Source organism: Microtus pennsylvanicus, chromosome 3, assembly GCF_037038515.1.
Source record: "Microtus pennsylvanicus isolate mMicPen1 chromosome 3, mMicPen1.hap1, whole genome shotgun sequence".
Taxonomy (NCBI): Eukaryota; Metazoa; Chordata; class Mammalia; order Rodentia; family Cricetidae; genus Microtus; species Microtus pennsylvanicus.
In genome coordinates, this window is record NC_134581.1 from 5,356,217 (window position 1) to 5,839,263 (window position 483,047).

Below are 483,047 nucleotides of genomic sequence, written 5' to 3' on the forward strand. Positions count from 1 at the left end.
CATTTCTTTTCCAGGGGGTGATACCCCTCCAACCTCCAGTTTGGGAAAGATGCCCCATTTATTGCAATCCAGCCCCAGAAGCTTAATGGTGCACACAAAGCTCCTCCAAAAGTTCTCAAAATTCTCTGTGGCAAAACCACCCCACCCCTCACGTGCCCATCCCCATCCCTGAACCCTTGACCCGTGGATGCAGAACCTGGAGATGTGCAGGCAGACTAAGACCTGACTCTTGGTGTCTGGCTTGGGTCATCTTGTGGCCATTACACTATGACGAGAGAGAGAGAGAGAGAGAGAGAGAGAGAGAGAGAGAGAGAGAGAGAGAGAGAGACTGAGACCAGGGGTGGGCTCAGTTACTTCAATACTGAGGGCTGAGGGACAGGGTACTCATTCTTTCTCTCCTTCCCCAGAGCAAGAAAGGGGTTCTGGTTCATTTTCTCTGTTGGTCACCCCTCCCCTGTGGACACACCCACCCTAATCCTTAGCTGTTAGTTTGGAGTCTGATGAGCTGGGATTGCCTGCCAGTGCTGTCTGCTAAGTTCCTCATCCCACTGACGTCTGGCCCAGGTGGCTCTGCACCCCCAACCCATGGGTTTCCAGGGATTTGGGGCTCTATGTTCTTGCCAGCTTATCTCCAGGGCCCTACCTTCTTCGTGTCAATATTGACCTAGTGAGGGAGTAGCGGTAGGCCTCACCCGGTGGCCCCCAGGTGATCTCTGCTTAGTCTCCCCAGGCTGGTGTGCAATCTCCCTGCAGGGGGAGGACAGAGGCATGGGAAGGGTCATGTGACTCTAGCCTTGCTAACAACTTGGAGCACTTGGGGATCCGCCAGTTCTTGTCCCTTCCACTCCAACCTCTGTGACTGCTGGGTCCTCACATTTGGCTGCAGGACAAGGAAATAGAAATGACTCAACCCCCAAGGCAAGAATTCCTGGAGAATCAGGTCCTGTGGGTGTCAGGGGACTGTAAGGTACTCAGGGCAGATGAATCATTGGCCTCTTCAAGTGCAAGCTGCCTCACGGTTTCTTCTTGGAGCAGTGAAGGGGAGTGTGTCCGCAAGTACATAGCTAGGACACAGCTTGGGGCAGAGCGCGGTCCCACCCTTGATGCAGAAGAGTGAACAGCTGTGTCCTGCTCCTGGCAGATGAACTGGGCTCCCATTCACTTGACCTAGGACCTAGCCAAGGTTTACAAAAAAATATTTTAATTTTACCTGTATGGTGTGAAGGCCTGCATATGTGTCTCTGTGTCATGTATGTGCCTGGTACCCACAGGGGCCAGAAGAGGGCACTGGACCCCTCGGACAGGAGTTATAGGGTGTGACCACCTGATAAGGAGGCTGGAAAGTGCTCCCACATCTGCCAGAGCAACAGTGCTCTTAACTGCTGAGCCATCGCTCCAGATGCTCAACCAGGATTCTCAGCTAGCACAGATGATGCTCTGGCCATGGAAAGGCTCCCAGCACACAGGGAGGACTTCCTGTGCTTTTCTAGGTTCCCTTTTAGCAGTGAACATGTATAAAGCATCTCAAAAAGAAAGCTGTATGGCAACTCCCAAAACCCTGCACATGGCAGCTGTGCTGTGTGGGTACCAGGCCTGGGACAGTTTGGGGGCAAATTTCCCACTCCTCTGAGCCGGTCAGCTGTTCCCAGCCCTGACTGCATATTCTAGTCACTTTGTATTTGAAGGAAGCCTCCCCTTCTGAGAGGTCAGAGTCAAAGTGCCCGGGTGGCTTTGAAGAGCCTAGCCCTTTCCTTCTGTACACGTATTCGGGTGATGAGCACGTTTGTGTTTTCTGTTTGTAGGCACACGTGTACACATGCATGTGGGAGGTTGGAATGCCATCCTCAGGATGCTGTCTACCGCCTTTGGTCAAGGTCTCTCATTGGCCTAGAGTTTACCATTTAGGTAGGCTAGGCTGGACTCCCAGGGAGTCCCAGGAATCCGCCAGGCTCTGCTGCCCTAGGTCTAGGATTGGAAGGGCATGCCACCACTCCTGGCATTTAAGGGACTGAACTCAGGCACTTACGCTTGCTTTAGAAGCTTGTATCCTATGTAGGAGCTGAGGCTTCAATTTTGGGGCCTTATGATTCAGCAAGCAGTCTCGTCACCCACTGAGCTGTCACCCTTCAGGTACCTTTAAGAGCGTCCAGGTGATGTGCGTGCGTGCGTGCGTGCGTGTGTGCGCGCGCGCGGCAGTGTTGAGGAATGCACTCAACCTTTGGTGATTCTCAGTGAGCTACAACATGAGATACAATGGGGTTTTGTTTGGAAAGCTTAGGGGCCTGTATGCCTCTGTCGCATAGCCTGAGGGTCCAGCCTGTTCTGGAGTTAGCCTGATGCCTCACTAGTTAGAGGTTCTGGGCTTCAAGCATCCTGTTGATCTCTAGCAAAGGGAAATGAACAGGTCTGGATACTCCAGGGACCCTGACCACAGTCCACAGGCACTTCCTGTCCATCTCACCAACTTCCAGCTAGCCTGCTGGCACTCCCAGGCTGTCCCTACCTCTGCTCCCTCCTTCCCATTCTTCCCGTCATAACTAGAAAAGAGCAGGGCACATTTCAGGGAACCTGAGTCCCAGTTTAGTGTCCTGTGTTTGTGGGGTGTAAAACAGCAGAGGATGTGGGAGCAGAGAGGACTGGGGAGCAGACTGAAGCAAAGGACGGGGGGGGGGCACGCTAGAAGTCAGAGCCAGGCTAAGGCAAAGTGACCGCTGCCTGGCTGGGCAGATCTGCTGGGACGGGGAGGTACCCAGGACCTGTGGTGGCGATGTGGTACCCAGGGCTCTATCTCCATCCCAAGGGCTGGTAGGGCTGGAGTCCTTATGTGAAGATGGAGTCATGCTCCCTGTCTGGGGAAAGAGAGCTAGACGGCTGAGCAGCTGCCCCTTTTCAAGTTATAAGCAATTTGGGTTGGATGGTTTTCTTACCCTAGGTGTTAGGAACTCTGGCACTGAGTGCTGTGGCCCGGCTCCCATCCACCCTGCTCTGTAGAAGTGAGAATGACCTCAAGACCCACGGTGTCCACAGAAGGGTGTGGTGTGCAGGGGAAAGAAGAAATAAACATAAAAAACCCCACAACAGGCCATATCTCTGGAGAAGCAGGTCAACCACGAGACAGTGCAGTTTCATGAATTTATTTTTGGCAGGAGGGAAATCACTGATTGACAATACTTGTCCCCAGAATCGTGCATATTCCACATGTAGTATTTCCCAAGCAGCGCCGGATCGTCACAAGCATCCAGCAGAAAACCGTACCCCCCCAGACACCAGCATCGCGACTGCTGGGGTGTCCATCTGCAGGGCGGCTCTAGGGACAGACACGGTCAGATATACAGTGACACAGGAGCAGAGGCAGCCAGCAAGTTTGCGCAGGGGAGGCCATCCGCTCTTCTCAACCGCTGGCGTGCCAGCTGTCCAGCACAGCACCATGAGAAGCAGAGGCACACACGTCACGAGTGTTTGACCAATAGGGCTATGTGTTTCCGGATTTTATTAGAAACCAGGGTAGTAAAATGCTGCCGGGCTATACACACGTCCAGGTTTCATTTCGTACCCCAACTTCAAATGCTGTAACCATGACAAGTTAGTGTCATTTGGACATTCTCATGTCCCCAATCTCATCGACGTTGCACCGCGTCAAAGGAATCCCCACCAACTGCCATGAGCAACAGGGCACAAACACATTGTTTACAAACAGCTAGTGCATGAAACCACAGACCAACATGGAGGATTCCAGAACAAATGGAAGACAGAACACTAACATCATCAGGGGTCGGGGTGCCCAGGAAGCCCCCATTTGAGGTCATGCAAAAGGCGTAGGCTGGAGTCCACAATCCCAAGCCTCCTGTCCCAGACCTTCACGTGAAAAGCACATGTCTAGGAGAGTGGTCCGAACGTGGAGTTGAGAGGATCACGAAACTTGGGAGGTCAGCTGTTTCTTTTGGCTAAGGAGGTGGAGTGTTTTGGTAACGTGGGGGAGGATATGGCACACAGAAGTGGCTGATAAATTTTCAAGCCCACACTTTTAATAAACTAACAATCAAAAGCAATACCCGTATTTACCTTAAGAAAATAAACCTCACACATTCGTCTCCTTTCTTGGCCTTGTTAGAATTCTATTGCTTCATTTACAAGTAACTGATTAAAAAATATAGATTTTTTCAATTATGTACATAAAGCAAATTTTTTTTAAAGAAAGAAAAATTGGCATTTTGGAGCTTGGTCAAATAAGGTGCGGATTTCAGAAGCCTCAGAGGCCCTGCCACGCACCCGAGACATCCCATGTTTGCGGTGGTAAGAACAGGGCTCCCCACCCGGTACCTCAAGGGCAGGGCCACGCGCAGCTCCAGAACTTGAATCTGTCTGAAGTGGAGCCCTGTTTCTAGGCTCACTTCCCCTGAAATGTTCTGGAATTTCAGTCCATTCTACCCCCTTTTCCAAACTGAGGCCCGTGACACCGGTACAGCAAGAGGCACAGGTGACGGACGATCTGAGGTTCTCATCCGGGCCTTGTTCTGCGTGGAAATCAACACGCGGCAGACACTGCAACACCCAAGACACTTAAGGCAGCGGGATCGGCTAAGGACTGGTTTCCGTGAGGACTTATGGCATATGTGGATTGGCCACGGAACTTGTTATCTGTGGTGATGCTTCGCAAAGGGGCAGTTTCTGTTGTAATTGGCACAGGGATCGCTGGGTTCGGAACACTCAGAAAGTCAGGAGATCTGATGATCCCTCTCTGAATGTACAGTGGTTTCCCAGACCAAAGCACTGTGGGAAGGTAGGCCAGGTAGCTGGCTTCATTATTTTGTGAAAGAAAAAAAAATTTTTTTTTTAAGTTTGACCCCTGATTTTGAGTCTTGTTAGTGCCAGCAACTCCCAGCAGAAATCTGGCTGAGGCCCAACCCAGAGGACTAAGGCAACGGTGCCAACAAGAAAAGGGCTCTTTTCATTCTTGGGGGAGCGACGCTAACACAGCACTGCTGAACACCCAACAGGGAATGGCTGGAAAGAGACCCCTGGGCTCCAACGAGGAGCCCTGCTCCCATTCAGACAGGCTTCCCCAACCCTTGGCTTGAAGAGGCTGTGCTTCCAAAGAGGCTGAGATGGACTTGGGCCACATGGAGGTGGCGGCTGGTGGAGGCCACAGGTTCTCAGGCGAGACAGGGGAGCTCTTCCATAGGCTCTGATGTTGGCTGCAGTGTGAAGTGGATGCCACACCTGAGCACTGCTCCGGCCCTTTATTATTTATTAATTTGTTTATTTAAAACCCCCTTTGTGCCCTTCAGCATTCTTGGTGGCCAGGGCCAAGGAAGGGAGACGGTTGGTGCCGTGCTTGATGGGGCGGGCGGGACACCTGTTTCTGACCCTGTCCAAGCCTGCAGTTTAGCGGTGAGCGAATTCTGAGCATAGGCACAGTGGCAAAGAACAGTGTAACAGCCGCTGGTCAGTTCCATTTGGTGGCAGCGCAGTAGCAGCAAGTCCCACACAGCTCCACGTGTACCCAGCTTTCGGAAGGAAAGACTTGACAGTCCAAGGGTTTTAGGGTTTTCTGTAACTATTCTCCTCAAACCATTGACAACAGGAAAACAACACGGGACAGACGTGTGACCGTTGTGGGAAAGCAAATGTGACCCTAACGTCACCGTTCAAGGGGAAAATGCAACCTCAAGACAAATTTTATCAACATCGGAAATCGTAACAAAAGGGACTGGTTGCTTCATAAAGCATGGGGCCATGGGCAGGTACATTCTGGACGGGCCAGAAACGGGTGGGGACCACGAGCGTCACGAGAAGACTCCTGAAGAGGGAGCGGGATCCCGCACACGCCACAGGCTGACATTCGCACCTGTTGGGAGGCAGGCTCCCATGACCGCTTTCTCCCTGGCCACACCCTCACCCCACCACACACAGGCTCCCAGGTTCTAGAAAACTCTCCTGTTTGTCGTCTTAGCGTATCTAAGACAGTAAAAGACTAAAAGATGTCTGGAAATAGGTCGTATACAAAAGTAACTCTCAGCTTAAAATAACATTCAAAAAGGCACTTCACCCTGTAGGAAAAAGGTTCTGAGCTGGGTCAGCTGCCCCAACCCGGACAAAGGGGATGGGCTGTCTCTTGGGAGGGAGGACAGTTGAAAGGGCGTCTGAAAGAGACCAAGGTTTCTTTTTTTTCCTTTTTTTTTTTCTTTTTGGTATGTTTTAAGAAAATCGAATCTGGTAAAATGCATGTCCTTTTATGAAATCTATTAAAAGAGTTTTTTTTTCCTTTAAAATAGTTGCTTCTGTTCTTTAAAAAAGAAAAAACAAACCCAAAACAAAACAGGTAGGCAATGGCGACATTCACCCTGTGACCCGGAGCATGGAGTCGGCTCATGCTCCACTCAGAAAGCTGAGGCCGGGAGGGTCCCCTGAGCCAGGGGCTCCAGAGCGCACAGGTGGAGACAGGCCATGGCCCCGAGGCCCGGAGGCGGGGGCTACCTGCAGAGTCTGTGCAGCATGCCATACACATCGTCCTCCCTGCTCAGGCCCTCGAAGAACGGGATGAGGTCCAGCAGCTCCGTGTCCGTCATGTCATCGAACCAGGACTGCACAGGCACCTGCAAGACAGCGTGTCAGGACCAAGGGTGACACAGGGGTAGGGGCGGCTCAGTGAGGCAGACGTCCCCAGGGTGTGTGAGCGAGCGAGCCACAGTGAGTGCTCCTGCTCAACAAAAGATGCCCATTTCCAAAGCTCTTTATGGCACTGCACTGGCCCGCTGCCGTGGGAGCCCTGGATGCCACTCATTGGTTACCTGACAACCACCAACCACAGAGCCCAGTCTGGGCACACCGGTCCAGACTCTACTTAGGGCCAGTGCTTGAAGCTGTGTGCCAAAGAGAAGCAGAGAGTTCCTGCCCAACCAGGCAAACATGGAAATGTCGAATTTGAGGGCATTCGGAAGATACGGCAAAAAGAGAGTTCCCTTTAGTTCTCCATAGGGAAGGAGGGAGAGGTGGGAGTGGAGAGAAGCTTGGAGTTCCAAGAAGAGAATAAAAGCACAAAAGGTATTTATTTACTTACTTTCAGTTCTGGGATTGCACCCAGAGCCTCCTTCATGCTAGGTTCATGTCAACTGAACCATGTCAACAGCACTATCTGTGATATATTCTTGTTAGAAAAGGAAAAAGAGGGGGCTGGAGAGATGCCTCAGTCCTTAGGACACCTTGCTGCTCTCCCAAAGGGCCCGAGTTTGGTTCCCAGCACCCACACGAGGTGACTCATGACCGCCTGTAACTTCAGCTCTGGGGATCCAGTGCTCTCTCCTGGCTTCTATGGGTACTGCATGCATGCAACACACATGTATAGATGCAAATAAAAATAAAACAAGCTCTTTAAAACATTACAAAGAGAGGCTAGAGAGATGGTTTGGTGGCTAAGGGCAGCACCATGTACTGCTCTTGCAGAGGACCTGAGTTCAGTTCCCAGCACCCACTTCAGGCAGCTCACAGCCACCTGTAACTCCAGCTCTAGAGGATCTGATGCCCTCTTCTGGCCTCCGCAGGTACTACACTCATGTGCATGTTCTCTCTTATACATTCAAACAGGTAATTAAAAATCAAACTACAAAAAGGAAACATTTATCCCAGCACTCGGAAGGCAGAGGCAGGCGGATCTCTGAGAGTTCGAGGCCAGCCTGGTCTACAGAGCTAGTTCCAGGACAGGCTCCAAAAGTTACAGAGAAACCCTGTCTCGAAAAAATCAAAAAAAAAAAAAAAAAAAGGAGAACATTTAAAAGAAGCCCGAGTCTAATCAAATAGCAAATAGAAAGTCTACTTGCTTGCCTGAAGGAGGAAAGGTGGCTAAAAAACATTAATTATAACAGCCATTAAATCCAGAATGCAGAAAATTCTCTTAAGACAACTTAGTAAACTTTCCACAAATAAATGATAGAGAAGAAATGCTTAGAACGGAGACACATTAAATGAAGCAATACAGGGACCTTCTTTAGATCTTGACTTAACCAATTCACATCCCAGAAAACACATCAAGATGGCAACATGAACAGTGTATACGGTAGCTAATACAAGAAATGGCCCTGTGGAAGGGAACCGTGGCAGCGGCGGACACACCCCCATCTGCTGGAGACAACTGCCAGGTGCACTGGGTGGAATTGGATTGACTCATTAACATGAGTCTCTTTACTTATTTAAAGGGTCTCAGTATGTGGGCCAGGCTGGCCCTACTCACAGAGATCATCTGCCTTCAGAGTGCTGGGATCAAAGGCGGCACCAGCACACCTGGCAACATGAACATATTTAACTGCGAGGCAGTAGTTTGATGGTTTATTCTTACCTTTCAGCTGAATATGGTCATGTCCCCCTTATAATAGTAGAGACATACAATTCTAGACTTAAAAATGGACATAAGGCCAGTGGTGGCGCACGCCTTTAACCCCAGCACTCGGGAGGCAGAGGCAGGTGGATCTCTGTGAGTTCCAGGACAGCCTGGTCTACAGCGTTCCAGGACAGCCAGGGCTACACAGTCTCACCAGAGCCCCCCTTGCACAGGTGTTCAGAGTGGTTTCTGATTGGCAGGCGCCTGAGCGGCAGGCCAGAGGCAGACACAGCTTCCCAGCCTGTTCTCTGGACTACTTACTGCATTCTCCGGATGGAAGATGTAGGAGGCGGGAGAATTGTCCACGATGATCACTTTGCTCAGCTCCCGTCCCAGGCGACTCAGGTCCTTCACATAGTTCCCACGATGGAAAACACAGGATTCTCTGAAGAGTCGCGCCCGGAACACGCCCCAGCGGTCCAGGAGGTCGGCCACAGGGTCTGCATACTGGAAACAAGAGTCTCTATGAAGCCAGAAGAGCCAGAAATCCACCTAGGACACCAGCACACACGACCCCTTTCAGCGGGGAGGTAGGGTGGTTAAGGTATCTTCCACGTAGCAGCCCAGGATAGGTTCCTCCTGTGCCAACGTCTCCCGTGTGCCGAGATCACAGGCATGAGTCATGACATCAGGCCGGACTTTTTGTTTGGTGTATTTTATTAGATTTGGAAAGAAAAACCCCAGGTCTGGCAAGCTGTAATTTTTGGCAGCTGTCCAGAGGAGACTGGAGGAAATCAAGTTAAGAAAAAAAAAGTCACACAGAGGCAGGCAGCGGCATGGCGGGTGGGGTGAGGGTGTGGGAAACTTTAGAGAGAAGAGAGGCGGCCCTAAGTGTCAGGGGAGGAAAAAGAAGGAGGGAAAGGCCTGCTCTTCTGAGTAATTCATTAAAGTAGACATCATTACGAAGTGCAGATCCATGGCCCCGTAAGAAACTGCCTAGACTACTCCTCGTCTTGGTTGTGTGCGTGTACAGGTGTGCATGGACACACGCGGTCACCGTCGGTCTTTCTCTATTGTCCCCAACCTTGCTTTTTGAGTCAGGGTCTCTCCCTGCACCTGCAGCACCCAGTTCAGTCAGACTGGCTGGCTAGTAGCCCCAGGAACCCCGTGTCTCTGCCTCCTCAGTGCTGAACCTGCAAGGGCCACGCTGGCTGCCACGCCCGGTTCTTTGCATTCTAGGGAAGTGTGAGCAACACTTTACCTACTGAGCCACCTTCCCAGTTTCTCGGACTTACTTTCAATTTTTTTTACTTAAAAATCATTTCGTTGCCGCTATGTTCACGTGCACAAGTGCACAATGACGTGGAGGTCCAGAGGTCACCTTTCTGGAACCGTTTTCCCTCGCAGGTGCCCTGACCCACAGAACCATCTCATCAGCCTCTTAGGCCACTTGTAAAAGAAGGACCGAATAGCTGGAGGTATTTTAGGACTGTGGTATTTCCCTCTCCGTGTGTATCAGAGAGCACCGCATTCTTACAGGTCTCTCCCATCGAATCCGTCAGCAGTTCCTGTCAGTTTCATCTCCAAAAATAGTTTGACTCCCACCTTCATTTCTTTAGATCTAAGGCATCTTCCTGGAAGAGTTTTCCTGGCCTGGGAAGCTCCTGTTTCCTGCTGGCCCTCCCCTCCCAGGTCATTGACCCCCGGCCGTCAGAGTGGCCACTGAAGGGCACGCAGCGTATCCTACCGCTGCCCTGATTTAAATTCCCAGTGTTGACCTACTGTCTTCAGAGTCAGTACAAGGCACATGCACATCCCATGGCTGCCTGTCCCTCAGGCCTCACTCCAGGCCTGGATTTACCAGCAAGACCAAAGTGAGGCCCACAGCCAGGGCTTGCAGCCCTTCCAGGGAGGGAGCGAACACCTGAGGCTGAGTCACCAAGGCCGGAGTAGATGCACTGCAGCTGGGTCTGTGGGAAAGTCCTTTTCACTCCCAGGACATCCCGAGTGGGGCAGAGTCCAGGAACAGCTGCATTTCCCACTGACCAAACAGCTCAGAGCACTATTTGGATGAAGCTGGCTAAGGGGCGAGTGAGCGCTCTACAAAGGGTTGACTCGCATGAAAAAAGATGGATCATTTTCTCCTCATCGCTACCACCAGAAGTGGCAATCATCCCTTAAATGTTTTTAAAGGTTGGTTGTTTGTTTTTATGTATGTTTTGCTTGCATGTAGGTATGTATGGGCACCCCGTGTGTGCAGTGTCCACAGGACCCAGGAGAGGGCATTGGATCCTCTTAAACTGGAGTTAGGGACAGTTGTGAGCTCCCATGTGAGTGCTGGGAACTGAGCCTAGGTACTCTGCAAGAGCAGCCAGTGCTGAGCCATCTCTCCAGTAACTTCCAATCACCTTTTAGGGAAGTGTCTGGGGGTCTCCAGGCTTGCAAGATTAGGATGAAGCCTACAGGCGCCCGAGGCAGGGGTACAATCTCTTCTCTTCTGTGTCCTTGGTGCCCTATCACGTGTGGAGGGAGAATGAACAACAGGATGTAAGACAAGTCGCAGATACCGTGGAGTCTGGGAGGCGGTGGGCTGCGCCCGCAGGCCCTGGCAGGAGGCAGGAAGATTCACTGTATAGATGCAGCAGGCCAGGCGCTGAGCTAAACTCATCATAGAGAGCTAGAACCCCAACCACACATTGTTACAACTTGGCCACTGGGGTCGAAAAGGCTACAAGGCTGCACTAGGGACTGGGTCTGGCTCTGCAGGGCAAGAATAACACTGAAATAGGGCTAGGAAAACAGATGGTGGGGTAGGTGGGAGCAGCCCAGGGAGAGTGGCCCAAACAAGGATGTTTAGGGGAACGCTGGGGACAATGCCAGGGAAGAGTGTTTTCAGTCTCGCGGAGGAAAAACAAGCCCCAGCCCAGCACGCTGGTGCAGTCCTCGCCTTGCTATTGGGCTGTTTATTACTCCAGGTTCTTTAGCATCCCAGAGCAGCATCAGAGGGACCATTGAGGCTGCACACACAATTTATCTTGGCACCACTGGGGAAGACTATTTCCTTGAGGTCATGCTCTGTTTTCTGTACAAGTGAACAAAGCCCACGTGTGGGATCTCTCCTCAGCAGCTCACGGTGAGGCCAGCTGATGAGGCTGGCCGTGTGCTCGATAGGTGGCCCTTGCCTTGGCCAGCATGGAGAACACACCCAGACAGGAATGCCCCAGCCAGCGGTGCAGTGCTGAGGACCGGAGGTCATAAGTTCAACATGTAGAAGAATGTGGGTGCTGTCTAGGCAAGCCACGAAGGAGGAGGCTGCTGGTGGCTCCTGGAGGAGTTCTGCACACAAAGGGTTAATTTTCACGCCACAGAGCTCATCTTTGGGGCTGTTCAGAGTTTCTGAGGTGCTCATGGAGACACTGTGGATGCTACCAAGTGGATTACGTGACTCTGTGAGACTCATGGTGGGCAGACCTCGGAGGAGCCAGGGGCCTGCCCTCCCTACCCACAGCACGGTACCAATGAGCCCTGTCACCAACATGTACGATCCTATACACTGAACGTCAGGAATGCTTACCCTGTGACAGTACCCGGAGCAGTGCACAAAAGATGGCAGGGGCTCAAGGAACGACTGCCTAATAGGAGCTGGGAGCTGTGCTTAAGCCTCCACGCGGGCGACTTCATTTAATCCACTCCATCAAGCAGATGGAATTAGCCCCAATTAGACAGGAGGAAACCGAGGCGTCACCAGAAAGCAGGCAGCTCCTTAAGCCAGTCAGAACGTTCATCAGCCCATGCCTGCAAGGGACACTTGATACCTGTCTCTACTTGTTCCTCCCCCAGACCTGCGGCCACTAAACCCAGGGACACAGAGACCTCTAACATCCAGCTGCCAGTCAGTGGGTGAGGGATGCTCCACCATGCCTGTGCTGGGCAGCCATCCTTCTGCAGTCACAATGGACAGGTCTTGTGATTTCATCTGTGGATAACTGGTTTCAGGTGGCTGCATACAGCAACTTTCATGGAGCATTTGTTCTAAATGCTCCCCGTCACCATGGTAACCAGAAGCCTTTCAGCCTGGCAGTATGCACATGGCCTGCATCCATCCCATCTGGGGTGGGAACCTGTCACCTCAAAAATAGCTTCCTCCACCTTAACAAAAGGCTCTTGGCAGCTTGGGGGGGGTGGAGGGAGGAGGGGTTGGGGCAACAGCTGGGAGTCTGCGGGGGGCAGGGGAGCAGGACGCACCTTGGCCAAACTGGCAGTAAAGAGCACACACTCGAAGAGCTGCCCCATCCTCTGGAGGAACTCGTCCACGTGTGGGCGCTTCAGCACATACACCTGCAACGGGAGGAGACACAGGCATCAGTCACACAGCAGCCGGACAGCCTGGGCATCCAGAGCTGCCCCAGGGGGCCCTCTTCCTGCTGCCAGGTTTGGACTGGAGAGCTGGATGTAGGTGCCAAGTATGCCAGCAGACACCCCTCACAAGGAGAAAGGGAAGCTGACCACGGTGCCGAGGATCTTATGGCATCAGAGCTAGCAGGTGGGGCACAGCTGTGCCGTGTTCAGGTGAAGCCGCTCATTCTTCCCATGTGGTTTTTGACACTGCGAGTCAGTCCTATGTGGACGCAGGCCACACAGCCTATGTGCCGTGCTTTTGGAAGTCGAGGATTAGTTGCTGCCTTCTACTCTGAATGTCCCCCTCACCCCCCACCCCATAAAAAGGCCCAGGGGCTAAGATGCTTGGAGATTTTCTGTTCAACACCATGGAGGTTACTCTGCTTATGTGGGAACACAGAAAGTATTCCAGAGTGGCAAGGGGCGTCTCTTTCCCACAGTCGGGCCACACAGGACCACAAGGCTCCTGTCTCTGGAGGTGAAGTGAGTCTCGGGGAACTGGGAGAAGAGAAAGAAAGAAAAGCCAGGGAGAGGGAGTGGGAAGAGGGAGGACCCGATTAAAACTTGAATAAATTCCACTTAAGTTAGCGTATCTCTTTAAAAACACAACGTATTTTCTAGGCTACAGCGCTTTGCTGGGTACTGCTCCAAGGCTGAATGGGATGGATATAGGCCTGCCCCTGCCAGGCTCACAGCCTTGAACATACACTTACAGAAATTAGCGAATACAACACCCATCACGGGGCAGGGGGTGGGTGGGGGCGGAGCCGGGCAGTGGGGGTGGCATCTACATTAAAGACAGTTCTCCTTTCCAGAGGAGGGAGTCACAGAGAATCACATCTGGCCTTGACCTTGAAAGATCAATAGGAGTTCTCACACACTGAGCAATGGAATCAAGCTTCTGGGCTGAGCAAAGTGTGAACACAACGCAGGACCCGGATGCTAAACAACACGCGTGGTGTTGGGCTGAAGCCCGTGCGCCCAGCCAATCATAGGCAGCCAGAGAATGTGAAGCTGTGCCAGGGAGGAGCAGCTGCAGGTGAAGAATTGGGTGGCAGAAAGTACAGAGAGAGAGAGAGAGAGAGAGAGAGAGAGAGAGAGAGAGAGAGAGAGAGAGAGAGAAAGGAAGGCAGGCTCTGGAGAGGGAGGCACAGGGCTCTGCACCACCTGTGAGAAGACCCTGCCAGTGACGACATTCCCACGTGGCAACAACTGCTTCGCAGCACCCCAGAAAAAGGTGCTGTGCGGGTCAAGGGCTAGGTGGGAGAGCGCCCATCCTGCTAGCTGAAAGAGTGGGTCTGGGGCCTGGTTCTGCGGTTGGGGGCGGAGGGAGGGGCCAGAGGGAAGGGAGACTGAGTACCAATAGGACCCTGCTGAGCTGGGGTGGGGGCTTGGGCTGAGGACAGAGCTGTGGCTGCAGCAGCCGCAGGACCCCCTTCGCTCGCAACACTCCTTGGTCCTGGTGCCAGTGACTGGGTGTGGCCTCCCGTCCTGTGTCCCTGGGAGGATTGCATGGACAGCACGCTTGGCTACGTGCAAAGAGCTGGAGACTGACAGGGAACTCTGATGTTGGCGCCTTTGGCAGAAAGGAGGGTCCTGGGCCCGGATGCCGGCGTCCAGGCCCGCGTCCCCGTGCAAGTAACCAAGAATAGGCCCCTTGGGACCTGCACAGCCTATCCTGGATTACTTGAACGAGGCCACGGCCTTCGCCAGGGCCTTGGTCCTCTTGCTTTAGCACCTGTGGCTTCCTCCCCTTAGGAGTCTCTAATCCCAGCCCCGGGGTGTCTAGGGTCAAAGAGAAGGGGCTGGGGGAGCTGCGCATGCTCGCGGTCACATGGTGTGGAGGATTACTTTTTCTCCACGCCACTGGGCAGCCCTCCCGTGCCTCATCTCAAGCTCTGCCCAACCACAGTACTCAGTGCAGAAGTCTGAACTGCTTGTCGGGTGCCGAGTTAACCAGCAGATGCTGGTTGCGAATGTTAAATGCCCAGGTGCCTGCAGCTCTAGCTTTACCATGGCTTTCAAGCGTGAGATGTGGAGACACCGCCTTTCCCAGGTCCCGCTTCCTGCAAAGCTAGGTCTAAGTCTAAAAAAAAAAAGAACCCTGGCTCGGGAGTCAGGATTCTCATTTTGACACTTTTCACATATAATCTTGAGCCAACCCTTTCCCTAAGCCTCAGTTTCCCCATCTGGGCAGTGAGGTGGCTATCCGGCTGACTTTTGTCACAGGCCTGGTCAGTTGTGACTGCATTCAAGAGTTACGGGGCCTTATTGACATCATTAAGAAATGACATCCCATGTGGCCTAGGAACTAGATGTTCCCTGCTGCCATCTGAGGCCATATACTCTCCCCTAAGGCCTTGACGTCACCAGGGGAGACGGTCCCATCACTCCTAAGGGGAATCTGACAAAAGCTGCCTCTACTTTAACCTCCAAGGCTAGGTCTCCTATCATGCTTCTAATCTATTCATAAATGAAGCCATTTCCAGAAAAGCTTGCTGATGACAAAAACCAACCAACCAACCAACCAAACAATAAAACCCCCTAAAACAAAACACCTCTTCACAAGAATGCCCCATAATGGCTGACTGGTGGTATTTCCCTGTTGCATGCTAGCTGAGTGGCCTAAAGCAATCATAGGAGGACAGTAACTAGATGTCAAGCCTATGATGGGGTTGGGGTGGGGAGAAGGGGGTTGACAGCTGGGGCAGACTGAGGGGCCACCGATAGTGACACTGGGATTTGTCTCCACGGCATGTACTGGCTTCTTGGGACCCTATTCTCTTTGGATGTAAACCTTGCTCAACCTAGATGTAGTAGGGAGGGCCTTGGACTTTTCACAGGGCGGGGTGCATGGCCCTCTCTTAGGATTGGAGGGGGTGGGAGGGTCTGTGGAGGGAGTGGAGGAGGGGAGGGAGTGGGAATTTAGATTTTTTTTTTGGTTTTTCAAGATAGGGTTTCTCTGTGGTTTTTGGAGCCTGTTCTGGAACTAGCTCTTGTAGACCAGGCTGGTCTCGAACTCACAGAGATCCGCCTGCCTCTGCCTCCCGAGTGCTGGGATTAAAGGCGTGCGCCACCACCGCCCGGCCTAGATTGTTTTTTTTAAAGTAATAAAATAATGAAAATAGAAACTCCTGAAATAAATAAATGAAACCAAAGAACAATCCCATCTAACGATTGTGAGCAGAAAAGGTCCCTCATTAACCCGGTGTAAGACAATGTGTGTGAGGTAGGAATTCATTTACTGCACTCATTTATTTCCTTTTGGTTTTTTGAGACAGGATTTTTCTGTGTATCAGCTTTGGCTATCCTGGAACTCGCTCTGCAGACCAGGCTGGCCTCCAACTCAGAGATCCGTCTGCCTCTGTCTCCACACCTGGGTCACTGTATTTATTATACAAAGTTTGTTTCCTGTGGCTGGAATAAAATCACCATGGAGATGAAAATTTAGAAATGACATTCGCAGGAAATGTGGTCACGAGAAGAAAATGCTCGCCACAACTCCAGGTTAGCTTCGATTTCTTACCTGGTGTATAGTTCCATCGATTTCAACGGGAACAATGAAATCAGCATTACTAATGGGCTAGAGAGAAAAGGAACTGTGATTAATACGTCTGAAAGGGGAAAGAAAATTGGAAATTTTAGCAAGAAAAAAAGCTTGCCTGGACCAATATTTTGATAACTGGGGGAAACAGTTCAGGAGGGTGCTGGCCTATGCCTTGGATCCTTGAAATAACACAAACAGGAAGGCACGTTTCTTTCTGATTGTTGTGGCATTTCAGCATTTTAGTCCAACCTCCTGGTCACTGGCCTGCCTCCACCACAAAGGGAGGCACAGCCTGGCAAAAGAACGGGCTCTTGCCTGGGGACCCAATGTTGGCCACCAGGGGGCAGCGATGAAAGCCTACTGGCCAGAGTCACCACCACTGGAAAAGCAATTTGTCCTTGGACTCACAGTGTGGGCAGCTTGGCAGGGGATGCTCAGAGCACCGACCCACAGCGGGCGGAAAGCCTGATGCCGCCCACCAGGAGCCTGGGCAGACCTCCCCCTCCGGACTCCAGTGTCTGCCCCGTACAACTGCTGTGGTGGTGGGCATGATGTCTCATGGGTCCCCATGGCTACATCAGCAGCCTCGGGCCCTGCCTGGTGGCCTGGCCTGATTTCTTGCTCTGGGGTTGGAAGGCAGCCACCCTCTCAATTGCTCTGTTCTAAGAAACACAAAACCCAGCCTACCCACAACGTCACAGGCATTGGACGTAACTCTTGGAGAGTAGTGGATGCGTTCGGAAATAAAATAGAACTTTAGCAGTCATCGTAGCTCAATGACAGGCTCATATGTATTCTAAACAGAATTTCACAAGCTAGAAAAATTAAGGAACAGTCCAAAAGACTCATCAGCGTGCAGATCCTACGGGCAAGAGGGACACAGAAGAAGACAGAGGAAGTGCATGGTGGCCACTGTGTGGAGAGGGTGTGCTGAGCCTCTGGTTAGACTGTAAACTGGGTCTGCCTTTAAGTTCATCGGTATACCACACACTCTTCATCGGCATATAAACTGAAGAATGTGGAGTGTGCTAGACCATCACCTCACCACTATGTGGAGTGTGCTAGACCATCACCTCACCACTATGTGGAGTGTGCTAGACCATCACCTCACCACTATGTGGAGTGTGCTAGACCATCACCCCATCACTATGTGGAGTGTGCTAGACCATCATCCCATCACTATGTGGAGTGTGCTAGACCATCACCCCACCACTATGTGGAGTGTGCTAGACCATCACCCCACCACTATGTGGAGTGTGCTAGACCATCACCCCACCACTATGTGGAGTGTGCTAGACCATCACCCCATCACTATGTGGAGTGTGCTAGACCATCACCCCATCACTATGTGGAGTGTGCTAGACCATCACCCCATCACTATGTGGAGTGTGCTAGACCATCACCCCACCACTATGTGGAGTGTGCTAGACCATCACCCCATCACTATGTGGAGTGTGCTAGACCATCACCCCACCACTATGTGGAGTGTGCTAGACCATCACCCCATCACTATGTGGAGTGTGCTAGACCATCACCCCATCACTATGTGGAGTGTGCTAGACCATCACCCCATCACTATGTGGAGTGTGCTAGACCATCACCCCATCACTATGTGGAGTGTGCTAGACCATCACCCCACCACTATGTGGAGTGTGCTAGACCATCACCCCATCACTATGTGGAGTGTGCTAGACCATCGCCCCATCACTATGTGGAGTGTGCTAGACCATCACCTCATCACTATGTGGAGTGTGCTAGACCATCGCCCCATCACTATGTGGAGTGTGCTAGACCAACATCCTGCCACAAAAGCACCCAGATGTGGCGGTGCTACTGAGGCTTAAGACCATAGTTTATCTGTTCCTAGGGTAGGAAAGCAAGGGATAAACTCAAAATTTCATAACTTTACCACTGAAATATCAAGTTATGAGAAACAGAGAAAAACGATCGAAGAATAACTGTCACAAGGCTCTGGATTATGAAATCACACTCCACACGGTGAAGGAAGAGGAGAAGCAGCCTCAGCTGCCAAGCAGGACTGCTAGGCTCTCATGCGCCAGGGCAATGGAGTTCATACGGAGTCCGCGAGCTTGTGTGTTACACCAGAGGCCCACGGCGCTCACTTCCCAAAAGACTGAGATGTCCACGACATGAAAAACCCTAACCCGAGTTGGAAAAGTAGCTCAGGCTGAGCCCGTGAGGTGGGGTAGCAAGAAAACACGGCTCAGCGCTGGGTAGGCCTGATGAGTTTGAGCCCACGAACCCATGGTGTAAGGAGAGACCTGACCCTAAAAGTGTGTTCTGACGTTACACAGACACACACACATGCCACGGCATACATGTAACTCACGCTCGTCACAAAAATAGATAAATAAAAAGATAAGAGATAATTCTAAAATGTACTCAGGTCAGGGAAGAAATGAGGAAATTCTGTTTACTGCTTGTGGTATCTGAGCAGGGTCCAGAGACATCAGGGCTGCCAAGGCCCTGCGTTGGAGCCAGGAACCTTTGGTAATCTTGGGCAGTCTGTCCAGCGCCTTGGGAGAATGCTGTCTATGCTATGACAGTAACTGACCCCGCTCTGCACATGAAGCCCTGAGCCGCTTGCTTCATGGAAGGAGAAATGTTGCAATGACATTAGAGTGGAACTTGAACACAAGGCCCCAGTGGCCCCAGGGCCAATCCTGGAAGAGTCCAGCCCTTGGAATGCTGGGTAATGAGGTGGTCTTACAAGGCAGGTTATCCACCTTCCAAAGCCTTCAGGGACTGCCTCCTAGCCTTGTCCTGCTTGTTCAGTGAGAAGGCACCATGTACCATGTTGTTCCCAACAGGAAGGTGCATGGTAAATCTGATGGTTCTTCCCTCCTGATGGCCTGACAGGAATGCCAAGCGCTCGGGTGAGACACCCAGCCCATCACGGGTGGCGCCAGTCACATCTCTCAGTGAAGCAAGAGGCATCCCAGTGTGGGGGCTGGGGGAGGAGGAATGTAGTGGCCCCGGCCAGGGTAGAGCAGCTTCACCAACGGGAATAGCCCACGGTGACCAGAACCAGGCTCAACACCCACTGCTTCCCACCAGCACACCAACCACCTTTTCCAAACGTTGGCAGCCTTTGCCTCCCTTAAACACTTTCTTCTACTTTGAGGAGAAATGGATAAACTCATTGTCTTAACGTTGCGGAGGCCCTCCGCTGCTGTCGCTGTTCCTGGCGGGGAGGTGGAGTGACATTCACTTAGATGTAGCTTAGTGGCAGCTCATCGCCCACAGAGAGGGGCTGTGAGGGTGGGTACTCAGTTAGCCGGGACAGAAACAAGCAACCCCAGCGGGAGAACGGTAGGAATGGACGGCCCAGTCCACTGGACAACGCTTCATTCAAAAATTAACCTGGGGACATGGCCAGGACAGCAGGGTGCCCAACAGTTTTCAGCAATACCCCTCCTCCTGCCCCACCCAGTAAGATGCACAGTGCTCCAGTTACCTCAAAAACATCACATCCCCAGGCACTGATTGTCCCTACCACCTGGACCTAAAAGCACTTCCACTGGGCTGAGAATGGGGAAGCCCCAGACCTCAAAGAATTACTCGGTGATACTGGCAGCCCAGCAATTTCCTCCCCAAACCAATGTGTTAATATTCAACTATCATAGCTCACGTTCACCTGGGCAAACCCTGAGTTCTTGGGATTTCTTCATGAGGAGTGGAGTCACATGCACGCGTGGGCACACACACACAGAGCCATAGCCCTCACCCTTTTCGCACGGTTATGACGTCAAAAAGACCTCCACGAGATCCTGAATGTGGACTTTACCTTAAATGAACTGTGCACCAGGGTCTCATCCAGATCAATGACCACACATTTCTTCCCATAGTCGAGCACCGTCACCTCTGGAAGGAGGTATTTAGCTGGTGGCTAAAGGAAGAAAAAAAATCAATATTATAAACTCAATGTAAGAGGCTGACCCTCCCTCCGCTATAGCAGAGACTACATTAACGCGGGCGCAAATGAAAGCAGACATTTAGAGGCCTGGTCAGGCTTATCAGGTCCCTTTACTAAGAGCAATAACAGAGATTCTGCAATGGGGATTCTGTCCCACTGAAACCGTGTCTTTCTGTGACCGATGCCTGGGCTCTGGCACCAAGCCTGGCGTTCAATATCACCGCAGACACTTATTATTGTTATCAGTTGAGGCAATTATAGTTCCATGTAAAGCAGATGTTTATCAGTTGTACCGTCACTCAACCACCTAGCACTTCCCTGACACCCACAGGATGGCCATTATTACTAAAATGAATCACATAAGAAATGAACAGTTACATGTAACAACTATTCTGACTTCACAGCCTGTTTCCTGGGCTCACGGTTTGCCTAAATTTCACTGTAACATGTCAGGAAACTTTGGAGCTATGTTAGACCCGTGATACATTTATTTATGTGTATGCATGTGTGCCTGATGGTCTGTATGTGCCCATTGTGCCTGCAGTGCCTATAGAGGCCAGAAGAGGGCGTCAAATCTCTGGAACTGCAGTTACAGGCTGTGAACCACCTTTGTGGGTGCTTTTAGTTGAGTCCAGGTCCTCTGCAAGGGTAACAAAGTCTTAATTGTCTCTCCAGCCTCATGCCTGGCATTCTTAAATACTTGAAGAGAAGCTGTCCTTCAGGTATTAAAACTGAAACTGGTGGGCACAGCACCTCCACTGTTGTGGCGTGAAACCGATGGTTGGGGCATCTGTACCTCTTACATCAAGTTAGACTTTAATCCACGTGCTGTGTTAAGCCAGTCCCCCGCTTCCCCAATCTGTTCTCATAGCAGCTGACTCCTATCCTGTGGTGGGGTCATAAAGAGCTAACACACTGCTTCGTGATTTCAGCCAGCCTGCTCTGTTCTGAGTATATTTCTTTGGGCCTTGCCTCATTCCAGAGATAATGTGAAGTATTTTAATTGACTGTGGTATGTTCAGAGGCTAATGTTAACTGGTTAATTTTTTCCTGCAAACTGTTTAATATTTGATGCAAAACAAAACATAATTAAATATCTAGACCCAGCCACGGAAGAATGAACAGTGCAGTTTTTCAAGCAAGACAAGCAAGCATGAAATCAAAAGTATGTTCTGTGAAGTGGCTGGTTCCCTTCACTTCTAAACATTAGCTAAGAAAAAAAAATAGTAATTTTGAAGCTGGATGGTGCGCACTTGTGATCCCAAGAGGGCTGCTCAGGAGGCCGAGGCAGGAGGAAGAGCCAGACTTGTCTAGGCCACACAGTGAGTTCAGGGATTTGTTTGGCCAACTTAGCGAGACCCTGGCCCAAAAGTAGGGCTGGGATCTAGCTCAGTGGCAGAGTGCTGGCATCTGTGGAGCACTAGTTCCAGGACTGCAAACACAATAGAATTGAACCCTAGCTAGCAGCGAGTGAGTGCAAGCCACACGGCGGGTTAGCTAAAGAGGCAGGTACCATGATCACCCAGGACAGGGGCTGAGCAGGAGGTGACATGTGGGGCCAGAAGCAGTCCTAACTCCAGGGTGCTTGGCATTGATGCCTTTTTCTAAATCATGGGGAAGAAAAGGTCCAGAAGGCCCCACTTCCCAGAGCTCTAACTAAAGCTGGCTTTCGGTACCCCACGACCTCCGGCACAAGCAAGAGAGGTGGGATGTGCCCTGGCTGCTGCTGTGGAATTCAGGGACTGAGAGGGGACCTGTTTCCATCATTGTAAATGACAGAGTTAGCAGGGTGTTAAAAAAAATGTAACAAAAATTTGCTTTGATTTTATCATACAAGTCTGTGACAGACACAGTCTCATTGTGAAGACTACGGACAGGTAAGACTTTTTCCCTTTCGATCTCCCCCACCCAGGTTGAGCATCCTTCCCTCCAGCCTTCCTCTTGGCTGCACACACAGCTACTAAAGCGATGTTTATAACTCCAGTCACTTAAACTGCTGGCCTGGGAAACAAGGCTCTAGCAATTCTACCCCTCACAGATCTGAAAACATCAAAGATCTGCCCAAAGCGGCTCAGAGATTTTCCAAGCCCGAGACTAAAAATTACCTTCTCAGCATATGTACCACACTGTATAAGGATTGTCTGAGTTAACAGCAATTAAGAAAAATAGATAGCTCTGACCAAATGATGCAGGGAAGGAAGGATCAGAGGGGCGAAACTTGGCTAAGTAAGCTACTGATTTTACAGCAGAGAGGAAGGCCAGGCTCCAGCAAGATGCAAGGAGGGAGAACTCCATCAATCCAGCCCTTCACACAGCTTCTCTGGGGACTCCTTGGGAGGAATGCAAATTCCTCAGCCCATGCTAAGACCTCTGGTCAGCCAGCCATGTTCTTGGCAATACAAAGACACTGTAAAGCCACCATAGTGTGTTAAATCAGTCGCTTGAAGGTTTAACCAAATCTCTGAGGTCATCATAAAGCTTAAGAACAAGAAAAGCTCCCGTTACATCAAGAAGGGCCGTCCATATTTACAGTAGAACTGTAAGCCGAACCAGCCGGCATGCATGCTGGGTAAATACCCTAGCACTGAATCACATCTATCCTCTTTTCCCTTCTGAAAATGTGAGACAAGATTGACTAAGGTACCCAGGCTGGCCTTGAACTCACTCTACTCAGCCTCCCAAATAGCAGAAATTAGAAGCCTGTACCACCAGGCTAGTCATTAAAACAAAACAAAACCCTTTTAATTATCATTATTGCGTGTGGGCACCTGATGCCATGCATGCGTGTCGTGGCATGTGTGTGAAAGGCAGAAGACAATTCTGGAGTCTGCTGACTTCTTCCACCCGTATGTGGGTCCTAGGGGTGAACTCGGGGTGTCAAACTCACTAGGCAAGCACCAAGCACCTTGCTGGCCGTTTAGCTCTGGCTGGTCTGGAACTCTCAACCCTCCTGGTGGTGGGATTACAAGCACAGGCCACTGAGTATGATAAAAGTATGGCCCTTCCTTCCTTCCTTCCTTCCTTCCTTCCTTCCTTCCTTCCTTCCTTCCTTCCTTCCTTCCTTCCTTCCTTCCTTCAAGACATGGTTTCTCTGTAGCTTTGGAGCTGTCCTGGAACAAGCTCTTGCAGACCAGGCTGGCCTCGAACTCACAGAGATCCGCCTCCCTCTGCCTACAGAGGGCTAGGATTAAAGGCGTTCACCTCCTCTGCCCGGCAAGAATGGCCTCTTCTATACAAAGTCACTTACACAAATGCACGTATGGGACTTGCAGGATGGGGCAGAAACACGGAAGCGGGGGAGGAGAAAGGCATCGTGGTTTGCCATCTGAAGTCTGGAAATGAAATTCCAGTTTTATTAAAAGCTTTTGGCAGACAACACAGGCTGACTGTTAAGTCAATCCCGCCATTCCCCTTTCACTTCAATGTTCAGCTATACCTCCGGGGCTCCGAGTGTGAACTTCAGCAAGACTGTGGGACAACAGGACTCGGGTCACAGACCCTGTGGATTCTTTCATGGAGGATGCCACGTTCACAAGCTCGTCTCAAGCCATGTGAACTTCCCATCCCCTACATTTCTTCCTTAGCCTTCAACATCCGAAATAAGTACAAAACCCATGAAGCTTCCCAGCGAGGAAGCCCCGACTTCCAGCCCACAGGTGGGATATGAAAGCTACTAACTGAAATTTTCAATGATCCGTGTAAACATGTCATTCCAGTGGTGTGTCAAAGATGAGGGCTCAGTACAGGTTCAGGGCAGCAGAGCGGCCACTGGAGACTATCCCCTGCTTTCTAAATGAATGAAGGACACCAAAATCTCAGAGGAGGACATGGGTCATGAGTCACAGTTACAGAGTGGATAGATCTCCCAAAGCACAGATCATGGGTCATAAAACATCAGATGAATACATTTACCTATAGAACATTAAAATTTCTTTGTGGCCAAAACGATCGTAAACACAGTCAACAGATACACTATAGGGTTTTAACATTAAAAACTTAAAAAAAATTGTGTATGTGTGTGTGCGCGCGCACGTGCGTTTGTGTGGATATATGGAGGTCACAGGACAACTGTGGGGGTTGGTGATCTCTCTCTGTCATGTGGTCCCAGGGAGTCAGACTCAGGTCATTGGCCTTGGCAACACCTTTACCGGCTGAGCTCCTTCTCTCAGGCCCAAGCACCACTTCCTGAACATTTACAAAAGGGAGGACAAGATGAAGCCTAGACAGGCAGAATGGAAGCAAGGTATGCGGCCAGTGAGAGACCGCTCATATTCACTGGTCCACAGATGCCAGTTAAAGCTATAAATCAAAAGCATTCTTCGCTTTTGGATTAGCAAAGGCTGGGAGCTTCTGAAAAGCATTTCTGAGAGGGAATGGGGCCAGCTCACAGTCGTCAGTGTTAGAGGGCAGTTTGGCTTCGACAGCTAACAACGCGGACTAGGCTGCTGGACCCAGTGTTTTCCGTTAGGACCCGATGGACAGGTCCATGGACACACAGACACTCCTGCACAAACGCTTGTGACTACACAAACAGCTGCGTGAATGCAGTCAGTGGCGGGTGAAACAATGAGGTAGAGGTACATATGCTGATCTGTGCAAAGATGTTCAGGGCGTCCGTGACTAGCATCAGACGGCCTGCGGAATGGCGGGAGTAACACAATCTCGTGTGTATAAACATGTTTGCTTGGGAGCTTTCTGAGAGGGTGGAACAAACATTAACGAGAGTTATGCTAGGCTGTGGGCACTGCCTGGAGAACCCTTTCCCCCTTATGTTAATTTCTCATCATTTAAAGTTTAACTACTGGCTTGAATTATTGTTGAATAAAAAGTTCAAAGTCTGAAACTTCTGCACTTGCAAAAAAACCAGCATATGAATGAGAGAAGCGGGGGTGGGGCCTGAAGCGGAGATGGGGGATTCTGTGCCAGCAGTTGCCGTGGGCACCCGTGGCATCAGATGGCCCTTTCTCTTTCCTGGAGAAAGCCTTCAGGAGGCCAGGGAACCTGGTCCTGAACTTGCTTAGGTATCTAGTCCTTTGATGAGGACCTAGCTTTACTCACTCAGTATTACCCAGAACATCCTTTGCTCCACAGGGTCACTCTACCTAAGTGACCAGGGGCCTTGGGAAATTAGTACAGACTTTACCAGGGATGCCAAGATGTAAACCTCAGGACTGAATTGAGCCTAGCTGACCTTGTCCTCAGTCCCACATGCTGAGCAGGCAGCGGAGGTGACACCATGCCCAATGGTGGAACTGTTTTCCTTCAGATCATCATTTAAAGGTGCAAATTGGGACTGGATGGAGGATATTGCTCAGTGGTAGAGAGCTGGTTTACTACTCACAAGGTAATTCTCTGTACGGGGCTGGGGGGCATCAACACGAAGACACGATTAGAGTTACTTCAGCCAGGTGCTGCCTCTTGGGAAGCCAGTCCCAAGAGTCACATGTGCCCCACTGTCTGCAGCAGATGTAGGACAGATCCTGGAGTTCATTGATCCGATGCTCAGGTAAATTACACAAGGAGCCTTCTCGGCCCTGTTTACTGTATGCTGGGATTCTGTGCATGGTTGAGCCCGGTTTCCTCAGCAGTTTGCACGGCCCACAGCTCCTTTCCTTTGGCACCCAGCTCTACAGCCCGCCATGAGTTACCATTGTGTGCAGCAGTGACATTGAGAGGACACCCCTTGCTGCCATCCATTTAATACAGACACTTGTGCAAGAAAAATGCACGAAAATACCTTCATAGAGGTTAAAGGTAGCCCTTGATGGAGCCTGCTGGGCATCGCTGGAAACACTGGCTCAGTGGCTACCTGGCCTGGTCAGTCTCTCCCCCAGGGAAGCCCAACCTCTAGGCATTGAGAAAAGCAAAGTGATTAACTGTTTTTGGGCCAGTTGCAATCTCGGGCAACCCAAACTCGTAAAATCCACACTATTCAGTGTAGGATGGCTGTACTTCTGGGAGGCTTCAGGAAATACGGCAAAGCACACACACAGACTGGAATCCCATAATGGGAATCGGGCAATCCTTATAAACTAAAAGACCAATTCACAGACTGTTCTAGAAACTGTATCCGTCCCTGAGGACAGGGGCTGTGCCTTGCTGTAAAGTTCCTCCGGGAAGAAGCTGGATATAGAGTGTTGCTGGCTGAGCAGGAGGTGGGGGAGCATACAGGAGCCCGAAAGGCAGGCCCAGTGGTGGCCTGGGGACGCAGGTACAACTTTGCTCTAGAATTCAAGGTTTTCAAAGGGTTGGTGAGGTGGCCTGACAAGTCGCAGAGCAGCTGGCCGAGAGGTCTGAGGGGTTGGTTGAGTCCTGGGAGTTTTAAGCCCAAAAGTTCCTCTCAGCCCAGAGTTGTAGCCAAGCAGCCCCTGAACAGCGAGCAGGTTCAGTGAGCCAGACTCTGCTGTGAGGAAGCGAGTCTGGGCAGTGTGTGCTGCTCTCCTGATCAGAAGAGCTGGCCCAGGGCAGTACGGTGGGAGGGGTGGGCACAAGCCATCTCGGTTTACCGAAGCTGGGAGGTTTTTCTTGGGAGTAAGGAGGTGAGGATTGCAGGCGAAAAGAGGGGCAAGGTGGGCGAACACTGCAGAGTCTGTTTTCTGTACACAGCTGAAACTAACTTTGTTTTCTTGCCTCTCTCTCTCTCTCTCTCTCTCTCTCTCTCTCTCTCTCTCTCTCTCTCTCTCTCTTTAGCAGAATATAGCTGGTTACACCACATGATAAAACTCAACAGAAGCAAGAACGCTGGAAAACCTGTCTCGAGTAGGAAATGCACTGGGGGATGTCACGCACACTTTAACAGAATGGGATAAGGATACATACACTTGGTACGGGAATGACCTGCCTCTGGTCACCCTGAGGAAAAAGAAAAGAAAATCACTGTCAGGATGGAAAACAAAGAGACGACATTCTCAAAAGAAACGTCTAAGCTCTCTTGAGCAGAAACACAGCAATGGCCTTCCCACCCCTGCACCCTGGTGGCAGCGAGCAGAGGAAGCCAGGGACTTCCGGGAGGGAGCAGGCCCCAGCTGCCTCCAGACCCCTCCCGGACTAGAAGGCAGGGCTTCTGAGGCTCAGGCCTCTCTGTTTATTTAAACAGCATGTGCCCTGCTCCCAGGAATACAACTGTAACTTAAAAACACAACCGAACACTCCGATTTTGATCCCCACCCCTCTAATAACCGGCTTGTTTCTTGTTTTCAAGCAATTTTCCCCCTAAAAGGACAGGAGTAGAACACACAGAGAAAGGGGGCAGGTTGATCGGATAACAAGGAATGCCTGACCGACTGCTCCAGGTCCTCCTAGGGTGGAGGAGAGAAGGGGAAAGGGGGGACAGGGCAAGGTACAAGGAGTTCCCTACCAGGCTACCAATGCAGCTTTCTCCTTTAAGGGAAACAGAAAACTGTTTTCACTGAGAGTGTTAAGAATGTTCATGCGCCCCCGCCCTCCCCCCCCCCCCCCCCCCCCCCCGCCAGGAGGAGCCTCAAGGAGCTTCAGCCCAGAATACCAGCCTTGCAGAGTGGCAGGGATACTGTAGCACTGATAAATGTTAATACAAGGGGGAAAAAGTTATATTTACTTTGTGTGTGTGTTTTTCCTTCTCATATGGTGGGATAGGGAGATGCGCTGCTTCGTGTCTCTAATCGGAGGATTTGAGAAAAGATGTATCCATGGTCACCAAGGTGGTCACCAGCGACATGGTCTCCTGTGAAGGCCAAACTTGATAGCAAAAGCAAGTGGCTGGCACCTCCTGGTAGCTTTTGCTAAGACTCACAAGGTGACTTCACGATTCTCTCTGGCCCCTCGACATCACCTCTGTGGGGGTAATTGCAATCCTCTTTCCTCGGAAGATGACCTGGATGGCTTGTTCCTTTGCCAGGAGGCCCCCAAGACGGGGGTCTCTCTACAGTTCTAAGCAGCCTCTATCAGAGGCTCTCCCACACGACAGCACATGCTAATCAAATCCCGGGGTCCAACAACTGGCACAGGGAACTTCATTCCCAGGGTCTGGATTTGGGAGGGAGATTTTAACCAGAAGCTCGTAAGTGCTCGCCCCTCTCAAGCAGTGACACTGGGCCAGATGACTGGGCGAGGATGTCCTCTACAGGCACAGCTGAAGCATCTCTGCCCTACCTCACCAGCGCGTCTCCCATGAAGGAAGACTTGCTCCAGCCCGAGACCACAGAGCTCCACTCAGTGAGCCTCAGAAACACGGGTCATGAGTTGAGCATATGTGTGAAGAGGCCACGGGAGCACAGCCGAGGGTCGACAGACCATGGACAGTGAACACACAGAAGTGATGAACCACAGGTATGTGGGGATGAAGAGTGCGTGTGTGTGTACACATACATGTGTGTGTGTGGTGTGTGTGTGAGAGAGAGGTGTATGTGTGAGCATGCGTGTGCTATGAGGGGCGTGCATGTGTGTGTAGGGAGGGTAGGTATATGTATGGGATATGTGTGTGTGGTATGGGGTACAGGGGGTATGTGTGTGTTTGTGTTTCTGGTAATCCCTTTTATGCTCTTCTTACTTCTGGGGTCCTCCACGGTCATGTTGGAGTCTTCCAGTCACTTAGTCTCTGGATGCTGCTGGCCTGCAGGTCCAGGATGTAGCTGAGGTGCCTTCAGTGACTGCAGAATGGTTGAAAAAGGTCCTGGATCTTCCTCTTTCCAGGGGTGAAGGCATCTCAGCAGTTGCCTGTTCCCTTCTGCCCACGGCCTTCTACTGAAGCCCTGGAGACTTCAGTAGAGTCAGGTCTGAGATCGATTTCCATGGGTGGGCTTGTTGGCCTGTTTTCAGTGGGCACTGGTGGGAGGCAGCTTGCTCCACCCACAGGGTCCCATTTGCTCTGTAGACAGCACCACTTTAGGTCTAACTAAGTTTAAAAGGACTTATTTTTATTTTATGTGTATGGGTGTTTTGATTGCATGTATGTCTGCATACCACATGTGTGCCTGGTGCCCGTGGAGGCCAGGAAGGGGTGCCAGACCTCATGACTGGAGTTAGAGAAGGTTGTGAGCTGCCACATGGGTGCTGGGAATCTAACGCTAACCCTCTGGAACAGCAGCCAAACCTCTGGCCTTTTTCTCCAGTCCCGTCGCTCAAACAACAACCCTGAGTTATTTAAAAAGACATTTCTGCAAACGTGAACAGAGGCAAGCCATGAATAAGCAGTAATTCTGAGACCACCGCTCCCAGAGGAGCCTTTACAGGGTGTTTATCTCAGTGGACAACTGAGCATCCCGGTCCCTTCACTTAGGACACTTCTCCACAGGGACAGTGTCTTAATTCTCTTATTTTAAAAAACATGTTCATTACATCTGTTTATTCATTTTGCATGTGCTTGTGGGCATGTGCCACCCTGCATGCGTGGAGGCTGGAGGACAACTCGCATGAACTGATGCTCTCCTTCCCCGACGTGGGTCCCACGGATGGAACTCATGTTGTCAGGTGTGGTAGCAAAGCCTCTTCCTGCGGAGCCGTGCCCTGGTCTCCGCTGGCAGCAATAGTTTTTAAGCAGGACGGGACAGAAATGCATGGGGAGACGAGCCACAGTGGACTCTCCTTTCATACGTTACGATAGCTACACACACCAGAGTCACATCTGCTAGGCCAGCTGCCTTCAGTGTGTTCTTCCTTAAGCCTTCTTCAGTATCGCTGATGGTTTTTCCTTCCACGCGAATGTCAGCCCACCCAGAAGCACACAGAGCAAGCTCTCAGCCATTCAAATCAGTTTTATCTCTCTCGGGCATCTATATCAACAGTGACGCCATCCACAAGCACGGCTAATTTTATAACTTTTCCATATTTATAACAACTGTTTCATTTTCCTGTTTTAGTCCACCAACGATTTGCCTGTGTTGTTTGCTGCTCATTTTCAGAAGACAGAATAGCTTCCTATCATGATTTTCTCATAGCTTCCTTCCCGTACTTGGCCACACATCTGGTCATACGAAGGACGGCTGGGTCATGAAGTACCTCACCTTTTATCACTGCAAACATCTTCACTGTGTTTAATGCTATCAAATGTGTTTATTTTTGTGTGCATGCATGTGATATGTATGCATGTGGTGTCTGTGGGTGCCTGTGGAGGGCAGATGAGAGCATCGGAACCCCCAGAGAAACACTTACAGATGGTTGTGAGCACCCGCATATGGACGCTGGGAACTGAACCCAGGGCCTCTGCAAGCGCAGCCAGTGAGCCATCTCTCCAGCCCCTAAGACATTTGACTCAGTTCTGCTCGATCTGATACTAATATTGCCTTAGCAGTTAGACTTCTTTCCTTCAGTTCAGCCTTCCTTGTACACTGCACCCATCTCTTTCCTTTCTGCTCTCCTTTATCATGCTGTGTTTGATGCTATTATGGAAACGATCCGGCACTCATTTTAATAGGCATTAGCCACTCTGTACCCCGTCATCCCAGCTTCTCTTCTGGGTACATGGTAAGGTTCTGCTTCACTGCCTTTGAAGTTTGGTAGGTATAGTTATGTGTCTTGCTGCAGCCACTAAAGTCAAAATACATTTGCTTCTGGGTCAAAACCTTCAGGGATTGCGACAGTTAAGGAAGCCAAGCAGCTAGGCCATCACCACTGTACATCCATGAAAGAGATGGGTGGAGCTGCCGCTCGCAGCAGCACACAGGTCTCCCCGAGTCCGTGAGGCGTGGCTAGCCCAAGCTCCGATGTGTGCGAATATAAAACGCACTCATTAGCTCCTGAACTGGTAAGATAAGACGAAACTATCTCCACAATATTCTGTTGATCTCATGTTTGAGCCTTGGATATACTGGGTTAAGTAAAATATGATTAAAATTAATTGCATTTGTTTTGAAACATTTTTTGAAATGTGACTAAAATGATTTAGATTTGTAGCTTACTGCATTTCCACAGAAGACTCAGCTAATCTATGACAAATGATGGGTGAAGGAAACATAAAAACCTCCTGACAGCTCTCCAAACTATTTCAAAAATGAAATTTAAGATGAAAAAAAATTTACGTTTTATGTGTGTGAGCTATTTCGTCTGCATATGTGTGTGTGTGTGTCACATGTTGCAGTATCTGTAGAGGTCAGAAGAGGGCACTAGAACCCCTTAAACTGAAGTTATGGATGGTTGCGAGCCAACACGTGGGTACCAGGAACTGAACCTGGGTTCTCAGCATATGCTCTTAACCCTGACCCCTCTCTCTAGCCCTGTGTGTGTATGCTTGTGTGTGTGTGGGGGGGGGGCATAAGCCACTGCTTGAAGCATACGCAGATCAGAAGACAGCCTGTAGGAGGCAGTCCTCTTTCTGTCACAGTCTTGGGGACAGAATTTAGGTTGTCAACTCTAGTAGGAAGCATCTTTATCCAATGATAAAGAATCATCTTGCTGGCCCAACTTGCACTGTTTTAAGCCTCGTAGGTTTCAAGGTTGATACTGAAATACAACTACACTCATGCTGACCAGTCTACTCATGGGTCATTCCTCATTTTGGCTGAGAGTAGAAACTCATCCAGATGAATTTCTCTGCACGTCATCCTTGCTGCAAGTCGGTAGCCCTCAAACAACGTTCTGGGTTTTCCATGAAAGCAATAATGTGAAAGAGATGGACAACGCTAGAGCTCCCCACCACCCAAGAACGTAATACTCGGGTGTGAGGAGGGAGGCACGGAGGCCAGCGATAGCCGGGCAGAGAGATGGCCAAGCGGAAGAACACAGTCTGGGTTTCTGATGTCATCACTGGGATCTAAACCAACTTAGCACCGACAGACTCAGTCTTCGCATGTGAAAAAGCAATCAGTTTAAGTACTGGTTGCTCGTTTTCTTTTACTTGTTGCCCAAACCATCGGCATTTGATGGTAGGTGTGGTCTTGGTAATTGCACACGGCTGAATTTGTCAAACCAGGTGACATCGTCTTGGTCACCTGTGAGCAGAAACTGGTTCACTCTGTTTTGTGCTCTCTGTTTAAGCTATGCTTCTATTTATCTTCAGCTGCCCTGGAGAAAACAGAGCCCCAACTCTGACATTCATACTTAATACTAGCTTTTTTTAAATTAATTAATTTATTAAATATTTCTGTCTCTTCCCCGCCACCGCCTCCCATTTTCCTCCCCCTCCCTCAATCAAGTCCCCCTCCCTCGTCAGCCCAAAGAGCAATCAGGGTTCCCTGCCCTGTGGGAAGTCCAAGGACCACCCACCTCCATCCAGGTCTAATAAGGTAAGCATCCAAACTGCCTAGGCTCCCACAAAGCCAGTACGTGCAGTAGGATCAAAAACCCATTGGAACTCACCAAGGCCAGCTGGCCTGGGTCTGAAAAAGCCTGGGATAAAACCGGACTCGCTGAACAAAGCGGACAATGAGGACTACTGAGAACTCAAGGGCTAGCTTTTTGAAAGGCACAATGTGCCTTATCATCTTTTTCCCTCTCAGTAACCTGCACGTGTGGCCTTAGTCTTCTCTTTTATTGTTGCTGACAAGAAGTCCAAGATTAATATCATTGCTTTCACTAAAATAAAGTGTTCTGGTAGCTTGTGAGATGTGTTGCTTTAGCCGGGGGTAAGGTGCTGGTGGCACACACCTTTAATCCCAGCACTCGGGAGGCAGAGGCAGGCAGACCTCTGTGAGTTCAAGGCAAGCCTGGTCTACAAGAGTGAGTTCCAGGACAGCCAGGGCTACACAGAGAAACCCTGTCTCTGTGTTTGAAAAAACAAACAAACAAAAAGCTGCGCTACTTTAACTGAGGGAGTTCCACCTGCAGCCCCTGGTCCCTGGGCGAGTGCTCTGCTGTGTCCCACTCCTGCGGGAGAACCAGCAAGCTTTGCAGTGGCAGGTGCAATCTGTCATCTTTCTGGAACTCCTGCTTGCTGATTGGTCTAGATGGCTCCTCTCCTCCCTCGCGATTTCCATCTTTGCGTTTCTGGTCTGAATTTTGCTTTTCCAGAATTTACACTCAGTTCTTGGAATGGCTGCTCTCACCGTCTCCCTTGCTTTCTGAGGTTTTGTGTTTTGTGCTGTGAGATGTTGGCGCCCCACAAGTCTCTCCCATCCCAGTGGCTGTCCTGAGTTGTCCATGGAGGATGACTTTCTACACTGTTTTCCCCGAAGGAGTCTTAGCCGCCAGTTTTTCCAACATGGACCTGAGGCTTCACTACAGTGGGCAGTTTAAATCCCTCCTCAGGGCTTCTGCGGTGGTTGCCATTTCAGGTGACCTCTAGAGAAGACAAGCGTTTGCCGTGTGTCTTTCCAGTCTTGCTTGCCGTTTGCTGCGGTGTACGGCAGGCTGGCTGGTCCATGGCTGTTCCTGTGGTGTACGGCAGGCTGGCTGGTCCATGGCTGTTCCTGTGGTGTATGGCAGGCTGGCTGGTCCATGGCTGTTCCTGTGGTGTACGGCAGGCTGGCTGGTCCATGGCTGTTTTCTGAGGTGTACAGCAGGCTGGCTGGTCCATGGCTGTTCCCGTGGTGTACGGCAAGCTGGCTGGCCCACTGCTATTCCCACGGGGTCTGGCATCTGGCTGGCCCATGGCTGTTTTCTGAGGTGTACGGCAGGCTGGCTGGTCCATGGCTGTTCCCGTGGTGTATGGCAGGCTGGCTGGCCCACAGGCTTTGCTGACTCCATGAAGATATTGCACTAATGCTTTTATGTGGGTTCTGGAGATCTGAACCCAGGCGGACATCCTCAGGCACAAGCGCTGTGCTCACTAAACCATCTTCCCAGCCCTACTGGGAATATTTCTTTACGTCAACAATCGTGCCATGCCATTCCTCAGGATTCGCCACTTTTAACCAAGACGGCAACTGACTGTGTGGCTATCATGTAGCTCTTTTAACTAATCATCTCTTTTGTTTCCTTTAACCCCTTCTTGGAATCATTATGTGTCTGAAAATGTACCTCCATTGACTCAAGGAAGGCTAGCTTTGAGATCTGTATCAGACACCTTCCTGGATCATTATAAGCCATGCTGGATAGCATCTTCTGGATCAATCTTTGTAAATTTATAACAATATTTTTTTTTACCGTGAAATAAAATCACTTTCCTCAACAACAGGCAAACTCTAAGATTTTAACTGCGTGTTGCCAAATGTCCTCTCAGAAATGTGAACCAATTAGCACACATTCTACACCACTTAACGCTACGCTGCCCCTCCACTCCCACACCAAGCATCACCTTTTAAAAACCTCACAGACAGGAAAAGGGTAGTCTTAGTTTACACATTTGGCCATATCAAATATTTTTCATATTTTGAGCCATACACCAAAACAATCAGGTGTTCTGTATTTTTCCTTATTAAATATCTAGTATATGTGTACACACACCTATGGCAGCCAGAAGAGGGCGCTCTAGCCTCTGGACTAGAGTCACAGGCTGCTGGGACTGCCTGACGTGGGTGCTGGGAACCACACTCATCCTCTGGAAGGGCAGCAAGTGCTGGGAACTGCGGATATGCGAGCTCCCTCTCCTGTCCCACAGTGATTTCTTCTTCTATGAGCTATCTGCTTACACTCTTTGTTCATGTTATTAGGAACAGAAAGTTTTATTTATGACGTCTGTGTCTGTAATTTTTAACCATGTTCCTGAAGGATAATCTCCTTTGCATTTTTCAATATTGTTTTTTTCTTAATCTGGAACCCAATTTTGACAGAAATTAATATAACCTGGTTTCTTTACTTGTTCCTGAATGGTGTCTCTTTATTTATCCTTATATTCCTAACTGTTCTGAGTCATTTTGTTTCAGATGTGTCTGTCAGACAGCCCGTGGGTGGTTTTGGGTTCTGACCTATTATGACAATCTAACACACACACACACACACCCCAGCAAACACTCTACACAGAGCCCTTCCACTTTGCTTTTGTTAAACACATGTTGTTACACAATTATACTCACTGCAAGGTCTGCTCTGTCTCTCTCTTACTTTGCCTGATTCTATATCTGCTACTGGTTCCTTCTTAAAAATTATATTCATCTATTCTGTGTGTGCGTGAGCACGCGTGTGTGCAGGCCTATATATTTGCCCACCCATGTCACAGTGTGCACGAAAGGGTCAGGGGATGCCTCGTGGGGCAGTCAATTCTCTCCTACCATGTGGGTTCTGGGGCTTGAACTCAGGTCATCAGCCTTGGCAGCAAGCCCCCTTACCAGCTGAGCCATCTTGTTGGCCGTAAATTTCCATCACACACGCCCTTCAGTTGCTAGATGGGAGGACCAGAAATCCTTTCTCTAAAAGACTGAACCCACTTCTTCAATGGCTGCGCACACATTACACAGACTATTGGGGGAGGATCTGCCATGGCGGGACAGACACGCTGCCACAGTTTTACTGATGGCAGTTCTCCGTAGGTACTGACCTTCTGAAGCCCACCATTCTCCTCCACCAGTGGCGGAAGCACACTGGGGCTGCTGGGTGGAGGTGCCTCCACATTGTAGTCTCGGAAGCAGCAGAAGAAGGAGCTGAGGATGCTACGACCCCTCTGCTTCTTCAGGCTGATGCTGCGCTGGGAAGCTGAAAGAGAAAAAGCACACTGTGAGTGATCGAGGCAATGCGTGGGGGCGAGGACTGGCATGTGCAGCTGCTTCTCAGACCCGACTCCAGGGGCCCTGCAGTTCAACCCACAGGTGGGACAATCACTGGGACTTCAGCTGGGTGGGGCCCGTGGGGCAGCTGGCTCCTTAGCGCCACAGTCCTCAGGGGCATTGTCACCTGTGCTCCCCAGCTGGAGGAGGAGAAGCATTCCTACCAGGCAACAGGACGCTTCAAAATCAGTGGACCTGACCCTCCCTCAGCAGCATCTTCCCACTGGACAGCAAGCGAGAGCCACTTAGAGACTCGGTGCCTGGACACTTCTGTGTGTTATGGAGACGGTCATCTGTAGGGGTCAAAGACGTGTGTGACACTCAGAGCGTGGACTTTGGAGAATCAGGAAGTTCTCAAGATCCAACACTGTGCCCTGGCCTGCCCTGGATGGGAGGCATCTGAAGGAGGGATGGGTCTTTCTATTTATCCTGGGCTCAGGACAGGTTGCCACAAGTCAGAAATAAAAGGCAAAATCTGGCACAGATGGAAAACACACCTCAGGGCAGAAGACTGACAACTTGGATGGGCAGGCGCTTCTGCCTGGGAATGTGGCCGGGGCAGTCCTACCACATGCCATGGCTGGGTGGGTCTGCAGTGCTCAGAGCTGTAGTCTCAGAGAAGAGACCCTGCTGAGGCTTAGTGATGTGGGAAGTGTTAAAAGTAGGGGAATTGTGAGAACATGCCTCTCCTCACCAGCCATCTGGCACTATTCTTCACTGTGCGAACTTAGTGATTCGCTCAGCGCCCTTCCTCCCAAGTGATCACAATCCTAGGGATTAGTTCCCTGGTAACAGCAAAAAAAAAAAAAATGCATCCAGGGGATTCTGGGAAGGTGAGATCCAAGCAAGTGCTCAGATGTGGGTGGTCTGCAGCCCCCATGCACGACCCTTAGGGGCCGGGGAAATGACTCAGTGGTTAAGAGCATTGATGCACAATAGTAAGAACCAGAGTTTGGATTCTAACACTCGTGGAACAAGCTGGGTGTCCCGCACACACCTGTAGCCCCAGCTCTGAGGGGGGAGAGACAAGAACATCATCTTGGGGTTCACTGTCTTCCAGCCCCACTAAGAAAACTCAAGCCCCAGGTTCAGAGAGAGCCCACGCCTTAAAGAAGTAAGCAGAGATTGATGGAGGAACCCTGGTGCCCTCTTCTGACCTCTGTGTGTGCACGTACACACATACACAAGCTCTCTCTCTCTCTCTCTCTCTCTCTCTCTCTCTCTCTCTCTCTCTCTCTCTCTCTCTCACACACACACACACACACACACACACACACACACACACACGATGCATTATAAAATGATAAATCCTGGGGAAGCTGGATGTTTTGTCTTCTTCATGAATCCTTCAGGGTACACCATGGAGCCCCAGTGGTCCCATTTCAGGATTCGAAGGCTGGCTCAGACCACAGGTGGTGGCCTCCCAAGCACACGTGAGCAGGGTTGGTAAATATATGACGACCATCAAGCTGACTGACGGCCAACTTTCAAAACCTCACCTCCTGGACTCCACGCAACTCCCAGAGGTTATAGGGGTCACTGCTTCCATCCTTGCTGACAGGGAGCAGCTAGCACTTGCTGGTGCCAGGAGTGGAACCCAAGTGGGCCTGTTTCCAATGTATGATTTCCTAAGCGCCCCACTGAAGGCAAACCCAGCCCAACAGCATGCTGGTCTCTAGCTGATAGTACATTTCTCGGCAAGTCTATGGCTTGCTTGTGTCTCAGAGGTGATGAGCAGCCCAAGAGCGAGCGCCTTCCAAGGTCTGTCTTCACCTTTGGCTCACACAACCATTCCTCACACTAATTAACAAACAACTATTTATCTAATCAATCATCAATCAATCAGCCCGAGACTTGGAACCAGTAAGGCTCTTACATTTCTACCACTGGATCCCTCGCTGTCTAGAGAGTCGGGAGAACTTAGATTGAGCCGTATGGAGGCCGGTGGAAGTGCACAGGTTTCCTTGCCTCCCTTGTTCGAGGAGGGAGAAGACATAATTCCTTAGGACCAGTGAGCGTATGACTGAGTGGCTGGAGCCTCTGGCCCCATCTCTCTCCCACATGTGGGATGGACGTCTCTGGATGTCTCATTGGCCTTCCCCCTCGACATGGCTAGATGGGACTCATGGTCTCCGCTCCCCCAGTCTCTGAAACGGCTAAATGGGGCTTGCGGTCCCGCTCCTCAGCTCTAATCATCACCCCTTTCTCTTTTACCAGGCCGTTCTGAATCCTAAGTAGCTCTCACATCTGTCTTCAGCGGTTCCTCTCCTCCAGAGGCAGAGGCCTTAAACTGCTGAGGTAGTGTCCTGAATTGATTTGCTACAGATCTTTGTCCTGCAGTAACTTCTCCATAGGACCCACGTGACAACGAAGCCTACCAAATGCTGAGAGAGAGAGAGAGAGAGAGAGAGAGAGAGAGAGAGAGAGAGAGAGAGAGAGAGAACAGGCGCTCTGGAGCCCGCCTGCATAGGTACTCGTGATGGCTCAACCAGAAACAGCACGGGGCCTGGGAAAGTTCTCATACTTCTTCGAGCCTGGGTTTCCGTGTCCATAGAATAAGGACATTAGACATGGCCATACCTTGCAAGTTTGTAGTGAGAATTAAATGTTTTATTATCAGTACTGAGAATAGTATCTAAAGTATTCAGCAAATGCTGCTCTCGGAACCATCAGTAGTCTTTCTGAAAAAAATTTAGGGGCTGGAGAAATGGTTCAGAGGTCAAAGCTGGGTAATCCCCTTGTAAACAATTCAAGTTGGTTCCCAGTGCTGGCAGCTCATAACCACCTGCAGCGCCAGCTCCAGGGGCTCCAAGGCCTTCTTCTGACCTCTGTGGGCACTGCACACACATCTACACATAATTAAAAAGTCAATCTTTAATTTCTTTTTGGAGTTTCCTCAGCAATGCACTTACTTCCTTTTTTCTTTTCTGTTTTTCTTATTTCTTCCATTATTAAACACGTGCTATTTACTTATTTGGTCTGTGTATGTGTGTGTGTGTGGGGGGGGCATCCATATGTGCACTGTGTGTGGAGGTTGGAGGACAACCTGTGGGCGTCACTTCTTTCTACCATGTGGGTCCTGGCGCTTGAACTCGGGTCTCCAAGCTCTGCAGCAAGCGCCGTTCCTTGCTGAGCCATTTCATCAGGTCTTAGCAACGTTTGCTTGGTAGAGCAGAAATGACTCTGCTGGTAAATTCTGGATAAAGGCTGTATGTCGCGAAAGTAAATTTTTTTCTTTCTTCTGGCATTTGCTAACTGAGAGACACATTTATTATAATAGGTCTCAGTTATATAAACTGCACTTTAAAAGCAAAACTAGACAAATCTCAGGAAATCATTCTATTCAATTGCTTTCAAAATTGGATGCAGACATGGGCAAGGTAAAGAGGGGGTTGAGTGTCCAGTGAGCTCTGCTGGCTGCTGTTTTCTGCGGGAAAGAGCAGGTTCTCAGGAGAGAAGAGGCAGCGTCCACACTATCTCACCCCTTGCAGCTTGCTTCCCTCAGGGGCTATGTTTAGCTCTCTGCTGAGCACTGCTTCCTAGGCTGGCCCTGGAGTCCTAGCCTGAAGCTGCTCACTGGAAGGGACCACCAAGGAGGCCAGCAGAACTAGCACATTCTTCCACTGGGGTTCCCTGCCATCTCCCCAGGGCTCAGGGCAGCACAGGTCGTGAGGGACTACCCTCTACCTCTTTCTTCATTGTGATGGGGAGACCGCACTCATGGCCATTTTCTCCACCTGTCGCTAGGCTATGGGTATCTCCCTTTTTGTGTGTGTGTTTTTTTTCAAAACAGCGTTTCTCTGTGTAGCTTTGGAGCCTGTCCTGGAACTCACTCTGTAGCCCTGGCTGGTCTCGAACTCACAGAGATCCTCCTGCCTTTGCCTCCCAAGTGCTGGGATTAAAGGTGTGCACCACCACCGCCAGGGTATCTCCTCTAAAGGTGAATAAAGGGAGACACTTGGCAGATGCAGACTAGGAAGTCTTTGGCTCAACTTCTCACCCGGAGGACATTAGAGGGAAGTCACGGAGAGTTGTGCTGGAGGTGGGTTTGGGTTTCATGATCCTTGTGTGTCTCCTGGAGGGGGTGACAGAGGGAAACAGAAACCAGGCTCTTTTTCTGGGCACACCCTACCGCTTCTTTCTAGACCTCACCTCTACAAATAAGACCCACTTCCTGCTTGTGGATGTGGGCTTCGCTCTCCTGCCAGGGCTAGGAACTTCTGGGAGCATCTACATATAAAGCTTGGAGTAGACACTGTGGCAGCTGCCTTTTTCTCAGAGGAAATGTGTCCCTGATCCTACAGGACGGGAAGCTTCCAGAATGTCTCCCAGTCTCTTTGGATAGAAGCAAGCAGTGACCTCAAAAAGTCTTTAACTAATTAAAATCATTAAAGGGGAACATGGCATCCATCTGACAGGCTTCGCCTGCTGGAACTCCACTAAGCTTTATAGTAAAAGGTTTTCCCTAGGGGGCTGGAGAGGTGGCTCAGGGGTTAAGAGCACTGGCTGTACTTCCAGAGGTCCTGAGTTCAATTCCCAGTGCCCACATGGTAGCTCACAACCATCTGTAGTGGGAACTGATGGTCTCTCCTGGCATAAAGGTGTATGTGCAGATAGAACACTCATACATAACATAAAGAAGTAAATGCCTCCCTTTACTTCATGTCCTCCCGCCTCACTAGCTCTCAGTCCACACAGCTGAACTCGGTCCAGCAGGTTTGTGCCTGGAGCTGTCAGGTGTCCTTTCTCCCTGGGTTTCCTAAGAAACCTGGAGCTGGTAGCCACCCTTGTCACCAGTGCAGGAAGCCAAGGTTGAAAGAGCTCCCGATATAGACTAGTATTATCAAGACCAGGCCCTTGTGGAATCTTTAGATATGTAAAACTACAGATTCCCTTCTACCCTAAGCTAGTCTAAGCTAGGTTTACATGAGTTTCCTCCTCCTCCTCCTCCTCCTCCTCCTCCTCCTCCTCCTCCTCCTCCTCCTCCTCCTCCTCCTCCTCCTCTTCCTCCTCCTCTATTTTTTTCAATACAGGGTTTCTCTGTGTAACAGTCCTGGCTGTCCTAAAACTTACTCTGTAGAACAGGCTGGTCTTGAACTCATACAGATCCCCCTGCCTCTGCCCCCCAAGTGTTGGGATTAAAGGTGTGCGTTACCACTGCCCATTAGTTCACATGATTTCAATGGCAACACTCAGTTCTGGGAATGGAAGCTCTCATGCTAGGCAGTGGACAGCAGTGGTCAATGTCTTAGGCACTAACTGTCCTCACAGCCTGAGGAGCGTCAGGGCTAATGAGAAACACTGAATAAAAAAATCAAGATACAGAAAGCTAAGCTTTGATGTGGGCAGTCCAGGGCACTGCAATCCAGCCCCATGGGCTATTTAAGAGCCTAGAGTGGGATTTCTTCCTTAGAAGTCAGCTTATTTAAAAGTAGGTGCAGGGGCCGGTGAGATGGCTCAGCAGGTGAAAGAACTTGCTGTACAAGTCAGACAACCTGAGCTCAATCCCTGGAAGCCACATAATAAAGCTAGATGCAGTGTGTATATCTATAATCCTAGCACGCCTACTGAGAGATGGTAGAGGGGGGGAGGATCTAGACCAGTGCTTCTCAACCTCCTAACGCTGTGGCCCTTTAATACAGTTCCTCATGTTGTGGTGACCCCCCAACCATAACATTATTTTTGTTGCTACTTCATAACTGTAATTTTGCTACTGTTATAAACTGTAATGTAAATATCTGTGTTTTCTGGTGGTCTTTGGAGTTCAAGACCCACAGATTGAGAACCATTGGCTTAGGAGCTTGTGGGCCAGCTAGCTTGGAGAAGGCAGCATGACAGAGACCCTGCCTATCACGAGGGGGAAGGAGAAGCGACTTCTCCAATTTGTTCTCTGACTATTATACGTGCTGCAAGGCACTCCCTGCCCCCTCCTACCCCGGAACTTTTTAAAAGTATTTGTGGACTGGGGAGGCAGTTAAGTTGGTAAAGTGGTTGTTCTGTAATCATGGGTACATGAGTTTGGGTCCCCAGCGTGTGGGGGTTCATGTTTGTATCCCCCGGCTAAGGACACAGAAGTAGGAGACCCTTGGATCTAGCCAAACTGGTGAGCTCTAGGTTCAGTAAGAGATTGAAAAAAAAAATACGGTGGAACATTGATTGGGGAGGACATTTGATGTCCACCTCTGACCCGCACACACTGTGAATACATTAAACACACACACACACACACACACACGCATGTGCAGACAACAGATAAACAATACACTCCCTCAAACAGAAAGCACTCATCAGGTACTGAGGAGGAGGGCGTGGGAGGTGCTTGTCTTAGCCCTCTCGTTAGCTGCATGACTTCATCTACTTAAACGGCAACGCTGTGCGAAGAACGACAGCTCCCCGCAGCACCGTGCCTGCCACGGCACCATGCCTGCAGCAAAAGCATGTATGTTCACGTAACAGCAAAAACCCACCAGCAACTTGAAACAGAGTAAGGAGGGTGGCTGACTTGGGCTCTGTGCAGCATCTCATTGTGCACAATGAGAATTTAGCTTGTACCCAGACAACCGTCCTCACAGACACAGCCGGGTTTTAGGAGAAAACATGTAGGCAGACCCATTTTGGTTTTGGTGATGTGAATTCTAAACTTAGAACATTAAGTGGCCCTTTCAAGTCTTACCTCCAGAACAGAGAAGATGTCTGTATACACAAACACCAGTGTAACAAAGGCAATGAGGAAAATCCATCTCTGTGCATGAGCCTTAGTGTCAGCCTGGGCCTTAGCATCCTTCTAGGAGATCACGTATAAAATGTGTTCAGAACGTGCTGTCATCAAAGACACCAAGTGCCTAGGAGGAAGTTCACCAGGCGGACCATGGGGTTTGGTTCTCTGGTGGCCCAAGGAGAGTAGTCTAAGAATCACGTGACCAGAGTCTTGGCTGAGTTTATGCCAAAGGGGGAGACTACAGTGGAGTGGGATCTACACAGGCAGAGGGCAATTTCTGGTCACCGTCTTATGTTTCCTGATCTTCTGGCTTCCCTGCAGTTCCCAGAAATGTGGAAATGACCTCTGACCTTTCTTTCTGTGGACTGGATCTGGTTTAGAGTTAGGGTGTGAGGAAGCTTTATGACCACCAACCCTGGCTTCAGAACCTAGACTTCTGGGGTCCGCACTGACTCACCATCCTGAGCATAGCTACCACATGGGCTATGATCCACCCTCCCCTCTGCTCTGGTTCACACTCCTTAGCTGTGATAGCTCTGCAGTGCCAAGGAATGGTTCTCCGGGCACGACCTCAGACCGACTGATCAGATTCTGGAAGAGAAGGACTGACCGTACAGCTGTGAACCCACCAGGTCCCAGTGGAGAGCTCCAAACCCATGGCCACACAGATGACACTGGCTTGTCTCAGTGGGACACAAAACCAAATGAAATGACATAAACACGAAAGAGATCTGTGAGGAGCAGAGGGGGTGGGTGGGGGTGAAGAGGTCCAAGAAGAAATTGTAATTAAAAATAAGGCGTTGAGGATAAAGGGCAGCGAGCCGACTTTGCTACTAGGTGTAAGTATCTCTAAAATTAAGGTTCGCTCTTAGCAGCAGAGAACACTAAGGGCTGTTTAGTTCCCGTGACGCAAAGCTCGCCTGTCCCTGGTACAGGATCACCCAAGACAGCACAGTCCAGAGGAAAACTCACATATCGCAAACAAGGAACCTTCACATACCCTGATGGTAGAGAGGTTTCTCGGTCCTTCTGGGCATTTCTTTGTAAAGTCCAAATTTACCAGAGCTACGAGGCGACCTTAGCAAAGTTCCTGTGCCTTTCCACGGAACATGTCCCATTTCCACCCTTCCTCAGGTGATGGCTCACAACCCTGGCCTGTCTTCACTGAAGATCTTGATAGGCGGGCTGAGAGATGGGTCTACTGGTGAAAGTGCTTACAGCCACGCCTGACCTGAGTTTAACCCCCAGAAACATACGAAGGAAGGAGAATGGACTCCTACAAGCTGTCCTCCTGCTGTGGGCACACCCATCACATCCAAAGAATCCCACAGCTGGAAATCCCTCCCCCAACACTGCTGGCTTCTCCCAGTAACTGTCCACCCAGGACCTCCACTCTGCTCCGCTATGAACACCGCTTGTCCTTGCTACATTCAGGGTGCACCAAGGATGCAGACTGAGGGCTCTTTCCCCTATTGCGACAGTCCAGAAGACTTCAACCACCCCCTGGATCCCGCTTCCATCCGACTGGTGCCATGACAGAGCACCGCCAACGGCTGCACAGTAATCTGAGAGCACTAGCTGTGCAAGCGTGAGTGTGAGAGTTTGCGTGTGTCCCCCACCCCGCCCCCGCCCCATCTCAAAAGCAACCGTAACTCCAGCACTATGAAGGATGGAGACAGAAGGCTTGCTGAGGCCTGCTGGCTGTGGATGGTGTCAGAGCAGGAACCCACCATTTCTGGGGGGGCGGTGTATGAACCTGCATACCCCCATCACACACACAGGAGTGATTCGTAGCAGATTCAGAACAATAAGCCCTGTGCGCGGCATCCTTGTGGACGTCCATGTTGCTACAGATGGTCTGCATTCTGTCCATGCATCCATGCTTCTATGCTGCTATGGCTACAGAATGAAACATCAACCGTGCTACAGATGGGCTGCATTCTGTCCATGCTGTCCGTGCGTCCATGCTGCTGGCTTTAGAATGGAGTCTCAAACGTGCCTTAGGTAAAGCTATTGCTTCACACACAGGAATGTTAGAGCTGAGTGCATTAATTACAGTCTTAGAGAGACCATACTGCTGAATTCACAACTACATCATGCTAGAGAAAGCTAAATGCCCTCTTAAAAGGCGGGCGAGGGCGAGGCCCTTTCCGGAGGCCAACCGAGAAATGAATGCACTATTTCTTCCCTCCTAGAATGGGCTCCTATCTCTGGACCGCCTCCCGGGCCGTGGTCTGGAATGGGTGTCTAACAGGAAATTCTGGGCAGTGTGTGCATACATCACATTCCTTTATCCGCCCCGAAAGAGCGGTCAACAAACACGACTTCCCCTCCGTTGGGATAAAAGGGGAGTGTTCAGAGTGGAGAGAGGCCAGAGAGGCCAGCCTGCAGACCACACAGTTCAGAAGAGAACCCAAACATCTAGGGGAAAAAGATTTAGTCAAGAAGAGGTAGCTTTCAAGATATCCAACCAGCGTCTATTTTATTTCCAGGAGACAAACTTCCCCAGGGAATTCCATCGGACAGTCTGAAAGAACCGCCTCTGGGAACACGATGCCTGTGATGGATCCCCAGCAGGAAGCTGACCGCTTGCTTCCTTCTGGGATGACAGCTGTTTCCCTGTCCCCTGTCTTACATTTGCTGAGTGTGTTCGTGCAAGGCCCTTTAGATATGTCATCTCTGCTCTTCACAGTGTGCAGAGCAATCATCCCAGCCCGTTTCCCCACGAGAACACAGACACCCAGATTCCGAGCACTCTTCCCGCTTGTTGGGTCTCATGCCCTGCATACGAGCCCTCAAAGCTCCACCTTCCCTTTAGAGTGAGCATAGTGACTTACAAAGGGAGCCAGGTCTTGCTAGGAGGACCCAGCGGGTAGACGTACCCAGAGCACAGCCTCTCAGGGTTGATGCCTAGGAGCCCCCATTCTTCCAGGAACACCCTTCCTTGCCTCAGCACTTTTCTTGGCCCTGGTGACCAGGGCCACTCACTGAGCTCCTAAGTAGCAGGGCTGGTTAAACAAGCTGGGTTGTGTGAGCCTGGGATCCGAGCTCTGCGCACAGTGTGCTTTTACACCGGGAGCTGTAATGACTAACAGAGCAAGGGATTTAGGCAGCTCATGCACTGAAGAGGAATCAGGTTAAAATTTAACAGTCATCAAATAAAGGGTGTTTTAAAAAACAAGCCCTTCTCTTGTGCTTATTAACCTAACAAAAATGAGCCACCCAGCAAACGGAGGTGAGCGGAGGGGCGCAGACCCAGCCACTCACAGTGCCCACTCTCTAACTGGCAACAACCTGTTTGAAAAGCAGGAGAGGAACACGTCACACGCCAGGAGGTGTTTGTGATAATTAGTTTAACTGTCAACTTGACACTAGTTGGGTGGGAAGAGTCTCACTGAAAGACTGTCTAGGTCAGCTTGGCCTATGGGCATGTCTGGGCGGGTGAGGGGGGATAACATGCCTGGGTTGGGTGCCTTGATTGCCTTAACTGATGCGAGAAGACCCAGCCTGAAAGCGGGTGAATGGTACCCTGGGCTGGGTCCTGGAGCAACAAGCACGCAAGTACCCATTCTCTCTTCGCTCTGACTGTGGATGGGATCAGTTGTTCTAGCTTCCTGTGTGCTGACCTCTCTTCTATGAGAGACTGGAACCTGGCGTTGGAAGCTAAAACAAGTTCATTATTCCATACGTTCCTTTCTGTCAGGGTATTTTACCACAGCAGCAGACATGAGGCCTGAGCAGTAAAAGTGCAAGCCATGTGGAAGTCCATCCTCGGAGTAGCTGCTGCGATAGCCCTTGGTCTATCAGCAGAAGGCAACCACTGAAAGTCTGTGCGTCCGGGAGGAGTGAACCTTCGCAGTGGGGTGTGTATGTGTGTGTGTGTGTGTATGTATGTATGCATGTGTGTGTGTGTGCGCCGTGTGTGTGTATGTGTGCCATGTGTGTGTGTATGTGTGCTGTGTGTGTATGTATGTATGTGTGTGTGTGCCGTGTGTGTGTATGTGTGCCGTGTGTGTGTGTGTGTGTGTGTGTGTGTGTGTGTGTGTGCGCGCGCCATGCGTGAGCATCGACGACCATCTCAGACCTGTTCCAGCTCTGTCTATGTCAGCAGTATGGGCTGGTAAGCTCTGCAAGTGTGAGCAATAGGGCTATTGGGGCCTTAGTAATCTTGTTCACATCCCAGTGCTGGTATACCACAAGCCTGTCCGAGTACACGCTCAATGATTTACTCTCAATGCTGTGCTAAGACTCCATGGTGGAGGCAACTAAAAGAAGAAAGTTATTTTGGCTTTGGTTCCAGAGGGTAAGGGTCCATGATGGTGGAGCACTGATAGCAGCTGGAGCAGAAAGTTGACGGTTCAGACCTTCCAACTATAAACATGAAACAAAGAGACATCAAGTGTCATGCGCTTCTAGCTATGAACCCTGCCCAGCTGCCCAGCGATGATATTCTTCCAGCATCTTCCAGCAAATCGACACCTTCTAAACCTCCCCAAACAGCGCCACCAACTGGGGACCAAGAGCTCAAACGCCCGAGACTATGGGGAGACACTGCAGATGTTAATGAATGGATGAATGAACCAAAGCACAGAACACTGAAAATGCGGAGCTCCTGCAGTCTGTTGGGGAGAGCAGGGGCAAACAGTACCCCTTTGTGAGAGTCCTCAGCACTCCTCATCCATGCCACTCACATCAGGTCCCAGTCCTGGGCACACAGCTCACAGTTCCCTGCCACTTCTTTTTCTTTTTGAGATGTGCATTTGAGGCATGCACATGCATGTGTGCGTGTGTGTATGCGTGTGGCAGTTTGTATGTGTGCATGTTGTGCATGGATGTGGAGGCTGGGTGCTCTTCTCGGTTTCTCTCCACCTTACTCACTGAGGCAGATTCTCTCATTGATACTGGAGCTCATCTTGCATCTAGTCTGGAGGGCCAGCTTGTCCTGGGGATTCTGTCTTCACCTCTTAAGCACTAAGAACCACCGTGCCCACACGGCTTTGCCCACGGGCTCTGTCCACGCCCCTCTGCCCACGTCTCTGTCCACGCATCTCTGTCCACACGTCTCTGCACACATGGCCTTGCATGCATGGCTTTGCCTGGGTTCTGAGGGTCCAGGGAGATCCTCTTGATTGCATGACAAGCATGGCCCATTGAGCTACCTCCCCCTCCCCACTTTTTTTTTTTTTAGCAAAGATGGTAATTAATGCTTCCTATAAAATAATTAATACAAGCTCATGTAAAAAGCACTCTCATGTCAAGTGCTCTCTGGCTCATGGGACTGGAGGGCATATTAGGCTTTTCTTGATAGTGAGCTACCATTTCTAAATGACCACAATTTATATCATACTTATTACGGGAAAATGTAGTAAATATTACTTAAAATGTTAGTTTCTAGTTCATAAAACAGATCCTTTCACAGCCTCATTTTGATGGGCCACCTGCTGTATCCTAAAGATGTTAAAGAATTTTCCAGAGAAGATGACAAAGGTGGAAAAAGCAATTTTCTCAAAACCCAGAGATTGATGCTCACAGCCTGGTCCCATATTGCCTGCCAGTGATATGGAGCAGCCTCAATGAGAAACGCACAATACATACATTGCATGCGGCACACTTCCACAAACTTTAGAAAAATTATGTCATGACATTTGTTAGTGTGTATGTTTTAACGTTGGGGTCAGAGGACAACTTCTGGGAGTCAGTCTCCCCTCCTACCCATGTGGGTTGCCTGGGTCATACTCAAGTTGGTAGGCATGGCAGCAAGTGACTTTACCCACTGAACCATCTCTCCAGCCCACTCGCTTACACTTCTAAACAAAATGCACACACGTGCTCATGTTCTATATGCTGAGAGCATCCCTGGAAGGTTTTGTAAAGAACCTAATGTTCCCTGGAAGAAAAATCAGGAGTATGAAGGACAGTGAAAAGGAGAGAGGGGGAAGAATTTTTCATTGCTCCCGGTATTGTAATTTCATAACATGTATTAAAGAAACAATTGTGAATTCTACATCTGAAAGCAACAAGAAACAGAAACAGAAACCGTGCCATGAAGGCCACGCAGCACACACGGTCTTCCTGTGCTCACTGATGCAGTATACACAGCCTTTCTGTGCAAATTAACGCAGCACACACGGTCTTCCTGTGCACATTAACACAGCAGACACAGTCTTCCTGTGCACATTTTCCCTCTAAAATATTGCTGGCTGGAGAGGAGGCTCAGTGGGCAAAAGTGTCTATCTGCCTCACGAGCCTGACGATCCGAGTTTGATTCCCAGGGCCCACAATGGAAGGACAGAATGGACTACAACATTGTCCCTGATGCCAGCGGGACATGCAGGATGTGTACCTCAGTCTGCAACAGGAGCCCAATGGCGGTGTGGAGAGCGTACAGCCTCTGCTGTCTGAAAGGCACCAACCGCAACTTGCTGTGCACTTAATTCACACAATTTTGGGGGTCAGTCAGTCTCTGCAGCCTCCTGCAGGCTTGGGGGCATTTCTAGCTCTTTTGAAAATCATGGGGGACAAACCAGTTTCTACTCATTTTCCCTTTGTCCCAGTGGGGATGACTTGGCATTGTTTCACGGGCTCCTCTGTCATGCTGTGTTGCGCGTTAGAAACAGCATCTGTTGTAGGCCGCAGAGAATCTGGCGAGAGTAGCTACGGATAGGTAGAACCTTTAGGTTTCCAACGAGTCAACTCTAACATTGTTCTTCCTTCATGCCTGCCCTTTGTTCTAAAACACTGGGTATCAAATGCACGTGTGAGCATTTTCCACCTTCCCTACCCCTAAGTCCAACAATCTTTTAAAGACATTCTTTTCTAACTCAATTTGATACACTATTTTTTCAACTAGTATATTTTAAAGTAAACATCTCTTTGTTTGGGGTCTCCTCTGGTTTTCAGAATATACTAATGAGCCTTTTCCCCCACCCCAAAAGACACCCGATATCCTACTATGTATTCAACAATCCATCCTTGTGCACTTCGTCAGCCTGTTGCTCTGTTCTGTAGTCTAATCTAATCCAATTCCCTACGTGTGCCAGGAAAATGCAGTCTTGTGAGTACAGATTTACTATTTTATATTTAATGGTGGTAGCCCTGTATTTGAAAATGTCTTGGCTGGTCTAACCTTTCATACTTCTAGACAAATGTCAGAGTTACTTACCAAATCCTAAAAAAAAAAAAAATCCCACCAGGAATTACTTGCCTTAGATTCATAAGATGCATATCCACCAGTTCTAGCTAATTCTATCTGAAGTTATTAATGAAGAGGTAGAATGAAAAGGATTTTAAAAATCCCCTTTGTTGTATATGCCTGAAAACTATGCTAAGGTTGAGTGGCATCGTCTGCCAGCCAAAAATAGATTCATAATACTGAATGGTGTTTTCTGCAATCTCCATGGTAACCATAGAAACAATACTTATAGAAGAGAAACCAAAGAAACAGAAAGGAGTCAAATCATGTCACCACACAAAACACCAAAGAGACACAGAAAGAAAGAGGAACAAATGAACTCAAGCAAGGCAGAAAACAGGAAAATGATAATTCTCTATTGATAATTGCATTAGACATAGATAGATTAAACTACAATCACAACACATAAAGCGGCTGAACTCAGAAAGAAATATCAAGATCCAATTGCACGAGACTCACCCAGAGTCCCTGGAAGGGTATACACGAGCTAGGAGCAAAAGGAGGGGAGATGGTCCATGCAAACAGGGTCAAACCAGAGTGGAGCTGACAACACAGACTTAAGTCAAGAGCTGTCCCAGGAGAGAGATGGCATTGTACAATGAAAGGGGCCAGGGAGATGGCTCAGTGAATAAGAACGCCCGCTGTGCAAACATAAGACCTGAGTTTGAATTCCCAGCACCTATTTAAGAAGCTGGCCACGGCTGTGCCTACCTAGATAGTACTCCAGCACTCAGGGGTTAGAGATGGGTGGAACCTCAGGCTTATTGGTCAGCTATCCTAGACCAGATGGTCAGTGAGAGATCCTCTGCAAGGCAATTATATGTGTATGTATACATATACGAGAATATACGTATAGATAGATAGATAGATGATAGATAGATAGAGACAGAGAGAGAGAGAGACACAGAGACAGAGAGAGAGACAGAGAGAGCACACAGAAGACATCCAATGTCTTCCTATGATCTCTGCATGCATTTGTATGGGTGTGCACACCTTGCACACCTGTACATGCACATGCATGGCCCACTACACACACACTCTATAGATTCAGTAGGAAGATACAATAGTTATATAAATTCCCAACATCAGGCGGGGGTGTGGGGGGGTGGGAGGGAGAGACCAGGCAAGGCTGAGAAAACCGAAGAGCAGATAACATCACAATGATATTTCACAACGCTGTTCTGAATAATAGAACACCAATAAGAAAACAAGACTGAACAGTGAGAGCAAATGGATCTAGGAGCCACAGACAGAACATTCCAGACACCACGGGACACACATTCTTCTCAAGCACATGCAGAGCGTTCTTCGGAACAGATCATGTGTTGTCACAGAATCAGTCTCCTCTGACCACAGCAGGAGAAACACAGAAGCCCACAAGCACATGGAAACAAAACAACACACTCTTAAACACCCAGTGGGCCAAAGAAGCAATCAATAAAAACAAAACCACAACACCCCAAGACAAAGGCAGCAAAGGTGATACTGAGAGAAGCTGATAGTTATAAATGCCTACATGAAAATGGGAGAAAGACAGATGGCCTGGAGAGATGGCTCAGTAGTTAAGAACAAGACCCAGGTTCGATTCCCAGCACCCACATGGCAGCAGCTCACAGCTGCCTGTAACTCCAGTCCCAGGCGATCTGAAGCCTCTTCTGGCCTCCCCAGGCATCAGGCACACACAGGATACACAGACAGACAAGCAGGCAAAACACCAAGCCACACAAAATAAATTTTACAAATGAAAGATTTCAAACTTAACAACCTATCTTCACATGAAAAGGAACTAGAAAAAAGAACAACAAAGCCCAAAGTTAGCAGAAGGAAGGCAAAAATAGGCACAAGAGGTTGGGGGTGTCTCTCAAAATCAACAGCAGAGTGTGTATGGCTATAGTGGGGAGATCAGGGAGGCGGTGGACGGAGAGGAGGACAAGCTAGTTAGGTCCTGTAGGCCACAGAGCAGCTTTTCCCTTCAAGTGTCCCAGGAAGTAATGGCTGCCTTTTGCTGAACTGCTCAGCACTGGTCCCAGAGCCAGACTGGTGAGGAGCGCTCTGGCTTTCCACATCAGAGAATGTTCCAACCGGAAGGAAAGGCATTTCATATCGACTTGCGTTTCTCGTCCTCCACTCTCGCGGGCTCCCTTCTGTGTTGCCTCTTACTCTCAACTGTGTGTGTAGTGTCTGCTCATGTGTGCATGCCTGTGCTTGCCTGTGCATGCATGTGTGCGAGTTTGCCTGTACATGCATGTATGCGTGTGTTTTTGCCTGTGCATGTGTGTGCGCGCATGCGCTTGCCTGTGCATGCATGTGGCGGTCAGGCGGTCAGAGCTTGGTATCTGTCCTCCTTTCTCATCCGTCCTTTTTTTTTTTTTTTTTGAGACAGGGTCTTTCACAGAGCCAGGAGTTCACCGATTCATCTAGTCTGCAAGTCTTAGGAATCTATTCATCTCCCCTGAACTCTGGAGTTACAGGCACTGCCACGTGCTGCCATGCCCCACTTTTACAAGGGGTCTGAACTCAGGGCACATCCACACAGGCACGTCCACGGCAAGCGTTTCACTCTTTACAGAGCCATGTCCCCAGTCCTCTCTCCATTGACTGCCAGCACTTTCTCTGCTCCTAGAACTGGGGATACAATTTGGATAACTTAGTTCAAAGGTTCAAAGCTGAGAGACTTTCAGGGTTGTGGCAAGGAACTCCCTGAGGGCACAAGTGACAAGCCCGAAAAGCCAGCCCAGTGAGGGAAGTGAGGGAAGGGCTGGGGGAGGCCCTGGGAGTGAGTGACTGACCACTGTAGGAGGTGGAGCAGCTGCTCCTGCTACCTTCCACAAAAGGGCTGTAGGATCTAGGCTAGGAGCCTGCAGGGAGGGCCTGCATTTCCCCAGGTCAAGGACAATTTAGGGATGGGGAAACAGAAAAGTCTTCTGGGACTTCCTTTGTCCTAAGGGTGGAAGGGGAAAGATAGTGACAGAGGTGTCACAGAGAGTACTTAGTCAGCCAAGGCGTCCCCCCCTGGGCTCAGTGGCCCGCCCAGGAAGTGAAGTGTAGCAGCAGAGCCTGGAGCCCAGAGCCATGGGGGGGGGGGTTGTGGGTGGATAAGAAGGGACACTTATATGGGAGAAATGGAAAGTTACAATGTGTTCCGAAGGTAATGAGAACTCTAACTTGTATCACCAGGGGAAAGAAGGTGGGAAGGTGGTCTGTGAACGCTCCCCCGAGGGACAGGACAGAAGCTGTCTTTTGAAGGCAGGTCTGGCAGGGTACGCAGAGAAGGGCAGAAGAGGGAGTTCGACTCCACATCAGCTCGTGAGGGCAGGCGGTGGGAGTCTACCAAAGTAGCTGGTTAGAGCCACCCCACCACCAGTCAGGGGTCTGCACACAGGGGCAGACACGAGGGGACGTTAAAATGCACGTTTTTCCAAGGCAGCAACAGTAAGGAAGAGAACAGAATAACTCCCAGACAAACTTCTCCGGCAGGATGCCCCAAGCCGCGTGCATCCCACAGACTCCCTAATTTTAGAAAGCAGGCTGGAATTTGTCTGACCAAAATAAACCTGGTCCCAAATATTTACTTTTGTCATTATTTTGAGTTGCGCAGATAAGAAGATAAACACAAGCCCGGGATGTCGTAGCTGCTGCCTGCTGGGGGTCATTCCTTAGGATGCCCTCTTTCTTGGCCATCCTCCCCGCCAAGGCTGGCAGCGACAGAAGGAAATGGAGCTAAAGTTGGCACATACCCAGTCTCTCGATGGCCTACCACTTCTGGACCTCACAGCCCTCTCAATTTCCTTCTTTACATGGGTAAACAGCTCTAATCATGGGGCAGTGACCAAAACAGACAGAGGAGTACATGGCGGGCCCAGAGAAATGTATTTTTATCATACAAACAGCACATGCGGTACCTCTCTTCTCTGAAGGCCAAATTACGAAATAGCCTTACTTTGAATTTTTATCAAATTCTAACCCCAATAATTTGAAACAAACAGCAACAGCAAACCCCATAAACCACCAACCAAATAAACTCAAAACAGAACAGACAGTTTGAATAGCTAAAGAAACTCTGGAGGGCGGGGAGGGGGCTTGGTGGGAAGAGTGCCTGTCACGCCAGCCTGAGGAGCTAAGACCCCGGCATGCATGGGAGAGCACATGGTGTCTTGGTATGTACTCCTCACCCCAGACTGGAGAGCAGGGGCAGGGGGAGGCTCCTGGGGGCTTTGTGGCCAGGCAGTCTAGACAACATGGTGAGCTCCAGAGCCAGGCAGAGACCCTGTCTCAAAACTAAGAGGAGTGGAGGCCTACAGCTGACCTTCATCTCTGGCCTTCCTGGGAGGAGGGAACAGTACCTATGACTAACAGTCTCCGCCCCCAGGCACTCAAGTGTCCTTTCTCCAAGATTTTTTATTTTGTTTTTTGAGATAGGGTTTCTGTGTAACTTTGGTGCCTGTCCTGAAACTAGCTCCTGTAGACCAAGCTGGCCTTGAACTCACAGAGATCCACCTGCCTCTGCCTCCTCTTGATTCTTGAGTGCTGGGATTAAAAGCTTGCACCACCACCGCCCGGCTTCTCTAAGTTTTGAAATGTGGAAATCTCTCCGTTTTTTAGTTTAAGGAAAAAAGTGGAATAAGAGAAATTTCTCTTTTCTCTAAGTTTTGAAATGTGGAAATCTCTCCGTTTTTTAGTTTAAGGAAAAAAGTGGAATAAGAGAAATTTCTTTTTTAAAGATGTGTTTACATCATTTATTTATTGCACATGTGTGTGCACGATCGTGTGCCGTATGCAGGCTCACAGCACAGCATGAATGCAGAGGTCAGAGGACAACCTGTGAGAGCCGCGGAACGGTTTTTCTCCTTCACTCACGTGGGTCCTGGGGGTGGAACTCAGGCGGAGGCGTGACCAGAGTGCCTTGACTTGCTCAGGCAGCTCCCTGACCCTGGAACAGGGGAGCCTCACCCTTTAGTAGCACCCACAGGTGTTTCGGACCAGCTTAGCAGATATCAAATGGGTAGTTTGTGTTTTCCCTTCTGGGCCCCAGTTTTCTGATAGTCTGCATGGGCGATTCAATGCTGTTGGACATAGCATGGGCTTACAAGCATGGCGTTTTGTTTTTAAAAAGAAAATAGATCAACAGGCAGCAAGGCATAACGGTTTAGCAATTCACACGGAATGTAAAAGTCAGAATGCCACCTTTGAGGGCTTTCAGCTTTTAATTATGCAGTTCAAATTTCTATGAGTATGACCCCCCGCCCTGAGGGTTTCTCTGTGTAATCCTGGCTGTCCTGGAACTCGCTCTGTAGACCAGTCTAGCCTAGAACTCAGATCCACCTGCCTCTGCCTAGGCGTGCACCACCACTTCCTGGCTATGAGTAGGACTTTGAAAGAGATAATTCAAAGAACTTATAAAGGTATTTGTTCTTTAACATGAATTTTCCAAGACACAGTAATTTCAAAAATGGGGAAAAATTAACAAATGACCCTGAGAAACCTCTCTAGATGAAATCACATAAAGCTCATCTTTCAAAATAGCTTCCACGCTTTGGGGACTGAACATGGAATGAGAAATAACACGTGGTTCTTCCTACACAGCGTTCCACTCTGCCGAAATCAGGTATTTTAAGATACACTTGAACCGGTTGGGACGGCAGCTCTCTGGAAGTCGTCAAGCCATTTTCAGGGGTTCCCAAAAGGACTCAAGGCTCTTCTAGCTGACTGCTTACACGTCACTCCCAAGAACAAGCATGTCCTGTATTTTTGCCTGCACCCCCCCCCCAGTCGACCACCAGAGCCTGGTTGTTTCCAGAGCTCAGCAGGCTCCCAGTACAACCATGGCTCCTGCATCCCTGAGCCTTGCAGCACCCTGATGACAAGTCTCCCCTCCCTAACTCTTGCAGAGTGATTTTTCTAAAACCCGGCTGTGGCTGGCTGCCTTCCTGTTCACAGCTCCTCGGGTGGCTTTCCATGGCTCTGAGCTGTTGTAATGTACAAGATGAGGCAACCGAGCTTTGGAAGGATGCTTGGTGAGCTCAGCCTTCAGCATCATCATGATGGAAATGCCAGCAGTACTGATGGCTGCCAGGTCTGCAGGCTGAGCATGGGACCAGAAGGAAGTCCCCAGAGAGAACCGAGCGCCAAGCCAGACAGGGGCAGGCCTCTGCTGTGAGCGGGCCACGCGCACACACCTCTCGTCTGGAACCTGGAACACCATCTTCCACCAACAGCATGTGATAACGAGGAACAGGTGCTCCCGGTGGACCCTAAGGCTGATGAGGAGCTCAACAAAGCCGCGTGCAAGGAGGAGTGCTCATCTATTTCAAGGCTCATCTGGCACCTGTTACGAGGAGGCCTGCTGGTTCCTTTAATGAAGTGACATCCTCCTTCTACCGTGACAGGAGAAGCGGTCACACAAGACTGAGCAGCCGGAGCTCTGAACCATTTACCTTCCCTTAGGGAATCTCACAGTCGCTGCTGCTCCAGCTTCCCGAGGCCCAGGGAACCACTTCCCAGACCAGCGGGTTCTTCTATAGAGAGACCAACACCACCTTGGCATCCTACACCACAGGACTTCATTGGGAGGACAGCGTTTGGGACCGAAACCCTGACAGTAGCTTCCAGGGGATATCAGATACAGTGGTATCAGCTAGCTCCTCCCTCAAGCTGAGGTCCTCACCCCCATGACCTGGTATGAAGTTTTCAGAGACCCATGACCCTGCAGAAGCGAAGGCTACCACTGTAGGGCCAAAGAGGAAACCACAAGTTGTATATCTTGTTCCAGGATGTGGGAAAGTGTTAAGGACCACCTTCCTGTAGGCCAGCTGTTCCTGTACCGAAAGGGTTGAGACGTCAAGACTTCAACTAAGGCAGTGGTGCCACAGAATAGAGAAGGGAGATGGAAAGGTCCTGATGGTGGTTCAGGGGAGAGGATGAGACCAGAAGGGGCGGAGCTATTAGCTAGCTCTAGACCAGCTCATTTGCCCTATTCCACAGAGTCGGTAGAATGCAGCATATTAGTTCCCCAAGTTCTGAGAAGCTCTGCAGTGACGGGGTGAAGGGTCAAGGGGCTAAAGGGGTGATGGGGTGAAGGGGCAAGGGGCTGAAGGGGCCTCACAGCCACTACATCTGGAATTCTTTCCTCCTTCCTCTTCCCCCCCATCATCTCTATTTCTTCTTCTCCATCTGCCTTCTCTCTCCCTCCTGTTCTCACGTGTCCATTATTCTCTCTCTTCCTCCCTTCCTCTCAAGACACACTGCCTTCAAACTCATGATCCTCCTGTCTCAGTTTACTCTCTCTGTGCGTACCACCATGCCCAGCTCGAAACCCCACCCCTGAAGAGCAGGCTTCTGAAGAGAAGTCTTTGGTGTCTGACTGCTCACCACAGTCGCCCGTGGGAGAGGCTAAGAGAGCCCCATGCCTTCTGCAGGGCCCCTGAAGGATATATTCAGCACCCATGGGAACCCATCCCATCAGGCAGGTGCTCTGGAGCCTGGGGAAATGAAGTCGAAACAGGAAGCAATCCACTTGTCAATGAGCTGGAGATGGGGGTGTCCATGCTAAGGAGCCAGAGCAAGCATGCACAGCCCTGTTTCCACTGTGGAGAGCAGTTCCCCTAGTACTCAGCCTCCTGAGACCCAGCATAGGCCAGGAGCAGCCGAATGACTGAATGGAAGCGAAGTATGGTGACCAATGGCAACATGCCAGGCCCGCATAGCCCTGAGACTGGGTACCAGTCATAGCCCCAAGACTCAATCAGACATCACGAATCCCTGGCTTTCTGTGTTAACACTGTTACGCTCCAGTTCCTGAGAAAGCTAGGAATGTGACAGTCATTTGATTGAAGATCACTGGATGGTGGGACTCTCCTGAACCACGCAAGCACCCCTGAACACTAAACACAACACACACAGGTTCTGCGAGGAAGCCAAGGTCAAAAGAGGAAGTAAGAGAGCAGAATGACTGCAGGAAGGCCAGAAGCTAGACTGCTGGCGGCCTCCAGAAGCCATGGGCGGTACGGATGCTCTCCCTGGAGGCCCCAAGGGAAACCAGTCCATAACACCTCATCCTTAACCTAGTGAGAGGATTTGAAATTTTGACCTCCAAAACTAAAGGAGAATAAATCTGTGTTGTTTTAAGCATAGAGTGTGTCATTTGTATTTTTCTTCTCTCTCTCTCTTTCTTTTTATTTTTCAAGTAGCCAGAGGAAACATAAGCCCCCATCAAGGCAGAGAGGTGTCTGTACCGCCATAACTCCCATCTTTAAATTAACTTTCTCTCTGGGCCCTGATTGTTCTGATCAGTTCCTCTGTGGCTCTTGGGCACTTGGCTCACACAAACCAGCTAGACCCCCATCCTGGTCTCCCACAGGGCCCCACAAAGCACCTCTATTTAACCAAGAGGGCCCCACAAACACACTCCACTCTCCCGAGGCGGGGCACCCTAGGCCTCTTTCCATCCCTTCTCCCTCAGCTGCAGGCTTGGATGCCTGACTCTTCAGCTCTCCACAGCCTCCCAATCCTTCAGCTCCTTCAGGACTTGGCTCCAGATCAGAAAACACATAGCGTCCTTAAATGATCCCTCCTGCAAGTGGCCCCCAACACTTGCCACACTGGTTTCCTAGTCTAGTTTCTACTTCACACGTCACTTTTAAAATTAAGATAGGGGTGAGAATGTATTCAGAGACTCTGTCCCGTCATGTGCTATCAACTCAAGGCAAAGTTCCAATGCTGTTTTCCCAGAGAGGAAGAGTATTAGGCAGACGCTGGAAGACACGGGTCCCCTAAATACCTCCAAGGATGACAGGCCTGCTATGCGGAAGAACAGACTTCAAATGTTTAAAACATCACCAGGTAACCTTTTAAAAACAGTAACCTCCAAGGGCACTTGTGTCAAACACTAAACCCTGAAAGGAGCTGCTGTGTGTGCTGTCCAGGAAGGGCAGCTGGGCCTGATCCAGTCAAGCCACGAGGGGTTTGCAGAGCTGTGTGAAGACCATCAGCAGGACTCTGAATCTATTACCGATAATACGTTTCATCATTTGAGTGATGAATAATCCCACAGCCACAAATTCTATTACAGTTCAAGGCCCCACTCTGTCCACGGGGGCACATGTCAGTTGTATATGCTGAAGAGGCAGAGGCAGGAGGATCACAATTACAGGTGCCCCCCCCCCCATTCCTACAGATCCTACGGTGCTCAGCTCTCAACATTGGATGGGACCTGATTCCTCAGTAGGATATTAAATTCAAACAAAGTATAAAATTCTCCCACAAGAAAAGAATACGACTCCTATGAATCATTGAAGCCAATCAAAGTCTTGATATTAAATCAAGAGAAGGAAATAGGAACCATTGGGAAGGCTGATGGATAGGAATATGGAAGGTGAGTGGAAGGAGACAAAGCGTCTCAGACACACCCATCCAGATGGCAACCTGTGACAGATAACCTCTGGAGGTTAGAGGTTCCAAGAGATTCATTAAATTCGGGAGACCCTGGGGGAATAGCTTGCACAAAGCCACAAGGATCCTGGCTTGACTGAGCTGCACAATAATGGGGTCTTTCAAAATGGACAAAGGCCTTAGCTCAGATAGACATGCTATAGGGTTGGTCTTAGTCAGTGTTCAACTTTATCTATTTATTTATTTCTGGTTTTTCGGTAGAGGGTTTCTTTGTAGCTTTGGAGCCTGTTCTGAAACTCACTATGTAGACCAGGCTGGCCTCGAACTCACAGAGATCCTCCTGCCTCTGCCTCCAAGTGCTGGGATTAAAAGGGCTGCACCACTACTGACCAGCAATCGGTGTTCTATGGCTGTGAAGAGACACCATGACCATGGCAGCTATTATAAAAAGAAAGCATGTAATTGGGGCTTGCTTACAGTTTCAGAGGTTTAGTTCACGATCATCATGGTGGGGAGCACGGTGGCATGCAGGCAGACATGGAAGCTAAGAGTTCTCTGTTCAGCTCCAAAGGCGGCAGGGAAGAGAGTGCCACTGGGCCTGGCTTGGGCTTTTGAAACCTCAAAGCCCAGCCCCAGTGACACACTTCCTCCAACAAGGCCACGCCTATTCTAACAAAGTCACACCTCCTAGTCCCTCTCAAGCAGTGCCACTCCCTGATGACTAAGCATTCAAATATATGAGCCTCTGGGGGCCATTCTTATTTAGACCATCACGGAGTCACATTGGGTAGAAAGGGAAGGGGCTCTTAAGACATCAGACTTGGACATTTCCTGATGCCAGGTGGATTCCTTAAAGAATTCTATAATAAAGGTACAGGAGAATGAGGTGGCTTAAATCCAGGCACTGAAGATGGTTCCCTCAGTCCATCACGCCATGGCATACACTAAGCAAGCTCCTCTGGAGCACCCTCACGCCTCTCTATCCCCCTACTCTACTCCTTAGCTTCTGAACCTGGAAATGCTCTCCTGAAACCCTCAGCCCATGCACACCGTCCAATTCCTAACTGCCCTGGGCTCACCTGGCTATTTTCTGGACATCTACGGCCAGGCACAACAGCGTACCCATCATCGTGTGTTATTCAACACCACGACCAGGATGCCTGGGACTTCAGTGAAGGTTGGGGGTTAAAGAAAGGAGGCTGTGTTGCTTACAGTTGCCTTGACTGAGGGCGGAAACCTGTCAGACCCCTCGGAAAGCTGTAACCCAAAATCTGATGACTCAACACACTGTACGAAATGGAAACACTTATTGGTGAAGCTGTTGGTAGTCTGTGGTCTGCTATTCCAGGGTGGGGGCTAGGTTCCAATTTAGATGACATCAACTTTGTAAGGTCTAAACTTATTCATCTATGTGGGAATATAATTTAGGACAAGTTACCAGTAGTCAATTTTCTAAATAATTACGATGAAAGTATCCAACCCTTTAGGGAAATGATGTGCTATAATTATTAAATAGTACATACAAGTGCTTTCTTACTTTTACAAACCCAGGGGAAAATCCACTCGGAATTAACAGCATTATTCACATCTTGCTGAGCTCTATCTTCGGAATTAAAGAAACAAGGCACTAGGTTGAAGAGATGCCTCGGCAGGTAAAGTTCTTGGTGCACAAGAGTGTGGAGCCCCCAGCACCCACAGGAATATTGGGTGGGCATGGCCACCTGTGATCCCAGCCTTTGAGAAGTGGAGACTTCGGATCCCTGGAGCTTGCGGGTCAGCTAGTCTTGGCGTGCCAGCAAGCTCTGGGTACAAGTGAGAGAGCCTGCCTTGCCATACAAGATGTAAAGTCATGGAGGAACACACTTCATGTCAGCCTATGGGCTCCACACAGACATGCATATTCTCACACGCAATACACAGTGTGGCTACATATACACAAGATGTACATAAGCATGCGCACACACACAGTGTACCTACACACGTGTGTTCACACACATACGCATGCACACACGCACACAGTATGGCACATGTGCATGCGTACACACAGTGGTATTCCTGTGCAGCAGAGAGTTAGAAGATACCTCAGTGCCACCAAACTAAGGCAGGACACACAGTGCCGAGGCTTTCTCTCAGCCTCTGGATATCTAACATGATTCTCTCAGGCACCAGCTGCCCTCCCTCCTTCCCATGAAGAGGTCTGTGCCTAACAAGGTTGTTTGTGGGGTGTATTCAGAACACGATAAGGTGCTGAAGGTGAAATAGACTCAAAGCATCAAAGCACCACACGTCAGGTGATTTGATTCACTATCTCCCAGTTCTGAGGGCCAGGCGTCTGCTGCCAGGCTGGTGGGGTCAGTGCCTTTTCCTGGTCTCTGCTAGCTTCTGCTGTTTACCTGTGAGACTGACCCGTGTCCCCTGGCTAACAGACACCATTCCAATCTCAGCTTCTGTCTTCTCCCCATGACTCTGCCTTTGCTTACTTCATCTCCTCTTCTTCTAAGGACAAGTGTCACACAAATAAAGGGTGTGCTCTTCCCATTTGACCTTTCCTTAGCCACTGCGATCTACAATGACCCCTATTTTCAAATGAGGTCATCTTAAGCAATGCTGGGGCTAGTACTTCGACACAGATTTCTGCAGGCCATAACTCAACTCACAAGCACTGAGTAAACGGGACACTTGAAACCCTACTAGGAAGTATCAGCTTGGGTAACTCAGGCTAACCCACCTACTGGAAGTGAGAAAATATGGGAAACTATTTTAAAAACATTCCTGGAGCTTCCTGAGATGGTGTGGTGGTGCCTGCCACCAAGCCTGACGGCCTGAGCTCAGTTCCCAGGACACGCGTGGCAGAAGGAGAGAACTGGCTGCTGTGAGTTGTCCTTTGACCTCAAGAAGGCCGTGACACACATACACCCCTTCCCCACATAAATAATCTATGTTAAAACATTCTTCCTCGAAGATATGGTAAATTAGCAGTTAGTAAAGAATAATGGAACCAAAACTTGCGTGGCGCTGGGTGATGGATGCTGGTTTCTTAGGAATGTCTGCCACTTCTGGAAGAGGAGGCTAAGAGTAGAGCTTTGGACATCTTGTGGAACTGGGCAGACCACAACTAAAGCCTCCTTTCCAGATGCTAAGTTTCCACACCACTAAGCAGGCTACTTCTCATGGGCATAGTAGCCCCCTGAACCCCTGATTCCAGATTGCAGGGACAGATTTCCCAGAAGAAGGGCAGCATCAACCCAGGGTTCTGGTTATTTCTATCAAGTATTATCTATGATGTCTGCCATTTAACCAAGAACAACCAAGACTACAAGACAGTGTAAATATATGCCTGGTATAGCCACGGGCAATAAAAACAGCCTTTAAGGGAGCAGCATTTAATGTAAACATTAACAGGGAATTTTTAAAAATTACACTTGTGGCTCAGTGGGTAGCATGCTTGCCATGCAAGGATGAGGTTCTGAGTTTGGATCCCAGCACCTGGGTAAAGCCAGGGGTGTGGCACACACCTGCAACAGAATCACTGGAGGTAGGGGTGGAGGCAGGAGGATCCGGGGCTCACTGGTAGCCAATCTAGCTGAAATAGTCCCAGGTTCGGTGAAAGACCCTGCCTCACACAACGTACAGACAAACATGGAGAAGCAAGTGAGCAAGACGTTTCAAACATCAACCCCCGGCTCCTACATTGCCCTGGACAGGTGAACAGCATGCAGGCATATACACTCTCACACATAAATACAATTTTTAAACAGAATTGAACTTAAGAGAATTCAAAGAGGTAAAAGATAGTTTCCAGGGAAACCAGAAACAGAACAAGCTAAAAGAACAAGTAGAAATTGTAGATGGAAAAAAATACCCAAAACCCTAAAACCATGGATTCAGCACTTGAAATTCAGTGAGAAAGAGCAAATCAGGGAACTCGCTGAGAGATCAAAAGGAGAATCTATTTCAAACTCAGCCATGGAAGGGTAGAAAACAGAGGAGCTGGGAAGATATACAGGGAAACAGCTGGAATTGCACCAAGCACTGGGAAGATGGAGGCTGGAGGATCATGAGTTCAAGGCCTGCCTGGTCTACATGAGACCGGCCTTAGACAGACAGACAGACAACAGACGAATAGAGGGGGATGCAGCAGGAAGACTAACAGGCCTGTGACTCTACTGCAAAGATAAAGAGGCACTAGGTGGGAGCATGGACGGCGGGAAGGCCAGTGCGATGGCTCAGGAAGGGAAGGTGCTTGCTGCTCTCCGAGCCTGGCTACCTAAGTTTCATACCCAGGACCCTCATGGGGTGAGGCAGAACCAACTCCCGCCAGCTGTACTCTGAGCTCCACACACAGGCATGCGTATGTGCACACATATAATAAATGCAATTATAAAAACGAAAGGAAACAGCAACCAAGAATGTTTTAAAACAAGAATATGATCAAGCACAGCTTTACACCTTAAATGCACAGGCCCCTGTGGACTAGCTGACAATGAGGCAGTACCCAGGAAAATACTTAAAAACAAAGAGAAAAGCCTTAGAAGCAGCCGGGGAGGGCGGCTTGGGTTATTTACAGAGAAGTAACAGTAAGATTGACAATTTCTTTTTTCTGTCGCCTGGAACTCACTCTGGAGACCAGGCTGGCCTATGAACTCAGGAGACCCACCAGTCTCGATGTTACATAATTCTTTCCAGAGAAATAGTAGCCATCTTGTACATGCCCTTCCAGAAATCAGGAACAAATTCACTTTCTGAGTCCAACCAAGCCAGGCCCCAAACCCATGGGTCCACGCCATCATACTCAAACAAAGGAGGAAAACCAAATGACCACATTCACAGGTTCAGAGAGAAAAAATGTGGTAAACGCCGGCAGCCATCTATGGCAGACTCTTGGCAAAGGAGGACTAGATAGAATCTTCTGGAATCTGATAAGTAACTATAAATAACTATCTATAGCACCCATCATCCTCTGCTGAAACACTGATGCTTCCTGCTGAGACGGAGGACACGAAAAGGAAGCTGTCACTGCCTGGATGAAGCATCAGTTGGTGTGAGCGCTCTAAGAAATGTGTGTGGGGGCTCATTCAGATGTTTGATGTTGCACACTGATGATCTAAGAGAATCTGCACATTAGCTGGGAGACAGAAGGTTTAAAAATAATAAACATGCAGGGCTGAGGAGATGGTTTGGTGGGTAAGAGCACTTGCTGTGCAAGCAAAGGACTTGAGTTCCACTCCCCAGCATGCGTATAAAAATCTGATGTGGTCACACTAAAAACCCCAGCACTGGGGTGCAGGATGGACGATAAAGGGTCGTAGGATCACCGGGACTTGCTGGCTGCCAGCTCAGGCCCAGGTTCCCTTAATGAAGGGAACAAGGCAGAGAGTGATAGAGCAAGGCACACGCATGTAAACACACACTCATGCATATACCATATACACACATATACCACATACACACGCAAACCACACAGACACATATACTACATACACACATATCCCACACACATATAGCACATATACACGTATACTACACACACATATGCTACATACATGCTTATACTACATACACAAACACATACACACACACGTACCACATACACATTGCCCCCATACATAAGAGAATAGAAAGCATTTAGAAAAGGTAAGAAACTCAAAGTCGTAACATATGCTAACATTAAAAATACAAAATGTAAGAGTAAACCAAAGATGTTAGACTTCTCCATAGATAAATTCATTCCAAACGTTATCTGCAAAAATTTTAAGTCTATAAACACATGGAAGGATATATCATGTTTGTGAATGTCAAGGTTCAATACTGTAAAGAATATTTACAAATTGATCTACAACAAATTTGATTCCATTTCAATGAAAACGAGAGAAAGTCGTGCTCACTTTCTGGAGACTGGGCAGTCAAACTGACTTAAAGACTCATGCAGAAATGCAAATGAAGGCAAGACATGGGTCCCAGTGGGTGCTGGAGCTTGCTGCCCATCAGCAGCCTTAAACAAACAAACAAACACACCAACAAACAGAGATGATGCAGAGATGCAGATGGTGGGAAGACATTTGTCCCAGCGATTACTGGAGCTTGCTGCCCAGCCACAGAAAAAGGTGTCTTGGTCCAAAGAGCTAACAAATCAAGCAACAGAATAAAAAGTTCAGAAAATGCCTGGAGTACCAAGATGTTCAGAGAAGGGACCCTGGGCTGGGATCCTAGAGAGCATCCTTCTGCTTTGTGTGCTTTGGGTAAGGCTCATCATCCATCACAGTTTCCTCATCTGGGAAGCACCTGGGCCAGGTCATCAAAATTCAGGCTTGAAATCAGAATTAAGTAAGTTCAACATCGCCAGTTTGCAGAGTTTCTAGTTCCTACCTCTACCCACAAAAAAGGTAACTTTCCCATGAAACCAAACATCATTTTGTGGGGGGTAAGGTTCGGTACAAAATCTGGGATTCTGGACCTGTGTCCTTATAGTCCCAAATAGCCCAGGCAACCTAGGGTATGGGCTGCTAAGGTTTGTTTTGATGGCCCACTTAGGAGGCATAGACGCCAAGCATGGTGATGTGGGTCTCTATGCCAGCACTTGGGAGGCAGAAGCAGGTGGGTCTCTGTGAGTTCAAGGCTAGTCTGGACCACATCGCAGGTTCCAGGCCAGTTGGGACTACATAGTAAGACCATGTCTCCAAAAATGGGGGTTAAAGGGTGCATAATATAACATAGTAGATAGAAGCTAGGTTTAAAATACTATTTTTTCATTTATATGTACTTTTTTTTTTCCTTTTTCAAGACAGGGTTTCTCCATGTAGCCCTGGCTGTCCTGGAACTCTGTAGTATGTAATCACCTGCCTGTACCCACACCACACGGCTGATTTTTTTCTTTTTATGTAGGGTCTCATGCAACCTTGGCCTAGGACTTCATACATCCATTAGGCTGCCCTTGATTTTCTGATTCTCCTGTCTTTGTCACTCGAATGCTGGGATGATGGGCACCAGCCAGCACTCTGTGCTCATTTATATGTTTGTGAAGTTTCTAAATAAACCATGCATGGAGCCTTGGGGCCCATACCTGTGAGAGGAAAGTCATGAAGATGAGGTCAAGTCCTGCCTATAAAGCACTCAGAGGCTGGCTCAGACAGGTATTTAGTAAGTAGAACCTACCAAGGACGGCATAGGAGAGCCAGAGGCTGGGCTATGGTGCCACTGAAGACAAGAAGGGACAGTAACCAACTAGATTGTCAGCCATCATCCATTGACTAATGGGTGACTGAGGGTCAGTAAGCATCTGTGGAATTGGGACAGTGTTAATTCACTGATGAGATCCTCTTACTTCCCAACAGTAACTAGATACTTAACACACTTCTGCACTATTACTAGAGAGACCATGTGCATATCACCCCCCTCTCCACACACTTGCGTGCGCGCGCGCACACACACACACACACACACACACACACACACACACACACTAACATTCTTTGTCACAAATATATAGCAACCCTTCCTCTTTCGCTAGGGGAGCCTTACAACCCTGGCTAAGACTTAGTTGCCTTCCTGGGCCTGGTTCTCACACAAAGACTCCGTAGTTCATTACTGCCTATAAAGAAATGGTCTTAACGTCAACCAAAGTGGAGGTTCTCCTTTCAAACCCTATTACAGATTTGTGATTTGGGCCTGACAGGGCCTGCATGGATGGTAGGGAGCCAGACTGACAACTGCAGGGAGGACCTGGCCTCCTGTCTATGGGTTCTCCGCCAATCAGTCACTCCCTCACTTATGAGCCTCACCACGGAGCTGTGAAAGCCCAGTGTTTGATCCCTCCAGTTCCTCTAAAGACATCGGCCAAGATGCTTTTGAAGGCATAGATGAATATAATAAAGCATAATTAACTCAAGAGCTTTGCTTTAGGACAGAGGTTTTAGTCTTGGTTTGTTTGACAGTGTTATGTGTGTGATAAGCTTTAGTCATTTTCATTCTCCTTGACAAACCCTGTCCCCAAGTCCCCTTCTATTTCCACGCTTTCTTCTGTGTGTGACCCAGGGAGTTTAATTAGACTTTCAGTCTCCGCACCCCAGAACCTCCTCTTGCCTCTCTGTAGAGAAGTGTGCAGGGCTGCATGGGGATCAACCACCTTCTGGTTCTGCTGCTACCAGACAGACTCTGAAACCTGCCTTGGGACTCCTTTACCATGTTAAACCAAACTGCCCAGAAGAAACATTGTTCTTCGGCAAATCTCTGTTACTCTCCTGGCAGTGGCTAGTGGCTACCACAGAGACTCAGAGCTCATCAAAGTCTGATAAAAATAACCTTGTGTGCTCAGCTATGGACGAATCAATTATATTAACCTCCTTCCAGCCAAAGCTCAGAGGATACTGTGGAAAGGATGTAAGAGCTGGTGAATGGGAAGGAGGGATGGGAAACCATGGCTTCCCCGCACACCATGGCCGTTGCAGACGTCGGCTCACAGCTGGTATGGTTGCCAGCACAAGATCAAGCCGGGCAAAAGCCCAGTGTGGCGGGGGAGGAGCCCCTGAGGTCCCACTAGTGGTGGAAGACCTGTTGACTGTTGATGGCTGCTGAGGGCCAGAGAGTCTCTTTCCTTTAGGGATATGGCCACTGGTGGGTTGTCCGTGCTCCAGTAGCTGGTCCCATACCCATGTGGGCCACACTAAGTGGACTCTGGCTTTACTAATGACAGCAAAAAAGGAGACTCCAGATGTGGTGGGGCACATCTTTAATTCTAGCACTTAGCAGGCAGAGATGGGTGCATCTCTGTGAGTTCGAGGCTAGTCTGATCTACTTAGTGAGACCTTGTCTCAAAAAAGTGGGGAGAGCATTTAGTTGGGAAGGAGGCTGGGTTGGGGCACTGGAGGGAGTTAGAGAGTGGTGGTGGACCGTTAGGATCAAAATACGGATTAAAAGGGTGACATTTTCAAAGAAGAAATAAAAATCATCAACCAAAGGGACATCACTCCTCTGCGGCCCTGACTCCGTTCTGAAGTTTCAGATGCACTGTGGTTGCAGCTGTGTTATTATTTTCACCCATTTGTAAACCCAGAGAATGCTGTGCTCCAGGCTGCTCTTGGTGACCGAGCAAACCGGCTGTGGATGTTTGGCTCTGGCGGCCCAAAGAGAAGAAGGACACGTGGCATGGCTCGTCCATGTGAACGTGCTTTGTAGAAGGGCAAGGGTATTCTGTGATCTAAGTGGCCATATGTGTTCAATTTACATCCTTACAGGACACAGGACCAGTACTACAGACACCTATCAAGCCTGCTCCCAGCTGCAAACCAGGACAGCCCAGTTTCACAAAGCTAGAGACTAGAGAGCCGTGGCTAGGAGTCTACCTACCAGACAGCAGGGGCCACGTCCACAAATAGTGAACTCACACCTCGCACCCTCCTCTCCAGCCCTGCCCCTCGGAGGGGAGCAAGGCAGTTTGTGTCTTCATGAAACCTAGGCACACCAATGTTGGCACCAAGCCAACTTTGTTTCCCCCTGAATTTTTTAAACCAGAGCAGTTAGGAAGAAAGTATTTTTATTTTAGTACTAACAGGCACATTTGATAGACTCCTGAGGATTTTTGCTGGGTAACTTTTTTGGTGTGGAGGGGGCGTTTCTCTGTGTAGCTCTGGCTTAGTCCTGGAACTCACTCTGTAGTCCAGGCTGGCCTCGAACTCAGAGATCCACACGCTCCTCCATACTACATGCTTGCCTCCCAAAAACTCTGAGATTCCACCACCGCCTGCCTGACTCCTGTGGAATTTTTAAGCCATTGTACTATCTACTTTTAGTGAGCTGAGAAACTTCCTCCTATTATCTTTAAAATGGATGGCCAGGTCTCTAACTAAAATTTAGCAGCCGAGCCATGGGTCTAGTGTTTAGCAAGTAAAATTTCTAGACTGCGTGTTAAGTACTGCACGGCTAGTGTGGGACCCAAAACTGTGAAGACCTGACTTACACGGCACAGTAACCCAGTGATGCGGCCACGGGTTATTTTCCCGTTTGTAAGTCATTTGTCTAGAGTCCCTTCTGTGGCTGGAGAGTGAACCCAGGAGTCTGGCTTGTCCAAAAATGTGAAGTGAGCAGGAATGTGTGGCGCACTGACTCTGGGGGAAATAGAAGCTTCCTGTTTAATCCGCATTATATTTTAAACGCACCAGCATCGGCTTCCACAGGCACTGACCTACGAGCAGTGATGGTGTGTTGTCCTGAGCTCCCTCCCCTTGTTAACCTGGCTGCTCGGTCCTGGTCAAGGTCACCGAGCTCCGTGACTCTGTGATCCACAGGAGTCCCTAGAGGAAAAGCCAGACTCCTCGCTGCAGGGTTGTGGGACACAGGCTACCCACCCAGGACTGTTCCTTCCCTCCTGCCGCTGATTAAAACGCCAGCCCCACACCAGGAAAAACAGGAAGCTGGTTTCCAGCTACGCCAGAACAAGAGCCCCACTGTTCCCCGCTCCTGGCAGGAGGCAGCCGCTGCCAATGCAGGAGCCGCTGCCTGTGCAAACAGCCAGCCTCGGGGCTGTGTTGGTCTTGGGTAAGGACAGTTTCTCCAAAGTTGCTGCTCAGTTCCCCTGCTCAGTCCTGAGCTACAGGCTGCCTAGGAGCAACAAGGTCACTCTGTAGGTGTCCGTTTGGTCTCTGTCTGCCACCTGGAAGGTGGGTTTCATAGGTTTTGCAGCATGAATGTAGAGAACAGAGTGCTCAGGAGACGTGTTTGCCCAGGATGTCACAGCGGCAGATCCCAGACCTGCCTTGACTACTTTTGAGGCCCCCAGTTTGATGTGGTTTTCATTATGGAATGCTGGGAAATTTGACCAAAAAAGCATATCTTGATTTTTATTTGACTAATAAAACAAACAGAAAAACCATTAAGTTAGCACCAGTTTCTTCATAAAGAAAAACATTTAGTGGGGTTTGGCGGCTCATGCTTGGAATTCCAGCCTTTGAGGGCTGAGGAAGAAAGATCACTGTAAGGTGTGTGTGTGTGTGTGTGTGTGTGTGTGTGTGTGTGTGTGTGTGTGGTAGCTCGAGCTACAAAGTGAGCTTCAGGTTAGTCTGGGCTAGAGTGCCCATGTTTTTAACAAACTAGCTAGCTGTCTAACTACGCAGTAACCCACCCATGACAAAAGGCAACAACACGATGTATAATGTCAATAGTTGCTGTTGCTCTAGGGAAACGGGAAACTGCTACTATGCTTTGGAGAACAATTTGGTAGCCCGTCCTAAGAGTGGAAGATTTCCTCCCTTCTTTCTTCCCTTTCTAAGACAGCATCTCACTGTCTAGCTCTGTCTGGCCTTGAACTCGCTATGCTGACCAGGCTGGCCTTCATTTGAGATCCACCTGCCTCTGCTTCTGAGTGTTGGGATCAAAGGTGTGTGCTACTACGCTAGCCCACTGGTGCTATTGTGTATGTTTTTACTCCACAATCCCAGGTCCTAATATTCTGAGGGTTTCAGTTAAAATGTGAAGAATATATGCACCAAGGATACCTTCTATGAGTTGTTAGAAGTGGGACGAGTAGGAAGCAGCAAAATGTGACAGAAAAAGACAATGGGTAGCAAGGACAATGTGTGTTTACTCAGCAAAATATCACCCGGCCTCTAACACTGATGGGTATAATTTTTTTGGAGATTTTTCTTTTTTGCTTTATTTTATGGGTACTTTACCCACACACACATGTATATGTACCAGGCACATGCAAGGCATATAGAGACCAGAAGGGACTGGATCACTTGGGATTGGAGTTACAGATAATTGTGAATTACCACGTGGGTTCTGAGCATTGAACCTGGATCCTTTGAAAGTGCAACAGCAAGGCTTTTTTTCTCCGCTCCACTTCCTTCCACTCCCCTCCCCTTCAACCCTCTCCCATGGTCCCCATGCTCCCAATTTACTCAGGAGATCTTGTCTTTTTCTTCTTCCCACGTAGATTAGAGCCATGTATCTTAGGGTTCTCTTTGTTGTCTAGGTTCTCTGGGATTGTGAATTGTAGGCTGTTTTTCCTTTGCTTGATGTCTAAAAGCCACTTATGAGTGAGTACATGTGATAATTGTCTTTCTGGGTTTGGGTTACCTCACTCAATATGATGTTTTCTAGCTCCACCCATTTGCCTGAAAATTTCAAGATGTCATTATTTTTCTCTGCTGTGTAGTACTCCATTGTGTAAATGTACATTTTCCTTATCCATTCTTCAGTTGAGGGGCAGCAGCCAGTGCTCTTAACCACTGAACCACCTCTTCAGCCTGACTGATACTGACTATATAGCAAATGAAAATATAGCTCACTGAAACATCAGAAAAGAATAACTGGGGTCCCAGGGACAAGTGCCAAGGATAAGAACCTGACTCTAGTCCCTAGGATCCATATATGGCTGAGGCACAGTCCTGCACTTAATTCCAGTGCTGGCCGGGGAGTGGTGCGTGTGAGCATGAGCGTGTGTGTGTGTTTGTGTCCGTGTTTGTGTGGACAAGTGGACTGGAGCATTCTGGTGAGCCAGTCTAGCCATACAGTAAGCACTGGAGAAAGATCCAAGCTTCCAAAGATAAGGTGGAGACCAATAGTACGAGTCACTTGGTGTCGAATCTCTGCCCTCCACATGCACCGTGCACTTATCGGCATGTACACACACACACACACACACACACACACACACACACACACACACACACACACACCATGCAAACACATACAACCAAGAAATAAAAATAACAAAGGTAAGGATATAGAGAATAGCTTAGGTGAACCATTTATAGAGACAGTTTGCAGGGCAGGCGGGGGAGGTGTGAGTGCACTGGTGACGATGCCCCGAGCAGCCTTTCCTACGGGTCTGCATGTGTCTGCCATGGGTTCCACTCCCTATCGGGCTGACGCACAGCCACAGCTGGAGTTCTCCTGCAGGCAGCGATGGATGCGCACCCACTCGGCGGATGCTGCCAGGTGATGTGTTTTAGAGGCGAGCCTGGAGGCTGGCTCATGGCGTCCAGCCTTTCATGTGGTCTCTCGGCAGCTGTGCCGTGTCCGTGCCCTGACCCTACAAAAGGGACTTTTGTTTCCCTTAACCACCTGTGGTTTGCGCTGCACAGTCACGGGACGACATGCTGAAAACTTTGTTTGCTTTCCACCTTAAGAACAGAGGGCTCCATTTACCATGCGCCACAGGGCCGACACCTCGCAAAGGCCCTGTGTCTCCAAGCTTCTCTATCAGGCCTATAGGCTAACTTTCATCTCCCTTTTGGATGTGCTCAGAGTGAAGCTAGTGTCCGTGTCGTGCTCCCAACATGTGCCCCGCATGTCTACGAGCACCTACGTTCAGCTTACGGAAAGGCTGACTGATGTAGTTCATTCTTTATCCACTACGCACTGCTCTTTAGAGTCACTCATGCTATGTGCGTCAAGGCCCAGCATCTGCTTGATAATGCCCCTTGGTGTTATGTGACAGTGGTTTTAACTGTCAGCGGGACACAATCTAGAAGTGCCTGGGCAGAGAGTCTCAATGAGGAGTTGGGTCAATCAGGTTGGTGTGTGGGTGGCATGCCCATGAGGAATCACAGCAATGGATGTAGGATGGCCTGCCCACGGTGGGAGGCATCATTCCCTGGGCTTGGGCCCTGGGCGGGATAAAAGAGAAAGTGAGTTGAACGGTAAAAACGCGTGCGTTCCTTGCTCTCTGTTCCTGCCTATGAATGTGATGTGACCAGACCCCCTGAGCCCTGTCCCTGTGACTGCTCTGATGGCCTGTCACCTGGAACCGAGAGATAGATAACCCCTGCCCCCCTTACACTCCTTGTCAGGGAAGGAAGTGAAACTAGGGCAGTGTGTGTCCCTCCTGGCACTTTGCGGTGTGTCTTTTCCAGGCCTGTCCGCCACCCCATCCCTGTCTCCCTTAGCTTCTCTGCTCGCCCCACATGCATAACATACATGAACATGTGCACACGGCTCGCCATATCTTCTACAGGGTCAAGTGGGTAGGGCAAGCATCCTCAAGTCTCTGTTTTTAAGAGAAAACTGCAGGTGGCATAATTTTTAAGAACATAGTTCTCAGCTGGGTGGTGGTGGCACATGCCTTTAATCCCAGCACTTTGGAGGCAGATGCAGGCGGATCTCTGAGTTCGAGGCCAGCCTGGTCTACACAGTGAGTTCCAGGACAGCCAAGCAGAAAAACCCTATCTTGGAAACAAACAAAAAATAACATAGTTCTCTAAAAATATGCTAACTTTAATAATTGAGAGTGTCCGAATTTTAAAAAAAATTCCTAATTTTTACCCTTCTCCCTTTGAACCAACCCATTTTGAAGCAGCTGTCCTTAGAAGGGTTGTGTGTGAATGGTCCCAAGACCCTTCAGGGCACAATACAAATTCCAGATCTGGCTGCTGTTTGACGGCCTAACTGTATAATTTGATGTCTCTGAGATTATGCTTCACGTCTATCTGAGCAATGCACACTCCAGAGCAGAAGAAAGGAAGTCTTTTACAGGGACAGGGCAGGGGTGACAGTCCACTAGGACACGGGCTCCATCATCACAATGACGGCAGTTTACGGTTGCAATTCTCCTATGATACCTACACAGGCAGGTCCATAGAACTGCACATGCTAGCTACACAGCAGGTCCACATGGACTGTACATGCTACCTACACAGGCAGGTCCACATGGACTGTACATGCTACCTACACAGGCAGGTCCATAGGACTGCACATGCTAGCTACACAGCAGGTCCACACGGACTGCACATAATAGCTACACAGCAGGTCCACATGGACTGTACATGCCAGCTACACAGCAGGTCCACATGGACTGTACATGCCAGCTACACAGCAGGTCCACATGATCTATACATGCCAGCTACACAGCAGGTCCACACGGACTATACATGCTACCTACACAGCAGGTCCACATGGACTGCACATGCCAGCTACACAGCAGGTCCACACGGACTATACATGCCAGCTACACAGCAGGTCCACATGGACTGCACATGCCAGCTACACGGCAGGTCCACACGGACTATACATGCCAGCTACACAGCAGGTCCACATGGACTGCACATGCCAGCTACACAGCAGGTCCACATGGACTGCACATGCTAGCTACACAGCAGGTCCACACGATCTATACATGCCAGCTACACGGCAGGTCCACACAGATGGCTCATTACACACAGCAGGCACAGGCACCATCATGGGAACCTCAGAGCGCTTGTACGTGGCCAGGGTAAGAGCAGTTTCAGCGTAGGAACACCAGGAAAGTTCACCAGAAATGCAAAGGCGGGTGACAAGCCAGCCTAGCAGGGTGGGCCTCACGGCTCTCTCCCCACCTCAGTGACAACATTCCTCTGCGCATTCTTTGGAAACCAAATCCCAACAGTCTGTGCCTACTAGGGTTCCTGAGAACTTTGGCTCTGGAGGTCTGTTTTCATCAGGTTTTGTCTCCCGGGTTCCCAGTGAAACACCAGGAGCCCCAGAGGGCTGGGTGCTCCCTCTGGGCACTCTGCTCTCTCCGAATCAGAAAAGATGGTAGGAATCTTATCCACCAGCATTCTGGCAGCAGGCGGAACTCTCAAAATGGGTAATGTGAGGCGTCTAATAAGGGTGCCATTTAATCAGGGCCTGAGTGCAGGTCTCTGGGACCAGTCCCGGCAGCACGTGTACACGTTCAGAGGGAAGAGAGGTCACTGGAACTAGACATAGTACAGGAGTCCAGATCTTTGGTGAGGTCACAGGGCGGAGCTAGGAGAATCAATTCTTCCTTCAAGCTCTCCCTACTCCTCATTGAGCAAAAACAAGAGGATGTCAGGAAGCTAGGGAGTTCATTCGTATAGCCCCAACTAGGGAGAATCCAGGGCACAGACAGGGTGGGGAAGAGTTGCGGGAGGGACAGAGAACATCTGGCCCAAGAACTAATCCACTCACCCTCTGCCTTGAAGAGTTCTGTGCCTGGGAAGGGGAACATCGGTGGGAAGTGACAGATGGCGATAAAACTGGGCTGCGAAGTCACCCAACGGCCAGTCCACACTACTCCGTGTGATTCCGAGACGCCCCCTTACAGGTACCCTACTCCATGACTCAGGCTCCAGCCTTGAAACACAACAGGCTTTCCAGTCAGTTAGCACTGGGGGTGTCTGTTTTCTGAATGGTGCATTCCAAAGCCACCCCTCCCTGAGGCAGTCCACGTCCACCCCCCCCCCCCCCAGCTACTCCTCAAATGCCTGGCGGTTCAAACCTGCCTGCCACAGGCTGGGAGTGGGAAGTCCAGGCTTTCACAAGTTAAAGGGATCAGAGCTCAGAGTCAACCAGGCAGCAGGTACTGGCATGCACACAGAGAGGTCTGGAAGACAAATCTGCACCTCAATGCGAGGAGCAGAGGAGCAGCGGGGAGGAGGGAGGAGCAACCACCAGCTTGGAGAGCCAGGCCCTGGCCCCTGGTGACCTGGCTGTGCTCTCCCATCCTACCCACATACGGAAATAGCTGTGCATTGACCCACGAGCTGCCCAGGCCTGGAAAAATACTCCAGGATATTTAAAAAAATCACATGCTCTCCCAAGTCTCTCAAAACTTGACTAGAGGACTGGCTGGCTAAAAAAAGAACGAGTCTCTGAGATCTTTTATGAAGACGTTATCTGCATGACGAGTTCAAAGGGAAAGACCAAACTGTTATGAGTCTCGGTTTCCTTCAGAAATCCTATCAACCTTGTCCCTTTCTGAAGCAAGACAAACTCCCTAACTCTCTGAAAGACAAGTTTGTATCAATAAGTGTGGCAGTGGTCATTGCCTCACTAGGATCCGTGATGACCACCGATGATCGCTGCCATCAGATATGGCCACAGCTCTGTATTGACGAAGCAGAAAGTTCCAGAACCCTCACTGGGCCTCCCGGTTTTTACATTCATTCATCTCATCTCCATTCTTTCCAGAACAAAGTCATGAGACTCGGAGCGGTAGGTGGGGGCAGATGACAGAGGAAGATTCTCCCACCTTTTCCTGTTTTTTTTTCCTTCTTCTTTTTCAGGCAGTAGAGCAGCTCCGAAGGCTCGGGAGCAGAGGAGTGACTTGACTCCATTGTGTTGACAAGTCACCGAAGAGATGGTGATGATGGTGGGGGTGGGGGGAAGAAAAGGAGGAGGAGGGAGCAACAACCCAGAGTCAGGAAGCTGTTTCAATACTGCGGTCCAGATGCAAGGGTAAACAGAAAAATAACCTCCCGAGCCTGGAGATAGGCCATTTGGTACAGTGCTTGTGGTACAAGCATGAGGACATGAATGTGTGGCCTGAGAACGCATGTAAAAAGTTGAGCATGGTGACACACGCTTGTAATCTGGCCACTGGGAATGCAGAGACAGGCTGACCCCTGTGGCCTAGATCCCAGGGAGAAGCTCTGTCTCAAAACACAAGGGGGACAGAGACTGAGGAATAACACAGCAGGTTTCTCTCTGGTCTCCACACGTATGTATTCATATCTGCACATGTACACTCATGAATGTTCATACATGCTGGCGTGCACACATGCACGCACACACACAAACACACACCCAAAACAGAAGCAGACTCCATCCTGTTCAGATTCCCCTTTTGTTCTGGTTGCTCTTCTTCCTGGGGAACCACATCTCCTTCTGCACATCTCTTCACACTGAGTGTCTTTCTCAGATTGGGGAGGTCAGAACTCTGGGGTCTAGAGGCTCCTCTAAAGAAAGTTCGTGTTCACACTCTAAAGAGAGGGGCTGCTGAGACATCTCAGTTGGTAAATTCCTTGCTGCACAAACATGAGGACTCAAGTTCAAGCCTCAGCTACCACGAAGAAAGCTGGGCACGGTGGGCACTGCTGTAGTCTCAGGGCTAGGGAGGCAGCCTGGGGCTCACTGGCTAGCAGGTTTAGTCAATCAGTGAGCTCCAGGTGGTTCAGTAAGGGAACCTATCTCAAAAAAAAAAAACCAATGTGGAGAGCTGACAGAGGAAGACACTTGATGCGGACTTCAGACTTCTACCTTTGCACACACACACATACCACACACACGTGCACACACACACACATACACACACACACATACCACACACACATACACCACACACGTGCACACACACACACACAACATGCACACACATGGACACATGCACATGCACCACGCGCGCACACAGACACACACACGCACATACACACACAGAGTGTGGCTCATCTCAATCTGGCTTTCTTCTTTGCCTAGGCTGCAGATGTTATATGTGGTCACATGAAGGGCTGTTCTGTTAGCAGCCAGCCAGGTTACTTTCTTCACAGGAATTCTTCCTCTATCCAGTTCTCCAGCCCTGGATAGACTGAGGTGGTCTGCAGGTCACAAGAGTAAGTGGTAGGGAGATAGTGGGGAAGGTTGTGTCCCCTGCTTACTTCCTGCCTAACCTAGTGGCAGTGCCGGCAGGCTCGGGAATGTGGCACTAGCCAGAAGCAGTAGCACTCTGATCCAACAGTGACAACATCTGGTTCACGGTGGCTTCTCTAAAGGGAGGTAAATGAGGGGAACTACCTGGCTCTCATGGCAAGAGGCTGAGCTTCTGTCTGGCACTTAGGAAGCCACCTCAGAGCCACACAGGAGACGTCTCCTGTGTGGCTGTGTCAGGATGTGACACATCTCTTGCTAAGTGAGAAGCTTAGCCGGGCTTGTGATAAGGACAGTCTTGCTTGCCTTTAGCATTTGACCCCAAGGCTCCAGGTAGACTCTACTGGTGTCCAAACTTAAACAACCGAAGGACTGGAGGAACATTCCACATCAGTCTTCCCCAAAACCCTTCCCCCAGTAACCGAGAGTGTGAGCACTCACGCTGTGTGGCCCATAACTTTTTCCAAGCCAGTCTCCCGCCTCAGGGTCCAGTGCAGCAGCTGTGGCAACAGCAGCAAGGAAGCTTTTACCTGAGGCACCATTTCGAAATCTGGCACACACATTTCCTCATCAGTCCCCCAAACTGCCCCTCACTGCTCGGCAGCTGGAGAAAATGGGAGTACCAGCAGCAGCTTTCTACCCTAATAAAAAGGTCTGCCTCGGGAGGCCAGCAGGATCTCTGACTGCTCTTCCCCAAGTCCTTGTATCTTACTGTCATCATTTCCCAGAAAATGACCTAACTTCCATCACCACCACCACCACCACTGCTACCACCAACAACCAACTGCCACTACCACCACTACCACCACTAACCAAACACTACCACCCCATCACCAACAACTAACCATCCAACAACCACGACCACCCCACCAACAACAATTAACCAACCAACCAACCACCACCCCATCACCAACAACCAACCAACCAACCACCACCACCCCAACAACAACAACTAACCAGCCACCCCCCATCACCAACAACTAACCAACCAACCACCACCACCCCAACAACAACTAACCAACCACCACCCCATCACCAACAACTAACCAACCACCCACCACCATCCCATCACCAACAACTAACCAACCAACCACCATCCCACCAACAACTAACCAACCAACCAACTACCACCACCACCCCATCACCAACAACTAATCAACCAACCAACTACCACCACCACCACCCCACCAACAACCACCACCAACCAACCAACCACTGCCAATCACCACCACCACCCCACCAATCAACCAACACCACCGAATTACACGAGACTATTTTCACATATATACAATGTTATCTGAGCATGTCCCCCCATATTGCCCTTCCCCTTCTTACCCTTGTCTTCCCCAATGTCTTAGTTTTTCCTGTGGCCCTGATAAAATACCCAGACGAAAGCAACTTAAATGAGAGTTTGCTCTTGTTCAGTCAAAGGCACAGTCCATCGAGATAGGAAGCCAAAGGAGCAACACCCTGGTCACACTGCATCTACAATCAAGAAACAAAATGGCTACAAATGCTCAGCTCCCTCTTTTTTATCACACACAGTCCAGGATCCCCCATGAGGGACGAGTCTTGCCCACAATAAAGATGGGTCTCCCTAACTCAATGCAGTCCAGATAACCTCCACAGTCATAGTCAGCCATAGATGACCCCCCTCCCCTGCCAGGTGATTCTGGAGAAGTCTGTCAAGTGGAAACTCTCATCAAGTCCAGGCCTTATCTCTACTTCTGCACCATCAGTATAAACGATTCTACGTACCTTTAAAGGCGAGAGAAAAATGTGATATTTGCTTTTCTGAGTTTGATTTGATTTACTTGATATGGGCATCTTCAGTTGTATCCACTTTCCAGAAAATGATCTAAATTCCTTCTTTATGACTGAAAAATATTTCCATTGTATACATCAACCTATTTTCCATTGTATACATAAACCTGTTCTTTACCCAGTTCTGTGTGTGGACACCTAGGCTGGTCTCCTAACTCAGCTACTGTGAATGGTGCCACAGTCAACTGATGTGCAAGGGCTCTTGGGGATGTGCTGACTTGGGGTCTTTTGGGTGAATACTGAGAAGTGTTATAGCCAGGCCACACAGAAGGTGTGTTTCTAGTTCTTATTTTTATTTTTCCACATTGATTTCCACAGTGGCGCGGCCAGCTTACCTTCTCATAATAGTGCATTAGTGCACCCTTTTGTCCCCTCCTCACTGGCATGTTGCTTTTGGACTGCCATCCCGACTGCAATGAGATAAGAGTCCCAGCGTAATTTTTACATACATTTCTCTGCTGGCTAGTGGTGGTGAACATTCTATCTCTGCACGAACCCACACTTTCTACTAGGCCCCGTGATTGGTAGACCAGTTGGTTGGTTCAGGCTTGTGTTTGGCTCTTGATAGACAAGAGTACAATTTGCCCACCACCTTCTCTAACTATCCCAAGCACACGAGGTCCATCATAGACCAACCAGTACTATGTTGATTAACTTCAGGGGCCTGACAATTCCTGAAGCTCAACCCACACAGGCCTCATGCTGGACGGTGCTCTCTTGAGTTGCACAGTGCTGAGCCTCTAAGACTAAGGTAACTCTCTGAGGAGGATGTGGGACCCAGCAGCACTTGTCAGGACAATGACCCTCTATGTAGAGAAGGTAGAAAAACAGCCCTGATTTGCCCTGCGGTCACGGGGGGGGGGGGGGGGGAGCCTGGTGTAAGACTGCTCAACTTAATGTTCCTTCATAGTGACCACTGGCTGACCCAAGCCATCATCTCTTTGTAAAGGGATGTTCAGCAGCACGGACAGCAGGCAGGGTGGGATAATACACCCAACAGTAGGGACAATGTGTTAGTGTGGCCCCACAACGCCTTGCATTCTGAACAACGAGCTTCCCAAGAGGCCACTAGAGCTACAGAGACCTGTGAGGAATGGACTATTTGCTGTGATGTGAGCTGAGTTTTCCCACATCCCTGGAGATCTTCACGGAGAGTTTTCATCCCAGAGACAAATGAGGCATCGCTCTGATAAGCCGAAAGAGATGGTCTAGGACAGGGCGGGACTGGACGAAACTGAGCTTCAAAGAGATGAAACGACCCACTGATACAGACACTGATGGCTGTTTACCCATCAAACATCCTCCTCTTCTCCCTCATAACAGAATTCTCAGTATCTTAGGGATGGCAGCGTGCCCAGCTAAGACATTGCTCGGACTTATAGTCAGGTGACGGTGGGACACAGTACTGACCAGAGTCTTGAGAAGGGCTTTGCCGTCGTGCCACAGGGCTCTTTTCTCCTTCTTCCGACTCAGCTCAGAGAAAGGGCAGAGCTGTGTGGTGTGCACAAGGGTAAAAGCCACTGCCAAGGGCGGGTAGGACGAAAACAGATCGGGCCGTGGATGTACCATATGAGCCCCGGACAGGCTCTCTCCAGGTTTTTCATCGTATCAGAAAAATTGCTTGTTTAGCCTAATGGCTATGTTTGGGATATGTCTGCCCCCTTCTGAGTTCATGTGCTGCAAGCTTGGCTCTTAGTACGGCAATAGGAGAGGTGGTGGGCCCTTTAAGAGGTAGGGTCTAGTCCTTAGGTCACTGGAGGAAATGCCCTCATGGCTGGACCCAGTGCCTCAGCTTTCCTGTCTTTGTTCCTGATCGGACACTAGCTGTGGAACCTTTAGGAGGTGGACTCACTAGGAGGGGTTTTTAGAACCTGAGCCCTGGTTCCAAATTTGTTCTGTTTCATTATCTCCTGTGCTATGTGTAGACTCCCACATGCTCCCACTGCAATAGCTTCTCTGCCACAGTGGACCCTGGGAGACTGTACTGCAGTCACGGCCAAGCAAGTGTAACTATCACAGGGAGCTGGGGGAGCAGCTCAGCAGCTGGGAGCACCCGTTGCTCTTACAGAGGACCTGAGTCTGATTCCTAGCACCCATGGTTGGTTCACGATCCTTGACTCCAGTACTTGGGGACCCGATGTTGCCTTCTGACCTCCACAGGCACCAGGCACGCGTGTGGCACACATACATACAAGCAGACAAAATATTCACTACCAACTGACGAGATGTTTACAACATTCTATATAACCATAAGGAAGACCCTCTATGTTTCAGAAGCGATGTCACAACCTCTCCCCGCCTAACCGTCCCCTTTCTTCCTTCAAGTCTTTAGCCACAGAAGCTAAACATCTCCTTCACTGTCAAAAGCGACCCTTGCTGACATCGATAAACAGTATCCCCCAAATGTAACAGGGATTTAATGAATTTAATTTTAATTTAATTTAAAACTTGTTAAACGAAAATGAAATCATTTTTAAAAAGAATCTAAGGAATCTCTCTGCCTTATAGCTGGTTCTGAGACTAAGGTGGCTGTTCTTTCCTTCCATCCGTGAGACAGTCTTCCTATCAGACACCCCTTGGCTTGGTGTTGGCACCGTCTGTTCCTTCTCATGCCGACCCCAGATGACTTGCACAACTAGGGCAGATGTGTAACATCCCCGTCACATGGCCCTCAGCTCCATCCTCTCGCCTGGTTCTCTGGGACGCTGGGCTTTCCTGCTTCTAACCCAAGGCACAGTTCTGTGACCTCGCTCCCAGGCAACACTCTTGTTTTCACAGCAGGCGAGATGTCACTGTGGCGAAAGGCCTGTCTGAGCCTGTCTGTCTTCTCACAGATGGAAGGCAAGGGACACGGCCCACCTGAGTCTCAGAACTAGCTATAGGGCAGAGAGATTCCTCAGCTCTTTTTAAAAACGAAATTAAATTCATCAAAAAATTTAAATTTTAAATCCAAATCATTTAAATGATTATGTATGTACATGTATACCCGTGTATGAATTTGTGCATGTGTGCGCCCTGCCTGCCAAGGCCAAAAGAGGGCATCAGCTCTATGCCACCGGAGCTGGATTTACAGGTGGTTGTGACATGGGTCACCCACTGGGAACCAAACTCTGGTCCTCTGCAAGAGTAGCACATGCTGTTAACTCTGCTACAGTCCTAAGATCCCATAAATTCTTCAAAGAAAACATCTGAGCATTGACCACATGTCAGCCATGGTTGACGCTCTTGACAGGCAGAAATCTGCGCCATGATTACTCCAGTTTTACAGATGGGTAAACTGAGGCCCAGGGCATTATTAACCCACTGGGGCCACTTAGGGAAAAAGTAGCAAAGCAAAGAAAAGCCATTAAAAATGGGAACCTCAGTTTTACTATGATTGTCTCTGACCTCTGTGAGACCAGGTGTGGATGGCATTTGGGATTCAAGGCCCCCAAAAGACTCTGCGGAGCCCTGGCCGTCTCACTTTCTTCATATGCATCTTTGGCCCTCGGATCTTTGGCTAACCTGTCCTTTCCACTTTTTTTGACTTAGACTCATCTCAAGTCCACTCACTATTGCATGGACACCTAATGCCAGACGCAGAGGAAGCAGCCGAGGAGCTCCTTTCGTGCCTCAGACCACAGGACAGCTACAGTTGAGGACATACATCAGAGTGGTTCTGGGATACAGGCATCAGTGCAGAGACCTCCGCCCAGAGGGGAGAAAAAGCAGGGCCTCTGATACGGAAGGCCTGTCTTCACCTTGTAATCTCCCTAAGACTGGGGCTGACTCTTGCTCCCAGGTCAGCTCCTATACTCTCGTGAGATGAACTATCACCTAAACTGGTGGGTCTCAAATGGGCATCTCTAGCCAAGACCATTTTTTGTCTTCCAGCCTGGAACTTTATTGCCTCCGCAGCAACTCTTTCTGCAAGTCTCTCCAGTATCTCACCTCTCAGTGTCTATGACAGAAGACCCGCATAGTCCTGTGGGTCATCTGACAGCTTTACTCACTGAGATTTCTCTGGGTACCAGATTATGTCAAGCTTTGGTTATGGCAAGAGATTAGCACCTGCTAGTTTCTATGCCACACCAACACTCCTATGTTCTCCAACCACTGACCAAACATACCAGGCTCACCCTGGTGCTGTTACCACAGATAACCACTGTATGTTTGATTGTCAACTTGACACAACCTAAATCAGCTGGTAAGAGACCTCAGTGAGGGATTGTCTATGCTGGGTTGGCCTGTGGGCATGTCTTTAGGGAACTGTAGTGATCACCGTAAGAAGATCCAGCCCACACTGGGCATCACCATTCCCTATTCATGGGGCCCTGAACCGTGTAGGAGTGGAGAAACCAGGCTGAGCACAAGCAAGCAGCACGCATGCATCCATTTCTCTGTTTTTGACTGTGGGTATCATGTGAATGGCTATTTGAAGTCCCCACGTCCCAAACTTCTCTGTGATGGACTGTCACCTAGAACTATGAAGCAAATTAACCCCTTTTTCCTCCAAGTTGCTTTTTGTCATAGCAACAAGGATGATACTAGAACATTAGCTTACTGCCTTCCTACATCCGTTGTACTCTGCAACTAATGAATTAACCAACACTTTCAAATTCATTGTTAAGCAGGTATGGTGGTGCAATCCCAACACTCAGGAGACAGACAAAAACAAGAGGATCTCTGTGAGTTCAAGGTCAGCCTAGTCTACAGAATGAGTCCTGGGACAGCCAGGGCTACACGAAGAAACCCTCTCGAAAAACAAACAAAAAATTAGTAATTATTACTGTTGCATGTGTGTGAGAAGGCTTGTGTTTGTGTCGTGTGTGTGTCTGAAAGTCAGAGGACAACTTCTGGAAGTCAGTTCTCTCCTTTTGCTGTGGGATCCAGTGATCAATCAGGGGTTTGTGTGGCAAGTGCCTTGACCTGCTTGTCTCTAATCTTTTGTTCATGTGTTATTATCTGCCCTCCCCGTGAGCCGCCCTGCGTCTGTGAGAGTAAAAACTCTGTCCTGGCCATCGGTGTGTATTCTTCGGCACACAGCAGATCCTTAGTGATCCTGCTTAATGGCCAAATGGAGCGTGAGGGAAGCCAGCAGCGAGCGACGTTTACATAGAACGAGCCGAAGTTCTGGGCATGGTGCAGGGGGAGTGGGGACGGCAGGGTGGAAGAGGCCAGCAGCACCAGCAGCGCTACTGCCGTTATCACCATGAGGCTTTGCTATAGGAAACTGCTAATATCTGCACTTGCCCACAGAACAGAGACTTCATATGGTGTAACTCAACATTATGATCATTGTTTGACAGGATATGTGGCTGCCCCGTCAGAACGCACTTCAAGCACTGCTCACGGAGCCTGGCAGCAGCCTTCGTTCCCCAACAGAGTTAATAATGCGTTTTTTTTCCTCTTCATTGGAGCCTCGGGCTAGTGAAACACTCTCCTCTCTTTGAGGCAACTTGGGGAATCCTCCCTCCCCTGGGGTCCCCTGAGAGAAGACCCTCTCCATTAAAAAGTCTCGATGGACTCATTGCATCACTGAGCGTGAATGTGGACCGTCTCTGTCTGCTTCTTAGAGGACAGACACGTGAGGGACTTAGAGAACTGTGGTTCCTATGTGTTTGGGGTGAGGTGAATTAGCGCCAACAAACAAGTCACACGGACTCTACGTGAGCAAGAGTTTGCAAGCTTCCGCCAGGATCCCACCCACCCTAACAGCACAGGAAGGGGTCAGCCTGGACACAGCGGGTTCTGGATGTAGAATTCGCCCTCAATCAGGACAGGCCAGACCTCAAGGGAGTGAGCTGGCTTCACAGCGAAGCATTATTACAGAAGAAAACGCTCATCTGCTGCAGAAGCCTTATTTCCAAGGAGCCATCCAATCACCAGTGGCCACAGCTGGAAGGCCCAAGGAACCCTCAGGTTTCGCTCTAACTCATGGTGGCCCGGGCACTCTGCTAGATGCACAGAAGGGAATATGAAACTTCACAGGGCAGGTGGGGGCCGACTGTATCTGTGTGCCCTGCACTTCTGGGTACCAGATACACAGCTGCATGTTAGGGTGTTCATCTCCCACATTGCTCGAAGACGCAGTCTCTTCTGCTCTGAAGAAAACCCAAGCTAGTCTTTGAGGCTCTGGTTCTTCCTTCTAGCTCTGTTTCATATCATGGCAGTTACACGGGCTCCTTTCTGCATCTGGGCTCCCATGGCCTGGTGACCGCCCCTCACCCTTCCCATTGTAGCCTCCGCAGTTCTTCTAATGGTCTACACGCCCTCACTTCCCCCAAACACCCAGACCGTGGGCACCTCACTGAGAGAATCCAGCATGCCTGCCTTCCACTATTACAGGCTCTTTTCCACGCGTCCTCTGACTGCGCACTTCCAGTGGAAGGAGGACACGACTGATTTGCACACGAGCCCTTGTCATGTGTCGGCCCTTGAGCAACTGAGAACAAGTGTGTCTGTGCCCGTTTGCAAAGGCAGATGCTCAGGAAGGATGGAGTCATGGTGTTTCACCGAGTCTGCGGACAGGTTAAGTGCCCCCGGCCCCTCTCTCTCATATCCCAGTCAGCTTCTTGGATGAAAAATTCAAGCCCTCAGCAAAGTTCCAAAGGCCATGTGGATTCGACCACCAACATCTTTCCTACAGTCGCTTTATCCTCACCTACACACACCGCCGTTCCTCTACGCTCATCAATCCAGCCTCCCTGACACACTGCAGAATAGTGAGATATTTTATTTTCCTTGAGTAACTCAGCACAACTGATTAAATTAGCAATGCTTTAGTATTAGTTTTTACATTTTGGTGCCCACATCTTGGTATGCATGCGTGCCGTGCATACACGTAAGCGTCTCTGTGTGTGCCAATGCGCACACAAGTGGAAGCCAGAGCAAGACCCTAGGCATCTTTCTCTACCCTTCGTCTTATTGCATTGAGAAAGGCTTCTCGCTGAAGTGGAATCTCAATGACTGCCCAGTGAGCACTCTGGATGGGCTTACCTCTGAGTTACGCGCACACACACTGTACCCAGCTTTTCTGTGGAGGGATTTGGGCTCGGGTTCTTATGTCTGCACAGTAAGCGCTCTGAACCCTGAACTATCTCCACGGTCTCAAGCCGGAATCTTAGCTGTACGCTCAGGGTGTTTTGCCTGCTGTACGCATTTGAGCAGCCCTTACTCCTCCATGGGGAACTACTGTTTTAATCCCCACTCCCCACCCACTACATTTTTGATACTAGATTGTTTTCCTGGACAGAACAACCTAGAACTCAGGACAAAATAAAATAATATATAATAACTTTACATAAACTCCAGACAAACTACGAGACAGAAAGTGAGTCTGTTCTGGAGGAGCTGACACCTAGGAGACGGGAGAGACGCAGATGTCCTATTCAGTCTGTCTTTGAGCCTTGTGGGAGCTGCAGCTGGCTTGGTGCTGGAAGCCCAGCAGGAGAGCACTGGCTCTCGGGACATTTCCGGTTAGCCATGGCCACTGGGAGCTGCAGCAGCAATCCAGGCGGCAAAGAGCCAGGAAAGCCATAAAAGCATTCGGTGTAAGAACCACCCACACCTCTGGCTGACCCTGAATCACACAAGCATGCAGCAGACTCCAAACAAAATACCTGGGGAATGAGGAGGTGCCCGAGCAGGAGTCGGAGCTTGTGGTTTTAGTTTAACCAAGTTAATCACTGGTACCTAGAACAAACAAACAACCCCTCACTCCTCAATAAAGCTCCTCAGAAGACTGGCAGAGAATCCAGGCTCTTCACCACAGGACATCTGACTCGATTCCAACCCCAAAATAATGCAAAATTATTGGTGACTGTACAGGAAAATACAGCCCGTGTTCAATGAGAGACCATCAAGAGACACCTCAGCATACCCCTGTGTTACAATTAAAGGGTGATCATCTTCAAAGTAACGCTTACGGTTATGCTCATTGGCTTAGAGGAAACAGTAAGAGACGACATGAGTGGGAAACCCTCACACAGACATAGAAACTATGTCAGAGCCCCAACTGGAAATTCCAGACTGCAAATCTGTAACATATGGAAAAGTGTGGAGGCTCATACCTTTAATCCCAGCATGGGAGAGGCAGAGTCAGGCAGGTCTCTGTAACTGTGAGACCAGCCAGAGAGACACAGTGGTCTCAAAAAACCCAAAAAACAACAACAACCTCCTATTATATGTGAAAAAAATTAAATCATCATTAAATCATCGGGTAAGGGGGACAACCCAGACCACAGACAGGACCTATGACGTTAACACTAACAAAAATGATCCCATCTGAAGAAGAAAAAGGAAAAAATATTTTAAAGATGAAGAATATTACATAGTTGCAGGACTTCAAAGGACCCTGAGTATAACTGGAGTCCCAGAAGTAGAAAAAAGAGAGAAAGAACGAAACAGAATAAGTATCGAAAAAATAATGGCTGGAAATTCTTTGATTTTATGGGTTTAAGAATATCAACAAATTGATACATTCATGAAGCCCAAGAACTTAAAGCAGGATAATACAAAGAAGGAAGAAAGACCTACAGAGATCTTGAAGGTAGCCAGAGGAAAACTGCGTATAACACGGACCCCGCAAGGACTGCGGCGACTATGAAGATTTCTGTCACAAACCTGGAGTGCCGGCAAATAGCATTACAGAAGAACCTTCAACTGAAATTCTACACCCTCAAGAATGAAGATAAGTAAATATGTATTGCCTTTATCACACATTTTACTTTTAATGTTTTATGTCTTCGAGGCAAACTCTTTCATTTGGCTTTGAACTCAGTATGTGGCAGAGGCTGGCCTTGAACTCCTGATCATCCTTCATCTGTTTTCCAAGTGCTGAGATTATAGGCATACACCACCATGCCCAGCTGTTGTAAAGTAGGTAAAACTGTATGTGTGTGTGCACATGTGCGTGTGCAAACACAAGCATGTGAGTGGAGGCTGGAGGATGACGTGGGGTGCCTTTCTCAACCACTCTCCACACTATTTTCTTTAAGATGGGGTCTCTCGCTGGACATGGAGCTCACCAACTCACGTAGGCCGGCTGTCCAGCACCTTCAGAAATTCCCATCTCTGCCTCCCCAGTGCTGGGATTATAGGTGCAATAGCTTTTTGCTTGGGTGTTGGGGACTGAACTCAAGTCTGAAAGCTTATGTAGCAAGCACTTTACAAACTAAGCCATCTCTTTACCCAATACCCTTTGATTTTATACTAAACGTTGGTTAGCCGTGTGGTACTCTGCATACCAATTCATACGAGTTTTAAAATTAACTAAAAAGCAACTAAAATTTGTGGGGAAAAACAACATAATAATCTATCCTTATTTTTTCCTTTACTATTAAAGGGCAGGCAAGAAGCTACTTTGATGTGATCTGGTTGTCATTTCTATTCTGTTAGGCTTTCCCAGCCTCTTCTCCCACTTTCCCCACAACCACACTCAGAGAAAATAGATTTGCTGTTGCTATTCATCTCAACATTAAGACTTGGGAGAGAGAATGCAGAGCTGGCCATTAAGAAGACTCGCCTGCTAAGAGTTCAGAAGGAAGGGTAGGGTAAGTAAAAGAATAGGGATGAAGAAAGAAAACAGGCCAGGCTGTCCTGGAGGGTTACACCCAGGCCAGAGAACTAACTTGAAGGAGCCAATATTTGTGGTAGCAATCTCAACCTGAATTTGTCTATTCGGTGGACTTATTGGTTTAGGCATGGTCCCTATCCTCCGCCAGGAGTCAGAAAGGGTGACCTCTGCACACCTGCTCTGACCTTCCTGCATTCTCTCCATTCTTTCTAAAAGCAGTTGCTAGGCACTAATTTTTCTGCAAAGAAGGATTACAAAGCAACCTGTTGGGAACACAAAGATTCCCTTCATACCGTCCTGGCCTCTGTAAACCTACAGGCGGACTGTTTTCCAAACTGTTCACATCCTGAGCTGACTGCCAAACTCGTTATGAACTAGTCTCTGACATCTAAACAGCAGCTGGGTTCTGTCCTGAGAAAGGGCGCCTCACCCAGGGCCTCCCAAAGGTCAGCTGTGTCCTGCAGCAGCAAGTCCACTCCACAGCCGGTGGCACATGCCGGCACAACAGAACAGACTGTCCCTCAACTCCCTTTCCTCCCCCTTGGCTGCCCTTCACTGGCCTTAGATGTCCAGCTCGCCCTGCACAGGAAGTGGAGGCCTTACCCTTCCTCCTGCACGCTCGCTGCTGCTCTCGTTCCCATGCGCGCTCCTTTTCAGTGACCATGTCGGAGAGCCACCACCGAGAGTGGCGTGAGAGCAAAGATCAGGGAACAAAGTTAAAATATGCCTTGCAAAGCCGGGTGGTGGTGGCGCACGCCTTTAATCCCAGCACTCGGGAGGCAGAGGCAGGCGGATCTCTGTGAGTTCGAGACCAGCCTGGTCTACAAGAGCTAGTTCCAGGACAGGCTCCAAAACCACAGAGAAACCCTGTCTCGAAAAACCAAAAAAAAAAAAAATATGCCTTGCAAACGCGCACACTTACCCCCATCCAGTGTTTCTGATACTGTCCCTCCCTCTTGCAAATGACACAGCACCACACGGCAGGGAAGCTGCGGCTGATCAATTTCCATGAGCTGTTTATGGTCACCCTTTGACACCCGACGGACTCAAGTTTAAGGGTCTTTCTATTCTGGGGCCCCTTAAAGTACAGGTACTGAGATGGGGAGATGGCTCAGTCAGTAAAGTGCACAAGGACCTGAGTTTGGTCCCCAGAACCCATGTGGAAAAGCCTGATGTGGTGGCCAGTATCTGTCAATCCCAGCACCTACAGAGATGGAGATAGGAAGATGGCCAGGGCTGGCTGGCTAGCTACTCTGCCTGCATCTGGGAAGCCGGGCCAAAAGGGAAACCGTGTCTCAAACTACATCACTTAAGGTTAACTTCTGGACCCTACAATCTTCCTGCCTCAGTCTCACAGGCGTGCACAGCCGTGCCTGGCTATGTATTATTTCTGCAATAAACGGGTAAGCGTTTTTAAGGTCTCTTACTACCTAAAAGCTAAAAAACATTCTTTCAACAGCTGTGGCCTGCTGTCACCTGGGCTGCTGTTCTACACATTTGTGTGGAGGAGTACAAAGGACCTTCTCCACAATCACAGCTTTCAGACAGTACAAGCAGAGAGAGGCAAACAACTGACATCTCCCATGGTCAATTAGAGCTGGACTCAGTGAGCCCAGGCATGGATTAGTCTTGTCTGGGTTATGAAAAGGCACTGCGTGTCAGCAACAGTGATGGATGGAGAGAAAGCCACCTCAGGGTGAGAGATAGGGGGAAAAGGAAACCTGGGCCACTCTGTGTCCTCCAAGCCAGTGCTGGGTTGGGAATGCACGGAGTCCTCGGCACATCCAGCCCAGTGTGCAGCAGAGACAGGAATGGAGAGGGCTGTGTCCATTTGGTTATCTCTGTATCTGGGGCTGGCCTTGGGGACGTACCGTTGGGTTGGATTAGGCAAGCCTCAGAAGACGGAGGAGGCGTGGAATGGCCTGGCGATGCCACGGTCACAGGCTGGGTTTCAGCTAGGATTTCCCTGGAGTAGTCTCAACCGCAAAGTGGCAAATCCTCTCCTAAATCCTCCTATGAAGGGGATTGTCTCCTTCCTTCCTGCTTCCTCTTCTCCTGTTTCCTGTTATGAAGAATGTAGCCCTGCTCAGCCTTATAACCTCTGTGAAACTTGGTATGACTCTGGCAGGTGACGGCCTGGCCACCTGCCAAGGGACATCCTGTGACAGACGACCTCCAGACAGAAAGCAGAAACCTGAGGAAGACTCCGGTTGCACGCTGCGGATGCCTGCGGTGGCAAATGCCATTGGATGGTACAGGCTTGAGTCTCCTGTTAACAAAGCTTCAACCTTTTATCATTTTTCTTCATTTTGAGAATTTTTGTCATTTTTATGTGCATTGGGTGTGTCTGTGTGAGGGTACCGGGTCCCCTGCAACTGGAGTCACAGTTGTGAGCTGTGAGCTGCCATGTGGGTACTGAGAATTGAACCTGGGTCTTCTGGAAGAGCTGCCAGTGTTTTTAACCACAGAGCTACCTCTTCAGGCCATTTCTTCATTTTTTTAATCAGAGCAAACCATGTTTTACATCAAACTGTTCAAAAATAGAAGTGTCCGTCCCCGTTGAACATTCTTTTGGCTTTATTTAAACCAGATAATATACTGATATTGCCATTTCTTTTCCTGCTTTTTATGCTTGCTTATTTTGTGTGAGAAGGTGTGTTTACGTGTGAGAATGCATGTATGTCAGGGTGTGAGAGACGTTCAGAGACAACTTGTGGGAGTCTGGACTCTCCTTCTGCCATGTGGGTCCCGGGAAGCAAGCTCAGGCCATCGTGATGGGCAGCCATATTACCTGCCCACATTCACCCATCTTCAAGAAGAATTTCTTTATTAAAAAATGTTTTTCAGCCGGGCGATGGTGGCGCACGCCTTTAATCCCAGCACTCGGGAGGCAGAGGTAGGCGGATCTCTGTGAGTTCGAGACCAGCCTGGTCTACAGAGCTAGTTCCAGGACAGGCTCCAAAGCCACAGAGAAACCCTGTCTCGAAAAACCAAAAAAAAAAAAATGTTTTTCATACAATATGTTTTGATCATGCCCACAAACTCCATGTCTTTTCTCTTTCCTTCTCTCTCAAAATCAAGCCAAACAAAAACAAAAAGTGAAAATAAACAAAACAAAAAGCCATAAAAAAAAACACGTGAAGTCTATTTTGTGTTACTCAATGAGTCTCAGGCATGAAGCCTGCCCTAGAGTGTAGTAGTTTAGACCCAGTGACATCCCCTTGGAGGAAACTGCTTTTCCCTTTCCCAGCAGGTACCAATTGCAAACAGCTTGGTTAAGGTGGGACTTTGTGTCCACTTCCCTCTCTCTGTGCAGGGGTCTGTGGACCTGTGCGGGTCTCATGCATGTGCAGTCTGTGAGTTCATATGATTAGTCCTGCTGTGTGGTGTGGACCTGTGAGGGTCTCATGCATGTGCAGTCTGTGAGTTCATATGATTAGTCCTGCTGTGTGGTGTGCGGGTCTCATGCATATATAATCTCTGTAAGTTCATATGATTAGTCCTGCTGTGTGGTGTGGACCTGTGCGGGTCTCATGTATGTGCAGTCTGTGAGTTCATATGATTAGTCCTGCTGTGTGGTGTGCGGGTCTCATGCATATATAATCTCTGTAAGTTCATATGATTAGTCCTGCTGTGTGGTGTGGACCTGTGCGGGTCTCATGTATGTGCAGTCTGTGAGTTCATATGATTAGTCCTGCTGTGTGGTGTGGACCTGTGCGGGTCTCATGTATGTGCAGTCTGTGAGTTCATATGATTAGTCCTGCTTTATGCCTGGACGAACTCCTTGGAGTCATCTCCTGGCTGCTGGCTCTGAGAATCTTCCCCAAGCCTTGAGGGGAGGGCTCTGATGAAGGCGTCCCATTTAGTGTGCTGATAACTCGCATTCTCTGCATGCTGTGCAGTTGCAGTCTCTGTGTTGGTTCCCATCTACTGCAAGAAGCAGCCTCCGAGGGCTGAGCGAGACACTGGTGAGAGCTCCAGCCAGGTGGCTCCCATGCGTGTCTTGATTTTTCTATTTCATCCATTCTCTATTAACGTCTTATTTTTTACATTTTATCTCTTTTAAACCATCTACACCTCCCCGCCCTTACATTATAATTAATAATTGTTCGCTACATATTTCTATTTTTACTTAATTAACCTTTCCTCTTTTTATTTCACTTGCTTCTTTTCAATGCACATCCACCTTTTCCAAATACTCTGATTTTTTTGTTTTGTTTTTTGAGACAGGGTTTGTCTCTGTAACAGCCGTGGCTGTCCTGAAACTTGTTTTGTAGACCAGGCTGGCCTCGAACTCACTGAGAGCCGGCTGCCTCTGCCTCCCAAGTGCTGGGATTAAAGGCGTGCGCCACGGCCACCCGCCTACTCTGAAGTCTTTATTATTTCCCTGTGCATTTCATAGTTGAGCCTATTTTACAAAACACTGGGCATCTCCTGCCTGCTTTTCTATGATGGATTGTTCCACGCCTCCTAGGTTCTGTTTCTGTTTTTATTTGTTTTTTTTTTTATTTATTTTGCTGAAGTTCTTGTTCTGTTTGTTTCCCAGAAGACGATTGAAAAACATCTTTTTTCTATCTTCACACTTGAATGAAGCTTCAGTGGAGTGTAGAATTCTAGATGGGAAATAATTCTGTCTCAGAACTCTGCTGAGTTTGTCTCCTTGCTCCTGGCACTTATGTTTACAAGTCTGACAGCATCCTGGTTTTCATTTATTTCTGCTTGTGACATGGCTCCCCTGTTTCCGAAGGGCTGTGGTTTGAACCTGAAGTGTCGGAGGCTTACATGTGGAACGCCTGGCTTCCACTGGCGGGGCTGGCTTGGAAGGTTACAGAACTTTCAGGAGGTGGAGGCAAGCCGGCAGAAGTGGGTCAGTAGAAGCGGGCTTCTGAAGATGGTGCCCATGGCCCCGGGCGCCAGTCTCTTTCCTGCTCCTGCTCGGCCAGCGATGTGGGCAGACTCTGCCTTCCATTTCCATGCTGTGAACTCTGGCACAGCCTCCATCTGGCCATTCTCACCACGATGGACTGAAACCCCCAGAAGCTATTAGCGGAAACAAAATCCTCCTTGTTCTAAGTCACTCTGTAGGGACTGGGCCACAGTGACACGAAGTAATTACTGACAAACGGCTTTTACTACTCAGTGTTTCTAGTTTTTATGCTTAAATTTTTTTCGAGATTTTATTTTTATTTTATGTGTATGTTTATTTGGCATGCATGTATCCCTGTATAACACGTGTGTGTAGTGCCCATGGAGGCCAAGAGAGGGCAGTGGGTGCCCTGGATTTAGAGTTACAGATGGTTGTGAGCTGCCACGTGGGTGCTGGGAACCGAACCTGGGTCTTCTGGAAGAACAGCCAGTGCTCTTAAACACTGAGCCGTCTCTCCAGTCCCTTTTCTTATTTTCAAGGTTCTTCTTCCTTAGAACTCTTGCTCATCAGATAACGATTTTAGACAACCTGCTTAAATTTACTTATGTGACTAACATTCTAATTTTCTACCTCACCTGTGTCACCTGTGTGTATGTGTGTGCACGCATGTGTGCACGTGTCTGTGGAGACCAGATATCAACAACAGGTGTCTTTGTTTGCTCTCCACCTCATGTTTTGAGGCAGGGTCTCTTGCTGAGCCCTGTGCTCAACAATTGGCTAGAATGGCTGGCCAGAGGAACTGGGCCCTGCCCCCACCCCTTCCCAGCACTGGAGGGCTGGAGGCTTGGCTACCATGCCTGGCTGTTCTCTTGTCTTTTGCAAACTCTGATTTCATATCCAGCCTTTACATTACATTTCTAAAGTAGTTAGTTATATTTTTATCTCCCGAAATGTTCTCCTTGTCCTCAAATATGCTGTCACTTTTTAAAACGTCATTCTGAAAACTTTGAAAGAGTGGGACTGTTTCAGCCACCGTCCTTTACAGCAGCGGGGCCCAGGCCCTGCCTTCAATAAAGAAAGACTGTCGCGAGCTCCCTATGTCTCCAGGCTCGCCGCTCCTCCCGGTCTGCAAGCCAGCCTTCCCATCTCCCACACGACTCCATCAGGTGGCAGTGAAAAAGAAAGGACATTCCAAATTCTGATCTCATTTACAAATATTAAAACTTGGGGCTGGTGACGTGGTTCAGCAGGTAAAAGTGCTTGCACAGCCTATTCGCCTGAATTCAATCCCTGGAGACTGTGGATGCAGGGGACAGACTCCTTAACGTTGCCCAGTCACCCCCGCTCACTTCATCACACACACATAAACATACAGCAAATAAACGTATATAAATAATTAAATAGCAGCATAGGAATATTATGGATCTCCCCCCACGCCCACCTACCTCCCTTCTTTCGAGCTAGGGGATTATCCCACAGTTCAGGCCGCCATGTAACTCATGATCCTCTTGCCTTCGCCTCAAGTGCTGGGATTCACAGGCTTGCACCACCACACCCAATTTAAAATGATGGATTCAACCCAAGAAAGCTTTTTTTGGGCCTCCCCACTCCCAGGGACTAATTAATTCTTTAGCAGCTTCTTGCTAAGGGAGATGGCATTCTGGGATAGAGCTTCCAGCATGGCCTGGTGGGCTGCAGCCCCCTCACTCACTCTACCCCAAGTCCAGAACCATCCCTGCCTGGATATCACTTCCAAAAGCCTGGCAATAGCAGAGCTGCTCAGGCAGCTCCTTGGATGTGAGGTTTATGCTTACCCTACAGATGGTTCTAGAAATAAACTGGCTCTGAAATTTTGGGCTTCGTGGTATGACTAACGGCAAAGTTTATCTAAACCAGTCAGTCTCCATCTTAAAAGGTACCGATGACTCACACAGGGAGGTCTAAGCATGGGACCACTCGGCAAGTGCTCAAGGGCTCACATCATCTGCCCCCAAATGGAAATAAGCCACTAGAATCTGCTTCCCAACACCTTGACTCACCGGTGCTTGGAATCAGGAGGCTAGCATCATTGTGTCTGATGGCATCAACCCAAATGTGGCTTTACAGGACCGTCATAAAATGTGTGTGTGTTACAGGTATGTGTGACTGCTCGTATGAGTGTGGGAATACATGTGCCATAGTGTGTGGAGGTCAGAGGTTAGGGGTCCATCCTTCTTTTCCATCTTGTTTGGGCCACAGTCTCGTTACTGCTATCCTGTGACCTGTCCATCTCGCCACAGGAGTTCTGGGGTCACATGGATTCTGGGGATCCAAACTTGTGTCTTCAGGCTTGTGCAAGCATTTTACCCACTGAGCTGTCTCCTTGGTCCCTAATGTTTTTGAGACTGAATTTGTGCCTGTCTTAGTAGGGTTTCTCTTGCTATGATAAACACCGTAACCAAAAGCACCTCGGGGAGAAGAAGGTTTACTTCACCTTACAGCTTATATTCCATCACGAAGGAAAGTCAGGGCAGGAACTCAAGGCAGGAACCTGGAGACAGGAACCTCCAGAGGCCTCTGAGGAACACTGCTTACTGGCTTGCTCCTCGTGGCTTACTCATTTTGCTTCAAACGTTACCTCAAGAATACCTGCCCAGGGGTGGCATTGCCCACTGTGAATTGGGCCCTCCCCCATCAATCCTTAATTATGAAAACGCCCCAAAGGCCTGCCTACACAGGCCAATCTGATGGGTGCAATTCTTCAATTGAGATTCCCTCTTTCCAGAGATGTCTAGGTTTGTAACAGCTGACCCAAACCAAGCCGCACATGGATGCAATCTGACTTTGGCTTACAAACATTAACAAGAAGAAAGAAAGCAGTGCTGATTTATCTCATTCAAGGCCAACTTTCAATCCTCCTGTTGGCATTCGCCTGGCAAGGATCACAGGCTGTTTGTCCTGCTGCCACGGTAACACATACAACATGGGGGCACACGGATCTCCTCAGACCCACACTGTACGAAACCTAGTGCAGCCTGTCCTCCATCCCTCACAGCCTCTCCCTGGCAGTCACACTGCTCTTCAGAACGCCCAGACCCCCACGTCCCTCTCCGCTCATCTGCATGCTTACAGCCTGTTATGTAACTGCCACCTTATCGAAGCCCTGGAGTGCACAATGGCTGGTGTATTTCTTAAATTATGCATGGCTTGACCTTCTCCTTGGCAAATACCTAGCGTGTTTACCTCCAGCACTCCGCGGCTGTGAAGAGCTGTTACCACACCTCCAGTCATTCCTCGGATGTGTGCTCCTGCTCCAAGGCAGGGACTGATAACTTCCCCACCAGTACCCGTGCAGCAGAGTGCCCTCCGGAGCCTCCTCATTCCTCTCAGTGTTTGTGGAATAATCTTAGCAGCAAACCCTCATGGATAGCTTGCTATATACCAAATGCCATTTCAAGTGCCTTACCTGTGTGGATCTGATAGTTCATCCTGGCCAGGGAGGGACTATTTTTATTTTTATAATATAACTGTGATGATTTTTAATGAGTTTTATTCTCATTTTACAGATGAGGAAAGGAGGCAGAGGGAGGTTAAATGGGGGCTTTGGGGGACACAAACTCACAGTTCATTAGTGCCTTATCCCAGCCACACCACAGGCCTATCTCCTCTAACTGGCCAAGACTGCCCAGGCCAGGTCTGGTTGGCCTGGGTATCCTTGGTTGTAGACTATTGGCAGGCAAGCACAGGCGTGCAGGCACGCGCGCGCGCACACACACACACACACACACACACCCCAGACAGATGGAGCCAACAAGAACTACTCTACTCGGTGTTTGCTAGATTGTTCCTGACAGTACGCTGACAAACAGGAAAATGACTGTGGCCATCCACACAGGACAGAGAGGCTGAGAGTGTGGTTGTGGCAGGCACCCAGGCTCAGCTAGGGAGAGACACTGAGCCAGAGGTCAGGCTGATTCCAAGACCCAAAGCTGTGGCGGTGGGAACTGCAGGGGAGGAACTTATCAATGGGGAAAGCTCCCACACTCTGGGAATTATGGGTAGTTCTTTCGGCTCCTCCGTTTATTTCTTTCTGCTTCTGCTAGTCTGTAGTTTCTCCTGAAGTGAGCAGACGGCACTGTGATAGCAAACAGAGAAGACCCAGGCCAGTGTTTCCTGTGGAAAACCGCGTGCTAATCACCCTCCACCATTCAATCCTGCTCCCCACTCCGCGTACCCCTTCTCTCATTGGGGGGGGATACGCGCCCACCTCATCCCACTTCCCTCTCTTCTGTAGGAAGCTTCGGTAGAGTATTCCGTTTCCCTTTTGAGACCATTCTTCTGCCCTCCCTCTGGTCAACCTGCCCTTCACAGGAGGACAAGGAAACACCAGAGCCCCACGAGTGAGGAATCAGTGGACTCACGGAGCCTTCTCTGAGGAGTCAGCCATCTTTCCACCCCTGGAGCTAACATTTTAGCTCCTGCTTTGCGCTCTTTCTCCCCAAAAGGCCAGAGCACATCGGGATCACTCCATAGCTGCGTCTGTGACCTGAGGAACGCCTGCAGTGTGTGGATTCTACAGCCCCTCTTGCACCATGCACCTCTGGCCAAAGGACTGGCTTGGATTCATGCTCCAAATTCCAAGTAAGTGTTTTCTCTAATTCACTATTCCTAGCATCCTGATGCAAGGACCAGACATTTCAGGGTCGCTCCTGAGTGTTCCGAATTCTCTCCTCTTTGGATGTTCTGCTAAGCCTGTCTGCTCCCCGCAGCCAGATCCAAGCACCGTTCTCCTTGAAAGAAGGCCTGTTCAGCCACACTGTTGGCCTTCCTCGCCAGTGCAGTATTTATAGCAGGAGCAGCAGCCCAGCTGGTCACGCCCATCAGTGGTCTCCCCCACTGTCCATTAGATCCACTGGAGATCCCACCACTGGTCTTACTGCTCCCATTCTCAGCAAACGTTCTTCTCCCATTTCACCAAGACACTGGAAGCCATGGTTATAAATACCCTCATTTCTCCCTCCCTGCAGCTCTGGAGTTCCCCAGCATCTTCATCTCTGCGACCCTCATGAAGACGAGAGTGTCCTGTCCCTCTAAGGCTGATGTCTGTACTGGAGTCCAGGCCCAAGTCTTCTTCACTCTGTTGATTGCCACTCTTTAATCCTTCTTCCCTGGCTGTTCCCTAAGACACAACAAAAATGCGCGCACACACTCCGTGCCTACCACCCTCTCCTCTTGTTCCTGCCAAGCTCCTTAGAAAGTTTTGCTATTTTTGTAGGAATGATGCGTGCTCATGCAAAACATTTTAAATAATACAGAAGATCGGGAAGAAAATAAGCATCCTCTAACATCCAGCACCCAGAGATAATGTGCCTCAAACAAGTCTCCGTGTTACCGCACTGTTAACTCGTCAACAAGACACAGCTAGAGGCATCCGGGAAGAGGGAGCTTCAGTGGGGAAGTGTCCCCATCCCATCGGCCTGTTGATTAATGACTGATGTGGACCAGGCAGTGATGGCACAAGCCTTTATCCCACTGGACGTAGGCAGATCTCTGTGACTTTGAGGTTAACCTGGACTACAGATCAAATTCCAGGACCGCCAAGGCTACACACAGAAACCCTGTCTTGAAAAGCCAAAACAAGCCGGGTGGTGGTGGCACACGCCTTTAATCCCAGCACTGGGGAGGCAAAGACAGGAGGATTTCTACGAGTTTGAGGCCAGCCTGGTTTACAGAGCGAGTTCCAGGACAGGCTCCAAAACTAAGAGAAAAACCAAAACAAACAAACAAAAAAGAAAAGAAAACCAAACAATGATTGACATGGGAGGGAGGGGCCTACTGTGGGCAGTGACTCTGAGTGAAGTGTGGAGAGTAAGCCAGTAAGCAGCATTCCTTCATGGCCTCTGCTTCAACTCCTGCCTTGGTTTCCCTTATTGATGGGAGGTGACCAGGACACCTAAGTCAAATAATCCTTTCTTCCCCATGTAGCTTTTGGCCAACACAGCAGAAGCGAATACATACACAGTCACATGCAGAGGGACATAGGTTTAGCTCAGCAGAGACTTCGGGGGACCTGGTTGTATATGACTGATGTTCTGTAGGCCCAGAGGCTCCCTCGCCCTCCAAGTCAACGCTTTCCTTATGAAACTGGGGGAATCCCAGGGAGTAAATAACATAACTGCTTCCCTGCCCGCTACCGATAAGCTTATCACTCTTGTGGCCATTATTTGTGTGTCAAGGAGATTATTTCTGGCAAATGTAATTTTTAAACTATTTTTAGGACATTTTTATTGTGTGTGAGACAGGGGGAGTGAGAGAGCGCATGGGTGAGTTGGAGGGCCATGGTGCGGGTGCATAGGTCACAAGACAACGTGTGGAAGCTGGGTTTCTCCTTTCACGATGCGAGTCCTGGAGTTGGTGGCAAATGCCTTTCCTTTACCTACTGAGCCATCCCACTGACTCCTCGGTCTAATTTTTTTTTAATTTTTATATTTTCAAATTGTATGTACATTGGTGTTTTGACTGCATGCGTGTGTGTGTGTGTGTGTGTGTGTTAGGGTGTTGGATCCCCTGGAACTAGAGTTACAAACAGTTGTGAGCTGCCGTGTGGGTGCTGGGAATTGAACCCAGGTTCTCTGGAAGAGCAGCCGGCACTATTGACTGCTGAGCCAGCCCTCTAGTTCCTCTGACAGATTTCTTAAAAGAAGCTGATAAATTAGTCTACTCTCAGCTCATGGTTTGTCTAGACTGTAAATAGTCTCTGGGTAGGTAGCTCTTAGAACTCTCTCAATGCAGATCCCAAGGGCCATTGCTTCATTTTCTTTACCAATATCAAGAATGAAAGATAACCCAGTAGGTATTAAAGATGAGTAACATGGACAACACATACTCCTCATTTTAATTTTAATTAATTTTAGTTTTTTCAGACAGGGTTTCTCTGTGTAGCCTAGGCTGTCCTGGAAGTTGCTCTGGAGACCAGGCTTTCATTGAACTCAAGGAGATCTGTCTGGCTGTGCCTCCCAAGTGCTGTACTCCTCATTCAAGAAAAAAAAAAACTTAAAATGTACGTGTCTAGGTGTTTTGCCTACACGTATATATGTGTGCCTGAAGCGGCGAGAAGAGGTGTTGGGTCCTTGAAGCTGGAGGTATAAGTATGAGCTGCCATGTGGGTGCTAGGATCCAAGCCTGCTCTGCAAACGCGCTTAACCCCTGAACCATCCCTCCAGCCCCCAATGACTGTGTCAGTCACTGGCTAAACGACCTCTTCACTTCTTTGTTTTCATATCAGGCTGGTCTGGAACTCTGGAGATCCGCCTGCCTTTGCTTCTGGAGTGCTGGGTTTAAAGGTGTGGGCCACCATGCCCAGCTCTTCCACCCATTATTTCAAAAACACAGTCCGAACGGACAAATTCCTAGGAAGAAGAAATGTGCTAAAACGAATATTAAATGAAATCTACACTGAAAACCTTGCTTACAAAGAAACTTCAGGACCCGAGGGCTTTACAAATTCACTCTGCAATCTATGAAATAAACCGTGGGGCGGGGGCGTTCAGTGAGAGAGCCAGGGCTTGGTTCTCCAGAAACCAACTACAATACCAGCTGTGATGACACGTGACTGCTGTCCCAGCACTGGGGGGGAGGGGAGGGCCGAGGCAGGAGGGCCCTAGGGCTTGCTGGCCAGGTATCCAGCCCAACTGTCAAGTTCCAGCATCAATGGGAGCCTGCCTCAAAAAACACAAGGAAAAGAGCACCGGAGGAAGACATGGCTTCCACATGCACACACACAACATGTGTGTATACCTGGACATACGTACACACATACACGTGAACATGTGTGCATGAAAACGCACAAAAATGCGGACAGAAACAGCACTGGCTTCACACAAACATGTTTCCTGATACCCAACGGGATCCTGATATTTTTGAGAAGAGAAGACCCCACGCTAACCTCTTCTGAGCAAGACAGAGGGTCACCAGGGTCACCAGCATTGAGAAGCCCTGCACTGGGTTGTCGCTTATCTTCCACTCAAGTTCACAGACTCCCTGGGCCTCTTGGGGAACCTGCGGCCTCTGGCTTGAAAATTCCTGCCCTAAAGAAACAGGGCTAGAGGTAACCTGGACCACCAGGGACCAGAGCCCTGGTCCAAACAGAAAACCATTCGGTTTGTCATAACAGGCTTCCGTGCTATGGACAGTAAGGGTCTTCAAACAGGAATTTTTGTTTTGTTTTGTTTTTTGTTTTGGCTGAATTGCTCCTAAGACAGTGGTTCTCAACTTATGGGTCACGACCTCCTTACAGGCTGTATATAAGATATTTACATTATGATTCATAACAGTAACAAAACTACAGTAAGGAAGTAGCAATGAAATAACTTAATGGTGGAGATCACCACAACATGAGGAATTCAAGGTTTAGGAAGCATTAGGAAGGTCGAGAAACGCTGTTTCAAGTGGACTTGTCTTGACTTTTTATTTCACAGATGTCTTTGTTCCCTCTCTAAAATAATGTTTGCCTTCCTTAATATAAAGAACTTGACTGAACAGTTCAAGTCCTTGATTCCTAAAATAACCCCCTGGGGTAGCAGAGTGGAACCAACACATTAAGCAATCTACCCTCTGGTAGACCATCAGACTGCACATTCGTAAACAGGACGTTCAAGGCATTTTTTGTAGCTGGTGCTTGACACAAAGTCAAGCTATTGAGAAAACCCTTACAACATCCTTTGGAAGGTCACCTGAAAAAACCAAGACTGAGGGTTGATATGGCCCACTGCACAGCCCGGGACAGCTGCGTTAGCACCAAGCTCAACTCCCTGAGGGTAAGCTCATCCTAAACTGCCCACAATCCTCTTGAACACTCTCCTTTCGGGAGAAGAACCAACTAAATGCAACGACTGCCTCTTCCCCACTTTGTGGAATTCATGTCCATATACAGAGGTAAAGTCTTTAAAAATTGATGCTAATCTTCAACTAGAGTCCAAGATTAACCTTTTTTCATTATGAAAAATTTAAACCTATGAGAAATACAGAGAATAAATTTAGCAAACACATATTGGACCTATATATCCAACTACCCATCTCTAGAGAATTTTAGTGTTTTGTTACATTTGTCTTTAAAAAGCTGTCATTAAGAAAACATTACAGAGGGCTGGAGCGATGGCTCAGTGGGTGATGAGCTCTCTGTGCAGGCTCCAATCCCTTGAACACTCCCAAAGGCAGGCAGGACAGCTCATATGCCTCAATGTATTTACTTAGAATTTTGCTTTTCTATGATTTCTTCCAACCAGATCGCAGCCCTGCTTCTCGAAAGAGAAGCCAGTTTGGTTTTTGAGCAATGATCTTCTTTTATGTTTATAATAAAATTATAAAAATAAATTTACTTCAGACAATGCCAGCACTGTAATAGAGATATCCTACATTAAATCATGAGCAGATGCGGTCCGTGGTCTGTGGTTTCCAGAAAAGAATTCTGACCAATACAATGGGACTTGACTGTCTTTAAGAGCCTCCTTGATGTGTTGTTTCCCTAATGAGAACATCCCACCTAGGTGCAGGGTAGACAGACACCTGTAATCCCAATGCTTGGGAGGCAGAGGCGGGCGGATCTGTGTGAGGTCAAGGCCAGCCTGGTCTATGCAGTGACTTCAAGGGCAGCCAAAAATACCTAGTGAGACCCTGGCTCAACAAAAACAACAACAAAAAAGAAAACACCCCAAACTTCCTCTTTTGTTCAATTATATACCTTGAAACGATGTGGTTGGAACAAATGAAGGCAGGGAATCACTTCTTCAGTGGGTTTAGAAATTCATGGTAGGGTCTGGAGAGATGGCTCAGTGGTTAAAAGCACTGACTGCTGTTCCAGAGAACCAGGGTTCAATTCCCAGTAAGCACATGGCAGCTCACAACTGTCTGTAACTCCAGTTCCAGGGGACCTGACACCCATGGCAAAACACAAATGCACACAGAAATCAATGGTATTGGATCTTTGTGGGAGGATGTATGTGTGTATGTGTGCATGCCTGTACATGCATGTGAAGACCAGAAGTTGACTTCAGGTATCTTCCTTAACTGCTCTCTACCTTGTTTATGAGACAGGGTCTCTTAATGATCTGAGTGCTGGCCGGTTTGGCTACACCAGCTGGGGAATCCGCAAGGCTTCTCCTGTCTCTGCCTCGCCAGGGCAATGTATACAGTTAATCCTGGCTATGTACATGGTTCTGGGGATTGAACACAGGTCCTCACGCTTGAGAGGCAAGCACCGTACCAGCTGAGCCATTTCTTCAGCCCCAGGAGTCTTGACTTTATGATAAATTTCAGTGTCTCTCACTTCCGGCATTTATGGTTCGTAAGCTGACTTGAAGAGTGTAGAGATAGCAGCAAGAATCAAGGAACCAGTTCATTACACAGATAACAGACAGAAGAAACCACATCCTAAGAGAATGTGCTCTGTCATCTCGGGTGAGCCAAAGAACGCATCCCAGTAAAAATGCCGCCTGTGGCAGGAGCAAAGGAGAGGCATCTTCCAGAGAAGGGTAGCTGCTGTCTTTCAAGACATAAATCGGAAGGGCTGGTAGTAGTTCCCATGTATTTTTCAAGTTTCCTTTTAACGTCAGGGCCCAACAGACTAGGTTTAACTCCAGGCTTTCCAATCAGGTAGGTGCAGAGCTACATCAGAGTTACTTAACTCCTCTGAGACTTGGTTTCCTCTGCCACATGGCAGATGGTATTGACCTTCTAAAGTAGCATGAGACAAGACGCACGTGCAGTGAGCTTAACACATGCCAGTCGTGATGTCAGAGCATCCGTGGCTCTTTGTACATTCTATCCCTAGAGCACTATGATCAATCATAGTAAATAGCCAAATAAAATAGCCTGACCCAGAGAGATGGCTCAGTGAGTAAAGGCATTTGCCACTAAACCTGATGACCCGAGTTGATCCTTGGAACCCTCATGGTAGGGAGACCAATGCCTACAGGTTGTCCTCTGACTTCCACGCATGCATGCTTACATCCCCCCTACCTTCCCCCACACTAAATGTAACAAATTTTTTTTCAAATAAAATAGCTAGGCCTATTGGCATGTGCGTTCTGGAACCTGTTGGGGCTGAACAGGACAAAGCATTGCTCAACAAATATTTACCGAGTAAGCAATCAGAGATAACAATAGTGATCAATCTAGGATGTTTTTGCTAAATGTTTATATGTTTGGCAAATGCCTTTCACGTGTCACAAATTCTCATAATAACTCTATACGGTATTTACACTTGCTATGAAATGAAGGCTCAAAGATATTCATTCAACACCTGGGGCTGAGGAGATAGCTCAGTTGGCAAAGTGACTTGAATTTGATCCCCAGAATCCATGTTTAAAATAAAAAAGAGTCCAGTTTGATGGTGCACACTTGCAATCCCAGTGCTGGGGAGGTGGGGACAGGCGGGTTACTGGCTATTAGTCTGGCCTATTTAATGAGGCCAGTGGTGGATACTATCTCAATAAACCAAGGTGGATGGCTCTCCTTTCAGGAACCTCCCTTCCTTACGGGTGACTGTTTTCTTCTGCACGGCTCTTTCATAATCCTTACACTTAAGCCTATCTTAAAATATCTTTAAGAGCTGGGTATGGTGGCCCACGAATTTAATCCCAGCATTCCAGAGGCAGAGGAAGGAGGATCTCTCTAAATTCGAGGCCAACCAGGTCTACAGAGTGAGCTCCAGGACAGCCAGGGCTACACAGAGAAACCCTGTCAAACAAACAAAAAACTTTAAGAAAACAAATAGACCTCAACCTATACCACATATTTTACTTTAAACAGTTTAAAAATGGAATGATGTAAACTGCTTTTATCTTCCTCCCCCTCAAAAAAACTTGGGAGAACGTCTTTGTTTTTGTTTTGTTTTAAGACAGGATTTCTCTGTAGCTTTGGTGCCTGTCCTGGTACTTGCTCTTGTAGACCAGGCTGGCCTTGAATTCACAGGAATCTGTGTGCCTCTGACTCCGGAGTGCTGGGATTAAAGGTGATCCCAGAGGGGAAGTCTTTGTAATAGTGAGGTCATCATGACACTGTAGCCACGATTCAAGCTAGACTTGATCCAAATTAGAAGTCCCCACTCTGGAGAGCAGCACTCACAGCTGTGAGAATATCTACAACCAAAAAACCAGAAAATCCAGGCCTGGTGGTTTATGCTATAACCTCAGCACTCTGGGAGATGGAGACAGGAGGACCCAGAGGAGTCAAGCCTGGGATATAGAGGAAGTCTGTCCCAACCCTCCCTGACTCCAAGCAAGCAAGCAAGCAAGCAAGCAAGCAAGCACAGCAAACAAAACCCAGAAAAAGAACAAGCGTAGCCGGGCGGTGGTGGCGCACGCCTTTAATCCCAGCACTTGGGAGGCAGAGGCAGGCGGATCTCTGTGAGTTCTAGGCCAGCCTGGTCTACAAGAGCTAGTGCCAGGACAGGCTCCAAAGCTACAGAGAAACCCTGTTTTGAAAAACTAAAAAAAAAAAAAAAAAAAAAAAACAAGTGTGCTCAGAAGACGCTGGGATCCTCGTGCTATCGGAATGCTTGGAAAAGCAGCATGGACGGGCTTCAGAACATGCCAAGCAGAACTGCCAGATGGTCTAGCAATTCTACACGTAAGCATAAACCCCGAACCTCAAAGACCTCAAAGCGAGAAGTCAAAATGTTTGTACCCCAAGGTTTATAGCAGCATTCATGAAAGCTAAACCACAGAAGTAACCAAAGCGCCCAGGAACAGGGAAAAGCAAAGAAGCCAGATACAGGCAAGTGAATGCCATCATCCACCTTTAAAATTAAAGATGGACAATATTCACGATTTCCTTCTGACATAACACTGTTTGTCAGGAGGAAATTCTGACATATAACTGCATCACGGATGGAGCCCGCAGGTGTTCTGCTAAAGGGTCGCAAACCAGTTCCCAAAGGATAAAAGGAAGGGTGGAAAATCAAAGAACAAAGACAGAAAGCAGTACGGTGGTTGCTAGGGGACATGGAGAGAGGGAAAATACCCATTTACCACTTAACTGATACTTTCAGTTTTACAATATGAAAGAATTATGGGGATGGATGGAGTAATGGCTGTACAACAGTAAGAATGTGTTTGGTACCCATGAACTGTATGCTTTAAGATGGTAAAATTTTACATTATGTGTTTTTCTAACATAAAAGATTTATGTTAATTTTATGTGTGTGGGTGTTTCGCCGGCATGTGCGTCTGTGCATCATATGTATACAGTGCCCACAGAAGCCAGAAGAGGACATTTGATCTACTGGACCTAAGCCCAGGTCCTCTATAAGAGCAGCAAGAGCTCTTAGCTGGTGTGTGTGTGTGTTTCTTTAACCACATGTACTCCCCTGGGAGAAAGGAAGACATGGCTGGGTTGTCAGAGGTAGGATGGGGGGGTTAGCATGTGATGTGCAAGGGCCTGGATTATTCCCCAGCACTGCATTCTCTGGGAGAAATTATTCGCAAAACACATAGAAAACAAAGTACATGAATTTATATTTAAAAGACATCAATGATAAGAAATCAAACAACCTAGTTGAAAATTTTAAAATTAAAGCAAGACTCTCGGCATCATCGGGATGTCAGGCTCAGGACAGCTGTGTGTGCTTAACAAGCATGAAGCCTTGGGTTCTGTCTCCAGAGCCAATACAAACAAAATACCAAAAGGCCCAGTTTGATAAGACGCCAGTAGCCACTCAAAAGAAATGACAATATCAAAGGCAGATAAGCAGCCTATCAACAGGGACTGTCACTGGCTTGGAATCAGAACGGAACTGCCAGGGAGAATATCTTGGGCCCAGTGGAAACATTTTATCTTGATAGAGATGGTGATTTCACGGTTGTCTTTGTCAAGGCTCACACGGCTTTGTAAACCTGTATTTTTACTCTCTGTAAATTTACCTTGACACATATATTAAATGTCAAATCAATCAAGGCGATCGAGTGTGACAAGTACATGCCTATACTTGGGAGGCTGAAGCAGAACCGCGAGCTCCAGGCCAGCCTGGGCTAGATAGTCAGACCCTGCTTCAAAGAAGAACAAAAAGAAGTCCAGAAATCACTCAGGGAAGAAGTCAGGCCTATGGCAGTGCTAGGGCCTCCCATGGAGTAGAAAAACTAATTCTCTGACTGGGGAGGTGGTTAGCTCAGTTAGTAAAGGTTTGGAGGCACAAGGACTGGAGTGAGATCCCTACCACCCACAAAGAGCAGAGCTTGTCATCTCAGAGGAGAGAAGGTGAAGACAGGGATATCTCTGGGGCTGGCGACCTGACCAGTCTGGCTAAACTAATGACAGCCAGGCTAAGCAAGAAACCCTGTCTCAAAAAGCAAGGTGGATAGGACCTGAGGAAGCAAACTTCAGGGTGACCTCTGGTCTCCATCTGCATACGCACACACATGTAAGCAGCTGTATATGCACACATATGAACATACCTGCACACACACATACATGAATACACTCCCCCAGCCCACACACACCCAGTTGCTGGCGCTTACATATTAAACAAAGTTAACAACAATACAGATTTTAGAATTGCTTGATGACTGCCATTAAATATACTACTATAAACAAAACATAAGTGGATATATTCTATTTCCTGAAGAAGGGGAAAGAAAATATGGCCTTGACTGAGGTCTTTGGACTCAGAGTCCATGGTTCTGTCTTGGGCTTCAGCAAGTTCAACACAGCACAAACAGCCAAGCATGCAAGCCAAGTCTGGCTTGGAATACAGAAAGTACAATTTGGAGCACTATATTCTTTCTTCCTGGCCCTCCAAGGCTACATTTATCAAGCCATGTTGACAAGGTAAAGCAGTTTGTTCTTCAGGATGCTGGAACATAGCCCTGCGGTCTTTGGTTACGTACTAATTTTGAAAAGCAAGAATAGCTCCAGCCATCAAATGTTCAGCCACTTTGCTTCCATTTTTAAAGTGCTCTACAGTACAAGGATTGGGGAACATTTTGGCAAACAGCCTTAATACAAATTATAATTACAAAGAAACCTTTCAGTTTTTGATTTGACACAGCTCCTCAGAACCAACACGCACTGTTGCGTAATCCTAGGCACCATAAAGGCGGGTTTTGATTGGGTCCTGGTTCAGGAGGATTGTACCATCCGCGTTTGCAGCTGTGATTTCAAACATCAATGTCCACATGGCAACCTGCAGCTTCCAGGGGCTCCAGGGCCTTTGCTTTGCTGTACATTGTTAGCACGGAGCTGGGAAGACAAGCAGTCACCTAACTTCATGTCAAATCACTTATGTATTCCCATTTTTTTATATTGGAGAGGAAAGACGTATTTAAAGGTACGGAGAAGAGTGTGTGTATATGTGTGTGATGGCTCACATTCACATGCGTGTGCACGAGTGCGGAAGCCTGAGGCTGACGTTGGTAGCCTCTTTGACTGCTTCTACCTTACTCATGGAGACAGGGTCTCTCAGGCAGTCTGGCCAAACAGCTTGCTCTTGGGATCCTGTCTCCACCTTTAGATTGCTGGGATTAGAGGCAAGTCACCACTCCCATTTGGCAGTGACATGGGTTCTGGGGAGTAGGACTTTGGTCCTCGAGTTTCTAGAGCAAATGATTTTTCTACTGAGTCCATCTTCTCAGCCCAACAAAAGGGATTTTTACCGCCCCCCCCCCACACACAACATACACCCATGCCCCAGTTTTAACTTTAAACATCTAACGAGTAAGGATGTGAGACATGGAAAATAAGCTCTAAGGTGTACATTATAATTTCACTATTACCCAAGAGGGTCCATCGTCCTTTCCAGACTCCTCTGGCCTGGGTACTGTACCTCCTCCTCTGGAGCAGTGGTGGAGGGATGTTCACATGTACAGTGTTTACACTTGTGTGCAGACGCACTTGTAACCAGTTCTCTCCCATTCTCTGCCACTTACCGGCTGGAAGGTCCAGTGACCTGAGCCCCCTTCACATGACCCTGTCTCTTCCTCCATTGCCAGCCTGTCCCTTCTACAGGACAAAAGGGGAAAAGCCCTTTGGTTGGAAATTAAAATCTATGGTGTGAGGTCTCTTCTGAGAACGCAGACCTGATGTCTCAAAGGGCGGGGCGGCAGGGTGCTGTAGGAATTCCTACTGCCAGTAGCCTTTAAGTTACCCGCCTACTTGGGCGGGGCTTCTTATACTATATATGCCAATATAAAGCACATTCCCCCTCTCTTCCTGTTGCGGAATTCCGTAGCTGGAATTCCGTTGCTGTTCCCCCGTTGCTGTTTCCCGTTCAAGCAGAGGACTAAGCAGACTTAGAACCTGCTATGTGGACCAGGCTGTCCTCAAACTCACAGAAATCTGCCTGCTACTGCCTCCCAAGTGCTGGGATTAAACCAGCTATGAATTTTTAAGATATTGAAAGCACTAAAAGAATTTGACTTTTACATTGTTCACTTACATAATATTGAAATAAATCTTTATTTTTTTTTAAAAAAAGTCTAAGTATTTGGGACTGAAGGGATAGCTCAGTGACGGGGAATACTGGCTGCTCTTGCAGAGGACCCTGGTTCTATTCCTAGCAGCCATATGCAGGCTCACAGCCATCTGTAACTCCAGTTGACAGGGATGTGACACCTTCTTCTGGCCTCTGAAGGCAGCAGGCATATAAGCGTTGCCCAGCCATACATGCAGGCAAAACACCTGTACACATAAATTAAAAATAAACAAGTCTTTAAAATGTATATCTAGATCTCTTACATTTATTGATTTCCAGGGTGGGCGCCCAGCAAGAGCACCCGTGTGGAGGTCAGGGACAACTTCCTGGTTCTCTCCTTCCACCTCATGTGTCCTGGGGATCAAACTCGGCTTGTCAGGCGGGTGGGCAGCATCTTTATACGCTGAGCCATCTCGCCCACCCTTGCAAATGAACCTCAAAAGGACAACTTTTCCCACTCTGATCTTTAAAGTATCTAATTTGGCTGCTCATGCGTGCTGTCGCCTGGGCGCTGAGGTGTGAGAACGGCAAGCTCGAAGCCAACTTAGTTGGTGGCACGGAGTGACACCCTGTGTCAAAACCATTACATAAATCAGTATTTAATTTGGCTGAGATTAAACATTAATTGAGGGATTTCCAGGAAGACGGACTAGATGCACTCACTTCCTCTCCTTCCCACTAAACACAATTAACCCTCTGACTTTGTGTCTGGCACAAACAAGCCAATCTCGGAAAGCATAGAGAAGGCAAATCAGGTAGCGACCATGAGGGCCTGAAGAATAGTACGGCGATTTCCCTGGGGACCCCTTCTGCCTCATGGATCCAAGACCCACTGCCCGAGGAGTTTCATATGATAGACAAAAATCGCGGCTACAGGTAAGAGTCCCAGAAAGGCTTTTCTTTGCTACCCAGAGGCCAAATAATGGAAGGAAAATCTGGTGAAACCAAAATATTTTAGATAATAATCACCGCTTGCAACCAAACACCACACGTGCGCACGCGCACACACACACGTGCACACACACGTGCACACATGCACGCACGTACACATGCGCACACACGCCCTCGTGGACCTGCCCCATAAATACCAGTAAATAGCTGAGGGCTACCAACCAAGAACTCCACTCTCATCAGGAGCTAAGTCACTAGCCCTGATGGCGACAAAGCAGGCCATGTACAGAGCAGGGCTGGTGATGAGCCCAGAGATGTAATCACCAGAGGCGTGGGAAGAGCCAAGGCTTTCAACACCCATCGAGATAATGAGGCCAGTCCCTTGTAACTTATTAAAGACCACGTGGACACTGAACTCCCTCCTCTGCCCAGCAGACGTCAGAAGAGGCCAACGGAGAGACTGGGAACAAGGCAGGGCTCCCCTTTCTTGCTAGAGCCAAGTTGTAGTAACCTAACTAAGACGGAAGGCTTAAACAGGACCCAGAGTCTTGTCATAACATGAAGATCTCCAGATTTTTACTTTAATTCCCTTGTTGTATATACTGAAACCCAGGACATCTCAAACTGAACGAAAAAGAGCGATCAGCAAATGGAAACACCACGATAACAGAGATGGTAGGCTTACTTGACAAAGACTTCAAAGTGGCCATGATATAAATGCCTCAACAAGTAACAGAAGCACACTGGAAACAAATGGGGGAGGGGAGGAGGGAGGAAGCCTCAGCAGTGAAGAAATTATACAGAAGAAACAGAAATTTAGAATGAAAGAGTCCATGGCTGGGGCCTGGGAGATGGCTCACTGGGTCGGGCCCTTTCCACACTGAGGACCAGGGTTCAGATTCCTCAGCAGCCATGTAAATTCTGGTGGGCATGGTGATGCATTTGTGATCCTAGCGCACAGAGGGTGAAGGGGCTCCTGGGAGCAAGATGGCAAGCTAGATCAGAAAAAATTAGTGAGCTGTGGGTTCGAGTGAGAGACCCTGCCTCAGGAGGTAAGTGGAGGACACATGGAGACAGCTGGTGTCAGCCTCGCGCCCATGTGCACACACCACACCACACCCATGAAAGGGGTGTGAGGAAAAATCCCAGTGGGTAGCTTCTACAGCAGAGCTCAAAGGGAGAAAACCAGAAACTACCCAGTTTGAACAAGAGGAAATTGAAAGGGAAGAAGTCACCAGAACAGCATTGACTAACCTTCAGGACTTCAGTAATGGCTCGGCACTTAAAACTGCTGCTCTCGCAAAGGACCCAGGTTCCCTTTCCAGCAGCCACATAGTGGCCCACAATACTCTTTTAAACACCGCTTGGCCCATTATATCTAGCCTTTTCTCGGCTAACTCTCGCACCTGGACTAGCCCATTTCTTATAATCTGTGTAGCCCACGAGCTGGCTTACCAGGAATGATCTCAACCCGCGGCTGCCTGGAGTGGGAGAATCATGGCGACTCCTCGACTCAGCTTCTTTCTCCCAACATTCTGTTCTGTTTACTCCGCCTACCTAAGGGTTGGCCTATCAAATGGGTCTAGGCAGTTTCTTTATTAATAAGAAATCACTCCCACATCAATACTCTACACCTCCAGTTCCAGAGGGTCATGTGCCCTCTGGCCCCCACAGGCACCAGATACATTTGTGATGCACACACAGACACACAGAGAGGAGGGGGCAAAACATCCATACACATAAAATAAAAATAACTGAGTCTTAATTTAAAAAAAAATGGTGTCACTGCATCTCAGGGAGTAAGAATGGGTAGGGCTGAAAAGGACTTAGGGAAATAATGGCTGAAAACTCCCCAAATTTGGCCAGAGACATAACCCCAAGAAGCAAAATGAACTGGCAATAAACAAATCAAAGAAATCCATGCCAAGATGCATCATAATTAAACTAATGAAAACTAACGATCATACAGCCTCTTAGGAAAACAGCACAGCTGTTTCCTTTACAATTAAGTCCAATATGCTTAGCACAACAAGCTCATATGGGTTTTGACCCAAATGAATTGAAAACTCGTCTCTACCGAAGACGTGGACACAGTTGCTCAGAGCGACCTTGCTGGCCCTCCAGGAGTGAACTATGACTAAACTGTCGCACACCTACAGAGCACGGCGGCGTTACTCCACACCAAAAACAAGAGGATCTGAGGGGATGGGGAAGTGTTGGTTGTGTGCAGTCATGAAGACCTGGGTTGACCCAGATTAAAGGGCAGGGCACGGTGCCATACACTGTGAAGGCACAAAGACCTGAGTTGATTGTCAGAACCCAGATTAAAGAGCAGGCATGAAGATCTGAGTTCCAGCATCAGGACCCAGATTAAAGGGCAGGGCACGGTGCCACCCACTGTGAGGCACAAAGACCTGAGTTGATCATCAGAACCCAGACTGAAGGGCAGAGCATGGTGCCACACACTTGTATGCCCAGCACTGGACAGGCAGAGAGGGGCAGATTCCTGGGATTCAGTGGCCATTGACTAGCCTAATTGGTGAGCTCCAGGCCAATAACAAACCCTGTCTCAAAAAAACAAAGGGAACAGCTCCTGAAGAAAGACACCTGATGCTGACTTCTGGTCCTTATATTCATCTGTACACACGTACACCCATACGCATGTGTGTGCCCGTGCGCGCACACACACATAGATAGATAGATAGATAGATAGATAGATAGATAGATAGATAGATAGATAATTACAAATAAAATAAATCTTTAAGAAAGAATTCCTCTGTGGGTGGGTGTGTCCCCAGCCTGGTCTACAAAGAGCTAGTTACAGGACAGCCAGGACTGTCATACAGAGAAACCCTGTCTCAAAAAAACCACACACACAAACACAAAAAAGAATGAGGAGGAAGAGGAAGAAGAAGAAGGAGAGGAAGAAAAAGAAGAAGGAGGAGGAGGAGGAGGAGGAGGCAGCGGCGGCAAACCTACGGACGCACTAGAAAAGATCAGAAGTTGCCAGAGGCTGGGGGTTGGGAAGGATGGGTGAATACAGAAGGTTTTTAGGGCTGTGAAATCATCCTGCTAGATGCTGTAACGGTGGACACATATCACTTCGTCTTTATCTAAACTCATAAAGCGGACAAAGGCGACAGTGAGCCCTAATGTGTACTTCTTGTGCTGGGCGATAATGACGGGCGGACGCAGGGTCATAAAACTGTAATCACAGCTCGGCTCTGGATACTGACAGTGGGGGAGGATGCCCCACACATGGCGCCAGGGGCTGTGTCGAGCTTTCTGCTCGATTTGACTGTGAACCCGATGCTCTTCTGAACATTAAAGTTCACTTAACAATCGCAGGGAGCTGAAAGTGGAAATGTCAAAATGTGTGGGGATTGCTACAGCAGTGCTTAGACGTGCGCGGTACTAAACGCATTTACCAGGAAGGCCAAAGGGCACCTGGGTCTCAGAACTTCTCTCCAACCCAAATCAAACCAAACAGCGAAAGAAATGAGAAAACTGATCACACACACACAAAAAAAAGAGAAGCAGAAAAAAACATGAACAAAGTCTAAGGAAACTGAGATACTCCTAACAAGACTGACAGAAAATAATACGGGGTCACAAATGACCACTGTCCTCATTGCTATTCATTCTGTTCACATCTGGGAGACGGCAAGGGAACTAGTACTAGGAAGGCCCAATGCACAGACATTTGCCAGCAGAAATGAAATGATTGGAGCCTCAAGCAAGCCACTCTATCGCAAGTTTTCCTGTATGGAAGAGATTATTTAAACAGCTCTGCAACTACTGAAAAAAAAAAATGAATTTGGAGTTTAAAAACTGCCCCAAAGAAATTTCCAGGCCCAGATGATTTCAGTGGAAAATTAACATGCTAATTCCACACAATTGGTTCCAGAACATAGGACGGAGAGCTCCCTGACATATTTCATGAGGCTGATGTCAGGAAAAGTCAATGTAAGTGAAAAGAAATAAGTGAAACTGGAGACAATGTCACAGACAGCTTATCAATACTTAGAAGAGAATTATGCAATAGAAGCAGTTTATTCAAGGATATCAGGCTGTGTTTATAGTCGAAAGTCAACATGTACTGTCATACTAATTAGCATGACTGTCCTCACTTATGCAGGCAAAGCCTATGAGAAATTTCAATATCAAGACTCAGAAAACCCAGGACAGAGGAAATTTTACCAACCCAATGAATCAAAAATCTAACAACTAGCTGGGCGATTGTGGCGCACGCCTTTAATCCCAGCACTCGGGAGGCAGAGGCAGGCGGATCTCTGTGAGTTCGAGACCAGCCTGGTCTACAGAGCTAGTTCCAGGACAGGCTCCAAAGCCACAGAGAAACCCTGTCTCGAAAAACCAAAAAAAAAAAAAAAAATCTAACAACTGGACCAGGCGGTAGTGGCTCACACCTTTAATTCTGGTACTCAAGATTAAATCAGGGATCTCTGTGAGTTTGAAGCCAGCTTGGTCTACAGAGCAAGTTCCAGGACAGCCAGGACTACACAGAGAAACCCTGTCTCGAAACAAGCAAACAACAAGACAAAACAAACTTTGACAACTGATACTATGGTTACTGTAGAAACTGTTGGTTCTGGGAGCTGGGAGCTGTCCTGGTCTAGAGGGGAAGTGCCCCGCCAGACTCAGGCATTTGAACACTTTGTCCCGACCTGCTGAAGCTGTCTGGGGAGGGTTTGGATGGTACAGCCTGGCTGGGAGTGGGTTTTGACGTATGAAGTCATACGCCTATTTCCGGTCAGCTCTCTCCCTTCACCTCTCAGCTTTCTGGTCCTCCGTCATGCCTGCTGCTTGCTGGCGTCTGTTCCCACCATGAGGGACTCTTCTCCCGCTGGAACCATTAAGCCCAAATCAACCCTTTCTTCTGGGAGTTGCCTCGCTCATGGTTTTACCACAACAGGAAAGTAACCAAGATAGGAGCAAGTGAAGACATCCATCCATCCTCACCAGTAACTTAATTCACTGTTCCATGTTCTCGTCAGTGTGATAAATCAAGAAAAATAAATACAAGACAAACAGCCCCAACGAGGAAAAACAAATATTCTTATTTGACAAGATAGCTTGCATCAAAACTTGCAGGAATCCACAGAAAGGCTCGCAGCAAATCAGTGAACTCAACGACAAGGACACAGAATAAGTATACAACAGCAACTATATGTCTTCATGCTAACCCGGAACACATGGACATCCACACCCAAACTTCTAAGTGCTTTAAGAAGAGAGCACAATACAACATTAATAGGATTTGCTTACTAAAATGTAGAAGGAGACTGTTCAGCTTCCCGGCCTCCCAGACCCAAATAATCACACAGAAGCTATATTAATTATAACACTGTTTGGCCAATAGCTCAGGCTTCTTATTAACTAACTCTTACATCTTAAATTAACCCATTTCTAACCGGGTAAGGTTCTGACGCGTCCTTCTCCTTCAGCAGCTACATGGCCTCTCTTTGACTCTGCCTACTCTCTTTCCATACCTCTTCCAGCCTGGCTATATTCTGCTCTGCCATAGGCCAAAGCAGCTTTATTCATTAACCAATAAGAGCAACATATACAGACGGACCTCCCACATTACTGAGAATCACACAACCCTGATTTGAGTCAACCTATGCCTGGTGTTTTACGTGGGTTCTGGGGATTGATGCTCATGCTCTCACGCTTGGGGAGTCATTCTGAACAGCTGCGCCACCTTCACAGACTCTGTTCTTCATCTGAACTTGTTTAAAATCTGTTGTGTGGGTCTGCTTCTGGGTTCTGTGTCTTACTCCACTGAGCCCGTATCATTCAATCTTAAATACAATGCGTGGCCACTCCCTGCCTTTAAGAATGTGATGGCTGGGGCTAGGGGGATGGCTGGGTGGGGAAAAGTACTTTCTATAAAGTATGAGGACCAAGTTCAGAACCCCAACACCCACTTAAAAAGCCAGATGTGGCTGTACAAGTCTGCAACCCCAGTGCTGTGTGCCACAGAGCCACAAGGGTAGCAGGGACTTGGTCACTAGGCTGGTTCAGCGAGAGACCCAGTCCCCAGGGAATGAGGCGGACAGTGACGGCGCAGGACATACCATATACATAAATGTAATAAAATAATTTTTAAAAATGACAACATGAAATACTCGAGAGGCTTTAGAGAAACAGATGCCTTCTACTTGTTATTAAGAAAGCAAAATGGTATGTTTACTCAAGGAAACAGTAGTTTAGTTTAAATAAAAAAACGTGAATAAACTTGTGACCATCACATGAGACCCAGGAACTGTACATTAAAATGTTCATACGTGTATACAGCAACTTTATTCAAAATACCCCAAATGTGGAAATAACCCAGATTCTCTTCATGGGATGAACAATCAGACTGCAGGCTGTTCACACCACAGAATAATACACAGCAAGGAAAAAGAAAAGCCCAACTATTACCTGAGCAACCACCAAATGACTCCGTGGAGAATCACACTGGGGGAAAAGAGCAAACTAAAAAGACTGCATTCTGTCCAATCGCACCGAGCCAACATTTCCGAAATGGCAAAACTTTGGAAAGAGAAAACAGAGTAGGGGTTGCCAGTGTGCTGAGGAGGCGAGCTAGGAAGGAGGGAAAAGGCCGTCTCCTGGAATGTAACTTCTGCCTCGATAAGGCCATTTTCAACATCCTGGCTGGGAAGCCATTCAAAGTCTTGAAAATATTAACACTGAGGGGATCAGGGCAGAGGAGACAGAGGATCTCTGTGACCCCTCCCCTCCCTTCTTTCGTGTTCAAAGGGTCTTGCCACAGGTTAGCCTGGAACCTGTGATCTTGGTCTTGGGAGTTCTGTGTGTAGAGGTATGTTCCATCACACCTGGCTCTGTGGGATTTCTTGTAACAACATATAATTTACAGTTATGACTAAATAAAAGCGTAAGCTGGGCATGGGTAATTTAAGTCTGGTGCAGAGGGCACACCTTTAATCCCAGCACTGGGACGCAGAGGCAGGGGATGGCTGAGCTTGTGGCCAGCCTGATCTACACAGACAGGGCTACATGGGAAACCCTGTCTCAACAACAACAGCAACCATGACAAAAAGTTTACTTTTAAAAACTGAATGAACTGGGTGCACTGACACATGACTGTGATCCCAGCATTTAGGAGGTACAGTCTAATTTAAGGCTACACAGAAAATTCCTGGGCAGCCTGACCTTGCCTCACACTGCCTCGACAAAGTGTTAGCGTGAACCTCCCTTCAGCCTATCCTGTTGTCTGAAATGATCACGGTTAGAAGACCTTCTCTTAGCTGTAATTCTGTCAGCACCTCCAAGGTTGAAGGCTCTCAGTTATGACTAAAAATTGCTCTTTCAGAGAATTAGGTTCAAGTCTCAGCACCCCTATGACAATGTACAGCTGTGTGTAACTCCAGCCTTGGTCTGACTCCCTCTTCTGGCCTCTGCATGCACACGGCACACATACATGCAGATAAAACACCCATACACATGAAATAAAATTTTAAAAGTTTAGAATGATATTTAATAAAAGACTAAGGGTCACAAACATTCATGAGAAGCAGACGCAGGACTCTGGGCCCGAATAGCTGCACAAATACACCGGCCTGTGGTAACAACCTCCAGCAAGCCTAATAGCTCACAAACAATCAGCTGTTGAGCTAGCATTGAAATGTTCTGGGTATTTCTACATATTAATCGAGGTTTCTTTGGGTTTTGTTTTGTTATTGTATAATTCCTTCAAATTATTTCTTTCCAAAGGTCTAGGGGAAATGTCCTTTCTTAGTTTAAAAAAAATTCATCCATAAAACAAAAGCATATTTTCATCAATTTTTAAACAAAGAGCCAAAGCTGCCTCACTTGCCATTCAGCCTTTGCCCCGGGGGGAAGAATCATCTCTGTGCATTTGTCTCATTTTTGTGTGTGTATTTCTACACATTTGTTCAGTTTTGTGTATTTGATTTAAAAAAAATACAAGATAGGATCACACTGTTACGTCATTCTTGAGATTTCTCGCTTTGGAATGTCTCAGAAGTCACGTGTCTGTATGTTCAGATGTAACTGAACTTGTCTGGTCCGATGGCCTGGGAGCATTCTTTCTGCAGGACTGAGGGTCCACGGTCCAGCCTTACTCACCTGTTGACATAGGATGGCTGGGAATGTTGCTATAGCAAGCCATGCCGTCAGCAGTGACATCATCGCACTGTGTATTGAGTGCAGAGGAGGTGACACCTCTGTGACAGAGACACAGAGACACTGGTCCCCTCTAGTATGGTCTTCTCTTTCTCCTACGTGGGTCGACAATTTCCTCGATTTTGCTTGAGGCTAATGGAGGGCACGTGATCGAGTTCTGGCCAAGTAAACATGAACAAAAGTTTACCGAGCAGCCCCTGGGAATGGTTGGCTTTCCAGGAGTGGCTCTGTCCACTTTCTTGCCTTGAGGATGACACTTTGGTGACTACAGGGCTGCAGCCAGGATGCGACGTGGGGGTGGGGAGCTACGAGAATCACTGTGATGCTGGCTCTAACATCAGAGCTGCTTGCCGAGGGCCACAGCAGTCACTTGTCATTAAGGAGGAGCTGGCTTAGGCTGCCGGAAGCCTGGTTTTCTGTTACTTGCAGCCATAAGCATTCCTTATGCTTTAAGTATTAAATTACTCTTGAAAATGCCTGCACCCCTGGGGCTGGTTAAGAGCACTGGCTGCTCCCTCAGAGGGTTCAGTTCCAGCACCTATATGGTGGCTCACAACAACCATCCTTACCCCCAGTTCCTGGGGATCAAACACCACCTTCTTCTGAGCTCCACAGGTAGCAGGCACACGCATGGCATATGGACATACACGCAAGCAAAACACCCACAGAAATGAAATACAAATAAATAAATCTTAACGACAAGAAAAACCCGCGCTATTTTTTAAAAATTTTCTCCCAAGTTATTGAGAGGAGCCGTTTCCCAAACATGTCAGCTTTGAACACTGGAAGTCACCTAAGCGTAGATGACCTGGGAATGGTTGTTCACAAACACACTCATCATTCAGTTTTCTTCTCCTGCGGCTTTCTCATTCCTACCTCTTGTCTGCTTTTCTGGGTGTCATGTGACAGCAAACTGGGGAGAGTTAGCCTGTTGGGGGACAAGGTTCCTCGGAGCCTCACGTTATCAACCCAACCACACACAGTGGGAAGGAACAGCCCAGAGAGACAGGCTAAGGTGACAGCGACAGCCATTTCTGAGTACGCAGCCACACGTACTGTGTCAAGCAGTAATTCAACTTGCTGCCAGCACATCCAGCTCCCTTTCTAAACCCACACCGAGACAAAGGTTGTGGAGCAGTGGTACAGGGTACACAGCGCAGAGTTCTCCATACACGGCTTCTTTTATCCCGCCCATCAAACCCAAGAGTGGCTGGTTGCTGTCACGCCTATTTGACAGAATAAATAATGAAAGCAAACGTTTTTAAAAACCATCAATCACTTTCATACCACAAACACTTCCAAACACGGCAGGCCCAATATTTAATGACAAAATGTCTTCATTTAAATTATATAAAATATGTTCTGCCTATCTAAAGATACCAGCATACTTAAGCTGGAAACACTGCTGAACCCGTTTGGTGGTTTGTTCTTTTAAAGAATCTGTTTCGAATCTGATTCTCAGGAATAGACATGAGGGTGGGAGGAGCACGTGTTGGAGGGGCTAAGGGGAGCTGGGGGTGGATAAATCAGGATATGCTGCATACCTGTGGGACTGTCAAAGCACAAGCTGAAACCCCCCTCCTCCAAATTTCTCTAGTAGCTTGGCTGTCCTGGAACTTGATTTGTAGACCAAGCTGGCCTTGAACTCATGAGATCCTCCAGCCTCTGCCTCCCAAGTGCTAGGATTAAAGGCGTGTGCCACCACCGCCAGGCCCCAACCAAGCCAAAAATATTTTTAAAAATAAATAGATAAAACAACGATTCTCAAGTATTTTGTTATACCACATATGATCAAAATTATATCAACTTTTTGGAGTAAAACACTCATGTTAGTGGTATTTTAAGGCTTTTACTAGCCAGGCACCCCACCCTAGGACAGCAGGCATGGAATTCCCCTAATCGGTTAACAAGTAACCAAGCTGACACTGAAACAAACAAAATAGAATGTTAACCATATGAAAGGCCTGTCCAGAAAAGCAATGTCAACAAGCCCAACGGGGCAAGCACCTCCAGTAACACCTACAAGGTCTGGTTTTTCTATAGGCTGACTCTGCTTCAGAAACCTGAGCCGGCAGAGGACGAGGGAGTTTGCAAAACTGCAGCTCAGAAGCTGGAGCAGCAAGAGGGCCCAGGTCCTGGCAAGTATCCCCTAGCTGCCTGCCACAGCTCTTGCTACAAGTCCACAGTAGAGAGGACCACTGGGTTCACCAAGCTCGGAGACCCTCCCTGAGGGGACATCCCCAGCCAGGGTCCCCAAAACTCCAGCCCCTATGGTGGGAAGGCTAGACTCCAGAGGGGCTATCCACATAAGCCCCAGGCAGGCGTGGAATTCACTCCAAACCCTCTTGCAGGGTTTTCAAAACTCATTTATAGGGCATGAAAGGCTTCTGGGGAATTTGAATTCTCTGTTGTACATTTAGAAAACCAGTCTGTGGACGCAGGCAGTGTTTACAGTGTACAGGGTGAAATGGATGGCAAACCCCCTCCTAAGGGACCGCTGGAGAGTCTCTGTATTCTCCTGGCTTGTCCAGGGGTCCTACTTGGGGGGAGGTGCTGGGCTATTCCTCCATCCTCATCCTATTTCCCAGGAGGGCTGCAGTCCCTGCTCACTGCACTGGCACACAGGCTGGAGGGAGCAAGCAGGTCTTGGGGAGGGGACAGGAGTGTTTGTCCTGCACATGGCAGAAGGACAGTGAAGCAAGAGTTAGTCGCCAGAACAAACCAGTCAGATTGGTCAGCTCCTCAAAAACAGTCTGTCCAACCTGCAGGACGCACAGTGACTCCAGGCAGTTCCCAGGGGTCAACAGACCAAGAAAAAGAGCAAAAAGTAAACAGAGAAAGGGACTAGGGCCAAAATATGCCCCCAAACAAACCAGGAGCAACACTGCATTGCTGGTTGGGTCCTTGACCAGTTCCCCAAAGCTCTAACAGAGACAAGAGCTAGGAAGGAAGTGTGCGCGTGTGCCTGTACGTGTGTGGTGCTATGGGGTCAGCACAGCTCCTCTTCCACTTGCACAACCAACTATTCTCAAGACAAGGTCCCACTGTGCTGTGCACACTTCTGTACCCACTGGTTCTGGTCAGGGCGGCAGATACACACACACACACACACACACACACACACACACACTTACAGTAGAGAGGCACAGTGCATTCGTTCTGCCAGTCGGGTAGCGTAGGCACACGATCGAGGCACACCAACTCCATCAGGAGTGAACATACTCATCCACCGTCCCCAGGCTCCGGCTCTGCACACACTCCGTCACCTCTCAGTCAGATGAATACAGACCTCCACATAAGACCACAAACTTCACACAGCCTGTCAGCAACACACAATCTGTTAGAAGCACACACGCCCTTATAATCTTCCAGCTGGCCTGCGCGCACACGTAGGTGCACCCACAACCTGTCACACGCACCGCATGCACACTTAAAACAGCTCTGTGCAGTGTGCACACACCCGATCCCAACTTCTCGGCCGCTCGTGCACACTCACACGAGCTCAGCTGGCACACGCACCCTCGCAGCCTCCCTCTGCTCCAGGCGCACCCCACACCCACGCACCCTCCAGGCTCGGTGCACCCCTCCCCCATGCCCGTGCGGACGCACACCGAGAACTCCGGCGACGCGGGAAGCACTCACGCCCCTCGCAGCAGATGCCCGTGCCCCTCCTCACCTTTTTCGCCCGCGCAGGGCGATCGGGCCTCGTCCTCCTTGGGGTTGGTCACCTGGGTGATGATGGCCGGACCGTCCATGGGTGCGCGCAGCGCCGGCCGCCCGCAGGCCCGGCCCCCCGCAAGCTAGGCGCGGGGGGCGCGCGGGGGCGCGGCGCAGGGGGCGCGCAGGAGCGCGGCGCGGTGGGGCGCTCGCCGCCGCCGCCGGGGCGCGCCCGCTGCCCGGCCCCGCGCTCCGAGAGAGGAGGCCGGGGCCCGCGCCCCAGCTCCCGCCGCCGCCGCCGCCGCCGCTGGGCTGGAGCGACCGCCGCCTCGTCAGCATGAACCCCGGAGCCGCGCCCGGGAGAGCCTCGCTCGGGGAGGCGGAGCGGGAGGCCCGGCGCCGCGGGAAGCGCGAGCGGGAGACGGAGGGAAGGAGCGAGCTCTGTGCTAGGGCGGGAGGGCGGGAGAGAGGGAGCGCAGGAGGGAGGGAGGAAAGCGGGGAGGGCGGGCGGGTGGGTGTGTCCCGGCCCGAGGACTAGCCTCCACCGCCGCCGGCGCTGCCCGCCCGCCCGCCCGGGAGAGGGGTGCGGGGCCGAGTCGGGGGCCCAGTACGCGGGGTGTGGTCTGGGGCGGAGGGCTGCGGCGCCGGCGCGAGACACGGGGGGCCTCGGGGTAGGTGGGAGGGTACAGTGGAGCCCGGGGGAAGAAGCGGGCTCAGCGATCGGGGTGTGGGCCACGGAGCGTGGAATGGATGAGTGGGGCGCGCGGTGGAGGCCCTGGTGCAGCGGGATCGCCGGCTGAGGCCCAAAGAGGTTTATTCACCCGGAGGCCAGACGTCGTGGGAGACGTTTGCAGTCGCTAGTGGGTTCCGGGTGAGGGACATCCTGACGCTCGAACCGGGAACGGAGGGTTCCGCCGGGGAGCGGGGCTGCGGAAGGCTTCGGGCACGGAGTTGGGGTGATGCAGAGCTAGGGTGTGCGGCCAGGCGGAGGGGATGCTGGGCCGGGAGTGAGGAGGCGGAGAGTGGTGCGCGGGGAGTCTTGCAGACCCGGCTCGCACTGTGCAGTCCGCAGAAGCAATCGGGATGGGAGTCGCTGTGCGGAACAGTGCGTCCTCGAGGCTAGACCTCCTGGCACGTGGAACTGTGGGTGCCTCTGGGGACTGAAAGGAGGATGTGGGTGGCTGAGGGTGGAAAGTGGCCTGCGGGAGCGGAGTTGGGCCAGAACTCAAGAGCTTGGGGCGTTTGGCTGCTGCCAGGTCCGGGGTAACAGCCACCAGTGTTGGAGGGTCTGAGCCTTTCGGCGCCCTCATCTTCTTGTTCCAACTTGCAGGCCAGACTTGCATCCCTGCCAACCGGTGGGCGGGGCACCGCTGCGGGGAGGGGGCGGGCCTCGGGCGCTCGCGCGCCCTGCTTACCAATCACTGCTGCCTGGGCGGGGCCGAGGCTCGTGACGTAGGGCGGGCTGGAGAAGACCATCTGGCTCCGCCCCCTCTCCCGCTTGCGCGCGCACTTGCCTCCCCCACCCCGCGGTGGCTTTTAAGAGGGGAGGCCCAGTGGAACTTGCTCACTTTTCCACGCGGGTGGGATCCCGGCAGTAGGCAAGCCGTGTGTTCACCGGCGAGCGTCCGCAAAGTTGGAAAGAACCTTCCAGAAGCTCTTCTGGTAGGGTGTGAGCTCGCAGGCGAGTGGTGTCGGGAGAATCCCACTGTGGGAGACTGCCCCGGGGCAGGACTTCTGCTCCCGGAACACGAGGAAGGCCTGTGTGCGGACGCGCTGCCAATCCAGAAATCTGCGATTTGTTCCCACACCCAAGCAAGTGACATCTTGGGACTAAGGGCGTCCCAGGTGCCCTTAGAGTGCGCTTGCCCAGGAGTGCTCTTCTCAAAGCACCTCAGGGACACCGATGAGTATCTTGGGGTAGCCAAGTCATGCAGCGCGAAGGGTCCATTTGATGAGAAAGGCGAGCCTTAGCGTGTAGCGCCCTCCTCCCCTGCCCCCGGCATGACCTCGCTAACCCTCGCAGACGCAGACTCATTAAAGCCAGGTAGCGCCCAGGACTTGCCTTCTCAGTCTAACGCCTGTCCCACCTTGTGTCTGGGCTCACCTAGGCATGTGTTTAAGCCCTGGATTGGTACATCAAGGGCCTCCGGAAGCGATTTTCACACGTGTGGAGATTCCTGCTTAGCTTTTTCTGTAACAGTGATTTTGGCGGGGCGGGGGAGGGAAGGGGGGACCGGCAGTAACAATTCTTTCCTCACCAGCATCCTCTACCATTCTCCGGGTGGGAAATCACCTGCAAGTCCCTCAACCCCCACCCCACCATCTTCACCCATTCACCTTTCTTCCTTTTTAAATTTATTCTTTGAATATTTCACATATGTATACACTATATCTTGATCAATTCATCCTTCAGCTCCCCGCAGCAGCCCGTTCCATCCCCGGTCCATTTTCGTGTCCTTTATAATTATTTATTTGCCCTGATTACGGTTAGTCTGAACACGTGGTTGTGGGATCAGCCACTGACTGAGGCGTGGGGAACTCACCGGTGGCTGTACGTCTCAAGAAAACTGACTCTTCCAGCGCCGGCAGCCATCAACTGTCCAGAGCTCCCAGGTGCTGTGGGGCCCCGCGGCCCCTCCCTACTCATTGTTGGAATTCTTGCCTGGCCTAATCTTGTACGGACAGCCACAGCTGCCCTGGGCTAACTTGTGAAAGAGGGAACCGTCGTAGCTCTCTCCCCTATCCTGCTTTCACACTCTGCCTCCTTTTCCATGCCTTCCCTGAGCCTTGGTGTGTGTCAGGGTGAGGTGTGTGTTTGGGGGGGGGGGGGCGACTGTTGATGGAGATGGTCCGTGAATGGCTGAGCACTCAGAGTTGCCTGCATGACCACTGCCCCTGCCCGCTACAGTAATAAGTAGCTTCCTGATCATGGCTGGGAGCAGCACAAATCCCGCATCAGGGGAGGAAGAACTTCTCCGAGTCCTTTTTCTCTCCCATCGTCAGTTCATTTAAGAATTCAATTCATTAATAGAAATCAAGGAAAAGCATTACCCATCGTCCCATCCCACCCTTAAACCAATCTTTACTTTCCTCCATTTCTCCTTGCCATTGCTGACAAGATTTTATGTAGGTATAAAAACCAAACTGAACCACATGTTTAAAATATTGGGGTCTGGGCTGGAGAGGTGACTCGGTGGTTGTCAGCTCTGGCTGTGCTTCCAGATGACCGGGGTTCAGTTTTCTGCACCCACATAGCTGCTCACAATCAACCGTCCCTCCAGTTCCAGAGGGATATGCTGCCCTCTTCTGGCTTCCGAGGGCACTGACTGTACACACATGACGCACATTCATAAACGCAGATAAAGCACATATAAGTTAAAAAATTTAAATACATTTTGCGTAAGTACTTTTACACGCAAAATATGTGGATATGTGTGCACAAGTTATAAATACAACCCACTGAGTCCATTTTTGTTGTTTGTGTGTATATGGTTTCAGAAATAACCACCTCGTCTTGGATAACCAATATGGGCTCATCCATGAGAGAGGCTAATTCTCCTAGCAGGCATTAGTTGTCTAGGGGCGGGCCCTATGAAAATTTCTCTCTTCTATGTTAGTGTGTTACTGATAGTGCCATTGTTTTGGTATCGTTGGTGTAGCTATTTGTAGGAGTAAATTTTTAAAAATTTAAATGTGTTTTTCACGTGGTGACATAATCATAACTATAATAAATAATTTAATAGTATCATAGGAAGAGTCTGAGATGACACAGTACTTTGGTTTGCAGATGAAAGATTAAAGTATGTGCCCACAGATTAACCATGATGGGAATATATACATCTATACCTTAGCTGTTAAAGTACATATACAAAATGAATCAACTAATTAAATAATAGCAAATGCACCAAAATAAATGTGGGCAAATGATTTACTTATTTATTTCCTCAGATTCATTGAAATCTGCCTGTCCCTCCCTCCCGAGTGCTGGGATTAAAGGCGTGCACCACTGCCACCTGGCTTCAGCAAGCATTTATTAAGTGCCTTCTGTTTGCTTTGATCTAGGCAGTAGGGGTTATGGAGCTGAGCTACCTTGTTCTCCCATAGATCAGGCGTGAGTGTGGCTCTTCCTGTTTGCGGCTCTTTGCCAATTGGAGTAAATCATCCCCAGTACCCAGAGGACAGATGACAGCCATTGGAGGTCAACCACATCAAGGCTCAGAGAGGCTCAGAAACAGTTGAAAGGATGAGGAGAAGTCTTGTTTCCCTGGAATACTGCCCTAATATGAAATAATGGTATCGTACTCCAGTGCCAGTGATGTAGAGACAGCTTTAGATCTGGTGTGGTGGTGCGTGCCTTTAGTCCCTGCACTGCCAAATCTTTGAGTTCAAGGCCAGACTGGTCTGTAGAGCGAGTTCCAGGACAGCCAGGGGCTACATAGAGAAACCTGTCTCCAACAAAACAAAACAACAAATAAACAAAAACAGCTTTAAGGTGACTCTTAATTCCCAGTCCTGGGAACTGAGCCCAGGGCTTCGTGTATACTCCCAGGCAAGCTGCCGTTCAGCTGCACTGTTTTACAATCCTATTTCTTTTCCTTTTGTTTTTTTATGGTGTGTACCTTAGACTCCCAGACCTGTAGCCATGATCCACGATACATATGCAAGCAGTATTGCCATTGATCCAACATCAGCCCTCCTTCAGTTGATTAAATTTTATATATTGAGAGGCTGATTACTAGTGCTATTGAAATTATGAAACAAAAAATATAAGGACAGATCTTTGAGTATACTTCAGAACTCCCTGGAATCCTTCACCATGATGAGTGTTTCTTTTGGTGTGTGTGTGTGTGCGTGTGTGTGTGCGTGTGTGTGTTTGCCAAGGCAGGGTTCTGTGTAGCCCTGGCTGTCCTGGAACTCACTCTGTATACTGGCTGACCTCGAACTCACAGAGATCTGCCTGCCTCTGCCTCCCAAGTGCTAGGGTTAAAGGCGTGCGCCACCACCACCTAGCACATATTCTTAATTTACCAAATTTTTGTTTTTCATGCATGTACCACATTAACCCTTTAGTGACAGCTGCTTTCCCCGGATGATAGTCCTTTATCAATGCAGTGATCAGCTTTGCAAAGCTCCCCAAGCCAACACAAGGACAGGAACTATACTCACACTGCATCTGTGTTTACGAACAAGAAGCTCATGACCAAGGGAGAGAGTGTAAATCAGCCTAGGGGTGTCCATTCTGAGAGCACAAGAAGAGCTTATGACGAGATTGGCATTGGGTTCACCCATTTGTACAGCCTGTCTCTTCTCCTTCCCCTTCTTAATTCTCATCTAGGTATACGTTAGATGATTTCCTGTCCTTCTTGACAAAACCAACGGCAATGGCTCTGACCCTACCAAGAGCATTCATACGGCAACCTCACCTTGCTCTAGTATACACGACTAGTGTTCACCCACTGAAGTCAGACCAAATTTAAAGATGCCATACCAGTTTTTATCTAATTGTAAAAGTAGACTACTACTCATATCTGTTTCTAGGATCTCGTATATAATCTAAATATTTTATAATGTGGACCTCTGGCTTCGAGACCTGTAGTCACGATCCATGGATCATATGCCACCAGTGGTCACAATCCACGAATCATAGGCCACCAGTGGTCACAATCCACGAATCATAGGCCACCAGTGGTCACAATCCACGAATCATAGGCCACCAGTGGTCACAATCCACGAATCATAGGCCACCAGTGGTCACAATCCACGAATCATAGACCACCAGTGGTCACAATCCACGAATCATAGGCCACCAGTGGTCACAATCCACGAATCATAGGCCACCAGTGGTCACAATCCACGAATCATAGGCCACCAGTGGTCACAATCCACGAATCATAGGCCACCAGTGGTCACAATCCACGAATCATAGGCCACCAGTGGTCACAATCCATGAATCATATGCCACCAGTGGTCACAATGCATAGGTCATATGCCATCGTTGGTCATCCTCAATATTTTTTTTAAAGACAGGACCTCAAGATGTAGCCCTGTCTGGTCTGGAACTTCCTGTATAAATGAAGCCAGTCTGGCACTTACAGCGATTCTCCTGCCTCTGTCTCCCACGGGCTGAGATTAAAGATGTACATCACTACCCCAGGCTTTTAAAAATACAGTTCCTTGAATTGGAAACTAGTAGGAAAGATTGGAAAAGACAAGACACACAACAGACACACCACCAACAGACACAAAACAGACACACCACCAACAGACACACAACAGACACACAACAGACACACCACCAACACACACCACGAACAGACACACCACCATCAGACACCACGAACAGACACACAACAGACACACCACCAACACACACCACGAACAAACACACAAATGAAACACCACCAACACACACCACCAACACACACCACCAACAGACACACCACCAACACACACCACCAACACACACCACCAACACACACCACCAACAGACACACAACAGACACACCACCAACACACACCACGAACAAACACACCACCAACAGACACCACGAACAGACACACAACAAACACACCACCAACACACACCACCAACACACACCACGAACAGACACACAAATGAAACACCACCAACACACACCACCAACAGACACACAACAGACACACCACCAAAAGACACACAACAGACACACCACCAACACACACCACCAACAGACACACAACAGACACACCACCAACAGACACACAAAGGAAACACCACCAACACACACAGGGCCATGGGAAGACGTAGAGTCTATGAGCTGAGAAAAAGTGCTACACGGAGTGGAGACCAGAGATCAGAGTGCCAATGCATGGGGTTGAGAGCACTGGCTGCTCTTCCAGAGGTCCTGAGTTCAATTCCCAGCGACCACACGATGGCTCATAACCATCTGTAATGAGGTCTGGTGCCCTCTTCTGGCCTGCAGGCAGGAGGAATAATAGATAAATAAATCTTTCCGGAAAAAAAAAAGATTCCCAATGCACGCGAGGCTAGAATTGGTGAGCTCGGCGCTGAAGGGCCAGGCGTGGGAGCAGAAGGCAAGGCAGACAACGAGCTCTCAGTGCTGGTGAGAGAGAGCAGCCGTGGGTGAGGAGCATGGGAAGACGCTGGGTTTGAGATGGGGGTCTGGTGATGGACAGGGTGTGGACAGGCGAAGCCTTACAACATCGGGGACACTGGGAGTTGAGAGGGGAGGAGGGCGAGGATGACATGAGCAGACACATCTGGAAGACTCCTGCCAGCTGACGTTGGTCAGCAGCGTGTCCCGTCAGTCTGTGTGTCCTTTATGCTGCCCCTTGGTCACTGCCTTTTTCGGAGTTTGCCTTCATGGGTCTCCAGCACCTTCCTCTTAGCTCCTTCAGGAGCAGAGCCCGGTGATGATTCTCTTGTTGGGAAAGGAGGGAAGTAGTTTCAGGACACAGAGACTCCTGGTGGCTGGTCAGGTGGATGCACAGAAGAGCCTGCCCTCAGGTCTGTCTCCTGGGGACACTTTAGGACTTGGGTGAGGTTTCTCCAGCAAACATCTCTCCTTTCCTAGTGGGTACCAGGCCAGGGTTCTACAGGAAGTTCCAAGGAGCCCCACTCCAGCCTAGGCAGGTCATGCCTCCCCTTTAAAGTTGAGGACTCTGCCTCAGGGCCTGGAGAGATAGTTCAGCAGTTAAGAGAACTTGCTGATTTTCTTTCTTTCAGTTTTTCAAGACAGGGTTTCTCTGTAGCTCTGGAGCCTGTCCTGGAACTAGCTCTTGTAGACCAGGCTGGCCTTGAACTCACAGAGATCCGCCTGCCTCTGCCTCCTGAGTGCTGGGATTAAAGGCGTGCGCCACCACCGCCCGGCCCAAAAAGATGTATTTTTAATGTATGTGCATGAGTTTTTTAGCTGTATGTCTTTCTGTATACTGTCTGTGTGCCTACTGTCTGAAGAGGCCAGAAGACGGTCATATCCCCTGGGACTGGGGTTACAGATGGTTATGAGCCACCATGTGGATGCTGGGATTGGAACCCAGGATTTCTCTTATCTGCTGGGCCATCTCTCCAGCTCCCACACACTGGTAACTTTTTTGTGCAAGGAACCAACATAACTAGAGCATGTCTGTGGGTTGAAAGGAGAACTCAAGGCAGCTTTAGCCACAGCAGGGAGTCTGTTAGCTTATGTAACCAGAGAATGGCTGCATGCTTGAGATTTGGGGCATGACATTCCTAAAGGATCAACCACTCACCCTCAGCATCATGGTCCGTCCACTTACCAAGACCCACCATCCTCATCACATAGGTTCTCCCTACTGACTTCTGTGTCCTGGGGCTTTCTAGCCATCCTCACTCTCTGCATACATCCCCATGCCCTCTACCTGACCCCAGGTGGGACTTACTGCCACATCCTACTTATAAAGATACCCATGCCCAAGAAGGGTCGGAGGAATTAGTTAGTGGTCGGGCAGGTGCAGCCTGCCCCCTGGTGGCTGAATATTGTAAGTTCCTTTCCCTGTCGCTCTGGGTGTGGCACTGGGCTCCTTGAATTAGCTCCTAGCCACAGAGGGTCCAGACTTGTGCTATTCCACCCAGCGGACATGATAGACATGTCTGTTTGGTTTCCCTCGGAGGTTAACAGAAAAGTCCTCGGGAATAAGAGGATCTGGAGAGGACAGAAAACAGGAAGCCGACTGATGTGCTCTGTTGGCATCCAGTCTCGGAGACGGTGGATGTGGATGGTGGCCACAGGCAAAGAAAAGCACCCGGGTTGATGAACATGGGAGCTGGGGGAGACTTGTTATAAAATCGCTCAGGAATGGTCTGGAAAATTCTGGGATCCAAGGTGGAATATTCTCAGCATATCTAGAACCCCAAGAAACCCCCACTACCCCCAAAATTCCAATCTTCTCTACCCAGGGAACTTGGATACAAGAATGGTTACCTGAGTTGGGAGAGGACACAGCCCGACCCTGACCCCTGCGTGAAGGACTAACTCCTGAGCAGAGTGAGCAGCCCCCATCTGCCCTCAACCCAGAAGTGGCTTTGAGTCCTGAAAGCCCAGAGAGGCCGGGGCTGACTTCATGTCTGGAGCTCCTTAGTTGGGACCTCATCCTTTGTGCCCCGCTCCCACACTGCGTTGTCCCATGTTCTGGATGAGAAGCGGCCACGCGTGCGCAGTCCCATACGCACAGCCTCATGTGTGTGATTTGATGTTTCAGCGTGCATGTGTGGCCCTCCCTGAAAAGGCTCCTGTCTTCTCCAGCCATTCATGATGTCAGCTTCAACAGCAGGCTGCCCTGGTAACACTGCCTGCTGGAATCATTCCCAGGGGCAGGGCCCTGGCTGAGCAGGTCTGGCAACCGGCAGACACCTTGGCATAAGCAGCCACATGCTCGACTGTACACAGGCTCAGCTACATGCCAGGCACAAGGCACACGTGATGCGGCTATCTGCCCAGCTGGTTTTTCTGCAATCGCACTGCCTATACATCACCATCTTCCCTGCCTGGGCCTCCATGTGTCCACCCTGACAGCGTGACCTGACTCCCCCAGCTGCCTTTGAGCCCAGCCTTCTAGATCTCAGACTCCACGTGCAGGTGAAAGGGAGGGAGTCTCTATGGCGATTTCATTTTGGCTTTGCACATGGGGTCTGCTTGTTTTTAAAGACAGGGTTTCTCAGGGCTGGAGAGATGGCTCAGAGGTGAAGAGCAAGTTAAAAACTCTTCCAGAGGTCCTGAGTTCAATTCCCAGCAACCATATAGTGGGTGGCTCACAACCATCTGTAATCACTTGGTTCCCTCTTCTGGCCTGCAGCATACATACAGGCAGAAACATAAAAAAAGGAAGAAGAAGAAAGAGAAGGAGGAAGAAGAGGAGGAGGGAAGGAAGGAAAGAAGGAAGAAAGAAAGACAGGGTTTCTCTGTGTAGCCCTGGCTGTCTTTGAACTCACTCTGTAGACCAGGCTGACTTCAAACTCACAGAGGTCCACCTGGCTCTGCTTCCCGAGTGCTGGGACTAAAGGTGTGCACCAAGAACTCCCACGGGCACGTGGGGTTCCACAAAGGTCTGGGTGATAAGTGCCGAGCCTGCTGGCTTCCTCTTACACCTGAGCTCATGCCTGGTTAATTGTTCCAGCGAACGGTCTCACAAACTGCCGTGCACACTGCCAACCTCCCCACTTAGATTGCTAACCTTCATTCTTAGGTGAGGCTCCCAATCCCACCTAATGACCGTGTCCGCCCTGGCAGGCTCAGCTAGCCCTTTGCCTTGGGAGATCCGTACCTGAGAGCTGGCTGGCTAGAGTGTATAGAGAGGAGGTGGGCAGGGGCGTCCAGACCATGGTCTGTGACCCATAAGCTTCTGGAAGGCGTGCGATATGAAAGAACATTCCTGTCCTGGTCTGAGCTTTGAGATGGGTCCAAAGAAGTAAAATTTATGGAAATTCTGGAACCATTAAAATGTATTTGCAAAATATGGCATCAAAATATTTTGGGCAAATGAAAATCCTAGCCAGCTGGCTTTGGCTAGACCTCTGAGAGCTCCCTAAACTCATTCTGTTTGCCGTGTCTGGGAGTCCTTGATAGGGATGAGGAGTTGACATTCATCCTGCCTGCTCAAGTACACAGAGCTCTGCGGGGGCAGTATGCGTCCCCAAAGGGGTCAGTCTCCCTTGGCTGCAGGAGATAGACCCCCACAGGAAGGTCCAGCTTTGAGGGTCCTCGAGCAGAGGACGGAGGCATCTCTGTGCATTTAGTGCTTCACAGAAACACACCCCAGTTTCCACGGGGAAGTCCACACATGGTGGGTCTCAGAAGGACTAGGTTCCCCAGGTAAGTTCTAGAAAGAGTCACAGGGCTGGGGGCACTCCAGACCAGAACAAGTTCCTTCAGGTAAGGCATATGTCACAAATATGATACCTCTGTCTTTCCGTTTCTGACTTTCTTTGGGTGTGCTCCCACCCCCTACCCCAGACCTCTTGCAATAATTCTACTTTAAATTCTGAAGAGAGAGAGAAAGAGAGAGAGAGAGAGAGAGAGAGAGAGAGAGAGAGAGAGAGAGAGAGAGAGAGAGGTCAGTTTGGCTCAGTTTATTACCATTTACCAAGTTATAATTGGTAAATTGGCAAATCATCACTCCAAATCTTAAAAGAAAAACCAGGACATGGTGATGGCTCAGCAGTTGAGAGCACCGACTGCTCTTCCAGAGTACCCAGCACCCACATCGAGTTGCAGGGGATTTGGCAGCCTCTTCTGGTCTCCATTGGCACAAGGCATGCACATGGTGCATGGACAAGCATGTAGACACTCGCACAGACCCACTAAATAAAATAACAAGTCGGGCAGTGGTGGCGCACACCTTTAATCCCAGCACGTGTGTATGAAGCAAAGGCGACAGTCAGCACCAGGTGTCTCCCTCCGTGGCCCTTTCCTGGGTCTTTTTTTTTTTTTTTTTGGTTCCTGTCCTGGAACTAGCTCTTGTAGACCAGGCTGGCCTCGAACTCACAGAGATCCGCCTGCCTCTGCCTCCCGAGTGCTGGGATTAAAGGCGTGCACCACCACCTCCCGGCTTCCTGGGTCTTTTTGAGGCAGGGATTCTCACTGACCCTTGAGCTCAGCATTTTGTTTAGATCAACTGTACAATGAGTCCCAGGGAGCCTCTGCCTCTAACTCTCCAGTGCTAGGATTACAGCTGAGCGCTGCCACACCTGGCTGTATACCAGGTGCTGGGAAGGTGGGGCCTGAACTCAGGTCCCTGGGGTTGTACAGTCTGCACCTGAGTTATCTCCCCAGACACCTGAGACAAGATATCAAAGAGCCCAGGCTGGTCTCAAACTCAAAATATAGCTGAGGAGGACTTTGAGCTCCCGAGCCTTCTGTCTCCACCTCACCACAACCAGTTTTCCCAGCGCTGGGGATGGAACCCAAGGCTTCCTGCAGGCTAGGCAAACGCTCTACCACCAGGGACCTTTCCCCGCCCAACAGTGGTGTCTCAGAGACGAGGAACCAAGCTTAGTGAGGCTGAATGGCTTCCTTGCTCACACAGTGGGTGCAGGGCTAAGATGGGTATATCCATCGTCACTCTGGGACTCGGTCTCAAGGAAAGGTTGACCTTGAACCTGAAGAACTGAAGGCCTGGGTAGGAATCTGGGGAGTTATTTTGGGATAAACATCAAAACAGAAGCTGGCTGTGGTCTGGGCCGGCTCAGCATTCCACAGACAGAGGTTGGAGGAACATTGCATTTTGTTGGGGCTGTTGTTTGGGTTTTGGTTTTTCCAGGGTTTCTCTGTGTAGCCCTGGCTATCCTGGAACTCACTCTGTAGACCAGACTGGTCCTGAACTCAGAAATCTGCCTGCCTCTGCCTTCTGAGTGCTGGGATTAAAGGTATGTGCCACCACTGCCTAGCTATTGCAAGTTTTTTGAGGCTAGCCTGTTGTACATAGTGAGTTTCAGGCCAGCCAGGGCTACAAAGTGGGACATTGTCTCAATGGCAACAATATCAAAACATTGAAACATGTCTAGGAGACGGCTTAGTGGTCAATGCTCTCCCAGAGGACCCTGGTTTGATATTCAGCACCTACCCGGAGGCTCAGAAGCACCAGGAACTCCAGAAGCAGAGGGACTACTGCCCTCTTGTGGCCTTTGTGGATACTGCATGCATCATAGACATCTGTGCAGGTAAAACACCCTCTCATGCACATAAAATAAAAATTAAAAGAAAAACCTCAACCTGTATGGAAGGGAGACGTACCATATTGTCAGGTGCCAAGATGGGCACTTTTTATGTGCTGGATAAAATATGTGAAAGCTAGAGTTTACTAGATATGTGCTCGCTGGGCCTCCATGTCCTCGGAGAGCAAAACTCACTGCTGGAGACCATGTGGTTCCCCGAGACGCGTGGAGAAGTAAAGAGAGATGCCAACAGACTAAGACACAGCTCACGGACCCATCTGTTACTATGCTTTGTGTGTGCCACCCCCTGACAAAAAGGCTGCTCCCTGCCCTTCGTCTTGAGTGACTCTTGCCTCATTCCCGGGGGCTCTAGAACTGCTCGCTAGGCCTTGGACCTTCACAGGAAAGAGGAATCACGGGTCCGGAGCGGAGAAGTGGCATGGATGCCCGTTGGATAGGTCTGCGAACAGGATCTGATTCTTCCTGGGCTTTGGCCAGTGACTGTGGCCTCTCCCGTGCTTACAGAGGCTCTCGCAGCGGCTCCTGCCAACTTCCCTTTCCTTTCTTCTCAGAAACGCCTGCGCTGCCAAAACACCAATTCTTCTCTGATAGTGACACCGATTTTCTTTGCGCCATTTCCACAGTCAGATTTCCTTACTTCTTTATTTATTTACACAATGCTGGTGTTTTCAATGGGGCCCTAGAAGGTTAGGCGATTTCCTTCTGGCGCTGCGCACAACCAAGAGCAGAAGCTGGGAGGCCGGGCTGGCCGCTTGCGCCTCTGTGAAGCGGCTAATGAGTTGCAGGCCTTCCGCAGGGGAAGATTGGACCACGGTGGCTCGCTAGCCTTTTGAAAATTTCCATCCCGGAGGACCAGGGCTGCCTGTGGATCCAATGGCTTTATTGTCAAATCGATTATTTATATAAGTACCGCTATGCGTCTTCGCTGGTGCTAAGCCAGTCTGAAAGTTCCGGACGCACGAAGCATGCTTCGGCAGCGGTCGTCATCAGTGGCACTTGCCTCAAAATCAAATTGAGACCAGAGACAGCCAAGGGGCCGGAAGGAGTGTGCTCCAGCGTGGGCCCACTGCCCGCAGATGCTGCTCCTCACCCGATATTGCTACTGTATGCTTTCTTTTTAATTTAATTTTTTAAAAATTTATTCTGTTTCTCTAAATAGGTTCTCACTAGGTAGCCTAGGCTGGCTCGGCTCCAAACCTGTGGTGATTCTCCTGCCTCAGCCTCTTCAGTGCTGAAATCACAGGCTTGAGCAACGATGCCTCCCTTGTATGGTTGTTTATTACGCTGGAGATCAAACCCCGAGCCTCAGGCAAGTGCCATACCCTGGACTAACAGCCGGTGTTTATTTCTAATATAGATTTACAGGAAGATTGCATAAAAAGTCATCAAGCAGTTTCTGTGATTTCCCAAATATTAATTTCATATTCCCTTAGATTGTTACTCCTCCAACCACTTAAGAGCAAACTGTACTTGAAAAGGAAGAGGGTCAGTCTCTTACATAACCCGGATGCAGTGGTCAAGTTAGGAGATTAAAATGATACAGTCTTATGCAATCTGCCTCAGTTTTACTTCACCGTCTCAGCCTGCATTCAGAAGGGACAACTGACTTTCTCATCTTGGGCCCGATTCTAAATGATGCCACATTATCCTACACTTTCTTTTAATCTGTCTTTTCTCTCGGGATCTGTAGTTTCCAGGCATGTGGGGCCCATGGGTTTGCAGGGTAACCCCGAGCAGTGTGGGCTGGTCTAACTTTCCTCACAGTTAGCCTGGAGTGTGGATAGCCCACAAGCAGCGCAGTGTGGCCGCTGTCGGTTATCTGAATGGACACCGGTGGCCTTGTGGCATTCGTGGCTGAGGTTGCTGAAGTTGCTTGGGTAAGCCAGCCTCTTTAAGATTTGTTTGCTACATTTGGGGTTTACTCAGTTTTTAAAAAAAATAATCTATTTAATTCTTTTTTGTTGTTGTTGTTTTTGTTTTTCGAGACAGGGTTTCTCTGTGGCTTTGGAGCCTGTCCTGGAACTAGCTCTTGTAGACCAGGCTGGTCTCAAACTCACAGAGATCTGCCTGCCTCTGCCTCCCGAGTGCTGGGATTAAAGGCGTGCGCCACCACACCTAGATTTTTTTTTATTTAAAAATAGATTTGTTTTATTTTATATGTATGGGTGTTTTGCTTGTATGCATATGTGTGCATTGTATGTGTGCCTGTATGTATGTTTGTACATTGTATGTGTGCCTGGTGCCCTTGAAGGTCAGAAGAGGGCATTGGATCTCCCTGGACTTGGGGTTACTGTAATGATTGTTCTGTCTCTTTAAGAGACAAGCCACACCCACTCCCTCCCTGTCTGCTAAGGCAGGCAGGTCTTCCTTCCTGCTTGCAGCCTTAGTCTCTCTTTTTTGTCTTCCTCTCGGAGAGGCAGCTTCTCTCTCCCTTCTCTCCTCTCTCTCTCTCTCTCTCTCGCTCTCTCTCTCTCTCTCTCTCTCTCTCCCTTTTTCTCTCTCTCCTCTCTCTCGTTCTCTCTCTCCCTTCTCTTCTCCCCTCCTTTCCATAACCCCTGAATAAATATCTGACCTCACTCTGCATGGTGTGCCTATCCCCCTAACCCTCACCACTGAAACCACATGCCGGGGACCAGCCACCTTCGGAGATCTGCCGCGTGGTCTTGTGTGCAGTCCTTGCCTGAGACTGGCTGCTCTCAGGACCCTGCCTGCCACCACATGGCCCGCTGCCTGCCCCTGCTCCGGGACCTGCAGCGTTTCCGCTGCCTGCTACCACCGGGGATCCTGCTGCATTTTAAATAATCCATTACAGTTATAGGTGGTTGTGAGCCACCATACGGGTGCTGGGAACTGAATCTGGGCCCTTTGATGAGCAACAAGTGCTCTTAACCACTGCGCTGTTTCTCCAGCTCCAGTGTTAATGTTTAAAATTACTTTCCAAAATGTGAAATGGGAGACATCATATAAAATTCAGGCATGATATTATGAAATCCGGATTCCTATTGTCTATAGTATATACGGTAGCTATCGCTGGAACTTTTCAGCGCTGCTGCTTTGGGATTCTCATAAGTAAGCCAAATAAACTCATTAGTTCCTCAAGGAGAACCTCTTATCATACTCTAGTTTGTCACTGGGGTCTTCTGAGGAGAGGGTGTCTCCTCAGACACATCTGCCCAGTGAAGGAATTCTTGCACAGGAAGCAGAAATGGGGATTCCTGGGGCTCACTGGTCAACCAATCTTGCCATCAGTGGGAGCCCCATGTTCAGTAAGAGATCCTACCTCAAAAAACAAACAAAATAAAACAAAACAAAGCCAAGAGAGATCGTGGTGGAAGAAGATTTGGACGTTGAGCTCTGGTCTCTACATGCATGAACATATACTTACATACATGCACACACATGCACACACACACACCTGCACACATGCACACAAACACATAGAGTATTCCATATCCATTCACTCTTAGTCATCCATTTTACTGCCTCGTGGTACAAATACCATGAAATGGATTCAAACCTGCCTTCACATGTCTGTTTATTCAGGCTGTAAGCAGATGACTCTGGGCATAGCGACACAAGGTGAATATTTGTTCAGAATAAATGTTTATAGATAGGAAATAAATGGTCAAAATGTGTTCTCTCTCCAGAAAGAAATGGAAAATATATTAGCTAAAACTGGGATATTATGGATATTAATATGGGTAAATGCCTATAGTAATAATATTACTATAATAACTATATAAATAGATATAGTGAAATAACTCTATAAAACCTATAATAAATACTAATCAAAAGATAACAGCAGAGGAAGCCCCCAAACTTCAGGACTACAACTACCCAGCCAGGACCTGTGGTGGAGACTCAGGGCCTCTCACTGGATTCCGTGTTAGAATAAGCTGTATTGTGCTTGCTAATTCTTCTTTGACAGAGAAGACAATGAAACACGCTTGCCCTCCTTTTTATCTTGCATCAGATAATCCCAGAGAGTGCTTTACAAATTGACAGCTAATATACCACTGCTCCCTGTGGGGAGAGCGTGCAGATTCCATGATGAATGTGATACGCATACCACCGGGGCTGGCCTGTCACATGCTTTGCGATAAGAAAGCACGATACCCAGGCTAGGGAAATTTTCAGTGGGATTTAGCAAATAAGGAATTTATTGAGTGACTGTGGGTCTATAGTGACAGGAAGCTCGATCTTCTAAACAACTGAGACTCAAACTCAGGACGTCTCCAGGGAGCATCATGGATCGTACATACTGTGCAGCACCCAGCACTTGGCACACGATCTATATTCATAAATGAGTTTGGAGACAGAGAACTCGTTAAACAGAGTGCTGTGACCAAGTAAAGTAGATGGATTTGTAGCTGACTGATCAGGTATTTGAAATCAGGACCCAGAGACTAATTAAAGTTGATGCTGTGGTAGGTGATATTTTTGGATGTACCAAGCCTCAGTGATTTCCTTCTTATTCTTTCTGATTTATGGTTCTCTCTCCTTCTCTCTCTCTCTCTCTCTCTCTCTCTCTCTCTCTCTCTCTCTCTCTCTCTCTCTCTCTGATTTGTAGTTTCTCTCTCTCTCTCTCTCTGATTTGTAGTCTCTCTCCTTCTCTCTCTCTCTCTCTCTCTCTCTCTCTCTCTCTCTCTCTCTCTCCTTTCTGGCACTGGAGTAGTTAGTTGGTGTCACTGGCTTCTTTCAAAAGAACTCAAATGTAAGGACACACCCTTGCAGACAGCTGATAAAACAAACATTAACGTTTTTAGTTGGCAAAATTCCAGTGTTTGGACAGGGGAAACCGCTTGCTGGTTGAGAAGAGTGCACACAGCTCTTCCAGAGGACGGGAGTTCAGTGGTTTCCAGCACCCAGATTGGGTGCCCACAGCTGCCTGTGACTCCAGCTCCAGGGGACCAGATGTCCTCTTTGGGCTCCCACAGGCACTGCGCTCATGAGCACAAACCCCCCCACGCACACATATATGAAGGATTGTAGTCCCTGCACTGGGATCTGGAGGCAGGAAGATCTCTGGAGCTTCTTGGCTGGGCAGCTTGGACTAATCTGTAAGTTTCAGGCCAGGGAAAAACCCTGCTTCAATAAAAATGAGGTGGACCATGAGGAATAACACCCCAAGGTTGATCTCTGGCCTCCATATACACGCACACAAATGTGTACCTGCACACTCACAAACATACACACACAAGAAAAACACTTCAGGTGAATAGGCTTGGGGTACCAGTTAAACATGTGAACACACATAACGAAGGCTATCAAACACGGCAAGAAGCCTGCTCATATCTCGGAATCGGAGTGTGCCTCTGTTGGCGTTAGGGGGGAATCTTTTTTTCTTTTTTCTTGGTTTTTTGAGACAGGGTTTCTCTGTAGCTTTGGAGCCTATCCTGGAACTAGCTCTTGTAGTCTAGGCTGGCCTCGAACTCACAGAGATCCGCCTGCCTCTGCTTCCCAAGTGTTGGGATTAGGATTAAATCCGTGTGCCGTTACTGCCTGGCTTTTAGGTGGGATTTTAAAGGTCAATATTCTTGGAGTTGCGTTGAAATTGTAGAGAATCTGTCACTTAAAAATTCTTATCGACGGAACACAGTTAAAAGGGGCTTGAGAGTCTTAGTACCGCGCCTTTAACCAGGACTGGGAAGCAAGGAAACTCAGTGGAGCCGAGAACAGACCCACCGAGAGCAGGCCCACCGAGGGCAGGCCCACCGAGAGCAGACCCACCAAGAACAGACCCACCGAGAACAGACCCACCGAGGGCAGACCCACGGAGGGCAGACCCACCGAGAACAGGCCCACCGAGAACAGACCCACCGAGAGCAGACCCACCGAGAACAGACCCACCGAGGGCAGACCCACCGAGAGCAGACCCACCGAGCCGAGGGCAGGCCCACCGAGGGCAGACCCACCGAGAACAGACCCACTCTACCCTCTACACCTCGGAACTTCTCTAGGCCTTGTTGCAATTCTCCATTTCTTCGGGCTTCTGCAACTTGAAACAAATATCCTGTTTGACACTAGATTTTGTAAGTTTATGGTTGGAGTATTTTATTTAAAAAAGAAAAAAACAACAAAAACCCAAAAACCGTGATTTCCCGTTGCTCTCCCTAATTGCTTAACGTAATTTCTTGGTTTCTGCTATTTCCCTGGCACTATTTTGGAAAGTTAAAAGAGTTCCCGGAAACACCCACACGCATGACAACAGACGAACGGCAGTGACGCATTCTGACCGCTGGGGGGCAGCTGGGAGACGGCTTACTTGTTTCGCCGACTCAGTACTCTGGCTTGTTAAGTGGTTGAAACTACAGAGAGCAGTACCTGCAGCCAGTTGCTAGTATCTGGGGAATTTGATTGATCTGCAGAAGTCAGCACAATCCAGACTCTACTTGCCAACATCGTTGCAATTTACTGAGGGGTTGGAATGTTACTTGGGAAGCGCTGAGCCCTCCGTGGAGAGATAATACCCACAGGGAGAGAGATCTGCCTGTCAGTAGTAGTGTTGGCAATGGAAGTCGGAGGGAGGGGCTGTTGGCTAGATGCCTCTGCTGCCAGTATAGGACTGTGCGTTCGGAACTCCGGAACTCCGACGGCTAACAAGCCAGGCCCTGGCATCAGCTGACTGATGCAAACTTGGGCCTTGGTTCATGGTGGTTCTCCTATATCCTGCCGTGATGCGGTTGAGGGTGTTGCCTGCTGTTGGCTGTCCCCTAGCGCTTCTGAACTTAGACAACATGAAATGGTGTGTGGGAGCTGACTCCCAGGCAGTTAAGTGTGGGGTGCTAACTCCCAGCAAGGTTCATTTTGACCATTTCTGAGGCAGGAGTATGGGCTGGAGTAGGGTGGCCTTGAACTCACAGAGATCTGCTTGCCAGTTTCCCAAGTCATGTGTCACCACGCCCAGCTGCCCCCTCTTGCTCTAATGATAAATATAATTTAGTTAGATACTCAGTTTTTACTATGACTATAGAAATGTGTTATTAGCTGGTGGTGGTGGCGCTCACCTTTAATCCCAGCACTTGGGAGGCAGAGGCAAGCAGATCTTTGTGAGTTTGAGGCCGGTTCCAGGATGGCCAGAGCTGTTACACAGAGAGATCCTATCTTGACAACCTCCCCCCAAAAAACCCAAAATAAATCAATAAATCTTTTTTTAAAGTTTATTTACTTATTATATATGCACATGCCTTAAGAAGGAACCAGATCTCATTGTAGATGAGTGAGAGCCATCATGTGGTTGCTGGGAATTGAACCCAGGACCCCTAGAAGAGCAGCCAGTGCTCTTAACCTCTGAGCCATCTCTCCAGCCCCAATAAATAAATCTTTAAAAACATAAAAATAAAAAAAAGACATGTTATTAACTGAACTATACAGCAAACTATGCTTGTTTTCCATTTTCTGTTCAACTTTGGCTTTTTTTGGAATCAGAAATTGTCGATATGTGCCACGGTTGGGCTGTTCATGATCTATGATTTGTTCTTATTGAACGTACTGAAGTGCACCCTCCAGGATTTGGGGATTGATTAGCTCATGACAGCCCTCTTGAGTGGAGTTAGTGTCGTCACAGAAGAACCCCCAAGAGACCCCTGTGTCTCTCTGCATGGGAGGACTCAGCAAGAGGGCACCTGTGGTGACTGACACTGACTGCCAACTTGACAGAGCCCACAACAACCTCAGAGACAATCGGGCACGTCTCTGAGGGAGTTTCTAGTTAACTGAAGACTCACCCTGAATGTGGGCAGCAACATCCCACGGTCCAGCGCCCCAGCTGACTAAGAAGGGGGATGTGAACCAAGCATTGACCTTCATCTCTCTCTGCTTCCTGATGGTGGGTACAAAGGGACCAGCTGTCTAAGGCTCCTGCTGCTATGCCAGCCCCGCCATGGTGAGCTGAGCTCTTAAATAATGAGTCTGAATAAACCACGCCTTACGTTGTCTTTATCAGAAATTTAGTTACAGCGCCAGGGGAGTAACTAATACAGGCTCCCTCAAGTATTAAGGGGGCACGCCAGCAGTCCATGGCAGGATTTCAGAACTGCGTGCACTAAACCAAGGCACAGTCAGGGAGAGATTGGATAGCTACTGCCCCGACTCTAGGGACAGGGACAGGGACCAGAGGGCTACGGGGTACCTGGTCATTTCTAACTGCTGTTGACAACTTAATGAACAGGAACACACAGCTGAAAGTCTAGATTCTGGGTTCAGGGCAAGTTCAGGAAACGAGACATTTTTGGCTGTCTCCTAGCCACAGGATGGAGACCGCTCAAGATCAGATTCTGAATCCTGTGGGTTGTCAAATCATAAACTCTTCAAATCCACAACCTGTCATTGCTCTCCTGCGATGTCATGGGTAAGGGGTGGACTTCAGAAGCCTCACAGGGACGGATCATGTCTGAGTCGTGGGTCTTCTTCAGAGGCCACCCTCCATTTCCAGGAAGCCAGGGCTTGTAACATTTGCAGTGGCCACACGAGCAACATTGAAACGCAGCCACGTACTGACTGCTGCTGACGTTCAACACGCCAGGGCAATGCGGGTCCATCCCCTGCTTCCCATCAGTTCATCGGGTCACACGAGGTTGAGCACACGATTAGCCACAACTTAACATAAAAGTTTTATCACGTAGAGCGGTTGCCAATGGCTATGTCTTCAGCAGCGACATTAGTAAAACCCTCAACCAAAAGGAACCAAAAGGGAACAGAAGAGCAAGTAGTGTTCACAAGTGTTACACTCGTGTGCATGTGTTATATGCCTTCTTGCTTTCAGATACACCCTCTGTGCGTGTGTGTGTGTGTGTGTGTGTGTGTGTGTGTGTGTGTATGTTATTATGTAGCCGAGATTGGTCTCAAACTCATGGCTATCTTTTCGCTTCAGCTTCCTGACTTTTGGGTTACAGGTGTGTGTGTGTGTGTGTGTGTGTGTGTGTGTGTGTGTGACTACACCTGCCTCGGAGAATCTTGCACTCATCAAATTTCATATATATATATGTTTTGTCTGCATGTATGTCTGTGCACCATGTGAGTGGCTGGCACCTGTGGAGTTACAAAGAATTGGTGTCAGGCCCCTTGGTACCGGAGCTATGGGTGGTTGTAAGCCACTATGTGGGTGCTGGGAACTGAACCCTAGGTCCTCTGTAGGAGGAGCCAGTGCTCTAACCACTGAGCATCACTGGTAAGTTCTTGATAGAGTAGATGGTAGCTACTTGATCTTGATGATAGAGGTTACTATATTTTCCTTTAATTATTTTTTACTATTATTGCATTTGTGGTGGGCAGGCACGGTGTGTGCTTGTGTTCTCATGTGTGTGTAGGGGCCCCAGATTGGCATCACGATTCACCCTGATTGCCTTCTGTCTTATTCACTGAGGCAAGGTCTCTCAGAGACCGTCTGTGGGGTCTGGGAGTGCAAACTGTGGTCCTCTCACTTGTGGGGTAAGCGCTTTAACTCTATGGCAGAGGTAGGTTTCTTTTTTGGCTTTCTTCCCCTCCTCCCCTCTTCCCTCCTTCCTTTCTCTTGTTTTCTTTCTTAAGAATTTATTTTTTTGGCTGGGCATGGTGGCTCATGCCTTTAATCCTAGTACTTGAGAGGCAAAGAAGGCAGATTTCTATTAGTTTCTACATTCAGAGTTCAAGGCCAGCCAGGATACATAGTAAGACCCTGTCTCAAAACACAAAAACAAATAAACAAAAACAAACAAAATTTTAAAATTTTAATGTGTGTGCACACGCATATGAGGTCAGCAGGAAGCATGGAGGCCCTCTGGAATTACAGGCAGTTGTGAGCCCTTCTGATAGGGGTGTTTGGAAACCACATTCAGCTCCTCTGGAAGAACAGCATACACTCTTGACCTCCAAGCTATCTCTCCACCCCCCAGTTAGATTAAACCTAACAAATTTCAGATATATAGAAAAATATTTGACCATAAGAGAGACACTGAGGACTGATAAGGGGGCTCAGTGGGTGAAGGGTCTTGCTGCCAACCCGGATGACCTGAGTTCATTCCCTGGGACCCAGGTAGAAGTGTAATAGATTAAGTAAAATGCTGCGGATCCCCGAGGGGTGCAGCTGGCAGTGGGTTCCAGGCAGGGAGCTGCAAGGTGGGTGAGAGACCTCAATGGGGCATCCAGTCCCATGAGGAGAGACAGATGGATGGGCACGCCACAGGTCTCTGAAGGCAGCTGGTCTCAGGCAGGGAGCCATGTGGTGGGTGAGAGATCTTGAAGGGGCAGCCAACCACACAAGGAGAGACAGACAGATGGGCATGCCATGAGACCACACTGTAGGTCTCTGAAAGTCACTGGTCCCAGGCAGGGAGCCACACAGCAGGCAAGAGACAGAGACATGGATAGGTACACCATGCAGAGTGAGGTTGGATATTTGTTTAGTGGGTTATGGAGGGGAAAGGATAGAAGGGGAGAGAGAGGCAGAGAGAGGGGTGGGGAGAGAGAGAAAAAAGAGGGGCGAAGGGGAGAAGTGGGGAGAAGTTGCCTCTTTGAGAGGGAGATGGAAAAGGAAGGGACTCTGGCTGGAAGCTGAAGATTAGCTTGCCTGGCTGGACAGGGAGGGAGGGAGTGGGCGTGGCTTGTCTCTTAAAGAGACGGAGCAGATCATTACAAGAAGGAGAGAAAGTTTTCTATTGATTGACTGATGACTTCCACATGTATGCTGTGGCATATACATGCCTGCTGGTTTGCATGCTCAGACGCATACACGGACACTAAATAAATAAATAAATAAAACAAACGTAGCTTTTAAAACGTTGAATACTGTATTTGTTTGCCGTAAATTACTGATGAAATGGCAAGAATCTAAAGTGTCAATAAGCACCGAGCTACAGTGGAGCCCCCCAGAACCGTGAGGGTGACTGGCAAGAGGACTGCTGAGGTCCAGTTCTGCTCTGGGCACAGCATCAAACCAGACAACCTTGAATTTCAGTGTCTGCATCACTAGGAAGATTGAGCGCCTGAGACATCCTGGAGCTACTCAAGGAGAGGAATTCGAGCGGACTGTCTCCTTTCTATAAATCAGAGACAGGACGGTGCTGTGGCACCAGAACAGGGAGGCGCCAGAAATCCCCTCCTGCCACCCCCTGCTAAGGACTCCGAGCAAGTGCTGAACTGGAACTCTGGCTCTGGGCAGGAGAAGCCTTTCTGAAAGCCTGGTTGCTCACTGACTGGGTGGGCTGAGAGCCGCAAGGATTCCAATGAAAATGGTATCAGTTATTGTGTCTCTTGGAACCCTACAAAAGCAAATAGGGCTGTTTTATGGGGAAAGTGTTTCAAATTCTCAGATATGTCCTAAGGAAGACAGGCAGCGTATAGTTTAAAAATACGAAGGGGAAGCCGGGCGGTGGTGGTTCATGCCTTTAATCCCAGCACTCGGGAGGCAGAGGCAGGTGGATCTCTGTGAGTTCGAGGCCAGCCTGGTCTACAAGAGGTAGTTCCAGGACAGAAACCAAAAGCTACGGAGAAACCCTGTCTGGAAAAATCCAAAAAGAAAAAAAAAGGGAAATAGGAGCCAAGCTGAGAAACAGCAGAGAGAATGGTGATATCCCGGAGACCTCAGCTTTGGAGGTGGCATATACATCATGTGACAGCTAAGCTTAGTATGCTCAAAGATAGGAATGATAAGCATGGATTTATGGATGAAAAAACCCTACAGTTGCAAGCAGATTTCAGAGTCAAACAGACATCATAGATGAATACTATTGTTACAGGTCAAACAAACAGAAAAATCTACTGACATCCAGAGGAAAATGTGTTGCATCTATAACTTTCTTTGAATATCAAAAATAATAAATAAATAAAACAGGAGTTTGTGGGAAGAAGGTTGGTGGACACTTGACAAACCAAATGTAATAAAACGCTGATGTAAATCTAGATGTCAAATACTTGAGTGTTCGTTATAAAATCCTTTCAACTTTTCTGAATACTTAAAGATACGTTTCTAATAGTAAAAATGTTACATAGATGTACATGCAGAGGAGGAGGCTGGGAGCTTAGGTAGCAGATCTTCAGGCTTCTCATGTGGAGTACAGATAGACCAGTCCTCTTAACAACGTAAAAAGCATGTTCAGAACAAAGAATAACATTTTAACAATTATTTTTATATTTGTTTACATGCTGGGGAAGTGCACATGTCAGGGTGCACTGTGGAAGTTAGAAGATACTTTCAAGAGTTAGTTCTCTCCTTCCCTCAGGAGGGTCCTGGGGAATTGAACTCAGGTCAGCCAGCTTGGCAGCAGGTGCCTTTCCCTGCAGAGTTGTCCTGCTGTTATCCTAAGAATGGAGTGTTTTAAGAACATATTAAAACCACCGAAGAAGCCTGGAGTGGTGGCGTACACACTGAATCCCTGCACTTGGGTGGCAGAGGCAGGAAGATCTCTATAAATTTCAGGTCAATCTGGTCTATATAGTGAGTTCCAGGACAGCCAAGGTTATATGGTGAGATTCTGTCTCAACCAATCACTGAAGAGAAAACAGAAGCTTGCCATTCCCAAGTCAAAGCCTGAACAAAGGTGGTGGAGGGGCCCATGGGAAGAGACTCTCTCACTTCCCTCCTAAGCCTACGCCAAAGCTAACAAAACAGAAGCTCAGCCTTCAGGGCCTTGCAGGATTCAGTGGCCTAAAAAGTAGCAGCTTACTTCGGCACGGTGGTGCATGACTGTGATTTCATAACAGGGTGAGGCAGGAGGATGCCAGGTCCCAGGCCAGCCCAGGATATACAGTCAAAGACCAAATTGCGAATGAATGAATGAGCCTACGGAAGAGCCAATCAGAAACAGGAATGCTGCCCCTGCGGGCCAGTACTCGAGGCCTGAGAGACTTTGTGAAAGCGGCCAGGGTGTTGAGCAGAGCACAGGGCAATGCAAAGGTGCTGATGGAATCCCACCCCGTGGAGGAAGCCACGGGCTGGCCTCAGAGTGGATTTGCTCTTCGTATTCAATGGGTGGTCCATCAAACCCCATGACCCCCGATGGGAGCTCGGCAGAGGTGAAGGCAAATACTCTCGGCAGGAGCACATGTCACCCAGGCTTCAAAGGATTGCCGCCACCGAGAACTTTCTGAGGGAAGTCGCCAAGCACCGGCCAACAGTAAATGAACAACCGATGAGCTCCGTGAAGAACACGTGCCCGTGAATGAGAATCTAGAGAGGGAAGGGGAGCAGCCAGGGAGCTTAACGACCCAGCTGGCTCTGCAGGCTACGTGTGAACGTAACAATGAAGCCCAGAGAGGACATTTTTCATACGTGTGGAAGCTGTAATTGATGAACCAGAAAGCAAAACACAGCAGGTTCGATACAGCCAGAGGCTTTATTCTTGAAAACGAGTGATCTATTAGGCAGATCTTTGTTGGCAATATCGAGGGAAAAGAAGGGGGAAAATCCACAAATGAACAGAATTTGGGATAAGAATGAGGATTCAGCTAGAAAATGTATATTTAAAATCTAAGAAAACGCAGCAGCAGCGTCTGGAGATGAGTGAGAGAGCCAGAGGGAAGCTTCCAGAGGGGCTGGGCATGGTAGTGTAGAGGGCGGGGCGCTTGCTTAGAGTGAGTCTGATTCCTACCGCCGCCAAATAAACCAGATGTAGCAGTACACGTCTGTAACCCTAGTACTTCAGAGACAGAGATAGGAGGATTACCAGTTTGGCCATCCTCAGGTACACAGCAGGTCTGAGGCTAGCCTGGGCAAATGCTCAGTGATTTACAGACGCATGTGCAGGAGGTCGGCTTGCGATGAGAAACCCACCCATTTCATTGACGGCATTTCTCCCTGGACAGATGACACCAGGCACATCCCCAGGCAGGAAAGCAATGTGCAGAGAAGGTGGTGTCCAAACTATGTGCCCGAGGACAGGGTCAGCCCCGTCGTGTGGGGTGCTCCCGTGAGAGCAGGCAGCTCTTGGTATGCTCTTTAATGCTAGCCTCACACTTCCCTCTTCAGAACCCCACAGAGCTCTAGCAGCAATGAATTACAGTCAGAAACGCTGGGGTCGTTTGAAGCCATTTTTTTTTAATTCCAAACACATATTTTTTGTAAACCTGGCATTTCCCAAACAGTGCAAGTGAATTAGAAGTGACTGCAGAGACGGGAGTACACACGGACACAGTGAGGAGGGACAGCTCTCCCATCCCAAATCCTCTTGGGTAGTGTGCGTTGTGTGGATACCTCAGTAAAGCTGTGGATGTGCGGGAGGGGACGGGGGAGCAGGGGAGGTGCCTGCCCTGCAACAAACCACTCAGAAAGCATAAACTCACACTGCCAATCACACCATGCACCTCAAACAAAGCAAACTGAACAGAAGCAAAATCCAGACCAGCGTGCTGTGGAGAACACTGCACCACATCGGGAGATTTACTCCACGTTCCCCTTGGGGGCGGGAGACTTAGAAGTTCATCTAGAAGGCTGCTTTGGCCCCATTGGCTCTGCAGCCTCCCTTCAGCCATTATCCCAGAAAATACTCTCTGCTGCGCATCAAAACCCCCATCTATTAAAATTTCATGTCCTCGAGGAACTGAGAAACGATGCTCGGTTTCTGCCTTGTGTTTGCTAAAGGGATAGCGCTCCCAGTGTTTCACGTATGTCAGGCAAACACTGTTACTGAACTGTCCATCCCTCAAATGACAATGTTCTGCAGCGCCTCCAAATTTCAGGACGTTGAAATTGGGCACACCTCTCCTAGGTACATTTCCCAGGCAATCAGGTATAACGTTACCTTAACCTTAGGTAAATGTGAACACCATTCCGCACTAACCAGACAGGCTCAACAGCATCACAGGTTGCTGTTTGTTGAGATATCATGCTTTTTGGCTTTAGCCAAGAAAGTTGGTGCGGGGGGCTTCATGCAGCCTGCCAAGCCTTTGGGCACTGGGATACTTCCCCAAAGCACTGCTTGTGACCTCAATGCCAGGAACACAAGGCAAGCATTGGTCAGCCAGCACAAAGCCAGGCACTCAGCTCCCTCTCGCTAGTGTTCCTGTGCTTCTAAACGGCATAGCCTCTTTGGGATGCTCCAGACTTTCCTGAGTCCTGTGGAAACTCAGAAGAAGGGGGTCACTTTGTTTCTTAAAGAGGCATTGCTTTAGTCCTTTTTCATATTAAAAACAAAAAAACAAAACAGCACTCAGTCCAGTCCAAAGAGCAGGCTAAACCATGAAAAACAACGAAACCACGGAAGCAGATAAATGATAGTGCCCAAGAGACTGTCTGCAGGGCTTCCACGGTGAATTCCGAGGCAAAAGGGTACAATGGGCTACACAGCGGGGGTTTAAAAGAATGTTCTAGAGAGAGGCAACACAGACATATCAACACACTTGCCCACTTCCCCTGATAGCCTGAGGAAGGCTAGCATGAAGATGCTGAGCTACTCAGTGAGAGGACTCCGAGACCGGGCTCCACCTTCTTCTCTGTCTGTGTGCCAAGGAGCCACATCCCACGCTCTCCCGCCACCTGGTACTCAGCATTATCAGACAGGCTGCTAAGATTTGCTTCTGAGGCTACCATGTCGTTTTCTAAAAATCTGCCCCATGGAGCTGTACTGACATTTTGACACACTCATGAGGGCTTATCATTCATGATGGGGCACAAGCGGCCATATTTCACCTGAGTCTGCCCTTTCTCCCTGTTCACACTTCTCAGGTGTGGCTAGCTGGACTGTGCACGTGAGCCACCATTCTCCACTGACCCCATGAAGCCATGCCCTCTGCAGGAAGCAGTCAGTGGGGACTGATGCGTTTGGCTAAAACTGCAGCTGGCATTGCAGTGGCCTCACCACCTAAGAATATCGAATGATTTATTAAAGGAAACCATGACATGATCTGCACATCATCATCACAGGACAGCTGCAAGTGAGGTTCATGGAGAATCCACACTCTACACCTACTGCAGGCTGGATGGCTTACTACCCCGAGACTGTGTTCTCTGGGGATCACCAGCATCCAGCACAGTGCCCGACCCACAGTCCAGGTTGTACATGGCTGGTAAAGCCAAGACTTCTTTCCTTATTTCTTTTGTCAAGACTTATGAACTGGGTGTGTACTAGTTTCCTGAGCTGCCCCAGCCTTGCTGTGACCCCTGTCTCCATTCCAGGGTCAGATGCAACATTTGACTTCTAGGACCAGCTTTGACTTATGGCTTTTTTTTAAAAAGCTGAAGATAGCGTTCACTTGTTTGGGGGAGGGGAACACCAAAGCTCTTGGCTCAGAGTTCTTTATATGATTTCTGGGTCTCCCTGGTTGAGGGTGTCCCTGAAGCTGTCCTTTAGAGGACAGAGTCATCTTGTCAGCAAGAACCAAAGGCAGAAAGTTTACATTCCCTGCAGGTGTGTGACCACAAAAGTCCAGCTTCCTGACATCTGGTCAGGACACTCTTGAGCCTGACTTGCCGACCATCCAATTGGGCTGAAGCCAGGCTGTGGGTTGTCCCCTAAAGGGACATTGTTGCTTGGCTTCCCCTACTTTCCTGTATTTTATTCTCTACGTCCTCACTGCTAGCTTCTGGGAGGACTTTCTCAATAACTTAGTTGCATCCAAGTCCTTATTCCAGGTTTTGACTCTTGAGAATTCCACCTAAGACATAACACAAATCAAGTGGGGCTATCCTCTCTGGGAAGGAATCTGCAGCGCTACCATTTGGGGGCAGCAAGAGTGACAGAGGAAATGGAGATCCTTGAACTGAAATGACATCACAAGGCAGCACCTTACACACAGAGACACAGGTCTTTGCTGAGAGAGCACAGCTCCAGTCCTGGGCTTTGAATCCTGGTACACAGTGTTTGGGATGAGATGCTATTCTGAGGTTGACCAGTTGTCTATCCAGCGCTTGCTGACTCCAGAGGGAGGAGGGTGAAGTGTCCGCTGCATGTGTCAGAGGGGTGCAGAGCATCTGCAGTGAGGAAAACAGGCTTTTCATCTCAGTTCCTGTTGGGAATCTCCCAGTGAGAGGTCCGTAAGAGAAAGCACTGATACTTCTTCAAGGTTCTGACCTCAGCTCCAGGTGACAACAACAGGAAATGTTTTAGGTGGTCTTGCCACATCCACGGTGTTTCTGCAGTACTCCCAGCTTGGTGGATTCACTTCAGGAGGTTTCTTTAGTTTATTTTATCTGCAGGTTTTAAACAGCAAGTTCCAAAGTACAATAAGTTCTTTCTCTTTTAAAATTTGTATGCAGGTACATGTATTTCCAAGGTTTCAGTGCTTGAGTGAATTATAGAACTATTTAATAGAAATAATAAAACATCGATACAAATATAAAGACACGATCAATATAAAAGGCTTACATTTATAAAAAATACTTTTAGGTAACAGTTTCCCCTGAGGGTTGACCACGCAATGTTGCATCCATAAATATTGCTTTGCTCTGTAGCTCGTCTTTCCCAAGCTCTGAGTTTGTTCGTAAAGGGAGGTCATGGTGGCCCCAGTCATGTGACCTGGCTGGAGTTAGCCATCTCAGGTCGGCACCGGGCTTGACAGGATGAGGAGGAGAACAGCATCAGTGGGGCCTCCGGAAAATCTGGAGAAGATTTCTTTCTTCCAAATATGGAAGATACAAAGATCAGGGACCACAGGCTGGCGACGGGAGCATGAGGGCGTCACATGACTGTACGGCGGGTCACTGGTTTTTCTGCACCCAGTCCCAACCATCTTCATTCTCTTTCCGGTTCTTCTCAGCTTCGATTATCTCTTTGTACCTTCTGCGGAAGAAGCCCATCTGAAAGACAGTGGAAGAGCTCTGGGTTAGGACTGGCTCTGTATCCCAGGCAGCCTGAGCTATGAGGAGGTGGGAGGGACCTAGCTCTCCCCAAGCCTGGGGAAGCGAGGAGAATGTCTCAGGTGAGACTGTTTTTAGAAAAAATACCGGCAAGCAAAGAGTTACCTGGATCCACTTTTCAAACCACACTGACTTCCTGGTCTATCTCCCAGCAAGATGTTCATTGCACCGATTTTTGGAAAAGTGTTCTTCATACTGGGTGCTGGGAAACACGAGTTACTGGGTGTTTTTCAAAGTTTCTTTTGAGTGAAGAAAACGATAAATATGCCATGGCCAATCAAGTTTGGGAAAAGCTGGAATCTTCTAGGCATTGACCACTGATGGGGAAAGCCAGCATTTCTAGAGCTGACTGGCTGTTTTCCCTGCTGCATATGTGTTTATGTATGTACGCGTTTACATGTTTGTGTATACATGTGTTACACGCATGCTTACATGCATATCGAGTATGTGTACACTTGTTTATGTGCATATGTTTATATATATGTGTGTGTTTATATGTTTGTGCAAATGTGTCCACATGGATATGTATATGTGTGTTTATGTGCATGTTTATATGCATATGTGATGATGTGTATGTACTTCGGCATATATGTGTTTGTTTATGTTAATGTATGTATGTGTTTGTTTATGTGTATGTATATATGTGTTTATGTGTATAGTGTTTATGTGTATATGTACATGTGTCTTTATGTGTGTGTAAATTTGTGTTTGTGTACATGTATAAGTGTATAAACATGTTTATACACATTTTCTATGTATTATGTGTTTATGTGCTTTGTGTGTGGAGGTCAGAGTCAGGCAGGAGCTGTCCACTTTGATTTTTGAAACAAGTCTCTCAGTGGCTTGGACCATTCTGAGCAGGCATGTCTGGCCAGTAAACTCTGGGAATCTGACTATCTCTACCTCCCCAGCACTGGGATTACAGGCATAGGCCACCATGCCTGGCTTTATACAGGTGCTGAGGAAGGACACAGGACCTTGTGTGTATGTGGCAAGCACTTCGCCATCTAAGTTACATCCTCAAACCTTACACGAACCTCTTAATGTCCTGAGAGACATCAGCCCCCTGTGGATCCATCTGAAAAACAGTGCTCTCACCCAGATAACTTTTTCAAGCATCCGGGAAGTGGGGTCTCATTTTGCCTTGATGGCCTCTAGAACTTTCTCTCATATCTGTAGCATTCATGATACCCATGCAGGAGTCAACAGCATAGATTTCCCCTTGGCTCTGCATCCTGATTCAGGGTGGCAGTTTTCTCCAGCTTTTCTTTTCTGCCTCTGCCCTGAAGTTGCATTTGGTCTGTGGCTCTTGGCACTTGGTAAGATGAATATCTGGCTTATCTCACATAGCCGTTACAATTGCTGCTATCCAGTGTCTAAGCAACTGTTTGCTGCCTGTGATAGTTAAAGCAATGTTCAACCTGACAGTATCTACTGTCGGGGAGAGGAGCCTCTGAGCATGCCTTATGGGCAGTGATAGTGATGATCAAATCGATCTTTTTAAAAAAATGTTTATTTTTATGCACATCAGTGTTTTGCCCATGTGCATGCATGTGCACCATCTGCACACCGTGCCTGAATAGGTCAGGCCAAGAGAGGGCCTGGATTTCCTGGAATGAGAGTTGTGGGTGGTCATGAGCTCCTGCAAGGCAGAGAAGCAGGTGGATATCAGGGACTCTCTCGAAACACCCTCATATTGTCCACTGAAGGGGGCTCCACTGGCCTTGCACAGATGAGAGCTGCCTCCCCCGCATTGTAAGGAAACCTGTTACTAGACTCCAGCAGGTCCCCCAGGGCTGTGCAGTTTGAATGGTAGGGAAGGGGCTGTGCAGTTTGAATGGTAGGGAAGGAACAGAGGCCTTCCAAGGACAACTTGCAAGAGTCTGAGAAAATCTGTTATGGTTCAGTCTGTCAACTCAATTCAACCTGCGATCACCTGAGAAGAGAGTTTCACTGAGAGACTGTCTGGGTTAGGCTGGCTTGTGACGGCTTCTTTTCATTGTTAATGGATATGGGAAGGTCCAAACTTCTGTGGGCAGAGCCATTCCCTAGGCATGAGATCCTGGACTGGGTAAGTTCAGAGAGTGAGTTGAGCACACGCGTACACATTCCTTTCTCTCTGCATTTGACTATGGATGCTAGGTGACTGGCTGGTTCAGGTTCCTGCAGCCCTGACTTCCCTGCAATACAGATCATAACCTGGAACTGGGAGCTAAAATGAACCATTTCTCCTGATTGTTGCTTTTTGGGGGGTGGGTTGGTTCTTTTATCAGAACAACAGAAATGAAACTAGAAAAACTCAATCATGAAGATAAACATGGCTAGAACAAGAAAATGTCTTTAGCCTACACTTGGGGCTGCTGATGGTGACCGTGCACCAATCAAGGAGACTTGTGACATTTCACTCTTGGGTCTGTGTGTGTGTGTGTGTGTGTGTGTGTGTGTGTGTGTATGTGCACATCAGTGCAGGTGCCTGAAGAGGCCAGAAGAGGGCATCAGATACCCAGTCCTACAGTTATAGACAGTTGGAAGCCACACTAACTCCGTTGTTCAGAACTTAACTTGAATCCTCCACAAGAGCAAGTGCTCTTAACCACTGAGCCACCTCCCAGGTTCCAGAACTAGGGTTCCTATTCATTCTAAGAAGGAGACAAGATGGCTCACTTCTCATGTCCGTGCTAAGATGTGGTGAAAGGATTTGGAGCAGCTAATGCAATGACGACGCTCACATGCTCAGATCATTATGGATGTCATTCTTGCCACCAGCAAAGTAAGGGTGCTGTCCTCTCCTGCAGACACCCAGAGCAAGCTCTCTTCTTCATGCAGAAACAGCCTCGTAAGGTCCATTCTCCCCACCAGGGTCTAAGAGTTCAGACTCCAATAGTCAACCTTTGAGCACGGGAGGCTGATGAGCGATTATGTGCAGGGGAAGCTGAATTGTCACGGGTGTGTATGTCTTCTCCAAAAGACCATTTCTTAAAGCACAGTACATTCTTGTGGCTGGAGAAGGCTGACTGTGGCAGAACAGGCTGTGCACCAGAGCTCAGGGTTGCCAGAGAATAGACAGGTTTGCCAGGGCCATTTCCCAACAGATGGCAGTAGAGTGACTTCTTCTAACAAACCCAGACTCTTCAGACAGATGAAGAAAAAGCTACCAGAACAAAAGGAGAACCTGGGGAATGACTTAGTAGAATGGTACCTGCCTAGTATGCACAGGGCCATGGCTGTTATTCCCAGCAACACACACACACACACACACACACACACACACACACACACACGCACGCACGCACACACGCACGCAAATGAACGAATAAATGAGTGAATATGTATATCAGTTTGTATAGTCACCACACTGTATGGTACCTTGTGCCAACCAGTCACTATCACCCCTACTGATCCTAGCATGTAGGTCCCCTTTCATTAGTACGCCTGGGTATTTGGGAGGAATTCTGGGAAGTCTTGGACCACCAGCTAAGCTCACCCTGAGACTTCTGGGAAACAATGACAAGCATACACTGTACCCATAAGGACCCCACACTTCCACCCAGTGGCGTCAGTTGCTTCCTGAATCTGGAACCCTTTCTGGAATCTTCCAAGGCTCGTGTTCCAGGAGGGCTCAGATGTTTTGTTTATAATTATCCTGCTTGCAGGAGAAACCGCCCTACGAAGAGACTTCATGACTAGCTTCAAGGTTTGTTCAGTTGGAGGCCTGGAACAGCAAAGTACCTTCTGGTCCCGACAGTAACCCCAGAGAGCAGCTCCCAGATCCCTCCTGTGGGCTAACCCGATAGCTGCTCCATTAGGTGAGTGCTGGGTGAGTCAATGAACCCAGAGGAAGAAATGAGAACTGACCCAGTTCTGAGGTACACAGTCCTGGTCCAGTCCACTTCAGGGTGATAAGAACAGCAAAACAACTCCAGGGTATCTGGGCTCTGAGGGTGTTTCTCTGTGCACTGGCCTTTTGGGGGTTTCTTGGGCAGCCATTCCCACGACCTTGGGCACGCTCTTCCATTGGCCTAGCTCTGGGCCTTGTGTTTATGGACCTCTTAGTTACTTGGCTGTTTACATAGCACGTCTCCATCTCGAGATCTTGAGGACACAGTATCAGACCAATATTTATCTCCCAATATAAACTAGACCCACCACACGTCACTGGCACATAGTTTTTTTTTTGGGGGGGGGCTGGTTTGAGACTGTGTGTCCATGTGTGCACACGAGTGTATATTGTTTTGAAAAGTAGGGATGGGTTTTCTCAGACTGCATTGGAGGCAAGATGGTGAGCTTTCTGCCACGGCTGCCAAACCTTACATGTTCCCTGTGCCACCCCACAGATGTCCACGGCTAAGCAGTTTGGGTTGTGAGTCACAGTGATGCTCTCCAATAAAAACCATACTCTCTAAGAAAGCTCTAGAATGCAAGGCTCCTGGAATGGTTTCAGCTGATGGAGGCCTCCAAGTAGCTCCTGTTGGGGTGGGGGGGGGGCAGCCAAACCTTTTCTGCACCCTGTTTCTTGACCAGGCAGGACTGGGTCTTCCTTGCAAAACAATGGCACTCTGTTCCTAATCATCTGGTTTTGAAAATGTGTCAATCAGGAAAGAAAAGAGAAGAGAGATGGAGGGTCCTTGTCTGGGGGCTGTGGACGAGCTCCTTCACTGAAGGGGTGGCCTGTGTGTCTGGCAAACTGCAAAGAAGCAGGGGCAGACTCAGGAAAGCAGTAGAAGGATGCGAGAGGCATTTTTCTTCCAAAGGTCAAACGCCTGAACATATTTTCTCTCGCCCTGCTCCACTGGTGTTAATGAGTTGAAGGTGTCTCTCAGACAAGCTAACCCCATGCTGCCGCACCTCTGAGCAGTTCACCCTTTCCATAAAGGGGCCTCTAGGAAGAGGCACCAGGCTGGGGTGTCTTCCAACCCAGCCAGGAGCTGTAGCAACGGAGAGCGGACGCTTTTGGATTTGTCTCCCTTGAAAGAGTTTCATGTTTCAAAGTCTTCCTCCTGTGCAGTGGTTTGGCAGACTACCGTAATCCTTGCACATCAAGTTTAAATTACGGTTCCCAGTGTCCGCGGACGGCTCAGCTCTGAGAAGGTTGATTAGGATCCATTTCAGCGCTTTGCTTAGCTTGGGGCCCTGCTGTGGGTTTTGTGTAGGAGCCAGGTCTGTTTGCCGCCAAGCATGAGAGAGTCTGGGCCATCAGCAGGCCCTTTAGGAAGGTTCTCGGGAGCAGTAACGGCAGGGTCTAGATGGGGAGGATGAGTGGGCTGAGCAGAAGACAGGGACCAGGACCTAGCTCTGGAGAAGGCATTTTGAAACCTCAAGGTGTTTCTGCTTCTGAAAGAAGGGAACTCCACAGGACATATGTCACAAGGTAGGGACCAGTGAACAAGGCCAAGTACTGTTGCTCCTCTCAGTCACTAAAGTGCCCTTCTCTGCGGTTTTTAAAACAGTGTAAGGTCTGTTGTTTGCTTCTGCCCAGTTACCTGAGTACACCACCAGAAGGAGCCCAGTGCTACTTGCTGAATGGAGACACTGGGCACCCAGTGAGCACCGAGCACGCAGATCCACAAGCCTGTGTGGATCACGGAGGCACTGGCGGAATCTGCTCTCTAGAGCTTTAGTATCATACCAGCATTTGGGTTTAGACCACACAGTTTTGGGACAATCATTTTTGGCTCATGTGTGTAGGACACAGATGACCACAGGCAACAATGTCCAGCAGCACTTGAAAAGGGAACTCAGGCCTCCCAGGGGATGTTTCAGTGGGTAGAGAAGCTTGCTGCTAAGCCTGATGACCTGAGTTCAATCTCCAGGACCCACATGGAGGAAAGAGAGCCCATTCCTCTAAGTTGTCCTCTGACCAAATCTGCCCCCCAACTCCCCACAAAATAAATCTTTTACAAAATTAAAAAATAGTCGGAGGGAATTCAATAGATGTGTCCATACAGGAAGAGGGCCTGACCTCTGGCCATCTGTCCCTTAAGTGTTCGTAGAAATATGTCTCCTGGTCATCTGGACGGCTGGTGCCAGCCAGCGGCTTCCCTGGAGGGGTAGAGGGGATTACATATGGAGCATGGTGATAAACCCAAACCGGTGAGGTCTGACAAGGCAGATGCCGGGCTGGACCTCAGCCAGTTTTCAGCGGGTTTCTCCACATGGCGTCATTGATACTGAATTGCTACTCAATACCCATAATGCATTATTTTTAGGTTGTGGATATAGGAAGCAGAGTTGACAAAATGTCTGTAGTCCTCCATTGTAGGGAAGGTAGGTCTTCAAAATAATCCTTCATTTCACTTGTTTTTCTAACCTTTTCTAGATTGACTATACAGTCGGTCCTCAAAAAAGACATTTTCCCCTCTAAAGGCTTCCCATCCCACTTGCTTCTTTTGTGTAGGAGTCAGAAGATCTCACAGCCATGCTTGACTCGGACCACCCTCTGATATGAAGACTGTACCAAGGTATTTTTATGTCTCATGTGTTCCCATGTACACGCCACAGTGTACATATGAAGATCAGAGGACAGCTTGTGGGAGCTGGGTCTCTCCTTCCACTCCCCAAGTCCCGGGGATTGAACTTGGGCTGCCTGACTTGGCGGCAAGCACCTTTACGGACTGAGCCATCTCACCAGACACTCCTTTTATTTTCAAAATTAATTAACTTAATGTGTATGTGTGCCTGAGTGTGTGTATGTGTGTGCCCGAGTGTGTGTGTGTGCCTGAGTGTGTGTGTGTGCCTGAGTGTGTGTGTGCATTGCATGTGTACCTGTGTGGAGAGTCGGGTCTAGAAAACTTTACACAAAGGTTGCCAACTTAGAGCATAAGAGAAACCAGTCGGCAAAGATGAAGGTGGAACCCTCGGAAGAAGGCCATCTATAACCAGTTGGGGGCCCCTGCAGAGGTGTCTGAAGGTGACCTGTGGCTCATTCTAATACTAAAACACATACTCCCAGGTGTCCAGAATCCTGAGGTCTCTCAGTTGACAGGATTCAAGAAGGTAGACATCACATACTGTCATGGACTCAGAAAGATGGAGGTCCTTGTAACAAGTCCCCAGTCAACAGCCATCAGGTGTCAACAGTCAACCAACTCCTGCACCTCATCTCAAACAAAAGCTTGCCACATACGTGAGGGGCAGGAAGGGAAGTGTGAGAAGGTTACGGAGATCAGTAAGGAGCGGTGAGCTCTGTTGAGGATCAGACAGCAGAGTGCATTTTGCCTGCATTTACTCTGATCTAAGTACCAACAAGGCACAGAGAAAACAAGCAGGCATAACCCACTACGCTCTAGCCCACCCTGGACCCTCACGACCTGGTATCAGATTCATAACCGTGATGAACGACGGCAAGTTCTATGCAATGACATTTTTGATGCAGAAGAGTATGTGTGTTTTCTCCCTTCCCTTCCAAGAAGAGTAAAGGAGCCATGGTGCAGTATATGCAAGGTTGTCCTTCCGTTCTCCTGCAGAAATGAGGCTATGGAATACAGCCTCTGTATGTGGCTCTTATCCAGGAACAAGGCCTATCACCACACTCTCTTTTAGCAAACAGGACAAAAGCAAAGGGACACAGTGGTGGCAGGGGGGAAGAGCAGAGGAGCGCAGATGACGGTGTCGTGGGTGGTGTGAACTCAGTGGGGTAGCCACAGGGTCTTCATGCAGACCAGCAGGGAGAATGGGAGTGACCATGACATCCCCTGCTTTGTGTCTGGGCCCACGTGGCTGGAGCAAGAGTGCTTTCTTCTCATTCCAAAAGCCCACACGAAGACAGATGCTTCCCCCTACCCTACAACCATGCGTTTTCAGATTCCAAACACTGAGCCTTTTTCTCCACTCAGAGGCCAGAGGCCCTCTCAGCAGGAAGGCGCTGGAGCTGGAGACGAGGGAGTGTTAAGAGTCTATCTGGCTGTGTGGGGTAAACAAAGGACGATTAAAAGGGAGGCAATGTCTGCTGTTGGCAAACACGCAGGAAAATGCACACTCTGCAAAACCTGCGGTGGTAGGGGGGCTCAGGGTAGCATTTCAGGAAGACGGTTTACTACATCCCTCCACGACTCCGTTCCTAGGGTTTCACTCTAAGGACACAGTGAAAGATTTGTGCAACTCTCTGAGTCTAAGGTCATCCGCTGTGGTGTTGTTATAAGATATGCACAACCAGGAACAACCCTGATTCTAGACTAGGGGGCTGTAGACTCCAGAGTTAGCGCTGTCATGATGAGAGGCTTACAGTATTGCTCTCAGGGACCAGCAGGCTGCCAGACAGCACAGGGTATCTGGCATGTGCGGGCATGTAAGACGAGCATGATACGCCGAATGTTTCCTTCCATCCCCACATACTCTTCTAAGTAAAGTACCGTTAAGTTTAAAGCAACAGAGCCGACCATTAATCTGAGGAACGTATGCCAAACACACAGTTTTCCTGGAGTTTCTAGACTGCTTACATATTCTAAATTATATTTATTATACGTATATTTTTCCAGATTGAGAGCTGAACCCACAGGGGCAGAGAAGATGTCTCAGTTGGTACAGTGCCTCTTGGGCGAGTATAAAGGTCTGAGTTCTGATATTCAGAACCCGTGTGAAAAAGCAAGGCATGGTGGCAATGGCTTACAGTCCCAGGGCTGGGTAGGAGACACAGGCAGACTCCTACTGCTTACTGGCCAGCCATCTTAGCCTAACCTGGTGAGCTCCAGGCCGGTGTCTCAAAAACAAGGGTGCTGAGGGGCTGGAGAGATGGCTCAGAGGTTAAGAGCACTGGCTGTTCTCCCAGAAGTTCTGAGTTCAATTCCAAGTAACCATATGGTGGCTCACAGCTCTGGTACCCTCTTCTGGAGTGCAGACAGAACATTGTATACTATGCCAGAAGAGGAGAATTGAAAGTCATCCCTCGAACCACACATGTAGGCCATGACATACGCACAGACACGCATGTGAGTCTGTGAGCGTGCACGCACAGGGATGGAACCCACAGCTTTCTATTTAGAACTACTTCACCTGGACATATATTGAGTATCTGTCTGGATAACTTAGCTAACAAATCGTCCACAAATAAGCAGAGCCCATGAGAAAGCCTGGCTCACATCTACGCATGCAGAGAAACACAAGGCCAAGGCCAAGCTCATCACACTTAGGTCCAAGATGTAACTCCTGGATGCCACATAACATGTTTTTCTTTGTTAATGTTATTTGTTTGGTCAATACATACATATTGTTTTCTAATCCCAAATAATTATTTGGATTTTAAACATCCACCCAAATACTCTCAGAAACTGTTTCTGTAGTAGGCATTTAAAAACTGCTTTTCCAAAGAGCACCGGTTACTTTGTGCCCAGAAGGTAACCCAAAGCAGGATGAGAGCCTGGCAGCTTTGCCTTCGCTTTGTGCTTCCTCATCTCTGGGTTAGGCTCTGCTAAAACCCCACCTAAAACCCCACAGTACCTAAGACCTCTCCTTCCCCCTCCAGGCCAAAGTCGCAGATAACACTGTCTCCAGCTGCAGTCACCTTGAAATGCAGGGAAAGCCTGGCTGGCAACCTATCACCCATAGTGAGGTCACTTCCCAGGCAGGAGAAAACATCTTATAGGAACCATATCGGTCTCCTGAAGCAGTGACGGCAGCAACCGTTTGGGACGGTTTTAATTTTCTGAGGATAGATAACGTGAAGTGATTGAACTCTCCTTCTCTAAAGTGGTCTAAGAGGAGGCAAGATTCCATCCTCTGCCTGAAGAGGGCGCTGATTCCCTCTGTACCTGTACTGTGAGGGGAAACCTCTTCCCAGGTTCCCTGGCCCTGGGGAGGCCTGCAGCCTGGTGTCCTGGCTGGGACGTTTGCAGGCACCCGTGGTCGCCAGACTCACCTTCCACAGCAGCACCGCCAGAAGCAAGAAGATGAGGAATCCCACCAGCAAACTGATGGCGATGATCCACCCCACAACGTAGCCGCGGGGCTCCAGGTTGTGCAGGGCCTCGAAGACCACCTAGAAGGCAGCACAGACGTGACATTGTGAGGACAAGTCTTGGAAGGGCCATAAAGACAGCGACCCTGATTTCAAACATCACAAGCTGAACATAGTAAATACAGTGAATATAATAAAAAACATCGGGCCATGCTACATTCCGAGAGTAGGTGACACCCTTCTACCTCATATGCTGGTTCTGAGATAAAGAAGATGGGGGAGGGGGGTTTTCCAGAGCAGGAAGCACTTCTGGGGGTTCAACTCAATGTGCCACTTAGTACGGAATCATTCGCTCAAGACTATTTTCCTGCTCGACTGTGGACCATACAAGGGCCAAGCCACTGTCTTGGGTCTCACAGCTGTGCCTATGCTGTTAAAGAAGTTCATTCCAGATGTGCTGTCATTACCAACCTGCATCATATGCGGCTGGAGGCCTCATCTCGTCGGAGCACACTTGTTTATTTTTGTTTATAGGTGTGTGTGCATCTGTGTGTGTATGTATACCATATGCACGCAGGTGCCAACAGAGTCTAGGAGAGGATGTCAGAATCCCTTCAGCTGGAGTTATAAGAGGTTGTGAGCTGTCTCATATGGGTCCTGGGTATTTAACCTGGGTTCTCTTTAAGAACAGCAAGTGTCGCTGGGTAGTGGCGCACACCTTTAATCCCAGGAGGCAGAGGCAGGTGGGTCTCTGTGAGTTCAAGGCCAGCCTGGTCTACAAGAGCTAGTTCCAGGACAGGCTCCAGAGCTACAGAGAAACCCTGTCTTGAAAAACTGAAAGAAAGAAAATCAGCAAGTTCTCTTAACTGCTGAGCTATCTCTCCAGGCCCTGAGGCAGAGTCCTCAACTTTGAAGGGGTTCATTGGTGTCTAGAGATGACCTAAGTTAGCTCTCAAGAGCCAAGTGTGCTTCTCCTCCCAACTCAAGACACTTTGTGATGACAATTTTTGTCAGATTGCAGTGGGAATATTACACCACAGAAATGACAAGCAAGACAGGGTTCTTCTGGCCTCTGGCAGGAGAGTGGGGCGTTTTCCATGCAGTAGCTCATGCCGACCATACTCTCTGGCTAACTTCTGGCCCCACGGGTCAGAGGACTGTGGTTTTACAGAATTCAAGTGCCACTTGCATCCCCTTCTTCCGAAGAGAAAGCCATCTGATCATCTTTAGTTCCTCGTGTCTACTTCTGGAACGAGGGGTGGCTGGGTGATACGTGCTGGAGTAGGGGTGGCTGTGGACATTTATCCACAGCCAGGTTCTTAGGTTTCACATGTAGAACCTGAACCCAGAACTTGTCTTAAGGGAAAATCAGTAGAACAGAAATGTTCCTTCCAGTGTGGAAACAAGCTAGAGAAAAAGTGCCTAGAAAACGCAGCAGGCACTGGGTGGTGTGATCAACAGCCAGGGGACCTCAGGCAAAGTCCTTGACTTCTCTGAGCTTGGTGCTTTGCACCTGCAAGTCCAGAGTGCTTCAATCCCTCCCTAGAGGTTCAGGCAAAAGTCAGCCAAACCTTCTGGCCAACAAGGATCCTGAGCCAGGCTGTGAACTCAGTAGGGGGTTAGTTGTAAGGTCCGCGACTCTGAACTGTGTCCTCTTGGCAAAGCCACACTGGAGGTCTGGTTTTGTGGATACAGAGATGAGAGTAGCCACTACAATTTAGTCTGGTGAATTTTGTAAGAATGCCCTGTCACGTCCCAGGAATGTGTACTTGGTGTCTCTTCTCAGTGGTGCTGTCGGTCCTCTTGGACGTGAGCTCTAAGCCTTGGCAGATCAGTCTCTTCTATCCCGACTGCAATAAATCCTGTGAGTGACCTGAGCGCCTCACAGTGTGCTAAGAAGCCACATCATAGATTACAAACAAATGGAAAAAAATTAATGAGCAAAGAAGGGAAGAAAAATCATACAGGGCACAGCATGGAGACACACTGACCACAGCCCACAACATACAGAGCACAACATGGAGACACACTGACCACAGCCCACAATGTACACAGCATGGAGACACACTGACCACAGCCCACAATGTACACAGCACAACATGGAGACACACTGACCACAGCCCACAACATACAGAGCACAACATGGAGACACACTGACCACAGCTCACAATGTACACAGCATGGAGACACACTGACCACAGCTCACAATGTACACAGCATGGAGACACACTGACCACAGCCCACAATGTACACAGCATGGAGACACACTGACCACAGCTCACAATGTACACAGCATGGAGACACACTGACCACAGCCCACAATGTACACAGCATGGAGACACACTGACCACAGCTCACAATGTACACAGCATGGAGACACACTGACCACAGCCCACAAAATACAGGGCACAGCATGGAGACACACTGACCACAGCTCACAATGTACACAGCATGGAGACACACTGACCACAGCCCATAACTCTACCACTCAGGAGCCAGTGGCCCAGACCATGCCTCTCTAAGACATTCCTCCTTTCCCCTTTTCCATGCCTGATATTGCCCTAGTTCAGGCCCCGCCATCACAGGCACGGTGCCAGGCCCCTCCCAGAGTCCTCCTGCCACTGAATTTGTTCTCTAAGAACGTAGGTCCTGACATGACACTTCTGTCACCTCACTCTATCGATGGCTCCGCTTCGCTCTGAGTGTCTAATTCAGGACACGGAGCCGTAACAGTCTGGTTACCTTCCTTCCTAGCCCCTCCCAGGTCACAGATTCACAACCCAGCTAGCTAGTCTCATCCTCCCTGAGGTCCCTGACTCTTTGTTTTCACTCCTTGGAATGCCCTTCCGCCCTGGTTGTGGGACAGGCTCTGTAATTGCTTGTCTTAAATACGCTCACACCATTCGACCTGCCAATCCTGCCCTTAAAAACATGATCAAAGGCAGAAATACAAACTCCAGACAAAAAGTTATGCTCAGAGATGTTGGGCTGGTGAGACGCCCCAGGGGGTAAAGAGACTTGCTGCCAGACATGACAACCTCAGTGTGGTTCCTGGGGTTCACTTGGTGGACGGAGGAAACCAACTCCCAAAAGCTGTCCTCTGCCTTCCACACAGACACACAGACACACATGCACACACGTACACACACACTAAAGAAAACACAATTTAAACAAGAGACCTGGAAGATGCTGACTGCAGAATCAGAATTACCCTCAGTGTCTAAGGAAAGCATGACAGGTTAGCCAAATGACGGCTAACCATAAAGCAGAACAGCACAAACTATTAAAAATGAAAACTGCTCTATAAATTATATTAGTCTCTGTGCATGCGTATATATGTATAAATGTGTAGCGTGTGTGTATATATACAGGTATGTATTTATGTTTTTGAAATAGGGTCCTATTCCATAGCCCAACCTGGCCTGGAACTTACCATACAGTTCAGCCTGGCCTTGAATTCACAGCAATCCACCCGTGTCAGTCTCCTAACGGCTAGGATTACAGGTGTAAACGACCACACCAGGACTGATGTGCAACTTAAACATTTTATCCATTTATTTGTTAGCATATGGGCGTTTTGCCTGCATGCATGTCTGGCACTATTTAAATGGTAGGTGCCCTTGCAGACCAGAGAGGGCATTGGGTACCCTGAAATTGGAGCTTTAGATGGTTGTGAGTTGCCATGTGGGTGCTGGGAATGAAAGAGAAGCCAGCGTTCTTAACCACTGAGCCATCTCTCTCTCCTGATGCATGGCATTTTAACAAATTAAAAACACGGTGACTCCTGAACAAAGGCATAGGGACTGTAAGTGAAGAGACCCACTGTTTAGGGAGTCAGCGGGAGGGCAAAGTGGGCTCAACAAAAGACTCCATGAAGATGGAGAAGTATGCGGAAACTGGATGAGTGAGTCACACGCAAACCTGGCCAGTGGTCCACAGGAAGATGCGCTTGGGCTTATAGTTTTGGTCAGACAGAAGTTACTTCCATCCTCATGGATACACTCATAACTTCCAGAGTAGCCTCCCATAGCTTATTCCTGGAGGACAAGACTTTTTTACGGGGACAAGGGTCTGTTGCTATGCAGAAACCCTCAGAGTGTGAGGACTGCCCTGCCTCTGGCTGGGGATTGAATAGAGGGTTCTGAACATACGGGGCAAGCACTCTACCACGGGGCTCTATCCTTCACTCTCAATTCTCCTCCTGACTGCATATCTGTGGCTTGGACAGAGACGAGGCCACAGGGGGAAGAGTTCTGCAATTAACTGACCACTAAATCTAAATGCAGTGCGCTCCCAAGGCCACCACAGACACAGGTTGCTTCTGAGGGAGAGGGCCAGCTATATATCACCCGGACTGATTCTTGCCTGTTACTTAGAAAGTCCAGCTCGTCTGGAACAGTGCATGTACACACGTGTACATGCCTGTGCACATGTGTGTCTATCCAGATGGGGCTCTGGACATCTGGAGGGAGATAACTGATGGTCAGTGAAAGGCTGTGGTGGGCTGGACATCTTGCTCCTTTAAAACATTATCCTCCACGGCCGTGGTTTCCTTGGGGACCAAGGATCCTGGGGGAGTCCCACACATCCCACTCCTGAGTCAACCAAAGCACATTTCTATGTGGAAATGGATCCTGTCCTTTAAACAGCAGTGCTGATAATTGTGATGGTGGCTGGAAGCCACTGGTTCACAGTGTGGGTGGGGCTCCCCATTGGTTTGGCTCACTCTTTCTTGGTCTTCTCTTACATGATGATGGCTGCTCCTAACTACTGACCATGTGGGCATACCACACAAGACAGCATTAGACTCATCGTTGGTCAGGATGGACACACCACATACTCCCTAGCCTTAACACACATTGCTCACTTCCGTCTCCCCTACCAGTGTTGCTAGTGCCAAGGGAGAGTGTTGACCGTCTAATCAACTCCTCATTCCCACCCTTATCCCTGTGAACGCAGCATCCACAGCGCAGTCTATGACTTTAAACCATGTGCATCAGGGTTGGTGAGCTTGCAGTCAAGCCTGGAGACCTGAACTGGATCCCTGGACCCCACACGGTGAAGGAGAACTAACTCCCACACGCTGTCCCCTGACCTCTGCAGGGACACTGTGGCATAGGCCTGCCTATTCATATATATGCACACACAATAAATAATGCAATAAAAATCTTAAATGGACCTGAAAGGTCATTCAAATTCTTCAGGAGGATCCCATTCCCAGCTCCCGCATGGCAGCTTACATACAAACATGTATACACCTTGTCTTAGAGATTCTATTGCTGTGAAGAGTCACCATGACAATGGCAACTTACAAACACTTAATTCAGGCTGACGTACAATTTCAGGGGCTTAGTCCATCATTTTCATGGCGGCATGCAGGCAGACATGGTGCTGGAGAAGGAGCTGAGAGTTCTACATCTTGATCCAAAGGTCACAGGAAGTGAACTGTATCCCACATTGGGCATAGCTTGAGCACAGGAGACATCAAGACCCACCCCCATACTGACACACTTCCTCCAACCAGGCCACACCTATTCCAACAAGGCCACACCTCCTAATAGTGTCACTCCCTATGGGGAAATTTTCTTTCAAACCACCATACACATAAAATAAAAATAAAGAAATATTTAAAAAAATAAAGAATATATACCATTCCACATAATTCCCTGCTGCAAACAGAACTTCAGATGGCTTTCCTTTGCTGCCACTGGTAGTAAGTGGTATGGACCCTACCTTTGTCCTCAATCTTCTCTCTTGTCTTTGGTGGCTTAAACAGGCCACACCATCTGGTCCTCACGCAGCTTTCCACTCATGAGCCAGGACACTTCCTCCTGCTGGGCAAGCTCACTCCTCTCTGCTCCCAGGCCTTAACCCCATTCTGCTCTGTTCAGAATGGCTCAGTGGAAACAAAGCCCTTGTTAGTTTCCTTGTTGGTGACATCCTTGCTGTCCCATAGCCAGCCCCAGGGTGGGTGGTATGGCTGTGCCCACCTTCTCCCTCAATCTGTCCCCAGTACCTGGCACACACACCACCTACCCCTTAGCAAACCCTCAGATATAGTCACCAACTGATTAAATGACTGGAAAATCTCACTTGTGTGTCTGGCAAAGGACACTTGGAATTTTCTCAGTGCTTAATTCTCTCACAGGGATTTTGGGTAAAGAGGATGATACAGGAGGGGTGGCAATAAACCATAGCATAACTGAGGTTCACTGTATAGAGGGCATAATTATGTGTATGCAGGCGTGCCTGCTTGTCTGTGTGTGCACCTGTAAGTGCTTGAGGGAGCCAGGAGAGAGCAACACGTCCGCTAGAGCTGGAGTTGTAGGTCGTAGTAAGCCACCTGATGTGGGGGCTGGAAATTGAACTCAGATCCTCTGCAAAAGCAGTAAGTGTTCTTAACCTCTGAGTCACCCCTCTAGACCCTTCTAGAGACTTCTCACTGGTGGTGTTGAAACCTTCCAACAACTGCAAGGAAACAGAAAGCAGCCTTCCCATGTCAAAGTCAAGAAAACTGAGGCTTGGAGCTTAGCTGATCTCCAAGTTACTGAGTTAGGATGCGGACTTGGGAGTTTCTGATTCCTAAGGGGAGGCAGGAAGGAAAAAGCCGGAAACCAGGCCTGACCTGAAAGGACGGGTTCAGAGCACGGGTCGCCGGCATGTGCTGTCCTGACTGATTTGGCAGGACAGGTTTATGCAGGCGTGCACACAGGATACAGGAAGGAGGCTTCCTTCCGGGGTCTGACCTAACCAGAGCGGGGAAGACCCCATTTGGGAAGAGGAGATCAGGGTCCATGGCACAGGAGCTGGCTGGACTCTGCAGATCCTCACAGTTTAAACAAATAACTCAAAACAAGCCAGTCATTTCTCGTCATATCAAACACCTCTGCCTTTGTCTCAGTGGATTCATTCGGAATGGCTGGGCACCTTACCGACGTTGACTGAGAGGTTACGAGGCAGAGGGAAAGAGGCATCCAGGCTGTGAGTCCAGCACTCCAGATGCCACCCTGGTCTCAGTCAGTGCGAGATCTAGAGCTAATCAATTGTGTTCTCCCCGAGTCACGGACTCCTTCATTTCCCAGAGGAAGGGGCTTTAGTGGTTCTCACACGGAAGGGGACAGTGGATTTTCTAGGGATTATTCTGAATTAATGATCCATATCTCCACATGCAGGAGGAACACAAGGCTCCATGAAGAAGACAAAAGGCTCCAAATGCATTTCCCATCATACTGGCCAGGAAGCATTGCTTATTCTAGCACATTGTGTTGTTTTGTTTTCAGACGGGATCTTGCTATGTAGCCAAGGCTGGCCTCAGATTCAAGGTCCTCTGCTTCTGCCACCCGAGTTCTAGGACTTCAGGTCGGTCACCACACCCAACTCACATTAGTTCTTGAAAGAGAGCAAGGCGTCCACAGCCTGCCAGTCATCTTTGGACGAGGCCTCATGCTCTTTCATTAGGATGGCCACTTGCCCAGGCAGTTCCCACCGACAAGTGCCCCAAGCGTCTGAACAATGCCTCTTGCTCACATGCAAGCGTGGCTGACTTGTCACTGCCCTTCATCACACCTGAAGCATGCCGAAAAGGACGACGGTCACTATCTGTGGTCCACTGTTGGCTCTCCTCCCCAGGCAATGAGTCACGGGGAAAGACGGGCTCCCGTCCCTGCCAGAGCAGCTGACAACACCAGTGACCTGGTCCCCAGGTACCGAGTTCCAACCTTAGCTGGCGAGATGCTCGTGCCTGACCCCAGAGCAACAGGTGACAAGAGGGCAGGGGAGCTGGTCCCAGAGCCCAGGGCACTGAGTCCTTCCTGTGGCTGGACTCAGCACAGCCCTGGCTTGTCAGGTTTCCTGATTCCTCTCACGCCCCCACAGTCTGGTTCTCCCGGCAATTCCAAGAGCTCTCAGATAAGCCAAATTCTAGCCCACTCTGCTTCTGTCAAAGCGGGAAAGTAGGTTTCTGCCTCTGTCCTCAAGGTGGCAGTGTGGTACACACTCCGTGGCATGGTCATCCAATACCGTATCATATGCAGATCCCAAGAACACAAGTGAGAAGGCATGTCAACCTCACATACAGAGGAAGAGAATTTGGAGTGATACCTCCAATAACTAACAATTCTATAGTCTTTTAGTTGACATTGGTGGGGGGCTGGAGAGATGGCTCAGTGGTTAAGAGCATTGCCTGCTCTTCCAAAGGTCCTGAGTTCAATTCCCGGCAACCACATGGTGGCTCACAACCATCTGTAGTTTACATTGGTGGAATCTCCAGCCTCCTTTATTGCCTAGTATCCTTAAAAGTACGGGGTACTTGGGGTCAGAGAGATGGCTCAGCAGTTAAGAACAAGCATCGCTCTTGAGCAGGACCCAGGTTTGATTCCTAGCATCTATACTAAGCAGCCTAAAACTGCCTATAAATTCAGCTCCAGAGGATCTAATGCCTCTGGCCTCCATGGGCATCCATATGTATGTGATATACACACATCATTGGAAATAATAACATAAATCTTCACAAAGTAAGGGGTATGTCTTAGTTTGCTTTCTATTGATGTGGCAAAACACCATGATCCAAAGTTGGGTAGGGAAGGATTTAGTTCATCTTATAGCCCGCCATGCTGATGTCAGAGCAGGAACTCAAGGCAGGACTGAGGCAGAGACCATGGTGGAGTGTGCCTCCAGGCTTGTTCAGACTGCTTTCTTACATCACCTAGGTCCATCAGCATTGTTCACGATGGGCTAGTTCCTGTTACGTCAATCATCAATAAAAAAGATGCCCCGATAGACCAATCTAATGGAGGCATTTTTCCAATTGAGGTTCCCTCTTCTCAGATGACTCTAGCTTGTGCTCAGTTGACAGAAACCAACCAAACAGAAAACTAACCAACATAGTTCTTTAGTCTTTTGCTTCAGCTGTTGGCTTTGGAGGTAAACTCCTAGGGCGGGGGACGTCTCTAACTCTCTTTGGTCTTTTAGTGCCTTTTCTGTCTCATGGATAGCGTTGGGTGTCTCCAGAATGTATTCCTATTTTCACTCCCTCCAGAGCTCTCCCCCCAGAGAGCGTTTTCTAAGACCCCAGTGGATTTTTGTGGTTAGTTTAAACCCCACCAATATTAACTCTACAGTCACGCCGGAACTTGATTTATAACAGTAGGAGACTAGCAATAATAACAACCCATAAGATAGGAAAAATGTGACAATATTGTATAATGATACTTATTGATTGCGTCTGAAATTTTCTATTAGTATTTCAGATTGTGGTTGACTAGGAATGAACTGTGGAGAGAGACAGCATGGATAAGGGAGCTCATGTACCCCTCCCCACTGAGCCAATTCCTGCTCCTGATGGGGAGTTTCCCAGGACACACGCAACTATGCCAAAATCTTTGTGGACCCCAACTACTGCTTTTACCTTTTTCTCTAACTTTTCTCTCTTGCCCCAACTCGCTCCCCAGAAAGTAAGTTGGGTTGAGTTGAATATAAAAGTCAACATGTTATTGGCTCCTCACAATCAGCCCTTTGACCTTGTGGTCATTGAGACCCCACCAAGGTCCCCAGGCTAAAGACTGCACGAAACCAGGTAAGTGCTATTGCAGTTGATCTTGGATGTTACTTCTGGCTAACTGTGGTGGTTTGAATGAAAATGGCGCTCATATGTTCGAATACTTCATCCTCAATTGTTAGAACTGTTTGGGAAGGATTAGAAGGAATGGCCCTGGGGGAGGAGGTGCGTTGCTGGAGGTTTCAAAAGGCTATGCCATTCCCAGTTATCTCTCTGCCTCGTGGTTGTGGATGAAGATGTGAGCTCTGAGCTGCTGCTCCAGCGCCATGCCCCCCTGCCTGCTGCCATGCTCCCACCGTGATGTTCACAGACTCACCCTTCGACAGGGTAAGCCGCAAATAAACTCCCTCTTTTATAAGTTGCCTTAGGAGAGATGTCTTATCACAGCAATAGGAAAGTAATTAAGAGTAAACATCTCTGATGGATTCATTAAGGAACAAGTCCTCAAGAAATATGCTACATACTTCTAGTGACCGACAGATGCCCTGTAATGCGCTAGTGCATCAGGACACAAAAATAAAAGACACGCAGACCGAGCATGGACCTTGGGGTAGACCACTTGCCGGATGTGTTAAAGGCCCCGGGGTTGACGCCCAGCACTGGGGTTGCGGGGTGGGGTGGGGAGATAACACAAGGAAAAGCAATTGATCTTCCTAACTCATCATCACATGTGCTGTTGATGGTTAAAAAACCAGACTGTGTTCTTCTTCCTTTTACCTACACCCTGCTGGACATCAGACACAGACACATTTCCTCATCGGTCCAAGGCCACAGTGATTGGTGTCTAATCTGAAAGGCTGTGAAATTTCACGTGATTTAAGCCTGCTGGGCAGCCTCTATGGAAACCCCCTTCAGATGGGTGGTTGAGAGGAGCCGGATGCTTAGAAGATTACGTGGGGGAAAAAATGTACTTCTTCTAAAACCAGAAGTCTTCCTACTCAGAGAAGATTCTTTCCCCTACTAGGAAAGTTGAGAACACAGTGCAGAATGGAATCTTAGCTTCTGGACCACAAATGCCGTGGTGGGAGGACCTTCGAGAAGGGCTCTCTTGGGATTCTCACTGTGTGTTCCTTCCCCTCCCTTCTGGAACCATGAGAAAAAAAAAACCAACAACAGCTTCTTGCCAACACTTGATAGAGAGAATATCACCACAGCCCTCACAACAGGAGAGTCAAGGACTTGAGTCCCACAACACGATGCTGTGTGGGCAAAGACAACATATCTAGAACTCTCTCTCCACCCACACAAGCGACTTGGCCTGCTACACACCTCTGAATCATTCCTATTGGTGCAATGATTGGGCATGTGTTTCCCTCTAGATAACCTTTAACCAGCACTGTGACAGCCAGCAGGGCCCACAGCTTTCTTGCTTGCCTCTCAGGTGCAGCGCTAAGCCAGCTGCTAAGTGGTCAGAGCGCAGCAAAAAAAGAGACGGGCGCCAACCCCAAATATCTGACCCGCCAGAAGAACTGAGAGCAAGCCGTGGAGGACTTGAGTTTCATTCTGGGCAACTTGTCCATTTGAAAAGAGGAGAGGACCGACACCTTCCCTGGGATGGCTGACCCCTCGTGAGTGCTGTCAACCTGTGCATTTAGACATCCCAGACTGGCTGATATTCTCGTGATAAACTCGCTGGGAAGAGAAGAGGATTGGGATGTTACTGGGCTCACTGCTTTAGCTGGATTGGCTGGCCATGAAGCCCCAGCACTTCCCAGTGCTAGGTCTACAGGTTCTTACTGCCATGTCTGGCTTCTTACATGGGTGCTGGGGACCAGAACTTGAATTCATCGTCTTCATACAGCAAATACTTTCCTGACTGAGCCATCGTCCTAGCCCCTCATGCGCTAGCATTAAGAAACGGTGCATCTCTGTGTGACTAGAAAATAAGTTAACAGTCTTGCTCTGTGCAAGTACATAATCCTCGAGAATTCCCTTCTTAAGTTTGTTACAGCAACAACAAATTCTCCAAGAGAGGGCAAGTCTCCCCTGAGAGAAGGTAAAATCCAAGGGAGGGAATCTGAAGAGCAGCAGGTTGTAAGGCTCCTCAGCAGGGCAGCTCTGCCTGCTCTCCTGGGACTAGACTTAGGGTGTCAAACAGCGCTGACCCTTCCCTCCCTAGGAACAAGAAAAAAATCCATATTCCCAAGGTCTCACTGCTGTCCAGTGTCTCCCTCACCAGACACTGGAGGTTCCCTGCCTACTCTGAGGCCTGACAACTTTAAGAAGAGCAGGGAAGAAGGGGGAGCGCGTTAAAGAGGTTCTAGGTCTTGGCACTGTGATGCGGCCTTTGTAAGACAAGCAAACAATTGTTTCCTAAGCTCCCCTCACCCCCAGGGTTTATCCATGGAACAGCATAGGCAGGGGAGCAGAAGAGATTTCAGGGAAGGGCTAAGGAGAGATAAAAATAGCCCTGGCTTCAGAGTAGAACTCTAAGCCCTATTGAGGACATTTCCAGACAGTTTTTCCTCTGGCCCATCACTACAAGAAACTCTGGCATACCAACGGCGTGCTAAGTTAACAGAGCAATGGACCCATGAGGCCTTCCAGGGGGCCCTGAGAGCCAGAGCAGGCAGGGCTTTGGGTCTACCACAAACCCTTCATCTTGGCTTAGAGAATTTCTTTCCCCTCAGGTCCCAGCTCCAAGGCCCCAATCCTCTGAGGAGAGCTGTCCCAGGGAAGTGAACTTACCAGAGTCTCTTCTGCGTTCCCATTGGCTATCTCCACCACTCTCAGGGCAGGGTCCACTTTCACCTTGGCACGAGCCATGAACTGGATGACAGAGGAGCTGTCCTGTGGAAGAAATGGCACAGTTCATGAGACTCTTTTCAAACGACCTAGAGAATGATTTGCCCACGAGAGGGCCTATGAAGAGCTGAGCTCTCAGGGTTCCATGAAGATCCCAAGTACATTCCATCACGCAACTAGCAGCCTCCCATCACCGGTACCCACAAAGTCATAGGCTTCCGGCCTCTCCTGAGAATCCCTTTGGATGGTGGAGGGCACAGAGGAGTCTGCATTTGCCAGTAAGGCACACATGCAAGCCTGCGTGCTGCGGTTTCCAAGGGGTGAGGGCCAGATAGCTGGTGATTGATACTGACATGTTCACAACGAGTAGAGGGTAAATAAAGCTGTTTAATTGTGTGCATTCCCCAGAAGGCATCTGATTCCCATTTTCTAGTCACCGTCTTGCCTGACCACAGTCCTCAGAACCATGAAGGTTTAGTTGTCCTTAACTCTTTCTTTGCTCTTGAAGGAAGCTCTCTGGAGGCCGAAGCCATTGCACATTCAAAGAGGGGTACCCGATGGAATGATGATGGGGTGTGGTGTGGGAGATAAACACCCAGTTCATAAATCAGGTCTAAGGGGAAAGAGGGGGACCTCGGAGACACTGCCTGTGGGCAGAAGCAGTTGGAAGCCTTGCTGTAGGCTCAGTTTCAAAGCCACAATCCAGATAACAAGCACATGACTCCAAAGCCAGGATGGAGAAGATGTGGGTTGGCAAAACTCGGGCCTCAGGACAGTGGATGCCGACTGTGGAGTCCCTCGCTGTCCCTGTGGGATGGCTGGGCTCTGCCCGTCAGGTATCTTTAGTGTCTCCAGCTGCTCTGACTGAGTTCCTCTGTCACGGGAGGAAGTCACTAAGGTCAGAAATTTAATCCCTGGAGGCATATGCGTGTGGAATTCAGGGCTAAGCTTCTGGCAGCCCTGAATGTGTGTGTGTGTGGTGTGTGTGTGTGTGTGCGCATGTGAGATGTCTCTGGAAAAGTCTGTGACACAATGCTGTGGTGTCAGTTTCCGAAGACGAGGAGTGACATGGGCTCTCATGATGTGAGGCATGCCGTGTTGTGCGACCCTGTAGCAGGAGGCCCTCACCAGAGGCAAACCTAAGCACCCTGCCCTTGAACTTCCCAAGCCTCTAGGCCACTGAGACAAAGGAGCTTCTACTTATTTATACACTACCCAGTCCTGTGCTCCCTGTAATGCTAACAGAATGATGGGTGAAGGCCATCTCAGGATCAGCTGCCAACTTCGACCTACACTGATCAAATCTAACATTGTTATTAAAAATTAATGCTAATTATGTATATTTGTGGGGGAGGGGTAAGTGCAGATGAGTTCAGGTGCCTGCAGAGGCCAGAAGAGGGAGGGCACTGGCTTCCCTGGAGCTGGAGTTACAGGCGGCTGTGAGTTGCCATGTGTGTGCTGGGAACTGAGCTCTGTCGGGTTCTCTGGAATAACGGTCAGTGCACTTAACTGCTGAGTTATCTCTCCAGTTCTCTCATCTTTTTTCTTCTTATCACCCCCTCCTTATTAAAAATACATTTATAATGCTTCTTGGAGGATGGTCACTCAGAATATTTATTTCTGTTTCATAAAATCTTCCAGCAATTTAATAGTTTTCCAAATTTGGTTTCCTGTATCCTCTGTTTATCTTACACTGAATTAACTACATAATTAATGTGGGTATGTTGGGGGTCATGTGCAGCCATGGCCTACAGGAGAGGTCAGTAAACAACTTTCATTGGTCAGTTTTCTGCTTGCATCATGTAGACTGTGGGGATGGAAGACAGGTAGACAGGCTTGGCCGCAAGTGCCTTTACCCGCTGAGCCATAAAGCTGTCCTCTGATAGTGTGTTTTATATTCTGAATCATGGTTATCACCACCTTAGATAGTAACGATGATAATGACGCTTAGGTTAAAGGCCACACAGATGAAGGGCTGGCATACAGCAGGCCCCTGGTGGCTGTGAAGAAGGCTCTAGGGACACTTCCAAAGAAATCCTATCCTCTGATGATTTAAAAAATCAGACCCAACATTTCAAATGAAAACTAGTTGAGGTTAAAACAATAAAACCTCAAATTCCCTTGTCTGGAGTCAGACTTTGAGGTCAAAGGAAAATAAACACAACTCTAGGCCAAGGCCAGCCACAAGGTCTTTGTTGCCCCAAATCCACAGGGAGACCCAATGGCCCAGAGACCATCTGGTCAACCTCCTAAAGACACCATGTTAAGGCCCAAGTCCGAAACACTGTTTCAGATTCAGAGGCAGCAGGAGTGGGGTGTGGGGCACGTGGCTCCCAAGACAGTCTTGCCACAGGCTGCACTCTGGACCTAAGTTTCTGCTGGAGAACGAGCCTCCCAGAGCTGACCCCTCCCTTGCCCAGGGCTCCACCGGTTTGGCTGATTCAACAGCAGTTACTGGGATGTGGTCCTTGGTAAGTATGGGAGGATTGTCATCCACAAGAATATTTCTGTTTCATAAAATCTTCTAGCAACTTAACAGTTTTGTAATTTTGGGTTCATGTATCCTCTAGTTATTTTATATTTAATTAGTGAATTAATTAATTTTGTGAGGGAGTGTTGGGGGTCATACACAGGCCATAGCCTGTACATCACTGGTCACTAGAGAGAAATACCGAATAACCACAGTTATGCTCAGCCCCTGTGATTGAAGGCCAAGCAGCAGCCATGGGACAGACAGAGAAGAGATGGCAGAGTGGTCGTCACTGCCAGTGCCATCACTCTGGGGACAAGTGAGTGACACGGGAAACACAGCTGTCAGCAGCACTGGCTAAGACAGGCAGGCATGTATGCAGACTCCGGGGACCCGTGTAAGGCAGGGACTCCTTAGAGGAGGAGGATAGAGCATAGCTCACACCTAGCTTCCTCTAACGTGGTCCTCTAGAAAGCGGGTACACCAGAGAAGCCCTGAGTGTGAGCCCGACTTCTCCAAACCAGTTTCCAAACTAGAGATGCCAGGTGATGTCCACAGACGGTAGGAAAGCACACAGCGAAGCCGAACCCCATCCCCATGCCTGCATCTTCTCAGGCAGGCATCACTGCTGGGTCTAATTAAAGGCTGACCATGAAGTCAACTGTACTCACCTGTGGATGGCTTTAAACACATCACGCGCAATTAATCTTTTCAAATAAAGACAAATAGGAACTCTGAGACTAACACGTGCATTTTACCTTTATACCCAATTATTTCCTTAGCATTCCGTGGCACAAAACCGAGCATTCTCAGAAAGCTCTTATCTTAAAATAAATCACAGTAAACCTCTATTAAGGGCCGCTGATTTGCTGACAGGGATTTGGAACCATATTTGATAAGCTCACAGTAGCAAAGTGATCTGTGGCTCACAAGTCTAACATCTTTGAGGAGATCGTTTGAATGAGCAATCAGGCAAACTAGGCTTCATGTGTCAAATCTGGCCCTCTGTTTGCTTGTGTTGATAAAGTTTTATTAGAAACACAGTCATACCCTGCATTTGAATATTACCTTAGGGCTGCTGGTAGAGTTGATTGGTTATAAATGACTTAATTAGCATGTGTATCTGTGCCACACACACCCCAATGTAGCTATGAACATGGATAGCCCAACACAAAATCAACTTATTCATAACATTGAGAGTTTGCTGTTTCATAAGTCAATGAACAGTCTCAAGCCTGATTTTATACATGATCATAATATGTTACAATGTCAAGAGATTGTGACATTCATGATTCTGGCCCATATGCCTAAAACAGCTCTTGCTATTTCTTGACAGAAAAGGCTGACGAGGAGTAGCCTGAGTGTGGTGGGGAACTGATCCCAGGGGTTCCGGGTAACCCCAATAGGTGGGCCGAGGGGACTCACCTTCTTCAGTATTTCTGTGTTCAGCAGCATGTACAGGTCGACTGTGCGGCTCTCCTCTCTAGGCAGAGCGCTAAGGTTGCAGTGCACTGTCAGACAGGAACTCCCTGGCTTTTCACAGTCCTGAGGAGAAAATTTCCAGGTGGAATTAAGAGACAGACACAACCCAAAGCCATCTACAGAGCAAAGCATCTGTGATGGTGACCGTGGGATTTCAGGATAAAGAAATCAAGAGGAAGAGGTGGAGCCTGGGGAGCAGTTGATGGCAGACCCCACCCAGGATTCCGCCCCCAGCTACAAAACACAGAGTAAAACAGGAATTAGGCGTGTCCAGTCACAACTCCATATGTCCCATAAAGTCACTTATGAAAAAGTGCTTTTTAAACAATATAGCATGCAGGGAGGGGTTGGGTAACCTGAACTATCTCCCATTTTCTTCTGTTTGAAACTATGTCACACAATTCTATTACTGTTATTAGTATATAAATTGTACTGCTATAAAGAATAGCTTTAAAAAAACCTCAACTATAACATACCCCAGCAACCCCCCCAAACTAAATATGTCAATATGGTCTGTCACGGCCAGAGGGCGGTACAAGGGTTTCTGACCTTGCGGCACTAGAGCTGCTCACTAGCCTGTGGCGGAGACCACGACCAGGCAGGAAGTGGTTTCGTGGTTAATCCCACTGAAAAGTTGTATTTCACAAGGAGAATCAATTCTTCTCAAAAAGAAACATTTACATATCCTGATATTCTTTCATGAGATTTGAACAAGAATCCTTTCCAGCTACGATTAATTCCGTGTGAGCACATTCTGCAGAACACATCTCATTTTTGCCTGTTTCTGGTGGGGCCTTAAAGAACAAAAGATCCTATGACACCTCAGGGGGACACACAAACTGCCAAGGGAAAGTTCATTCCCAATGATCAAGAAGGGACTTCCCTTTCGTGTTTGAAGTGTATCTTTATAAGGACGTATATGTATGTATGTATGTACCCATGTGAAGCTTCTCTCTTTATAAGCATGTATATGTATGCATGTATATGTACGTATGTGAAGCTTCTCTTTCAGGGGACATTTTCAGCCTGACCTGGAGTTGTGCACAGCGCAAGTCAGATGTCACTATATCTAATTAACTATCCCCTAGGGCCTTGGCCACTCTCGCCACGCGTGTCAATGGTCAGCTTGACCCAATCTAGAGTCCTAAGAAGGCAGTCTCAATGAGGGACTGTCTAGATCAGTGTGGCCTGTCTCTACTATGCTGATTGATGTGGGGGACCTGCCCACTGTGGGTGGCACCTTCCCAGGCAGGGTGTCCTGAACTGTGTGACAGGAGAGAAAATGTGCTAATTCTTTCCTTTCTGTTTCTTTGCTATGGATGCCAGGTGACTAGGTTGTCATGTGACTTCTGCATGGGCAGTACCCTGGGAAATGTGGGCTAAAATGAACCTCTTTTCTCCTAAATTGCTTAGGCAAGGGTATATTGCCATAGCAAGAAGAAACAAAGCTAAGATGTGTGCAAGTTAAAAAAAAAAGAAAATACAAACCTGATATCAAACGGTTGTCAATCTGATATCAAACAGTTATCAATCTGATATCAAACAGTTATCACCCTGGTCTCAAACAGGCTTCTCTGAGGGGGTGGGAGATGTGTATAAGCGAGGGTGGGGTGTGCTTAGGTGGAAGTAAGGAGCTAGAGAAATATAATCAGGATATGGGAAGGGGGGCTTTGGAAAAGCACTAAGGAGGTAAAGTGGTAAAAAGAACATGTTCATATATTTTACGCATGTTTTCACCTGGAGAACCACCCCCATCATGCTACAGAACATTTTATACACAAATATAAAATTCCTTAATTCTGAACTTCTTATACACAAAATATTCCAGAATGTTCTTTCATTCTTGACTTCTTTCATTTACTGTAACTTCTGTGAGACTTATTTGTGTTATATAGTGTATGGAACATGAGTAGTTACATTTTCCTTTTCATTGTTCTATAATATTTCTGAGTATAATATACATAACTGTTTACTCATATCTGAATTGTTCTGATTTTAGCTACTATACAACTGCTTCGAATATTCCCATGCCTTTTAATAGCATATGCATTCACTTCTTGGAGGTAGACCCAGAAATGATGTATTTCTCTGGGTTGCAGAATACATATGTTTAATTTTAATAGACATTGCTAGGAGGTTTTCCAGGGGTGTTGTGAAGAACTATGACATTTTTTGCAGACTCCTTCTAGGAGGAGAAATCATTTGCGTCCTGCTTGGTGGGCTCTAAAGGTTTCCATTTAACGTCTTGATTGAAACCCTGGGCTGAGAAGTAGGATTTGCTCACAGTCCTTGAGTCTTTTTGAGTCAGCTGATGAAAACCAGATTTGAGAAATAAGAAATGCCAAGCAGAAGACTGCCTACTGCCTAAGACGTGCCTTCCTTGTGAGGCCCACCCTCATGGTCCCAGCCACTGAGCAACTTCTTACCAACACTTTCCTTCCAGATTTGGCGAAGAAAGCAAATATGGTGTGGAAGATATTTTCTTGTTCTTGAGGGATGATGCAAGGGGTCGGGTTCCTCTGGAAAGAGCAGTTGCCCTTCTCTTGGCTCACCTAGAAATTGAGAGAGACCCGTGAGAGCCAGCAAGCTAGGAATGACCTAGAGTCACCCGGCCCAGTGGTGGAGCCCACAGTTTCCCTGTTACCATTCTCTACAAGGCAATGGTGTTTTGTGAGACGGGATCTTAACTGTGTTTCCCAGTCTGGCCTTGAACTCCTGGGTTCAAGATATCCTCCTGCCTCAGTCTGCCTAGGGGCCAGGACCATAGGCTTGTACCATAGCTCTGGCTAAGAAGTATTTGAGCAAGAAGTTATGACAGGCAATGTGGCCATTAAGTCTTCAAATAACTGAGCTGAGATGACACAGGGCATGCAAGTAAATAGCTCTAACCCTCCAAGTCCTGATTCCCAAGCTCATTCACACGATTCCTTTCAGACAGGCATTTAGGAGGCAAAGAAGTTCAAGTGACTTGCTAACACAGTCAAGAGCCCTGGTTTGGAGCTCAGATCTTCTGGGACCTTAGTTCCATCAGCATATAAGTGGGCCTCAGGCATGGCCCACTGCTAGAAGTTTCTTGCTGTGGGGTGAATGCTTTTGAACACTGTAAAGATTTGTTGCTCCAGTTGGTTTAATAAAACGCTGATTGGTCAGTAACTAGGCAAGAAGCATGGATGGGGCAGCCAGACCAAGAGAATTCTGGGAAGAGGAAAGGCTCAGTCTGCTGTCACAAGCCAGACACAGAGGAAGCAAGATGAGAAAGCCTCACTGAGAAAAGGTACCAAGTCACGTGGTTAAACATAGACAAGAATTATGGGTTAAGTTGTAGTTAATAATAAGCCTGAGCTAATAGGCCAAACAGTTTATAATTAATATAAGCCTCTGTGTATTTTTTGGGGGACTGAACAGCTGTGGGACCTGGTGAGACAGAAACTTCTGTCTACAGTTTCTAGAATGTTCCATGGAGCCACCAGGATGCTATAAAACCCCTCAAGATCTTGAGAGGTAAAAAGGGCATCAAGGATTTCTCTGGGTCCTCATTTCTGCTCCGTGGAGTATCAACTCCATGGTGGGCGCCCGAGATTTGGATACATGGGCTCTTTTGTTAGTCCATCTCTTTTCACTCTCGAGTATGTGGGGCTCCCCTTCCCCCTCTTGTCCCTTGAGTGGACAGTGCTGAAGGCCCAGAGAGCACAGTCTCCTGCATAGAAGCTCTAGAGAAGATCCGTAGGCCTGGCCATCATTCCCCACATCTGGTCTGTACCTGGAAAGGCTCTGAGTCTCGTAGAACAGAATTACTGATCCTCACTAAAATCAGAGGTAGCCAAGAGGTTCCTCAGTGCTCCCAAACTGTTGCTTTGGGGTTCCAGTCAGGGAGAGGGATCTGATTGCCAGCCCACCCTAGCTGGTTTCACACAGGAGCCCTCAGTGGGAGAGGACGGCACTGACATCGGCCACAGGTGCCAGCAGAGAGGGGCAGGGGGCTGGGAGTGGCAGAAAGGGGGTGAGAAACAGGTCTTGGTGTCAGCCTGGAGGGGCAGAGCTTGGAACACGACTTCGTCCACAGGGCATCTCTTGGGTGGCGTGCGAACAGAGACGCGATGGTCAGACCATCTGATGCCTTGTGACAATCTGCCCTCAGTGGAATGCGGAGACAGGAAACAGAGAGCAAAGGCTAGTGGATGAAAACCTTGGCTGCTGTGCCCCTAACTGTGGTTAAATGGGAATCAATTTAATCAGGAAATAACCCACTTTTCTGGGAGGGTCAGGGTTCTCTTGTTTCACCAAGAGTATGAAGGCTCCCGGGGTGTCCATAGGGTCTGATCTGGAGCAGCTAAAATCCAGTCACTCAGTTCTTAACCAGGGTTACTGCAGGGAGGCATTCCTCTGGTCAGGATGGGTAGGTCACAGTCACGGACTATGGTAACACCCAGGACCAGCTTTGGACTCCTTTCTAATTTTAGCATTTGGTTCACAACAGTCCCACGGCACAGGGCCATTTTAAAGATGGAGATACAGACAAGAGGAAGGCAGAAGGACCCTTGAGAGCAGGCCACACACAGTACCCACAGCTCAGTACTAGGTGCAGCAGCAGAGGATGGAACCAGGAAGGACAATCATCGTTCTCTTTTTGCCCAGAATTCTCCACGGAGACTCATTCTGCCACTGCTTCCCTCGCCCCCACTCCCCAGCCAAAGGCTGACTCCTGGCAGCCCCTGGGAGGTGCAAGCGCCTGCAGGCGGGAGGCCAGGCCACTCTGTGCCGGCTCTGGGGTTGGAAGGGGAACAGAGTGCCCTGGAATGTTGCTTTTGGATGGCAGTTCCCAGATTGGACAGTTCTTGGCCTTGGCTGACAGATAAGGGACTTGAAGCCTTAGGTTCAGTGACTTCTCCAAGTGTGGTTGACCATTAGTGGCAGCCTGCACCCAGTAAAAGGAACTTGAAGAGCAGATGCTACCCCACCGGTGTTTCTCTTACTCCTCCTTTCCCACTCTCCCTCTCACGTCACTGATATCCCCTGCCACCCTCAAAACTTTCAGAGGAGAAAACTCCCAATTCTTATCTTCCTGGGACTGGCTGATTTCATCTACCACGATGATCTCCAGTTCCATCCCTTCCCTGTGACTGACACACTTCCCTCATCTTTAAGGCTGAACACACCTCCCTATGTCTACACAACACACCTTAGATTGATGAGCATCTAGGCACGGTCTGTAACTTGACTATTGTGAATCACGTGGCACACTTTTGAAAACATGTGTGTCCATGTCTGTGTGCATGTGTGTGCAGAGAACAGAGGACAACCTTGCCATCAAAATACCACTGGGCTCAGGGAATCGAACTCAGGTCACCGGGCTTAGCAGCGAGCATCTTAGCCTGGGGTCACCTTATCTTTCGTTCTGTAGACAAGCAATCACTGAGACCCCGCCCCCACACGCTGGTTAATTTTGTCTAAGCGACACAAGTTAGAGTGCACTTGGGAAGAGAGAACTTCAGATTAGCCTTGGGCAAGCCCACTGGGAATTTTCTTGGTTAATGATTGATGTGGGAGGGCCCAATCCACTGTGGGCAGTGGCATTTCTGGAGCGGTGGTGCTGGGTGCTTCATGGCTGAGTGAGCCATGAAGAGCAAGGCAGGAACAGGACCCCTCTATGGCTTCTGCATCGGCTCCTGCCTCCAGGTTTCTGCTTGAGTTTCTGCCTTGACTTCCCTCCATAGTGGACTGTAAGCTATAAACCAAATAAACCCTTTCCTCCCCAAGTTGCTTTTGGCCACAGATGTTTATCAAAGCAAGAAAAAGCACACTGGAATACCCTCAACTTGGCACTAATCATCTTTGCTCAAAGTCATGGGAACATAGAGTGTCAGTCCTCTCTTGTCATGCTAAGCACACTCGGCTCTTGCTCAACAGCTGCATCTTGGGTTGGCTGGAGGGGCTGGCCCTGTGGCCTATGCCCGCTGCTCACCTCTGCCCACTCACTCCCATACTTTCCCAGACTGCTCCAGCCTGAATGCTTCCCACGCCAGGGCTGCTCCTCGGCAGGACCCCTGGGAGTTAGGGGAGGTCCGTGGCTATTGGAATTTGCACAAAAGTACTTACCAAACCCACAACCAGGGACAAGAGGACATGGGGCACATTGTTGAGGTTGGATTCTGCCAAAGCAGTTATTGAGGGTTTTCTTTTATTGTCTGTCCCCTCAAACCCCTGACCTCAAAGAAAACACAGCAGAAGCTGAAAACCAGGAGATTGGAAGCGATGTGGGAGACTGGACTGTGGAGTCCAAGAGGACACAGGTATCACATGGTGGGACAGTCGTCCAGGGCAAGTGGCTGGACGCCGCTAAGGTATCAGACGTTAGTGTCCTGTCTACTCCAAGTGGTCTCTCTTCATGAAACATGGGGTTTGAAGCCTGAATTGAGGCTCACATCTTGGTGATGGCACTGCCAAGGAAAGCTGGCCCTTCCTTTGGACATCACCAGCCTCTGTCCCCAGGTGGAAAAAAGATGGTGTACCATGCTGTGGTTAGAGGAAACAGGACATTTCCATGTGTGAAACTCAGGACCACAGTGTCTGTTGTGGACCTAGAGAAGTTGCTTGTGGTTGGGCTAGCCTTGGACAGAAGGGCCTTAGACAGCCCTTCTACTCTCCTCCAGACTGGGGCTGCTGGCATATAGCATCACATAGGGCTTGCTTTTCTAGCTCCATCCTCAAGCCCTTCTCCCTGGGAGCCAGGTGTAGTCTGTGGGCCTCTCTATGCTGAGTCTAGACGTAAAAGATAATCCTAGTTCACACGAGGCACTATTGTAACAGCTGGGACACACTGGATCCTTGCAACATCTGCGTGCAGGGATTACTGTAGTCAGAATGGAGATCATATGACTGTCAAATAGGGGCTTGAAAACGGTGATTTAATTAATATATAAAAAACAACATATTTGTGAGCAAGCATGGTATGGGTTTTGTGTATGTGTGTGCACTCAGGTTTTACAAAGGCCAGAAGAGGGCATTACCCCAGGCAGTTGGAGTTATAGGTAGTTGCGAGCCACCCAATTGTGTGCAGGAAGCAAATTCAGTCTCCTCCCTGCTATTTCTCTAGCAGTCCCCTCTGCCCGTGCGTGAGCTTTCAAAATGGGGAAACAACGTGTGAGGCTATCATCTAGCACCTGGAGTGTCCATCACCTTGGACATCCATCCTCTGTGCTGGGGACATTCAGCATCTCCTCTGTATGCTGTCTCCTCGCACCTCATCCCTATTTGACCATTTCTTCCTCCTCACCCTTTCCCCCACCCATCCCAGGTCCTGGTGGCTGCTGTCTCACCTACTACGGTGACATCAGCTTCCCCAGCTCCCACTTGGCGAGAACATGTGGATTTTCCTATTCCACATCCTGTTCACTTCATCTAACACAATATCCACCCACTTCGGCCATGTTGCCACAAGGATGTCATTTTTGTTAGGGCCAAATAATACCCCACTGTTAAAATGGGCTGGTTCTGAGAGTGGAGTTGGGGGTTTGAACAGATTTAAGAGTGAGACAGACATTTATCAGAGGTGTGCCAGGCAAACTGGGCCACGGAGTCTCTTATTTGCCATCCACACCTTACAGGCGTGAGGGTCTGAGGGTTTAGGTGACCTGCCCTGTGCCTATAGCTCTGAGAGCTCACAAAGCCCAACCCTAGGATCCCTGTGGGGTGTTCCCTGGCCACTCCGTTTCTGCAGCATCCAGGCTCTGCAGCTCTACACACTGATCTCACACACCCCACCACTACAGTCTGTCATCCCCTTCTCAGAGCAGGACCCCTGCAGTGACTCAACCATTTCCACAAATTCCTCCCCTGGCTAGGAAGGCAGCCCCCACTGTGGCCTGCATTCCTGACCCAGAGGAGCTGGCAGGCTCCTGTGGATCCTGAGGAGGGGAGGAAATCCAGGGAGAAGGGAAGAGCAAAGCTGGAAGGGAGCATACAGTGGCCTTGAGTTCAGTCTGGGACAAGCGTCAGATAAAGGCTGGAGAGCCAGCCTGAGCAGAGGGCTCCTGCCGTGGTGTGGACGTGTCCTCACAGTCACGGGTTGGTGTACCTGGAGATGGGACCTCAGAGAGGTCACGTGGGGCTCTGCCTTCATAAATGAATTAATCGATTCAAGCACCACGGGGCTGGTGGGTTATCATGAGATTGCTGTCTCTATCTCTCTATCTCTCTATCTATCTATCTATCTATCTATCTATCTATCTATCTATCTATCTATCTATCTATCTATTCTGTCGGACAGTGGTCTTGTACCCTGTAAAGATTTGTCACTTGTACTGGTTTAATATAATGCTGATTGGTCAGTAGCCAGGCAGAAAGTATAGGTGGAGCAACCAGAATAGGAGAATTCTGGGAAGAGGAAAGACTCAGTCTGCAGTCATCACCCAGATCCAGAGAAAGCAAGATGAGAACGTTGCACTGAGAAAAGGTACCAAGCCACGTGGCTAACACAGACAAGAATTGTGGGTTAATTTAAGATGTAAAAGTTAGTTAATAAGAAGCCTGAGTTAATAGGCCAACTAGTTCATAATTGATGTAGGCTTCTGTGTGTTTCTTTGGGACTGAACAGCTGCGGGACTGGGCGGGACAGAAACCTCGTCTGTCTATCTATCTATCTATCTATCTATCTATCTATCTATCTATCTGCCCATCATCTATCTATCATTCGTTCATCCATCCACCCACCCATCTGCCTGTCTATCTACCTACCTACCTATCTACCTACCTGAGACAAGGTCTCACTCTGTAGCCCCGACTGTCCTAAAAGTCACTATGTAAATCAGGCTGGCCTTCCGCAGGGATCTGGCTGCCTCTGCTTCCTGAGTGCTGGACTAAAGGCGTGCGCCACTGTGTGTGCTGAGACAGCTGTCATTAACAGGTGACCCTCACCATCATTACCCTGCAACAAGAACTCCCGAGGCACTGTGCCAGCCCTGTACCCCTTGATTTTGTGGCTTCTGAAACCATCTGCAAACCTCTGTTCTTCATATTGTTACCACTTTGGACAACGGAACAAGGGGCTTGCAAGCAAATCAAATCTTAGGACTGGGGTGGTTCTGTAGGAGGATGCAGGAGCCAACGAAGGCTCTGAACCAAAGCGGATGATGTGTGATCTGAGGTGTGCGGATTAACCTGCCTCAGTGCTGAGGAATGAAGTCTACTCAGGCCTGTAGTATCCTCATACTTCTTTTTCTTTTCTTTTCCTTTCTTTCTCTTTCTCTCTCCTTCCTCTTCCTTCCCCTCCCTCTTTCCCTCCCTCCCTTCCTAGCTCTGGCTGGTTTGGAACTCACTCATTAAGTAGACCAGGCTGGCCTTGAACTCACAAAGACCCACCTGCTCCTGCCTCCTGAGTGTGCACCAACATACCTGGCCTTTCACTGAGCATTTTAACCATGCATCTGAGACCTAATGCCTCTTTGTATCAGCTTTAGCCCACTCTCCTGATCACACACTGGCTGGGTGGGGTGTCACAGAGAACGTCATCAAACTGTACCCGGCTCCACACTCTGGTGCGCAGTCAGTGATAGGCAATTGGAAGCCTGGATGAACCGAACATCACTTAGGAGCTCCGCTTGGAGTCCCCCTCGATGCAGCCCTCAAATGAAGCTGACTAAAAGTAGCCCAGAGCTTACTCGATGGAGGAGCACAGGTTCGCTTTTTCCAAGAACATATGTTTCCTGTTAACCCACGTCTCTCTGTCAGCCGACATTCTGCTCCCTGTTACTTCCCTGCCCCCTCCCCCACGTATCACATTACATAAGCACAGCTGATGGCAACTGGGTAAACATGACCAGCCTCCCGACTTAACTGCTGGGCCTCTCCGAATTCTCTGAATTCACACGCCCTTTGAGATGGGAAACCCGGAGAATGTTTTGAATGCCAGCTCTGCTAATTCAATTACCACCTACCCGCCTACTCTGGCAAGGGAGATACCAGAAGACATGGTGACCCCCATCCACCACGAGGGGCTTACTGGGCTCCAAAAGGATTGTGGCGGTATTCATTTTAGGACTCAGTAAAACGCTTGAGAAATTGGTTAATTACACCTGACCTAACATAAATGAGCCAATTACACTTTGTTCCATTCAGCAAAACTGAATGTGCATGACTCCCAGGTGTTTCTCGGGAGTGTCTGACAAGTAGCCAAAAGACGACATTGTTTTCCTAACGACCCCAAGGCTCGTGTGTTCAGTATCCACTTCAAGCCGCACAGTGCTGTAGACCCAGACAGAGTCAGACAATCAGTCACCCCTGGTTTGTTCTGCTTTTCCAGCTATGACAGGGTGACTTAATGCAAGGCCAGAGACCAAAATAACAGTCTTGGTGAGTTCCTGATTGGGGGTGCACCTAGCTGTATGTTACCCACATTTTCAATGGTTGAGAACACAACTTCTGAGTGTCGGTGTCCCACCACTGAAAAGCAATGGGGAGCTCAGCCGTGGATCCCTACACTTTTGTGGAAGACTCCTCCTTGCTTAGCAGTTTGACATGCGACTCTGTGTATGTATGTACACATTTTTATACAAGTACATGTGTGTCAATGTGTGTGTGTGTATGTGCACACACACACCAGGGGTCAGGGGTCTTTCTCAGTCATTTCCCCTCCGTATTCTTCTGAGACAGGGTTTCTCAGTGAATCTGAATTCACTGGTTCAACTAGAATAGTTGGCCAGCATGCCCCATGGGTTTACTTGTTTCTGCCCGCCCAGCTCTGGGGTTCTGCTGCACACTGCTATGCTTGGTAGATGCTGGGAATCTGAACTTAGTTTCTCATGCTTGTGTGCCTAGCCACTTACTGAGGGAACCACATCTCTAGCCCTGTGTTCTGGTCCTTCTGATATTTATTTTTACATGTAGCTAGAGGTCCCAACACACCAATAATCCCAAAAGGGGAAGTTGTTCCCCTCGTCACAAGCTCAGTGAGGTAAGGGGACGGGAGGCTCTAGCTTTGGCTAGCTCTGGCCCCCAGAGCTCCAGATCTATATCAGCAAGGACCTCAGATACACAGTTTTGTTGTCGAAATGGAGCGGACACGAGGCGTATAACAGCTGTCCCCGGTAACAGTCCACTTGAAAACTGCAGAGTTGGGGACAGATCAGGCACCCCAGAATAGCCTAGTGTCTTTTAATTCTACAAAGAAGAAGACACCATCCTTATTATGCTCATTTGTGTGTGTGCGGCTTGGCAACAAGGACCTTTACAGCTTACTGGCCCAAGAGACTCAATTTAAAACCCTGAAACTGTTGTAACTTTGATTCTAACTGAAAACCATCTTCTAAAGAAAATACTTTTCTTCTCAGCTGTTTCCCGATCCCCAAAGGCCATCTCACCGGGGAAAGATGTGTTCTGTTTGTTAGGTCAGGAGGTTACCGAGACCAAAGATGAGACAGAAAAGGAATGAAGCCTTGACATCAACGCTCTGGAAAGTGCAGAGCACAGCCTCCCTGGGAGGCGGCCATCTCTCATGTTACTGGAGAACGCCTTTTATTTACACTAGGCTTAGGGCTGGCTAGTGCAACGCTTCACCCTAAGTTCTGAGCTCCTTCTTCCCTCTTTGTGGGGATGAACCAACATGCTGGAGATTCAAGAGCGCAGGCCACGCCAGGCTCTTTATAAAAGAGAATTCATTTACATGTAATCAGAGAAAGGCAGGCCCCGGAGGAGGCCCATTTCATGGGCGCAGGACGGCCTTCCCTGGACTTAGGTGCTACAGATGGGAAGCAGTTTGAAGTGACACGGAAGAATTTCCAGATGTGGATGGACTGTTTGCAGTGTGACGCGGAAGAATTTCCAGATGTGGATGGACTGTCTGCAGTGTGACGCGGAAGAATTTCCAGATGTGGATGGACTGTCTGGAGTGAGAGATTGAGGCATAAATACATCACCTGAGCACCTGACAGGCAGGCAGGCCAGAAACGCTCGCCTTCCACAGATAAGGAGACACTTTGGAAGCAGGAGCTCTGCTGATCTGGATGACGAATGACCCTGTCACCTCTGCCCCCTCCCCCACCCAAAGGGACACAACACAGACCTTGGGGCTGTATCAGTTTGTTTAAATTCCAGTCTCAGCTCTTGGATTCCTCTACAAGGACAAAGCTCACATCCATCCAGCTTTGAGGGGTTCACTCTGCACCTGTCTATCAGATGATCCCCTTCTATCAGAAGCCCCGTGACCACCTCTTGGATGCCACCTCCCGTCACGTTTTAGCTAACCTCTCGGATGGCTTTTCAGAGGTGTGCGCGTATCAGAGCTGTGGAAGAGGCACTGGGAACTGCTTCATTTGCTCTCCGGTTTCAGGAGCTCAGGAAAGTGTAAGGTGTGCCTCAGGCCTAATGTCCAGGAGACTAAAGAGGAGGCAAAGGTGGGTCCCCAGCGGCCAGGAGACGATTACGTCTCAGGGGCTGGTAATGCCAAGGCGATTCCTTTTGGTCAGAAGAAATTTGGGGTGCATGTGAGAAACCATCCCCCACTTGTGTGTGTGTGTGTGTTTCTGAGGCACACTCAATTAGGCCTCAGCAGGTCAAATGAGAACCATGTGTTTCTCGGCAGTGGCTGATGAGCTCTGTTTATCCTCAGTGAAATTTCTGTTACGGACTTCTTAACAACCCATCCTGCCTGCACCAGCGAGCCCGGGGTCATGTTTGTTTTCAGGGATGAAAGGAAATTGACTGTTTAATTACCTACTTTTAAGGCCTATTCATGTTGGGAACCAGAAGATACATGCCACCTAAGCAGCCGCAGTCCAACTGGTCTACCCGATGGCAGGGAGGTGTCATGACAGCTGGAAGCACAGGACATTCAGGCCCCAGGAAAAGGACAGGTACCCTCGGCCAGCAGGGGAATGGCACTGCTGGCTTGATTTACTCTTGATGTCCACACAGTTCAAAGGTGAGTTTCTGGCCTGTACCATATCCACACATGCCCGTATATGTCCACACATGTGTCCATACATGTCCCAGACTGGCACTAGTCTCTACCTCCCAGAGTATGTGAGTGGATCACAGACACATTGTAGGAACACACGCTTTTGCCTTCCGGCCAAGATCACATAGATTGAGTGCCCAGAAATGCAATGATCACTCTAGAATTCAATCAATCATGTCTTCTTAACTATTGCTGAAGAATTCAACCAAACATTTCCCTTCTTTAAAGTATTTAACTCCTGTTGAGAAAAAAAACTATTAAACCTTATCCTGGCCTATTTCTGAATTTTACTGTGTGACACATCTATATGTACATAGAGAAGAAAAAGAGAAAAAGTGGTTTAGGGCCACTGACAAGACCGGCTGATGTGTAAGGAGGGCCACGAGGAAACACAATCACATAACAACTGTCCCCAGAGTTCGTGGATTATGAGCTGTCGCCAGGCAGAGGTTCAATCTTCCTTTTGATTCTCTGACTGAAATTAGGACAACTTTTGCTTGTGGATGAGTGGAACTTTCCAAAATGGCTCTACTTAGGGGTTCTCAGTGAACACAAACTTCTCAGATTTTTAGGACATATGGAGCACCCTTGAAATGAGTGGTTTTCAACCTTTTGTATGCTGCAACCCTTTAACACCATTCCTCATGTTGTGGTGACCCCCAATCATAAAATTATTTTATTGCTACTTCATAATGGTAATATGGTACTGTTATAAAGTATAATATAAATATCTGATATGCAGGCTATCTGATAAGTGACCCCTATAGGGGTCGTGGCCCATAGGTTGAGAACTGCTGCTCTAGATATACTGTGAAGTGTATTGACAGTTAAGGGTCTATCTCTCAAGCACACAACAGAAAAAATTATGTCTGGTGTTGGTGTAGCTGACATGGGCAGTTGTGATGGTGTTAAAGAAAGTGACCCAAAGGGAGTGACACTTTTGGGGGTGTGGCCTTGTTGGAGGAAGTGTGTCACTGTGGAGGTGTGGAAGTCTCATATATGCTGAAGAAAATGCCCAATGTCAGCAATTCCTGCTGCTTGCAAGATGTAGGACTCTCAACTACTTCTCCAGCATCATGTCTGCCTGCATGCCACCATGTCTCACCATGATGATAATGGACTGAACCTCTGAACTGCAAGTCACCCCAATTAAATGTTTTCCTTTATAAGAGTTGCCGTGTTTGTGGTGTCTCTTTACAGTAATAGAAACCCTAACTAGGACAACAGTACCAGGGACTGGCGTACTGCTGTGATGGATCTGACCATGTTTTCGTTTGGAGGAATTTGGACTTTGGTTCTTTGGGTTAGGAAAACAGAGGAATGTGTTAAGCACTGTTTAATGGTCCATACTTAATGGTCCACACACTAGGGCCGTAATGGAAGACAGTGGTGCTGAGAATGATTTGAACTGTGGAAGGCTGGCTCAAGAGGTTTCTTAGGAGAAGAATATTAATATGTGGACCAGAGACCGTTCTTGTGATATTTTGGTGAAGAATATGACTGCCTTTTGCCCTCGTCTGGAGTCTGCCTGAGGCGAAAGTGAATCTCAAGACAGCCTAGTATAGACAATGTTGTGTGGTTATTAGTGGTAACTCTAACGGAGATTTATAATAAAAAGGAGCAAACTGAGCAGTGTAAGTTACAAAAAAATTTAAGAAGAAAAGGAGCACCAAAAACAGTTTGGAACTAAATCTTGTATTTAAGGAGATAAACAGATTAAGAGATGGAATAAAGAGAGTGGTGATCTCAGGGCAAGATCCTACTCAGCTAAGTTTTCAACTTGTGAAAAGGAATTAGAAAAGTTTAGAGCCAGGTGTGGGGTGCATACTTTTAATCCCAGCACTCAGGAGGCAGAGGCAGGCAGATCTTACCCAGTGTCCCAACTTGTGAAAGAGAACTAAAGAAAAGCTTCGAACTGGGTGTGTTGGCACATGGTTTTAATTCCAGCACTCAGAAGGCAAAGGCTGACAGAACTCTAAGTTTGAGGCCAGCCTGGTCTAAATAGCGAATTCCAGAACAGCCAATCATAGGCAGTGAAGATCAGAAAGCTGGTAAAGATGTAACTGAACAAGGGAACCATGTTCTACCCCAGTAAGCAGCAGAACTTGGAAGTTTTAGCCACATGGTTCTGGCTTTAGAGCTAAGGATAGAAGAAAAGGAAATGGAATTTGCTTAACTAAGACTAAGGAAAGTCAATGAGGTCAAGAACTCATCAGGCCTGTCCCTGAATGGAAGCCTAGAGAGGCTATTGTGTAAAGCTGTAAAGTTGAAGCCTAGCTTGCCCTGGGGAACCCAAGATGTTGGAGATGCCAGAGCTGTGGAGAGGAACCAGCCCAAGAGAAAGAAGTGTGTTGTAGTCAACAAAACTGAAAGGAGTTGGAGAGCTGAAGAGCTCCTTGACATCTGGTGTGGAGATGCAGAGTTTGAAGTTTTCCCTGCTGTTTTTCGGTATTATTTTGGTCCAGTAGTTCCTCACTATGCTCTCTTCCCTATGTTTTGGAGCAGTAATGTATTTCCTGTGCCATTATATGTTGGTAGTTTGTGATCTACTTTTTGATTTTACAGGGGATTACGGTTAAGAGATTACATAAATCTCAGAAGAGACTTTGAACTTTGGACTTTAAAATATTGTTGAGACTGGGAGAGACCATGCGGAGTTTTGAAGTTGGACTGAAAAAAACATTGCATTATGATATGGCTACAAACCTTTGGGAACCATGTGGTAGAATGTGGTGGTTTGAAAGAAAATGGCGGGCCGGGCGGTGGTGGCGCACGCCTTTAATCCCAGCACTCGGGAGGCAGAGGCAGGCAGATCTCTGTGAGTTCGAGACCAGCCTGGTCTAAAAGAGCTAGTTCCAGGACAGGCTCCAAAACCACAGAGAAATCCTGTCTCGAAAAACCAAAAAAAAAAAAAAAAAAAGAAAAAGAAAATGACCCCAAAAGTGATGGCATTATTACAAGGTGTGGCCTTGGAGTAAGTGTGGCCTTGTTGGAGGAAGTGTGTCACTGTAGAGGCAGACTTGAAGCCTCAAAAATGGTCAAGATGCTGCCTAGTGTCTCAGACCACTTCCTGCTGCCTGCAAGATATAGAACTCTCAGCTCCTTCTCCAGCACCATGTCTGCCTGCATGCTACCGTGTCCCACCATGATGATAATGGACTGAACCTCTGAACTGTAAGCCACCCCAACTAAATGTTTTCCTTTATAAGAGATGTCATGACAATTGTGCCTCTTCACAGCAATAGAAACCCTAACTAAGACAGGCGTGAACTCTCCTATTTTTCTGAGCGCATACTTTCGTCCAGACGCCAAATGTGAACATATACAGAGCCACGTCCTTTGCTCTTATGATGTTTTGAATCTCCTGAGAGAAGAGAGACATCAAATATAATAATTTTCGTGGGTGACAAAGACTGTGAAGAAAATACCACAGTGAAATGGGTCCAGGAGTGGGGTTCACAGCACTGGGGCTAGTGGCCGGGGAGGACTCCTTGGGAGGGCAGGCTCCGCACCCAGACCTGCAGTCGAAGCACTGTCTCTGTGAAAACTCAGGAGGCACGATGAAGGAGAGGACCTAGGAACTGATCTGCAAGGATGAGTGGAGAGAGGGAAAGGCTGTGAACAAGCAGAGGGTCAGGAAGCCCAGCAGCCTCAAAGGTTCAGCACGCTGGAAGGTGAGTCAGAAGGAGCTTAGCGTGGGGTAGTGGAGAATATGGCCGGAAAAGTTGGGGTGTGTGTTGGTTCAGACCTGTGGGTGGGTCAATACCAGCTCCTTGTTGGTGTGTTGGTGTGTGTGTATGTGTGTATGTATGTGTGTGTGTGTGTGTGTATGTGTGTGAGTGTGTATGTGTGAGTGTGTGCGTGTGTGTGTGTGAGTGTGCGTGTGTGTGTGTGTGTATGTGTGAGTGTGTGTGTGTATGTGAGTGTGTGTGTGTATGTGTGTGAGTGTGTGTGTATGTGAGTGTGTGTGTATATGTGTGTGTGTGAGTGTGTGTGTGTATGTGTGTGTGTATGTGTGTGAGTGTGTGTGTGTGTGTGCGCGCGCGCGTGCGCGCGCATGCACATGCACTTACAGGCGTGCTTGTGAAGGCCAGAGGTCGATCTTACATGTCTTTCTCAATCATTCTCCACCTTATTTTCTTGAGACACAGTCTCTTATTAAATCTGGAACTGTCTGATTAGGCTAGACTGGTTGGCCAGGAAGCCCCAGGGATCTTCCTGTGTCTGCCTCCCCAGAGCTGGAATGACAAGGGTCTATCATTTGACCCTCCTTTCTGATCTTTATACAGAGATCTTCAAGGGTCCCAGAATTACACAGAGAAGCAGTCAGGACTGGAAGACTGGACGGAGTTCTCCAGCTGCCAAGTGGCTTCTCACCATTGGAGCAACGATGGCTTGTGACGAGGATAGACTGACTAAAAAGCTGTCTGCATTGCTTAGTTTTGAATTTTTATTTTTATTTTTGGAGCCCACGGAGAAAACAAAGACAGTAGCTTAGGATAGAAAAGAGAGGAAAAAAAATTTTTTTTTTTTTTGGAAAAGAAGGTGGAAGAAAGATTAGGCACTAGCTCAACTTTTCTAAGAGGGAATGAGGCAAGCGTTTTCCATTTTAGCTAAGGAAAGGTCAGGAGGGAAAAGAGAGCAGGAGAGAGGGAGGCTAGTCGTAACTGGGATTTGAGCTATGCTGGGGTGACTTAGCAGAGAGAACTATCTGGAAATACGGTTCTGATGGACTGAAAAGACATCTTGACTCCATTCTGCTCAAAGACAGAGGGCTTTGAGCAGAATGGAATCCCAAAGCCACTCTGGGGCGGTAAATCCCTCTCTAACGGCTGGGGAGGGCAACTCTAAGCCTGGGGTTCTCCCTGGAAGGGGTCTCTCGCCCGGAGAGCAAGTCTGGTACAGGGCAAGCCATCAATTCCTCCAGAAGAATGCTGAGGGGGGACAGGAAGGGGAAGCAGCGTGATCTCATGATGAGGTACGGGAGTGGAGATTAAAACAGAAATGTGAGCCGTTGGGGTTGATTTGGGTTATCTGCTGGGTTGTCTTAAAGATCCAGTCCTGGCTCGTGTACAAGCTGAATCCCGGCCTGCAGGAAGACTGCCGCAGGGGAGACTTCTTGTTGCAATTAGCACTCAAGCATAGCTAACTCGTAAAACCCAGGATGCTTCTCATGTGAACAACATCATTCTAAACATCAGTGTCACTGTCGACAGCCACCGCCAGAGAAATAAGCGGCTCAGGTGGCGATAGAGAACTCCCCGTCCCCCACAGACTTCTGGTTGTCCAATCTGATTGTCGTGTAGGGGCCTCAAGGAGCAGGGGCGGGCACTTTTAAAGAGAAAATCAAATCAAGTAAGGACAAGGCAGAGAGACCACCCCACAGACAAGGCAAGGCCATCACCCACCCTGACAGGAGGACTCAGACCTTGCTGACCACTCTCCCTTTCCTCCTGGCCATCCTCTGCCTCCTTCATTTTCTCCATAGCTTTTAGCACCAAGTGATGCGCTATGTGTGGGCTTTCCCCAGGCTGGGTGTCGAGTACTTGTTGAATGAAAGGACGTGTGGCTTAAAAAATTTCTCCTGGTGGACTAATTCAGCAGCCACAGTCACCACGTGACAGACAGAGGAACGGAAGTGTGTTAGTGGAATTGCTATACTGTGGAGTGGGGTTCCCAAGCGGGGGTGTGCACACGGACAGTGCAGGGGTCTCGTCCAAGTGCAGATTTGGAGTGAGAAGTTCAGGTGCAGCCCGAGCCTGCATTTCTACAGGTCTGTCTTCTAGATGGGTCAGTGCAGCTGGGCGACATCATGACTGAGAGAATGACATCGTGAGGCCGTGCAGGTGGCTGTGCAGTCCCGTGGTCAAGAGTGAATACCAGCCCAGGTTTTTATAAACACAGACCTTGGGTGACCCTTTAAATGTTTTCTGTGCCTTTATTTCCTCACCAAGCTACGAAATCAGATGAACCTGTCATGGTACATATAGAATTTGATACAGTGGTTCCGTATCGCATTTCTTGTGACATGCTCGTTTCTGTGTGTGTGTGCGTACACATGTATGTGTACACACATGTTGACTTTGGGTACTGTTCTGGTTTGTTTTGTCAGTTTAGAATCTTCCAGAAGAAGCCTAGACTCTCCTGGGAAGAAAGTCCCAGTGAGGAATTATGGAGATAAAGTTGGCCTATGAGCATGCCCATGAACAATTTTCTTAGCTGCATTCACTGAGGTGGGAAGACACCCCCCCCCCCCGCCCTGCAATATCTATGGCGGTGGCTTGAATGGGAAATGTTTCCCATAGGTTGGGGTACTTGAGCACTCAGTTCCCGGTTGGTGGCGCTGTTTGGGAAAGGGGGACAGACTTGGAGAAAGTGCCTCACTAGGGGCTGACTTGGGCTCATCACCTTGTCCCGCTCCGTTCTCTCTCAGTGTTTGCAGTTGAAGGTGTGAAATATCAGCTTCCTGCTGCCCTGCCCAGTGTCCTGCCCGGTGCCCTGCCTGCTGCCCTGCCTGCTCCCCTGCCTGCTGCTCCTGCCTGCTGCTGTTTCTCCCCTGCCTGCTCCCCTGCCTGCTCCCCTGTCTGCTCCCCTGCCTGCTCCCCTGCCTGCTGCCCTGCCTGCTCCCCTGCCTGCTGCCCTGCCTGCTCCCCTGTCTGCTCCCCTGCCTGCTGCTCCTGCCTGCTCCCCTGCCTGCTCCCCTGCCTGCTGCCCTGCCTGCTCCTCTGCCTGCTGCCCTGCCTGCTACCCTGCCTGCTCCCCTGCCTGCTGCCCTGCCTGCTGCCCTGTCTGCTCCCCTGCCTGCTCCCCTGCCTGCTCCCCTGCCTGCTCCCCTGTCTGCTCCACTGCCTGCTGCCCTGCCTGCTCCCCTGCCTGCTGCTCTGCCTGCTCCCACACCTCCCCTGCCTGCTGCTCTGCCTGCTCCCACACCTCCCCTGCCTGTTGCTGCACATCCCCTGCCATTATGGACACTGTAGCCATGAGCCCCAAGCGACTTCTATACCTTAAGCTGCCTTTGCCCATTTCACCAGAGCAAAAGAAAAGTGACTGACATAGCTGCCAATCTTCTCTTCTAGGATTTGTCACTGCCTTAGAAGATGGGCTTCCCATCTGAAGATTATGAAAATATTTAGTGCTTTTCATGCTTAAAAAAAGAAAGAGCAACCACATAGCTTAGATTCTTCTATCCTTTGTCTGCATCATGCAGGTTTTCTGTGATTTCTTCCCAAGTGGACAGCCAGCTGTTTTTACATTTATTACTAAAAGGTCTTAATACAACTTCCACCTTTGAGAGCTATCTTCTTCCTTCCTTCCTTCCTTCCTTCCTTCCTTCCTTCCTTCCTTCCTCCCTCCCTCCCTCCCTCCCTCCTTCCCTCCCTCCCTCCCTTCCTTCCTTCCCTTCTCCATATCCTCTCCCTTCTGCAACTTAGGGCTATGTATTTGAGGCAAGTATTCCAGAAAGACCACAAGGGCTTGGAGGCTTTGACAGCGGGTATTCCTAAGAGGATAAAGTGTGATTAGCACTAAGCTAACTGTCCTCACTGGCTTTACTTGTCAGTGAGATTCAGCCTGGAGTTACCTGAGAGGAGTCCCAGTGGGGGGACCTTCAGTCTATGAGCGACTGTTCTGATTAGGAGATGATGTAAGAGAGCCCAGCTCACTGTGGGCAGCACCAATCCCCGCAATGGTGGTCCTGGGTTGCATTAGAAAGCTAGCTAAGTATGAACCTGGGAGTGAGCTAGCAAGCGGCATTTCTCCATGGCTTCTATTTCAAGGTCCCTGTTTGACTTCCGGAGCTGATTTCCCTCAGTGATGGACTGTGACTTGGAAGTATAAGCCAAACCAACCATTTCCTTAACCAAATTGCTTTTGGGTGTGTTTTATCACGCAGCAACAGAAAGGAAACTGGACACTGCTCAAGTCTCCTGAATGAGATCCCAATTCCATCCCACACCCTAGAAGGATGTGGTAGGAATGTCACAACCTTAGCCAGTCACACCTGATCTAGTGATCTGAGCAAGAAGGGGGTGGGGCCAGGCTCTACCTTCACTCTCAAACACATGGGCCCTAAGACCAAGGGTAAGCTTCAGGCCTCTGAGACAAGTGTCTGGGATCCTTGCCCATGGCTGCAGTGTGTCACCCATGGGATTACTTCCAGGTCCCTCGGTCATCCAGTGAGGGCTCTTCATAGGAACAGAGTGTCTCAACACTTGCCGTCTGGGAGTTTGCTTTCCTCTCTCATGCTAATGCTCATGGCTGGTCTATTCACCGGAGTTGGCTGCTGGGAATTCTGTGACTGACCACACCCTAAATATTGTTTTGAAAAACCTAAGGGTTTGGTTCTGAGAACTAAAAACCCAGAATGTTTCCAAGCACCTCTTTCTTCTTGGGAGTTTCAGGGTCGCCAGTTCAATTCACAGACAAGTCGATCTGAAAATCCCCGGGAAGCCTTCACGCAAATCTGTGAACTACCGGCCAGTAGAGAGGAAAAAGAGCACCTGTGGCTCTGAGACAGCGTCCCCATCCAAGTGACTTAAGTGCTCTGATGTCGTCCATAGTCACTTCTGCTCACGGCATGAACGGGGGTTGGGTCTCATTATAACACTAGATGCCTATGTGAGGAGTTCTTACAGAACACGGGGTGCCACAGGAGAACACTATTCTTCCACGCTGTGGGACAACGGTCTTTCATCCTGTCACTTGTCTTATTTTTAATAAGATGCTGATTGGCCAGTAGCCAGGCAGGAAGTAGAGGCGGGGTGATGAGAACAGGAGAATTCTGGGAAGAGGAAAGAGTCAGTCTGCTGTGTTACCCACACAGAGAGGAAGCAAGATGAGAAATACCTTGCTGATGAAAGGTACCGAGCCATATGGTTAACACAGACAAGAATAATGGGTTAATATAAGTTATAAGAGTTAATAAGAAGACTGAGCTAATAGATCAACTAGTTTATAATTAATGTGTATTTCTTTGGGACTGAATGGTTATGAGATCGGGGAGGGGGGACAGAAACTTCTGTTAACACTTCCAGACATTGGGGACAAGACAGGGTAGTGGTTGCTATAGTTAGTAACAGTTAAGGAGAGGGGTGGGAGTCGTTCAGTGGTAGAACAAGGCCCTGGGTTCAATCCTTAGCACCAAAAACAAAAAGCAAGAAGACAGAAGTGTGTGCTTTGCCAAGCTCACGCTAAGGTCAGTGTCACTCCGATGGTTCACAACAGTCGGGGATTGTCTTCTGCCAGGTCAGCAGGGCTCACAGACAAGGACATAGCACAGGGCACGCAGCTCAGCAGGCAAATCAGGGACCAGGGCTTGCTCTGCATTTAGCACTCACATGGTTTTAGTCTTGGGCCCATGTGACCCAAGAGGACAGCAATGCCAGAAACCATGACTGCATCGCACAATGCTTCCCAAAACTCCACCCTGTGGGCAGTGTCCTTTCAGCTCTAGGTTTAAATGTGTCACAGGCCATGGGCTCGCTGCCCTGATTTGCAACCATGTATGGAGAGATCATCTCTCTGGCTGGCTGCCTGTCCCTCCCTTGCCTTCCTGACCCTCTCAACACAGCCTGCATGTGCTTTCCTGTGCGGTGACTTCCCCTGAGTTCTGTGCCTCCATCCTTTCCAGGGATGCAGAGAGGTGGTTGCCCCATATTCCTTCTCCCAGGAGATGAAACCATCTCCTAAACAACAAAAAGTCAGGTCACTGGGCAAAAGGGTCCGTTGAGATTGTTTCCATCATTTCCCCTGAATTCACTTACAGAGGTAGTGACTGCTTTAGAGTGTGGAATTGTTCTCAAGATCCACAGATATTCTTTGAAGACCTATATTATAGTCTGAGCACTGCATTAGGTCCCAGAGAGATAGCAAGTGTGGAATCCCCGCCCTTTGTTATAGGAAACAGACAGCAGGCTGCTTAAGAGGCCCAGTAAGAAAATAGAAGTCAGCTTGGTAACGAGGCAGAATGTGAGCAGGGAGGAGGAGTGCCAGGACAGAGCCAGCAGGAGGGTGTCAATGCGAGGTGACATCTGCAGTGCCTGGAGGAGGCGGCTATGTGGGCATCTGGGAAAAGGGTGCTCCAGGGGAAGGAAGATGACGGCTGAAATCCAGAGGAGGAAGAGCATCTGCAACCAGCAAGGAGACTGGAGTAGAGGACACTGGGCAAGAGGAGGAGCGCAGGGGACAGCAGAGCCACTGGAAGACGCTACAGGGAGAAGAAAGCCACAGGAAGATCTTACACAGCAGTGTGTCAGTATCCAGCCAAGAAGGGACTGTGTAGGAGCCCAGGGCAGAGACAGGAACACTAGTCAGGGCCACTACCGCAGCCTGAGCGACAGGTGGCAGCGTTTAGACCAAGGCTTTGGGAGCAAAGGTAACACTGGGATTTTTACGAAGGGGCACTTGTTAGGTTTGCTGCTGTGCTGGATGTGAAGTATATGAGAAAAGGAATTTAGGATTGACCTGAGACTTCCAAATCGGGCTCCGAAGGGCAGGGTAGCTGTGTGCTGAGACAGAGAAGCAGGGACCCGAGACTTCAGACCTGGGTTCTGAAGGACAGCATAGCTGTGTGCTGAGACAGAGAAGCAGGGACCCGAGACTTCCGACCCAGGCTCTGAAGGGCAGCGTAACTGTGTGCTGAGACAGAAGCAGGTCTGAAAGGCGCTAAGGTGTGAACGTGGTTTGCTCTTGCTAACACTCACACTGGATTTAATCTCCTGTGTATAATGTGACTGCGGTACTTAAAGGGGGGGGGGCTTTGCAAGATCACAAACACTGATGACAGATTGTGCTGGAGAGGATGTGGGGTAAAGAGAACACTCCTGCATTGCTGGTGGGATTGCAAACTGGTGCAGCCCGTTTGGATTTCAGAACGGCGATTTCTCAGAAAATTAGGAAACAACCTTCCTCAAGACCCAGAAACACCACTTTTGGGTATATACCCAAATGATGCTCAATTGTACCACAAGGACATGTGCTCAACTATGTTCATAGCAGCTCTGTTTGTCATAGCCAGAACCTGGAAACAACCTAAATGCCCCTTGACTGAAGAATGGATAAGGAAAATGTAGTACATTTACACAATGGAGTACTACACAGTAGAAAAAACATAATGACATCTTGAAATTTGTGGAAAAATGGATGGATCTAGAAAACATATTGAGTGAGGTAACCCAGACCCATAAAGACAATTATAATATATATTCACTCATAAGTGGCTTCTAGATATAAAGCAAAAAAAAAAAAAAAACAACTATGGTGTGGGAAGTTCTTCTGCCCATGTTTTGCTTTTATTGGTTAATGAATAAAGCTATTCTGGCCAATGGCTTAGGAGAATAGGGCAAGGCGGGAGTTCCAAGCAGATCGAGGAGGAGAGAGTAGGTAGAGTCAGGGAGAAGCCATGGAGCTGCTGCTGGAGACAGATGCCTCCTCTGGAGCCTGCTGAAGCTTTGCAGATAGGCTACGATCTAAGGTGATGCACAGATTAATGGAGCTGGGTTAGTTTAGGATATAAGAGCAAGCTAGAAATACACTTAAGCTATGGGCCAAACAGTACTACAATTAATACAGATTTCTGTGTAATTATTTCAGGAGTCTGAGTGGCTGGGAAACAAATGAGCAGTCTCTGCCAACAAACCTAGAGTCCACAACCCCAGGCAATCTAGACAACAAAGAGGACATACATAGATCTACATAGGAAGGAGAAAAAGACAAGATCTCCTGAGTAAATTGGGAGTGTGGGGGTCATGGGAGAGTACAGAAGGGGAGGCGGAGGAAGGGAGGGGAGAGGAGAAAAATGCATAGCTCAATAAAAATAAGAAAAAGAAAAAAGGGTGGGGCCTTTGGTGGGTGACCGGAATTAAGTGAAATCACCAGGATGTAGGTTCTGCGGTTGAATGCTGGTATCCACACGAGAGGAGAAAGCCTCTAATTCCTGGAAGGGATCTGGGTGCACAGAAATTGGCGGTGTCATCAGAATAGGCTAGATTTTGACTCATGAGTCTGGCTTAGACCCCAGGGTAGGAGTGTAGAATACAGAAGGCCTGAGCCCTTCAGAAGCTGGGGAGATGAGATGAAAGACAGAGGAAAGGAGGAAGCTGGGCGAAAATCAAGCAGGGGGGTAGCAATGGCCACACATGGCTTATAAGTCAGCTACAGGGGAGGCAGGGTCAGGTGGCCTTGTTGTCTGCACAGGAAGTGGAGTTTTGCTCTCATCATGCACACATCTTATCCACTGATCTTTAATCCCTGGGCATCAGCGTTCCTTTGAGAATCTTTACACATACTGAGGCTCTTCTCAGAGAAGTCCATTCACATGCACAGGATTGCAGATAGCCCTTGGGAATTCCCAGAGGTACCGGAAGCCACCCTGGGGATGAATTCACAACCATCCCCTCCAAGGTCTCATGGCATCAACCAAATTGTCTCAACACAGAAATTCAAGTCTTTCTTTGGGTTTCCCCTGGTGTTTCTCCAGAGTGTGAAGTCAGTTAGACTTCCTGAACCTTGTGAGTAGGTGCCAGGGTGTGGAATACAAATTTCTAACAGGCATTCAAAGCTGAAACAAATACAGCATGCAAATGGAGGACTCACCATCATCTCCTGGACCTGAAACATCTCTGCGCCACCCGGAGACAGCCGGCTGGGGAAGGAGATGCTGACAGACGCCCCGGGAAGGGTACTCGGGCCTGTGTTGTAGACCTGTGGGTTAGAGCACACAGCAAGTGTCGGTAAAAGACAAGGGTCCTTCATGTCATGCTATGCACCTTTTGCCCTAAGAGTCTCCGAACCAAACACAGAAGCTTTACAGTGTTGATCTAGGATGTGACTTTACTTCAATTTTTAAGATATGCTTTTAATTGAACTAGAACTATATCATTTGGAATCTGAATTTAATTGAAATGAAGTACTAAATAACAGGGGAGTTCTAACAAAATTGAGCATTTTCTTGTCCTCTTCCTACTAAAAATTATATTTAATTTTACCTACCTAGACATTTATTCACAGATGACAGTTGATGGTAATTCAGATACTAAAAAAAGGTTTAAGGGTTCTCACACTCTAGAATAACATCTGAATGATCTATAGGGCTTGCTCAAACACAGATGGGTGGTGTGGGGAGAGCCACCCCCAGTTTCTGATGCAGTTGGGCTGAGTGGGAGTGGTACCCCTATATTTCCCAGAGATACCACACCCAGGAACAATCTTTGAGGCCCAGTGGCCTGGCCCAAGCTCTTTTTCTTTTCAGTTGGAGATAATGATGATCCTCAGTGACCACGGGGGCTGTCCCTAAATGAAGCGATCTTATTCCTACAAAGGGTCAGTGCGTGTGCTGTCCAGGTCATTCTGCTGGCACAGTTGGATGACACCTGTGCATCCCTTCTTGAGCTCAGTGTCCAATCCTGCCAATTTGACCCCCTTCCCTTCTCAGCCATCTTCTTCTTCATCTCAAAGCCAAGCAAGGGTGCAGGGGAGAAAGAAGCCACAAAAGAGACCAATTAGGGTGAAGTGAGAGAGCAAAGGCTTCAAGCTAAACCCAGGGCGGAAACAGAGCATGAGGAGGTATCTGGAAAATGGGCACATTTATAAGAGCAGAGCATAGACTAATAGTTCCCCAGGTGAGAAAAGACCTTTCATTACTCAGGTGGGTACATTATAACAATCATCGGGCTGGAACCCACATGCTGTAACAGAGTAGCAAAGACTGGACTGCAGACTTTCTTCTAACACATGTTTGTTGAACATTTTAACCCACCGCTGTGATCTATTCCTCGAGAGAAAATTCCTTCCCTAAGATTGTCACAGTAGGCAATGTACCTGGCTACCCAAGAACTTGATGGACAGATTTCTTGCACCATTCAATAAAACTGTGAATGCAGAGGAAATGTTCCCTGGGAAAATCATAAGTGCTATTCCAACGAACTCGTGAATAACTAAGCAAACAGGCTGTGAGAAGAGATGTACTTTGGAGGTGTATCGGGAGACCGATGTGTTCATGCTTGCTGGCGGCACTTGGTCTGCAGCCCACGAATGAAGGACTGACTTTGATGTCCACGTATTACTCCTTCAGAATTATAGTCCATATGGGTATAGCTGCTCTAGACTGATTTCTTTGGCGAGTCTTTGTTTCTGTCCCTGTTGCTGTGATAAATTAGCCTTATAGAGACAAATTAAGGGAGGTGGTATTTATTTGAGTTCATGATTTCAAGTTAAAGCACACCATCTCAGAGAAGGAAAGGAGGCAGGGACCTGGAAGCAGCTAGTCATTACTACATCTGCAGACAAGAACAGAGGGCAGTGGACAAATGAATCTATGCTCAAGCCATCCATGATCCTCTGCCCAGGGAATGGTGCACCCACAGTGGGCAGGCCCTCCCACATCACTTAACAAAATGAAGATAATCTCCCACAGACATGTTCAACCTAATACAGGCAATCACTCACAGAGACTCAATTCCCGGGTTATTCTAATATGTTCACTACTTGAAAATTAAACTAACCACCATAAGTCCAGGGAAAGTACACTAAAAACCAAGACAGGGTTTGCCATTGTGAGCATTCATGATCAGTGGTAGCTAGTCAGGCCTCAGTGCGAGGGGCATTTGGATAGAGTTGATTCCAACTCTGACAGATGACTTTGAGAAGCCCTAGACTTCAGGGAGGCAGTCACTATGATATGAGGGAACTCACAAGACAGTCTGAACATATGAAGATATGAACAAGTTCAGCCATCTTATCACAAAACTTTAATGGGTAGAAAGTTGACTTATGCATTAAAGAGAGTGATTCCTTGAGATGGGATGTACTCCTGGCAAAAATGCCGTGAAGCTGTTGAAATGACCATGGAGGGTTTAGAACTTAAGATCGTAAACTTAGCTGGCAAGGCACTGGCAGGTACCTGAAGATGGGCTCCGACCGTCAAGCCGCATCTTATTCTATCAAGAACTCTTCGGGAGGGCAAGAGTCAGTGGATGCAGCCGATGTCCCTGTTATCTTCATTTCAGAAATGTCAACCAGTGGTCCCCAGTCTTTACAACTAGAAGCCAGGTCAGTCAGCATCCATCCTTACAGGGACAACACCTTCCCCAGCAACAAGAGTAAAACTTGCTAAGATTCAGAGGACCATTGGTGTTTTCACCAATAAAGCATGCATAATTAAGGTGTGTTTGCTGTATTTCTAGACATTCACTGTCCCATGTAAGCACTACAATATATGGTAAACATAGGTATTGTATACATGACTTGTTTGTTGGGCTGTTTGCTTGATGGCAGGGGTCTGGAGCCAACCCTGTATAGCCTATTGTCAAGGCATGTCTGTGTAACCGGTGACTGAGGACTGTGGGCATTTTCTTTTAGCTGATGGCAATGTCTAAATTTAGCTTGCAAGGAAACAAAATTCTACAACACTCTGAAAAGCCATTAACAGCAGACTTTAAATGGACAAAGTTTAAGATATGTGTCATTAAATATTTTTTTAAATAAAAAAGAAGAGTGATATTTATAGATTTGTTTTCTTAAGTTCTGTTTTGAGAAAGGGTCTCTCCCTATGAAAGCTCAGTCTGCCTTGGACTCATTGTTAGGGCCAAGCTGTCCTTGAATTCACGCTCTTTCTGCTTCTGTCTCCCAAAGTCTAGGACTACAGGCATGCACATATCACTAAGCTGCAATTTGTCAAAAAAATTAAAGATGAGCATGAAGTAAGTAGACAGAGACAAAGGAGTGAACCCTGCCTGGCAGCCTGGGCATGAGAAACAGGCTCCAGGTATTCAGCGTATTCTGAAGGTGAGGCTAGAGCGGTAGAACCAATAACAAAGGAAACCACTGTGCATTCATACACGGAAGGAGCGCGCTCTGTCTGTAGCCAGCTTCCCCTAGAAAGCCAGCTCTTTAGTTCTTTTTCCCAGTAGATGGTTCTGCTTCAGGGGACAGATTTTTAAAAATTATAAAACTGGATGAAAGATCGTGGCCAACTTTTGATTCCCAAAGAACAGTTACAACAACAGCCGTCTAACACAGGAACAGGAAAGAGTATACAGCCACAACTGAAACAATTCAATTCAAGAAAACTCAAGAGATGGAAATGCAGAGGGCCCTCCTGCCCTGCCTGGGAATCCCACTGAGAGCATGGATGGGTGAGCACAAGGGAAGAGGTCTCAGCTCACACGGCTTTACTTGACAAAGGCAGCTTGTATTATCACTCTCCTTCAACATTGTCTAACCAGAACTACGAGGCAGAGGCAGGAGAATTACCAGTTCTAGTCTAACTTGGGTCACACAATGAGACCTGCTCTCAAAAAACAACAAAGCAGCCAGGTGTGGTGCATGACTTTAACACTAGCACTCTTGGGCAGGGGCAGGCCGATCTCTGCGAGCTCCAGGCTAACCAGGGCTACATCGCGAGGTTCTGTGCAAAGAGCTGAAGCAACAGCAGCCTGCCATGCCAACATCTTAAACACCGCGTTTGTAGGAAGGCTTGTGCGTGACATCTGCAATATATTTCCTGATAATTCTTCATGTGAGGGAAGCATTTTGACTCCTGATGGTAAAGTCAAACCAAATGAAGTCAAACCAAACCACAAACCAATCACTATTAACAGTTAACGAACTTCCGTGTCTCTGTCGGAAAAACTATGCACAAAGCAGAGAAAGCCGCCCAGACAGAAGTTCTGCTTTCTCCAGCTACATCTGCAGTGGAGCCTTGGAGCCTTCAGCTCCTATGTATCTTGTCGAATGACAGAGACAAGAATAAACAACACAGAAAGACCTCTCCTTGGGGCAGTCTTGTTTCTGCTTTTCAGGAGTGACATTGCTGGAATAAGGAAACACTCCAGGGATTTCTCCACATCCCTTCCTGCTCCCTATACCACCCCAGCTCCTGGTCATTATCACTACTGATCTGAGTGACCCTCCAGCAGACAACTGTGATCACAAGGGTTGCGGCAGAGAGATCAGTTAGGAAACAAGGGTCCAGGAAGGTTTTGTTAATGTGGGAAGGTTCCTTTCCAATCGCTGTTCACTGACCACAGCCCACTGCTTCCTGCTTGAATCGGCAGCTGAAGCTCCCTCAGGCCCCAGCTTACAACCAGTGTTTTATCTAACAACCACGCCAACCACTCATTCCCAGGGCCACAGTCTTCAGCTGGGTTTATTGCTTTAGGTCACATGTGAAATAAGCTAAGTTCCTAGACCCAAACTTTAAGTTCTCTTTCAAAACACCTTCAGAGAACCAACTGGAAGAATGAACTGCATGCCCTCAGAATTCATCCATCTATCCTCCCATCTACCCACCCATCCATCCACCCAACTGTCAATTCTTCCATCCATCTGTCTGTCTGTCTGCCCATCAGTCTATCCATCCATCCACCCATCCACCCATCCCTGTCTGTCCATCCACCCATCCATCCACTCACATATCTATCCATCCATTCATCCTTTCATCCATCCATCCACCCATCCCTGTCTGTCCATCCATCCATCCATCCACCCATCCATCAATCCTTTTCTTCTATCCTCTAAACAGACACTAATAGTCAGTATCTGCTATAAATCTGGTATTTTATGTAGCTAGCATTCCTCTTGCCTTTTTCAGTCCTCAGGATTTTTTTAATGACACTGTCTGGGTCATTTGAAACTTTCTAAATAATTCTCTTGTCTGCATCCTGTATTTCAAAAGAATAAAGGTTGTAAATCACAAAAATAAAATAAATCTACCTGGTGTTTGTTTCCTATCCAGCTGAGGGATGCAAGGGGAAACAGTATATGGGCTCCAAGAGGGGCCTTGGAAACCCGGAGGAATGGCCACAGCTGTCACCCTAGAGTCTCCGCAGTGAACCCTGAACTCTCTTTCCCATCTCCTCTGTAAATCAAGGGCAGGATATGACAGCCAGGCTTAGCGAGTCAAGGAAGCATCCTCTCTATGCTGGAGACATGTGTTATCCATCCTGGTTTCCGGGTTCTCCTGGCCCAGAGGACACTCTGGGTGAAGGAAAATTGTCTGTGAGCCCCCAGATGCTTTGGTTTCATCCTTACAGCTCTCACCACATCGTTATTTGTGATCCCTTATGTCCACTTAGGGAGAACCACAGACAAGGAAAATGGCTGTTATTTGGCCCCGATAGTGAATATCGCATGCAGGAGGATGGGCAGGCAGAGGAATGCACCAGACGGCATTGTGAGATGTGGTCTTCACCGAATAAGCTGGGTCACTTCTTGTATTTTTCAGTTAATGCTTGACCAGTCCTTGCCCAGGCTTGTGTCACCTAGTGCTGGGGCCACACTGCACACCGTTTCTCACAGGGGCCAAATTTCCCCCTTAAAGGACACAGACTAGCCAATGTGGAGGTCCCTCTGGCGTCACACCCAAACACTCTCATATTGAAAAGATACCCTCAGAATCCATATTTCAAAGCAAAGACCAACAAACTAGGCCTCACAGACCAAAGCTGGCACAGTGCTTGCTCTTGTACAGCATGCAAACACAGGAGAAGACTTCTACGGGGTCACCATGGAAACCCTGGAGGAAAGGGATGAACCGAGTCCCTGGAGACTCCCCTAAATCCCTTAAGATGGGGGGTGGTGGCAAATACAAGCCTTCTTGACAAAACTACTCTCTGGCAGTGCTTCTCAACCTGTGGGTCACATATCAGAGATCCTGCATATCAGATATTTATATTATGATTCATAACAGCAGCAAAACATAACATTACAGTTATGAAGTAGCAACAAGATAATTTTATAGTTGGAAGTCAGCACAACATAAAGAATTGTAAAGGGCCACAGCAGTAGGAAGGTTGAGAACCACTGTTCTTTGGTGTAACTGCTCTAAATGCAGAAAAGCAAGGAGATCTGCAGATCTGTAGCGCTCTCTCTCTCTCTCTCTCTCTCTCTCTCTCTCTCTCTCTCTCTCTCAATATCTCTGCCCCCCGAAAACACCCCATACCAGAAAAAGACTGGAATAGTTCCCTCTGGAAATAAAATAAGATAAAAGGTTGGCTCTTCCATCATTTACCTGAAGAGTGATGTTGAGCGGTTGGAAATGACACTCCTGGTCATCCAGTTGAACGAAGGTGGAAGCGTCCACAGACTCGCCATACACAAAGGAGGTTGGGGACACAACTCTGAAAGAGGAAAGCATGAACTCTTTCATTCTTCCTGAGGTCAGGCCCCTAGGTCACCGCTGGGCTGAGAACTCAAACATCACCTTTCTTTCCCTCATGTCTCCCCCCGATTTTTCTCCCTGGTGGGTGCTTATTTCTCTCTCCCATCAGTTGACACAGCTGGCCCCTGGCTTCCTCATGGACATTTCTGCCATGTCTTCTAGCCTTAGGCCATACTAATAGCTACAGAACCATTATACACTGAGATTATATTTCTTTGTATATATGTATCTGTTTGTTTTTGTGTGTGAACATATGTAGGTATAGAGGTCAGAGGTCAACATCAGGTGTCTTCCTTCTCTCTCCATCTTGTTTTCTGAGATAGAGACTCGCACTGAACAAGAGCCTCAGGGATCTGCCTGTTCTGGGGTTACAGATGCTCATGGCTACCCCTGGCTTCTTACATGGGTTCTGAGGATCTGAACTCGGAATCTCATGCTTTTTTTTTTATACAAGCACTTCACTGACTGAGCCATTTCCCTAGGCATCCTCCTAATTATATTTCTAAAACAGGGTTTTAAAAATCAAGTTACAGAAACAAAACAAGAAAACCACAAAAACTTTGATTATAAACTCACACATTTTGTTTGTCATTTGGAAGGAATTTCTGTGAAATATACTGACAACAAGCTTTTAAGAAATAAATGTAAGTAAATTATGTATTTGGCAACCAAAACTGTAACAAATTCATTTTTTAAACAAATTCATTTTTAAGCACCATTTATATCTGTCAGACTTCCATGCTATTAGGAGTTGTGTATCTTAGGGGCTTGCAAGATGGCTGAGAGAGTAAAGGTGCAGCCACAAAGCTCGATGACCTGAGTTCAGACCCTAGAACCCACGTTGTAGAAGGAGAGACCTAGAGCTCCCCAAGTTGTCCTCCGACTTCCACAAGTACCATGGATCCTGTGTGTGCTCACACGTGCCTGCACACACACACACACACACACAATAAATGGACTAAAACATTAAAATGGAATAGGTATCTCCATTCACCGGTGGCATGATCTCATACAGTTTTAGATCATGGTCCTCTAAGAGATGACTTCACTTGGTGACATTAGTTTTCACACTGCCCAGGTGAATAAACCTGGCAGTCACACTCAACAGAGCTCAGACAGACGCCCCTGATGGTGGATTCCAGGTGTTCACAGGCTCTCAATACAACAGTGTGAGACCTTGCCGGACAGAATCCAAGAGGATAGCCACCGTCTCTTCTCATCGTAAATGCTTTATGTTGATGACGCTGTAAGTTCCAACCCCTGCCAAACGGCAAGAGCTGCTTCATTTAAACTCACTCCACTTCCCATCCCTGGAGAGACCAGAGTTGACTCCTCTGTTTAACTGATGGTTTCATGAGGGGACTGTTAATACCTCGCAGCCAGGTCTCCTAAGGCCTTGATGGCATGATGGAGTGTGTGGGGGAGGTATTTTTACTTCATCCCCAAGGACAAGGCCTGGTTCTGGGCATTTTGTACTATCTTTTAGACAGGCTAGATAAATAAACCACATGGTTAAAAACAAAGCAGTGAACACAGGCAGCATACGCCGTTTTGCAAATACACTTCACTAGAGCTTTATGTCTAAGAACCATGCCAAGAACTGTGGGACTCCTCACTCTGCTGGCTCCCGGGACGGTCCCGCCCACTGCAAAGACGGCTCCTCCCACTGCAGGGGTGGCCCAGCCCACTGCAGGCACGGTCCCGCCCACTGCAGGGGCGGCCCCGCCCTCTAGGGAGCAGCATCTCCCTTCTGGGACAAGGCTTAGAGCCAGGAGCACTGAAAACAGAAACATAGGATCCTGAACTTTGAGAAAGTTGAGCCTGCATTTGGGTTAAGAATTCCTTGAGTTCCCCTTTGATCTAAACTGATTGTGTGGCCCTCCCCATCCCTGCCCTCTGCTATCAGAGAAGTATGTAATCTGTTTGCCCGAGACAGGAACCGAATTCTCATTTTTCTAAGCTTGAGCTCTGGCTGAAAGCTGACCCAGGTCACTTCGTGTCCCCGCAGACCACAGCCAACAGCCTTGCTTTCCAACAAAACCACGGCCCTGCCTGGCTGCGGACTTCACCTGGACGGGTTGGTATTGCTGTTGTGATTGCTCCCTGTCCATTCCCAACCATCACAGATGTGAGGCAGAGCTATTTCCCACTGTGGTCAAGGCGGTAACAGAAATACGAGAAGTCGGAACTGACTACGGAGCTGATCAGAAGGGCTGTGACTAGGGTTTGAGGAAGACCTGGCTGCAGCCTCTGGCCTTGCAGCTTTAGGCCGACACTTTAATCCCATAACCACAGTGCCTGCCACTATATAGCATTCTGGAGCGACTGTGTGTGGCAGGAATGGGTGCTAGGAATGGGCGTATATAATAACACAGAATGTTTAGAGAAATCGTGGGGTCTAAACTCCTCATCTTGCTTCCTGTGTTATCAGCTATGTGTCTGGGTAGCTGGGACTGACCAAATAAAACGCATATGGGCAGGTAAATTTTCTTCCTGCTTTTCAAGGCTGGCAGGCAGGGAGGTGACAGGGCCCCTTGCTCTTGGCTACGACACATGCATACTGGGAGCAGCATCGCCTTCTGTTGCAGGGCACCCCGTGCTCTGATACTTACCCAGTGATGGACGTGTCCACTTCATGCACCAGAGGAACTGCCATTGTGAGCGTGTTGTCATGCAGGGCTTCGGAGCGCTCCATGTTCCCACTGTGGGAAGAGAAGGACGAAGGGACAGCGGTCAGTGCACTTGGCTTGCCTGCCCCCGCTGCACATCAATCCTTACATTCTTTAGATTCACCGTATCCGTCCCATTCTGTTTGCGGTAGAGAACCCCTGTACAGAGACGCATACAAAGGTGTGAGGCAAGGAGTAGATATGGGAGGTGACCCCCAGGAAGCACCCATAGGTAACAGAGAAAGAGACCAGGAAAGAGAAGAAGCCACTGGAGGCTTGCTACCTAGGAACTGTATGCTGGAGGCAGATGGGACTCAGGGTAGCTGGGGAGACTCTGGGAAGCAGGACAGAACATGTATCTTGGATGCCCCAGCGGAGGGCACAGAGACCCCTAGGATGACTATGGTGGAACAGAGAAAGGACACAAATTCTCTGTCACACAGGTGAGCAGGCTCCCACAGAAGAAATCCCCAGCAGGGCGGCAGAAGCCAAGGTTTAACTCGTCCTCATGAGTGCGCTGTAAGGATCTACGGTGGAGCCTCTGTCATGTGGGACCTCCTAAAATGTTTGCTTCATAAACAGTGCTCTAGTTACATTCCTGCTGCTGGGATAAAACACCCCAAATAAAAGCAGCTTGGATAGCAGAGGAAAGAATTTTTCTGGGGCACACTTTCGGGAGAGGAAAATCAAGGTAGGGACTTAAAAACGTAGCAGAGAGACGAACGCACTCATATTATCCGCGTGTTATCACATAGTTTTTGCCCATCCATCACAGTTCAGGATGCTGTCCCAGGGAATGGTGTGCTCACAATGGCCTAGATCTTCCCACATCAATCAAAAATCAGAGACATGTCCGTAGGCTTATCCAGCCAAGAAAATCCTCAGCTGAGACTTCTTCCCTAGTGACGGTGGCAAGTTGGCTGCACTGTAACCAGCATAAACTGTGGCTATCAAAGTTAGGACATGGTTGACAGGAAGGAGGTTTGTGAACATCTCAACCATGAACCCAGGGGCAGAGGGATCACCACTCTGGATCGACAGGAGAAGCTCAGATATCTTACAGCCCTGCCGCAAGTGCCAGAGGGCACTGAGCTTCTAGCCAGCTCAATGGAACGCCAAGCCAGGGCTCCAATCACTTCGATTCGCTATCTCAGTCAGGATTGGGACGTGAATGCCATGGCGAGCGGCTGCCTGGGAAGACACATGCTCTTGGGTATAATCACCGAACCAAGGGGCACTTAGGTTGGTTCTGTCACATGGAAGGGACAAAGGTTCCCAAGTGAAAGTGAAGCTTGCCCCTAGGGATGGAACCTGGGAGCCCCAGACCCTGTAAGGTTTGGGGCAGGGTTTATCTCACCCACTTCCTAGACCTACTTCCCAAACACCTGCTCACCTCACCTGCTCCGCTGCCCTTCCCATCGGCCCCCACCCTACCTTCCTCTTCCAACCAGCAGGTGTTGAATGGCAACAGCACTAAAACTGCTCTCCAACCCCTTCTCTTCTCTCCCATTGTTCTCAGACAATGGTGCTCCATGACTCTGACCACGCAGGGCCACTGCCCCAGGATCCACCTGCCTTCCGGACATGGGATGACCTCAGTCCCTCACAGGGTGTCCACAGCACTCGACAGCAGGAACAGGTGCCCTAGATTCCTTGCCTTGCCTTTTCCAGGGAGTAATCTAAGCATTGGAATCACTGCCGGGGCCAGTCCAGAGGTGACGTCCTTGTCAATGCGGTTGGTACACTGCTAAGCCCAAACCCTCCCTACTCCCAGTGTCCTTCCAGGCCTGAGGAATTGGCTCCTGATGGAAGAGTCATCCCTTCCCCTGTCATCTGCCCAGCCACCTGGGGCTGCTGGCAGCTCGCACCCAAAAATGGTTTGATCTGTCATCAAGTAACGGCTCCAGAATGAGCCAAGTTGAAAAGCTGAGATAAAGGGGCCAAACATCAAACAACTTTTGCCATTCCTCCATCTCCATGTGCTGGGATTTTTCCAAGTGGGCTGCCAGGCCAGGCTGCTGATGGGGGAGATGCGGGGTCACAAGATGCTGTTTAGTCTCGGTTTGATGCCCTCTGAAAGCTTTAAGTAGGCAAGAGACCTTCAAAGGGTGGTGACAGATGAGAGAAATGACAGATATTTTAACTGTCTCATCTGAGATAAGGGGCTTTAGGGATCTGTCTGTTGTAGCAGGGAGCCAAGTATTTGTTAGGAGAACTCTTTGGGGTGGGTAGACTAGATTTCTACAAAATCTCCAAGAGAAACAATATGTGGACCAGTCCAGTATGTTTAAATGGCTTTGTGATCTTTTTAACATTTATGACCCAAGGAACACTAATGTATATGAGGTTTTTTTTTTAACTTTAGTAGGTAGCGGGCATTTAAACATGTCACTTACATTTATCCCTGTAACTGGTAAGTAGCAGGCACCTAACAGGTGTCTACGGAGCAGAGACGTGCTCAGCAGGGTTCAGGACTATACAAGTAAGTGGCTCTGGACCTTTAACATTAATTAGAATCAAGTTTTTCTCCAAACTCTGATGCCCAGTTTCTACCCCAGACTAATTAGATCCGAATCCCAGGCGTGGGTGGGGTTGCATCAGGCATCAGCAGATTTGAGAGCTCCCCAGGTGTTTCCACTGTGCCTCCAGCCACACCACTCGCTAATGGACATGTCATTCTAAGAGAGGAAGGGAAGCGTTCCCCATTGTGCTTCTGACCCCTGCCCTCCCAGGCCTCCCTCCCAGAGGGGAGTGAGGCTAGAGGCAGGTTGAATCGTTTTCTTTTTGACAAGGAAATCCTTTCTGTGTCCTGTTCCTTTTCATGACCACTGGCTGTGCTAGGTGTTGAAGGACTGACAGAGCACTGCCCAACAGTGCATTTTCTGTGGATCTAAGAAATAGCTTTCAGGTTTCAGTGGGCGTCTGCCTCCTTGTATTCAGGGCAGTAATTCCATGGGATGTGTGGAGCTGTTACATTGTGTCAGCATGATTGTTAGCTTTAATTTTAGACATGAGGCAACTTAGAAAGAGTCTCAGTAAGGGATTGATGTGGGAGTCCCTTCTGTGTGCTGTGATTACCACTAATGAACAAAGAAACAGCTTTGAACCTATAGCAAGGCAGAACTTAGGTAGGCAGGGAAAGCTAGGCTGACGGCTGGGAGGAAGGGCGGAGTCAGAGGGATGCAATGGAGCCACTTCCTGAGATAAACGTGCTGAAACTTTGCTGGTAGGCAACGGCCTCAGATTAATAGAAATGGGTTAAATTAAGATGTAAGAGTTAGGCAATAAGAAGCTAGAGCTAATGGGCCAAGCAGTGATTTAAATAATATGGTTTCTGTGTGATTATTTTGTGGCTGGGTGGCCAGGATGAAGAAGCGATACTTCCTCCCTCCAACAAGGGATCATCTATGTTGTGTTGGCTTGTGGATGTGTCTATGAAGAGTTGCCTTAAATTAGTGTGTAAAACTCAGTCTACTGTGGGCGTCAACATTCCTTAGGCAGGAGGTTTTGAACTGCATAGAGTGGAGAAATCCCACTGAGGACAAGCCAGCGAGTGAACGTGTCTGCATTCAGTTCCTCTCTGTTGCTGACTACGGATGGGTGCGACACACTGCTGACAGCTCCTAAGTGACGTCCCTGCTGCAATGAACTGTAGCCTGGAATTGTCAAGCAAATATGTTCTTTTCTCTCATAAGTTGCTTTCTGTTTGGGTACTTTATCACGGCAACAGAAATCAAACTAGAGACTACTAAGCTCTCCAAAAGCTTGAGGTGATCCCTCACTGTTGTCAGAATGTAGTTCAGATTTTCTGAGCCTGCTCCTGCCCTCAGTCACTCAAACCCTCTCTCTTTCAGCTCCATCTCTCATTGCCATGAGTGTTCCCCACCCCCTTTCAGGGATACCCATGAATACCATTCACTCCCATGTCTGTGGTTCACATGCGCACAGGACAGCATGGTGCACTGTGGACTTTCACTGATATACTTTGTGTTTCAGGAAGGAAGTGCCCCCGCTACCATCACCTTAGGATCTCCCTTGAGTTCTAGCTGCAGAAATGCGATCTGCCCTGTCTGCATGTATTCTTACTAGATCACAATGATGTTTCATGTGAATTTGAAAATAAAACAAACAGAAAATAACAAAGTCTTGCGAATCAGTGGGAAACAGCTGGAAAGACAGCTCTGAGACAATTGGTATAACTGGACCATGGGCTGTGGGTTAGATGTACCAATGTTGAAGCTCCTGAGTTTGTTCTTGGGGAATTATGGGTTAAGCGGCATGGTTTCTATAACTGGTTTTCAGATGGTTAAGAAAAACAATCTACATGGAAAGAAAGGCTAAATCCATGAATCAGAATGTCAACATTTGGTGAATCTGGGTAAAAGGTACACTGAGGTTCTTGTGACATATTCTCAACTAGAAACTTAGAGTTTTAAAATTATTTTAAAGTGTGTGTGTGTGCGCGTGTGCATGCGCGTGTGCACACACATGCATGCATGCAGCAATATGAATATAAGGGCAATGTCTGGGGAAGCCAGAAGAGGATGTCAGGTCCACTGGAGCCTGAGCTACAGACAGCTGTAAGCTGACTAGGTTGGGTGCTGGGAACTGAACTCAAGTCCTCAGCAAGAGTAGCATACCCTCTTTACTTCTGAGCCATTTCTCTAGCCAAATAACTAGAACTGTAAATGAACACACTGTTTTGGGTGTGCAGCCACACCTGCCTGCACCTCATCAGAGTTGGTCTGTCCCTGCTTACTGACCCAATGGTGTTTCCTTCTTTGAACCTGCTAGCCATTTGATACCAAAATGTTGCTTCAAGGCATGCATAGGCTGTGGCTCAAAGAGGCAGCTCATAAACCCAGAATGCTCACTCAAGCACTCACAGATATACACATTCCTAGGGGGAGATGTCACCATTCCCTACAGGCCTCTCTGCCTGTCTGCCTGGTTTCTGAAGACAGTCTTGTTCTCTAGGTACACTACTTGGGGGCCTCTGCCAGCTGGCTCCACCAGGCTCTCAAGCTGCAGGTGGCTTTCCCCACTTTGTCAAACGATTCAGTGTGTATCCCTGAGACACAGAGGTTCTGACCTGACAATCCACAGAGAACATCTGTCCGATATGGAAAACATGGCCAAGCAGGAACTAGCCACATTAGTTATACGACCTTGAACTATCTTGAACTGTCTCTCCTCAGTTGCAGACTTCCCCATGACTAGCCGATCCTCAGGCCTCCCAGGCTCTGTCAGACGTGGTGAGTAGGAGTGACGTTAGTCCTAACTGGATTTGGCCTAAGCTTGAGTAGATTGGCAAGCACCCAGCAGAAACAGCTCTGGGCAAGTCTGTGAGAGCACTCTCAGGGAAGACTAACAGAGGGAGGATTAACCTCCACTCAGTGGAAGTTAGGTCTTGCCCCAGAAGCTCAGATACAAGAAGTTGCAAGGAAAAAGTAGCATGCAGACACCTGCCTTCCATCCCAGCTCTTTCATCACTGGGTCACTGGAAGGTGAGCAAACCGTCTCCCAGGGCAACCCCTTCCATGAGTTCCCAGCCTGATGAACTGTATCCCTTTATTCGTGGGCCACCACAAGCCTCGCCTCCCTTGAGCTTCCTCTCCTTGGGCATTTGGTCACAGCCGTGAGAGAAGAGACAAATTCACTCAGCAAGCAGAACCTGATGACAGCCTTGCAGATGTCAGATCCCACCCAGGGCTAAGGGGGATTAATCACCGAGTAACTATTTTCACATCCTCTGCATCCTAGGGATGCCCAAGGCATGTCCCTTCCCAATCTCATGATGTTTTTAATCTCTGAAAATAGTCTGTTTAAGTCCTTTTTACCTCTGAGCAGTCACGATGAAGCTGAGAAAGGCCTCTTCCCCAGACAGGTGGCTTGTATCAAAGATGACGCTGAACTCATACTAGGAGAAAAGAAAAAAATCACTTTTGGCGACCACAAGCCATCCACATTTTGAACTATGTTTTCTAGAACAGTCTGCAGTTTATGTCCTCTGGAAGCTCGTCTGCATAGCAAATGTTATTTTTAATGTGTATCTGAGTTTTCAGGCCCAAGGAGGCTCCCACAGCAGAACCATACCCTTTCCCCCACTCTATTGAGAGGCATGCCACCCCTTTCAGACAGGAAGTCCTAGAGGAAGTGGCACCCTGGAACTGCAAGACCAGGAGTTTCTGATTTTACTTCTATCGCCTTCCCAGGCTTTGCCAAGTTTGCATATCTCGTCAGCTGTGACGTTTCTAAGATAGTCTTTAATTCCAGCCAAGGCTGACAGATTGTGAATTGTTTAACATATCTCAATTGTTTGGTTTCCATTAAAGTAAGTTCTAGGCAATTGCATGCTTTTTGAGATATTAAATTCTGTTCAACTGAATGCTACTTGAGAGCCATGGGAATGAACCATTAAATTGGACTGTTATCTACGGTGGACACAAATATCTCCTTTCTAGGCAGAAATCTCTGTGGCAGTGGGACTCCATTTCTGAGGAGAATGAGGTATGAAGACTGGAGAGGTGGAGACAAAAGAGGGGGCAGTTAAGGGCCTTGTCCCCGTAGAGTTAGAACTGGCAGCACATCTGAGTTAAGTCAACCATACTAAATACTGAAATGAGGGAAGGACACACGGTCAGAGATGAAGGCATGAAACTGGTCAGGCTAGAAGCGAGTGATCCAGACACACGGCCAATCACAGTGAGCCCGAAGAGTAGTCATGAGACTTGAGCAGGTGTCCTGGCCCCTGATGACCCCAGGATTTGAGAACAGGTGAGTGTGAGGGGGCCACAGGCAGGGGAGGCTCAGTCCTTGTGTAACTGCTGGGTTTCTAACCCCCCTCTCCACCATCACCCTTGGGTTTAGTCTTGCTAAGGGTCTTAACATCTGTATGTGAGATTTTCAAAAAAAATGAAGCAGAATATGGTTATTAGTTTATATGACCTCTGCAGCAGAAATAGGAGATCACTGTTCTGTTAGTCTTTATCTCTATTGACTTTATGACATTTCCAGAGTTAATACATGTTGATGAAATTCAATTCCACTAGGAGAGATAACCAGATAATTACAAGTTTGATTTTGTGATATGAGTTGGATTTTTTAGCAGAGTAGCATGTTTAAGAAAAAGTGTGCTTTTTTTTAATGAAGTCTATTTTCTGTTACTCAAAAAAATTAAATGAAGTGATGTGATGTGTGTGTGTGCACGCGTGCTTGCATGCGTGCGTGCACATGTATGCATTCAAACTACATCCTTTACCATGGACATAGCTACCTACCATGCCTGGTCTTCCTCTGTATGCCCCATCTGGGCTCATAGACTATGGGACATGGTACATCAAATGCAGTTGATGTGTCTGGGCAGTTTGCCAAGTCATGAGTCAACCTTATTTCATTCTAAAACAATGACCAGGTGCCCAGGAGACAACGGTCTGGTTCTATGACTAGGTGGGGGAGGGAATGGAGCTTCTACTTCTTCATGGGAGAAAAGTTAAACCGGAGAGTTTTCTTTAAGATCCTAACAGAGGAAACATTTCTGATCTGGCCTCTTTAGATTCTAGTTTTGTTTCCATAAACCAGTCCGGTCATTTTTCCTAACGATGGCACACACTAGAATGTTCCATAAATATCTACTATGCTATGTAGTAGCATAGTATGCTATGAGCTTAAGAAACCCGTCTCCTTCTAAATACCAACTTGGCCGCAATGCCTATAACTTTTCAAAATAAGAACCAGAATACAGGTTTTTCTGTTGGGAAAATTTGGGGGATCTCCAGAAAATCTTGAGGACCCAAGGGAATGACAGAGTCAGGGCTGTGGGTCACTACTTCATGCCACATATTCTCCCGTGTCCTGTTACAGACTCAGAATAGTACAGAATGTCCCAGAAAAGAAAAAAAAATTTAGAAAGGAATATTAACCATTAACAAAGCACAAAGGAGTCTGTGGTGTCATCCCTGATTGGAGATGATGAGGCTCAAAGGGACAGGAGATGTAACCACAGATCCCTTGGAACAGAGCACCAGTGACAGACACATACCAGGGCTCTCGTAGTCACCCAGCCACCACAGGAGGCAGGGTGTGCGTGCATGCATAGCAACAAGTGACTGATGGGAAGAGCTGGGGGACAGTGGTCTAGGAAGCACCCATGTCTGCCAGGGCCTCACCTTCGACTTTGACCTCATGAAAGGAAATCCCACACTGCACTTGAGGAAGTCCGATTCCAGCAGCTCACAGGAAATGCCCATCTCCTCCTAAAACAGAAAAATGGCAGCAGATGACAAGACAACATGGAAGACAGAGGCACAGGAGGGCCCCAGTGATGCCATCAGGTCCTTGAGACATTTTGCTGTCCCCGGTTGTGGTGCACTCGGGAGCTCTGAGCCCAGACCAAGCCTCCCATTCATCTCTGGATGTCTGCCCACTTCCCTAGCATCCCCTGAGAGGGCAGAACTACAGAGAAATTTAGGCCAATGTCCACCAGATTTGGAATCACACAGGAGACCCCTCTCAGCACGACTGTGAGGATGTTTCTAGAAAGATTTAACTAAGAAGGGAAGATGCACCATGACTATGGCCAGTACCATCCCATGGGTTGGGGTACAGACTGAATGAAGAAGGGCCAGTAAGATTCCTCAGTGGGTAAAGGTGTTTGCTGCTAAGCCGGATGACCTGAGTTTAATCCCTGGGGCCCACATAGTAGAAGGAAAGAACCAATTCTTCCACACTGTGCTCTGCTCTCCCCAGATATATCTGTTGTTTGTATATATTCACACACATACACATATACACACAATAAATAAATAACTACAGTAAGATTCCTTTTTAAAGAAAAAAGTGAGTTGAGCACCAGCATCTACCTCTCTCTGCTTCCTGACTGCAGATGCAGCGTGACCAGACGTCTTATGCTCCTGCTGCCATGATGGACTGTGTACGCTCAAACTGTGAGCCAGAATAAATCCCCCTTTCTTAAGCTGCTTTTGTCAGGTGTTTTGTTATCAATGGGAGAAAAAAGAGTCTAAACTGAGGTTTCCTCGGTAAGCTGGACTGGACCACAGGTGGGCTGAAAGCTTCCTAAGGTTTGTACCAAAAAACAACAACACCATCTTTTTATTGGCACTTCCTAGGCCATCATCTGTGTCAAGATGGAGCTGGCTACCTCCTTCCCTGCCACTGGCTGTCAGAATCTCATTGAAGTGGATGCCAAATGAAAGCTTTGGATGTTGTGTGAGAAACAGCATGGCTGATGCTCTCAGTGAAGAGCAGAAGGGTCATGTGGTCCAAATCAGTGGTGGGAATGACAGATAAGGTTCTCCCAGGAAGCAAGGCGTTTTGACCCACGGCAGAGTGTGCCTGCTGTTGAGTACGAGGCATTCTTGTTATAGAGCAAGGAAAACTGGAGAGAGGAAGTGCAGGTCTGTTCATGGACAGATTGTGGATGCCAGTCTGAGTGCTCTCAACTTGGCTATTGTACAGGGAGAGAAGGATATCCCTGGACTGACAGATACTCCTGTGCCGCATCCGTTAGGACCTAAAAGAGCTATCAGAAAGCTTTTTAATCTCTCTAAAGATGATGTCAGTCAAAATGTTATTAAAGAACCCCTAAACAAAGAAGGAAAGGAGCCCAGGACGAAAGCGCCCAAGATTCAGTGTCTTGTTACTTCCTATGTCCTGCGACACAAATGCAGATGTATCGCTCTGAAGAAACAACAGACTAAGAAAAACAAGGAGGAGGATGCAGAATACACTAAACCATTGTCCAAGACAATGCAGGAAGCCAAAGAAAAGTGCCAAGAATGGAATGCCAAGAGATGTAGGTTGTCCTTGCTCAGGGCTTCTGCTTCCAAGTCTTAGTCCAGTCAAAAAGAAGTATTTAAGGATAACAAATAACCATACCTTGGAAAGACAGCAGCAAAACAAACAAAACACACCAAGGAAACTACGATTTCTTTCCATAGCTGAAGGCACCAGCTTTCCCAGGATGGAGAGTAGATGCCAGGGTGGGTGGTGTTTACCGTGTTCCCAGCTTTGGCTGCACTCTGCAAACACTGGCTTGAGAGAATGCAGACAGAAGCTACAGGGAGCCGCTCTTGCCTCACTTCAACACTAGGTTTCTAACCAAGATCAGAGGAAATCCCGGAGGCTCTCATGACCCACAGGTTTCTCTGTGCTCCTGAGACCAAATTAGGGCATCTATGGCACTGGGGACAGACGTAGTAGAGAGCCAACACTTGTTGAGTGCCAACCTTGTATCTCAGGTCTGGAGACTGACATTCAGTGACATCGTGGGACGTCCCCAAGGTCATTCAGAAGATAGGGCCCAAGCCCAAAGGGAGAGGCACGATTAGGAGTGATGGCTTCATTGAAGCAGTTGTAGCCTTGTTGGAGGAAGTGTGTCCCTGTGCGGGTGAGCTTTGCGGTGGTCTTTTCTCTAGCTACACTCAGTGTGGTAGACAGTTCACTTCCTCTTGCCCAGGGATCAAGATGTAGAACTCTCGTTCCTTCTCCAGCACCATCCCTGCCTCCGTGCTGCCATGTTTCCTGATGGTAATAAACTAAGCCTCTGAAACTGCAAGCCAGCCCTAGTAAATGTTTCCCTTTATAAGAGTTGTGGTCACAGTGTCTCTCCCCACAGTGTCACAGCAATAGAAACCCTAACTAAGACAACAACTTCTATACATTTTTCTAGTAAAAATATGAACATTTGCATTGGGTGGTGGTGGCACACGCCTTTAATCCCAGCACTTGGGAGGCAGAGGTGGGTGGATCTCTGAGTTTGAAGCTAGCCCGGTCTACAAAGAGAGTTAAAGGACAGCCAAGGCTGTTACACAGAGAAACCCTATCTTTAAAAAGGACAACAACAACAAAGAAGATCTGGGCAGGAGATACGTCTCAGTGGTTAGGAGCTCTGACTCCTCTTGTGGAGAACTGGGGTTTGAGTCCCAGCATCCACATGGCAATTCTCGATCAACCGTAACTCCAGATCTGACACATTTTCTGACCTTCTTGGGTTCCTGCATGAATGTAGTGCACATACCTACACTCAGGCACACTCACACTAATATAAAATAAATATTTAAAAATATAAGCATCTGCCACAGTACATCAATTTATAGATCCATCCTGCCATTAAAGTACTTTATGAACTTAAATATACAGGTACAGAAATGACAAATAATGTCCTCAGAAGTCAAGAAGTGGCACAGGAGGCTTCTGGAATGCCAAGGATGCTCTTAACATTTTTTAAAATTTGTTTGTGTGCCTATGTTTGCACCACATGTGTACAGTTCCCATGGAGGCAAGAGAAGGGCAGCAGATCCCTTGTGGCTACAATTATAGGCAGTCTTAAGGCACCATTGTGCGGGTGCTGGGAATCGAACTCAGGTCCTCTGCAAGAGCAACAAGCACTCATAACCACTGAGCCATCTCTCCAGCCCTGGCAGTGTGTTTTAAAGAGGCTAATCAGCACCAGCGAGCTATTACCTTGTGTCTACGACATCTTTGAGAGCCATAATTACAAAGTACCAAGTGATTTCAAACGTAGCATAAAGCCAACCTATTTTCACAAGTTTTTATTTATTTTGCAAGCAAAGTCCTAAGAAAATATTTTGAAAATATTTTGACTATGAAATCTTGGACTGGACTTTAAGGCCAATTCACTAACTGGCCCTTTTCCCAGTCCCATTTTATTTCCCTGGCTAGCAAGGGCAGCTGACAGGGTTCCTCTCTAACAATCACAGGTAATCCAATTGAAATTTCATAGCAACACACATTATGCTCAAGATAGGAAATTATCAATTTTTTTTTAAACAGCAGTGACGGAAAGCGTCCTTGGTCTGTACGCACATGCTTCTTGGTGTCTGGCACTGAATACTCTTGACTTTGCAGTTATTGAGTGAGTGGGCTTGACTCATGGAAACCTCAAGTGAGGGGTCTGCAAACAGCAACTCATTCGCTCGCTTGGCTGGCATGAGAGATGCTGGCCTCGAAGAAGCCCTCTTTTCCAGGTATACCTGGCTGCCCAACGTCTGGGCACAGAGCCAGCAGCGTCAAGTTCCAGACTCTAACAACGTGGGGGTGTTTGGAGGATCAGACAATGGAGCCAGTGAGCCTGTCTGGCCTTTTGGCCTCTTTCCTCTCATTTGCAGGAGGGTTTGATTTCAGGCTCAGTGAAGGGACTTATTTGGCCACCAACATAGCAGCTTTGGGGAACAGAACGCCTATGGTGAGCTTGCTCTCAGAGTCAGGCTGAACTTGGAGTTTTGACTTTCATTTTCTAGTTCCTACCTGTGTTTGCCAAAATGAAGAAGGCCCTTGGGTCTCCATGTCTGGCTATCAGTTTGATGTTCCTCCAAGACCCTTTCATTAGGGTCCTTTGATTAGGGGTTCTGTTTGAAAGTGTTTAGTAGAAACCCCCTAGTTAGAGAAACCAGAGGAGAGCAAAGCTCCCAATGACTTGGTTCGATAGAAAGAGGGATTACTCCTGGAGTAACTTCATTGGTTCCCTTCAACAACGAGTCAGTCGGTCTCATCACAGAATGGTCCTGCTCCAGAGGGCCATTCTCCTAGACAGGGCTCATGAAATTCCCAGTGATGAAACACACGTGGGTCTGCAGCTTAGAAAGGGAGTGTGCTTTGCCTTTCACGTCTAGGCTTCAACTGTTGACTCAGATATGCAACAGCTATGTGTGTCGTCATGCAAATAAACCACGCTTTCTACACACCTGCATTTCATCACCTGCCAGATGAAGTCATGACACCTGCCCGAGATGACCCCTGATGCCCCACCAGGCTGAGGGATGTGGGGTTGTTTTCCTAGATGGCCTCTGCTCAACAGTGCCTCACTAACACGCCAAGCACTGAGTTAAGCCCATTGTCTAAGGACTTTGATCCCCTCTTAATCGTCTCTTTATGAGGAGGAAACTGGAGTGCAAAGGCATTCTGTCACTTGCTAAAGAGTCCTAGTGGGCAAAAGATGGGCATATGGATGCTCAAAGTCCATGTCCATCCCTGTCCCTCTGCACATTGTCTTTACACATAAATTCCTGTCTCCTGGTACAATTCCCAGCTCCATGGATCTAGTACAGAACACAACATGGGTGAGGAAAGACTTCTCATTTGAACATCTTGTAAACGAGACTTAGGTTCTGACATAAACTCTGTCGTATGTCACATGTGATATGCCTAGGATGTTGTGTGCTCTGCCACTGTCTTATACTGTTTCTGCACTCACGGGTGCATCCGTTCATCAACCATTCATGTATCCACTCATCGCTCTTCCAGCAAAGGCTCAGAACAGAGGGCTTGATGACTAACAGTTGAGAGCAGACACCTCAACTGTTAGCAGAGGGAACAGTGTTAACACATTTTAGTACATAAGGACATGATCTAGCCTCTAGCTGATCAACAAGAAGACAAAATGTGGAGTATTCATGGGATGGGGTATTACTCAACAACAAGAAAGTGCTGGTGTGTATCACAGCACAAATGTCTCTTGAAATCCAAATGTTAAGTGAAAGGAACCAGTCACGGTTCCAGTCCAGGAATATTTCTATCCACTTACGTGAGATGTGCCTCATAGGTGAATAAAGAAAAAAGATGCATTAATGGCTGCCTCTTGCAGGAAGGGATGGAGGGGAAAAGGTGGCATGCACAAGCTATGGGGTTCTTCCAGAAGGGATGCTCCGAAATTATTGTTGTTTCCCCTACTCTGTGCTGTGTTGTGCCTCTGGGCTTCCTTGCACTGCTCTCTTGCTTAGCAGCGTTCAGGAGTAATAAACAATGAACACTTCCACTGATTCCTAATCAGGAGCAGGATCTTCCAGGAGGGCCAGCTGTGCACCAGACCTGGCTGAGGATGGGACGCAGAAACCACATGCATGCTGCTCTCACCAGGCCCTGGTGGAGAGCTGCGTCACCAGACAGCAGCACCTCCTTAATCTCTCTGATGCTACAGGGAAGACGGTGATGGTGGCCCATAGAAAACTTTGTTTAAAAGACCACATGGAGGTCTCTGCGTGGCTCCACTGAACCAAAGTGGGCAGCCTGGGTACGTGTTGCTAGAAAGCTCGCTGGAAGTTGGATGGTGTTAAGGTCCTCCAGTTGACTTCAGGCCTTCCTCTCCAGTGTGGGATCTTTATTTTTCTCAAGATAGGGTTTTACTATATAGCCAAAGCTAGACTGAACTCTAAATCCTCTTGCCTCTGCCTCTTGAATCTCAGGACTACAGACATGTTCCACCATACCAGCTCAGCATGAGACATTTTAGGGAGAATCCTAGTGTCTGAGTGTAAACTGAGAGAAGCAAACAGTCATCTGTGAAACTCTTACACTCAAGACTAATGCAGCCACTATCAACCTGCAGGTTATAGCACATTCCCCCGCAGAAGGGAAACATCAGCACCTTTGCTGGCTTGTAACCATGGTGATAACTCACCCCCCCCCCCATGCAATGATGGTCATCCCAGACTGCGAGTCTTCATACGGAAGCCTTGGGTGACATGATTTTTGTACAGCATGCCTCAACAGCAGGGAGTTAGATGAGACTGGGTGCATTCAGAACATATTACTATAGATAATTCAGAGAGATGAGGTCTAATCCCAGGACTATTTGTCCTAGAGAAAATCCACCCACCCATCCATCCATCCATCCATCCATCCATCCATCCATCCATCCATCATCTTGTGTCTTTTATGTGTCTACAACAGGAAACAGCTTTGACAAACTAACTTTCATGTGTGAAACGGTCATGTTTTCAATTCTTATATGTCCTTGTCAGTTTCTTATTTAATAATAAATATCAATGAAATATCCACAGTTTTTTTTTGGCCCATATGCTTTTGTAATCCAGTCACTGATGTCTCTAAGGAGGATGTCAGGCCTGGCAGAAGGGAGGAGGGCTGACTGGTTCTAAGAATAAAGAGTGGCACATGCTCCCTGAGTGTTGGGGCAATCTGTGTATAAGAAATGAAATGGATACCTATAGGAAGAGCATCAGGCCTCCCTACTCCACCCCATAAACATACACTACAGTTCAGCCTCGCTACTACAATTTTACCTTCCTTTGAAGCAAACCAAGAAACCTATAAGTTCTTTAAATTACAGAATCTAAGACTGGATCTGCTAGTCTACCAGACTCTATAGATATGTCAAGGTGGAGAGTAGCCAACCACTGGAATGTGAAGATCAACGCCATCACGAATGCCAATAACCAGAATCACACTGCCTGTAAGTTGCATGGTGTAGCTGAGAGGCCTCTCATTCAAAGCTTTCCTTGGTGGACCCAAGGGCTGTGCTCAGAGCTCTGTGCCTACCATAGGGTTTGGACTCTGTCGTGGGTGTATTTGCAAGATGTTGTCATAACCATCTCTTGTGTCAGATTTGGAAGTATACAGACGTAGCCCTCTCCTTAGTGAGCTCTTTGGTATTTAAACCTGTGTTCTAGTCATCGTTGCCACCATAACAAACACCTAAGAAATCCAGTATAAAAATAAAAATGATTTTGGTTCATGGTTCCAGCTTATGATCAGGTGGCCTGTGACGAGGCATGGCATCTTGGTGGGAGTGTGGAATGGAGCAAGGGTGCTGACCTCACAGTGTCAAGGTGATGGGAGAGACGGAGGGGTCCAGGTCCCAGCATCATCTTCAAGGGCAGGCCCACAATTAAGGCCTACCTCCTGAAGTCTCTGTCACTTTCCAACAGCACCACGGGGGAGGGAGGAGGAGGCTTCCTGAGCTAACCTAAAGTAACAGACACAGAACTATTGTCTTGGCAGCTGTTGCAACACTGACTCATAGGCCAGACAAGGCTTAAGCTTTTTAAGAGTCTCCCATAGGACAGAGAAGGGAGTAAAGGCCATATTCCAGGGTGTGCAATTATGGGCACACTGCCTAAAAGCCTGAGGCCAAGAACTTCAGTGATTGATACATCATTAGAACAACTGAAAGACACTTCTACAGGAGCCCTGAGCTGAGACATACCAACTAATGGGGCAGAAGAGATGGCTCAGTGGTTAAGAGCACCACTGGCTGCTCTTGCAGAGGACCTAGGTTCCCAGTACTCACATGGTGGCTCACAAGGTCCTAGGGATCTGATGCCCTTTTCTGGCCTCCTTGGATACCAGACATGCATGTGGTACATATAGATACAAGTTGGCAAAACATTTATTACACATAACAATACTTTAAAAAGCCCTACAAAAAAAGCCAACTTCTGGACTGGGATTAGCATGCCTTGGGAGATAGGATCTGCTTTAACGGTTTATTCTTGCTCTTCTGCATTTGAGTTCAGCATTTTTGGTTAAGTAGCCAGTTGTTTGGACTGACTGGCCCATACAAATAGTAAGGGCCACTTTAGGCTGTTTTAATGAATAGGTTCCGAGTTCTATCTTGCTAGAGCCCTGTGCAGAACATTAATGACTTCTCCTGGTCCTTTGGAAGAAAAGGCCGAGCCCCATGGTTATGAGATGGTCTAGGGTGCTGCATATTTGCATGGCTTGTAAGATGATAGACTCGAGCATGCAGGAGCTGCCTCCACTGTTGGGGTCAAGGGGAACGGACTGGCTTGTGTGTCACTGGCCGCTCTGATGCTGTCGAATGACTGACCTTTTCTATGTGTCTGTCCCACTCTGGACAGTTTTTCTCATTCCTGTTTTTTCCCCTTTCCAAGTGTTTTCCTGTGCCTTGCTTCTTCAATGCTGGTTTTTCGGTCCTGCTTCCTGTGGCTGGACTGACCACACAGCAGCTGCCTAAGAACAGGCTGTGGGAAGGATGCTGTCCAGGCTGCCACATCCCTGACAGTATCCTCACAGGTCTCCTTACAATGCACAATATCACATGCTAGCACCAGTGTCTGATGATGACCATGGATTTCTAGAACCATCTTTGACTGGGAACACAGGGAGACAGAAGTGTTTGGGAATTCCTTCAAGAGAACACTTGCTCATGTTCCCTTGTGTTCTCAGGTGTGGATCACACCTTGGATTGTACCAAAGCCACCTTTTCCCTCATAGTTTGCCATTTGATATCATACCTGTCCCTTCCCAGGCTTACTTCCTCATTTTCCTAGGAGCACCGATTAGGCACTCTTTATCACATAGTAATTTTGGCCAGGATTTTTATCGTGGAGAACTGTCCCATCTAGATTTGTCAACTTGACACAACCTGGAGTCACACGAGACGAGAGTCTAAAATCATCCACTGAGGAGTTGCCTAGATCCGATGAGCCTGTGGGTATACAGACCGACCGACGGTCTTGCCTATTAATGCTGCAGAGACACAGCCCACGGGGGGGGGGCAGTACTATTCTCTGGGCAGGTGGTTCTCAGCTGTAGAAACAGGCTAGAGCCTGGGAGGGAGCCAGCCAGCAGTGATCCTCCATGGTTTCTGCTTTGAGCTACTGCTTGACTTCCTATCCTGACAGCCCTCCGTGAGGGTCTGGAACCCATAAGCCAGAAGGACCCTTTCTTTCTCTAAGTGGCCTTTGGTTATGGTACTTATCACAAAGATAGTGAGGAACAGATCACCACACCAACACCTAGCCTCTAGCCTCTCTGTGTGCCTCCTCCATGGAGACAGCTACTTGACATTGGACTCTGAAGGAACAGGCTCCCAGGCTTTATAAACCTCATGTCCTAACGCACACTGCAGGGTGGAGACAGGTCCTGTGGCCTTGTCCTACACAAGTCAGTATCTTCTCTTTTCCTTATTTTTTCTTTCTTTTTGCTTTGGTTTTTCATGACAGGGTTTCTCTGTGCAGCCTTGATTATCTTGCAACTCTAAACCAGGCTGGCCTTGAACTCACAGAGATTCACCTGCTTCTGCCTCCCAAGTGCTGGGATTAAAGGCATGTACCACCATGCCTGGTGAGCTCAGAATCTTCTAAAACAGAGAAATCTACCAGTATAATGTTGGAGGAGGGCCGCTTGTTCTTTCCAGCCGCATGCCTAGCTTAGACCCGAAATAACTGCACAAAAACAGTTATTAATTAAAACACTGCTTGGCCCGTTAGCTCTAGCTTCTTATTGGCTAACTCTTACATCTTAATTTAACCCATTTCTATTTATTAATCTGTACATCACCACGAGGTTGTGGCCTACCAGCAAAGTTTCAGCATGTCTATCTCCAGTAGCTCCATGGCATCTCTCTCTTCGCCTTTCTTCTCCCAGCATTCAGTCCAGTTTTCCCCACCTACCTAAGTTCTGCCCTATCAACAGGCCAAGGCAGTTCCTTTATTCATTAACCCATAAAATCAGTACACAGACAGAAGGACCTCCCACACCAGTAGAACATTCCAGTTGCTAGCTAAGATGACTTTGCAGACATACTTGATTGCATATTGATTTTAATTCACTTAAGTGCCTCTTAAAACAGACTCATTCCGTGATTGGTTCTGAGTGTTTTCTTTGTATGCTCGGGGGAAGATGACTGATGTATTCCCATGGAAGTCTGCATGGACTGAGAGCTGGGGCGCTGAAGGACAGGCTAAAGCCTCCTTTGTCTTTACAGAGTTTCTCATGGGGAGGGAGCAGGGACCTGGAAAGTCCTGGATTCAAGGTTTAAGGTTCTTCTTGTGGCTATTAGGATCCAGAGAGGACCTAGAAAACTGTCCTCAAAGATTTTTGGCTCTTTCACCCACACAGGTTGATAGATAAGCCATTCATACTGTCTCAGAGCGAGATCCTCAGTCTGCTAGGAATCTAAGAGGAAAGAGCTAACACACACTGAGATCTACCTGTACGGTAGGTGCACACTGCTCTAAGCGTTTTTCTGGCTGATAAAACACCTTGCAAAAAGCAACTTAGGGCAGAAAGCTTAATCAGCTTACAGTTCCAGGGTACTGTCCATCACTGCAGGGAAGTCAAGGCAGGAAGTCACATCACACAGACAGTCGAGAACAGAGAGAATGCTGGCATGTTTAGTGCTCCGCTAGCTTCCTCTGTCTTACATGGTCTAGGGTCCCAGACTGGTGTTGCCCACTTTCAGGCTGCGTCTTTCGCATCAGTCAAGGCAATAAGACAACCTCCCACAGACACCCTACAGGCCACCCTAACCTGGACAATCCCCCACTGAGCTCTCTTGCATGGTGACTCTAGGCTGTGCTTCTCAACAATCCTAACAGTGTATGGTCACCCTGTTTTAGATGAGGTTTCAGGGGTTCATTGATGATTATAAAACTCATTCATGGTCACACATGCCCACGGTCCTTCAGGAGAGCTGAACCTCAAGCCTGGCAGTCTGGTCTAGATCACACATTGCACACAGGAGGCCGTCAGTCTGTCAGTCTGTCAGTTTGTCAGTCTGAGAAGGGGGTTCTGGAGAGTCTGTGGAAGACATTTTTCCCTTGGTTTTGCAATCACCTACCCATCTCACACATTAGCATGCGTCTATCACCAAGTAGCCTGTCAAAATGCGGACAGCTTACAGACACCCAGCCAGTTTCTGCTTGAATAGGGGGAGCCTATGACTCTCTTGGTTATTCAGTGAGTGGGTTGGTCAGATGCTGGGAGATACTTGTGGTGTTTCCTTCTCTTGAATGGGAAGATCCTGAACTGGATCTCTGAGGGCAGGAAGGGGTGGGCACTGATCTGCTGAGCCACTGGATGCCCAGTGCCCCTTGTAGCTCAGAGTGTAGGGATTCTGAGACGTTTGGAGAACTACCTTCCTCTGATGGATCCCTCCAGGGCCATCAGCACCCACTTTCCCCCAGGTTGCTTCCAGACCTCTCATAAAAATACCAGGCTGGAAAAGGAACCCCACATGTCTTCACTGTGAGGACAAGCTGAGAAGGAGACCAGAGGAGGAGGAAATGAACTAACATTTGCAGGTGCAAGTTGGGTATCCCAAGTCTAAAGCATTTGACATCAGAAACAGCTTTGAACCAAGCATTTTGGGTAGGAGATGCTCAACCTGCAACTTCCTCAAGCCATGCCTTTTTAAGTCTCATCCTCCATGGCCCAAAGGAGGAGAATGAGGAATCAAGAACCTGGGCAGCTTGCACAATGGCGATGAAGTGCCTGAAACCAAGATTCTAACACAGCCTCATTTGGCTCCATCCCCTGTGTGTTCTGGCCCAGGCTGTCTTCTGAGGCAATCTTGGCAGTGAGTATCCCACCCAGGACCCCACTGCACAGTCAACCTCCATCTTGGCACCATGGAGGCTGGAGCGTCACCTGAGGCCAGAGTGCCATCTTCCAGAAATCGTTTCAAGCACAGGATCTGAATCCATGAGCTACACCCTGGTCTGGGGGACTTTAGCCACATGGCCAGCTCTGGGCCCCCATCTCTTCACTGGTAAATGGGGGAACAGTGGCGATATGGCACATACCTGTCTCTGGGCCACACCCACCCCCTCAGCCTACTCTCAGCCCGCCAGTATAAGGGGCACTCAGTCTCATTCCCACCCCGCTAAAACAGGACCATGTGACCCAGGTTTAGTTTATCAGCGCAGTGAGACTCTGAAACTTCCCTAGAACTTAAGGAAGTCAGTTCTTTACAGTGGCTTGGCAATGATCTTGCGACCCTATGGGGACAGGCTTGTCTGAAGTGGGAGCCAAAACAGAAGAGAAGCTGACAGATGGGGTTCATCAGCAGAACTCTCAGGGATCCATCGGGTCAGTCTTAGGTTAACTTTCCAGAACAATTCCTCTGTTCACTCATGGTAGAGGAAATTGAGTCTTCCCATTGTTTGGCTCACCGGATTCTGAGCCCCAGCAAGCTCCCTGCAGAGCGAGGTGGAACCCGCTTCTGAGAGTGGCCTGTGACCTGTAGCACTGAGATCCAGTTCCTCCATGAAGGAAGGAAGGGTCACGATGCTCCAAGTACCAAAGGCATTTTGGGGTACTCACTAGAGCACTCGAGAGTAGAATGTGAAAGCATGGACTTACACAGAACCCTCTGTAGCCTTCCGGAACCCTCCGAGGAGAAGCCTAAGTCTGAAGGGCCCTGGTGATGGCCTATGTCCTCAGGCCCTCGGCTGTTGGATGTGATGTGGGTTGAGATTCTGTGTCTAGTGACTGCTAGACACCGTCGTGGGTACTTAACTCGTAAACTGTGACTGTCTGGTCCTAGCGCAGTGGCTTTAAATAGCTCCCAGGAACTAGCCAACGCTCCTGGAAGGAGGAGTCTGGTTTTCCCCTGACTGTGGGCCAAACTTAATGACCTATTCCTGAAGAACAGATGTGGCAAAAGAATTGCAGTGTGGCCTCTGGGGGTTGAGGCGGTCACTAAAGGCCAGCTTCGGCCATATACTCTCTCTCGTAGGTAGGCTGCTATAAAGGAAGCTGGTCACTGTATCATATGACACTCAAGTCACCTGTTGGGGGGACCCAGTGGGAAAGGAGCATGGCCCTTCTTCCAGGGGCTATGACCAGCTCTCCAGCCATGAGAGAAGTCTCAGAGCACCACAGCAACCCCAGATCCCTAACCAACATCTCTGGCTCCTACTGGCTTGCAGCTAGTGGAACCATCTTTATTAAATTTGTCAGCTGTCACCTGGGGAGCAAGATGTTCTTGTTAAAACATCGCTATAAACACACTTGTCTCAGGATCTAGAGTAGAGGGTTTGTAAAAACGGCCACAATTCTCCATCCTCCCTTGTGTCCTTATTTCTTTACGGTTTGATTTTTTTTTTTGGCTGTTCCCATCATGAGGTCAGCTTGACTTTCCTCACTCTGAACTTGAGCAGGACTTGTGACTGGATCCAGTCACTAGAATGCAGCTGAAACTATGCTATGCCTATTCCTAGCCCTGATCTCGGAGGCTTTGAGGCTCTATTTGCTCTTTTGGAATCTTGCCAAGACCATGTGAGCATTGGCTAGTTTGCTGACAGATGCCAGCCACATGGCTCGGTCATTCCTTCACTACAGACAACAGCTGATCTGCCAGGCAACCATGAACCTTAAGCAAGGTCAGCCAGGAAGTCAAACCTGGCCCAGAGCTGAAAAACTGCCCAGCTAACATCTACATGAGGAGCAATAAATGATTATTGTAATAAGCCAATAAATGCTAGGGCGGCTTGTTACACTAACAGGTGCACAGTCTCTGGGAAGAGTAAGAGCATCCTGGAGCCCTGAGGGTCCTACCTGGAGCCCTGAGGGTCTCACCTGGAGCCCTGTGGGTCTCACCTGAAGCCCCGAGGGTCCCACCTGGAGCCCCGAGGGTCCCACCTGGAGCACCGTGGGTCCCACATGAAGCCCCGAGGGTCCCACCTGGAGCCCCGAGGGTCCCACCTAGCACCCAGGGAAGGGCAACAAGGGTCACTGTTAAGACTCTAATGCTGAGTCTTGCTGCTGTCCAAGCCACAGTACCTGCACAGCCCTTCCCCCTTACAGACCTCCACAGCTACTGAGACATCGGGAATCTCTAGCTAACAGACTCCCAGGGGCCAGGAGCTCACACCTGGGGACAGGGAACCTTTACATCAAAGGTAGTATCAGTGGCCACACACCCTGCCCTCCACCCCTTTCCCTGTGTTCTGAGAGTCAGTCTGATTGTAGGCTCTTGCCCTAATACTGTCTCGTCCTTGGAGATGTGTAAGCAGAGAGACTCCCACCTTCTTCCATGTGGGTCCTGACTTCCTTTCTTCAGAGACACCACCATCTGTCTGTCTCTGGCATGGGGAGGGAGGACTGAAATCTCCTCAGAGCCCCCACCACGCTGTGATCTATGTCAGTTTGCTCATGGCATTAACGGTCCTTGTAATAAACTCCCCAACTCTGACAGTTCATCTCATTACCTCCTTGAACCCACACCCAAGGTCTTTCAACCACGCAGTTACCTGCATACGACCTGGGCTGACTGCTAAGGACGGAGGTGGCCTGGGCTTGTGCACGCCTACTTTCTACTCTTCTCAGTCTGCGGAAGGACCAAGAAACAGAACTGCTGTGTGCAGGAAGAAGCTGAGGGCAGTAGTAGGGGATCTCACAGGGTTGTGAGTACTGAATCCATCTTCCAGAAAGAAGGGACGAGGCCTGGGAAGAGGTGGGGTGTGCATGAGAAACCCTGGCCTCACCTCATTTCCACCTTGTCCTTATGCCCCTTGGGAACCGGAACTGAGGAATAAACTTCTGAACGTGAAAAATACACCACCTCGGAAGAGACCTCCAGCTGTACTTATTGTCCCTAAAGTGCAGTGATATTTTGTTTGTGTTTTAACAAATAAAGCTTGCCTGAAGATCAGAGTGCAGAGCTAAGCCACCAGAGGCCAGGCAGTGGTGGCACACACTTTTAATCCTAGGATATGGGAGACAGAGGCAGAGGGATCTCTGTTAGTTCAAGGCCACCCTGGGCTACACAAGATTGAATCTGTCTAAAAGAACTAGAATTTGAACCAAGTAGTGCTGACGCACACCTTTAATCCCAGCACTCAGGAGGCAGAGGCAGGAGATGTGAGTTTGAGACCAGCCTGGTCTACAGGAGCTAGTTCCAAGACAGGATCCAAAACTACAGAGAAACCCTGTTTTGAAAAAGCCAAAAATAAAAAAATAAAATAAAAAATAAAAAAATAGAACTCACACAAGGGTGTTCCTAGCACTTGGGATCACCACCTTAAATCCCAGCTCTAGGGAGATGGAGACAGGAGTGATAAGGTGGGAGGAGACAGGAGCTCGGGCAGTCAGTCTGAGGAGGCAGTCTGAGGACAGGATCGCCCCTTTGGTCTGAGCAAGGGTAGAGGTGAGAACTTTAGAGGCTGCTGCTCTGCTTCTCTGATCCTTCAGCTTTCCCCCTCTGATAGCTGACTCTGAGTTTTTATTACGAAGACCAATTAGAATTCATGCTACACTGAACTACTTGAAGGTACTACAAATAAAAAGTAATGCAAGTAGACGACAACCATCATAAAAAAAAAAAACAAAGAGGGCTGGAGAGGTGGCTCAGCGGTTAAGAGCACTGACTGCTCTTCCAGAGGACCCAGGTTCAATTCCCAGCACCTACATGGAAGCCCACACCTGTCTGTAACTCCAAGATCTGACACCATCACATACATACAGATAAAACGCCAACATACATAAAATGTAAATAAATAAAAACAAAGAAAAAAACCAAGGAAGCTGCTTCACAAAGACCTTTAAAGAGGCGCTTTCCCTCACCAGGGAGGGTGTGCTCAGTCAGGGGGTGGCGCTCAGGCCTCTGGGACAGAAGAGCGTTCTCCTCCTTTAGATATTCCTCCTTAAGTAAATATCTGTAAATTACTAAAGCACATTTATTTACTTTTATCGGAAATATACAGAACTGCATCAAAAAGTTTCTTTCTTTTTCCTTCCTTTTAAACTTTTAGTATGAACCAGACGCACTGGGGCAGGCCTGTCTGAGCCAGAGTTTCTAGTGAGAGAACACCATGGCCAAAAATCATGTGGGGAGGAGAGGGCTGATGTCAGCGTCCATGTCCCCATCACAGTCATCACCTGAGGAAGTCAGGGCAGGAACCTGGAAGCAGACGCTGAAGCCACAGAGGAGGGCTGCTTCCTGGCTTCCTTCCCATGGCTTACTCAGCCTGTTTTCTTTCTTCATTCAGGATGGCTGCTCAGCCGTGCAAGAAAGGCCCTCCCACATCAAGCGTCAATAATCAACAAGGAAATGCTCCACAGACACCTCCTACAGGTTGCTCAGGGGGCAAACCTGCCTACAGGTCCATCAGGGGCAAACCTGCCTACAGGCCGCTCAGGGGGCAAACCCGCCTACAGGCCGCTCAGGGGGCAAACCCGCCTACAGGTCCATCAGGGGCAAACCTGCCTACAGGTCCATCAGGGGCAAACCTGCCTACAGGTCCATCAGGGGCAAACCTGCCTACAGGCCGCTCAGGGGGCAAACCCGCCTACAGGCCGCTCAGGGGGCAAACCTGCCTACAGGTCCATCAGGGGCAAACCTGCCTACAGGCCGCTCAGGGGGCAAACCTGCCTACAGGCCGCTCAGGGGGCAAACCTGCCTACAGGTCCATCAGGGGCAAACCTGCCTACAGGTCCATCAGGGGCAAACCTGCCTACAGGCCGCTCAGGGGGCAAACCTGCCTACAGATCCATCAGGGGCAAACCTGCCTACAGGTCCATCAGGGGCAAACCTGCCTACAGGTCCATCAGGGGCAAACCTGCCTACAGGTCCATCAGGGGCAAACCTGCCTACAGGTCCATCAGGGGCAAACCTGCCTACAGATCTACAGATCCATTGGGGACAAACCTGCCTACAGGTCCATCAGGGGCAAACCTGCCTACAGGTCCATCAGGGGCAAACCTGCCTACAGGTCCATCAGGGGCAAACCTGCCTACAGGCCGCTCAGGGGGCAAACCTGCCTACAGGTCCATCAGGGGCAAACCTGCCTACAGGCCGCTCAGGGGCCAAACCTGCCTACAGGTCCATCAGGGGCAAACCTGCCTACAGGCCAATCAGGGGCAAACCTGCCTACAGGCCAATCAGGGGCAAACCCGCCTACAGGCCGCTCAGGGGGCAAACCTGCCTACAGATCCATCAGGGGCAAACCTGCTTACAGGTCCATCAGGGGCAAACCTGCCTACAGGCCGCTCAGGGGGCAAACCTGCCTACAGGCCAATCAGGGGCAAACCTGCCTACAGGTCCATCAGGGGCAAACCTGCCTACAGGTCCATCAGGGGCAAACCTGCCTACAGGCCACTCAGGGGGCAAACCTGCCTACAGGCCAATCAGGGGCAAACCCGCCTACAGGCCGCTCAGGGGGCAAACCTGCCTACAGATCCATTGGGGACAAACCTGCCTACAGGTCCATCAGGGGCTGTTGAAATAGGAGCGGCGGGGCTGTGTACCCAGCACCTGGCCACCCACATGGCTAGCTCTAGCTATTGCCCTAAATAATTACACGGAAACTGTATTCTTTTAAACATTGCTTGGCCCATTTCTATCTAGCCTCTTCTAGGCTAACTCTCACACCTGGACTAGCCCATTTTTTTTTTTTATAATCTGTGTAGCCCACGAGGTGGCTTACCAGGGAGATTCTAGCCTACATCCATCCTGGGTCAGGCTGGCTTAACCCTACAAGGGGCAAATCTGCCTACAGGTTGCTCAGGGGGCAAACCTGCCTACAGGCCGACCAGGGGCAAACCTGCCTACAGGTTGCTCAGGGGGCAAACCTGCCTACAGGCTGATCCGGGAATTTTCTCAGCTGGGGTTTCTACTTCCGAAATGACTCTAGCTCACGTCAGGCTGACAGAAAACTAAGCAACACACGCACGCACGTCTGTTACCCCAGCACTTGGTGAGCAGAAGCACGAAGATCAGGAGTTCAAGGTCAGCTTGGCTACATCGTGAGCAGGGCCAGCCTGGGCTGTGTTCAACCTGATCTCAGAGAGCTGCTTTTAGTCTGACTCATTCTGTAAGCAGGAGCCGTAACAAAAGTAAATAACCTAAATTCCTTTTTTGAAGTATGGTTTGTAGCTCTAGGTTTCTTGAAAAGTGCAGCTTTAACGTTCTGCTTTGAGACATTTTCACATTAAAACTTTAATTTTTATTTATATGATTACTTTTTTTTTGAGATAGGCTCTTGTTCTTGAGCTTGCTACACAGCCAAGGCTGATCTAGAACTCTCCACTCTCCTGCTTCTCCTTCCCAGGTGCTGGGATTATGGGCTTGCACCACCATGTCTGTCTAAAAACTTTCTAATTTATGTACGTAAAATGACAAGAAAGAGGCCAGGTCTAGATTCAAACCCTGCTCACCTTCCAAGGTACAGACTCTTACCTCTCCTTTCTACCTAATCCACAGAGTACTCCCTTTTGTCCCCAAGTGTGGTTAAGATTCCCAGTGGATGCCTAAAACCACAGGCAGTGCTCCACCTACAGGCTCCGCTTTTCCGATCTGGGCTGGCGTTAATCTGTGCTCCCAAACTTTATGCCCTTGCATCACACTACCCATGATATTAAATACAGCATGAGCCGCATTACCCTACCCATGATATTAAATACCCATGAGCCGCATTACCCTACCCATGATATTAAATACAGCATGAGCTGCATTACCCTACCCATGATATTAAATACAGCATGAGCCGCATTACCCTACCCATGATTAAATGCAGCATGAGCTTATAGAACATAGGTGCTTTGAAATCAAAGGCAGTTCATCTGAGAACGTAAGCAGCTATTAAAGTGAGTCCTGGGGTGGGGAGGACATTCAGCATGGACACTCTGCTCAGAGAAATGGTTCATATGCCAGACAGGATTGAGCGAGGAGGCACAGGAGTTCACCGAGTTGGTCAGAGTGCAGTGCAATTGAAAACTCATGCACGGTTTCTTTCTGCAAGTTTTAATTTAGTATTTCTGAACTGAAAAGGATGGCGAGTGGCTGGCATCACGGATAAGGGAGAACTTCTGGAGACTGCTCTCTGTGCGCTTAGAGAAAATCTCACTAAACAGTTATGGATGGAGAAGAGCTAGCTGCCACCCTTTGCTTTGAAGATAGCCAGCAATGAGAAGCTGGGCTGGGGCAGAGTCAGACACAGGTTTAGTTACGTCACTCTTGGCCCAGCCCTGACCCCAGCTCTGTGTTGTCTTCAACAGAAGGTTCTAGGAACACTCACATTCAAGTGATCCCCTGACCAGCACACTCAACCAACCAGGAATGAAGCTGGTGCATGAAGACTGTTCTAGTCTCCCGTCCTTTGGGTGAACATTGCTGCGTAACTGCTAATGCGCCTCAAAGGGCCCCGAATATTGCCAGCACTGACCCTCCAAAGCACAATCACGGTGGCTTGCCATCTCTTTTTTCTTGCTGTCCGGGACCACTCCTCAACCCCCTGCATCATGCCTTCCTTGCAAGGCTGGCACACAGCAGGCAACCATTTGCCTTTGGGTCAATAAATATTCGGAAACGTAATAGCATGAAAAACCCCACTTAGGGAAAAACTGAATCCAGCTATCTCAGGTTGTCCAAGTGAGACAGACAGATTTCTACAAGGTGTGTATAGGAGGGGCACCCAACTAGCTTGAAGGGAGGAAGGAAGACTCTCCCAAATAGCTGCCCTGAGTAAAATCAGGACATGCGCAGTGGGGGCTGGAGAGGACTGCTCAAGGCTAACACCACATGCTGCTCTTGCAGAGGATCAAGATTTGGTTCCCAGCATCCACATGACGGCTCACAACCACCTGTGAATCCAGTTCCAGGGGACCTAACACCATCTTCTGATGTCCGTGGGCACTGCATGCAGATGGCACACAGACATACATGGAGGCAAAACATTCATATATGAAATAATCTGAAAGAGATTAAATGAGAACAAAGGACCAGTCCCTTCCTCAGCAAAAGCCTGCCTCTTCTTTTATTTTTATCTACATCCACAGAGAGAGTGGCACGCCCTCATCCCGTGGAAACTATTACTCTTCCTCACCTTTCCGTTTCCTGGTGCCCCTCCCTGAAGTCCTCATAAGGAAGGGAAGTGCCTGACTTCCGGAACGGATGATACCACATGGCTCTGTCCCCACTAGAACATTCCTTCCTTCCAGATGAGTGGATGAGCGGGTTCAGCAGGGAGTGAGAGCTCACTTGAGCTGGACCAGCGAAGTCTCGGGAATCTGAGGACATTGGGTCTTTCAAAAGGCCCAGTGCTCAACATGCCGCTCAGTCCATAGCACACGCTGGACATAAAACTGAGGCGCATACTCTCAGCTAAGGAAGAGAAGCTTTGTTCCCAGAAGCCAAAACTAATATTACATCCTTGAACTATCTGACCAAAATGCTGATTTGAAGAGCAGGTAGAGAACGGGCCTTGAGAGCCTTGAGCAGGGAAATGAGGTTTTGAGAGAGCCCAGCTTCTTCCATACTGAGTCATATGTTCAGAAAGGAGCTGTTCTGAATCCATTGGGTTCCTCAAAGGAGGACTTGAACTTTGGCACACCTGGCTTTGGGACTGCACTGGACCATTTCTCTTGTGAGAGGGCTGCTCCCTCTGTGAAATGTGACATTTCAGGGCTTTCCCAGCTTGTATTAATATGTATTCTGCTATGACAAAGGTTAGATTTAGAGCTTGGATTCAATCAACAGTGAATGCTCATTTTTGATGATATCCACTCTGGCTGTAAAGACCTTTATAAAAGATGTTTAGTTTTTGCCCTCCCTTTTTCAGCCAACAGTTGGACTAGGACATTTTGATGGCATTTTGTAAGTGTATCATAGGCTCTATCATTCGGGCAAAACAGAAGCTGTCACACACACACTCGGCATCCTCTGCCATTTATGTGTGGCCATCTCGTTGTGGTCTCCCGGGACCTGTGCCATCTGGTCCCTGCTGACTGCGTCAGCCAGGTTTCAAATCACCTTCCTCCCGATTCTTCTTAAGCCACTCCATCCTTTCTAGCTTTTATTTTATCAATTTTTTTATTGCTTTTATTGCACTATACATTTTTCTCTGCTCCCCTCCCTTCCTCCCCTCTCCCCTTCTACAGTCTCCCATGACCCCACGCTCCCAATTACTCAGGAGATCTTGTCTCTTTCCAATCTATCCCTTCTACAGCTCACATCCCTCCTAGTCCCAGCACCTCCCCTTTCCCTAACGTCTCCCAAGATGAAACGGGGCATCTTTCCTGACCCCAAGCCAGTTATGTTTACCACAGCCACAGCTCCCGAGCACCTGTGCAGACCCATCCCCCAGAGGGTTCCTGAGGAGGCTGGCTACAGGGCACCTGTCTACTCTCTTTACAAATCTCACACTAAATACTCAAATGTACAGCCTCCTCTTTCTGAGGCAGGACGCTGACGTTGCTCAGACCAAACCAGGCAGTATGTAACAGCCTGGTTCCCATTCTCAAGCTCAGAGCTTGACATAGGGGAAGCAATTTCTGTAGACATTCAAGATATACGATGCTTGTCCCTGAGTCAGGCAAACAAGATGCTATTTAACCCACTCAGTCTTTTCTTAGTTGAAATTGCTTTTGACTATTTGGTATAAAACAAAACAAACAAACAAAAAAAAAAACACGAGCTGTTCTCCTATGAAAATCCCAGCTGTTGATCACCCAGCAGAGACCCAGATTCTATTATATATATCAGTTATAGGATTCCAGTTGCTATGTGATCCATTCCATCAGGGACCCACATCCTTGGTATTCCCACTGTGCCATGTCATTAGCCTCTTCCAAGTGACTTGGGTGTACAGCAAGAGCTTCTCCTCCCCCCCCCCCAACAACATTTGGAGCTGAGCTGTGGAAAAGAGGCTGAGTCACAGGCGGAGCGACATCAAGGGGGCGTTGACTCTACCTCTCGCGACTTTTGCCAACTGTCCGGTACTCAACAGGCAGAAGGGAAAATGGGCAGATTGTGTTTTTTCCACCTTCCTGGCATGCTCAAGGGCAAAACTCCTAAGTGCCATATTCCTTTAGCTGAGTTCACCTGGGGACAAGTGAATTCCAGAGGAGAAATTGAAAAGGCGGAGAAGCCCTGCCAGCTCCCAGAATCCAGCGTGGCGACACACGGGCACCACAGGAAGGCTTCCTCTAGTGGAAGCCTGGTAGGGGTTAGGTCTCTGTGCCAGCACTCTTGGGATGCTAAAGAGAGCCTTGTTTAGACAAAACACAGCTGCCCTAGAAAATTCATCAATGCTTCCTGCCTGCTGCCCCCTACACAAGAAAAATGGGCAGTGATGTAATGGGAAAGATGTCATTCACTAAGCACCTGGCCTTCCAGAGGGTAAGAGCTACAAGCCAGGTGGGCAGCCAGAGACCATCAGACATGCAAATTAGCCTCTTTATGCAAAAAAGATGCATGAGAGACCTCTGGAGTCAGCCTGACAGTGTGCCTGAATCCCAATGTCCAGTTTTAGCAGTTGAGCCTTGCTAAACCTTGGTTTCCTCCTCAGGAAAACGAAGCTCATAAGGGGACATGGAGTTATTGTGAGGCAAAAACGTGTTTTAAAAAATTAGTTGCTGAGCACAGAGTGTGACGGAGAAATGAGCACCCAGCAAGGGCTGTTCCTGCCATTGCCCACTGTTGTAACTTTATGAGTTACATGTCTTCAGACTACCAAGAAGAATTCAGGCTTTCTATTTATCTTAGAAAATTCTAGCAAAAGTCCAGCATCGAAACCTGACCAAGACCACACAGGAGAGCAAGCTAAGAGAAGACTCCTGCCTATGGCTATAGAGACAAATACACTAAGCAAAATATTAGAAATGAAAGCAACAGCATACTTCATTCTTTAAGGGGGTGGAACTTTAAAAATAGAATTCGCTTCCTTAAAAGGTCAAAAGGAAAGTTATATGAACACACCAACATTTTAGGTATATATAGTCCATGAAAAAGAAAGCAATCATTGATACGAAACTTCAGATTTAACTAGACAAGACTGGGTTCTAGTCAAACCTCACAGACCCAATTTCAACAAAGTCGGCTGACAGACTTGTAGCAGGTTACATCACGAGGGTAAAATGCGCCAGATAGCATCATTTGAGGGAAAACATTGAAGTCACACACAAACCCCCAAACATTCAGACTCTGAGATGGGAGTCATGAAAGACATCTATGAACCCGGTCTCCAGGAAGGTCTCCAGGAAGGCTCAGAGGTGGCCTGAATTGTGTGCTGGCCTCTGACACCTCTGACCAGTAGCCTGGGGCTGCTGTCCAGGTCCTGGCATCTGTGGCTATTTCTGAACCACGGCTAAATAAGCTCCAGCAACCCGAGGGCCAACCAGATTTTGAAAGAGTCACAGGTACAGAGATTAAAGTAAACAAATAAATAAAATATAAAAGTAGGGCTGGGGCGATGCCTTAGTGGCTAAAACAATTGCTTAGGAAGCATGAAGACTTGGGTTTGATCCCCAGAATCCACATAACTGCAAAGTAGGCATGGAGGCTTATCTGGTTCAGTTGAGTCCTTGACTCAGCGGATAAGGTGGAAAAAGAATGCTGACACCAACTTCAGGCTTCCACATCCGCGCACACACGCGCAGCCATGCAGATGGGGAAATGTATATGCACACGCACACCCAGAAAAGCAAACGAGAGTGGGGCAGGTGTATGCAGGGCACAGGGGTGGGTGGGGTGGGGGCAAAAACTGGCAGGAAGATGGAAGAAGTCGAAGGTGATTGGGGGATTAACATGTTTGATTTCCCTGGCCTCTTGGGTAACGGGATCTCCTTCAGGCAGCCTACTTCCTTCCTCTGCCTTGCCTGAGAACGGTGACGGAGGGTCAGCTCCTGGAAGAGATCAGAAACCAGCAACAGTGCTGTACTAACACTGGGTCTAAACTGGGGAACAAATTTAGGTAGGCATGGTGGCGTGTGTCTATAACCCCAGGAGTATGAGGTAGGCATGATGGCGTGTGCAGTAACCCAGGTGTATGAGGTAGACATGGTGGCGTGTGTCTATAACCCCAGGTGTATGAGGTAGACATGATGGCGTGTGCAGTAACCCCAGGTGTATGAGACAGACATGATGGCGTGTGCAGTAACCCCAGGTGTATGAGGTAGGCATGGTGGCGTGTGCAGTAACCCCAGGTGTATGAGGTAGACATGATGGCGTGTGCAGTAACCCCAGGTGTATGACACAGACATGATGGCGTGTGCAGTAACCCCAGGTGTATGAGGTAGACATGATGTCATGTGCAGTAACCCCAGGTGTATGAGACAGACATGATGGCGTGTGCAGTAACCCCAGGTGTATGAGACAGACATGATGGCGTGTGCAGTAACCCCAGGTGTATGAGGTAGGCATGGTGGCGTGTGCAGTAACCCCAGGTGTATGAGGTAGACATGATGGCGTGTGCAGTAACCCCAGGTGTATGACACAGACATGATGGCGTGTGCAGTAACCCCAGGTGTATGAGACAGACATGATGGCGTGTGCAGTAACCCCAGGTGTATGAGGTAGACATGATGTCATGTGCAGTAACCCCAGGTGTATGAGACAGACATGATGGCGTGTGCAGTAACCCCAGGTGTATGAGACAGACATGATGGCGTGTGCAGTAACCCCAGGTGTATGAGACAGACATGGTGGCGTGTGCAGTAACCCCAGGTGTATGAGACAGACATGATGGCGTGTGCAGTAACCCCAGGTGTATGAGACAGACATGATGGCGTGTGCAGTAACCCCAGGTGTATGAGACAGACATGATGGCGTGTGCAGTAACCCCAGGTGTATGAGACAGACATGGTGGCGTGTGCAGTAACCCCATGTGTATGAGACAGACATGATGGCGTGTGCAGTAACCCCAGGTGTATGAGGTAGACATGATGTCATGTGCAGTAACCCCAGGTGTATGAGACAGACATGATGGCGTGTGCAGTAACCCCAGGTGTATGAGACAGACATGATGGCGTGTGCAGTAACCCCAGGTGTATGAGACAGACATGGTGGCGTGTGCAGTAACCCCAGGTGTATGAGACAGACATGATGGCGTGTGCAGTAACCCCAGGTGTATGAGACAGACATGATGGCGTGTGCAGTAACCCCAGGTGTATGAGACAGACATGATGGCGTGTGCAGTAACCCCAGGTGTATGAGACAGACATGGTGGCGTGTGCAGTAACCCCAGGTGTATGAGACAGACATGATGGCGTGTACAGTAACCCCAGGTGTATGAGGTAGACATGATGGCGTGTGCAGTAACCCAGGTGTATGAGGTAGACATGATGGCGTGTGCAGTAACCCCAGGTGTATGACACAGACATGATGGCGTGTGCAGTAACCCCAGGTGTATGAGGTAGACATGATGTCATGTGCAGTAACCCCAGGTGTATGACACAGACATGATGGCGTGTGCAGTAACCCCAGGTGTATGACACAGACATGATGGCGTGTGCAGTAACCCCAGGTGTATGAGGTAGACATGATGTCATGTGCAGTAACCCCAGGTGTATGAGACAGACATGATGGCGTGTGCAGTAACCCCAGGTGTATGACACAGACATGATGGCGTGTGCAGTAACCCCAGGTGTATGAGAGACATGATGGCGTGTGCAGTAACCCCAGGTGTATGACACAGACATGATGGCGTGTGCAGTAACCCCAGGTGTATGACACAGACATGATGGCGTGTGCAGTAACCCCAGGTGTATGACACAGACATGGTGGCGTGTGTCTATAACCCCAGGTGTATGAGACAGACATGATGGCGTGTGCAGTAACCCCAGGTGTATGAGACAGACATGATGGCGTGTGCAGTAACCCCAGGTGTATGACACAGACATGGTGGCGTGTGTCTATAACCCCAGGTGTATGAGACAGACATGATGGCGTGTGCAGTAACCCCAGGTGTATGAGACAGACATGGTGGCGTGTGCAGTAACCCCAGGTGTATGACACAGACATGATGGCGTGTGCAGTAACCCCAGGTGTATGAGACAGACATGATGGCGTGTGCAGTAACCCCAGGTGTATGAGGTAGACATGATGGCATGTGCAGTAACCCAGGTGTATGAGACAGACATGATGGCGTGTGCAGTAACCCCAGGTGTATGAGACAGACATGATGGCGTGTGCAGTAACCCCAGGTGTATGAGGTAGACATGATGGCGTGTGCAGTAACCCCAGGTGTATGAGGTAGACATGATGGCATGTGCAGTAACCCAGGTGTATGAGACAGACATGATGGCGTGTGCAGTAACCCCAGGTGTATGAGGTAGACATGATGGCATGTGCAGTAACCCCAGGTGTATGAGACAGACATGATGGCGTGTGCAGTAACCCCAGGTGTATGAGGTAGACATGATGGCATGTGCAGTAACCCAGGTGTATGAGACAGACATGATGGCGTGTGCAGTAACCCCAGGTGTATGAGGTAGACATGATGGTGTGTGCAGTAACCCCAGGTGTATGAGACAGACATGATGGCGTGTGCAGTAACCCCAGGTGTATGAGACAGACATGATGGCGTGTGCAGTAACCCCAGGTGTGTTTCACACATTTTAAACACATGGAAGCACTTTACTTGAAATATTTCGATTGAAGTATTTCAAACACACTGGTCTTGAGCATGCTCTGTGAGTGCTCTACCACCGAGCTACATCCCTGGTCCTGCCTTGTCTACCTTGAGCAGGTCCTGGGAGTTTCATCTGGAGCCCTAAACATCTGTCCCAGCTTCAAATTTCTTGTATTTTTCCAGCATACACACAACTTGGCTTTGTGCCCATTATCAAAGGCCTCTTATCACTGCTTTCTTCCTGCATGGCAAGCTGCCGCAAGGTCCCCATTTTGAAAATGTTATTTTAAATTTAGAGTTCTTGTATGCATTTGTTACATATGTCCTGTTTTCCTGCCCTCACCGCTTAGCACTGGTTATATTCTGCAATCCCGCTTCCACTTTCATTTAATGTACACGTCCATAATGCCATGTGACAATATAAAATACAGGAGCCACAAATGAGAGGGAAACACTTTTTCTGAGATTGGATTAATTTACTTAATGTAGGCCCATATTTCTATCTGGTATGGCAGCTAGGCTCTGAAGCCATAGGCCCTACCTGAGGTGGTCATGTACCCTGCCAGTCAGGCCTCCGCTGCCCTAACAAAGGGCCAGGATGTTGTTTTGTTCCTTTCTTTGTAATTTGGAGGATGCCTGACAGAAATGCTAATTCAGCCTCCGCGTAGCATACAGAGCACAGAGGTAGTTGTGGATGTGACTAAAGCCATTCACCTGGTTACCCAGGAGACAGAATGCTGGCGTATTTCCCCTCAGTTCATGTTTTGGTATAAAAGCTGTTTGGAGAATAAAGCAGGAGGAATTCTTCAAGATGTGAACTCAGGATTTCATGAGGGGACATGGAGAATCTCCCTCCTGATGAAATCATGTGAGTTGTGACTTTATTTCTGCGCCTCCACACCAGTCCAGAGAGATAGTTTATGTTGGGGTCTGGTCTAGAGAAATAATTTAGAGTTTGGGCTAGCACCAGACCCCGACAACTTAATAGTACTGTTTCCAGTTGCAACCATTTTCCTACAGATAACACGGCTTCATTCTTATGGCTGCTAGGCTTAGCTAGCTGGGCTGGCTCAGGAACCTGGCTATTGTGAACAGTTGTGTGATAAACATTGACGCCCTGTTTCTCAGAGATGTGTTGACAGAGTCCGTTGGGTGAACACCCAAAAGTAGTAGACAACACAGCAGAAGCTCTCGGGGATCTGCGTCTCTTTCCTGAGAAACCCATATACTGCTTTCCAGAGAGGCTGGGCTAGCTTACACTCTTACGTGAGCTTACATGGGCTCCCTGCTCTCCTCAATGGCAGCCAGCAGGGCCTTGATTTCCTGACACACCCTGGTCACATTTCATCCTGGGTGGGGGTCGGGAAGCACTGGGGGCTCTAATGGCCTCCTGCATGACTCTAAACCAGCACCTGCTCTTTGTAGGTCAAAAGTGCAACTTCCAGGTCTAGTAAGGTGAACATCCAAACCTGGAAGGAGGTGGGAGGTCCTTGGACTTCCCACAGGGCAGGGAACCTTGACTGCTCCACGGGCTGATGAAGGAGGAAGAGTTGATTGGGGGAGGGGGAGGGAAATGGGAGGCAGTGGTGGGGAGGAGACAGAAATCTTTAATAAATAAAAAAAAAGTGCAACTTCCTCCTTTATGGTGGGATAGAGCTGAGTGGAAGCTTCCCTGCAAGATCAAGCTGAGGGCTAGGGTTGGAGGGCCTTTGCCTGAGATTGCCATGTCCTGCCCTGCTTCACCCTCCGCTGGTAACAGATACCCCTGGAACCACCAGCACCCGAGCCCTGCCCTGCTTCCCCCTGCTTCCCCCTCGGCTGGTAACAGAAGCACCCCCGGAACCACCATCACCCGAATCCTGCCCTGCTTCCCCCTCCATTGGTAACAGAAGCACACCTGGAACCACCAGCACCCGAATCCTGCACTGCTTCCCCCTCCATTGGTAACAGAAGCACCCCCGGAACCACCAGCACCATAGTCCTGCCCTGTTTCACCTTGCTTCACCCTGCACTGGTAACAGATGCACGCCGGAACCACCAGCACCCAGGCCGTCATTCTCACTCAGCATCTGTTCCGGAGAAGATATTCAAGTTTTTCCTGACTTCAAAATGTTTATTATTTTCAAATTGTGTCTGTGTGTGAACGCATGAGGGTAGATGGAGGCCAGAATAGGGAAGCCAGACCTCTTGGAGCTGGAGTTACAGGTGATGTGGACACTGGGAATCGAACTTGTGTCTGTTGTGCTTTGTCACTTTAAGGGACAAGCCACGCCCACTCCCATTACCTCTCACCTTCCCACTGCCATCTTGCCCCTTCCTTTTCTGTTTCCTTGGCATTTGCATGTGTTCTCTCTGTCTTTCTCTCCTTTTATCTCCCCCCTCTCTCCCTCTCCCTCTCTCCCTCTCTCCCTCTCTCCCTCTTTCCCTCTCTCCCTCAATAAATGCTTTTATGGCTACTTTCTGTGTCCATGGGTCTGCTCACAACCACCGTGCATTGGGAATTCTGCCGCGTGGCTTCCCGCTGATGGGAACTCTGCCACTGCTCGGGTGCCGGACTCTGGAGCCAGCGCCCGGCACCGCTGGGGACCCGCCAGAGCTTGCTGCTGCTCAGTGAGCCCGCTGGTTGGGGGGAACCCCCGGATTTTAAGAATAACAGTGTCCCCCACAAGAACAGCAACCACGCTTAACCAGCGTGCCATCTCCCCAGTCTTCTTGCTTATTACCGCACGTGTATGATGTGTGTCTGATGTGAGGTCAGAAGACAATTTCATGGAGTCTGTTCTCTCCTTCCACCACAGTTTGGGCTCTGGAGATCCAAGTCAGTTCCCAGACCTTGCTTTTAAAGTTTTATTTATTTTTAAGTTGTCTTTTCTTAGCTTAGCAGTTTCATAGTTTTTTGATCTTTCTCTTTCTCTTTCTTTCTTTCTTTCTTTTTTTCTTTCTTTCTTTCTTTTTTATTTTCGAGACAGGGTTTCTCCGTAGTTTTTGGTTCCTGTCCTGGAACTAGCTCTTGTAGACCAGGCTGGTCTCCAACTCACAGAGATCCGCCTGCCTCTGCCTCCCGAGTGCTGGGATTAAAGGCGTGCGCCACCACCGCCCGGCTATCTCTATTTCTTTTTTAAAGATACTTGGTTGTCTGGTGAAAAAAGATCTAAAATCTAGGACCCCTCTTTTCCCTTTGAGAAGAGGAAATGGGTAAATGCTGCTCAACATCTCACAGATCTGACCGTGGCAAGGTGGTGGTGGCACGCATCCTTAACTGGTCCTTGTCACAGACACAGCTGTACTGAGACAAGGTGGTGGGATGCATCTTTAACTGGAACTTGTCACAGACGTAGCTGTACTGACATGTCTCAGGCTAGACCGGAGCCTCCCTTCACACGCCGCGAATGCACAGACAAAGCTTCTCATGCCGAGGAAAGCTGAGCTCTGCTTTAGAACGTAGGCCACTCTGTGATTGGAGATGGACATCTGGGGTTCTCCATCACTTCCTGGTGCCCACGGCCACCAGAAGGCCAGCAGTCTCAGGGACCTGCACTTTAGACTTTCTCTCTGTGCCAGTACTCAGGCAGCGCTCACAGGTGACACACCTGGTTTAGGGATCGCAGTCCTGGCCTCTGGGTACCTGCCCTCCTCCGCCTTCTCTCAGCTCTTTATGGGCAAAGGGTGGGGCCTTCAGAAGCAACCCAAACAGGAAGTGAGCAGCAGGGAAGACACAGGACAAGAGTGGCACCTGGATCGGGGCCAGGTGAGGATCTCCTCTTGGCATTATGCAGGAAGTTCAAGGTAAAGTCACCAGGGTTTCAGGGTACCGGATTAAAGACAGGAAGGGGGCGGAAGAGACTTATTATTTTCTAAGTATTGATTTCCCCCCAAAGGCTCTCTTACAAGGGTTAGCAGTGAGTTCATTCATCATCTTAATGGCCAGGCCAAGACGGCTATAAACATCTAAGGGTTGCCTTTTCCTGGGGGCGACTATTAACTCGATAAGAGACACCGGAGACAGCAGAGCCTATTGGCAATCAGCACGTTCTGTGGCCAGGGGAGCAGCAAAGAGTGAAGGAATGCCAACTGTACTTTGCTTACACACAGAAGGTTGGGGTGCACTTCTGCCCCCGCAATGCCTGACTCCTCATCTCCACTGACACACGTCGCTTTGTTCCTGTGCACAGACACACCGGTTCCTGCACTGAACCTTCCGCTCATGGAAGGGTCAGCTACCCCCTCAGATATAAAACTATGCAAACACATTAGGTTTCCAAATCCTCCCTCAATTCAGATTAGAAAGCTGATAGGCCTTATCATCTGGCGCCGTCCTGAGTCGCTTGCCTTGAAAGTGAGAAGAGAGATTCCCGAGAGAAACGGAACACCCGCTCCATGGCAGAGGTAGATATTAGTGGGAAGACTCACTTTACAATCAAAACAAACTCACCGGCCCTGATGCCACTTGTCATAAAGATGTAAACTGACCTGGTAGTTACCGAAGACTGCAAAGCCCAGACTGACTGGAAATTCAAACCATTCCCTTCTCAGAAACAGCAAAAACGAGCTTCCTCGATAGACAACCATGCCCCTCATTAGGCCTTGTAAATGGGAGGAGTAGAAGGACCCAGGGGCCATCCCCTCATCTCGTCTCTCAAGGTGATTAGAAGGCGGAGCCATCACCAAGACCACAGCCAGACTCAGTGACTGATGACGATGGATTGGGGACTACAGCCCTGAGCAGCTCGGCGAAGCTCTGCTTATGGGTGTTTCTCCCACACGAGCTCACGACCACCCTTTCCTCCTCACGCCTCCGCCTTCCACCACTCTCATCACTGAATCCTATCTTCTCGCTTCTCTGGTCTGATGGTGCCTCCTGTAAGAGGTCACTGAGGGTGCCCAGCATTCTGAGAGGATTGCGTTGCATATCACCAACCGGGTAAAAGGCTCAAATTCACACCTGGAAGCACAGTTTCTGCTAGAAGTGTGTGGCTTTGCACCATCACACAGCTGGAGAAATCACAGGCTGAACCTTCTGTCTGGTGTTGGACCACCAGAACACCAAGCAAACCGTGGGCCTGGATAGTATGTTGTGGCATACGGTGGGAGGCAGGGGCCTACCACTGTTGGGACACATTACACACACACACACACACACACACACACACACACACACACACACACACGGCACAGACTCCACTCAATCCTTAGCACACACTAACATCATAGTGCGAGAAATTGTTGCCCTGGCCCAAGGTTACACTGATCATCAGAGAGGCTGCTGGAACTTCAGTTGGAGCCTGCCAAATCACCAGTGTTCACAACCCCCATCTCACACTTGACACTGTAGACGCAAACTCCAGCTTAGCGTCTATCGTTCTGAAGCATAGATTTCATCCTAAAAGTCATTAGCTTTAAAGATGACATGGATGCTTCATCTGGATTGACTTTTTTGTTCTCTTCCATTCGTAAACACATGTGCATTCATGCACGAGCGCGCGCGCGCGCGCGCGCACACACACACACACACACACACACACACACACACGACCTCCAAATGCTAATATATTTGGCTAGTTAGTTTGCTGCCAAGGGAAGGATGTGAGATGCACCAAGGATGTGGAAAAGGTTTGACCGGTGATACAGAGTCCCATGACAGACAAGCAGGTTAGGGCAACAGACCTAGTACACAGGAGGAATAGCTAGGCTGGAAGCCCAGACCAGAGGCCTACGGGCTGGACAAGATCAGGAACATGTTTTGTTTGGCTTATACCACACTCAGAACACATCTTAATTAGCTGCCAAAGTAACATAAAAATGAAGTTCTGGTTTTTATTGAAAAATAAAATCTGGCAGCACCCGTTAACACTCCCACTTCAATTACTGGGCCACTGAAGTGGCTGACCTACGGGTGACGTCAGAACCCTCCATCTCCCAGAGAATCTACCACAGTCTTTCCCACACCTGGACACCGTCACCTATGCTCACACAGGCCTCGCCCAACTCCTGGCTCTGTGATGCTCTCTAAGCAACTCTACTCACAACTTCCAGGGGCCTAGGAAGTGAGATTCCCGCTGGCGGGTGCCAAGAGCCCTGCCCACAGGACTTGCACCCGTCAGGGTGTTTCACCAGCTTCCCACTGCCAGTGCCCAGCCCTCTGCACTAGAGGGCACTGTTTCCGGAACCACAGAGGTCCTGCTGGCATGCACATGGCAGTTCTGATGTGTTGGGGAACAGTATCCCAGGAGGTCCCCATCTTAATTCTTAGACCAACGATTTTCAACCTTCCCCATACTGCGACCCTTTCATACAGTTTCTCATGGTGTGGTGAGCTCCAGCCATAAAATCATTTTCATTGCTACTTCATAACTGTAATTTTGTTTCTGTTATGAATCATAATGTTAATACCTGGGTCTAAGTTTTCATCATATAGTGATTCAGGTTCCATGCGAACACCAGTTCACCGAGCCCCTCGCTGCCAACCAGGAAAACCTGCAAATACCTGCACATCTGTCACCAGAGCTACTGGGTAGAATGGGGTGCGTCCTGCCTCCTCTTCCTCTCTCACAGGGGTGGGTGCGCCGAGGGGCATTGGGGAGAGAGAACGCAACAGTTGCCCTTTCCTTTGGGAATCATGATCTATAAACTTCAACTCATTGGAATAAATGATTGACTCTACGAAAGCTCATGGAAATCATCGGACTTTCTCAAATCCCTTGAAAGTGGCTGGAATGAATATATAAATATGGCAAAGTATCAGCTGACGTAGAACCCATGTACCAGACAGCACGGAATGCACTGTCAGGGATCGGAATCATGACAAGAAGGAGTCCGTCCACACTTATTTTTCACAACTACCAACACAAGACTGAAATTTTACAGAACGTATATATGAAGGAAAAAACAGCTGTAGCCACTCAGAGAGGGCCAGTCCACCAGAGAGAAGGGACGGAACACGACATAAGGTAGGCACTCTGGGCTGTGCCAGCCACGTCCTCACTTCAGGATGGAAGGGCATTTCTGGTAACTCCAAGTTCCTTATCAAGGAGTGGTTTTTGTAGCCTCATTGCATGCCCCATGCTACAAACAAGTCAGCAGGTGTTGGAGACAGCAAACGGCTCCTCTCAAGGGAGCTCTCCCTTCCTTCTGCCACATGGGCTCCTCTCGGGGGAGTTCTCCTACCTTCTGCCACATGGGCTCCTCTCAGGGGAGCTCTCCTGCCTTCTGCCACATGGGCTCCTCTCAAGGGAGCTCTCCCTACCTTCTGCCACATGGGCTCCTCTCAGGGGAGCTCTCCCTACCTTCTGCCACATGGGCTCCTCTCAGGGGAGCTCTCCTACCTTCTGCCACATGTTGATGAAGAAGAGTTCCCGGGAAACGTTGAAGGACACATTGGCATCATAGGCATCGTCCCCAAGGTTGGAGATGGAGATGTTTAGAGAGATATTCTTCACAGCCCCTAAAGCTAGGTATGGGGTTTTCTCATCAACACTGCAAAGAAAAACAAAGAGTGATCAGTAGCCTTACTTACGTGATATAGCAGGAGGTAGTAGTGTGGGGTGCTGGGAATGGGAACCCAACTCTCAGGAGCCCCACCCAAGAGGAACATGGCCTTGGAGAACCAGCACCCATGGGCCTCTGCTTTTTGTTTGTTTTCCTTTTACTTAGAACATGGGCTTCTGTGCTTTTGAATTCACTAGACTGTCACATGGCTCCCAGGAAACTCTACACATCAAGTGGGAAAGCTTGAAAACATTTAAAAAGTTTTATGTGAAATTCCTCCATTCAGTTCTTCTGAGCAGATCCTGTATCTTTGTCATCACAGATGTGATGTTTTGTGTTGACTGTCAATGTGACAGAATCCAGAACTGCCTGGGAGATGGCCTCCGGGCACATCTGTGTGCAGTGCTAACTGAGGTAGGAAGACTCTTCTCACTGTGGGTGGTGCTCTTCCCTGGGCACGTCTGTGTGCAGTGCTAACTGAGGTAGGAAGACTCTTCTCACTGTGGGTGGTGCTCTTCCCTGGGCACGTCTGTGTGCAGTGCTAACTGAGGTAGGAAGACTCTTCTCACTGTGGGTGGTGCTCTTCCCTGGGCACGTCTGTGTGCAGTGCTAACTGAGGTAGGAAGACACTTCTCACTGTGGGTGGTGCTCTTCCCTGGGCACGTCTGTGTGCAGTGCTAACTGAGGTAGGAAGACTCTTCTCACTGTGGGTGGTACCCTTCCCTGGGCACGTCTGTGTGCAGTGCTAACTGAGGTAGGAAGACTCTTCTCACTGTGGGTGGTACTCTTCCCTGGGCACGTCTGTGTGCAGTGCTAACTGAGGTAGGAAGACTCTTCTCACTGTGGGTGGTACTCTTCCCTGGGCACGTCTGTGTGCAGTGCTAACTGAGGTAGGAAGACTCTTCTCACTGTGGGTGGTACCCTTCCCTGGGCACGTCTGTGTGCAGTGCTAACTGAGGTAGGAAGACTCTTCTCACTGTGGGTGGTGCTCTTCCCTGGGCATGGACTGTAGACTCTGAAACAGAGCTGAGTACAAGAGTTTGTCTCTGCTTCTTAGCGTGGACGCAATGAACCATGGCCCTTAAATGTCCACTGCTGTGACTTCCTGCTGTGACTGACTGTAACCTGGAAGTGCAAGCCAAAATATACCCAGTCTCCCTCAAAGCTCCTTCGTTGGAGAATTTTATCCTAACAACCGGAAAGGAACGTAAGACCCTGGAGACAGACTCCTGTCACGTCAAGGAGACAGAAAATACTCATAACCAGCTGGAGAAACCTCGGAGGGTAGGAAGTTACCTGACCTGGAGGAGTAGGCTGCAATTTTCAGTACAGTAGTCAGGGGAGCCTCGATGAGGAGGTGGCCTCTCACCAGAGAGCAGGATGTGTGGAATGGAGGCTTGCTAAGGAGGATCTCTGAGGGGGGCACAGAGCTGGCATGTGCCAGGAAGAGAAGGAGGCCAGAGAGTATTGATCAGGTTGAGAGGAAATGCCCAGAGATGTAAAGAAAATGAGGCTCTGTAGGTCCTGGGGTGTCACCGTCAAGACCGTGGTGTAAATAGGATACACATGGGATTCCCTACCAGCTCTGAGCTAAGAAGTAATGGCTCTTGGGACCACGTCAGGGGGAGGCTCCTACTATATATGATGCAAATCTTCTGTGGAACACTTGAGAAAAGCTGGGGGAGGCACCTCCTGCAATAAGTCAGGGGGAAGAGGTGAAAGGTCAAGCCAGGCCCTTGCAGCTGAAGTATGGAGAAGAGTCATACTGGAGGTGTTTCCAAGGTTGTGCCAACCTTGGATTTTTCTCAAGAGTTGGAAGAGGGATGTTAGTAGATGAAGAGCCAAGGGCGGCTCCAGGGCTTCGAGATTCAACAACCACATTTAGGGCTGCCGTTTAGTGGGAAGGGAAAGACTGTATGTAGAGAAGGCTTAGCAGAGATAAACCAAGTGCCTGTTGCATTTTATAGAAAACACAGAGGCAGCTTGACACATGAGCGGGGAGTTGGAGGCATTTGGGTTGGAGATCTATACGTGGGGTGAATTTGAAGGACACCAGAGAATGGGTGTAGATGGAGCTGTACTTTCTCATTTAGGGTCTGATGAGAGGAGACAGGTGTAGCTAGGTATGGAGGAAGGAAACCAGGACAGGTGACACTGAGCGGCCACATAAAACTCTTTCTGAGGGAGGAATGTCAGGCTTGTCCAGCATGGCAGAAGGTCAGATCAGCATGAGGAACTAGAACTGATCACTAAAACTAGTTAAGTAGAGCAGGGTTTAGACATTTTTACATGTGACCCCTATACAGCTCTCCGAGTTTTATTTATATTGCTGTGATAAAATACTCCAATAAAGCAACTTACAGGACAAAGGGTTTATTTCAGATCACAATTCTGGGTTGTTGAATGCTGGGAAGTCAATATGGAAGAAAACTTAAAAACGCCTAGATACAGCCCCTCCTCAGTCAGCACAGAGAGAGACTGAATACATCATCACACAGCTCTGGTTCTCTCTTACAGTTCAGGACCCAAATGCAGACGACGGTGCCATGCACAGTGTGTTGGGTCTTCCCAGTCAATTAATGCAATCCAGAAGCCCCCCCCCACAGACACAGACATGCCGAAAGGCCAGCCTGATCTACACAGATCCTCACTTCATTAATGCAATGCAGAACCCCCCCCCCACACACACAGACATGCCGAAAGGCCAGCCTGATCTACACAGACCCTCACTTCATTAATGCAATGCAGAACCCCCCCCCCACACACACAGACATGCCGAAAGGCCAGCCTGATCTACACAGACCCTCACTTCATTAATGCAATCCAGAACCCCCCCCACACACACACATGCTGAAAGGCCAGCCTGATCTACACAGACCCTCACTTCATTCCCAGATGATTCTAAATTATATCACGCTGACAATTAATGCCAATCAGTAGAGTGTCTGAGAAGTGTTTACATGACCCTGGGTAAGTCAGTATATGAAACAAGTATACAGATCAAGCATTATTGGTAATAAACCATAAATCTATTTTAAGATAATTCTTTGGTATACATATACATTGAATATCTATTAAAGACGAAAGCAAGTTTGTATTCTAATGACATGGGTATGATAATCTGTGTAGCACAGTAATCCTTGTACATACTAATTCGTGTTGCTCATATACTCACGGGTATGGGGCCACAGAGTGGACTCAGCGGGTCAAGGAAAGAGAGAAGATGAAATTGTGAGGAGGTAGGGGGATGTTTGGGAAGTTTTAGGAAGAGGAGGGGCTAACTATGATCAAAATACATTGTATACATGTATGAATGCATGAAAGACTCAAAGGATAAGCATGTTATTTAAAACAGATTTTAAAATAGACTCATTTTATACGTAATAAAGAGTAATAGTAGAACATTATTAAAACCGTTTGTTTCCTATAATTAAATCATTATGCTTCTATAAAAGCAGAAAACATGGTATGGACAGCAAAAAAACTACAGGCTGTAGGAGAGAGGCCTCACCTGTGAGTGTGAATATTTAGGCAGTGGTCTTTGGCACTGTGGGGATGACGGCACATAAAGTTCAGAATGGAGGCTCTACAAAGAGGCTAGGTGATGTAATGTGGGCTAACACTGCCAGGAGCATCGTAAATCTGAGTTAAACCGAACTTATCGTGAGTTCAGAAACCTATTTCTGAACCAGGACCAGGATTTCGCAGTCCTCCACGTTCAGTTATATAAAACCCATATTGGGTTGTGGCCAGCATGGACGAAGCTTGATGTACACAAAGGTCACTGGTGACCTTGTGTGAATTCCACGAGTGAACCAGGGTAGAGAGCCTGACTGGCATGACAGAGGAGCTCATCAGAATCGTGAGTTCAGGTGGGTGTGGGAAGGTGCTTCTCTCAGCGGAGGGGAGGGGAACAACAGGGTAGAGCGGCTGGGGAAGTGGGCTGTGAGATAGGAATTATCACAGTGCATTTGTACGTGAATGGGAGAGGCACAATGAAGGAACACGTTGACGGGGAAAGTGGCTGGTGGGACCTGGTGAGCACATGGAAAGGCGGAAGCTGAATGAGCAGAGCATGAGGCATGGCTGTTGGGTGTGGTTGGAGAATTCGAACTTCCTTTGGAGCTGTTGGTATGTGTCACTGAAAGTGAAACAGAGTCAAAGGCAGGGAGAGGAGAGAAGGGGAGGATGTTGGGTTGTGGCAATGTCAAGGAGAGCAGGGAAGTGAATGGGCCAAGGATGATGTGATGGGGATAAAGGTGATAACAAGGATGAGGACCAAGTCATATAAGCTCTGGGCAAAATAGAGTCATTCCAGAGGGAGATGTGGAGAAGCCTCAGAGTTTGTGCAATGGACAGCTGTCTCTTTTGGTTGTTTGGCTCAGTGGCTCGATGATAGATGTGAGGAGTACATCAACAGATAGGGGGAAGGTACTTCTCATGGTCACTAAGCTGTGGGCATCTGATTAAGCAGTCCTGTCTTCTAAGGATGTTCAGTGGCTTAACTTTGGTGATAATGTTCCCAACCACAGCTCTGAATTTTGAGTGCTTCATAAGGCCATTGCGGTCCTGTGATTACCTGGCGTGGCTGCAGAAGGTTTAAAGAACCAGAATTCGCTTCCTCGAGATAAACCTTGCCTCCCTTGTTTCCTGTTGAAGTTGGTCGCCCCCTCCGGGCCCCTTAGAAGTCTCATCTAAACCAGCTCATATCTTTCCAATAAACTAGACTTAAATCAACTGGCATATGTTATGCTGTCTGCTTCAATTAACATAGCTAATACAGTGTGCAAGAGAAGAGGACTATTCAAGCACTCAATAGGCTACTATTCTTTGAAATATAGATTTGGGGGGAAGGAACATCATTATCCATCTCCGGAAAGAAGCCCCACTCCAGTGGGTCTGGCATGCCAACAAGAAAAACATGCTCAACAAGAAATCTGATGGCCTTGCTTTGGAAGCGAGAGCTCCAGGGATCCAAACAAGATGTGAAAAATTAACTCAGAGAAGAGTTTTAAATTCTTGAATGGTCTCCAATGAATTAAGACCCTGACCTCAAGCTATTGTGGCAATGATTTATTATTGTTGGCCACTCTGGTTTTAAACAATTGATGGGTTATTTCTGTCCCCGTTTGCTTTTGTAACATGAAAGAAAGACTCCTCAGACCTTGAATTATGTGACAGCATTAACCTAGCTCTATCAAGAGAAGGACTTGCAGACAAGCTCAGAGATGTCCAGTCACCTCAGAGTGACCAGTCTCTGTGGGATATTAAGCAGAGACCACATAGGTAGGCACAGCACCACGGGCTACAGAACCACTGCCTTTGCCAGTGTCGTAGTTCACAAGACTAGCCTCTTTCTCTCATGTATAAATGCCAAGGAATCAGGCCAGGGACATCTGAACTTATGCCAGGCCCCACAACACGGGCCTCTGCCACTTAATCACGCAGTAAGGTCATCCCTGGGTTTTCATAGTCAAGTGATTCCAGCGTGGGTCTGTGATTAAGGAACGCCAGGCACCTTCCAGGGTAAAATGTGAACTCAAAACTTTTTAAAAGAAACCTCAAAGTTGTTTTCATTCTTTCTCTAGAGCTAAAACTCTATAACCAAAACAGTAGGCTGCTGCTCCCTGAGTTATTCTTAGAAATGAAACGAAAATACGATTTGCTAGCATGGGGCCCAGTACTGTCAAACAAGCCTTTCTGAACCCTCACAGGAACTTATGAGAGTCACACTTTCAGAGACAAGGAAACCCTGAAGCAGAAACTAAGGGGACTGGGTAAGAACCAAGAGCTGCCCGTGTCCACAAAGCCCTCTCCTCTCCATTTTCACCCATGTCCTTGAGTCCCATCTGCCATGGCGCCAGGAGGGCCTTCTTGATGTCGTGTGAATAACAGACATCTCACTGTGAGCTCACCGGCCTCTTGAATCCTCATTAGCTCTACTCGTTCTTTACCAAGGTGGCTACATACTAATTTTTTTTTTGTTTTTTTTTTTTTTTTTTTTCGAGACAGGGTTTCTCTGTGGTTTTGGAGCCTGTCCTGGAACTAGCTCTTGTAGACCAGGCTGGTCTCGAATTCACAGAGATCCGCCTGCCTCTGCCTCCCGAGTGCTGGGATTAAAGGCGTGCGCCACCACCGCCTGGCACTAATTTTTAAAATTTTTAAGAAGTTTCATACATTTGAACAATTAAACATGATCATTTATACCCCTAATTTCTCCTTTCACCTCCCCTACCCAACTTCGTATCCCCCTTCTCTCTCTCGCTGATAATTCACTCTTGTAGTGAGAAAACGTCATGACCAAGGCTACTTATGAAAGAAGGCATTTAATCAGGGCTCACATTTCCAGAGGGTTAGAGTCCATGGCCATCATGACTAGAGCATTTGCTGGGAACACGGTAGCAGGCAGGCATAGCGCTAGAACATTAGCTGGGAACATGGCGGCAGGCAGGCATGGACTAGAGCATTAGCCAAAGGCTTACATGTAATTAATCCACAGCCACAAGGAAAGGGAGGGAGACAGAGAGAGAGATCACTAACTGGGAATGGCAGGGGTTTTTGAAACCTCATAGCCCAACCTCAGTGAAATACCTTCTCCAATGAGGTCATAACTCACAATCCTTTCCAAACAGTCCCACCAACCGAGGACCCAACATTCAAATATATGACCCTATGGGGGGCCATTTGCATCCAAACCACCACACCCACTGAGCCCACTTGGTCCTGTCTATGTGTGTAAGGGTATGGGACCAGTGCTGTGAAACACAACTTCCAGACTGGACATGGTTATGCCACTTAGGACGTCACAAGAGCTGCGGCTTTACCTGCACAAGATCCATCCAAACCGAACTGCAGCAGAGGGGTGGGAGGAACTATTGGCAGTTGATAGCTAGCTCTGGGGGAGGGAGAGTCATTGTGTTTGATATGTGGCTACTGGTAGATCTCACATCTTAATTAGGGACAAGGAACTGTGCTTTCACCAGCAGGGTCTAACAGTAGAAGGCAGGGGCCTTTGTCTTGGATTGCTTACCACTGCACTCCCAGGGGCAAAATCAGTCTTGCACCAACTTTCTAAGGGAAGGCAATTTCCTCACAATTAGGAAGACGTTCTTCAACAACTGAGAGCACCATGAAATGCCTCAAAGGGAACTGTTGTGTCTGTTATTTCATCCTTGCGTGGGTGGTCAGAGGCCAGGCTCTCCCAAGGGAGTTCTAGGAGCCGCATCATTGCATGCGCCAGCAAACACCCCCAACAACTCCATGGCAGACCATCACCTCAGCCCTCACATTTCCCAGGAGAACCTGAGTCTGAGAGAGGACCCACTCAGCTGAGGTCACCCAGCCAGGCCAGGTCTGAGCTGGAGCTACCATCAAATTCCCTAAGCTCTCCATGCTGTGGCTCTCTGAGAACAAACTCCATCAGGAAGGGCTCTGGCAAGAAAGGTTCTTTTTAAAGATATCTGAATAGAACAGGGCTCTGTGAAGAACAGCTTCTGAGACAGCCCTGCCAAAAGTTTAAAACAATTGAGCACAGTTGTACGCCAGACATTCCGTGGGTGCTTGTTTATTTAATGAAGGACAATCTTTCTAATTTTCAAGGAATTTTATCCTCCGATAAATTTTCCCATTAATTCTAATTTGTTCGTGCAGCCTTTTAAGTGGGTCATGTTCTTTTGAATGATGTAGAATTCCTCTCTTTTTGCTGTGAATACCATTGGTGAATAAAGAAACTGCCTTGGCCTGTTGATGGGGCAGAACATAGGTAAGCAGGGAAAACTAAACTGAATGCTGGGAGAAAGAAGGAGGAGTCAGGGAGAAGCTGGAGAAAGACACAGGAACTTTAGCCAATAAGCCACAGCCACGTGGTTATACAGATGAATAGAAATGGGTTAAATTAACATGTAAGAGTTAGCCAACAAGAAGCTAGAGCTAATGGGCCAAGCAGTGATTTAAATAATATGTGATTATTTCGGGGCTGAGCAGCTGGGGACCAACAAGCGGTCTCCTCTGACATTTGAACATAGATGCCTTTGGTATTTCCATGTGAAAGGCATCTTCAACAGTCACCAAAGATTTGAACTGTACTGTTTCTAGAAGGCCCATCTTCCAGCACTTTCATATCTTGCTGAACACATATTGCTTATTTTTTTATTAAAAATTACTCCAGAATATACCTTAGTATTGTGTTATCTATATGGGCATTTTGCCTGTATGGATGTCTGTGTATTATATACACGCCTAGTGTCCACGGAGGTCAGAAAAGGGTGTCAGTTCCCCTGGAACTAGAGTTAAAGACAGCTGTGAGCTACCATGTGGGTGCTGGGCATTGAACCTGGGACCTCTGGATAAGCAGTCAGTATTCTTAACCATTGATCCATCTCTGCAGCCCTAATACATGTTAAAGCAGCTACTTTTTGAACATGTTAAGGGGCTCCTAATTCTTTAGCAAGAATTCATTCACTGTTCCCAATGTCAGGTGCTGCTGGTAACCAGCTGGGCGCTGTGTGAGGCCCTAGATTCTTGGTTGCACTTGTTCTCTGGACTCATTCCTTCCAAGGAACACAATGACCACCCAAAGTTCCTCACTGGGTAAACTGGATGCTTTATGTTATCGGTGACTTCTGCTGAATCCATATGGGAAGAGGACTTTCCTCCTGTCCAGATACTCCACCCTGCACACACCACCACTCGATAATTTTTTAATGTTCTTAAAGACCTACACTGTGACCTTACCTGGAGATATAAGCTACTTGCCATAAAGTATGATTTCCTCTCGCTGCTGGCATTGAAGTGGACTAAGTGAAGGGCACTAACTATGCAAGGTCTCTAAGTGTAGCCAAGTAAATCATACCCATCAAAATTATCACTAAAGAGAATTTTTCCGTTACAACTACAGGAAAAATAAAGTAAACCAAATTGGATACTTAAAAAAGCCATCAGCTTGAAGGCTGGGGATGTGACTCAGCAGCAGAGTGCTTGCCTCGCATCTGTAAGGCTCCAAGCTTAATCCTAGCACCGGAAAGAAAAGCCACAGTGATAGTATTTATCTCTTAAAAACCCACTTGTAAACTATCCGGTGGGGTGAGAATGGAGGGCAATCTGGAAGGAGCTGGGGGAGGGGAAGGAATATGGCCAAAATACGTTAGATGAAAAACTTACAAAACAAGTTAAATAGCCTTGTGAGTATTGAGAAATAGAGAGAGAGAGAGAGAGAGAGAGAGAGAGAGAGAGAGAGAGAGAATGAATCTCTGTGAATTTTCCTACAACGTAATTTATTAATTTTACCTAAATCTGACGTTCAAGGCTTACACATCAGGCACGTGAGTACTGTTGGTCACATGTGCTATGCTGGGCCAAGAAGGTGAGCCATGAGTGCATGGGGAGCAGGAATGTCCTAGGGACACTCTAGGAGCAGGTTTGAGAGCAAGTGGTACTTTCAGGACTGATTTCCAAAACTCACACAGGGAAGGAGATGCTGGGGAACTGATGAGGGCTGTGGCATCGAGCCAGTGACCTTTCTGGGTACCCAGAACTTAATACTTAGTCATCTGCAGAATACTCAGGAACCATGAAGAAGCACATGTCTCAGGGCTATCCCATTAGGGATGAGGAATATCTGTCCACTTATTCCAGGCAGTCACTGGTCAAGGGCTGTTGTAGCAAGGGAAGGTGCCACCCACTCCAATCATCTCTGATGGACAGAAAAGATGCAGTTCCTGGTAGCAGAACCTGGCCAGAAATTTGGGGCAGGGATAGAAGCGATGTAGAGAGTATGTCTGCTACGAGGTCCTCTGCCAGGGTTCTCAACAGGAAATAGTCAGTGGGTAAAGCCTGTCACTCAAGTTAGTACTGTTACTTCTGAAAAGGAGGAGTCCAGGCTCCTTGTGGACGGAGCCCCAGGTTCTGCATAACACATCTTCTTTGTGGTCCACAGGTGGTTTCCACAAGGGTACATCCCTGGTACCATAGTTTCAGTCTCTTTCCTGTGTGTTCCCTCCACGTATGTGTTTGTGGGAGTTTCAGGGAACATATGTATGTTTGTAGGAGATGCTGGGAGCACACATGTGTGTTTGTGGGGGCTGCAGGGAGCATATGTATGTGTTTGTAGGAGATGCTGGGAGCACATGTGTGTTTGTGGGGGCTGCAGGGAGTACACATATGTGTTTGTGGGGGTTGTAGCCAGAGGTCAACCTCAGATTCACTCCTCAGGAGCCACCTACCTAGTTTTTGGAGATGGGGTCTGTCACTGACCTGGAGCTCACTGGGTACATTAGACCAGCTGTCCAGGGAGACCCTGGGATACATCTACACTTCCCCAGCACTAAGATTACAAGCAAGCATCACCACACTCAATGTTTTATGTGGGTTCTGGGGATCAAACTTAGGTCCTCACACTTGCCCAGCTCTACATAGTTTTGGTTTCTATGGTTACTTCCAGTCCACTCAGTCCTCACATCCTGACACATATGGGTAATAAACACGCTTTATAGCCAGGACTGACCATGGGAGGACTGCAGGAGGGGCAGGCACAAGTCATCCATGGCTGACGGTTGTTCGTAAGACCTTCAGTATAGAATGCTGTCTGTGCCCTAAAGCTGTGCCCAGGCTTTCAGCATTAGACACATAGATACTACCCTGTTGGTGAGCCCTAGAAGGTAGCTGTGGACACCCCAAGACACAGACAGCATTCAGTTCTAGAACGCAGCTAAGGAGGTCACCCCCAGCAGCTGTTTAAAGGCCAAGAACTCTCACGGTCAAGTCTACATGAGTATACCAGCATTGTTCCACAGCTCCCTGGATTTCTATGGATACATTTCTGCTCTAAGCCAATTCCGGACCTCTTCTCTGCCACACTGGCAACTGCTCTTGATAAAAACTGACTGCGCTGCGACCAATGACAAAAACTTCCACTCTCAGATCTGTGACATTTCTATACATCAAGAGTTAAAAGCTGGCAACATCAGCTGGCAGGGGTGAGATACCAGAAGAACTGACCTCATCAGCTACTCCAGAGTCACGAGTGTTATGAAGACCAAGACCAAGCCATGGGAGGTAAACAGTAAAGCTATCTCCGGAACAGAGGGAGGAAAATGCATCCATGTTTATTAACATGTCTTAGAGGATGAACTAAAGAGACTCGGGAACTTTCAGCACTAACAGGGTTGTCAGAACCAATGGGGATTAAATATGGTAGTGGTTCATTAACTGACTTGAACGCCAACGGCAGTACTATTTAACCTCATCCCCATGGCGACCAGGATTCGAATCTCTACTTCTCACAAGTCCACACAGGAAAACAGCCTATGCCAGTCAGTTCACTAGATAGAATTCAACCAGAAAGCAGCACCAGGCATGGTGGTACACACCAGTAAGGCCAGCACTTACAGGCGGAGGCAGGAGGATCATTAGTTGAAGGTCATCCTCAGCTAACTAGCAAGAGTGAAGCCAGTGAAATGCATGATACCCATTCTCAAAAGTAAAAGACAAACAACAAAAGACAAGAACACACCCAGGAGCTAGGTACAATCATAAGGGGGCAGCATGGAAACTAGGAACAACAAGCAACTATCATCCTAATGCTGGGAAGAGAATGTGGCTTGTATTAGTTACTCTAGGCTGCTGTGACAAAATGCCACGGCCAAAGCAACTTGCACGCTTATTTTAGCTTCTGGCTCCAGAAGAAAGTCCATACCATCAGGGGAGGCATGGCGACAAGAAGAGGAAATGGTTCATCACCATCTCAACTGCACACTGGAAGTTGAGAAAGCAACATTTGGAAGTAGGATAGGCTGTAAGCCCTAAAGCCTGTCCCTGGTGCAAGGCTCCACCTCCTAAGCCAGGACATGGGTGGTTGGGTGTGGGACTTCAGTGTCAAAGTGCATGTGGCCAAGTCTCTGTTTTCATGTTTTACTTAATGGGCTCAAAGAGAATATCAATACTAATTCTATAATAACAGTCATTTTATTATGGCATATTACTATTATTACTCTACTGTTAGTAATTTTACTCTGTCTTATTTGTAAATATAGAGAGAAAATGTGGTTTATGTGATGGCTATTCTTGGTCGTCAACTTGACTCCATCGGGAACTAACTAAAATCGAGATGGCTGGGTATGCCTGTGAGGGATTTTCTTCTTGACTGAATGATTTGAAGTGGGAAGATCTTGCCTAAATCCAGATGATCTGAGGTGCAAAGATTCACCTTAAGTCAGGGTCACACCTTGTGCTGTCAGCTTGAGTAAGGACACGGAAAGCAGAAGCCTTTGCTCTCTGTCCGCTTGCCCTCACCCTGGCAGACAAGCTCATTCCTTTTCTGCTATGAGCCGCTTCTTTCTGAGTCCAGTACACACAGAAGACCAGTTGGGAATCTAGACCTGTGTACTGAACAGCTATTGGATTCTTGCATTTTCCCATCAGGAGACAGCCTTTGTTGGAATAACTGAACCATAACCTATAAGCCACTCTAATAAATCCCACGTATATGAATACATATATTCATTCTATCAATTCTGCTTCTCTAGAGAACCCCAACTAATACAGTTTCTAAGATTTAAGTTTTGCTATAGTTTCAGGCATTTTCTACTAGTCTTGGGACATATTTCCTGAGGAGAATTAAAGATGATTAGAACTTTCATATGTATGCTTTTATATCCTCAACAGTGTGTAAACACAAACCATTAAATAGAATATGCACATGTAACTGCCAACGTTCTCTTTGCATCTGGCCATGCTCTGTGGATCCTTCCTAGTCTCATGGAACAGGCCCACGGGGCACTTAGCTCCAGCCGGAGATGGAGGACTCTGGAAGGCACTCCCCCATTCCTGCAGCTGGTCAGAGAGATGGTTCCTAGGACTGAGTATCTGGACTGAAAATCCATTTATACAAAGGTAGAAATACTTTTCACGTTCCTTAACTGCACCCACCGGGGTCAGTGTTAGTTCGTAGAGTCAGGGTAAAACACATTTACTGAAGAGAAACAAATGAAAACAGCAGCTCCCTGGCAAGGTTTGGAGAAGCATAGTCAGTCCATATTATTTAAAGTAACTGTGCTCATATCCCTGGGGACTCTGGCCGCAGAACCAGCCCATTCAGTAATCCATTTAACGGCAGGGCCAACACGTGCACCAACAACCTTGTTTCTCCTAATACTCCACCCCCACCCTGTCTCCTGGTCCCTCTCGGTGGCTCAAGAGCTTCCTGTCCCATCGGTGTAAATGTTGAGAGAAAGGCTGCTTCCCAGATAGCAGAGGAATTCAGAGCCTCATCAGCCTTTGCCATGAAGCCTTGGGACATCTGGAATGAATCAGGTTCATTCTCTGTAACTACTGGATTAAGGACTAAAATCCTTTGGTGGGGGGGAGGGGAGCAGAGGAGTTCCCAGGTCTGTGGGCTGTTTGGAGGTCTGATGTCATGTGAGAGGCAGAGGGCGGTGGAGGAATGCCTGCCTTGGCCCAGCCAGAGAGAGGCCCACTGCCACGCCACACGGTGTCCCATATGCCTGTGCTGTTTGGGTAACCTGCCAGCCTGATGACCGAAGTACTCTTTTAGGGCACATTTCCCAGTGGGTGACATCAAATGGCAACAGGTTAGAAAACAAAACAAAACAGAAAAACCCCGAAATGGCAAGTTTTCCTAATCGTACATACCTCCTGCTGTGAAGTGAGACAGCCACAGGGGAGCAGGAGCCCCAAGCTCCCCCCACTGCCCCACCCCATCTCTGGGTCTGTGAGCCCCCACCCCACCCCACAGGTGTAAATAGGCACACGCTGTTCAGTTGCAACCACCAGGCAGCCCCAGCACATGCCCACAGTGTGGCCACCCACATGCCACCACAGCAAGGCCCTCCTCTTTGAGCCTGTGCGTTCTTAAGCTCACATCCGCTCAGAGGGAACTCCCTGTGTCCTTAGGGAGCAGAGAACAGGGGTTGGCTGTAGGTGTCACCACAGGTGCTGCAGGGAGCCACAAGGACTGTGGCTTTTAAGTTTGGCTATATGGGTCCAAAGAAATGATCTGGCCTTCAAAAGAAGACCCACTTCTAGATATTACGACATTGTGGTTTCCTCTGGAACATGCTTTTCTCATACCCAGTCTTTACCCACATGCAGAGGAAACTTCTAGAACATGTTTCTAACCTGGTTTAGTGCTGGTACATCCCATTGGCCGTGCAGTGACGCCAAGGGACCCTTTCTCAAATGATGCATGGCCTGGAAAGTGGGATAATGAAGAAATCAAGCATACAAAAATAGATTATTATATTGACCAAATGTGTGATCTAGCAACATATGCTTCCTAAAATAAATAATAAATTAATGATGAGTTGTGGAAAAGGATTTGAAATTTGCCACAACTCTGAGGCAGGGACAAATGACATTTCAAAGTATCCACAGTATCATCTAAAAGCATCTGTCATTTCTGTGTGTGACAAAGTCACAAGTCCTGAGCGTGTCACTGTGGCTTACTGCCCACATCCACATTTAGATAGAATGCTAACGTTCTCTTTGAAGCTAATGACGATCAAGATGTAACTGTCCTCCTGTCTCAGCTCACAGACCCTATGAATTCCAGCTCAGATCACCAACAGGGCATGGCACGCAGGTTGAGGCAGCTCCTGCTCCATGGGACATGATGGTGGGGTTTGTTTCAGGATGGGGAAGAGAGCTGTGATGGAGGGGAAAGGAGGTGGGGAGGGCATGCCCAACCTCGGATGCCAGGAAGAAAGATGACAAGGGAATTTTTAAAAGGCATGCAATAATAAAATCAGCAGCTAGGGCTGACCCCCTTCACCTCAGTCCCATCCCTGCATTAACAGCAGCTTCACCAGGATCCTTCCTCCCCTGCATTATCAGCAGCTTCACCAGGATCCCCCATCCCCTGCATTAACTGCAGCTTCACCTGATCCCTCCACCCCTGCATTAACAGCAGCTTCACCTGATCCTCCCACCCCTGCAATAACAGCAGCTTCACCTGATCCCTCCACCCCTGCAATAGCAGCAGCTTTACCAGGATCCTTCCTCCCCTGCATTAACAGCAGCTTTTCCACAATCCTACAACCCCTGCATTAACTGCAGCCTCACCATGATCCCCCATCCCCTGCATTAACAGCAGCCTCACCATGATCCCTCATCCCCTGCATTAACAGCAGCCTCACCCAATCCTCTCGCCCCTGTATTAACAACAGCTTCTCCACAATCCTACAGCCCCTGCATTAACAAGCCCCCTTTTCCCCAACCAGTGCCATTGTCCTTGGCTTCTCAGTCTGCCCTCATTGTCAGCTATGTTCAGAGAGTCCCGTTTGATCACACGCTCCATCAGTCCCAGTCCAAGCCTGCTGCTCTTCATAATTTGTTTTTTCTCTCTCACAACTACAAGTCTGCCCTGCTGTGGTGAGTCTAGTATTTAGTGGTAAGAGATATAATAATTGGGAAAAAAATCTTAACAGAATGGGAAGATGTGAGGATTCTAGTGGCATTGTTCTCTTGGTAAGTCCCTTGCTTGGGGTCCAGTTATTAGGACAACAGTTCTGTCATCGCAATCCTGCTGGAGAGACTCTGACACAGAACCTCCCACGACTATCTTTGAAAGCTAAAAAAACCAAATAGAAACTTTTTAGGTAAGCATGGATGGAGTTGGGGGCGGGGAAGCTCAGTGTGTGCATGCAATCAACCCCTCCTGTGGTTGCTATGGTTACTGCCTCGGTCCTCCCTCAGTGTCCTTCTAAGGGTCCCTGTTCTCTGCTATCCAGGGAGTAGAAGGTGGAACAATCCCATCATAATCTCAACAGCGGAAGGGCTGCCCATGGACTTCTCCATTGGGGTGGATTCTGCAGTGCATGTACATGGAAGGCAGCCTCAGGGCTTTGAGTCTGACAAAGAATGGGGTCAGTTCTTTGGGTGGCAGACTCCCTCCCATCCCCAGATCAACAACAACAACAACAACAGCAGCAACCACAGAGAAAGAAACAAAATTCAAGGGGAATTTTCAAGTCATTTTCACCACGATGCAATGGCCATAAAGAAAAGGGGCATTCGTCTAAACGACAGAACACCAGACTTGGAGTCACTGCCAAGCATTTTCCTTGCCTCTGCCATTCAGGTTTTGCCTTGACCTTAGGTAAATGACTTCCAGACCCCTGGTCAGGCAGCTTTGGCTTTCCCTATAGCATGAGCTCTCAAGCAAGGCTCTTTCCTGAGCCTCAGCACTTCTTCAGGGCAACACAGTCATATTCACCTCCCAACGGTGTTCTGAAGCTGAGGTGGCCCGAAATCACCTACCGAGTGCTCACCACCCATCAGGCACTATTTTTTTGAGACAGGGTATCTCTCTGTAGCCCTGACCATCCCAAAACTCATTCTGTAGGCCAGGCTCATCTCAAACTCATAGAGATCCACCTGCCTTTGCCTTCTGAGTAGTGGGATTAAAGGGCATGCACCTCTACACCTGGTCAACCAGGCACTTTTGGAATCAGTGAAATATATATGAATTTATTAAATACTAAAAAATAACCTTTTCTGGTGCTGCAGTTATTTCCCATTTTCAAGATAAGGAGACAAAGTCACATGGGAGCTGATGCCCTATCCAAGTGGCACAGCTGGCAAGATACCACAGAGCTAGTGTGCACACAGAACTTTCTTACTTTTAATTTATGGGTATGGTGTTATGCCTATGTACCTGTGTGTATACCCAATGCATGACTGGTGCCCAAGGAGACCACAAGAGGGTGTTGGATCCCATAGGACTGGAGCCTCCATGTGGAGCCATCTCTGCAGCCTCACAAGGAGAATTTCATAGGCTACCTAGTGCATAGGAGATGCTCAATAAAGAAAAACACGTCACTTCTGTTCTCAGCTGTGTAGCTGATGATCCTGACCACTGTTGAGAAGGAGAACAATGTGTTCCCAACTGTGGGTGATCTTGAGGTGGGGCAGTCCTCTCTACAAGCTGGTCCTTCATGGGTGGGGTTAGCCACCTTCTAGCTAGCCAGCAGTTCAGGAAAACACACTCTCTCAATCCCCATGAAAGCAATGTCACCATGGTTACAACCAGAGTATAACTATGTGGCGGCGAATGGTTTGGATGTTGCAAACATTCCAGTCTCTTCAAAGCCCTTAATTTTTAATTGGGGTCAGCTGTTAAGGAAGCCTTGACGTATTCCACTATCCCGGTGGGGTGCATCAAAACCAAAGTTTTCAGCGCAACTGCCACAGCCTATCTTCCTTTCTGTTCTCTTCTTGCAATCATATCTGATGCTTTCGTAGGCACTATGCATACCCTGACAGATGGACGGATTGTCTATGAACGGAACTGGCAGCACTGTTTCATGGAGACTGCCTGAGCAATTTCATCTCTGTTCCGGCGTATTTGTGAATGGCATGTCACAGCACCGGGCTCAAACATGTTAAAGCTCTGGGAGTTTAAATTCAAGAGTTGGATGTCTAAGCGACAAAAAACCTACAGAAACACAAGTTCTCCGCAGAGAAAAATAATATCCAATGGCCTGGTTGAGCCCTGCCTGTCTTGAGAGATGAAACAGGAGGAAACACCAACTATACCCACGGTCCTGACTGTTCTGGGCGACCCACTCACTCCCCAACATTTCCCATCTACTTTCTTTTAAAAAACTTACAATCACATGTGTGTGTTGGGGGGTTATACACAAATGGAAGCGCCCAAAGAGCAAGAAGGAGACATCTGGGGCCAAGGAGCTGGAGTTATAGTCAGCTGTGAGCTGGTAACTGAACTTGGTCTCTAAGATCAGTCAACACTCTGATCAGCGATCACATCTCTAGCCCATCCCCCTTCTCCATTTGCCGTAGCATCTTGCACTCAGTCTGCCCAGCCATCACAGGCATCCTTCCCATATTCTTGTGTTTCAGCTTCATGGTGAGAGCACAGAACCCACCACAGCTAGGTTCTAAAGATGAACGCAAGGCCCAAGTTCTAGCCAAGGTACCTTGGTGAAGTTTTCTGGGAGCACCGTAGTGGGGATGATCTTGGCAGCCCCGAAGGCTAACTTGCCATGGATGCTGATGTTCCTGAGACAGTTGGTACCTACGCCTCAGACCTTTTCCAGGCAAGACAGAGTTGAGATGATGGGAAGAGTACCAGGCTCAAAGCTTCCGTGTCACATGCTATTTTTGAATGCTGGGGACCAAATGACCCTCACCACCTTGATATCCTGTGTCCTGGGCACCTAAGCATGGCTTGCTGCATCCCTGTTAGGGTTAGTCTCCTCCTCTGGGGCTCTCTTATCCTCCTGTCTTCAAACTGAAGCCCATACTTAAGGGTGTGCTGTAATCCAATTCCTCTGTTTCCTTCTGCTTCATCTTAGGTCTCCCAAGCATCTCCACAAACCTAGATGCCCACAGTCTTCACAGGAGCCCAGATCTCTCTCATACTTCCCTCTACCCAGAGTGCCTCAGTTTTCTCCACTTCCTTTGATATGGAGCTCCTGGAGATGCTTCCTGTAAGAGTCGCTCTTCCCCCACCATCACCACCAGCCCATCCCCACTTCTCACACCATCACCTCCAGCCCACCCCCTTTTCCTACACCATCACCACCAGCCCACCCCCTCTTCCCGCACCATCACCTCCAGCCCATCCCCCCTCCTCACCCCCTCTTCCCACACCATCACCGCCAGCCAGTCTCTTGGGTGGCTCCTGCCCAGACTACACAGACCAGGAGAGCAGGTCCATCTGCCACTCATCTCTACAACTGTTCACAGTACCTGCTCAAGCAAGAAATGAGTGTGTGCTGCACCCCAGGCAATAACGAATCACAGGTTAGTCAATAACTAAGAAAGATTCCTCTGCCTCAAGGCACTGAACAGACTGAACCCCATCTAGAGCCTCGTTCCCAGCACCGTTTTCTGGCTGTGTCTTCCCTTGCATGCTGGCTCCCAAGTCTGTGGTTTGGTTTCCTGTATCCACTCATCAGGCTACGGATGGTTGTTTCCCCGAGACCTCCTGTGGAAAACCAGGGGCTTTAAGAATATCACAAAGGCGTCTTTCATGGAAGAGCTGGCCGTGGGAAGAGACCATAAGACCTATAGGAAAACCCCTCATTCCTAAGGATGGGCACAGAGGTCTAAGGACACTGCTTGGAGTTGCAGAAACCTCACCCAGGTGCCAGGGTTTATGCCTCTGTCTCTAAGGTAATGAAAGTCCAAGAAAGGCCAAAGTCACCCTGAAAGTGTTATGGTTTCAGGATGAGAGACGAGCCTGCCCTGTTCCTTATGGACCACAGTAGATCATGTCATGGCTCACTATCCTTTGCCCCTCTCTATGTTCATGCCCTGTCCCATACATTTTGGAAATCCACTTACTAAAGAGGCAGAGAATATTTTCCAGCCCTTGACTTTGAGTTTGGCCATGGGACATGCTGCAGCAAAGGGAACAAGGCCAAAGTAGCAGTGTCCCAGCTCGGAGCCCAAGCCTGAAGAGCTGTTGCTTCTTAGCACTGGCCCTCAAACAAGTCTGACATTCTTTGAGAAAGACGATGCCCACTCTAGCTCACTGGTCCCAGAGAGACAGTGAAAGAAGAGAATTAAGCTGGGGCAGCCAGGCCTAGAATCTCCCCCTCCTCAAACACCATGCATGAAAGCATCTGTCAAGGTATAGTTGAATGCAAGCAACCTTCAGGTGACCTGCACATGCGTAAGAGGGAATGATTGGCACTTTGTGCCACTGATCTCCCCCTACCCCGCCACGCACGCATGCGCGTGCACACACACGCATACACACATGCACGTGCACATGTGTGCGAATAAACGTACATGAAGAGGGGAGAAGAGAAATCCAACCCTCTGAATCCATTCAGTGTTCGTGTTACTTATATGTGTATGTGTTCAGTGCTAACCACTTGGACTAGATAACTTATTAGGGGTTTCATACCTGGAGAAAACCCGAGTCTCCCTCTCTTAGCAGCCATTTATGGCCTACAGCTCTTCACCCTGGGGTGGGACCTTGTTTGATTGCTTCCATTCACATTGGGATTTGCACTGGTGTTGTCATTGCATGGGTTTTCCTTAGTTGACCTTATCGGTAAGATGTCACAGGTACTACTATCACACCTTGGGTTTTTCTTGTCATGCTTCAACAACACTCCCGAAAGGCCAGCAATAGAAGCAACTTATGCCAAAGTGCCTTCCTGACCACAATCTTTGAGTTTTCCATCTTGCTACACCGAAAGCACAATTCACAAATGGCTAGAGAGAGTGCCAGGACTTTCCTAGCAATGCTTAACCACGGATCAAGTGGATATTTTCCTACCACATGAGGACTTCTACGATCCAAAGTAAACCTCAGCATTTACAGTCTCGCTCAACATGAAAAGAAACTCATGTATTTTCCCTAAAACGCTTTTTTGGAAGACATACCTAAAATTAAAATGAATGAGCTGATAATTTATGAACCTTCTTTAAAATTGATGTCTCTAACTACCCCGGGAGGCTCTTCTCTCTGTTAAACAGCCCCATTATCCACTCTCTGAGTCTAAAGCAATTTCCTAAGCTTAGGAAAGCATGTGCTACTTGAAGCCACCACTCCTTCCTGAGTAAAACCAGAGGCAATTAGCATCTGAGACGCTGGGAGAAGTGTCTCATGTTTGTGCACTGGGTTGGGGGGCTGGCATGCTCCAACTAAAGAAACGGAATCTTAGTGTGGTTTTTCCTTTGATGAATAAAATATTATTAAACACCCAAAATTAAAGTGTGGGGACCAAGGCACAGTGGTCGAAGTGCTTGTCATGTGGGTACGAGGACCATCAGTTTGTTTCCAGAGCCCATAGGAAAAGCCAGGCTTGGTGGTCATGCTAGTAATTCTAACACTGTGGAGGAGAGAGACAGGTGACCACAGGGGCTCACTTGGCCAACCTGTCTAGACTAGTCAGTCGATTGTTCTAGGTTCCCAAGGTCATAGTGAGAAAAGCCCGCCCCAGAAAACATGTGGTACAGTTCCCGAAAATGATACATGTAACATTGACTTCTGGATCCACAGGCACACATATGAATGCACCTCCCTACACCACACACACAGAAAAGCGACAATGACATAGCACTGCAGCCAGGCATGGTGGGACATATCTGCAATCCCAGCAGTCTAGAGGCTGAGGCAGGTGAGGTGCAGAGGCCAGCCTGGGCTACAGAAGACTTTATCTAAAACAAACATGCAAAAGGACAAAAAGGTCCCAGGGTGCATGTCATCACTGGTTCAGGCAGGGCAAGCGCCCTAGGAAACATTTTCCACAGTTCCGTGAATGCCGACAATTGCTTTGAGAAGCGGCTATACGTCTTGTGGAGGGGGTTCCTGGCTCCAAAGCTAATATAATCTTTCAGAAGGCGTGCTACAAAAGGAAACCATTGTCTGACATGTGGCTGACTCAAGACAAGCACCACCATTCTAAAGCCTACAATGAAAGGCTGGCAAAGGGGAAACAGAAGGCTTTGGTGTGGTTCATCTCTAGCCGTGGGGGATTGGCGGACTATGGGAGGAAGCCCTGAAATAATAAAAGAGACAGCTTGCACTGCCAGGCCCGCTGCCCCCTTCCTTCACCCGTCCTGCTTCAGAGACCATTCCGCTGCTAAAACAGACACCACTGTTAAACGTCAGGGGAAGAGATGAGAGGAATCCTCACATAATACTATCTTAAGTCACATGGGACCAAGCCCAGAGGTCAAATGCTGGCGGTTTCCCATGGTGCAATGTAATACAATGTAATTAATGTCAAGTCCCCTCTCAAGACACAAATAAACAAAAATTATCAGGAGGAGTCCATTGTGATTTGGGGTGAAATTGCAAACTGAACCCCAGCTAATCCCTCTGGTAGTATCTGCTATTAAAATTTTGTTTTTAACATATATTCTAAAACCAACTCAAAAAATATCCTACACTGCTTACCCTGTTTTGCATGGGGAAATCTGAACTTCTAGGCTTCTTGGAACAGCGTCATGAAAGGAACAGCATTGTGAGAGGAATGGTGACATACCTGGAAAGCAGTAGTTTCCCCCGAAGCTGGAGGTCGGCCGCGCAGTCCTCAGACCGGCAATTCCTTTCAAAAACTGTCTGTGGGAGAGAGAACGGGAAGGTTGGCACAGAATCTAAATGAATGAATAACGGCCAACTGTCTACTTCTGAACCAGGCTGGGCTCTTTCTCTGAGTCCCCCAGGCTCTCTCTTCACAACCCCAAGTAGCCAGCTCCTTGGCATGTGGAGGGGACTTTCTCAGGGCTCCAGGGAGGACCAAGACCATGAGCACATCCCTTCCCTGTTCTCTAATTCTCAGCTTATTGGGTGCTTGTAGAAGCAAGCAGGAAAGGCTAGCGAAATGGCTCAGTTGGTAAGAACACTTCTTGTGCCACTCTTAGGACCTCAGTGTGAATATCCAGGGCTCTCGTGAAAAGCCAGCCATGGCCACGCATGACAGGTGCCTTTCAGCCCTAGCTGGTCTAGGAATCTTTCAGATGAGCTCAGATATCAGTGACCAACCCTCGTGTAAAGCATCCTGAGACTTCAGCCTTCTCGGTTCTCCATCTTCCCTCTTTGGGAGGAAGAAAGTCTTTCCTTGAACCATTTTCTGCTTGTTGAATTACTAGTCCCAGAGGAAATGTCAAAAGGCAATCAGGCCTCCGAGCTGATGATGCAAGAGGACAGGGATATTTTAGCAGCCAGTGGTAAGCAGAAAACATCACTTCTCTCACCAGGGCTGGGCCTCAACAGTCAAAGCCCCACTCAGTGCTGGGGCCTGAAGTTCAGTGTCAAAGCTGGCTTGGGTTCCACAGATCCAGGGATGAACCCGAGTGAGTGTGGGCTGGCCTGTGGAGTTTGGCCATGCAGTGGGGTACTGCACCAGAGTGTGGGCCTGTCTGTGGAGTTTGGCCACACAGCGGGTTTGGCCATTGGATAAGGTTGCAACTTCTTCTCCCTAAAGCATAGGAGAATGTAAGCATTTGTCCCTCACGGTCTCCATCTCTCTGATGTTCTGGTCTATGAGAGCATTCTTGCTTCTCGACAATGGAGAAGTTTCACAACCCCAACAGCTTTATTGTTGCAGTGGGAGTCAGAAACTGCCCTTCATTAGCTGTAATTTCTCAAGCTTCAAACTCTGTCGAGGACATGCTCAGTTGGCAGGTTTCCTTCCCCTCCCACCAAGCAGAGTTCGAGGTGACTTGTTCTCTTCTCAGACTGTCGGTCCACATGGCTTCTCAGGATGCTAGTGTGGACTCCAGCAAGCCATTGGCTAACAGAGAGTCTAGACTCTACCAGACAGGGCAATTTTGCTCATGGAAATTCATGATCCCATGCCACATTTCCAAAAGAATAAAGTGTCCTAGCCAACATTCCCTTCCTTGATTATCATGGAAGTCTTAGGGAAAAGAGCAACTTCCTGTGTTCTTTTGGACCCTACAGAAGCAAGGGGAAAAAAAGCCAAATTCCAAAGTGATTTTAATAAATGTTTTCTCTGATGTACCATCACCACCACGGAGGAAACTGGGGAAGAGGATGTGGGGGCTGTGCAGGTGTCCAAGGTGAGAAGAAAGGAAGGCCCCATGTGCTTTAGGGAAAGGAAAAATGGAGGCACCTTCAACAAGCTGATGGAACTTAGGGGCCATCGTGAGCATGGCCCTACTGAGTCAGCCTTTGACCTGACTTTACATGGATAATTTTACATTTTTCTCCATTTTTTACATTTGGTCCTCAAAGCCTAGACCCATTTCTAATCATGTATCTTTCACTTCACAGGCAAGTGAGATAGGCGTGGGATGTCCCAATATCAGATGCCTATTTATTATCAACTTGGAGTTTGCTTGTTGTTTAGAACCTTTGCTGTTGTGTGATGACTTCCTTTGTGTTGAGACAGGCTGTGACTCCAAGTCTACTTTCCTGATACAGAGGGATGCTACCCCAGCTTTGCCTCATAAATGCTACCATCCTCAGGTGCACCCGTGATTGAAAATGAACTTTATTTATTTATTTATTATGAGCTTTTTATAGACAGTATGAAATGACCTACGGTAATGGGAAGAGATGGGATTAAAGGTGTAACTAGGAAGAAATGTGGTTGGGAAGACGCTGTGGAATATTACTTCAAGGATGTAAAGATGTGTTACATTTGTTTAGGCTGCATTTGTGTAATGATGTGAAGATGGGCTGCTTTGCCTGCCAAAGGCACCTGATTGATATGACAAAAAGCTAAACGGCCAATAGCTAGTCAGGAGAGGGATAAGCTAGGTGGGGCTGGTGGGCAGAGATAATAAGTAGGAGGGGAAATCTTAGGGGAGAGAGAGAAAGAGAGAAAGACAGAGAGAGAGAAAAGGAGAGGAGAGGAGAGGAGAGAAGAGAAGAGAAGAAAAGAAGGGAGAAAAAGGGAGAAAGAGAGGGAGATGCTAGCTAGTCAGGCAACTGCTAGTCAATCAGACACAGGAAGCAGGAAAAGTAGGGCATACAGAATAAAAGAAAGGTAAAAAGCTCCAAGGCAAAACATAGATGAAGAAAAATAGGTTAAATTAAGTTGTAAGAGCTAGTGGGACAAGCATAAGATAATGCTGAACATTCAGAACTAATATTAAGTCTCCATGTCTTGATTTGGGAGCTGGTTGGTGGTCCAAGAAAGCCTGTTAGAGGAGGATGGGGGATGGGAAGGGGTGGGATTGGAAGGGGTGGGGTGGGAAGAGGAGGTGATGGGAAGGGGTAAGAATGGGAAGGGGTGGGGTAGGAAGAGACAGGATCAGAGGTGGCAATTGGAAGAGGTAAGGACTGGGGAAAGAATGAGATCTCAATCCATCTGTCAAGTTTCGGGTCCTGTCCTTCTGACCTCTCTCAAGCCAGCTCTCCCATGCTCCCCCTCTTGGAGACCTTGCATATTTAAGGTGTAAACAAGTGATCACCCTGAGATTTCCTCACTGATGGCGAAACAGCCCTAGGTGTGAACCGGCTTCACGGTAAATGAAAGCGCTTTTCAAGAATCTGCACCGAACATCTCCCAAGTTCCTTCCAGTGACATCAACAGCTTTTCCCACAGAGAAGCACAAGCTAATGGCTGCTTCCCTGCCATCCAACAGGGTCTATGGTGATTGTGAAAGCCGTTACCATGTGACTTTCCAAGCCAACTCCATAAAAAGCAACAGAGCTTTCTCCTAGTTGTTTGTTCTTGGAACTTAGCTTTTCTGAGCCAAGGATACCTCAGCTTTCTGTAAAGAGGTCCCCATGTGATCAGGCTGTTGTGGGAGTGGGACTCTCAGGGACCTCAGAGCCCCCCGATCAGAACCCAGTAGACATGAACTCTGTGCAGAGAAATGAGGTGGCTTGACCGAGGCCTGCCAAATGGAAAATTCATGAACAAATCCACCATTTCCCTCATTTTCCTCTCTGTTACTGATATTTAGTTTCATTCCATTGTGATCAGAAAACATATTTGGTATGAGTTCAAGCTTTGTTAAGATTTATGATTTGTGACGATTTATATCTTCATGAACATTCTTCCCTGGAGAACATTCCTTGTGCATTGGAGAAGAGTGTGCGATCTTCTGTCATTGGGTAGAACATTCTGTGCACATCTATGGGACCTGCAGGTCTCCAGTGCTCTTCAACCCCTGCTTCCTTGTTGCTGTGATCGTTTGAATTAGAATGATCCTCATAGGCCATCTGAATGTTTGGTTCCCAGTTGGTGGACTGTTTAGAAAGGATTAGGAGCTGTGGCCTTGTTGGAGGAGGTGTGCCACTGAGGATAAGTGTTGAAGTCTCAAAAGCCCACAGCAGTTCCCGTCTCCGTCTCTTTCTGCCTAGTGCTTGAGGGTCAGATTTAAGCTCTCAGCTGCTGCTCCAGCACCATGTCTGCTTGCCCACTGCCATGTTTTCTGCCATGGTGGCATGGACTCATCCTCTGACGCTGTAAGCAAGCCCCTAATTAAATGTTTTCTTTTCTAAGTTGCCTTGGTGGTGTCTTGTTATAGCAACAGAACAGTGCCTAAGAATCAGTGCTCTTCTGTGTGTAGTCTCTATTCAGCAGTGAAAGTAAGGCACCAGGATTGAGTTCTGCATTCCTGTCAAGGTCTCCTTACAGAGCTGCCAATAATTGTTTTACACATATAATTTACTGGTGTTAGGAGCTTACACGTTGATAATGCTTCTGTTACTTTTATTACTATGTAAAGATCTTCGCCCTCAGAGGCAGTTCTTGCCCTTAAAGTCTACTTTAAGTTCACATGTGTGAGCCACTCTTGCTTTCTTCTGGTCAATGTTCAACATATGTTTTCCTACCTTTCTGTACATTTGTTGGTCACAAGTGAGATCCTGGTAGACAGTTTGACTGTCTGTATATGTTTAACACATTCCCTCATTTCATATCTTTTTACTTGCAGGAATTTAGTCTATTTACAGTAGTTAAAGATAAGGTTATTGTCTTTTATTAACATGTATGTGTGTTAGTACATGAATGTATGCATATTCACATGTATGTGTATGTTGAAGAGTTGATTATACTTCCATGCTTATTACAGCACTGTTTACAACAGTGACAATATGGAAACACCTATCAACAGGTAAATTTAAAAAGAAATGACTCAACATACAGACATTCCTCAACTCCTAATGGGAGCCAAATTCCTCAGTGGCTTCCCGTGTAGCAATAGATTTAATAATCTATTACCAATCTAATAGCCTTCCTTAAGTGGGTGTGGTGGTTTGAAAGGAAATGGCCCCCAAAGGGAGTGGCACTATTAGGAGGTGTGACCTTGTTGGAGTAGGTGTGGTCTGGTTGAAGGAAGCCTGTCACGGGTTTTGAGGTCTCATTTTTGCTTAAGCCACGCCCAATGAGACAGACCACTCCCTGATGCGTATGAGTCAAGATGTAGGATTCTCAGCTCCATCACTATGTCAGCCTACACTCCACCATGACTCACCATGATGACAATGGACTGAACCTGTGAACTGTAAGCCACCACATGGAGTGTTTTCCTTTATAAGAGCTGCCACGGTCATGGTGTCTCTTCACAGCGACAGAAACCCTAAGGCAGTCAGGAACACTAAAGACAGGAGTGGGAGGCACAGTTTAAAACCCTAGCCGAGTCAAGCCCCTTAGTAAACTGGGAAAGCAGCTGCTTTAAGGGTAAATTAAATGGGATGTACAATTAAATCAAGAGACCTGTGCCCAACACTAGTGAACAGTCGTGTGTGTGTGTGTGTGTGTGTGTGTGTGTGTGTGTGTGTGTGTGTGTGTATGTGCACACACGTCTACCCATGCGTATGCTGAGGTTGAAATCCAATTCCTGTGCCTGGACCTGGATGAATCTCTTCTGGGAAAATGGCCAATTTGTTTCCTCGGAATTGACTCTGGGAGGCAGGAGTGTTGGCACACTGCAGCTTCAACATGCTGGATGAGGACAGTTTCCAGGAATAAAGAAAACTTCTTAGCGTGAAGCACAGAGAGGATGGCTTTAAGGTAATGGCCCCCTCCAGATGTTCTTCCCAGGGAACAATCCTAACAGCTGTAAGCTTGGGCCCTGAGAAACTTCTCCAGTTACTTTTACCTGTCCCCAAAGTCTTCTGGGAAAACCCAAGTGCGGTATGTCGATGAGACTGCCAAACTCAGCTTGGCTGCAGTCTCCCCCTTGCCCGCTAGCCTCTACCTGCTGGGCTGCACAGTCCCGCCTGCTCAGCTCCCCTGAGGCAGCTTTCCTAGCCATGAGAGAGGATCCCGTTTCTCCTGGTTGCAGGAAGCTAACACCTCTTTCAGGAAATAATCACTTCCTGCCTAGGGCTTCTGAAGGCTGAGGACCAGCACCCTATAGCCCAGGTTTCTGTGCTGGCTTCTTCGTCACCCTGCACTTCACCCTGGATACTTCTGCGGATTACACTTGCGTTCAGGAAACCCTTTTTCTTATTTCTCACTGAATTCTTACTTAAAAAAAAAAAGATGGGGCTAGCAATTTTTGGCCGATGCGAATGAGATAGGACATCTCTGAGCCTGTGGCCATTGTGGTCTCTCTTATAACGACTCATAGTTGCATTGTGCAGTAAACTGGCTGTGGACATCACAGGAAGGGATGGGCATGGGTGTGTGCTGACAGCCTTTTTCTGTTTTCATGCGTGTATGCATGTGTGTGGGCATACGTGCGGAGGTTGGTGTTGGAAGTAATCTTCGGTCATTCTTTTACCTATTTATTCTTTGAGGCAAGGTCTCTTGATAAACCTAGACTACAATGATTGGTCTCCCCAGACAGCTTGTTCAAGGGTTGCCTGCCTACGCCTTTGAGGGCTGAAAGTACAGGTGGGCTCCCAATCCCATCCAGAATTCATGTGGGTTCTCGGGGTCTGAACTGTGTTTCTCAAGCTCGTGCAGTAAGCTCTTTGAGCTACCCCCTTACCCACCCCATGGCACTCAGACTTACACTCGATCCCAGGCCATGGCTTGCTGACTCCTGGTACATCTATTTAGGTAATGAATTCTTCACCACCTTTGGGCTTGGGTTTGGAGATAGATGAATCTGGTTCTAATGGCACCTCCCTTTGAGTCAGAGCTGTGTGAGCTTTTCCCATGGTGCTAAGGCAGCAATGGGGACATGGGACTCAGGGGCAGGAAACTCAGTGTGTGCCCCAGATGCTCAGGCCTTGAGGGACCCATTTCTACCATCATATCCATATGAGAAAAATCTTCCCTCCTCAAGTTACAGAACGGATGAATCTTAAATGTGTTTGTTAGGATCCAAGAAGGGCCAGTTTCTCAGACATGGTGATACTTGCTTTAAATTCAACTGCAATTATGTAAATGGACTGTACACTATAAATATGGTTACTAAGGCAACCACGTCCCAGGATGAAGCCTTTGAAAATTACGATGATTGGGTTGGGTGGGAGTAAATGTGTTTCAAATCCCATCCAAGGGGACTAATCAAGAGGGCTCTATTTAAGGGAAAAGAAGCAAGATGTATTCCAGTATGCAGTGGGACTTCACAGTGGCTGTCTGCCTCATATGGCAGCACCCTTCCAGGACCCCATAAGTGACATTTATGGCCTGGCATTCCTCCTCCAGGTGTGACAGCTCCAGGTACAAGAGGCCCCATCCATGAGCCATTTGTGTATGAACCCATGACACCCGGTGTCTTAATCATTGTTCTCCTGATGTGAAGAGACACCACCATAGCTAAGGTATTCAACTGGGGGCTGGCTTACAGTTTCAGAGGTTTAGTTCATTATCATGGTGGCAGGGAGCATGGTGGCATGCAGGGTGCTGGAGCAGTGGGTGAGAGCTACATCTTGATCCATGGGCAGAGAGAAAGAGAGAAAATGGGGCTTTTGAGACCTCAAAGCCCACTCCCAGGGACGCACTTCCTCCAGCAAGACCACACCTCCTCTAACAAGGCTACACCCAATCTAACAAGACCAGAGCCCCAATCCTTCTCAAGTAATGCTATTTCCTGATGGCTAAGCATTCAATGATATGAACCTATGGGGGTCATTATTCAAACAACCACATCTGACATGGTATTTAGTATTTTAAAAATGGGTCTAATTGCCCTAACCTGAGAGTAGTTTTCTCCATCTCAATTCTGTTTGTATTTTATTTTAACAAAACCCACCGTAGCCTTTCGTAAGGGGTGTTGTAAGAGACAGGGTAGTCACGGGAATTTCAGCCCTACTTCTCCTATGCCCAAATGGAGGAAGGTTGCTTTTGGTTTTGCTATTGCTGTTTTGTTTTGAGACAGGATCTCACTATGAAGCCTGGACTGACACAGAACTCTATGGAGAACAGGTTGGCCTGGAACTCTCTATGTAGACCAGGATGGCTTTGAACTCACAAAAATATGCCTGAGTGTTGGGATTACAAGTGTGTACTACCACACAGGACCAATGACAGAATCTTCTCAGCCTGGCTTGAACTTTCTCTGTAGCTAAGGATGGCCTTGAACTGTTATTCCTCTTGCCTCCGCCTCCGAGGGCTGGGGTTCTAGGCATGTACCCGCTACACTGGGTTTACACTGTACCGGGGAGTGAACCCAGGGTATCAGTCCATTCTAGGCAAGTACTCTAACTACCGGGCTCCACCAACCCCAGTGTTGATCTCTTTCTGCGTCGGTCACCTCTTCATCGCTGTGACAAAGCACCAGAGAGGAATGGCATGACACAGCCAGCATCTTCTCTCTCGCCATCTCTATTCCCTCTACTTTGTGTTTTGAAAAATAGACTCAGAAGCGCACACACATCCCATGGCAGAAGCTGCTGTGAATCACTGGGCACACGCTGGCCAAGGAGGGATCCCCAGAGGGGCTCACAGTATATCCCATTTCATTAAACAGCCTTGCGGAATGACACAGGCCTTTGTTCCTTTACAAGGGCTCTTCCAATGGAGACACTGGGCCAGGTTTTGAGGTAGGTGTTGGGGAATTCATAGCGAATGTGGGAAGACAGATATCTGCATTTGCCGGGCTCCACTCTAGTGTGGGAAGCATATAAGTGACTGTCAGAATCCACTGTGGCGGGGCTCACGGAAAGGCCAAACAGGCAGCTGAGTTGGGGGAACTGAGAGATGGTTCTCTGATCTGAGGTAGTAACATTCATGCTGAAACCTCAAACACACAGGCTGGCCTTGAGAGATGAGCAGTGTGGAAATGTTCACAGAAGAGGGGTCAGCAGGACCCAAGGCAAGAAGAACCTGGTAGGTTCAAGAATGGCTGGAATGCGGTATGTGGGTGACCCTGGAGAGTGCTGGGGATGGGGCACCATCTTGCAGAGTCCTGGGACTCTAAGAGGAAAGCTGTGGCAGGATTACTCAGGAACACAGGTGCGAGGCCCAGGTTAGGTGACAAGCCACATGGCCTGGCCTGGGAGGATGAGGACAGGCAGATGGGGAGGAAAGAGTGTACGGTTTATGTATTATTTGAGCTTGTGGTGACAGAGACGGTTCCTGAGTTCTGGTTAAAATCAGCTCTGCTTCCTGGAGTGGCCCTGGCTAGCAGCGCATTGTTCTTCCCTTTGAACAGAGCCGTGAACAGAGCCAACATCTGGAGGACACATGGAGGGATGGCGGAGATCATTAAACTGACTCAATTTTGTTGATTTTCATAATCAGGCAAAGAAGAAAAAGCAAGAACCGCTTCCCTAGAAAGAGTCTCAGGCTCCTGGACAATCCTTCCAATCTAAGGACAATATTTTTCTTTTATTTTAATTTCACCCGGAGAAGGACATGACTGAAAATGTAAACCTGTCTGCTCCACCACATCCACCCCACACTGCATTCTCGGAAGGGAAAAGCAGCTATCTACGTCTGTTCATCTTCATCGTGGCGATTATTTCTGTGTCTCCAGGAAGCATATTGATATGATGGCTTTATTTACCAGATTAATGTGTTAGCCCGCTGGATTCCTTACCGCAGGTAAGGGCTGATGGCTCCCTCCCATCCGTCCCAGCTCACGGACAAACCACTACTCTTTGCTCTTTTCCTACTGTGGAAACTGGCTGTGTCAGGCTCAGTGGTCAGATGATCAAAGCACATGCTAGCCCATCGTTTCTGATTTAGTGTGAACTCCCTTTCCTTTGTCAATGTTAAATTTCATGTGTGTAGGCACACTCATGTGTGTGTGTATGGGGGGTAGGGACGCTCACATGTGGGGACTCACGGTTGACCAGGGGAAATTTTCATGTGTGTAGGCATTCGTGTGTGGGGTGCGTAGGGATGCTTGCATGTGGGGGCTCCAGGTTGACCTGGACAGTTATCCTTGATTACTCTTATACCTTATATATGAGGCAGTGTGTCTTAATCAAACCTGGAGCTCACTGATACGGCTAGTCTTTCCAGCCAGCTTGCTCCGGGGATCCCATCCACCTTCTCATGATTGCATGGCAAATCCTTCAGTCACTAAATCATCTTCTTTACTTTTGAATTTTCTTACATGATCCTGAGAACAACTGGGCCATTGAGGCCAGTATTCTATTATTACTGACCTCTGCAGTCCTAAGTAATGGACAGCTTTTTTTGTTTGTTTGTTTCATAGGGTTCTGCAGTCTCTCTTGGCTTACTAATTTAAAAGAGCTATTAAGAGATTAGGATATTAAGAGAACTATTACCCGTTTACATCTGCCTAGTCAATCTGATGACATCTGTGTTTTATGCTGTACTGTAGCTCTGATTGTGGCTTGGCAGCAGAGACTGAAGCCTGTAAGTAGTGTTCATGTTGTTATGTCTACACGATTCCACAGCAGGGCCCAGGTCTGGAGTGCGTGTCCTCCACAGGGGCCAAGCTGAATTCAGGAATATGTGACTTTAACGTATAGAGAATCATCTCCTACCCAGGCCCTTATCTTCCTTATACTCTCCCATTCACTCCCTATCCAGTTTAAATTGCTTTATATTTGAGCCATGGCATAACTGGGCATGTGGTTTTTAAAGATTTTTATTGTGTGTGTGTGTGCATGTATGTGCACATGTGTGCAGGTGCTCTCAGAGGCCAGGAAAGGGGACAGAATCCCTAAGGCTGGAGCTACAGGTGTTTGTGACCCACACAGAGTGTGGCATTGCGAAGCAAATGCCTTCACTCTGAGAAAGTTTTTACAGTCTCCGACAGGGTGTGGTGACAGCCACCTGTCTTCCCAGCACTTCTCAGCCCAGAGGCTGAGGCAGGAGGACCACGAGTTAGAGGCCAGGTTATGCTACATACAAGTCTGAAGGTCAGTCTGGGCTATGCAATAAGACGCTGTGTCAAAAAACAAAATAAAAATTTATCATCTCTTTTATTCCCTGAATAGCCTTTCACCTTCTAAGTCAAATATTTTGTTTATTTTCATTTCAATTGGCCTTTCTTTTTCATGTCCACATTTCCTCCAAACTCAGTTTTTCTTGGCTGCCAATTCATGCTAAGGGCAAATCACCGATCGATAGGTCTATAGACAGGTTAGGTGGAAGGCAGGATGGGAGGCTGGACGCAGGGATTCCTCTGGGAAGACTGGCTCATACTCATAACTCAAACAGTTCCACTGTTAGCCAGCTCTTCAGACACGATGCACATCATCTTTCTGGCTGATGCCTGCCAATTAATTAACCTGGAGTGACCGAGAATGACATTTTGATACCAGTCTTTCCCTGTATCTCTGGCTCAGATAAGATCATTGGCTGTCCTAGCCCATAAAGGTTTTAAGATGTTCTTCATCCACTTCCATTCTCGGATCCTGTAGGAATGAGGGTTAGGTCCAGGGAAAGCAGGCTCAGAGCTAGCAACACTGACTAGAGCTAGCAAGTATCCCCCTGCTCAGGACGGAGGCTCGGCAGACACAAAGGACGCTGAGATGAATCCTAACTCACCAAGTGCTGACCTCACGATACAAACGTGAACAGATTTTTTTTTTGGATAGCAAGATTTCCTTTTAGGGAGCACAGAAATACTTGGACTAGGGATCTACTACTAGGGGTTACAGAATTTATTATGAATGCCTGCTCCTGTGTGCCTGGTTCCTGTGGAAGTCAGAAAAGAACATCAGATCCTCTGAAACAGGAGTTATAGGTGACTGTGAGCCACTGTGTGGGTGCTGGGAATTGAACCCAGGTCCAGTGCTCTTAACAGCTGAGCCATCTCTCCAGTCTCTAGCCTCCAGAGTGTCTGAATTTTTTTTTCAAGATTTATTTATTTATTATACATGCAGTGTTCTGCCTGCATGTATGCCTGCAAGTCAGAAGAGGGCACCAGATCTCATTATAGATGGTTGTGAGCCACCATGGAGATGATGGGACCTGAACTCAGAACCTTTGGAGGAGCAGCCAGTGCTCGTAACCACTGACTCATCTCTCCAGCCCCTGATTCTTAATACATCTTACAGCCTTCTCTTCTCCCTGGTGTCTTATTCTGTGTCCAAGCAACCAGCAAAGCTTGCAGGCCACCCTTCCCACTGTGCTTTTAGGGAGGCTCATGCTTTAAAACAAAAGGAACAAAAGGAAGCCTTGCCCAGAAGTGTGTGTGTGTGTGTGTAGTGTGTATGTATGTGTGTAGTGTGTATGTGTGTGCATGTGTGTGTGGTATGTGTGTGTAGTGTGTGTGTAGAGTGTGTGCATGTGTGTGTGTAGTGTGTGTGTAAGTAGAGAAAGCTAGTTGAGTGCTGACCATGAATACATATACTCATATTCTCTCTCTCTCTCCCCTCCCCACCCTCTCTGCTGTTCATGGTGGCTTGTCACTCTCTGCAGTGATACTGTGACCTAGAACAGAGGGCTACAGTCAACCCTTGCTCCCTAAGTTGCTTTCTGCCAGGACAGAACAGATTCTAACCTGATTCTTCTGGGCGATCTTCTGTCCCTTCTTCCAGCGTAGCACTGGGGTCAGATCCGGCAGTTCCCGTTCCTCCTCACCAGTCTCCTGTGCAGCCAGGCTGTAGGCAGCTTCGAACACGATGGGGCTGATGACATCCTGGACCCTCCGCTGCAACCGCAAACAAGGAGGAGCATGAATGGTGAGCATCTGTGGATGTCGGGGCAGCATCCCGCCAAGCACAAAGACTGGCCTGTCGGGCTGCTCACCTCAGGTGGTCCTCACACCACCCTCACAAGCTGAGACATCACCGCTTTTGTCTTGTAGGCAAGGTAAGTGAGACCCAGGGCAAACATCAGCTTGTCCTGATCTCTGTGGACAGGCAGGGATTTCGCAGCTTACCTTGTATGGTACTAAATCATCTTCTCCAGAGCATATGGAAGACATTATCTAATTCGTCACCCATGTGTGCTCAGATGCTAGTTGGTGGCTGGGACAGCATCTGTACTTGACGTTAACCCCTTTTGCGCTGGGATTACAGTTTTGTATCCGGGCACTGATGTGAATGGTTTCTGCGGCAGGTTAGCCATCTGTGTAGTCAGATGCACACTCTGCGCTCATTCTTCTAGAATTTCAAGGATTTCAAGGCCCCAGGAAATGTTCTACTGGTAGCCACAAGAGGGGCAGGAAAGCTGTGTTAGGAAATCTCAAAGCCCCACTCCCTGTGACACACTTTCTGCATTAAGGCTGCATCTCCTAAACATTCCCAAACAGCATCACTGACTGGAGACCAAGTTCAAATACAGGAGCCTATAGAGGACATTTCTCATTCCATTCACTAAGGAGGGAAGAGAAGAGAAGACACATGGTCTAACAAGATGCCAGATCCATGCTATGGCTTCTAGAAATGAACAACATACTCCATGCCCTACCACCACACAAGAAAGGTCCCAGGAAGGGACAAGGCTCAGTTCCACAGGACACAGGCCTGGTAATGACTCTGACCTTTTCAACTTGTAAGTTCATGGTCTTTCTGTGTAGTGACACTGCCTCTGGGTGATGCGAGGCCCCATGTCCTCACAGGTGAGAATTAGAGGCGAGAGTTGTCAGTAGTCTTACATCAAGGGCCAGCACATCATCTGGGGTGGTCTTCCTTAGCATGGCAAGGCTAAGAAGATCATCACCCACAGCCAGGTCTCTCTGCTCTGTGTCCACCGCGGGGAGTATACATGTGTGGCACAGGAAACTGAGAAACACCTTATAAAAAACAAGAGAAGCTGGACAGGCAAGGAAGGCCGCCCATCCTAGGAGGCCTGAACACACAGCCCATGAATCCACACTAGTCACTATTCTCTAGGAAGTTTGGATGAGTTAGGTTCGAAGTCTCATTGTGTTCAAAATGGTAGAATGGTCCAAATGTCCCAGGAAGCACCCAGAAGAGAGCTTTCTCCAATGCTTTGTGATAGCCAGTCTCCTCTCATAGAGGCAACCAGGGCAGCCCTTGGGGACAAATGGGGACAGACTCTCACCCAGTATGAGAGAACACAAGCCAAGCATCTTGGCTCTCCAATGTCACTGCCATCTCTGTGCTCAGCATGCAGCCTAGGCGATGTCAGAGTCCTTTGTAAGGATGCCCAGCTGTCACTAAAAGGATAACAAATGGGTGAAAACATGCTTTCACAGCGAAGGGAAGCGGCCAGCCTAAAGACTATCGCAGAGTTCGCAGGAGAGGTCTTGTTCTCAGGATGGAATCTGGGCTCCCTGGGAGTGGGGCAGTCTGGCTAATAAGTGGGGGTGCACCAAAATAAAGCCAGTATCTTACTGTCTTGTTTGTCGATTCTGTTTTCGCTTTAGTTGTGTCTGAAAAGTGGGAGAAGTCCCAGGTTTAAGGGACCACGGTACCCCGTGTTTTCTCACAGGTCTCTTTATGATAGGGTGTTGAGTGGAACACACTCAAAGGTGCTGGATGCCAGAGAATTCCTGGGACAGTTCTGGGAAGGGCGCAGTGGTACTGCGTAGGATGAGATGGGAGGTGGATGTGGAAGATGGGAGGTAGGGCATGGAAGGCACAGCAAAGGGATACAGGGCACATCAGAGGCTGATGCCTGGACAAGAAGGAGACAATGTACAATTGTGTTCAGTAAAAAGTCCACCTGGGAAAAGATTCAATTCCTCAGCCTAACATGATAAAAACCCAGGACCTCTGCAGCAAAGTGATGGAGGTACCTTAGGTAAAGGGTTTCTAGAGAGTTCTCTGGAACGAAGACGTCTTAGAGCAGATCTTTAAGACCTGAGATCTTCCCAGGAGCAAGCCATGCACCTCAGATCCAGATGCCCCCAGCCTGCTGACTCTAACCGGAATTCAAAGATGGTGGATGGTATGGAGAAGAGCAGGGGAGCAGATGCCAAATTCACACATTTGCAAACGCATTCTTTGTGTTTCTTTGGGGCTGGTTAACTATTTCAAGGTTTTACACTAAATATTACATGTTAAAGTAAGTCCACGACACTGTTATTCTGGGCACAGGGGAAGATGAGAGTGGGGGAGGGGCAGCAATCTCTTCAAGTTTCCGGACTGCCTGTGTATTTCAGAGCCTTCCCCAAGCTCTGAGTTGACCTTGTCCTACTGAATCCTCACAACATCTGGTGGGTGGATTTCTGCTCACCTTTTACAGAGAGGGTAACCGAGACTCAGGTGCTCAAACAAACTGTCCATCCATCCCAAAGCTGGTTACGTGGTAGAACCAGACTTCTTGGAACCAAGAGCAAAATGGATTCTCTTGCTGACCATTAAATGCTTCGGTTGTGAAGGTATGTAGCTGGTTCTATGTAACTGGTTCAGATTGGCTTTAAATTTGTGATATAGTACAATCAGACTTCAACCCTGTGATGCCCCTGCCTCAGTCGCCTGAGTGCTGCAATCACAGGTATAGATGTGTGCAAATGCCTAGCTCATAACATTCTATTTAAAAACCATTCAGATCACATTAGGTTCCAGCAACTCCTTAAAAAAATGCCTTGCTCTGGGGCTTAGGAGATGGTTTGATGGAGAAGCTGCTCCCGCAAGCCTGAAGACTGGCATGTTGGGGTGCAGTTGTAACGCTTGTGTAGGGGAGGTGGAGACAGGCAGGTCCTGGGGGCTTCAGGGTGACAGTCTAGGCAAAGTGGCAAGCCACGAGTCCTGCGAGGATCTTGCCTCGAAAGGAAGGCTGAGGATGATAGAGGACAACAACCCCACCAAACACTGGCTTCCATGGGCGAGCACCCGATACATGCACAGGAGCACAACCCCCCCCCCAACTCCCCTCCCCCAAAAGATGAATGAATGATTGGTAGCTAGGATATAAGGACACGGAGTGAGGGTGTTTCCACGTGTGACCACACATTGTGGCCGCCAAGGAGAAAGATCTTAGTCACACGTGTCTGAGTTTGGACCACGGATACAAGGGGGCATCGAGGTAGGTAGATGCTATTCTCTGGCAACAGCTGCCTGAGCCCCGAGTTTGAAAAGCAGCTTTTTGTTTCATCTCTCAGTAGCTTGGAGCAGCAAAGAACTCAAACCACATCGGAAAGGTGGGCGGAGGCAGAGGAGGGGGCTGTGCCCGAAGCCCAGGCCCCTCTTCCTGTGGGGCGGGTCTGCCCCAGCCCCCCCCTGCGGGGCGGGTCTGCCCCAGCTCCTCCTCCTGCGGGGCATGTCTGCCCCAGCTCCTCCTCCTGCGGGGCGGGTCTGCTCCAGCCCCTCCTCACGCCCGCCTGGTCTGCTCCAAGCAGCAGAGGGAAAGTCGCAGGCTATTTGGGGGTTTCCCCATCGTTTTAGGAAGTTTTGCTTCCTTCTGTTCGGCACCACCATAAGAGGAGGAACTGGCTGGGATAGAAGTCTGTGGCTCTGGCACTTTGCCTCAGTGGCTCAAATTTTACTGCTTAAAAAGTCACTACTACAAGCTGAATTTTATTATTTTTTCCCCTTTCTCTTTTTCTTTTCTTTTGAGGCGAGGTCATATATATCCCAGAGTGGCCTCAAATATAGTCGAAGATAACCTTGAACTCCAGACCATTTTGCCTCCACCTCCAGAGCGCTGGAGTTACAGGTGTGTGTTCACCGCCTTAAGTTACAAACTGAACACCCATTGAGGCTCCTCAGTGGAGAAACCAGAATCTATCTTTTCCTACTAAAGGCGTTGGGAGTCTCCTACCCAGGCTGGTGGCAGACCTGGCCACGACTGGCTTTTTTTTTTTAATAGGGAATGTAACACATGCTCTGTTTGAAATTTATTGGGTGCTTGCTTTATGTCAGGTAGTGTGCTGGGTGGCAGCGAGACAGACGTAAAAGACCTGGAGGGAGTGAACAGGTTCAGAGGGGAAAGTCAAGCCATGGCAGCGTCATACAACATGCACCAGGGCAAAGGTGGCTATGGGGACACAAAGAAAGTTCACCTAGATTCTTATAGGCCTGGCAGGTTTCCCAGAAGAGCAACTCCTGGGCTGAGCTGCAGGACAGAAGGCCATGCGCCAGAGGGCAGGTGTAAGGCTTAGCAGTAGGTGTGAGGCACAGGAGTGCACAGAAAGTCAGAGGCCTTAGTGAGCCGCACAGACTCAAAGACACAGAAAGCCATGCTGATGGACAGGCCAGGGCAGGGCCATCTCAAGTGTTCACCCTTAGGGCTGAGTGACCCCTCGCTAAAGGTAGGGGGCACAGGGACAAAGTTAACATAATGCTACAGGCTGTGTTCCCTAAATCCTTCCAGCCGCACCATGATGGCATTGATGGCATTGGGCTTGGGAGAGGCTGAGAAGGTGGCAGCCAACGTGGTTAGACAGAAAGATCACCACTGTGAGGAGCCCAAAGCCAGGACCCGACAGAGGGCCAGAGAGCGAGGAACCCCTTTCCTGGCTGGAAGAAGATACACACATTACAGTTCGGGAGGAGCTGAGTGGGACTGGGTTCCACTTCTCACTTCACAACCCAAAGCTGGGTTTGATCATCACCGTGGCACCAGCTGGTTAGCCACGTGACTTGGAACTCTACCCAAGAGCTGCTTTTCCCCCACTAGAAAAGAAAAATACAGCAACTCAGTTTTTTCCTTCCTTAGCTCACAGTGGCAACAAATGAAATAAAAACAGGAAGGGTTGGCCTGCTTTAAATGTGCAGATAACACAGAAGTTCGGCAAATAAGCAGTTAGCAGTAAGTCAGATTATTGCCTGGGGGAAACTCAGCTAAGTGGGGTTGGCTGTTGTTGTTTGTTTTGTTTTTGAGACCTCGATGTTTTCCTTTTTCAAACATGTAATTTGTATCTGCCTCCTCCATCCTGTACCCTCATGTATTCTCCGAGTCCAACCCTCTTCTCGCCTGCCTATACCAGTCTCACAGACCCTCTTAGAAACAGAGATGGCCGTTTCCACGTCTACTCACAAAACAGCCAGACTACATAACGACACTGTCGTCAAACCACATAGACTGTATCACCGTGACATCAGAGACATCCTGGAGGGTGTGAGAACACTGCAGTATTAGAACACCAAAAGAAAGTATCCTTCTCCATGTGACATTATCAGAATGACAGCTAAAAGTGCTGAAGGTGATTTAAAAATTCTCCTAAGCTTGGAGGTCAGTTTAAAGGGAAACAAAGGATTTTCCATGTCCCGGGATAGCGGAGTAACTTACTAAAGCTATCTCCTCCCACTGACAACTAGAAAAGTCTGTCTCAGCTACTTCTTCATTGCTGTGATGAAACACAAAGACCAAGGCCACTCACGAAAGTGTTTACATGGGTTTATGCTTTCAGAGGGGTGGAGTCCATGATGGTGGAAGTAAAGGCAGGGTGGCAGGAAGGCCAAGAGCTCTTGCCTGGATGCATAAGTAGGGTACCCAGTCTGACAAGAGTCAAAGCCCCACCCACACTGACACAGCTCCTCCCACAAGGCAAGGCCTTCCAATCCTTCCCAAACAGTTCCACCAATGGGGCTAAGTATTCAAATGACTGAGACTTATGGGGTGCCGTCTGGTTCAACCCTATAGTCACTAATAAACACTTTAAATGATTTATTGAATTGTACAACATATGAATTAAGCCTCAATAAAGTTGCTACCAAACTTCTTAATGGAAAAAATGCCAACAATCCATCTACCCCCCCCCCCCCGCCCTACTGCTAAGCGAATCTTTATCAGGACATATGCACAGAGCAAGCGCTTTTTTCCATTTTATGAGAAAATAAACCGAAGCCAAGTGTGGTTTCACTTGCAGACCTATATATTAGATGACAAACAGGCAAAATTCAAAAACATAAAGAAAATTCTATAAATAATTCTAAACAGAATGTGACGAAAGTCTTCTAGGGCAAGATTTACACTGGGGAGAGACAAAACTTTATCATCGGAAAGGTTCGGTTATAAACATCAGCCAGTCAGAGCTCTGAAAACAGAGCCCACAGAAATCACTCAAGAGCAGGAAGCGGTGAGCAGGTCAGACATCTTGTTTTCAAGCATTTCCCTACTAGTGCAGAGGCTTTGATTAAAGCCACACGTCCCTCTGCGTTCAGTACATAGCACTAACAGACAGCCTCGTTTGTCTGATGTGTGTGAATCTTTCCACAAGCACCAGGGCTCAGAAACTAAAGAAAGCTTTGATTCACCTCCAATTAATATATTTGCATAGAAAGCTCCAGTCACATAAGAAAGTCACACACACTGCTGATGAAACCAACAATCAGCTGGGGATTTGGAAACCTGTCCATGTTGTGGTGCCCCCACCCCTGCCCACCCCGCTCATGTGTTTGAACAGTTGGCTCCCCGCTGATAGTGTTGTTTTGGGGAAGGGCCTATCTGGAGGAAGTGGGGATGGGCCTTAAAATTTATAAAAAACACCCCTCTATCCTGCTTCAAGTCCCTACTTTCAGTACCACATAACCGATTACTGAAGAACGGTTAATAAAAACTCAGAGAGAGACCTTCTGAATGTCAAAAAAGCAAAACAGCCAGTCACTGGCTCTTACCTCTGCCTCAGTCCGGAATGGCAATCCTGCCTCCAGGAATCTCAGAATGGGACTGTGTCAGAGAGTTGTCTCCTCCCATCTTATTGGATGGATAGTCCTCTTTAGGGCTGGGATTGAAGGCCCAGTTTCTATGGCAACTGATGTGGCTCCTGGGGTTAAAGTCGTGTGTTACCACTGCCTGGTCTGTAAGGCTGATCAATGGGCTGTTTTATTCCCTGATCTACATGCAAGCTTTATTTATTGAAATACAAATGAAATGCCACTACAAGCTACCCCACACGCTTACAGCCGTGCCTTCCCTGCCATGAAAACCGCACCATCAAAACACGAGCAAAAAGAAATCCTCCCTCGTGTTGCTTCATGTTAAGCATTTGATGGCATCGAGAAAAGTCGGCAATAGTAAACCTGTGTTAGGGTTTACAGAGAAGGGGGTAGCACCTGGCTTTGGGAAGGGGATCTGAGCTCTGCTGTGGGCTCCTCTGGTTTCCTGAGAAGTACTGGAAAGGATGGGAAGCAGTATCTGCTGTCATGGGGCAGCCAAGCCGGGGCTGGAGGGGAGGGAGGGGGTGGAGAGGATAAGTGGTACAGAATACAGGATGTTTGGGTTGACCGTCAAGAGAACATCAATGACTTCATGCCAACACTTGGGTTTTGTGCGCCTGGTTCAAAAAGAGGCACAGGGAGGCAGAGAAGAGGCAAAGAGGAGATGCGAGAGCAAAGACCAGTAATGTAGAGGAGAAGGTGACCAGTAAGAACTGGAGACCAGTGAGGGAGGGTAGTTTCTGATCTATGGAAACAGGAATAGAAGTATCGAGAATCCGTGGATGGAGTGGGGGGAAGTGGTTCAGTGGTTAAAGGGCTTGTCAAGTAAGCATAAGGGACAGCATTTGGAGAACCACATAAATGCCACACGGGCATGCTGGCCCACCCCTAATTCCAGCCTCGGCAGGAGATCCCCACAGAAAGCTGGCTAGCACATCTGTGCGCTCTGGACTGACTGAGAGACCCTGCCTCAAGGAATAAGGTGCAAGAACAATTGAAAATGGTTCCCGACATTACCTTCAGGTCTCCACATACACACAGATGCACACATACACACGTGAAGAATGAAGAACAAGGCAATCCCTGGAAAGGAGGTGTTCCTGGAGGGAAACTAAAGATTTGCAAGGACCACATGGCTGGAGAGAATCCCAGCTCCATCTCTTACAAACTTCGATCTGGGTCCGTTCACTTACTGCCTCTGAACCCGCCTTGTGTGCAAAATGGATTGAGAGAATCAACTTTGCATGCCTTTGTGAAGAAGAGACACAGTTGGGGTTGGTAGCACAGCCTTGTCATCCCAGCTATTTAGGAAGCTGAGACAGGAGGGTTGAAAGTCAAAGACAACCTGGGCAACTTAGTAAGACAGTGTTGGGGAGTTTTAAAACGTGGTCTCGAGATGAAACACAGTGGCAGGTTTAGTCTCAGGGCTGGAAAAATAAACAAAGATGGGTGAGAGAGAATGAAATACATGTGTAGGGAAGACCTTGGCGAGAGCATGGCATGAGGAGAACACGTGAGTAGCAGCGCCATGACGACCGCCTGGGAGGAGCCTTGCAGAGCAAGACCAGCAGGTGAGAGGAAGGGAGAGATGGCAGACACAGAGCAGAAAGCTGCTTCTCGTCCATCCTACAGCAATCAGGACTGTCACAGACGCCCGAAGGAAGCAACGAGGGAACAACCCCACAGCATCAGACGACTAACAGTGTGAGGATGGGCTCCCTACAGAGTCACTGCAGCCAGTTACTCTCTGGACTCCCATCTGCAGACAGCTGATGCCACTGCCCATGCCTCTGAATAGTTCCCTCTTGGCTGTGGGAACGACTGAACGTTAGTGGATGTTGCTACTGTAATTCTGTTACACTATATGGCAAAAGCACAGGAGATTTACAGATGTAATTAAAATTCTGAATCAGTTGAACTGAGTTCACCAAATGGATGGTGATCTGGGTGGACCTATTCAGGTGGCCCCTCACATGGTCTCTTGCTGGCCTTGAAGAAGCAAGCTGTTATGGTTTCCATAGTGACCACAAATCAATTCTACCATAACCATGGGAGCTTGGAGGGTGACTCTCCAGGAGGATATTCTTCAAGGATGACCCTTCAGGCTCCCAAAAGACCTGCTCCAAACCTTGATTGCAGCCAAGTAATACCTCATGCAGAGGATGGAGCGAGGCTGTACCCAGATCCTGGACCACAGGAACTGTGAGATAACATGTATGTGTTGTTTTATGGTGTGCTGGAAAACTATAAATGCCCAGGTTCTCCTGGCTAGGGGATGCAGACAGATAAAAGCCCACATCCCTCTTTGTTGGGCAGGATAAACTATACACCAGAGCCCTCCTACGGGGTTTGGTTGGAATTTGACTCAAACACCTTACTTAGCTCTCTCTTCCTTTCCTCCCCCACTCTGTCTCCCTCAATTTGACAACACTCTGCCAATGAATCTCAGATCAAAACCCCCATATTTCAGGCTCTTCTTCTGGGACACAGGATGCAGAAGACCATGCAATAAATTAGTTCTATCTTAAGCTTGTTGGTTTAGATATCCTAAAGAAGAGAAAAAAGTTAGATAAAGTGAGAGAGTGACCTTGGTTAGAGCTAGCCACTCACAAAGTGTGTGTGTGTGTGTGTGTGTGTGTGTTTGTGTGTGTGTGTGTGTGTGTGTGTGTGAGAGAGAGAGAGAGAGAGAGAGAGAGAGAGAGAGAGAGAGAGAGAGATTAGAGATTGACAAACTGACAAAGGGAAAAATTTGTAAAGAAAACCCAAGGAGTTACAACACAGCAAATAAATGATGAACTTTTTGTTTCATTATTGTTAACCAAAATTATATCCTAAATCAGAGATTATTAACCTAGAGGGGGAATTCAGGAGATCTGTAAGGCTGTATAGAGGGGAAAATGTTTATTTTTTTAATCAACTTTTCACAAAAATTTAACATTTTTTCTCTCATCAAAAATGTACATAGCTTGAGAAGTATTATAAAGACCCAAGATCTCCATCAGTGGGTATCCAAAAACTTAACACATTATGTTAAATTCCAGATAGCTTGAAGTATTGTTTACATTTAATAATTAGAGGTTACAGATCTTGGATGGGGAGATAGCTCAGTCAGGTATTGCAAGCAATGAGGACTTGAGTTCAATCCCCAAAACCCACATTGAAAGAAAGAAAGAAAGAAAGAAAGAAAGGAAGGAAGGAAGGAAGGAAGGAAGGAAGAGAGGGAAGGAGGGAGAGAGGAGAAAGGAAAAAAGGAAGGAAGGAAGCAAACAAGCAAGCAAGCTAGGTTTGGTTGCACATACTTTTAATCCTAGCCCCCAGGAACCAAAACAGGTGGATTCCTAGGGCTTGATGGCGGGCCAGCCTAGTATACTTGGAGAGTTCCAAACCAATGAGAGACCTTATCTCAAAAAACCAAAAATGTGCAGCATCTGAGGACCGCCACCTGATGCCCTCCAGTGAGCACCGCCCACCACCTGACCAGGCATGAACACACACATACACACCGGCAGTTTCAGGTCTTATTATACAATACATTAATAAAAAAATCTAGATGATCATATTACAGATGTGGTCTAATCATTTTTATTTGCATTTTAATCGGCTTCTTGATATAACTGAATTTTTCTGTGGCTCCATGTATCTTAAGTGCACTTAAAACATTCTTCTGGGAAGGGATCTATATGCATCTCCCAGCTCCCCAAAGGGGTTTGTGCATAGAATCAGTGAAGAATTCTGCCTTAATAAGGCAGGATGATGAGAGACCAGCCTGTGGCTTCTGACATGCCTATATGCGTTAGAGTTTCAGAACAAGCAATGTGTTGTTTTAGTCTTTGGGGGACATAGGAACAAACTGGTCTCAGCAGTTAAAAATATATCATCCATTATGGTTTATGACAGGTTTGGAGCCTGGGCAGAAAAATCACGCTGGACCCCTGGGGTTTTAAAAATTTGGTTCTGAATAGATGTTTCAGGGCTGGATGCAGTGAGGACACTTGGATGCTGGGAATTAAGATTAAGCATCTGCTTCACTATGTGAGCCCACAGGAGGCGTGGGGCAGGGTGGAGAATGCTGGCATCTTTTATAGAAGGAATCCTGACCCCTGAGGCAAGCCTGCTGCTTCATGTTCCAGAGAGGATAACCAGAAAGCTGGGATGCTGCCCCTAGACCTCGGTGATGTGCAGAACTTCTGAACCATGACTGAATGCAGAGGAAAGGTAAGTACTGACTTTACAGGGTTTCTAAGTTACTCAAGCCATGGTGGGGCCTGTCTGCTCAGTTTGGGGGTCCAGTGAGCATGGACCACCATTCTGTGTGACTTTCTGTTTAGAGTGAAGACACACGCTTCCCACAAACCTGCCATAAAACAAGGTCATCAAAATTTCAAATATCTCATCAAACAAGGCACACTGAGGCCTGTTCTGTTCTTTTGCCATTCTGCTTCCTCTGGCTCCATGGAGTCACCAATGGCTGCCACACTGCAAGACCCAATGGACCTTCTTGTCTTTGTCTTCATCTTTCTTGACTCTTATCCACCCTTCTCAGAGTGGAATCTCTCCTTCACGCTCATTCCTGACTACCCCTGATGTCACGCCTCCTTCCCCTGATGTCCTTTCTCCTTCTGGGGTGGCAGCTCAGTAGAATTCCCCTCTAGCCATAAGGCCAGCTCACATTCACCTGAGCATGCCCAGTTTTGACCATGGTGCATGGAACAGGGTCTCGGCTCAGTAAACATTTGGTCAGATGGGCACAGCAGACTGTAAACTAGTTGGGGGTCCCTGGCAAATTCTGAGAGCACTCTTCCTAAAAAAAGGCAAATTTAACAGATCTTACATATATAGTCAATATATAACGTATGGATAAACCTTCTACTGATCACTACCTGAAGTCTTATCTCTTTGTGCACCCCAACTTCCTTCTAGAGTTGAGAAATCCACACAAATTCCCCTCCTTCTTAATTTTGGCAACTTAAAGCGATTTTTAAGGTCAAAAGAGGTCATGCTAACTAAGTGCCAGGTACTACTAATTCCTCCGTTACCTCAAGCTTGGGGTCGACCAGATAGCCTGGCTAGTTTATGTCAGCTTTATATAAACTAGAGTCATCAAAGAAGAAGCAACCTCAATTAAGAAAATGACTTCATCAAATTGGGCTATGGGCAGGCCTGTGTGAAATTTCCTTAATTAGTGATTCATGGGGGAGGAGGGCCCAGTCCCTTGTGGTGGCACCACCCTTGGGATCAGTGGCCCTGGATGCTATAAAAAAGCATGCTGAGCAAGTCACGAGGAAGAAGTCAGTAAGCTGTACCCCTTGATGGCCTCTGCAGCGGCTCCTGCCTCAGGTTCATCCCATTTGAGTTCTGGCTTCCTTCAACCATGAACGGTGATCTAAAAGAGCAAGTCAAATAAACCCTTTCCGCCCTGAGCTGCTTTCTGATCATGGTGTTTCATCACAACTATGGTCACTCAAACTAGGACAGAAGTTGTACAAGGAGTGGGGTGTCACTGTGATTGGCCTGATCTGTTGTCTTGGAGAGGATTGTGAATGGACTTTGGAATTTTTGGTTATAAGAACCTTGAGTGTCCATAGCTTGGTGAGCTCTTCAATGAGTGCTTGGAAGAGAAATGCAGACAATGGAGGCCTGGCTTTTAAAGTTTTAGAGGGAAGCAAAGAGTCTACCGGGATGTTTGTGTGAAGAATCAGCTATGAGGATCAAGAGGCCAAAACCAGTGAACTAAAACCGTCGTTTCACTGAGACACCTTAGGTGGGTCAGCTGCAGCCGAGAAACTAGTGCTGACTAAGAAGAGACTTTTGTGGTCTGCGGTGTCTGGTCTCAGGTAGTCAGAGTCATAGGCAATTGTGAGTCACGTGATGTATGTGCTGGGAACGAAACTCAAGTTCCCTGGAAGAACAGCAACCACTTCACCCCTGAGCTGTATCTCCAGTGTGATTCCAAACCAGCTCTACTTAGAAGGATGATTGCATCGTCTCCCACACCTGTCCAACCTGCTCATTCATAGAATCTGAGTGTGGTAAAACGGGGTTGTTTTATACCATCGGCTTGGGGATGGCTTGCCATGCAGTAGTACCTAGCTGAAAGTCTCATATTTTGTGGCGTATTTATTTAACAGTGTCATGGGGTGGGGGACATGTTATTTTCCTTGACAAGTATTCCACACTGTGTTTGACACAATATGTTCACAGTGGTTAAACTACTCTCACTTAGTCACTCAACATTGCTCATCTAGTATGTGCTCTGATAAGGGCAGAGTTCACATGAGTAGGAAGATGTCAGCCAGACTCCTAGAGATACTACTTTTTCTTTCTCTTCAGATAAGACAAAATTTATTTGCAAATAATTCCAATCCAAACCTAAAAAGCACAAAGTGTTGTAAGAACTCACAGGAAGAAGAAACCCTTCTCTGCTAAAGGACAAGGGGGTCCTCAGAATTAGGAAATGTGTGGGGAGGAGGGGATGGGAGTAGGAATAAGGAGGGCAGGCGCGTGGCATTCCTAAAGGACAGTAGCAAGACAAACATGCATGTTGTAGGATGGACACAGGAAGAACCCGTTATGCCATTCTAGCCCATGTTTGTTTCTGTGTGGATAAAACCATCGCTTGCACTGCGGTGAGTCCCACATCTGGGGGTGTCAGTGTATACCTCAGTGGAACAATGCCTCTGGTCAGAATGTGGGGTTCAGCATCTACCACACCACTCCCGCCCTGGGAACTGAACTCTCTGCTTCAAGGGCCACCCTAATCTGAAGTTTCCAAGAAAACCTCAAAGAAACAAAACATCCTCTCTAGTTTTCTCAAATATACCATATGAGAGTCGGTCCTGTTTGCTGCCTAGAACGCACCGAAGTCTTCAACTTGATGTCACAGAAAAGCACAATAAAAGCCTTTTATTGGACTAGAGAAACGGCTCCATTCTAATGTGTACACAGTCATCTAAGACGGTTCACAAATCCTGATGGACCATGTGGGGATGAGGGCAGCTAACTGTGTAAGACACACCAGACAACTTCAACGAACTGCCCAGAGTCTGCAGACTGACTTTACACGTGACTACATCCAAGGACATCTGTCCTGTAGTCTTTCTGGACTGGGTCATTTCCTAGATGGTTTAGTTTTTCCCTCCTCCTGCCCCCTCCTCTCACTCCTCCCCCCACTTCCTCTCCCCCATCCCTCTCTTCTCTTCATTCCTCCTTTTCCATCACCCCTCCTCCTTTCCATCCATTCTCTCTTCTTCCCTGCGTCGGTATCCAAACATGTCTTTTCCATTAGTAAAACAGCTAACTTTAGGGTCTTGAAATAATGATTTATTATCTATTTCATCTTAACCTTTTAAGTGGGCAAATTAATAACACTTCTCATATCGGAAAGGGAAACACAAATGACCAAGGCTTTTTATGATGAATCTACCCTCTCTAAGCAAGGGAAATCCGGCTGTCTTCTTTCAAGGCATACTCTGAAAACATAACTGATACACACACTCCCACCCAGGCTGCTGATTTGTAAACCATCGGCTCAAGGCTGTATCTCATAGGGAAAGAACTGGCTGCATTTCCAATAATCACTAAAGGTCTCTGCTGGCTTTTTTATACCTTGCCACTCAGGCAGGAATAAAAGATCTCAAGAGGGGCTGGAAAGACAGTTCAGTTGTCAAGAGTACTTGGTGCTTTCATGCAGGACCTTGGTTCAGTTCCCAGCACCCATGCTGGGGTGACTCACAAGGCTTATAAGTCCAGTTTGGGGATTTGATACCTTTGACTGAGGCAGGTACTGTGTGAGTGCAAATGTGTGGGTGCACATAAACACACAATTAAGTCTTCAAGAGTCTACAAGTATGTATGTGTGCCCGAGGATATGTCTGTGCACTACACATGCACAGGTGACCACAGAAGCCAGATGAGGACATCGGATCCCCTAGAATTGGAGTTACAGATAGTTGTGAGCTGCCATGCAAGTGCTGGCAACCAAATTCTAGTCCTCTGCAAGAGCAACAAGTGCTCTTAAATGCTGAGCCACCTTTTCGAGCCCCCCAAATAAATCTTTTCTGCAAAGCCTTGAGACACAGCCACTGATGGTGAAGCTGGACCACGCCCATATTAAAAACCAGTTCTCAGTAACCAGGAACTTTACAGAGAAGCATCAGCCCTTCCACTGGCCCACACCCACCAGGACTCCTGGCTGCTGATTCACACCCTGCCCCAGGCTGGGCTTCTTCTGTGCAGTGACACTGCATCTACTGTATCCCACACCTCACGCTAAGATGGACGGCTCTCAACCGCCAATCTGTGACCTTTCCAAGTACTCTGGCCGCGTTGAATGTAAAGCAATCCCTGTAACGCTGAATGCTAATGCCTTCATCTGGGAGCCAGAACTTCCCCAGACACGGGATTCTAAACTCAGATCCCACTTATAATTAAAACTCACGGTTACCCCACAGTAAGAAACATGCTGTCAATCCAGCTTTCCTTGTTGATTGAAAAGAACACTGTGGGCCCAGGGCTCTGATCCCACACTGTTCCACTAGTCTGTACTAGGATAATTTTCAACATTAGGCTACTAGGGTTTGATCATAATCTATACTTCTAGGGAAATATGACAGCTCACCCACCCATCTATTCATTCAACCATCCACCCATTCTGTCCATGCGTCTATCCATCCACCCATTCTGTCCGCCCATCCATCCATCCATCCATCCATCCATCCATCCATCCACTTATCCATCACCACCAAAAATCTGCTGGAAATACTCTTGTTCCTAAGAAATGGACAAGCACAGAAAGTCCTATAACGAGGACAAAGAGAATCACAGATTCAGTATTTTTTTTTAGTTTACTTTTTTATGTGTTTGGGTATGTTGTCTGCATGTGGCTCCTTACCACTCATATGTAGTACTTCAGAGTTCAGAAGAAGGCATTGGATACCCTGGAACTGAAGTCAAAGATGGTTGTGGGCCACCAAGTGGGTGCTCAGAATCGAACCTGGGTTCTCCACAAGAGCATCCAGTGCTCTTAACTATTGAACCAACTCTCCAGCCCCCAGCACAACTATCATTATTGCCAAGCACATAGTTACAATTCCCCAGAGATCTTTTATAGGCTAAGAGGATCTGAGCAAAAACAAACAAAAAATGAAAAAACAAGAGCTTCTCCCAAAACATAAAAACAAAACGAAAAAAATACACAGACATTCAAGTGTGTATGCCGGAGGGACAATATTAGCCACCAAGAGTAGGAAATGACACATTCCTCCCTGGGGACCTGCTGTCATCCACAGCTACAGCAAGGCACCAGAATGAGATCAAATGGGGAAAAGCAACAATCAACAGCCTGCCAAGACGACTGTAGTCTCACAGAGCCGAGGCCGTTCCCCATATCCAGCCGGCAGACAGTACACACTGCACATCCCCCAAACTTAGAGACACAGGGTTTTGTGGTGAGCTCATTGGGAATCACGGGAATGTGAACTGATTCCGGTATCCTTAGGGCTCAAAGGAGATGGTCTTCCATAGAAAAGAAACTTTCTCCTAGGGCTCTGATGTCAAGCACAGTGGCCACAAACCACGCGTGGCTACTGAAGTTAAAATTCCAAGATATGACTTGGAGTTTCAGCAGTTACATCTGGTTACATTTCTTTTCCTTTTTGGCTGTTATTATGTGTTATTTAATTCCCTTTATATTGAATTCTGAGGCCTTAATATAATAGGCAGGAATATTCTCTCTCTCTTACCCCCTCCATCATATGTGTGACGTGTACAGGCCCGAGCAGGACATGGCATTGTGGAGGTCAGAGGACAACTCTCAAGAGTTGGTTCTCTCCTTCTGCCTTGTCAAAGCAATGTCCTTCTTGCTGTATGCTGCTAGCTGGTCCCCAAGCTTTGGGCCAATTCTCTTGTGCCCACCTCCTATCTCACCCTAAGAGTGCTGGGATCGTTGACGCATGCCACGTCATCTAGCTTCTTTTTGTAGGTTCTAGGAGCTGAACTCGGGTGTGTTATAGGGCAAGTATTTTCTACATACTGAGCCATCTCCTCAGAAGCCACATGGAGCCACCATGGACACTGTGAGATTTCACAGCTCGTGGTTCTGCTCCTTCAAGGGGCAGGTCTGGTATACTTCCCCACTCGTGAACATTTTACAGCTGGTCTCTGGGAGCCCCAAAACACTCCCTGGTGACAGGACAGCCAACAGCACTGCTCAGTGCTACAACAGAAAACGCCATTTGAAACTGTGGCTTTCCTAGCCAAGGGATCCTTCATGGCCTACATGCTTGATAAAAGGCAGAGTTTCATTGTACCAAGTCAAAATGACTATTCCCCTAACAACGCTGAAGCACTTGGGGTTAAAATATAGCATCCGTTAGGACTGCAAGAGAAGATGGCCCATGAGTATTGACTGGGTGGTAAAAGCCTGTGGCCTCTTGTCATCAGGAGAATAACTCTGGATGCTTTAATGGGCCTCTCTAGGCCGTCTTCACATCCATGATGCAATCCCTGAATGCATGGCTCACAGATGGGAAACAGAGACACGTATCTAGAAGCAAGGCTAAAGCATTCCAAGTTATTACCCCAGTAAATGGTTACATATCCATGACCACACCGCATGATCCCTAAACCAGCAGCCCTCCCTCGTAGAGGCATCCACAGCAGCAAGGAAACAAAAGCATCTTTTTAGCCCTGGGCAGTAATAAAACCTCACTCACCCCAGGGCAGCAGGGTAGGGTTCCAGCCTTATAGCGGGGTTCACCACCTCTCTATATGAATCCCACCGTGGCTCAAATAAGCATATGGTCCAAGTTTACAGAGGCTTTATGAATACGCACTCCTTCTAGAAACCACATGAGAAAATACTGTCCTTGTTTTATGAGGGGTGAACAGCTGAATACCAGAGAGATCAAGAGACCTGCCTAGAAGGGTGCAGTAATGAACCCACAGAGGCAGAATTAGGATAGGCTTCAGGGTCGAGGGGAGGGGAGGTGGTTTCTAGTCCGGCAGGCACCCTGCCTGCATTCCTGGGCTCTCTCCTCTATTAGCCAAGTCACAGCCCCTGCCCCCACACTGGGTGGAAACCCTCCACAGCTTCCCATTGCTTATCTAACTGGCTTCACTCACTGAGCAGGGTCTGTCAGATTGGCCGGAAGTGGTTCCACACACTTCCCCATCACTCATGGGCTCGCTCGCTTGCTTGATTTCTATCAACATGCAATGCAGATTTCCTTACTGAATTTTCTTGCCTACTGGGTTTTACAAACTCCTCCTCCCAACTCTTCCCCGCCCCCTTCACATCCCCACCTAAAATTTTCTTATTCCCCCACCCCTGCATCCCCATTTCGTTTGCAGAGAGTGTGTTCTATTTCCTTCCTTCCCACTCTCCCTCCCCCAAGTCTCCTTTTCCTCCTCTCATGGGTCACTTTCTAGCTTTCATATCTACGTGTGTATAGAACATATATGGGTGTGTGTATGTAGACTATATTCCCCCTCTATGTTCCCTTTCCCTTCCCCGCCCCCTCAAATGAGTCTTTGTTAGACAGTTCCACTTATACCTCCATGTCATACACACATATGTGGTTTTATCTAAATAAAAATCTAGGATCCACAGGTAAGAGGAAACACCCACTACCCAGCTGGCTCCACTCCATAGAATCTAGTCTTCTAGACCTCCCTGTTGCCATGTGTGAAGATTTCAGTTATTTGTATGATGCTTGTGAATATAAGTGGTGTGTGTGTGTGTGTGCGTGCGCGCGCGCACATGCCCATACATGTCACAGCATGCATGAGGAGGTCAGAGGACAACTTTACAGAATTTCCTGCCATCTTAATGTAGGTTCCAGGGATCGAACTCAGGTCATTAGGCTTTGTGGTCAGTGGTGTCTCCCACTGCGCCATCTTGCCGGTCCCACAAGTCCATTTCCCATCATTTCTGTCAGGTGGAAGGCCCTATCAAGATAATCATGGACTCTCAAGAGTCCCTCCAAACAAAGGTCATCGCTGGATGGACTAAAGAGTTCTCTAGGTTTCACAGATGGACCTTCGTGTGTTCACAGAGGGGCGGGAGCCTCTCTCCTTACAGCGTTCCCTCCACTCTCTGAAACTAACCCCCTTTCAGGGGATTAAGAGGGTGGAGTAAGAAACATTGAACCCCACCAAAAGGGACACCTGCCAAAAACTACATCTTTTGGGTTTCTCTTCAATGGCCAGTGCAGAAAAGAGAGGGGACATTCAGTAAAGGTGAATCATAATGACAGATGGAGCGGAACTCGAGGGGCGCGTGATTTCCCCACAGTGACACAAAGCCTTCAGTGTGGAAGCTCTGGTTAAACGTTGGCTCCCTGGGCAAGGTTTTCTTAATGCTCGGCTTGTGTGTCTGATTACACAAGGAACCCGTTTTTCTGCTGCCCTCCCATAACACACGAGGAGGGAGATATTCCCATAAATTGCTTTTAAACACACTGAAAGGGGCAATTTCATCTCCCAGAAACCTACTTCTAGAATTCACAGGCTGGCTGGCTTAATCCAGCTCTGGAATGGAGCTTGACACAGCATTAGAAAAACCAAGTCCACGAGAGCTTCCACCCCTTAGGACCTGCGTCTTTCCCAACCTGTTATCTCTATTTAGCTCTTGGCTTCTCCCAAGTCCTTCTCCATTTAGAGCCAAGACTTGGATGACTCAAAAACTGTTTATGATTTGCATGAGCATGCAAAAGGAACTCCTGTTGGTCCTCAGCTTTTGTTCCTTTTGTTTTAATTAAATGTCCTGCTTTTTGGTTCCTTCAAAAACCTGGAGTAGTTACGGCCATGCTCCAACAAGCCTCAAAGAGGGTAAACTGATAGCAACACAATGTGGTGGAAAGAAGGGCCAGACTCCAGGACCCAAGTCCCTGAGTGTGATAACAGAGATGCAGATTAACCTTCCCCGAGCCACACTTCCCTCCTGTGGCAAGGAAAGAGATGTGAACGAAAGCTACCTCACTAATCTTGGCACATAGACGCAAGGAAGACCCAACACAAAACGCTTGGTGAAGCAAATGTCTCTCCCACATGGCCCCTTCCTGTCAGTAAGGAAGAAGATTACAATCAGAAGTTAATGTCAGGGCCCGTGGAATGGCTCAGTGGTTAAGATCATGCAGTGTTCCTGCAGAGGACCCAAGTTCGATTCCAAGCACCCATGTCAGGCAGCTCACAACCATCTATAAATCTGGCTCCATAAGAATCTGATTTCTTTGTTTTCTTTAGGCACCAGCTGTCATGTACTTATATAACATACAGACATATAATTACAAATAAATCTTAAAAATATAAGGTGGACAGTTCCCAAGGAAGACACTAACAATCAGCTGTTGGCCTCCAGATGCATACATATATGCACACACATACACAAGAGGCTGCATGCTATACATATATGCACATATAGACTCGGGACTTCTACACATAAATTATATCAACTGTGACTAGGATTCCATAATTTAATTGACAGAATATAGGTTTCTAGGAAGGAGACTTTGAAATCGAAATCTGCATGTTGGAGAATTACTGTTCTTGGGACCAACACCGATTGTGGGAAAGGAACTCAAATGAGGGAAAAGCTGGGTTGCCATCGTCTGAAGGAAAACTTATCATCCTAAACCAGAAGAACTTTTTATGAAGTCCATGTTAGACCAAGAGGCTCTGACCTACATTCCTCCGTGAGGATCTATTGGATAGAGGTTGCTCAGTGAAGGGGCGTGTCCTTGGACAAGGTGAGGGGGACCTGCAGATGGGCAGGCGAGGAGTTTGGCTGGAGGAAAACACCCTGTATTCTTGGGGAGCGATCTGGGCTCTGCGGTGGGCACTGTGGCATCTGCTATGCAGGCTTTATCATCATGAAAATGGGGTGTCCGGAGCTCGCTGTGGTGGTGCGCAGATTCGCACAACCTACTCCATCACATCCCATCTGGTGGCTGTTTGAAGTGTTTCAATTTTTCTCCCACTATCAACAACACTGTGCAAATTTTTCTATGGAGAAACTATAGAACCACTTGGTTGAATGATATGAACAATTCAAACAGTTGATAAAGTCAAATTATACTCTCATCACTAGTAAACGTCGTTGACTAGTGGCCATTTCCCTGTTGTCACCTACGTTTGCTATTAGGAGTTATAAATGCTATCCCATTGCTTCTTCCCCACTGAATCACAAGTGTGCAAAGATACTTTTGTTTGCTTACCATGCTATTGCCTAGCCTAGATCATGGGCTAGGAATTGCTTGTGTATCCCTTTGTATTTCTTGCTTTGCAGTTATCTTATTATTTCAAAAAGAAAGCTAGGTTAGGAAACCTCTGCCTGCCATATAACGTCTGCTACCATTTTCCTTGTAGACATTTTAACACCGCTTGTTGTATAAATTGGGTTTTAATTATGTCTGTTCTTTACAGTACTGACATCTTGTATTAAGGTGACCACCATACTTAAAGCTCTTAGTCTTTTAAAATGTTTTCATCCTCCTGTTTTTTGGGATGGGTGGATACAGAGAGACTGGGTCTCATAGCTCTTGTATCTTAGGTTGGCCTTGATAGGAGGACAACGATGATCTTGAACTTCTGGCCTCCTTCCTTCCACCTCCCTAGTGTTGAGATCACATGTGTGCCCCACCAGGCCCCATTTATGCAATGCTGGACGTGAAACCTCGGGCTTTGTGTGTACTGGGCAAGCACTCTGCCAACTGAGTCACATTCGCGACCCCCAGCCCAATTTTTTATACATAATTCTCTATCCTAATCAATAATTGATTTCTGAGGCTGTCATAAAGTTGTAGTTCACAAATGTATTATTTATTTAATATTTAATTGATGATTTAGTCTTTTCTAAGAACTTCTGTACTGATTACACATGTTTTTGCCATTCTATAATATATTTTTATATTTATAAATACCCCTATTCCACTGATTTATTTTTAATTAATTAAAATTCTAATTTAAATTCTTTTCATATACAAATTATACAATCAGGCCACAAATCCCAATCTAATAAATAATTTTATAATAGCGCTGGTAGGTGTATGTCATAGCTCTAGATCTATGTGCTATTTCTTTCATAGTGAGTGAAATTTTTAAAATCTTGTACATAGTTTTATAGTCTTCCTTATATGGACTGCTCACATTTCTTTAGACTTATTCTTAGATGTTTTACATATTGCTATTGGGAATTATAATTTTTAAATTAAAATGTATCACAAAGTACCAGTATAGAGGCAAGCAATTTTTACATGTTAAGCTGCCAAAACCTAATATAATAGCACTAATGAACAAATCTAATATAATACAATAAATATCCTGTTATATTTTCTAAGTAGAGAGTGCCAACTATAAATGACAATAGTGTTAGCTTTCATGTTTCATTACTTATAGTGATTTATTTTTCTTATTACATTGGCAATAGCCCCTATCAGCAGTGACTGCAACCGTGCCATTCTCTTCTATGATTCCTGAAACAACACAAGTTACATGTATGCTTGCTGTGGACTTTTGGTTAGTCTACTTTAAGACTTTATTCTTCTTTTTATTTGTGTGTCTGTGTGCACACATGCCGTGTGTGTGCAATGCTCACAGAGGCCAGAAGAGGGTTGAAGCTATCGGCACAGGGGGTTGTGATGTGGGTGATGGTCCAACTTCTGGTCCCCTTCAAGAGCAGGAAGCACTCTTAGCCACTGAGCTACCCCTCCAGTTCCTAGTTAGTATACTTTAGATTTTCCTTCAGGAATTACTCCAGACCTTAGAGTTCCCCACCTAACTTCAGCTATGTAATGTACATGCTTCTGTTACTGCCACAAATGTCAAGGACTTCCCTGTATATCTGAAATTCCTAAAACAGTTGCTGTGTCAGAAGACATCACCACTCTCACACCAGCTGGATATACCAAGGGGCCAGAAAACAAAGACGTTTTTAAGATCATGTTTTATGGCTGTTTTCTACTTCCAGAAAAAGAAAGCCATCAATTTTGACTTTTAAGATTCCAATTACTGGAAGAAATGCAAGTTTTGATACGTAAGTAAGGATTCTGTTACAGACAGCTGACGGAGTTCAAGTCTAACATCAGAAATGGACCGATCTCACAGGTGTTTTGATTTGCATTTCCCTGGCTAAGGATGCTGAGCAATTCCTTAAGTCTTTCAGCCATTTGCAGTTCTTCTGTTGAGAGTTCTCTGTTTAGATCTGTAAACATTTTTTGATTGGATTATTTGGTGTTTTAATGTCTAGTTTCTTGAGTTCTTTAATATATTTTGAAGATCAGTCCTCTGTCTGATGTGGGGTTAGTGAAGACCTTTTTCCATTCTATAGGCTGCTGTTTTGTCTTATTGACCATGTACTTTGCCTAACAGAAGCTTTTCAGTTTCAGGAGGTCCCATTTATTAATTGTTTCTCTCAGTGTCTGTGCTACTGGGGTTATATTTGGGGAGTAATCTCTTGTGCCAATGCATTCATGGCTACTTCCCACTTTCTCTTCAATGAGGCTCAGTGTGGCTGGATTTATGTTGAAGTCTTTGATCCATGTGGACTTGAGTTTTATGCATGGGGTTAGATGTGAATCTATTTCCATTCTTCTACATGTCAACATCCAGTTATGCTAGCACCATCTGTTGAAGATGTTTTCTTTTTTTCCACTTTATAATTTAGTTTCTTTGTCAAAAATCAAGTGTTCGTAGGTGTGGATTAATATCCGGGTCTTCAATTTGGTTCCTTTGGTCCTCCTGTCTGTTTTTATGCCAGTACCAACTTGTTTTCATTACTGTAGCTCTATATCAGAGCTTGAAGTCACGGATGGTGATGCCTCTGGATGTTCCTTTCTTGTACAGGATTGTTTTGACTATCCTGGGTTTTTTGTTTTTCCATATGAAACTGAGTATTATTCTTTTGAGGTCTGTAAAGAATTGTGCTGGGACTTTGACGGGGATTGCACTGAATCTATAGATTGCTTTTGGTAACATTGCCATTTATTATTAATAAATAAAAATATATTTATTATCCTGCCTATCCAAGAGCATGGGAGATCTTTCCATTTTCTGGTATCTTCTTTAATTTCTTTCTTCAAAGACTTAAAGTTCTTTCTGTACAGGTCTTTCACTTCTTTGGTTAGCATTACCCCAAGATATTTTATGTTATTTGTAGCTGTTGTAAAAGGTGATGTTTCTCTGGTTTCTTTCTTAATCCTTTTATTGTTTATATAGAAGGGTTACTGATTTTTTTTTAGTTGATTGTGTATCCTGCCACACACCTGTTAGAATGACTAAGATCAAAAACACCGATGACAGCTTATGGTGGAGAGGATGTGGAGTAAGGGGAGTGCAAACTTGTACAGTCACTTTGGAAGTCAGTAGGCAGTTTCCCAGAAATTTGGGAATCAATCTACCTCAAGACCCGGCAATACCTCTCTTAGGCATACACCCAAAAGATGCTCACTCACACCACAAGGACATTTGCTTAGCTGTGTTCATAGCAGCATTGTTTGTAATAGCCAGAACCTGGAAACAAGCTAGGTGTCCCCTCAACCGAAGAATGGATAAAGAAAATGTGGTGCATTTACACACTGGAGTCCTACACAGCAGTTAAACAAACAAACAATGACATCTTGAGATTTGCATGCAAATGGATGGATCTAGAAAAAAATCCTGAGTGAGATAACCCAAACTCAGAAAGACAAACATGGTATACACTCACTCATAAGTAGATATTAGGCATAAAGCAAAGGATAGCCAGCCTGTAGTCCATGACCCCAGAGAAGCTAGATCTTAAGAAGAATCTTAAGAGAGACATACAAGGATCCCCCACAGAAAGGGAATTAGATAAGATCTCCTGAAAAAATTAGGAGTGGGGGTAGGGAGGGCAGATGGGGAAGGGGAAGGGAGAAGGACAGGGAGGAGGAGAACATGAGGGAACAGGATGGTTAATATGGGGAAAGGACAGAGAGGGAGAGCAAGGAAAGAGGCATCTTGATTGAGGGAGCTCTTATGCGGCTAGGGAGAAACCTGGCACTAGGGAAATTCTCAGGAATCCACAAGGATGACCCCAGCTAAGATCCTAAGCAATAGTGGAGAGGGTGCCTGAAATGGCCTTGCCGTGTAGTCAGATTGATGACTACCATAGTTATTATCATAGAACCTTCATCCAGCAACTGATGGAAGCAGATGCAGAGATCCACAGCTAAGCACTGGACCGAGCTTCTGGAGTTCAAGAGAGGGAGAAGTGATAATACGAGCAAATGGCTCAAGACCATAAATGGGGATACCCACAGAAACAGCTGACCTGAGCTGTTGGGAGCTCACTGACTCTGGACTGATAGCAGGGAAACCTGCATAGGACCAAACTAGGCCCACTGATTGTGGGTGACAGTTGTATGGCTGGGGCAGTCAGTGGGGCCACTATCAGTGGGACTAGTATTTATCTCTAGTGCTTCAGCTGGCATTTGGAGCCCATTCTTTTGGGCAGGATACTTTCCTCAGCCTAGATATAGGGAGCAGGGACTCAGTCCTGCCTCAAAGTGATGTGTCAGACTTTGTTGACTCCACTTGGGAAGCCTTACCCTCTGAGGAGTGACTGGGGATAGAGTGGGGGAAGGTGGGGAAACAGGAGGAGGCAAGGGAGTGGGAACTGGGATAGGTATGTAAAATGAGAAAAGACTATTTTTTTTAAAAAAAAACAAGTTTAATTTAAAAAAAAAGAAATGGAATCATCATTGCTTGTGTTGATATTCGGTGGATTTCTAGAAATAACTCTATTCTGTCTGGGGAAATTCCGGAATGTAAATTGCTCCTAGAGATCATGAGACAAGATCTCGTTATATGCTGCTTCGGGGGAATCACTAATGGGGAGACAAGTTCATGGAGTGCAGAAACCTGTACCCCAGTTACTGCATCATGGCCACCGTCCCTGCTGCTTTCTGGGAACCCCCCTGAGTGAGTGCTTTCCTGGCCTGGGAGCTCTCTTCAGGCTGAGGACATTCCTACTCCGGGGCCTCTGTGATCCCCTCACATCACATTCTTCCTCTCTCCTGCTCTAAGACCACGGAACACATGGAGTCTGCAGTAACAATTGGGGTGCTCAGAAAGATGCTACGGATGGGGGAGAAGAAGTCTCCCAGGAGCAATGCAAGTCTCCCAGGGAAGACAGAAGCAAGGCAGACAGCAAGTGTCTGTTAGTCCTCTTCCTTTCCGAGTAGGCTGGGAAGCTTAAGAACTCCCACAAAGCTCTGTTCTCTCTCCGTAAGACTGGTGTGGGAGATGGCTCATGGGTAAGTATGATGATTTGAATTCAATCTCAAGCACCCATGTAAAAAGCGGTGAGGAGGGGCTGAAGAGTTGGCTGTGGTTAAGAGCACTGGCTGCTATTGCAGAGGACCCTGGTTCAGTTCCCAGCACCCACAAGATGCTCATAACCGTCTGTAATTCCAGTTCCAGGAGATGTGACACTCTTCTGACCTCCGTAAGTCATGTGAACATACATGATGTGCAAACATACACTCAGGCACACACACCCAACAAACAAACAAACATTTCTAAAAGCTGGGAGCAGTGGTGCCTGCAAAACTAGCATTGAGGAGGTGGAGATAGGAGAATTCTGGGGCACACTGGCCAGATAATCTTACCAAATTGGTGAAGTCCAGGTTCAGACTCAGGAAATAAGGAGGACAGTGATAAAGGAAGACACCCAGCATTGACCTCTGGCTTCCACATCTGCACATGTGTGTGCTTCCCCCATACACACACACACACACATGCACACACACACATGCACAATTGCACACATACAACTGGTCTCTGGTGGGGGAAGAGCTCTAAGACTCCATCATGGGTCTACAGGTAAGCCACAAAAATCTCCCTTGCTAGCCACGCGACTAGTAAGTGTGGACAACATCCGCTTCACGTGGTTTGCGCTAAACTATCCTTCACACTGTTGTAGCCACCCCTTCTCACCCAACAATCACCAGCTAAGGGTGAAAAGGATTCATTCCATCAGGCTGGAAGTATATGAACATCCGTGGTCGAGGGCTTTCCATCCCTACCTGTGGTACTCAAAGGAAGAAATACTGTGTGCAAACGAGAACATATGCCCCTCTCTCCTCTACTGCAGATGGGACACAGGGTCCCCTCTACTGCACTCTTGGAATTGCTATCTTACACAGCTCAGATGTAGAGATGTCCTCATACTGCTCAGGTGTGGAGCTGTCTCACATGGCTCAAGTGTGGAGGTGGTCTTGAGGAAGGTCACAGTGAGAGAGGATGAAATCCCCTTGTTTACCTGATTGCCTCCTGTCACAGGGTTTGAAAACATAGCTCCCTTTCTCTCCTAGACCAACTTTCCTTTCTAAATTTCTAGTGTGGATAAATATTAATTCCTTTGCTGTCTTCCAACCCTCAACTCTGAGACTGCATTGTACAAAGACGGAGATGGCAGTCTCTGTTACAGCCTAGGGAAGGGTGAGCCTATAGAGACCGTGTGTTTCAAGCTAAACAATGATGACACAGAATGACTTTTGGGTAAGAGGAGGAGAAAGACTTTCACTGAGAATTCATACAAACAAGCATCAGTGAATCTTCAAGTAGCACTGTGTGGGTTGTGAGTGTATGTTTTCCTGTGTGTACACGCAGGCACATAGAGGCCAGACATTGAACATCTTTCCTGGTCACTCATCACATTATCTTTTGAGACAGGGTATAGTGGCATTTCATTTGTATTTTAATAAATAAAGCTTGCCTGAAGATCAGAGAGTAAAACAGCCCCACTGGCCAGCCTTATAGACCAGGAAACGATGACATACACCTTTAATCCCAGTAGCCACACTAGCTTGCTATAGGAACAAGGCAGGAGTGGTGCATGTCGTTAATCCAAGCACTAAAGAGGACTATAAGATGGGAGGAGATAGCTCTTCACACAGTCTCATTCTGAGATTCCTGGAGGCAGGCCCATTTTTGAACTGAGGTTGAGGCAAGAGCCAAAGGCTGGCTATTTTGCTTTACTGACAGTCAGGTTGAACACCAATTTCTATCTCTGAGTTTTTATTAATTGTGCTTCAACAGGGTCTCTCACCAGACCTTAGCTCATCAATTTAGCTAGGCCGAGTGGCCAATAGGCTTCAGGTATCTTCCTATTCCTACCCGCCCCCTCTGTGCTTAATTTTGGACATAGGGCGCCATGCCTAGCTTTTGGGTGGGTGATGGAAGGCTAAACCCACGTCCTCTTGCTTTACCAATTGAACCACTTCTCCATCTCCCCAGAACCATCTTCTAAGATCGGCACAGCAATTCCATCTCTTCCCTTAAATGACGGTGACAGTGAAGTGAAGACCCCAACTTGAGGGTCTCACCTGACTCCAAAGCCCATGTGCTCTGTCCTCAGCACACCCCAACTTTATACGTCTTCCTACATAAGTATCTTAAGCACACGACATGGTCGTTCATTTCAAGAGGCAGCCTTAGCTTTCCTGCCCAACTTATTCCAGCCAACAGAGCTCATAAGAAACAGTATCATGCCGCTTCTAAAACCTCAGCTGCCAAGGACTTCTTGGCTTCTTCTCTCACCTGTAAAACCTTACCTAACTTGTCAAAAGACCAACGCATACCGCCAGCCTATCTTCAGTACCTGAGTGCTTGTTGGCTGACCCGAAACAGCAGAGAAAGGTGGGAGAAGAAAACGTCTCCACCAGGTAGAAGCCGTTCAACCTTCCTGCCGAGGCAGAACAAATGAAGGGGCTTCCAGGTGCCTTTCAGGCCCAGGCCTGGAGACAGCCAAATCACATGGTTAGTAGTCCTGGCTGGGGGTAGGGGTCAGATCATTTTGTACCTCCCCATGTAAGGGCAAAAAGAGTGTCCTTTAAAAAATGGGTGGTAGGAAAGTGCCACAAAGTGTCCTTTCTCATGTGCTGGCAAACCAAGCGGCGCCGCACCAAGAAAGGAATGGAATGGTGAAGTGGCCCTCAGAAGCTGTTTAACAGAGGGAGCAGTCAAGTGAGGTGAAGGCCGTCTGAGTAGGACTGCACTCCCACCACGCCGCTAGGCCACTTCTGATGACTAAACCAAAGAGACAAAGTCGCTGCGTTTACTTTGCTCTGTTTATGCTGCTCTGGCAGTTTTTGAATTGTGCACTTTGGACGGGGAGTCTGTTTGCTTTCAATCTTGGTTATTTTTTCCACAATGTTTGGACTCCATCTGGGCACCTGCCATTAGAGACTGTTGCCATCTGCACTTCTTGCTGGGATGGTCTCTTCTTGCTGTGTCTTCTTCTCCCTGCTCGCCTGGCCTTTGCAATGCCGACGCTACTGTCTGGCCTGCTACTGATGGTACTGGCCGCTCTGGCTTCTGGCTCCACTGGAGGGGGGATGCACTTATCCCTTTATATAGGCTGGGTCCTTCTGGAATCTTCTCCATTGTTCCATTGCTTCTGGGGTTCTGGGTTGCCCAAGTTATATTTGGAGACTTCATACTTCAACATAGCTTTTCTTCCATCATGACATTGTTTCTCTTCCTGATGTTTCAAACGTCCCAGATATGAAACAGAGCAACAGTGTTCCTGCTCCTCTTTCATGTCATCAAATGGCACTGTAGAACAAGACTCTAGGAGGCACACAGTTCCCTAGGGGAAAGCATCGTTCACTATTTACTCTAAAATAGAGCCCACATGATTCAAAATTTGATGCTAATTTGCAGAACACTGAAGTGCCATAAACAGTTTCCTTCCCTGTGGAACAGGAGCCCCAAAGAGTTCCATTTCATGGCCCTATTAGCACTAATTGGCCTTAAATCTACCTTAGAATCTTACTCTAACATACTTCTCCAACTCAGAGGTCTTGGTCTGGCCTCCTCCGCTTCTACCTACCAAAGCCCTTTGTGTACCTCAAACTCCATCAAGGAAACTGTCTTTATGCCGCCCTGAGATTACCTCCCCACTTGGACGCCTAGGATCTCTGGGACACTGGATGATGCCATGTGGAGCTGCATGCTGCTTCAGCTTTACACCTTTTACCTCTCAATCACCACCTGGCCTTAGAGCTCCAGGTCAGTGCTCAGCAAGCATGGTGATCCCTCTAGTACTAAAGGGTGCTTTGTGGACCGCTGAGGCAACAACTTAGCCAAATGTCTTTCAAAGCAGGTTGGCTGGGACTGGCAATTGCTGCCATTCTGGTTACACCTACCATATTATGTGTCAGGGTCTGCATTGAGCAGGGTACAGATGATGACTCATTGGGCTTTCCTTGGAGGGGAGGAGTCACTCCTGTTGAGTTAGGAGCGGCGGGGCTGCGTCCCCAGCACCCGGGTCGCCTGGCTAGCTTATGCCCCGAAATAACAACACACAAATTGTATTCATTTAAACACTGCTTGGCCCTTTAGCTCTAGCCCTTACTGGCTAATTCTGATATCCCAATCAACCCATCTCTAATAATCTGTGAGCACCGGTCTTACAGGGAAGATTCTAGCCCACGTCCATCCTGGGTCGGAGCTTCATTGTGTGTGTCTGCCCGGGATCGGGGCATGGCGTCTCTTCTGAGGCGTCTGCTCCCGAGAGGAGAGCTGTCGAGTCTGAGCTCACTTCCTCTTCCTCCCAGCATTCTGTTCTGTTTTCTCCACCCACCTGTGTTCTAACCTATAAGGGCCAGCCAAGCAGTTTCTTTATTTTTTTAACCAATGACCTTCCTCCATCACACTCCTGCCCATTGGCAGGTGGGAGACTGAGGCACTGTGCAGACATATAACTTTCCAGGGTTGAACGCAGCAGTGTGACAAGCCCAGCCTTCTGGTATCTGTCTTGCACACCTGTCCCCTTCCTTTCCAACCATCAGCCCTTCCAATCCCTTCCATATTTCATGCAAATCCATGCAGAGCACAAACTTCTTTAGCAGTGACACCGGCCACCCCAAAAACTTTGAGCTGCTGGTCCCTAGTGTGCAACAGTCCAAGAGAGGGAGGTGGCCAAGGGATTTGTTGATAGGTCTAGGAACGAGGATACCACTCGTCCCTTTCTCTGCTCAGGGTCACCATAGGCAGACATGAGTCCCACCCTGTAGACACAACAGTAGGAAGCTGTCACTCTGACGTTTAGACTCCCATGTCAACCCCTCATCCGCAAAGCGTCTGAAAGTCCCAGCTCCAACAGCTGGCTGGTAGCCCAGATCTCAGGTGACCTCAGGCTTCTTGGCATTATTGGAACCTACGAGTCCATGGGTGGCAACAGCAAACAGGACTGACTGACCCACTGGCTCCCTGGCCAAGTGGCTCATGGCTACCGCCCCAGACTTGGCCTTTGTTGGCTCCCCCTTTCTGGAAATGCCTGAGTCATGCCAGCTTTCAGTCCTTCTTGGCATCGCATGCCCAGGGTAACAAGTCAGAGACCAAAGAGAGGGAAGGGAGCTGCGGCAGTGCAAAGATGGAATGCATCCTCCCCATTGGTCACAAGGTCAGGACAGTAGGCTCCATGTTCCTGCCTCTCTCCCAGCTCAGACAGGTGGCAGCTAAACCCTGGAAGGGCATGCCCGGAGAAGCAGGCTCTGTGGCTTCTGTGGATGACTTCTGTGCCCCCAATTTGTCTATTTAAGCTCCCCTTGTAACTGTGTTTGAAAACAGAGTCTTTGGGGGAAATAAGCAGGTTCAGGGAAGATGGGATGAGATAGAATCTGTGCCCTCAGAAGAGGAGGTACTAGAAGGTTCTGTTAAGGGTGTATTCCTTCCTACCCTCCCCACCCCACCTCTCTTTGCCATATGAAGAAACAGGGAAAGGTGGCAATCTGTTTACCAGAAAGAGTCCTCATCAGAAACCAACCATGCTGGCACCCACGCTTATGGCCTTCAGAGCTGTGACAGTCAAATTTGGCTACATAAGCCACCCATTTCATGGTATTTCATCATGGAGATTGAGCAGTTTAAGGCACCGGGACACTGGTTATGTATTTCCCCTCAACTCTTCTATGATGAGCTTTGTACTGGAAACCAATGGGCAGATCCTGTCAGGGGCTAAAGCTGTAAGTACAGTACCAACATCTTCCATGGCACTGGCAGAAGGCAGGGGTGGGTCATTGACTACCTTTTTCTATGGGTTCCCATATTCATGGCACAGTTTGACAGCACCAGGCCACTGGCCAGCCCGAGCAGTCCTTTACAGCCTCTTCCTGTCAGATCCATCCCCTGGAGCTGTACCATCATCCACCTGTCTGCCAACCAGAGATCTCAGGGGGCCTCAGGACCACCTAGTTCCCTTCATAGGTTCACACACACTCAACCACCAAGCTCTGGCCCATCCCACTCCCCTGCCATCTCTTAAGGACGTCTGTTCTTCATCTCCTAGCCAGTCTCATGGCATTATATGAACGAGCCGGCTGCCCAGCCTGAGCCAAATTTCTCAAGTTGAGGCCAGCTATGGCCATGTGACTAATCTCCATCCACAGACAGTGAAAGCATAGGGGTCATTTCTAGGTGGAAGTGTGCCTTTGCCACTGTCTGTTTGTCCTTTTGTCCCCAGGAAGCGAAAGACTTTGACGTTCTGAAGGAATGGTAGATCCAGCAATAGAAGGAACGTGGAGTTTCTAAATCCCCATATAGAAAGCGCTACCTCCGGTGAGGAGTAGCCTGGCTTGACTGACAAGTCACCACCAAACCACCTTGGGTGCGCTGGGACCTCAGACCTCGTTAAGTAGCTAGCATTGTGCTACATGGGTAAATACAAGGCTGCCTTGTCACTAATGGGGGTAGACAGCATGGCGAGCCGAAGGACAATGAGAAAAGACATCTCCAACCACACAAGGCGAGGGGCATGCAAGACAGGATAAGGTTTTTATCATCTCCCAACTCGAGGGTGTAAGACAGGGACACAAGGTGAACCCTCGCTGCACCCCTTCTTATTCATCCATGACTAAAGTCAGGGTTTCAAAACCCCATCCGTGTTTATTCCTCCTTTTAGAATCTAAGGCAAATTAAACTTCAAGCCCCCGTGTCTCATAAATCCTTCCTTTCTTTGATTCCCGAGACAGCAGCTCCCCGTGGACAGAGACAAGGCTTCAGACCAGAAATCAAGTGAGTTCAGGCTACTAGTCTGGCAAGGGGCGGCTCTTGAGGTCAGTACCACTGGGGCTGGAGCGCATGGAGACACAGGGGCTGGCCACAGAGAGGAAAGGACCAGGGACATTTTCTGAATCCTGCCAAGGCTCAAGCAATGATATTCAGATTCAGGATTTTTGCTAAGGTGTGGATGGGAATAGGAGGATCTGGGTTTTACACAGAGGAATCTCTAAGTCCCGGTGTCTACAGTGAGGAGAATGAGGTAGTACTACAGCAGATCTAAGACAGACCCCATGAAGAAACTGGCCCCCTGACTCAAGTCTAGCTGCTTGCCAACTCTTTCTATGGGATATTTCCACCTCCTTACCATCTCTCCACACCTCCCTCCCCATCCCCCACCCCCACTCCTCTTTTCTACCTCCCAACTTCCCCCTTCCCACCTCCCTACTTCCCTATCCCTGCTCCTGAACCCCTCTCCCCCCCTCCCCGGCCTCTATGCCCTACAGAAACAGGCTCCTCACTCCCTCCCCCACCCCCACCCCCGCCTCTGTGCCCCACAGAAACAGGCTGACTATATCCAGGAGTGCACTTGCTCCCTCTCAGACAAGGCTGAGTTGGGTGCACCGGAGTCCACATACGCCACTGGAATTCTTTCCATCCCAGGTTACATAATCGCCCAGCTCCAGCCAAGGTCTGAACTGATGATTAACATAGAAAAAGCTCCAAAAACTAAATTCCAGGGGCATTAGGCAACTGGCCCCTTTAAATAAACAATAGCTTTCGTTTTAGCACAGACATCATGTATAGAGGCGGGGAAGAAAGGCGAGGCGGGAAGAGAATAGATCTGTCCTAAATCACAACACTTTCACTTCGGAGACGCCAGATTCCCTGAGCATCCCCATGGTCCAGGTCTCTGGGGCCAGGGTAGGAAAGTTCCTCCAGACCAGCACTATCCAATACCACATTGTCCTTCCTCCAGTGCCTCTAGAGCCCACCCACAGACCTGTAAGGAGGACAGCTGCCCTTGGCAATAGACCCAGGAGAACCTCCCAACCCCAGGCCGGTGCCAAAGAACAGGGTGGGTATCTCTTGGAAAGCGTCTGGATTGCTGGTCACACCACAGTTCTAACCAGAATTGAGCTGGTGTGGCCACAACTCAACCATCCAGCTTGACTACGAGCACACATCAGAACAATACATCTTTAGAATGAGTGCGGAAAGATTTGGAACCAGTGAGCAAAGGAGAACCCAGCCCTCCTTCCTGTTGGCCCCTTCATTCACACACACACACACACACACACACACACACACACACGCACACACCCTCACTCAGCGGGACTCCACCCTAATCTTCCACCCAGCCCTGGAATAGCTTCCTCCCATCCTCTTGTCTTCTATCACCACCCAGCCAGCCAGGAGAACAGGGCCAAGGGTGGTGTGAGGACAGGCCCTGGCTCATGGGGACTGCCTAGCCAAAAACCAAGGTTCACGAAAAGATGGCCTCCTCATGAAGAAAAGCACCCACAACACTGGGGACAAGTGGGTACCTCTTTGAAAGAACAGCCATATACAAGCCTGATTATGACACCCTGAACCATCTATGTACATGCCCAGGAGGCCACTGTAGTGTGACATGGAGTCAGATAACAACTGTGAAGGAGGGGTGAGCCAGGAGCCAGCTCCCCAAAAGTGATTTGTCTGTGTACTGAGCTCTCAGGAGCCTGCTTATTCCAAGTTGGATTTTGCCCTTCCAGATGGTCAAGAGGACAGAACACAGACTATTTAATACTGCCTCGATGTGTTACTTCTAAATACTGAGACTTCACTGAGTGGAGCTTCATGTGTACCCCGGTATAAATGACAGGGGTCTCTACATTGAACCTCAAATGTAGACGAGGCTGTGAGAGGCAAAACAGGATCATGGAGCTGATCCCTCTCCCTGTTTCACTGAGGGAGGAGGACAGCTCAAGGGAAACACTGCAATGAATAAGGCCTGAGCCAGCCCTGAGCTCGCCTGAGCATGCACGCACTACACCCCAAAGGGGAGAAACCCAGTTCTTGTTTCACAAAGGTACCTGGACCTGCTCCCTTCTGCATGGCCAGCTGACCCCAGACAAGGCACATGGGCCTCTGTTTTCTCGTCTGTCCCTTCATGAGCTGGAGGTCACTATTCTTCCCTCACACGGTAGGCTCTCAGAAAAAGGTCATTGTCACTTCCCAGCTTCATTATAGAGATTCTGGCACGCAAGCTCCGTGCAGGGTGTCTTGTGGGAATTAGTGATTGGAAGGTGGGTCGGACAGATGGGATTAGTGGATGAGCAGACAGACAGATGGACAGACAATGGGCAGGTGGGTGAATTCTTTAACACGCATCACAAAGTTCATAGCCTTCCGAAATTGCCCATCTGGTACTGATCCGGCCAGCGCTGCCCCTTGAAGTGAACCTCAAATGCCACAATACAAACTCTATTTGTCTTTCAGAAAGAAAAACAGAAACGAAAGGCTTGGAACTCATTCCTAGAGCTGGGACTTGTACTTCACACTTTTAAAGCAGCTCCCTGAGCTCACAGCAAGGGGCTCAAGCTCAGTTCTGGAAGACACATCTCAGGGCTCTCTGTCCTGAGGGTCTCAAAGACACACCTTGGCCCAGGGTCTACTCTGAAACACAGAGCTGCTTTTTAGCTCTAGGAATTATTAATTTAACAGAGGCCTAAATTTTGGTCACTGACATTTAAATGCAGAATGATAAGTATGCTGCCTGCTTGCCCCGATACATAATGTCATATATGCTAAGGGATGTAAGCTGCCAATAAACAAATACATAGGTCCCACGGCTCCTGCTCCTCTACCCCCTTAGCCTCATGGCAATTTCATTGCACACTGTCATAGATTCTGGGAGAGGGCACGAGAAGGGACGTAACGCGGGGATGGAAAGAGAGTAAGAGAATTGAGTGCCATGAGCAGCATGTGGCGGGGTGGGGGGACAGACAAGGGCTCCAATCAACACCCTTGGAGAACTCAGCCAGCCATTTCCTCAGAGGTTCACAGAACAACAGCCAGACACACGGCAAGTTTCCAGGCCACTCAAGCTGCCCAGCAACTGATTAGAGTTCAGTGGTATTCCCAAATGCACTATGTTCTAAAAGCCGCGCTCCCCTTTCTTAGCCGTTGTTCTATGGCTGTGAAGAGATAACCAAGACCAATGCAACTCTCACAAAGGAAAGAACTCAGTGTTAGGGACTCTGTTCATTATCATTATGGGAGGGAGCATGGCCATGTGGGGTTAGAGGAGTAGCCAAGAGCTACATCCTGATCCACAGGCAGAACGATATTTTAACAGAAAACGGCCCCAAAGGGAGTAGCACTATTAGGAGGTATGATCCTGTTGGAGGAAGTATATTATTGTGGAGGTGGGCTTTGAGGTCTCATATATGCTCAAGCCACACCCAGTGAGTCAGACCACTTCCTGTAGCCTGTAAGATGCAGGACTCGCAGCTCCCTCTATAGTACCATGTCTGCCTGCAGGTAGCCATGTCCCACCATAATGGTCATGGACCAAACCTCTGAACTGTAAGACACCCCAATGGAATGTTTTCCTTTGTAAGAGTTGTTGTGGTCATGGTGTCTCTTCACAGCAATAGAATTTCTAACTAACACACACTCACAAACATATATATACAAATACACACATACACACACACACACACAAACACGGGGGGGGGGGAGATTGGGTCTGGCCTTGCCTTTAAAGTCTCAAAGTTCACACCCACTGTTTACACTAACAAGACCACATCTCCTAATCCTTCTAATCCTATCAAATAGCTCCACGCTGTGATGACTTAGCATTCAGATATACGAGCCTATAAGAGTCAATCTTAACCAATATTTTCTAGACACAGCTTTTGACAGTGGCTACAAGAAGGAAACACAACATTTTTTAAAAAATATGCATTAGGAGCTCCCAAGGTCCAAATGAGGAACAGAAGGAGGGAGAACATGAGCAAGGAAGTCAAGACCGTGAGGGGGGCACCCACCCACTGAGACGGTGGGGCTGATCTATTGGGAGATCACCAAAGCCAGCTGGACTGTGACTGAAAATGCATGGGATAAAATCGGACTCTCTGAATATGGTGGACAATGAGGGCTGCTGAGAAGCCAAGGACAATAGCACTGAGTTTTGACCCTACTGCATGTACTGGCTTTGTGGGAGCCTAGCTGGTTTGGATGCTCACCTTCCTAGACCTGGATGGAGGGGGGAGGACCTTGGACTGCCCATAGGGCAGGGAACCCTGACTGCTCTTTGGACTGGAGAGGGAGGGGAAGGGGAGTGGGGCGTGGGGAGTGGGGGGAGGGGGAGGGAAATGGGAGGCAGGGAGGAGGCAGAAATTTTTAATAAAAAAATTTAATAAAAAAACAAACAAACAAAAATATGCATTAGTGTTTTGCCATGGGAAGTTTTGGATCCCTGAAACTGGAGTTATAGACAGTTGTGAGCTGCTGTGTGGGTGTTGGGAGTTGAACCCTGTCCTCTGAAAGAGCAGCCAGTGCTCTTAACTGACACTTGAGCCCAGGAAACATATTCTTAAAGGGAAACTTCCTGACTTGGAAGAAAGAACCCAGCTTTTTAGGAGCAACAGGGTGCTATTCTCCAGATAGATAGCAGGCAACATTCCCATTGTCCAGGTTTCCTAGAACTGCAGGAAAAATAAAAATAAAAAATAAAACCATCCTCCTCAAAGCATTCTAGAAACACCTTTTGCAGGATGAATTGAATGATGGAAAGAATCTTATCAAAAAGTCATGCAGTGTCTTACAAAGGGTGGGCTGGCTGTTCGCTTGCAGCATTCATGTTTATACATGTATTTCTATACTTACATGTGTGTACATATATGTATATATGAATGTGCATATGCAAACACATATATCACATGTATGTCATCAATAAAAACATTTTAGAACAATCCTGTGGTGCCACTCTTGCTGTTCAATGCTGGTAGAATAATGTGTCACCACAGGCAATCCTGGGCAAGCACAAGCCCCGGAAGGGAGAACTGCAGTAACATGAGACAAAATAGGTAAACCCCAGCAATCTGTAGCTTTTTGTGGACCCTGTGACTGTCATCACCCTTGCTCTCACTGGGTTTCTCCCTGGGCAACAGCCCAGAATGTGTAAGAATCATTATCCAGGCAGTGTACTCCCCATATAGGAGAAGCACGAATACCCGGGATGCAGGTTCTTCTGGGGCCAACCTCAGGCTTGAGGAATGTGAACTTTTAACAAAATATTATCTTCGTGACGGAAGTGTGGGAAATCCTCCAATGGTTCTCAAACTCATTCAGGAAATTAAAATTTGAGAGACCATTATATCCTTCTTAAACAAAACAAACCCACAAGCGTATGGCTTTGTTGAGTCACACAAGCAGGTGACTACAACTTCCTAAGCATAGAAGGTTCTACCCAGAGTTCCTTATACGCCGAGACCTCTTTAGCCACCCCTCCCCCCATGTTCTGCCTTGGAATGTGACATGACAGACATCACATCTGGAAAACAAGCTTCCTATAATTAACATGGAAAACACTTAGCTGGAAGGATCACCTCCCCCAATTGTCCAAAAAGAGTTTCCAGGAAGTAAAGTAAATTGTTTCTGTCCGACTTCATGGTGATGAATTTAGCTTCCAGGTTTTTGGGAGGGATCACATCTGGATAAGCTCTGGGGTAAGAGGCGGGGAGCCCTGGTCTAATGTCTCATGAGGTGTCCAGGTTGTACGAAACGTATTTGCTGGCGCAGAGGCCAGAAAAGGAAACCGAGATGCCATGGTCAGTGGCAAAGTATCTCTGGTAACAAGAGAATAAGATGGGCTCACTGAGAGGACATGGGTTTACAAAGAGAGCCCTAGGGCAAAGCATTCTAGGTAGAACAGCTATGGGGGCACCACCATACAAGGTCTGAGGAGGCAAGAGAGGGCACCATCCAATATACACATGGCACGCTACACACAAACGGAAAAAGAAAAGAACTCCCATAATAAAGCAAGCTGTCATGAAAAGCAGAGAAACAAGAACGTGACGGACCAACCAGCCAAATGTCTGTTCTACTACAAATGAACCACATAGTCGGCTCTGAGCCTTCCCCAGACCTAGTACAGAGATGGATACAGGATTCATGGCAGAAGTAAGGTTTAGATAGCCAGTAAGCAACAGCTACTCCTCTGGACTGAGATCTGACAGGCACCCCTCTCGTGGAGCCTCACCAGACACTAGATATGTATGGCATGAATAATATCATCAACAGAACCCTCACAGACACACGCTGACCGCCATGATGACAATGGTGATGATGGTGGACACTGTGCACAGAGAGTTTGCCATGCACAGCAAGATGCTTTCCCGTTGCTTTTTTTGCCACCCTCAAAGGACAGTGGCTGCTTCTCACTGTGACCCATCTCAGGAGGACAAGGACCTGTGCACAACAATTGGGGTCCCCTTGGAGGAAGAAGTCTCAACTAAAGATCTGCCCTTAAACATACCAGGAAACGAATACAGAAATCCAAATTTATGAACAAAATGGTTCAGAAGTATTGACAGGTACTCAGGCCAGCACTGATGCAAGACAAGCTAAACATTGGTGAGAGAGATTCGACCTGGGGATAAAAACGACATAACCCTTAGGCCTGACACCAAAACCAGAACTCATCTCAGCAAAGATTTCCCTAGATGCTTGTGATGTTAGCCCTGATTATCAGCTTATGCAAGCTAGATTTGCCTGGGACTGTGGGCATGTCTGTAGAGTCCCCCCGAAAGCATGGGTTAGCATTCCCTGGTGTGGGGCCCTGGACTGTACAGGGGTGGAGAACACTGAGGACTAAACATGCTCACATGCGTTTCTCTCGATCTTGACTGTGGATGTAGCCAGCTGTTTCAGGTGTCCGGCCCCTGACTCCCCCAACAATGACGGACAGTTCCCGAGTTTCTAAAATAAATAAACACTTTCTCCCATAAGTTGCTTCTAGACAGGCATTTTATTTCCACAGCAGAACTGATACAAGAGCAACACTGAACGCCAGGAGGTTTGATACCATCCCCACTCAAAGAGTCTGGGGATGCTGACATGGTGACTTTTGCAAGCACAGGGGTTTTTGGTTTGTTTGTTTGTTTGTTTGGGGGTGTTTTTGGCTTATAATAAGTCTACATTCATAAATCCATTACATTGGAAATGTCTTGAATTGAAAAGACATTCAATACACCAAACCTAGTGAACATCCTAACTTCGCTACCCAGAATCCTTTCAGAGTCCTGGTTGTTTCGTGCCACGGTGCTGAGGCTGAGCGGCTGTGCTCCGGCTCACTGTGACCACCCAGCATCAGCAGAGAGTGTCGCACCCCATGTCACTAGCTCAGGAAAGGCTCAGAACTCCAGGTCTGAATACTGAATTATATCACAGAAAGGTGAAAAATTGTGACTCTTATCACAGGTCTGGAGAATTGATATCGGGGCCTTGGGGATGCTTTTCCTGTTGGCTACAGAGCAGAAAGGCAATATTATCCCTAATGAGAAATGGGGCAAAAATGATCCCAAAAGCCCCTCAGTCTTGAGGGAAGATATTCTGGTTTTCCTTCAACATTATTTCTCCATCTTAAAACGTTAGTTCTGAATAACCAGGCCACCAGTCCTCAGAGGAGCAGGTCTCCCTCACAGGTACCAGACATGAACCTGTCATGAGAACATCTACATCCTACCAGCTGGGGACCCCAGCACTACATCCCACCATCCAGGGACCCCAACACTGCATCCCACCATCCAGGGACCCCAGCACTACATCCCACCATCCAGGGACCCCAGCACTACATCCCACCATCCAGGGACCCCAACACTGCATCCTACCATCCAGGGACCCCAGCACTACATCCCACCATCCAGGGACCCCAGCACTACATCCCACCATCCAGGGACCCCAACACTGCATCCCACCATTCACAGACCCCACCAATGCATCCCACCATCCAGGGACCCCAGCACTACATCCCACCATCCAGGGACCCCAACACTGCATCCCACCATTCACAGACCCCACCAATGCATCCCACCATCCAGGGACCCCAACACTGCATCCCACCATTCACAGACCCCAGCACTGCATCCCACCATCCAGGGACCCCAACACTGCATCCCACCATTCACAGACCCCACCACTGCATCCCACCATCCAGGGACCCCACCACTGACTCTTCCATCTCCCAAGAGCAGGTTTCGAGCAGGCATGAGAGGGAAGGGTAGGAGCAGAAACTCAGGATTCTGAGTGCATTCAGCCATATTCCTCTCCTTCAGAACCAATCCCTATTTGGAAATGTTTGCAATCCCCTCTTCAGCAAGACTGATGACCTCAGGGCTAGAGAAATAAAACCCCTGCCTGTCTCGACTCAACAGGTTCTCCGACAAGCCAAACACAGCTGCACTTCAGGGGCTATTTTTAGACGCTATAAATTCTGGCCTCTTTCTCTTTGAAATATTCTTTACGGATTTGCCAAAGACTTCTTATCTCACTTCTGACTCAGTGACAACAATGGCACTTGTCACCGCCGTCGCTGTTATCTGAGGAACACTGGGACAAAACACACGCAGCAGGGCTTCTTGCTTCTTCCTTCTAGGAGAGGCCCCTGGACTTTAATTGATTCCAGGGTCTGAATTATGAAGAAGAGAAGCTGCCACCAAATTAACTTCCTTAGGGATTTAAAAAAAATGAAAAAGGCAGGTGCTGGAGAGGTGGCTCAGTGGTTAAGAGCACTGGCTGCTCGTGCAGAGGACTGGAATTCAGTTCCCAGCACTCATTTCTTCCAGCTATCAGTAACTCCAGTTCCAGGGGACCTGATGGCTTCTCCTAACCTTTGCAGGCACAGCATGCATGGGTAGGAAGGGGGACTATATGGCCCTTGCTATGCTCTTTTCCTTCTTCCTTTAAAAAATATATAATTATATAAATGGTCTTTGAAATTTTTGCCTCATCCAACCTTCTTGAGTCAGAAACTAACAGCAGTTTACAGGCGAGTTTCCGGAGCTTCGGAGAAGTAAGGCGCCTTGTTCAGGGGCACATGGCTAGCTGGGAATGGTGAAGCTACAACTTTACACTCAATAGTTTCTAGACACTCAAGTCCAAGCTCCTCTGACCTGACCTAACTCACTCATCAGCATCAAATACAGACATACAGCAGGGAATTCCCCCAGACGCGTAGTTCATGTATTTCTGAAGGCTGGGGGCCGAGGTGTGTTGGAGACGGCAGGACAGCAGCATCCAGGAGCACATGTCAGAATAAAACACGAGGAGAGATAAAGAAAAGGAGCAGAGGGGAGAGAGCCAACAGAACCTGATGTGGTGGTCGATATGTGAATGGCTAGTTATTACGTCAAGTTGTCACAGGCTGGGGTCATTTGAGAAGAGGGAACCACAACTGAGAAAATGCCCCTACCAGACTGGCCTGTGGGCAAGCCTCGGGAACCTTTTGACAGTTGATGTGGGCGGTACCATCCCTGGGCATGTGATCCAGGACGCTGTAAGAGAGCTTTCCAAGCAAGCCAGTGAGCAGCCCGCCTCTATGGCTCTGCTTCAGTTCCTGCCTGCAAGCCCCTACCCTACTTGAGGTCCTGCAGTGACTTCCCTCAGTGATGGGCTGGGATATGAAAGTGTGAGCTGATGTCAAGCCTGTCCTCTTCAAATGTTGTCTGCGGTCATTTTATTTTAGCACAGCAAAAGAAACCCTACCCAAGCAAGACACATGTAGAGGTAAGCCTCCATCTGCCTTTGGCCTCAGCTCTGTTCTGCTTCCATGCCAGAGGGCTGGACCAGTGACGATTCCCTTTTCCTAGAAGCTGTTTACATCGCCTGTCTCGAGGTTTAAAGGACAAAGTGAATCAGCTGGTCACATGTGAGGGCTCACCAAAGACACTTTCCAACCGAGGCATCGAGATGTCCAGGCCACTCAGAGTTTCCTCTCTCTGAAAGCAAGCGACAAGAACCTTTCCTTCCACCTACCCTGCCTGCTTCTACGCACTGGCGGTTTCCTGTGATGTGTTTACATAAACAGACTTCCAGGAGACCTCCCAGCCCTTTTTACAAACACAGGGCCTCATGTGAGTGTCCTCAGACACCTCCTGTCTTTCTGCATCATCACACTCGAGCAGAACAGGGCAAAATGTTTTCCTTTGGTCCGTGAAGCTCTCTGTTTCACAAAGCACTGATCCGATTCAGCCCTCGGTCTGGCTGTTCCTAACATCTGGAATCAGGTTGTAAAAGCTCATAGGTGCCAATAACGGCTCATTTTCATGACCTAGGATTAGTTTTTCCAGTTTTATGGAAAACTCGTGGCGCATTTAGCATTAACGACGAATTAGATGATTGTGTACAAGGCCTTTGGAAGTAAATTATTCAAAAGCGTTTAACAACAAAACACTAGAACTGTAGACCCTATTAAAGGGGAGCTTGGCAGGCGGAGGCAGAGCCGAAGTCACTGCACAATGATGTCATATGTTGGTACAAAGAGGAAGGGATAAGCTTGGGGCTTCCAAGCAGCCCAGGATCTGATAGGAGGACTAGATATTGCACAATGGCTGGAGCACTCGGCAGATGGGAACTGTTCACATGTGGGGGGTTTCACAAAGGCAGGCTGCGGCAGACTGCTATTTGCCTGGCCAGCATCCACTCTCTGCTACTCTCTTCTAGCTGAACTTGACTTTATTCTAGCCTGCAATTCACCTACAGTAAAGGGCAGCTCCTACTTAGTTTCCCTGGAAGTAGCAGTCAATAAAACATAAGCAGAAGTTGGCGGCTGAAGCTTCCGAGAAAGGGAGAGACTTCAGGGGGGAGATGAGCTTCTTGGTCCCTTTACTCTTTCCTAACGGACATTTGGGATGCAGGCTGGAACTTGAACAAGCATGCTGGCACCTGAGGGGACGTTCAGGCTGGACGCGGTAGTCTGAGAGTTGCGTGGAGAGAAGGTGAAGCCACCCTGCCCTGAGTCCTGAGCGACCCCCATGTGAGAACATCCCTCCCCCCATCCTTAATATTTCTTATTTGGGTTTTCAGCCTCACCTGAAAGGCGATGGCATCTGGCCATCAGTGAGGCATCACAAGGACAGGCTGCTGACAGCACTAACCTGGGACTGTGGGGCTGCTGGGGAAGACGTCAGAGGACAGGATCTCAGCCAGCCTCGTGGCAAGGCTGGGAAACTCAGCGATGGCGGAGGGGGCGGAGAGGCAGGTCCAGGTCTGCTACCCTTGATAAGATCTGGCCCCACCTGCCTGTCAACCATCACACTTGCTCCTCAGCCTTCAGTCTGGGAGTCTACTTCTCATCCCCATGCTGATGCAGGAGGGACAGCAAATCTCCTCTGCCGCCTTTCTCCCCTCACACCATGATGAAGCTTTTCCTCGGTGATGGCGCACGCCTTTAATCCCAGCACTTGGGAGGCAGAGGCAGGCGGATCTCTGGGAGTTCAAATTCAGCTTGGTCTTTACAGAGTTCCAGGACAACCAGGGCTACACAGTGAGACCTTGTCTCAAAAAAAAAAAAAAATACAAACAGAAAAGAAAGGAAGGGAGGGAGGGAGGAAGGGAGGGAGGGAGGGAGAAATCAGGAGGTCTGATTCTTAACATAGTAAGACAGAAAATGATGACAAACAGGCCTCTTTTCTCCCTCTCTGTCTCTCTAACTGTAGGCCAGGAAACCAAAGGAATAGCCCCTCTCATGTGACGTAATCAAAGAGACGTATCCTAGGCGGGCGTGTGTGAAAGGACCACTATGTTATGGCCATGCCATGGGGTGCCAAGGACAGGCATCAGGAAGAAACACTGAGCCCAATATGAGGAAGGCCTGCTGTGACCCTGCCTTGAAAATTCACCCCCAAATAGACCGGTCTTGACTTTCCTACCAAATACAGCCTGTCCCTCTGAAGGGGCGGGCCCTGTTAAAGGCGAGGGCTTCCCTGCCCTTTCCCTGCTCTGGCCCACAACGTATGTCATTCCTTATAAAATGAGCTCACCCAAAGTTTCCTACCAAGCAACGAAAATCTAGCAACACTAAGCAGCACATTCAAAAATCCTGAAATCATACCCACCCCCGCCGCCCACACAGGAAACACAACGTTTGTTAAAAGCTGAAGGAAAAGCAGGAGTCAGCGTGGCTCCCACAAGAAAGCACTTCTTCCTCTCTCTACGACCTCCCAGCAATTCTTTCTAGAACTAGAAATTCCAAACTTACAAACTATCTTCTCCTCATTAAAAACCATGTTTGGGTTTGAGATTAAATATCCAGAATTCTTTAAAACTATATGATTTTTACAAAGTAAATAATGACCAGGGGATAAAGAATCTCAGATTCCCCACCCCGCCACACACACACACACACACACACACACGCACACACACCCCGTACAACATATAGATGACAGTCCAAGGCAATAGTGAAGACCTCTGGGAATAAAGACCAACATGAGACTCACTGAGGACCCTGTTTATACTGTAAGTCACAGTCTTTGGCTCAGTAAGAAGAATGTCTTGCACGATCTACACACTTATTCACCATCCTTAGGAAATCCTTACAAGCTTCACAGAGTGACAAGCCAAGGCTTTGTTAATTGTTCCTCTTGTGCACAACTTAATTAATTAAAACAAAACAAAGTAGATTATTCCGGAAAAGCTCCTAATGAGATGAGATTTGTTTCTGTCACTTGTTTTCTTGCACACCTGGCAGAATCAGCTTAGGGAGCTTGGTATTTTGACTCATGCATTTTAAGGAGAGGGGGCGGTTATCCTAGTCCATCATGGCTGGGGCAAGGCATGGTAGCAAGAGTATTGGGAGTATGTGGTTGCTTGTTCACATCTCTGTAGATCAGGAACCAGAGATGGGTACTTGGCTTGCACTTTTCAGCGACCCACTTCTAGTGACTCGGCCATCATTCCCAAGATTTCACGCGTCCCCCAAAGCACCATCTTCTTAGGCAGGGTGCTGGTGTCAGCCTGTGGGGGGGCTAACCCCAGGCATATCTGACAGTACAGCTTCCTTAGCTCCATTCCACAACGCAGCCCTGATGGACCACTTCCATCTCAGGGTTGTCTCCTCAGGGATGGTGGTTAGAGTTTATGTGACTGGCTTCCATAGTGTTCCAAAACAATTCCACGTAGATTTCCCCCTAACTCAACTCCTGCATTACCCTTTCCAACAGGACTTTTCCAGGTGGACAGTGACCACAGGTGGAAAGCCACCTGGCCTCCCTCACAGTGGCATGATAAAATCTCGCATGATAAAATCAAGGACTTAATCTTTAGATGTCGCTTTGCAACAAGTCTGGCTTTGTCTCCTGAATGGGAAGAATCAGGACATCTCATTCAGAGCGCACCTGCAGAGACTGGCCATTAACAGGTAAGTGGCCATCTCAGGCCAAGGTCAAATGTCTTCTCTTCCCCACTGGCTCCCAGTCCTGTCTGCTTAGCCACCAAGGGCTCAAGGCACACCATGCCTAAGCCACCTGTGTCTTCCCTGAGGATAAGCATTTGGAGACAATCATGGAACCTGTGCTGCTGGAGACCAACCAGTAGCCCACAGGACAGACACTCCAAAGCAGCAGCAGAACTGGGGTTGGGCCATGAACGTCACTGGACTATGGCTGACTCTTTGTAACTTCTGAGGAACGTGGGTTCCAGAGAAGCTGTTGTACTTACCTCCAGGCTTTGTCCCTGGAGACAGATTTTTCAGATGGTCTTAAATTAGTACCCTCAAAATTCAATTATGAAATGAATGATCATTGAAGAATAAATCCTTGGGGGTTTTATCACTAGCTTCCCCAGTACTCAGCTCTTAAAGCTGCCTGGTTTTCTGCAGCCGTCCTGTCCTCTTGTTCCCTCTCCCCACTACACACACACATACACACACACACACACACACACACACACACACACACACTGTACCGGGGACACTCAATTGTAGAGCACTGGCTCCTGGGCTAAGGTTAAAGTGGGCGTAGATCCTTTATCTCAGTGTTTTCTGCTGATCAAATCTTGGGCAAAGTCACTTCTCTGGCCTGTATCCTGGTGGGTGCACGGCAGTATTTACATCACAGGGTAAATAACTTTGGTAAAGAGGTGAGAATGTGCCTGTGTATAACAATCATTCAATAAATACTAGTCGTCATCATCAATAGTTTTTAAAAACTCTTACGGACCCTTATTTACCACTAAATAGGAGATGGAGAAGAAAGGTGCCCAGAGAGATGGCTTGGGGGTTAGGAGCGCCCACTGCTCTTGCAGAGGATTCAGGTTCAGTTCCCAGCATCCACAAAAGGTGACTCACAACCTCCTGTAACTCCAGTTCCAGGGGATCTTCTGCCCTCTTCTGGCTTCTCCAGGCCTCTGCACTCATACAGTAATATAAGCCCACACAGGCACACACAAACACATAAATAAAAAGCAAATAAAGTCCAAAGTGTTACACCAAATGGGAATGTACACACTAGTGTCATGAAGTACTAGTGCCATGTTGTGAGAACTCATTCCACCAATAGATCTGGGGTGCCAGCCTTAGGGTGTGACTTCTTGTCTATGCACATGACCTCTTATAAGGAAAGAGGGGGGTGGTTGCACACTCTCTCTCCCTCCCTCTTTCTCTTTTTCTCTTGCTGTGGTCGGAGGTCGAACTCTGCTTCCATTGACCCCCCTGGCAGAACAGAAGACCACGGTGGTTATCTGCCTTGCTTTGCATCAGTGAGTGTATCCTAATAAATCTTTATTATCCCTTTAAATTGGCTCTCTTGGATTTTTCTACAGCACCACAGAGTGACAAGCATTTCCTTGCCATCAACATTCTTCTCTTTAATGACCAGACTTGAAATGTCATCTTATATAGCTGTCTTCCACGGTCTTCATCTCCATGACTCAGGGCCCATCCAGGAAAACTGCCTCTAAGAAAACAGACTCTATGTGTAGAACAGAAGGACCCCTGAAGGTAATGCAGAGCAAGGTCTTCTAGAAAGTTCTGAGGATGTATTCCACCTCCCGAAGCCTGGGCTCAGATCCTGCGAGGCTCCATTGCTGATGTGAACCCACTCTCCCAGTGTGACCTTCAGTCTGTACCACCCAGAAGGGCCGATCCCCACTCCTGGGAGAGCTCAGCCACAGAGCCTGTGACCTTGAGCTCCAGGGGTTGGCAGTTACACTCCCCACACCTACGGAAACAGCGGGGGACTGAATTTTCCAAAGGTTCAAGAAATCAACTATGGGGCTAAGAGAGGTGACAACTCAGGAAGTTTAGGGAGAGGTGAGCTTGTTCCCAGGGGAGTTCAGCAGCTTCATAGCTTACTGGGTAAAACCTCAAGTTTTAATTTCAGATCAGATCTTAACAGAATAACCTTTGGCTGCGGGGCTTTCATGAATATGGAACAACAGGAAAGAATAATAGGGAAAAGACAGCCAGGGTGACTCTCGGGACTAATAGTACGCTACACCACACTTGATCCTACCTCTGAGGTCAAAAGGCAGAAGGATTTTATTCTCTTCCTAACCTGGAGCTTCTCCAAGCATTATTTAAAGTTAGACATTCTTAGAACACAGGGAGGATTTAAAAATAAAAGTGAGCTTACTTTGGAGGGAGCGGCAAATGAGCAGGAAGCACAGCACTCCCCGTCGTAGGAGAAATCCTTGCTCTATGAAGATGGACACAACCAAAAATAAACCTGACATCAACGCGAAGCAAACTTTTGCAGCCCGTCTTCTCGGGGTGCCAATTTCTTTTCTTCCCAAGAGATTTAAACAGAAGAAAGGTGGGCGGGACACTGGAAAGAACTCATCACGTTTAGATAGCATGGAGAACCTTGCAAGGCTTGTGTGAAATAGAAAGAAGAAGGTCAGATTTTCAGCAGGATGAAAATATACTGCTGAGTCCTGAACCTTCTGCGTGAAGTCACTGTCCCAAAGCAGTCTACCTTGTGTGTTTTGTTCCCTCTGTTTGACTCAGAGTTGGGTAGAGCATCTATCTGTGGGTTGGTGGCCCCAGGAACCCCACTGTCATCTGCCGTTCCACTACATCCAAACAGCCGTGGCCTCCGTCTCAGGATCCTCAAATCTGGTTTCATAGATCTACGTCACATACAAAGCTTATATAGAGATGTACTCCTTAATATCTGCTTTCTTGTAACCTGACTTTGGCAATGCTTCCCTGGCTACCGATATCTGCTTGGATTTGCCTTAAACTTGGGCCACCTGGGACTCCTTGAAGCACTGAGGTGATGTTCTGTGACTTTGGAACTAGGTCATACAGGCACTGTAACAAACTTCCTCTCTAGCCCATGAGACACTCACTGTCATGCCCCCAAGAATCCCAAAACAGTCCCTGCAGAGGGTCCACATTGAGAGGCCAACATCCCACTTGAAGTCCCTGCCTCTGCCAGATACGTGAGTGAAGATGCCTAGGGAATTCAATCCCTGTGGTCAGATCTCTCCAGCTGATGCCCCTAACATCATGAAATCCTACATATCATCCTTCCTGACCACTCTGTGTGACTCACAGATTCCACCAGCAACTAAAGTGGCTGTTTCACATGTTCAAATGTTGAGGCTGCTGGAACTGGAGAAATGGCTCAGATGTTAGGGGAGTTTCCTAATCTTGCAGAGAACCCAAGTTCACTTCCCAGCATCCACAAGGGGGGGGGGGCTTACAACTGCCTGTAACTGCAGATTCAAGACATTTAGCACAATCTTCAAGCTTCTACCGGTAGCCACACGCATGCGCATGTACTAGCATAGACATACACACAATGAAAAAATGTTAAAAATGGGGTATCAGAGGTAGAGCGATAGAGAAACCACCCTTCAAATGAAAAAAATTTGAGTGAGAACCCAAAGAGGCAAGCCACCAAGTGCTAATGCAAACCAGCAAGATCATTGCAGAAACAAAGTTAAAATCCCAGCTTTGTGGAGAACTGTGGAGTCTAGACCAGTCACTTCTCAAAGACATCACTATGCAAACTGAAAAATGAGACTAAGAACCTAGTACTATCGCCCTGAGGTCCAAAGGAGACACAACACAGGAAGACATTTTGAAAGGAGTTTGATGTAAAGTCACCATGTGGGCGATCTTGCCCATCTTCGTTCTGGACACATGACTTATATCTCCATAATCCATTATAAAGACCAAAATTAAAACGAGAAGCAATGGTTAGAGCAGGAACAAGTAAAACAAAACAAAAATGAGAACGCTTCCAGACTTTCCAACTGACAACTAAGTGGTTGGAGCTTCCACAGATGGCCCGTGTGCAAGACAAAGACGAGCAGAACTCGCTAGTCTGGGAGGAATGTCCACGTCATGTTAGCGAGTCTATCCTCGTTGCAGGGGAGTCTCACATCTGAGCTGAGCTGGGTCAGACCCTTGACTACCTACCAGTAGGATTCTCTGGTCATTTCTTTTTCTTGAGGGTTAAATATGAATTTGGCATGACTTCATTTTCGACCTAATCCTTAGGAATTCAGGAAGTGTTTTTTTTTTTATTTTCTGGTTTTTTGAGACAGGGTTTCTCTATAGCTTTGGAGGCTGTCCTGGAACTGCTCTTGTAGACCAGGATGGCCTCAAACTCACAGAGATCTGCCTGCCTCTGCCTCCCGAGTGCTGGGATTAAAGGCGTGCGCCACCACCACCCGACTCAGAAAGCATTCTTAATAATATCTTGGTAAAATTCTGAGAGACTCCAATAGACCATAAAAGTAATTGATAAAACCCTGTGGTTCTCACCAGCATGCGACAGGCAGTTCAGCCGCATTCCCCATCCCGCTTAAAACAGAAACGCACTCTTACAACTTTCTTCTAAAATTCTGAGACTAAATGGCAAGCAGAAGGTTAGGACGGAATGAAGCTTGATGGGTCTTCAGATAGAGAGAGCGATGGTTGGTGTCAATCATCAGTTTGACAAGAGCGAGAACTGCCCGGGAGATGGAGCTTTCTGCTCGTCCGTGAGGAATTATTGTGATTAGGTTGCGGTGTGAAGACTAGACCACTATGAGTGGCAGCATCCCCAAGGAGGAAATCCTGGACTGGGTGAGAGTGGAATATTAGCGTGCACACAGTCTGTGCTCTCTCCTCCTGGTTGTGAATGTAGTGTAGCCAGCTCCCCTGAGCACCTGCTGTTGTGACATCGCCACCATGACGGACGGCACCCTGGACCTGTGAGCAGACTAAGCTGCTTTTCATTAGAGTATTTTTTCCCAGTAAGTGAAAAGGAAACCAAGACAGTCTGGCTGTAACAGGAACCTCTTCCTTCCATACACCCCAGCCATCACCCATCTCACTGGGTCTCCTTGGCTTCTCTGTGCCTATATAAGTACAGTAAGAATCCCTTGGCTGGGATTCAGACTTCCTCAGTCTACAGTGTGAGCTAGCATCAGGATCTCCCAGAGATTGTTTGAAATAATATCCTAGTTACTTTTCTGGTTTTGTGATAAAACACACCAAGGCAATGTATGGAAGGAATTTATTTGGGCTTATGGTTCCAGAGGGTTATAAGTCCGTCACGGCGGGAAGCATGGTGGCTGGAACAGGAAGCTCAGAGTTACAGCCTTAATTAAAAGCATGAATGAGGGAATAGAACTAGAAGCATCACTAATCGGAAAGTCCACTCCCGGTGATGCGCTTCCTCCTGCTAGACTGCACCACCTAAGCCCTCCCAAACCGAGTCACCACTGGGGACGAATTCTCAAACAACCAAGCCTATGAAACACGCTTATTCAGTTGCTACAAAAGCATTGCTGACTTACTGAATACATAATGAGACAGTTGGGGCCCAGTAACTTGGTTTTAACAACTCCTGGTGTGTGTGTGATTCTGATGCCCATGAAAATGTAAGAACCACTGGTCTGAAATGAGAGCCACAGATCTGAATCAGGTCACTACAAGAGGGCCCTGGGGCCTCTATTTCTCTCTGCCATCTGAATCACTTCCTAGCCAGGGTCCCTCTGAGTTTGTGGTACAGGTTCAGCCTTTTTGTGCAACCGTCTCAATTGTGTTCTTGCTTCATTTCATTCCTTATCCTTAACCCAGCACTGATGTAGCTTTACATGAAGTCAGGTTCTCCATCAGCAAAGTCAGATGCTGTACCCTCTTAGCTCCCCAGATAACTTGTCTGTGAGATGTGGCCTCTAGTCACCTGCATACCTGCAGCGGGACCCTGGCCAGCCAGCAGCAGGTACAGGCACCCAGAAAGATCATGAATTCCCCTCCTCCTGCCCTTAATAAGTGGCTATACTGGTGTACTGTCAATTAGCCACCTCAGACACCAGTACCTGGACCCTGAGTCTCTTCTGTTTATAGTCAACCTGAAGTCTAGGAGAGTTTCTTTTCAGAAAAAGTAGGTCGTATACTTGGGGCCCAGTGACCCTGTTCTTAAGCAAGTGGACAATTTCAGGCCTCCTATTCCTTGATACTTTCCCAGCATGCAGTGCAAACAGCCTCACTTGAGCCCTTCTCTGATCGCTGAGTTAGGATGTTTTTATTCTTAGTTCCCTCTCATCAGTAGGGTCATCCCTCGGGTTCCCTACATGACTCCTGAGCTGAGTGTTAAAAATGTTTCCTCAGCTCTCTGCTCTCTGGAGTTATTCTATGGCATCCTCGCTCTTTTCTATGATTAAGAAGACTGAAATAAAAGCCGCCCTATCTGTGGAACCTGAAGAAAGCTCTCAGGTGCCAACATTTGGTGGAAACCTGTACATGTGCCCACTTGGCCTCACGTAGGTCAATTTCAGACGTCGAGTTTTCTTTCCCAGGAATCTCCCATAACCCTTAGCTGCATTCATAATGATACAGTCCCGTGAAGTCTAACAGGTCAGACCACAGGGAAACAACGGAGAAAGGCGATGCCTGTCAGGTCAAAGGAACCCTAATTTATACATATTCAGAAGTATCAAACCTCGCCATGATTAACAAGAAACTCAAAATGCAGCCTGGCCTTCATACTCCATTTCAGAGCTGCATCATCCCCCCACCAACACCCCCAAGTGTTGTTGCCCAGCTGAGATCTGATTGGTCCAGCTTTTGAGCACTTAACATATAAGAATAGTGACAACCAGAATAGCCCACGGGACTACAAAGCTGCCCAGCAAATGCTGCCAAGCGCTTAAGAGGTTCATCCAGTTGGGTCTTTGCTACACCCAAGAGGTCATCCAAGGCTAGGGGTGGCCACACCCAGGGCAGAAATGCTGGGTTGTTAGGGATCTAGGCAGCTGTTCAGGGCATGGCAAATACACTGACCAACCTTAACTCAGGGGAGCTGGCTTCTCACAGTCACATGACGCTAAAACCGTTTAACTTTTCTCACTGGCATGATCCAATGATCTGCACCCTCAAAGCCGTTTCAACAATAGCAGCAAGTCAGATGCTTAATCCAACCCAGATTTATGTTCATCTACAGCTATTCGTTGGAGGCCTATAATTCATCATGCCAATGTTTTCTAGTATCTCTTAGGCTGAACACACAAAGTCACGCCAATGGACTGAGCATGGAATCTCTCATTTCCACAGCTCCACCTCTAACTCTGCCAATCTAGCACAACCCCAGCCTCTCTTCTGTGCTCCAGCACTTCTTGGCCTTCTTAGGTCAGAGCCTAGGATGATACCCATTGGGCAACCTTGTCAAAGGAACATCGCTTGAGCCGATGTTAGATGTAAACTCTACTGTTGCCGTGTGAAAAGCATTCCTTTATGGTACAGACCCTGGGAACAGTGACCCTGGCTCCTATTTAACTATATATTTACATCTATGTCTAAAATGTTATTTCTCTGTGTGTGTTTCTGTGTGTGCATGTACTTTGATGCACATGCAGAGGTCAGAGGGCAGCTTTGTGGCATCTGGCCTCTCCTTCCATCTTTATGTAGGTTCTGGAGGTTAAATTCAGGCCGGCAGACTTGCACGGAAAACACCTTTCTTTACCTACTGAACCATCTTGTTGACCCTGTGTCTGTTTTTAACAAACTTTTATTTTTGAAGTAGCATATGATGCATAAATTGCAAAAATCATTACAAAAAATTTTAATGTACTTTCCAAACAGTGTTGGGTCATTAGCCACCTAACATCAATGCTGACTACATTTGACACCCATGATCATGTTTTCTCACTTCTTATATACGCCAGCCTCCTGTGGCCCTCTCAGCCCAGGGCTGTACATCATAGGAGGCAGGATCCTACTTGGATAAGTCAACCAATCCCTAACTGGAGTTTAGGTATCACTCCAGGCTCTATAGGAGTCTAAGAAATGGAGTTTAATGGAGCCAGAAGAAATACCAGTCATATGCCAGGCACCTTCTGGGGCATTCTGAATAAACCATCTCTAGTCTTCCTTATCATAACTCCATGTTATCTCTGTCTCATGGAAACTGGGTCACCAGGGATGCAGTAAGTCTGCCTTAGTCTCAGACTGTTGGGTACAGGGGGTTCAATTCATATTCCCACTCTGCCCTTACTCTCTGCAGGACAGCAATTCCTCACTGAGGTCTGGAGAAGCCCTAGTCCAGGCCTCTTTATTTAAACCTTTGAAGCTCATGTGGGTCTTGAAGATTAGCTTGCTCCTCATCTCTGTCAGGATGTCTGTTAATCCTACTAAGCGTCTTTCTCTCCCTCTTTCACCCATACGTCTGGGTGTGACTGCACGACCGGATGAGCCTCAGGACTCAGCCCAGCACTGAACTTGCACACACAGGCCGTTGACAGGTGCCTGTTGAATTAAGGGGCAAGTATATTTGTCTTGGTGATGTGTCATGACTTTTAAAAAGATACCCATTTGTTTGATGGTTGCTTCCTCTTGCCATAAATCTGTAATAATTGAATGACAAGGGCGGAGGAGAAAGGATCACTTTTCCTCCATTAAGAGAACAATCAACCAGGCTGCAAAGGGTTCAACTAAGTTTAGCCCGAGATGTGGGCTTTCAAAGAGTCCTCTACAGTACATAAGCCCACCAAAAATATGACAAAACAATTAGCTCATCACAAGACTGATGGAAGCCCATAAATAGTGGAGCGCCTCGAGATTGTCATTCCAGCCCACGCTATCTTTAAGCGGGTCTTATTTACGAGAGGGTCCTAGCAAACATCTACGGATAGGAAATGCCACTAAGTTCTTCTAGCACTGAAGCTGGAAGCTAAAAAGGAGTTTTGATATAGATAGAAAAGACTTATGAAGGCAGGATGCCAAACTATGGAGAGAAAACCCTGCATCGGTGCCACCTAAACCTCAGGATTACAAAATGTCCCATGGTCAAGGACTTAGGAAAATGAGGCATCTTCTCTCTTTGGCTGTTTTGTGCTTCTAAAGCTTTGTAATTCAGAAGCCAGGCTACTGTGGGTGGGGCATATTAAATATCCTTTATTCTAAAATGTATTTGAATATGAAATTTTATTTTATTTTTTGGTTTTTTTTTTTTCGAGATAGGGTTTCTCTGTGTAACAATCCTAGCTGTCCTGGAACTAGCTCTTGTTGACCAGGCTGGCCTCTATCTAACTCACAGAAGCCTGCCTCTGCCCAGGTGCTGATAAAGGCATGCGTCACCACCACCTGGCCTTATTTTGTTTTTTAATGTAAGACCTGTTCCCATTTGTGATGCTTCACAGGCTGGAGGATCTGAATACTTGGTCCCCAGCTGGAGACACTATTCTGGGAGGTTGTGGAACCTTCTGGAATGTTGTGGAACCTTTAGGAAGTCGAACCTTACTGGAGGATGTGGGTCATGGAAGGTGGACCTTAATGGAGTGTGGATCCTCACTTCCTGTTCGGCCGTGGGGGTAAGGTGAAATGCCCAGCCGCCACCATGAAGTCACTTCTCAGGCCTCCCCCACAATAGACTGCATCCCCTCCAATCGTAGGACAAGGTAAGACCTTCCCTTAAGTTGATTTTTGTCAGGAATCATGCCATCGCAACAAGAAAGTAACTAACACACTATCCATTTCTAAAACACCGGGAAACCAGACAACAGCCTTGATGTTACCAGGTGGTTAAATCCAGAAGCTAAGTCTTATCAAGGAATAATGTCCATAAAAATGGTCGTCTGGTAAAAACAGCTGCTGTTTCACAGGATGACAAAGACGTCAGAAGCTGACAGTGACAGTGTCAGAAGCCAGTTCCAAAAAGGACTTCAGATGGGCATGGGGGACTTAGAGGATGACATCAGTGACAAAAGCTGAGGGGACATCAGTAGCTGGAACACCAACTCCAAGTGACAAAGAATCTGTCCACTAGAAATGAGTCTGTGCCCAAAGATGATTCCCACAATAAGAGAGTAATACCCGAGGAGCTGGCAAGTGCTGGAGTCTGAGATGTGCAGTAGGGAATCCGCCTTGTTCAGACCTAAGCTAGGTATGAACTCAGTGCCATGGCCCCCATAGAAGGCAGCTCCAATGCCACAGCCCTCCCCATAGAGCGCGGCTCCAGTGCCACGGCCCCCATAGAGCGCGGCTCCAGTGCCACGGCCCCCATAGAGCGCGGCTCCAGTGCCACAACCCTCCCCATAGAGCGCGGCTCCAGTGCCACAGCCCCCATAGAGCGTGGCTCCAGTGCCACGGCCCCCATAGAGTGCGGCTCCAGTGCCACGGCCCCCATAGAGTGCGGCTCCAGTGCCACAACCCTCCCCATAGAGCACGGCTCCAGTGCCACGGCCCCCATAGAGCACGGCTCCAGTGCCACAGCCCCCATAGAGCGCAGCTCCAGTGCCACAGCCCCCATAAAGCGCAGATTAAATTGAAATACATGGATTCGGCTGAAGACTTCATTCTGACAATCCCAAATTGACAGGGACAAGGTAAATTTCCAGCTGCCTCCCCTTAATGCCAGCCTTAAAATGTAGGTGCACTTGGGTGACCAAGGGTTCAAAGTTGACGCTTAGGTTGTATGACCCAACAGGCTAATGTCTGCCCACGATACCAAATTATTATGTTTTTCCACAGCTGTTGAAGAATTTCTTGGACAATAGACAAAAATTAACTCAAAATAGATCACTGATCTAATGTAATAGCTAGCACGGTACAACTTCTAGAAGAATATCTTAAGCATATGTTCATCTTGGACATAGTCCAACATCTTTGAACATTTATTGGGCAGTTAGTCAATGTCAATTACTCTGCTTGGTGCTGGGGAGATGGAGACAAATGAGATAGTCGTGAATGCCAAATATCTTAAAGTCTTCCTAATGCTCTTTACGGCTTTATTGTTTAAAAAAAATCACTCCAAATCTCGTTGAATTCATGTGTATTTCTTTCCAGTACTCCTATGGTTAGAATCCAAGTCTGTGGAATTTGGAACTCATCAATCAATCAGGTACGGATGTGATTTAGAGCACGCCAGCTTGTCTCTGACAAGACCAATGGAAAGCTGTCTTAGTTTTCATCCACTGCTGTGACAAACACCGCTAGCGGAGTAAGTCAGGAGGGCAGAGGGTTTGCTCCAACTGCAGGTCACAATCTATCACCACAGAAAGAGAGGACAGGAACTCACCAGGGCCCTGAAGGCAGGCCTGCTTTGCCATTCCACATGGTACTGTCTCTACTAAAGAGTTCACTCACAGCCAAGGAAGTAGAGCAGAAACCGTGGGGGAAGGCTTCTTGCTGGTGCGTGAAGAAGCAGACTCACGCTTAGATGATTTTCTTAGAACAGCCCAAGAGCACTTGGCAGGGAATGGTTCTGCCCACAGTGGGCTGGACCCAGCTGCTAACAATCAAGACAATCTCCTGCAGACAAGCCCACGGGCCCATCTATTCTAGACGGTTCCTCACTCTAGAGTCTCCTCTCAGGTGACTCTAGGCTGTGTCAAATCGTCAGTTAAAGCCAATCAGAGCAGAGGGACCAAGCCCAGGGAAAGCCTAGGCTGAAAATACAAATGTCCTTCAGGAACAAACACCATTGCTTCATCCAGACCCACATACAGCTGCCAAGAGAGCAGAAGAACGGATAGCTAGCTGTGGCCCTGAGTGACGATCAACTCCAGGGAGCCGGCACACAGGGAGAAAAGAGAAAACAGCAAGGCCTGTTCCTGACATAGGCATCTTTCCAAACACTGGTAATGACGAACAAGACCAGCTTATATGAAATTCTTTATTTTCTCACCAAGAGGTGAGAGAATAAAGAAAGAAATGAATTTGAAATGACAGGTATGGATAAGTTCCCTAATGGACTAACAAACAAAGAAACTCAGCCTACTGGGCTTGGAGAAACAGGCAGTAGGGGTGGGCGAGAGGACAGGCCAGCAGTGGCTGCTCAGGGGTACAGCTAGGAGAGGAGTGTGTGACCACATGTTTGAAAGAAGGGCTTTTGCGCTGTGGATATTTTTCAACACTGGACAGGCAGCCATTCACAGTGGTGTCCCTCTACAGCCAGACGGCTAGAGCTGAGTGATGTCCGCCACAGGTCCCGCACCCCACTTGTGACTCTGCTCTGAGACCTGTAGGAACCCCAGCAGCAGAGTAGCTGCAGGCAGAGGGTCTGAGGGAAGGCAGGTGTTGTGGTTCCCAGGCATTGAATCCAGGTGGGGAACATTATTTGTGGCACACAGGAAATGTTTCTGCCCTGACTTCAACACAGGAAGTGCTCGCTCAGCAATACGCTCACTTCTTCCATCCGCACCCTGCTCCCGCCCCAGCACCTCTAACCCTTGAGTGTGCTAAAAAGAGCTGACAAAGGACTCCTTAGAAGGCTTGTATTTGAGTCTGCGGCTGATTCAAAGGGAACAGGTTTCTTTATGTGCTCAGCAGGGCTTTCTATGATGTCATCGGAGAGCATGGAGTCCACTAGAAAAATGCATTGCCTTGACATGCCAGCTGGGTACAACGCTGCAATGATGCTATGATGTGGGCCTCTCTGAGGAGCAGATGACAGTCACTGGGACCCTGGCGGGATGCTCTGAAACCCTAAAAAGATTTTCAGACCCTCATCACCATCTTCATGGCACTCAGGCTCCAAATTCCCCACTTCTAGAACCATCCTTCCCAACCTGTCCAGGAGCAAAGAAAGCTTTCTAAGATCGGTGCTGCTCCAAACCTCAGGGGAGGGTCTATTAGTTGACGGCAGCAGTGTTTCTATCTGTACGAGTCCGCTCAGGCCTGTCTGCAACTCTTCTAGACCCCCAGATGAAGAAGCATGGTTTCTTCCAGTGTGGCAACCACTACCCACATGTACCTAGTGAGCATGAACATGTGGCTGAAATATACACCACATATCATGACCAAACCAGGACAAAATGGAAATGTCTTCGTGATCGTTTTGACATCAGAGGCTGCAGCTTTCTCGTCTAGCGAACTGACAGTCAGTGCTGTACTTGCTGAACTGTGTTCTCCCTACGGACCTGGCTGTTTGGATATCAGACTTTTGAAGGGTTGTGGAAAATGAGGCTGTTAGGCTGTCCCCTTAAATTCTGTGGATGGTGCGTGTGTGCAGAGGGAGTTTGAACACAGACACAGACAGCAGGTGAGTCTGTACAGGGAAGGCGACATGCAGAGACAGTGACCGAAGCAAGTCAAGGAAATGGACGTGTGAAGACAGTAAGCCTGCTGACGCACCACTGCTAAGACTTCTAAGGCCAGAACTGTGAGCAAGCGAATGTTATGGAAGTCACCTAAGGGGTGGCTTTTGTCAGGGCAAAGGAACACTTTTAAAAATTAAAAAGATTAATTTTGTCTATTGAACTTTCACACTAACTACCAGAAAATTTTAATTATGCATACAAACATTGACATCTACACAGATGCACACACATGCACATACTCGCATGCACACATACAATCATACAGTGCTACTCTTGGGTTTCCACAGGGGAGGAAACTGCTTACTCCGGCAGAAGAATGACAACTTAGTGATTTCTCCCTTCACCTAGATCAAGGGTCTCAGGGCTCAGCACCACACCCAGCAGCAAGCCAGCCAGCTGCCTTTCTGTTCAGGTGGTGGTTTGGTTTCTCTTAAAAGCAACAAATCTTTGAACAATTTCCGGACTAGTTTGAGTCACTCTGTTCCTTGTTCCTTCCCTTCCCAGGCAGGGTGAGCTAGCCAGGGAGGTGAATGCCATTGAGCACATCCAACCCCACAATTGCCACCTGCCGCATCTTTGTTATTAAACAAACAAAATCCAAGCTGAAGAAAGGCTAGCCTGAGGCAGCAAGGGCACCCGCCTGTAGCTACAGCTCAGTGGATTCCCAGACACTCCCTGTTTACACGTTTGTCACGCTGGCCTTCAGCACCTCCTCACTTCTTCCCACACCAGTCCCATGAGACTGGGATCTGGCCACAGTGTTTTCTCTCTTATATTTATAACCAGTGGACGGTATTATTCACGAAGCACTTCTGTATTCTCCAACCCCAAAATGGTTATGTTCATGTGGTCTCAGTCACCAAATTATTTCAGGGTTAGAGAAATTTATTATAAGAGAGAAAATCCCATCCTTAGAAGTTCAATCCATTAGAAAAAGGCCAGCACATGGAGGGTGTGCTTATGTCCTGAGTCTAATGGTGACACTCCCCTGCCGTAAGCCAAGAAAGACAAACACAGGCAGGGAGGAGGTGCTAAGAATGACTGAGTCTGAAGGCTCTGGGGGCTCTGGGGCTTTGGGGGCAGGTAGCTTGTACACTCCAGTCAGACAGCAAGTGCCTCAGCAGAGGATTAGAAAGAGCTCATTCAAAACAAAACAAAACAAAACTTAAGATTGTTGAAGCCACAGGCTAGAGAGATTGAAAAGGAGGACGGACCCTCCAGTACCCAAAACTCTGCTCTCCTTGGCTCTCAGAGCATGGGTGACATGAGACAGATGCTTGGGGTCCGCAGCAGCTGTTACCTCAAGTTCTCCAGATGCCATGGGAAACCCAGAGACAGGGCAGGGCATGTTCTTCCTCAGGCAATAAGTCACGAGAGCACCGTGCCGCATACGAGACCATCGGGTCACATTATCTGTCCAAGGCCACAGAACTAGTGAGGCGCCAGATGGACCTCAAACCCAAGACTCATTGCTCATCAGCTGAAAGGTGTTTAGTATGTTTGGCTGTCAATATCAGCTCCCTAAATCTAATTCTGTGCATGCAATGTGATGTATGTAACTGGGTTCTTTGTAAGGTTAAAAAAGAGGATAGAAAGCAGTTAGCATGGCGCAGCTAGTGTTGTTAAGACATATCACTTTATTATTAGCGTGTGTGTGTGCGTGTGTGTTTGTGTGTGTGTGTGTGTGTGTGTGTGTATGCCTGCCACAGTGTGCATGTACAGGCCAGAGGACAGCCTGCAGGAGTCGATTCTCTTTCTACCACGCAGGGTCCAGGAATCAAACCCTGGTCACCAGGCTTGGCAGCAAGGGCCTCTGCTTGCTGAGCCATCTTGCCCACCCAGCTTAAACACAGAACACTTAGAAGATTCAAAAGAAAAAGCAACTTGTCAACCTCTTCTTACAATCCTCCTGGCATAGGAAAGGACAGACTTCCTTGGACACTCCTGCATTCACTCCGGCCCTCAGGACATGGGGCAGGGCCTGTTTTTGGAGAAGACCCTTGAAGTCCCTTTTTGGAAGTTAAGGGTTTATTCTACATGGAGGCATCTCTGGCTCTCTGCGGTGAGCCTTCTGCCACCCGGCACACACATTCCACAATCAGAAAACTCCATCCTCAGAACAAATCATGGGGGTGGGGGCTGCTGTCCCAAACCTACCACCTGCCAAGGAGAAGAGGACCACTTCTCACACAGGCTGTCACATGGATGGTCTCTCGGTTCCCTGGACCCTAAGAAGTCAGAGCTGAGGCAAAGGTAAGGAAACCTCGTCCCAGTGTTCCACTTCCTAAGACGTGTCACAGTGCCTTCCTGTCCCCAGGGAGGAAAAAGACATTCCCAGCATCTGTCCCCAAACTCTCAGCTGTTAAAAAGCACCACTCTGAATCATGTTCTTTAAGCTGTCCACTGACAATAACATCCTTCAGGCAGTGACCTAGAAGGACTCACAGGCCACAGCAGCTCCCCTGTTGACACATACCAACAGGATGCAGTCTCCTTGCCGACTGGAAATAGGCTGAGTCCCACACCAACTCTGTGGGTGAGGAGCTCTCATAAGACTAGGGAGCTTCACGCTACCTGCAAGAAGGGCTCCCATGACTGGAAAGTGTTAATACCACCAGTGGGAACACTCCTACCCATGGGGAGCATCCCACCTGTGGGGAGCATCCCATCTGTGGGGAGCATCCCATCTGTGGGGAGCATCCCATCTGTGGGGTGCATCCCATCTGTGGGGAGCATCCCATCTGTGGGGAATGCTCATAAGACTGGGGAGCCCTTATGTTACTTGTGAGGAGGGCATCCTTGGCTAGAAAGTGTCAATACTGCCGGTGGGAGCACTCCCATCTGTGAGGAGCACTCCCACCTGTGGGGAGCGTCCCCCCAGAACTGTGAAGTGGTCTCCCTCCACCAGTGCTAAGCTCTCATCTAACTGGTAAGCCCTTGTGCCTCCTGCAAGGAGGTTCCACGCCGCCTCCACCCATGAGGACTTCTCTCACCCCACCTACCAGGTGCTCTCTCACTGCCAGGATGATGGACGGGAGCAGCATCCGTCCCTCTTGAGGCTCATTCATTTGTGAGACTACAGTCAACTACCAGCTGTCACCTTTTTCTGTCACTCCTAACTCTGGGCACCTATTTCTTCTGATTTGGGGCTTCTTGGTCTGTGAACCCAGAACAACCATCTCATCAAGGAGCTTGCAGTTCACGTCAGCTCTCTTGTGCTGGAATCTGCATCAAGTAGGCCCACAGGCCCTTCGTGTGCCCATTACCAGTAGCTTGAAGGGCCCTTGTAAACCGGCCCGTGAAGATAAGCCAGGCTCCAAGTCTCTGTTTCAGGTATAAAAGTCGTCACGGGAGAGTCGCGTGGTCACGTGCTGCCCCCTTTCCTGTGTAATTCATTTTTTACTTCCTACACTTTTTCTTTTGTTTTTTACCATCTGCTTTCAATCACTTTTTAATCCTCTGAATACCAATGAGCTGTGTCTCGATGCATTCTGAATAGGAAAACAGGTAGAGAGAGAGATGGGTGACATGAGCAAGCAGCCCTGGGGCCGGAGTTTTCCAGCCCCCTTCAAAGACCCTGAACTGTGACAAGTCTTCCTTTCTAGGCAGAGGATGCTAATGTCACAATGGGAAGGAAATAGCACACATAAGATCCTGTGGCTGGAAGGAGACCCAGGCCAGTCAGCTCTTGCCATCCTGAGCAAGAGAAGCCTGCAATTCATATGCTTTGCACATGGTGAATGAGAACAAATTCCAACCCACCCTGGGCATGAGCATCCAGAAAGGGACTACTTCTATATTCCAGGCAATTCCGTAAAAGGTCTCACGCCGTAAACCTAAAAATGTTCCCGCTTTGTTTTTGTTGTTTGTTGGTTTTGTTCCCTGAGTCAGGCCAGCCTGGAAGTCAAGATCCCACTACTTTGGTCTGCCTGTGTCCTTGGGATCATATGCCTACAACACCACACCCATTTGCTCTTCTTTAAGGACCTGGCGATTCCACCCCACCCTCCACACTGCCACCTTCTGCACAGCTTTAGGGTCCTGAGATAAGAAAGCAGGAGATGCGAGATTACAAAAGTCTTTTAAATGATCAGCTCAGGGTGAATCAACCCAAGACCTTGACTATGGCATCTCAGCATCTCCCGTTGCGTCTGAGGCCCACATGGATGCAAACAGAGGCAGCTGTGTGTGAATGAACCCAAAGACCCATACTGCACTGCATGCTGAAAACTCAGGTTAGCCCGAGTGCAAAGCGGAAAGGTCATGTTGACCTGGGCATGACCGTTTCTGCCCACTGGGTCCTGAGGCTTGATTTATGGGACTAATGCCCTGGACACCTCCATGTTCCACGGTGGCATAAACTGTGAGCTGTCTGCCCAGCCCTCATCTCACCTTCTTCAATAACTGTGCCGCCCAACACAGCAGCTAAGCCTGGCAAGACGGCGCGGCAGAAAAAGGCACTTGCTTTCAAGCTTGCTGATCCGAGTTCAGTCCCTAGAACCCACAGTGCAGGAGAGCACAGACTTCCACAAGTTTTACTCTGATCCAGGCACACACACCTGCACACAGTGCATGCAGGCACATGCACACACACATATACACGATCCATGAGCCCCACCACGGTGAAATTTAAATGAATTATAATTAAATAAAAGCAAAAGCCAGTTCTTTAGTTGCACCATATTTCTGGCTTAAGTAGTCACATGTGGCTACTGGCCAGCGGCCAGCATGCCGGATGTTCCTATCTTCATGGCTGGTTCTTTGTGCTATGAAACTGGTAGAGTTTGCAAGACACGCAGCTAAAACTGACATTTTACATCTGCCTTTGTAAGATGCAGATGATCAACGGATTTTAAGTCACTGGTGGCTCTTTGAAGGGTCTCAGGTTAGACCACTAGCACCCTGAGACTTTGCCTTTCCTTTGTACATGGAAGGCACACAGGGTAGCTTGACTACAGCAGCAGCCGTGGAGTGGGGGCAGGGCATTCTGAACGTCAGCTCCTATTTCTGTCTTTGGTGGACCCCTCTTCTCTAGCTTTTTACCCTGTCGGTGAACTTCACGGCCTTTCAAACATGGCCTCTAAGAGCAAACTGCAAGTCTCACTCTTAAAATAGGTTCCGCCTGCACACTACTGACATGGAAGCCACCTCTGACAGCCATGGAACCTTGCGGAAATTCTGCAGGCTCCACTTTGAAAATGTCTTCCAAATTTGACTCCATCTCACCGTCCTAGCTGCTGTCACCCCGGGCAGAGCCACCATCTCTCCTTCTGACCATCCTCAGGGTCTGCTCACCAGGCTTGTTTCTATCCCACTTCCCATCATCCATTTTAACCCAGCAGCCAGACCGTGTCCTTTAAATATGTAAGCTACACCTGCTCGTGTCTCTCCTGCAGCTCCTGCCTCACTCAGGACACAGGCATGGTCCTTCCTGTGACCACGAGGCTCCACACAGTCCCACTCAACAGTCTGCTCCCTGACCTCCTTCTCTCTCCGTGCTCCTGGTCTGCCTCCCCTCCCCTGCCTCAGTCTACACACCCAGGGTCCATCACAGCACTGCCTCCAGAAAAAGCGTACTGACTCCCAAAGCCCCTTCAAGTGTTGGCTCAAATCTTATCCTGTCAGTGAGGTTGCTTGACCACCCTAACTCTTAGCCTGCACCCCCAGGCTGTATTCACCCTGATAGGTTCTCCCCAACCCCAGCCCTCATTACTGTTACTGCATCACCTCCCTCCCTCCACTGAGAGGTCAGCCCCAACAGCAAGAATATTTTGCAGTTACGAATAAAGCTGAGGCCCACCAGCCTAGTGCACAGTGGGCACAATATGCTCACTTCCTGAGTGAGCGAACTGTCAATCAAGTAACATCCTCAAGTCACAGAACCAGCATCGGCAACTTCTCTTCACCCAGAAGACAGACGATTCATCTCGACGAGTTTACAATCCTGTAGTCAGGGCTCAGTCCCTGGCAGCTCCATGGAATTCCTAGCTTACGGCTGGCTCTATGGAATCCAAAGGTATCATGCTTAACTCACAGGCTGCAGTGAGAACAGACCCCACCCAGCTCTTCAACTCCTTCTAAGGGATCAATGTACCGCCTTTCTAGGACCTGGAACGCACACCTCTGGTCCAGGCAACAGACAGTCAGCAAGAAACTCGTTGCTGTAATCACCTCCATCAAATGCTGACCACCCACCCTCTCCTGGGATAACAGAAACCCAACTGTGGAGAGCAGCATTGAAGTCATAGTGAAGACATGCCCTTCCAAGACCCCAGGTGTGTGTGTGTCCAGATTCGCAGGACACCATTGTTCATGGTGTTGCTACGGAAAACGTGTACCCTGAATCAACACTCTGAAACAGATCCAAACTGAGGGACCTTCTAGAAACTAGTTGGCCTGTCCTGGCACGGAAGATCAAAGCCAAGGAAATTGTTCCAATCCAAAAGGACACGACAACCCAACGTGACTCAGGCTCCAGGACTGCCTTCCCCTTCAGAGGACATGGGAACCGCTAGAGAAGTTTGAGCTAACAGGAACATACACTTTTAGCTTCCTGATTTCAACAATTGTTCACATGGCTACAGAAAAGAATTTTCTGGTTTTTAGGATCTGTGGCTGATATGTGTAGAGGGAGGTGAGCATTCTGTCTTCAAGGTTCCCTCGAGAGATCTAAAGTAGGAATACTGGCAGAGCAAGGAAGACCAAGGTTAGCAGGCAGATGTTTGGTGAAGCCCTTCCAGCATCTGTGTGCATCTCATAGATTCTTCACTTCTGAAGTGTAATATTGCAAAACAAAAATATTTTATATAATACATATGTGCATGAGTATACATGCTAATGTGGGGGCAAGGGACAGGGAAGAAAGAAGAGAGAGAGAAAAAAAACAGGCTCACAAGTAATTGTCAAAGGTTTGGTTTGTTCCAAATTAATTTTAATCCAGTGTTTTCATGGCTAATTTTTAACCCCTCCTCATATAACCTCAGACTAATCAAATGCTTGCTGAGAAAATGACTCCTTTGTTAAAGGGTCTGAAACAATTTCCCAAAGTCAGAGAAAAGAGGATATGACCTTGCTGAAGAGCTGGTTCAAAGGTTAAGGGCACTGGCTGCTCTTGCAGAGGACCTGAGTTCAGTTCCAGCACCCACACAGGAACGCACAATGGTCTCTGATCTCCAGTCCTGAGGATCCAGCGCTCTCTTTTGGCCTATAGTGGTACTGCATTCACAAGGTGCGTGCAGTATGTGCAGGCAAAACACTCAAAATAAAAATAAATCTTTTTTAAAAGAAGACACAATATTCATAGACTTACTAAAAGTAACCAGTTTAACTAGGAAGAAATAAAAATCTGGATTTTCATTGTTAGAAAAAAATTTTAAAGTCAACCTGTTTAAGCCCTCAAGATGTTGGTTTTCTTATCCCAACAATAAAGCCTCCAGTTAAATGTCCTTCCTTAGAACCATCCACCAAGGACTCATCCACATGTGATGGAAGGGTAGGCGTGGAATTCCACATCAGTTAGGTGTCCCTTCCTGATAACCACCATCCACCATGGACTCAGACATGCGTGATGGAAGGGTGGGCGTGGAAGACCATGGAGCTGGACAAGTTCCAGACACAAAAGCTCTACCTGGGAGGGAGCAGACAGGGCTCATTCCACACCTGGAATCTGTGTGGATGGGAGTTTGGCAAGGCAATCCTTAGAGGCAATGAGGGACCAGCTGCTAGGCAAAGGTCAGGTCCATGGCCAATTGTTCCTGAGCTGTGTGAAGCTCACTTAGAAAGTCAGAGAATTCCCTCAATGCCTTCAGAATGGATGTAGAGCCGGGAAAGAATGATGGCACAGTTTCAGTTACCTTATACTCTGTTCTCAGTGAAAGTGATTGCTAGAGAGGAACAGGACCAGACCTTAGGTCTTACTTGATCAAGTCATGTGGCAAGAACAAAGTGTCAAAAACATGGCTCCAAGAATAGCCACTGCCCCTGTCCACTCATCAGGACGGGGTCAGATTCACGCGGAGAGGAACGCTCCGGGGTCGAGAAGGAGGTAGGAACTTCTATTACCAGTACTTATTCTCCACAAACGCTCCATGCTCAGCCATTTATTCTTCTTTGACACAGAGGCCTGCAGGACAGGCGCTCAACACCACACACACATGCGACGCAGGGTGAGGAATAAGATCTCAACATGTTTCAATTAAAAATGTAAAAGTGAATGATGATACAGTCTAATAAGCTCAGCCAAAACACAGACCGCCTCTGAACCAGACGTAAAAACATAGCTGTGGTCTGGCAGTTACACGGACCCCGAACATTCCTGTTCCCATCAGTTTTCAAAGCCAAATGAAACAGGATAAATGATTCTGATAAACAGCTGTGTATACGGCATGAGTCGATGCCAGCCCCTCTCGCTAGCAAACACAGTCGGTGTTGTGAGCTCGCGGCAGGCGGCTCGCAAGAGCCTACAGTTGAGTTTCTAAGAAAGGCGCAGGTCAGGGCTCAACACACACATTAGTAAAAGTTAAATTGAATAAACCTACGAGTTAAAACATTAAGGTCTCAAATTCTCAAAAGGCATCCTAGTTATTACTGTGTTTTACTACAGTTCATGCTCCTGGAGGTGCTTAGCAGCGCTGGACATGCTAGATAAAAATAATGTCACACATTTCTTTCCAAGCAGCCTTCCTGGTGTCAGGCGACTTCTTGAAATCAGCCACGGTGAAAATATAACACCAGGAAACTGAGCAGAAGGCCTCAAGTTAGCTGCCCCGCCCCGATCAAAAGCCTGATGTTAAACATTAGAAGAAGCACACCAGCGTTCTGGAAGGCGGAGCACCCAAAGCGACCGCCTCTGGGCTCACATGCCGCCAGAGCTGCTCTGGGGAGTCTGTGGAGAAGCCTTTTTACTAGTTCTACAGCTATGGGCAACTTTCTCTAGCTTTGCTCCGTAAGAGCAGAGCGGAGGACACGCGAGTTCTAAGCGGTCATTTATGGAAGCAATGCAGCCATCCTGTGGTTAAGAAGCCAGACTTTCTGGGTTCCAGTCCTGTATGTCAGCCAGAAGTTCCGGACAATTCCTTACCTCTCTAATGTCTTATGTCCTAAGCACTACAATGAGGACAATGACAATAACCACTTCACAAGGGGTAACGGACAGCCATCGTCACCTCCTAGAAGCCCAGCTTGTGCCAGCTGCTCCTGTGACTGTCACTCAAAATGTTGTGGAGTTTGTTTTTTAAGAATCATTCCCAGAGGGAGGTTAATTACTAAAGACTTGATATTAATCCCTGTGTTATCAGACCTCACATCCCCCCTCCCGAGCACACTGTATTACATACTAAAAAGACTCACAGAGGAGCCTGGCTGACCGCCCACATTTCAATTTCTTCCAAAAGAATGAATGTTTGCCTAAATAAAAGGAAATAGCGAGGCATTATGATACATGCACTGCTGATCCCAGAACTTGAGAGGGGGAGGCAGGAAGATCAGGAGTTCAAGGTCACAGTCAGCTACATAGCTCAGCCTGGGATACATGAAGCCTCGTCTCAGAAAAGCAAAGAATGAAAGAAAAACAAGCAAAAATTCAAGAGTTTTTTTTTTTAAAAAAAGTAAATAAACAGGGGCTGGAGAGAGAGTCATCAGTTAAGAGTTTGAGATCATACTGAATGAAATAAGCCAAATGCATAGAGCAAGGTTTGTCTTGTCAGCTTGTCAACAGACACAAACCTAGAGATACAGGGGTGGGGAGATCTGAGGAGCTGTCTCAGATTGGCCTGTGGGTGTATTTGTGAGGCGGCTTTTTCCTTGATCAGTGATTGACGTGAGTCTAGCCCACTGTGGGCGGAGTCAGCCCTAGGCAGGGGGTGGGGGCAGGGCTGTGCAAGCCTCAGGAAGCAAGCTAGTAAGCAGCACACCTCGTGGCCTCTGGTTCAGTTCCTGCCTCTGCATTCACCACCTCTCCTCCTCCCTCAGTGGCAGATGGAAACTTGCAAGCCAGATAAACCCTTCCCTTCCCAAGTTGCTTTTGGTTACAGCCACAGAGAGCAAACTAGATCACTGGAAGATGGACAGAACTGGAGGTCAGTCACTGCGTCAAGTGAAATCAGCCAAGGTCACAAAGACAAGTGTCATGTGTTTGCTATGTGGAATCTTGGAGAACGTAACAGGACTATAATGGAAGGGACATATTATGGACACGGAGGTGGAGGAGGGAGAGGAGATAGGACAGAATGACAGTGGGGCAGGTTCAGAGCGAATGCCATAATGACAGCTCTGTGTAATTAACACATGCTAATTGAAAATAAATTAAGTTTGGTCGCGATGTAACTTATGTAAGCTAATACTGAGTTTCAGTCTCCGTGCCAATGAACCTTTATAACTACATCTGCTCACACAGCCACCCCACAGCCATGGCCTAAAATATGTCCCTCACCCTAGAAGTCTCATTGTCTTTGGTGCTAGTAGCTGCCACCTCTCCCCAAACCTGCAGCCTCCAGAAAACCCTGGTCCATCTTCTGGGGCATTCTAGAACATTACACAAACGAGACCCGACAGTAGGCAGCCTACTGCATCTGGCATCTTCACATAAGGCTTTAAGAAGTCCCCCTGCTGCTGTGTTATCAGTGGTTCATTTGTCACTGTAGAGTACCACCCATCAGGGGGGTGGATGGACCGAATTCAAAGAAGAAAGCGAGTTTTACCCGGGTGCATGTGTGGCTGCTACCATTCAGAAGGTACTGCGGCTTTCTAGATATTTTAAAGATTTATTTATTAATTTATTTAATGTACACTGGTGTTTTGCCTGTGTATATTCTGTGTGAGGATGTCAGATCTCCTGGAACTAGAGTTACAGACAGTTGTGAGCTGCCATCTGGGTGCTGGAGAATTGAACCCCGGTCCTCTGAAAAAGCAGACAGTACTCTTAACCACTGAGCCATCTCTCTAGCCCTGCTTTCTAGATTTATTAACGAGCATTTGCAAGACATGCTAAGAAGTGGATAGGGGTATTCATCCAGGAGTGGTCATGGGACATTTGTTCCTGTCCCAAGCTCTCCTGTCCAGCCCTGCCTAACACCATTTACTGGTTCCTTAAAAGTGTGAGCTCCATTCTGTGTCAGAAGCTCTAGTGACCCCTAGTTCCGGCTAGCCCAATTAGTCATTCCAAAATGGTTCCACATGCTAGATGTTCATTTTGAGTCTACCATCCCAAAGCAGGAGTTGGGTAACTTGGAACCGTATACATAAGGCAGGAACCCAAGGGAGGCTCCTTAGGGCCTAGGACCCTGGCTGCCTCCTCAGGAACAGTTACATCTTCAGGAGATGAGGTGGGTAGAGGCATGTCAATAAGAATATGACCAAGGCTTCCAAGTGGGCTAATGCTGGCTCTGTCAACGACACTCGGGCATGGTGCTATAATAGAACCATGATATTTAAAAAGTTTTCTCCTGGTCAACTCCCTATTCAGTTTTCTGGTGGCGAAAACACCGCTATGGTATCCTAATGTTTTTAATTCTCTCAGAGTCTAGCAATTTCCCTTTCGAACACGCAGGGCGGACAGGCGCCTCTACAGGGACCGGGAAACAATGAAAATGGCCAGAATTCAACAACACTGTTTTGACTTCAGTTGGTTTTGTTTCCACAGTTTCTTTCTGTGTCAGGCATGGAATAATTGGTTTTCTGTTTACAGAAGGGTGCGACCCTTTTACTTCACAAAAAAGCTAAACGTCGTCCGTCTGCTTTAAGAAAAAATTATGAAATCAAAGAGTTGTGGGATAAGACCCTAAGACAGAAAGAACGCAGAAAGCAGGCAAGAGGTGCATGGCTCTATATAGACCCAGGAGCTGGAGCTGAAATAAAGGAAGCGCTAGACACACAATCATGAACCCAAGGGCCAAGCTATAAAAAAAAAAACGCATGGGAGGTGGGTTCTGGAGAAAAAAGGGACAGGACAGCTCATCAAAGAGTCGGAGCATGTGGCATACAAGAAGAAGAAACTGAAAAGGTGAGGGCTCTAGGTTTTACCTGTGACCACAGGGTCTAACTAGAGATCTCCCTCCAAACCTCTAGTTAGACAGTAGAGGAGGGTCCTGCTCCAGAGTTGGACTGGTTTGGGGAACAGAGAAAGATAAGTGGGGTGCATGGCATCTGGGGAACAGTCAAGGAAGCAACTAGAACTGCTTTAGCGCTGCTCCAAGAGGAACCTCCCCTCCCTAGGGGTCCCTTCAAGTCAGACCGGGGTACCACACAGCTGGCTTAGGAGGCAGGTACTGGTCCAAGCTGGTCTCCACAGTGGAGAACATCACCATATATGGAGTGAAAAGTTAGGAGGAGAAAGAGGAAAAGAAAACAAGAAAATACAGAACAGGCTTAAAGACGGGAAGAAAAATGCCTAAAGATAGCCTAAACAAAACACGCGTGGCCCCCGTGCCGGCCTGTCTGCTGGCCATATGGCGTGTGGCAAGATGGGGCATTTGCAGTCCTGTCTCTGCAGAGCTGAGAGCCAGGCCGTGCAATAGAGACCATGCCATGGTCCTTCAGCGTGACTCGCAGACCCTAGGCCACACCCCCAGGCTGGGAAGCCATCACTGCCACACCCCCTCCCCCTTCTAGCTACCTATCTCAGGCCCCACCCACACAAGCCACAGACCTCCCAGCTGTTTTCCTCAAACCCTGTAAACCACAGGCTCTGTCTGGGAGCTCCTAGGCCAGCTGGGCCACACTGGGGACAGCTCGCTAGTCAATCGACATTTCCCCTCACTCAAATACTCCACCAGTCCCCAGGTCCTTAGGGCCCAGATAGTCACTGTGGGATAAAACTCCCCTCGTGGTTGTTGTATTGAGCATGCACTGCTTTGAACATTTCTTAACAGGAGAGCTGGTTCTTGCACCATAAAGAATTGTAATTCTGTCTCTCTCTGATATATGCCACCACTTCATCTGGCTGCATGAAAAGACCCAAGCAGAAATTATAAGGTAAAATTCATTAAAGTCAGTCCGCTTTCTCTCCCTGAACTGGTCCCGAACACCCAAACTCTGGAGCCCCACCACCAGCCGGCAGACTGTTCTAACCAGATCTCAGTTCTGCTCTCATCAACTAGGTTTCGATTGAAAAGCCCTAGGTGTCCCACGTGGGGCCCACTAGAGCTAGACGTGTCAAAGGGATGCCAAGCTTAAAGTGAGTTTCAGGACGTGGCATGTGGAAGCTGACCCAGAGGACTGAGTCTGAGACCGTCCGGGAGACACGTGGTTTCACTCCAGCGCGGGTGACAGCGTCAGAGTCTCCCAAAACAAACCAATACTTGTGTACGTCTCCATCTCAATTATCTACGTCTTGCTCCGACAAAACACCTGGCGAGCAATCTTAAAGAAAGAGGGTTCGTTCAGGATCACAGTTTAAGGGGACAGTCCACCATGCGGGGCAAGTCCCGACAGCAGGGGCTTGAGGCCGGGGGCCACGCTGCATCCAGACACAAAGTGATGAACTCCGGTGCTCAGCTCACTCCTACCTTCACGTGGCAGGCAGGGCGGCCACGCTGCATGCAAACACAAAGTGATGAACTCCGGTGCTCAGATCACTCCTACCTTCACATTGCGGGCAAGGCGGAGAATGGTGTTGCCCGACTTTAGGGTGGGTCTTTCCATTTCAATCGACCTAATCGAGGTTATTCCTCACAGGCCTGCCTGGAGGTTTGCCTCCCAATGATTCCAGAGCCTGTCAGTCTGTCAGCAGTGGTAGCACCCACAACCACAGCACGCTGTGTAGGACTGGGTGATGCTGCTTCCTCAGAGATGTGAGCTCCATTCCGTATCAGAAGCCCCCCACGACCCTAAGTTCCAGCTAGCCTGGTTAGTCATCCCAACATGGTTCCATGTGTTAGATGTTCATTCTGAACCTACCATCCCAAAGCAGGAGTCGGATAGCTTAGAACCATCTACAGAAGGCAGGAACTGAAGTGTCCCCTTATCCACGGGGACATGTTCCAAGACATCCTGCAGATATCTGAAACTGCAAACAATACCAACCATATATTTCCCCATGGATACATATTTATGATAAAGCTCATAAATTAGGCAAAGAAATAACCATTAAAAGTAAAACCACATATCCTGTGGCAAATTTATTTAACATTTATTATTTTTTAGATTTTTTTCACATAATACTACTGGACTGGACCTCAGTGACCCATCATGATTGAGTTCTCAGAAGGAGAAGCCACTAAGAAAGGAGGACGTTGTACATATACTAAAACACAGGTTATCTGAGATACAAATTTGATGAGAAATCTTACATTTTTATTTGCTATATCTGGTAAGTTTATGAAACAGAATAAGCTAGATCAACCTCTGAAACAATCTTCCTCAGGTCACCATAGGAACAGCCCTGCCCTAGCCTTCCTCAGAGGCCGCCATAGGAACAGTTCTGCCCAGCTCTCACTTCACTATTGGTGCCCCCTGGATGCACTTCCCCAGAGCCGGCAGCAGGTTCTCTGTGGCCCTGTCCTTCAGACTTGTAGTTCTTATGAACAATTTGCTATGGATTTTTGAGTCAAAGCAAGAAGTTGCAAAGGGCCTCAAAAGGAAGATTTGTGGAACAGACTCAGCACGAGGAACGCCAGATGCCCCACGCCCTAGCAAGTGTCAAACGGAACCATTTGATACATCTTGAGGTTTGCACATGAGCCTCTCCTGAGCAGTCCATGCCCTCAAGGATACTCATAAGCCAAAGGAATCTAAGATTAAGAAGGGCAGGGCAAGTTTAACAAGAGCAGGGGCGGCTTTCTAAGTGGCCAGCAGCCCAAGCCAAGGGCAGCTGGCCCGGGCAGGCCCTGACATGAGTCTGGCAGAAGGCAGAGCCCAGCCCCATTACAAAGCATCTCGGGGTATGAACTCACGGGCTGCAGGCATGAAGGTAATTCTCTACACACAGCCTAGAAGCAGCAGTGACTGAGTCTGACCCCAACAAGACAACAGTGGAAAGACACTTCAATCTACAGATCCTATGGCTAGAAATACTACATTAATCTAGATTTATGGCTAGAAATCTCTGGCTAGTAATATCACATTAAACTATACAAAACTGGCATTTCTGTAAGTGAAAAATGTCAGAACGTTGGGAATTATGTACGGCCCAACCAATCAAAAAAATAATCCTGAGCACCTTCATCAGACTCCATGCAAAGATTTTCACAGTTGCTGCACAAGTTTTATCTTTTATTTTGTTTTGCTTTGAGATAGAGTCTGACCATAAGAGCCCAGACTAGGCTGAAACTCTCCAGGCAGAATTTGAACTCTTGACCCTTCTGCCTTTCCCTCCAAGGTGCTGGGGTTGCAGTATGTGCCCCCTGCTCTGGGCATTGCTGGGTGCTAATGGCTGCTTTCAACGTGAGTATCGAATGCGCATTTGAGAGAGGCAGGGACTCACACACAGTGCTCACACAGCTCCATCCACACCAGGTCTGTGTGCTTCAAGCCCCCCCCCCACAGGCCTTACACCAAATGCCCTAGCCAGATCTTGGCTTCATGCACCTTCTCTGCTCTCTGTTCTACAGCAGTGACCACGGTCAGGACTCCCATCCAGCACAGCAGATACTCTAGCAATAATCAGAGCCCGGCTTCCTCAATTGCAGGAAAATATATTTAGCAAATACTTTCAAGAGGGGAAAAACGTCTGGAAGTTTATTTGGGGGAAGGAAGGAGACCCTTAAAACCCTTAAAATGCACTTCTGAAATAAATAGCAAGCAGTCAACAAGAGAACTGTCCAAACCATTTTAAAGCACATTCACTCTGACTCTGCCACGCCGTGGACCATTAAGAAGGCAGCAGGAACTATGTCATCTGAGGCTCAGAGCATGGCCACTGACTCTCTCCTCTCGATGAATGCCGACTTACAGAGGCAGGGGATGAAAACGTCCCAAGAGGACAAGGCACAGTCAGAAACTGGTCTCTGGCATCCTCTACGCTTCTCAGAGGCTGGGGACAACACAATAAGTGAAAGGGGACCCATGATACGACTCAGTGGGCAACGCACTTCCCTTACAAACCTCCTGACCCAAGTTCGATTCCCGGAACCACCTAGAGGACTCCTCAGAGCTGTTCTTTGACTGCCACACACACACCATGGCAGACGTGCACCCCTCCGTGACTCAATGGTGCTTTAAAATACTAAACATAAATAAGATGGCTTCAGCTTTGAGCGTTAAAAGAACACATATTATGAACTAGGATTATGAAAGTCAGAGCCCGCACAATGAAACATACGAAGCTCGCACACAGTCCAAATAACTATCGGTAGAGACCAGATTTGAGGATTAAAAACAGGAGGGAAACTAACCTTGACATGGGCCAGGTAGTGATGACACGTCTCCTCCATGCTGGTCAGCTGCAGCTTGTCTGAGACCTGGCCGGCAGTCTCTCCCAGCAGCACGAAATAGACTCTGGGCAGCTGGCCCTTCTCCTTCTGGGCCACATCAGCCGTCAGATTGTAGCTCAGATCTGACAGGAAGTGAAGGGTCAAAGATGTGAGCAAAGATGGACACACAGGGGGCAGAGCACCCAGTACCACAGTTCTGTGGAGACCCCACGCATAGTTCCCACAGTATAGGGGACTGTTCTGTGCCCACATCAAGAGCTTCTCAGAAGCCTGTGACCAGGCTGTGGAAGAACTATGATGGCCCCTGTCTTCCCAGAGATCCCACACAATCATACAGTCGTTCCTTGTTTAAATCTCATGCCTGTGTGAGGTACCAATGAACCACTAATATCCACACACGTCACTACTTTTACCGTGCACAGAGAGGCTCGAGAGGCGAACATGGCTGCAAACCTGCTGAATGTAACTAGAAGCCGCTGACTTCATGAAATTGACTTCTGTCGAGCCACATGTGTGATAAGGGAGCAACTGCTGCAATAATTCAACGTCTCTCACAGACGCCGAGTCGTGCTCTCAGCCACAACATCTTCCTATCTGTGTGTCACCCGTGCTAAAGTGAGGAGACCGCACACCAGGGACTGACACAGGAGGTGTCAGTCAACACCACGGGAAAAAATAAGTCCATTTTCATGGAGCGCCATGCTTGGAAACCGAGGCAAAGAGTGCCTGTCCTTCCATCAAGGCTTTGGTCATGGTGGCTCCTACATGGAGTGCTCCTTCTGAAAACTCAGTCCTATACCTGAGAGGGCAGTGCCGGACGGGAGAGTGGCCTGCACACAGTACAGAGTGGAAAAATGGAATAAAGATGCTCTGATGTCAAATGCATGCTGGGTAAACCCAACAGACCTTGCCTCCATTGCTCTGGGGCATGTAAAGAAACAGATAGCTGTGTGTTTTGTCCAGTAAGATGAACTTCAGCAGATCCACAGCATTGTTCTCTGGGCAGGGGCTAGTCTCTCGGTGAGCCATTTGACTTCTTAGCTCTTTGGTGGATTCTGAGATTATTATTTTTTTAAAGATTTGATTTTATTTTGTGTGTGTGTGTGTGTGTGTGTGTGTGTGTGTGTGTGTCTGTGTGTGTGTCTGTGTGTTTGCATGCTACATAAGAGCAGGTGCCCAAGGCTAGAAGGACGTGTGGGAGCCCCTGGAACTGGAGGTACGGGCAACTTGGGTCCTTTACAGAGATCAACCACTGAGCCATTTACTAGCTCAAGGAAGAGTAGTTTTTCTGGTGGAGAAACAATAATCCATGGCCCTAAGATGACCAGATGAGACAGCTGACCAGTGGGATGGCAGATGAGCCATCGCAGGCCATCTCTACACAGCTGTCTGTCAGAAGCTTGGACCATGCCTTGAAGCCAGCGCCTTGCCAGTGTTTAAGTGTGGTGAAATCAACCCACAGTAATAGCTGTGTCCGTAAATAGCATCAAAGGGACCCACCACCAAAGGAAGTCTGAGCAGGGAGGAAGAAAGGTGGCTTGACAGGCCATCTGTGGCTACACCACGGCGTATTTTTTCTGTGTCTAATGGCCTTCTTGGGCCCCTGCCATATAGTGGTTACTATCATGCCCAGATGGCAGATTCCCAGCCAGTGGAGGCTATGATGTCCTAACTTGTTTATCCTAACGAGCAGCTGACGCAAAGCTGGGTCACCAGGAGGGACCTGGGATATGGATCATCCCAAAAGATAGTTCTACTATTAAGAAGAGAACAGCCAGGGGAAGTGTTTGAGTATAGAAAACACAGGGTACAAGCAAGAGTTACAAGTAGAGTGTGTGCATGGGCTGCCAAGGTCTTGAAGAAATCCTATAGGACAGCTCATGTAAAAACAAACAAACAAAACCGACTTCATTTTTAGGAGAAAGGGTCCTTAGGCTCTAAAAGGGGAAATACTATCCATGAACCATCTACCATACAGCAGAATCCAAAGCTCTCTACATCTAATCCGGGCTATTTTTACCACGCTACATGTAAGTGCTTAATTTTTTCAATCTTACCTGCTGTCTTGGTTAGGGTTTCTATTGTTATGAAAAGACACCATGACTACAGCAACTCTTATAAAGCAAAACATTTAACTGAGGTTTACAGTTTCAGAGATCAGTCCATTATCACCATGACAGGACGCACGGCAGCGTGCAGGCACACATGGTACTGGCTACACCTTGATCAGAAGGCAACAAGAAGTAGACTGAGGCACTAGGCATGGCTTGGGCATAAATGAGACCTCAAATCCCACCCCCACAGTGATATACTTCCTCTAACAATGCCACACCTACTCCAACAAAGCCACACCTCCTAATAGCGCCACTCCCTACGTGCTAAAGAGGGCCAATTACATTCAAACCACCACATGCTGTGAGATAATGCTTTTGAGCATGATGTGGGAGTGTCATATATCAATCTGTTGATTTCATTGTTTAAGCAATAAAGAAACTGCTAGGCCCATTTGATAGGCCCACCCTTAGGTGGGTGGAGTAAACAGAAGGGAAGGCTGGGAGGAAGAGGAAGTGAGGTCAGACTCGACAGCTCTCCTCTCCAGAGCAGACGCCTTCAGAGATACGCCATGCTACCCGCTCCAGGGAAGACGCACGCCATGCCCCAGCTCCGACCCAGGATGGACTTAGGCTAGAATCTTCCCGGTAAGCGCACCTAGGGGCGCTACACAGATGATTAGAAATGGGCCAGAGCAGTGTTTAAAAGAATACAGTGTCTGTGTAATTATTTGGGGCATAAGCTAGCCGAGCCAGGCGGCTGGGGATTTGGGGACGCAACCCTGCCGCCGCCCATATTACTACAGATGACGCCCAGACGTGTGGCTAACTAAACCCACTTAAAAAACCTGAGAAGGCTTAAAAATAAGGGAGAGAGAGTTTAACACAGATTTTTGCTGTTTGTTGGTGGTGTGCTGTAGAGAGATTTCCTGATTCGGCAACAGCAGCAGAAAAAACGCTGTGTCATTTCAAAGCATGGCTTCCTGGGGCTGTGCCGCCAGTGCAAACTCTGGCTTTATGTTTGTGTTCCCGCTTGGGATCGGAAGGAGAGTGCTCTGAGACCGTGAAGATGACTCAGAGCTCCCCGCCTGCTCCTGGGCAGAAGGCAGAATCAGGCTTAGGCAGGCGGAAGAGCATGGCGGATTCCTGCCGCCATACAGGGACGTGTTTTCAGACTGCGTAGTGCTCTGCGTGTCAGATTTGGATGTTACTTGGATGAAAAGAATTTCTGTGCTGCACGCTCAGTCTCAGAATTAAAGTGCTGAGTGCAGCTCCTACCTGGTAGCCCCAAGAGGCTTCCTGACTCAGCTTTAGCTGCAAAACCCTGCGGCTCATTAAGAGGTCCTGCCACAAAACACTTAAACAGTGTTGATGAAAAGCTGAACATATGCTTTTCGGTTTTCAGCCGTAGCAGGAAAAAAGCTGTGCCGTTTAAAAATGCCGGCTTTCTGGGCCATCCTGCCAGGGCAAACTCTGACTGTTTGAGGCAGGAGGGCCGGCTACCGAGAGAGGACTTGAGTATCATCTGTTGTAGCTTGCTGGCTGGCAGGGACCTTGAAATGCCAGGTGTGGTAGCACACGCCTTTAATCCCAGTGCCTAGAAGGCAGAGACGAACAGATCTCTGTGAGTTCAAGGTGTAGTAGTGTACGCCTTTAATCCCAATGCCTGGGAGGCAGAGACAGGCGGATCTCCGAGAGTTCAAAAACAGCCTGGTCTACAGGGTTATTCCAGGTCAAAGATTTGCGCTCAAAAAGCAAAAAGTTAACTTAGGAATGTCACAGCTTAGATTCTTAAGCGCCTAGTGATTTAAAGGTGCAAATCAAAAGTGCTCCTGGATAGTAAAAAATTGCAGATTCACAATAGGACAGATTCAGACCACTAAATGAGTCACACTGTTGGATGAATGTACGTAGGCTTGGGAGAGAGAAGAAAAAGAATATAGAGAATAAAGTTAATGCTTAAAAAAAAAAAGGTAAAGTCTTTAAAGAGACAGAGTACAGATAGTTATAGATATAAATAAAAATAAGCCGCGTAAAGATGGAAAATTCACAGAGAGTCTGGATTATGTACATTGTGTTTTCTTTAAGATTTTTGACTGTGAAGGAGCTAAGTACAGAGAGACATTTCATTACATGGGCTGCCAAGCTAAACCAGAATGGATATAAGGGTATTACGATTTCAGAATTTGGGTCTAAGGATATGATGCTTTGGAGAGAGTCTTCTTTTGTTTTCACAGAGGATGAGACTCTATGGATTTCTTCTATTCCGATTTGGTATGATGGACCACGTCCTCCTGAAGGTTTGCTGTGAACATCTTCAGAAAATTGCTTTGCTCAACTGCCAACTGAGATGAAACCTGGCACACAGGTTACACCCTAAAATCATTAACGACGCCCCCATTCAGCAGGAAGCAGTTTGGAGAGAAAAAACTGCGCCCATGTTCCCAAATATGGTTTATAAACGTTCTTTTACATTTAAAGGGGGATATGATATAGGTATGGATAATTTGCATTAGTATAGATTTTGCTTTATTTATAGAGATTTAAGGTCAATTTTGTTATATGTATAAATGTTTCTGATGTAACTTTTACTTGATAACTGTTTTGTTATATGTAATTTTGCTATGTTAAGGTTAAAGCCTTCCTTTTTTTGTTTAAACAGAAAAAGGGGAAGTGATGTGGGAGTGTCATATATCAATCTGTTGATTTCATTGTTTAAGCAATAAAGAAACTGCTAGGCCCATTTGATAGGCCCACCCTTAGGTGGGCGGAGTAAACAGAAGGGAAGGCTGGGAGGAAGAGGAAGTGAGGTCAGACTCGACAGCTCTCCTCTCCAGAGCAGACGCCTTCAGAGATACGCCATGCTACCCGCTCCAGGGAAGACGCACGCCATGCCCCAGCTCCGACCCAGGATGGACTTAGGCTAGAATCTTCCCGGTAAGCGCACCTAGGGGCGCTACACAGATGATTAGAAATGGGCCAGAGCAGTGTTTAAAAGAATACAGTGTCTGTGTAATTATTTGGGGCATAAGCTAGCCGAGCCAGGCGGCTGGGGATTTGGGGACGCAACCCTGCCGCCGCCCATATTACTACATGAGCACTGTAAAGATTTGCCACTTATATTGGTTTAATAAAATGCTGATTGGCCAATAGCCAGGAAGGAAGTATAGACAGAGCAACCAGACTAGGGGAATTCTGGGAAGAGGAAAGGCAGAGACACAGGTAGCAGCCAAACACAGAGAAAGCAAAATGAAAACAACTTACTGAGAAAAGGTACCAAGCCACATGGCTAACAATAGATAAGAATTATCAGTTAATTTAAGTTGTAAGAGCTAGCTAATAATAAGCCTGAGCTAAGAGGCCAAACAATTTATAATTAAGATAAGCCTCTGTGTGTTTCTTTGGGACTAAATGGCTACAGGACCAGGCAGGACAGAAACTTCAGTTTACAACCACATTCCACTCCATGGCCCCCATAAGCTTGTAACAATATCATAATGCAAAATGCATCTAGTACAACTTTAAAAGTCCCCACAGTCTATAACAGGCTCAACAATGCTTAAAAATTCAAAGTCTCTTCTAAAATTCATGCAATCTCTTAAGTGTAATGCCCTGTAAAAATCTAAATCAAAAAGCAGATCACATACTTCCAACATAAAATGGCACAGGAAATACAATACCATTCCAAACATAGGGAAAGGAGTATAGTGAGGAAATACTGGACCAAAGCAAGATGGAAAACAAACTGGGCAAACTCCAAACTCTGCATCTCTATGTCTCTTGTCAAAATGCTCTTCAGATCTCCAACTCCTTTCACCTTTGTTTACTACAACATACTCTTTCTCTTGGGCTGGTTCCACTTCCTATTAGTAGATCTCCTTGGCAGGTATCACATGGCTCTGGCATCTCCAACATCTAGGCTCCAAGGCAATCCAGGCTTCAACTTCACAGCTGCACGCAATGACCTCTCTAGGCCTCCATTCAGGGACATCCCTGACATATGCCTGGCCTCAGCAGCCTTCCTTAGTCACAGAGACAGATTCTATAATACCTTCCTTCTATCCTTAACTCTGAAGCCAGAACCACATGGCCAATGCTGCCAAGCTCTGCTGCTTCTTAAAGATGGAACATGACCCCTTTGTTCAAATGTACCTTTACCAACTTTCTGTCTGCGATGGTTTCCTTCACTGCCTAAACCTGGCTGTTTGGGAACTTGTTCTGTAGACCAGGATGGCCTCAAACTTAGAGATCCACCAGTCTCTGCCTTCCAAGTGCTGGGATTAAAGAAAGGGTGTTGCACCACCATATCCAGCTCTAAGCTTTTCTTTAATTCCTTTTTACAAATTGAAAAGTTATCTGAATGGGATCTTGCCCTGAGGTCATCACTCCCTTTATTCCATTTCTTAATCTAAATCCTTGAACACAGGCTTTACCTCAATTCAACTTCCTGGTGCTCCTTTTCTCCTCAAATTGTTCATTTTGTATTTTTCCTTGCTCAGTTTGCTCCTTTACATTAAATAATCTTCCTTAGAGTCAACACTAATAACCACACGACAGAGTCTATACTAGCCTCTTTTTGAGATTTCCTCTGCCAATGGAATTAAACAAAAACTTTTCATTTTTTAGCCTCAAGCAGACTCCTTGGATAAGGGCAAAAGCAGGCACATACTTCACCAAAATATCACACGATCAGTCAGTCTCTAGTCCACATACTAACATTCTCCTCCTCTGAAACCTCTTGATCCAGCCCCTCATAGTTCAAATAACTCTTAATACCAGTTTTCCATGCTCCTACCATACCTGTCCTGAAGCCTTTCACTCTTTGAATGCAGAAATGGCAGACCCAAGCACAGACAAAGGTCCGGAGCTGAATTCTAAGCCAATCTTTTTACTGCTGGCAATAACAACCCAACAGGACAAATGGTTATGTTTAAATGAAGCGAGTTTCAAAATGCTATTTAGCAAGATGACATCTGGAGATGCCCACAGATGGAAAACAAGTCAGAAGCCATGGCTGGTTACATCAAGGTGGGGGTGGCAGTCACAGAGTCTATACAGCCCCTGACAAGAGTGTCCCACGTGACCAATGAGAGCTGCCCTTGTCCTGCAGGGAAAGGAAAGTGGAAGAGACAGCAGACCTCAGTGGTGCAGCCAGATGAGCCCAGAGGGAATGGGATGAGCACAGGAAGACAGAGAGGGTGGTGTGGACTCCAACTCCCATCCTCTTGGCCTCTTCTAAGTCTGCCTGCCTCCACCAAGGGCTTTCTCCAGGTCAAGGCAGAAGTAAGTCAGGTCTGAGCAGGACAAGCAGACAGGACATAGTTGCCTTTCACTTAGGACTCCTCACACTGAGCATGCCCTTCACTGACTCCTCAGATTCCCCGGCAGGGCTGAGTCAGATGGACCCAGAGTGGTAACAGGCTTAGTCCTACACCCTGTTTGATTTCCTAGAATGGTTAATTCATGTGCCAACTTGGTTGGACCGCGGTAACCAGATATTTAGTCAAGCACTAAATTACACACTGCTGTGAAGGTCTTCTACAAATGAGACTGACAGTGATATCACTGGACTTTGGATGAAGCAAATCAAACTCTATAATGTGGGTGGGCTGCATTAGTTGAAGGTCTTGATGAGAAAATTTTAAAAATATATGTAAAATTATATATATATATTATATGCCATTACATGTATATAGTAATCTCTGTTTCCCAATAAGGAGCCCTGTGTCTAGCCTACCCACAGACCTAAACTACAGCTTCAGCTCAGCTCTGTCTCCTCCGCAGCCTCATGAGCCTATGCCCCAACGGTGGGATTCCTTACTCCATTTCCAACTTCCCTGGTTGGTTCCTCTGGAGAAGCCTGCCTAGCCCAGTATTCTGCCCCATTTGCAGGCTGGTACTGCCGGGGCTCGTCCCTATGTTGAGGTATGCCCTGAGACCTGACTTGGGAATATATTTGAGTTGGGGGAGACCTTAACACAGGGCAAGTTGGGAAACGGGGAGGGGGGCGATTCAGCCTTCTGCGCATGCCCAAAGCTGCGCTGAGTACTTTGCGAGCAAAGCGCCCACCTTCTGCTCAAAGTGCCACAGTGGTCACCAGCGAAGATCCTAAAACTCGTGCGAGCCGGGGGGGGGGGGGGGAGCTGCAGTTCAAAGAACAGAGCTGAGGATGAGGCCACGCTCTGATCTGAGTGGGACACGTGGGCGCCAACCCGTTAACCTAGCAGATTTCTCTAATGTTCCAATGCCTGATCCCACGCAGACCCGGTTATCTAGTCACCAAGAGCAATAGCTTTGCAAGCATTTCCTCCCTAGAAAATATCGTGCTCGATATGAAATTTATTCTGACATTATAAACATAGAGAACCTCTTTCTGTATCAGACTCTCAGTTCTTGAAGCAAGCATGAGGAAACCCCACCTGAGTGCAGAGTCTGGAAGCCGCCAGAGGTGAGAAGGAAGAGTCACCTCTGAAGCCCGGTGCTCCAGTGGTAGCCTTAAATAGTCCCCCCTCGGGTGCCCCAAGCATGTTGGGATGCAGCCAATCAGCTAGCTTGGGGGTGGGGGCGGTGCCTCAGGCCTGCAGCTTGGCCTCCCCTGCAACCCCTTAATACAAACCAGCTCTCAAAGCGGGGTCCAGGCCGAGGATTGCTGGTTCAGATTAGAGCCAGTTCCCACAGCACATGACACACCGGGTTCTTCCTTCTGGCAGTTTGTGTCTATGCCATGTCAAATGATGTCATGTGGATGGAAAAGCTGATCAGACCCATGCTTTCGCCTGCTTCTCCTCCCTGCCCCCCAGGCGGATTCCCAAGGGCCCCCCACATGGGTTGGGGCCTGGGGAGAGCGCCAGCTGTCTCGCATCAACTAGGGCTCTGGTCTATCCTAGCCAACACGGAATGGTTCCCGAATCTCCCCCAGAACAAGGATTCAGCTGTGACTGTCTACCAGGGCTCCTTCCAGCGCTACTTGGCTTCCCCGGTGCTTCCCAGAGGAGGGGGAAAAGGGATATTTCCACTTTACTAGCTTTCCCTAATTCTCTCCATCTTCCTCCAAGGAATGTGACACTTACTTGGCAGTAATTGCTTTCTTAGGTAACCCCCATTTCCTTCTCTGACAAGGCTCTCCTTGGTCTCATCCCTACACTTCTGGGGACCGGAAGCTTTGAGAATAAGTCTCTTCCTAGGGAGTAGACAGCACCACCTCTCACTGCAGAAAAAAAGGTTGGGGGCACAAAGGATCAGTTTCCAACTGTATTTCTATGGCTGACCAGAGGGCCATCCCTCAGGGCCTGGAATCCAGAGTTGTCTGCTCACACTGTTCATGGAAAGCTTTGTCAGGCTGTTTGTAAGCCCGGGTTACATGCAGGTAGGGGATCTGAGTGCAAAACGGGCTTGGGACAAAGCCCAGTGGCCGAGTGCTTTTGTAGCATAAATGAGACCAGCAGAGTGGGAAAATGCAACTCCTTGGGACACAACCCTTTCTGGTTTTTATCTGATACTATGGCAAAAGTACAGAACTACGATTCTCAGCCTCTAGACAGGCAAGCCTATGGCCACCAAGAAGGCAGACATGCAGCCCATGAGTGAAGGGCTCAGCATTCTTGGTGACAGCACTCAGTCCTTCTCAGTGGCTGCCAGGAGGCTCCGAGAAGCCACAGTCAGCCCCGGAGCCACGGATGAAGTGTCTAAGAACAATCCGGAATGAGCCGAACTCTTCTTTGAAATTGCTTAGCAAAATGTGCTATAAACCTGCCCTTGGGCAGCTGCCAAAGTGGGAAGCCAGCCTGCATGCCACTCCGCACGTGTCTAGAAGGGCAAGTGAGGAGACCCCTCCCGCTAGAATGTGGGTCCGTGCTCTGCGGCCACGGCTGAGCACAGAGTCTGGCGGAACTTCATCGTCCTCTCTGAGGGAAGAGCCCCAAACAACGTAAGACGAGGCTCATTTTCTCACCTCCATACTTCTCCAGAGACCCGAGGGAGCATGGAGAACGTCCTCCGAAAGTCAGTGCTCCCTGGAGTAGCAACAGGGCCTTAATATTTCAGATCCCCCATGAACCTGGGCGCTTCCATGCCAGTTATGCAGTTCTTGGTTCTAGTTCTAAGCCTGCCTTCTCCGCTTTGCTGGGATTCCACCAGGTTGTTTTGCCAGCAGCTCCCTGTGAGGGTCTGCCAATGGGAAGAGGGGAGGGAGGGCACCTGCGGGGCTGGAGGGAAAAGAAGGTCTCGCCCCTCCCTGCTTATTTATCCACTTATCCAAGGACAGCTTTCATGGCCTCTGGACTAGACAGATGGACAGACGTCATTCTACTCCCTAGGTCCTCCTTCATGACTCAACGCCCTCACTGTACTTTCTCAGAGGGGTGAGGAGCACCCCCAATAGTCTCTACTTAAAGATTTAGGTGCGCCCCAGGGGGAGTAGGAAGAGATGGGGGAGGTAATGGGAGGAGAGGAGGGAGGGGAAACTGTGATTGATATAAAAAATTAATTAATTAATTAATTAATTTTAAAAATTAGGTCCCCCCCCAAAAAATAATAAAATAAAATGAAAAAGAGTTAGGTCCAGATGCACAGGGTCCCTTCTTCAACCTCACGGGTCCTGATAACCTCGAGGAAGGAATTAACAGAGTATAACCTTGACTGGTTACCCAGAAACTTGGTAAAACACAGGCTGCTGGGTTCTACCCTCGGAGTTCTCATTCAACTTGAATATGCATGGCTAACAAGATCCCAAGCGATGCCACACAGCTGATCTGAGGAGTTGGCTAGCTGCTGGCACAGTCCCAGCCATGGCAACTGTCTCCTGCAGTTACTGCTGCATCCTCCCTGGCCTGCCCAGTCACTTCCGAGAGTCCAAGCCTACTAAAACGTAAGGTGCGGTGATCTGCTTCTGGACTGGATCTTGCCGTGTCCATAACATTTCACTCCTTCAAGGGCCACGGTCCAGCTCAGATCCTTGTAGATTTCCTCCAAGTGGTCTGTGAAAAGCTGAAAGCTGGTGCCTGACTGTGGCCCCAGCGGGGCTTAGGGATCACAGGGGCCCCCCGTACCATCTCTTCACTCAGCCCGGGAGTCTGAAGCCCCTTGGGCCACGCCTGTTTAAACTCAGCCTCTCCTCTGTTCCCACTGTGCCACGTGACCGTCATGCTTGCCAGAACATGGGTCAGGAATATGAAAGCGTGTCAGGGACAAAGCAGTCGGAACTCTCTGGAACAGAGCTGTTTCTAGTGCCCAGCACAATAGACACACGATGCACAGCTAGGAAATGAGTACCAGCATGAACTGTTGCTTGCTTGTTCCTTAGAGCTCTAAAATGTGCACCAAAACTCACACTCGGGGTTTGGGGGGGCAGTATGGGTCTCTGGTAGGTATGTGTTCGTCAGGCCAGAGGGCCTGGGTTTGATCCCCAGCTCCAAAATAATGACCACTTCCAGCACCTAAGAAATGTTTGCTAATGGATTCTAGCTGTCATGAGCAGGTGTTTGGGTCCAGGAGGAACAGAAACCTTCTGCATCAGACTCTGATGGTTTCAACCATAAAGATGACAGGAAGAAACTGTGGTTGGAAAATGCAACTATATCAGACTAAGTACCCAGCCCCGACAGCTGGATGAACTTAAAGAATATTATTTTACTCCCTGGACTATATATAAAAATTGCATGACTCTTCAATCCCATGTTTATCGTATGGCTATGCTCAGTCTGGCAATTCCTGAGCTCTCTTTAAAATGAAAGAAAAATCTTTCTAAGTAAGCACAAGGTTTAGTTGTGAGGTTTGCTCAATGATTTGATCACGATGATTTGTCAATGAGATCGCAGGGGACTGGCCTGTTGTCAATTAAGGCAGAGTGTTTAAAGTCCAGCTGAGTGGACTACACGAGTGTGCATATGTGTGAACTTCAGAGTAGTGCTTTGCACACTCAAATCACGTGCACACCTCACCAGGACATTGTCATAGTTACCTACAGCTCCCAACTTGGCACAGCCTAGAGTTATAACAGGGAATCTCAATGGAGGCGCTGCCCAGATCAGATTGCCTGATCGTGTTTTTGATTGACGGTTGATTTGGGAGGGCCCTGCCCCATGTGGACAGCACCATCCCTGGACTGTCTAAGAATGTTAACTGAGCACGAGTTGCGTATTCCAAACTCTCTGAGATTCCAGGGTAGGACCATGCTCTTAACAACCTAAGCCTCGGAACCCTTCACATCCTGAGCTGATGTCAGTTGTCTGAGGCGACCCTGCTACCTAGTTGATGCTGCAAGCTTATGGGGTGGGGGTGGGGTGGGGAGAGTCTCCAGATTCTTATTGTTTAACTGCATGAAGCGTTCCATAGGGGCAAGGTTCCGGCACTTCATCTCACCAGCTCACACTCTGCCCCGCCCAGTGAATTCCAGTCTAGGCATACATTTGCGGGTAAGGATGCTTGAGGTTCAATGTCATTTGTCCTAGACCTGGAGGGTGTGTGAAATTTGAAATATGTAAATGAGCAGGAAAGTGGAAAGAGGCGCCCCAGACAGTGTCCAGCCCACTGGCCCAGCTAAGGTAAGGCAGATATCAAGCTCTGACACTGGGACTCATTACCGATTTCTTCTGGCACATGCTTGCCATGGAAGCGAAAACACACGGTGACATTCAGGCAGTTCACGGGCTGCTGTCCATCATGACACTGAGGTGCTGTGATGTTGATGGAGCCTGGGAGGAAGATGGAGACAGCCACAGTGATGACCGGTCTGGCTCTGCAGGACAAGGAGAGGGAAGGAAACCTGCGTTAAGTAGCAGCTCTCAGAACTGAGCAAGAACTGGACAGGCGGAATAGCTCCTGGGACTTCAGCCAGCATTTAATTAAAGAATGAAATGCCCCAAGAGAGAAAAGCTAGTGTGCTCTGTAAGTATTTTTTTTTCTGGTTTTAAAAGTAGCACATTCCCTAAAACACTAATGGTTTGCTTCCCGGTAACAAAGGCAAGTTAGTTGTTAATGAAACACAGCTGGCTAAAGCCGTAAATCAAGTACCAGATGCTGGGTGATTATTTAAAATTTCGCCCAAGAAGTTCCGATTTCCATTTCATTGGGAGGCATGAACGCAGTGAGGAAAACTCTCTACATCACAAGCCATGGTTCAGGAGCTAGATGCAAAGCCAGTGTGACAGTTTGCTCCAGTAATCCCAGAATCTGAGGGACTGAGTCAGAAGGATTTCCCGGCCTTCTAGGCCAGCCTGGGTCACAGCCTGAGAGCTTGCTTTAAAACGCCAAAGGGAGAGGTGGGGGAGGGAGGAAAAGGAAAGAGAGAGACAGAGACACAGAGAGCCTGAGAGAGACAAAGAGACAGAGAGACAGACAGAGAGACCACTAGAAACAAACAGAGTGGTTCCCCTGCCATTGTTGGCAAAAGTTGGTCAAATATCCTCTTTCATTTATGTCTATCAATCCATTGACTATGGTATAAAAAGAATTGATTGATGGAGTCCCAGCTGGTACCAGCAAAACACTTCAAGGAATTAACCTGACTAGCCTTAGGACAAAACGAAATTCAATAAACACAGCCCCCTCCCCGACGTGACCACCCCCCAGTGCCTGATGGATGGACAGCATCCCTGGACTCCCCTGCGGCAACCAGACAAAAGCTGAGAAGGAAGCAGGCTTTCCTTTCCCATCCTTTCCCATCTGCTCAGGGAGGAGGCACCTAAGCTGTGGCCTGACCTCCCCCACCCTGCCCTGACCTCACAAAGTGAACCTTTTCCCCCTCGGGATCCCTGCCCTTCGTGCTGTTGGGACTACTGCCCTCACGTGTGGGCGAGCCTCATCCAAAATGCCCCAGGGTGGCAGAACAATGGCCAAAGAACCCCAGGACAAGAGAACGTTCAAGGGAAACCTGGGTGCACAGTGCAGTGAGGAGCCACACAGCACAGATGGTATGAGGACCCCACTGCTACTGCCACTGCAGGGACAGGAAGGTCAACAGAAGGGCAGCTGTGTGGGGCAGTGAACTGGGGGACTCAGAGCAAATCTGGCTGTGTGACCAAAGGGAGACAGACAGCAATAATGCCAGAAATAAAGCAGTATCCTGGTCCTTCGGCTTTCTTCTGCGTTCATCCTTAGAAGATGCTAGAACTCCTCAGAAAGACCATTTCACCCTAGCTGGTGTAAAATGATGTCATGGTTAACTTTGTCAACTTGACTGAATCTGGAATCACCATGAAAACATGGGAGGGAGTCTCTAGATTAGGTCAGGTGAGGAGGAAGACCCATGCTGAAGGGGAAGGGGCTGGGAGTCTCTGAACAAAAACGATAAAGTGAGATGAGTCTCAGCATTCATGTCTCTCTGCTTCCCGACTGCAGGTCCCATGTGACCTGCCCCCCTCATGCTCCTACCACCATGACTACTCTCTCACCCCTTCCACCCTCACCCCCCCCCCACTATGCTGGATCCGTGTCCCCAAATTGAGTAAACATAAACCTTTCTTTCTTTCCTTGTTAGTTCTCCCCTCCCAGGCATTTTGTCAAAGCAATAAAAAGTAGAAACATCCCTTTTCCCCTCCCCTTCTACCCCTCCATCCTCTACTCCAATCCCTGTGGTCAGGGCAGCAGAGACAAAGTATCCGCAGTTTCAGAGAGAGCCAGGCTCCTGTCTATAATAACACCCTGGCAACCCCTGACTATGGAAAAGAAGATGAAAGGCCAGTCCATCCCCTTATCAGCCTGTCAGAGAGAAGGCACCGTCTCCTCCCAGAGACTCAGCTGAGATGGGTGAGCTAAGCTGGAGACAGAACACTCCAGACAGAACAAACTGGGCAAAGCGTGCCGAGCGGAATCCTGTGAAGTGTGAAGGAGCCGGCAGAGCCCTCCGGTCCATCCCCTCCAACAGCGGCTCCATCGGTTCCCTCGGCCTTTTTGTTTCCACTTCAAGTGTTGTTTTTGGATGAGGAAAGCAATGTTTCATAAGCCTCTCTGGTCACTTCCTTTGCCCGTGGTGGCACAGCACTAAGGTCCTATCACCAGATCAGGGGACCTGCCCTCCTGAGCAAACTTCCTGAGGGCAGGGCTGGGGCCTGCTCACACTCCAAGGGCGGAGCCCACCTGCCCATCCACTGACCTCTAGATAACAGCAGCGGGGGCGCATGAGGGCAGAACCACAAGTGTTTTCAAGACTTCAAAGAAGCAAGTGAGTGCTTTTCCGTGGCAGAGAGATCGACTCTCCACATTACACTTCCAGGTAAACAACAGAAGTGGCAGGAGGACGGTTTTCACCCGATGGTGTTTTCATTCTCCTGGCAGGGCGAGGACAGGTGCAGGCTAGTTAGTTACAAAATCAGCCCTGGGCCTTCCTCTGTCCGGGTTCATCTTTGTTCACTCAGTTGAAGATGCCCAGTCAGGTTCTCCCTTAGCTGTAGCCTGAAGTTTCCACAAACCCCAAGGTGCCTCCCCAGTGCCTTCAATTACAAAGCACACAGCAGCTGCCTGTGGGCATACTCAGTTTCTCTTTGTCTCAGCCCAAATGAAAAGAAACTCCAAATCCATCCTCCCTCAGATTCTGTGTCTGAACCACCTGTGGCTCCACATGTTCCTTTGCAGCCCAGCTTCAGGAAAAGCAACCAAGACCCACTGTGTCCCCCATCCTTCTCTCCCCTCCCCGGCCACAGCCATGTGTCTTCTGCTACCACCCTCCCCAAAAGCTGCATCAGCCAATGTAACCACTGACATTTGGTGTCACTTCAAGCCAGGACACGTCCACCTGGTCCTCTCTGCTGAATATGATGCCACCATTGCCCCTGACCATGTAACCCTGCTTTGTTGTCCTCCTGGCTCTTAGCGCCATCTGGGATTTTTAAAATCTTGTCCTAATTGCCTTTCCTGGTGCGGTGACAAACACCGTGACCAAGTGCAACATGAGGAGGAAGCGGTCTAGTTCGGCTTACAATGTATGGTCCATTACCTAGGATTGCTAAAACAAGAGCTTGAAGGAAAAACCACAGAGGCTCCGTGCTTGTTCCCTCTGGCTTTCTGGACTAGCTGGCCTGGCTAGCTGGCTAGCTTTCTTAGACAGCCAGGCCCACTTGCCTAGGGATGGCATCGCCCACAGTGGGCTGGGCCCTTCTGCATCAATGGGCAATCATGAAAATGTCTCAAAGGCCAGCCACAGGCAGGTCTGATGGAAGCAATCCTTCCACTGGGGCTTCTCTTCACCCACGCTCGCCACCACAAAGCTCCTAGGTCTTCGCCCAGAGGGAGGATAATAGCGATGCACACATCACGGAGTTGTTTAGAGGACAAGAAATCAATCCACACTTTGGATATGGAACATGGGTAGATCTCAGAAACAAAGAATTGAGTGAAAGAACTCAGGAATCAGAATATATACAATGTGATTGTACGGATATGGACTCCTAGGGTGGGCAAAAGTGACCCCTGGAGACAGAAGCGACAGCAACAGATGCAATTAGACCCTAAGAGGGGCTGGGAGAGGTCCGTGGATAAACTACTTGTCATGCAAGCCTGGGGACTTGAGTTTGATCCTTAGAACCCACACACGGGCAGAAGGACAGAATCCATTCTGCCTCCCGACACAATAGCAATAACAAGTGATTTTTAACAGCCCAAGAAAACTTGCAGGGTGACAGGAATGAACTTGGTCTTGACGGTGGTGCAGTTTTGACCATCCACTCCATGCTGGAGCCTGGGTCCCCCGTCAACGGTGAAGGCACCTCCGTTAACATTTACACCCATGGAGGAGAGAGACAAGAAGAAGCTCCTTGTCTGGACTTCATGAGGGAAGACAGCTCCTTTGGGTTTGGAGCTCATGAGGGAAGACAAAAGGAGTCTCAGCATGGAGAGAAGTGGACATGAGCTCCCACACCTAACTCAGAAGCTACCTCCAACTGACAACTGCTTGCAAAGGAAGAATTAGTTTTCTCCAATAAATATATAGGTCCCCCTACGCACATAAGCCACACTTCAGGGCCGGTCCCATGCCCAGCAGAAGAGGGCCAGCACAAGAGAAACTCAGTGGTATTGTCAGAGATTTCTTTTTTTGTCTCATAAAGCTTTGGTTGAGCCTTATTTTTATCTTTTGCTTATCTATTATGGTTTTCAATTTTGTGATTTTATGAATTTTGTGTGTGTGTGAAAGAGTGTGAGTGTTTCTTGTGGTTTTCTTTCTTTTTTAATTCTGAGGGTCTGGTTTGTTGTTATTTTGTTTTGTTTTAATTTTCCTGTTTGTTTTCTAAAGAGAGAGAAAGAAGGCATGGGGTTGGATGGATGCGGAGAGGACCTAGAAGGAGATGAGAAAGGAGAACTGTGATTCAGAATATAGTGTAGGAAAGATAATTTATTGTCAATTAAAAATGATGTAAATTAAGAGATAACCTAACAGGCGCTCTGGGTATCAAGACAGCCTACCGCCGCTGTAAGAAGCCAGGGGACATGCTTCATCTAAGAGGGACCCCCTGACAACCACAGCGAGCTGTCAGATCATTGTGAGACATGGTGCCGCTATGGCTCCCCACGTCACAGACCTTCATCGTGACCTTGCTCAGGAGGAAAGCTGCCAGCCAGAGAAAAGGGACGGAAAGAGTGGAAACCCAGTCCCTCTGGGCATAATTCAAGGAACCAGGGAGATTTGACCTCAGTATCTGGGATACATTGTTATCTTCAGATACTGCAGGCTTCTGGGTAGATGCTACAAGAGCAGGAAGCAGAACTCCAGAAAGTCAAGTTTAATCAGATCTACATAAAACCTGTTAGTCCTTATACAGGCTGTCTCATATTTGCTTCTGGGAAATACTCCTGCTATTGTATTTCACAGAGGAAAATCCTGGAACAAGGGGCTCAAGGAGCTTGCCCGGGAAGCTCGCCTAGAAGGGCAGAGGCAGGGCTTGAACTCAGGTCACCTGCCCTCTAGGTCATAGCCCTTCAAGGTTACTCTGCCACTTAGACAACTCAAACTTTAGAGCTATCCAGCATCCAGCTGGTTCTCTCTAAACCCTTTCCTGTGGGGTACCTCATTCAAGAAGAGACTGTGTCCCTCTGGGGAGGCTCGGAGAAGACCAGGCTAAACGCGAAGCATCTGTGCTGTAGGGCTACACGGCCTCTGGGATCCCTTCCAGCTGTAAGCCCACAGCAGTTTATTTTAGAACATTCTGCCATCGAGTTATTAACAAAACTGTTGGCTCCCACTCCAAAGTGCGATTCTGCTTCCTCTGACTCACACAGGCAGAAATACTTGAAGACGGCGCATGGGTGGAGACGGCACCGTAGGGGCTTCAGCAAGTTCTGGGCCTGAGCACAGGTCCCTCACCTCTGCTGCCACCAGTGAATGGACAGGAAGTTCCTGGTCCCTGGGGTTGAGGACTAACAGCAGTGAAGATACTGGTTATAAAGATTTAAAAAAAAAGGCCTTTGAATGCCTGGCGCCTATAGGAAACAGAAATGTTTGTATAGCACGTCAACAGATGGCAATGATCATGACCAAAGACAAACAGCCTTTGGATTAGGGCTTGGGTTACCCCAAGTCCTGTCAAGACGCCCCAGAAAGCTCTCAGCTCCCTATAAGCTAGTTAAGGCCCACACTCTGGAATTCTGCAGTAAAGAACAATATGACCAAGAGAATAAAGACAGAATTTATTCTATGCACGCAGTCCCTAGGACTTAGGCCAAAGGAAAGAGCCAAATGATGAGATCGCACCCCATGCCCCCTCCACAAAATTCCATCCGTCACTCATGGAGAACACAACCCTGGAGCAAGAGCCAGGCGTCTCACCTGAGGAGGACCACGCTGTCCGACAGGAAGGCTCCTATGGTGACATCTGAAAATAAAAGTCGTAGCCTCAGAAACTTGTAGAAACAGCCCCAGCTGCCCATTGGCCCAGTGCCACGGTGACAGAGGCCCAGCCTTGTGGTCAGGGAGCCTTCCTACTGCTGCTGTCTGGCTGTGTAATGACTTTAGAAGAATTACAGCCACATTGTCCTAAGTGGCAGCCAAGCACATCTGGCCTGGAAATGAAGCTGGGGGTGTAAAATATGTAGATTTTAAAGACCCAATTTTTAAAAATTAACTCATTAATAACTTTTATATTAGTTATGCAGTAAAATGATAAAATGTTGACTATATTAGATTATAGTTCATTAAAATTAATTACATCTTGCTTGTGTGTATTTTTCTGTAGTTACTAACATACAATTATAGATATCATTATTTAAACATTATTTTATTGGTATATATAAATTATAATCTGTATTTGGTGGATAATTTTTTTTTAGTGATTTGAAAACAGATCTTTTGCCAAGAATTTGGGTTTTCTTAGCAAGTCTTTGTAGAAAGGAATTTCTTATCTGAGCTGAAGCCTTTAAACGTCAGCCACAGGCAAAAGTTCCCATTGTGCTGTGGGAATAACACTGTTAACCAAACCAAAACCTATCTTATCTCACACACCTATCTCCATATATCTGGCCTGCTTTGAGAAAAACGGCTTACCAGGATAGCCATTTCCATCCATATCAATGCCCCCTGATATGGACTGGCCAAACATCCGCAGGACCGGGTTTATCTTCCTCCCAGACAGCTTCTGAAACAGACAACAGCAAACTGGAGTTACGGGAGGGCAGCAGCAAGGACCCGGGACTGTTTGAACCCAGCTTCCTCGGGGCACTGGGCCTGAAGTTGTTGAGAGAAAAGAGAATGTTGGTAGACTCTGACCGGGGAGCCCAGAGTGGGTACTTGAAGGTCACACATTTCCTTAATATTGCTTGCCTTGGCCAGATGTCATCACTCAAAACTTTGCTTGAGTTTGGTGACAGTAAAATGTCTACTAAAACATGATTTTAATCTTTTCTATGTCTATTTGTTTGTGTGCAGGGGTTGCTTGGGCCACAGTGCACACATGGAGGTAAGAGGAGAACCTGGAGGAATTGGTGCCCCAGGAATTAACCGTAGATCCTCAGGCTTGGCCACAAACGCCTTAACCAACTGAGCATCTCACTGACTCGCTGTATGGTTCTGGCACACTGAAATTCATGACAAATAAAGGTTGGATTTTTTTTCCTTTTTGTATGTGTGTGTGTGCTCATGCACATATGTGTGTAAAAGTTAGGGGCCAACCTTGTGTCATTCCTCAGGTGCCACCTACAGTTTTTGTTTTGTTTTTCTAAGGCAGGGTCTCACTGGTATTAAGCTCACCCGGTAGTTAGGCTGGCTGGCCAACAAGCCCATCGGGCTGTCCTCGCTGCTTCCCAAGCACTGGGATTATAACTGCAGGCCATCACACCTGGGTTTGGGTTTAACCTGGGTCCTGGGGGGTCAACCTCAGGTACCTGTGCCTGCGGGCAAGCCCTTCACTGGCTGAGCCACCTCCCTTGCCCTTCTCCTTTTGCTTTGATCCAGGCACAACTGGTTGAAACGCTGGAAGCATCCTTCCCTCCGATCTCATTACTTATTGAGGTCCTAACTGTTTCACCTGGCTCCCCTAAAGTGGACAGGTCCTTGACATATCCATCTGGAAGGATAGCCCAGGAAGCCCACCGGGAGGTCTACAGATTCCTAAGCTTCATAGAAATGGCTCAGCAGTCTGACCTGGTAAATCTAGAACTGCACGGTGAACCCGCTACCAACCACAAGGAGGGAATCAGCCGTTCCTCGTGAAAGGCGCCTGCCAGCCCACATCACATTTTCACACGCCATTAGCTTCCTCACGACCAGCAGCCTAGTGCAAGAGCACTCGCTGGATCGGGGTACCTGGTAAAGTACTTGACTTACAAGCACAAGAACCTGAGATTTCTCTCCAGCGTCTACAGAAAAAGCCAGATATGGTGGGATGTGCTTAGAATCCCAGAGCTGGGGAAGCCAGAAACGGGAGTGTCCCTGAAGCTCATTGGCTAGAGTCAGTCAACCTTAACTGGTGAACTCCAGACCTTGGCGAGACCCTGAGTCAAAGGTCGTGGACAGTGTTGCTGAGAACGACACCGGAAGTTGTCCTCTAACTTTATACACACATGCCCCCATGCATATATTTAAAGGAAGACAGGGCTGGAGAGGTTGCCCAATGGTTAGCGCGCCCCGCACTTGTAGAGGCTCCCAGGTTAGTTCCCAGCGCCCCACATCTAGAGGCAACTGCCTGTGATTCCAGTTCCAGCTGATTCAGCGCCCTCTTCTGGCCTCCTCGGTCATGTCATTCACTGCACACGCGCGCGCGCGCGCGCGCACACACACACACACACACACACACACACACACACGCGCACACACACACACACAAACATGCATAATTAAAAACAAAAGTAACACGTCGCTTTTAACAAATGAAAACGCTTGTCACGCAGCCAGCCCTCGCCACACAAAAGCGATTCACATTTGTGTGGCACAGTTCCTTTCAAGGACCAAGTCCTGTGCCAGGAAGCCTCGTTTTCTGAGATCTGGTCAGTCCCTACTTTCTTCTGCCCACAGTGTCCTAATTAGCATTTTTGTTGCTGTGATAAAAATACTGACCAAAAGCAACCAGCGGAGGAAAGGGTTTGTTTCCGTGTACAGGTCACAGCCCATCAGCGACAGAAATCAAGGCAGGAGCTTGAAGCACAGACCACGGAGGTTCCCTGCTCACCATCTTGCTCTCTCTGGCTGGCTCAGCTATCTTTCTCATACAGACCAGGCCCACCTGCTAGGGATGGCCCCGCCCACGGTGGCCTAGGCCCTCCTACATTAACTAGTGACATAGAAAGTGTCACACAGACATGCCTGCTGGTCAATCTAATGGAGACAATTCTTCAGTTAAGCTTCCCTCTTCCCAGGTGACCCTAGGCTTACACCAAGTTGATACCCGATAACCAGGACATGCAGTCTCTTTGTGGCTAACCAGAGGCAGTCTTCATTTCTACATGGTGTAGTGAAGCCACAACAGAACCAAGCTCGCAGACATCCAGGGACTCAAGCTGCCTTTCTTTCTCCATGCTTGTCTCTAATAAGTCATACTGTGGGGAAGCCCTGGTAGAGCCAGGGGAGTATCCATGGACTCTACTGACAGAGATAGGATGTCCCCTGCCCTTGGCAGCTGGGAACTGCAGGGAACTGTCCCAGAGATGATCTAAGAGGGCGGCTTGCCATCTTCTGTTAAGGCATCCGACGGGAAACGTGTGAGCATCAAAGGGCAGCTGAGGCCTGGAGGCATTGCTGTAGAAACAAGGTTTGTTAACAAGCTCAGCCACACATCCCACATGGCTCCGGCTAAACAAACTTGTGTGTCTGAGTAAAAGGCACACTTTAAAGCGACCCATCTCAGTTCTGGAAGCCAAGAACATTAGAAGCAGCTTGCTGTGGGTTTTCATTTCTTGGGTATGCAATGGCTGGAACTGGGGGGAAAGTGAGGGGTGGTCTATTTGGGGGGTGGCGATGCAGACTTAAGTTATCCACTGACATCTGCAGGCCATTATGCCATAAAGCCAGGAAGATAAGTCTGCACGGTGCTAATAACCCTAAATGGAAACCAGGAACTGTGGGAAACCTCCGCTTGACCAGGTTTATACGCAGCGTCTGTTAGGGCAAGGGAAAGATCACAGGGGCCGCCACGACATGCCCAGGGGGGCTCTTGACTGAGAAAGGCATCTAAGAATCTTAAAATCAACACTTTTCATGGTAGAAGGAGGCGTCGGCATGAGTAAGAGAGTAACATGGGAGGAGTTCAGGCTCTGATCTCACAATTTCTCCAGCAGAAATAATACGAGTTGGGGCCAAAGAAAAGCGATCCCGTTGCCTAGATTCGTCTCTGATTTCTTCCTCCAGTTCTTGCACACAATGCTGGCTCTGTCCAGGATCCAGACCCAGAAGAACCTGTCATTAATGGATTATTTTTCCCTTTTAAATCGTTGGCCTTATCACGTACTTATTAGCAAGCTTGGAAGAGTAGGACCAGAGCGGTTTCTCTCTGTTTCTCTCTCCACCCTCTTATTTAAAGAGCCCCAAACCACTTCTCCTTGCGAAGGCTAAGGAATCCAGCGTGCATGCTGACAAAGGCGCCTCTTCCAGCTGCCAATCGCGGCTTCCGACTGGATGCCCCACACTAACCACAAATGTGCAGGGAGGGGCTTTCTGCAAGGATTCCGCCCAGCAACCAAACAAAACACCAGAGAGCTGACGGGGAGGCAGGCGCTCCCGCAGGTGGCCTCCCTGTGTGATTAGCTTCCGAGTTGCAGGCACAAACTTCCAGGAGGATGTGTGGAGAATGACCCTCACCCCCTGCCTGAGGATGGGCTCCTCAGATGACACAGCATCCCTGACCCAAACCATGCAGGCCCTACTCTGCGTTTCCAGCTTCTGAAGGAGTTGGCCGAATCACCTAAAGTCTGTTGTTGCCATGGTTGCTCGTATCTAATGATGTGAAACGGTCTGTGGATGGATGCCCCTTGAGGTCTGTGTGCTTCAGGGCAGCACAAGTCTCCATAGCTGTAAGGTTTCCAGTGGAACTTCCTTGGGTGGGCCTTTTTCCAAAATGCAGTTCAGGAAGGTGGCTGCTCAGGGAAAATTCAATACCCTGTGTGGGGCCCATCAGAAAGTCAGCGCCAATAAGTGGCTGTATCTCACACAGCTGTCATGCGGGCTCGGCGCAGAGGAGTAACGGGCTCCCAGGAACAGCTCCTCCTCCTCCTCTCCAAGCCTCTCCCTAAGCATCTGTCCCTCAGCCAGGATCAAGCACTGACGAAGCAAGGGTGGGGGAGACAGACAGACAGACAGACAGAGAGCCCATGGACCCATAGGTAGCAAGTCCTCAACTTCTAACGCACATTTCTTGCAGGAACCGTTCTAGGTTGTGTGTCTGGGGCTGAGGAGATGGCTCAGTGGGTAAATACCACAGAAAGATTGTAAACCCCTCCCGCCGGGCGCCAACCCAGCTCCAGTTTCAGTGAGAGTCCCTGTCTCAAGGGAATGAAGCAGAGTGACGGAGTAGGGACACCTGACAACCTCCCCTAGCCTCTGTACCACACATGTGCACATACACCACACACATACACTACACACTCACACACATGTGTACACACATACATTCACGCATGTACACACACACATAAAAATAATAAAAGGAATCGTACCCCCATTTACACATACCTCTTAAAATACAAACCATGGACTGGACAGATAACTCAGCCATAAATACAAACTTACATGGACAAGTATGAACAGGAAGTGCTCAACACACCAGTGTCCAGTTACAAACATTTACTGACTAAAAAGGGTTTTTTGTTTTGTTTTGATTTCGTTTTTGGTTTACTAATGATGGGGTCTGTAACCCGGGCTGACCTCAAACTACCTATGTAGCCGAGGATGACCTTACACGGCTGCATTCTGGGGTTATAGACATGTGACACCATGCATGATTCATGGAAGCCAGGCCCTCGTGCGGTGCATGCCAGGCAAACACGCTGACTGCCTGCAGCGTTCTTGGTGTGTGTTTTCTTCTGTCACTGACCCGGTGGGAGAAATATACAAACCATGCTACCCATATCCACTCACATCCTGACCGTGCTGCTGCGGAGAGCCTGACTTCCTTTTTTCCCATGGGTTGGGCTTGATACATCAGCAAGACTGAGTGAGCACTATGCTAACGAGGCAAAAATAGAGAACTCGCTACTTCCATGTTCCCAAGTCCAGGACACAAAACCAGAGCTTTGATTAGCTCTTGATGCCAAGCCTGACAATGGCCCGTGACGACTTTCAGGCTGTCCTCTGTGGGGCCCTGTGTCCCTAGATTACATTTTAAAACATATTCCTCAGAGGCCTGGGGATGTGGCTCCATGGATAGGATGCATGCCTAGCATAAACAAAGCCCTAGGTTCAGTCCCTAGCACCACGTAAAACGGAGTATCACACACTGGTGATCCCAGCACTTTGGAGGTGAAGGCAGGAGATCGGGAGTTGAAGGACATCCTCAACTACCTAGTAAGTTGGAGACTGGCATAGGCTACCCACAACACTGTCCAAAAACAGATAGAAATGTTAAAAAGGAAATTAAATTCCGCTGGTGTTTTGACAGAGATGTCAAAATAAAGAGGAAGTTGCATTTCTCTGTTTAAATAAGTAGCTGTGGGGTCCGAAAGGGGCTCATCAAGCAAAGGTGCTTGCCACAAAGCCTGACTACCCTGAGTTCGATCCCTGGAACTTCCATGGTGGTGGAGCAGTTAGCAGTTTTAGAGGACGAAAGTTCGGTTCCCAGTCCCCTTATAGCCATCAGTAACTCCAGTTTCAGAGAGCCCAACACCCTCTTCTGACCTCTGAAGGCATTGCACTCATGTGCCCCCCGACCTGCACATGCAGTTGAAAAATAACAAACTATCTGAAAAGAAGAATTCAGAATTGTTTTTAATGTATGCAGGATGTATCCTTGAATGTGAGTAAATTTGGAAGTCTATAGCTGGGCAGTGGTGGCCCATGCCTTTAATCCCAGCACTTGGGAGGCAGAGGCAGAGGCAGGCAGGCAGATTTCTGTGAGTTCAAGGCCAGCCTGGTCTACAGAGCTAGTTCCAGGACAGGCTCCAAAGCTACAGAGAAACCCTGTCTTGAAAAAAAAAATTGGGAGTCTATAACAGTTTTTTTCTGGATTTAATAAACAGTACCAGTCTACATTCCCTTAGCATGGCGCACAGTGGAGCCTCCATCAAAACACACACACACACACACACATACACACACACACACGCACGCACGCACACGCATGCACACACACACACACACGCACATGCACACGCACACACACACGCGCACACGCACGCACACACACGCACACACACGCGCACACACACGCGCACACGCACGCACACACACACACACACACACACACGCACACACACGCACACACACGCACACACACATACACACACACGCACACGCATGCACGCACACACGCGCACACGCACGCACACACACACACACAGCCAGCACGGCCCCTCCCACCACTTACCATTGAGTACTGCGGGACGATCCCATTGGCATCACCGTGATAGATGTAGACCGCGCCAGCAAAGTCATCCTCCTTAGGTGCACCGATGGCCACATCTGAGGGGGAGACAGCTAATTAGACAACTCACGTGGGGTAATATCAGTGCGGCTTCCTTCATTCCACTCATCCTGTCTGAACACCTAGGTTTCACAACTTCTCCACTGTTCGCAACTTGAACATTTAATCAGGCAAATGTTCTCCTACCATTGAGAAGGTGGGAAGTTAACAAAAGCTGAGAAGAGTTCACTCCAGAGAAAGCGCCCCTCCTCCTCCCCAGAGGCAAGGACTCTGAGGTAAGCCATACCAGCAACACAAATGAAGACAACCCATCCTGACCTGCCTGTCAGAGTACATTAGTGTGCAAGGGAAAAGGCCAACTTTATTTTAGGTGAAGGAAGCGGATAAAGTAACATTCATGCCGCACGCACACCAACATTATTTCCCACAAATGGCAGTTCCTGGAACAAAGCCTGAATCTTCCTCCTTTTTCTCCCTTGTCGTCTAATAAGCCATGTGTCTGCTAATGTGAGATTAAGGGTCAGGGGTCAGGGGTACGTATTCCCATGACCTCGGGATGACAGTCCTCTCACTGAATGAAGCCATCTGTGGCCAATGGTGTGAAATATTGAAGGATATCTGGTCTAAGCAAGAGCCACATCCCAGCCCTGCAGAAGTTGTTCCTAATGTCTGTATATTCTACATACAGTCAGGGAAAGAGGGATTAAAAAGACCAGAGAGAGAAGCCAAGAGGCTGTGGAGGGTACCATTGTCCAAAAAGAAATGGGTGTTAGGTACATATACCACTCATTCTTCTGACAAATACATACTCAACCAGGCTGACATGATCAGGGAAGAAAATATCGAATTCTCTCTTTATTCACTTCCCCAACAACATGACAGAGCATCCCAGATGCAGAGGCAAACATTTTGCGATAAGAAGCAGTCCTCAGTGTACTCAGAGGCCACTGCACAGAAGAGAATGCAAAGCTGATGAGACTGGATTGTGCAGAAGTGACTGTTTGGTGCCCAGTCCATCTCTAAGATCTGCTCTCCTTCCCATGGGAGCTGCTGTGCTTTCAGGGGTGGGGTGGGGAGTTCAAGATTCAGTCACAAACAAGGGACAATGACACCTGGTGGGACCTGTGCCCCAGAGAGGCCTACTCACCTGGGAACCCATCATCATCAAGATCACCCAGGTTGGCAATGCTCTCCCCAAAGTGTGCATTGTAGGCACCATCTCCAGTCAGGGACAGCTGTTCCTCAAGAGCTCCCTGGGAAACAGGATGGAGGTGGAGGGAAAAAAGGAGGGGGGCAAAAAAAAAACACAATGAAAACTCAGAGCTCAGAACACCACCCTCTCAGGGTACAACCATGGGCAGGAAACAGCTGGGCAGAATCATGGGAACCCAAATCTCTTTCCTCACAGCAAAGCCAAGCCTTTCACATACGCAGTGGGAGTGTGCAAATAGCCTGAGATAGGCTTTAGGAAAAAGATCGTGGCAGGTGGACCAATGACCGAACATGACCTGGCCAAATTCAGACAGGTAAGCCTTCCCTCTCTGTGTCCCCACAGTGTCCTTCCTCTCTGCTCACCCCTCCACCCCGGTTTTTCAAGACAGGGTTTCTCTGTAGCTCTGAGCCTGTCCTGGAACTAGCTCTTGTAGACCAGGGTGGGCTTGAATTCACAGAGATCTGCCTGCCTCTGCCACCCGAGTGCTGGGATTAAAGGCGTGTGCCACCACCACCCGGCCCTCTCTGCTCTTCTTATAACCTAACTCTTCCCCCACAGTGTTTCTGTTTTCTCCGAATCTCACTGTGTAGCTCCGGAGATTCTCAGTGTAGACCAGGCAGGCCTCAAATTCACAGAGATCCTCCTGCCTCACCTTTTGAATGCTAGGGTTAAAGGCATGAGCTACCACCTAGTCCAACACTGTTTTAAGGTGCAACAGAGAAAGAAATGGTCAACCTTTTCTCCTGCCCTAGCTCCTCACCTGACCCTTTCCTCTGGTTTTCTAAATCGTAAGGAGAGGATCTCCTGAGGCCTCCTCTCCTCAGTACAGATGAACTGATTGTGTTTGTCTATAAAGAAAGTGTATATGATGGTCCAGGACCAAGGTCCTAGGCTCAGTTCAGGAAGAGAGGAGACAGGCTCAGGGAGGAAGGTCTTCCCAGCACAGTGGCATCCTGCCCAGCCCTGCTCAGTGCCTTGCTGTAACCTTGTGTCTCTGCCCTCTTGAGTGTCCCACCCAGGACGTCAATGTGAGATTAAAAATGCTCTGTCTTTCCTTGGGGCTGGACTTCAATACATCTATTTCCTTCCTCAGATGTCCGACTCTTTGGTTTTTGTTAGAGAGATCAAGGGTAAGAACTTTAGATTCTGGTAACCAAAAGAGTGCACATTTTCCATTTTTTTCCGTCTCTCTTGTCTTTTGGTACAAGTCACTGAGGTTGTTTTGCACAGAACATGCATTGGCAATCTTGTCAGTGGTACCTGTGGTCAGGGGTTCCACACATGTGGCTCAGATTTGAAATTCTTGGGCAAACAGGAGAGGGAGCAATAGTGTATATGGCAGGAAAAGCCATCCAAGATGCCCATGGTCCCCCTGAATGACTGGCATACTGGTGTGGGAGGTCCTTCTGTCTATGTGTTGCTTTTACTGGTTAATGAATAAAGAAACTGGCTTGGCCTGATAGGGTAGAACAGAGTTAGGCAGGGAAGACTAAACCGAATGTTGGAAGAAAGGAGGCAGAGTAAGAGAGAAGCCATGTAGCCCTGCTGGAACTTTACCCGGTAAGCCACAGCTACGTGGCAATACACAGATTAATAGAAATGGGTTAAATTAATATGTAAGAGTTAGCCAATATAAGCTAGAGCTAATGGACCAAGCAGTGATTTAATTAATACAGTTTCTGTGTGATTATCTCAGGACTAAGCAGCCGGGACCTACCTAGTGGCTTCCTTACAACAACATACAAATACCAGGACATTAAAACACCTGGCATCTGCAGGCTTAAGAATCTTTAAGTCTTCCCTGGTGAGAGGCATTAGGGACCTACACACATACCACAGTCCACCAAGCCAGGGTCTGTCTTTTGTTGTGACTAAATTTCTATTGCTATAAACAGTGCTTGCAGCTTGAAGAAATATATAAAGATCTGATGATTTGATTTATCTCACTGGTGAGACCCCACCCCAAAACACAAAAGATTGTCCTTTAGTGTCTGGGAGTATTGGTGCCTAAACCCCTAGCATACTAAAACTTCAAATGTACAAATTCCTTATATAAATAGTGCAGTATTTGCATAGAACCTATGGACGCCCACCCCTTCCTTAAACCATGTCTAGATTACTTACAATGTCTAATTCAATGCAAATGATATGCAAATATGATTTATATTATGTCATTCAGGGACCGATGACAAGGGAAAAGTCTAAACACAGTCAGTAGGACACAATGTATTCAATCTGTGGTTAGTTAAATCCAAACACTCTTGGTCACAGATGGCCAGTTCCGTAATTCTTTCTGGTAGTGTGCTGGGGACAGCCCCAAGTCCTTCTGGGTATATCCGTCCATGTCTGGTCATCTTGTTTAGATCACAAGGCACTTCCCATTTTGTAGAGGAAGAAGTGATCAATTTCAAGCTACTTTCTCATCCTTCACATGTAAGACTTCACAGGGTTTATCTCACTCCTCCACAGGGCAATACAATCACTAACCAAGTGGGCTGTGGTTCAGTGGGAGCAAAAATACCCTGGCACGTAGAGCAGCCGTATAGTAGTGAGGTGTTAGACCGAGCATGGCAAGTGTGGTCGAACACTTGGAGTCTGCTTTGTCTTGGGTCTCCTGCCTCTACCGATTACTGCGCTGCCTTCTTTCCCAAGGTCCCAGCCACCCAGCCTCCATTAGCAGCAGAGGAGGAAGAGGCACATTTGCATGTGTCTCTCTGCTTTATGATTCTGCAGAACCAGGGACACTCTGCTGACAGCCCTTGGCCAGTTTATCAGCGGTTAGCCAGCACGGATTCCATGCTGGCCTAGGAAAAGGTGCTGCTCACCACTCAACCCACAGGCATCTTCCCGTTGGGAGCTCAGGCCCAGTCCAGTTCATATTTCTACTGAATTCCTACTTCTTCCTCAGATTCCTCACAGACATCCTATCCCTGCCTCTCCAGAAAGATGCATATAAACTCTCAGAAGGGTGATGGAGCCTAGAGATGGAGCCAGCTTGCTGAGGGCAAATCCCAACCTCTCTACTTTTGAGATGTGAAACTTGAGGCAAACTGAGTTAACCTTACTGAGCCTTGGTTTATTTCATCTGAAAAATGGAGACCTTTACAGCCATGTGTATAGCAGGCTTATATGACTCAGAGAAAGCAGGAAAAACCATACACGGCACCCAATAGCCATTACGCTCTAGATCCCACGCTGTATAAAAATTATCCATTTGGAGGTGGGTGGTCCTTGGACTTCCCACAGGGCAGGGAACCCTGATTGCTCTTTGGGCTGACAAGGGAGGGGGACTTGATTGGGGGAGGGGAAGGGAAATGGGAGGCGGTGGCGGGGAAGAGACAGAAATCTTTAATAAATAAATAAAAAGATAAAAAAAATTATCCATTAATGGACCATAAAGCCTTTCCTTGCATAACTCAGGTCTTCATCTCCTCCAGGTAACATGGCCCAAGATGCAATTTTCTTCCAGTGGGATCCAGTGGGTGCTAGCCACTATGGCTAGACAGATGTCCCCCCCCCCCCAGATCCCAATCTCCCCATTGCCCCATATTGTACTCACATTTCCTTTGCTGAGGTAGACAGTAACCTGCCCTTCATCTCTGACCTCAGAAAACATGGGGGCTCCCACGAGCAGATCAGAGAGGCCGTCCATATTTAGGTCAACTGCACATAAGGAGGAGCCGAAGTAAGAGCCCATCTGCAAACCAAGTTCAATCACAGCAACATGTTCAGAGGCTGTTCTTAAACACCGCGGCCCTTGCTCCATCAGCCCATGTCCCTAACCCCCCAGAAGCTGTGTTAGCTGGGCAAAGAGAGACAGACCCCACGACTGGTGATCTTCTAGTCAATAAGAGACAAAAGCTCTCCAGCTTACAGGCCCCTATCAGGGGCAGGTAAAGGGACAGTCCCCTGAGAATGAGACATTATGTTTATATATGCACTCCATATACCAGACATTTGACAAGGCATAGCAAGCAGAAATATGAAGTCTCACAACACAAGCAGGTAGGAAAAGAAGACAGGGGGCACATACCCTCTCCAGTCTTACACAGAGTAAGAAGTAGGCATGAGCTGACACGACAGAGGAACATGTAACTCATGTTCTCTCGTGTTTGATAGATGGGGAAAAGGGGCAAGTTTATACTGGATCTTGAATCAGAGTGTAAACAGTAACCTGGTACTTTACTATTCTGTGTATGTGATGTGTGTGCGTGCTTGTGTGTGTTGCAGTGTGCACGTTTATGTGTGTGCCTGCTCATGTGAGTGCAGGTACGTAGATGTGTGAAGGACACAGATGTGCAGGTACATACGCACATTTCCACCTCCCCAGTGCCGAGGTTACAAGAGCAAGCCACCACTCTTGGTTTTTTCACACGCACTCTGAGTACCCGAGGATCAGACCCAGGCCCTCATACTTGTACAAGACAACTCTGTGACTAAGCCCTCTCCCTCTCCCCAGTATCTGTTATTTTATATCCAGTGCCTCCGACACAAAGACCAAAGATCTGGGCCTTTGCCTGGATGAGTAGAATAAAATAAAAAACAGCAGCTCAAGCGCCCTTCTAGGCGGCATCTGAGCTGGCAGTGTCTGAGCCAAATGAGTGGTGGGGATTGCAGCAACCCGGAGCCCAGGGGCCCAGCTGCAGTAGCAGCCCCACCTAGCTGTGGCTAACATCACCAGGAGAGCTGGCTCCCAGATCACCAGCTTTTCCATTTCCAAGACAACACCTACATCTTGACTTTCAGTACCTATCCCAAATGCTGACAATGTGCTCATTTTGTTTAAGACCAATTGCTATGGGATTGGGGGCCCAGGGCTGTAATTGTGAAAGCTGAGGTAAGAGTACCCTAAATTCAAAGCTAGCCTGGCAAACTTAGCAAGACCGTCCCTTTAAAGTAAAAGTAGGGGCCTGAGAGACGGCTCAGAGGTAAAGAGCATACACTGCGGCCTGAAGCCCTGCTGAGCAGCTCACAACTGCCTCCAACTTCAGTGACATGTGACATCACCACCTCCATCTCCAGGGGCATATGACATCACCGCCTCCATCTCCAGGGACATGTGACATCACTGCCTCTGGCTCCAGGGGCATGTTACATCACCGCCTCCATTTCCAGGGGCATGTGCCATCACCACCTCTGGCTCCAAGGACATGTGACATCACCGCCTCCAACTTCAGTGACATGTGACATCACAGCCTCTAGCTCCAGGGACATGTTACATCACAGCCTCTGGCTCCAGGGGCATGTGACATCATTGACTCACATGGATACGGCACTCACATATCACATATTCACATGCATGTACATAAAATTATAAAATAAATTCTTAGGTGAAAGTTGCAAAAGAGCTAAGGATATAGCTCAGCAGTAAGAGAGCTTTATCTAGCAGATTGAGAGATCCTAGGCTAATGTCAGCTCCGTGATAATTAAGTAAATAAGCAGATATTATGTTAGCCCTAAGTGTGCGGGCTAGACCTGCACTTAGGGGCTGCAGGTTTGAAACTTGTAACAAAAAAAAAAGAGAAGGTGCTATTGTTCTAATAAATGCTTTTAAATAGAAAAGCCGGGAATTTTGTCTTTCTTGTGAGACATGTTTGCAGCTGACCTTATGGAGTTTGAGATAGGCAGACTGAGCTCCAAGCTATTTCCTGCAGTTGACACTTGCCCTGGACTTAGAACGTTGCTTCGAAACCCAGGCCAGGCCAGATGAGTCAAACCAAGAGCTGTTCTCTTGGACTGAGACCCAGGGGGTGATTGGCTTAACCAGCAGGCTATCTAGCTTGGTGTTTTCATGGGTGTTCAATCAAAAATCTTTCCATTTTTTTTAAAATGCGGACATTTCACCCGCTGAGGTAAGTCAAAGACACGTCCACATGTCAAGGACACACTTTGGACCCAGCGCTCCTTAACTGGCAATCTTTGGCAGCTCAGAGTATGTCTGCATTCACGTCTGAACCACAAACGTAGTGATGACCTTGTGCTGACTGTCGTAAGGTGCCCAACTCAAAAGAGAGCAGACACCAGACAATTTGTACTGCAGTGGAGCCAAAGAGAAGTTGAAGTAAGTGGGTGGCTTTCTGAGTTGGAACTTCTGTTGTCTATGGAGCCCTGGATGAAAGGGCAAAGCTAGTGGCATCCTTGGGAAGCCCACGGGTTATGTCCTCTCCCTAAGATAATGAAGAAGTCAGTATCTTCTAACAATACCCAGATATCTACAGAAGGGAAAGCCTGCGTCAAGGTCGGATGGATGATGGTGGGCACAGCGTGGCTGGAGATGCTGGAGAGGGGACAGTGAAAGTCACAGGAGGAAGGGAGGGTGGGAAGATGGGAGAAAGGAGGGGGAGAATTAGGAATATGGCTATGGAGTTGGGGTACAGCACCTTGGCCCTGCAGTCTCTGCATGGAAAAACACAACTCACCCTATTACAATGAGGCCATTCAAAGAGACATGTCCTAGAACTCCGAACGCTGAATACTCAGGCAGCACAGACAAGGGTTTTTCCCTCCCAGCGCCGACTCTCAAATCATTGTCCACACCTGACTCACTTCAAGACAACTGGTCAAGGAAGGCCCTCTGCAAACCGAGGCTTTGGCAGAGAAGAGATACTGACAGGCGATTGATGCTAGGACGCTCAGGGAAACAGTGGGTGCAGGGTCCAGTTCTGCAGGCCCTCTGATAGAATGCTCACGCTTTCTTTCACGTGTGGGCACATTACCGACAACCACAACCATCCATTTATCATACAAGTCTGGGGGCTCTCTCTGTCTTATACACCACAAAGAGTATGGAACTATTTCTTTTCTAATTTTAGAGTTGCTTAGAAAATTTGTTTTGCAAATCTTTCACCGTTACTATCTGATGCTAACGTTTCAGGGTTTGGGAAATGTTAAAATAACGCATGCCAGCACACTTGCAAGGGCTAAAGGCAAAGCCAAGTTTGTGGGTACATTTTTTCATGCAAAGGTTATGATCATTATACACTGAGTGTGCACATTAGGGTTGTTAAAACTGCAACCATAGGGAAAGAAATAACAACTAAGCGTAAGCGGGGCTTTTGGAATTCTGAGCGCGGCTACAGCTCACTGGTGGAACAACATGGAAGGTTTCCAGGCTGGTGCGGAGCAGGAAGAATGCAGAGCCGGGGTGAAGCGGGAACCAGGAAAAGCAGGCCAGGAAGGAACAACCATTGTTTCCCCAGGGAAACTGCGGGCGAAGCCTCCTGGCAGCTCCCTCCCATATTCCACACATCCTAAGTTTTGTGCCAGAGCCCACTAAGGCCTCCGACAGCCTCCGTGAACCCGCAATCCTCCTAGCCACCACGTGTCCCACTGAGCCACGCCCCAATGTGTCCCACTGAGCCACCTAGCTCAGTCACACCTTCCTGCTGATCTAAGCCACAAAAAAACACAGGCAGGAGAGGGAAGCCCAGGAAAAGGATGTGAATGAATCACCGGAACCATTCTACTGCCGAATCTCATGGGTTACAGTGGAAACTTTCAGGGAACAGGGAGGGAGACGGCCTGGGAGGGCGTCATAGAACCCTTTTCCAAGACAGCTTCAGGAATGGCTTTGTGGCCATTTGCTTCTCAACCTTCTAAGAACACTGAGATATAAAACCATTACCTGAAAAGTCAGGTCATTTGTGATAGAGTTGCCAAACAAACAAACAATTACACACACACACCTCATAATGTTTTAAAGAACTTTGTAATTTCTGCTGGGCTGCATCCCTGGCTACACACAGCCTATACAGGTTGTAGATTGAACACCTCTATACATGAGCTAGGTGGAATTTTCTCTGTGTGATAGCAATTCTGGCAATGACAGTCAGGGGTGGGGGGTCAAAGACATGAACAGAGGGGGCAGCATCAGGCAGATGGACAGGGAAAATTATAGGTACCTGGTCTTTCTGGCTTTGACTGTGTGTGTGCCTGAGACAGTTACAGGAAGACAAAAACGTGAAGGAGGGGAGAGGCAGAGAGACAGCATCATTTAAATGCCAGCACCCAGACCGTGACACCTTCTAAAACAAACCCACAACTTAGCCGTGTACAAACTCATCTGTTACATGCCTGCCCCAGTGCACATGAGCAGTCAGGTTATACACATCCTCGAAGGGAACGGACTCCCATAGGAGCTGCATCAAGAACTCACCTTTTTTCCTGATGCCTGGAAAATCTTTATTAAGGTCCCTGACCTCCGGTCAGCTCTGAATATATAAACCTGCAGGACGAAAACAGAAGAAACAAACCTGGTCAGGATGAAAGCGCTGGCGACAGATACTTAACGCTGTCTGCCTGTTGTCCCTCACAGGTGTGTGTACATGGGTTAATGGTAAGGAAGGTGCCAAGAGAGCTGTCGGCAAGTGCCAATCCTGGGGTGGGAAGGATCTCCACAACTTCCGAACCACATCGTGTTCATAGGCCTGGAAGAACTCCTCAGTTAGAACTGAGTGATTCAACTCTGGGGGAGGGGATAGATAAGTTGACTCCTTCAGTCCTGGGAGTTAGAGCTTTAATGATGTCACAAGGTAAGACAAAGCGGGGAAGGCGAGCACTGGGGAGAACCTCTCCAACATGATTCCTTCCTTGTAGCGGTTAGAATTATGGAATCTGTGTGGATAAACACAGGCTTAGTTTGGGGAAATAAGCAATGAAACATTAAATCCCTTTATGGTGGAATTTTTTTCAGAGACCTTAGCACTATGAAGCCATTGATATCTGATTTGTTTTTTTAAGAGATTAATTGATTTTATTTTATGTATATGAGTGTTTTGCCAACATGTATGTATGTATTACGTGCACCATATTGCATGCCTGGTGCCCATAGAGGTCAGAAGAAGGCATTTGACCCCCTGGAACTGGAGTTACAGATAATTGTGAGCCACCATGTGGGTGCTGGGAACCTAACTCTGGTCCTCTGCAAGAGCAACAAGTGCTCTTAACTACTGAACCATCTCTCCAGCCCCTCATCATTGTATCTTCAAAATTTATTTCCGTGCTCCCTCTCTACCTTCCCACATGTGTATGTGTGTATGTATGTGTGTTCGTGTGTATTTGTGTGTGCACATGTGTGTATAGGTGAAAGTGTGTTTCTGTGTGAACATGTGTGTATGTGTATGTGTGTGTGAATGTATGCCACATGTGTGGTGTGTGGAGAGTCCAGAACAAGGCATCAGATCTCCTGGAGCTGAGGTGACCGTGAGCTGCGCTGCATGGTACAGGTGGTGGGAATTAAACTTAGGTCCTCTACAAGGGCAGCAAGCACTCTTAACCACTGAGCCACCTCTCCAGTCCCTCTGGTCACATATCATCAAATATGAGCTCATGAGAACCAGGGTAGAGGGCCCTTTCCTAGGCTAAGGAGCAGCCAAGTTGGTAGGAAGGCCCGGTGCTAACACACCAGGAGCTGAAAGCACCCAAACCCTAAAGGTTACAATAGAGAAGTCTGGTGTCCCTGCTTCCTCCCCAGATGGCGCCATCACCACTGGAGTTTTTCCTTCCACTGTGTAGAGGAATTCACGTGACTCAGAAAGAGCCAGTTCTGGACTGAGTTATCAGAGTTCAACTGTGCAGTCCCCAACAGCCTATGCCTCCAAGCCCTGAGGTATTTGGTTTCGTTTCCAAAGGACCTCTCTGCACAGCCTCAGACTCCTGAAACAGTGCCTGCTGCCTGAGATGATCCAGAGAGGTGACCTCATGAGCGCATCTCAGCCAAGCCTTGTCAGCTGACAGCTTCTGAGCTCGCTGACTTCTTGGCTGAAGGATGGGGGGTCCAGAACTCAGGGTTCCACTTCTCTGAACCACAGGAAATATGGTCAGACACCAACACTGGTCAACCCTTGGGACGATGAGCCCAGAATTTACACCACTGTTCAGCTTTGCTCAACACTTTTCCTGGTTCTCAACTAGAATCTCTCTTTGGGAGGGTTGGGGGGAGGGACCTCGCGGAAGATCAGTGGGAGCTGGTCTTGAGGTTAATTTTCTGGGGTGTGGATGTTTCCTTTCTGCCACCATGCCTTCTGTATTGTGATGGAGCCTATGTCCTTGGATGCTTAGCCATAAAAAACTCTCCTTTCCCTAAAAAGCTTCTTGGCAGGGATTGAGTCGCAGCAATGAGGAGGAATAAGTACAATCAGCATAATAAATGTGAATCTCCTAAGCAGGAGGGCTTGAACCACTGCCCACAGCCACAGTTCCCTTAGAGGTCATGGTTTCCAGAGAGCCTCAGAGGGCCCTGGACTATAGGGTGTCCCCTACCTTTTTTCTCTAGTTACACTAGAGAAAGCCATATCAATATGTTCCCTGGCTAGCCCTGGTCTTAAGAACACAGTGGGGTTTCTGCTTGTTTTTGTTTTGTTTTGAAACACGGGGGAAAGAAGTGAAAATCAGGCATTATGAAGTTCTTAAGACCTCACAGATGAGATCTGATTCCATCAGGTCAGAGTCGCGTGGGAAGGCAGAGGCACTTGAGTTAGGACAGCACTGGATACTCTTCCTCTGGAGGATACCATGACGTCAAGGACAGTAGTCTTTAAAATCACACCCAAAATCAACAGCAAACATGCTAAGCTTTCAAGGTGTGAACCCTCCAAATGTGACCAGAAAGACAGTCCATGGGGAGGACTCCCCATCAGTCCATGGGGAAGATGTCCATCAGTCCATGGGGAGGATACCCATCAGTCCATGGGGAGGACGCCCATCAGTCCATGGGGAGGACGCCCATCAGTCCATGGGGAGGACTCGCCATCAGTCCATGGGGAGGACTCCCCATCAGTCCATGGGGAGGATGCCCATCAGTCCATGGGGAGGATGCCCATCAGTCCATGGGGAGGACTGCCCATCAGTCCATGGGGAGGACTGCCCATCAGTCCATGGGGAGGACTCCCCATCAGTCCATGGGGAGGACTCCCCATCAGTCTATGGGAGGACTCCCCATCAGTTCATGGGGAGGACTCTCCATCAGTCCATGGGGAGGAATCCCCATCAGTCCTTGGGGAGGACTCTCCATCAGTCTATGGGAGGACTCCCCATCAGTCCATGGGGAGGACTCTTCATCAGTCCATGGGGAGGACTCCCCATCAGTCCATGGGAGGACTGCCCAGCAGTCCTCCACTTACTCATCACCCTGCTGGGAGAGTGTTCAGGACAAAGCAAACTGGAAAAGCCTCTGCAGGGCAGCATGCCCCTTCCTCTGCCTGGTACTACATCATGCCTCGGGCTTTTCTCCTCACCTTTCCAATGCCTTCATCCTGCGGGGCACCTCCTACCACGTCAGTGATGGACGGATGAGAGAAGTGGCCAGCGGTCACTGCGTAGCCTGAACAGGGTGGATAGAAAGTGAGGACATGCTTGAGGAAGGAAGTGAGATAAGGAAAAAATGCAGCCGAAGGAAACGTTTCCTGGGTAGGTGTTCTGTCCAGACAGGATGCTCTAGTCAGTGTTGAGATATCAACCTTTCTGGATGGCAGCTGTCAATCTCTTCATATTAAATAGCATGTCTCATAAAAATGAATGCTCACAGGGACACTGTGAGGGTAGTAGCTCCTGACTGTCCCTAGGGAACAGGAGGGTGTTAAACACCCTGTGCGTTTCTGACTTTGGGAAATACGATTCTAATGACAGAGTGCACACACGAAAGCGCACAACTCCATGAATGAGATTACACATCTTTAGCAGCACAATCCCATCCAGGTCAAGGAAACGGACACAGGGCCAGGGGCTCAGCTCAATGCCTGTGCGTGCTGACTCAATTCCTCATACTGCAAAATATTTCAATATCCTTTTTTTTTCTTTTTGCATATAGACAAGACATTGTTAGCCAACCATGCTCAAGATTACCAAGCAAGATTCAAAGCCAACCTGCATGAGTCTGGAGTACCCTGCGGTTAGCAACTCTGCTGCATCCTTCTTAAGAGAGGTAACAGATACTGATGGTGGATGGATGCACGATTGGGCGAGCAGATGGGCAGTCAAGGAGTCTGGGTTTGAAAGGAACGCAGAAACAAAGGGAAAAGGTCATCTGCGCTGGATTTCAATGTCTCCCGCCTTCCTCGGGCCTGGCTGGCAGGCTGGAATCACCCCTCTGGCAAGCAGAAGATGTGTATGTTGCTGTCTATTATTCAAGCTTTCTCATGACCTTCAAACCCTAATGCTGCAATTAAAATGTTGACTCGTGACACATGTCGGCTGCGATTGCTTTAGCACGGCTATCTCGTTTTCCACGTGGTCGACGTCTCTCGGCCTGAAGGCTCACATTACCCAAGACTGCCATGAGGGATACCTACCCTCACTACTCCACGCTAATCTCTGCTGCAGATAAAGGCCTCTGGTTTGAACACAGAGAGAAACCACAGGTCCCGAAGTTCTCAGGACCTTTGTTCAAACCAAGAGCCACCAAGGAACTGTGACTCTCTGTGCCTTCCCTGTCTCAGCATTGGGTCCTTTTTAGTAACTAAACATACAACACCCGGGGAATATGAGGCAGCCCCCACCTCACGGAACTCACATCTTAGCAGAAGGTTCTGTACCAGAGGCAGATGCTTCCTCTGCAGCACACGCCCTGGGGTTGGGGGCTTCAACATTCATACCCCGCATCAGAAACCGTGGTTTACAACTGACTCGCTGCCTGTAAGCCATGCGACCTTGGCAAGTAATGTCTTCGCACTTCCTCACCTGTTAACCGTAGACGGCAGTGATAACAGCTGCCTTATAAGGTTGTTTCAGAAACCAGAAGAAATTACACACGGAGTCTGGCCCTGAGCAAATGCTTAGTAAATGGTGGGTTAAGGAGCTGGATGCAGAAACGCCCCAAAGCATGTGAAGTGCTACTGGGTTTGTGCAAAACGGTCATGGCAGCCACCTCCCCCCAACTCCTTACACCTTGCCAGCAAGGTGTTTCCAGAATTCTTTATTAAAAAGGGGGTCAAGAGTTTCCCTTGGCTTGATTTATATACACCAAGCATGAAAGACATTATTTTGTCATTATTAACTGTTCTAAATTTAGTTTATTTTTTAGTCCACTTTAAGGCCCAGAATCAAGCAAAGACAGCCCATCTCTGTGTATGTTTGCTTGTTTGTTGCTTTTTGTTTTATGAGACGGGGTTTTTCTAGGTTGCCTCAAACTGACCTCCTGCCTCTACCTCCAGAGAGCTAGGATTACAGGTGGGCCACCGTGCCCAGCTTATTCTGTTCTTAAATGAGCATGACCTCCTACCAGAACCTTCTCTGCCTCCTTCTCTCTCCTTCTCCCCTTTCCTTTCCCCTCTCCTTCCTTACCTCCCTCCTTCCTTCCTTCCTTGTTTCCTTCCTCCTATCCCCCTCCCTTCTTCTGAAACAGCACCTTGCTATGGAGTCTAGAATAGACTTAATATTAAATGTCTTTGATTTCCTAAATTTCCTCCTGCGTCTGTGGCCTCCAGAGTAGTAAGAACTATGGATGCACGCTGCAGTACCCAGTCCAGGATCATTTTTGCCTGGTGACCGCTAAATTAAATTATGCCTATCTTCTTTCTAGACGATTGAAAAAGAAGAGGAATTCCCAGTGCCTCTGAGGTGAGCCCAGCATTATGTCACTCAATATCATGGAAGTTCTGATTCTTCCTATTTGTACCTGTGACCAGGAAGCACACCATTCAAAATTATGCTTCTTCCTGTTAATAAAGCAATAATCCACAGACTTGTGGCAATGATGACCATTGAGCCCACCTTGTCACCTGCAGACTCCCCAGCGACTCACCCAGGTAGGTATACCGCCTGCTCATAATCACGTCATCATTCAGTTTATAGTACGTGTTGTCCGTGAGATTCAGCACCTTGACTGTCCCAGCCCAATAAAATGAGCCCGGGGCACCCATGATCACCAGCTCCTAGGGGAAAAAATCCAAAAGGAGACAGAGAGGGTTAGGAGATACATTGACAACCACAGTCACGGTAAAAGATTTGAAAACTGAGTTTACAGCTCTACGGCAACACACACAGTACCAGGTCCTGGGCAATCTGGAGTCTACCATGTAGCTAGGACTTTCAGGACTAAAGAAGAGCTTCCTAAGCAAGGGGACAGAATGAGTGACAGACCAAGTCCCTGTGTTGGGCACCAATGAGGCTGCATAGACCCCTCCCACACACACCAGCTTCATGCTAAGATAAAACATGAATGGTGAAGTCATGTTCCTAAATCACGTGACTCCAAGAACCAGTACTCAAGAGAACACGGCGGCATCAAGCCTGGCGTTGTGGTGAACTCCTGTAACCCCAGCAGCTAGGAAGTGGAGGCTGGAGGCTCAGGACTTCAGGTCGGCCTTGACTACACAGCGAGTTCAAAGGTACCCTGGGCCGCACGATAAAAACATTGGCCAGTTAACTGGTTCTGTTGGTAAAGGGGGTTCTGCAAAAGCCAGACCAACCAAGCTCCAGTCCCAAAACCAAGGGTGGAAAGACAGAACTGATTGTCCTCTGACCACCACGCATGTACGATGGCAGGCACACCTGCTCATGCTTGTGCGCGAGTGCACACACACACTCACACATGTGCACGCGTGTGTCCACATACATACCAAATGATAAATAAATACAATTTTAAAGATGGGAAGAAGGTCCCTAGGGGAGGGAGAGCACAAAGTAGGGGAGGTATGGATGGAGAAATAAACAACAGGGAAAAAATAAAATCTAAATCTTTTGTAAGTTAATTTTTAAAAAAAATACAACATGCACACACATGGTGCACATACACAGGCAAACATTCAAGTAAGTCTTTAAAAAGAAAATAACTATATGAGGTAAAACAAAAACTTTAGGCACTGAGAGACAGTCTTGGGGTACCCTTGAACTTTAACTGAGATTATAAAAGTGTTGAATGACAAATCCGTATGAATACACAGACACAGAACAGGCGGTTGGGGCTCTCTGGTCCCTTCCTCCCTCGGGCGGTAGGGCTGGGCAGGAAGCCTTCTTCCCTCCATCTCATCCTTCCTTCCTCTAGGACAGATCCCTTCCACAGTCGCAGGGAGGGTGGTGCAATGCACACTCACTCTCCTCACACTGGTGCAATGCACACTCACCCTCCCATCCACTGTCCTCACACTGGTGCAATGCACACTCACCCTCCCATCCACTCCTTCTCCTCACACTGGTGCAATGCACACTCACCCTCCCATCCACTGTCCTCACACTGGTGCAATGCACACTCACCCTCCCATCCACTGTCCTCACACTGGTGCAATGCACACTCACCCTCCCATCCATTCCTTCTCCTCACACTGGTGCAATGCACACTCACCCTCCCATCCACTCTCCTCACACTGGTGCAATGCACACTCACCCTCCCATCCACTCTCCTCACACTAGTGCAATGCACACTCACCCTCCCATCCACTCTCCTCACACTGGTGCAATGCACACTCACCCTCCCATCCACTCGTTCTCCTCACACTGGTGCAATGCACACTCACCCTTCCATCCACTCGTTCTCCTCACACTGGTGCAATGCACACTCACCCTCCCATCCACTCTCCTCACACTGGTGCAATGCACACTCACCCTCCCATCCACTCTCCTCACACTAGTGCAATGCACACTCACCCTCCCATCCACTCACCTCACACTGGTGCAATGCACACTCACTCTTCCATCCACTCACCTCACACTGGTGCAATGCACACTCACTCTCCCATCCACTCTCCTCACACTGGTGCAATGCACACTCACCCTCCCATCCACTCTCCTCACACTGGTGCAATGCACACTCACCCTCCCATCCACTCGTTCTCCTCACACTGGTGCAATGCACACTCACTCTCCCATCCACTCTCCTCACACTGGTGCAATGCACACTCACCCTCCCATCCACTCTCCTCACACTGGTGCAATGCACAATCACCCTCCCATCCACTCATTTTCCTCGCACTGGTGCAATGCACACTCACCCTCCCATCCACTCTCCTCACACTAGTGCAATGCACACTCACCCTCCCATCCACTCTCCTCACACTGGTGCAATGCACACTCACCCTCCCATCCACTCTCCTCACACTAGTGCAATGCACACTCACCCTCCCATCCACTCTCCTCACACTGGTGCAATGCACACTCACTCTCCCATCCACTCGTTCTCCTCACACTGGTGCAATGCACACTCACCCTCCCATCCACTCGTTCTCCTCACACTGGTGCAATGCACACTCACCCTCCCATCCACTCGTTCTCCTCACACTGGTGCAATGCACACTCACCCTCCCATCCACTCGTTCTCCTCACACTGGTGCAATGCACACTCACCCTCCCATCCACTCGTTCTCCTCACACTGGTGCAATGCACACTCACCCTCCCATCCACTCGTTCTCCTCACACTGGTGCAATACACACTCACCCTCCCATCCACTCGTTCTCCTCACACTGGTGCAATGCACACTCACCCTCCCATCCACTCTCCTCACACTAGTGCAATGCACACTCACCCTCCCATCCACTCATTCTCCTCACACTGGTGCAATGCACACTCACCCTCCCATCCACTCGTTCTCCTCACACTGGTGCAATGCACACTCACCCTCCCATCCACTCACCTCACACTGGTGCAATGCACACTCACTCTTCCATCCACTCACCTCACACTGGTGCAATGCACACTCACTCTCCCATCCACTCTCCTCACACTGGTGCAATGCACACTCACCCTCCCATCCACTCTCCTCACACTGGTGCAATGCACACTCACCCTCCCATCCACTCACCTCACACTGGTGCAATGCACACTCACTCTTCCATCCACTCACCTCACACTGGTGCAATGCACACTCACTCTCCCATCCACTCTCCTCACACTGGTGCAATGCACACTCACCCTCCCATCCACTCTCCTCACACTGGTGCAATGCACACTCACCCTCCCATCCACTCTCCTCACACTAGTGCAATGCACACTCACCCTCCCATCCACTCTCCTCACACTGGTGCAATGCACACTCACCCTCCCATCCACTCTCCTCACACTAGTGCAATGCACACTCACCCTCCCATCCACTCTCCTCACACTGGTGCAATGCACACTCACCCTCCCATCCACTCGTTCTCCTCACACTGGTGCAATGCACACTCACCCTCCCATCCACTCGTTCTCCTCACACTGGTGCAATGCACACTCACCCTCCCATCCACTCGTTCTCCTCACACTGGTGCAATGCACACTCACCCTCCCATCCTCTCTCCTCACACTAGTGCAATGCACACTCACCCTCCCATCCACTCATTCTCCTCACACTGGTGCAATGCACACTCACCCTCCCATCCACTCGTTCTCCTCACACTGGTGCAATGCACACTCACCCTCCCATCCACTCGTTCTCCTCACACTGGTGCAATGCACACTCACCCTCCCATCCACTCTCCTCACACTGGTGCAATGCACACTCACCCTCCCATCCACTCATTTTCCTCACACTGGTGCAATGCACACTCACCCTTCCATCCACTCATTCTCCTCACACTGGTGCAATGCACACTCACCCTCCCATCCACTCACCTCACACTGGTGCAATGCACACTCACCCTCCCATCCACTCGTTCTCCTCACACTGGTGTGAGAACAGCACTAGTTCTCACAGGGTGTCTGAAGGACAAACCATGACTTCGTTAGAGGAGAGAGACTCTTGTCCTGGCCTCAAGCTTGAAAAGGGATTTGTAGTCAATGCCCAAACACAACTGGCACTGGAGAGCGTGTGTGACAAGTGTAGCAGTCTCCTCATTGTTCTAAGCCATGGTTCTGAGCCACAGCAGGAGGTGGCAAAGGCTCTGCCCCCGCCATGAGGGACCCGCTGTTTGCTTGTGATGTGGATTCATCCTGAAGAAAGACTATGCAGTTACTATCTCCTGCTCCCTCCCAAGTGTCACAAAGTATACAACACAGTCATCTCTTCCTTAAAAACCTTAAAAGCTGGCCGGAAGTCTAGCTGGTTTGTAAAGTGCTTGTTGCACAGGAATGAGGACCTGGGTTCAATCCCAACACCCACAGGAAAATCCAGGCATGGTGGCATGCGCCTAGAATGTTAGTGTGGGGAGGAGGAGACAGGCAGCTCGCTGGGGTTCACTGGTCAGCCAGGCTAGTCAGCAAACTCCAGGTTCACTGAGAGATGACTCAAAGAAATAAGGCGAATGGCCCCCGAGGAACAGTACATAAAGCAGACCTTTGGCATCTATGGATGCATGCACACACGTGTGTATATATATGCACATGGATGTGTGTACACACACACACACACTAATAACAATAAAATTTAAAGCATAAAGACAAAGCTCCTACTTTTCTTCCCCTCTTCTCTTAGCCATCACACACTCTCCCTCATCTCAGTCCACACGGGCAGACTCAGCCAAACCTGCGCCCCTCCTGGCCGAATTCAAGGGAGACACTGCCTTCCTGGAAGCCTGCTTTTTTGGCCTTGTGTGGTCCCTGTCAGTGGTGTCTGAGTCCTTTTTGGTGCTATTCACAAATGTCAGAAAAATATGATCAACCTAAGCTCTTTGTTATAAAGGAACAGCCAGTGCCAATGTCGTACACAAATACACACAAGTAAAATACACAGTTGACTAAATCTGCTCCCTCAATAAATAGCATGGGCCTTTCCCCAAGATGTCCCTCAGGTACATGGTCATCTAGTTGTGCCTGTCTGGATGTGCCTGGAAGAAGCTGTCTGGTTTTGTGTGCCTGCCACTGGGTAGTACAACATCTACCGTTAAATCTGAGCCTATGAATGTCACCTGACATCTCCATAGTGTGCAGGCCCTTCCTTGTCTCTGCTGGAAGCTTGGAGGATGTCACCACGGATATTCTAGTCTACAAAACCAGCTAATGTCCTCAAGGACACAGGGCAACCATAACTCGGAGACGATTGATGACCTCAGGGACACTGACCCATCCATCAAGCAGACATCTCGGGTGGGAACGATCTGGCCCAGCATGGCCACGTCCAGCAAGCTACAGCTCAAGGTAGTGGCAGAGTGTGGAGGTCAGCAGGAGGGCAGAGGAGGGGAACAGAGCCTGCCGGATCCTTTCAACTATACTTCCTGTTCAGTTGCAGACAGCTACAGTTCCCAAACTGAGGGAGACGGAGAGTTCAAAGACCTACTGTTTATAAGGGCCCAATGCCTGGGAACCAGAGCTGAGGCTGAGGCACAGGCAAGCCAGGAGACAGCGGCTGGAGTTGGAAAACTAGGCGGCAGAAAGAAGGGCCTTCCCACCAGAGCCGTCCACCCTCCCCTGTGCTCTGGACACTCTGTTCCTTCTTATCTACAGAGCCGAGGAGGCAAATGGCAAGGCACCAAGGATATCTCGGACTCTGAGACCCCATTCGCTCCTCCTTCTGGTCACCCTTAGCTTACATGGCCTACATGGCCCTGCCCTCCCTACCCTTGGCAATGCCCAGTTCTAATGTTCCCCCTCTCCAACTTACAAGCTGATAGGGCCAAAAAGATACACCTGCCCCTCTCTCCACAGGAACCCTTGTCTCTCAGTTCCCGATCAAAAGCTTAATGAATTCTAATTTCTGCCATGAATCGACCCTCTCTTCTATCCTCATAGGGAAACATCTCCACAGCACACCGCCACATGCTGAATTGCTCAAGCCTAACTCTGCCTGTGGGCAGCCTATGCCCAAGGATATTCTAGAAGCAGCCCTCCGAGTAGCCCAATACCTCACCCTTAAGACTGAAAACAGAATATACCAAAGTCACTTGTGGGATGCCTTTGGATGCACTGTGTGTGACAAATATTAGTGCACAGGCCTTGTGTGGCACTCTAAAGCAAAGCCACAGTGAGAATGGGATGTGTCCCCCAGTAACCATGGCTATGCGTGCAGGAAGTAGATGGGGATAGAGAGTCAGGGGGGCCCGGGAGGCTGCGGACGGCAGGAGTTAGATTTCATCAAAGGCAGATGGGAAGACACTGGGTATCGAGCAAGGACAACCACGAGGCCCTTGCTGTCTGTAGAGGGTGGTTCCGGGGCACTGCTGTCCTCGGGAGGCCATGCTGGGGAGGGAGGATGCAGAGAGAAAGTGAATCTCAGTGATGAGCTATAGATTGGTGGGGCGGTAGAGAAGGAGGCAGGAGGAGACACTCATTTTGACTTTTCAGCTATAGCAAATGGTGTTGCCAACCCCAGGCCCCAGCATGGAACTCTGTGTAGACCAGGCAGGTCCATCCTTCTGACATCCCAACAGAACTTGGTATCCATGCTTAAGAGCTGTGCAAATGTCATGAATAAAATCGCAAAAGTAAATTTTACATTTTAAATGCATTTGTATTTTGTGTTGGGCCAAATCCATGGAGATCCTGGGCCACACGGTTTGAAAGCCGTTGCTATAGAGTCAGGAAAGGATGCTGGTGTGAATGGGCAAGGTGAGCTGAAGGCAGAGTCGGAAGCAAAGCTCCTGGAGTTTACTAGTTTGAGATTGCAGCTCATGAAACCATGTATCATTTTTTTTGTTGTCTCTGGACCAACTACTATAATACAAGCTGTTTTCTCTTTGACTTCAGGGAGCGTCTCTGAGAACAGGGTGGGCAATTCCGATCCTGACTCAGAGCTGCTCTTTAGAAAGCCCTGAGACCAGAGAATGTTCTCTCTTGCCCCCTCAATGTCATGCATGCTCCTCTAGGAGGGAAAGGCACAGGGTCCTGAGAGTCAGGTCCTGGGCAGTGTGGAATCAGGGCCTCCAAGTAATAGAAGGCCATGGGGTCAGAAAGTCAGGGTTCACTTTGCAAACTCCCTCGGGCTACTGGCCAGAGAACATATGGTACCACTCAAGAGAAGATCGAGGCTGGAGTGCAAAAAAAAAAACCTCCACAAGATTACAGCTACATGCCACTGTGAAAGCACTAAGAACTGATCTGTGGGATTTAAAATGGCTAGACGGGAGAATGTATATTATGCATATTTGACCATGAGTGTTTAAAAAAAGGAAGAAGGGGCTAGAACAGTGACTCAGCAGTTGAGAGTGCTTGCAGCTCTCCATCAGAACCCAGCACCCAGGTCAAACAGCTCACAACCAACAATGACTCTAGCTCCAAAGAATCTAACGCCCTCTTCCGGCCTCTGTGGACACTGCACTCACACACACATATACACATGCACATATACTCATACATATACACATAATTTATAAAATGCTATTTTTTTCAAAAAATTAAGGATCATGGGAGACAATCTGGGGTCAGTGAGTCAGCTAGTGGGGCTGGTGGCTCTTCTAGGAGTGTCGTGGCCATCACCAGGGGTGATGACATGAAAGACCAGTCACCTGGGGTGTGTTCTAGGGGCAGTCACCTGGGGTGTGTTCTCTGGGTTAAACAGGATTTGGATGAGCTGGCAGTGCAAAGGGACTGACTTTTGGTCTTTGGCATGGATGGTACTGCTGCTTGCAAAACTAAGAGTGAAATGGCATGTGGCTGGCATGTGGCTGGCATGTAACTGGCATGTAGCTGGCCTGTAGCTGGCCTGTGGTTGACATGCAGCTGACCTGTGACTGCCCTGTGATTGCCATGTAACTGGCATGTAGCTGGCCTGTAGCTGGCCTGTGGTTGACATGCAGCTGACCTGTGACTGGCATGTAGCTGGCATGTAGCTGGCATGTGGATAACCTGTGGATGGCCTGTGGATGGCCTGTGGATGGTCTGTGGCTGGCATGTAGCTGGTCTATGGCTGCCTCCCACAAAGATGTAGAACCCTAGAGAAGACGAGCATTAAATGAGAAAAGTTCCTTGGGGACTACAATGGCTCACTGTGTGAAGACATGTGGTCAATTCCGTGGGGACTGCAGTGGCTCAATGTGTAAAGACACATGGCCCAAAGTCTGACTACCCGAGCTTGATCCTGGAACATGCATGTGGAAGGAGAGAACACTCTCCTGGCATTCTCCGACTGCCACACGCAAGTCGTGGGATGCTCTCCCATACACATATGCACACACAGAAGATAGATGCATTTTTAATGGAGTAAGCAGTAGCTGAAAATGTCCTGGCAGTCAAAAATCCTTCTGTTCCTGTCAATGGGCTCACTCCAGAGCCTAAGTCATCACAGTTCAAGGGATGGAAAGCCCGGTGTGTGTAAAACTGCATCTCTCTGCTAAGGAGGTGGAAGTGAGTGGCCCCCAGGTGACAGACACATCTTCAAACCGCTGTCAGCTCCTCCCACAGAGCTCAGACCATGCCAGCTCTGTAGAAATCTCCCCACGAGCCAGCCCAGGTCCGCACACCCAAGGGGTCCCGGCCCACCAGGTGACCTTCGTCAGGTTTAAAGTCCCCTGGTAGAAACACCAGAATCTACTTACTTGGGCTCAACTGCCCAGGACACCAGAAATCCCATCTCCAGGGCCACCCAACCACAAAGTGGAAAGGACCAAACACCCAGAAGTGAAAAGAAATAAATGCCATGTGGCTGACACCCACCTCAGTGAAGAAGCCTGACATCCCGGCCTGGCAGGAGCCATGTTCCTCCCCATACTTCTTCTTATACTCTGGAGGAAGGGGGAGAAAAGCAGACCACAGCCATGTCAGTGTGTGCCAGGCATGTGCAGAACTGACCACTTCCCCCATGCCTCTGTGGGCTGGGCCCAGAGATGCCGTCCAGGCTGAGGCACAGGAAGAAAGTTCAAGCTCTGAAGCCATTGGAGAGCCAGGCTGCCACGTGCCTCCGAGGATTACCTCCATCCATGGGGAGGGAGAGGAGAGACAGCCACAGCCATTAGCCAGGAGGCTGGCGGCGGTTACTCCATTGACTTCAAAGAGGGCTAAGGTCCCTAGAGGGCCAGGGAGCTAAAAACAGGATTAAGAAATGGAACACTGTGGACATTCCCATGTGGAGTCCCCTGGAAGGAGGTCAAATCTCTCAGAGAGATGCTCGGTATAGCCCCTGACAATCTGCTTTCTGCTGGGAGCCGGAAGGAAGCAAGTCCCCCACCTCTGGGCTGAGGAAGAGGGGACTGGCCCCAGCATGTGATCACACTCTCAAGGTGTGTGTGGCTAGTGTGTGCGAACACCTCATCTGCCTCGTGTGCAGGAAGCATGTGAACCAGGACTGGGGAGTTAGCTGAACTGATTAAGATGCTGGCTGTGTAAGCATGACCTATGTTCAGTCCCCAGAGCCCATGTTTTCAAAAAAGTCGAGCACGTGCACACGTGCAATCCCAGCACTGGGGAGGTGGACTCGGGAGGACCTGACCCTTGATGCCTGCTAGCAGATGGCATACGAGGTTGACCTCTGCCCTCCATGTACAGGAGTGCACAAATGTGCACGCACTAACACATATAAACACGCTTGAATCTGCAACCACAGGCACACCGTGCACCACATGCACACCATGAACCACATGCACACTCAGCATAGGGGACATTTTTGCTGCTCTTCTCCTGTTAAGCCATGCGGGAAGAGCGGGAGGCCACCTGAGGGTTGTTTAGCCAGCTTCAGGCTTTGCCTCTCTTCTTTCCCATGATTCTCTTGTCCCTAGACACATATCTCTCCATGCATGAGCCGGCAAGAATCACCCAGGGTCACACAGCCACCTCACACGCAGACTTCTGCTGCTGCGGTCTCATGGAGGTTTTACAAAGTGAGTGATTTTGCAAGATCAAGAGGTCACCTGACTTTTTGAAGTCATCTCAGGAGCAGAGAGGAGGAAGTGGAGCCCTGAGGGGGCCCTCAAGTGACTCCAGTGCTGTGGCAATAATGCTCCTGGAGACTATCAGGCTGGGGCTGCCCAGCTAATAGCCTAGTGACCCCCCTACCCTGTCCCCAAGGCTCTGAGCGATTCTCTAGTACCATTAAAGGCAGTGGAGGTTTTTTGAAAGACACTAAATAAATAATACAAAGGAACAATGAAGTTATGATTGCTACAGATGTTGCTTCCTGAAGCTCCGAGAGTGTGCCACAGGAGGAGGGGAGCAAGGCCCCAGGGAAATAGAGGGAGAAATTAAGTTTCCAACAACACATCACAGAGTCTGTAACATTTTCCAGGAAGTGGTCATTAATCCGGGCTAAATTACAATGCAACATTAATTGAGTTACTCCTCCCTCCTGTGAGGCTACAGTTCCTCCTGCCTTTCCACTGTGAGGAAGACTCCTCAGCTGTCAAAAACGGCCCAAAATCTCACAGTGGGGGCTGAGCCGAAGATAAGGGCAAAGAAATAAATCCTACATCAATTGCGGGATACAGAAATGATGCTAAGTGAACATATATCTTGCCTCAGATAGCACAGCATGGGACTGGAGAGATGGCTCAGCAGTTAAGAGCGTTTGCTGCTCTTCCAGAGGACCTGGGTTCAATTCCCAGGACCCATGTTAGACAGCTCACAACTGTCTGAAACTACAGCTCCTGGGGATTGTACATCCTCCTCTGGCACCTGCACACAAACACGTGCGCGCACACACCACACACACACACACACACACACACACACACACACACACACATCTTTTTAAAAAAAATAGCCCAATAACAAAAAACGATCAAAATGCCCAACTTAAGCAGTTACTTATAAAACCTACAATGTCTGATAAGTGGTTTTCACCATCAAAGCTGAACAAGCCACTGTAATTCTTGCACGACAGCATGCGCGTGTTCCTGTGTGAATGCAGTTTCCACACAGGTGCATGGTAAGAACGCGGAAGCCTGAGGCCCCACCCACCCTGGCTGGTTGAGTCACGGCCCTCATTGAACCCCAGGATCACCAATTAGACTAGGAGTCTCAGAGATGCTGAGGTGACAAGACCAGACAACCACGATCTGCTTTTTATGGGCATGCTCCCAGGCAGGGCACTTCACAGACTGAGCACCTCCCTGTGGCTGCAACTGTAGACCGCGAAACAACCAAGGAAACTCGGACTTTAAGAGTCCAGAGAGACCATCTCGCCTGACACGGTTCAGCCTTATAAACCCGCCACAAAAGCCACGGCGTGCAAATGTTACACCTTTTAAAGAGTTCCGAGTCTCTTTATGGCTGGGACTCTAAAGACAGTGCACAGAGAAACATCCCCATGCCTCCCTCAGCCTCCAAACTGCGAGGGTGTAGGTGTGCACATGTGTGCAGATGCCCCTGCCCGTGTATTCTCGTGTGGAAGCCAAAGGTTTACGTGATGTGTCTTCCTTGATCATGTTCCCCCTTTCTGACAGGATCTCTCAATGAGCTCAGAGCTCACTGAGGTGGCTAGCATGACTGCCGAGTGAACCCCTACCAGCTGACTATCTCTGTCCCCCATACCAGTGCTGGGTTTACACACATGCACCCCACACCTGTCTTTGTGTGGGCACTGGGGATCTGAAGTCAGCTCATGCTTACACAGTAAACACACGAACCATGGGGCCATGTCTTGCTCAGAATTAGTCTTCTTAATGCACCGATTTCAAAATCTTTTTCCTCTGTTCTTAACTCAGCCAGGAAACAAAGAGTAGGGGTCAAGAAAAACGGCTTCCCAGCCTTAAATCATTTCCAAACATCGCCAAGGAGTGATAAATTTCTCAGTAACTGAAAATAAGACAGGAATTTAGGAGTCCGTGTTATCAGGTCTTTAGTAATAAAGTGAGCATTTACCTCCCCCAAAAGGAAGGAAAGATAAACTAGCTTCCACTATGACAGACTTCCATCTAAATGATAAATTCAGGATAATGCTATAAATAGTGAGGTTAGAGAGGAAGAGGGAAACTTATCTAAACAGTTCCTGAAGAGACTCTGGCAATTCCTGAAAGCTGACTGCATGGAGAACTTAAGGAAGAAGGGGATTTGAAGAGGAGAAAGGAGCTATTGAGAATATTTGATAGTTTTGACCTTTTGCATTCATACAGATCAGGGAGCCATTGTTCATAGCCAGCGGTTTACCTAAAGTGGCCCAGCTCAGTAGCATTAGTAAGCAGAGAAGGGAGTGGCTGCTGGCCTCCAACCTCCGTCTGCCACCTTTAAGGCTTGTTCTGCCAAAGGAAGGTTTAAATGGGGAAGATAGCTACAGTGGAATATTATTCTGCCTTGAAGTGGAGAGAAATGTTGATACATTCTACGACATAGAATATACCTGGAGGTTTCTGGGCTAAATGATGTTAGCAAGTCGATTCTGCTTGTGGGAGGGAGCCAGAGTAAGCAAACTCATGGGAGAGAAGGAAGGCTGGTGGCTGCCAGGGCTGAGGAAGAAAGGGATGGGGAATTAGTGCTGACTCGGGCGTTTCAGATGGGAACCACGAAAGCGTTCCGGCGAGAGGCAGTGGGGACGGTTTGCCCAGTGTGAGTGGCATTGAGGCACACTTCAAACATGGCTAACATGTTCATTATTATATATATTTTTGACAATAAAAGTTATAAGGAAAGGAACTGGAGAGATAGCTTAGCTGTTAATAGCAGGATCTGACTGCTCTTGCCGAGAACCGGAGTCAGATTTCCAATTCCAGGGGATCCAACGTTCCCCTTCTGGCCACCACAAGCACATGCCTACCTGCTGACACACAGGCACACAATTAAAAATCAATATTTTTAATTACAAAATAAAATAGAATTTTAACACATTAATAGTTGCTTCCACCCAGGGTCTAGTGAGCAATATTCTGCCTCCTCCCACTCCCAGGGCATGAGACAGTCACGTTTCAGGGAGAGCTCCCACTGAGAACTGAACAGAAGTCAATGCTACGGCTGAAGCAAACATACTTATGAAATAACCAATGGTGAACAGCTGCGCTATCAAAATTAAATGCAACTAAGGCTGTCTGCACTCAGTAATGGTGGGGCTTGCCTCCGGAGTACCTCTAAGATAAAAAAAAAAACCCACAAAAACAAACAAACAAAAAACCCAAAGCGCGATCCTGAAAGTTTGTAATATGATGTCCTGAAGAGTCATCAGCTTCGTAACATAAAAATTAGAGACCTTTCCCTGTGATGGTTCAAGGCCCCCACAGACCACAAAGAAGCCAGCATGCCCACGGAAAAGGGCCACATGGTGAAACCTACACTGCACAGAAAGGCCAACAACTCTCCGTGCTCAATGCATCCTCAATAAAGCCTTCACCCACTTCCCTTGAACCTCAGTTTTCTCATGTCTACAACTTAGCTATGAACCCTGACCCCAGGCACCCAGGAGGCAAAGCCAGGAGCCTCGCTACACAGTGGGTCCTGGGGCAATCAGGGCTTATGTGGCAGGACTCTGTCTCGTAAAACTACAAGAAAAACGCTGACCCCAAAGTGATGTGATCTTAAGTATGATCACAAATTCAAGTGCCTGCCCCAACTCCCAGCACCTGAGAGGTGTTTAATAATTGTCAGATGACTTCCAGTCTGGGGATTTCCAGAGAACATTCCTCAAGACACTCAACCACACAGACAGGCACCTTTAGGACAGACTGGAGAACGTGGACATCTGTAATGTTAGAGCTGTAATTTAGACAGTAAACCTGCACTGTGTGTGGAAACTTATTTGACATTTAGAATCCAATTTTACCCCAAAAGTCTTGACTCCAAGAAGAAACTTAGAATTCTTGAATTCCAGGGCCACTTTCAGAGACCTCTGACCTCCTTTCAGCCCTGACTGTCCTGTGACTGTCCTGTGGAGACACTCTCCATTTCTCGTGTCCTGTGTCTCATGTGTGCGTGTGTGTGCGCGCATGTGTATGTATCTGTGTGTTTTTGTGTGCATGTGTGTGTCTGTGTGTGTGTCTATCTGTGTGTCTGTGTGTCTGTGTGTGTCTGTGTGTTTATATCTGTCTATGTCTGTCTATGTGTGTGCCTGTGTGTGTGTCTATGTCTGTCTGTGTGTACATGTCTACATTTGTGCTTGTGTGTGTGTTGTCTGTGTCTGTCTGCATGTGTGCCTGTGTGTGTCTGTGTCTGCACCTGTATATGTGTGTCTGTCTGCCTGTGTCTGTCTCTGTGTGTGTCTGTGTCCGTCTTTGTCTATGTGTGTATGTGTCTCTGTGTGTGAGTGTGTCTGCGTGCGTCTGTCTGCATGTATGCCTCTGTGTGTGTCTATGTGTCTCTGAGTGTGTGTGCACTCATGTATATGGAGGTGAGATGTTACCATCAAGGGTCTTCCTCAGTCACCCTTCCCCTCCTCACTGAGCTTGTAGCTCTCCAGCCCAGGCTGGCGGGCCAGTGAGCACCAGGGATCTTCAGAGCTGGAATACAGATGTACATTTTGAAACCGGCTTTGTTTTTTCAAACATGGGTTCTAGGGGATTGAGTGGGGTTCTCATGCCTCTGCAGCAAACGTTTTACCAACAGAGCCATCTGTCCAGCCCCAGGACCCTCATCTTAACTGGACAAGATTCAGAACAGCAGCCTCTTGTTTAATTCACTGTATTTATTTGAGATGATGTTCGTAAATGCTCTTTGGAAAGCAGAAAACCCCGTGCAAAACCGGGGCTCATTATTTAATAAAAATGGATGGGGCTTCTTCTTGAATTTTTAAAAGGATAGGCTTAGCCCTTTACAATCCTTTCTAAAACAAAAGAAAAACCCACCCAAAGCTCAACCGCTTTTGATTTGTAAATGGATCATGATTGATTTTTATCCCCTGTTGGGTCCTGGTCTTCAGCATTAAGAGGAGAAAAACAATTGTCTTCACAACTGAATGCCTTGGTCTGGTTCCTTCACTGGGCATGACCACTGCCTTAAGAAACGCGCACGAGGAATAAAAGGCCAGCTGCTCTGAGAAGTCTTTAAAAATCAATATTAAAGCACAATACAGTGTGATCAATTCAGACCCCTTCAAATACAAACTGAAGAACATTTGTACACCGCATCAGGCTTTCCAGCAGGCAAGGCAGAGGACTAACCCAACAGACCACACGAGGAAGATCTTCCGAGCTAGTTCAGAAGTATAATCCAGGCACGGTGGCACATGCCTGTAATGCCAGCACCTGGGAGGCTGGGGCCAGAGGACAGAGAATCTAAGACCAGCTCCAGCTTCAAAGTGAGGCCTGACTTAACAGATCACTCTAATGGTACTCGGCTCTCTGCCCTTAGTTATCAGTTCACTAAAGGAGCACCCACTGATCACCCTCTGAGAATATTACATGCCTGGAAAGCTAATCAGAAAATTCTCATCACCTCAGACCCCTCATTAGGAGGTACCATCTTCCCAGTTTACGGGAGAGGACACAGAAACTTTGTTCGTGCAAAGCCACCTAATTGGAAAGGCGGAACAGACACTTTTCAGTCATAGGGATGCTTGGAGGCACCGCATCCCGAAACACAGCTGGTACCATCGCCGCTATTAGCCACTTTTCTTTAAAACAAAACAGACTATATTTACTCGTTTGTTTATTTACTTACGATTTGTGGGGCAGAGGCATGTGCACATGCTACTGCACACATGTGGAGGTCAAAGGACAACTTATGGGCATCAATTCTCTCCTTGCACCATGAGGGGCCTGGTGCTCAAACTCAGGTAGTCAGGTATGGCAGAAACTGCTTTTGCCAACTGAGCGTCCCACTGGCCTCTGACTGTGCCTCTCCAGCAGTGAACACTCTGTGAAATTTACCAGGCTGCTCTGGAGTCACCCCAGACTTGTGAGATTTTCCCATCACAATAAAAAGATGAGTTGTTGACAGTCTGCTGCTGAGCTCTGGCTTCTAGTCTTGATGAGTTCAGGGATAACAGATACAGGCAGTGTCTGTATTTAAGTCTATCACATGTACTGACTTAAGTTTTGGGAGGCTTAAACATACCCTGGTGTGGTAGCTGGAGACATAGTTGGGGGATCTGATACCTCTGACCTCTGACCTCTGACCCCCAGAGCACCTGGACTCACACGCACCCACACACAGACACTTGCTTACAAAGGAACATTTCCAGTGAATCTACAGTCACTAAAGCTCATGAGTGCTCATTCTATTTTTCTAGGAGTCTCCCCCAGTCACCCCTCCTTTGTTCTCATCTTCTCCCATATTCCCACAAAGACAGCATAGAGGCATACAAGGACACCATGCTTCTAAGAAGCAAGTGTAAACATCACTTGTTGTTGAAGGGGTGCACTGCGGGTTTATCTTACGTGATGGCCTACTCTCTCTCATTTCCGGTTCCTTCTGCGGTTCCTGATCCCAACAGGATATTTTGGTAGCCTCTCCCACCCAACAGGGAGCACCTAAGCAGCCATGAGGAAAATGTCCTCTACCAAACCCAAGACCACTATGTTTTAAGAAATCAAAAGCGTGAGAGACAGGAGAGATAGCTCAGCGGTTAAGATTGTGTACAGCTCTCACAGAGTTCAGGTGACTCAAAACCACCTGTGAATTTAGCCACAGGGAATCTCGTGTCCCCTTCTGGTTTTCATGGGCAATTTCACTCATATGCATGCACACGTGTGCGTACATGTGCATACACAAACACACTTAAAAATAAAATACGTGTTTCTCTCTCTCTTTTGTTTTTATTTATTTGTCTATTTATTTGGTTTTTTGAGACAGGGTTTCTCTGTGTAGAAGTGGATGTCCCAGAACTCATTATGTAGACCAGGCTGGCCTTAAACTCAGAAATCTACCTACCTCTTCCTCCCGAGTGCTGGAATTAAAGGCATGTGCCACCACCTCTCAGCAATAAATTCTTTAAAAAACAAAAACAAAAAACAAAACAACAACAACAACAAAAAAAGCTCAAGACATTTCGAAAGGGGACCCATCCTCAGAGACTTTATCAAACTAACCTTCCATCTTCCTAAGATCTCACAGCAGACCTTCAGGAAGCCCTATGAGGAACCACCACTACAGAACAACAGGTCGCCTTCCTGAGCCCTGTCGTCTGAGCTTTCCCATGAGCTCCCCCATAACAACCGAAAGAGGAGGGGAGGCATGCCATCACCCACTCCCACTGCAGAGCAGGCAGGAGCTTTAACTATGCCAAGGAGGAGGCAGTGTGGTTCATTAGGCTCCAGCAAGCCTGCCTCAGCCGCTTCTGCATTCTGTCCTTGTTCAGAAAGAGCCTGGAAACAGGACGCTCTCCAGCCCCCACCCTGCGCAGGCTGCCGTGACTTATAGTAGCCTTCCTCCGTCCCTCACTTTCCTGACTTACACAGACTGTAAGTCACACAAACCTTAAGCAGGTTTCAATTCCCTCAGTCATACAATGAAATAATCGCACAATGAATTAATGCCTCCTGGAGCTGGGATGCTGCTCACGCCCCTGGGGAGCGGTACCCAAAAGAACATGTGTAGGTGAGGAAGTCAATCCTACACAGCACCAATGTTCAGACATGGGGTTTCCTATGTTCTCTCCTGCAAGTGGAAGATTGCTGTTTTTGACTCAATTTTCAATTATTGTAAAAAAAAAGTTTAATTATGACATTTTCAGACACATAATCTTTCATGTGTATGTGTGTGTGCACACATGGCAGGAATCATCCTCAAGTGCCCTTCTGGCTTAGTCACTGATGCAGGGCCTCTCAGTCAAACCCAGAGCTCGCCACACAGCTAGTCTCACTAGCCAGGCTCCTGTGGGGACCCCACTTGTCTCCGCCTTCCAGTGTTGTGCCACATTCACCTGGCATTCATCTGGGGACCTAAACCCTGGTCCTCGTGCTTGGGTGGCAAGTACCTTAACCACTGAGCCACCTCTCCATCCCTCATGCATGTGCTCGTACCCTTTCCTCGGATCCCTCCCTAGGCCCACTGGGTCTCTTTCGCTCCTCACATACTCTCCCCCTCTCTTCTTTATTCTACTCCTGTGCTCCACTGCCCTCTCTTCTGAGACTGTATCTGTCGGCTTTTGTCTATCTGACGGCTACCGGGCAGTAAAGAGAACTAACCAGGCTCTATCCCTGAAACAGTCCCCTTACAGTGATTAATAAGCCTTGCTTAGTGCCTAGCTCACTGGCATCTAACAAGCATGTTACCATATGTAATACGCTCAGCATATTCCATGTTCGCAGCTATATGCCAGCACTGCTCTAAGAACTCAAAAGTATTGATCACTTAAGGCAGACAGAATTGACATCCTCATCAGTAGTCAATGAGAGGACGCTGTGGAGGTGAGAGTCAGACTCTGGCAATTGGGGTTCTGAGCTTTGTTCCAGACACCGGCTCACGCACCTTCCACACCGCGAATCACCAAGTGAAACTCCCACTTGCATAACAAGCTTATCTGCATAACCATGCTTATCTGTATAACCACGCTTATCTCTCTGGACCTGGATGCCTAGCAAGCCGGCCTGGGCAGCTTCTGAAAGGTTCTGTTAAACACTAAATGCTTCCATTGTCCTTAACCACAATGTGATTCCCCACCTGCAACAGGGAGCTTGCATCACTGAGATTTTCCACATTAAGAGAAAATCGTGATTGTTTTAGGAGCCCAAGTTGGCTTTGTTTGGAGCTCAGAACAGGGAAGTGGAGGTCTCCAAAACCAACAGTACAGGCAAGGGCCCTCTCACTGTGGCCTGCCTTCCGCCCCCCCCCCATAGTCCCCTCTCACTGTGGCCTGCCCCCTGCCTAGTCCCCTCTCACCCGTCGTCTTCTAGAGAGATCTGAGCATCACCAACCCTCTCGTTTTACAGACCCAAGAACACAGAACCATTGTCCAGTCCTCAGTTGTCTTAAGCAGCTGCTCTTCCTCCCAGGACTCCCTAGACCAGCCCCATCCCTCCCTGTTTTCTTTGCCAAAGTACAAATTAGAATGTGTATCTGTCCTTAAGAGAGAAAACCAGGTGGGAGTAAAACTTGCTAATGTCTTCTCTGGCTTCATCTGATCATGGAGTCAGGAAATCGAGGAAGCACGAGGTCTGAGTTCCTGAACTGAGCCTGGCGTCAGTTAGCTACATCTGCATAAGGACTGAGAGTCTTCACGGCAAATGACCACAAATGTCGGTTTCTCACGCGTGCAGCTACGCACAGAGCTGGGGCTCAGCTTACAAGGGTGGCCTCTGGCTACAAATTGAAGTTATGTCTGTTCTATGTGTTTGGGACCCGTGAGTGGTTTGGGATGCAGGAAGTGCTAAGATGGGTGCATGGGAACCCAATGTCCTAAAGCTCAGTCTCAACTGGCTAAAGAATGATCAAGTTTTGCCCAAGCATCTGCAGTTCTAAGCAGGGCACTGAAGAAGACCCCAAGTGCGCCCTGCGCACTCACGGCATATCCGTGTGCTCACTGGTCTCAGAAGGGAACATGGAGGATAAAGCTGAAGAAAACCTGCAGCCAGAGCCCATCAAGCTCTGCTGGAGGACCCCATCCTAAGTGGAGGTGTGGGGGGGGGGGGATCCATGTTTATTATTGTTTGGCATGAAAACGTGTTGTTATGCAGTGATAGCTGACTGATACCATGTGTTCCTCAGACCCAAAGGCTGTATCACTGTCTGGTTCCTGGACACTCAACAAGAGTCAGAAGGAGGGTGTCACGAGATGACTGAATGATGGAGCTGGGCGACAAACTTCTGCTATACTATTGTTTTATGGATGCTGGATTGTCCCTTTACCCAGCCTAGAACATTCAGGAGTCATGTGGAAGTCCAGTGACCATCCTGACATTGCAGCGGCACTGTGAACCAGTTCTTGAGATTTGTGATAAGAAAACTGGGTCCAGAAAAGAACAGTGAGTTTCCCAAGACCCAATAAAAACCATCAGTGCCGACACCTCAGGGAAGCACCGGACCACTTGGCTAAAGCTTGTCTCTGTGACATCGTAAAGAGCACCATGGTCTGTGCCAGGAGTAGGCAGGCCTGGATAGGGCCTGGACCACTGTCCCCTTTCTAGATGCCTCTTCCCTGGACACGGCTTCAATTGACGCCAGAATCAATCTGGGGACAGATAACCCTGCTCACTGTTGGCGTATGGAAATCCAAGGAAAAGCTAAGGGGGTGATGTGGAGGGAGAGGCTGGGGGCTGTGGAAGTCACCCAATGAGGAGGGCACCAGGGGAACTAATCCCCACTCACCTTCGTAGCAGGGGATCAGCTCCTTGCCTTTGGCCTGGAGGTTGGACGGGATGAGGTAGCAGAATCCATGGGGCAGGATGTGGTCTGTTTCATAGTAGATGTTCTTCCAACGATGGGCACAGGCCTAAAGGGACAGATAGGGAGTAAGAACAGAAAGTTCACATCAGTGTATAAGAAAAGCAGAATAAAAGAGAACGAGCGCCTGGCAGGCCACTGGGAGGAGAGAGACAGTGAGTCAAAAAAAAAAAAAAAAAAAAACAAAAAAAAGACTATCATAGCTGGAACTGAGCATGGGGCGGAATGAAAGAAGACAGTAGCCTCGAGTCTGGAGAGAGAGAAGTGGTTTCCAGGCAGAGGGCAATGGTGGTACAGCACTCTCCACACTGGGCATAAGAGGAAGGAGCTTCCAGAAAGAGGACGTGAGAATGGAGAGAGGTTCGGAGGCTCCAGGGGAAGAATGGTGAACAGGAAAGCTAAAGGAAGAGAAGGACAAGGCGAGGAGACATTGGGAAGAGGAGAAATTATTCTTGGATTTTGACCTGCAGAGACACTCAGCATGCACACCCATAACCGGAAGTTATCTACTGAAGTAATTTAGTGCCCAGCAACACACATCTCAAAGGCCTTAACGAGCTTTGGGAAGTGCACACCACTGTATCCCCCAACCTTTAGTGAAGATGACTCTCCATTGCCAGGCAGCAACTGCCTTTCACAGGCCAGACAGAAAGAGTCCTGGGAGGAGAGACCTGAACCAGGAAGGGAGCAGCAGAGAGGGGAGCAGAGGGAAGGCTCTGGGTGGAGGCTGGATGAATGATAGTGTCAAACAAATGGGACAACGAGGAGACCCTTAGGGACGGGTGGCCCTCATCCTGCTTTCCAGAGTAGCTTTTCAGTGCTGGGGTCCAGCATCTGAGGAGACACTGAGCTGAGCAGTTTCTAGTAAGAGTCCAATCCAGCTTGAGGGTCTGTCTGACCACCAAATCCCAGGGAATCCACCTGACTCAACCACCTCAGTGCTGGGGTTACAACCATTTCCACCAGGCTGGCTTTTGTCTATGGCTGCTGAGGATTGAACTGAGGTCCTTGGGCTTACCCAGCAGACACTTTACCGTCTGAAGCACCTGCCGGTCAGCTTCCTTTACACAGGGTTTCAGTGAGTCATGACATTCAGCAAGATGCTGGTCAGCCTTTGACTTCTGCCATCCCAAGAGGAGATGACAAAACCCTCCATTTCTGATCGGATATTTGTGGTCGTTTGAATAAGAGTGGCCCCAACAGGCTCATATATTTGAATGGTTAGTCACCAGTGAATGGAACTATTTGAGAAGGATTAGTAGAATCAGAAGGTGTGGCCATGTTGGAGGGAAGTGTGTCACAGGGGGTGGGCTGTGCAGTTTCAAAGGTCCATGCCAAGCCAGAGTCTCTCTGTCTCTCTGTGTGTCTCTGCATGTCTCTGTGTGTCTCTGTCTCTGTCTCTCTCTCTCTGGATCAGGATGTAGTCGGCTATTGCTTGAGCACCTGCCTCCTGCCATGCTTCCCTCCACAACAAAACCTCTGAAAGTGTAAGCAAGGCCCCAGTTAAATGCTTTCTTTCATAAGCGTTGCCTTGGTCATGGCGTCTCTCCACAGCAATAGAACAGTGATTAAGATAATTTCTTAATTTTTTAAAAAAATATGTTGTTATTGTGTGAGAATGATGGCGAGTCAGGGCTCTGCCATGTGTGTGGAGGTGAGGGGACAGCTTGGTGTAGCCAACTGTCTCCTCCCACTTTGTATGTGGCTCTGAGGACAGTACTCAAGTCACCATGCTTGCACGGCAAGCATTTTACCCACCGAGCCGTCTCCCTGGCCCAGAACCCTCATCTCTTTACGGGAGCGCTGAGTAGCATAGTAAGCACTGAGAACAGGACTGGAGCACGTCCTCCTGAGTCTCATCTCTCTGTAAAGCCTTTCCCGTGCTGAGATTCCTGATTCCTCCTGAGAAGCAGGGCCGCTGGAGGTTCTTGTAGCCCTTCCCATGAGGCCCTAGCACCTAGCTGGAGAGACCCCAAGGCCTCCCAGTGCTGGCTCTTCCCCACCCATTGTCATCTCTGCCCTTCTTCCCTCCAGTCAGGCTGCCACCAGGGTCCCTGAGAAGCCACTCTGCCCAGACGCAATAGAGGGCACACTCCCTGTGACACCCTCAGCCTGGCACTGAGATCTGAGCATGCCCACAAGCCGTGTCTGAGACAGTCAGTGACAGACCAATTGGCTGTTGCTCCCACTTCATGCTACCATCTTTCCTCCCCATGTGATGCGTGCTTTATACAGAAAACAAACAAACAAACCACAAAGAAAAACCCACTCATTTCTCATCTCTCAGCTGAAGGAAACAGCATGCAGTGAGAAACGGGGAAAGACCATGAGGATTATTGTCCCACACTTCCACATAGCTACCCTTGAGTGTGTGGCATATGTGTGTGATACCCTACTGTCTTGAGACAGGGTCTCTCACTGAACCCAGAGTTGCAGCTAAGCTGGCTGTCCAGAAAGTTCCCAGAATCTGTCTGCTCCCCCACTCCATGCAGGGGCTACAGTCATGCACAGGCATATGTTTTTCAACATGGGTGCTGGGGATTAGAACTCAGGTCCTGGCACTTGCAGAACAGGCTGTCCTTATTCACTGAGCCATCTCCCCAGCCCCCACATACTTTAAACCATCTCTACACTCATCTTACAGTGCAAACACTGCAGACATCATTAGAGCATGCTGTTAGGAACAATGGCAAGGGGAAGGTCGGGCCATGCTTAGGATATAGGCAGATTAAAAAATAGTTCTGATCACAATTAGTTAAATCACTAGTTAGATACCAACTCCACAGCCCGTGGGTAGGAAAGGTCGGATGCACAGACACAGAACCCACGGATATAAAGGGCTGACTGATTTTTTGCAGGGGGAGGTTCTGACTTAGTTCTTGCAGTCTCCAAATGTGAGTCCCTTAGATCACCCAGTTCACGGGTAAATGGACTTTATTCTAGCTGAAGGACCCAGTCCAACTTGAGAGCCTTAGTTACCTATCGCGTTCTGAGTTGGAGAGGCCGAAGTTCATCGCCGTGTGGTCTGGCAGCCAACTGGACACATGGACAGCATCACTCAGTGTTTATTGTACTGTCTGCTTTCCATCCCATAAAATGTTTAGGAGTGACCTTGGAGAATGCCTAAGAGACCCAAATACTACATTTTACACTCATCTAATTTACAGTATTCTGGGAGGACAGAGACCAAAGGTCAAAGACGGGCCCCACTCCAGAAAACAAAAAGGGACTCTGAACATAAATTACAGGAAGAAAAGCACTGTGCTTAGCCTGATCATCATCACACACACATCAGTCTGACCTGCATCCTGTATAAAAAGAACAGGACTCTGGGTAACTACAAAGCAGCAGTGAGTGGTAGGAAGGGAAGAGGGCAGCGAGAATGGAGAAGCAGAGAACTTCCAGGAAGCTTGCTTTGGGCCATGGGAGTAGCTCAGACGTACATTGTGTGATTAGGAGTGTAAACAAAGTGTAGTGTGTGATGAGGAGTGTGAATAGGTACAGTGTGTGATTAAGAGTGTTAACAATATATAGCGTGTGATTAGGAGTGTGAACAAAGGCCTGGCTTTGAGATAAGAGAAGAAAAAGAGGAATAAGAGAAGAAAGGGGAAAAGAGAAAGAAGAAACAGCATAGGGAGAAGGAAGAGACAGAGGAAAAAGAGGAATAAAAAACAGAAGAAGGAAGAGAAAGAGAAGAGAAGGAAGAGGATAAGGAGAGAGAGGAGGAGAGGGAGGACGAGAGGGAGAGGGGAGGAGATGTAATAGGGGAGAGAAAGAAAAAGAGAGGGAGGAGGAGAAAAGTGGGAGGAGGAGAGGGAGGAAGAGACGTAGGAGGGGGAGGAGAAAGAAGAAAAGAGAACAGTCCAGAAGGCAATATCCTGTTTAAATTCAGCATCCAAATCACCCTAGGAAGGAGCTGAGGACCTACCATCACCCCAAATCTTAGTCTCTCACCCTAGGAAGGAGCTGAGGACCTACCATCACCCCAAATCTGAGCCTCTCACCCTAGGAAGGGGTTGAGGACCTACCATCACCCCAAATTCTAGCCTCTCACACATCTCAAGTTAGAAGGGTTGATTTTCTTCCCAAGGAATAAAAATAGGAAGAAAATGTCCAATTTCCTTCAAAGGCCTTCTTTGTTGTGTGAATACAGCACGTCCTTCCTGAGGGTGGCTTGGTCACAAATGCCTGTCTGTCCCTGCCGCCCTCACACACCTGCACTTGCTGTGCACAGAAGGCCAAGCCTTTGTCATGCTTCCAGGTCCACCACGCACAGCCAGGCCACGCTATGGCCACTAAGACATGTGTGGTGGGCACAGGATAAAAGTGAGGCTGGGATGTCACCCTGCAGCTGGTGGCAGTTGGGGGACACAGGGAAAGGGTTTCTAGGGTGGTAAGGTGCTGGGAGTATTGGGAATATTGGCAACTATTAACATAATAAAACTCAGCAGAGTGTGTTCTCATGACTTAAGCACTTTTTTGCAGATCTCAGCAAAGCGCCCGTTCACATGCATACGCCAAACCAGGAAACAGCGACAGGGGTACTCACAGGAACAGACCCCAGTGGCTTTGAAGAAATTTGGACACAAGGGAAGTACAGATGAGAGGGAGAGGGCCCTGACATTTAGAAAGGAAACAGCAGTTAGAGCCGGAAGGCACTGCTTCCACCCAGAAAAACTGAGCAGTTTAGATATAGTTTGTTATCTAAGGCTTGGCGGCTCTGATGAGGAGAGATGGTGGTTCTGAATGTTCTAGCTGCCCTCCAGAATAGGGTGTGTGTGTGTGTGTGTGTGTGTGTGTGTGTGTGTGTGTGTGTCCCTCCACTGCTTTCCAGCTTTATTTTTTGGAAGAGCTTACGAGTTTGGCCTGGCTGACTGGCCGTGAGCTCCAGGGGTCCACTGTGTCTCTCCCCAGAGTGATGGACTTGGGTCTTCGTGCTTGTGTGACATCACTGCCTAAGCCATCTCCAGCCCTCCTCCCCTATTCTTGAGAACCCCGTCTCTGCACTCCAGGGGTGCAGAGCAGAGTGGAAATGGAAGGAACTTGCTTTCAGTCCTGATGCAGCATTTGTTTCAGGGATCATTCGGTCCCTGGGGAAACTGGAAGGAACCACATTATCCACATAGCCAAGATGAGCAGCCAAAGTCAGCCTGATGGGCTAGCTTGACATCCTAGGTCTTGCCAGCTTTGGTCCAGATATGGCCATTTGGCGTTGAGACAATTCACTTCCTGTCATAGCTTTCCAAGTTCCCTGGAGTTTGTTTGATTTGTTTTGTTTTGTTTTTTACTCTTTACTCTTTGGAGCCTACCATTCAGCTCCCAAATAAATATACAAATATGTATTCTTACTTATGAACACCCAGCCTTGGCTTGGCTTGTGTTTCTAGCCAGCTTTTCTTAAATTACCCTGTCTAGCTTTTGCTTCTGGTCTTTTACCTTATGTATTCTATATACCTTTCTTTTTACTCTGTGCCTGGCTGCATATCTGGGTGGCTGCCCCCTGATGTCCCCTCTCCTTTTCTTCTCCCCCATCCTCTCTTCCCAGATTTCTCCTCCTATTCATTCTCTGTGCCTGCCAGCCCAGCCTATCCTTTCTCCTGCTTTGCTAATGGTTGTCCAGCTCTTTCTTAGACCAATCACATATTTTAGACAGGCAAAGAATCACAGCTTCACGGAGTTAAACAAATGCAACATAAAAGAATGCAGCACATCTTTGTATTATTAAATAATGTTCCACAGCATAAACAAATGTAGCATATCTTCAACTAATATTCTACAACAGTGCCCCTCTATTCTTTGCTTTGAAATCCATAGCAGGTTCTCTTTCAAAGCAGCCATTCCTCTTCACCCCCACCCTTGAAATCAAAGGCGGTATCCCTAGGGAGATAGGTCTCATCCAGTGCTACAAGATTCTCCTGGAGGCTCAAATGCCTTCTCTACCTTTAATTTAAAAAATAATTCTTGCCTCCCCGAAAGACTTTACAGGCAAAAGTGAAATATTAAAGAAAAAGAAAATGGATTTAAATAACAAATATACACACAAGCCATCATGAAATACCACCTCACACTCCTCAGGATGGCCACTATTTAGAAAGTAAATGGACTGGGCTGGGAGTGTGGCTCAGCAACAGGTCATGAGCTCAGTGTGCCGGAGGCTGTGGATTCTATCTTCAGTACCACAAGACAACAATGGCAGGCAGAAGAACAAATGTACCTGGAACATTCTGCATGCTGGCCAAACACAAAATAGTTCATGCACTTTAGAGGGGCAAAGTATGGAGGTCTTTCCAACAATAAAAGGTAGAATTATCACATGATCTGATAATTCCACTTCTGCGTGTGTGTGTGTGTGTGTGTGTGTGTGTGTGTGTGTGTGTGTGTGTAGAAGAAATTGAAAATGAGGTCTCAAATCTTTGTTGATGTTTATAGCAACATTATTCATAACGGCAAGGAGCAAGGAGCCACATAAACATGCATCAGCGAGTGAACAGAGAGAATATGGTGTGCACATGTGCTAAAATATCACTTGGTCCTAAGAGAAAAGAAATAAATCCTGTCACATGCTACAGCAGAGTTGAGCCGTGAGGACACTGCGCTAAATGAAAGAAACCATCATAAAAAGACAATTACAGCCTGCTTCCACTTGAACAGGATCTGACATTGCCAAGCACTTCAAAATTAGAATGATGGTTACCAGGAGCCAGGGGGTGTAGGGAGAGAGTCATGGTCAATGGATGCGAAGTTCAGCATTTGCGGGATCAAGAATTCTAGAGACTCTGTTGTCCAACCATGTTTTCACACACGCTTCTGGCGCTATCTCCTGATTTTAGCAGGAAGGTGAGATTTTCACTTATCACTAACACACATGCCCCAAGAAAGTGTCTAAATCTTCGGGGCGTATAAGACTCTTGCAGGCTGAGGTGCTACATCATGTTATACATACGTGACTAAAGCAGGACAAGAGATGTGAGAACTGGAGATGCCCTCCCATGCCTGCCTCTCCTTCTCCAGCACCTATATGGGGTGGCTTGCCAAATGAATGGTACAATCAGTGTGTAAGACAGAAATTTAACTCAGTTAATTAGATATGATTGTCCACAGCACCACTTCCTGTGAATACTCAACCCTGCCTTCTTGATTCCTGTGCCAAGTTCTTCACTATCGCTTAAGACCCCAGTCTGGGTCCAGTCCTGTACCAACGGGCACAGAGCTGAGTCTTTGTCTTGCACCTTTGCAAAAAAGCTCTCAGCCACACTGAGACCTCACATCCCCAAGGAAGTGTATCTTGGTAGAGTGGGCTATCTCTAGACTCTGCCAGGAGGGGCATCACCTGCATTACTGTCTCCGGTTACCTTGTCCTCTCTCTTGGTTTGAGTCACGGCTTTCGGTCCCCTCTGGAGAATATACATACTTGGTTTATCCCCCTCTCTTTCCCAAGAATGGCAGACAAGGATTCTGGCCCTTTGGGGCTGAGTCACCCCGTGGGGTCAGGCCACCATCTCTAGAGGAATGTGGTGGCTTGGCCATCATCCATGGCTTGCTGAGACAGGGATTAAAGGACTGGAATCCAAGGCCAGCAGACATGGGGGTTGTTCAATGAGACCTACAGTAGTGTCTGGGCAGGGCGGGGGGGGGCTGTAATGTTAGTGACAGCATCCAGCTGCTTCCTTCTCCCAAGGACCCAGCAATGGGGGAGGGGCTCTTAAGTGTGCTGAGGTGGGGTTGAGATCGGCAGAGAACAGAGCTCCCCAGAGGGGTCTGGGAAGTTTTGGCCCATATCCTTGAGGAAAACCCATTTCCCCTGGGAGCAAACATCCACGAAAGCCCCAGCTTTGACAGCTTGTGGTCCAAAGGAAACCCCTGAGATGCAGCAGCTGGATGCCCTTCTTGACCTTGAATTTGTAAAACACAAATCTTCCTACAGCCTTCGAGGAAAGCTGAGGGCAGAAGCTGGGTCCTCTAAAGTGGATCCTGCTATGCAGCATCAGCCACCAGGGAAAGAGCACAAGGAGCCCTCGGGTGCTGGCTATGGGGATTCTTGGAAGTACATGTGTGGAAACGTCACCAGGCTGTGAGGTGTGCATGCCTGAGTGCCTTAGCTTATACCGCAACAGGAGAGTGTAAAGATGAAAGAGAAATGGTTCATAACCAAGCTCTGTCAAGGAGGTTCTTGTTAATTACATTTGTCTGTTGTCTGTGTGTATATACTTCAGAGGGTAACTTGTAGGAGTCAATTCCCTCCCTTCACTGTGATTGTCCCAGGAATTCAACACATGGTAGAATTTCATTCACGTGAAATTCTAGAAAAACCAACAGCAATGTTCGCAAGGCAGCGGCTGCCTCTGGGATTCGCGGGGTTGACTAGATAAAGACCCGGAGAACTTCCTGGGATGTTCAGACATGTGCAGTTGCCAAAAACCCAAGCTAGAACCCTCAAGATTCGTGTATTTTATGTAAATTATACCTTAACCTAAAGACATACACAAAAATACTTAGGTAGTAAATGAAATTACAAACTTCTGTCTATCTATTCCCCACCCCCACTCTCTCCTAATGTCTCCTGGGACTGATCAATGTTCGTGCATGCTGGGAAAGCACTCTACCACTGAGCTACACCCTCAGCCCAGTGAGTCTAAGAAAACACAAAAGCAAGTCCTAGGCATGTCAGCCTTTGACTGTCACCAGTGAGGTTCACACATAAGAACCACGCAACTGAGTTACTTTTAAATATCATAAACGCATCTCGCAATGTTTGAAGTGACTTTACGGTTTTGTGTTGGGCCACCTACACAGCTGCCGCTGTTGCACACAGGTGCACGCGCCTGAAGCTGCAGCCTGGACACACCTCAAAGCAGCTGTGCTCTGGCTTCTGTGCTAACCAGCTTGCCAATGGAGTGAGTCCTTCATTCTTAGGGTGCCACCCTGCCCCAAGTCACCCTCTCCCCAGAGGTCTTACCAGAACACGGCCATCTGCTCTGGGCTGCCGGGCCAGGCTCACCCCCATCCACTCTTCATCTCGGTCTCCCCTGCAGGTCTTCCCACAGGGCTCATCTCGTTTTTTCCCTGGTGGGAAGAGAGGCCAGAGGTGGGTTGAGAATGGCACGGCTGGCTGCTTTTCCTAGAGTGGGCCTGCGGGCTCAAGGTTTTGTAACTTAAATGTCAACTCCATAGAAACTTGTGACCAAATGTTGCCGTTTAATTCAGTCATTCTTCTTCCACAGCAAAGATCTCCATGAAGAAAAGGGTGTCTCATGGATGTCTGAGAGGTCACTGTACCAAACATTTCACACAGCAGATCACACATGGACAAAACTCCTCTTCTGATGAGAAAATCAGGACATTTCTTTGATTTTTTTTTGTGCTCTGTAATGGATGTTTACAATTTTTCATGTGTGTGTGCACATGTTGGAAATGTGTGTTTATGTTTGTGCATGTATATATGTATAGAGGGTGTGCATTTGTGTGTGTGTGTGTTGACATTGAGGGTTTGCATTCATGTGTGTGTTTAAATGTATGCCTATGTGCATACATGTTGGGGGTGTGTACTCATGTGTTTGTGTGTGTGCACACGTTGGAGGTGTGCAATCATGTGTGTAGGTTTACATGTCTGTCTATGTGCATACATGTTAAGGGTATTCACTAAAGTGTGTGTTCATGCATGTCGAGTCCAGAGGTTGATGCCAGGGGTCTTCCTCAATTGCCCTCCACTTAATTCTTTGAGGCCGAGTCTCTCACTGAGCTTGGAGCTCACAGTTACATTGACTGGCCATTGATCCCAAAGGATTCTCACCTCCACCTCCTCAACACTGGGGTTGCAGAAACACACAACCACATCAGAACCACTTGCTTTCATAGCAAAGACTGACCAACTGGGTCACCTCCGCAGTCCTCTCTGTGTAAAACACAATGGTGAAAAGGTCTCGCTGAGAGAGGGCACCGGGGAAAGCAAGGCCTGGGAGTGGTGGGTGAGCCACCTGCCCCTTCACTGATCTCAGTCTCCTCAAGGCAATGCTTGTACAAGCCATTCCCTGTGTGTGCAGCTGGAGCAGAACCAGTCCATCTGGTCTACCCGTGACATTGCCGCTGCTCTGCCTGCAGACTTCACTTCCTGGACCTCCCCAGCTACCTACTGACTGGTCACCTTCCATACACAGAAAGGTCCCAAGGAGGCCTCTTCTAACCGCCCATAGAGAGCTGGTCCTAACATACACCTTTCCTCTGGACTTCTCTTGTTTATTTTCATGTCTGATCAAGCTACTGGTTACAAGGCCAAGAATGACAGGTTCCTTATTTGCTTTATTCATTGGCATATCCCAGTGCCTAATAACTAACAGGGGCTTGATTACATCTGTAAGACAGGGAAGCAAGGAGGGAGAGGGGGCAGGCAGGTGAAGGATGAGGTCATCCTAAGTACAAACAGAACAAAGGACAAAGGTGTCGACCCCATTTCTATGCTGATAATGGCGTCTACTCACCTCGAGCCATGTCCAGTTCAGTGCATCTCCGGTCAGGGTTGGTGTGGACACGGCACTTAAACACTGCTCCAGGGGACTTTACTGAAGGGCTGTACTTGGAATCTGCCTTTGGTGCACCCACAAGGACCCTGCACATCAAAAAGAAAAGGCACGCTGTCACAACCGGTGCTGAAGAAAAAGAGGTGGGCGAGCAATCTAAGTACATGTCAGGAAGTTATACTAATTTACTGTGCATGCACACATGTATACACACACATGCACGCGCACACACACACACATGCACACACGTATACACACACACGCACGCGCACACACACACACATGCACACAATCTGAGTACACGTCAGGAAGTTATACTAATTTACTGTGCATGCACACACGTATACACACACACGCACGCGCACACACACACACATGCACACAATCTGAGTACACGTCAGGAAGTTATACTAATTTACTGTGCATGCACACACGTATACACACACACGCACGCGCACACACACATGCACACAATCTGAGTACACGTCAGGAAGTTAAACTAATTTACTGTGCATGCACACACGTATACACACACACGCACGCATACACACACTCACGCGCACACACACACATGCACACAATCTGAGTACACGTCAGGAAGTTATACTAATTTACTGTGCATGCACACATGTATACACACACACGCACGCGCACACACACACACATGCACACAATCTGAGTACACGTCAGGAAGTTATACTAATTTACTGTGCATGCACACACGTATACACACACGCACGCGCACGCGCACACACATGCACACAATCTGAGTACACGTCAGGAAGTTATACTAATTTACTGTGCATGCACACACGTATACACACACACGCGCGCGCACACACACACACACATGCTACTTAAGTAAAGACACCAACTAAAAAAAACACAAACCGGTAGAAAAATGAGATTTTGGTGTTTGGGCTAGTTTTATGTCAACTTGACACAAACTGGAGTCATCAGAGAGGAAGGCTCCTCAGTTGAGAAAATGCCTCCATAAGATTGGGCTTAGGCAAGTCTATAGGGTATTTTATTAATTGGTGATTGATGTAAGGGTCCAGCCTTTTGTGGGTGGTCCCCTGGGCTGGCAGTTCTGGGTTTTATAAGAAAGCAGGCTGAGCAAGCCATGGGGGACAAGTCAGTAAGCAGCATTCTTCCGTGACTCTGAATCAGCTTCTGTCTGAGTAGCAGAGGGTAGGGAAGGGTAGCATAGGGCAGGGTAGGCTAGGGTAGCATAGGGTAGGGTAGACTAGGGTGGAGTAGACTAGGGTAGGGGAATCAGTCTGGCCCTGCTTTGTGTAAAATCCAAAGAGGGATGTGACATTAAGTTCACTTCAAGGTGTTACAAAAATAAGTCTACCCTAGCGTGTAAGTGTGTGTGTGCATTTGTGTGTTTATATGTGTGTAGGCCAGAGGTCACTCCTGGTTGTCATTCTTTGGGTTCTATCCGTCTTGTCTGGAAGCAGGCTCTCTTACTGGCCTGGCACTCACAAATCCATGAGTCCCAAGGTCACACCTGTCTCTACCTGACCAGTGTGGGAATTCTAAGCAGGAATCACCACAGCTGGATTGAACTCGGGTCCTCATGCTGACACAGCAAGCTCCTTGCTACCTGGGCCATCTCTCCAGCTCTAGAGTGTTAAGCATAATTTCAGGAAAGTAGCAGCCCAAAGTTCTACAACACAGAAGACTAAATAACAGCAACTGGGCACAATGTGTGCTGAGCAGTGAGCCACTTGGAGGAGGCATTGTCTGAGGACACCAGACAAGATCTGATTGCTGCTCAAAGAGCCGCAGAGCCCAGGCTCCTGCTCAATGAGGACTTGAGCTGCCCTTGTCTCTACAGTCGGGAAACAGGAGAGAGCTGAACATCCCAGGATATTAGAATCAGCAGCCCTTGGGATAGACTACTATCAGGCTTCTCTGCCAAGTAGAGGTTTGCAGCCTCCCGAGGGTAAAGAAGACTGGCCCTGGATCCACTTGCTCTGTTCCAGGAACCTCCAGAGCCACCCTCTTCTTGGGGCCTCATTCTTTCATCCAGTCCCCTTCCCACCACTCAGACCTCGTAGTGACTGGCACCTTCCCTACCGATGCTCTAGTGAGGCAGAGATGGGCAAACAAGGCTGCCTGCCACATGGTGCTGCTGATGTCAGAAACCCTCAGCAGGCTTCAGCAAAGGCTCACGGACATTTTCATTAATTTGGCTCAGAGGCCTGATTTCAGGCACCATAGGAAGCCATGAAGATTCTGTCTTAATTCCCGCCCCAGAACCTGGTGGAGTCCTGAGGACCCCAACGACACCCCCATCCCTGCAAGGAAGTATGTCTTCCCAGATTAACCCTGGGAGGTGCACATCTGCTTTTGGAAGGCTATCTTGCTGAGTGTGGAGGAGCTAAACCTCCAACAATGAGGGCCCCTGCCCCAGCAGCCCTGCCATGTGCCCCTGCGGGATCTTGACTGGGACAGCTCACACTCTTCCGCCCCTCCATAAACCTCAAACGCAGTATTCCCTGGCCAGAAACCCTATATCTGTGAGGACTAAGGGAGTCCTTTCCCCAGCAAGCCAGACTCACTGCCTGGCTCAGCCATGCAAGAGAGGCTTGCCCCGTCCTTGGATACTCTAATTCGAATCCATAACGACACTGGGAATTAAACCCGAGAAGAAAGCCACACTGAGGGGTAGTTCCTCCACCCCACCCCTTCCCTCTGGGCTGCGCTTGAGCCACTGGAGTGAGAAGTCGAAAAGTCTTCCTTAGACGGCCAGTTGTTTTCACAGGTGAAAAGAATTATCAGATCGACAGCTGAAAACGGCTGAAGCATACGCAGTCGGCCAGGTCAAGCCCTCGGGGCTAGGGAGGATAGATATAAAACCCTAGCGCAGGGTCCAAAGCCTCCCACAGACTCGAGTTTCCCATCGGCCCAGCAAACAACTGCCATTCATAACCCACTTTACAATAGGGCCCCGGAGTGTCGCATGGAGGTAGAGAGGAAGAAAGAAGAAGAAGAAGAAGAAGAAGAAGAAGAAGAAGAAGAAGAAGAAGAAGAAGAAGAAGAAGAAGAAGAAGAAGAAGAAGAAGAAGAAGAAGAATTCTCGAAGAATGAGCAACTCTGAAGCCACAGTAAAAGAGAAATCCATCACCCACGGGAGTCAGAAAGTGGCTACAGGAAGCAGCGGGCTATGGGTCCACCATGTCCCAAACGTTATCACCACAATCCTAGAACTGCCATCTGGCACCACCGCTTCCAGACCATTCCTAGGTTAGCCAGGCAGGAAGGAGCCTAGAGAGCAGAATTCTCAGGTACTTGCTTCTTCCATCCTAAAGTCAAGACTTGAGACGAAACGTTTGCCAGAACCTAAAGCAGAGAAGGAACCTGATGGATTCAAATGCTTTTCCAAGCCCAGAGTGCTTGGTGGTTCTAGCCACAGCTGCTGATTCAAAACCTGCTAGCATCCCTCTGGTTCATACTTCAACAGGCCCAACAAGAAAGGTTTCCCCAGACCCTGTGACGTGAGCTAAAGAGACACGTGTGTATACGCACGTGCCTGACACACACAGGGTGGAATACAAATGCCTCTGTGTTTACCGAACATTGTGGCTTCCTTGGCAGCCCAGGGCTGGCTCTTTACCTAGGCCACAGTCCAGCAAGACGGCTGCAGCAGGCCAGCCCCGGAGTGTGGCCTGTCTGAAGCTCAGCTGGCTGCTGGCCAAGCGGATTCTGAGAGACAGGTTACAAGTGCTCAGAGTTCAGGATAGGCTGACAGGATGCTACCCGCTTTTTCTTTCTTTGTCCTCTGGGCTACAAAGTCATCTTCCAAACTACTTCAAACATCCTCATATCTCCACCGGTCCCCTAGAGAAGGCCATATCTTTTCTCTGTATAGGTACCCTATTGAAGGACCTAGGCGTCTTCAGCCACAGCCTCCATCAAAGAGACATCAAGCCGTGTCCCTCCTCTGCTTGCTCCTTCAAATGTGGTCCTATGGAAGCACCTATGGGAGCTGCTGACATTATCCCCATTTCACAGATGGAGAAGCAGCTGACCAGGGTTGCCCCTGACACTTGTTCCAGACCCTAACTGCCTGTTTATCATGTGTTCCCATGGCAGCGTGTCCCAAGCCTCCTCCAGCTCGGACCATGTGAGCCAGGAAGGAGGAAAGGAAGCCAGCAGGTGCCCAATGCCCCTCTGCTGCCAGCTACTCATGTGTGTGACTGTGCCCAAGGAAGTCCAAGGGAGGCTTTGTGGGCACTCTGAGGTTAGAACTTGGCTCTGAAGCCTGCCACTTCAAGCCTGGGGTATGGTACATAGGAAAAAAAAGCCTTTCTATTCCGCAGGCTCACAGGACAGAAGAGGTAAAGCTTCGGCCACCGACTTGGTTTTCTAAAACAGTGACATTGCCAGCTGCTATCCAAAGGTCCACCTCCCTAGTAATTAGCTCATAAACCTCTTTGGAAACATACACCCATCTGTTTATCTACCAGCAACAGCTAGGATTACATGAGCCTGGTTCCCGATGAAGGCAAATCCAGCCAGGCGATTTCGTGTGTGTGTTCCACTCTGTGAGGCTGGGTTACACTGAGCCAGACAGTGGTGGGCTCTGAGCCCAGCGTCCATGTCCAGGGCACTCTTTCTCCAGCCCCTTCACTGTTCCCTAATAGGCAGTCACATGCTCCCCAACATAGCTATGAGGCCCAATACAAAAATCACAATCTTACTTAAAATAGGTTGAGATTTGTGTGTGTGCACATGCACTTGAGTGTGTGTGCCTGCAGAAACTGGAGGTTGACTTTGGGTGTCTTCCTTAATTGTTCTCCATCTCTTACTGATTTGTCAAGACTGGCTGGCTAGTATGCCCCCAGGATCCCCACCCCCATCCCCACCCCCGTGCTGGGGTTACAGGTAGACACCAGGGCTACCTTTTCATGATGCAAGCAGGGCCTCATGCCTGTACAGTGAGCTCTTTAGCCCACTGAGCCATCTCCACAACACCACTTACAAGACTGGAGTGCGTGTGTGTGAAGTCAGTTATGCATTTTAAGTGTGTGTGTACTTTGCAGATGACAATGTCACACCACAGTGTCTAAAGGATGGGCACACTGAGCATCGGCTTCAGTGTCTCCCATGTCTCTAGCGGATGTGTATTCTCAGCTCTCCTCTGCCAGGTCAGACTGGCTGCAAAGGCTCCATCGCAGCCCCACCGTCCTCTGAACTCTCCTCTCACATCTGCAGGTCAGTTCCTTGGAGAGCAGGTAGCAGGAACTAGGTAGAGGCATAACTGCTTCCTGGAGAAGGCCAGTGTCTCAAGGCTCCCCCGCCTTCCTCCCTCCTTCCCTCCCCAGCACCCACACTGCAGGGCAAAACTACAGCCAATTCGATGACAAGGAACCAAAGAACAGGGATTACAAACTTCCCACCCATTAGGTTTGTTTTCATGCATATGATTCCAAACCAAAGCTGCCCCAGGGACCCGTGTTCCAGCAGCAGGAATGGAGCTGAATCCGTGTATCTAATGCAGAGAACCCCGGGAAGCACTGCCTGTCCCTCACCAGACACAAGACAGCTAAGCAGAGTGGAGAATTGTGAGCCCTCTGACCACATGGCAGGCTTCGTCAGAGAGGGAGAAAGCAAGAGGCCAGTGTTTACACCTGGAGCGGGGGACCAGAATGCCCCAGGCAGTTCCTCTTTCATTTCAGTGGTTCAGGAAGTCAAGCTCCACGTGGCTAAGCCGTGGGCTTGCTAGGCACATTAAACTAACAGTACTACATGGGTTGTCTGTGAGTCCACGGTGGTGTGTGTGTGTGTGCAGGAAAGCATGCACATGTGTGTGCGCATGGTGATGTATATGTTTGTGAGCTGGTAAGTATGCACATGTGTGTGCACAATGATATGCCTGTGTTCACAAGTGGTGTGTACATGGTGGTGTGTCTGTGCGTGGAGTTAAGCATGCATATGTGTGTGTTCATTTTTGTGTGTCTATGTGTAGGTAAGCATGCACATGTGTGTGTTCATTTTTGTGTGTCTATGTGTAGGTAAGCATGCACATGTGTGTGTTCATTTTTGTGTGTCTATGTGTAGGTAAGCATGCACATGTGTGTGTTCATTTTTGTGTGTCTATGTGTAGGTAAGCATGCACATGTGTGAGTTCATTTTTGTGTGTCTATGTGTAGGTAAGCATGCACATGTGTGTGTTCATTTTTGTGTGTCTATGTGTAGGTAAGCATGCACATGTGTGTGTTCATTTTTGTGTGTCTATGTGTAGGTAAGCATGCACATGTGTGTGTTCATTTTTGTGTGTCTATGTGTAGGTAAGCATGCACATGTGTGAGTTCATTTTTGTGTGTCTATGTGTAGGTAAGCATGCACATGTGTGAGTTCATTTTTGTGTATCTATGTGTAGGTAAGCATGCACATGTGTGAGTAGCATCTATGTATCTTCCTCTATTGCTCTCCATCTTGTTTTTTGAGACAAGCTCCCTCACTGAACCAAGAGATCAGTGCTTTATCTAGAATAACCAATGTGTCACAGCAATCCTCATGTCTCTGGCTCCTCAACCCTGGGATTCCAGGCACGTGCCACATTGGCCTGCTTTTTATATGAGTGTTAGGAATCAAATCCAGGTTGTCATGACTGTATAGCAAGTACTTTATGGCTTGAATCATCTCACAAACCCCTCCACTTTTGGAGAGAGAGTTTTTATGCATCAGCCTGGTCTTGAACTTACTATCGAGCCAAGGATGACCTTGAACTCCTGATCCTGGTGCTTTTGTCCTCTGAATGGTGAGAATGCAGATGTGCACTGCCAAGTGTGGGTCGATGCAGTGCTGAATTCAATACATATGGCACAAGCACTCTACCACCTGAGCCTCATCCCTAGCTTTCTGTCTGCATCTAAGCATTGTGCCCAGTACAAGATTTACAGGCCGTACCCTCCCTCCATCAAGCTGCACGACCTGCAGTGTGTTTACTGAACACTCTGATCCTCAGTTTCCTCTGCTATCAAATGGGGAGGAGTGAAAATATACCCACAAAGGATTCATGTGAGGCTTGACTAAGAGAATGTTCTAAGGCACCCAGCACAGTGCCTGGGACAAAGTAGCTACTCAAAGAAGTGCTTCGATACCAAGTAGGAGTGGGCAAACACTGACATCTCACTTGTCCCAGCTCCAACTCTTGGCAGCACCCCAGGATCTCCCGGGTCCTTAGAACTCAACTCTATTTTTTGCTACGCTAGGCAGGCACTTATTCAGGCTTTCCGCTGACATCACAGAAACCCAGAGATGGTGAGGGTGATTTCACCACTAGTCCCATTAGGGAAGCAGCCACTGTCTTCCACCCTTCCTGTACCCTGTCCCGTTCAATGGAATCCTCCCTCCAGCTCCTCGCACTGAGAGGCAATCTCTGCTTCCTCCTCTCTGAAACTTGCATTAGCCAATAGGATTTGAAGGAAGATGAAGGGTTGACTCCCGGGCTGGAGTGTGCTCTACTGGCTCTCCTGGCACCCTGCTCAGTGCCTTGTGCCCAGCCCAGGCTAGCCTGCTAGACAACAAAAGACATGGAGAGCAGAGATGAGCCTCCCAGTAGAAGCCAGTCCTGTACCACTGGCCAACCACCCCCCACAGAGATTGGCTACTGAGTCCCGAAAGAGCCAGGCTCAGGATAGAACCCTTGCTGATCCCAGCCTAACCTGATCGTCATGGAATCCTGAGATTCAGAATGAAGGTTGGTGACACCCATTGAGTTTTAGGATCATTGGAAAGAACAGTTTATATTTTTAAGGGAATTGGGCTTTAATAACTGACACTCGTCTATTTGCTGCTGAGTCTGTTCCAGTCATTCTGACCGGCTGCCGAGAAGGATCTCAACGGCTCTGCTTGCTTCTTCCTCTATTTTCCTTCCTCCAGAGGACTCTCCTCCACAGCCAGGACCACAGACCTGTGACTGAGGGCTCTGACCTGTGAGAGGCATAGTTGTTGTTGGAAAGACCTGAATGGTTTGCCTAAAGTCCATTGTGATTGACTTGGCTAGATTTAGAGTCACCATGGAAACACACCTCTGGCTGTGTCTATGAAGATATTTCCAGAAAGGGTTAACTAAGGACGGGAAAACCCATCTTAAATGTGATCAGAACCAAGACAGACTAAGGTAAAGATTGAAATTCAAGGCAAACTGATTGCTGGTATTCATCTCTCTGCTTCCCTACCATGGACACAACGTGACTGGCCACTTGGAGCTCCTGTGGACATGCTTTCCCCACCATGATGGACGGTATACCTTTAAACTATGAACTAAAACTAATACACCCTCCTTGTCAGGTACTTGGTTACAGTAACTAGAAATATAACCACTGCACTGTCCCAGGAGCTGGCCAGTTTCCTCCAGCCACATGACCTTGGACAGGTGCCCTCGCCTTCTCTTTTCTTAGCTCTAGAATAGGGACATTTCAGGGCTCCCTTCCAGCACAGGGATATGATGGACCCCAAAGGGAAACAGCAGATGTCAAAGTGTTTAGGGGCCCTACACCACAGGGTGGGTGGATTGGAGTCTTTCATTTGTAAGGCCATAGATTCACAGAAATGCTCCTGAACGTGGTATTGGGCATCTCTTTCCTCCTTGGGAACTTACTTCCTTGAACAAGGGCTTGATTAGGGTAAAGGGAAAGTGGGCAGTATTCTGATCCACAAAAGAGTTGGATTAGCATTAACTTAGACTGACCTGGATCCAAATGACAACCTTACCCATGTACTTGCTGGATAACTTTGGAGAGGTGATGTGGGATGTCCTTCTGAATGAATAAAGCTGTTTCAGCCAATGGCTTAGCAGAGTAAAGCCAGGTGGGAAATCAGAACAGAGATATATAGAGAGTAGGTGGGGTCAGAGAGATGCCATGTAGCCACCAAAGGAGAAAGACGCCCATGGAACCTTGCCAGTAGGCCACAACCTCTTGGTGATGCACAGCTTAATAGAGATGGGTTAATTTAAGATATAAGAGCTAGCTAAAAATATGCATAAGCTAATAGGCCAAGCAGAGTTTTAATTAATACAGTTTCTGTGTGGTTATTTCAGTTCTGGGTGGCTGGGAAACGAACGAGCAGCCTCTGACTACAGACAGGTGAATTAACCCCTCTCGTAGGCTCCTCCGCATCAGGCTAACAAAGCACATGGTGCCTTGGGCACACGGAAGTAGCCATCAAAGGATGGTAAAAAACTGAACTGTAGCTTGGAGGTAACGAAGGGAAGAAGAGGCACAAAGAGAGAAGCAGAGAGCGTTCTAGTCCATCTGAGGGGAGGAGAGTGTGGAGTGGTGTGGGTCATGCTGGGAACAGACACCAAGGGAGTCAGGTAGAGGAGGACTCGTGACCAAGGGCCGTGGTCCCCTCACAGCTGAGAATATCAAGTTCACATTGGAGTCCAAAGGAAACTGCCTGGCAGGGATGAGAATATTCTAAGTGATGTTTGTGCCATATACTTCGGCTAATGGACTCTTAAAACAATGGACCCCCCAGAAACTGGAATTCCCCCAGGAATCTCATGCTGGGAGAAGAAAAAAAACGCTGAAGTATAATCCAGCCAGAAGGGGAAATTTTCACTCGGAAAGAGATTCCATGGTGTTGACAACTTGGGGACTGATCTTCCTGGAGCCCCAAAACGATGATAGGTAGGAACATACCTCGCCTGGGACTGCCTAGACAAACATAACTCTGTCCTCTGTTTAAATCGTTACCTCACTTGAAGAGGGGACATCACTTGATCCCTCGCCACCCTCCCAGATGTGGTCATATTGAAGAAATGTTGTTCTACTTTTCACTACCCCTTTGGCTGTTTTAATGGCTAATGGAGAATGGGTGGCTGAGCCCAGCTTGGGGCACGGACTGTGACCACATGTCTGGTAACAGCACCGCAAGCTTAGGCCTCTGGGGGATTAACGTCAGAGTCTCCGCATCCTCCTGTTGTTTTCCTGCATTCATTTTCTTCTCCAAGAAAAATGGAGCAAGGCTTTCACATCCCGGTGTCTATAAGATGGTAAAAATATAAAATTCTCACCATCTCAGCCCTTAGAATCACAGGCATATGGAATGGTTCGGTATATGCTCATGTGTATACATGTATGTGTTCAGAGGTGTGTAAAGGTCAGATGACAAACTTGGATTCGTTCATTTCTCAGGCACTGTGCACCTTCATTTGAGATGGTTTTTCTCACTGGCCTGGAACCCACCATGACAATCGCATGGCATCGGATCCCACGTTTTACGGGACTCAGATCCTCTTGCATGTGTGGCAGTGTGCTGAATGAGCTGCTCAGCCCCACGGTTAACCTTAATTGGAATGGGACATGCCTAGATTAGCACAGCATGCTCTGGGGGTGTTTGTGATGATGTTCCCAGAGATGGCTACAGCTCGAGAGCTCTGACTTGGTGGATGGGTGTGCGTGGAAGGGCAGGAGCCAGGGTCTCATTGGATGACTCGGGTCCCTCTCTGGACAGTGTGTCTTTGGAGAGAACACATTACGCTCTGGTACCTCTGTGCCTCCTGCTGTACTTCCTTCCACTGTGAGGGGAGGAATGTTCCTCTGGGCTGCTTGCCTGCCCTGCTTCCATTCCCGCTGGTGAATGTCTACCCGGCTGCTGGCATCCCCCTCCACGGACGTCAGAGCCCAGCTTCTGCAGCCTTACTCGGTGAAGGCGAAGACTTGTGTCTGACTCTAAGAGAAACTTCTGGGTCATCAGCTTGAATCTGGGCCTCATGAGGTATTTCACTTCTCGGACCAGACAGCTAACAAGTCAGGCTTTTTTCCACGCAGACAGCCATTGTTGGGCTGCTCACTGTAGTGGCATTTCATGTGTATTTGAATAAACAAAGCTTGCTTGAAGATCAGAAAAGAAAAGCAGCCACACTGGCCAGTCTTACAGACCAGGCAGCAATGACACACATCTTTAATCCCAGTAGACACACTAGATTGCTTATAGAAACCAGGCGGTAGTGGTGCACGCCCTTAATTCCAGAACTAGAGAGGATTATAAAACGGGAGAGACAGCTCACAGTCTCAGTCTCCTGAGACTCCTGGAGGCAGGATCGCCATTTCCGACTGAGGTCAAGGTAAGAGCCAGGGCTGGCTGTTTGCTTTTCCAACATTCAGGTTGAACCCCAGTATCTGTCTCTTGAGTTTTTATTAATCATGCTTCAACCCACCCTACTGTGCAATCCAGGGAAGCAGATCACCCCTACGTAATATTTTAAGAAGTACCTCAGCCACACACCCCCATCACCATAAAGCTCTCCCCATGTGCACTGGTCAGGTAATCATGGACCCAGTTAACTCTCGGAAACCGTGAGCCAAAGAAACCTTTTCTCCCTCTTGTGTTTTCTGTCAGGAGTCTTATCAAATAGATGAATTAAAACATGACCAATAACAATTTACTTCCCATACTTGTGTGGGGCCTTGGGTGGGAGCCCAACCGAGCTGCTGTGACCCGGGCAGGTTCTGCCTGCCCCCAGCTCTGTAGGACATCCAAAACTCTAGGACCCACAATTCATAGGTCTTTGATTAAGGGTCCTGATGGCATTAAGATGAGTGTTCACATAGCCTCTTTCCTTGTTGCCACATCAACATCCATTCTGGGTCCTCCAGTTCCCACCAGTGAATAAGAAAGCTCCCGTCTGGAGAGCAAATGGCTGCCCCCAAGGCCAACGATACATGCAGGAAGATGAGTTGTTGCCCCGGACACAGGGACACGAAAAAAACACAAAACTTATTCCCTCCATCTGCTCTCACCCCTGACGCCTTGCGGGCTACCCAGGAGCCGCATTTCCCACCTGTTGCTGTAGCCATTGTTGCTAAACTCACACACAACACAAGTTCCTTTGTCTCTCCAGAAGAGCAGAGCTTGGGGACCAAATGAGCCCCTTCCGACTCTCAGTTTCCCCCTCACTCAGTTTCGCTCTCACTCCCTACGACTTCTTCTGGTACAAATGAAGGCGGTGAATAAAACCGTTTGTTCTACCTTGGTTGTCAGCCAAATCCACTTGCTTAAAAAGATCTACAGTTCCTAGACCTCAGTGGTTCAAAGTTAGGGAGCGCTCTGTGCTTTCAATGTCCCTCTCCTGAACCCTCTGACATCAGAAAGAGACCCCGAGAGCCAGCTGGTGGCAAAATAATGTGGACCCTGCTTCCAGGTCATCTCCAAAGCCCATTGCCATGTCTAAGTCTCCGGGGCTGTCTGCAGTGGAGGGAGACTCGGCTAATTGGGCTGGGGAGCAGACTCAGTTGGCAGGGTTTGCCTTCCGACCCCGATGACCTGACTTCAGTCCCCAGAACCCACACTACAAAGCCAGGTGTGGTGACATATGCTTCTTTATAATCATGACTCTGGGATTCCTGGAGCTGGCCAGTTGGCCAATCTAGCCTCCTTGGCAAGTTTTAGGTCAGTAAGAGACCCAGCCACAAAAAGCAAAGGGGGCGGAGTCTGAAGAATGGCAGCTCAGGTTGTCCTCTGGGCTCGTACATGCTGACACATGTGCATGAGCACACACCAACATATACACACTTAACCAAATTCAGTTACGCCTGTGAATACGGCTGGCCTGTCAGCCTTCCCCAGCAACACTCTCTGAAGGAATTCTTTTCGTTTTTGAAAGTTATAGTCAACTCCGTTGGAGGTAAACGATCTCTGAGAACACTGTTCCTGCTTTAAATAAACACGAACACAGAGCTTTCCACACGTTATCAGAACAGATTTGTCACAGGGGACAGGAGCTGGCTGTGACAGCCCTTCACGCTCTCACACTCAGTCTGTCCTCTGGCCCTGGAAGGTTCTCCCTTGGGCAAAAAGGTGATTCAGCACCAGCTGGGGAAACAGCACCCTGCCTGCTCTCAGGGCCTTCAGGGAAACCTTCTGGTTCCCCTTAGAACGGAGACCACATGCGTGTGCTTTTCGCACCCCCACCCCCAGGAGATTGAGGAAACACATTCTGCAAGACCAGAGAGGTCTGGTCTGAGTACAGCTATCCAGAGAAGCCTCTGAGGAAGTGGTTGAATGCCGTCCCTTGGGAGCTCAGAGCTGAGCAGAGGGGTTCGCTGAGCTGACATTGGTTGGGAGCTTGTGAGATGGCAGGGCTTGTATCACTTCCGATGTTTCCTCACAGAGATTGACAAGGCCAGATGGGGTTGGGGAGCAGAGCCCCAAATCCCAAGGCCCTCTTTCCAAATCCTTCACCTCCTTAGGAATTTCCCCCTCCTCCCTCTGAGTAAACATCCCATGTCTGCCTCCCCTCATCTGGAGCCTGTGGTGCAGCTGATAACTTTGCATGAGGCACAAGGCGAGAGCCCAGAAACAGTGGTGACGTTTCCATTAGCACAAAACAGGCGACATCAGCGTTCTGCAGACAAAAAGAGAGCTCACCCCCTTCCACGCTCCGCACATTTTCCATGTAAGCACCTTGCAGAGGATTTCATAGTTAAATGTGCTAAGGATCGACTTTTTGTCCTTCCTTGGGTCTCCTTTTTTTCTTGCCTTGCCCGTTAGTCAGTAGGGGCTTGTGGGCGTGATGAGCTTTTCCCAATTTGGGCTGTCCCAGACATGGCCACTAGCCATGTGGCCCCTCATGCATGACTGTGAGACTGAATTCTTAATTTTGTTTAAGTCCATTTGTATCTACGTCAGTACCGCCGGCAGGTGTCAAACAGCACTGGGCAGCCCTGTCAGAACTTTGGGTTCTCAGCTCTAAATGCAAATGGAACCTTGGATCTGCTCTGACTCCTTTCTCAGTGATGCTCGGGCCAGATTGCCACTTCCAAATGTTCGTTCAGTGACTGAACACAGCAGTCTTGCTGTCCCAGGAGAAGCAGGAAGCGTGTCGTTGGAGAGGAAGCCAGCGCACCCAACCACTTTGGACTCTAGAGCATGGGGCAGGGACGGGAGGGGGGACCAGGCTCCATTTATTTTTATCACAGAGTGTTACAGTTGTCGGCTGTGCAGCTGAGAAGCTGCTAGGGAGGGGGACAGAAATTGGCTTTGTCTATGTTCCCTGGCACCTACTTCTGTTGTTCAAAGGGTGCCAGAAGAAGCAGGGTTGGCAAGGGTGGGGACGAGAGAGTTCTGAGTGTGCAGACGCTCTCTGGGTGTCATCAGAGAAAGAAGAACACTCAGCCACTTTCATGTCTGCATCAAAACTGATACAAATGTCATCGGGTTTGTATGGTCCATCCGCCACGGGGACAGCTCTTGCCATCCAAGGTATGGTGACAAAGGTCTGTCACATAAGTGCCTTGAACAAAGCTGAATTTGGCTGTGTCCTGGGTAGAATGTGATGACAGGGACCAGACTCCACACAGGGGTTCTGAAAGGCAAGGTCACCCCCGTTCTCTCCACAGGCATTGACCTCCCCCAAGAAGAAGCAGATTGGGTTCATAAAGAACTCAGTTACAGACCCAAGAGCTGACAGCTCCCTGTGGGGTTCTTCATAAGCTCTGCGGCACACACCCAACTGCGGGCCTTGTAAAGCAGGCTGCAGATTAGTTGGGCAGTGGTGGCACACGCCTTTAATCCCAGCACTCAGGAGGCAGAGGTAGGCAGATCTCTGTGAGTTCGAGGCCAGCCTGTTCTACAAGAGCTAGTTCCAGGCTAGTTCCAGAACAGCCAGGGTTGTTATACAGAGAAATCCTGTCTGTCTCAAAAAACCAAACCAAATGAAACCAAACAAAACAAAACCAGGCTACAGATCTGACTTGGACCCAGCTGGTTATTATTAGAGGCGGTAAACCTTTCTGAAGTTAGATCTGTGGGAAATTTTAGGGATCTACTCTTGAAGAGGCAGCCAGTCCCTTCCTCCTCTAGGTATGCCCCTGCATCTGCAACCCCCGGGGTGCACCCAGACACCACAGAGCTAAAAGCAGCAGGGCCAACAGCCGTGGATATAAGTCAAAGTCTACACTGTGAGCCAAGAGGAACGGTTTCTCTGTGTAAGATTACTATCTCAGGCGTCTGCGACAGTAACAGCCCTTGTGCTATAGCACAGCCTGGACCCCTTGGCTCCACCACCTGGTGTCTGGGCTCTCCCTGTCCTCTCTAGCACATTCCCTGCCCTGTGTACAACACATCCTTTCACCTGGGAAACAGGGAGTTCAACAGCATGAAACAAATGTCTCAAATCACGTAAGGACTAAGAAGATAAAGAATGATCCACACCCAGATTTACTTAACATCAGTTATCTTTTCTGTAGCTTTGGAGCCTGTCCTGGAACTCACCTCTGTGGACCAGGCTGACCTTGAACTCACAGAGGTGCACCTGCCTCTGCCTCCCAAGTGCTGGGATTAAAGGCGTGCACCACCACCACCCCACGAGTTATCTTTTCCTGTGCAGATTTCAGTGTCTTCTCTGGTAGAAACCCCTCACCTTCTGACGGTGAACTTTCTAAGTTACTCTATGTGATTCTCTCTACTCTCCCACTGCACCAGACTAAACAGCTACCAAACTCCAGGACCTGAATGCCCCGGGAGTTTCCCGTTTCATGAGAACTTTTTTGATACAATACAGAATACTGTACAACTGTCATGCTTGCTGACCCAGGAATTCTGATTCCAGGAATTGATTGGGAGGAAATAATTAAGAATGTCCACAGTATGTCATTGTGAGAATGCTTATACATGCTATTACAATTTTAAACAACTGGGAACAACGGGCTCAGGGGTTGTCCAATACTGAGAGACTTAGAATCAGTCGCCAACTCAATCAACCAACCCCAGAGTTGAGAGTTAGGGCAAAGATTTGGGGTAGATGCATATTTCACAAGACTGGACTCCTACGAATTTACAGCGACCAGCTTTAAGATTATTCTAAAAGTATAGGAATAAAAGTAAACACGGGGCTGCCAGTGGGGCTGGCGTAAGTCTTTGTCTGAAGTTCCATTAACCTTAACAGATCTAGTTCTAGAAAAAAGTAGGAGAGAGGAAATGGGAAGTATCTCCCGCTTCCAAGTCCACATGCCTCCGAGCAGAAAGCAGTGTCAGAAGACACCATACTTGAGAGCCAAGATAAAAATGTCGGGGAGAAGGTAAGAAAAGAAGAAAAACGCAGGGAGAAAAGGTTTTGAGAAGCACCAAGAGAAGAAGGTAAGAAAAGACTAAAAATAGGGCATTGTGCTGAGAGGGCAAACAGCTTCAAAGAGATTTTTATAGTAAAATTCAGGGGGCCACTGAAAATTGGGAGATCAGCGATCCAGTGCAGGGAGTGGCTGGGCAGGAGGGGACATGTCTGAGCTCAGCAGGCCAGCTGCTTGTCCCCACAGAGATGCCTGACCCTCTCCTGACAAGCAAGGTCAAGCCCCAGGATTGCCACCTACAATGTAGACTGGGCGCTCAGCATCAAGCCAACCACCTTTCCCCTGAGATCTATTCACAGCGTCTTTCAAAATCAAAGCAAGACCAACACCTTGTCTCTGGGGGATCTCCTCCTATCTGGTCGTTCCAGCTGGAGAGGATGTGACCAGGTGACAGGAGCCTGATCCCTCTCCCTGGAACCCTAGGATTGTTGCAGGGCACAGTCGTCCACACAAGCTCTGGTTCCCATTGCTTTCCTTAGCAGCCCCCCTACCCAGAACAACCCTTCTATTTTTGACAGTTCCTTCCATATGCTTAATGCCAATGCCACACTTTGTGGGGCTCTGGGTTGAATTCTACAAACCGTTTCTACCCAGCCGTAATCTGTACCAAACCCAGAGCCCACAGTGGACCTGGAGTCTGCCAAACATAGGACAATGTTCTGCCCGATTTGCAAAGGAAGGGTTTGGCAGATGCAGGAAGCAGGGGAGGCTGGTCACTAGAATGAATGTCAGGAAGGGATGTAGATGAGAGCCACACACACGGACTTTAAAAACTGCTTCTCTTGGAGGCCGCTCTCCTAAGGTCACGGTTGTTAATAAGGACAGTCCCAAAGTTTCCTTTCCCCAGGGTTCTGGAGGACCCCCATCCACAAGCCCTCATTTCCTTCAGCAGTGTCCAGCTCTGAGTAGTTTCCCGATGTATTGCATGCCCAGAGCACACGCGTTACTAATCTCCCAGCATGCTGCCTCTAAGGATGCTCGCTCACATTGAATAACACCATCAACTCAAACTAGCTGTCACCTGGGCCCACAGCAACACGTCATCTAAAACGAGGTTGGGAGCTACCGACAACTGGACTCTCGCTGCAAAGAAAAGGTGGGCGTGGTGCGGCTGCTTTATTCCAAGGAAGTGGGCTAGCGAGTACCCATCTCCTAAGCACTCCTGCTGTGGGGTCAGTTGACTTCGCTAATGATGCTTAATAAAGGAGAGACTTATTCTTTTTTGCAGGCCCACCCATCTAGTCTTGTCAGCAACTGAACCCCTGATCCAAACAAAACTTCATCCTCTTAAATCCTGTCGCCAGATTGGGGTGGCACGTGGAAGATGAGCTCCATGCTAACCACCAGCTGCACAGCCCCCTTGGGGGGGCTTCCCTGCCTTCCTTCCCTGCATCCCAGATTCTTTTGGGACTTTGTGCCCCCCCCCCGGGTACCTGGCCTGAAGATCCCCGTGTTCCCCAGGACCCATTCCAAACTCTGTTTCCTGCGCATGCAGTTGCTCTAGAAGGACATGGAGTGATCCCCGAGAGGCGTCCGGCCTTCTGGGGGCCCTTCGGGGAGGGGGGTATCCGGGGCGGTTGGCCAGCCTGCGGCGGCCCCTCGAGTACATACAGCCCAAGTAACTTTGCTGAGGCGAGAGCGAAGCCGCGCCTGATAGCACCGGGAGAGCAGGGACCCCAGGGACACCCCCACCCCCTGCCCCGGTCTCCTGAAGCAGGCCAGGATGTCAGCGTGGCCGCCAGACATTTAAATCGGCCCCACGGGAGGCGGCGTGGAAGAAGCCGGAAAGGCGGCTGCCGCCTTGCGGGACTGCGGGGTGGCCGCCGGGGTCGAGGAGCCGCGGAGACACTCACCAGCGCGTGTTGTCGTGGAAGTGCTCCAGCACCGCGTAGCCGAAAAAGGAACCCGCCGGGCCCTGGAAGCGCACCGGGCGCTGCGCGTCGAGGTTGTAGGCGCCGGCCGGGACCCCCGCGGCCACCAGCGCCAGCAGCAGCGCTCGGAGCCCCCCGGCGCCCGTCCACGCCGCAGCCGGGCCGCCCATCCCCAGCAAGCTGCCGCCCTGCGTCCTGCCCCACAGTCGGGGCTCCCGGGACACGCTGTTGCCCGGGGCGAGAGCCGTGCGCTCCGAGTCGGAGCCCGGGACGCGGTGATGCGCTGCACTGCGAGCCGGAGTGAGGCCGGGGGTGGCCGCCAGCGGGCCGCGTCCTCTTGATCCCGGTGGAGAGGTCTGAGGGCTCGGAAGGAGCGGGTCCCGGGCCCGGGCGGCGCTGGACTGAGGAGAGGCGCGCCCGCGGGGTGGGCGGCCCGGGAGGCCCGGGCGGGACAGGCCCGCAGCGCCCCCTGCTGGACGTGGCGCCACGAACACCGGCTGGATCTGGTACTGGACCAGGCGCTGGACCCCAGTGAACTCCATCCTCTCCCATATCCCTGATTCTGTCGGGGGCCCAGCTCTCTCCTTTTGTGTTACCCTTGAGCCTCACACTAAGACCCAAAGTCACCAGAGTGAAGGATGGGGGAATAGTCTGATCCTGCCCATCTGGAAGCTCTTTTTTCAGAGGCAAACACTCAAGATGTTAATAAGAATCCGTCCTGTGAAAGGGAAGAGAGTTCTGTCCTTCCATACTCCCTGACCTGGTCAGTGCTTTCCAACTTGTCAGACACGCAACGTTGCAGCCAGATCTTGCAACAAATTATATACACGTCCAACAAGCCCGGCCACCCCAGCCCACGCCCTGACAAGCTTTTTATCTTTGACTCTATAAAGTTGACTGGTCCCAGTTTAATGTTATTCCTGAACTGACCCTTCGCTCAGGTAAAATCTGACCCTGCTCCTCCCATTTCTCCCCCTTCCCCCGCCAAAGTCTCACTCATACTAAACACATGCTTGCTCGGTCTTTTTCTTTCTAATTAGGTTTGCCCTTATAACAAACGGCACAAGATCCTGGGGAGGGGGGGAGGGGGGGCGGAGATTCAGAATTATCTAATCAGTCGAGTCGAAACACAGAGATCTTTACAGCTTCTCCTGGCTGTCATCAGAAGAGCCATGATAAAGGAAGCAGGGCCACTGGAGGGGTTCACGGGCCAAAGAGTTCAGGCAGCTTCAAAAACACGGGAGACAGTGAAATGTAGTGATATTTCATCTTTATTTTAATAAATAAAGCTTGCCTGAAGATCAGAGAGTACAACAGTCCCACTAATCAACCTTACAGACCAGGCAGTGGTGACACACACCTTTAATCCCAGTAGCCACACTAGTTTGATATAGAAACAGTGGTGCACACTGTTAATCCCAGCACTAGAGAAGGAGGAAAATATGGGAGGAGACAGCTCTCAGACACAGTCTCATTCTGAGATTCCTGGAGGCAGGATCGCCATTTCAGACTGAGGTAGAGGTAAGAGCCAGTGGCTGGCTGTTTTGCTTTTCTGACCTTGAGGTTGAACCTCAATATCTGTCTCAGCGTTTTTATTACTGCTACAGTGAAGCATCTTCTCCCCTACTGCTTCTGGGAAGGCGGCCCAGGGATGCCTTGGCGCCCCGCAGCCCCCTGACCTGCAGGATTGTTAGACAATAAGCACAGTTGTCCTAGGCCGCTGTATTCAGATCATTTGCATGGTTCTGATGTGATCCTGCTATCTCAGGGCTACCGCTACTGTAATAAACACCACAACCAAACGCAACTCAGGACAGGAAAGGGTCTATCCCAGCTTAAGGTTACTCTGTCGAAAGGCAAGGCATGGTGCCAAGGCAATTGTTGAGGGAGAAAACATGGGGGAACTATGTGACGGGCTTCGTGGCTGGCTTGTTTTATCCATGCTTAGCTAGCTGTACATATGACTTAAGGTCACCTGTTCAGGAAATGGTACCGCTCACAGTCTGAGCCCTCACACATCGGTTAACAACCATCCCCACAGTCACGCTCCATACAAACCTGATGGAGACAATCCTTCAATGGAAATCTCCTCAGGTGACTTCAGGTTGTTTCAGGTTAGCAGTTAATGCTCACTAGTACAGTAACTTAAGTTCTGTGCAAAGGTGTGTGTGTGTGTGTGTGTGTGTGTGTGTGTGTGTGTGTGTGCACGCCTTAAGGAAAGACCCACAGATTTTACCAAATTTTTAAGAGGTAAGGTAGCCTTTATAAAGGTTAGGAACTGGGAGCTGGAGAAATGGCTTAGAGATTAAAAGCACTTCCTCCTCTTGCAAGGGACCTGGCTTCAATTCTCCACACCTACAGATTGGCTCACAAACAGCTCCAGCCCCAGGAGATCCATCGCCCTCTTCTGGCCTTCGCAGGCACTGGATGTAAGTCATGCGCATACATGCAGGAAAACAGTAAATAGATGAATCTTTAAAAGAGGTTAGGATCTGTTTTCTAAAACACACTGATTACAATCGCTATGAACTAAACCTAAAAGTGATACTGGTAAAACTGCTGCCTTTCGTTTCATAAAATAGGGGCTCCTACACCTGACTATATATCAGAATCCAGGGCAGCACCAAAAAAATAGATTTGGGGATAAAGAGTTTGACTCAACCATTAAGAGCATTTGCTGCTCTTGCAGAGGTCCCAGGTTTACTTTCAAGACCCCCACAGTATCTCATAGCCTTCTGTAACACCTGTTCCTGGGAATCACAAAAATCAAAGAAATATATAGAGTCACAAGCAGGGAGCTGTGTTGGGGCCACTGAGGGGTAAGGCCCAGGAGCCGAGTTGTTAAGCAACTGGGGTTGGGAAGACATGGCCCCAGGAGAGAGATCCCCGGTTCTGCATTGTGGTCCTGACCATGGAATATTCCACAGACTCTGAAATAAAGCACAGGGGCTTACATCCAAGGTCTGACCAGCTCTGAAAGCCTGGTAAATCAAAGCAATCAAGATACCAATAAACTGATAAACCTACTGATGAGCTGTTCGGGGTGGTTTAAAAATTGTACAAAGGGAACAATTACTAGTTATTCATATTGTCTGACATCAGCAATTGGTAGTGAGCTCCGTTTCCTCCCTGCCAGGATAAATTTTCCTGTCTGTAAGGTGGCTGAGTAGAGGGGCTGTTGCAAACAGGTATTTTCTGGATACAATAGGACAGCTGCTGTGGCTGTGACACCACGCACAAGACATGGGCAAGATCAAGTCAGACAAACTTTCAACACTGATGGGAAAAGGGGCTCACAACTCCCACCCCCAGCTGAAGAGCTATTGGCAACTGGTGGCCACTGGGGGAGGGAGTCCATTGCCTTCAGAGATGAGAGCCCAGACAGGATGCTCAAACTCTAGTGAATGTCCCTTCGTGGGAGCACAAAGTGACCTCAGTGGGTTTAAAAGGAAGTAAATGAATCTGAGAGGGAAGACCATGTGTGCGCGTGTGTGTGCGTGTGCACACACGCGCTGTGCGGGAGCTGTCAGCCTGCTCGCAGCTGTATTTTTAATTAAAGAACTGTGCATAGCCCTTCTGCCTCTGTGCTGGGATTAACCCAGGGCCTCTGCACATGCTAAGCACATATTCATCTGTGAGTTGCATCCCTTTGGTCTTAAAAACTGTCAGTCATGCTGGTCTCTTTCTCTTTAATAGTACTTTTTATTGGACAAGGTCTTGCTATATAACCCGGGGTGGCCTGAAACCCTCACTGCCGCCTCCCAAGGCTGGGATTTCACAGTTGTCTCTGTGCCCTTAGTCACATTCTGACGGCTTCCTTCAAGCCTTTAGCTATTGCAGCTTCGATCAACCAGGATGTGGAGGCTGTAAGTGCACCTCTCCAGCCTGCAGCCTCTGTAGGCTCACTCTCTGTGCAGCTTGTTTCCTCGTGCGTGTTGTAAGCTTTGGCTGTGATTTCACGGTCCTTGGAATTTTGTCTTTGTTTGGAACATGTTTTTCCACAGACAAACTGTGCTTCTTTCTGGCAATCGCCTGGGCTCTGCTGATCTACCTTTGCTGTGACCTAATGCCTGGCTTAGACAGGTGACTGGTGACAGACAACGAATTTACAGAGAGATAAGTAGTAGGTGATCATAGATAGGCAGATAGGTAATAGATAACAGGTGGATGGATGGATAGATAGGTAGGTCTACAGTGGACAGATGTAGGCGATAGAGAGGCAGATATAACCCAGCGCAGGCTGTTCTGGTGCTCCTGAACGCTGACTTCCCATTTTATTCAAATTTACATTCTGCCTGGAGTCACAACCCAACTGGGAAAGACTTAGTCATGGTGTTTATCCCAGTGCAGAAACCAAACCAGAACAACTCCGGGTGAAACCAGAACAACTCTGGATGTCTCTTTCAGAGGGGCAGGCTATCCCAGTTCATCTCCTAAGGAGTTCAGCTTGATCTGGGGCCACGGGTCTGGCAGAACCCCAGGCTCGTGTCCCTGGCTTTGCCTGCTTTCCCTGGCACGTGTGAGGTCCCCTTAGATCCAGATACACCCAAGGCTGGGGCTGATTTCATCACCCATGTTTCCTCTGTGTTAGAATTTTTCATTATTTTTGGCTTCTGAGTATTTACTTTCTTGCCGGTCAAGCCATCCCTTGCTCAGGTTGATATTTAATTCAACCATTTAAGGTGTTTTGTGGGAAAAAAAAAACAGCTCTAGACATGTGGGTATTTATTCAGCTAAAATGCAAAAAGGAAAAATTGACTAATTTTTAAGTCAGTGAATATCTTAATCACCCACTAACCCCATTGCTTATGAGGAAGTTCACCTTATTGCAAATCCTGTATGCGCGCGTGTGTGAGTGTGTGTGTGTGTGTGTGTGTGTGTGTGTGTGCGTGTGTAAGCCAGAAGACAATCTTGGGTGTTGTTCTTCAGGCAGTGTGTACCTTTTTGGAGACAGTTTCTCACTGGCTTGGCACCATCTAAGTAGGCTAGGCTGGCCGGCCAATGAGTCTCAGGGACCCCTCCTGCCTCCATCTCCCCACCTCCTATTTCAAATCTGTAAAGAGGAGCCAGAGAACATGTGGGGATCTGGACGTGAAACCAGGTCAGGCTACCTTCACAAACACTCCAGACCTCCCCAAAACAACCTCCAAAAGCTCCAGTCCACCCACAAGAGCAGGCTCACCAGGTGGGTTCATCTTCCTCGTGGGGCCTAGACAGGTATTCTACGTGGTCGGGCTGTGGAAAGCACTGGAGTTCATAGTGCAGCCACGGCTGCTGGGATCAGCCCCTCCAGTGAGTGCATTATCACTGGATAGCACACGGCCTTACCTGCCAGCCTGCAACTGACACCTGCGGCGTGCATGAGTAAACCCGAGCTCCTCCTCTGACGGCACACTCAAGGTGATCTTTATTTGCAAATTGCAGCTGCAAGCACGCAGCACACAAAGAGAAAGCCGGAATTTTCCCGGGTTTGCAATGTGGGATGGTCTGAAAGGGATGTCCCCCATAGTCACAGGCATTTGAGATCCTGTTGGTGGCACCGTCCGAGGGAGGTTAGGAGGTGTGGCCTTCATGGAGGATGTGTGTTCCTGGGGTAGGCTTGGAGCAGCAGTTCAAGTTTGCTCTCTTTCTGTTTCTTGATTTGGCTCAAGATGTGAGCCCTCAGCTTCCTGCTTCTATCACTGTGCCTCTGCTCCATCATGGACCATTATCCCCCCCATAAGCCCAACTAAACCCGTTCTTTCTATAGGTTGCCTTGGTCGTAGGAATTTATTTCAGTAACAGAAAAGCAGAAGACAATAATTATAGTTGAGACTGCCTTCCTATCTATCACCTATCAATCCATTGATCCATCAATTCATCAATCCATCCATCTATCCATCCATCCACTCATAGATCCATCCATCCACCTGTTCATCTATCCATCCATCCATCCACCCACTCATAGATCCATCCATCCACCAGTCCATCTATCCATCCATCCATCCATCCATCCATCCATCCATCCACTCATAGATCCATCCATCCACCTGTCCGTCCATCCATCCATCCATCCACCCACTCATAGATCCATCCACCCACCTGTCCATCTATCTATCCACCCATCCTTCCATCTATTTATCCATTCACCCATCCATCCATCCACTCATAGATCCATCCACCCACCCGTCCATCTATCTATCCATCCATCCATCCATCTATTTATCCATCCATCCATCCATCCATCCATCCATCCTTTGTATTGTTTGAATTGTTTGCAGATAGTCTACCACGGAGGTAGAAAATGGTACCTCCATAAAGCTGACGATACCAGTCAAAATAAAAGCCTGTCATAAAGAGAAAGCCAAACCTGGCAAGGTAGTGCACACCTGCAATCCCAGCTGCTCAGGAGGCTGATGCAGGAGGATCATTGTAAGTTTGAGGCCATCCTACTCTACAGAAGGAATTCCAGGCTAGTCAGGGGTAAATGGTAAAACTCTGTCTCGAACCCAAGATGAATGGGGTGGGGCAGTAAAGGGAAGAAGTGAGGGGAGCTTTGGAATCGGTGCACACAAAGCCGCCTGCTCGCCAACTGAGAAGAACACTTGGACTTCACTGGACAGCGGAAGCAGCCACCATTACCAGTCTCTTGGCCAGTCCCGCCCTCCAGTCCTGGCTTTTGTGAGGGGCTAACTTTGCCAGCAGAGCTGAGGAAGAGGTCAGCCAACACCATGTGGAAGAAAGAAAATGGTCAGTATCCAGATGGCTCCTTATGGTGTTTCCAGAAGGAGCGGAAAAGAGAAAGGTCTTCTAGATCATCGCGGGACAACACCTACCCTCAAGTGATTGGCAGGTGGCTAAATGCACTTGAAGCCGAGTCTTCAAACATCACCTGACCTTATATTTTTATACACAATAAAATGTTTTGGAATCCTGATAAGTTCAAGAGGAAGGTAAATCCTGTCACCAAATCTTCACCATGAACAGCAGGCAGACTGACGTGAGGACTTTCACACTGAGGTGCTCGAACGCCAAAGCCCAAGCGTTACTCTTGGGTGTAACCTTTCAGCCTGTTCCCAGGCACTGAGATCCACATTTAGGGAAACTGCATTTAGTGACAAACATGGATATTAGAATAGATTCACACACCATCTTAATGATAGGCTTAAAAAGCATTCCTTGCTTTTATTTAAATGATAAAACTACCCTATCACTTGTCAAAATAAAGAGACGTAAAAATGATTTTTTTTTTAACTTTACAATAGTGTGGAAGCGCTCCCTTACAAATGTCCCGCTTTTCCACTTGAGAAAGCACCCACTACCTCATGCAAGAAATCCAGTACTTGATCATAAAACAGGCTTGTGTTGGGCAGTTCTGCCTTCTGGGGTGTCTAAGGTGGGTGAGGAGGAGCCCTAAGGTTCCAAATACCAACTGTGTCAAATGCGCTTTCCACTTAAGGGGCTTTCAACTTCCAGTGGGTTTATTGGGATGCACTCACATGGTAACCTGGAGAACGTGTAACTTCCGAGACAGTTTAGGGTGGTGAGTAAGAACGAGCCCAGTGGTCAGTCAGATGCATTTGCCCGTTCAGGGAGCCATAACAACACACCACACGGCCCCTAGCTTAAAAAGCAGAAATAGAAGGTCTCACCTGTCTAGAAGCTTCAAGCCTGAGACGGATGTCCCCACAGGTCCGACATCTGCAAAGGCCTACATGTGCTCGCCTGCTCCCTTCTGATATGTCCTCAGGTGACCTCTCCTTTGGAGAGGAAGAGAGAGGGGAGGCTGGGGATATTGCCTGCTGGTCATGCATATCACATCTAGCATGTGTAAGAGCCTGTGTTCGATCCCTGGCGTCGTAAGGAAAAGGCTGAGAGAGGAGAGGCACGCGAGTGCACTCTGGCATCTGCTCCTGCAGAGGCACTAAGCCTACCAGGTCAGGGCCCCACCTACGCGACTTTAGCATCTTTCTTACCCCAGAAACCGCACAGGACAGCAAGGCTTCAACACGTGTGTGTGTGTGTGTGTGTGTGTGTGTGTGTGTGTGTGTGTTGAGGAAACATATACTCTCAGTTGAGAGCATCAGTGTGTGACCTTGAGAATGGCTCTACAGGACTCAGTCTCCCTATCTGTAAACAGGACATCCTGTTCATTAGGTAGCTGTCAGGACTAAATTAAATAAACCACAGTGCAGTGTATGGACAGCAACTGATAAGCATGGGGCTGATGACAGACATGACGACAGACAGAGTCTCATGACAGACATTTCTATAGCTGTCTGAGTCAGGCTACACGGAAGCTGAGGGGACTGTCCTAATGCCCCTGTCGTGGGAATGGCTCTATGGTGGGGGGACTGATGTAAATACTGCCTGAGAGACGAGGCCTGAAGCAAAGTCCTGATTTATTACTGACTGCCAGGCCCAGGGCTTGTCCCTACACTTACGTAAGCCTTTTCAGAGAGATAACAATAACGCCCCCCTCAGTTATGAGAGGCGCTAAATAGGACAGACACCCAAACCAGAGTCACACAGAACAGCTGAGGTCAGACGGAGGGTGCTCTGGTTTGGGTTTTGTTGCTGTGGTCAACACCATGACCAAAAACAATGTGGGGAGGAAAGGCTACTGGCTTACAGGTTACATCATCATCTGAGGAAGTCAAAGCAGCAGGAGCTAAACAGAGACTACAGAGAAATGCTGTGTACCAGCTGTGTAGACTTTGTCACACCGCCCAGGCCCATCTGCCCAGAGATGGCGTCGCTGACAGCGGTCTGGACCTTCCCACATCAAGGTGGCAATTTTTTTTTAAATTTATTTATTTATTAAGGATTTCTGTCTCCTCCCCGCCACCGCCTCCCATTTCCCTCCCCCTCCCCTGATCAAGTCACCCTCCCTCATCTGCTCAAAGAGCAATCAGGGTTCCCTGACCTGTGGGAAGCCCAAGGACCGCCCACCTCTATCCAGGTCTCTTAAGGTGAGCATCCAAACTGCCTATGCTCCCCCAAAGCCAGTACGTGCAGTAGGATCAAAAACCCACTGCGATTGTTCTTGAGTTCCCATTCTTCCTCATTGTCCGCTATGTTCAGCTAGTCCAAATTTATCCCATGCTTTTTCAGACCCAGGCCAGCTGGCCTTGGTGAGTTCCCAATAGAACATCCCCATTGTCTCAGTGTGTGGGTGCACCCCTTGCGGTCCTGAGTTCCTTGCTCACGCTTCGTCTCCTTTTGCTCCTGATTTGGACCTTGAGATTTCTGTCCGGTACTCCAATGTGGGTCTCTGTCTCTGTCTCCTTTCATCGCTTGATGAAGGTTAATATTCAGGAGGATGCCTATGTGTTTGTCTTTGGATTCACCTTCTCTAGGAACATGAATTATAAGCTCAATGTCCTTGATTTATGGCTAGAAACCAAATATGAGTGAGTACATCCCATGTTCCTCTTTTTGGGTCTGGCTTACCTCACTCAGGATAGTGTTTTCTATTTCCATCCATTTGTATGCAAAATTCAAGAAGTCCTTGTTTTTTACTGCTGAGTAATACTCTAATATGTATATATTCCATACTTTCTTCATCCATTCTTCCGTTGAAGAGCATCTAGGTTGTTTCCAGGTTCTGGCTATTACACACAACGCTGCTATGAACATAGTTGAGCATATACTTTTGTTGTATGATAGGGCCTCTCTTGGGTATATTCCCAAGAGTGGTATTGCTGGATCCAGGGGTAGGTTGATCCCGAATTTCCTGAGAAACCGAAACACTGCTTTCCAGAGTGGTTGCACAAGTTTGCATTCCCACCAGCAATGGGTGAGTGTACCCCTTTCTCCACAACCTCTCCAGCAAAGGCTATCATTGGTATTTTTTATTTTAGCCATTCTGACAGGTGTAAGATGGTATCTTAAAGTTGTCTTGATTTGCATTTCCCTGATCGCTAAGGAAGTAGAGAATGCTCCATAGACATAACCACAAGCCAAGTTGATGGAGGCAGTTCCCCAGCTGAGGTTCTCTCTTCCCAGGTATGTCAACTTGACAAGGGATGCTAACGATGACAGAAGGTATATAATAAAAGACAATTATGGGACAGAGAGATAGCTCAGTGGGCTGAGTGCCCTCTGTGACAGCATGAAGACCGAGTTCAGATGCCAGCACCCACACAAAGCTGGGTGTGGTGGCACAGACCTGTAAACCCGTGTTGAGGAAGCAGAGACAGGAGGCTCCGATGGGCTTGCTGGGCATTTTGTCTAGTCAGCTGGTACACCTTCAGGTTCAGTGAGAGACCCTATCTCAGAAACGAAGGTAGAGAATGACCAAGGAAGACAGCTGATAGCAAGACCTCCAGGGGCACATACATGCAAACCCCATAGATGTGCGTGCGCGCGCACACACACACACACACACACACACACACACACACACGAAGACCACTGATATTAATGCCTCTAAGTGCACATAAGTGCAAACCCCATAGATGTGCATACACACACATACGTGCACGCATGCACAAAAAATATGTGAAGCATGAACAACTGACACTGTGACTATTTGTCCAAGCTGTGTGTTTCCAAGAGCATCATGAAGAACGGCCCACACAGGCCAGACAGACAAGGCCCAAGCTGTCCTCCCTCTGACTATTATCTTATCTAAATGACTTTCCTGATGGTGACATTTTGAGATTATTTTTGTTTCTCAAATATGCTTAACTTTGACTTAATTTAGAATTGAAATCATTTTTTGGGAAGTACCTAGACAGCCCAATTCACTTATTTTTCTATCTTTTCCAGTAAGCCTCAGCTCCTCCCACGCCATGACAAGTCACTCGGCTCCAGCACGTGGTTGTAATCAACTTGAACCAGCTGAAAGAGGCAAGCATCGAGGCTACAAACCAGGGCAGGGATGTAGCTCGGTGGTAGAGAGAGTGCTTGCTTAGCATGTTCAGGGCCCTAGGTTTGGTACCAGAAACACTCACACAGACAGACAGACACACACACACACACATGGGGGGTACAAACTACAAACTGCCCACTAGCCTACAGAATATGTATTTTGCATGCCTGGACTTTAGAAAACTGAGAGGTTCTTGCTCTATATGCACCGGCCCTGTCTCCAGCTTCCCACTGGTGCTGTGGGAACAAGCGTCAGCTCCAGCCTTCCCACTGGTGCTGTGGGAACAAGCGTCAGCTCCAGCCTTCCCACTGGTGCTGTGGGAACAAGCGTCAGCTCCAGCCTTCCCACTGGTGCTGTGGGAACAAGCGTCAGCTACAGCCTTCCCACTGGTGCTGTGGGAACAAGCGTCAGCTACAGCCTTCCCACTGGTGCTGTGGGAAAAGCGTCAGCTACAGCCTTCCCACTGGTGCCGTGGGAACAAGCGTCAGCTACAGCCTTCCCACTGGTGCCGTGGGAACAAGCGTCAGCTACAGCCTTCCCACTGGTGCCGTGGGAACAAGCGTCAGCTACAGCCTTCCCACTGGTGCCGTGGGAACAAGCGTCAGCTACAGCCTTCCCACTGGTGCTGTGGGAACAAGCGTCAGCTACAGCCTTCCCACTGGTGCTGTGGGAACAAGCGTCAGCTACAGCCTTCCCACTGGTGCTGTGGGAACAAGCGTCAGCTACCGCCTTCCCACTGGTGCTGTGGGAACAAGCGTCAGCTACAGCCTTCCTTCCCAGCACAGGTCTCAGGAAATGAGACAAGATGGGGTTCTGAGCCATAGTCATGCTGGAAAACTGGAGTTTCCTTCGAGATACAAAATCCTTCAGATCCCCTGACATATGAAAGGCATTAGAATCACATACAAAAAGGACTCTTGTTAGGAACTGGAAGATATGAGAGGTACCAAGAGAGCCTACAGGTACCAGAAACCGGGCCAGAGTGGCCCTGAGTGGCTAATGGAAGAAAGGCTGAGGTGCCAGGAGACACTTTCAGATCAATACCATGTGTTCACTGCCCCTTGGACTAACTAGCCCTGTGCACCAAGATGATTCCTCACCTAAGGAACACCATGAAATACAACCATGGAAATGCATCTCCATGCAAGAGAGATCTTACCTGATGTAAAACTTACTTCGGAGGAACCAGGGCCAATAGACTGAGCAGATCTGACGAGGTGGTATTCTCAGAAAGAAACGCGATTACCACAATCCAAATGACGAAGGGGCCTTAGCTTAAAGATGAAACAAGAGATAACTGGGGAACATCAGTTCATGGGCTAAGCAGTAGAATGACCTGCCAAAGGGGTAAATCGAGAGTGTCCGTTACGCTTCTCATTCTGTGGCAAACACTGACCGGAGCAGTTTAAGTGCAAAAAGGTTTATTTACCTTATGGTTTGAGTGCACAGTCCCTCCAGGCAGGGATGGCGCGAAGGAGGAACTTGTAGCAACTGGTCACATTGCACCCCCAAATCAAGAACCAGAGAGGGCCAGAAGAATATTTGTGCTCTGCTCACTTCCTCCTTACTCCATCGGGGACCCCTGGGTCTTCCCACCCCAATCTAGAAACTCTCTAGAGGTCATGGCTGGGAGATGGTCTCGCAGATGACTCCAGGTCCCGCCCCCCTGACAATATTAACCACACCACAGAAAACTCCAGACGTAAATAAGATTTTTAAAGTGTACAATAGAATTTACAAACTGTAGAGTACAAACAGGACCGAATCGGAATCAAAGCTTTTACTCTCCAGACAGAAAGGAAAAATATAAACCAGGCCCAGAGAAAATCTTAGCAAAACATTTTCTAACAAAGGGCTTCTATCCAAAGTTGGGGGGAACCCCCAGACTCAACAACTTCTGAAGTCCTTGGTTTGGCTCTGAAGTATCCTCCCCATCTCACAAATAAAAGGCTTGAGGCTCATGCGCTGAAAGACCAGAGTTGTGGGTAACATCCTGATCAATCCCTAACATGGAGGGATTACTAAAAGGTAGGAGAAAGCAGGAGATTAGGTCACAGGAGAGGTCAGAGGAAACCTTGGTGGGATCAGCTTTCTCCCGCTGCCCTGAGGAGTCCAGGATCCAACTCAGGTTGCCATACAGTGCCGCCAGCGCCTTTACCCCACTGAGCAATCTCGCCAACCCCGGATTGTATGCAGTTTATTGCATATATGTTAAACCTCAGCACAGCTGTAACTGTAACTGCGTGGGGGTCAACCTTCCCCACTGCTCAGCTGCGACCTCAGCTTGCAGAACTGTGACTGACAGGACGTGACAGACCAGTTCCTGACCGGGCTCTGCCTCACCCTGACTGTGCTCACCCCTTAATGGGGCTTTCAGCATCTTGGGCTTTGGTTCTTGTTTTGTCTCTAAAAGCGAGTTGCAGTCAAAATTAAGTGGCCAATATCTGTGGCAGAACACAGTGGGTTCTTGTGAAGCTCAGTCTACCACCTTGACAGAGATGAAAGCGGACATATTCACCGTCCCCAGAGTAGCACTGCCTTTAATAAACTTGTGGCTGAAGAAGCCAACCATGGCCATCCCGAGTCCAGAGGTGGAGGGGTGGACTGCTGAAATGAGGACGGGCCTGTGGTCCCATGCATGCCGCATTAGTCTGGTGCCTCTGCTTGTTGTTCTTCATGTTACACACTTCTAGTACGTGCATGGAAAGTTCGGACATACAAGAATCTCCTCATCACATTCCAACTCTGGGCCCCTTCGGCAAAGCTCATCACTCTTTCTTGTTATTGTCTTTACATAGAAGGCACTGGGGACCTTTGCCGAAAAAGTTTGGGTATAAGCTTGATAGAGACGTGGGACACCAACACCTGAAGACACCCGAGAGCTGGGAAGAAAAAGAACAATATGGAAAAGGCCAGCAGCAGTCCCCTGACGTGGCAGTCCCCTGACGCAGTGCTGTGAGAAGCGTCTGCAGTCTGAGCGGTGAGGAGACCTGGGCAACATCATCAGGCCCTCTCTTTTGGAATAGAAGTTGAATGTTGAGGTTAAGAATGAAAAACGTCAAAGTGGGGATATAGAATTTTTAAAAAGTCATTCAAAGGGGCCTACAGAAAGGGACTATTCTATAAAGGTACAGAGTTCAAATCCCATAACCCATATTCGTGTGCTCACAAATACAAATGCCTGTCGTTCTGGTTCCAAGCGATCCATACTTGCTCTGGCCTCCGTGGGCACCCACACTTATGCCCCCTCACCCCGCAATGTGCACATTTCATTATAACAATTTAAAGTCACATAACTGAAAAGTCATTGCATGATATTAACGGTATTGGCTACTCAGAGAGTATCCGCCACTGCTGAGAGCTATTCTGTTTAAGCCTTACTTACAACAAACTTATAGGTCAAGGACTTAGAGGAAAAATCACATCTAAGGGACTGGCAACATGCAAGAATTGTGTTGTTTCTAACAGCTGAAAGTCCGCTAGAGTCTAGCAAGTACTGCTCAGATGTCCCTGAAGACCTAGTGCACGTTCTAGAACTGAGTGTGGCTCCTTAGCCTTTGGTGAAGGCCCAGCGTAGAACTAAAGGTACAGCTGCAGAGTCTCCCAATCAGTGTGGAAGAAGACAGAGCTCCCGACCGACGCGGAAGCCACCGTGGAAAGAGCAGGAATGACAGGCTAATCGGAGGTTCAGGCTTGAGAGCACCCCATTTGAGACTCTGGTTCAACCTCCATCCAGGTGGAGATGGTAGACACACAGTTGGATCTGTGGGGGTGGGGGCTGAGGGTGGGGTCATAGAAGTCATGGGCGTGCATGGGTGTGTAAAATCATGAGACAGACGAGAGCATGGGGTGAAGAGGAAGGCAGATCTTAAGACCCTACAGTAGTCAAAGATCAAGGGAAAGGGTGTGAGCCATTCAGTAAGGGAAGGCATCCTACAAGCTGTTAGTTCATTGTTTTCCTCACTCCTTTGGCCTCTTGTGGGATATTTATACATGCTGTGAAAAAGTATTGGTGTGATTGGTGTAATAAAAGGCTGAATGGACAATGGCTAGGGCAGGGGTGTAGGCGGGACTTCAGGGCAGAGAGAGAACTCTGGGAAGAAGAAAGGAAAGCCTCCAGCCAGATGGAGAGAAAGCCAGATGGGCAATACAGAGTAAAGGCAACCGAGCCACATAAAAGAATGCAGATTACAAGATATGGGTTAATTTACGTTTTAAGAACAAGTTAGGAACAAGCCTAAGTTAAGGTCAAAATTTCATAATGAATAACAAGTCTCTGTGTCATTTTATGTGAGCTGGCAACCCAAAGAAAACTCCATTTACAGTGAATGCCAAACACCTAACCAACGTAACTCGAAGGAGGGAGGGTTTCTTTGGCTCACGGTTTGAGGATGCCATCCATTACGGTGGGGAAGGCATGGCAGCAGGCATGCAAGGCAGCCGGTCATGTTCTACCTGCCCTCGGGAAGGAAAGAGGTGAACATGGTGCTCGGCTATCACATTTAAAGTGGGGCTTCCCTCCTCAGCTAGCCTTTCTGTAAACACCCACACCAAACCACAGAGGTGTGTCTCCCAGGCGATTCCAATCCAGTCTAGCTGACAGTGAAGATGGACCATCACACCAGCGGAGGGGAGAGTTTGTCCAGGAGAAAGGCCACTGTGGACAATCAGCAGAGGACAAAGAATGCCTACTGGCCTTGGCATTGGTTTCTGTCCCCAAGAGTGGGGACAGAAAAGAGGAGCGTTACTAACTAGAGGGGTCTGCAGGGGGAAGGAAGCCCAGTGAGCGGCAACGGCAAGCACAGACATTTGCTTAGGGCTCATCTCTGCCGAGCTGTGGGAATACTGAGCTTTTGTTCTCCAGAGGAGAGCGTCAGGACGAGCCGGTCAACCTTGAGAGACAGCAATGAACGGCATCGTATCCACCTGCTGATGGCAATGGCCTGGGAAGGAAGGAAACAGGAGGACAGGTAGGTCTTACCTCTGTGTGTAAAGATGAGGATACTGGGAGGTGACTGGGTCTGTAAAGCACTTGATGCTGAGTGTGAGCCCCAGAAACCACATTTAAAAAAAAAAAAGCTAGGCACAGTGGTGTGTAGTTTCAATCCCAGCACCGAGGAAGTGAAGACAGGTGAAACCCTGGGGCTAATCGCCAGCCAGCCTACTAGCTGATCAGTAAGATCCAGGCCAGTGAGAAATCCTATCTGCACCCTTCTGAACATGCACACACACAATAATACACACACACACACACCAAGAAAGAAGACACGGGAGGCAGTCAGCAGATGTTAGGGTGGTGTTGGCCAAGCTCACAATGCAGGACGTTACTCCCACCCCTAGACAGATCCGGTAGACTCTGAATGAGCACAGCAGGGCTCTGCCTTTGCCCATAAATGGCCACAGACTTGTGAGTGGCTTCTGGCCCTGCCACCAGAGACAGGCTGCCACAGAGGGACAATGAAAGTGAAACCACCTCCATTAATCAGTATGTAGGATTAGATATGAATGGCTGAAGCCTTGCCAGCGAGCTACAACTAGGGCAGCTGACGGGCGAATCAGGCGGCCCTTGCAAGGGCATGTCTGAGAGCTTCCGGGAAGTTTATCTGAGTGACCGCATAGGTTAGTCAGGCAGTCTGGCTCACAGGAGCCTCCAAAGCCACAAAGTGGAGTAACAGTCCACAATCTATACACACCAGGAGGCAGCAACGGTCCACAGTCCACACCCACCAGAGAGAAGCAACGGTTCACAGTCCACACCCACCAGAAGGCAGGAATGGGAAAGGAAAGCTCTCGTCCGTGGCTCCTACTTGAGTGGTCTGTACGTTGGCCCAGCGTAGTCAGTGCTACCCACACTCCTTGATATTAAGGAGTGGCTGCAAATTTTCCCAGTCTCTGACCCTGGGTTAGCCCTCAAGCTTTCCCAGTCTCTGACCCTGGGTTAGCCTCAAGCTTTCCCAGTCTCTGACCCTGGGTTAGCCCTCAAGGTTTCCCGGTCTCTGACCTGGGTTAGCCCTCAAGCTTTCCCAGTCTCTGACCTGGGTTAGCCCTCAAGCTTTCCCAGTCTCTGACCCTGGGTTAGCCCTCAAGCTTTCCCAGTCTCTGACCCTGGGTTATCCTTCAAGCATGCTGTGCTTAATAGAACGGAGAAGTGATACAGTGTAGGACCCCAACCTAGGTCTCAAGATGCTGCACACTCTCAACTTGTACCCTCAGACCCCTACTGGGTTGCCATGGCAACAAGCTTAGGCTGCCCAGATTAGGATTCAGTTCCGGCCTTCTCTGTGACCATCTAGCTCCTGGCCCGTTTCTGGACCTCCTTGCCCACAGAAGTATGAAAAGCTAAAGGGAATGAGAGGCAGCGGGCAGAAAGTGGCCAGGGCCACAGCTCTGAGGATTAGCATGTGTCAGTGGTCATCTTATCAGCTGTTTTCAAGGCAATACTTTCTCTTGGCATGCTTGAGTGTCCCCTGCCCCGTCCACACTGTCTATAACTGAGAATTTCCAGCAGATCCACTGTTCCTAAGCTAAGATTCCAACTGTTATCATGGTTGGAATGTCATGTTACCACAGGACCCATGAGCATTTTCTTACTGAAGCTCCATCATTGTCATTTCCAGTAAAATTCAATAAAACTTTTTGCAAAGATTAAATGTGGCTAAAGGGAAGTTCTGAATCCTCAGGAGGTTTCCACAGGTCTATGTGGCAAGGCAGACTGGAGAAGGCCTGACTTTGCTTTCTCTTTCCATGGAGAGCAGTGCCCTCTGTGGGTTTTCTGTTGCAATTGCAGGGCATAGATGTGGAAAAGTGGAAGGAGCAAAGAAGGAACAGGGGGAAGGAAAGGAGGGCAAATAGGAAAAGGGAGATTGAGGAAGAGGCAGGAGGAAGGAGGAGAAGGGGAGATGAGGAAGAAAGAGAGAAGAGATGGGAGAAACTAGTAGAGGAAGGAGAAAAGAGGGAAGGAAGAGGAGGGAGAAGGATACAGGAGGAGGAGAGTCTGTATATCCAAGGCAAAATCCCCTCCTTTTGAACTCAGAAGCTGACAGCTCTCCACGGGGCCATACCATCTTGGAAGCCTGAGTTAGCACAGAAGAGCTGTGTGCACAACATGTTTCAGGGGCCCCATTGTGTGAGCAGGAAGTGGCCATTTCTGGTCCACTTTCAGGATCTCTGCTGTTTACTTGTTCATTCTCTTTCTCTTACTGACTCTGCAGGAGCTCAAATTCTTTGGCCTTTGTTGGTGGTTGTGCCATTGTGCCTTGGTACCATCTCAAGTTGCCAACTTCCAGCTGACAGTTGGTTCTTCTTGATCTTTATCAAAGTGTTTTTCAGCTCTCCTTTTCCCTCTGAGTTTTTCATCTGGGACATGGTCAGCCCATGTCTCTGTAACTCACCTCCTAGATGCTGCTGAACTTGTCTCCCCTCCACCCACCCCTTACTGTGTCACAGTGCACATCTGTGAATCATAGCTACCTAGGAGGCTGAGGCTGAAGGCAAGTTCAAGCTTGGCAACTCAGTGACTGTCTCAAGATTAAGTAAGAAGGGCAAGGACTGGGAACGTAACTCGGTGGCTATGCTTGCCAGGTGTGAGGTTCTGGGTCCGATCTCAGTAAACAAAACAAAGCTCATCCATTTATCATCACATGGAGATGGATCTGGAGTTGCAATGGATCTCACTGCACAAAGCTGATACAGACACTGTGCAAACCTTCTAGAGGACATTCTTCACCTCCTGGACAGAGTGCCAACCTCTAAACTGACCGATCTTCTTGAACCTTTCAAAGGCTGGGGCTGGACTCATCTTTGATGGTGGAATGATGTCTTGAAGAGGACAGAGAAGAAAGGGTGTTGATATCCTGGGGGTCCCCGTGCTCTGGCAACATTCCAAGGATGTAGAAGGTTCTTAGACTGTACAAGATAGTGTTTAAGATTGCAAATATCTCCTCTTGGGTGTGATAGGAATCGATGCTGGTCCATGTTATCTGGTTGGTTACCCACAAGCAGACTCATATGATCTGTGAAGATGACCGAGACAAACGTCAAGGCTTCAGTAGTAGGGAGGACAGAGGTACTGTCCCTACTCTCCATGGCTCAGATGGTGGTGGCAAACACCTTTAATCCCAGCACTTGGGTGGCAGATTCGGGCGGATCTCTGTGAGATCAAGGCCAGCCTGGTCTACAAAGCAAGTTCCAGGACAGCCAGGGCTGTTACACAGAGAAACTCTGCCTCAAAAACCAAAAATAAATAAATAAATAAATAAAAATAATTGTCACTCGCGTATTGATTAATAAATCACTGATTGGCCAGTAGCCAGGCAGGAATATATAGGTATAGGTAAGGTGACCAGACTAGGAGAATTCTGGGAAGAGGAAAGGCTCAGTCTGCAGTTGTACCCAGACACAGAGGAAAATGAAAATGCTGCACTGAGAAAAGGCACCAAGTCACGTGGCTACATAGATAAGAATTATGGGTTAATTTAAGTTGTAAGAGCTAGTAAATAATAAGCCTGAGCTAATAGGTCACACATTTATAATTAATATAAGCCTCTGTGCATTTCTTAGGGACTGAATGGCTATGGGATCAGGTGGGACAGAAACTTCCCTCTACATTTCACATCAAGCACACCAATCCCACTCACCTCCCAGTTCCCCTATATTCTCCCCTCAACCCAGCAATGCTCCCCAAAAGTGATTTTTTTAAATAAATCAAACCAAAATAAAACAAGAAAACAAGAACAACAACAACAACAACAACAAAAACCCTCTTCTCCACCTTTCCTGCCTCTCCAACACCTCTTCATTTGTCCTGGTGGCACTGGGAATAGTGTCATACAGCACACCCTTTTGTCTAATCGGCTTTACTAGCAAATGCTTATTGTAATGAGTCATTAGTCTCGTTCAAGGCCTCTGGTTTCTGGTAAACCTTCATCATGGGATCCTCACTGAAACTCCTCTCAGATATCCCACAGCCACTCTGAATCATGGAGATCCTGCGGGTATCATTCAACAGAACCAGTCCCTTCATGAGCTCCAGCAGGTCCTATATGGGACAGATGTTAGGGTGGGCTAACCCAAGACCTGGCTGTGGTCCTAGGTGATAACTGAGCTGGTTAGTCCAGGCCACTGGTTCCTCCACCTCACCTCAGGCAAGGGGGTGGAGCCAGTTCCCCTATGCCCATGCCATTAGGGTCAGTTCTTCCTCTCTTGTGGTAAAGGTGGGGCTATCTCTCCTGAGTATAGGGACCATCTCTCCCATAGGGGTTGGGGCCAGTCATCTCTCTTGCTGCATGTCCAATGAGAGGCAGGGCCAGCTTTCCTGGGGCCAGCAAAGGGTGGGGCTGGCTCAGTACGACCTTCTAATTTCATCATGAATGATTCCTATGGCCTACTGAGGTGACACAGGCCACAGACACCAACAGACTCCAATTGCAGCTGGACCACAGACCTAGACATGGCCCTCAGCAGCAGTTTGGGCCCAGACAATGCCCTGGCTCTGGGTGGAAGTACTAGCCACTCAGATTAGGATGACTTTGACAGTGGCATGGCCCCCAGACACCATCAAGGCCACAGGTTGCCGCCTCAACCCTAGGCTTCCTGTGACCTTTGGTAGAAACACAAGCTTTGGACTTCAACACCCCTTCAAGACCCCAGCTATGGAAGAACCATGGACCCATGGTCCTTAAAAGCAGCCAGGTCTGGATGTCACCACTGTCCCAGGTCACAGTCAGGCCACTCAGATCATCACAGCCCCAGCTGCAGTGTGACCCTTTGACACTAACATGGACCCAGACCTCAGACACCTACATGGCCTTCGATGGTAACAGGAGCCTCAGACATCAACACAGATCCTGGTTGCAGTAGGACCATGGACCCAGATGTAGCCCCCAGTCGCTCTGGCCTGGATGTCACCTTGGTCACTCACATCTGTGTGGCCCCAGCTGCAGCATGGCCCTTGGGCATCAATATAGTCCCAAGTGGCTGGTCATTGACTTCAACTTGAGCAATGGAATTCTGTGTGTGTGTTTCAGTTTCCAGAGTCCACACTGGCAAAAGCTGCTGCCGGAAGATTCTAGCTGCAACACTGGCCCCAAAATTTCAAAGCTCTAGGCTGATACTAGCCACCATTGTGTTAAAGTCATCTCTTCTTGAAGTTTAAGATGATCTCTCGGGGCTGGGGAGGTGGCTCAGTGGTTAAGAGCACTGACTGCTCTTCCAGAGGTCCTGACTTCAATTCCCAGCAACCACATGGTGGCTGACAACCAAATGTAATGAGATCGGATGCCCTCTTCTGGCCTGCAGCAAACATGCAGGCAAAACACTGTACATAATTAATAAATAAATCTTAAAAAAAAAAAAGATGTGTGAGAAAGCAGCATGGAAAACGGCCTTGAGCATCTGTCTACTTCCGGCCTCAGCTCCCACATTTCCTCCCCATCTCCTAGGCCCCCAGTTCTCATCTGCTGGGGTTCACGCTCACACAAACCCATTAGCCCTTTCTCATCCCTTCTACCACGGACACCTTCCCGTCCTCCCCTGTCAGTGTGGTGCTCCTCCTTGTGTGTCTCCCTCCACACACCCACACTGGCATCTCCCCAGGTGGCCTTTTCTCCTGCTGCAGGGGAAATTCTATCTGTGCGTCTACGGCTAGCCCTCTTTACAGGTTTGCTTTTTGGCTTTTCTCCTGCTGGCTCATCTTTGGCAGGATGACTCTCTAAGGAGGTTCTAGCTTCTGTCCCCCCTCCCAGGATGATTCTTGCTTGCTCACACTGGGTTTCTAGGGGTTGGAGAATGGTGTGTGTGTTGTATGGTTTACATGGGGCTCCTGTAGGCCTGTGTCCGTCAGTCATTCAAGCCGTATGAATCTGATCACCACAGACTTACATGCAACATTGATTTGAACCCCCTATGGGCAACCCTTCTACCTACTAACATGGGCAAAGTCCAGCTTCTTCCTCACGCAGGGTAAGTCCTACTGTGGGCTGAATGGATGGAGGGTCTGCAATGGCCCCTGGGCTTATACAAAAGTTCATGTCTCTTGCCTCATCCCACTGTGGACAGAAGCAGCAGACACATCCCGGCTCCATTCTGTTCTTCGGGATCACCTCTGAGTGAGCTATGACTGGGGTACAGTTCCATGTAGCTTCATTCCTATCAAGAGTATCATCCCCAAAAGAGACATGTGAGGCCTCAGTACCAGCTTTCTTCTTGCCCTAATAGGACTCATGGTCTGTACTAACTAGATTCCAGGATCTAGCACAGACCACACAAGATGACTCCCTGGAACATAGCAGTCTCTATAAGAGACCCTGCCTCTGAGAAAACAGGGTACACTTTGCCTCTTCCTCCCACTAAGTGCAACTAAAATCTCTGGTGTTATAGATTGAACATGGTTGAAAGATAGGGAGAAGGCAGAGTTTCTAGGAAGCTCAGGGCCCGTGGATGGGGAGAAGGCAGAGCTGCTAGAAACTAAGAACCTCAGGGCCTGTGGAGTGCATGGCAATGGAAACTCTGCCTCACAGACCCCAGACAGAGAGCTGGAAAAGGCAGTTACCGAGAAATAATGGAGATAAAGCAAAAACTACACAGACAAAAACTTCCAATGAGAGCCTTCACTCTCCAGCCAAAGGACCAATCAGAAAAGCAGCCTGGGAGGACAGTAAATTTCAAATTAACTGTTCTACACCAGATTAGTATCACTAAAAATAGTGGCCCTGGACCCACTGATGCCACACTTGTAGAGTGGGGAATCCACACTAACATCTAACATTCACCAAGCTGTGAGACACCCCTATCTCTGTTGGGGTGGCTATCAGAGAAGGCAGAGTCTGGAATATCCCTGGTAAGTCACAGAGACCTTCCCATACTATCAAACAAGAATCCAGAATTTCTATTATCTCTGGCAACAAACAGGTGCCCCTCTTACCCACTGCTGAGGTCATATAAGATGAAGTATACTGATTGAAGTCTACTGTCACTACCCAGAGGTTAAAAACCACCTTCATATGGATCCCTGTAAACTATTTGAGGAGAAGTAAAAAGGCACCCCTATTCCTTCCAGCCAGTTCCGTGACAGCCTTAAGGAACCCAAGTTCTACACCCACCCTCCCCTGTCCGGGCACCAATAGAGGCTGAGTGGAGAGCCTGAGCTCCCACTCACACCTGGAAGTCAGGATTCCCCGTGTGCTGTGAATATGCTTTATTGCCGCTGGATAATAAAGAAGCTGCTTTGGCCGATGGCAGGGCAGAATATAGAAAGGCAGGAAATCCAAGCAGAGATAAAGGAGGAAAGAAGGCGGAGTCAGGTAGTTACCATGTAGCTGCTGAAGGAGAAAGATGCCAGAACCTTACCGGTAGGTCACAGCCTCATAGTGATGCATAGATTAATAGAAGTGGGTTAACTTAAGATGTAAGAGCTAGCTAGGAATATGCTTGAGTCACCGGCCAGTTTCTGTGTGATTACTGAGTCCGAGCAGCAGGGAAATGTGCTTGGAGTCTCCGTTTACAATGAACCCTCATCCAGCCCCTTCGCTGCCAAAGCAGCATCAAAAGAGGCAGTGAACACAGGGTAAGATCCAGTCTAATATCCATGTGACTGGGACTAATGAAACACACATGACAGATGTTAGAGAGATCTGACAGATCTTCACAGACGCTTCAGTGAGCAGCTCCAGACAGCAAAGTATTATCTCTGCAAAGCAGGAGACAATGTAAAGGACCAAGTCAGAATTCTCAACATAAAGGAGGTAATAACCACGATTTTAAAACTCACGATCCAAATCAGAGACTTAGGCTGTCTTGCCCACTGCTGAAATACAGAGGTGGGAGAATGGGGACAGAGAGGGGACGCACTGCCCATTCCTTCTTTAAAGGCAGGAGCTCCATTTGATAGAGGTCAACAGATGCTTTCCTGCTGTAGCAAGGTGAACAACCTCAAAACCTTTTTGAAAGAATTTTTGTTTATGTGTCTGTGTGTGCACATATGGACTTGTGTGTGGTACCAACAAGGGGGTGTTGGAACCCTACAGCTGGAATTAGAGGCAGCTGTGAGCTGCCTTGTGTGGGTGCTGGGAATCAAACTCCAGTCCTCTCCAAAAGCAGTAAGTGCTCTTAGTCACCGAGCCAGCTCTCCAGCCCTTCAACTAACTGGGAAATGATGAGACTCTGCACTTCAGGCTGCTTGTTTTGTTAGCCTTTGAAAATGCCCATGTACAATGAAGCCCATTACTCTGCATGCTACCTAAAAATTAATTCTAAAACTTTAAATACCTATATTGCTTACTAAGTGTAAAACTACACCCGTTCCATTCCACACTCTACTCGCTACGTGCTATGGGAACTAGGCTGAAAATTTAAAAACATACACACACAGAGACAAACAGACAGAAAGGGCCACGGGGACATCCTTGAGACAAGAATGCCAAGAATGCCCACTTTATTGTGCTCAGGGGCAGCTTATATAGGGCTCTGGCCATGCCCCAGCTCTCAGGATCTTTCAGCTGCAGACTCATCAGAACCCACTCCCCTGCATCAGGGTCTCGTGCTCAGAGCAGCTGCAGGCTACTCAGAGCAGAGGAAAACAAGTTGTTTACAAGAAATCCAGGGTCTGGTGGTCTGCAGTGCCTAACAATTAAGTATCATCACCAAGTGATCAACACTGAACATTTCTAAAGAACAAAACCCAACTGAAGATGTTCCAATTTAAGGAGGGGCCACTGCTCACACAGAAGCAATTGGCTCAACGCGAGAAGGTATGCTTTCCCGCACCGGTTGTCCCTGCCTGCAACTGTTAGGTGTGTGCTTTAGATGAACTTAAGTCACCACCAGCTCTTCAGACCTTGGGAAAGCCACTGGAAGGTGACGGTCTAAACAGGACAGACTCAGGATGTTCTGGATTGCTAGGGGCCTGTGCCAGACAAATGTGGCACAAAGTGACTTGAAGTGTACCCGCTCTTGGCAGCATAGGCTCCTGGAGTGGACTGGCTATCTTGGACTGTTTTCCCGATGTGGACAGTAAGTTTATTGTGGAGTACTTAACACAAGTACAAGCATAACCTATTCAACATCTGAGAGATGGTGCCACAGCAGCACAGCCTCTGAATAAAATGCCGCACGAGCAAGGACAATGTGAAATAAGGTCTTTCAATAGATGTGTGCGTGCGCGCGCACATGCACACACACACACACACACAAACACACACACACACACACACACACACACACACACACACACACACACACACACACAGTCTGTCCTTCCCTCTGTCCAGTCACACATTAGGAAAACATTCCTATGAATCAACCTACTAAACAGCAACAATGACTCCTGGGAGGGTATTCTAGAGGACAGTGGGTCTTGCTATCCTGCTATGCTTAGCCTTGTGCTGTTAGAGCCTCCTGGGTAGCCAGGCCAGAGCCCAAATGTCCTGAACTTTCAAAGTCCTCAATTTCTTTGAACATCAGAAAAAATCTTTTGTATCAGTGGTGGCCTTCTGACCAGCTTGCTGCAAAGCATAGACACTGCAGCTGGGCCTCTTCCTAGCCCAGATGTGCTCCCTGTTACCAACAGGCTGACTTTAAAGTCCGGAGGGATTTGAAAGGGGGAAGACAAGACAAAAAAACCAGCAGAGTGTTTACCTAGAATTCATAAAGGCCTAGGTTTATTTCTAACACCACATAAAAAAGGTCATGGAGCTGACAAGATGGCTCAGAGGGTAAAGTTGCTGGCTGTGTAAGCATGTCGACCTGGTCAATCCCAGGAACCACGTGAAGGTGGGTGGAGGGAACTGAAAACTCCACAAGTTGTGCTGTGATCTCTGTCCATGAGCCACTGCTGTAAGAGGCCGCTTGTTCGACAGATGGAAGTAATTCTAGAAGATGACGTCCCCTTTCCCAACAAAGTCTGTCCTCAGGGTTTGGGACATCATCTAGGGGTTGATTATAATTGATATAGGGTTGGGGGTTGAGGGGAAATTATGTAGGCTTAGGGATCTCTTTGGGCAAAAAAAAAAAAGGGAAATTGGATGGGATAATAGATTAGTGTGAGCTTACTTACACTAATAATAATAGTAATAGAGTGAATACTTGTGAACTATTATTTATAGGCAATTTACATTGGTATAGATTCTTGTATACAAACTTAAATTGTATCGAAAATGTTCCTATTTTCGTCTACAGTATTTGTACACCGGGGCTAAGTTATTTTGTCAGATTATATGCATACATGTTTCTACCCCTGCTTAACACATTTGTATATTGATACAATTTTAAGATATATTTATCATATTGCAATATACATTTCTACCTCTGATCAAGATACTTACACATTGTTTACATTTTGAGGTCACAGTCCTCATTTGTTGCAGTTGTTTAAAGATTGTTTAATATTTTAACATGAAGTCTTAGTCTTTAAGTTATATAGGTATTAAGAATTATAGGTCAATAGTCATCCATGTTTGTCATACTAGTTTGTCATAGTTATTAGTAACTAATAACATATTAGTTAGACTAATCAGGTTCTTTGGATACATAGAGATTGTATTCTGCATAGATAGGTATCTTTAACTACTTCAAAGCTGTAGAATATGGCATTAAATAACTTAGGGTTCTATTGACATGAGACATGATTGCTCCTGGCAGCACTGATCTATTCCCGAGAGAATGTTGAGCACCAAAGACACTCGAAGTCTGTTTTCTTCTTGGCAAAACTGGCCTTTGGGCAAGGAACTGACCACGCATTGAACACTGACAAAATGCACAATGTCTGGATAGGACAAG

At 48.4% G+C, this 483,047-nt stretch overlaps 2 protein-coding genes and 2 pseudogenes across 5 annotated transcripts; 1 reads left to right on the plus strand and 3 right to left on the minus strand.

Annotated features, from left to right (window-relative positions):
• Positions 1-5,301: 5,301 nt before the first annotated feature.
• Ctdspl (CTD small phosphatase like) lies at positions 5,302-123,081 on the minus strand. Of its 4 annotated transcripts, XM_075964198.1 has the most exons (9): positions 122,853-123,081; positions 35,522-35,676; positions 27,016-27,048; positions 20,068-20,169; positions 16,239-16,295; positions 12,560-12,652; positions 8,636-8,821; positions 6,475-6,596; positions 5,302-5,507 (listed from the first exon to the last, which is right to left on the minus strand). In XM_075964198.1, the coding sequence occupies exons 1-9, from the start codon at positions 122,929-122,931 to the stop codon at positions 5,447-5,449; spliced, it is 888 nt and encodes a 295-aa protein (XP_075820313.1). In that variant the 5' UTR covers positions 122,932-123,081; the 3' UTR covers positions 5,302-5,446. The 4 variants fall into 4 exon arrangements, with proteins under 4 accessions (XP_075820313.1, XP_075820314.1, XP_075820311.1 ...); XM_075964199.1 differs by lacking the exon at positions 27,016-27,048; XM_075964196.1 differs by lacking the exon at positions 5,302-5,507 and having other exon boundaries at positions 6,334-6,596.
• Positions 123,082-128,402: 5,321 nt separating this feature from the next.
• On the minus strand, positions 128,403-128,470 carry LOC142847431 (small nucleolar RNA SNORD113/SNORD114 family; annotated as a pseudogene).
• Positions 128,471-148,841: 20,371 nt separating this feature from the next.
• On the minus strand, positions 148,842-456,832 carry Itga9 (integrin subunit alpha 9). The gene is made up of 28 exons (XM_075964201.1): positions 456,404-456,832; positions 438,418-438,545; positions 436,899-437,005; positions 427,868-427,991; positions 416,426-416,493; positions 407,734-407,863; positions 405,230-405,315; positions 402,151-402,219; positions 397,555-397,692; positions 393,930-394,035; positions 392,726-392,820; positions 386,263-386,353; positions 385,549-385,594; positions 379,376-379,530; positions 366,706-366,866; positions 290,815-290,964; positions 278,553-278,629; positions 256,407-256,557; positions 222,379-222,465; positions 220,051-220,130; positions 214,154-214,243; positions 211,392-211,500; positions 204,977-205,084; positions 181,863-181,988; positions 179,380-179,499; positions 175,428-175,529; positions 163,145-163,264; positions 148,842-153,234 (listed from the first exon to the last, which is right to left on the minus strand). The coding sequence occupies exons 1-28, from the start codon at positions 456,589-456,591 to the stop codon at positions 153,136-153,138; spliced, it is 3,111 nt and encodes a 1,036-aa protein (XP_075820316.1). The 5' UTR covers positions 456,592-456,832; the 3' UTR covers positions 148,842-153,135.
• LOC142846661 (small ribosomal subunit protein eS6-like) lies at positions 223,357-224,101 on the plus strand (annotated as a pseudogene).
• Positions 456,833-483,047: the final 26,215 nt, after the last annotated feature.

Excerpts from the sequence above, each read along its gene's own strand:
- Itga9 (XM_075964201.1), bottom strand. The coding sequence starts at position 456,591 with ATGGGCGGCCCGGCTGCGGCGTGGACGGGCGCCGGGGGGCTCCGAGCG. Across the intron at positions 278,630-290,814 it reads AGATCGCCCAGAAGAATCAG|ACAGTTTTTGAAAGGAATTG; the intron begins GTTAGAATCTGT and ends TCTCTCCCACAG. Across the intron at positions 214,244-220,050 it reads TTCATCGTGACTGCTCAGAG|TGGGAACATGGAGCGCTCCG; the intron begins GTAAAAAGGACT and ends CTCTTCCCACAG.
- Ctdspl (XM_075964198.1), bottom strand. The coding sequence starts at position 122,931 with ATGGACGGTCCGGCCATCATCACCCAGGTGACCAACCCCAAGGAGGAC. Across the intron at positions 35,677-122,852 it reads GCCCTGCGCGGGCGAAAAAG|CTTCCCAGCGCAGCATCAGC; the intron begins GTGAGGAGGGGC and ends TTTCTCTTTCAG. Across the intron at positions 27,049-35,521 it reads AGAATGGTGGGCTTCAGAAG|GGTGACCAGAGGCAGGTCAT; the intron begins GTCAGTACCTAC and ends CTTTTTCCTCAG.